Source organism: Ptychodera flava, chromosome 14 (assembly GCF_041260155.1).
Source record: "Ptychodera flava strain L36383 chromosome 14, AS_Pfla_20210202, whole genome shotgun sequence".
In the NCBI taxonomy this organism is placed as follows: domain Eukaryota; kingdom Metazoa; phylum Hemichordata; class Enteropneusta; family Ptychoderidae; genus Ptychodera; species Ptychodera flava.
Window position 1 is genome coordinate 39,976,066 of NC_091941.1, and position 472,058 is coordinate 40,448,123.

Sequence of the window (472,058 nt, forward strand, 5' to 3'; positions counted from 1 at the left end):
TTTCCTGACCAAAAGTAACAAAATTGTCTAAAAATACAAATTTGCATATTTCAGGACAATTTCCACATATTCAACTCTTTTCATCCCTGTGCATCTGTACATCAAATATAAAAGCTGTCTGTCCAGCAATTATAACAAAAAATATTTTTTACAATATTTTGACCAAATATTACCAAAATTGCCCAAAAATGGTAATTTTGCCAATTCTGTCATAATATCATCAAATTAGAAGGGTAACACTCTGCAAATATCCAACCCAAATTTGAGAGCAATTGGGTCTGCAGTTTCAGAGAAGAAGAATATTTATTCAAAATGAGAAAAATAAAAGAATTCAACAAAAGTACAAAATTCAAGATATTTTCACGATATACATATAACTGCATAATGTCCACCTAGGGTAATTGCACACTTATTTTCAAAGCAATCAAAACAGTGGACTTTTTCACATTTTTGAAGCTCATTTGCAAAATTTTGGCAATGCAAACTTCATTTGAACAAAATCCCATCTATAGCCCAGGATGCATCAACACACCAAATACTAAGCTGAAAAGTGCTGCAGTTCGCGAGTTTTTGATATTGATAGACATACTATACATATACACACACACACACATACACACACATACAGACGTGACCAACTTCAGCTTATATGATAACCTCACATTGGTATATCAAATGTGAGCAAAAAACTTTTTCTTGAACATTGCTTTGAAGTACTTTTAGACCATTGCAAAATCTTTCAAATCTGATCACTTGTTGACCAACATTACATTTTGTGAACGCTATTTCTGTCAAATTTGTCATCAGCAATGGAAAATAAAGCATGAAGTGTAAATACATGTAACACAAGCCAAATTTTGAACACAAATTTTACAAAGTTCAATCAGAAGTCTAGTTTCCAAGCTTGTTCGCTAAAAGTTATGCCAGTTTTATTCAGATCACTATCTTTACTGTCATAAATGATTTTATAAACCAGGGTCCTTTATATTGTGTTTGTACACTACTTTTATCAACGCAGAAATAACGGATAATTCCACTCACCATTGTTTAAATTTGTAAGGAAAATCAGTAACTTGGGAGACACCAACTATTTGTGGAAAGTTCTCCCGAACAATCAAGCCTGATGCATGCCATGTTCTCAATGTTCCTTTAATAGTGACTCATAGAGAAGAGGCCATGACAGAGATGAACAAATAAATAACGTAAGAGCAAAGAAATACCTTATGGGAGAATAGCAGGGATAAAATATGTGCTACATGTCCAATGTGAATTTGTTGAAGTTCAAGTTGTTGTTGCCCAATACTTGACACAAGAAACCTCAGAAAACTTGGTACCAAGAGAAGACATTTGACTGACTGCAGTAACTGACACACATTGCACCATGTAATCATCAAAGTCTTCATATAGAGAATATTGGACACAAATAATTAATGTACGGATTGCTTTGAAGCATTGGCATTAGACGAACTAGACATATTGTCTAAATCGAGGTGTTGCCAACACTGTCAGGTGCAATTAACAGCTAAGCGGTAACATGAGTCGATCATAAAAATCATTCTGCAAAAGTTGAAACATTGTTTAGCAGGAGGTCAGACGTAGTCTAAACAAAACCACCACATATGTCTAAGCACTGTCCAAGTCTTATCACTTGCTTTCAGGTGTAGTTGTTTTGACTACATCTGACCTGCTGCGAGACAATGTTTCAACTTTGGCAGAGTTGATTTCTCTGTGGTCGACTTGAATTACTGCTCAGCTGATAATTACACCTGACAGTGTTGGCAACACCTCGATTTAGACTATGTGTCTAGTTCGTCTAATGCCAATGCTCCAAAGCAATTCACAGTAATGTACGGATAGCATTATCCTACAGTATCCCTGGATGATTGGATGTGGTTTGAAAATGACTTCAACCAATGAATGTGTAGATGTCAAACATGTTGGTTGATATGTAGACACAAACACAGGAAGATGACAATGAATGAACGGAACAAATTTGTCTTTATTTGTAAGAAATGAACAGAGCACTGAAGGTTGTAAATCTTAATTAAGTATTTCATGGATATACTTGCCATCTCTAAAACAAATGTATACATCCTGATACATAGAGTAAGCCACTACAACTGAAAAAAAAAGTTTTGTGAAAATCAAAGCCTTTGATACCTCAGTAATTGAGGTCAAAATAAAATTATCTACACTGCATGATTTGATTTCATATGACAGATTTGTACACCACTGACCAATTAAGAAATTTTGACACATTACAACAATCATTTAATATTTTATTAGGGCAGTCAATAAATGTTATACATGTTTGAGCTGCTTAATGAGGTATTTGTGACACAATTTTATTTACTAGTTTATTTTTGTCAGGGCATATCAGAATTAAGTTAGAAGAACCCACACAAACATGTATAAATTGAATTTCCTTACAAAATCACCAGTGTGCCTTTGTAACACACTTTTATGAAAACATTTTACATCAACTTGCTTTGAAAACAATACAAATAATGATTCAAAAAAACCCTGAAAAATTTATTGCATTCTTTGGAACATAGAGAATATTTGAGATACTGGTCAGTCAAGAAATACTCATACTCATTAGAAATGTTTGTTTTTTATTTTGTGTATTTGTTTTATATTTTTTTTACCAAGAAAAGCAACTTATATATGGACAAACAATACAACCTGTATCCCACACCCTCTTAAATATTTTGCTGTCTTACATATAAATGTCTTTCCACTATTCATTTCAGATGTGTAAGATTTGTTCAAATTTTACAGTCATTAATCGAATAATCTTAATTTCCAAGCTGGTAGTTGTGCCAATGCATTTCAAAATGTTGCATTTTTTGACACCTTCGGCAACTCTACATTTTCATTTGTCTTTGGTGACCATATTTGTTTAGCCCAGCCTAGCATCTTTGACCATTTGACTGCCTTCCATCTTGCAAATGTGTCTTAGCAGTACTAGGCATGCTATGCCTACCAACATTGCAATCTACAGCAAAGTCACTATTATGCATTGCTTTCTATGGATCAAAGACTTGAACACTCCTGTCTGAAGTAATTCCATCTTGGGCTTTCACTCTTATTTATTCAGGGTATTTTAACTATGGTCACTTCTACCCTTTCAACATCCTTTCCTTTTCTTTCAATTCACCTTCAATCTACAATCCTTTCAAAGTCAATCTTTCTTTGATTACCTTTGACCTTTAGGCCATTCCACTTTGACCTAGACAAAGGTCTCAGTTTTCCTATCATGTCTTTCATTGCTGCATATATTAACAATTCCATGAATTTGCTGAATGCTAGGAATATAGAGACCTTCAAAAGGTACAAGGCACAATATTGAAATATTGGTCTCTGTGAAAATGCTGGTATTGCTTGCAGCAACTGGTAAATACAGTGCAGCGCACTTCATTAACTACTAGTATTATTTAATTTATGAATATTCTACATCTTGATATAGCATTTACCATACATATCACTATCCTTCAATCTCTATCTCAGCTTGATCTAGGAAAGCATTTTGGCTTCAACATAGACAAACTAACTCATCTCTCTGAGATGTTTACCCTGAGGTTGGTCATCTGTGGAATGCTGTATTCCATATCAGAACGTCTATGGCATGTATCAAGAACCTTGTAACTGGTTGACAATAAACATAATACAAACACAAAAGAAACAATAATACAACAACGTAAACATAGTAATACAAGTTGAATATAAACGTATCAAATATCCTGGTAAGACAGCACTTTCCATCTAGGCTGTCATTTGATGTACATATGTTTTCTGCATTTGGCATATATCACCTTGTTTCATTTTTTCCTGAACATTGTCAAAACTACAGGAATTCCTGTTCCAACTCCGTGATTGTTGGCTTCTTTTGAGACTGATTGTGTTGTACCAAGGGAAGTGTAATATCTGCACTCTGTCCTTCCATATCCACATCCAATAATGTTTTCCTATTCTCCATACGGGAAGAGGAAGAATCTGCAGAAAAGTGAACCCTAGCAGTACCGGCAATGCTGCCATCACTGGTATCTCCATATGGTCTGTTAGCCAATTTGTTACCTGCAATTTGTAGGTTGCAAAAAAATACCAAATCACCTTATATTGTTTAATAAAGACATGCACAGTTATGTATGCAGACAATATCTCAATGCACAACGGAGAATAACAGAGTTCATATGATAAGTCCTGCACTGGTATGCGGGGAAACTAAACCTGTATTGCAATATTACATGCAAACTGGGGTTCAGGTCGAATTTGTTTGTCTCTACAAGTATGGTCTATGATCTAAGAAAACCATATGTCAAGCAGCAATTGATAAAATCACAGAAAAATTCTAGTACTTGCAATGTTGTTAAAATAAGACCTTGTGTGACACTTGTGAATGAGAAGCACTGGAGATACATTTACAATGTCTGCATAAACTATAAAATTGGGTCTTGGCTACTCTATTTCTCTTTAAGTGATTTCATTTTGTTGTTATTGGAAAAAATTTAGTGCCTGACAGACTAAATAATCATGGTCACTGACTTTCAATGTTTTTAACATACGGATACTTTGATGAAAATGTAGGTGGTGGCTATCAGAAATAACTTGCTTGATCCTTGGTTGGTATGAATACAGTGACTTGATATCATGAATTTATGAATGGTTCATATGAGACAAATAAAGTAAGGGCATGGTTTCAATTGATGATTTGTTGAAGTAAAACGTAGTAATGATCAGTTTCTATCTTTTGTAAAATACTTACTTGTTGGTGTTCTGCTTGGTGAGCTATTGGAAGCAGCACTTGGAGATTGATAACGTGATGGCGATGGGTATCTGGAAGGTGACTGATATCTATTCTTTGCACCCTGTGGTCTTGGTCTGACTTGGATATCAAGAGTTTGAGGCCTCTCTGGACCCAGAGCTTCAGGAGTCAAAACTATTTAAAAGAAATATGATTTGAACATTATGATGATACTAATGTCTGCAGGAAGTTAGAGGTACTTAGGATTATTATAATTTTTGAGCCAAAAAAAGGGTGTCACCGTCACCTTGGGAAACACAGCTGGCCTGCAATTTGCTTGTGACAAATGTTTTACTCTGTTGGATGACATTGAGAAAGGTGACCTATATTTTTTGTCTTGTAAAAGTTGAAATCCTTGGTTTTACGTTGGTGGTAGAATATTTGGTAAATCATTGCAAAATTCAACATCAAGACTATCATATCAATATTTCATATGAATTTACACTACATACAGCATCATGACTATCATATCAGTCTTTCATATGAATTTACACTATGTATCTGAAAGCTGACAAGATTTGTGGATAGTTAATGGACACCACTGATTCTAAACATCAGTCATATCTAACAACAAATAAAAAGTGGGTAACATTGGCACTGTGTTGGCTAATACTTTCTGCATGACTGAAAGTGGATTTGTCTGTCAATTTTTCAAATGAGCTATTTTTGAGTTATCAAACTGCATTATCAGTCAGTGTCACAAAGTTCTCATATCACAAAAACATACCATGGTAGGTGTTATTGATGCCTACTGTAGAGACACTGAAAATAATGACCATGAATGTCTTCAGTCGATTCATGATTACAATATGCGCACATGTACATGTACATGCTCTTGTTCTGCTCGTTTTACAGAAAGTGGTAATCCAGAATCGGAGATGATATACAGAGACAGTCAATATGATAAATCATACTAACACTGTCGTAAACTCCTTTGAAAGAACAGAAGCCACATTTTATTGAAATCTAATAAAACTTATCAAATACCTTGACTACTTCTTCTTGGAGGGCGTGGTGGAGGATCTGGAAAAGCAGATCTCTCAGTTCCATTTCTTGGCATATTAGGGTCATCCCTGCGAGGGGATGGTAGAAAGCTTGGTCCACTGTTATCTGAAGGAGAATGCTTGAGAGTAAAGGAGGCGGAACTTCCTTCAGATGAGGTTCTCCTGTGTGTACGAGCTGGTGGTTTTGGACGTTGAGGTCTGTGTTGTTGCTGAGCCTGACGAATCTGCTGCTGCAGAACTTGATTAGTGGCATCACTGAATTTCAGAGTTTCTTCTTCATCTCGATACGTAAAAGCAGCATTTTCTTTGACCGTCGTTGGAGTTGCTGGATGATCAAACACTAATTGAAGTTCCTGTTTCTTGTGTTCGGGAGAAGAATGTTCAGATGATAATGGTGATGTTTGTATAAGTCTCTGTGTGGAAGATGATGATGGGGTTGGAGATGCCCCAACGACATTATAATTCAGTTTTGCACCTACTCTAGGAGAACCCTCTTCAAATCCTTCATTATGTCTTGGAGCACCATCATGATTATCTTCATCTACAACATTTGTAGGATTGAAGCGTTCTCGTTCCTTATCCAATGCACCACTCTGGTATATTTGTAAATTGACAGTTCTGATATCGAATCCAATAGCTACTGATGCCAGAATTGCAGCTGCACCAAACAATCCAATGTTTGTGCGTTTCTTATATTTTTGAAGCGTACTACTTGGTGATCTGTCTTCACCTTGAGGAATGTCTTTCCAATGTTTTGGCATCCCAAGTTCATCAGGCCACTCATCATCTTCATAATCTGAAGGGACATAATTATCACCTTGTTGTAAACATCTCTCAGAATTTCATTGTCTTCATGTTCACAGCAGGTTTAGGAAACGGAGTTATATTATTCCTTTTACATGTATTTTTAACACAGGAGCCAAAGAATACATATCCAACTTATTTTGGGATACATTTCATGCTATTGATAATCTACATTGTGCCAGTGTATAAAATATAATAACAACTAACAAAGATTTATTGACTGATTCATTATGTTTTAAAATCCATCTATTAAATAGTATGGGAGTCAATATTATAATTTGTATTACTTCATATTAGCCATATGTCCTTCATGGACAATGGTATTTGAACTTGAGAACTGAAAATCACATGGGGTATTCATCATCCATTTAGTTGTAATAGTAGAGCTAACCTGCTTCCATCACACTACTAAACCCTGGTGTTGGTCCGTAACTCCTCAGTGTTTTCTCCAAATTTGGAGCACTAGTCGACCACTGAAGACTGCCACCATCAGACAGAGAACGCATCTTAGCTGCTTGCTTTCGTTTTTCCTTTTCTTTCTGATGTACACTGCTTGGTCCCCATGTTTTACCCTTTACCTGAGGTTTAAAATTTGGTAGTACTGCAAAGTAATCAAAGAGACATATAAAATTATATTTCAGACGTGCTCATGAGTAGAGTGTACCTGTATAAACTGAACAATCACAGTTCACAACTCCTCTCAGGAGTAGGGTGTACCTTTAAATTGACCAATCACAGTTCACAACTCCCCTCAGGAGTAGAGTGTACTTGTAGATTGACCAATCACAGTTCACAACTCCCCTCAGGAGTAGGATGTACCTGTAAATTGACCAATCACAGTTCACAACTTCCCTCAGGAGTAGGGTGTACTTGTAGATTGACCAATCACAGTTCACAACTCCCCTCAGGAGTAGGGTGTACCTGTAAATTGACCAATCACAGTTCACAACTCCCCTCAAGAGTAGGGTGTACCTGTAAATTGACCAATCACAGTTCACAACTCCCCTCAGGAGTAGAGTGTACTTGTAGATTGACCAATCACAGTTCACAACTACTCTCAGGAGTAGGGTGTACCTGTAAATTGACCAATCACAGTTCACAACTCCCCTCAAGAGTAGAGTGTACTTGTAGATTGACCAATCACAGTTCACAACTCCCCTCAGGAGTAGAGTGTACTTGTAGATTGACCAATCACAGTTCACAACTCCCCTCAAGAGTAGGGTGTACCTGTAAATTGACCAATCACAGTTCACAACTCCCCTCAAGAGTAGGGTGTACCTGTAAATTGACCAATCACAGTTCACAACTACTCTCAGGAGTAGGGTGTACCTGTAAATTGACCAATCAGGGTACACAGGCCTAATGATAACCATGACTTTTTATTTGAAAATTCAGAATGCTATGACTTTGATTCACTTACTGTATCACTTTGCATGACATATCTGACATAAATACAATTCTGACCACAGTCTGTTTAGCTATACCATAAAGTGTACCACTGAGAAATCTTTGTACAGTGCAAAATGTTGGCACATTCTTCATTGCAAGGAAAAGAATGCAGACACATCTTCCTGCAAGCTAAATTAACAAATTATAACTTTTGCCTAGATATGAACTTTGCAGAAATGATACAATAAACATGGTGTCAAGTATAAATGCCCTTTGATAACACTAACAAACTGTCATGGTTTTGTGTATTGACAATTTACGTTTTGTGAAAATGAAAATGGTATACGTGGTATTATATCATACCAGTATATTGATGGCTCAAGTAAAGTCATCTGATTGGTCGAGACATGAAAATAACCATGCTATATTTGTCACATAACACGATTGTAACACACGCAAGCTTTTAGCTAGAGAAAATTTCCTTTTTTTGATGTTTTACGCCAGAATTTCAGTATTCAGTTATGATATAATAGCTATAAACCACCTCAGCAATGGATCTAGAGGAAATTTCCTTTTTTTGACATGTCACACCAGAGTTTCAATATATTGTTATGATATAATAGCAATAAATCACCCAAACAATCAGTATCCCACTTGGTTTTGACCAGTGAACTCCATATATGCACAAACGAATTATCAGGTGATCTGGTCAAAATCTCATGGTACACCAATGCTCGGTGTGGTTTATTGCTTAAATATTTATGTTGCTCTAGTGAGTAAAACATGCTGGAAGAGGAGTTGACGAAGCACTGCCCATCATAAAGGCTGACTGAATTCATATAATGAATCTGAAATTTATGCAAATGTATGTTTTCAAATTCAATGAACTGATCCAGAAGGAGGTTGAAAGCAGTGCTTATTAAATTCAGTATCATTCAGGGAGTTATGTAACAGGGAGACATGTAACAAATATTACAAAATATGGAAACAAACTGGAAAGAAAGCCTATTTATCCCATTAGTTCACAAACAGTGGTCTGCTGAGATGTCATGCTATTGATAAAGTCAATGTGAACAACCTGTACCATACATGCAATACTCATTAAGCAAGCAGAGGTGAAGAATTGTACTTCACAATCAATCAAGGATCATACCAAAATACTACTGATAAGTCTCAAGTTCATTTGTTATGCTAACCATTTCAAAAACTCACCCTATTCAGCTAGCAATGCGCAAATACCTACTTCTAGCGGTTCTTTAGTCACAATTCTCCCCTATGCCACAACACATTCTATACACATTATTGCACTCGTACACATCAAATGTCCCTGGCATAGTCAACACATTACAATACTGAGTTAGAGCTAAAGCACATAGTTGTGCACATATCACTGTTGGGTCCATGCCATCCTACGTAAATTCAGGCAGTACTGAGGTTTCAAAAATATAGTATCAATCAAAAGTGATCATTCATTCAAGTAGGGCTTAGAGAATTTCATAAAAAGAAATTGTAACATTGTAAACATTGTAACAAGGGACAATGTAAAATTATGGTTACATTTTGATGATATGAATGTAATTAAAGCATTGGGTTCATCAATATAGCAAGACTTATCATGTATATGACGTATGTCTCCATCTGTATAATTTACGTTTGTTCACACTTTGATCTTCCAAGTCATATTATCACAAACAGAAAATATGAGGGTAGAAAACTTGTATCTAACTATGCCCTTTTTTTTCTAGATGCATTTTTCCTAAATCAAATAAATTTTTACTGTTTATAGTAAACTTTCTTGTAACAATTGGACTGACATGCCCTTTAATAGTTTTCTTTGTTTAAATGAAGACAGTGTAAACCATGTGCACAAGTGTGTTTTGTTTGTAACTTTACACTTTGGCTGAACCCTATCATACAGTTCATAAAAACCAGGATAAATGTTGTATCACTTTATATGTAAAATATTGCTGATGATATAATCTTAGCAATTTAATTAGCAATTCAACTTCATTTCAATGTTTACAAAAACATTATTCAAAATCCTGAAATTATTTGCATATCTTTACTGCAAACTATTATTTTAGAATATTTATGATAAAGATAATTATATGTCTGGCACTATAACATTTTTAATTTTCATTATTAAAAGATGTGACAACATGGTTTTCCTTATTAACATTTCAGAATAATACCATTGATCAATATAAAAATTGTCACATTTAACAAGCTGAAAAATAAGCAATACTGTATAGATGCATTTCACAGCTGATGATCAATGGTAGTGCTAAGAGCATACTAACAGTGATATTTATGACCAAAGGTTTCATTCAAAAGTTCACAGAAATCACTGCTACTAAAGCCTTTACAATCAAGAAATCGTTATAATTTTATGTTCCATGATAAGAAGTATCAACACAAGTACCAAAATTGTGGTTCTGCAGTGATGCAACGTAGGCTGAGCCCACTTAATTAGATTTTCATCTTATGGTGACCATATGGTATAATTCAGGTCAGTCTGGAATTTACACAGACATGGTCAATACCAACAGCATTCAATCAATCAAACCTTAAACAAACACTGTACCATGAGGCCTTAACTTTAATTGTAAATTTTTGTTCAATTTTATTGTTGTGTATTTAAACATTGCCTAGGTCTCATGGGAAGCAATGAAGTTTTGTAAAACATAAAAATTAAATTAATCAAATGTTTCTAACGCCCTACTCAGATCACTAACATAACTTTGTAGGTCATACCTATGTCATTAACTGTTGTGATATCTGTGCTGTAACTGTCTTAACTTTTATTTTAAGTTGTATTTCTGCACTTTTAATGTTCTGTCATTATACACGCAGATGTATAAATATTATGATCAGTAACCTGACACTAAAATACGAATGACAAGTTGATTATAAGATTTGTGACTGTGTGGGCACACAGCCTGGACAGTCACTGTAGGTTTGTCTAATTCAATCAGTTGGGCCCTTCTTAGAGATATCATGTACTGTATAGGCTATGTGGCTTCTATGAACAGAAAGGATAATACATGAGATAAAATTTTGAAATGTCATTGAATGTTGTGGTTACAAGTATTTATTTCTTCACGGATAAAGACTATTCATTTGTACAGGATTTCTATGGATGTGATAAAGGGATTGGTAATTTGTAAAAGAAAATTGTGGGTGGGAGAGAAAAAGAGAGGGTGTGGTTATTTGTATTAGACTACTAAACTACTACAAATATTACTGTGACTCAGTAATTATGCAAATGAGTCACCACAATACAACAACACTCAGAACATTGTATGTATATTTCCATCTTTTCATGAAATTTAATCAAACAGACTACTTAGCCTTGATATAACACTCTCTTGGTACTAGCACAATTTGTATTCAATGCCGTTCATATGACAGGTGAACTAGTTCTGCGATGAGATCTTGTGTAGCCTTTGACAGCAATGCATGTACCACTGCCATAATTACAAACACTTGAACTACCTGTTGTTTGCTTGTCACATTGACACAGACATACACCAAATGTGAGCTTAAAAACTAATACCTGAATGCGATGACTCTCTACTTCTCTGTTGCCTGAACATTTTATTTTTGTCATTTTAATGGTACATGAATCAGTATTTTACAAGGTGACAGGGAGGGAACTCATGCTGGTAAGTTATTCAAATGTAACACAGCTGACCAAATGTGTCAGTTTCACTGTATTTGCTGAAGATTTGATTGATGCAGAATACAGTTTTGTGCAAATACCTGATGTTGATGTGCACTGAGACTTGGAATGGATGACATGAAATAGTTGGGGCTGAAGAGTAATTCAGTGTGCTATTTTCAACATAAATTATCTTTTTCTGGCTGGAACATGTATTGTACCTTACTGTTATTTTAGGTATTGTGTAGGACAGTCAATGTGAGATCGCATTCATATAATTTAGTTTTAGTTTTACAGCTTGTCACAGCTAGCTTAATCTCTAACTTCTTTGAAATGAATTGTCTATTTACACTGTGTAAAATGATGTCCCCAATAATGATGCCAGTCTGACATATTTAAATTGTTTCCAAAACCATACTGACATGCATATAAATATCTTCATGCATTGATCTTATGCATAGATAAGAAGTTATTGTCCTTGTGTAGTGATAGAGAGAGATCATTCATAGAATGTGCATTGCATGACTCTGGTCTCTGATAGCAATGAGATTAGCAAACAATGGCCACTAAAGAAGGAGGAAACAAGAAATATGTCGAAAATCTGTCTTGTTTATGTTGAATTTCCCAAATTCAAACTTCTTCTACAAGGGAGAAACATTCCTTTGCATACTTTCTATAGAAATACAAACATATTGAGATATGCACACAGTTTTTACAGTCGTGACATACATTTTTGAAGCATTATATGAAGCCAAAAATCACAAAATATCCTTTGCTGCCTTCAAGGCCTTACCATTCTGATCATTTTGGTGATTTCTTGATTTAAACAAATTTAACTTAATTCTGATTGGTAAGATATTTTGAGCTTTCAATGATAATTTCAAAACAGATACAAGGAAATCAGAAAGAGTTATTGTATGTGAATTTTGGAAGATGTAAGTGCCTGGAGAAAGAAAGGTTTGATGATTACATGTAAGAGCTGTTTACCAGATGAAGTTGCTGCCATTGTGGTGATTTCAGTGTATGATTGACTTCTCCGTCGCTGCTTTGACAATGGCATATTAACTGTTAACAGATAAGCACATTAGACAACATTTGTGTTGAAGCAAATGTTTTATGCCAAATTTTGTACCAGAGAAATGTGTTACAATATATTGAGTTTGATAAAGGACACAAGTCTGGTAGTCTAAGGTTAAGCATTTAATTATTACAATACCAACTTTTGATCACACCCAGGTCTTCTTTAGGGTAATAGTGGAAAGATGTAGAAACTGATTGCTCTATGATGGATTCAATGCTTTACTGTATTGTTCCAAAGGTACACAGACTCTTCAGAGACTGCATTGATACATCAACTGGATTAGTAGTAGTTTCCTCAGCACATTGGTATGAGATGCTATTTTATCTAACTTCTATCTTTGGTATGAGATGCTGTTTTATCTAACTTCTATCTTTGGTATGAGATGCTGTTTTATCTAACTTCTATCTTTGGTATGAGATGCTGTTTTATCTAACTTCTATCCAGTAGAGATGCTGTTTTATCTAACTTCTATCTTTGGTATGAGATGCTATTTTATCTAACTTCTATCTTTGGTATGAGATGCTGTTTTATCTAACTTCTATCTTTGGTATGAGATGCTGTTTTATCTAACTTCTATCTTTGGTATGAGATGCTGTTTTACCAGAGCAAGACTTGTCTCTACATTCAAATGCTTTTTTGGCAGGTATCGCAAGCTGGTAGATAAATACAATATCTCTCTTCGACAAATGATCACTGATGGCATCGGTGACATTGGGCCTTAGTTAGCGACCACTACCTATCTGACTTATAGATTGATATATGGCGGGTGCCACATGTGGGGCAGGATGCGCTTACTATTTTCGAAACACCTGACATCACTTCTTGGTCTTTTGGCCAGAGGTCTATATATCTTTCTTTCATGAATTTGACTTTGTTTGTGTACCGTCTATTTACTGTCTGTTCTGTGCTGTTTTGTGTCTATGTTTACAACTATTGTCTTACAAATTTTGACCTAGTGTTATTGATTATGGATTGGTATGATTGCGATTATTTTGGTATGAGATGCTGTTTTATCTAACTTCTATCCAGTAGAGATGCTGTTTTATCTAACTTCTATCTTTGGTATGAGATGCTTTTTTATCTAACTTCTATCTTTGGTATGAGATGCTGTTTTATCTAACTTCTATCTTTGGTATGAGATGCTGTTTTATCTAACTTCTATCTTTGGTATGAGATGCTGTTTTATCTAACTTCTATCTTTGGTATGAGATGCTGTTTTATCTAACTTCTATCCAGTAGAGATGCTGTTTTATCTAACTTCTATCTTTGGTATGAGATGCTGTTTTATCTAACTTCTATCTTTGGTATGAGATGCTGTTTTATCTAACTTCTATCTTTGGTATGAGATGCTGTTCTATCTAACTTCTATCTTTGGTATGAGATGTTGTTTTATCTAACTTCTATCTTTGGTATGAGATGCTGTTTTATCTAACTTCTATCTTTGGTATGAGATGCTGTTTTATCTAACTTCTATCTTTGGTATGAGATGCTGTTTTATCTAACTTCTATCTTTGGTATGAGATGCTGTTTTATCTAACTTCTATCTTTGGTATGAGATGCTGTTTTATCTAACTTCTATCTTATTGTTCTACATTTTCCAGCAATTTTTTTTGATTGCTACAAAGGTGTACACTTTTGCAGTTGATATGTTATACTTGATTGTTACCTTACACACGGCATAACATTTGCCATTGAAACAAAACTGTTGACTTTCATGGAATGGTTCTGAGTCAAGTTTGTGGACATGGTCTGCAATGTGATCTAAAAGCTTCCACTGACAGCTGCATCTTGTCTTATAAAGACAACTTAATACATTATTAGGCCAAAAAAAAAAGAAGAAATGTTTCTGGTCAGCGCGCGCGTCACTTGAACAACAGCTTGTCATCCTTTTTTCTGTTTGTGGCCGGTGGCCGTGGCTGACACCAACCAAAATGGCTGAAGAGAAAGACAAAATTCTTTGGGGGAATGATCAGTGACTGCATGAACAGTATATATGTGACTATATTGATAAAACTATAAAACTGACCATGGTCCCTCACCGCGTCACCGCACCATTTTTTAAAGAAAGACCTGACCAGAAACATTTCTTTTGTTTTTTGGCCTTAGGTACCATGTCATCTTACATGAATGCATAGTTCATGCATGCCGAGATAATATTTTGTCATTATATGTTTTAGAAGCTATTTTTGTTTATTCATCATCAGCTTCATTGAGGTTGAACATGAGTGAAAACTTATGATGTGTCAAAACATAATCTTTGAGTGCACTGTAAAGATTTTCATTACTTACATGCAATTGCCCTAAGTCTAGGTATTGGGCTTGCTGGTGGACTTTCTGGAGTGTTAGGTAACCTCATGCTTCTTCTCTCAGGCGTTGGTGATGGACGCACAGTGATCTTGTGCTGGAAATCTGACACAGAAAAAGTGCACCGCACAAACCAAATTTTCAATTGCAGTTTTTGCAATTTAATTGATTTTGTAAGTGAAGACTTTGCTGATACATTGATGAATACTAACTGCATGTGTCCTTCATTGTCCTCTCTTAGAATGAACCTACTTACAGTTAATAGCATAACAAAACTCAAAGGGCATGCTTCTTGTATTTAAAGCTTTTCTATTCAAGCAAGAGGTTAGACAAAATACATGTGGATACAGATCAGTTGCATGATTGCAAAGCAAAGAGGTTTATACAATGGATGTCAAGGAATTCAACAACTCACCAGATGGCATACTTATTCTCTTTGCACCATCTTTCTTCAGTTTAAGGCGACTTTTCTTGAATTTTCCCTTGCGTTTCTTAGGAGTTGGCTTTTCCTCCTGTTGTTGTAGTATCATGATGTTCAGTTCCCGTTCTAAAAGATCAATCTCTCTTTCGGCAAGTTCCTGTTCTCGTTTCCTGAGAAATTCCTCTTGATATTTCTGCTGAATAGCTGCTCTAGACAGCTCCTCTTCTCTCGTACGCAATTCCTGTAAAAAATAGTGACATAGTTGACAGAATAGTGAAACTGGCTAGTCATCCTGGTCATGAATTTTACTTTTTCTGACCAGGACAATGTGATAACAATATAGAAATACTTCTAGTAGCCGGTATGATATACAAATACTCTGACCCTGATCTTTATGGTCACCTGCTTGTTTATTTAAACCATCTGCTATTTTGAAATAGATGGGGACAATAAAATCTAAATTTCCTGTTTTACATTTCTTCCACCATGAATCAACTATTACTTTGAAGGGTGTGAAACTGTGTATAAGAAATAAAATGCAGCTATAATGGAAAGGGATGAAAACCTTAGAAGACTAGACATGGTTTTTGTAGAGCCAGATTATATGGCATAGCATGGGTCCTTGAAAGCTCAGGTCTGTACACCACTGCACTGCCTCAGTTGACTAATGCCATCTCCGGCCAAAATTTGTAACACAACCCTGTCAACTTCACTCAAGTAACATCAACAAAGAAACAGAACTACTTTCTCTCAATGATTCCTAAATTTAATTGGCTTTGAAAACTAACCAGTCAAAGATTGAAAGATGTGAAACTTGTTCTCAATATTGTGAGTTATATATTTATATCACATAGAAGTAAAATTTTAATGTTTGAATCCTTAAAATATTTTACCCAGAAACAGGCAAAAAAATTATTTCCAGGATCATGTAGCAAAGGGAATGTGATATAAACCTTACAGACCTGGCACCTGATAAAGAGTTTATGGGCAGCGGTTCTGTTCCCTGTTGAGACCATGCATCAAATTTTCCTGACAGGACTCTACATACATGTTTATTTATGAGACTAAACAAGTCAGGTGACTCTACCAGTATTCTATGGGCTGACACAATCAAAAACAAAACAAAAGAAAAACTACAACATAAGTAATGAGACTTTGGCCTCTGGAATTTAGGATGTCAGAATTTCCATACCTTTTCTTTTATCTTCAGTTCCTGGAACATTTCTTCTATTTCTTCCTTCCAGGTCTCTTGCATTGAATGGAATGATTCATATGGTGTATTGATAAATGAGGAATCTGCAATTTCACTGAGCTGATCCAGAATGTCACGGAATGAGGGCCTTGCATGAGCATCTGCATTCCAGCACTCTAAAAGTACAATTAAATACAAAATATTACAGAGAGAGGGAAGTGTGTCTACACATCACATTGGTAACTAATTAGAAGTCAGTCATGGACACCTTCAATGAAACAGTCTCTATCATTTTCCATGATGCACACAGCCTCCTACACGGTATAACATTCTCATGAAATAATCTAATTGAAAGCAGCTGATGACAGCCTCTGGAAAATTCAATGTTCTGACAAGCTGTGTGGTCATAATATGCTGTCAGGGCACTTCATAGATGTTTGAAATTCACTGACTATAAATTGCCTTTGTGCTTGATCTAGAAGTACATAAATTAATATATAGAATTGTATTGATATTGTATCTGATCATAACAGTTATCTTGGCCACACTCTAAAGGACTTACCTGTCATGATACGAGAGAAAGGCTGCGGACATGTTGAAGGAATAGGCAGTGTAAGTTTGTTAACAGCTACACCATAGGCTACAGCTAATCCATCGATACCCTTGTATGGAAATTCACCTGTTAGTAATTCCCATAACAATACTCCATAACTGTATTTTAAGAAAAAAAATGACAGAACAATGTTTGTTAAGACTTGAAAATCAGCAAAGATGGCAAAACATCTAGTGTTTATCAAGCTGCCACACATACTGTAGATGGTATTTGATAAGAAATGTAGTTGAAACTAGAAAGCATTTGCAAGCAAAAGCGAAGTTCCAGAGACCAGAGCAGCGGAGAAACAAGAGAATGTGTGACAAAGATAGGTGCAGAATGAAAGAGTGCTTTGGATTTTAATATTCAGGGCTGATAGCAGTAAACACCATAATACAACTAAAGCAAGGCAGTCCGGGGAATACAGTACACAGATTACAAATGCCTACATGTATGGTAAAAACGCAACAGATACATACGGGGGCGACGACGCACGGAATGTTTATCAGACGACATTCTCGCGAGCCAGAGCAATAATTTTCGCTCCGCTGACCTACGCAAAAATCAATCGCTTGACGGGTAGCGCTGAGTTGTTGCCGTAAAGAGGGGTGTCATTTACGACGATGATCAGACGAGAGGAAACATCGGACCTAGGCCGTTGAAATTGAGCCACATGCATTTTCATTTGATTAAAAGCACAGACTAAAACAATTTTCATTGCTATGTCGCTGTTTTCACAAGATACTGACCATTTGATCTTGGAAAGTTGAGTTGCTTTTACGTGCAGCCAACGCATGCCGGTGCATGACAGACAGTACGTTCACTATGAATGCCTAGCTCTGCATGGCAGGGCTGTGTGTTACCGGCGTTAAACGGCCTCCCACCACAGCCTCGCAGACTGATATAGGAAAAACCGCTGGTGGCTCCTCAGAAATACGGCGGGCAGTTTCTCCGCCAAAACAGCCGATTTTGAGTCCAAATTTTGCATTGATCCTCGTTTTCGAGCACACCCACCTCGCCTAGGTACACGATGTGCCCAGCCGCGCTTGTAAACTTAGGGAAAGGCTACTTTTCTGTCTCTGTGCGAGCGAGGCGATCGATACGCGGCCATGTTGTTTCATGAGCATTCGGGCGAAACAGTATAGCGCCACGTACGGCGAGTATTTAGAGAAAAATAAAATCAAAAAGCAACAAAAAACAAAGCGAAATAAAGCTAGAATTATTAATAACTGAACGCAATATGATAGTTGAGCAATGCCAAATAAAAAATAAATAAATAAATAAACAAGAAATGCCCGTAAAACCCGTCCGAGCTGAGCGATGACGTCATAAGCGTGTCGCAATGCATTCTGGGTAATTAAGGTAAAATTTGTGTATAGCATGTTCTATGGTAGTAAAACCGGAAATAGAGAAAGAAAGAAGAAAGAAAGAAAGAAGGAAAGTGAGCAAAAACTAACAGTTCCAGAGCTGGTCTCTGGAACTAATAAGTGACAAGAATTTACACAATGATGAAGGACGATAAGAGTTTCAAGTAGAAGTTCACTAGATTGTCACAGTATGTCAAAGATCACAGTTTGGTAAACATGGTACAGCAGTAATTCATTAATTTGTATACATTTCAGATAGATAGCTAAAATCACATCACTGCTTTCTCAATCAGATTCATTTGCCAGCAGATTATAAGGTGTCTTTTTTGACCAATTTGCAGAGTCTTTGCAGTTTGTAACCAATATCATTTTATACAAAAATGTCAAACAGAGAGTGACTTTGAAACAATAAAGACAAGGTGATGAACATGCAGCATGAACCTTTAATACAAAGACAGATTAACCCTTTTCCTGCCGAGCGCCCTTGTCCGTTATTCTCCCAAGTCAGTAGAAAACCGCCCCATAATATGTGCCTGCAAAAGATTGGCTCTCCTGCATGTTATCCTGCCAGGCATTTTGGCAGAAATCGCCCATTTTCAGGGTAGTTTTAGCCGTACTTATACGTGTTAGACTTCGATAATTTCTACATGCCCGTAGACAGGGGAAGGAGCTCAAGGGTTGCTGCAGAAAAAAATTGAGGTCACCGGCTTTGTTTGCCCCTGGGAGTGCGTCATTTTATTGCCGTTTCATGTTTATTTTTTCGGAAATAAACTCCTTCAGAATTACGTACGTCCGCTAGGCACAAACATCACCTCACTCGTCTGTTAGTCAGAGACCCTGAGGGTCGTGCTAGGGGTGCAGCAGCACCGTCAAACCTGTCCTGTTTCCCCAGGGTAGGGTCAATTGAATACGTACCTCCAACGACTTGGCAGTGTAGCACAAAAAACTACGTTTTTGCCGTTGTATTAACGACATGGCTGAGCCATTGAAGCACAGCTTTACGTAGTTTTGCCAGCTCAGTTGGGAGTTGGCTTACGAGTGTTACCGTTCATTACTGACTTAATCGAGTGGTCCTCAGTCAGGTATGGGTTTGTACCGACATGGCTTGGGCTGCAGCTAACCAGCGATAACCAGTCACTACCCCCAAGTCTTCAGTTCACTTTTGCGATGCACGGGTGCAATGCAATATGCTTCCATTGTTCTAGCCATCGACGTGTCCACATGCTGGCAGCCATATTGTACTGCTAGCTGGTTTGCATAACAAAAGCAGTCCCTGCTAACCGCAGACGGTATCCCCGTAGCATATTGACCTTATGTCACCTTTTGAATTCTCTGTACGCAAACAGCGTACGTAGTTACTAATGCGTCGGCAAGAGGATACGTTTGCCTGCAAGCCAGAGCCAATACTTCGGACGATGGAATAATAAAAAATCCAAAGCTACGTCCATTGAATGGCACGGCCAAGGCGGTGAAGGACGTTGCCTGGCTTGAACTTGCAGAGCTGAAGCCCAGCTTAGTACGTCGGACACCAGTTTGTAATGGTATTTCCGAGTCGTTCATATCCGTTCCATCGGAGGAACAAATCGAGCCGTCCCGTCAAAAATACGTTCTCATTTTCAGTCACGCACAACTGAATAAGTGACTTTCGTCTCGCACCATCGGCATATCTACCAAGTCGTTTGCAAGAGGTAGCCTTCTAGATTAGCATTGCCGAGTTGGTCAAGTTCGGCAGCAATCTCTATAGTGCCAGGCAGCCAAGTACGTCCAACTCCGCCAGAAAACGTCACCATGCTATCCTGCCAAGTCCGCTAAAAAGCGGTAAAAAAAAACCAGCCCCCCTCGGGTGTGGGGGACTGGCGGACAGGTTTCTGCACCTTTCCCTGTCTATCGACTCCCTGCGAACCCATTTCGAGGGGAAAAGGCGTTCCTTGTCAGAAAACCTGTCCTTGGATGACCCCTAAACGCACAGGGGATAGCAAAACGTAGTGCCGTCGACTTGGCAGGAAAGGGGGTACCCAAAAAGGGCCCGATTTCCACCGGGTTGGGAGAATAACGGTCACCAGTGCTTAGATTCTGGCTACACCGAATTTCAAGCGGATTTTCACCGACTTGGCAGGAAAAGGGTTAAAATATAGATTTGTTTTCCGTGCTTTGATTAATCAGGCATCTAGAAAGTATGTACTAGGCATGTACAAATCTGCAAAGACAGTACAAACTATATATAGATCTACATGTATTACTGAGTGTACATTTGTTGCATATCTGGACCAGTGTTCGCGGTGACTTTTTTTCCTCGCGTACGGCATACGCATTAGTCTGCTAAAATTGCGTAATGGCTGGATTTGAGTGCGTAATTTCACTTCCGCACTCAATTGATGAAAAAACCGACAGCAAAATACAATGTGCCGTTGAATAAACCTACACTACATATTCGGGTTGTACGATGTAACATTATTTTAATGAAAACAGTTTAGCGAACAACTTGAACAATGTTGAAACGTAACAGCGAAGGGTATACATGCAACCGTCACAACACATCGGGCAACCCAAAAGTTAGAGTTATGGCAGCTTATCCAGACGGTTTCTGGACGTTTCGGCACCAAGTCATTCGGCCCAAGACGTTTCAGTCTTCCAATTTCAGGCCCCAAGTATGCAAGTCTGAGTCGTTTCGGCACCGCAACCCAAGACGTTTCGACACTGCTGAAGGCTGCCTGTGGGAACTAGTGCTGGAGCGTAATGTTACAAATCAAAGTACTAAAAAGTATAGTGTCAACTAACATTCACGTACATGCTTAATCTTTGTGAGAACACGGGAAAAGACCGTAAGAAAAAACTTCATATCATTTTCAAATCTGTGACACAAGTTTATCGATATCAATAGTCGCCGACACGGAAAAAGTTTGAAAGCGGTGAGGAAACAGCACGGCAAAATTCACACAAAATGCACATAAAGTACTGGAACTTACTGGTCAGAACGCAAAGGTCACGCTTACGAATATGACGGATCAGTCAATTACTAAATAGTTTGAAAAAAAATCGAAACACAGATGCCGAAACGTCTTGGGTTGCGGTGCCGAAGTGACTTGGACCGGAAATTGAGAGGCCGAAACGACTTGGGCCGAAACGACTTGGTGCCTGAAAGACCAGTTACCATCCAGACACTTCTGCAGTGTTCAAAATTTATCGGGATTCCGACGAGCTCTACCAATGAATCATTTTTTTCACGGACTCGTAGAGCAAAGTTGAAAGAAATTAAAACAGATTTGTCTGCTTCGACGCCATGCTGCATGTGTGCTTGATCAAAATTTGGGAACAGCGAGACGCGATGATCGTGCACGGTTGGCATTTATATAATTTGTCGCAACATTTCTGTCAATCACTCACTTTCAGAAACTATCGCTCGCCTGAAAATTAGCAACGTAATTCATAGGCACAGCTGACATGATAGCGTGCCTAACGTGATAACGTGTGGACTACGATGTCGATTTTTCAGACAACGCCCAGAGATTCGAAACTTTCCACACAAAATGAGTGATTGACAGAAATGTGTTGCAACAAATTTCGTCTGGTTGTCGCCTAAGCTCAGTCGTGGGGAGTGCTTTTGGTGTTATCCTTTGCGTATAGAAAACGCATAACGATGAAAAAATTGTGAAGAGAGTCAATTTCAATGCGTAAATACGCACGATTTTTGCGTAAACGCGAACTCTGTCTGACTATGATAGTTATTTCTTACCTCCAGACATCACTACCCCTAGAGAATATTGATGCTTTGATAACCTCAGGAGCCATCCAAGCATACGTCCCTGCCGCACTCATTCGAGTAGTCTTGTACATTTCTCTTGCTAGGCCAAAATCAGTGATCTTCAGAGTTTTATTGCTGAGGTCATCATTCTCTAGTTTTTCACTAAGTAGAACTAATAGAAAAATAAAAACAAAATATTCTGTTATTCTCAGACCTTTGTGTTTGCTTTGCAGCATAAGCATTATGTACAAATACCAACACGTGTACATGCTGATGATGCACTTGCACAATGAGTTTTCAATGATATTGACTGTGTCAATGTACAGACCACACTTTCAAAATGTGACCTAGAGATGCAATGTCAAAAAGCAAAATTTTTGTCAACTGTGATCAGGTCAATTAGATGATTACAACAGTCAACTCAGGGCACTGACAGTACGACTTCAAGTATTAAATTCTAAAATATCCAAGCCATCTGAACAGCAAGGCGCAGCAATTTCAGTTTCAAATGGAAATAGTTCCTGAAATGAAATGAGCTACCATTGGATACAGATTATGGTAGCTACTTTTTTTAACGGACTCAAAGAAAGTGAGGAATTCAACAAATACTACAGAATTGCAGCACTCCTGTTTTTACCATAGACCCTAAACAAAGGGTCTATGTTTTGACCAATACAATAGTGTCAGTTTGTATCAGACTTTGTGAAGCTGCTGTATATTGCTACCCTGTATGAGGAATATTGTGATGTAGTCTACTTTATTGGAATTTGTTACATTTTGGAGTCAATGTCTTTGTTTCCTTTTGGGAAAACAGTAATCCTAGAACACTTCAACTGGGCAGTGTCAACTCTATCATAGTACAATCAACATTGAATATGCAACACGGTCAAGTAATGCCAGCATGTTCTACATGTAGTAACAAACTCAATAATTTAACCACTATTACATATATAAATATGTCAACATTTGAGTATCAAGTCAGAAAAATGTTACCTGACTTTTGAACCTTACTGAAAAACAATAACCTTCGTTTGTTGGTAAGTTTGTAAGTACCATACTTCACTAGGTCAATTGGTAACATATGCAGGTAGGGTGCATGTTCAAGTTGGTAACTAGTTTCTAGGTCAATAGGTAACACACCCTGGTAGGGTGCATGTTCAAGTTGGTAACTAGTTTCTAGGTCAATAGGTAACACACCCTGGTAGGGTGCATGTTCAAGTTGGTAACTAGTTTCTAGGTCAATAGGTAACACACCCTGGTAGGGTGCATGTTCAAGTTGGTAACTAGTTTCTAGGTCAATAGGTAACACACCCTGGTAGGGTGCATGTTCAAGTTGGTAACTAGTTTCTAGGTCAATAGGTAACACACCCTGGTAGGGTGCATGTTCAAGTTGGTAACTAGTTTCTAGGTCAATAGGTAACACACCCTGGTAGGGTGCATGTTCAAGTTGGTAACTAGTTTCTAGGTCAATAGGTAACACACCCTGGTAGGGTCCATGTTCAAGTTGGTAACTAGTTTCTAGGTCAATAGGTAACACACCCTGGTAGGGTACATGTTCAAGTTGGTAACTAGTTTCTAGGTCAATAGATAACACACCCGGTAGGGTGCATGTTCAAGTTGGTAACTAGTTTCTAGGTCAATAGGTAACACACCCTGGTAGGGTGCATGTTCAGTTGGTAAGTAGTTTCTAGGTCAATAGGTAACACACCCTGGTAGGGTGCATGTTCAAGTTGGTAACTAGTTTCTAGGTCAATAGGTAACACACCCTGGTAGGGTGCATGTTCAAGTTGGTAAGCAGTTTCTAGGTCAATAGGTAACATATTCTGGTAGGGTGCATGTTCAAGTTGGTAACTAGTTTCTAGGTCAATAGGTAACACACCCTGGTAGGGTGCATGTTCAAGTTGGTACGTAGTTTCTAGGTCAATAGGTAACACACCCTGGTAGGGTGCATGTTCAAGTTGGTAACTAGTTTCTAGGTCAATAGGTAACACACCCTGGTAGGGTGCATGTTCAAGTTGGTAACTAGTTTCTAGGTCAATAGGTAACACACCCTGGTAAGGTGCATGTTCAAGTTGGTAACTAGTTTCGAGGTCAATAGGTAACACACCCTGGTAGGGTGCATGTTCAAGTTGGTAACTAGTTTCGAGGTCAATGGGTAACACACCCTGGTACAGGTGGGTGCATGTTCAAGTTGGTAACTCGTCTCTCCGTCAATGGGTAATGTGGGGTGCATGTTCAAGTCTGATCAGATTATTACTGCACACCAACTGTAGGTTGCACTATGAAACTTGTTATTTTATTTCATTACTAGCTTTAGTACATATTTATTATCAGTATTAAATCATGTAAGAAATGGGATATTTGAATTATTCTTTGAAGTTTTGGAGACCAACAATGGAGAGAGGATTTACTCAAATGCACACTACAAATGTAAAATATATATGTATATATATGTATGTAAACATGGGCATGTATATTCAATTCTTTTAGTAATATAAAACTGATAATTGTTAGAAACATTTTTACCTTAATTTGTTATTTAAGAATCTAGTACATAAATTATAGTTTAGTCAATGGAAATTATGTACAATGGTCCGACAAAATATAAATTGCAGTGCACTTGATTTCGAGATAATCTTTGCTAAATCACACACCTGGGAACCATGATAGAATTGTTTTACCTACAAAAATTTCATTGGTTAAAATGGATGAGCCAGAATTTTTTTTCCATTTCTGTTAAACTCACTTCTTTATTAGTTCATTAATTGGACGCTGCACCCAACACAGCCTATTTTGCTCAAAAATCATGTTTTTGCAAATATTCATTCAACTTTAATTAATTTGGTGACCCAAGATTAAAATATTGGTTGGGTTCACTTTTTAGCTTGTCAAGCAGTGGTAAGTTGCGTGATAAAGAAGTGTTAATTTATGCAAATGTATGCAAATCACCCAATTTCCTGGCTTCTTTTTCCTTCCAATTTCAAAATTTCCAAAGACTTTACTCCACTCTTGCTGGGTCAAATTTTACGAAATTTTCACATTATGTTTTTTAAAAAAACGACTATTTTGTTTTGGAATGAAGTTCTTATATTTTGAATCAGAGGCCTTTGAATTTTGCTAATCATGATTTTGGTCACTTTTTTGAGTGTCAGTCCTTCAACTCTTGCCATTTTAGAATGAGGATAGATAATGCAAAATAAATTAGTCGTTTTTATCTACATATACTGTTCTTTCAAGTGAAATATTACATTTCAGAAAATAGTGTCAAGTTTTTTACTTAAATTAATTTTTATCATTTATACTAAAATTGAGGTTTTTTACCCCAAATATACACCCACGTCATTCTTCGAGTAAATTGCTGCTACCATACTAAACTCAAGAGTCTCTGCTTTTTGAAAATATATAGTATGAGGGGGTTTCCTTGTCATCTTAGATGAGAAATATTGCTTTGAAAAAAACTGTGTTGGCAACATGCAGCGCCACCTTAATTAGCATGCTGAGTGATTCTTGTATTCTTTTGATGTTGATAGTACTTACTTCTAAAGAATGTGAGAGGAAAAAATAAACTATTCAAAGAAATCTAATATAATTGCACTTCACTATTAAATATTATACTACAAACTTTAAGGCTATTTTATAAAGTAGTAAAGATACAGATTGTGTCACTGGAGTTGAGGTAGAGTTCCTTTAATTATTCTTTACCATGTTCTCAGTAGGTGCAGTGTCTTACAGATTGTTGGAGGCAATAAAATACTATAAATATCATTACAAGTCTTTCTGAAGGCAGTACAAAAGTACATCCAAACGCAATACTTGAAAACAGTACAACGACATCATACACAGCTAACACAGTGTTTGTTGTACAACGTCATTACTCTCACCGTCGCTGGACATTTCATGCCTAGTCTTCTTGGGAATCTTTGGGAATTCAATTAAAAATAAAGTTAGAACCCTGGTAACATTTCTTGCTGTCTATTGTGACTGTGTTGATAACTGTACAAAGGTAAATCCCTGTAATAAAATGGTTTGGGAACCTCAGCACCACCATCAGGCATTAAAACTGGCCTTCATAAAGACCATAGCTGTCTGTAATTAAGCAATAACCCCCATCGCAGGAGGGTATACACAAGATTTTGGTACAATGCAGGACATATAGCACGAACCAATAGGCGAGTGCTATATAGAGCGAATTGTACCAAAATCGAGTGTATACCCTCCTGCGGCAGGGTTTATTGCTATTATATTATATCAACTTGCGTGTATTTGTTGTCTTACTTGGGTATTTTCATCACTCTAAGTGCCAAATGCACAAAACGGACGTCTGAGAGATCGAACGTCGGAAATTCTGCGCCCGAGACCGAGCATTTTTATAAGTTGGGATTCCGTACAGGCACACAGTATCCTACGATAAATTCACATTACGTCCATATCGACATTGCATTTTATTCACATACAACACGAACGATACTTGTCAAAAAATACCTGCTGCACTCACACAGAAAATGGGTCAAGAGTTCAAATCAAAAGAAAGAAGTAACAATTTTTTTCGTAAATTTACATAAGAACAATAGTCCTGGCTTTTTTGGCATACTAAAAATAGATTTGTCTCATTCTGTACCGCATACCGTCACGACATTCAGTGGTGGCACATGAAGTTACAGGATCTATTTTTGATGGATAATTTGGATGTTAATTGTACCAGAAAACAAGCAGTTTTAAAATAATCCAGACTTGCGATGACTGCAACCGTGATGAACAGTTGTGCAGATTCTGAGTGTGTTGCCCGATGCAGGGAGAGCTGGATGCTGACACTGCTCGTTGCATTTGATGTCAAATATCGTCGCAGTCACCAGGAGTCATCCCATTGTTATTTTGAACTTCTTGGTCTACATCGTTGGGACATCCCAATCTGTTATAGCCCAAACTTTGGTATATTATATCTGACATACCGTTACTGTGAGGAAGTGTCAATTTATTTGTGTATGAACGAATACTATCTTCATTTTAAAGAGCGGTACTAGGATATATCGCGTCTCGACTACCGCAAAGTGCACAGTGCGCTGTCGCCCTAATATTCGTGTGCATCATACCCCAAATGTGCTGCTTCAGAGATGTCTTTCATCATCCATCCCAACTTATTTACACCAAGAGGTGAGTTACAGACCCACACTTTATCTGTGTATCAAAATTCGTTATTCGGTCTTTGAAACAAAGTGGAATGTTTCGGTCTTTCTCGCGGGTCTATGGTTTAGACAGGTACGTTCAAATGCACCGACCGGGCAATTTTCGAAAATGCTGGTTTTAATAGGGGCCCGTTTTAGCACTGCTATCAGTGCTAAAACAGTATTTTAGCATCGGTGGAATGAGCTCTCATCCAATCAGAATGGCGCATGGTAGCATGATATAATATAATACACATTTTATAGCGTGCACTACTTACAATTTGATGCATATCGTGCAGTTACTTTTTAACTTTTGTTTTATCTACATTGCCTTCAAATATGTTCATCATCAAACAATTTCTTAGTATTAATTCATATGAATGAAAAAATTTGGAGGCCTTCATCTAATACGTGTAATGTAGTATATTTTCAGAACTCAAATTCCAATTTGTTTTTTCAAAGCACAGTTTAGCTTCATTCATTCAGACAGCAATACTGAAACCATAAACGTCTTACCAGTACCATGTACTTCAAGCAAGTTATTACAATAATCAAAACCTGGTCCATTGTCACATGTCACTGATTTACAATACTGTAATGGCCCTGTATCAACAAAACCTGGTATCTTGGTGATTTACACATTGGTTTGTTCAACCTTGTGGGGTCAAAGTCATTCATAATCAGCATACAAGTAGTGACAACATTATAAGTTACTGTTACATGTTGATCAAAGTAAGTGAGATTCACCATGTCTATGTATATCTGAGCTGGACAAGTCACTGAAAATCACCTTTAAGATGCTTGAAGAGATCTTCAAATGCATATGTACATGAAAACATCGAATACCTTATGCTTTACAGGGTTTCACCACCTTGACTTCATAGTGATGGCTGGACCTAGTATGATAGCAGTTGTAAGACCAAACTTTCATTTCCAAAGCTACATGAACACACTACTGGTACTTGCCTAACAAGATTATTGACAGAAAAATCTGTTTTATTAGAAACTATTGTGAAGCACTTGTGCTGATTTTGGTAACATTCTGAGATAAAAGTTAAGGAAAATTTGGAAAGCAAGGAAATACTGCATTAAAAAATCAGGTAAAACTTGGAAGAAAATTATTTTCCCTCAAAGGAACATGTATTTTGTTTAGTCAAATAATCCACAATCCTATTTATATAGAGTAACCTTGCCTGCAACTATATCCAAATACTATTAAAAATGAACAGTTCAAGTTGATTGTCTCGTTACAATAATATTTTCACTAATTATTCATAATTATTTATGTAAGTATACTAATAATTACAGTGTATAATATCAGGTTACTAGTAATATTGGTGTTTAAACTTACTAAAGTCCCTATTTGTAATAGAAAGGCAAAGGATATGAAAGTTGTTCAAAAGTTCAGGTCAATTTATGAAATAGTGATACTGTTTTGAATGAAAAATCAAGAAAGAACAAATGAAAAGTAGAAAATAAATTGGTTCCGGGATGTTTGATTTTCAAATATGGATATCTCATTAACATACAATAGATATGGGTGTTCATCAACAAACAAACTGATCTTCACGTGTATGTTATCATGTTATGTTATATCAAGTCTGAAACCATGGTAAAGAGGACTATAAAACCATGGCTGACAGGTGGTTGTAACAGACCATATAGAAATAGGGTTATGCGTATTGAGACTGAATCATGCCTCAAAAAATTATCCCTGTACAGATAAGTCAGTGAGCATGAAGATAACGATACCTACAAAATTGCATATGAATACACACGTACTGAAAGAATTACAATGGTGGCCTACTTAAGGCCATATTATATTCAATTGCAAAGTGTATATGCTACCGGAAGTTTTCCTTGTTTGAACATACATGTATCTTGGCATGTTTGAGAAATGACTTTACAAGCCATTTTTTGTACAACTGGCTAGCCATATTGCCATATTACCATATACATTATTACCACTCCCGTATAATTAAATTATTGTGATTGCTTCAAACAAATTATCCCTAAACAGGCCCTACATGAATGAATGGATGAATATGCCACATGATTTAGTCATGTGGCATATTAAAAAGTGTGATAAAACAGTTTTGGAGACTCCAGCCCGCTCAATAAGGTGATCCTGACACCTGAAGACATACCTATGCTTTGTATGCATTGTTTCTATGCCTGGAGAGGTTGATCTTGACTGCTGTGAATGAACCTAGGTTCAGTGCACATTTATTCTGCACATAACAAAGTGACGTGCGCTGGTAGTCTAGAAAAGCATGCGTACATGTATGATCCCCAGATCTGAGATGTACGTATGAGTTGAATAAAGTAGTAAAGTGTGAGTATGTACAACTAGCTACAAACAATGTCCACAGTCAGAAATTATTTGACTGCAATTTTAGGAGTGGTGATTAGGAAATGGAGCTGTTCACAGAGGCAACTCTCTGCCAACCACTATGTTCTGCTCTGACTATGATTTCCATGCTTACGTTTGGACAGAGAAGTTTTTGTTTGGTGTCATAAAATTATGATAAGACAATTATATCTTGGGCGTTTGGCCTTTGGGTCCAGCATCATCAATATGCCATCACGAGCACCATCCCTTGAGTGGGCAACAAATTGTGATCTTGCCCTTGCTATCATGTGTTATTATTTAATTATAGCCCCTATGTAGGACTATATTCCCGAGAGCAGGTGACTATTTGCCTGTCAGAAGGACGTACTGTCTCCTGCCTCAAGGATACATCATCCCTTGTTTGGACAATGATTTCCTTATTACATGTCTGTTTCACACAACTTTCATAAAGAAATTTGATTTGATTTGTGACGATAATATTTGATTCCTATGTTATACAAAAATCCATTACAATAAAATGATTTTTGTCATTCAACTGCGCATTGTATACTGGTATTTGAATCACTGTTATATTTGAATCATTGTTAAAAAAATAGTTCTGGGTCAGTGTTTCAGTCTAACGAAGGCTATACAGCTCGCTATGTCACCAATGGGTTACCATTTAATCTTATAGAGTGTCTGATGTTTGATATGTGACCCTGAGGCATGTAATAATGGACTGTATCATGCAAAAAGTTAAAACTGATACATATTTGAACATCATAGCACATTAAAAGGTTTTGGCAACTGCACAAATTACAGTTGTATAAAGTTTGACAAATTTGATCGGGGTATACACAAGGAATAGTTGTTGACATGTCAAAAATTAATAAATAAAAGCTGCCTGGTGCCACGTTAGATCATGAAGCAAACCAAATTGACCATGCTCATGTACATTGCATAGACTGGTCCTCATAGATCTGTTTTGGCGGGGTATATCTGAACACTCCATGCACAAACACATAAAGCATATCAGCAACTTTTGATAGGTCTTCATACACTGTGAGACTTGGTGATCTTCAAGGTCAGTATAGTGTGTTGCAAAAAAAATGATGAAATTGTATCAGATTTGCCTAGTGCTTACATAAAAAAAATAACGTTGACGTCGAATACCATCCAACATCACCACGTCAAGGGTGACTGAGGATTATTGTTATTGGACTCCGCATCCACTGTTATCAAAATTTACTGTATGATGAAACTTCATAGGTTACAGATGAAGATATACAATATTATTGATTATTTTAATTTGTTCTGGTTATTAGCTTGAGTCAATGCTGCTTTGTGAAATCTCAAGTTTGATTTACTCTCCATTAATACAGATGATGTACACTGAACTTGACAGTTCATACACAGCTACAAACTGGGTTCTGTTCTAAATTTAATACAAAATCAACAAGGAAAAGTACCTGTATATGACAGATTTCTTTACTTTTCATGTAAAACAGTATATTTGGTGGTGCATATATGTAAAACATTATTACTACGTCACTGCAGGTATATTATCTTTATCATTGCAACTGCAGTCTAAAATATCCCACAGGCATAGTTTAGGATTATCGTGGGATTATTAATCATCCAATGGGATAACCATATGATTTCTACACGACAATAGCACACATGTTGGATTATCTTCAAAATTACCATCTAAACCCTTAATCGAGAGAAGTTGTGTAGAGTTCCTGTTGGTAGTTTTAAAAGGGATTACGATAATAGATTATCGCCTGGTATAACTGGTTCCGGAGTGATATTACTAGGATGTTATTTGAACTGCAAATAAACAGACATCTGACACACCTTAAATGACATGGAAGCTACTGTTGATATTAAAATGGAAACAGGTGTGGCAGTGTGTTGAGGAAAGAGTTAATGACTTTTATTCAACTCTGACCTGCATACTGAATTCTGCTTGACTCATAATCATACCTGATGTTTCAAATATGATTTACATATTTATCCTTTTAAAATATCTTTTCCGAGAACATCTTGAAAAACATAGCTTGTACATGTACAATGTACATGTAACTATGTATCTGTCAACATTTCATCAAATTTCAGTTGTATGACTGTCTTTTATTTACAGCACTTACTTCTAAAAATTCGTTACCAATGGATGTAATAACATCGGTGGTTACAGAGCCGTGCCTGTTTACATTGAAAGTTGTTATGATATTTGTAGTTCAGCAGCAACTAGAAATGTTGATGTTTACAGCCATATGGTGACATTTCCTATAAATATCACCAGTAGCAATCGGTAAACTGCTGTGTGTAACGGGAGCAGAGATGCATAATATTACACAACTTCACTGACACCCTATTTGCAGGCAGCGTACACAACTATATTTTGGAATCAACATATACATTTGTAAATGTAAAATTGCTATTACTCATCATCATCAGTATTTTCCATATGAGCTAACAATGGTGATAAATGTACCACAGCTTTGCACAATTACAGAAATTATTTGTATTCTCTTTCATATCAGTACTCTATTAATATGACAATATCAGTCAAACCTGTGGGGTTTATTTGTGATATGACTGCATGTACAGCTTCATATCACCTTAGATTATACTTACGTTTACAGGTCCTATACATAACAACTATTTTACATAATGAGAACTACATAGCAGTGTTTTGGTTTTGCTTCTATTCTTCAACCTAACAGTGTGATGGAAGGACTGTAAGGACATCCCTTACATGTACATGCAACATAACAAGTATCATATTCTCTCTTTTGCTGTTCTGTTGATCTGTTCATGTAACTTGTAGAGTATATATAATTGTACTGCTGTACATGTAACTGACAGAAGAACCAACCAGCTGGATTTAAAGGGATGTTCAAACTGTCTACATCTAGTAGATGAGCAGAAGTATGTCACACAAAGTACTTGCATAAAAAACATGCAATTACATTTGGTTTTAGCTCTTTATGACTTTTTGACTGACTTGGCACACTTGTAGGCAAGGTTACAAAAATGAATTTGCCCTTCGGCTGAAAGAGTGTCTGTGTTTCAGAGTTAGATACGATCTGCTGATGAATGTCAGCACCACTTCAGGATGACCCTACATACCCTGAAAATCTCATTAACATATATTCCATATTTGCTGTAAAAAATATTAAGGAGTATGGATTAGATAACACCACTTGTTGCCAATTAGTTTCATTTGTACTAGTACATCCTAAACAGTTTTCATAGTGCTGCCTATGTTAACTGTGACTGCCCTTTCTGTTACATGAAGTTCAATGAACTTTCTAGGTTTGCTCACTAGAAGCAATACCCATTTTGCCCAGTTAAAAAGTAAAATAAAGAGTGCGATGTGATGGCAGTAAATATTCACAACATTTATAATTCTGTAACATAGAGTACATCACATTTGTAAATTTTCCCATATTATTCAGAATCCTGGCTGTTCTATACTTTGTTCAATGTGTAAATGAAAATATTCATGTGATATGATAAGCCATTGAACATGTACATATATGGACGTAATGAGCCAATTTTTGTGCTTTTCAAAGCATTGTTAATTCATGAATGATATTTCTAATACTACTATGTAATTATGCACACAGTATAAATACAAGTACTAGCAGTTTCCAGTCCTTGGGTTCATTATGATTGGATTCTAGAAACGGTTATTAAAGCTTTTTTACTCCTTTTGACGACCAAGCATGTAATGTCATGGGCAAATTGATTTCTGTCATTATGTATAAATCTGTACACAATCATGTATATTGAAAAAAAACACTTTCAGATCTGAAGAATCATATTTTAAGTTAGTGAATAAATATCTTTCCAAGTAACAGATTCTGTAACATCATCAGTTATTGATTAATTATGGTTGTAAATAACCAATAACTACACAAAGTGAAAATATCTCCGTATCTATTAATTAAAAAAGGAATTTCACAAACACATAGAGCAGTATTGAACCTAGGACAATATACTACACAGGATGTAGGAGATTTTTAAAAGCTACATATCACAATATGAATAACAAAGAAATGAAGAAGCTTACAATACAGTTAGTTGGGTTGTAACAAGTTTAAATCAACCTATTCACATTCTAATTTTGGTTTTATTTTTTGTTCCACAATCGCACATGTTCAATGTGTTATGCAGTAAGTTTTATGTTGGAGTGATTATGCATGGCTACAGACAACTTTTAAAAACAATCTTCCCCCCACTTTCCAGATATGTTAATTTAAATATCACTCAATTTTCTTCAACATCTTTCCAATATTTCACACAAGAGTATTTCATATCAGTGTATCCGTAACATTTTTACAAACGACCCCCAAAGTGACATTTTGTCGTTTATTACTTTGCTTTCCAATTCTGTGACCTAATTCATTCTATGACCTTAATTTCAGTGCAAGCATTCACACGGTTGCTGTGCTCTGAAGTGAGCTTTGTTGAAAGTGCCAATATTCAGTTTTACTTATCAGTTCACTGTGAATTAATTCTGAGCAATATTGGTATTTTGTTAAATTTACAATAAGCTAATTACACTGATCACACATGATTTTAAAATGAATAGAGTTGCAGACATTTGTCAGCCTGAAATTGAAACTGTTGTTGTATTTGCATATGAAAACAATGGTACACAATGTGATCATTTGGACAATACATGTCCACCATTGACAAAGAACTTTGTGAACATGTGAAATTCTTTCTACTAAGCAGGATAATCTTGAAGTTGGCAAAGAGGTAATGGTGGAGAGAATTACAGTTCAGTTTGGAAGACATCAAACTTATCGATCAACTAATGATAGCAATGATTACACTTGACATACACAAAACAAACAAAGAAGTTATTTTTTGTTGTTCAAGTGAAACAGAAGCCTTGTTCACATTGGCAACCCAACTGAAATTTGGGCCGACACAAAATAACCCTCCTTTTGGGAACAGATTTGGTCCGTGTCCGCACTTAACAGTACCTGAATTTGGGCCGACATAAATTTGCCATCCTTTGTGACCTCTGACCTGTCAAGATGGAGGATTTGAATACTGGCGCGCTGTTTCTACTATCATGATTTTCTGGCGGTTTTTACGCACAAGAAGGGCAAATATGACTACCACTCGTCATTTTACGTCTTCTCCGTCCTCCAGCTCCAGTTAGTCCCACGAACCGCAATATTCTACGTGCCAATGTGCTACTCAAAATGAACATGTGAGGGCGTCAACTGGGACCAGGGCCGACGTAACGTGTCCACACAGGCAATTTGCGTCGGACCAAATTTTGCGTCGGCCCTGACCCCCCTCTCACCTGGACCAAACTGTGTCGGCCCAAGGCTGACGCAGCCTGTCCACATTGGTTATTTTACGTTGGCCCCGGCCCAGCACCAGTGCTACACCGACGCAAAGTGGTCAATCTGAACAAGGCTAGAATAGCATGACTGATTAGCAGCCAAGGGTTTTCATAAGAACCAGCTTTGCATCTTAGTGCAAAACAGATGACTGATCATTATCTGACAACTTTGTGAATACCTTGGACTCTTTCAAAAAACAATATAACAGGTGAATACTGACACTGTGTAATTGAAAGTGTGTTGACTTCTTACCTGTATGCTACATCTAGATTTGAATAACTGCTGAGGCCCATTCATTCACTTCAATTTTATGAGTTTGGCCAGCACAGTAACCATAGAAGTGCATTATCAGATATCTTTATCATTCTATCTTATATTTGATTCTTGTCCAATAGTGGTATGAATCAGATTATTACTGTATGTACTGTGCATGTATGATTTTGTCTTGTCAAGGTGAAGATGGCAACAATAATTATTATGTAGCTTGCATAATAATAAATGCATTGATATGATACATAAGTATAGAGAAGGAAATACAATACTGGGTACAGAACTAAATAGTCTTTCCATCCAAGCCACTCATTAAGATGATTCAACAAGGGACATGGGACAGGGTGTAACATTAGACACATTGTAGATTTCATTGAATGCCTTTGGTATAGGATATTAAAAGGGACCTTTTTATTGCATTTGGGGGAAAAAAACAGCCATGATGGTAAGATTTCAACCAAGTTTCACAAAACTCAGAATAAAATCTATATTGAATCATTATCTGGATGTGGTGTCAGTTTCCTATCCAAAGTGCAACTGTATAAATTGTACATTTCAAACTATCATGTGTCCTGAAAAAGCTACCCATACTGCAACTGTGCAAAGTGCACATTTCAAGCCATCATGTGTCCTGAAAAAGCTACCCATAGTGCAACTGTGCAAAGTGCACATTTCAAACCATCATCTGTCCTGAAAAAGCTTCCCAGAGTGCAACTGTGCAAAGTGCACATTTCAAACCATCATCTGTCCTGAAAAAGCTATCAAAAACGCAGCAAACACATACTAAATATACCCTAAACACCAACTAAACACAGCAAAGAAAAGCATCTGTCCATAGATATCATTATGATGATTGTGACTTGAATATTCATAAAATATCAATCAGCATTTGTTTCTAATAATATCAATCCTTAAAAAAGACAAAATATCACTTTTCATTCTGCCTTGGTGATGTGGAAACTGTTTGTTCCCAAATGCAAGGGAATGGTCAATGGCATACTTGTGGTTTGGTCATCATGTACACTTCTGCAATTTCATGTGCACATTTCTTCCAATAAAACGCTAAAAACACTGGCCCTAAAATTTCATATTTGCCCTTGATTTCGATAAAAGTGGCACAAATTGCCTCTTTCAATGAAAGGCAGAGAAAACCCTGTGGTGCACTTCAAAGGCAGCTTTGGTTCATGCATTATACCAGATACAGGGAATAAGAATACCCAGGCTGGAATACCATAAATGACAAGTAGTAGTAATACCTTCAAGTCAAATCATTGTCAATGTGCTTTCACCTTCTTTGGGTTTGTGTCATGAGATTGCACTGCTTAATAATATAACCTGTTTTGTGATAAGTCATCGTTGATGACACAGTCCCCACTTGTTAATGGGTACTTTGATTACATGTCCTCAGAGAGGATAGAGTCCTCTTCATTAATTAGGTCTATGATAAAAATACTTTGATACAGATAGCGCTCAATGGCCAAGAATGACCTACATACAAGAAAGACCTACATATGTATGACATAGGTTAATGTCCTTGTACCAACTTTGAATAAAATCGGTTGAGATATGCCTGAGTATTATGGCTCTGTACATGAAAAATCGTAACAAAATGGCTGCAGGGCAGCCATATTGGATCGTATCACATAACAAATTGACATGCATATGTATGACAGTAGTCAATTCCTTGTACCAACTTTAAATAAATTCGCTTGATACATGTCTGAGTATTATGGCTCTGTACATGAAAACATCGTACTAAAATGGCTGCCTAGCGGCCATATTGGATCGTATCACATAACAAATAGACGTACATATGTATGACATAGGACAATGTCCTTGTACCAATTTGGAATAAAATCGGTTGAGATATGCCTGAGTTTTGGCTCTATACATGAAAAAATTGTAATAAAATGGCCGCCTGGCGGCCATATTGGATCGTATCACAAAACAAATCGACGTGTATATCTATGACATTGGTCAATGTCCTTGTACCAACTTTGAATAAAATTGGTTGAAACATGTCTGAGTTATGGCTCTGTACATGAAAAAATTGTAATAAAATGGCTGCCAGGCGGCCATATTGGATAGTATCACAAAACAAATAGACTTGCCTATCTATGACATTGGTAAATGTCCTTGTACCAACTTTGAATAAAATCGGTTGAAACATGTCTGAGTTATGGCTCTGTACATGAAAAAATTGTAATAAAATGGCCGCCTGGCGGCCATATTGGATCATATCACAAAACAAATCGACATGCACATCTATGACATTGGTCAAAGTCCTTGTACCAACTTTGAATAAAATCGGTTGGAACATGTCTGAGTTATGGCTCTGTACATGAAAATATCGTAATAAAATGGCCGCCTGGCGGCCATATTGGATCGTATCACAAAACAAATCGACGTGCATCTGTATGACATATGAAGTAATCCTTGTACCAAGTTTGAATGAAATCGCTCCTTGCATCTCTGAGATATCTGCGTGAACGGACGGACGCACGGACGGACGGACGGACGCACGCACGGACGCACGCACGGACATGACCAAACCTATAAGTCCCCCCGGACGGTGTCCGTGGGGACTAATAACCTGTTTTGTGACAAGTTTGAGTTTGAGTTGCTTGAAATACTTTGTGTTCTCAGTAACTAGGTCAGAGTGAGCACAGCACCTTGGTTTGGTGTAGTAAAGCATAAAGTTCAACAGCAGTCAGCTTGCAGGTGACAATGTTATTTCTTTAATGTGTGTGTGTGTTTTCCTCTAATGATTCTCTAGCTTTAAGAGAGAAAAATTTGGCTTTCACTTCTGAAAATGACTATCATACTGTATTTACCATTTAACTCTAAATGACCACGATGTTAATTGATTTCAAACAGCAGTTGTTTCTCTTTGAGTCTTATTTCACTTTTTATATGACATAGGATAATTTAACTACAAAGAAATACTAGTATTGTGAACATATTTGTGATAGGGAGAAATTGGTCAATATGGTATCAAAATATAGCTGACATAGTTTCTGATGCTGACATGACTTACACAGAAGAAATAAAGTTAGAATCGTTTGTAGTTACACTGATAATAATTTGCACTCAAACAATCTCAATTCCCATTCCTTGCACAAAATTTACAATTGTAAAAGTTGCATTGCAAATTTAAACAACTGTTTTTGTGAAGTTACTCAGCATTGCTGACCTAGTCTTATAGTGTATTTGATAGATGTATGTGTTATAACTCATTTATTTGTAGTGCAGCAGTCAACTTTTTCTGTTTCTAGGAAGTCTTTTTCATTGATTGTTTTTGTAGAAACAGTTACAAGTCAAGCGATTCTTCTCCTCTCCCTTTTTCAACAAAATTTTTGACTTGACAGCAAATGTCTACCATTAGTTTCATGAAAATTCATGTTTATTTAGTGTGATTCTCACAAAATTTTTTTGTAGCCCCGAGATATCACGAACTAGACAACAGTACAATGTCGATACTGGACCAAGGAAGGTGTTGAGTTGGCAACTGTGGTATTTCTATTGTACCAATGCCCTTTTGAATTGATGATCACCTAATCATCTCGTACTGGTTTCGTTAACTTGTCTAAAGTGCACACTCAATATGTATCATCAAACTAAGAAGTGATTTTACACATTCAACACACCTCTATCAATAAAATTTTAAGTTTTCAATGCCTATCAGGAGTTGGCATTTAACTAGCGCTTCCCATATTGGATTTGAATATAAACCTACTGTCCTTTTGGTGATGACAGAAGGGTAGCTGGACTAACTTGTAACAAAACTCACCAGTGTCTAACCTGGCTGATTTGTTGGCAAGTTGTGACGGACAATGAGCATGATTAGATATATCGTAAGAACTTAATTATGATTTCTGGTGCTATGATGCAGGAAATTAGCCAGACATATTTAGTTGGGAATTAAATCGAGTTTACATGTTTCAACAGATATTTAATGGCACTTGTCAGCTCAGCTATAAGAGATAGCCAATGTTTATATATGTGTAATGGGTATAAACGTCAACAATGACATGAAACTCAAGTTTTGCATGTGAGCATTCTGAATGCTAATTTTTTAAATGACCACGGTCACAAGTACAATGATTGTTTAATTATTATGGCTGATAAATTATTATGTATTGTTAACCTGTATTAGAGGTATTTACTAGTAATGGATTCTGCTAATCATTGCTTTACAACGATTCATCAAAGTATCTTCAATGGAATATTTGGTAAAATTTATAATAATAGTTTATCATTAAATCAGTCGACTGAAACGTTTAATGATTGATTACTAGAGTTTTTGTCAGTTGTACTGTAGGTACCGTTCATGTAGTTCAATTTTGACACAGGAAATACAGCACACCTTCTCTATAAGGAGACAAGACTTTTTGTACATAGAGGACTTAGGCCCTATGAAAAGTACTTCAGAATACTGAATAACACCTGTTGGTGTAATAAATATTAACTGACATTCATTATTTTTTTAAAAACAGAAATCGTTAGAATATACATGGGATTTCTATGATATATGAGGGATTTCTATAAATACACAAGATGAAGTATTACAGCATCAGTTCAGCTTACTGATTGTTGTGGTTTATGACACCGTGCTTAATTGTGCTTGTTAGTATACTTTATACAATAAGAAACATATGGTAAAAATTGAAATGACCAATGCAAAAAAATTACATTTACAAGAGGTGAAATGGAAAATCCCCCTGCTCTTGATTATCAGTAAGGCATGTTACTGACAGTAGGATGGTATTTGTTGAACTATATTTCATAAAAATGTCTTGCTTTGAATTTTAGGTTTTGTAAAATTGTAATGCTGATACACAGTTGGCTTTGATTTTTTCAGCAAAGCAAATTATGGACATAATTGATCAATCCATTTACAATATTGTGCTATTTTTACTTCACTATTGATACAAATGTGTTGTGTATGTCATTCATGTATATACATTCTCTTATCACTTGTGCATGAAAGATTATCTTGTTTTGTGTACATTTGGATGATTTCTAACTCCAATTTCTCAGAATATTGTCACTGTCAGTATGGGGGGGGGGGAAACAACTTTCATTGGGTACACTTAAAAATTAATCATTAGAGATGACAATTATGATCTCCATGCTTGCAGAAATACATATTGTACTTCTCCAAAACTGAACTACGATAATGATAAATAAAAGCATAATTCAGAATATCAAAAAGCTACAAGTGGGAGACATTTGACATTACCTTACACACTCTGTAGATTGAATGAAACGTGAGGCTGAGTATAGAATAACAACTGTTAGAGTACATATACTTACTGTTACAGGATTTGAGATCACGATGGATTAGAGGCAGAGGTGCTTCGTTGTGAAGATAGTTCATACCCCGAGCTATTTGTAATGCCCAATCTACAAGAATATCAGGTGGTACTCGTCTACCACCACTCAAGATACGGTTCAAAGCTCCCCCTCTTGCAAATTCCAATACTAGGCACAGGTTGGGCTCCTTTAGACACACTCCTTTCAGCTGAATGATATTGGGATGTGATAACAACCAAAACAGTTTGGCTTCCTGTCGAACATTTTCCAGAGTAACACTGATGTCCTCGTCTGGGTCTTGTCTAGCAGCTTTGACTGCAACCTCCTCATCTCTCCATATTCCACGGTACACTTTTCCGAAGCCTCCAACACCTATCACCTCACTGAGTGTTAGTTCATTGAAATCAATTTCATACGGTATAGCTGTTCTGCTGTTCACCCCATCTATTGAAGACGGGGTTGGTCTCACATGACCAACATAGCTGCTCGGAAAGACTCCTATTTTTGTGGTATTTTTAACCTTACCTATCCACCAACCCTCGTCCCCTGAAATTTTGTGATCTTTAGAGAGCACCTCGACGTGCTCCCCTTGTCTGAATGTAAGCTCATCATCTACCGAAGATGTGTAATCATACATCGCCGTCCAAAATTGGACATTTCCATCGTTCCGTCTCCCTAGATCACCGGTTAAGGCCGCTTTGATTGGATCCATTGGGTAACTTATGTGGACACAGGGCATCCGAAAGCCAATATCGCCGGGATGTGCTCTAGCAACACGCACATTAGTAAGTATCAGTAGATATCCCTACGTAAAATGCACAGGCTAATATATACCACCATCGAAAGCGAGTGGATCGTACTGATCGAGCTCAGGGTTTCGAAGACACACGTCACCTTCTTCTGCGGGGAAAGTAACGAATAAGATGGGCGCCCCATCTAGCACGGAAAATTTTAAATACATAACAGAACAGCCGGTCGACAAACTAACACATCATTGGGCGGTGAAATACAAATTTGGAAGATGTCATAAAGTCCGATGAGACGACTACTAACTGGATGTTACTGAGTAGTCCGCCATCTTATTGTACTTTGACCTGTCAGTAAACAGGGCGTCGGAAATCTTCGTTTTCTGATTGGGTTGCGACAAGCATGTGACACACGGTCACCTTAAAATTGCTTCTCGAGATATTGTGATCTACATTTACAGGTCTCTCTAGAACACTAATACCTTATAAAACAGTCGTGATGATCGAGTGCATTTCATATCCGAAACGGGGTTATACGCTGATCAACTTGCGCCGATATGCCCTCAGACAGCTGATTTTGTTTGTGTAGACACCAAGTACCTTTGTACTGCGTACACATCACAGCAATGCCTGATGGGATATTCACAAACAGAGGCACAAGGTGAAATCAACATGGAGGAAGTGATCGGTGGAACGAAGCAGTCGTAAACGTATACGGTGATGAACTTGAAAACAGAGCGATCTGTGACCCGTTAAGCTCGTTCTGATCCACCATATTACTGACGAAATAATGGGCTCACACACGCTTGAGGTGCTTCGGCAGGGTCTGTGGGCTTCAGTTACTGGTGGCTGGTTTTTCGACCCCCACCAAAGTATATTTTGCAACACGGCCCACCTTTACCTGTGGATTTTCTTGCTATGTTTTCCTTTTTCTCTCTATCTGGTAAGTGAACCAAAGAAGCTTAGAAGACCATTCTATTTCGAATTCATTCTAATTCACAATATCGCCAGCATTCTCTGGACTTTTGCTAAGTTTGCATACGTTCATGAATTGCAGACATGGGACCTTGAAAAATATTGTTAATAAGCGTATTAAATACGATTTATATCATTGTGTACATAACAAGTTACAGAAAGGTCAAGAAATAACAACTTATTAATCACGTGACAAGGCCGTTACGCTGGTACACTGGGCATTAGGTGTGAAAATTCAGAAATTATGAAAAATAAAATCTTTAATAGAATACATATATCGAATGGATTTATATTGACATTTCAACCCTATTATTGTAAAACCGAATGCATCTCACTGAAAGTGACTGGCTTGTAGATCTTATTCATTGATATGTGCTTTATGAATTTATTAATGTGGCCAGGTTAATTTATCCCGAGAATACCATGATTGGTTGAGTTTAAACACAAAAGCTTCTTGAAATTAGTCAAATCACTAATACTGATTCAGCACTTCTTGTCCCATTGATCTCATAATCATATTGTAAATTTTTTCAGCAGTTGATTGTTAACTGACAGTTAATGACAATTTTCTAATAACTGTGTACTTAGCACTAGATCCATGGGTGGGGGGGGGGCCCTCTTTCTGGACCTTGACACTTCATGCTCTCCCCATCATTTCCATGGCCCCAATCTACAGGAAAACCTGGTGTTCTTGGATCCAGGGCTACTAAGTACTTATTTAGTGTAGTAAACAATGTCACACTTATCATGCAACGTTTTATAGATTTTAGAATCATGGATTTTTTGTCTGAATAACTGTTATTCAAATAACCTGATCAGTGCATATCTGGATCATGCCTTGCAGAGCTATAAGAAGAATTAAATGTTTACTGATGTATTTCATGCTTGATATCTAGATGCATCATGTCAACATAGCTGCAATATTTTAAATATTACGATATTTATTGTTAAGAATCATGTTTTAGTTTTCATCAATTGCCAACGTACCCTAGATACAGTGTTTACATCAGTCGTAGGGGTCGCTGGCAACCTTTGAGCAGAGTTCTGACGACCCCCTCCCTTTAACTATTAAACTGATATATATATATATATATATATATATATATATATATATATATATATATATATATATTATATATATATATATATATATATATATATATATATATATATATATATATATATATATATATATATATATATATACATATACATACACACAAAATGTACACAATGTGCCCTCCCGGTTATCACCATAATGGCTTTATGGCAACCTCTGAACTTGGGCACAGAGAGTACGGCTACACATTGTTGAGGATTGAAAATATGGACACACCAACGGCAATACATACCATGAGCGAAGCATAGTGCCAACAGTGAACGCCCCTTATATTACGCAAGAGGCTGCCCAAACAATCTCAGAGTGCTCTAACTACTATTAAAGCAGTGAGCGAAATACATACATATATATATATATATATATATATATATATATATATATATATATATATATATATATATATATATATATATATATATATATATATATATATATATATATATATATATTTATTTATTTATATATTTATATATATATAGGCCCGTCTTCTATCATTCCACTTTTTCCAAATTACAGGCAATACATCAAAATGCAGCGGTTTGGAGCCTTTATTGTGGAGTAATTGCTGTAACCTTCATCTGCATAAAAGTAATAAATTTTCAGTTACACAAAATGTTTGATGTTGGAGAAGTGGTTGAAGATCTTCCAGATCCAAATGAAAATGGCAGTGATGAAGATGGTGGCTTTAAAACAGATGTTGAAGCTGGTGCCACATCAATCAGTGACAGCCATGACAACCAATTTCAAAGCCAACACAAGCTAAGGTATTTTTGACTGGGTCATAAAGTCATTGAAGTAGCTGTATTAAAATTTCAGGTTTGTCATGTGACAGTTGCTTTCTGAAATGGTTATTACAATGTTTGCCCTCATTATTCCCTCATTCTGACCATATAAACATAATTGATCAGGTGTTACCACACTCTGGATCAGCATCATAGTAGGATTGACTAACAATGGGTAAACTAAATTTCAATCCATTTTATAAAAAGTTAAGTAGGTGGGAAGAAGAATGAAAAGTTGTCTGAAAACAAAGCTGATAAAATGCTATCTCCAATTTACAGTGAAAGTGAGCAAGGGATGGAAATGCAGGACATTGGCTTTGAGCCAAGTATCACTCCACCATTGGGATGTAGCTCAAGGAATTCATATAATGAAGAAATAGCAAGAAAGGTAGGACTCTCTAAAAATATACTGTTCAATTGCGAACAGCAACTCTGGTATCCTGAACTGTTCATGGTATTTCTTGCATATCATGTATGGTATCTTCTTTATTAGATTATGTATCATGGTATGTCATTTTTTGGAAAAGTGTAGAGGAAATCAATAGCTGCAATGAAGTAAATGACTCTGTTTAATACAGAGTTGCAATGGTCTACCTGGCTATTGACATTGATAAATTTTTATTAACATTCACAAGTGTGTTTTGACTTTGTTTTTGTTCACAATGCAAACCTGATAGCTGTTACAATCATTTCAATTTTATTCGTTTTGATGGCTAGATTTTTAACCCAGGCTGATTGTTAGACTGTATAAAGACGGGTAGTTAGAGGATATAAACACCTTTGTTGGCAAGTCTAACATGACTTTGGTGTTAAGATGGAAGACATGGAGTTACAGCTTGAGCTGAAACAAATCCAACTCTCCATTTGGTAGAGATGAAGTGTTTCACACTCAGATATTGTGGTAGAATCAAATAAGTGCTACAAACTCTTACAGTATTAATGTTGTTATACAGTATGAAGCGGCTATGGTTGATTGTGATGATCATGAAGAATGTAAGGTCAAAGTTCACGCAGCAGAAACATCATACAGTTCAGAAGACACTTTGGTGAAAGCGTTGAATACACTTGACAGCATTGAAAGAGAATTGAGACTCTGCAGTTTTTCTGAAAGATCTTCACAATCTGAAAATGAAAAGTCTACTTCAAGTTTTAGAAGACACAAGAGTAGTAAGTGTATAGATGTGGAAATGTCTGCTTTATTTTCATCTCTCTGATGTGTCAATACCTGCAACTCAGATGACACAACATGTGGTAGGGTTGACCTTCCATAGCCTAGGAAGGTCTTTGGGCCCTTAATGCTCAGGCTGTGAACAATCAACTCTGCCCTAACTGTGTAAAGCTTTGTGTTTAAATGTGATTTCCTATTAAGACCGGTTTGGTACATATCCAGGAGTTCTGTATCAATGAGATCACCAATCAGTCATAGATGGTTTGATCATAATAGGGTGCAAGTAGCCAACGTGTCAGTAATATTTCATTTTAAGAACAGCGTTCCTAGAACTACTTCAGTATTCTCAGGCAGAAACCACAGAAAATGTAGATATCACAAATGAAAGTACATGTATGTGTGGAATGGAATGAAGTCCACAGCAATACATGCATTGACTGTGCTATTTCTGATTCTGTTCACCATAAACATTTACATAACAACTGTGTGTGGACAATCGGGGAGTAAAAGTGACTTTGAGAGAGGTCAATCCAGGTACAAGTCTTGTAATCTACCTGTCTTTATTTGATTTGTGTCTGAAGGTGAAGATTCATTGGTGGAGAATACTACAACTACAATACCTGGATGTGTTGATAGTATGGTAATGATAGAGGAAGGTCCTCAACCAAAGATAATCACAACTATGCTGACCAACTCTCCGGTCAACTCATCAGGTATGCAAACCAAATAAAACAACTGTGAAAACAGATGTGTAGTAATCAGCTGCAGTGTTGTGTGATGCTTTGTAAGAAATGTCAAAATCTTGTCACAGACATGTATAATGTCTTCTAAATTACATTCTTATTTCTTTTCTGATAAACATTTGCTATTATTGCCAGATATCTTACAAACTGCTGCAACAAGTCTTGGGTTATGATCAACAGCCAGTAAGATTGTGATGTAAATAAATCCAATCTCCCAGATTTTATATCTTTAGTTTGGGTAATTATGAGTCTCATCAAATACAAAACAATATAGTTTGTACATAGTGGATTAAAATTAAGATCAAATGAGACAGATGAGTGTAATTTAGTCAATGTAGACTAATGTCCATTATAGTTTTGACTTTGTTTTGTATTTGTCTTTTTGCTTGAGTTGCTTACACAGAAAATGTATATACACTCTACTTTGTGTTGCTTCTCTGTTTTTATTCAAAGAGTTGCAAATAGTTTGCTCAAAGTATGCCAAAACTTTGCTCAGTAATTCTGAAGGAGTTGAGGAAAAACTTTACATGGCAAATATTATCAGAATAAACAGATTATTTACAATTCTGAAAATTGTCATTAACTTCAGCGTATCATGACTTTACTCTACTCCACTGCTATTAGTAGAAACAGTCTCTTTATGAATTGAACATAAATCCAGAATAAGACTTCAACTAAAATTTATATTTGTAAAGCTGTCAGCAAATTAAATCCACACATACAACAATTAATGACCTGAGATGTGCCCCCTGAAAAGATTGGAGCATGTCCTGAAAGAAAGAGGGGGAAGGGTTGAAAAGAAGTCTATATGTAATGATAATGAATTAGTTTTCGCAATTTTATTGATGAAAGTTTTTTGTCTGTTGGTAAGGCTGATATAGTGCAACAGTGAATTTACTCAGAAAGAAATCATGGTTCTAAGACTTTTACCAAAAATGCTGATATTTCTGTTCACTGATGCATCTTTTTGTTTGTCACTAATGTATTTTTCCTGTGCAGGTTAGTGAATGAACTCTAGGATAATATGTTCATGTATTATCAGAGGAAACCAAAGACGTTCTTTTCCTTTGTATTTTTGCAGTTGATAGTTTACACAGGAATGCCCAGGGAACAAGTTCAAAGCCACAGAAGAGCAGTAATGAACGACATAGAAATGCATCATCAACACTGAAACACAGGACTAAACGTAACCCTAATACAGCACCAATGAAAGAAAATGCAATTGAACTCAGTGTGTTAAAGGAGAATTCATCAAAAAGAACTCCAAGGCACCGTAGCTTAGATTCTGCTAGTTATTCTATGCACCCTGAAACAAAGGAAAATATGAAAATGAAGAAAGGGAAACAGTCCAAGAAAGACTTAGAAGTTATAGTTACAGATATTGAATCAAAAAATACAGAGAAAATAAACGATGACAAAGAAGACTGCTGTGACTGTGAGGGTGATAAACAATCAATTATTTTAACAAATGGTGTCATAGCTTTGAAAGAATCTGAACCTGATTTAGCCAGTGATCCAATAGACTCTCCAAAAATCGTAACATATGCTTTTGAAGATGGCATGACAGGCAATAGTAATTCATGTATAACCAAAGAAGATGATACAGAATTGACAGTAGATGATGTTTGTGTTGGCAAATCAAGGTGTTCAGAAGTCACAGATGTCACAGATGGTGTCTATGATGTATCTGACTCAATTTTACATGACAAAGGAAACATCAGTACTTCAAAAAGTGGAGATGACGTAATGTGTAGTAATCTGGACAGAAGTGACAGCTGTGAATCTACAACTAGTCTTCAAAAACAAGAATCGGAAAATATCTTAGTTAGAACAAATCAACATGAAAACTCTGGAGATGATGCTAGTAGTTTTAATACATCTTCCCTCTTACATGTAAACTCATCACATGTCAGTTGTGGTGTATGCGCCACACTCAGTCCAATGCGTCGAGATTCTAATGTTTCATCAAGTGATACCTCCAAAGATTATGCAACTCCTGCCGCAAGTCGACCAGCAAGTGTATGCAGTGAGACAGAGGGTGACTCAATTGCTGACAAGATGTTAGAATCAGAATCTACATTGCATGGTGATACTTCTTTAGAGTTGATGAAAGATGAGACAGACACAAATCCTACCCCCATTGCGGGATCCAAATCTGATTTGGAAGCAAAATGTGTTAGTGAAAAGGACAGACTATCTCTTACAAGTAGTTCAGGTATATCAGCCATTGCTGCACTCTTTTCATCCAACACAAATGATGATGGATTAAAATCTGGCAGTAGTAGCTCTGCAGGATTAAATTGGTTGTTTGGTACAGACAGTGATTTACAAATAGCAGGTAAGTTTATGTAAATTATGCTTCCTTTGCATTTGGTACACAGCAATTAAAATTCACATGAGCTGCCATGAGCGTTGTCATACAACAAGAATTGTATTCAGCCTAGGTGGCTCTTCAAAGCCACTGTACATAAGCTGTACAGATAAACTCTGCAAAATTTGCATTCAAGCCACAGAGATAGTGTAGATTGTTTGAAACAGGATTATGATGTCATTGTTTTATTATGTAGCATATACCCTAGAAAACTAGGGTCTATAGTTATAGGTTATGACAAAGGCACAGTGACTCTGGAAATACACGAGTTTTCCCAAATTAAGCCACAGCTGCTGATCAGAATTTTAAATTAAGATCACAATAATCTGGAATTGTACGCTTTTGATATTTCCTTGCAAGTAATCAGGTATATTAAATTACTGATTTATATTTGACAGTATCAAGACCAACTTCAGTTGAGGTTGATAGCGCTGCCAATACAGAAGACAGTGAAAACAGTCTCAGTGCAATGTTAAGAAATCGTGAAAGTGAAGGTGCAATACCAAAGAGACATTCTGGGAGAAGAAGTAATTTAGGTAAGCAAATATTTTCACGACACTCTGTGTAATATCATTGTCAGCAATAAATGTGACCTTAGCTGCAGTGCCATGTCTACCTGTCCATTGCATATCACATGCCAGACTGAAAGATTTGTTGCTCTAGGACACTCTATGCTCCCCTCCTCTTGAGATGGGGAGTGTGGAGAGCGCCCTCAAGCAATGGATCTTTCAGTCTAATCACATGCATTTATCATGCAAACTTCAATTCAAAACACATGCTTTGCTACTGATTTTAAAAGAAGAATTGGATAAGAAAAATTCTAAATCGTAAGTGCTGTCAAATTCATGTTAGATACACATAACCTAAGGCAGTGGCTGCTTTAAGCTAGCGGTTGTCAGGTATATTTGACTTCCAATATAGAAATAATGGGCTACGCGCTGACCATTAACGTTTATTTGTGGGCAAGGGCGAGAGGAAAGCCAAAAATGAACGGGCGAGGCTTGCAGAGCCCGTTAATTTGGCTTTCCTCGAGCCCGCGCCCACAAATAAACGTTAATGGTCAGAGCGGAGTCTGTTATTTCCATTATATTATCAGCGAACCCAAGAAAACCGTCAAAATTTCCGAAAATTTCAGGAATGAACGACAACTTGGCCCCAGAAACTGAGCATTACACGACGCACTGTCACGCGCTATAAAAAATTGGCAAATCCGGAGATGTTTTCAGAAAAAAAGTATCTCAACTTGACCTACAATTGCTCCATTTGATTTTGTGATTGATTATGATTTACGTTTGAAATGTAAAGTTACGATACTTTGAGTTGTTAATCTTATTATTCATATTCACGGGCATGTAAACAAACCATTACTGTGTATTTGTGGTCAGTCACGTGGTTCAGCTCGACCAATCAAAATGCGACGGGCAGCGCATGGTAATATAATAATTCATAACCTATCAATTGGTTGGTGTTTGGGCACTGTACTGACTATTGACACACTGTGTACAGAAAGGACCCTATTCTCCATTCTGCTCACCCACTATGAACTGCATATGCATGAAAAATCCATAGCAATGTTTGTACCACTCATATCTTGTTTTATAATCGTAAGCGTCGAAATAACAACGGAATCAATGTCATTCTAGAATTGCATGAATATACCAAGTACAGCCTAACATACTAGTATTTTAATAGTGTATTTGCAGCACTGTTAGAGGCCTATAAAGGACTTTTTGAGCCAGAGCTTGCTAATGAATTGAAACTTTGTTAACAATATCAAAAAGAAAAACAATTTTTATGTCATCAAGTCAAGATTTGTAGTCAGTTTCTTAATGTTTCAACTGTTGTCTTGTTCAGTGTCAAATCCAAGACGGAAAAGGAACATCCGGAAGTCTGGCAGTGGAAATCTGTCAGAAAGAGGAGCAGGGAGAAGTAAAAGATGTGAAAGAGAAGGAGAAGAGGTGGAGGAAAGAACGACACATCTTCGGAGAAGACTGGCTGAAAGAAGACGCAGACGTCAAACAGAATCCTGCAGAGATGCAATACAAGATACTAGCAGTGATTCCATTAGGTTACAAAGTCAACAAATAGACAGTGGCAAAAACAGAGAGAACAAATTTCAGTCTGATTCAGTGCTACCATCAGGATTAGCATCTCAATCTGGGTCAGAAGGAACACATGTGGCTTTAAATTATGAAGATACCACCTCAGGAGCTGTACATTACTTCCAAGATGAACATGGTTTGTCACAAAAATTATTACTACTCATTTGGAAATGTCATAGTGATATAGTGTCTTTAGCAGTGCCAGCTTTTTTAATTTCAATAGCAGATAGACCTGAACAAAAATGAAACAGTTTTAATGAAAACAATACTTAATGCACACCAAGGGAGTAGTATTTGAGAAAAACTCAAACTATATGAGTAAATTTGTCTCTTTAGTCATTTGAAACTAAGATGTAATGGACTTATGTTTTCAGTTTCTGTGTGGCGTATGCTGTGTGCCATATGCTGTTTGCTACAGACAGAGATCTCCCAAAATTGTGTACACAACTTTCTCTGAAAATTTGTAGGAAGATAGGTGTAACAAATATCTTCAGATTGTTTTTGTATTCTTTGATTGAATCATTCTAAGATTGATCGAGGGGAAGTTTGTGAAATGTAATATTTTCCCATTTTTATCAACATCCACGGCTACATTAGTGTTGTATATGTCGCAGCTATCCCTGACTATGAAGTGCAGTGCAATAATATGTAGATTATAAAGTGCAAAGTTTGGCTTGATATTTCATGCCTCATGGCAACTGACTCTTTGCTATTCTGATGTCAGGCAAGTGGTCACCAGTAACAACAAATACATTTCCATGTGAGGTCTGTAACATACAATACTCATTCAGTTGCATCAGAAATGGATCCAGCCACTGGATGATCCATTTCTTATGCAATCAAGTGAGTGATACCAATGTATTATTTAAGAGTTTTCAATTTGATATGACACCAATCTGCTAGACACTTCTCAATATTTTGACTAGTACTAAAATTTCAAGAAGTGTGACGCCAACTTATGCAAAGTTTGTTTGGAAAGACAACCCTAAATCCGTATCCCAGTGCTTTTTCTTTTGATCAATTTTCTTAATAGTCCTACTATCTTTAAGGAAGTGTCATCAGTGATTACAAAGTTTTTGAAGTAGTTAGCTTTCAGCTGACTTACTTTGATCTGATCAGATCTAACATTGTTTCAAAATGCTACCACATTCCTGTTTGAATTACCATTCACAGTATAATATATTGAATTTTGTACTTTCTACTGTAGGTAACTGGATGTCATACACCTTTGGAGATGACAGCACAGGCCATGCAACCTCAATACCTCCTCAACAATTAGATTTTGCATCTTCTCCCATGTGGGTTGACTTTTTCAATGATAGAAGGTGAGTACTGTCCATGTAACTTATACAGACCCTGGTGCTAGATTTAGCAAAAAAATGCTAAATTGGTGACTCCATATGTAGGCAATAGAGAAACAAGGGTACATACAGTAACTTAGATTACATTGTACAATATGTTGTCTTGCATAACTTAAAGGGATACAGTCGTCGGAACTGCACTCAAAGGTGGTATGGGACCCATACGACCAATGTTAACACTTTATCCAAGGTAGGATGGTGATTGATGAAAGTTAAAACATGTCTGTCATAATCTACATCGTATAATTTAAATGTTGCAGCTATGTTGATGAGGTGCATCTAGACATGATACACGAAATACATTCTTTGTAGACAAGAAACTTGCACAGGGGCAGTTCAAATGACCGTTTCCCTTTAAACCCTTGTATACCTAATATATATCTAATCTATATCCTTTGTCATATGTGGTCTTTATAGACTGCAGAATACAAAACAAGCATGCACTGATCACTAGACATGAAATTTTACACTTACATGTACTTTCAGCTAACCAGCTATTCAGTGAAGGTAAGGCATTGTCAAGTCTTACACAAAGAATATAGTACTCAGTTATTTGTTTCATATCAAAATATTTTTCAATGGCTAAGATACATATATAGTGAAACCTGTCTAAACCGAACCCTGTCTAAAGTGAACGCTTTTCCCAGTTCCATTCAAATAGAACTCTATGTTAAAAAGACCTATATAAACCAAATGCCTCTCCAAACCCAACAATTTTCTCAGTCCCTGAAAGGTTCTGTTTAGACAGGTTTCACTGTACTGATAAAATTTTTTTTTTGGATCTTAGGCATTCTACAAGTAGTGATTCTAATTCTACTGTGGTGATTGAAAGCAAACCTGATCAGCCGCTCCGAGATACAGATATTGAACAGGAGAGACTAGCATTACAAGAAATATATGGTGATCTATTTCACTATCGCAATGAGGATCAAGATCACAGTTCTAGCAAGTCTGATGTACCTGAGGCCAAAGGACAGCAACACAAACCTAAAATAGTCCACAATTACAAGTTTTGGATTTTACCCAAGAAGTTCATCAGAATTACTTTTGATAGACTAACACTTATGGCATTGCTAGATAGGTAAGTGGTTCATAATTCCTTGTGAAGTTTACAAGAATGCATCAGTGTCGTACGGTGTAATGTGTAATTGAGCTCACTTGATGAAAACTGAAATGTGGGTATTTGCTGTTGATGAGAATGAAAGTATTGTAAAGACATTTGAAGTCACTGCAGAGGTTGTAAGTCAGTTGTAGGTTCTGATGTGATTCAGTACTTCCATCAATGCTGGCTAATGTCCTTTTTTCTCCCTTTCTTTTACAGGAATCGTTCACACATAGAAAATGTGGCCAGTATTGTTCTAGCAGTACTTGTAGCTGTTCTTGGTTACTGTCTTCTTATGAAAGGCTTTTACAAAGATTTTTGGATTTTTTGGTTTTGTTTTGTCATTGCAAGCTGTCAGTATTCTCTCATCAAGGTAAGTGAAACTAATAAATATGAAATTTAAAATCTATAATAAATCTTTTCTGCCTTGTATATCGTGCATTATGGCACACACGGCTTGAAAGTCACTTTTTAAAGATTTTAGTAAAAGTTGATTTTTCAACCGAGCCTCAAAATCGTGGATTGTTTAGCCTGTGTGTTCCTTGAGTTGAATCGATGTCAGAATTGTTCATTTTTTGGTGATACATGTCTTGTACTTTTGTAAAATAATATGGTCAATTTTTAGTATTCTTGGGTAAAGTCAATAACTGATATATGCATCATGCATGTACTGGCTCAGTTAGAAAAAAAATATGTGTAGTAAGGCAAAAAAATGCGAGTCCCAGATTCTGAAAGACATCGTTTTCTTCTCAGTTACTCATGGCAGGAAATGTATGTATAAAACTATAATTGTTTGTTACCCTAAAACCAATAATAAACACATCTAATGGAAGTTGTTAATTTGCAATGACAGACCTCTACAATTCACTTAATATATATCTTCATAGTATCACTTTGCCGGTTGGTGTTGTTTTGGTTAGCTAAATATTTTTGTTTTACTTAATACAATTTTCAGAGTGTTCAACCTGATGCAGCATCTCCTATGCATGTAAGTTAAATTTATTGATAATTTCTTGATGGAGTGTAGTAACAGACTGGTTTTCTACTCAGCTTATTGTTACATGATTTAGTTTTTAATCAAATCTTCAGTGAAATGTTATCCATTGTTCTCTATCATCTTTGGCAAAGCTATCCTATTGTTTACATCAGTTATATAGTTATGTTTTATTTGTATCTTGGTAGCTATTAGTGTTTGCATTTATTGAATATCACAAATTGTTAGTTTATGTTTTGAAAGTGTACCTTGTCCAGAGTACATTATGTGTACAACTCAGGTAATACAGACAACACTGACAATTTGGCAGTGACATAAAGTATTTGTCATTCATATGTCACATTACTATGACAGTGGAATTAATTTATTCATATAGCTGTGTCTGTTGTCTCTCCTGATCTTTGTTTATATGTAAGTGTCTGAACAATGCAAAAACTGAGAACCAAAGGATCAAAGCCAGTGTTGATTTCCTAATCAAGTGTTGACCACAGATGAGCATATCATTTTTTGAATGAAATTCTCAGAGTGGGTCATTATTGCCTGTGATGTTGAAATAAATACTTCCAAGAGAGGTGTACTTTATGTGTGAAGGAAATGTTTTAATGGCATAATACTGACTATTAATCCATGCTGGATGGATCAGTTTGATAAAGCGCTTTCTTACCTGAAAAAAGTGCATTTTTGAAGATAGCACTTAGCTAGCTTTACTCTGCTTTGCTCTTCAGAATAGCATTGTATAGCATATGTGACAGTGACACCCTTTTCACAATAGCATTGTATAGTACATTTGACAGTGACACCCTTTGTCACAATAGCATTGTATATAGTACATTGACAGTGACACTCGTCACGATAGCATTGTATAGCACATTTGACAGTGACACCCTTGTCACAATAGCATTGTATAGCACATTTGACAGTGACACCCTTTTCACAATAGCATTGTATAGTACATTTGACAGTGACACCCTTTGTCACAATAGCATTGTATACAGTACATTGACAGTGACATTCGTCACAATAGCATTGTATAGCACATTTGACAGTGACACCCTTGTCACAATAGCATTGTATACAGTACATTGACAGTGACACTCGTCACAATAGCATTGTATAGCACATGTGACAGTGACACCCTTGTCACAATAGCATTGTATAGTACATTTGACAGTGACACCCTTTGTCACAATAGCATTGTATACAGTACATTGACAGTGACATTCGTCACAATAGCATTGTATAGCACATGTTACAGTGACACCCTTGTCACAATAGCATTGTATATAGTACATTTGACAGTGATACCCTTGTCAGAATAGCATTGTATAGTACATGTGACAGTGACAGTCGTCACAATAGCATTGTATAGAACATTTGACAGTTACACCCTTGTCACAATAGCATTGTATAGTACATTTGACAATGACACTCGTCACAATAGCATTGTATAGCACATTAGACAGTTACACCCTTGTCACAATAACAGTTTATAGTACATTTGACAGTGACACCCTTGTCCAGTCAGATCTTACAGGAGTGTAGCAAGTGGGCAAATACACTGTATCAATTCTATTTTTATCTATCAATATAGGGTCACAATCGGGTGATAGTGTTTAGCAGACCACTGTATTTCACATTATGCTGCAGTTTGGTGCTCTTACTTGATTATTGCAGTCAACATCCACCATTATATCAAACTCGATTTACTTTGTATGGTATGGCTTTCACTAGTCAAGAAGTACTACAATTTTTCAGAGATTTTTTACTCGGTAAGTACTTCATCTTTAGATTTCATTGTGAATGCATTTTAGGTTCATTTTATGGCATAAAATTTATGATCATTATTCTTCTCTTGTCTTTTTTGAAGGTGAATTCCAATGAATTGCTCACTAGACTAAAATGAAATTCTGTTATAAACGTTTTTCTTTTGAAATAATTTGAATAGTAGTGATTTTATGCCCTGTTTATATGCCATACATTCTAGTTACACATTAACAGACAACAAACACATATCTAAAGTTACTGTTCAGTTTATTGAGAAAGTTTACTTTTTATTCAACTTATATTTGGAGCATATACTGATAAATCTCCTTTTCATTGTTTACAGTATTTATTCTCTGTTTTCCAATCATATTTGTGATGGGTTTACTCCCTCAATGCAATACTTTCATGATGTACTTGTTGGAACAACTTGATATCTACATATTTGGTGGCAATGGTAAGTAAACTTTGAGTGAAGCTCTTCATCAACCATTGTAAACATCTACAATAAGACGGTTTATTGCTTTTATACAGATATCACTTCAAATGGAACTTGTGGAAGACGGTTTCATGTGTAGGTTTATATACAATCTACCATACTTTCATCAAAATTTTAATCTGGTCATTGCAAATCGTAGATCTCTGGGAGATAGAGGATCGATGATTGGAATTAAGTCTGTACATTGCAAATTTATCAGCATATTACAGATGCCATTATTTGAACTGGTAGTTTGTTTTATGAGATGGCTGAATACTGTTGTATACTGAAAGCTATCTTTATGAAAAAGTGATAAATAACTCTTGCTCAGCGACATTGAGATATGATAGTGTTGATATTCATGTTTAAAAGTTGATGGCCATGAAAAACATCAATAGATTTACAAATTACAGTATTGGTAGCAAACTGTTTTTGATGCATAATTAATTTTTGTGTTTGTCTTTTGAAATTTGCAGCCACTTCATCACTTGGTGCTTCAATTTACAGTTTTTGCAGAAGTATTGTAGCATGTGCTGTTTTGTATGGCTTTGCCCTGGCAGCTCTCCAGGTTAGATATTTCTTTTCTGAATTATCATATTATTGGCTTTCTTTCATTTCAGCTTGCTTCTGATCCTGAACATGATTGGTTGAGAAATGGGGATGAATTCAGTTGGTTCATCTGAGAATATATATCTCGTGAAATTTTGTAAACATGTGCACTGTAATGGTTACATATGTAAGACGCTGAACAAGTAACACATAGGGAAACACGCTGGTAAAATGTTAGATGAAACACTAACTAGGCTGTTTTCCAAAATTCCAGCAAATGATGATGACGACTCACATTAAACTGCAAAAGTGTTCAAAATGACTCATTTAAATGGAAACAGATGATTTTATTTGTGATCTCTGACAAAATGATCTTTTCCCGTTCCAAGTTGGTTTCCTATAAAAAATAACATTGCTACAATGTAAGTGAAAGTTGTAATCCTTATCTGTATGAAAGGCACATGCCAATCAAGATCTCATTACAGCAGTGTACATGTGTATTCCACAATGCACAGTGAGAGTTGTACATTGAACTTTGTTTTTTTGGGTAGAGACCCTAAAGTGTACCACTGAATGTTTAAATCATGTCTGACTGCAAACTAAGTAGAGGTAGTGTACAGTTGACAAATATTTCAGTATGTTTCAGTAGTCAAACAACACAAACTAATTTTCAACTTAATCAAAATTCATGAAAAACTTAATACAGCAACTTTGTCCCTAAACATTCATGAGCCTATTCTTTCATTTTTGGCTAAAATATCTATGCTAAAACCAAATTTATGTCAAACTTACAGCAAATCTAAAAAAATTGGAAGACAGAATTGTTGACTCTATTTATTTCTTGTTTTCTCTCTTGTTAGGATGAAGAACAGTCCTCACAACATGTTCTGTTTTCAGTATTTTGTGGTTTAATCGTTGCAATAAGTTATCACCTTAGTCGAAGTGCGGCAGATCCTAGTATACTTTGGTAAGAGGGTTTTTAGCTCCCATATAATATGCATATGTATATATGCAAATGGGAGGTATTCGTATAAGGTGGAAAAATGTCGTCTGTATATATGTATGTATGTATGTATGTATGTATGTATGTCCGTCCACATCAAAAACTCCTAAACCGTAGCACCTACTGTCTTAGTATTTGGTGTACGGGTGCACCTAGGGGTGGAGATGTGAATTTGTTCAAATGAACATGTCAGTGCCAAAAATATGCAAATGAGGGGGAAAAAGGAAAAATCCTGCAAATGGCTAAAACTCAGGAAGCAGTGGTCAGATTTGGTTGAAACTTGGTATGCAGATTTCTTTAGGTATTCTAAAGTATGTGTGCAAAAATTAGGATGAAATTTGCATGTTTGTATTTTTAGGGTATTTTTTCCGTTTTTAGTCAAAAAATCTTGTTCTCTGAAATCACTTATCTGATTGCTATTGTTATGTAGGTCATTCCCCCCACACTCATCATGACCTGAGTTCAATTAGTCTAGAACATTCTCAAGGTCACTGCCCTTGATGACCTCACAACCTTGAATTCAATTAGTCATGTTTGGAATGTTCTGGAAAGTTGATTAGTTGTGTAAGGGAGATAATTTTAGAACAGTAATTAGCATGTCAATAAAAGTTCTAGATTGTTCTTATATGCCTTTATAAAAGGGACGTGCACAGCTTCCAGTCAGACTTTTGGGATCGTGTCTCTTGTGTGTTACTAAACTCCAGCAGTAGTCATTCTCAAGACTTTTCAAGACCTTCACTGTCAACGCTGGATTTATACTGTGGACTTTGTGCAGCTTCAAGCCTGCAAGCCAAAGGACTGTTCATTCATCCGACTGACTGTTACAACTCTGAGACTGGAGCTTTGCCGTCCCAGCTGAGATAAGTAGTCTGTACACTTTTAAAGCTTGTACTCTGTCCCTGACTTAGCAATTAGTTTTGTTTTCGTAATAAATTTTGTTTAAACGGAAACTGCTGAGTTCACCCTTTTGTTCGTTTTCTCTGCACGTAACAAATTGGGGGCTCATCCGGGATACGAATATTTTGAGCCGTTTGACAACATTTTGACAGCCTTTTCAAAACTACTGTATACTGTGAACTCAGCGAAATTCAATCATGGCGGAATTTAAACCAGACGAATTTATGGATGACCTTGATCAGGACACATTTAATTCCCTCAGAAAAGACAACCTCATAGCACTGGCAAATTTCCTTAAAGTAGATGTCAAAAGATCTATGCGCAAGCGAGAAATACAGTTCAAGATTGCAAAACATTTAGTTAATGCAGGCCATTTTGAGGAGTCTGCCTTAAAAGATTATGAACCTGAGTCTTCCTTCGAACTCAAAAAATTGGAATTAGAAATACAGGCAGATTTCGAGCTAAAAAATTGGCATTAGAAAAAGAAAAAGAATTACAAATGAAAAAAAAGAATTACAAATGGAAAAGGAGAGACAGGCATTAGAAAAAGAAAAAATACAAATGCAGTTAGAAATGGAAGAAAGACAGAAAGAGAGGGAATTGGAAATGAAAGAAAAAGAATTGCAAATGGAAGAAAGACAAAGGGAGAAAGAAAGAGAGGAAAAAGAAAAGGAAAGAGAATTAGCAGAACACCGACTGCAGTTAGAAATAAAACGTTTAGAGCTTGGACAGTCAGGAAAATTCTTCCCTTCAGACAAGTTTGACATCACTAAGCATTTCAGGTTAGTTCCCCCTTTCCAAGAAAAGGATGTTGATAAATATTTCCTTCATTTTGAGAAAATTGCTCAGAGTCTGAACTGGCCTAAGGAGTCCTGGTCTATGCTTTTGCAGAGTGCTTTGGTGGGTAAAGCCAGAGAAATTTACATTCAGTTGTCAGTAGAGCAGGCTTCAAATTATGATTCTGTGAAGGAATTAATTCTCAAGGGCTATGAGTTGGTGCCTGAAGCTTACCGTCAGAAATTTAGGGATTGTGAGAAGGCGAAGGATCAAACTTATGTGTTCTTCTGAAAAGGTCAGTCAGAATTATGAAAAATTACGACAACTTGTTTTGATTGAGGAATTTAAAAGGTGCATTCAGAGTGACATCAAGACGTTTATCAATGAACAAAAGGCAGATACATTGGAGGTTGCTGCACGTTTGGCCGATGATTATTCATTGACCCACAAATCTTCATTTCTCAGCAAACCATCCCAGTCCTTTTCATACAGAAACAATGCAGGTAAATTTAACTCCTCCTTTTCATCCAAGAATTTTTCAAAGGAGAGTAGAAAATCAAATGACAGCAGTTCACAGAGTTCAAGTAACACTCCCACATCATCAGATCCCAAGTCTCAATCTCCTTCTGACAAACAGTTCGGTACACTTTCTTGTAATTATTGTAAGAAAGACGGCCATTTAATGTCAGAGTGTTTCAAATTGAAAAGAAAACGTGAAGGTCAAAGTGGTCAAAGTGGATCTAAGCCCACCGGCTTTATTTCTTCATCAACTCAATTAGAGTCTAATAATGTGTGCAACACATTTTCTGAGGTTAAACCCCTCTTATCCCCAATTAATGAGGTCAAGGTCAATTCTTCTCAAGATAGCATTATGGGTATTTTCGAACCATTTATTCATGATGGTTTTATATCACTTTCTAGTGATTTCTTCTTCCGCTACCCCTGTCAAAATTTTAAGAGATACCGGGGCTTCCCAGTCTCTTTTGTTGGCAGATACCCTGCCGTTTTCTGAAAAGTCATTTTCAGGTTCTAAAGTTCTTATTAAGGGGGTAGATTGTAATGACTACATTCCTGTTCCTCTCCATAATGTCTATTTGTCTTCGGACTTTGTTTCTGGACCTGTGACTTTAGGTATTAGGCCTTTTTTTGCCTTTTGAAGGGATTCACCTTCTTCTTGGAAACGACCTTGCTGGGGACAAGGTCATTACTAATCCACTTGTGACTGATAATCCTAGTTTAGATCAGGATCCAGAGCCAATTGAACAAGAGATACCCGATTTATTTCCTTCATGTGCCATTACTCGAGCCATGTCAAAGAAAACTTCCGAGAATCAAAATACTCTCAAAAATAATGTCACAGATGTTGACTTAAATGACACCTTTCTCAGTCAGGTGTTTGACACGGACCATTCCGTTATCCCTCGTGGATTTGAAACTTCCAGTAAAACTTCTGCTGACCAAAGTCAGACATTTTCTAGATCAAATCTCATTGCAGAACAACACAAAGACCCAGATGTTTTGTCTTTGTTTGACAGGGTAGATGATGAAGGTAAAAACTTCAGATAGCTCTGTTTCCTATTATACAAAATCTGGTATTCTCATGCGTAAATGGAGACCTCCAGACGTTTGGTTGATGACGATTGGGCTATAAAACATCAAATTGTGGTTCCAAAGCCCTATCGTGCTGAAATATTGCGCCTGGCCCATGAAACCCCCTGGGCTGGTCACTTAGGAGTCAGGAAAACTTATCATAAAATTCTCAGTCACTTTTATTGGCCTAATCTCAGGCAGGATGTAGCACATTTCTGTAAAACTTGTCACACATGTCAAATGGTAGGAAAGCCAAATCAGACTATTCCAAAGGCCCCTTTACAGCCAATTCCTGCATTTCAAGAACCATTTAGTAGGATTCTAATAGACTGTGTTGGGCCCCTACCAAAAACAAGATCAGGAAATGAGTACATGCTGACAATAATGTGTACATCAACTCGGTTCCCAGAAGCCATACCACTGAGAAATATAAAGACAAAGACTATAGTGAGAGCTTTAGTCAAATTTTTCACTTTATTTGGCCTCCCTAAATGTGTCCAGTCCGATCAAGGCTCCAACTTTATGTCTGGATTTTTCAACAAGTAATGGATCAGCTAGGCATTAAACAGTATAGGTCATCCGCCTATCATCCAGAAAGTCAGGGTGCTCTTGAGCGATTTCATCAAACTTTGAAAAACATGATTAGGACCTACTGTTTTGACACAGAGAAGCAGTGGGATGAAGGAATTCATTTTTTTTTCTTTGCTGTTAGAGAGTCAATTCAAGAGTCTCTTGGTTTTAGCCCATTTGAGCTTGTATTGGACATACAGTCCGTGGCCCACTTAAGCTCGTTAAAGAGAATTCCTATCAGACGATGATGATTGTCTGAATATTTTGCAATATGTGTCAGATTTCGTACGAAACTCTCTAAAGCATGTGAATTAGCCAGAGAAAATCTTGAGTCATCTCAGCAGTCAATGAAAACCAAATATGATAAAAGCACCTCAAAACGGAAGTTTGAACCAGGTCAAAAAGTTCTTGTTCTACTTCCAATTCCTGGCAAACCACTCCATGCTCGTTACTTTGGGCCATACCTAATTGATAAGAAATTGAGTGATTTAAATTACATCATAATAACACCTGACAGGCGAAAACAAAAACAGCTATGTCACATAAATATGCTTAAGCCATATTTTGATAGGGATAATCCTACTATAACTCAGCCTGTCAGTGCAGTCAGTTCAAACCATTATGAAGATAGTGATACTGAAACTGACTTGAGTGATAATACTCTAAACTCAAAGCTGGGCTCGGTCAAGCTTCAGAACTCAGAAATCCTGGAGAAGCTGGAGTCTACAAAGTTGGCACACCTCCAGCCAGAACAACAACAACAGGTGAAAGAACTGCTCCATGAATATAAACACCTGTTTCAAGATGTTCCAACGAGGACAAACGTTATCTATCACGACGTTGATGTTGGGGACAGTAAGCCTGTAAAACAACACCCATACAGACTGAATCCAACAAAAGCGAAATATCTCCAGGAAGAAGTCAAATACCTGCTGGACAATGACTTTATTGAACCCAGTAAAAGTAACTGGAGTTCGCCGTGCATACTTGTTCCCAAATCAGACCACAGTTATCGTATGTGCACGGACTTTAGGAAGGTCAACACTTTAACAAAGACAGACACTTTCCCAATCCCGAGGATTGATGACTGCATCGACCGAGTGGGAAAAGCCAAGTATGTGACAAAATTTGACCTACTGAAGGGATTTTGGCAAGTCCCTTGACGGATCGTGCTCGTGAAATATCCGCCTTTGTTACACCAGACGGATTGTTCCAGTACAAGGTGATGCCATTCGGAATGAAGAACTCTCCGGCAACGTTCCAACGGATGATCAACGACGTCATATCCGGGCTAGACGGGTGTGCAGCTTACGTTGACGACGTCGTCCTGTATAGTGACACCTGGGAGGAACACATCAAGCTCATGCGGAAGTTCTTTGAGAGACTGAGCAAAGCAATGTTGACTGTCAACCTTGCCAAATCTGAGTTTGGTAGGGCTAGGGTAACTTACCTCGGACATACTGTAGGACAGGGTGAGGTAAAACCTGTCGATGCCAAAATCAGTGCCATTTCAAGTTTTCCCATACCAAACTGCAAACGACAACTGATGCGCTTTCTCGGTATGGCTGGTTACTACAGAAAATTCTGTCCAAATTTCTCCACAATTACTGAGCCTTTGACTAACTTACTTAAAAAGAAAGTAAAGTTTGTTTGGTCAGAGCAATGCCAACAGGCATTTGATACACTTAAAGCCATACTGCAAAGTGCCCCAGTGTTGTCTGCACCAGATTTCACTTTGCCATTCAAATTAGCTGTAGATGCTAGTGATACGGCTGCTGGTGCTGTTTTATTGCAAGAGGATAGTCATGGTATAGATCATCCTGTTTGCTATTTTTCACGCAAATTTAACAAATCCCAGAGAAACTACTCTACAATTGAAAAAGAGTGTTTATCTTTGATATTAGCTTTACAGCATTTTGAAGTTTATGTTACTTCTTCAAATCAGCCAATAGTGGTTTATATTGATCACAACCCTCTTGTTTTTCTGCAGAAATTTAAAGGCAAAATCAGAGATTGCTAAGATGGAGTTTAATGTTACAGGAGTTTAATCTTGACATTAGACATATCAAAGGCAGAGACAATTTAATTGCAGACTGTCTCTCTCGTATTTAGAGTTTATTGTTGTTCACTTTCAAGAAATTTTATTGTTGTTCACTTTCAAGAAACTTTACTTTAGAGTAAAACAAAATTTGAGTACTTAAATCCTTTTCAAGATTACATTTGTAAAAGAAAGATTTTTCTTTGAAAAATTTTCTTTTTTTGAAGAGGGGGTGTGTTATGTAGGTCATTCCCCCCACACTCATCATGACCTGAGTTCAATTAGTCTAGAACATTCTCAAGGTCACTGCCCTTGATGACCTCACAACCTTGAATTCAATTAGTCATGTTTGGAATGTTCTGGAAAGTTGATTAGTTGTGTAAGGGAGATAATTTAGAACAGTAATTAGCATGTCAATAAAAGTTCTAGATTGTTCTTATATGCCTTTATAAAAGGGACGTGCACAGCTTCCAGTCAGACTTTGGGATCGTGTCTCTTGTGTGTTACTAAACTCCAGCAGTAGTCATTCTCAAGACTTTTCAAGACCTTCACTGTCAACGCTGGATTTATACTGTGGACTTTGTGCAGCTTCAAGCCTGCAAGCCAAAGGACTGTTCATTCATCCGACTGACTGTTACAACTCTGAGACTGGAGCTTTGCCGTCCCAGCTGAGATAAGTAGTCTGTACACTTTTAAAGCTTGTACTCTGTCCCTGACTTAGCAATTAGTTTGTTTTCGTAATAAATTTTGTTTAAACGTAAACTGCTGAGTTCACCCTTTTGTTCGTTTTCTCTGCACGTAACACTATGAAACTTAATATTCATGTTCCTCAGGATGACCTCAGTCATGCTTGTGCAAATTTTATTGATATTGTCATATTTGTAATTTTTGGGGCAATTTTCCCAATTTTTGATAAAAAAAATTTTTATCCAAAAACTACTGATTTGATAGCTTTGATATTTGGTATACAGGTATCTAAGATTAATCTCAATATAATGTATTGAAGGTATGTTTAAACTGGCAATTTTTTTTTATTTTGGGGGCAATTTTTGCCTTTTTTGGTCAAAAAATTTTTCTCCTAAAACTTGTGATCTGGTAGCTTTGATATCTAGTGTACAGGTTCCTAGGGTTTATGTTAATGAGATATATTTAAAATTAGGATGAAATCTGCAATTTGGTATTTTGGGGCGCAATTTTTCTCATTTTTGGTCAAAAAATTTGTTTCTCAAATTCAGTCTGATTGCTTTGATATTTAGTAAACCCGTTCTTAGGGTTTTTGTTAATAAGGTATATTGAAATTAAGTTGAAATCCGGAATTTTGAATTTTTGGGGCAACTTTGCGAAATGGTCAGTTTTACTGGGATATCTTTCATTTTGTATTTTTAAGATTTTTTTAAATAATTTTATACCTATTGGAACTAAGAGTATATAATGTGGTGATTTAGTAAGCATTTGATATGGTTAATTTTATTTGGTGTTGAAATGCGATAAAAAAATCCTGGCAGAAAAAATTCCAAACAAATGCCAATAAAAAATTCAGCCAGAGAAGGTTTGACAAAAAGAAAAGGTGGGAGAAAATGGGGAAAAAAGAATGTACAATGGATCGGATAAAAAAGATAATGTACCTCACCGATCTTCCAGACAACATACCTCATCAAATGGTCCTCCCCGATGTATTTTTGTGCACAATTAACCATGCAGTGCATTTTAGTTTAAGATGTCAAGTTAGGTAAGGATTTGAAAGGAATAGTTAAGTTCACCACAGTTTAACTCTATCTCTTGTGTCATCATCCTTGTGTACTTGGTTAAGTTTGTATTTAAAGTTGTTCCAGATGTGGATGCACCAGCTCTTCTGGAAGAAAACAATGTTTACTTTTCCCTGTATAGGGTTTTCTGAGTAATGATTTTATGTTGAAATTTCTCCATGTATCTGGTGTATGGGCAAAGTGTAAACATTGGTTGCATGTTATGTACTTCAGTCCATGTCAAATATTGTAAATGAAAAATCAAGAACAGTTTACTGTGTGCTTGTAAAAGATAACATATTTGTCAATACGTAAACTGCCTTGCAGATTGATTGTCTTAAAGATTATCACAGAAGTAGAAAAGGAAAAGAAACTAATCAAATTGCTGTAACATATTCACTCTCAGTGCCTGTATAGGCCTATACTTAACTATTTTATCATTACCTTCAGCTGTTTGTTATCCCTTTTCCTGCCAAGTCGGTGAAAATCCGCTTGAAATTCGGTGTAGCTAGAATCTGAGCAGCCACGGCCGTTATCCTGCCAAGGCGGTGGAAATCGGGCTACTTTTTGGTACCCCCTTTCCTGCCTAGTCGACGGAACTACGTGTAGCAAACCCTTGCTCGCGCTAGGGGTCGTTCGAGGACAGGTTTTGGGCGAGGAACGGCGTTTGCTCTCGAAATGGGTTCACAGAGAGTCCAACGACAGGGAAAGGTGCGGAAGCTACCCAGCCAGTCCCCCACCCCGGTGGGGGACTGGTTTTTTTGGGGGGGACGAGTAGCGTACTTGGCAGGTTAGCACGTTGACGTATTCTAGCGGAGTTGGGGTAACTTGGCTCTGAGGCACTACATAGATTGCGGCCGAAATTGACCGTCTCGGCAACGCTAATCTGTAAGGCAACCGCCTAAGACCGCCTCAGCTGGCGGTGCAATTTTTGCCAATGGTGCGAGACGAAAATCACGGACTTGGTCCTGATTGACGGGAAGTGCGGACGGATTTGACGGACTCGGCTTTCTCGAAGGCAACCGCCTAAGACCGCCTCAGCTGGCGGTGCAATTTTTTGCCAATGGTGCGAGACGAAAATCACGACTTGGTCCTGATTGACGGGAAGTGCGGACGGATTTGACGGACTCGGCTTGATTAGTCCCTGACATGGAACTGATCCGAACGGACTTGAGCGACATTTGTGAAGGGTAACCACCGCTTTTAACCGACTTGTTACCTTCTCGAAAAGACTACCCACTCAGATGTCGGACGTTGTCGGCTGCACTTGGCTCTAGACGTTCAAGCCGTGCAACGAAACACACCGCCTCAGCCTTGCCATTCAGGAACATGGCCTCAAAATTTGATACCATTGTTCACCGACTTGGCGGCTGCGGTTAGGTGCGTGAACCGTTGTTCACCGACTTGTTACGCCTATGTTGTCCCTGTGAAGTTCGGCTAACGGCCGAGTCTAACGGGAGTTGGCAGACCTGTGTTTGGTTTATACCGTAGTATGACCGACTCAGGTAGAGGTACCTGTCGGTATATTCCGAGTTTTACGCACTCGGGCGTCAATGACGGGTCGTCATCACCGCTGATGACGTAGACGTGCTGGCCACGTTATTTGAAGGAGCCATGTTGCCCAACGGACGAGGCCGAGACAGCCGTTGACAATTTTGGCATCCTTCATCTTTGACCGCCTTAGTTGGGTAAGCCGCTCGGCAGGCGACGGTTATGACCTAAACAAGCCGCTGAAGCACTGTTCGTTGCCGTACAAGAACGAGACGCCAGTCCATTACTGCTTAATGGGCAATCTGTCGGGTTGGCTTGTCACCGACTTGGATGACAATACGCCCTGCGCAGGCGTACTTAGAAGGGACATGAGGTTAAAGATACGGGTTTCCCACCTGTACTAAACATGGGCTTGGGCCAACGTCCTTGGGTGGCAGGTGCGCATGCCACGTACCCAGCTGGACGGAATGTCAAGTTGAGATGCTAATGACATTGACTATGTTATGCTAAGTGCTCGAGGGATTTGCATCGCAAATGAGTATTATTAGCATATCAAATGGTGCGGACAGGCAATTTACATGACGGGTAGGAATGTCAGCGCCGGTTGGTGGACTGATTGCCGTAGGTCCATTATAATAACAGGTGGATGCATATATTAACACCCCTGCGTCCAATCATGTCCAGGGCTTTGTTTCCCTGTGGCTTTAAAAGGGAGGGACCTGCTAGTCTGTCGACACTGTTCCAGACATGAGCTTGACGGACCGCAAAAGTTTTCTGAAGGCGAGCAGACGACTGAAGCTCAAAGATGCAGAGTCTCCGGGCGGTAGTGGTAGCGATCGTTGTGATGTCCCTAGTAAACGTTCTAAGAAGTCGGGCAAGAAACGCTCCCGTAAGGCGAAGCCATCTCCGGCTGAAAAACCCAGTGGTAAGCGTAAACGTAAGACCGATCGTTCTGCCGATGAGGATGATGACGGGTCACCGGTTGCCAGTGGTTCTCACCCGGCTGCTCCGGGAGAGACTACTTCACCTGCAGAGACTACATCTGCTCTTGTGGGAGATACTTCACCTGCACAGACTACGTCTGCTGCTGCTAGTGAGACAGTGAGTAATGAGACGGCTGATGCCATTGGTTCTCCCCCGGCTGCTCCGGGAGAGACACCACCTGTTGCTACTATGAGCCCTCATCCTGCGTCAGGAGAGGTTCCTGTGCCCAGTGCGAAAGAGCTTGAGTCCTCGTCATCAGCAGAGGCTGCCGAGCCCGCTCCTGCCATAGTTTCGTGTGCTGCGATGTCCCCGCCGAAAAAGATAGTGCGGAGGGTTCGTTATCAGGATAGCCCACCTGATTTTGAGCCAGATATGATCCTTGATGCCGCTACGGGCGAGTTCAGGCCCAGACGCCCAGACGACGGTGATATCACCGCTGAGTCTGACTCGGAGGTTGACGAGGATGCGGCAGAGGACGATGACTTTTATGACAGGCAGTATGTAGGTGAGGCACGCTCTGACGACGATGATGACGTTGCTGCTGTGTTGGTGGAGGACGACACACCTCCTGTCTGGCGTATGTCGGAGACTACCGATATTTGAGGAGACCGATTTTGACCATGAGAGAGGACCGACTTTCACCTTGCCCAGCCACGCCCGTGAGCTCGATTACTTTTTTAAGTTTATTCCAGCTACACTGATCAGATTGGCCAAGGACGAGACTAATAAATACGCCAAATTCCACCAGCGACATATCGCTAGGAAAATAGATAAATACTGGCGTAACGCTGACTACCGAGAGGTGCAGGCGTTCATTGGCGTCTTAGTCTGTATGGGTATCGACCGTAAATCATCAGTGGAGGATTATTGGTCTAGCGATCCCTTTCTGAGAAACCAGGGTATTTCTACTGTGATTACCCGCAGTCGCTTTCAGCAGCTTATGCGATACTTTCATCTGGCAGACCCAGAGAACGATCCACGTCGTGATCCTGATGAGGCACGCCGCCGACGTCGGTGTCAGGAGGATCCCCTGTATAAAATCAATCCATGGATGGAGCCCATAGTTGACCGGTGCGTAAATAATTATAAGATGGGTAGAGAGATCTCCATCGACGAGGGCATGGTGCGATTTAAGGGCCGTTCTAAATTTAAGCAGAGATTACCGCATAAGCCTGATCGAGACGGTTTCAAGATATGGCAGCTGTGCGACTCCACCACTGCATACATAGCTAACTTTGCACCGTACCTAGGTGTGAAATATCGGGATCGGACTGATGGGAGACGGCAGGAGCGAGGTGTGGTGAAAAGAATTACGATGGAGCTGGTCCAGCCATTCTGTGGATATAATCACAGCCTATTCTGTGATAGCCTGTTTAGCACGGTCGTTACTGCTAGAGAGCTGATGGAGACCGGGATCTACATGGTCGGGAGTTTTAACCGCCGTAATCGTCGCACCATGCCCCCTCAATTAATTCCGCCGGGTAAGAGGAAGCGCCTTCCTCTGTCTGTTGGGGATATGAAAGCCACGACCAGAACGGACTCTCGTCTTAACATCACTGCTTATCAGGATAGTAACGCTCAGGTGCTGATCTTGAATACGGTCTATCCACCCTTGGAGTGCGTGCCAGTGGGGGAGGGAGACGAGCGGCGACAAGTGCCTCTGTCGCTGTATAATTATCGCCGGTACATGGAGGCGTCGACCGAGCCAACCAGAAGCGCAAGTACTTTCACACTTGGCGCAAGAACCACAGATGGTGGACATATCTGGCATGTTACCTGATTGATGTTGCCCTGGTAAATGCATATATATGCTTCAAGCATGTACACCCTGATAGTAAGCTGACCCATAAGATGTTTCATCTGCGTGTCGGGAAACAACTCATTGGCGGTTATTGTGGGCGATCGCAGCCCAGTGTGAGAGAGGTCGAGGCCACTGTTTCTCTTGCCTCGTACATCAATCCACAAAATCAGCCGATGCACGTTGTCAGCCGTTTGGAGGGCGGCAGAAATGCTGTAAAGTATGTAGCAGAGAGGGTAAGACCACTGCGAGCGGACGACTGTCTGAGACGTCCAAAGGATGTAGTCTGTGCGGGGTTCATCTTCACGAGGGCGAGTGTTTTGCGGCTTTTCATCATCGCATGATGCTACGAGGTAAGAGGAGCATTGGCGTGCAGACCTCTACTCACACAGCCCCGACGACACCCATCAGCAAGAGAACCCGACGTAAATAACGGACAGGGGACAGCTTCGCCTAACAGTGGCTTGACTGTATTCTTAACACGGACCATGATCACATTTTGAGCACGGTTGTGCCGTTTGTTTGTGCTTTACGATCCCGCTGATTGTAATTGAAACACGGATTATTTTGTACAATCCCCCGATTGTAATCTTTGTAACACGGACCATGCACTCGGACGTCGAGACAGACTCTGAGATTTATTATTCGGCATAATGTAAATTATTCCCGAATAAAATACTATCTATGGATCGCATATTTTCGTTTTGTTTTGTTTTGTTTAGACGGATTATTTTGTACAATTCCCCCTATTATAATTTTTGAAACACGGATCTGCCACCCCGATTGTAATTTTTGAAACACGGACCATGCACTCGGACGTCGAGACAGACTCCGAGATTTATTGTTCGGCATAATGTAAATTATTCCCGAATAAAATACTATCTATGGATCGCATATTTTCGTTTGTTTTGTTTTTACCCCCACTTTCGTTTTTGGCAGATCCGTAAGGACGCTATAGTAATGGATGAACGTGCGTTGTATCACGTGGGAGGGGCACAGCCCAACGGAGGCTGTGCTCGTGCGACGTAGACGTTGTACCAACCATCTGTCGTTGGGGTTAGTGCATAGAGCAGTTGCACTGTCCAGAGCTAAGGTGGTACAAAACTGCACCTTAGTAACAACTGCACAACTAACGTGTTAGGAAACGGTAACACTAACGAGCTAAGTGTTCACTGAACTGGCCAAACTACGTACACGCCTTCCTTCAATGGCGGAACTATGTCGTTGACACTACGTCAAAGCAGACTGCAATGTGCGACTCTTCCAAGTCGTTCAAAGTACGTGGCCAAGTGACACAACCCAGGGGAAACAGGACAGGTTTGAGGGTGCTGCCGCACCCATAGCACTAACCCCTGGGTCTTCTACTAACCCACGAGAGAGGTGACGTTTCCCCGGTGTGGCCGTGCGTGCCGGCGAACGAGCTTTACTTCCGCGAAAGTAAGCTAGAAAAGGGCATAAAAGTGCACGTCCCCCGGGGCAAACAACGCCCGTGACCTCGTCATTTTCTGGACACAACCTCATCAGCGGTTGCCCCTCTATACGGGCATGCAAAAATTTTTGAAGTCTAACACGTATATGGTCGGTAATCGTACCCCGAAAATGCGGTATTTTCCCGCCAAATGCCTGGCAGGAAAGCGTGCAGGAGAGCCTATCTTCTGTAGACACGGAAAAGGGGGCCGGTTTTGACCGACTTGGCAGGATAACGGACAGGGGCGCTCGGCGGGGAAAAGGGTTATATCTTTATCACTCTCCATGGGCCAAGGCACACTTGGGGTCAATGTCATCACTCTGTGCCAGTCTGTGTATGTCAGTCTGACTGTACATGTATGTCCATGTTTCATACAATTGTTAACTTGTTTTGATAACTATATGGGAGCGAACAGTGATGTTGTCACTATTTTTTCATTGTACAATGTGTTTTTTTTTTAAATATTGGAGTGTATTTATCAATTTCTCTGTGTACCATATTGAATATGTGGATATTTTAAGCAGTAATACATTATCACATTGTGACTGTTGCACATTTTGTAGCCATGTGAATGTCTGCATGTAAGGTTAGTTCAATTGATATTTTCAATAACAAAGGTCAGCAATAATACAGCGAAAACAGAGTCAGCGTGGACTCTCTGTTGTGTGGCGCAACAAAGTAAACGCAGCCACAGACAATTTTTTTCAGACAGTACACCCAAACTAAATATCATCAAAGGCACACCGCCCATTCAATCAATCCCACAAACCAAACAAAAGATTCAATTTGTATTCTTATTGTTACAAAAAGTTCCCGATGACGAGTTGAGAATAAAACCAAAATTATGTACAGAAAGAGCTTGAATGGCGGTGTATCGAGGTGGTAGCTTCAGTGAAACTGGGACAGCATCAACCGAACACACACCGCATCAAGCAGCTCAGTATATATTGCTGCCATCTAGAATGCCAGTATTATACGCCTTATCTATATTACTCCATGCCACCTTCATCACCGTACATCTATTATAAACGACCAGATGAAATTCTGACACAGCGAGCACACCGCCGACTGTTTGACAGCGACATCTCTACCCCATCCCACCAGCGACTATCTGTACTACTTGTGTCTTTTTCATAGATGCTATCCATTTTTAGCGTCAGTTGTTCTTCCTAAAGACGAAAAACCCTTGCTTCAGTTTGTGAGTTGGATAAAATCATAAATAATATTGAAATTTAGATTTTTTTACATTTTTTGTTCAAGACATGGATACTTGTCTTACACATCCATGACAAAATCAACATGTTAAAATAAGTCCTGGTAACGCCACCACTCCTTTCCAATAGAAAAAGATTTCATGACATTTGCTACATTGTCTGTGTGTTTTGTCTGTAAAAAATGTCAGTGGCTGTGTTTATTTTGTAGCGCGGCACAAGAGAGAGTCCACACTGACGCCTTTTTTGCTGTAAAATATCAAATGCATTTGCCTGTCAAAGACACTAAATGACATGCACCATTTCTATATAATAATGGATCAGCAATTTGCAATTTCAGCAATAATGTGATTCATAAATGACACTGGCCATTATATGATCCATAAATAACAATGGCCATTATGTGATACATAAATGACAATGGCCATTATGTGGTCCATAAATGACAATGGCCATTATGTGGTCCATAAATGACAATGACCATTATGTGGTCCATAATTGACAATGGCCATTATGTGGTCCATAAATGACAATGACCATTATGTGGTCCATAATTGACAATGGCCATTATATGGTCCATAAATGACAGTTGCCCTAATGTGGTCCATAAAAGACAATGGCCATTATGTGATCCATAAATGACAATGACCATTCATTAATATGTGGCCCATAAATGACAATGGCCATTATGTGGTCCATAAATGACAATGGCCATTCATTAATATGTGGCAGGTCCATAAATGACAATGGCCATTATGTGGTCCATAAATGACAATGGCCATTATGTTGTCCATAAATGACAATAGCCATTATATGGTCCATAAATGACAATAGCCATTATATGGTCCATAAATGGCAATGGCCATTATAGGCTCCTTAAATGACAATGGCCATTCATTAATATGTGGTCCATAAATGACAAAGGCCATTATGTGGGCCATAAATGACAATGGCCATTATGTGGGCCATAAATGACAATGGCCATTATGTGGTCCATAAATGACAAAGGCCATTATGTGGGCCATAAATGACAATGGCCATTATGTGGTCCATAAATGACAATAGCCATTATGTGGACCATAAATGACAATGGCCATTATATGGTCCATAAAAGACAATGGCCATTATGTGGTCCATAAATGACAATAGCCATTATGTGGACCATAAATGACAATGGCCATTATATGGTCCATAAATGACAATGGCCATTATGTGGTCCATAAATGACAATGGCCATTATATGGTCCATAAATGACAGTTGCCCTAATGTGGTCCATAAATTACAGAGTAACTATTTTGCCTTCTTGGAGCTGCTTGCATGTAGCAAAATATGGAAGTTCCAAATATATTGCACAGGCAGATAATGTACACATGATGGGAGATCCTTCCCAAGAGCAAATCTTTCTTCTTTTAGTTGGGTAGCAAATTGTTTGACTGCATTATCAATGGAAAAGTTGCAATTATGTATGGCAGCAAATTCTTTGAATGAGCCGAATGTCAGTGTTGTACCACTTTTCATCCATCTCTTGACTTTAGCACGGGTAGGCTAGGCTTTGCTGAATCTGGTATGAGACTAAGCTTTGATTGACTAAGAGTGTGAAATCTTGCCTCATTGCCGAGTTGGCTTCAGTGTCATATCCACAATCTGGAGTCAGGGCTGTCGACTTGTGTCACCACCTGCAATATACCAGTAGCTAAGCATTTTCTCATGTATAGTTCTCTGCTTTCCAGGAGACATATAGCCAACCTGAACATTACACCAGATAAAGCAGTTTGTAAATGTAGTCCATACAAAATATTTTTTGATAATACTGTGTTCAGGGTAGGATATTTGCTAGGTCTGCCAAGCTCTTCAACAAACAACCACTTCCATGGCTGTGAACTCTCACATTCCAATTGTTGAATGTTGTCAATATGTCTGTACAACTTCATACAAGGGGAACAATAAATTGTATTTGGCCTTTCCTCAAAGATGTATCCAGGAATATCTTTCAAAAATGTCACAAAGATGATTAGACTCCCTAAACAGTAAACTGATGTAGCAGGGAATCTTATTTTGAAACATGATCCAAAAAGGGTCACAAGCAACTTGGGTTTTTTTTGTCTTCCAAAGTGATTTGTGATTTTCAATGGTTTCTATTTTTTTATTTTCAGGTCACTGGTCAGAAAACTTGTCTGGCCTGAGGATGATGAGGAACAAACCACAGAAACTACAGATATTATAGATCCACTGCCAAGCAAATTGCAAGATTGTGTTGTAAGTTTTACCTTTTCACGACTCTCATCAAATAGCCATGGTTAGCTTTAAACCTCATATACTTGTATGCAAATGTCCTAAGGCATTGGTTCAAGGACAGGTACCAGACTAAGGTACCATGGTATATTACAATTGGTCTGAATCTTTCTTTGCAGACATGAATAATAAATATGTCATATAATTATAATGACTGGCTAAGATTTGCCTGTCCAAATAGATGTAAATGAGATATTTTTGACCTTTCATTCAACAAGATGCTATGGATTTATGTGTTTCCCCAATCATAATCGTAAACAGGACTTCATCTCGTGTCTGACTCAGCACAAATGACATTCATGTTGATATGACACAGGGACCTGTGATATACGAATAGTGCAAATAATGAAATTTGGCAAAATACTCTATCTCACATGTCAGCTGTGTTATGAAAACATTCAAAGTACATGGTAGACCTTTTTCCTTGGTGGGATGGTTGGTTGTTTAGCATTCATAGTGGCTGTCATACATTAATCAAAAAAAAAGGATACAGAAATAGAGAGATAAAGGGCTCATAAAAGTCTTAATCAGATATCAAAGACTATGTGTCCTTGGTCATACCATCATTGTCAGTGTTAATTTTTAAATCAGATGTATTTGTGTATTTTCTTTCAGTGCCAAAGACTCCAGTCAGATTTAATTGTTTGTCCCTTGATCGCAGTTCTTGTCTTTGCTATTCATGTCAGTACTGTTTTCACAGTTTTACAGGTAAGCTGCAAGATATTTACATTACTGTATCTACTTTATACACTTTGTGTTGTAATAAGAATGCTAAAAGAACTCTGAAGGATCAATGCATGAATGGTGAACAATGCCATCTTGCAGTCAAACTTACACCGCAATGAATTGTATTTTTAGCTCCGCTGTCAGCGACGCGGAGCTTATCAAATAGGTTGATTTTCCTCCGTCGTCCGTTGTCGTCGTCCATCGTCGTCCGTCAACAATTGCCTTCTCCTCTGAAACCGCAAGTCCAACTGCTTTGAAATTTTATGTGCAGTTCACTTGGGGTGACCTCACTTGAGTTTGTTCAAATCGTGGTGAAATTTGCATATTTGTATTTTTGGGGCATTTTTTGGTGTTTTTGGTAAAAAAATCTTCGTCTCTGAAACCGCTTGTCAAATTGCTTTGAAATTTGATATGCAGTTGACTTAGGGTGACTTCAGTCAGATTTGTTCAAATCGTGGTGAAATTTGCATATTTGTATTATTAAGGCAATTTTTGTCATTTTTGGTAAAAAGATCTTTAAAAATCTTCTTCTTCAAAACTACCAGTCAGATAGCTTTGATATTTGGTACATGTGTCCCTAGGGATGATCTTTTTCAGATTTGTTCAAATTGTGGAGAAATATGCAAATTTGCATTTTTAAGGCAATTTTTGCCATTTTTAGTCAAAAAATGTATTTCTCAAAAAGTACTGGTCTGATAGTTTTGAAATTTGGTATACAGGTTTCTACAGATGAACTAAGTAATATATTGAATCTCTGATGAAATCTGTAATTTTGTAATTTTGGGGCAATTTTTGCCATTTTTGGTCAAAAAATGTGTATTTTCAAAACTACTCATCTGATAGCTTTGAAATTTGGTATACAGGTTCCTGCAGATAAACTGAATGATATTTATTGAAATTATGATGAAATCTGCAATTTTGTATTTTTGGGGCAATTTTTGCCATTTTTGGTCAAAAAATGTGTATTTCCAAAACTTGTCTGTCATCTGATAGCACTGCAATTCGGTATACAGGTTCCTACAGATCACCTTAATAATATTTGTTAAAATTATGGTGAAATCTGCAATTTTGTAATTTTGGGGCAATTTTTGCCAATTTTGGTCAAAAAATGTGTATTTCCAAAACTACTCATCTGATAGCTTTAAAATTTGGTATACAGGTTTCTATAGATGAACTTTAAAGTATTTATCGAAATTATGATGAAACCTGCAATTTTGAATTTTTGGGGCAATTTTTTCCATTTTTGGTCAAAAAATGTGTTTCTCAAAAAGTACTGGTCTAACAGCTTTGAAATATGGTATACAGGTTTCTATAGATGAACCAAATTTAATCTTTTGAAATTATGATGAAATCTGCAATTTTTGTTTTGGGGGGCAATTGTTGCCATTTTTGGTCAAAAAGTTTTACTCTCAAAAAACCACTCGTCAGATAGCTTTGGTTGAAATGTTCTTAGGGATGATCTGATGTGATATATTCAAAGTATGATGAAATCTTCAATTGTGTATTTTTGCAGCTATTTTAGCCACTTTTTTCTGGCCACTGCATTGAGCTATCAAAGATTTCCACCTTCTTCATCAACATGTATCAAAAATAGTTATTCTCAACATAAACACAGCGGAGCTATATCGGCCACTAGGTCGCTTGTTATATCTCCTCTGTACTTAGGTGTTCCTCTTACAACATTATTTCACCTTTTATCATATCTTTAATACAAAGTGAATTTAATCTTCTTTCATGTATTTATAAACATTTTGAGAAAAAATTAAGAGAGATTTGTTTTTAAATATATGAATGCCATGGACATGTAACTTTGTCACATAACTTTGTGTTGTTATGCATTTATCAATATATGTGTGTTCATCATGATGGTCAGTTTATCTACATGATTCATTGTAGTGTAGGGAATACTACTCGGTATACCCATCTCATAGGTTTTATCAAAGAGAACTATCTTGTTTTGCAAATATTTACTCTCTGTTGATCAGTATCAGGGTCGTATATTATAATGTGGATTGTTTCCATGATTTCCTTGGCAGCCTGCTCTTTCTACTATTTTATACGTACTGGCTGGAATCCTTGGGATAACATTACACTATTTTATTCCACAACTGAGAAAGCAACTACCTTGGCTCTGTGTAGCTCATCCTATACTCAAATCTGAGGAGTATGACAAATTTGAAGTCATCGGTAGGTCAAGTAGTATATCGTTTATACACAAAATTTGTCTTTCACATATATGCTTAGCATATAGTTTTTAACTTTGATGTACAATTGTAATATGGATACAGATTAAAAGGCAAGTAATGCTAACTTTTGATTATTTTTTCCACAATTTTTGTTTTTAATGTCAACATAATTTCTTTTTCTACTCCTCAAAGCATATTGATATACAAAGTTCAGCGTGTCAACTCGACCTGTGCTAGTACATGTGAAAACTACGTTGTTATTGTTGACAAGTGAATTCTGGCCCAGACTGGAATCAAATGTAAACAATAATTGCATTTTACTCACATGGATGCTATATTGACGAGCTGAATAGTTGGTGTTTCAACATTCTTTCAGGAGTACGGTAGTATAAGAACTTAAAATTAATATACAAATAAAAAATAATGAAAAAATCATCAACAGTTAGAGTTCCTGGCCTTCTAAAGTAAGTTTGAGTTTATTTTCAACTTGTAATAGTGTGGTACGTCCAGCTGTAAAAACTGTTTTTATACTTACAACTTAAACATTAAATTTCAGTTGATTATTTGTTTATATCCTGAAATTTTTGATATCACAGTTTGAATCTGTATATGTGGCATAGTAGGAGGTTTCAAAGAATTCTCTAAATTATGATGGCACTTGTGTAGTACTCTGTGTTAATCTTACAATAATAAGACAAGAAGATTTTTTTTGTGATTTAGGAGAATTTAAAATCATCATAGCGGACATGTATTAACTACTAGCCTACATCTGAAAAAGATTCGCTGAGTCATTTCACTTCTTGAGTGCAGCGTAGGATTACTTTCATGCATGTACCCTACATAAAATACTATGTTTCTGCATATGCACAGAATTCCTGTTATTATGAATGGTTAAACATATTGCTTATTTTTCGTCTATCTACAGATGCAGCAAAAGTGATGATTTCTGAAAAACTGTACGTCTGGGCGTGTTTTGTGGAGAGAAACATCATATATCAGTTGATTTTTCTCAGTGCCTTAACAATAAGTTCACCAGACATTACAACAAAGTTTGGACCTTAGTAAGTACAGCCATGTTGAGTATAAAAATGGGATTTTCAGTGATGTTTTTATCCTCTTGAAGTAAACTTATCAATCATCATGACTAATATCATAACATAACAATCAAAATTGAAATGTTTGTTTGCACTATCCTATTGGTTTGCATTATCCTATTGGTGATCTCATGAGAATGGTTCAAATTATTTGAAAATGCCGTCGCTTAGATTCAAGGCTTTCTGAGGCATCTTCAGGGGAAAGGATGTATGATGTATATTGAAATCATTTAGTATGAAAATCAGTTCAGGATATTTTCATTCCATAATGCAAAAACTTGAGTTTTAGCTTCCATTTGCCATACATATATGGCAACTGAGAGGTTGTATGGTGTAAAAATGTCTGTCTCTGTCTGTCGCGCTGCCCATTCGCCACGTTCGCAAATGCGAATTGAAATCAGCAGTGGCGAAGAAAAATCGATCCTAATTCGCCACAGTGGCGAAAGTGATTTTGTTGAAAAAATTCCGCAAAATAAGCAAAAACGTGGGGTTTTTAAGTCTTTTGTTGATCTGCGCTTCTCTTTCGGCGATTCGCGAAAAAACTATATCTACTTCCGTATTGATCTCTCCGACGTACGCAATTGCAATCGAGCCAAGTCTCGCGAGAGATTTGACGTCAATTTGTATAGTGTACAGCATGCACATAAATGACTATCGCGAGAATTGAAAATGCAGGCAGACGCAATCGAGCCCTAGTCTCGCCATAAATTTGACGTCATTTTGTCTAGTGTACAGCAAGCAAAGCGAACACTCGCGAGAATTGAAACTTTTGCTGCAGCAGACATACGCATTTTAATCGTGGTCACAACGTTCGGTGTTGAAATTTATTTGCATCGTGGTCTAGACGTTCCATGTTGCGCATTTTAATCGAGGTCTTATTTTAATGGTGGTCGATTTGCATCGCGGTCCTCATGGTCCCGTATTGATGTTCATTAAAATCGCCATCCCAGCGACGCATTCCGTGTTGTTGTCGATTTGCATCGCGGTCTTGACGTTCCGTGTTGTTGTTCATAAGAGAGAGGTTATAATCTAATTACGTGTACGTCTGAAGGCACACAGTGGCGTACGCGTATCCATGCTCAGTTGTGATTTTTTTGGTTGATTTTGCCGTATTGTTTTTTCAGAAACATACGAAATTCGTCTAAGTTTTAAAGAAACAATTTCTCTACGCGAGAACTATTCAAACTCGTTGTATCCTCGCATTAAATTTACCTATTTTCTGTAATACAGTTATTTATGTGGTTTACGGAAATCTTTGTGACAGCTTCAGGTAGAAAGTTGAATTAGACAACATTTCATTTCTGTCAGGAAATCATAGCGCGTACGTCTTGTGCAGGTGAACTCTACGGAATTTTCTGATATCAAAGATGTTTGCTAATTTACAATGATACTCATACTAGTACTTAACGAGATTTCCTGTCTAAATTCCCGCAAATCACCAAGAAAATCTAAAAATTACTACACGTAATTAAGACTACATGTAGAAGTGTCATTTGATGATGTTCCGAACGTCTGTGCCACATTTACGCGACGTCTTGTATGACGTGACAAAGACGCTACGTGTACTGATGTAACGTAATTACGTGTAACCAAACTTCTATTTTAATCGCAGTCCGAACGTTCAATGTTGCTGTCATGCTGTTGATTTGCTTCGCGGTCCCAACCTTCCGTGTTGCAGTTCATTTTAATCGTGGTCTCAATGTTGCGTGCTGCTGTCGATTTGCATCGGGGTCCAAAATCAAGCAATTTCCAGTGTTAAAATGAAGACAATTGGATATAAGGTTGATGTGTTGATAGTTTATTCTTGTGCATGCAACCGACATTGGAGATTATAGCATTATATAGACAGCTTTGTTTTCGTAAAAATGTGTGGCTAATAAAATTTGTCTGTGGCTAATAAAATTTGAAACTATTCGCCACAGTGGCTAACAGCTTTCCAAACCCAGCGCTAACACAGTGTCTGTCTGTCTGTCTATCTGTCTGTCTGTATGTATGTATGTATGTATGTATGTATGTATGTATGTATGTACGTGTCTGTCTGTCTGTCTATGAAATTTGCATTTTTAGGGAAATTTTTGCCATTTTTGGTAGAAAAATCTTTTTCTTGGAAACTGTTCATCCCATTACTTTCAAATTAGATGTTCAGGTCATTATGATGTAAAGCATTTCGTATCTGCTTGGGTCTAAGATTGATTTGCAGTATAGTTTTGTCAGTAACTATTTTGTTGGAATGAAATATCATGTGTGTACTAGTACTGAGTATTTCTGTAAAATGGGAGCACAGTGTCATTGACACTATTTTTGTTTGTTTTGAAATCTTGTCGTTGTTGATGGAATCCTCAGGTTGGATAAATATAACAATCACTATGAGAACTCAGTCAATGAAGTCAATATTTCTTTCATTTTTGTACAGTGGTGCAGCAATCATAGTTACTATCTGTGGAATGAAGGGGATGCGTTCATCATTCTCTGATGCTTCAAGACAGTATTGGATCATAGTCTTTACAGTTCTATTTTTTAACTATGACTTCAGACATAGCTCAGAAACAATACTCATTGATTACTTCTTTATGTCAATTCTACTCATCAAGGTATGTCATTTTAAAAGTTTCACTATCTGTCTTTGTATAGTTATACCAGTTACATAACCATCAATCAAAAGTTATCTATCTTTGAACAGTTATACCAGTTATCTTCCTATTGATGAAAAGCTATGATAAAATGAAGTTTGACCAATAATAATTCCGTTTTAGAAATGAACGCCTCAATGTGACTTGTAGTCTTTGTTGATCACAATCAATGCACTGAAATCAGATCAAAGCTATACTGTTGATACAGCAGACCCTACACACCCCTGACTGAAATATTTTCATGCTTGCTCTCTACAGCTACATAAACTTACAAACTTTTTGAAATTTTTGCTTTTGATGGAAAGATTGTAGACTGAAAGATCCATTGCTTGAGGGCGCTCTCTACGTTCCCCCTCTCATGACTGGACGCGGTCTGTAGCATGCCGCAGCGAGATGAAATTTAGTCACGCATACAGCTGCTTCTGGCCACCAAAATGTGCGAAGTTTATGCAGCCTGCTGTTGAATATTTATTAAACTAAGGCCGCCGCTCGTCATATAATAAGTATGGTGGTCATGGCAACACTGTCAATCAAATACAATCGTTGTCCCCAGTCTATCCCCAGTCTGTCAAGGAATAGACGATTGATTTCCCGTACCTGGTAGGTAAAATATCGAGAACGTCCTTTCCGGTACATAAAACTTTGCTTCATCTTCAGGACAATTCCAAGTTCTTCCGAACACTTTCTCACTGCCTCGCTAACAAGCATGGTCGATCTTTCCTTTTTTATACGAGTACAGAATGTAAAATGACGACGTTGCTGGACAGATTTGTTGCGTCACACTGTCGACATCATATGCAAGTAATTACAATGTTCTGCCTGCCTGTTGTTGACATTACAGGAAACAGGCGGAGTCATATGCTTATGTTCGATCATGCACTTCGCTGGCTGCATGGGCGTGACATAGACCTCAAAACTGCCAATAAATTTCGTGCCATAATCTGATTGGTCGCAACAAAATTCTGTTGCTGGTCAGGAGTGCTACAGACCTCGTCCAGTCATGAGAGGGGGGAATGTAGAGAGCGCCCTCAAGCGACGGATCTTCAATCTAGAAAGATTGTAAATTGACATTTTTTTTAAAGAAGTGAACATGAACAAGAGGTTGCTAGCTTTTTAGTCCCCGTGGAAGCAGTCCGGCGGGGACTTATAGATTGGGTCCCGTCCATCTGTCCGTCCATCTCTCCATCCATCCATCCGTCTGTCCGTCCTTCTACAACCGTTTCTCTGTTATCCCTGAGCCGATTTTTTTCAAACAGTGTGCAAGGATAAAGTACTGTGACATACATATGCACGTCAATTTATTTCATGATACGGTCCAATATGGCTGCCTGGCGGCTATTTTGTTGCAATTTTTTCATGTTTTTGAGCCATAACTCAACTATCCGTGAACCAATTTCGTTCAATGTTGGTACACAGATAAAGTTCTATGGCATATATGCACATCAATTTAGTTTGCGATGCAATCAAATATGGCCACCTGGCAGCCTTTGTATTGCAATTTTTTCATGTTTTTGAGCCATAACTCAACTATCCGTGAACCAATTTCGTTCAATGTTGGTACACAGATAAAGTTCTATGGCATATATATGCACATCAATTTATTTTGGATACGATCAAATATGGCCACCTGGCAGACTTTTTATTGCAATTTTCCAGGGTTTTGAACCATAACTCAACTATCCCTGAACCGATTTTCGTTCTATGTTGGTACACAGATAAAGTACTATGGCATATATATGCACATTAATTTATTATTCAATACGATCCAATATGGTTGCCGGGTGGCGATTTTGTTGCGATTTTTTCATGTTTTTGAACCATAACTCAACTATACCTGAACAGATTTCTTTCAAACTTGGCACACAGTCATTGTATTTTAGTGTGCATGTGCATCACAATTAATGGTGACTTGTTCTTCTAATAATAAACAAATTTGACTGTGGTTTATAGATTTTTTGAAATAACTTCTTTATTGTGCTTGTGACAATTATTGGGAAGATTATTTTTATTTCAAACAGTAGATCAAGTAATATCAGTATTTGCATCTTGATCATAAAATACAATAAATTCCACTGAAAGAAAGCTAACAAGCCAAATTACAAAATATTACAAAAGATAACAGTATAAGATGTATGTGATCAATATGTCGATGTTAAATATTTCAGGCAGACATTTGTTTTAAGTTTTTTTTCTTCTCGTTGTCTTAACCTATTTGAATCTGTTTTGCTAATTAACCTAATATTGGCTCATCTACTGTGGGCAACCTGTGTTACTTCAGTTAAAATGCACAGTAATGGTCAAATGTTGAAAGTACGGTATCTTTTACAGATTTACGAATACGTGTTGAAGATGGAATTTGTAATAACATATATTGCTCCATGGCAGATCACCTGGGGATCAGCTTTCCATGCATTTGCACAGCCATTCAGTGTACCCCGTATCCTTTTATACTGTCATAATATGCAAATCAGTTAGAATGATGAGGCACCATTCATTACAACCAAATCAAGACTTGAGGGGAGATGTTAAGTTTGTTCACAAGTAACATGTCATACTAGTGCTATTGCACAGACATACTGGACTAGGTTCTATTGATTATCATGAGTAATGCACAATTGGTGATTTATTGTCAGGCCTGACTTTTTGATCGTAATTCATGATCCAATTTAAACATAATACATTATAGCGCATATATAAGTGTTTGTTGTAGGTACTTTGACTCAGTCATTTTGATATAGTGAATTTACACCTGATGTATGCAAGTCCTTGACAGAAATCGTGAGATGTTCTAGTCAAGAGCATTTGTAATGAGAGATATAACATGAATTGTAATTGGGTGAATAACAACCATGTAGTTATTCTCAGATGAAATTCGTCGTATCATAAAAGATGAAAATTTTATGGAAATTAATCCGAATGATAATACTCCTTAACAATACTTCTAGATTCAGCCATGTTATTTGTACAGGGTGCAATTTCATCCTTCTTTTCTACACCATTGAATCCATTCCTAGGCAGCGCTATATTTATTACTTCCTATGTTAGACCTGTCAAATTCTGGGAAAGAGATTACAAGTAAGTATTTGGTACAAACAACATCGAAACTGATAAAATTTAACTGTAATGTTCCAATGGAATGTTTTCTGGCTGATAATTGCAACAAGTGACACATGATATGTGACATTTGCATTCAGTAACATGAAATATGAAACTTGGATTCATTGACATGAGATATGAAACTTGGATTCATTGACATGAGATATGAAACTTGGATTCATTGACATGAGATATGAAACTTGGATTCATTGACATGAGATATGAAACTTGGATTCATTGACATGAGATATGAAACTTGGATTCATTGACATGAGGTGTGAAACTTGGATTCATTGACATGAGATATGAAACTTGGATTCATTGACATGAGATATGAAACTTGGATTCATTGACATGAGATATGAAACTTGGATTCATTGACATGAGATATGAAACTTGGATTCATTGACATGAGATATGAAACTTGGATTCATTGACATGAGATATGAAACTTGGATTCATTGACATGAGGTGTGAAACTTGGATTCATTGACATGAGATATGAAACTTGGATTCATTGACATGAGGTGTGAAACTTGGATTCATTGACATGAGATGTGAAATTTGCATTTACTGACAGGAGATGTGAAATTTGGATTCATTGATATGAGATGTGAAACTTGCATTCAGTAACATGAGATGTGAAACTTGCATTCAGTAACATGAGATGTGAAACTTGCATTTACTGACAGGAGATGTGAAACTTGCATTTACTGACAGGAAATGTGAAACTTGCATTCATTTACATGTGATGTGAAACTTGCATTTAGTGACATGAGATGTGAAACTTGCATTTACTGACAGGAGATGTGAAATTTGGATTCATTGACATAAGATATGACATTTTAAATGATCTACCTGAATTGACCATCCATTTGATGTTATTTACCTGCAGTACCAAGAGGGTAGACCACTCTAATACTAGGTTGTCAACACAATTGGACAGAATGCCTGGTAAGGATACCTGTTAGCTACACAGTAATGTGTACTTGCACACTACTCGTTGTTAAGTGTACTGGTACACTGCTAGTTGTAAAATGTACTTGCACACAGCGAGACAGCTAGTTGTAAAGTGTACTTGCACACTGCTAGTTGTAAAGTGTACTTGCACACTGCTAGTTGTTTGTAAAGTGTACCGGTACTTGCACACTGCTAGTTGTAAGGTGTACTTGCACACTGCTAGTTGTATAGTTGTAAAGTGTACTTGCACACTGCTAGTTGTAAAGTGTACTTGCACACTGCTAGTTGTAAAGTGTACTTGCACACTGCTAGTTGTAAAGTGTACTTGCACACTGCTAGTTGTAAAGTGTACTTGCACACTGCTAGTTGTAAAGTGTACTCGCACACAGCTAAACAGCTAGTTGTAAAGTGTACTTGCACACTGCTAGTTGTAGTGTACTTGCACACTGCTAGTTGTAAAGTGTACTCGCACACAGCTAAACAGCTAGTTGTAAAGTGTACTTGCACACTGCTAGTTGTAAAGTGTACTTGCACACTGCTAGTTGTAACTAAAGAATAGAAGGCTGATTATTACCTATGGATAGTCCAACAGAATAGATATTGCCATGACAACTGATTTAGACATGTTTACTTACCATTCTCCTCCAGATATGTATTTACATTACATATACAAATCATGTCAAGCGATGATAACACTAAATTCCTTTAATTTTGACAACAGACTTACATTTTCCAGGCACATTGCGTGATGGATAACTATAACCCTAAAAAGTGGTGTATCTCTCAAAATCACCTGAAGAAATGTTTATCAGACAAATGGTAGTTGTACAAAGTGAGATGATAAGGAAGCTATGGAGAGCTTCATCAGTTTAGGTTTTTTATAAAATAAGACGGGGAAAATGATCATACATTGATTTCATAACATCTTTCTTTTTAACAATCAGTATGCCGAGATGGCCTAAAAGCAGACTGGAAGAATGCAAATACACTAACTTGCACGTGTTGGAATTGCCATGGTATAGTCACTGTACAGCAAATATCCTGTGTTGACATGTATTCCTCTTGTTTTCTCAGGTTCTGATGACAATAATCTAAATTCCATCTTCTATGAGCACCTGACAAGATCTTTACAACACAGTTTGTATGGAGACTTGGCTTTAGGTAGATGGGGAAGTGTAACCCAGGGAGACTGCTTTATCATTGCATCAGACTATCTGAATGCCTTGGTACATATCATAGAACTAGGAAACGGATTAGTAACATTCCAAATGAGAGGATTAGAGTTCAGAGGCAAGTGAGCAGTCATTGAATAATGCATATAAGAGAAAATACTAATGCAAGTCATTACACTGTGTTTGCAAGCCACTGCCATCGTGTTTGTGTCTGTTTAGAAGGAAATTTACACTACTATTTGATTCATGCATTAGTGAACATCTCAAAATGTTTTCATGGCTCAACAGACTGTACATTTTGTTTTGCACCCTTCAAACAAACCTACATTAATCAATTTCTTGAATGTCTTTATCTCCACATCCTTACTTCCTTCCTTTTGACTCCATAGTGGTGTCTGTATTCTATATACTCAGTAACAGTGTATACCAGCTCCATAGTGGTGTCTGTATTCTATATACTCAGTAACAGTGTATACCAGCTCCATCATTGCACAGTAAATCTTTTCTCATTTTTAATGTGTCAATCGTTGTCCAATGGATAATGATAATAATTATCCAGTAGGAAGTCCATCATTGACTGTCGTTAACTCCATATCTATAGAATGTTGTTTTATTTCTTTCTGTGTATTTTTTGTTTAAATTTAGGAACTTATTGTCAACAAAGAGAAGTTGAAGCAATAACAGAAGGAGTTGATGAAGATGATGGTATGTACACAAATCTCCACTTTGAAAGTTTTTCATTGTCTTCACATGAAGGGAGTGGGATCATGATGCATTCAGAAACTTCTTCAGGCTATTTTGTTTCCAGTATTATGAAACATTGTACAGTGTTTGCACATTTACCTCAGTATTTTAGAAATTTCACTCCACAGTCTGTTCAAGTTAAATCGCACTGTTTTGATAAAAAAAATGATACCTCACTCATGTTGGCTCATTTTTATGAGGAACACTTGGTGCCTTTCCTGCGCATGTGTTTGTGTATTGGTGGACTTGACAGAAAACAGAAAATGAAATGGCAGGGTTATATTGTATTGTTTGGGTGTCATATTAGTGGTCTTGAATCTGTCAGGGAGTTGATGCTGGTTTGTATGTTTGTTGATGAACACTAATTAATTTGCAATTTTTTGACTTTGGTATAGAGCTACACCAAAGTCCTATAAACTGACATTGTTTGTTTGTGTCAGGTTGCTGCTGCTGTGAACCAGGCCATATACCTCATATGTTGTCATTCAATGCTGCATTTAACCAGCGATGGTTAGCATGGCAAGTGATTTCAGCAAAGTATGTTTTAGAAGGCTATAGTATCAGTGACAACAGTGCAGCATCCATGCTACAAGTCTTTGATCTTCGTAAAATACTCATCACATACTACGTCAAGGTAAATATTTAAATTATGTTGCTTTATTTATTCACATTAAGTTAGTAACTGAAACATTGCTGAATTACAATATTATTTTACTCCAAATTGCTGAAGTACCAATTTTCTGACACCTTAATTACAAGTTTTTATACTCCAAATTGCTGATTACCAGATTTCCTACTCCAGTTTTGTAAATAGCTAAACATCAGTGTATTACAGTGTATATATCAAAAAAGAATCATGGAGAACCTTGGTATTCAGTCGGTGGTTCTATTCCAGAATGAAAACAATGTGATATATTCTTCAGACTCAGTACGCCCAAGAGATCACTTGCAGGGCTTGACAATTCCTATCGCCTGACGCCCGGGACAAGTGAAATTTACGTTCGGGCAAGTCAAAAATAAAATCTGGTCGCCCGCCGGACAAGTTGTTTATACAACTTCTGGCGCAATCAACGCGAACCCAAGTTGCGGTTTGTGCATGTGTCGCCCGATTTGCGTTGTCGTTCACACAAAATAAATGTCAATCACTGACTTTTTTAGATACAATTGTGATGTTCTTCTGCGATTCACTTGCCGACTCACACGATGTTGCAATTTTTCGATGATCGACATGAAATTGTTTCATCGTCCAATTAAAAAAGTCGCTTAAAATTTGGCGTAAACAGCATTTCTTTGTTGTATGCTGACTGATCCGCCCCAACAAATTAGGTAAAAATTGCAAAACCCAATCATATTGCTTATCGGCGATCGACCGTGCAGTACTTCAAAATCATTTATGCAGCCTCGCGAAGTAGACGAACATTGTTGGCAGATAGTTTGTGGAGTGATCGCTGTAAATATGAGTATTTTACGGTAATATTTCCACTAACGCAAACAAGGCATTGTGCATTTTTGCGAGCCAGAGCGTAATTTCCGCTCCGCAGTTGCGCAGACCTCCGCAAAAACCAAGCAAAGCTGTTGCCGTAAAGAGGCGCGTAGTTTACGACGATGGGCATTGTGTAACTCTGAGAAACGACGTTGCAATGATTTACGACAGCGCCACAAGGGCCAGCGTGAGTGGGATCGTCTGAGAATCGACGACTCGATGTGATGATTAGAACGATGTTTCTGACAAAAGATCTAAACATAAGCGTTTTGATGAGGAAAAACGCCGTAGATGTTATCTGCCGAAATGGAAAGCACAGTAGCCTTGGTTGAAATATGACGGTTCCAAAATTTTCTGTACGTCGTGTCTCAAATACCCCATCATTGCCAAACCATGGAGGTAGGAAGAGACTACCTCCATGGCCAAACAAGCGAAATGCTTTTCTTGACGGATGCGACATGTTTCGCATTGAATCGATAAGGTCTCACGAGTTTAGTCAACCGCATTTGGACTGTTTGGCGCATCGCAGATGAGATCGTGACGGGGACAATGATTGTGGAAATTTTGTGGGTCCCACTGAGCCTGATACGGATTCACTTGCCAACACCCCGATCGCATACACTCGCAATGCGTGAACCGAATGACGACGACCAGCGACAGAAACTGACCAATCTTTTACGACGGCATTTATGCTTGCCAAACACAGGAAGCCGATGTATGATATGTACCTTCAAATTTAATGTAAGCCCTGCGTACAGATCTGTGTGTTCCCGGCGTTATACCGCCTCTTGTGGTGGAGGCCGTATAACGCCGGGAACACACAGACCGTACGCAGGCCTACTTCAATGTAAACTTTTGAGAAAAATCGGCGTCAACATCGGCGAAAATTACCAAAATAAGAAAGCCCTGAAAGCTGCTACGGAATTCGTCGCAAGTATTTTGGTCTTGATTATTACAAATGGAGGACAAGTAAAATTTTTGAGAGGACAAGTGAAATTAAAAATCCACTTGTCCGACGGACAAGTGAACTGGAAAAAAAATTGTCAAGCCCTGACTTGATGGCAGTACAAACAAACCAATGTGTACAAAAGAATATGGAAAAATACACATATTTCTGTGCACGTTTGTGCTTGTTGTTTTATTTGTACCATGGTCCAATCAAACTCCAGGCTCAACCTATTGCATAACTTAGACACATGGTAGTGTTAATATTAAATGAGGGAATTTTAGTCAAACTTTTCAAGATCAACATAGAAAGTTTATACCAAAACTAGAGATTAAGATTAAAAGTGATATGCATACACAAAGCTTTGCTATATTTTTACAGTTTAGGAGACAAGGAAATGACTTTCAATGTTGTTCTTTCTGTTAAAGTTGTGACAAGGTCAAGTTAAATAAAAAAGTATAGGTATTGTGCATGACAATTGTTTCTGATATTATAACAATAAATAAGATGACAAGCATACTATATCAGAATGAAAGTCATCTCCTTTTACTGGCAATTGTGACTTTGTATCATTTCAGAGTATCATTTACTACGTAGTGAGATCTCCCAAGCTTCATGAGTGGCTAACAGATAGTAACATTCAAGAAGCTGTCAAACCATGCATGGAAAAAAACTATGCAGATTGTGATCCTACATTCACACCAAATATCGATGAAGACTTTGACCACAGGTCTAGTGGCATATCAAGGAATAGTTTTTTCAGTTGTTATGGAAACTGGATTCAGTACTGTGCTGGCAGAAGGCAAGAGGTAATGTTACTGGCACTCTATCATTTCATGGGCTGGTTTGATGAAATTCATGTGTTAGTTCAACTACTTCAACCAGTGCTCATTATATTTTGCTATTGTTGTTGTCTTTCTCAATAAATTTGTCAAAATATCATTTTCTGTCAAGGAACAGGCAGTGTACAAACTATTCATCTTCACTATTACATATATGAGACAGAAATTTATTTACAGCTATAATGACTTTAACTTTGTTCAGATTTGTTTTAAATAGTTCAAATTCTTTTATAAATTATAATTCGATGTCTGCTTTGACGAGATGTGATTGGAGTGTCAAACTCTACCAGCATAAGACAATGAAAGTCACTTTTATGTACTGGCCGTCTTGGTCATATCACATGATTCAAATATGTTCAGTGGGATTAAGAGTTTACTATAAAATATTTTAACACTTGGCCTGCTAGGCTAATCACCTTCCAGTCTGCAAAGTAAATAAAAAGGTTGTATCGAGCCAAAACCAATACTATTTTTACCCACTTCCTAGGTTTAGTCAGTAAAAACTATGCTTACAATACCTATGTTTTCAGCAGCCTTCAAATGTTCAAGTCTCTGTTCAAATGCAACATACGGAACATGTTATGCCTCACTTGTTTTTACTTGACTAGATGGTAAAATGTGAATTATATTATATCATGCTACCATGCGGCATTCTGATTGGACGAGAGCTCATTCCACCGATGCTAAAATACTGTTTTAGCACTGATAGTGGTGGTAAACCGGGCTCCTAAACCAGCATTTTCAAAAATTGCCCGGTCGGTGCATTTGAACGTACCTATCTAAACCATCGACCCTCGAGAAAAACAGAAACAGTCCACTTTGTTTGTTCAAACTCTGAAGACCGAATTTTGATACACAGATAAAGTGTGGGTCTGTAACTCACCTCTTGGTGTAAATAAGTTGGGTTCAATGATGAAAGACATCTCTGAAGCAGCAGATTTTGGGTGTGATGCACACAAATATTAGGGTGAAAGCGCACCGTGCACTTTGCTTGATATTGCAGGATTTGAGACGCGATATATCCTACCGCTCTTTAAAATGAAGATAGTATATTCGTTCATACACAAATAAATTGACACTTCCTCACAGTAACGGTATGTCAGATATTCTTTACCAAAGTTTGGGCTGTAACAGACCAGGGTGTCCTAACAATGTACACCAAGAAGTTCAAAATAACAATGGGATGACTCCTGGCGACTGCGATGAAATTTGACATCAAATGCAACGAGCAGTGTCAGCGTCCAGCTCTCCCTGCATCGGGCAACACACTCTGCACATCTGTTCATCACAGTTGCAGTCATCGCAAGTCTGGATTATTTCAAAATTGCTTGTTTTCTGGTACAATTAACATCCAAATTATCCATCAAAAATAGATCCTGTAACTTCACTGTGCCACCTCTGAATGTCGCGACGGTTGACGTATACCGTATACGCGTATGCGGTACAGAATGAGACAAATCTATTTTTAGTATGCCAAAAAAGCCAGGAGTATTGTTCTTATGTAAATTTATGAAAAAAAATAGTTACTTTTTTCTTTTGATTTGAACTCTTGACCCATTTTCTGTGTGACTGCAATAACTATTTTTGACAAGTATAGTGTTTGTGTTGCATGCGAATAAAATGCAATGTCGATATGAACGTAATGCGTATTTGTTGTAGGATACTGTGTGCCTGTGCGTAATCCCAACTTATAAAAATGCTAGGTCTCGGGCACAGAATTTCCGATGTTCGATCTCTCAGACGTCCGTTTTCTGCATTTAGGGCTTAGAGTGATGAAAATACCCAAGTAAGACAACAAAGACACGCAAGTTGATGTAATATAATAGCAATAACCCCCTTCGCAGTCGGGTATGCACTCGATTTTGTTACAGTTCGCTCCATATAGCACTCGCCTATCGGCTCGTGCTATATGTCGCGCATTGTAACAAAATCTCGTGCATACCTTCCTGCGGCGGGGGTTATTGCTTAACTATATAGGATAAGGGCTAATGCATGTTTGTTTTATGAGTATATTTGGAATTAATTATGCCACTATATTTTCAGAGTGAAGAATCTTCAAAAGATTCCCCACTGGTGACTTTATGTTATGGATTATGTGTGCTTGGTAGAAGAGCATTGGGAACTGCTTCTCATCATCTCTCTGCAAGGTACAGTCAATTATTTAGCCTTGTTGAGTTGCTTCCTCATTGCGCAAATCAGTGAGCAGGCGTTCATAAGAGATATGCTTGAACATGACTGCGTGAAATAAACTTGATAGAATTCTTTAAAAGGGTTTCAGATATTTTTGTTCTAAAGTGCTCACTATACATGTTTGATTATACATCAGTGTTCGCCTACTTTCTGGTGTGTGCATACTGACTGGGTTATAGTTTATCAATAATATTCCAAGTCATCCTTTCCATCATCACATTCAAGTTTCTCCTTTTGTACTGTTGAACCATATAGCCATGGTTAGGTCGTGTGTGTTTACCATCTTTGAACCAAGGTTCAATTGCTGATGATGTCAATAAATTTATTTTAATTTTCAATGAAAAGGGTAAAAAAATGAGAAAAATTTATCAGTAAAGATCATGATGATTTAGCCTAATGAGGTAAAAATCCCAGTACATGCTGTACTATTTTTCAACATGCACAGTGCAGCCATTGGTCTGGCAATTTACCTGCACCAAGGTAACATAGACTTCCACAGTGCAGCGTGCATGTGGCTATTTTCAGCCCTGAAGCCCACAGACTAATTACACTGCTTTACATACCAGGAACTTCTCTCTATATGCTAACAAAAGACACATAAAACTTGTATATTCTGGAGTTGTGTCTCTATTCATCCCATTTCTCAGTTTACTACTAGTTTACCACTTTCAATTACATGTATACAAACATTCAACTCAAGTCATTTGCTGAATTACAGCAACATTTTTGCCAGAAATGTGTGTTTCAAGGGACATAAATGATGTAGGCAGATAAAAAGCCTTCTCCATATGTTCATGGTGATGTAGACCACATTGTTGATATAATGGAATCTTAAACATATTAATAAATTAAAGAAGTTGAAAATCAAGGCTTCGTTAGAGCTCCTCTTGTGAAGTGACTTCAGAGAATTAAGTATGTACAATGAGGATTAATTCCACCAAAAACATTTTTTATATCCATGACATGACATGACTTGAATTCAGAAAATGAAAAATGACAGAGCAAAATTCTCAAAACTGGACACCCGTGTTGTTCAACAGTTTGTGATAAATTTCTGTCTCAAAGCTTATGATGTCTCCAATTAACTTCAGATACATAGAACTTGAATTTCTTTCTTCAGTATTTACCAAAATTTATTGTATGTGGTTTCCTTTGTGTTTCCACAGCCTGGAGTCTTTCCTGTATGGGTTGCATGCATTGTTTAAAGGTGATTTCCGAATAACATCACCAAGAGATGAATGGGTATTCAATGACATGGAACTTCTGAGAAGATGTGTTGCTCCAGGAATCAGAATGGCATTGAAACTTCACCAGGTAATCCAGTTAGCTTTTATAACTTTCAGCTGGTCGTGTATTGAGACTAAAGTAAAGTGTCGTATTTATCTCTAATGGATGTTAATACATATGGTTACCAAAAAGTATGTTTTGGATATTAGCACGGTTAATTTGTAAGGTGCTGTTCTGTAGAGAGAAAATGGAACAAGAAAACTGTGAGAGAGGCAATGACACTGGTACATGTAGTTATGGGAAGCAGTAAACCTATTCAGTATAGAATGGAATGCAAGTTAAACTTCAACATTATTTTTCATTTTGTGCTCTGTTCTGACCTCAAGTCAAAATTTAGATCAAACATGCTGAGCTAACTATTGAATGAAGTACCATTGGATTGATTTTTGTTCATGATGATTCAATCAAATAGATTTGATACACAGTGAAATAAAAGTCATTGCTATACATATGGTTACCAAAAAGTATGTTTATCTGTTGTCATTTTTATCACCTCATCAAATACTGAAGGCAAACCAATGTCCTGATTTGTTGGCTTTTTTAACCCTCTGAGACCTATCAAATTAACTACTCTGTGACAAGTCCCTCCATAAATACTGCTATTCCTGAAAAAAATGCTTGTAAAACCAGTCCATCAGGAATTCGGACAATCTATTGACATGCTGATTATGGTATTTTGTCAAATTTTCCTTTATGGTTGTCAGATTTACATACTTGATGTGCCCTCTAAAGACACAGACAGAGTTCATGATTGATACATGGACAATACTCAAGTCAAATCATTTGTTTTTCAAAGGTCAAGGCTGTGAATGATCCAGTAAGAATCATGTTATTAATGATGATTTGTTAATCATTTCAGGATCATTTTACATCTCCTGATGAATATGATGATCATAAAATCCTTTATGATGCAATAAGTCTACATGAAGAAAATATGGTCATATCACATGAAGGGGACCCAGCATGGAGAAACGCAATTCTTTCCAACACACCATCACTATTAGCCCTAAGGTTGGTATGAATTTCAAGTTGCATGTTACTTTTTAAAACTTTTTTCCTCTTCTTGGATATATACACTTTCATGCAATTAGAGTCTGTGAAGGACTGTCAACACCTCGTACTTGAATTGGTATTTCAATGACATCACTCAGCCCATGGCTTACAACCATTTGATATGGCATTTCAATGTCATCACCACTCAGCCCATGACTTACAACCATTGGATATGGCATTTCAATGACATCACTCAGCCCATGACTTACAACCGTTGGATATGGCATTTCAATGATATCACTCAGCCCATGGCTTACAACCATTGGATACTGTATGGCATTTCAATGACATCACTCAGCCTGTGACTTACAACCATTGGATATGACATTTCAATGACATCACTCAGCCCATGGCTTACAACCATTGGATATGGCATTTCAATGACATCACTCAGCCCATGGCTTACAACCATTGGATATGGCATTTCAATGACATCACTCAACCAATGGCTTGCAACCATTGGATATGACATTTCAGTGACATCACTCAGCCCATGGCTCACAACCATTGGATATGGCATTTCAATGACATCACTCAGCCCATGGCTTACAACCATTGGATATGGCATTTCAATGACATCACTCAGCCAATGGCTTGCAACCATGCATCTGTATACCTTGGATTACATTTTGTATCTGCTAAAAATAAATCCATTAAAAAATCCACATTTTTATCCATGTCACAATATCCCCTTGCAAATATTGTTAAGCAATTTTAATCTACCGTAAAATTCATATTGAAATTATTGTGGTTTATCACTTGACCGTTATTTCAATGATTATAAAGTGAAAAGACATGATAATATCAATAAAAGTGTCACATTATGGCATAAACTAATGTTTGCAGCAATCCTGCTGTGTTCTAACAATGAAAGGTACTGTCAACCCTCTAAGGCAAGATTGTGTTCCAAGGGCCAGTAACTGATACTTTTGATGATTTCTTCATTACTTTTGTTTTTAACGTACACTACAGTTTCTTGTTCTACTCTCCTCACAGATTGTTGAGATACACTGTGTATATAGAACAAAAACTTGCAATTGACATACATGACATAAATAATGAAGATAAATCATCAACAGTTACAGCTACTGGCTTTAAATATTGTTTGTGATAGTCTTCTATCTCATTTTGCAAATCCCAAAACACCATCAAACCTCATGTTCTTGAACATTGAGCAGAAATTGTAAATTTGAATGAGAAAGAACTCCACCCGGCACAAACATGCTGCTGTACATATGGATTTGTAACCATATAGAGATTGGTTTCAAATTTGATTTTGACTTAAATTTGTTATAGTGAATACTAACAGAGTTCACCCGATAAAGTTAACCCAATCTCTTGAAGCTTCAAATTTGTGAGTGATTTCCTGTGGAATACAAAAAATGATTTCTTTTCTTTATTAGTTGCTGTCATAGCACCAAAGATGTTGTTCTCCTAATATGCAACTTTACCATTACTTTCCGAGATTCACAATCAAAACAAAACTAAAAAATTAGACTGTGTTAAGAATTGAAGAGACATGAAATCACAGGCAATGTTCAAGACTATTGTTTTGATTACACTTGACATCCAAATCAAGCAAGGTATGACTGTGGCTGTCCTAGTTGTGTGCTGACATTAAAAGTCTATCAGGATTAAGAGTTATAAATGGGTCAGTAGGTCATAGATAATATGATCTTTTCTCTCTGTAGGCATGTACTTGATGATGGTACAGATGAATATAAAATCATTATGCTAAATAAAAGATATCTCAGTTTTCGATTGATAAAGGTAAGCTTACAAATTTCAGGCAGTATGCAACCATTTTCATCAATTCTAATGATACTTTGCTTGTCAACTTTTATATTATGTATATGTGAGCAAGTACAAATTACACACTCATGCAGGAAGATATTATATACTCCAGCCATCTGCAGCTCTCAGTACAGAATATTAATATGAAGATCCATAACCATGTCTAAACAGACTCTGTTCAACATCTGAAAGAGGCACATCATCAGATGTTCCAAGTACATAGTCCAATATTTGCTTTATTTTTTCTCCCCAACAAAGTGTGTGAAACTATCGATCAAAGTTGAAAACTTCCCTATGGAAAGTGTTCTTTAGCTGTAAAACAAGTCATGTAAAATAGCAATAGTACAACAGCTGGTGAGAGAACTCTTTATGTGGTTTTAGTTTCAGCTATTACCCTCAATTTGACATTCACTTTGAAATAATGGTGTCTGATATTAAAATTTTTGTGACATTTCAATTGATAAGTGACAATTTATGAATTACATGACCTGGTGATAGAGTGTAATGACAAAAGTTATTAGAATCATAGTCAGTATTCAGTACTACATAAGACAATAAGGCATAAAACTTTGTCATTTACTTGATAGAGTAAAGCAGAAACATGATAACTGATATGTTAGTCCTAGTACCCAACAAAATTCATTGAAATTTGTTTTACTTGTGTGTATTCTTTGTAGGTAAACCGGGAATGTGTTCGTGGTTTGTGGTCTGGTCAACAACAGGAATTGGTGTTCCTAAGAAATCGCAATCCAGAGCGTGGTAGTATCCAGAATGCCAAACAAGCATTACGAAACATGATCAACTCATCATGTGACCAACCCATTGGTTATCCTATCTATGTATCACCTTTGACAACATCTTATGCAGAAACAAATCAACAATTGTGTGCAATATCTGGTGGATCAATCAGCTTTAAAGGAATCAAGGATTTTGTCATCAAATATTGGCAAAGGTGAGATTTATCTCCCAGATTTTATCACAATTCACCATTCATTGAATCCTAATGTGATTCATTGAATCCTAGTGATTTAGAGTGTAATGAGATTTTTAAGAAAATTTCCTGACGCGTTCCAACATGGTAGTTTCTGATTCACAAGTATTTTGCTGTCATGTCTTTTCTTTCAGTGCTGTCACAAACTGACTGTGTTGGCTTTGTTGTGTAGTCTCAAAGATAATGCTATAATCTACATATTGTCATATAAATGGCAAACTTCAGTCCTGCCAATGTTGGCACAATGGACAAGGGAGAGTAATTCACAATTCATTTGTTCCTGATGGTGTTTTCACAAGAAGAAGCAATTCTGGTCGAAGACCAAGAAAACACAAAAACACTTTTTTACACTTGGGGTGGTGCATCTACCCGACAGCCCCCGAGATTTAATGGACTTTATAAAGAAAAATTTTTCAGAACCATAACATACATGTTATTATATACACAAAATTCATGAAGAGTTGAACAATATCTAATATGTACTTTTATCTTGATATAAATCTGTTGTACCTGGTCAAATCTTTGATTCAATATCTACTTTTCTGATGATACTTCTCGTGAATGAACAAAATACAACATATATGCATCACTAGTTCAGAAAAAATTGAGGGGAAGCAAGCTAGGTACGGTGTAGACACCCGAGAGAACGTGACAATCTTCTATTCACTCTCTTTTATATACCGGTACTCTCATTAGCATACAAGGCATCACAGGTGTAAACGAAAAATCTACTGAATGTCAACGATAAGAAAACATTTCTGTTCTAATTCGCTACGCTCAAACGAACAGAAATTTAAATTCTGGTCTAAGACCAAGAAAACACAAAAACACTTTTTTTACACTTGGGGTGGCGCGTCTACCCGACAGCCCCCGAGATGAACAAAGAACGGGCGTAATTTGGTAAATGAAAACAAGATATACTAATGTAAGAAGTAATTTATAGACCTAATGTACGGGAGACGTTTAAGCGTGCATCAAGACTGTCTTGGAAATAGCCATCTTTAGCTTTTTCGCTGCGCCATCGTCCATGCCGTTTGAACATTCTATCTCTACCCCCATTTGTGCTGCAGTAGAAGCACCCCCTGATCTTAAGCTATGTAAAGAAAACGACTCTGGGTTTGGTACTACAGGTTTGAGCTTTTCTACAAGTATTTCCCTTGCTCTCGCGTACGAGAGTTTTCCTGAACACAACTTTAATCCTTTGCCCGTCCTGCAAAGGGGTCTGAAAATGAAATCCTGGCTATTGGTTGGAATGTTTGCAAATGCAAGGTAACGTACCAACATTGCCACTGGACATGTCGGACTATCAGATTTTGCAATTACTACAGATTTACCATCCCTATATACGTCAGTTTTTGACTGTCTAACGAAAACTGAAATGTAACGTTCATAGAAAATAATATCTGACCTTAAAATGTAACATAATTCTTCATATCTAAAGAAACCTGCAAATGACAGCAAATACATCGTCAAAAAACGGATATCAGACAAGTCTGCCTCCTTGCTTCCATATTTTGAAACAAGCAAAGATAGGAGATCCGGTGTGAACGGTTCCTTTTTGTCGACGGTATAGACAACTTGCGCTTAGCAGCTTCAAATGTTAGTTTTACGGTTATATGTTCTGTCGGAGAGGGTATTCCAGCCATATTGTGTGCCCATTGGATAGCATAATAGCGCCGGTAGCTTTGTGAATAGAACCACACTCTTCGCACAAGTGTTGTAGGTAGAGTGCCATATACAAAGGTTGGGCAGGGAGGATGTTGACTTCAGATTTCAAGGAAGCCCATTGTTTCCAGTGCGTGAATGACTGCTTGTACCTCGTAACAGTGGATGGTTGCCTGGAAGCCATGATAAATGTCTGTAGTTTGGCACTTTGTCTTTGAAGGGATTCGTCTTTGACATTACCAAGTTCTTTCCAGACGCCAACTTTGTATATATCTGACAGAAAAGAAAATTGCATTGCATTCAAATACATGCTATAGACACTTACTGCCAATTGGCGTAAAATTCTGTGAAATTCAATCTTAATGCTATAAAGCGTGTAAAAGTGTGACCCGTCAAAGGAGCAGGGCATCCTCTGCCTGCAATAGTTATATCCCTGCAAAATATTATGAAGTCTTTGGCAACGTCAATGAAATCACGGTTGACGTTGTTAATCAATGGCCAAAACGGGGCTGATTTCCAATATGGTGCTATGAGGGAGCCAAAGTCTCTACTATCCCGCAAGTGCAAAATAGTACGTGTGACCAAGCTAATGGGCGGTACAAGCCAATTATCCAGTAACATGAATTAAATCTTGGCAGTTTAGCATTATAATACGAGGCAAAACGGTCAATTGAATGAGGTCCCCCATCTATTCTCTAGTAGATGAAAAACTTCTGGTGCGACAGACCAATTATCCATTCTGCTTATTGCATCTGCCTTTTCGTTTTTGCTTCTCGGAACTCAATGTGGAAAAATGTAAATATTATATTGTCGACAAATGTCATCAACACTTAGAGCCAGGTCGTGCAAATGCAAACGAGAACTCCCAGCCTTGACAATAGAACAGCAGGCTTGGTTGTCCATGACCCATTTTACTCTTTTCCCCGCCAAATGGCCAACAAAGGAGCGTAATGTGTATAGAAGTGCTGCTAGTTCCCGCCAGGTGGAACTTTTCTCCGCTTCCTTCTGCGACCACCTTACGTGAGAAATCTGACTGTCAATTGACGCAATATAACCGCCAGCTGCTTTGTCACTGGCATCCGTGTAAACCATTTCGCTAAAATTGAAATTTTGTTTAATTGGCATGCCATTCAACGTTGACAAATCTTGAAGCCAAAATCTCAATTCTTTTTCTACTTCAGTCGGAAAAGACATTTTAACGTCCCAGCCAGACTTCTTTGCGATGAAGTCATATGACAATCTAGTCCTTAAGAGAGTCACAGAACCAAAAGCTGGAGAAATGGCAATGATTTTCCCTATTTCTACCGATAATTGCCTAGCTGTAACAGTCTGCGCGTTAAGTAGAGCTGAAATTCCTGACTGAATACTATGTAATTTAGGCAAAAAAAAAAAATATGTGCTGTTCCGATTACCCGACCTACCCCAATTTTAACCCCCCGACCCTAGACTTTTTAGAGCCTCGTAAACCCGGAAGTAAAAATAACGATATGAAAAAACGTGAAACGCATGAAATCACGCGAGAACTATGACAAATCGCGCGAATCACGCGAGAACTAATACGTCATTCTTATAGAAGTGATGCCAGACGCTCATGAAAACTTGCGACATGACACTGACAGTTGTTGCACACTGAACGGTTTCCGGTTTTCAAACTGCTGTATCTCAAAAAGTATTAGGTCTAATTCAATAAAATTTTCGATAAAAAATTTCCAATTCAACTGCTCGTTCTACCATGGGATTTTTTTTGAAAATAAAGAAAAAAATATCGTGTCATTTTAGCGCTCAAAATCAAGCATTATTTTTCGCCATACAGCGTGCCGTACTGCGGCACGTACATTTCTCAGGTCACTACTTCCTATGTTAGAATGGAATGGCTCGTTACAGTATGTTGTTCAGTGCCTAAACGGCGTTTTGTAGGTAGGTTTTCGCTAAAATGCAGGGACAATTTTCAGTGATCGGAGTTAGTATACCAAACAGCAACTGTTATATTAAATTTGTGGAAAGTTTGAAGCATTTTCATGGCCGTTTTTTGATGTAATCTTTCATTTACATTCTTGTTGTCATTTCCGAACCGCGTCATGCACAGCGCGGCCATATTATGCAGGCCAAGTGAAAACCCGGAAGTGTTTTGTGATAGTGAATCGAGCAAAATTTTGGTCAATTTTACTTTTTATAGTCATTCTATCATTAAAATATAAACCCGTACACCAAAAACTGTGTTAAGGTCAGTTCTGAGTAGTTTCAAAATCTGTGCGTTCGGAATTTACCGTGAATTTTGCCGTACGTACGTACTTCGTTGAACAGCCCCTAACTGCCAATGCGTACGCTACAATCAGCTGTTTTCAAACGTTAACCCTGGTAGTTTTGCGAACATTAAACTGTGTTCATTTTTCATCTGTTGATATTACACAAAATTTACAAAATGATATTTGACAACAGAAATGAATACTCTTTCAATGATGTATGGGAATAAAGTCAGCATGCCATGGTTATTATTATAATAAATGTATGTAAACAACCTTTATTTTTAAACAGCATTAACGTAAACTGGGGAAAATGACAGACAGGGGTAGTGCAGGAATCGGGAATTGATAAACAAGACAAGTTGAAAGACGGGCAAATGAAGAGAGAATGAAAAATCTAAGGAAAGGAAAGGAAAAAATCATAACCCTGACTCTAGATTTCAATGCTAAAGGAAAATTGAGTACAACAAGATGACAGCTTTTTAGGGGGGAGTAATATTCTTGTGTAAAAAAGGACAGCTCCAGGGGGATTATTCTGTACTGTGAGTTGATCAGTTGAACAATGACTTATTTTATTCATATTCCTATGATTTTTGGTTTTTTGAATATCAGAATTTCTCAAATGTAACATTTAAGAAATTTTACAGATCTAAAATATATTTATTCTTTTTTGTTATTACTCAAGTTTAACTGTCCAAAATTTGACAGAGCTAGCTTAAAAACTCTGAAAGTTACAGTAGTTTGAAAATGGCAAAAAATAGCTTTTTGACTGGTAGTATACACGGTGCCGTCCAATTTTCAACTCTGTCTCACAAAATTTTTGGCATTTTTAAGTCTCTGTGTAAAGAAAACAAAAGCTCCTTATACCGTACTCTTACAATATATTGCACAAAAGTATTTTAAAGCAGATTAGTTAGAGAATTAATGTTATTATACAACTACCGTATATTTTTTCATAGGGATATACCCACAAAATGACTCTTTTAGCCATATGTTGAAATTTTTTGACCATTTGTCAAAAAAGTCGAAAAAAAAAATCATAACCCTGGAAGTAGACAAGATAGAACCATCATTCAAACAGTTTTTTGAATCCTGAGACAAGATCTTCAAGAAAACATACAATTCATGTAAGTTTAACCAAGAACAAAAAAGGGCCTGGTATCCCTACTTATAGCAGGCCTCGTCTCAAACAAAATGGTGACTCGTGATGGACATAACGTGTACTCAATTTTGTTTCGCAAATGCGATCCTGGCAAAGAAAGGTCGATTTTGTCTTCTGTTAAACAGAACTGAACATTCGAAGAAATTTTGGAGGAACACCGTCCAGGTTTTTCTGAATGTAAAATGTACTCTATTCGAGTTGAATGTGCCAGTGATGCTGCTGGGCCGTGGTTGGAAGTACAGCAGACAAATATACAGGTTGGCGAGGCTACAAACAACTTCAACGTAAAATATGTGCGTTTTTCTTGCGAGTGACTGCAAAAAGCTGAGGATTTACCTTTGGATAAACAGTTCACTATCCTGTCAAAGAATTGTTATATCAGCCATATCAATTTCCGTGGCAGTCTAATAAACCACACACTTCAATTCTACTGATGAATATTTTATTTTAATATATTGGTATTCAATTTGAGTGCGTTTCATGAGGAAATTGTTCACTGGTAGTTTGTTTGAACGCGTACAAAATGCACATTGACAAATAAAAAAAAAATGGAAAAAAAAATTTCCCTACCTACCTACCCTATTTTTGAAAACCATGTAATCGGAACAGCACATATTTTTTTGTTTGGCCTTAGATGTCGTCGCTGAAATTATGCCTTTCATTAAATCTAAATCCATGCCAAGCCAAGTAAAATGTTGACGTGGTATCCAAATGGATTATATCACTTTTCACTGAATCACTTGCATACTGACAACTTTCTTGAGAAACTTCACTGCCTAAACCATCGTCCAAATAAACAACAATGGGTATGCCCTCTGCCCTCCACTTTTTTACCAGAGGTCTGACTACTTTAGTAAAGATACGTGGAGCAGACGTTAAGCCAAATGGCAGCACATTGAAACAAAAATAATGTAACACCCCTTCGAATGGCCAAGCAAAACACAAAAACTTACTATGTTCCGGGAAAATATCAATGTGATGGTAGCCAGATTTAAGGTCAAAAGAAAACTTGTACGAATCTTTCTGTAAGAATAACAAGGCAGTACGCAAATCCTCCACTTTGAAAGATTCTTTCCAAACATGCATGTTCACATATCTCAAATCTAGGATAAGACACATTTTCCCAGACTTCTGTGTCGCTACTGACAAAGGACTGACAACTAGAGGACAAGTAGTCCGAGAAATGCAACCTTTACTTAGCAATGACAAAATTTCGCTCTCTACGAAATCTGCTTTAATGCGGGCTGAACGGTTATTCTGAAACAACTTTGCAGACAGAGTGGTGATGACAAACGGAATTTTATACCCTTCAGTTAAAACATCAAGGACATCTTGTGGTACACCTATAGACTGCCAAAATTGTAAATTTTTAGCAAGCCTGCCTCTGACCGAAATAAAATTATCAGGAATATCAGTGCTTTGACTAGCAACTGCTCTATTCGATACTACAGTCTTATTACCTTCAATTGAAAAACTGTTTCGTCCACTGTGTTGCATTGACAAATCTGATAAATAATTTACGTCAAATGACTTATAAATATCAACATACCTTTATTATTTACTGTCGAGTTGTTTGCATTGCTGCCTCCAGTGGCCTGGTTTTCCACATGAGAAACAAATGTCGTTGGGGCCTGGTGTGCGACGTCCAGACACAAAGTTGCTAGTTTTTTCGCCTTTGGAGTCTCCTTGCCTGCCGTCTTCTGGGCTTTGACCAAAGTTTTTGTTACGCCGAACATGCCAGTAGTTTATTCGTCTCCTTAAAGCGTGGTACTCCGCTCTCCGGATTTTTCTTTCGTCACCACTATCAGAAGCTAGCTCGTCCGCCTCGTATTCTTGTACCACTGCCCAACCAAATTCTGAACAGTCAGCCATTTTAAGCTCATATTTGGTTTTATATATAAATACCAAAAAGAGCTTATATGATGAGTCGGTGGCGTCTGTATGTCTGTATGTGGGTATGTATGTGCTGATGTATGTCCGTCACACACAAGGGCTCCCATACTGCCAAAGCTACCGTCTCAGTATTTGGTGTACAGGTAGATGCAGGGGTTGAGATGTGAATTTGTTCAAATGAACACGTCAGTGTCAAAAATGTGCAAATGAGGTGAGAAAAAGGGAAATACTGCAAATGTGCAGGAGTTGCAGTAACTGAATCAGCCCACACATCTGAATAAGAGGAGTTTGACCTTTAACCTATTTGTATGCAGGGTACCTATTATGTTTGGGAGTGGTAGCAGTAACTGAAACAGCTAATTGGTCATTTCCTGTCATTGTTTATGAACTGTGACATATTAACAGACCTGCTGAAACCATGGATGTCTATTTTTGTACATCCATGGTTGAAAGATTTTCTGCTATGCATGTTGCTAAAGTTGACCTTCAGTACCTAAAGTTTCAGACCTTATTTACTTTTGTCATTCTTGTTTTTCTGGTTTAAATATTTCTTGTTGTTTTTCTGGTTGTACTGTGCAGAAATTGTCATAACATCAACGTATAATTTTCCTGCACTGAACAGATAGAAACAACACTTATTGTTGATCTTTGGTATGTACCAATTCTTATCAAATTTGAGCGACACCGTATAATTGCGGTATTTTTATGAGTTTCTGGCGATGTTCAAGCATTTCCATACCTGCTTTAAGATCTGCGCCCACCTGTTGAAATTTGTTCTTTTGAAGGTTTGTGTTGGCCTTGTCGAGCGTTGCTGCCAATTTGGAGTTGAACTTGGCTTGTTCAGCATTGCCCTTCTTCTTGAATGAGTTTTCATCTGCGGCCTTGATGCGTTTGACCATTCGGTCCTGTGTTTCATCTTGCTGCTCGCTCATTTCATCTTTGAAAGAACTCGGGTCTTGTTGGACATGGAGTCGAAGTTGCTCACAGTTTAGCTTTACTATCTGCACCAAGGAGTTTTGAAGGTCTGCCAGTGATTGCGATTGCTGCGCTGGCTGAGAGCGGGGTCTGGCTTCATCCTGGGAGTAGTGCGAAGTCGCCCCATTAGGTGAAATGCCAGAAAGATGACTATCATAGCTACTTTGCATGGCTGAACAAATTTGAGGGGAAGCAAGCTAGGTACGGTGTAGACACCCAAGAGAATGTGACAATCTTCTATACACTCTCTATTATATACTCTCATTAGCATACAAGGCATCACAGGTGTGAACGAAAAATCTACTGAATGTCAACGATAAGAAAACATTTCTGTTCTAATTCGCTACGCTCAAACGAACAGAAATTTAAAGTCTAGTGGTCCAAAGTCCAGCACTAGTAGATCACCAGAGTGTTTACTGGACCAAGTGAATTTGCTGTTCTAGCAGTCGTGTGAATGCTAAGGGTGTTGTATGATAAAGAACATATACTGGACTAGCAAACGACTGCAAATCACTGGATTTGGTTAATATTAGTCAGAATCTCATCAACTTTGGTTTGTACTGGTCTCAGGAATACCAAATAAAATCTTCTGAATCTTAATTCACATTTGTAGTGTGATTTACCGTAACTTTACGTCTGAATCAAATAAAATTTATTTGAGCTGCGTTGAGCCTCTGAAGCACTAAGTGAAACAGTATGTATGTAGAGGCCTTCCATGATCTATGACATATGCAGGTTTATTTTACGTTGACTTTGTTCAAGACGTCATCAGCTGAACACTAAACATTGTCACAGCCAAAAATAAAAGATTCCCCTTTTTACAATTTTATATTATCTTTGCATAATAGATTGCAAGAAAGATGTGGTGCTGGATGCAGCAGTGGTGGAATGGGTCAGAGTGATGCAGATAATACTGCAGTATCTCAAAATGTTGCCCTAAGTGTCGCTGTCACAGGTTAGTCTTCTGTTGTACTCTCAGAAAATAACGGAGTTTACTTCATGTTTTTCACAAGTTTTAGATGTACAACAACCACTGTTGCTTGAGTTCTGAGTAGCTTCAGTCACAATAGCGAGAAAGTACATTCTCAGTTTGATAGTGTCTGGTATATCATTTATTGTACAGATGGTAGTGGCAATAGTGGTACACTTTCCCAGTCTGCAAGGATCCAAGGAATATCCGGGCAAATGCAAGGAGATGAATCAGTGAGAGGACTGTCAGAATTGGGTACACCTCAACAACAATCCCTTCAAAGTAATCTGAGTTCTTCCACCAGTGTCAATATACTTGCAGGCAATAAACGCAACAGTGCAGCTCTGCTATACATAGCTGGTCTTCTTCCAGAATATGCTAGTCAATCCAATGAACCAGTATTACAGAGAGTCAAGGTATGACATCATCATAGTCTTTACAGTGACCTGCATTTCTGTGATTTTGTCAATTTATGTCTTTAGACCATGGACAGTAAAGGGGGAAAGATTCCCTCCTCTACTGTCTATGTTTAGACTGAGTGCAAGCATAGACAATCATTCATCATAGATGTGAAAATATAATATGTATATTAATCCACCAGGAAATATGAAATGTGATTCATGTGATATCTTTCCTTGAAATCAAAATCGTTTTATTTCTCAGATATTCAATGCTAGATATCCTCATTAATTATAAAAATTGAATACTTAAAGGGAAAGGACACCTTGTACATGAGTAGAAACGTTAAAAATGGATGTGAGGATGATTTTAACTTGCTGCCATCAACTTAATAGAATTATTGCTGCTGATGATGTATTAACGTTATGTCTTCGTTTTGGGTTTTGATAGAAGCTACCCTTTTTAACTTTTTTTGCATTACATGTGTCACTGTTGTAATGATGTTGATGGATTGTCAGGAAGTGATGTCTGATGAAACGATTCTGTTTTGTTTTATCTGACTTAAATCAATCCTTCTTTGATAATCACACATTAATTTACATGTTGCCATGAAGTTTACAAGACATCTTTCCTATAAATGTAAAAAAATGTTTTTTTCCTATAAAATTTTCTCAGATTACAGATCCAAAACTTGTGTATGAGAACTTGAATACTGGAAGGTATATACAATGGCCAGAGGAGCAAATGAGGAAGCATGGAGGTAGGAATTACTGGAAAGACTGGATTATCAGTGAAGGAATGGAGGGAACAGTTGTACACCGCTGGTCACCATGCCATTATGATCCAGGAAAAAGATCTCACCTTGATAAGACTATACTCTTGGTACATATTGAAGACAAGTATGTGCCTATTGCTGAGTCAGGGACATCAGATCTTGGTGCTGAAGTGTAGTACATGAACAGTGACTTTTGAAATCTAACAAGAGGAAGATTTCAGAAGAATCTGATGGAACAATCACACCGCAGTCAAAAGTTTCAAAACTGTACAAAGGAAATATAGCAAAGTGAAAATCATGCAGCCAAATCATAGACAAAATGGTGTGTTCGTGTATGTATCAGTTGAACTGAAACTGTGTTCCGTCCTGGCCTCAGTCCATCTGTGCATTTGTGTGTCCTCAATGTCTTGATGTATTTTAACTAATATTAATAATATTATCAGTAATTGGTCTAAAGACAGTAAACTATGGCCAACAAAATGATGTTGACTGATGCAGCCACTCAAGTCTTCTGCCAGCCATTTTATTGTACTTTTTTTTGATAGCTCTGTCACTAAATACTTCATTCAAGTCAGTCTTGTAAAAATGACTTCTTGCATAGATTAGGGACTGCTTGTTTTTCTACATGACCCAGTATGATTATCCAGAAGCCATTTTGTTGTACATTTTCAGATCTTGGTATGTGTTTAGGTAATTCGATACCTTAATAAGAGATGTGATGTACATACAATTGTACATTCAGTTGATGTGATTCAATAAAGCCATTAAATGGCAGTTGAGATTCTTTCAGTATACAAAACCATTGCTCCATTTTTTTAACCAAATGTATCGCAGCTGGTGCAAATACCCTTAAATTCATTGATCTCAGATGATTGCCGGATGACTTAGTTTCATGACCCATTCTTTGTACTCAATAACAATATCTTAGCTATCTCTTAGCTGTGTAACATTCTGCATAACCTGACAACCATTACTCTATTGTAGCTTGTTCAAGTCATATCTGTCAAGATGATGATGCCCATTTTGCAAGAGGATCTTTGATTGATTGTTGTCAACCATTCAGGTTGCATTTTGTTGATATTGACAACTATTGAATTAGCTTTCCTGATTGATATCTGTGTAAGAGGTAGTAAGTAGAACAATCCATTCTGATGTATATGTGGGGCATGTTCATAAATTAAAGTGCCTATGCAAATCCTTTTTTGCCTATTTATAATCTTTTATGGCCTAACAACCAGATATTATTTCTGTATCATTGTATTATAAGTATTGCAAGATCAATGCTGGAGGATATGTCCTCAAAATGTAAGGGAGCCTTCATTTTATAGGAGGGAGGTCAGAGGTATGGTTCTACTCTGGAATAAAAAGGATGTGCGGTGTTCTACACTTTCAGTATGCCTGAAAGATCACATGATAGCAGTACAAAAAACCCATGTGTAAAACATGTATGGAAATACGCATTTCTTTGCCCCATTTGTGCGTATGGATTTGTTTGCACCATTGTTAATTTGAATTTTGGTTTTAACCCACTAAAAGGGGTAACTCAAAAAATCAAACACATCAGGGGGGGGGGTTAATCATAGGATTTAAGGGGCCAGGCAAATATCACTCATGTACAAATTACACTTAATATAGGATTTTGCCAAACTGTTGTGAGAAATAATTTCTAATGCAATTAATCCAAATATTCTGATGTAAGCAAGAATTTGCTGTGAATTTTATGTCAAAGTAACCTGCTTTATGTCCATTCATGAAGAGAGCATACTGGGATTGTACATAATGTTGTAGGATATTGGATATAGTTTTTTGTTTGTAGTTCCAAACATTCTAGAAGTTGCATCTCTCCTTGGAAGTCTTTCAGGTCTTTGTAATCCTCTTAGGCAATCTGTGGAGACACATTGCTTCCTTTGTGTGTAATCCACAAGGAATGGCTGAACAACATTATTTAGTACACTCTTATATCAAAGTGTACCAAATTAAGATATGCAGATTACCTGACTCACAGCTGCAGGTTCACAAATTAAGCGCAATAAGATAAAAAAAGGAAACTACATGTACAAACATTTACATAAGGTACTGTATGTCAGTGCAGTAATAGGCAAAACATATATTAGGTATTGTTCACCATACTGGTATGCTATGCATTCCATTGGGCAAATAGGTTTTGCATTGGTACTTTAAGTTGTTTCACCTATTAATGGTGGTGATCGTGGCCCCATCAATAGACCGTAGAAGAGAGACGAAGATTAGTGCTCCTGTACTGTCCAAGTGAGGGAACATAGCTGATGTTTTAATCTTCTCTGTGAATTGTTTAACAAAGTAAATGGAGCAAGATTTTGCCCAAAAGTCATGGCTTTATACCTCCATTATTAGAGTGAAAAGTAATGTTATGACAGGGCAGCCGAGGGGAGTCACTCATAATTTTTTTGTAAAACAAAGTTTCTAATAACGTTATATAAACCTAGTTTTAGGTTTTTTGTCTTTGCATGGAATGCAAGATGAAATCTATTGACTCAAATAGGTCTGCTTTAATATGATCATAGGAAAATTCACCATACGGTATAAAAAATGTCACTTGAGAGTAAATCAGCAGACATAAAAGTGTGACAATGAAGATACATGTACATATGTGTTTATGTCACTTTGAATTGTATGTGTGCAATACCAACTACTCCTGTCCAGTACTTGCTCCAGTAAATCCTGATTGATACCTATGAAAGGATAATACTTGAATCTCTCATGCACAAAACTATCCAAACATGTTGGGTACATTTCATACCACAGTGATGAAGCTTTTCATAAACATCTGAGTTTAAACTGGGAACAGTACTGAGAAGATATAGCTGTAAATTTGACATTATATGCAAGGTGTAGATATACAGTAGTGGGTGACATTCATTGTAAATGGGATCAATTTAAACTATATCCCATATGAATATTTACACATGAATGTATGTATGTATGTTTGTATATCAACTCTGAGACAACTTTAATTTCTTAACACTGGGTGGCCAGGAAATTTTTGTCATACATGTAAAGTATAGCTTTTTGTAAATAAATAAATACATAAATAAATAGTTTTCAAAACCAGGAGCCAAAAGTTTTGTCATGGTGTATGTATATTCTTTTTTTAGCTCTGCTGTATATGAAACAGAGCTTATGAGATAGGTGTTGTGTGCTGACGTCTGTTGCCAGGGTCCATCAACTTTTCACATTCCAAGCAGACAGGTTCTTTAGGGTAACCTTTGTGATATTTGTTTTTAAATTATGTCAGAATTTGCATATTGTAATTAGGGGTAATTTTTCCAATTTTTGTAAAAAAAAATTCCTGAAACCTCTTGTCCAACTGCTATGAAATTGGCATACAGGTACGTTCTACAGTGTGATCTCAGGCATATTTTTTCAATTTGTCTGAAAAGTTGCATATTTGTGTTTGGGGGACAGTTTCCAATTTTCACTCAAAAAATCTTCTCTAAAACCCCTTGCCCCGATTGCTTCGAAACTTTTTTAATGGAGGTTCCTTAGATTAACCTCAGCCAGGTTTGTTCAAATCATGGTGAAAGTTTCATATTTCTGGTACCCCGCGCCGGTAGCTTTCATAAATGATCTCCCGCAATTAATACCGCGTATTTTGCTCGCTCTTTCCTCAGATTCCTGTACTAACCCACACCCTCCTCCGAAAACATCGCCCTGGACGGTCGGTTGTTGCACAGTCCCCTGTGATCTATTCAGCTCTGGGACTATTCGCCCCATAGACGAGTGTACATAAAGCGAGAAAAAACTCGCTTTATGTACACTCGTCTATGGGGCCCGGGCTATGGGGCGAATAGTTCCAGAGCTGAATAGCTCACGAGTGACTGTGGTTGTTGAAATGACCGGTCCCTTGTCGTTCCCTTATCATCATAAGTAAACTTGTGTTTTCACAAAGCTGTATTCTAAAAGGCCTAGAGCCTAGTAGAGGCGAGGCTGAACGAAGTCACAGATCGACATTACCCATCGGTCGTCTTATGCACAGGCACTTACAGCGCTGTAAACCGTCGCTAGGCGACGCCGGCCTGTATACCGGAGGAGAAAGGCCGGCTTCGCGTAGCGACGGTTTAAGTGCCTGTGGTCTTATGAGTCCTTGTCCTAACATGACCCCGCGGCCCGCTGGCCCTCTCTGTCTGAGGGTTAGGCAGCGGAGCTGCGCAGCGCAGGTCTCTTACTACTTTGGGGAGTGACGTCACAAAATGGGCAGTTCGTTCAACTCTGGGGGATCAGTACACAAAACAAATATGGCGTCTGATATTGCCGAACTCTCTGAGCTATCGTCAATTTTATCAATATTAACCGTAATATTGTGTTTTTCAGCCATGGCAGTTTTCATTATACGGTAAGTATAATCGTTTGACAAGCCAGGTGGTTATTTTAGTGAAGGTGTCGATTTACTGCAGCGGTTCACTAAATCAGCCCGGCGACAGTGGTGTGACTGTTAGTGATATTCTTGCCATGGTCTTACGCCCGTGAAAATATCCTGACCGTTATCACCTTAGAATGTTCTAAGAAGGTACTATTTACGGGAAGAGGCAAGTGCCGGCTTGATGTTGACAACTTCTTGTTCAAAATTAACCGGAAGAGCTTGAACTCAGTCTCAAAGGTATTATACTGGTGGGTATATTTTTACCGGCAAGGCTTCCTAGGTCCAACCTAGTACCTCGTACCTGGAAAAAAGCTTTAGATCGTTGGACTTTCCCTACTACCGTAGAAGGTGCTCATCAAATCCGCCTAAAAGCAGTTTAGAATGAGGATTTGGTTTACCAATAGTTTTGATGTTTATTTAAGAATTAAGTGTAGCCTACATGCAGAAGTAGAGGGTAGTGGAGGGAGCCCCGAGGAAGTCTTTTGTCTTTCACCACAAAGACAAAAGGCAACGAAATACTTTGAGGCAGGAAGATAAAGAGAATGTATGATCATCCTATACTCAGAGCTTTCAGAAACTCAGTTTCCATGTGTGTTGTGTGGTGGGGGTGAAAAAATTACTTTGAGACCTGATAAGCCATGCTAACACAATGCACCATGGGATATTATTATTTAAAATGAATTCCCGTCAATCTGGACAATTTAGTCACCAACAGTGACATTGGACAATTGAGCTGTTCACAGTTTACGTGATCGTTCTCTCATTAATATGCAAAAATAAATATTTGTCCGCGGTTTTAGATTACGCTTTTGAAAATTACGCATGCAAGAATGACAAAAACACATCTTAGTTGACGACTGCTAGTGTAACAATGAATACTGAAAGCCGTATTCACCGACTCCGAGTACAAGCTGCAAAAACAGCAATGCATGCAACATTGATAAAATTTGTGTGCATTTCAAACAGCGTTGTTCAATGTCGCTCGCGTGCAGCTATATTTAGTAACAAACCTGTAACCATGAACAGCGCTATACACATACAAGATGTGGTGACAAGTAGAACACTGGGAATTTCAACATGATTTGAAGAAGAATCTCTAAGTAACTGACAAAGCAAAAATACTTGAATGAAAGTACATCAAAGTTACGGCTAATGTAGATTTGAAATGTTTTGCTTCAAGTATAACGCATGGATCTCACTAATGCCATAGCCTCATCAGTTTCATATCCAACAGAATTACTTTTTTTAGCCCAGGGTAATGAGAAAGGACTGAATTTCATCCTTCCTGGCAAATTATGTTTTCTGTTTCGATGAATGGAAACTAAAACCCCTGCAATAAAATTTATACCACAAAACTATGAATATAGAAACATAAAGAGCTCCTTGTAAAGCATCACATGATTGTAAATCCTGTAGAAGCTAAAGAGTGAAATACCTCTCAACATACATATTTCAACTTGACATTTGGTGCATTTACACATGCTGTACCAAGGATGAGTGTATGCATCCTTACAAGAATGTCTGTGCACCTTTAATATCACTTCATTGTTCTCATTTTAAAATTTTATATTTGAATAACTTCTAAAGGTGCAGTGAGTGTATTCACATTTCAGATACAATTTGAATCTTATGTGTACAACATATGAAATAATTATTCACTTTTTTTAAAGTCATGATATTGACAGATCAAAATACTCTTTATAGACTACCATTTCTATTGGATTCAAACTTGGTTCCTAGACAAAGGGCAATCAATTGGCTTGCTTGTTAATAACTCCAAAAAGTTAGAACTCATGCTGTATAATGCAGACATGTTGTAGCCAAGCTTTTTTTATTTTTCACTGTACAGATGGGGTATCAATCCACTGCCACACATAAGTGTAAGTTGTCCCACAGAGAATCATGTACCTGCGACTGCTATGATTGGTATGAGGAATCCATTTACATTAGAAATCTTAGATCCAGACACAAGTACACTAAATAGTAAGTGAGATTCTTGTTAACCCATTCAAATTTATGTATGAAAACAATGACAATAATTATATTTGTACTGTGACAGAATTCCATGAACTCTATGGTAAGTATGATATACAGAATTTTGAACTGGCATTTGTGACATGTATATTTATAGCTTGGGAAGCTATTAGGATCATCTTGGAAAGTGAATTCACCTATTACCTTTGAATTTGGTATGAAGGTTTATCTATCAGCATTTTTTAGATTAATGTAATTTTTTACTTTTTTGCTTAACAACTGTCGATTTGAAAAGATCATGCATAGTATCTAATGATAGTTTGGTAATTATATCACATGTTCCCAATGCTATAATTGTTTACACTGTTTCACATTGGGACTTGCACGTATTGATTGGTTGAAAATGGTGTTTGTTTGAATGTCTGGAAGCTAATTTCCATGCACAATTCTGTTCATTGATCATCAAACATACACAATATGCATGTAAATAGAATGCCTTGAAAGTTAAAATTATGATATTGATTTGTTTTCTTCCTTGATATGTCTAGGTGGTGTAATTGTCAGAGTATCTGCAGAAGAACCATTTATTTTGTATGCATACTGGGGGCTGGACATAAACTCATTACACTATCTGTTTCGACGGTCCAATACAACATTTGAAGAGGACAGCGAAGAAACACATTTCCTTCAAGAAGATTATCTAAGCAAGAGTGATTCATTTCAGTATCCTTTATGATCTCAGTCTCAACTTTTCAAAGTTAGCCTGCCAATTTCAACACTTTTTTCCATAAGGAGCACACGGTAAATTTTGCTAAGTTGCAAATTTTATTTCTTTCATCTAGCTATACTCCCTGCTAGAAAAATTAAAAGTTCCATAGAAGGCTTGAAAACACATCTGTTAATATTTAAATCTATTAGATTATTTTCAATCTGCCAGATTCTCTGCTGTTTGTTGGAGATGGTGCCCATGTCAGATCATTTTCAGCTCACATTTGGTGTACCAATGTGAGGTTATCATATAAGCTGAATCAGTTCATTTGCATCTGATTTGCATGTCTGTATGTCTGTATATTTGTGGGTATGTGCGGATGTATGTCCGTCACACACAAAGGCTCCCATACCGCCCAAAGCTACCATCTCAGTATTTGGTGTACAGGTAGATGCAGGGGTTGAGATGTGAATTTGTTCAAATGAACACATCAGTGTCAAAAATGTGCAAATGAGGTAAGAAAAAGTGAAATCCTGCAAATGTGCAGGAGGCATGGCAGTGAGAAACAGGCAAACTCCACTGATCTTGACTCATTTCCTGTCATTGTTTATGAACTTAACAGACCAGCTGCAACCATAGACAGTAGATGGGGGAAGACCGTTTATACTAAACTAAGAGGGGCTTGTTTCTGCTATGCATGTTGCTAAAGTTGACCTCCAGTACCTAAAGTTAGACCTTAATTACTTTTGTCATTCTTGTTTTTCTGGTTTAAATATTTCTTGTTGTTTTTCTGGTTGTACTGTGCAGAAATCATTGCCATAATATCAACATAGAATTTTCCTCCACTGAACAGATAGAAACAACATTTATTGTTGATCATTGGTAACCCATACTGGTATATACCAATTCTGATCAAATTTGAGCGACACCGTATAATTGCGGTATTTTTTACAGAAATTGCATTAATTATTTAAAAGGTGTCAAGGCCAAACTACTCAAATATACCGGTAGTGCCTTTTTTTTTCTACACAGAAAATACAACACAGAAAATCCCAAAATCATAAAAAAACAAAATAAATGCACCATATCCATGTCAAATACACCTGTAATAGCAATGGGATATCAAATGGGAATTTTATGGATATATAGTCCTATTATTTTGATGCAGAATATCTGTTTCATTCTGACCTATGACCTTATCAAGATATTGGAAATGGCATTTTTGTCAATTATCTCATGATACTATAATCTGTACATCCGTAGAGGTTATCTTGTCATACTTGACACCAGATATCATCCATTTGGTTTCTCCACCATGCCTTATACAAAGTTCCTTTCAATTTGGCATACAGGTAGGCTTGTTGTAAGCATTTCAATGTTTATTACCCTTAATTGATTATTTAGTTTTGATATATGTAAAGATAAAGAGGTGAAACTTGAACCTGACATGGAAAGTAATGGTCAAGATATGGACCTTGGTAGGTTACCCAGGACTAAGTACCCATTGGTAGTGGTAATGTCTAGAACTGAACCATGGACAGCACATGCAAATGAAGACTGTTCAAAAATTGTAAGTATCATTGCATAGGATTTGCAAGTGTACATAAGTGATACACACCTAGAATAATTGACACCTGTTTTGTTCAATAAAGTAAACCTACTTGATGCTTAAAATGTGAATAGTTTTGATATGTAAACAAATAATCATATTCAAAATCTACTATGCTATTTATTCATGTCTTGTTTTTATCTCACAAAATGACTTCTATGCTGAAATACATAGGTTATCAGTAGTTCAGTTTAATGTGATTTTGACCATCAGCATGCACAGAGTGTGGTACACCAGTTTTACTCAAGGTATTTGTTTTCTAGTGGACCTGATCATACAGGAAAGACTTTATTTGTATTACCAGTATCAGAAAATTCTCTCAATTAGGCCAGGAAGAAAAAATAAATTGTTCATCGGAATCGCCGCTTCTACTTTGGCATATTTGGAAATTTTTTTTTTTTGATCGCGGCAAATTCTTACTTCCGCATTACAAATATGCTTAGTACTGCCGCTGATGGTGCCCTACACTTTGTCGGGTTTTCGCGGGCACGGGATTTTTAATGAGACTTCCTACGTGTTTGTACGGACTTAGTTGACCGCCAACACGTTGTTGTGACGTCTGAATTTGGCAAATCACGATGCAAAGTGGGTCGATTTGGTTAGGTTAGTACATGTCACATCATGAGTATTAATTTGATTGCCAACATTCGACGTGATGGCCAACAGTTAGTTCTAAAGACGCTATTCAGCATTTGTCCTAATATTACGTTCGGCGATTTGTTCAACAAGATCGTGACAGCAGATGGACGGTGCATCCGATTGAATGAAAATTGCATCGAAAGTATAAAAAATTACGGCAATGTCAAAACACATGGTTGCGTTGATGTTAAAGTACGATCTGAATGATGACTATATAACTTCACTCCGATCACAGTACAGTGTTGTTAGACCATTGTGTAAACTGTGTAGAGACAGTGCAGACAATGGTAAAGAGGTCAAAACATGGGGCCAAAGTAAAATGAAAAAACTCAGATGCTAGGTCCCACCAGGACAATATTAAAGGACAATACTGAATTGTTGGATTTCAGTGATTTGCTGTACATTTCAGTTTTATTCTGAGAGAATGTTGAAATATTCAGAATATGTTGTGCAAACACTAACTGTGAATGTAATGGCCTATGTTATTGTTGGGAAATATAGTATCGAATTCAGTTACCAGTATCAGTGTTTCTTGTCTGAGATATTTCTGGTAAAAAGGGAAACAATTATCTTGCCTTTTCTGCATCTGTGCAAAAATGCCAGAGAACCGCGTTTACCTTTGGCCTAAAAAAAAATTAAAAAAAAAATTTTCGCTCGCCGCTCCTGGACCTTGGTCCAAAAAATCCGATGAACAAGATTTTTTTTTTCTCTTGCCTTACGCAGGCATTTTACTGGATATCAGGTTTTTTGGAAATGTCAAATTCTTCAAGCATGAGTTCTTTCACATGAAAACAACTATTATGCACTACAGTGACTTACATCATGTACCAGTAGCAGTTGCAAACGAGCGTAAAGTTGGCGTCATCCTCATCCTCATCCTCAGCCTCAGGTGACCTTTCTAGCTGACGCTGAAAATGACGCTACTCAGCGTCAGCTTCAGCGTCGTATCCGAAGATTGCCGAAGTTATGCTACCCGATGACGGATAAATGATAAAATTTGCCCATAACTTAAGAAAATGACAACTCCATTCTTTCTCAACTTTCTTTTGAATCGTAAAACTGGTTTGCAGGTAATATTTTATTGTTAGAATATCTCATACAGACAAGTTTTTTTGAAATGTTCGTAATTTTCAGCCCATGGATCCGTGGATGTGTTTGTTGGTATCTCTCAATTCTTGCGTTAAGATTTTCCAAAAATTGGTGCAAACAAGGTATACATGGTCCGAAATGTGTAAAAATCTCCACCATGAGAGGCGATATGAAAGCCCTAATTATTCAGAGGACATATTAAACAATTATCTTGTATAATTATGACTTAAGGCCTTAAAAGTCAAGGTATTAAACATACAACCTTTGAACTTTAAGGACATTAAGGGCTAAGAATGTGGCGTTGTAACTACATCGTGAGAAACAGATATTGAGAGGAGAGTATACTAAATATTATGAAATACAAATCCCGCTGTGTTTTGATTAACATTTACAGTGATATGAAACTTGGAGCACATTTTTAAAGTCGTTTTTACACTTATCATTCCATCAGACGCATTCGGGAATAATCGGATCTGACGCCGGTGAAGCTGACGCTGTAGCGTCATCCTCATCCTCATTTTCGCGTGACCCCTGAGGCTGAGGATCAGGATGAGTATGACGCCAACTTTACGATCGTCAGTTGCAATCCTTTTCAATACACATGGAGGTTAAAGTTCAAAACTGCCAAACTGAATTTAGCTGAAGGTGTATGCGCAATGTATAAAGAACCTGTAGCTTAAATGATCTCCTACAAGTTGATATTGATTTGATGTCTTAGCAGTTCAGTGTCCATAAACAGTCTAAACATATTTGTTTTGGAAATTTGACAAGTACTCTTATCTTCAGTAATTGCTTTTGAACTTGAATTGTAGTATTTAGGGATGTCATGGACACAAAAGGTATATTCAATAAAATCCAAATCCAAGTAAGTAAAAATGATTAGTGAATAATTATCATTCTTGTTGAATTATCAGGTATCAATGGTAAATGCAATTCACCTACCAGACACAAGCTACTCTATCAAGTCACACATCATTCTTCAATTTGTTTTGACAAATACAGGCAATTATTGCAACTTGCAGGTGAGATTGATTTCATATAGTCATCATTCCTAAGTCCTTAAGACTTAGACAAATGTACTGAACAAAGGATATTTTATCAGTATAGTATTATGGTATATGCAAATATATTGAGTTCTGCCTTCTTGTATTCATCATGTTAACATGACTCTCATTGTTAATGTACATACTTCATTGCAGCTTTTAAATCTTGAATGGCTAGATTGTACATAGAATATAAATACTTATTAATCTAGAGAAATAGGATATTGATAAAAATCTTTTTAGTATTTGTATTGCAATGCTAAGGATGATGGACATATGCCATGAGACAAGTACAGAACTGTACATACATGTATACATTAGCATATGTTGTCTTGTTTTTCAGAAATTTTACATGTCAACTGAGCAGACTGAAAATGAATCAAGAGAAGAAGCGGGCAATAGAGACTGTTGTACGGAACATGATTCAGAGTCCAGTGTGTATGAAGTCAAAGATTGTACTGTTTGCCAAAATGCTGAAATATCAAGAGTCATTCTGCCATGCAGGCATGCCTGTGTCTGTAATCAATGTTTTCCAATGCTAAATAAGTGTCCCATGTGCAGAACACCAATTGAGTCTTTCTTTTACATTCATGAGAATCAAACAGTTGAAAGTCTTTATGAAGTAGAAGAGGATGAAGCCAATATGTCTGGTTGGATTGCCAAGTTGGAGAATGTATGCGATAGATTGAATAGGTTGTTTGGTCTTGAAAATTGAGTGACAATTCTGTCAATGGCTTAAACCCAAAATTCAGATGGACCATGATACAAACAAAAGCAAGTGCTCGAATATGCATATGGAAACACATTTGTACACAAGGATTGTACCATCGTCATGTGATCTCTTTAGCGTACTGAATATGTAGAACACTGCATGTCCTTTTTATTCCAGAGTAGAAGCATTGTCAGTGGACTATACATTTACATGTAAGCGTAAAACACCATCCATCTTTGCTGACATTTCAGATAGAATTTATCTTTAATAGCACATATGGACTTGCATTTATCTAATCCCAAAGCTGACTGCTTATCCACCTAATCCCAAAGCTGACTGCTTATCCCCAAAATTCTTCACAGGTGCAATCAATTTTTCAACTTCAACATTTGTGTACAACATAGCAACTAGAAAAATTCACAAATTCACAAAAAAATCTTTATAGTATTTGCATTGCAATGCTAAGGATGATGGACATATGCCATGATACAAATACAGCCTTATGATAATTATAATATATATATTAATAATGGTTATGATGATTTCACAGTCACTTTGACAAATAGTGCAAGGTGGAATGGGGATTGTAATTCTAAGATCACAATTTTCAAACCTTCATATGATAGTTGTATATGAGAAAGAATTTTGCAAGAGTACGTGTTAGATAAATATACAAGTTAGCATTTGATTTGGTGCAAGGCATTGAAATCACAAATTGAAAGCTTGCTTTAAAGGTACTTATAGCTTTATGACCAGGTCACAGAAGTATATCAGTGTATTGCGATCACATTTTGTGTGATGAAGAAACAGTGGTCAAATGTCACTTTGTATCGTAAATGATGCAAGGCAAGGAAAATTTTGAACAAGTAACACTACTTTTTCATACTCAAAAGAAAATTTGCATTTGTAATAGGTTCCTAGCCTAAGTCATTACTAACCACTATCAACTTTATCATGGTATAGCATGAATTATATGTCGTTTTGTTATTTTGCGCAAGCAACAGATTTGTTGTGCCAACAGATTTTATGCATTTTCCGCTATTACAACCACAAGAGCGACCAAATCTGACTTGTCAGCGAAAATTGTATAAGTGTGTCTAGATAATGAATTGGGCCAGTCAGTATTCTCCATTGATAAAGACTCATTATCATTGGCTGTGATACTCAACATATGCACAAATGAGTACTTGCACATATAAATCTGGAAATGTGGATGAGTTTATCAGTTCATGTAATTCAGTTGACCATCATAAGCCAGAGAATTGGTTGTTAGCTTTTTGGAACTGTTGATGTCCTTTTTCTGAGTGTACATCTATACAGAAATAATGTGCATCTCATTTTAATTTCAATAGCTTGGTGAAGGTTTCAACCAATTTAAAGCAAAGGAGATAACAAATTTGTAGACACTAAAATCAAAAACCACTACCTCTGTGCATCTTTGAAGTTCAAAGTCACACAGAAAACAAACCGTCAGTCGACTGTATCAGCCTATATTCTGCAATCCAGAACTTCCAATACTGTTGAAATTTTATAATTCTGAGGTAACACTATCAAGTACAGGATACCTCAGCTTGTATTTGGAAGAAAAAAGACGCAAATATCAATTAATCAACTTGTCCTTTTGAATATTGATTTAGTAGTATTTTGATATTTTATGGACAAACAATTGTCTCACTTTTCAAATTGCAGCTGCATCAGCCATGCAGCACTTTAAGCTGTAAAAGCATAGGTTTGAGATGTGGCAAAACACCAGTACAAATCTATCTGTACTGTCTTATCTATCTCCATGTATGTACAGAGGGTGTATCCGTTACTCAAACAACATTTCTTGCCATCAACATGGGAGTCAGAGTGTGACAATTTATTCTGCAGTAGACCCATTGTCTTTACAGTATATTTGATATTCAGGCTCCACGGGTTGTTCCCCTTCCAATGTCACAAATTCTTCAATTTGCATTAATTATTATACTTCCGATGAAATAAGCAATGTTACTGAAAGTTTTGTCTCTCTTCCAGAGGAAAAATGTCCCTCACTATTTTTAGGGGAAGGTTAAAAATGCCAAGAAAGACAGAGAAAAAAGAGAGTGTTATGTTCAAAAATGGCTTTCTAACCAAAGGACTGTCATCTAAATAAGCAATAGGCCATTTGATGTCTTCTGCATATGCCATCAATAGCTTTATTCTTAAGAGTTCACATTGCTAAACATCTTGCAATGACGAAAAACATGAAAAGATTGGGGAAACATTCAAAAGCATTACTTTAAATTAACTGCATGGTCATGTGACTTTTCCTCCATAGCAATACTTGGCCCAGTGTGCAAATGCCATACTATACATACTGTCTAAAGCTGTCATCCTTGAAAACTAAATGAATAATATTACAACAAATATTAAAATACACATACTTTTTTCATAAACCAAAGGGCCATTTCATCTGTAATTTTGCCTGTGGCTTCAGTTGTGATTTTGCAAACAAATTCCAGAGAGTCAACCTTTATATCAGCCCTGCTTGAAATTGAGAAAAAAAATGAACAAGTTTTGAAATATTTTCTGATACCCAGATAGTCATTTAACTGTCAAATTATGCCTGTGTCTGCCAATTATATTTCATTGATCGTGGCAGCGATATTGAAATTTTTAAGAAACAGTATCAGAGGGGAGTCATCAATACCTATATATCAGTTAAATATACATCTGTGTATGTCATGTGAGATATAATTAGAACATGGTATCATTAATACACTTTACAAGATTATGAAACATTTTCTAAGTCAGTGTTGCTCAATGAGAGAAATGGGTTTTCTTACCAAGGGTAAACTTTCAAATGTTGAAAATGTGTGTAAATGATTGAGAAGGTACAGTCCTTATCCTGGTGTGTTTGTTAGATTCTTTATAGATTCATTGGCTAACATCTCTGTATCTTTAAAGTTCACATATGGGACAGTGCAATACCATTGAACAGAAAGAAATATATCCTTACTTAAGTTAAAAGATTCATAATGAATGTACATATAAATACCTGTAGTATTTTTTAAATATTAATGAGTATATTAAATATTAAAATCAAATAGATGTAGAGATCAATAAGGTTTTAATTTTTGATCATTAAAATCTTATTTTTCAAATTTCCCTTGGAGTTTGATGTGTTGTTCATAATGTAAGAAATTTTTCTTTCAGGTGTTAGTTATGGGTACTCCCATTTATGTATGTATGCCAACTATTATCACACTACCCTGTGATGAAATGGAGATCTCTATTGGGAGGCATCTGTCCATAGTCAAAATTCTGCAAAGGATTTTTCCGATCCATTAAAATGTCTGATATGCGCAAAATGAATGATTGTATAATTTTTAACATGTTGTCATTAACAAACATGACTTGGTACAGAGACTTGCCTCACAAACAAACAGTTGCCTTGTTCTTTATCTCTAATTTCTACAAAACTGCCTTATTTGGTAATCCTGCATAAATACTGCCATGTAGGTGTTGCTTGCCACTGCTGATTCCCTATTCTACTCTGCTCTGCTGAGTGACTATTAAAATGACACAGGTCCATTCAACTATTAAATAATAACCCCAAGCCTAAAGTTTTTGTCAGATCTTCAAAAATATTGTCAAGACAATTAGTGTTTTATGTTTATTGAAGTACAACTTTCTCTAGATAATGCTAGGTAATATCAGATTTGAAATAACCAGGATATGTTGCAGTTGTCTGATGGCTTGACCTGTCTCTGAAATTATTGCCATGAATTTTCAAATTCATTAACACTTTTCTGATCAAAATCACAGGCAATATTCATCACGTATGATTCCCAATAGAAAATTTTTTGTTATGTAAATTAGTAATTAGCTTGGATGAAATTGCAAAATTTATTCACTGCTGTAATATCATTGCATCATCACTTCATTTAGTAAATTTGATTGCCTTTGGTCAAGTCCTTCAAGGCTTATACGAAAAATATGTATGCCAGTTAAAAGTTAGCTGAAAATGCATATCTTTCACTATTAAATTTCACAAATTGGTAAAGATCATTAGATATGCAAATTAGTAATTAGCTTATTTTAAAGTGTCTTTCATTAATGTTATATCATTGTATCTTTCTATGCATACCATGTTTCATCAATTTTGATCGTCTGTCAAGCTATAGATCCCTAATAAGAAAGTTTGTTAATATGCAATTTAGTAATGAGCTGATGTAAAAAATGCAAAAGTTTCATCAATGTTATGTAAGTTTCTTCAACTTTTATGCAAGTTTATCTAGATATATATCCCTAATTAGAAAAGTTTGTTAAATAAGCAAATTTGTTATCAACTGATGTAAAAATGCTAAGTGACTTTAATATTTGTGGATTATAGTATCTTCAATGTATGTAGGAAGTTTAAACTTTGGTCAAGTCAATCCAGATATTTATTCTTAAAGGGATATAGGCTGTAACTTATGGCTAGTTTTTCAGTATAATATTTCCGTATATAACTACGGTGTCTGACCCAAATCCATTTGTCATGCTGAAATTTTGAGTATTCTTTTTGTCAACACAGCTTGTATATGTGTAGTGATCATTGTTTATTGTTTACAAATGAATTCTAGTCCAGACTTGAATACAATTTTCAACAATAACAACTCATATAGGTTGTGTTGATATGCTAAATATTTGGCATTAAATTACAGTGTAGGGATTCAATGCAGAAAGTGTAGGGAAACCACAAATTCTGAAAAAATAGCCAAAAGATACAGCTTATGGAGCTTTAATTTGGAAAGTTTGTTAAAGAAGTGAACTGAGTAATTAGCTGATGCTGAAAGGCAAAGTGACTTTCATTACTATTATTTATATATAACATATTGAATTTTCAATGTACCAAGTTTCATCAACCTTGGTCCAGTAAAGCCAGACATAAATCACAATTAGGAAAGTTCAGTAAATTTGCAAATTAACAGAGCTGTCATCATAAACTGCACGAACTTGAAATCTGTCATATGGTCCCTTGATTAACATCTGTCAGCATATCGATCCATAGGATACGATACCATCATTCTAAGGATATCTGTTTTCTGAATAAATAATTATGCAAATTAGTTCTGTGCAAGCCATACCTACCAATCATTTCTTGCCATTTCCAAACAAAAAATTTGATTCTGATCTGATACCCCATTCTTGAGATATAGCGCAAACAGACACCAGTACATTGGTTCATGTGTGTCAAACATGCGAGCTAAAATGGATGCAACTGTTACTGTAACAGAATTGGAGTTCATACTAAAGGATTGCAACTTCATCAGCTTCTCCTTTTGAGCAATCTATCACCTTATCATAATATTTGCTTGCTACAGTTACTTCACATAGAGAAAGTTGAAATGATGAATGATATTTATAAAGATTAAAGGATGTGGTAAACTGTATGTCGTGAATGGGTTCATTTTTCATGTGAACCACGTTTTCCTTTTGTAACTTCTTGTGGAGTAAGAATAATATATGCCCATTACTTACTTCACAGCCGCATATATCTTCCATTCAATGATTCAACCCTTCTCTAACTCTCTGTTTTACCTTTGCTGTAAACCATGATTCCCATAAATCATTAATGTTTGATATACATGGCTATGTTTTTAAATCAGCCGGAGTGATTTGGCTGTTCATTTGCAAATGACTTTCTCTGCAGTGACCCTTTAGTTACCCTAAAAGTTGACTCTCATTAGCCAGGAATCCTTTACAACTAACATGATTTTGTATCACCTATGTCAAACATTGTGCACTGTAATTTGAAACAACTAGTTGATAAACATAACTCACACAGAAACTGTTTAGGCGAGTAGCTGTAGTTTTTGATGCTTTTTTCACAAGTTTTGTTTTGTATGTCAATTGCAACTTCTTGTTCTACTTCCCCTAGTACGTTGGAACACCCATTATTATTCAGCTGGTCAACACAGCATGTATATGTGTGAAGTGTCCCTGTTATTGTTGATATTTGAAGTCTGGTCCTGACCAGAATTCACTCATCAACAAATACATTGAAGTTTACACATGACATGTAAATCCCATACTGAAGTGCAAAAAAATTTCAATCTATTCACACAAGAATAAAACAATCTTCACACTATCTTCTTTTTGGACATAGTCACAGTTGTCACCAAACTTACTTTTATTATAAAGAAATTACAATAAAATTTACCGACTGACTTAGCAAACATTGGTTTAACTGATAAGAAATTGAGGAACATTCGTGTTACACATGATTATCTTGTGAACAGAAATATCTGCATGAAAATGGCTGCATGCTAAACCAGGCCACAACCACCATGCCAGGTAGGTTTGCAAGGTACAACTGCTTGACAAATAAGAAACAAGTACACTTATGTCATCTTAGGAAAGAATTCTACCATTTCTCAAATCTCAAGGCTCAATACGCAAACTTACACGAAAACTTAAAATCAACCATCACCTGGTTTAGATGTCAGGCTATGAATCTGTAAGCTGCAGTTCCCATTTCTCAGTGTTGCAGTCTACAATGGTTGAGGAATGTCTTGAGGTACAGATGGACAACAAACTTGCTCATAATACATAGGTAAATCTCAAAATTAACATCACTGGTGAAATATAAAATCCAAGTACATGTTTATACTTTCTTCTAGCCTGCTCTTTATGATGGCATTAAAGATGTTTGTGAACTATGAAATACAAGGTTTCTGAAATACAATGTATCCATAGAAATGGCTACAGTACTCCAGACAATATTACAAAGCAATGTGATGAAAGGAATGACACGCTATACTTGCTCATGAACAATATATATTGTTTTGTTGCTGATCAGACATACCTTGGAGAAATCATTGGATATGCTAAACCATCATGAATATTGGAAAGGCACCACTTTATGAGATTGTATTTTGAACTGTTGTTCTAGGAACAGATTTGTACATTGTGTATCATGTCATCATCACATGACACTTGATAAAAGTAAATTGGCAAAAAATACATCAGCAACATGAAGTAATACATTTGATCAGCTGATACCATCATGATAATTACAAACCCCCCTCCCCCCAATCTACCATTATAACATTCCTGGAGGCACTTCCTATGGAGATTGTATTTTCTGATGATGGTGAACACACCAACATCAATGCTCATTGTAATTAATCCTTTCATTGTCCAGTATCTCATCTATTTATGGTTTTTCTTCCTTATTGCAGATTTTTTCCTGACCCAATCATTTACAAATGAACCTTCTTCAGGGCCTGTGATGTTTATAAATATGAATTTATTCAAAGAGCTGTGCATTTCTGAATGACATGTTGATATTATTGAACTATACACAATATTTTCTACCATTGCATTGCTACCCAACCACACATATATCTGAACATGATTAGTAAATAGTGGCAGTCAAAATGGAACACTTTACAGCACACTAGGTATCATTCTGGAAAACAACTGATTCAGTCATCATTGAGCAACCTATAGTTTTATCGTTTTGTCAATGAAATTTGTGATTGACACTGACAGTTATGCACAAATCACGAGTCAATTCTGGGTTCAATTTTACACACCGAGGACCACACATCTTTTTGTCCACTATTCAGCATAGCATAACTGCTGCCTGAAAGGTTATGCCAAGGGTAAAGTCCTTTGCCACATCCAAATAGAGATGGTGGAAAAATTTGGACATGAGGGTTACACAAAGTAAAGTTTCACAGAAATAACAGAAAGATGATCCTGCAAGCTATTTGAACAACTTCACTAGATGACTGAGATTGAAATCAACAGATAAGAAAATAAATTCACCATAAATCCAAAACAGTGACACCATACAAGGAGATGAATGCTTTTTAAATTTCCTTGACCTTGAAAAGTAGTTTCAAAAGATATTTCAGTTTTTAATGAATAGATACTGATCAGTCATATCACTATACAATTTGAAAAATGGATAACATCACTGCTATACCCTCTGAGTTCATGATTTCTGCTCCTCATTTTTGTCACCATAAATGGATAATATCACTGCCATGCTCTGTGAGTTCATGATCTCTGCCCCTCATTTTGGTCACCATAAATGGATAATATCACTGCCATGGCTTCTGACTTCATGATCTCTGTCCCTCATTTTTGTCACCATAAATGGATAACATCCCTGCTATGGCTTCTGACTTCATGATCTCTGTCCCTCATTTTTGTCACCATAAATGGATAACATCCCTGCTATGCCCTCTGAATTCATGATCTCTGCCCCTCATTTTTGTCACCATACATGTAAATAATTACTATCACTGCCATGTCTTCTGAGTTCATGCATGATCTCTGCCCATCTTTTTTGTTACCATAAATGTATTATATCCGACAACATTTGGTATGTTATTTTGGCACAAGAAACAGGTTTGTCCAATGTAGATTTGCTAAAAACACCGGTCAAAATACATGAAAACTGAAGATTCTATTTAATATTATAAAGCAGTTTGTCATTTGAAGGTGAGTTCAGCGACTGACAAGCAAACTTATGTTGAAATCAAATTATCAACATTTTGGGATCCAAATCTACAAAAATTGAACCAAAGAGAACTGTACAACGTTGTAGTATTGAAAGTCTAATGTTTTGTGAAATTTAATAAAAATGAATAATAACCTGGGAAGAATTCAGTCAAAAGTGCCATCTTTGGTATTTCTTCTTCAATATCTTCTGCTAATGATGTTCTGATTTTTATACCTCATAAAACTTCTTGAAAAATGTATTTTCTCATTCTTTAGGTATTCCAAGTTATATAATTAAACCTTAAGCAAGCAAAGCAGCCATACTTTTAACAAATAATGCATGCAAATATTTGCAAATGTGTAATTTAAGGTTTACTGCTGTAATAACAGATAATATACTAAATTTCTTCATTAAATGAAAATAATAAGATTTATGAAGATTAGTGTGGAAAAAGTTTCTAACTGAATGATTACCTAAAGGTGATCTGTGAGTGTCCATGGGGCAGCCTTTGTCACTGCAATGTGTCCATGGGGCTGCCTTTGTCACTACAATGTGTCAATGGGCAACCTTATCATTACAATGTGTCCATGGGGCAACCTTTGTCATTACAATGTGTCCATGGGGCAACCTTTGTCACTACAATGTGTCCATGGGGCAACCTTTGTCATTACAATGTGTCCATGGGGCAACCTTTGTCATTACAATGTGTCAATGGGGCAGCCTTTGTCATTACAATGTGTCCATGGGGCAACCTTTGTCATTACAATGTGTCAATGGGGCAGCCTTTGTCATTACAATGTGTCCATGGGGCAACCTTTGTCATTACAATGTGTCCATGGGGCAACCTTTGTCATTACAATGTGTCCATGGGGCAACCTTTGTCATTACAATGTGTCCATGGGGCAACCTTTGTCATTACAATGTGTCCATGTGGCAGCCTTTGTCATTACAATGTGTCCATGTGGCAACCTTTGTCATTACAATGCGTCAATGGGGCAGCCTTTGTCACTACAATGTGTCCATGGGGCAGCCTTTGTCACTACAATGTGTCCATGGGGCAACCTTTGTCATTACAATGTGTCCATGTGGCAACCTTTGTCATTACAATGTGTCCATGTGGCAACCTTTGTCACTACAATGTGTCCATGGGGCAACCTTTGTCATTACAATGTGTCCATGTGGCAGACTTTGTCATTACAATGTGTCCATGTGGCAACCTTTGTCATTACAATGCATCAATGGGGCAGCCTTTGTCACTACAATGTGTCCATGGGGCAGCCTTTGTCACTACAATGTGTCCATGGGACAGCCTTTGTCGTTACAATGTGTCCATGTGGCAACCTTTGTCATTACAATGCGTCAATGGGGCAGCCTTTGTCACTACAATGTGTCCATGGGGCAGCCTTTGTCATTACAATGTGTCAATGGGGCAGCCTTTGTCATTACAATGTGTCCATGGGGCAGCCTTTGTCATTACAATGTGTCCATGGGGCAGCCTTTGTCATTACAATGTGTCCATGGGGCAGCCTTTGTCACTACAATGTGTCCATGGGGCAGCCTTTGTCACTACAATGTGTCAATGGGGCAACCTTTGTCACTACAATGTGTCACTATAACAAGTCATGCTCATATTGGACAAAAATGAAAGGTGTTTGAGCTGCAGTGATAACCATTTTGAGTCAAATAACATGCTGATCGACCAACACTCAATCAATAAATGTACATTTGATGTTCACATGCTGATCAACCAACAATCAATCAATAAATGTACATTTGATGTTCACATGCTGATCAACCAACAATCAATCAATAAATGTACATTTGATGTTCACATGCTGATTAACCAACACTCAATCAATAAATGTACATTTGATGTTCACATGCTGATTAACCAACAATCAATCAATAAATGCACATTTGATGTTCACATGCTGATCAACCAACAATCAATCAATAAATGTACATTTGATGTTCAAATGCTGATCAACCAACAATCAATAAATGCACATTTGATGTTCACATGCTGATCAACCAACAATCAATCAATAAATGTACATTTGATGTTCACATGCTGATCAACCAACAATCAATAAATGCACATTTGATGTTAACATGTTGATTAACCAACAATCAATCAATAAATGTACATTTGATGTTCAAATGCTGATCAACCAACAATCAATCAATAAATGCACATTTGATGTTCACATGCTGATCAACCAACAATCAATCAATAAATGCACATTTGATGTTCACATGCTGATTAACCAACAATCAATCAATAAATGTACATTTGATGTTCACATGCTGATCAACCAACACTCAATCAATCAATGCACATTTGATGTTCACATGCTAATCATGATTAACCAACAATCAATCAATAAATGTACATTTGATGTTCAAATGCTGATCAACCAACAATCAATAAATGCACATTTGATGTTAACATGTTGATTAACCAACAATCAATCAATAAATGTACATTTGATGTTCAAATGCTGATCAACCAACAATCAATCAATAAATGCACATTTGATGTTCACATGCTGATCAACCAACAATCAATCAATAAATGCACATTTGATGTTCACATGCTGATCAACCAACAATCAATCAATAAATGTACATTTGATGTTCACATGCTGATCAACCAACAATCAATCAATAAATGCACATTTGATGTTCACATGCTAATCATGATTAACCAACAATCAATCAATAAATGTACATTTGATGTTCAAATGCTGATCAACCAACAATCAATAAATGCACATTTGATGTTCACATGCTGATCAACCAACAATCAATCAATAAATGCACATTTGATGTTCACATGCTGATTAACCAACAATCAATCAATAAATGTACATTTGATGTTCACATGCTGATCAACCAACAATCAATAAATGCACATTTGATGTTAACATGCTGATCAACCAACACTCAATCAATAAATGTACATTTGATGTTCACATGCTGATCAACCAACACTCAATCAATAAATGTACATTTGATGTTCACATGCTGATCAACCAACAATCAATCAATAAATGTACATTTGATGTTCACATGCTGATCAACCAACACTCAATCAATAAATGTACATTTGATGTTCACATGCTGATCAACCAACAATCAATCAATAGATGCACATAGGATAAATAGTAAGGAATTTTCACCTCATCGCGCAAGTTTTTTGGCATTTTGTTTGAGACAGCGGTTCAAAGAGAATTTATGAACTCATGCAAAATTCAATATTATATAACACGAATATTGACAAGAATGAAAGTACACAAACTTTGAGTGTAAACAGACCTGTTTTTGCCGTGAAAATGTCAGGATATAGCCAAGTAAATTAAACTGATTGTCTTTCATCTTGTGTGAATTCTTACTTGTATATATTATTCATGCAGCAACTGAAAAGAAAGGGGTCAAGTACAGTAATCCCAAAGATTTTCTTTAATAAATTTGTATTTTCTGTTCATTAAAATTATTTCTATGATTAATTGTTATCATAATAGCACTGTATAATATGGAACATCAGAATCACTTGTTTAAATACTCAGAAAGACTCTTTCACATCAACAGAGTAGCAATAAATGTGACATCACCAAGCTTTGAGTGTCAAAATCACTGTGACTGATAGTAGAATATTGAACCACTGTAGTAAAATATACATTACATCTGACAATAGCAAATGCAAACTTTGTGAGCACCAACCGATGACTGTACATCAAACGTTGACAAATCAACATGGGACAGCCAAAGTCATTTTACATTGTTAAAGAATCACCATTAAAAGTATTACAATGAAACTGAGACAAGACCATAAAATGAAAACCAACTAATGACACACATTTCAACTAGCATTACCTTCAGACAATGAGTACTTATTTTTTAAAGATTGTTAAAGTAATAATTTACATGTTTAAGTACAATCATTGAGCAGAATCTTGCTAAGATTTGATGACACGACAGAACAAGGTTTGAAAACTCTAATTGCCAGGTCTATGTTCCTATAATAGCTCAAAGTTAATCTGCGTTGGCACTAATAGTCAATGGATACTCATTTTGGATACATGTACATTCACTGAAACTGTCAAAATGGAGAAAAGTGAGCAAGCATTGCTGTGATACACTGGATCTATCATTACCATAATTTCTATGTACCTTAAGAAGTTTGAAACAGAAAGAATAAGATGGTTGTATGTCTAGCATATTACTCTAGATCTTGACATCAAGATCACAACAATAGAAGCCCATCCTTAAGGACTGTCCTGAGTAACCACATTACAAACAACTGGACCTGCAGTCTACTTGATTATGATAAACATTTAATATTCTAGCTCAATAAACTGAGATATCACTAAAAGTTGTTGTTTTTCTGTGTTATTTTTTGCCTGTAAAGGTTCCGTCCAAAGTCTGATAGAAGGCTGGAGTAATTTACTGTACCTGCAGCTTTTAATGCACAGCTTGTTATAGCTTTAAAGTTTTGATGAAGGAAAAACAAACAAAAAAACAACGCAAAACACAAATCTTGACATTACAATCCAAAAACAGGTTTTTTTGGTAAAAGGTTAGTTGTTTCACTGTACCTGCAGCCTATAAATACTATGTTTTCACCTCTTAAGGCCTACTGCATCATTGAAAACCCTAAATACTGTATCCATCAGCTTGTTCATTTCACAGAAACTTGAATAGAAGAATATCAAAAACTAAAACTTTCTCAAAAAACTTTAAAATGTTTCTTGTGTACAAGACATTAGTTTTGTTTGGCTCTAACTTTGTAAAGAAAAAAATTAGATCAAGGAAAGTATGTGATATACATTGTACTTTAGATAGTTAATATATATGAAGATGAACATGACATCAAATAAAGATGGAATTGTATGCCTTAAATATAATATGCAACTGGTCCACAGCTGCAATAATTTACACTACAGTTTTCAACTGTTTTCAAAACCATTCATTACTCAACATACATGTTGTCACATTTTTCTATCCACTAGAATCTAGAACTAAGAGTGGGGGAATAAACACCCTCTTACACCGGATAATCATGAAATCAGGCTCTGCCATGTTGACGGTAAACTTTCCAAAGTACTTCAATTCAAACTTGGATATAATACTTCAAAAACTGTCAAAAAATGATGCCTATCTTCCGTACTGTATATTATTTGTAAGTTTTAACAGATGAAATTAAAATATATCAGCACAAATTTCCTGCATGCAGGATAAGTTTTTCTAAAGCTCTAGCAATATAAGATACAATACTATATCTGAATCACAGCAATGCAGTGATTCAAGCCTTGAAGAAAGATACATTCAAACCATTACAGAGGGAATATTCCAACCATGAGAGAAGGAATATTCCAACCATTATGAAAGGAATATTCAAACTATGACAAAAGGAATATTGTAACCACAAAGGAAGGAATATTCAAACTATGATGAAAGGAATATTCCAACCATGAGGGAAGGAATATTCCAACCATGAGGGAAGGAATATTCCAACCATGAGGGAAGGAATATTCCAACCATGAGAGAAGGAATATTCCAACCATGAGGGAAGGAATATTCAAACCATGAGGGAAGGAATATTCCAACCATGAGAGAAGGAATATTCCAACCATGAGGGAAGGAATATTCCAACCTTGAGGGAAGGAATATTCCAACCATGAGAGAAGGAATATTCCAACCATGAGGGAAGGAATATTCCAACCATGAGGAAAGGAATATTCCAATCATGAGGGAAGGAATATTGCAACCATGAGAGAAGGAATATTCCAACCATGAGAGAAGGAATATTCCAACCATGAGGGAAGGAATATTCCAATCATGAGGGAAGGAATATTCCAACCATGAGAGAAGGAATATTCCAATCATGAGGAAAGGAATATTCCAACCATGATCAAGGTTACTTTTCACAATTTCACTTCTTTATAATCAAGCAAGGTATTGAGCCTTCTATATGGTATCCACACTTTACAATTCTCACAGTAATATTTCCATATTTTCCAAAATCCAAAAACTTTCTCAGTCTGAAAAACAGCCTTATCAGCTTACAAGGTAGAAGTTCTGTCTCCTCCTGGTCCATCTGAAATGAGAATGAAAATGAAACTTTCTATGGTATATGAAAAGTCCTACATATTATAGAATGATTAGAGGAATTCATTATCCTGCATAGACCTCTAACATACATCTGCATCTGTTCAAATATCAGACATGCCATATGCAAACTGAAACAGAGATATCTCATGAAATGGATACTATACTACCATCACATCCTCCTCTTTCCCCTCCCCTCTATTCCGAAGTGTTATATAACACTTCTGAAATATAGGGGAGTTTTATTTCAATTGGTTATCTGTTATCTTTGAATAAACACGCCATCATATCAGATAAAAAGATTGACGCAACCTTAAGCTTACAACTCTAATACCTCATCATCTCATCAATAAAACATAGGGCCAATGTCCCTGAAGCTACTGTAGACATGGATACAAAATTAAGTATCTCCTGACTGTATGAAATGATCTCACTAAGGTCATCCTAGGGACCTGTAAACCAAATATTAAAGCTCTCTGACCAGCAGTTTCAAAAAAACAAGTCATTGACAATGACATAGTCCCCACTTGTACAATATGTGGCGTCATAAAGGTGTCCCATCATACCATATATGAAAGGTTTGGCACTTGTGGTTACTGAGTTGTGGACAAATATGTATATTTGATGTCAAAAGTCACCAAGGTCACATGACAGTTTGTCATGTCTGAGATATCTGCGTGAACGGATGGACTCACGGACAGACATGTCCCAATCTATAAGCCCCCTGGACTTTATTTGTGGGGACTAAAAACTGTCACTGCATCCTTTTTGCAATATGAATACGATGAGAAACTAAATTTTTATTTTTCCATGCCAGGAAATCCCAAGAGATTTTGACCGGTTGACCTCGCTGTTAATTTTATGCAGGAAATTACAATAACAATGCTTGGTCGAATAACGCAGTGCCTTGAGGGTGGGATCGCCAGTGGTATATGGGGAGGAGTACCTTCCCGATGGTGATAAGTGGTGCAGATTACCGTCGCCTAGGTGACTGGCGTATACGCGTGCCAAAAGACACCTATGGTTGATTTCCTGTTGACCAGTCGGATGGCAGAGTTGCAAATACCTGGACTGAACCATTGGTTTTTTGTGGGTGTCAGTGGTACTTTGACAATAAAAGTAAAGATGCACATATATTGAGTTTATTGTCTTGTTTATGAGCGGCCAGTATTTCCAACAGCATAAATTATGTGCATTTGCCCTTGAAGAAATAAATAATTTTCGAATAAAACATCGCGAATGTAACTACATTCCTTAAGCTCGACGTAAACTTAAGTGCCCCAAAGAACCATGAAATCGCCCGACTTTCGATTGAAGAGATGAGTTTTGCCAAACTGCGTATACAGAAAAAGTGGCAGATGACTTTGTTTTTAGAATCATAGACAATATAGCGAGATGTAAAAAATGTGAAACAGGCTCCCCACCTAACTATCCTAAATGTTTTTGTGTCGAGTTTGTGTTTGATTCGTTTCGAAAATGTGTTCCTACATTCTTATCCGATTGTTTGTGTTAATGAAATGTTTGTTTCGCTTTGGATATTTGTAGAGAAGTTTGGATTAGTGTGTACGGTAATGTTTTGTTTATGTGGGGAAAGCTTATGGCGAGACGCAGCCGGACCTATGTTGTTACAAAAGTTGATAGAGTCGCCCTTCGACGCTTGCGTTTCGAAACCCGAGTGTGGTTTCTCATCAGTCGCAGTGTAGATTCTTTCCTTAGTTTGTGTTTGTGAAAATTTATTTTAATGCATTTTAGTGGTCTTGCTTTCCGATTAGCGAGGCAAGTATATTAATTTTGGTCACGTTGTGAGTCCGTTTGGTGGTTCGGTTTGTTTGTTCTATATTTCTTTACTTCGGTAAATTTTGTTTTGACTGGTGTGTCTTTTAGATTTTTGCGGAGGTTTGTGAATTTTTAGGCAATAAGTACCACTGCGGGGTACGGATTTTATGTTTATTGGATCAAGATACAAGCAAGTATCCTGGTTGATATGCTTGTTCTCGTACATTTTAATTAATAGTTCATTTACTTTGTTTACTGTTTGTTCTGGCTTGTTGTGTATAATACTGAGTGTGTGTTACGTAATTGCCTTTCGCATTCGAGTACGTAATCGTTTGTGTTGACAATAACGAAAAACCGACCCTTGTCGAAGGGTTATTTTCCCAAAATTTGTCCATTGTTTGCAAGCTGGTTTATCGCGATTCTTTTGGCATGCGACATGTTTTGTTTCCTTGTTTGAAAGGGTATCTCTAGAAGTGCGAGTTTAGAAGCTTCAGATAGCTTTCAAGTTTTTGTTCTTTTGTTGTTCGTGGAGTCCAATTTGACTTTTCTTTGAATTGGTGCTGCGATTGTTTGTGTCTCACGATGTAGCGTAGTCACATTATACGACTTTATTTGTTGAAATCCTGAGGTGGTTTTATTCTGTTTGGTTTTGTTGGTGTCCGAATGAATTTTAAGGCTTTTGCCTAGTACTATTTTTCGGAGTTTCATAGTTTGAGCGGTGATAGGTTGTTGTTGAATTTCATGTTGTTGTCGGCTTTTCTTTGGAAATAGCTGATTTATTTCCACGGCCATGTTTTCTGTTACGTTACTGTGATTGTTTATTTTGTATTTAATGTTGTGTTTCAGTTGTTTGTTATGTGTACGATTTTTGTTATTTCTTTTAAGTGTTTGTGTGTTCTATGTCATTTTATCGTATTTTTTGGTAGTTCTCTTTTTGGAGTATTTGGTGGCCCTGAAAAGGGCCGCTTGGTATGGGTGTAGCACTTGTGGTTACCGAGTTATGGACATATATATATATTTGACGTCAAAGGTCACCAAGGTCATGTGACATTTTGTCAAAATATCTGAGATATCTGCGTTAACGGATGGACTCACAGATGGACTCACGAACGGACATGACCCAATCTATAAGCCCCCTGGACTTCATCCGTGGGGACTAAAAACTGTGTCACTGCATCCTTTTTGCAATATGAATACGATGAGAAACTAAATTTTTATTTTTCTTGGCCTTATACATGGGAGTCTATGGACTGCCTTATACATGGGAGTCTATGGACTGCCTTATACATGGGAGTCTATGGAGACTGCCTTATACATGGGAGTCTATGGAGGTGAAAACTAAAAAGTCCTCTAACACGGCCAAATTTGATCGCATTGTGAAACAAATCGACGTGCATCTGTATGGGGTAGGGTACTATCCTTGTGCAAAGTTTGAAAGAAATTGACCTGGACATGTCCGAAATATCTGCGTGAACGGACGCACGCACGCACGCACTCACGCACGGACATGACCAAACCTATAAGTCCCCCCGGATGGTGTCCGTGGGGACTAAAAATACAAATTTGCATATTTCATCACAATTTGAACAAACCTAGGGACCTGTATACCAAATATCGAAGCTGTCTGACCAGCAGTTATGAAGAAGATTTTTTACCAAAAACGCCTTTTTTTTTGCACTAATTTGCATATTTTTAACAATATCAAAACAGAAAAATATACAGTTTCTCAAAATCATATATTGTATCTACACAATAAATATCAAATCTGTAAGTACTGCAGTTCTCAAGATATTTGAGTGGACGGACATCCTCACAGACGGACATACATACATACATACAGACTGACGCCGGACGGATACCCATCCCAATAGCTTCTATAGACTATAGTCTATAGTAGATAAAAATGTCAATAACATCAAGAGATGAAGAGAAGCCTCCATCTTGTTGCAATTGAAAGTGCATGAAGGTAGACAAAATAAATTGGGAACACCATTTTGAAAGTTTTGAAATGCTGACTGATCTTTTGATATTCCCATTGATCATATTGAAAAACCGCCATAGTCTGACATACCAATTCTGAATGGTTCATATATTTTGACCTATTCAACTTCACAATGGGAAGTAATTTTCATTTCTTATTGTAATATTGAGTGAACTCCTTTCAAGCTCTGGTTTCCAGATGTACACTATAAATGCCTTAATCTGTCAATTTATGGCACTGCATTAATTGAATTAGTAAATGTGGATCTCCGAAATATATTTAAAATTACTTAAAAGTTTCAGTCAACAGAACGGAATAAATCACTCTCTGAAATCAAACAGAAGGTAATCAGTACTAGTTTCAATGGAGTCTCCTCTACTGTTCACCCCCACTTCTTAGTCAACAAGTCCACATTCACAATTGATAGCAGTGGATTTGTTCAAAAGTGAAAGGTTTAAGGTAACTACTTTAGCAGCTGATTGTAGCTGCCATTATTTTCCCTCATGGAGCACTGGTTTCTGATAAAATGTACAACTTACCACTGAGTGCGTGTTCTGTAACACTGAGGCAGAGTGATTCAAGTCGATTGTTGATTTCAGGTTCAGTTACACCAAACTGGAAATCTGATGATACTCTTCCTTGTGGAATCATAAAACTTCCAAGTTGTGGTGAAGGTCTTCGTACAGGAGCTGACTTGGTTCTTTGAACACTCTGGTGTGCATTTCCCTACAAAGAACAATAATTTTATCTTTCCATCTATACTAAAATTAACAAGATACTGCCTTTTCAGACAAGCCTTTATGACATTGCACATTCCAAAAGTGAAAAGGGAAAGTTTCTGGGCATCACCCTAAGAATCTAACATGAATAACAATTTGACCAGATAATGACTAGGTAGTCAACAAGACACAAGGCACAGGCAACTAAACTGTGCCAAAGCACACAATCATTCAGTGTTTTTGCCAAGGCCGGTACACTAGTAAATTTTACTTTAGTTCCTCTCTCATGTTACTGATTCCCTTCAATACCAATATAAGCCTATGACAGCAAAACAGAAATTTTACTGGGGCTCCAAAACTATTTACCTACATATCAAAATCCTAGCAAAAAACACTGCCATAAATTTGTGGACATATCTGAACTCACTTGCTATGATTACAAGAGTGTATGTAATGAATGTTCCATCTTCAGACGCTAAAATTCAATGGGCTATCAAATTGCAAACTTTTCCAACAAAGCCGCCATCCCTTTATTAATTTACTGTCTGACATGCACATAACTGCAAGCCCAAATACTGACATTTGGCATTAAAGTAACATTTTTAAACATAGGACCAAAGTCCCTGAAGCTACTATAGACATGGATACAAAATTAAGTATTTCCTGACTGTATGAAATTATCTCACTTAGGTCATCCTCGGGACATGTAAACCAAATATTAAAGCTGTCTGACCAGCGGTTTTGAAAGAACAAGCAACTCAACAGTGACAGAGCTCTGCTGTGTTATGTAGAGAATAACCTTTTGTGACACATGTGTATTGATGAAGAAGGTGGATATCTTTGATTAACATTGTAAGTGAGTTCTGTTGAATAAGTTGAGACTCTAATACTCAGAGAAAGCACACTGAAGAGACGAATGTTTGAAACTTAAGAAGTTCAAGGTCATCAAAAGCATTATAAGGAATCATGTAACTTTCATTGCACTGTTTACACAGATTGCATAATTGCTATAAATAGCACATGAGAAATCTTACAGGCCAGCTTTACCATAAAAACCCTATCACTTTGACCACTCTTTTAATTGACCACTCTATTTTTTTCCCCAAAAAGTAATTTTATTTTATCCTTACCAAGTCAACCATAAATGGAAATTAGAACTTTCTCTATCTCTATCCCTATCTCTATCTCTATTGACTATTTTGAGCAATTTCTTTTAGATAACATACAGGGCACAATAAATGACGGTTCAGAATATGTCAAAGTTGGGATTCAGGAAAGTTGCCTTTACATGTTTTAATCCTCCAAGATGGTAAGCATTTCACTATGAACTGTCAAAAAAAGTTGAACTTTCTGATAATTCTACACTAAAATTATTTTGGCTTTGATGATTTCCTAATTAATTCAATTATTTAAAATCTTCTTAATTATTTTTTTCTGGGTGAATTGATAGGGTTTATACAGTACAAGAATTACATACAATGTAAGTCAAATTTTGACCAAAAATGACAAAAAAATTCCTTAAAAATACACATTTGCATATTTCATCACAATTTGAACAAATCTAAGTTGGGTTACCCCTAGGGACCTGTATACCAAATAACAAAGCTGTCTGACCAGCGGTTATGAAGAAGAAGATTTTTACCAAAAACACCTTTTTGGCATTAATTTGCCTATTTACAACAATATCAAAAAATAAAAAAAAATAGTTTCTCAAAATCATACTTTTCATCTACACAACAAATATCAAATCAGTAAGTACTGCGGTTCTCAAGATATTTGAGTGGACGGACGCCTCACAAACGGACATACATACATACATACATACATACATACAGACTGACGACGGACGCCGGACGGATACCCATCCCAATAGCTTCTATAGACTATAGTCTATAGTAGCTAAAAATTATATCAAAAATTGATGACCAGCCAGCCAGCACGTCAAGTCTACTAGAAGTAGGGCAAGCAGTTTTGAGGAAGACACTTCATCAATAATTAAGAAAATAGCAGCAGAATTGTCTTACGATGTAGAATACTACATATCTTTGTGAAATGGACAAATCTACATCAGATCTATGGTACTCATAGATCAAATATGACAAGTTTCAGTGTTACTAATTTTTGACCTTTGTTACCGAAGTAAAAAGATGCCACTGACAGTAAATGGTGACTAAAATAATTTATGAATTCATAATGAAAAGTTTTGTGGAAAGACATATTTTTTACTATGGCAAAGCATATGAAAACATAAAAGATGTTCATTAGAAAATAATTTAATAATACCCGCATGATAATCATATGAAACACATTAACAAATAATTTTTTTGCCCAAGTGAAGGAATAGAAATTAGCAGAATTGGTAAAAACATGTCCATAAAAATGTCAAACTGGCGGCAAATGTTAGTGATATAAGCAAAGTTCTACTTACAGATCTGGGATTCAGAAATGAACCTGTTGCACCTTGATTAGTGGTGGAACGTGAAATAACACTTGTTATACCAAGGCTACTGTTATTAGATCCAACTGCCCCACTACCTTGCACAACCCTCTGTATTGTTGGTTGAGAGAACTGCTGACGAGGACCAACTCCTCGTCTTACTGGTACATTGCTTCCAGCTGATATTATGTAATCAGCTGGAAAAGTATTTCCATGTGCCATCCAACTGGAAATGAAAAAAAATCATTCAATTATTGTATGGTACTTCTCACAGTTCATAAGATATACTAATAATAACAGAGAGTTCCCATTTGATTAGAATTGACAAGACACATTCATACATGGATATGATTAAAATTCTCTCAAATTTACAATACTCTAAATTCTATGGAATGAGCAGTTTTGGAGATTGTTTTTAGTGCTAAATCTGAAAACTAACTTCAACAAACACTTCAGTTTGTTGAAGTCTGAACATCTGAACTTAACTTCTGCAAAATACAAGTAAACACAATTAACCATGCATACTCTGATACATCGGGTTGTATTGAAAGAGAAATCTAGGTGAATATGTATCCATGTATCCAATAACACATTATGTTTGTCCTGTGTTTATATGAAAGCCATTAGGCAATCATCTATGCAACAGCTCTGGACATGAAAATCAAATGTCTGAAAGGCAGCCATGTTGAATCAAATCACTACAACATTGAAATGTATGAGTATTTTATTCACTGTAAAGTTTGCTTAACTTGAACAAAATTGCTTGCAGACTGAGAGTTGTAAAATAGCTATGGCCTATTGGGTCATATTATGCACAGATGTATATACAAATGTCCCATTGACACTGTCCTTGTGCCAAGTTTAAATAAATCCATTCAACTCATGATGCTGCTGACCATCACTTGCAAAAGTGATTCCTGCAGGACGTACTGCACAATGAATGATTCTAAGAGCCAGATATACTGTCTCTAACATTCAAGACAATGGATACTGACTGACTCTGATACATTGCTTTGTTATCTACAAATACCCTGTATACTTTCTGAGAAGTACATCTCCATGTTGTTGTACAACTCACTGTGGTAAGTTTTAATGCATATGGATTCATCATAAGTTCAAAATCAAGTTTCTTTGGGAATCCTTAGTAATACAGCTAACCAATAAGTTGCCAGGTCACCAAACTAAACTTACAAGAAGAGGAGCACACGTTCCCTCATGAATAACCATCATAATTTTTTAGGAAAACATAGGCATTAACAACAAAGGTTGTCAAACAGCTTATTGCTCATATAAATTGCGGGGATATTGAGGGGTGTTTGAAAAACTTTCCGAAGACATTATGAGAGAGAGACAGGATTTCCTATTGGCATGGTCATGTATGTATCTACAATTGAATTAGGAATTTATATACTCCATCCACAATGAGGAGGCATCATGGGCCAGTGGCTGACACAGTGGACTCACGATCACAGGATGGTGAGTTCGAGCCCCGGCCCAGGAGTGATGGGTACCTGGTAGGACAGTGGTTGTAATGTGTGCGTTTAGCTCTGCTGCGCTTATTGGCTGCACATGTGAGCTGTTGTTTGCTCTCCAGGGAGTTGAGTGGTATCATATTAGGTCCAGTGACCAGGGGTAATAATAAAGCGCCTTGAGCACATGTACTTGTGGATATGTGCGCTATTATAAGAACCCATTATTAATACCAAAACAGTAACATACCCCTCCACTTGATTACTAATTTGAGATAATGAGAGGATACCATGATTGCTGATTCAGTGTTCTGAGAGAGTAACTTACCCTCCTCTTTGTTTGCTATCAAGTGACAGCCTTCTTGGATAAGTTCTGCATTGTTTTTGACACTGTACTTTCCATGTCATGAACCTTTTCTTCTGGGTTTCAGTGAAAGCTTCATGACTACAAGCTTTATCAATAAGTTGGAAGTACATGTTTAGGTTGTCTTCATCATGACGTGACACTAGAAGATGGGTGCAAACTGCAAGTAGAAAGTATAAGCTCTTATCATCTGATCAGATACATTTGGTTAGAAACAAATATCCATCCACGGTGAAAGGAGTGAGCAATTCCTGGCATCTATAATCATACATTTTGATGCTGATATTTCATGCAGGGCTTGACATGAATTTTTTATCTGGTATTTCAAGTGGACAACCATTTCTAAAAATGTGCATTTCCAAAGACACATTCAGAAGTCTCCTTTTACCCTAGCCATACATCGGACTTGAAATTGAACGATTACTATTCTGATAAACAAATAATATCGTATTCTCACATCATCTTTCATATAGCTTAATTTTCATTGTGACAGAGTGCGACATAATTACTGATTGTAGGTATGCTGATACAGAATGAGGCTTGGTTGGATTTTCGCACTTCTAAACTTTTGTTCAGAGGAGGGGGAAGGAAGTTTAGGCCAAACGCAATTTGGTGCATTTACAGTGTGCATATTGTAATTATCCACGGCCCCTAACCTTAAAAGGCATTTCCTAGGAGGCTGCATACTGAATTTCAAGGCTGTAAGGACCAGTGTATAGAGAAAACAATTTTTGGACCGAAAATATTATCCCTAAATAGGGTTCATCTAATGGTCAAGAATTTGCCTCTTTTAAGATTTAGTTAACTTGTTAAGATTCAACTTGAAGTCCAGTTCTATAACTATGCTGTTACCGATTGTACACATTGATACTTCAAAATGCTGTTTATATGAATTCTATGCAAACATACCTTTGCCCATCACTCTGGTAAATTGTCCAGGTATATCACCTTCAATAATTGGCACTGATGATGGTTCTGACTCATTTGGCACGGCAGATGACTGACTTATGTCAGCATTACCCTGTGAAGTCATCTTCAGTTGAGTTTCAGAAGCATTTGTAACTGTGACAGTTGTCATTGTCTTGTTGATGACAGTTGTTTCGGCAGTGTCTGACTTGGTTGGACTGTTGTTGGCAGATATAGTATACAGCTTCACAGTGTCTGACTTAGTTGGACTGTTGTTGGCAGATATAGTATACAGCTTCAAAGGTGTCATAAGAATGCTTTTCAATTCATTCAGAGCATGTCTCAGTGTGCTTGGACTTGTGCATTCCATGATTTCCTGAAGAAAAAAAACATGGAATAAAACTTTAGATATGACCTGAAATATGGTTATGGACCAATGTAGGTGACTGGTAGTTTTTCAAAACAGATGTGACAAAGGTATATGGTTGTACAATGGTTTATAGTAACCTATCATTGGCTTAAAGAGACAACATGGATATGAAATTCAACAGGTATTCTCTTTGTGTAGATATTCACTGTGACCATTTGGAAAACTGTGATACGGTTGAAATTTAACTTAGATGATGGCAACACCAAAAGGTCTGAACACAGCAAATCATTATAACTACTTCTGTCAACTCCCTTGTCAAGCTTGATAATAAACTGGACAGCTATGCCAAAACAGTGCCTTTGTACATCATGATTACAACATCATGAACTAATAACTTGGAAAACATCACTTTTGAAAATGTGTGAGAAGTAGCTCTGGCTGCCAAAGTAGGCATAGGATGTGGAAAGCATTTGAGAATGCAATGTTATCTGAAAACCTGTACACCTATTAGCATTATGCAGACAGTGATACCTCCTTGTGTGAAGAGTGACACACCCACCTTTCCACTAAAGTTTTCAACACTTGAGGGCGCTTTTTCATATCCACATGAAACTTGGCCAATGAATGAGTAGCATTTATCATAGAAATACTTTCTACAATCATGCTATCATTATTGATTAAAAACTGATGACATTAATAATTGCAGTAGATGATACAAATGTTCACAGAGATTAGTCACATATAAATTAATTGTCTTCAATTAGTACCAGCTAATAAGAGCCAGTGTTGATTTTTCTCATTAGATATTGATTTATGAGTGACAAGTCATTGACAATGACACAGTCCCCATTTGTACTTTAATTACAAGTCTTCTGATACAGATGGGGCTTAATGGCCAAAAATGAGTTCCATGGTGGTGAAAACATAAAAGCAATGTAAGCCGCCATACTAATTACAAAAGGTCATTAAAATGAATCAATTAGTACGTAATCAACAGGATGCTGCCAAACATTTTGCATCCTATCCTAACACTGACAGATTATCACTGGTACCATATTACATAAAGTTTGATGCAGTACTTTGGACATTCACCCTAAAAATAAAAATCCATTATGTAAATGCAAACTAGCAATTAATTTATATATATAAATGATACAACTAAGTGTCATTGATTTGTATTTACAACACTATGAGATCAACATCTGTACCAAGTTTCATCAACTTTAACACAGTATTTGTGGATATATCACAAATTAGGAAAATTCATTAAATATGAAATTACAAATTAACTATTTTGACACTGATAAATGTCTTTTTTACTGTTAAAGCACTGTGAGCATAACATCTGTACCAAGTTTCATGAAGTTTGATGCAGTATTTCTTGACATATCAGACTAATTACGAAAATTCAATAATTGACATGGTTTTGTCGTTAAACAAATTGATTTGCATATGTATGACATAGGTCAATGTCCTTGTGCCAACTTTGAATGATACTGGTGGAAATGTGTCTGAGTTATGCGCTGTACATGAAAAAATTGTAACAAAATGGCCAACAGGCAGCCATTATATTGCATTAGACTGTGAAACCAATAGACATGCATATTTATGACATGATAGGTCAATGTCCTTGTACCAACTTTGAAAAAATCAGTTGATACATATCCAAATTAAGGCTCAGGACATTACAAAATCATAACAAAATGGCCACAAGGCAGTCATATTGCATCGGATTGTGAAACCAACTGACATGCATATTTATGACATAGGTCAATGTCCTTGTACCAACTTTGAATAAAATCCGATGATACATGTCTGAGTTTTGGCTAAGGACATGAAAAAACTGTAACAATATGGCCGCCATGCGGCCATATTGGATCATATCGTGAAACAAATTGACGTGCATATGTATGATATAGGTCCATGTCCTTGTACCAACTTTGAAAAATAGTGTCAATGACACTGTCCTCCCATTTTACAGAGATACTAACTACTAGTACACACATGACATTGCATTCTTACAGGTTGACTAAGAAAATTCCATTGCAAGTCCAAATTAATCTTATACCCCAGCAATATGAAATGCTCCATCTCATAATGACTTTTACATGTCTGACAGAAAACAACCATAGGATCAAGACTATCATGTTTTACAGCAATCCAACAAATACTTTGGGAGAAAATGATATTTTGACAAAAAATGGGAAAAATTGCCCCGAAAATACAACTTTCAAAATTTCACCACAATTTGAATAAATGTAACTTAAGTCACTAAAAAGAGCCTGCATACCAAGTTTCAACCAAATCTGGCCAGTGGTTACAAAGTTTTAGCAATTTGCAGGATTTTTTCCTTTTTCCCCTTCATTTGCATATTTTTGACTTTGACATGTTTATTTCAACAAATTCACATCTCCACCCCTCGATGCACCTGTCCATCAAATACTAAGATGGTAGGTGCTGCGATTTAGGAGTTATTAATGTGGACGGACATACATCCCCACATACTAACTAACATACATACATACATACATGCATACATACATACATATATATATATATACGTACAGACAGACAGATAGACATGCATACATGCATACATTTATTTTTACAGCTTTTAACCTCCAACAGCCGATCAACCTATCAATATCAGCTTGTTCAACTTGATACTTCTGCTTATAATAATATAAATGAGAGTGAATTACATTCTAATTAAGTAAACAAGACTTGCTTATCAACATTTACGTCATAAAAAAGCAGCATATCTGTCAGGTTATAAAGAATCTTCAGCTGGTTATCTTTATCAGTATTTCATCCAATTAACCAAGCACACTTTAACTTTCAAATTAACATTGCAAGTAAGTTTTGTTGAATAAGTTGCGCCTGTAGGTACTCAGAGAAAGCACACAGAAGAGACAAATGTTTGCAACTTAAGAAGTTCAAGGTCATCAAAAGCATTATAAGAAATCATGTAACACTTTCATTGCACTGTTTACACAGATTGCATAATTGCTATAAATAGCACATGAGGAATCTTACAGTCCAGCTTTACCATAAAAACCCTATCACTTTGGCCACTCTTTTAATTGATCACTCTATTTTTTTCCTCAAAAAGTAATATTATTTTATCCTTACCAAGTCAACCATAAATGGAAATTGGAACTTTCTCTATCTCTATTTATTTGACCTATCATGACAAACTATTATGAGCAATTTCTTTTAGATAACATACAGAGCACAATATATGACGGTTCAGAATATGTCAAAGTTGGGATTCAGGAAAGTTGCCTTTACATGTTTTAATCCTCCAAGATGGTAAGCATTTCACCATGAACTGTCAAAAAAGTTGAAGATTCTCATAATTCTACACTAAAATTACCGGTATTTTGGCTTTGTTGATATCCTCATTAATTCAATTATTTAAAATCATATTAATTATTTTTTTCTGGGTGAATTGATAGGGTTTATACAGTATAAGAGTTACATACAATGTAACTAAAATTCAGTTAAAACATCAATTACCGTCTAACATTGCATCATTCCTATAAATAGCACCTCAGCCTGGAACAGCACAATCATAATCTGCTCATTCACACAGGCAGTACTTGAATTTTAATGAATGACCTACTACATTTCACCTATGTACCAACTTGGAAAGCATGACAAAAAGTACCACAAAATTTGCAAATTTCAGCTTGAGTTCACAGAGTCATCTTCAGGTCACTCCTAGGAACTTGCACACCAAATAAGAAAGTAATGGCATACACAGTTTCAAAGAAGATTTTTTTTAACCAAAAATGGCAAAAATTGCCCAAAAATACAAATTTGCAAATTGTGCCATAATTTTGATGAATTCTATTTTGAGTTTTCACAAGGTACCTGCACGCCAAATTTTAAAGCGATCCAACCATTGGTTTTAAGAGGAAAAGATTTTTTACTAAAACGGCAAAAAAAAGAGAAAAAAATTCATTAAAAATAGAAAGCATCAAATATTGACATCAAATCTATATGTTTAAATGAGTTGGGCCCAAGGTACCTAAAACCCAAATATGACAATGATCAGATGAGTAGTTCCTGACATTGATTTTTGACCATTTTCGCTTTTTTTTCTACCTCATTAGCATATCTATGGGACTAAAAAGTTCATTTTAACAACGGCACATCTACATCATATGGCATCACTACACCAAAAATCAGCTCAATACGTGCAGCGGTTTTTGAGTTTTTGCGTTGGACGGACAGACATCCATACATACATACATACATACAGACAGACATCTCACATACAGACTTTTTTCAACCATATAACCTCCCAATTGCCATATATGTATGGCAAATGGGAGGTAATAAAATCAGTTGAGATGTGCCTGAGTTATGGCTCCGTACAGGAAAAAACTGTAACGAAAAAGCTGCATGAGGCCATATTGGATCATATCGTGAAACAAATTGACGTGCATATGTATGATATAGGTCAATGTCCTTGTACCAACTTTGAATAAAATTGATGAGATGTGGCTGAGTTATTGCTCTGTAAATGAAAAATCATAACAAAATGGCCGCGCGGCGGCCATATTGGATCATATCACAAAACAAATCGACATGCATATGTATGACATATGAAGTAATCCTTGTACCAAGTTTGAATGAAATCACTCCAGGCATCTCTGAGATATCTGCGTAAACGGACGGACGCACGGACACATGGACATGACCAAATCTGTAAGTCCCCCGGACGGTGTCCATTGGGACTAATAATTACGAAAAACTGATGCTGGTCTCCCTTAATGGTACTGGATTAAGAAAGCTGCACTATCAGTACATGTAATTTCAATATCAAGTTGGGCATGACATTTCTACTGTTGGAAAATTTCACAGAAAATTCAGCTTAATGATCTCTACCTTTGCAACACAGTCATAGTAGTGTAGTTGACTTTCTCTGTTATGAATATTCTATGATTGATTTGAATAGTGCTTGCACACTCCGGCAAAACACTCATATTTGCAATACACTAACAATTCATTGGTCAATTAGGGTCAAGTGATTGACCATCATTATTGGGACTTTCAAGCTCACTGGTATCATAATAAAATAGATATTCACTAATATTTACATATATATATACTAATCTTTTGCAAACAAAAAATCTCATTAAATAGTGGAAATTTTCTTCAGTTTTTTGTTTAATTATGGGCTTGGGTAAAAGAAAAGTTGAAACAAAGGTTGAGGTGAAGCAGAGCACTGTTATTCAAATAAATATTACCGTACTCGTCCGAGTATAAGCCCCTGCTCGTGTATAAGCCCCCTACTGATTTCAGAGGATTTTAGAAAATGCATTACATCCGTGTATAAGCCCCTACCCTAGTGTAACTCAAATACAGAAAGGTTAGGAGAGTATATTTGGTCATTTAACTTGGTAAAATTACTTTTAGATAATAAAGAAACTATTAAAAGATCTTAAAACAATGGGAAACTGGAGTTCCCTTGACAGCATCGTAAGGAAAATGACACGTTTTCCCAGTACTATCTTGATTCTTTGACCCTGCTCACCCCCGTCGCCTATTCGCCTATTCTTTATTTTCATTCACGGCCACGATGTTTTCATGCTGGAAACATGCAGTTTCTTTTGTTTGAAACAATTATCCTTTCATTTGTGAAGACTTTTCCTGGTGACTATTACAATTTTCACTGCTATGTTGTTGTTTTCACAAGATTTAGACAGTTTGATACTGGAATATTGAGGTGCCTTTCCGTGCAATGCATGCCTGTTCACATTACTGTTGATCAGCTGCATACACAACGTCTTTGTTTCAAGTTTGGGTATTTTTCCGACGCTGAAATTTCACCAAAATGTCACTTCTGTATTCAGAGATTGTACAATCAATTTCTTTGGATGTGAGAGTCGATTTTGAAAGCGATAGAAAGATCGAGTGGTGTTGAAAAAAATCGTGCATAAAATTAGCATAAATTAAGCGTCCATGCCAGATAACATGGGGTTGCTCGAGTATAAGCCCCTCCCCTAGTTTTACCGCTGTTTAGTGTTGCCGAACCGGGGGCTTATACTCGGACGAGTACGGTAACAGGCAAAACAATTTCGCAAGTGTACATCTCAGATCAATTACTGGTTATAATAAAACATACACTGACATTGAACATTTCCAAAATAAGGTTACCCAATTTGAGATTTTCCAAAAGAAGATGAAAACCCCAATCCCTCTAAAAATACAGAAAACAGCTGAGAAACTGAACATTCCAAAAATTTCTATTCTAGACTTTATCAGCCAGAAATCATGTAATGCTCTAGAGACAAGATGTAGAGACAATGCCAAGAAACATGAGTTTCTTTTAGAAATTGCCATAACATCTTTGGGGCATGACTTGATCTGCATCATCCTTTATTACATGCCTCGTATATCGAACGTCACACGCTCCATAGGATTTAATGGTAACTCGTCGATGACGTCGCAGGCAGCATGGTCATCATTGGACTGAAAGTGAACTGGAACTATTTTCAACTTGGCAACTGTTTGTGTAAAAATGTTGAATTTCATGTTTTGCACAGGAAATCTGGTTTTGGAAAATTTTGCAGAAAAAAAACATTGATAAACCGCATAACAGTAGTTTAAATATATCATTGCGCCATTCGATGATGAAAATCGTTCCATTGTTAATGGATTTTCGTCTAAGATGGAAATAAAGCATTGGATTATCATTTGCCAATAAATCTAAATATTTTGAGTGAAAACTGTGTAAGACAGGCATGCAATAAAAACATTTTAGCCCAAACATGGGACTATGTACCCTCTGGGCAGCAGACCATTTGCCCTCCTTACGTCGGGCAAATGGTCACCCGCCCTCGGGCACATACTACCAATTTTGAGCTATAATATATAATATACACTCCAAGCTGACTCTTTCAGTGAAACACCACTCACCTTCTCAAGATCCCTTAATGTCTGCTGTCTTTCTGTCAGTTTTCTTATGCTGAGAATTATCTTATTACGGGCACCTTTTGTTACATTCTGAAACAACACAAATAACCAAATTAGACACATGAACTGGACCAAGATGTGTTCCACCTTTTTTGGCCCTGAAGTTGTATTTGTGCACTGAGCCCTGATGTCCATGTATATCAATCTGTCAATCAACCAATCTCTGTGCCTGCCTTTGCAGTTATTCTGTCTCTCTCTTTGACCATCTTGTAAATTCTAGTCTCATTTTAAGTCATTTATCTATTATATGCTTGTACTAAGCTATGTCATTTATGACTTGGACGAAGAGACTGGCATGTTAACTATTTTTCCTTTTCAGTGTTGCTATCATGACTGCTGGTGTACTAGTATCAACACATACAGCTGAGACACTGCAATTGCAAGACAGTATAGTACTCATGACTTTCTAAAAACATAGGGCCAAAGTCCCTGAAGCTACTATAGACATGGATACAAAATTAAGTATTCCCTAACTGTATGAAATTATCTCACTAAGGTCAAGCTTTACGTCATAAAAATACAGCATATCTGTCAGGTATAAATAATCTTAAGCTGGTTATTTTCATCCTAACCAACCACATTTTAACTTTCAAATTAACATTGTAAGTAAGTTCTGTTGAATAAGTTGAGACTGTACTACTCAGAGAAAGCACACTGAAGAGACAAATGTTTGAAACTTAAGAAGTTCAAGGTCATCAAAAGCATTGTATGGAGTCATGTAACACTTTCATTGCACTGTTTACACAGATTGCATAATTGCTATAAATAGCACATGAGGAATCTTACAGCCCAGCTTTACCATAAATACCGTATCACTTTGACCACTCTATTTTTTTCCTCAAAAAGTAATTTTATTTTATCCTCAGCAAGTCAACCATACATGAAAATTAGAACTTTCTCTATCTCTATTTATTTGACCACCCTATCATGACAAACTATTGCGAGCAATTTCTTTGAGATAACATACAGGGCACAATAAATGACGGTTCAGATATGTCAAAGTTGGGATTCAGGAAAGTTACCTTTACATGTTTTAATCCTCTAAGATGGTAAGCATTTCACTATGTACTGTCAAAAAAGTTGAACTTTCTGATAATTCTACACTAAAATTATTTGGCTTTGATGATTATTCAATTATTTAAAATCATATTAATTATTTTTTCTGGGTGAATTGATAGGATTTATACAGTACAAGAATAACATACAATGTAAGTCAAATTTTGACCAAAAATGACAAAAAAATTCCTTAAAAATACACATTTGCATATTTCATCACAATTTGAACAAATCTAAGTTGGGTGTCCCTAGGGACCTGTATACCAAATAACAAAGCTGTCTGACCAGCGGTTATGAAGAAGAAGGTTTTTTACCAAAAACGCCTTTTTTGGCATTAATTTGCCTATTTTCAACATTATCAAAAAAATAAAAAAAACAGTTTCTCAAAATCATATTCTTAATCTACACAACAAATATCAAATCAGTAAGTACTGCGGTTCTCAAGATATTTGAGTGGACGGACGCCTCACAAACGGACATACATACATACAGCAGTGTTTCGCTGCCGCTCGCCAAATCGCAAATGCGAGAAAAAAGTAGCGTTTGGCGAGAAGATTTTGGCAAAAGTTAGCCAAACTTGCGAATCGAAAATTGCACTATGACGTCATCACTTTGTCTGTCCGCGCGCACATCGATGTCCTGCATTCAACTTGAGACGTCATGCTTATCTCTCTACATCCCCGACCTTATGCGTCAGGAGATCCTATTTGTAACACATACAGTATGAATAAATTGTAACGAAATAACTCACAAATTAATAGTACCGCATGTATATCATGACTAGTTGACTAAAATGTTGCGAAGTTTTGGGTTTGACTACGCGAAATGTGTGATAACTCCGTGCAGTGACAGCCATGTCATCGTCAACACTGAAGGATCGTAGTGACTGTGAAACTAAGCAAAAACGGCAAACTTTCCTTTTTGACTTTGGCTGCTCCACCAATATGGGGGGAACCACCCCTACAACACACATTCTACGCGCAAGTAAAGCTATGAAATGGAAAGAAAGATTATGATCAATGTACGAAAGTCGACCGTGAATTTGGAAAGGAAGGTAGCGGCATGCATGGTCAAAAGCATACGCATGGCATTTTTTAGAACGTAGAGCGAGTAAAGGCACACCTGAATAGCGAAACTGTTCGTGGTGTATTGCTGCCAACAAGAAAATACCTTTACTGGCGTTAGAAACTTGTGTGAATTGGCTTCCTTTAATATAAATTCGCGACAATTTTCAGTGTATCATGGACCGTGGTGTATTGTGACGTGACATCGGACTTTCAGAGAAGGCGCTCGCTCGTCCGCTGAGTCGCCTAGTTCCGCATTCACATCGTGCAAATACGCTAAGTCTTGTCGCGATATTTGAGCATTTAACTTGATCGTCAGTGAAACAAAAAGATGTTTCTCCATATCAAAATGGTATATATTTGATATTTTACGGTTCTGTTTACATAATAGACGTGAACATTTGGATTTATGATCCGTGATTTCCGCGATCCATGGCAAGCTTGCTGTGAATACACACTGACGTCTTTGATGATGACCCCTGACCCGAGCGCCATTGATACGCTGTGCGCTGTCCGAGCGCCGAGCTTCGCTTGCTAAACTTCAAGCGTAAAGCAAATGTATTGGAAGTCTAAAAAAATGCACATATTTCTCAAGTCTGAGAGCATTTTACTTTCGAACTGCTACGAGAATGGATATCTGATTCGTTTGAAAAAACTAGTATGCTGAACCAGGTTTCGTGCCGTTGTCTGTAGCGATATGTACAGTATCGCACGATAGCGATTTCAGCCTTCAGGTTTGTTACTGAATATAGTTGCATATACGCCTATTAAACTTTGGACAAGTGTCACTCGCGTGGTGTCGCTTGAAATTCGGACAAATTTTATGTTGTGTATGTGTGGCTGATGTTGGCACCTTGTAATCTGAACCATAAATTGGTGTTACTTTTAGTATCCATAGTAGCACTAACAGGGTTTATTTCCGTCATTCTTACGGGAAATGCAGACAAATATATATTTTTGCATATTAATGAGAGAGAAATGACGTCATTTGTGATCAGTGGTATCGGCTTGGCTAATTGAATATCTGGTTTGGCGAATAATTTTTTAGGGCTTCTAGCCAAATTTGCTACAAGATTTTGGAACCCAGGGGAAACACTGTACAGACTGACGACGGACGCCGGACGGATACCCATCCCAATAGCTTCTATAGACTATAGTCTATAGTAGCTAACAACAATCAAAGAAACTGTCCAATAACAAAACTACTCCACAAGAAGTTCTGTGATCTTAACAGCTATGTAAAAGAAGGGTAGTTTTCTTACCCTAGCTTCAAGCTTTTCTTCAGTCAGTGTCATCATTTCTTCATAAGTCATTTGTTGGAACAGTGCTGAATATTTATGCAGTCTCAGACTCTTCAACCATGCCGGTACATCTACAGAAACATCACACATACAATGTACAATCTGGACATCTACAGAAACATCACACATGCAATGTACAATCTGGAGAGCATTTGAAAGCAAAAGCTGCATTCAAGGGGTATCAGTTTTTGAAGTGGACAGCCAGCCAGCAGCCAGATACCCAGCTATACATACCATATAAACATACATGCATACACACAGACATACATATATACATACACAAATACATACATACCCTTACCGAAAATTATTTCTACTGCAAATTTGCCGTAAGTTTGCTGCAAATATGCAGCAAGCATATAGCTTGCAGGAAGGAGTTGCAGAAGTTTGCAGGTAGATGTGACCCTCCTGCAAACCCTTAAGTCAGTTTGCAGCAAATTTGCGGTAAACGACTAAGTTGCTGCAAATTTGCGGCAAACCAGATTATTGCTGCAAATATGCAGCAACACATGATTGACATATTTCCCACTATTTCATTACCAGGGAGTACACACTACACACTGAATACTGTTGCACTTCGTGATCAGTCATGTGTAAGCAACATAAAATTGATCTTTCATTTATATTTTATGTTCATTTATTTCATAACAGACAATCCACTTTTTAAATTATAATAACTGGTAATGCTAGATAATGAACAGCTTCAGTTATGCTGGTGAAAGCATTGCATGGATATAGAGTGCATCTATAGTATATACTGTAGTGACATGATGTAATAAAAGTGCCCTTTGACAATCTGGTTGGGTAAATTATGGTTGGATCGAAAACTGAATTTTTAGGGAAACAAATTTTTGAAACAGGGACTTGTCTGTCTTGCAAGTTACACCCTGTATTTTCTGCGAATGATACCAAATGCAAACAGTTTCGAACGAAATTTGCGTTTGATGATGGTCTGTAAGGACACGTCGTAGACTTTTGTTACTGCAAATCTATACAGTAATGTTTCCGCTACTACCTCCAAGCAGAGTAGTGGCTGTGCTCCAAGCTATTCATCCCATCAATATAGTACATGTATACGGTACGTACAATGCACTGCAGCTTACAGTCTGTCCCATCGATGCCGCTGACAAAATCTCGCCTTCTGATAACATGGGTCGAGGTAAAAGGCTTTTGTCAATGTTTTCAGCGTTAGAGTTATATTGCGGAGCACAAATTTGAGGTTTAGGATTACACTCCATCCCGAGTCCCTGTACGAAAATTCAATGCGCTACTTCACCAACGTCCAACACGTCCTGTGTATCAGCTGCGAGCAGCCGACATGTTCACACTCTCCGGTCACGGTTCATCAAGGTCAATTCGCGCATTGATATTGATTCTTCGTGCTGAAAGAATTTTTACTCTCTTTTTAGTCTTTCTATAATAAAAATAACCATTTTCATTAAACTAATAAATTAAATGCTATATTAAGTATGAAATATAACGGATTGGTGCAGATGTAGAGTCAATTCCAGCATTTAAAAACGGGACTACATTATCAATCGCGTAATGATTTATAGATCGCACTTCCGTTATCGTCATGAGGCTTGATCGGCGCGAAGTTAGATTTTAGTACCATCGGCCAGTGTCGGCTGCGTACTTGTGATCAGGGAGTTATCTAGTGGACAATTTCGTGATCTTTCTATGGAATCGCCAGCCAAATGATATCACATAGTTGCAAAAACGTGTATACAGTACCAGGGACAGGCGGAGTTCTAAATTTGTGAACGCGAGCGGCAGTAAAGATGCCGACTATATTTTCTGAGTACGGTATTTACACACAGCACGGTGAGACCTGCAACCGGACCGGGAATCGTCCAGCGTCTGCGAGCCGTTCAGAAATGTAAGTCATGTACCGTTCGTCTGTACATCGATCGCTATAATTATGTTCTGTAATCGTTGTATTGCAATCTTTACCTAAAGATAAATTTTCGTTGAGTACTGATTCATACTGAATTCACTTTCGTTTCACAGTTACTCACAGTAAGTGCTGAGATTTTTGCAGATTGTCGCCGTCGTGTATGTAAACAACATACGGCGAGTTGTCTGCTGTCGGACATTTTAATCATTATTAATTTAATTTCGATCATGAATATTTATGCATTTTCTGCTTCAATTTTTCAACGGGATGTTGTCTCATTTTCAAATAATTATCGATTTCTTTCATGAAATTTACAATGTTTGGTCAAACGGTAAAGACTTACACTCTTCCCTGAACGATTTATATTTTTCAGAATCCATTGCTGGTACACTAAAGGGACAAGAAATTCAGAGAACAGAAAGCCAAATCGCAGCCTTTGACAGTAATGTAAATTTTACATGAAACTTCTCAAGTCAAAGAAAATCTTGACATGATCATGACACTTATGTGGCATGAAATGAACATGGCATATAAAATAAATTGTACCACAATTGAATTTAACCTTTTTTTCTCTGTCATCTTTTTGTTTATAATAACTTTATTTGCGATGACCATTGTTTCTCGTGAAACTGGTATTTCAGAGTTTAGTTGGATAAATAATATTTATATATTGGCCGACTGTGGACAGCACAAGATGTGTTTTATCCAACTAAACTCTGAAATACCAGTTTCACGAGAAACAATGGTCAGCGCAAATAAAATAATTTGCTGTATGGAGTTTGCAGCAAATTTTCAGTAACATTCAAATTAATTTGCCGCAAGTTTGCTGCCAGGATTGTGCCGCAAATTTGCTGCAAAGAGTTTGCAGCAACGTTGCGGCAGGGAGTTTGCTGCATATTTGCAGCAAGTTCACAAGAAATCTAATTTGCATCTGAAAAATGAACCACCCGCATATTTGCGGCAAATAGTTTGCTGCAAATTTACTGCAAAGCTTGCGGCAAATTTGCAGTAACAGTTTGCGGGAGGCCTAAAATTTCGGTAAGGGTACGTACACACACGTGTACACGCATGCATAATACAGTCAGTCATACAGACAAAGAGACAGACATACATACAGACAACAATCATCTGATGGATTACAATGGCTCCCATACTCAATATATATGTAGCAAATAGGAGCAAGAGATGATATTCTGGTTTGAAGCGGTGGATCATGGGGCAAATACTCTTAAAGCAACGTCTAATGCACTTTGAATGTATGGACTGAGAAAGAAACAAGTCAAGGCTATCTCAATAGGACTAACTACATGGATGAAAACAAATTTATAACTAGAAAGCATTTGCAAGCAAAAGCGAAGTTCCAGAGACCAGAGCAGCGGAAGAAACAAGAGAATGTGTGACAAAGATAGGTGCAGAATGAAAGAGTGCTTTGGATTTTAATATTCAGGGCTGATAGCAGTAAACACCATAATACAACTAAAAGCAAGGCAGTCCAGGGAATTACAGTACACAGATTACAAATGCCTACATGTACGGTAAAAACGCAACAGATACATACGGGGGCGACGACGCACGGAAATGTTTATCAGACGACATTCTCGCGAGCCAGAGCAATAATTTTCGCTCCGCTGACCTACGAAAAAATCAATCGCTTGACGGGTAGCGCTGAGTTGTTGCCGTATAGAGGCGTGTCATTTACGACGATGATCAGACGAGAGGAAACATCGGACCTAGGCCGTTGAAATTGAGCCACATGCATTTTCATTTGATTAAAAGCACAGACTAAAACAATTTTCATTGCTATGTCGCTGTTTTCACAAGATACTGACCATTTGATCTTGGAAAGTTGAGTTGCTTTTACATGCAGCCAACGCATGCCGGTGCATGACAGACAGTACGTTCACTATGAATGCCTAGCTCTGCATGGCAGGGCTGTGTGTTACCGGCATTAAACGGCCTCCCACCACAGCCCCGCAGACTGATATAGGAAAAACCGCTGGTGGCTCCTCAGAAATACGGCGGGCAGTTTCTCCGCCAAAACAGCCGATTTTGAGTCCAAATTTTGCATTGATCAACGTTTTCGAGCACACCCACCCCGCCTAGGTACACGATGTGCCCAGCCCGCGCTTGTAAACTTATGGAAAAGCTATTTTTCTGTCTCTGTGCGAGCGAGGCGATCGATACGCCGCCATGTTGTTTCATGAGCATTCGGGCGAAACAGTATAGCGCCACGTACGGCGAGTATTTAGAGAAAAATAAAATCAAAAACAACAAAAACAAAGCGAAATAAAGCTAGAATTATTAATAACTGAACGCAATATGATAGTTGAGCAATGCCAAATAAAAATAAATAAATATCAAACAAGAAATGCCCGTACAACCCGTCCGAGCTGAGCGATGACGTCATAAGCGTGTCGCAATGCATTCTGGGTAATTAAGGTAAAATTTGTGTATAGCATGTTCTATGGTAGTAATACCGGAAATAGAGAAAGAAAGAAAGAAAGAAAGAAAGAAAGAAAGAAAGTGAGCAAAAACTAACAGTTCCAGAGCTGGTCTCTGGAACAAATTTATAATTATAGTTCTATAGGAAAGCTGTACATCACAGGGGTTCCATAAATTAGTCATATGTAAATCCACATTATTGTAAAGCAGATACATGCATACTAAAGAAATGGCCATTTTGACGTGTTTCCTATTAATGAGTAAAGTTGCTTTTATTTGGTACTTGCATGTTCATTTGAATGTGCATTTCTACCATATTGACATAATCTAAGTTTGGTTGTCTTCTCACTTCATGATAATAGTACAAAGTAATTCTTTAGAAAAGATCACAAATTGAAGAAGTTGCCCAAACTTATCATGATGGAACAAAACTTTGAATACAAAGTGCCATTTAATCTCTGTATTTTATTGTATGATTCAATGTTTATTACCTTTCATACCACTTCCTTCTTCTAAGAATGTATTTCTAGTCGATGAAGTGTCTTCTGTCATTGGTTCTCCAGTACTCCCTATACTACTCTGAGGTGAAAGTGGAGCATGTTCATTTGTGACAGAGTTGCCTCGTCCCACATCTTCTGTTGAAACCCACGTGTCAATGGGTATTCCACCTTGTGTTGACATGGGGGGAGTCAGAGAGTTGCTTCGTTTATTGCGTGATGGAGGTACTAGAGAATTTCCACTTGTACCTGAACAGAATCAATAAGTCAATTAGAGATGTCCATTTTTACTGGCCAACCTGCTTTGTCATATTATCATCCTCACTGAAAATAAACATAGATTATGTATGTAGAGCCAAGAATAATTTTAATATTTCAATGATAGCAGCTTACAGCTGGATTTATCAGTGCTCAATGCAAACAGAAAACATTTGAAAGCTGCTTGAACAGCACTATTAGAGGTGAACATGCTTGACATCAGCAATGGAAAATTGGCTAAAGGAAATTTGCATGAGCAAATGTTATCATTGTTTGAATATTAATTAATGAGGTCATCCCTAGCAACCAAAAAAGCAAAATTTAATTGCTATCTAATTTAACCCTTTCACCACCATGGTTTGTCCCAAATCCATTGTTTTCTATGGTAAAGGTGGACCTGTATACAGGGAACTGGGGGTGAAAGGGTTAAGAAAAAACTTTGTAGCAGAAAATTCAGGACAATATATACAATAATTTTCTAAAAAACTGACAAAGGAAAATGATGTGCTAATTTTAATACGCTTTACTAGGGGCACCTCTGAAAAGTCAGGACGGCAGTAACAGAAAAAATGTCTAGACCAAAAATGAAGAAAAATTACTCCTGAAAGTTTGCATATTCAAATTGCTTGAGTGTCTGAAGAAATCTATGACAGGTATACCTAGGGGATTTGTAGGCATACTGGTGATAGGAAAGTTTTTTGACCTCTGGAAGAAATGTAAATTTGACACAGAAACAACAAAGGAAGCATGACATGGGACAATCCATCTACCAATCTGATAAACTCCATGTCACTCACGGATGAGCTTATACTGTAGCAAGGAGTTCACACAGCAAGAATTAGTTTGTCACCTTCAGTATGATTTTTATGCTAAATTCATCTCCTATCATTCAGGCAAGTCTGTATCAACAATTTAGTCACCACTATTATCCCGTGCAACAGTCTCAGAACCTTTCACCATACATGACAAAATGTCAAATTTTTTAGCTGTGTACATTACCATATAACTGGTATGTACTAGTCTCTTTTCATCTGTACACTATCCTTTGTGTAATTATTTTGAAAATTCTAAAAGCTGTCAGTCTGTGCCGACATTGGCAGAGGATGTCTGCTGCCACGTTCGTATGTGACCTTTTGATGACCTATGCCTAATTCTTAGTACAGCAATGGCATTTACATACAATACACGCTATATATACAAACAGTCTATGTACACGTACACATTTAACTTTTGATCATACAATGAAACTGAAAGGTTTTTTGATCTGTCTTGTAACGTTAATATGATAAACACAGAGAATGCAGTAAAAAACTGTGTAAATGAATTGCTACAATTTGCTGACAATCAACATCATGCATAAGATATATATGACTTTTACTGGTTAAAGAACATATCCTTGTGCAATTTCTCTGCAAAATGACTTAATTAACCCCAAAACAACTAAACTTTACATGCTAATTTTACCATCAACTATATATATATATGTGAATGAACTCATCTTATAAAATTAAAATTTGAGTGAGAGAAATACAATGTTTGACCAAAAATGAGAAAATTGCCCAAAACAGTTGCATGCGAAAGATTTCTGGATGAAATTGCAGAAAAAATCTTCAAATTTTATACTGGCAAACTTTTTGCTAAATTAGAGCGTCCTCAGGTAAATATTTAGGAAGTGCAAAAAGCATTCAAACTTTTATACTTGGGGTTTTAATTTTTCAAACACTTTCAGAGTATCAGATTTGTTTTACAAATGTCTCATCTAACACCCATGATGCATCTCAACATCCAAAGAGGAAAGAAAATTGATTTATAGAAGGCACAGGTAGGACAGCTATGTCATCCGGTGATATATTCAATATACAACCCAATGGTGTTTTCTACAGGAGCTATGAAGCATATGATTTTAAGGCTTGAGAAAATTTGCAAAATCACATAACTGCAGGTCTTTCTATGAACATGGACACATCAACTGAAAGCCCCAAAATCAATTCTCATAAGGAATACAAGTGAGCGAGGGTGTTTTAACAACAATGACGTCAAAACTGGCCCCATTTCATGACTTCAAATCAGGTCAATGACTTCCAAACTGGCTATAATTTATGACTTCAAAACGGCTCTGTTTCATGACTTCAAAACTGGCCCATGACTTCAAAACTGGTCCTATTTCATGACTTCAAAACAGGTCAAAGACTTCAAAACTGGCTGTAATTTATGACTTCAAAACGGCTCTGTTTCATGACTTTAAAACTGGCTGTATGTCATGACTTCAAAACTGGCCCATGACTTCAAAACTGGCCATATTTTATGACTTCAAAACTGGCCCTATTTCTTGACATGACTACAAGAGGCTATGCATGAGAATAGGACTTTCCATAGATACTGAACATACATGCATTCAGCACATGATGCATAGAAATAGTTTACATTATGCATTCAATATACACTATTGATCTTAAATTCACATATTACAACAGAAATGATATCTGAATATGACTTGAAAATATTTCATGTTTCTTGTATAATTGTTAAAATGCCAAAAGTAGACTTGATCAGTGAGACGCGGTATCATCAATGACACTGTACCTTTATCAATGGCTGGCACTTACCTGCTTTGTTTGTGAGTTGGGCAGATAGGTTCATTGCAGGTGGGGCTGATAATGTAAGTTGCACTGGCGGATGAGAACGAACCATGCCATCACTCTCACTGATTCTGTGTCCAGGTACCAAAGTAATTGTCTGTTCTGTATTTTCACAAAGCCCACTGCTTGAGTCTCCAAAATTCCTCCAACCATTGGTTTTGCTGCAGTGTACATATTGATGTTGGACATTGTGATCGAAGCTATTGACTTGAAGTCCTGAAGGAATGGAACCGCCGGCAGTTGGATCAGAACACAAATTCCGTAATTGTGGATGATGGTAACTGCTACTTGTGCACTCATCCAGATGTGTCAGCCACTGTGTCAGTGAAGATCGCTCATCTTCATTTAAAGCTGGATGGATGACAGAGTAGGATAACAGCTGTCTGCTTTCCTCCAAGTGGATGCTATTCTCTATGGAATGACGCAGTATTTTGGGAATCAATTCTAAGTACCTGGTCTTGGCATCATCATTGCCAGGATGAAGTAGTGGTAAATGTCCCAATAACTGAGCCACAGCATTCTCCTTACTTTCATTACCCAAACTTGATATATACCCTGAAGGAAAATATGAATAACCAATTACAAACTGGCTGCAACAAACCTTTTCAGTGTGTAAAGACGTCTGAAAAAGGTTCATTTTTGTGATGTCACTATACAACAGATGCTAGCAAAGAATGTATAACAACGCAAGGTTTTCACCCTTTGCATGCTAATACATGTACATATGATTTGTTAAGATCAGAATTGTTCTTGTATGCTCAACAAATGTTTGAGCAGTTTACACCTCTGTGTGTCTCTGAATGCTTGACAATTGTTTGAATCATGGAATGACTGTTTGCCAAGGGTCCTGTTCTTTGTTCTCAAAGTGATTTTTTCCTATAATCTCAAAGTTTAAATATACATACACTATGTTAACAAGCTAAATATAAGCTAATGATATATAAAATAAAAATTATGAAAAAAATCATCAAAAGTTAAGAGTTACTGGCTCTTTTACAATCAAATCAAATGGGTAACTTTTGAAATCCAAGAAAGACTTTCATGACCCCCATGTCATATCGCTGTGATGATGAAAACAGAATATGATGTAACCGAAAAAGATTTTTTCTTGGAACTTAATAAAATGAGTCAGTGTTTCCCCTGGGTTCCAAAACCTTCTAGCAAATTTGGCTAGAAGCCCCCAAAAATTTATAGCCAAACCAGATTTTCAATTAGCCAAACTGTGTAACGATTCGGAAGTAGTGGTAGAATACGGCATATGATGAAATAAATAAAATGGTCAAAATGATGTCTAGTATTTGAAAAGAACTTTATTTAACTGTCACTTTAACAATATTTATGTAGATATACTGTATTTAATACAGTTCAGAACATACAAAGTTATCTACAGTTTTCAATACAGGGCAATCAAATCATCCGGGATCCAGTTTCTATGAAAGAACTCTGCTGGATCATGATGTACAGTCTACTGATCATTCATTCTGTTTCTTTTACAGGCATATCAAGACTAACAATTACGTCTTCCATATCTTTCAGCTGTGATGTCAACCTTGTCAATCCTTCATCAATTAAAACTTCATTATCCAATGTGTCATCTGAATTTTTAGGGGCAGATTTCTGTTGGATAATTATGCGCCTTGATTTTGCATTTACCCATTCCTGAAATACCATCGGCAATTTGCCCTCAAATAAAGACAGAGGTGGTCCTTCAATTCTGACCATCATCAATTTACTCACATTTTCAATATGTAACCTATTTCTGCTGTCAGTCTTAATTAAATTAAGCTGACTAAATCCTCGTTCTGCTTCTACAGAAGACATTGGTATGGTTAAACACACAACTAATAGGTTATACATGTTAGGGAATTCAATGAATAGCTGGTTGGAGTGCATGAACAAACACAATTCCTGCATGGTCATATTATTACAACGCCTGGCTACCATTGCCTTAAAACATGACCATTCATTTTGTACATCAGAGTTTAACAATGGCTTTCCATCTATCTCACAGCCATCATAAAACTCACACAATTTCTGTATGTTATGAATACCATATTGGTCATATTTCTCAGGTAAGTTCCTTGGGTTCATGACAGTGAACATGCTGAGAACATCGCCATCAGGATATCGGGAAGAAATGTTACTCACCAATGCATCAATAAAGTCTGCTGTTATTTTCTCTACAGCTGATTTTTGTTCACTAGTATAAACAAATGTATGTTGACCATAGGTGATGTTATCAGCTGTATTCTCTGACACAAGGGCAATAATCTTCTGGTAATTGGATCCAGGATTTGTTTTCAGTGACATCAAAGCAGTGACAGTATTTTGAACACTATCATTAAGATGAGAGTAGTCTAAATCAGACTTTTGGAAGGTCAGACACATAATGTTGAGGAAATACAGAGCATCTGCAAGAAAGTGTGTAACAGCCAAGAATTTGTAGTTACAAATGGCTTTAAGAAGGCCTGGTGCTGTTAAGTTTCTACCACCTTGTTCTTTGTCATCTAGCAAACATGTGATCAGAGCATCTAAATTCTTAACAATGGCATCAACTGAGCCATGAAAGGACAGCCATCGAGTGAAAAATACCTGCTTAAATTTCCTCTCTGCCAAATTGAAGATGCTCTGTATTTCTCTCAATTTGTGTGTATGGTTGGCTGAGTAGTGGTAGTACTTATAAATACTATTCAAAATCTCTTGATAACTACCCAGATATACAACTTTATCAGCAGCTTGGCTACTGGCTAGTGCCAGTCTGTGTGCTACACAGTGAACAGCTATCACATACTTATTTACATCTTTCACTCTTTTTGTTACTCCTGACTTTGCCCCAGTCATCACTGAGGCTCCATCAGTGCCAAGCCCTAGCATCTTATTCATATCAATATTTTTTGATGCAAGAATATCAACAATCGCCTGATATACAATCTCTGCAGTGCCACCAGGCAAACCATGCAGTTTAATAAAATGTGTTTCCAGTGCACCAGCATGTACAAACCTGATGTAAGCTACAATGCATTTTTCCACTGAAACATCCGTCGATTCATCACAAATGAAACCAAAACACAAAGATTCCTTTAACTTTGAAATGATCTCACATTCAAGCACATTAACTATTGCTTGTAATATGCCATAAAAAGAACTACTGTGTTGATAGTTAGTGCGTTCATCAACATTTAACCTTCCTAGGTCTTGACACCCCTGCAATTTACAGAGTTCAATAAGGCTGCTATACTTCACGTTGCTCACGTTTTCTTTGGCTTAATTGCCAGTATGCAATTCGAATGGCCGGCAATACGGCTTTCGCTGCCTTCGATGCTTGTTTCATCAATGATGCTTCGATCCCTACACTGTCACTCCGTACGGTTTGACCAACATCGCGGGCGTGTCTACTTTGTCGATCCATTGAAAATTTATGATCTTGTGTTTCCTCGTGTTTTTTTAATCCGTCTTTTCTGAAATACGTGCACCCTAAATCAATAAAATGAAGGAGATATAACAAACACCTTTATTGATAATTCCCAATCACTCGACGCAAAAACGTACGTACATATTCACGCACTAACTTCAAGTTCCTCGACCCAGTGGCCAGATCGACAATATACAATGAAGAAACATTTCGGCATTGTTTCCTCCGTTGACTCAGAAATGATCCAATCTCTTAGCAGTTGTCATTGAAAAGCAAACTACTCTAAGACCTGGGAAATGTTGGCAGATATTCAGATTGTGGAGTTCAGTTGATTAATTTTAAACGCGAACACTACAGCCGCGATGTACGCTGAGCTGTCCTTGATCCACGCTCAGGTCAGGGGTCATCACCACAAACCAATTAAAGCACAGCGAGCGCTGCGTGAATCGCGCCACTGATATCGAAAATTTCAAGTCTATTACGAAAACAGAACAATAAAATATTACATATACACCTTTTTGATGTGGAGAAATAACTTTCTGTTTCACTGACGGTCAAGCTAAATGCTCAAAGTATGAAGTACCGTGACAAGGGTCGTGCTATCGAAGTTCATTTTTGCGTCACAGCGCCGTGAAAACAAATAATTGAAGTTCGGATTTTTCAACCATCAAACCAATATTCAAAGTTTTAATATACATAAATGATATAAATTTTAGTTCTGCTTTTTTTACCACACAATTTCTGTATCATTTGCTCTTCTGTATCGTATGATCTCTCATTCACCTCGCTCGGATCGTATGCGTGACGTCACTCCGCGGTCGAGAATATGAATGTGGAAATATGCCGTCTCTGACAGACGACCGCTTCCCTAACGAAATTGTCTATGACGTCACGTCGCAATACACTGGCAAATTCTCGCGATTTTTACTTTCAGGAGGCCAATAAACACAAGTTTCTAACCCTTACCATCAGTAAAGATATTCTTCTTGTTTGAAAGCAATGCACCACAGACATTTTAGATGTCCAGGAGTACCTTCCTCACTAGCACTCGGATTCTGACTACGTTCTAAACTATTAAGCCATGCGTATTCTTTGGACCATGCCGCTACTTTCCTTTCTAGGTCGACTCCCCTACTCTGATCATAATCCTTTTTCCATTTCTTAGCTTTTGTTGCGCCTGGAACCTGTGTTGGGGGAGGTTTCTCCCCCGTTTTGCTAGAGCAGCCGAAGTCAAAGAGGGAAGCTTGCCGTTTTTTCTTAGTTTCAGAATCACTATGGCCCTTCATGTTCACTGTCGACATCGTGACTGCCGCTATACAATGAGTAGGGCATAGCCGAGCCACAGGCACGCTCGCCTCAGCTGAGCTCAGGGCTGTCATCCGAACTTTGTAACATTTTAGTCAACTAGTTACCGTATGCATGTGAGCTACTTTGTTACTATTTTATTCATTACTGTATGTTAAACAAATGGACTATCACAGGACCCCAAACAGCTGGCACAGTCACAGAAACTTAGCATCGCGTCTGAAGGTGCATGCGCATGCACGACAGCGTGCGGACAAAAGATATGACGTCATGGTTCAGTTTTTGATTCGCAAGTTTGGCTAATTGATGCTAAAATCTTCTCGCCAAACGCTACTTTTTTCTCGCATTTGCGATTTGGCGAGCGGGCAGCGGAAACACTGTGAGTATGTGGCACCTAAAACACTCAAACATGGAAATAAGTGAAATAGGTATATCTTGACCTTTATCACAAAAAATAAGACAGCATTGTGCAAATTTTATCATCGTTTGCATAAAACACTAAGCAGACGTGCTTAGGAACTTGTGAACTAAATTTCAAAGCTGTTGGACTAGCTATTAATAAAAAATATGATGTTCTGACAAAAGAAAGAGACTGCTCAGAAATTTGCATGTGCAAATGTCATAATATTAATCATAATTTTCGCAAGTCAAAATTAAATCACTCTTAGGAACCTATCAATACCTTTGAAAGCTATTACACATTTTCAAGCAGTTGTGAACAATACATTTTCATAAAAAATGACAAAATTAGGCCAAATGTTTATGTATATAAATTTCTTCATAATTTGGATATATGTGTTAATCAGGTCATCCTAAAAACCTAAAATCCAAATCAAGACCTATCAGACAAGTTGTTCCCAAAGAGAAAACTTTTGCCAAAAAATATCCCAAAAATTCTAAACATTACAAATATACAAATTTTATGCTAATTTGAACAACTATTAAAGGAATTGTCCCTACCAACAAATACACCAATTATAATTGAAATAACTAAGTCATAAATGGAAATTTTGAAATTTATGTAAAACCATAATTATACATAATTTTTCCATGATTCTTGTAGCCACAGCCATGAGATTCCACTCAGTTCTGGATAATTATATCAACACTCTGGTCACATTTGGTGCTATAGTTTTTGAATAATGAGCTCCATAAATTTTTGCAGAGGCAGATGGACTGGTACACGCACAGACTGATATAGTGATGATGTTGCCCCACCCCCACCCCCTGGTGTACCTCGGGCATACAGGGGCTGATAAAAACCTAGCAAGAGTTTTGTTTTTGTTGTCATTTTAATGTCACTTGGTGCACTTGGTACACTAGAAAACATCAAAATTTTCATATGGAGGCCAAAACACTTCTATAGATGTCTTGATACAGAAGGACAGCACAAACCAATAGCTTGTCACAGCCCATTAAAATATGTACACTAATGAATATCTTCCTGTTAGGTTTCTAGACACTGTAGCCGATAACACGGCCAGTTCAACAGTCTGGTCATTATCTATATCACTACATTATACACCATGCATCGTTTTTTGATCATTAACTTTTGTCAAATAAATCCATTTTGGTATCACATTGTTCCAAATTTCAAAGGCTTAATGACAGTCTGTTATCCAGAGTGCAGTATGATTGGCATTGTCAAAGGTCATGGTTTCTTGGAAACAGTTAAAAATTTTTAATATTCAGTAAAAATTCTCCAGAAAAGCACCAAACTGACAATAAAACATCAAAGGTATATATATTAAAGTGTGCTTCACACTGAAAAGTTCATGACAAACTTTGAAAACTCTGCAATATGTTGAGGTAAAATTCATGTCAAGAACAATATTTTTTAATTAGTTTATTATGTATTTTAATGTTACAACTCAAGAGTTTGTTTAACCTGGTAAATGTCCAAGCTTGTTGTGGTAAACATTCAAGAGGTTAACTTATGTGGAGTTTATTTAAATTTTTTTGAAATTGCAGGTTCAACATTTCTCTCTCGACATTAAGACTTCTGTCTGACATGTTAAGGAACTGAGTTAACTTAGTATTTTGATGTTTCTACTTGATAAGTTAACAGACATCTTTTAATCAAATATCAGGGTCAGATTTGCCTGCAATCAAGGACTTTTAGTTTTAGACGTTTATTTTTTGGAAATTCTTTCTCAGGGAACGTGTACTGTGAGAGTAAATTATTAAATTTAACTTTCAATAATCTACACATAACATCTGTAACATGCCAAACAGAAACTACAGCTCCTTTTCATGTTGTCAATCAAGAATGCTAAATTTACTATCATGTATGACACTATCTGTTAATATACCTGGGTAACCGTTTAAAACAATTCACTGAAGCTGTCATAATTTAAACACAGATAATGCTTTCTATTATTTTTCACAGTATTTTTCATTGTTTTGGCTTGTTGACATTTAACAATAATTTTACCTATTGTTACATTGTTTCTGGTCTAGGCTAAAATTTTATCTTTTACCATTGTGTTGCTATTTTAATGATCACTTTTTTTTATTGTTGCCTTTTTTTGTTCAGTGCCTACGAACACTCTTGTGGATATATGGTGCTATATAATTATAAAAGTTCTTAATTATCATTATGATAGCAGTCTGCATGAGGTATCTGTACCTGTCTCAATGACACAACCATCAATGAGGTCTCTGTACCTGTCTCAATGACAGAACCATCAATGAGGTATCTGTACCTCTCTCAATGACAGAACCATCAATGAGGTATCTGTACCTGTCTCAATGACAGAACCATCAATGAGGTATCTGTACCTGTCTCAATGACAGAACCATCAATGAGGTATCTGTACCTGTCTCAATGACAGAACCATCAATGAGGTATCTGTACCTGTCTCAATGACAGAACCATCAATGAGGTATCTGTACCTGTCTCAATGACAGAACCATCAATGAGGTCTCTGTACCTGTCTCAATGACAGAACCATCAATGAGGTATCTGTACCTGTCTCAATGACAGAACCATCAATGAGGTATCTGTACCTCTCTCAATGACAGAACCATCAATGAGGTATCTGTACCTGTCTCAATGACAGAACCATCAATGAGGTCTCTGTACCTGTCTCAATGACAGAACCATCAATGAGGTATCTGTACCTGTCTCAATGACAGAACCATCAATGAGGTATCTGTACCTGTCTCAATGACAGAACCATCAATGAGGTATCTGTACCTGTCTCAATGACAGAACCATCAATGAGGTCTCTGTACCTGTCTCAATGACAGAACCATCAATGAGGTATCTGTACCTGTCTCAATGACAGAACCATCAATGAGGTATCTGTACCTCTCTCAATGACAGAACCATCAATGAGGTCTCTGTACCTGTCTCAATGACAGAACCATCAATAAGGTCTCTGTACCTGTCTCAATGACACAACCATCAATGAGGTATCTGTACCTCTCTAAATGACAGAACCATCAATGAGGTATCTGTACCTGTCTCAATGACAGAACCATCAATGAGGTATCTGTACCTGTCTCAATGACAGAACCATCAATGAGGTATCTGTACCTCTCTAAATGACAGAACCATCAATGAGGTATCTGTACCTGTCTCAATGACAGAAGCATCAAAAGCAGCTGTTAACTCTGTTTACCTAAAAAATAAGGAACAGGGACAGATATGAAAACGTTATGTAAACAGTGACAGACATTTTCATTTAGTTGTTGATTGTTATTCCCATGATTGTTTGTAAACCGGAAACCTTCAGATGAACACTTATGATTTCATCTGCTGTGATGAGTATCTTGGTTATTTGGAATAACAGTGTATGTACCACACGAATGAAATCAGACCAAGAATACCAAGATGTACACAGTAAGTGCAAGTACAAACCCTATAGAGATAGCAACTGATAGTTTTGGCATTTCAATTCTAGCAATGTCTGCTGAAATCCCTCTTGCTTCATCATGCACAGGATAAGCTAACAAAATTTACCATGGATAAGCTGTTACCAGGTTTTCTGTAGTTATTTCTCTAATTTGTATTGTCAATTAACTACCTTCAAATCGCATAAAACACAGTGTGATTTTGCAATACTTGTTGATATATGCCAATCCTCTGATTAGTTTGACCATTGTTTATACTTTTTCCGGAACTTGTAGAATGGAATGAATATTTATTATTTTGCATCTTTCCATGACAAAAGTCACCACACAGTTGAATAAAAATCCTAGAGTTGTCTGATGATATTTCATGAAATACACAATTACAGGTTACAGATGTCATCATACTTTACATAAATTGAAAACACTAACTTGATTGTGTACAACTTACTAATGTCAAGTTACAACAATATTTCATACCAAATGATGGGTACACTCTGTGTCCATAGTACAAACAGCTTGAATGGAATTACTGAAGCAAAAACCACATTGAAGGAATGCCTGAGAATATACAAACTTACATAGGAAAGGGCTGCCTTGCAGCTATATTGGTTGGTATCACAAAGCTAGGTAATGGCTCAGAACATGAACACTTTCATGACACAATAGCCAAAGCGTAGCCACATTGAACCATGGAACAACTTACATATAAACATAAGTGTAAACAAATCAGTTTATACATGTAAGTCATGTCTGAGTAATTGCTGATCTATATAAAAAAACTTTTGAAAGCAAATGACCAAATACATTGTATTGGATGATTTCAAAAAAACAAGAAGCATGCACAGCCTTCTCAACGCACATTGACACTGTGTGAAGTTTGAATGAAATCTGTTTGGCCACGTCCTTGTTATGGTGCTGCATGTGTATGGCTGTTCTAAAACAGAAGTTACAAAATTAAAGTTTAACATGGTTTTTAAAATTATCAATTGTTCACTCATGCATTGTTTTAATCCCATTTTCCTTGTTCTCTAAATACCCTTCCTTTTATTGGTTTCCACATATGATAACCCCCCTATACTAGTTGAGGGGCTTGTTTTTGCATTGTTCTACCACAAGCGTAAAGTTGGCATCATTCTCATCCTTGTCCTCAGCCTCAGGTGACCTTTAAAGTTGACACTGAAAATGACACACTCAGCGTCAGCTTCAGCGTCATATCCGAAGATTGCAGAAGTTACCTGATGACGAATAAATGATAAAATTCGCCCAGAACATAAAAAATAACAACTCCATTCTTTCACAACTTTCTTATCAATCGTAAAACTGGTTGGCAGGTAATATTTTATCGGGAAATTATCTCATAAAGACTAGTTTTTTGGTAGTGTCCATAATTTTCAGTCCATGATCCGTGGGTGTGTCTGTTGGTGTCCTGTCAACTCTTGCGATAAAAGTTTCTGAAAACTGATGCAAAAAGGGCATCCATGGTCCAAAATCAGGCAGTATGAGGCAGTATGAAAGCCCTAATTATTTAGAGAACACAAAAAAATAATGAATTTGTATAACTAGACTTAAGGCCTGAAAATTAGACGTATTAAACATATAAATTCAAACTTGTAGGGCTAAGAATGTTGTGTTGTAACATCATGAGAAACTGATATTAGGAGGAGAGGTTGCTAAATATTATGAAATACAAACGCCAAGGTGTTTTGATTATTATTTAAAGCAATATTAAACTTGGAGCACATTTTTACAGTTGTTTTTACACTTATCATGCCACCCGACGCATTCGGGAATAATCGGATCTGACGGCAGTGAAGCTGATGCTGTAGCGTCATCCTCATCCTCATTTTCGCGTGACCCCTGAGGCTGAGGATGAGGATGAGTATGACGCAAACTTTACGCTCGTTGTTCTACCACTGTTTAATTTAAGGGCATAGGTCATTGTATGGTAATAGGTTATTGTAAGGTCATAGGTTACTGTAGGCCACTGTAAGGGCATAGGTCACTGTTCAATCATGATGATGCACCAGTATATTTAACCCTTTACCTGCCATGCCAAGTTCATATTTCACCATCAGGTCAAGTTGGTTAAAATAGTAAAGCAAAACACGTCCCATATGGTGCATTTTAACAAAGACTTGAAGATTTAAAGGTTCCTGAAGAGACAGATACTATAAACATGATTTTTACAGACTAAAGCTGCTAGAACATACCAAGTCAAGTCACAGTGGGTGCAAATACTCATGGTTTTGGCTCAATACCACTTTTTACTGACTTGGCAGATGGGGAAGTGATACTGTCTGGCAGGTTAAGTGTGAACATACTAGATGATCTACAAAAAAATAAAGTACATTTTTTACAGCAACAACATTTTGAGTATATTTTGAAAGTGCATAATGAATATTCTCAAAATAAACCTGATGATTATTATTAAATATTAGAATTGTTCAGGAATGCCAAATTTTATCCATGAATTGGTTTATTATTTACATTGTGAATTGACAACACAAATCCATCCATCGATCCATCTAGCTATCTATCCATCCATCCATCCATCTATCTACATCCATCCATCTATCCATCTATCCATCCATCTAGCCATCCATCCATCTATCCATCCCCGGGGCAGTCAATACATCAACTCTTGAACTTGTTCTATGGTCAGTGCTATACAACTGAGTTAAGCATGATCATAAAAATAAACAGTTCTTCAACATTTTCACATATACACATTTTACTTCTACTATGTCTCCATGATCCTGTTTGGATAATCATGAACATTTCTATAACCTGCTTTCACATGACACATTTTTTTCAGTTCAAAAATTCTCACTCTGAGTTATAATTCTGGGCTAGGTAACACTACCTCCTTACTTGGCTGAGCTACATGCATGCCACTGTTAGCACATGAAGTCTGCATACTTTTGTACTACACCTGAACTCTAAACGATGATGAATCATATTGCTGTTGCTAAACTGATATATTGTACTCTAATATAAATATGCCTAAGATAAAATTCTGCCAGAGGATGGGTAGATTTGAAGATGGTATATAACAATGCTGAACAGCTGCATAATGCAGGAAAGATATAGATTACATCCTTATTATGTTACAGGTGGTGATCAACTTGAACATACTAATCTGTATGTTTATTTTACAATGATATTGATGCCACAACAAATATTATTTTTGAAGCATGTAAATGTTCGTGGTCTGTACTAAGATCACTGTGACTGACAAGAGAGACTAGAAGAAGTAAAATTTGAACTGACAATTGAAACTGCAATAATAGGAGTATAATAATAGAGACAGAACGGCATTTTTAGTCACGATCATGGACATAATATTACAAGAGAACAATAAGATTGTGAAGATAATGATGAGGCTGGCAGCCTGCTAAATGGATGTTTCTGTCAAAAATGTTGAATGACTAGTGAGAAACAATAATTATGCCATGGTCAAAGTCAGACTGCTAGATTATTTGCGTATGAACTGCGGAATTTATCATGACAACATAACCTTGGTTCTGCATTAGTGTTAACATACAAAATGGTTGGATCATTTAATAATACTTATGCATAGCATGTTGTGTCAGACAGGCAGCATGCAGCAGTACTGTAGTTGGATCTGAATAATGCTAGCGTGTAGTTGAAATGCGTTGGCAAGAGTTCTTATCACATGAATGCTGACGACTCCATCATCAAATCAATCAATGGCAAGCTGTCTACCACTACACTCGAGAAGGCAACAACAAATAATCAGTTATTCACATTATAGGCAATTTTACATGGCATTATTTGACCAATCAGAACATCTGTTTCATAAAGTAGGATGTAGGCTATGATCTCAGCAAAAAAGAGACAGCTGGTAGTCTCCTAAAGTATAATCAAAAAATCTCCTTAACTAGGTCTGACATGATACACAGAAACCCTTAGGATTTGAAATGTTGGCAGATTCTCTTTAAAGTAATAGACCTTACTTGTGCATTTGAATCAAATAGGGCATACTTTTACATTATACATCGACATAATACACAGGAAGTCTAAGTGAATATGCTGTTACATGAGATATAATAAATTAGCTTTCTTGTATCTCCAATATCACACGTTTGCACGATTATTTTTTATTAAACAACACATTCAACCTTACAAAGAAATACTTTCTAAGGCACCATTGGCTTCAGTGTTATGGATTTGGTATATTATGTCTCTAGCTGAGAATTATCACAAAGCTGATAAGATACAGACACAGTCAGAGGCCATACAGGCTCTCTACAGCCTTCATGCAAGTTGTGTGGTATGTATGCAACGATGTAAGGTCAAGGCAGACAGGAAATTGTCAAACTTTCGATATAGAAATCCCCCGCCTGTATTTTTTCCTTTCTTTTTTCAGAAAGCAGTACGAGTTGCTGACTGTACATATGGGAATGCTTACTCAGAGAATGGGTGTGCCTAAACATTCCCTCGATGTCGTGTCTTCATATCGTTGCTGTAGTTGGGAGTGACCTTTTACTTACACAAGGAAACACCCATTCTTTACCAGACCCATTACAGCGAAAACGGTTGACAATTTCCTGAAATATCCAGCTTTGTAACATAAGTACCGTCTGTCGCTGATGCAACGCCCGTGTCCATGTAATTGCCGTGTAAAATTATTAGTATATCCGTGAAGCCATTATGGAAATACAGTTACGTATTTAAACGAACGACTCCATAATGCTCCACATACAAAAGATAAACAAATACATTCTCTCAACATTCGGACACCAGCATTTGCGGCTCCCACGGATAAATTACCTCTCAATGAACACATACTTACCGGGGTCATTGGCTTGTTGTTCTAACAATTTCAGTTCCTGAGAATCGGATACAGTCTGTTCCAAGACGAAAGAGAGAAACCTTGCTTGTGTCGCTGACAGTCGACTCAACAACGAGTACAGAGCCACTGTTTGTTCGCAATCTGACCACTCTTTAAAACAGATTGACAACGATCGCACTTGATCACGAAAGGCAGTGGACGGTTTCATGGTTGATCTCTGTTACTTCCACGCTGGGCTAGGTAGAAAAGTGCTGACTGGTCACCGGAAACTGACTACACAGCCCACACAGTGGAACGGTTTCAATGTTGTACCTGGGATTTCAGGATGATTGTTATTGTTTTTGAATGACTATTTTGCCATTAAGAGCGAGTATTGCATTGGGGAAAAGAATTTCAAAGCAGTCCCACATTCACCAAGAATTTCATCAGTAGATCACAGAAATACGTCCTCTTTAACTCAACCAAATGAGTGAGGGGGAGACGACGTTGAAAACAACAAAATTCGATGTAAAAAGGCACGACGAAAACACGATAATTACATGTGCCTGTTGACTGTATCACAGCGCCTATGAGCTTTCGATACAGCTGAGCTAAAAATAGATATCACTTCAGCTCTTCCTCGTTGTTGACAGGAGAATTTCTCATAGATTGTTTCTGACCCAATTTATCCATATGAAATACGTGTTTCCTTTCGATTCCGTATGACCTCCTTGGCGTGATCTCGAAGGCGCTAGGCGTAGACTGTTAGTGTTCAAATGTATCATGGAGTTCGTGAATCACACACCATTACAATGGAATGGACGCGTGGGTTGAACACAGGATCCGATGATTTTCAACAGACACCCACAGCTAAATTGTCGGAAAATCTCGTCTGGAAGTCTTACACCATTCTTCCTTCGTTCTCCATGGTTATCTGAACTCAAATTACGTGCCAAAGTTCCAGTAGGTAGCGATATAAAGATAGAAAATACCCTTGCTCCACGATGTATGTGGTTTTGTCAGACCACTGAACGCTCTCCCTCTGGACCACGTTTATGATAATGTCTGGTCTACGTCATTAGCCGACTTGGATATTGGTAAAGCGTGATATGTGGGGGTCATCGGGCGTCCCATTCATCGCACCGACAAAGGCGCGATGTTTTCGTCTGACACTACATTTTTCATTGCTAGTATGAGAGCAAACGCAGAGGCTGACACTCTTTCTTCGAAACACAGTCTAAATTTTCAGGACTTTAAACTACGCTGAACGAGCCCGAAAAACTGTAACTTACAAAATTTACCATAGGCCTAAGGTAGAATGCGCCTCAGGGACAGATAGGCCTATTTGGACTCTCCAACTTTTACAATTCTTTTCTGATCTATCACTTGTACTTGTTGGGACTTATTTAAAGCTCTTGGCGCAAGAAAAATCTTCACCTTCTTAGTTGTTCGAAAATCGAAAATTTTATTTTTCTGCCATTTTGAATTTCGAGTGTCGGTAAATCTTGGGTAATTTATTTCTTTAGTAACAAATTTGTACGGACACTGATTATTCTTGATTTTGAACGAGAATGGTTGAAAGATTTCGTGAGGAAAGTTTGGGCGAAGGTTTTTCACTTTCGAGGCGCATACTACCTTAATAAGCTTGCCAGATAGGGCTATAGTGACTGTAAAACACAGAATACAACACTGCTTGCGGTAGAGCTAATAAGCTCTTAAAACTTGAAATTTCCGCATTTTTTTCCAGAAGCTATGAACGCACAATCTGTGGTTTCATTTATATATAGTATTAAAAGGGAAAACAGCTCATGCAAAATGAGAAATGTAAGATATCGACGGGGACGTAAACAAAGAAGTAAATAGCTGAAGTCCTACACACCCGCAATCCTCCAAATCTGATGGAAATTATTTGTCATTGACAGTAGTACTGATAGGGCGAAGCAGTGCTGACTCATTACTACAGTAAGTTTTGAGTTGGTTAGTTTTCAGTTTTCTGTAACAACATGTTGATGAAATACGAAAAGAACTCTTTTGTAATTTGACTGATTGGTCACCGTACGATATTGAGGAGAAATAAACCATTATTATCAGAAAATTCACCGTAAGGAGAACAGTTTAATTCTTGATGCGATGGTGTAAAGTACTGAAAGTGATACGTTATGGATATGACAATGCCGGAAATGACAGGATTACACGTGCAGATGATAGATAATTCTTGGAAAAGTGTTCACAAAATTATAAGAAATATAAATGATTGAAATGATAGCAAAACCAGGAAACAGATTGATAATAAACGATCACATTCTGTTGATCAGGTAAACATAATCGACAAAAAAAGTGGGCTGAAAATAAAATCTGCACAAGATGTGAAGACAATTTAATTCAGTTGAAGATGTCTAAATTTTATAATGAAATGAAATGAAGTGTCCTTCGCTTACATGTCTGAGGAGAGAGACAGTTTTACTCAACTGCATCCCAGCAAAAAAATAGTTTAACAAAACAGAGATGAAATGCACAGGTTTACTTACATGTAATAATGAGTACTACCAATACAACGGCAATGCCTAGCACATATACAGAAAATAGCAACGTATTTTACATTCTCTCTAGATTTGTCGACAATTACACAGACACACACAGACACACAGACACACACACACAGACACAGAGCAAAGAAAAATACTGGCAACTTTCACAAGACTGCGAACAAAGAAAACAATATAGTGTAAACAACAGTCACAATGTTAAGCTTACTAAAGCAATAGTGTGGAGCAGGTGCGTAGGGATGACATGAAAATTTGTCACGGACATCAATGTTTTTGAGAGAACCACAGGATTTTCACAAAGTTTGACATAGACACAACAGTTTGCAACACCAGCTATAACAACAGAATGCTCCAGTGATAAATTGAAGCAAACAAATCCCAAAAATAGTTAACTGAGGATCAAACACATGAATCTGGAATTGTATCATTCCTATATACTCCATAATATTTCTCAAATCCTTCATGGTAAAAGGTTTTGTTTCAAATGGGCCTCCGGCGTTTGGATTTAAGGGAGCTGTCATTATTTACGGCAGGGGTCGGAGGAATTTCATCGGAAACTGAAATTTCAAGTAACCCCCTGCCAACCATGAATAATTTGAGTACCCCCCTCTCTAACAATAATTTTGACTGACCCTCCCTACTTACAAAAGTTGAATATCAATTCATGTATTTGTATAATTTACAATTTAAGCTTGCAGCAATAGTAAAGACCTTTCAAATCCTGGTGTACCCTGCTATGCTATATTATCATTGGTTATCTCATGACGGTTGAAACAGGTGAAACCAACAAAATGAAATTCAAAGTTGCAACAAAATATAGATGTAAAAGCTCACGCAATGACCGGCATACACCCACATACAGTATTGTTTTGTTTTTTTTGAATGGCTATCATGACAGGGTTTTCACTTGGATATCTGACTGGGCAGAATATGAAAGTGCAGAGAGGAGAACACGCAAAAGGCGGCGGGGGAAAGTGTCAAAGGGGTGTCCCCTCTCTTGCGTGGAAAATTTTGAGAACTTTATGTTTGTAAGGGACGGACCATTAGATCTTGGGAGGGGGGTGGTCAAAAACAGAAAAAAAAATTTCAGAGCAGAAAGTTAGGAAAAAAAAAATCTTCAAACTAGTTTGCAAAATAAAAAAAAAATAAATAAGAAGACAAAGGCGTAAAAAAAAATCTGCAAAAGTCTTTAAAATTTTGAATTTTTTTTAGATTTTACCGACAGAAAGCAACTTTCTGTATTTTTTAGTACATCCTCCCGGCACATTTTTAATTTTAATTTATACATTTAGAGTGACTGTATCCCTTATACTGGAAGTTGTGATTATCTTATCTTTTCAGGACTTTGTATTCTGATCACTTGAAAATTATGAAATTATAGAGCCTGTTTTCTACTTGTTTCCTGCGTACAAACCAAGCAGGTACACTAGGTAAAACATTGAAACTATGGTATGGTTGTCAAGACAGAAAGTTGTATTTGCCTTTTAAGATCAAGGTAAACAGATGCAGGCCACATCAGTTTCATTTTTTTCACAGCATTTTATTGCAATGATGAATGCAAGAATGGGTGAACAAGTAGAAACACGTCAATAATGATAAAACAACATATCAAGTCATTATGTATTATTTTGCTTTTAAAAAGGCATTTTCAATTCTTTTTTCTCAAAAAACAGCCTTAAAAAACAACAGCAACACATGTTTTAACATTCAACAATACACTACGTAGAATGCCATCTATCCAACAAATCCCAACACAAAAACACACAAAAGGGGTTGAACTTTGAAAGTTTCTCGATAGCAAATACTGAATAAATCTGCATGAATAATCGTTTTTGTGTAGCAAATTTCAAAGAAATTGGACAAGCCCTTTCAGAGAATACAGATTTTTTGACCATGAATGGCATAAATTGCCCTAAAAAGACAAATATTGAAATTTCAACACATCTATACACATCCAATCAATTTGGACATGCTGCTACAGAGAAATAGATGTTTTGATCAAAAAAGGCAACAATTGCTCTAAAAACACAAATATGCAAATTTAACTATATTATTTAGCTTATTTTAGCTTCTCAGCTTGTCAAAATCAATTGTAAATCATGAGATATGCATGATGTTTGGTGGGGTGAATGTAGCCATTTCACCACGCAGTAGAAAGGGAAGCCAGGAAACCAAAGTAGTCAATTTTCAAAACTATAGGAAGCTACTGAGGAGCAAGAAGACCATGTTTCAGAGGAAGATGTGTAATCCGAAAAAATGCTCCCAAAGTGCCACCAAATAACACCATTTTTATCTCTATTTTTCAAAAGCTCCAACAGCAGGAGGGGGGACACCCCCCTCCTGACCACCCCCCGCAATAATACTCCCAAGTGCCACCAAATAACACCATTTTCATCTCTATTTTCAAAGCTCCAACGGCAGGAGGGAACACCCCCCTCCTGACCACCCCCGCAAAAATACTCCCCAAGTGCCACCAAATAACACCATTTTAATCTCTATTTTTCAAAAGCTCCAACGGCAGGAGGGGGACAACCCCCTCCTGACCACCCCCGCAAAAATACTTCCCAAGTGCCACCAAATAACACCATTTTAATCTCTATTTTTCAAAAGCTCCAACAGCAGGAGGGGGAACCCCTCCTGACCACCCCCGCAAAAATTCTCCCCAAGTGCCAAATAACACCATTTTAATCTCTATTTTCAAAAGCTCCAACGGCAGGAGGGGGACACCCCTCCTGACACCCCCCCGCAAAAATACTCCCCAAGTGCCACCAAATAACACCATTTTAATCTCTATTTTTCAAAACCTCCAACGGCAGGAGGGGAACACCCCTCTCCTGACCTCCCCCCCCCCCGTGACCGCTTGCGTGGCCGCTTGTGGTGCTTGGCACCACATCTTTGCCCTCTTTATCTTCAGACAGCGACGAACTAAAAAAAAATTATAAATCTGAAAATTTACTCTGAAAAAAAATATTTGCACAGCTAATCTCAATTGGAAAAAAAAAATTTCAGAAATTTACAATTGTAAAAAAAAAATTTTCACAATTTCATTGTGACCACCCCCCCTCCCAAGGTCTAATGGTCCATCCCTAATTGCAGTCTGGGGCAATCTGAGAGGTGTTTTCAATTTGATTTTTTTTTACTGAGTAAAACTGTTAGAACACACCGAGGGGGAGAGCATGAGAGGGGATACCCCATCTCGCATCGACAATTTTGAGAAATTGATGTGTGCAACGATACAATCTGAGAGGTGTTTCACTTTATTTTGCACCAAAAATTGAGTAATCCCCTCTTCTTTCTTTCCACATGTTGATCAATACCCCCTTAATTGTAGCTTCCAATTTTTGAGTATCCCCCTCAGATTCCTCTGATCCCCCACGCCGTAAATAATGACGGCTTCCTAGAGGAAAAACAGCATCGATACAATCCTTTATGCTGGCTTCATGTGTTCCGAATGGTGCGCCCTCTATGGTCAGGTTGGGGAAAGCTGCAACGTCACTTTATCGGGATTGATGGCCATCAACTTACAACTTAGGGACCGTTCAGTTTTTACGGCCGGGGGCCGGCAAAATCTAGGGGGGGTCATCGTAATTTTGGAATACGCGAAGGGGGGTCATTGCTTTTTCACTGGTAGGAAAGGGGGTCACCACATTTTCAAAAACATAATACCTACAATAAAGTTCACTTTATGCCATGGCCATGATCGATCCTCTTTACCGGCGGGCCGCCTTCGGCGGCCCACTACAATAAATTGACTTTATGTATTACCCATGACCCTGTTAATGGGCAGAGGCCTTTGGTAGCCCACTACAATTAGGTTTGCTTTATTCAATGGCCATGATCAACCCTCTTTACCGGCGGGCCGCCTTTTGAGGCCCACTACAATAAATTGACTTTATGTAATAGCCCATGACCATCTTAACGGCCGCACGCCTTCAGCGGCCCTGTCCAGTAAAGTTTACTTTATGCAATGGCAAAGATCGACCCTCTTTACCGGTGGGCCACCTTTGGTTGCCCACTAGAATTAAGTTGACTTTACTTAATGGCCAATGACCCTCTTAACCAGATGGCTGCCTTTGGCGAACCACTCCAATAAAGTTTACCTCATATGTCCATGGGCATAATTTGTTTATGGAAATGAAGTTAAAAATTGCCTTACAGTCGTCCTAATTAACAGACGTTTGCATGGATGTGGCTGAGAAGTTTGTGCACTGGCATCTCTGCTACACGAATAAAGTGCGCTGCGTACCGGAGTTCAAATCCAAACCGTGCGGGTAAATTTGACATATGGGTTTTGGTTATTTTTCAGCGAGGGTCATCAATTTTTTTCATCTGTCAAACGGGGGGGGGGGGGGTCATCTTTTTTTCATGAAAAATGCAGGGGGGTATATATTTTTTTGAACACCGGCAACAAGATTTTGCCCCCCCCCCAGGCCGTAAAAACTGAACGTTTCCTTACATCGAATTACATACTTTGCATATATTCTGAGCTACGTCAACAAATAAGTAAAATGCAACATTTCATTTTATGTAAACTTAAACCTTCCCAAGCTTGCAATGACCTTCATGTAAACGTGAGTTACCCCTATGAGCTTATACTGTATACGGGTTTAGATGTATTTTTTGTTCTGACTTGGTTGAAGTTTGCAAGAAGTATAGTCTGATGTGTTTTGCAGGGAATGTTTGGCAACATTGGCTACACCACAGAGAAGAGGGGTGACAAAAATTACAAAATGTATGATTTATACAGTCAAAGAAAGACCTAAAGAGCACCTTTGTATAATATGGCTAAGTTTCCTAGTTTAGTGAAAACTGATGTTCAAAGATGCACCAAACTTTCCTTGTTTTAGTAATATTGCCGAAGAAAATGTTTCACTTCTTTATAATGAAAAAGGAAATAAAAAGCATATCATTAACCATAGGTCTTCTGTTTTGTTTGATTAAACTTTCCTTCAAGTAAATTTTAATTTTATTGATTTACAGCAATATTACATTCAACTTCTTGTGTGATGACCATACTTTGTTTTAAAGTTGTTAATCTCATGGTTCAGGAGAAGAAAACATATTTCTGCAACGAGATATGAACTGAAAATGCTCTGGTGTTTCTGTATATGTTGCAGTTGTCTGTAAATTGACACTATTCTCTGACATTATTGCCACAAGTTAACAACTTCTTAAACTTAATAGCACCACTAGCAATATTCACCACGGCTTCATTTTAAACAATCTTTAGGAATAAATATTCGTGATTAGCAAAAATGAAAATGCTCAATTTCTTTTAAGCCTGCTCTTGTATTATCATTTAATGCATTGAGTGTAATTGCCTTTTGGTCAAGTTCTTTAAGTTTTATATGCCAAATTGTGAAAGTTCATTACAGTACATTTACCAATGATTTTGACGATGAGATACAGCTGGATATTGATACACTACCTAATTAGGTTGTCAGTTTGCTCGCGAATTTACCCTTTTAGTGGTCAACTTTTACAACTTTGCGCCAACATCAGACAGACTAAAACAGCAGGTGACACAGGAAGATGTCTGTAAACTAATTTACTATGTAATATGTTTATATCTTTACAGCAGCTATCAGTTTCAATGGTGACACACACAGAGACTGGTTGCCAAGTTTTACAAGCAGTTCAAATTCACGGAGAGGTGGTAAAAGAACGATGTTACTGCAAATTTAGACTCAGAGGACAGTGTTCTTTGTAGTTGAATATCAATAAACTTCATGACTTCAAAAATAATAGAGTGATGTGATGCGTTTTTTGTCTGGTTCAACGTCTGTTTGTACAAATGTACAGATCATTACGCCAGTTAAACTGATAGCTGCTAATTACGTGTCAGCGTATGTATACAAAGCCCCACCATGGCTGGCAATACCAGAACATCTGGTTGTCTGAGTTTTATTAGACTAGAAAGTTGCTGACTCAAAGCCCTGACTTCCAGACATTGCTATCGCTACTCAAATGTTCTGATTCTTCAGATCGATTTGTGTTGTTAGTTTTAGATTTTGTTTGAAGTCATGAACTTTATTGATATTCAACTACAAAGAACACTGTCCTCTGAGTCTAAATTTGCAGTAAACGTAGTTCTTTTACCACCTCTCCCTGAATTTGAACTGCTTGTAAAACTTGGCAACCAGTCTCCGTGGGCATCACCATTGAAAACTGATAGCTGCTGTAAAGATATAAACATGCTACATAGTAAATTAGTTTACAGACATCTTGCTGCGTCACCTGCTGTTTTAGTCTGTCTGATGTTGGCGCAAAGTTGTAAAAGTTGACCACTAAAAGGGTAAATTCGCGAGCAAACTGACAAACCTAATTAGGTAGTGTATCAATATCCAGCTGTATCTCATCGTCAAAATCATTGGTAAATGTACTGTAAATAGATAAATTATATAGTAGCTTATGTAAAAATGCAAAATGTCTTTCAGTACCATATAATTTTATCATCAATATACACACCACTTTCATCAACTTTGGTCATGTCCTGGTAGTTATAACTGATTGCCAAGTTTATCATATATGCAAAATGCACAAAAATATGCGATATATATATATATATATATATATATATATATATATATATATATATATATATATATATATATATATATATATATATATATATATATATGTGTGTGTCTTTCATTACTTTTACATCATTATATCATCAACATACATAGCAAAGTTCATCAACTTCGGTCAAGTCCTAGTCTTATGTTCCTAATAAGGAAAGTTTGTTAAATATGCAAATGAGTAATTAGCTGACCTAAAATGCTAAATGACTTTCATTAATGTTATATCATAGTTTCTTCAATGTACATGGTAAGTTTTGTCATGCTCGGTTACGGAAATCCAAGTATATATCCCTAATTGGGAAAAAAATCGTTAAATTTTATAAATGAGTAATCAGCTGATCTGAAAATGATAAAGGACTTTATGTACTCTTTTATCATTGTCTCTTTACTGTACATAGCAAGTTTCATCAATTTTGTTTAAATCCAGAGCGATATCCCCAGTTAGAAAAGTTCATCAAATATGCAAATTAGCAAGTCACTTTCATGTCTCCTCTTCATATTTTTCGCTGCTGATATACTACTGTGTGATTAACATTTGTTGCATATTTCACCAAATTTTGTGCAAAAGTTTTCAGTGTATATCCATTTAAAATCATTATGTAAAAAAACACAAAATATGCCACAAAAATCTGCTGATGTGCAGCCTTGAATAAGCTGTTTCTCTGATTGGTCCATTGTCACTATTCACAGCGACTTAGGGAGTCTATTTGTATTGTTTTAATTATATTGGTTAGATTCAGCTACCCAATTGGATAACAGCTTGTTCAATGCTGCACATTAGTTCACAAAAATTGAAGTTCTGGCCATTTTCAAATAGAATCTCCAATCAGATCAGCCTGTAGAAAGATATCATGTCAACAGACAGATAGATAGATAGACAAACAGAGATCAATGTGTGTGAACATATGTGAGCTACGAATGCAGACAAATCAACAGAAGGTGCTGGCTATCTAAGCTGACAAAACCTGATTAAGATTTGAAATTTGCCAATTTGACAGAAATTTGCATAGATTAAAAAAGGAGTTTCACTTGCTACTGAATACTGAACTATTTACTTTAAAATAACAACAGTAAATGGAGATATTTGTCTCAGTTAATTTTCAAAGTAAACAGTTTTATGTCAGTTTTTATTAATGTTACTAATGTGTCATATATATGACATATATCATATATATATATATATATATATATATATATATATATATATATATATATATATATATATATATATATATAAGTATAGAGATGTCCTCGTTGGAAATTACAGTGCTCAATGCAAAAGCAGAGCGTTATAAATAAACAGATTACTTCAAGTATAAAGTAATGAAATCTACTACTTAAGTTTCATGCATCTTGCAATCCTCAGATAGAGTGAAAGGATTACTAGCTCGACACTCTTACATATATGATTGGGACGAACCATTCTATTTGTAGGTAGTGTTAAAATTCGATAAATAATATTTGTTTTGGTGGCGACATTTTGAAACCAACTCAGAGCGTTTGTTTAACAGTGTAGATTTGTCAGCATTGATAATGTGCAGCTTTTCTGATATGCAAAGATTACATCGCTTGTTCATGTTAGAGTAGCTCAATGCTTTATCAATGATTGACCATGAAATGTCAAAGTCTTGGCCCTTATTTCTTAAGTTCCATACAAATTTTGACAACTCGGTCAAGATTTAAAGATGATTGTAATTGCAGGGTTAAGTCGGCATGCCCCTTGAAGGGTAACTGTCAAGTCAAAGGCGTGGTGTACAAGGCCAACGTATCAACGGAGGACAACGAAGAGAGGGTTTATATCGGCCTCACCGATAACACCTTCAAGACGCGCTACATTAATCACATGAAATCGTTCCGTAACGAGAGATACAAAAACGACACCGAGTTGTCAAAATTTGTATGGAACTCTTCTGGATCAAATTTTACTACAAATTGATACCAAATATTACAAAAATTACGTTCACAGCCTTCGAAACTGTCTCACAACATGTCCTGGGTTGGTGTAGGTCATTTAAGGTCACAAACTGAGAAAATTACCTAAAATATACAAATTTAGGGGTTTCCCAACACTTTGAGCAGAAAATTTATCTAATAACATCCCTCGGGACTTTTATACCAAATTATAAAGCTATCAGAAAAGTAATTTTGAGAACAAGTTTTCTTGACTAAAAATGACAGAATTGTCTTAAAAATACAAATTTGTATATTTCAGGACAATTTCCACATATCTAACTATTGTCATCTCTGGATATCTGTGTACCAATTATAAAAGCTGTCTGTCCAGGGGCATAAAAAAGAAAATACTTTTTTAAGATTTTTTGACCAATAATAACAAAAATTGCCCCAAAATAGTAATTTTCCAAATTCTGTCATAATTTCAACAAATTAGGAGAGTAGCACCCTTGAAAACATCCAACCCAAATTTGAGAGTGATTGGGCTGGCGGTTTCAGAGAAGAATAATTTTTACTTAAAATGAGAAAAATCACCAAAAAAATTCAGCAAAAATACAAAATTAAAGATATCTTCACGATATTCATAAAACTGTATGAGGTTCACCTAAGGTACTTGCACACAAATTTTCAAAGCAATCAAAACAGCGGTTCTTGAGTTATTAATTCTTGACCATTTTCACATTTTTTAAGCTCATTTGCATAATTTTGGCAATGCAGACTTCATTTGAACAAAATCCCATCTATACCTCCCGAATGCATCAACACACCAAATACCAAGCTGAAACCTGCAGCGGTTTGCGAGTTTTTGATGTTGATAGACGCCACTGACTTCAGCTTATACGATAACCTCACATTGGTATACCAAATGTGAGCTAAAAAGTATGGAAACAGTATTGAACAATCAAAATTTGTGTCTCGAGAACAAGGACCAGGATTTTGATATATCATGGTCAATTATTTGCCAGAACTTGTGGTCAAAAAATATTCTGCATTCTTTTTCAGGCATTGAAACTTGGAATATTCAGGGTGATCTATCAAATAAGTGTAATAATGGTCATTTTGAATCTATCATTAATGTTCCATATTGTTTGTATGCAGGAAACTTGGTTTTCAAATTCTAATGTTTGACATTTAAATGGCTATGAAATAAGATTTCAGAAAATTACCATAAGCATGCTGCTTGGGGAACTGTTGTTGTTTTCAAAGTCTTGCCTCAAAGGGGGTATTCATTATCTTAGACCTAATACTGCAGATTATCTTTGGTTTAAGGCAGACAAATATATCCTTTCCTTAAATAAAGATGTCATTTGTTGTGTTACATACATCCACAAACGAAGAATTCCTTCTGAACACAGATTTTCTAAGTTTTGTAAGTTTTCAGAGGAGTATGAATTCCATTTTTTAATGAAGTGTCCTAAAATATAGTCATGATAGAAGTTCTCTTCTCTGCAATGAAGTTGTATTATCCTAGATTGATAGTTTAAGTGAAAGAGCGTTTTTTTGTTTATCTTTGGTTCAAATGATAAGCTGTCTCTCATGAAATTATTACAAACACCGTTTCCACCAGCAGCTACAGGTCAAGACATTGACAACAATGGTTTATGCAATGTTTACTTTTGTTCTTGCTATACTGCACTTTACAAAGTTTGTTGTCATGCAATAAAGTTGTATTGTATTGCATTCGACAGATCAGATAGTTGGTCAATTATTTGCCAGAACTTGTGGTCAAAAAATATTCTGTGTTCTTTTTTAGGCATTGAAACTTGGAATATTCAGGGTGATCTATATAGCATGATATATCAATCTATATACCATGATATATCAACTTGATAGTCAGATTTACAGTGTAAATAAATATGGCATACATCGTCTTGCAATTCAAGTTTACTTGATGATAAACATATCAAATAAGTCTTCAAGAACCAAGTACCCTTCTGTGCAAAAAAGGGACTTTGTTGGAGTGCAAGAATTTCTGGAACCAAATGTAATATACATGTAGATGTTAACATATTTGACATTAAATGACATTCAAATAGCAATACCTGTAAGTGGGTGATAATGTTGATCTATTGATGAGAAATGGTGGTCTCTGAGAATGAAGTTTGTGAGACAAGGTATATTGTGTTCCTTGTGAGAATGTTCATGAACTTAGTTATTGGAAAAGTTTCCATAGCAACAAGTCCTTCTTGATGTGGTGTGTTGATATAATGCCTTCAGACATGAATTGTTACAAGAAGCAGACTACTGGGTAATTGAGTTTGTGTATTTTTTAAATCTGCGAGATACCCTAGGAATTCTGCTGTATCTTTCAAAATTCCCACGTCTGCAGTATTCCAGAATTCTACTTCTGTAGCACAACTGGTTTACATGGACTATTAATGTGACTACATATGGGTTTTCTTAGAGATATGTGATTGTCAAGTTGGTTTTGTGAGAGCCTTTGAAAAAAAAAAAAAAAAAAAAAATATATATATAAAATAAATATATATATATATATATATATATATATATATATATATATATATATATAATATATATATATATATATTATATATATATATATATATATATATGTTGTTGTTTTACAGGCAATTAAAAGAATCATTTTGGATTAGGAAAACTTGACACAATAAACAACGGAATCAACAGAAAAAAATAGACTGCCACCCCACCAGAGGGCACCCTGACACTTGGACATGCACCAGAAACTGTTACATAATTGTCACATAATTACTCTTTTGTCATGCAAGCAGTTCTGAACTTGACAGTGGCCGTTCTAGATCAGTGACTGTAGTGGACCCAATGAAGAAGAAGGGCTTAGTCCCTTCGAAATATCTGGGATATACAAAATCAGAGTGGAACTTATATATATATATATATATAATATATAATATGAAAGTTCATTGCAAGTATTGCTGGCAGAGTGCAGTGTAGTGTTAAGGGGAACTAAGGCAGTTTCAAGGTAGGCGTTGTATTACTGGTCAGTTTCGTGTAGGTAGAACCTACACTCATCAGATACCGTAGCCTATTGAATAAGAACGCGGTGCTTAACAGAAAATATGCGTTGTACTGGACTGAATATGCAAATGAGCTTGAAATTGAATGGCAGTAGAAAAAAGAATGAGGAGTGACAGATGGTGATGATTTGTCTGTCTCATGAATAACAGTCAGGTAACAAAATTCTTGAGGAGAAATTTGCTGGAGTGGCGACATGTGTTAACGAGTTCATTGCGTTTGTTAAGGGTGGCCAATTGGGGTTTGCATATTATAAAGTATTTCTCCCAAAGACATAAATTGCATCTGTTGCTGATGGGTTTGTAGGGTTTGGCTTGTTTGAGGATTTTCCATGTGATGTTATAATTGATGTTTTTTTCCTTTAATGTCCATATGTATTTATTTATCAATAGGCTACGGTATCTGATGAGTGTAGGTTCTACCTACACGAAACTGACCAGTAATACAACGCCTACCTTGAAACTGCCTTAGTTCCCGTTAACACTACACTTATATTTAATATATATATATATATATATATATATATATATATATATATATATATATATATATATATATTATATATATATATATATTATATATATATATATATATATATATATATATATATATATATATATATATACATATGTGTGTGTGTGTAAAGATTTTTGGCAGATTGTAAATATAGTCAGAGGATAGAGGGGGGTAAAGGTGGCAGGTGCAAATACAAAAGGGAGAGAGTATGAGAAGCTGTCCCTTTTCAAACAGTAACTTAAATATTACGAATTAATTTTGATGTCCTAAGATGCAAACTGTGAAAGACTTAGGTTTGTATCACATAGGTCACATTGCACTGAATGTTTAACACTGGGGAGATGACTGTGGTACATTGTAAAGGAGACTATACCACATATAGATTTTATCTCTCTTGGGGATGTATGGCATTGGAACAACAGGACGGTTACACCAAAATACAGTTTTTAATACAATTCAAGTGTTACAAAGTTCAATAGTCACAGGTATACTGGATAAAAACTAAAAAGACTGGAATGTGATATGTTGTAAAAGAACAAAGTACAATGGCACTGTTACAAAAACTGTACCAGAATGAATTTTCTTCTCTGTCAATACTGGGATAGATAACAATTATTTCTTGACAGTGTCAAGTGTCAATCTTGCCGATCCATATGATAATTACATTTACCTGTAGAGCAAGTCACACAGATACTGATACCCGTCAGAAACATTACCAGAAAATTGGCTTGCTTTGACTGTTGCATGAATCATACCTGATCAACACACTCAGAAACAAATCACATAAAAGATGGCAATTATAGTATGTTTTCAAAAACCAAACATAATACTTTCACAAAATGAAATTAAATTCTCATTCTCGTGCTTCACACATCTCAGAATGACAGTCATTATAATAACCATGACACCACATTTATGAAGGATGACATTACATTTGATACAATCATTAAAGTTATTCTGTGGGAAGTTGCTACGAAACTTACATTCATCACACTTAAACTGTGACAGTGACATGAAACTGATCAAAGTTTAACATGACACAACATTAGCACACAGTCACAAACATGTATCATTGAATTATATCATCATTGATAAAACAAAAAAGTGACATATTCTGTAACGATGGTAGTTTCTGTACAATAACTGCTACTCTATGGAAGCTAAATGTGAATATAATTCATTGTTATTTGACATATCTAATATGAGTTGAGATTTGTCACTTAACAGTCATTTGGTATGCATCATTTTGGCACTGATACATGCAATGGCCATGTTACAGCATGGTACATTAAATTTTGAACTATATTCCACTACTGAGAAGAGCAAAGGCAGACAAATTTCTTGGTTTTTCAGTGACAAAATGAATAAGACATTAAAAACACATTGACTGCCCATAATTCTACTAACAACATGTATTAGTTTCCTCCAAGGACCTGTGAGTTGCCAAAAATTGCCTCATTCAGCTTTGTATAAAGACAAAGATATTGTTACACATATTCAAAGTCTCTGTCCATAATTCAGGAATTAGTGGTTACATGGTATGCATCATTTTGGCCCTGATTATTGCAAACAGCAAGTTCAAGTTATTAGTTAACAGTTTCAAAACTATTGACTACTGGACAGTCTGGAAGAATTGTTGACAGGGTAAGTTAGAAAGTGTAGTCCATCCAGGTGCGCATTCTAGAAGGAGTAAAGAAGACAACTGTGCTGTCTGTGACAGAGACGAGTGATAGAAGAGAAACTTTTTGATTTTTCAGTGAGAAATTTTGATGTGTTACAAAACAGGCCTGAGAGTCATCAAAACAGCCTTTTTCCCTTAATCTATGGCCTACTGAAACAGACTGTTTTGAAGCTTCTCTCAGGCCCTGCAGCAACAAACATATGCGGTTACCCTGATGGCCAGTCAATGGCGTGCTGTCATATTTAATACATTTTACCTTCAATACTGGTATGTCAGGAAATCTTGGGATAAGTATTAGGTATGGTATTCGTAAACCAAAAATTAAAGTAAAAATAGAACAGAATTTGAATATTTTAAAAGTTAAAGTCTTGGTTTCATGCTTGCTTTGAGGTGTCTCATTAGCACTAGTCTGGCTGACTTGCCAACCAGTGCTACTACAATATAAAAGTTCCAACCTTGAACTCATAGAAAGGCTAAATTGATACTTTTAGGCAGATGTGAATGTAAGTCTCCAGATCCTAAGGTCAGGTCAAATCAATGACCAAGATGTGGCCATTTTTTATCAGCTACTGTCAATCATTAAACATTGATATGCTTTGCAATATGTTGTATGGTTGGAACTATGGCAATGTTGGGCAGGCCATTCGGCAAGCTTCTCAATGTAAAATAATGCTCTCAGGGACAAGATGGAGAACTTGAAAGTCTAATGCATTTCCACCTTGTTTACAATTATCGTCATAGAAACACGTAGATTTTAAAAAAACGACTCAATAATAGTATTATATGCCAATGATTTGGCATGAGGGATTGGCACATTTGGTGATTTGGAAAACAACACAATGAAAATACAACACTTCATCAATGCACATATTTGTCCATTTTAAGGCAGTAACATTTTAAAACATTTCAAACATGGTCAAGATTACCAGTATACTGTAGATGATCATCAGACATTATCTTCATATATCTTTATCTAATAGGTTTAAAGGACAGTTTTTTGATTTTTTTCATGAATATTTTACTCTTCAGTAAGAATTGCTGATTGGATTATCTCATTCATCTATATCTATATGGTGTACAATTCACCTGACACAAACTGTGGCATTTATGGTGAATATTAGATTAATTTGATTCAGATCATTGAACACTGGGTATGCAACAAATCTGTTTCCTTGAGATTTTTCAAATGATCAAATATACAGGAACTGAATTTGTAAATGCACTAAATTCATGTCTATACTTTCAATTTTTTAATACCTTGTTATTAATATGTGGTAAAATAAGTGTTAACATATTTTCTGTGTTTTGTTACATTGGGATAAAGGACTTAGCACTGACCATAGATGTTTATTTTTGACCCAAGTGAGAAGAAAGCTACATCAACATCCTCTGCTATGCATCACATGTTAACATTTGGCTTTCATCTTACCCTTGCTAATACAGTCAAACCAGTGTATAGTTATCAGTCACACAGTGGATCCTTGCTAATACAGTCAAACCTGTGTAAAGTTATCGGTCACAAAGTGGATCCTTGCTAACACAGTCAAACCTGTGTATAGTTATCGGTCACACAGTGGATCCTTGCTAATACAGTCAAACCTGTGTATAGTTATCGGTCACACAGTGGACCAAGAAACAATGATCACAATATTAAGGTGGCTTTTCTACAGAGAATGGGTGGGGTATTACTTTGGTATGGATGACACTCAGTGCTAGATCAAGGTGGATTAGTATTTATTTATGCAAATTATATTAATGAGTATTGTTTCGGTATTAAAATTATATGGTAATGATTCCTTATCAGTGCGGCATATTTATGTACTTTGCATCTTGCATGGTATCATAGTAAATGGTGTGCTGAGTGGGGACTTTTAAAGAACAGATATAAACAGCAGAAATAAAGTTGAATTTTATACATCCCTTGCAAATCATGCATTTAACCTTTGTAACAATAGCAATGATGATACAAAATCAGTCAAACTTGACTGTTATTTTTGCATTCCAGTCAAAGCATGTTTTGACAGAGGTCATTCAGAGTCAGTAATATAGACCATTCTTCACATGTGTGGTACCAAGTTGCAGCAATTACTTGTGGCCACAGACCACACATTTTCAAAGAGGGGCAGACCACACATTTTTAAAGAGGTGGCTGTCCTGTAGAGGGTCTTCAACATGTAAAATGCTGTGTGACTCTCACAAGGTAACCATTACAATGGTGTGACTGCTCTGTAAGAGTGACCATGGGTTTGACTGTAAATATTTATGATCAGTGCATCACCCTTTCTTTCTTCAACTAGCAATGCCATGAATCGTCATTAAAATCTTCTCAATTTATCAGCCACACTAACTACATGAATCTGAACTTTGTCAAAATTATTGGCTGCATGTTGAAGCAGTTACAGAAAACTTTTTGAACAGCTGTGGCAGACCAGTTGTTAAACTGTTTTTAATCTAACTGGTCTTTGTTGGCTGTTCTGTTAAAGTTAATACATCCAATGATACATTAATAAATTCTTCACAAGGAACTTCATCATCAAAATCTACTCAGATGCATATTGGTTTATCCGGACAATAACCTCACCTTTGTAAGAAGATATGACACAAAATATTAAAAATTACTGCTCAGCTTAGATTATGATATGAATGTCACATTAACAAAACCAGACAGTGATAATTCAAAGCCTTATCATTGCTACTGATATTTCTTTTCTATACAAAACATTACATGGTAGAAAATAACTACCTTTGTCATCTAGCATTACTATTCCTGATACAGATATTGATCATTTGCATTAAGTCCTACATGTTCGAAAAATTCTAGTTTCCTTTCAATTATTTTAATATTTCACATAAAATCAGCAGTACATGATTACTCATACTAGGATTTTAAATTATTGCTCAAAAAATGTATGATGTTCAACAAAAAACCACTAAATACAAAAGTATTATGTGGTGTGAGTCAACACAATTTCACACTTTGTTTATATCACCCATAAGTAGCAGTATTGCATGGAAAAATACCCTTTCTCTGACATGTTTTCAGGCATATCAAGGAAGTGCCTAACTGAAAATATGCAGAATTTTTATCCTACTACTGTATTAAAGTTGAGAAAATATTTGGTTTTACAACATCACATGTCACACAAAGCCAAGTAACCAAGCACAAAACACAAAGGTAAAACAGTGAGGACAAGTTGATATAGCATCAAAATTAAAGCCTTCACTTGCCGTTTCATGTTTAATCCTCTTAGTGAGATTTCTGAGACACTGTTATTTTTTTTTCTTTCTAAGTTAATGTAACCCTTTTCATCCCTACCATGGAATGATGTGTGTTAATAAAGTATTCTATTTTTTCTGAATTATCACAAGGCACTGAGAAGCATAAGGGTAAATTGAACCAATCTATGACTGTCATGACTTACAACATACTTGGGAATGGGTATGCACCAATCTAAAATCTGTTCATTTTATTGTTGCTGTGTCTAAGGTATCAGCAGACAGATGCTTCAGTTAGCAGACTCACACATTATGCATGCATCATGCTGTGTTTAGTCTTGGTAGAGATGCTAATGGTTGAACACACCTGAAAATAGACAGGCGGTAACTCCATAATTTCTGAAAGAGGATAAAAGTTTCCAACTACACACCTAACCGATGTGTTTCATTGACACGTATTGCTCATTATCACATGAAATTGATGTTTTGCATGAACAGGTTAAGTTTTTTGATTTTGATTATAATAAAGCGATTTAGTAGCAGATAGGGCTCTGCTCTGCTTCTTCAGAAAACAATAGTCATGATAATCAGGTTCTGTTGTCTTTTGAAAAGTGTACAGAACATTTTGTTTAAAATAAAAGAAAACTCCCTGAAACATACAAGTTTCATTATAATTTGAAAAACTTCAAAAAATTTCTAAAAGTATTAAAGGCTTCAGAAAAATTGTAATTAAAATAAAGACACAAAATAAGCTCAAAAAATTAATTATATATCTACACACACACACACACACACACACACACACATATATATATATATATATATATATATATATATATATATATATATATATATATATATATATATATATATATATATATATATATATATATATATATATATATATATATATACGAAAATGGTTTGCTTGTCAATACAGGCAAAGTATAGTGCTCAATGCATTTCTGCAGGGCGGTAATACTGAGAATCTAGGAACTTGTAGTTGTCACTCTACAGGCTGTTTCATGCGGTAAGCAATCATCAGGAGTGAGTATTTGGCGGGAATGGGACTGTTTATATTGTGTTGCAGGTGAGTATGCATATTCAAATAAGCGGTTGCGGCCAATGGCAAGTCAGTTATTAATGAGGAGGAATTTGCTGCAGTGTCTGCATTTTGAGAGGAATTCTGTTCGTTTGTTAAGGGTTGATTTGCTGTCTGAATAAATTATATGGAGCTTTCTGTTATGCAAAGGTTGCAGCGTTTGGTTTTATTTGAATAGGGGGGAGCTCTGTCGATGATTGCCCCTATTCAAATAAAACCAAACGCTGCAACCTTTGCATAACAGAAAAGCTCCATATAATTTATTCAGACAGCAAATCAACCCTTAACAAACGAACAGAATTCCTCTCAAAATGCAGACACTGCAGCAAATTCCTCCTCATTAATAACTGACTTGCCATTGGCCGCAACCGCTTATTTGAATATGCATACTCACCTGCAACACAATATAAACAGTCCCATTCCCGCCAAATACTCACTCCTGATGATTGCTTAGCGCATGAAACAGCCTGTAGAGTGACAACTACAAGTTCCTAGATTCTCAGTATATATATATATATATATATATATATATATATATATATATATATATATATATATATATATATATATATAACGTATATATATGTATATATGTGTGTGTGTGTGTGTGTGTGCATGCGTGTATATATATATAATTTTTTGAGCTTATATCATATAAACATATAATTTTATATTTGGATAACCTATATGTATATAAAGTACATTCATTTACATACTGGTATTTTTATGGAATCTTACGTTTGTTTTATCAGGAGGTAAGCATTGAATCTTTCTTAAAAAGGAAGGTCAGGTATGCAAAGGACATTATGAGAAGTAGGTTTATTTTGCCAGATGATGTTTGTGTGTCAGAAACCGAGCAGTTTGCTCCCAATATCTACTAACTTTCCACTAGTATGTCTGATTTGTGAATGCACACACAGTCCCTTTGTAATGGAGGGATGGTGATACATAGAGCCGTATATACGACTGTGAATGTGAAGGAACATTTATGTCAATATCATGGATGGAAAATGCATTTTCAGTTTGAAAAAACTCAAGCTTTCTAACTTGAAGGTTGCAACTTTTGTTTATGCCAAAGCTTTTTGACAATTATCTGTTGCAATGAATAAAGAGTGAAGTACCCATCCATTGTGAGCCAAAGGTCATGGACTGCTCTGTGATGGAGGGACTGTGGTAAACCAGTAGAAGTTTCGTTCTAATTTACAATGAAAATATAAACCTAAATATAGAGTGCTACAGTTGTAATTAAAACAAGCAAAGATTAGGAAGGTATCCACAAATAAAATACTGAGGTCAGCTGAAAGGTTGTCCCTGAGTTTTGGACCTTTCACCATTTTCACTTTTGTTATATTCGTTTAAATTTTGAAACGTTAATTTGAAAGTAACACCATCAATGACATAAGATGTCTCTTCACACCGAATACAAGGTAACAACAAATAAAATCTGACGTGTAATTCCTGAGTTCTAGTTTTATACCATTTCTACATTTTTTAAGTCATTTGCATATTTCTGAGACTTGCATATTCAATTGGATACAGGCCAACAATACATCTAAACAACAACATTACTGTCAAAGTGAAACACATAGAAGTTTTTGATATTTTGCAGTGGACAAACAGACAGCCAGACAGACATACAAACATATATACATGCACTGGATATTCTACCATATACAGTGGCCCCATAGACTGACCCCAAATCACTTGGCTTTTCTCGGCCCCAGTTACCCAGTACTGATTGGCCAAGACATTCATCCCAACCTACCACTAATGTGACAGAGTGCTAAAGTTTACTCCTTCAACTAATTCTGTTTTAATATTTCCATGCCAACAGACATGGAGCAAGTTTATGGCACCACTGTCTCTGATTTCACCAATCACACAAACTGCTATTGTCATAGACCTATAACAAAATGTGCGCTAAAAGCAAATTTTCACAGCAATGAGATCAATGGTTTCTGAAAAGAATTTTGAAGATCTTTTGAAACAAAAAGACAAACATCCCAATCTCATCATACTTTAAAGAAATCTGAAAGAGACCCTAAGAATATGTGTACCAAAAATCACAACAGTTGGCTGATTGGGATGTTCACAATGTCATGCAGCTTGACAAATGATGACAGATGTTGTCCCTTGACTAATAACCTATTTGATGAGTTGTACATCAAGATTATGACATTTTTCTGTTGAAGATGCAGATGACATTAAGAGTATTTGTTCTAAGAGTTGTTAGCAAGCTAAATAATGCACGACTGGAGATTTTGCTAAGAGAAGTTGAACCCTGTTTTTTCTTATTAAATTTTCATCCTATTGGAAGGGAACATTACCACGGGAAGACTACTGAGGAATGTATCAGTCAGTACTTGGATAAATCAATCTAAACTGTACAATATAAATATCTATGATATCAATTGTTATACAAATGTTTACATATATTTCATTTACTAGGAGTACAGCTTTCAGTGAATTTATCATGTACAAAGGAGACTCATGATTTCAAACTATTAACAGAATCATTGAAACAAAAAACTAACAATCATCATTATGAAGAGGCAGGACTTGTAATGTTTAACTTTTACAATATCAGTTATTTATAATGCCCTACTCTATTTCATGATTTCAATCTTCTTCCATTGCTGAAGTGCCACCACTCTCAAAGACACCACTTTTAACTTTTAATAAGAGACAGAAACTCTTCTCTGGTCTTTGGGTCTTCTCTGAAGTATCCCAGCATGCAACTGGTGACTGTCTTGCTGTTTAGCTTTTGGACACCTCTCATCACCATGCACATGTGTCTATTGCAAACAAATATGAAAACATGTCACACAACAAGCATACCACCATCTTCAACAAACAAGTGCAAAATAATATCACTTTCAACAAACAGATTTTGCTGTTTCTTGATGAAATTCATCTTATGAAATGATTCTCTTGATCAACAACACTGAGATGAGCAACTCGGATAGGAAAGTATATACAACAAGTCATCGTTGATGACACAGTCCCCACTTGTTAATGGGTACTTTGATTACAAGTCCTCGGAGAGGATAGAGTCCTCTTCATTAATTAGGTCTGTGATAAAAATACTTTGATACAGATGGCGCTAAATGGCCAAGAATGAGTTCCATGTTGATGAAAACATAAACCTACGTAGGCCACCATCCTAAAGGTCATTAAATGAGTCAACTAGGAATTAATCAACAGGATGTTGCAAAACATTTTGATTTTACATCCTATCATAACACTGATAGATTATCACTGGTACCATATTTTATAAAGTTTGATGCAGTGCTTCCGGACATTCACCCTAAAAACAAAAGTTATCATGTAAATGCAAATGACAATTAATTTAATTTATGGATCATATCACAAAACAAATCGACGTGCATATGTATGACACAGGTCAATGTCCTTGTACCAACTTTGAATAAAATCGGTTGAGATATGCCTGAGTTATGGCTCTGTACATGAAAAAATTGTAACAAAATGGTCGCACAGCAGCCATATTGGATCATATCACAAAACAAATTGATGTGCATATCTATGACATTGGTCAATGTCCTTGTACCAATTTTGAATAAAATCGGTTGAAACATGTCTGAGTTATGGCTCTGTACATGAAAAAATCGTAATAAAATGGCCACCTGGCGGCCATATTGGATTGTATCATAAAACAAATCGACGTGCATATGTATGACATAGGTCAATGTCCTTGTACCAACTTTGAATAAAATCGATTGAGATATGCCTGAGTTATGGCTCTGTACATGAAAAAATCGTAACAAAATAGCCGCACAGCAGCCATATTGGATCGTATCACAAAACAAATTGACGTGCATATCTATGACATTGGTCAATGTCCTTGTACCAACTTTGAATAAAATCGGTTGAAACATGTCTGAGTTATGGCTCTGTACATGAAAAAATCGTAATAAAATGGCCGCTTGGCGGCCATATTGGAACATATCACAAAACAAATCGACATGCATATGTATGACATACCGGATTTTCTGAGAGTACGCCCAGGGCGTTAAACAGAAAATGGCTACATTGTCCGCTTCACACCTGCAGCTAAATAACGGCCCAGGGCCGTAATTCGGTAAAAATTTACCGCCAATTAACTAAAAAATAAAGGAGTTATTTTATCACTGTTGATCACAAAACCAAAAATAAATGACGGTAGAACGCTGCAAAACATCCACTCATTTTTTTCTCGAGAGTTTTGTTTTCTTTTCGTCATTGTGCGCTACAAATTCTAACAGATCCATCTTCAACAAAAAGGACACAATGTTGCAATTTTCTGATGCATCATACAATAACATAAACTGACACTCATGCACTCATTCACGCACGCATAAAACTAAACTGAACCCAAGATACGATCAAGATTTCTTTTATTTGTATATCAACACAAATTGCAATAATAATTGTACACATCTCTTTGGAAAATAAAATCACACATGGAAAAATAAATTACGAGTCAGGTAAAAATAACGCATGGATAATCAACGCACAACCGTGACAACACAAGGTCCCATTTAGCTGTGGGTCCATAGCTGTGGTGTTTTCAGACGGGATTCATGCCTTTTACGGGCTGGTTGAAGTTTTACGATTTTAACCCCGCCACCACAGCTATGGGATATTCCATAGACTAGCGTCCATGTTCCGCCGCAAGCACCCTTTGCGGAAGTTTGCTCGACGATATTCGAAATATTTTCCATCCAAATTACAAATTGCCAACACTCATCGACAGCTTGGTTATTAGGGACTAACCAGACCAGAAGTCCGCTCAAAATTCACTGAAATATCGCCTTTTTTCTAAGTTTGCCCGACATGACTACACGGAGACCGCCATTTTGCTAGCGTAAAACTGTTGGTCGAGGATCCCTGCAGTACGTCACTAGTACAGTGACGTAGCGGTGACCTCTCAACTTCTAAACACAAACTGAGAGATTCTTCGTGTGATATCGATGACCATCGTTCGTCTTATGGACATTCCCAGTCTCACAAAACTGAAACCAAACTTTTACTTGGGGGGTGGGGGAAAGTTCAGTCCTAGGATCTATGATTATTCGTGGCGCGCGCGCGCGCGGATGCTGGCCGTAATCTCTTGGTTCGTGTTCAGAAGTTGAGAGGTCACCGCCTACGTCACTGTAGTGACGTACTGCAGGGATCCTCGACCAACAGTTTTACGCTAGATTTTACTTGCCAATAACAAAAAAGGAAAAACCTTTTTAAATTTTATATAGACATTTTTTTTTATATATGCCTCCATGGTTTGTCGAACGCATTCAAATTTAAGCGAAGAAAATCATCGATCAGATTTTGACGTGTGCACGTGTTCTGAGGTTGACCTAGTTTTAGCCCTGCGTACGATGCTGTGTGTTCCGCTCCAGCTAATATATAGCCCCGCTCAGTAGCGGAACGTAACATACAGCATCGTACGCAGGGCTAACCTAGTTTGTAAGTGTACAAGTTAATCAAAGTAGTCGAACTTGTGAAAATAGATACAGTGTTTCACATTCGTTGCACGCAAAGAGGTCAATAATCGTAAACGATTGTGGATCATACCATTTCTACTAGGGATTACTACTACTGTTACGTTTGTGAATGCAACAAATTTACGCGAAGAAAATCATCAGATTTTTGTATCAAAGCGAAAAAAACCTGAAAAATAATGATGTACATTAAATAAAAAAATAATGAAACAGAGTTATTTTTTATGATAGTCATTTTATTTATTTCATGATCCCCATCGTGCAGAATGGAAAATTCCTGGCTCCTGCTTCATCTGTCAATCATTGTCGGCATTGTGTGGCAAACTCTAACGTTGACTTTGCGTTCTTCTGGATCATTCCACCTGCATTTTAGTAGCATAAATAGGGGGATACGGACATATATCGCCGAAGTAATTACCTTAGAAGTGTAACTTATTTTATTTTGTACGCTATATAAAACTTTTTGACCTCTGCGTAGGTAATTTTTTCAAGGGGAGTCAAGTTGAAATGCCGTAGACAAAGGTTGAGATGAAATTTAAAATTCTTAATAACAGCCCACCCCCAAATAACCGCCCATGGGCGGTTTTTCGAGTGGGCGTACTCTCAGAAAAATCCGGTAGGTTAATGTCCTTGTACTAACTTTGAATAAAATCAGTTGAGATATGCCCGAGTTATGGCTTTTACATGAAAAAAATCGTAACAAAATGGCCGCATGGCAGCCATATTGGATCGTATCACAAAACAAATCGACGTGCATATGTATGACATATGAAGTAATCCTTGTACCAAGTTTGAATGAAATCGCTCCAGGCATCTCTGAGATATCTGCGTGAACGGACGGACGGACGCACAGACGGACGCACGCACGCACGCACGGACATGACCAAACCTATAAGTCCCCCCGGACGGTGTCCGTGGGGACTAACAAATACATAAATGCAAGATAAAATACTAATAAATGCTACTCAAATACTATTAATTCTTTTCTCTTGGCAAGCCACTGTCTTTGGCTCATTTAAAGGGGAAGTTCACCAAGGATGATTTTTACATATGTGCTGGCTTTGTGGTCACTTACCCCGGAAAAGCTATTTTTGCCATTTATAAACTCAAGCAACTTTTTACAAAAACCGATAAAAATAGTACAAGAAGTTGCATTTAAGGGCTTCATCAACTCCATGTAATTTGAATCATGGGGAAAAAAGCTTTTCCGGGGTAAGTGACCACAAAACTAGCACATACCTATTGGTGAACTTCCCCTTTAAAATAAGATTAGATACATTGCATGGCCAAGTTCCCATAAGTCTGTAGAGGGGTTTTGTAGGTCTTTCAAGAGATGTGAGTGGCCTCATGATTCCATGGAAATTGCATTGATACTTCCACTGATCCATACAGTGGGATTGTAGTGAGAGTAATCTCCATATTCATTCTGAAGTAACTTCACACCTTGCCTGTTATGAACTGCCAAATTGTCGAGTTGCTTATTAATACAATTATGGGATGAAGTTGTCAAACTTTGTATAGATTTGATTTTTGCCTGATTTAACCGATAGCTTGTTTTAATTGAGGAAAGTCTGTGTGTGGAGGGACTGTGATTTGAGACATTCTTTAAGAAATGTTCTCCATAAGACAGCATGGTGGCACTAATCACAGGATGCATCATTTTTGGTTTGATGCAAATAATATGCAAGAGTTATGAAATACATGTGCTTCACGCCAATATTATATTCTTTAAGATGTTGAAAATGTGAAACTTCATCCTACTTTCATAAGGGACTATCCATACAGACTATCCATACAGACTATCCATACAGACTATGTACACCCCCAAACAATGAATTCCAGCTACACCCACAAACAGTGAATTTCAATCATGGCTTAGCTTATATAATGTGAAAAATTTGTAGATTTGAAATAGCAAGTTTGTCGAATGGTGAATTTCCAATCCACTGAAGTTAGTTACTTTGTTCTATCTTTGTTTCTGTTTTCATGAGTTAGATTTCACCAAAGCCTAACACCATCCAAATGTATTCAAGATTTACCAATAATAATAGTATTAAAGCATGGTGAATCTTAATAAAATTATTTCAAGGGTATGGCTAACAATGACCAAGTAGATGTAGGAGATGGTCAGAGTGCACTTGTATATTACTATGAAATCAGCTTCATTCTCTCTATTTAAGCTGGTTGTATATGTTATCTAGGTTTTTCATTTCTGCTTATCATATCTAATTAATATTTTTGATGTTTTTAATGGAAAAATAAAATTTGAATCAGTTGTAAAATACTGGTACATTCAGTCTGTGTAGCCAGCTGTATTGCATAGGGGTGCTTGCAAGGATAGGAAGACGGAAGACAGTGTCTCTGGGAACAACAAGGAGGGTGGCATTCAGAGATACTGTGTGAGCTTCTCTCTGCTGTGTTACAGCGAGGGCACGACTTATCGGAACACCAAATTAGGTAATTACCCAGCAACTTAGCTTGAGCACTTTGCAATTTGACCTGGCATTTACCTAAACAAGAGTCTGTTTTATTGTCTGAAGACTGATAAGATATCCACCAAACTCAGCAGGCAGCTCCCACTGAGTAAACTGATATGCCTAAACAGGAACAAACCCATTTTCAACTGGCATCCAGTTCATGGGAAAATTGTGAAAAGGGGGAATAAATATTATGATGTAACACAATCTATTGTACTCATTTTGTGTCCTGGGCCTGAACCTGACAGGTTTTGCCTCTGTATGTTATTTGGAATTGAAACATCGCAGCATCCCTTGTAAATCTAGAGTTACAAAACTCGTCAAATTTACCACCTTCCATGAGCCCACCACCGACGTTGATGGAACAGTCCATTTTTATCATATGATTGGATGGTTGCTCTGACAGTCAGTGTTTCTTCAATGTATGTAATTGTGATTAAAAAACTGGTAATAACATGCATATATACAAAAACAGGACACAAAATGACAGCGGCAAATCATGTTTCAGTTACACTTTACAACATTTTATTCCGGCCCTTCAAAACTCTCCCATCAACTACATGCAGCTGCCAGTCAAAAATGTTTTTTGCAGTGTAGGCATATCAGTTTACTCAGTGGAGGAGCTGAGTGTGGTGGATATCTTATCAGTCTTCAGACCATAAACAGACTCTTGTTTAGGTAAATGCCAGGTCAAATAGCAAAGTACTCAGCCAAGTTGCTGGGTAATTACCTAATTTAGTGTTCCGATAACTCATGCGCCAAGTGTAATACCATGGCATGACCTTGAACTACTACCAACTTGCTCTAACAAAACTCAGTTAGCTTTCCATGAAATTGTAATCATTTACAAACCTGTTTCATCAAGCTTCTTTTTTATTAACAGACTTGATTGAATCAAATCAATACTTGCAAGGTCTAAATAAAGCTATCCAACCTGTAGTTCCCAAGGTTAGACACTTTTTATATTTAAAACAATTTTATACACTCTCCATAAATTCACTTAAAAACTTGAAATGGAACCTGAACATGAAGCTCAGATTCTAGAGTGTAGTTTGGAAGTGAATTTGTTGAAGTGTGTACTGCATGTACATACTGAATACAATGTGATAAGACTTGAAACTGCCAAATGTTTGCAATGTAAAGATATCTAGAGAAATCAGACATGGACTGATCCTTTAAGCTCCCATAATGCAATATGTCCCACACAGCAAATGGGAATTGAACTGATCACATTATGCTCTATAGCCTTCATCACTATGCTTACTACATCTTAGTTTTGTAAAATTCCACAATTTTTGTCCATTGATAATTTTTTCTTTTTAAAAACTATCACAATATAACTTACGATGCTTCAATAACAACCCCTACTCCAGCCGGTGCTACAGCTTCTGTTAGTGCTACGGCAATTTGCTTGGTCAATCTCTCTTGAACTGAAGAAAAACAACACAACAGTTTCATGAGGTACAAAGTTTTACCAAATCAGGAATTCTTTCACAAAAGTTAATTATGTTGCAAAAAAGATAGTTAGATATCAGAATTAATCTGTTCCAAGCTATCAGTAATGGCTGCCAATACTTTTTATAGGTTACAAAATTATACTGTTTTCATGATATGTTTCACCTCAAGAAAATATTATACAATCTTTCAAGTTTCAATTTTATGCTATACAATACAATCATCTCAATAAGCACCAATGAGAATATGTTATCCATTTGGAAAATTATCATCTTCTTCAGATCAAAATTGTCAGACATAACTTACTGCTTTCATTTGTGTGGATTATGTAACAAAAATTTGACAGCTGAGTGATACAAAACAGCTCTTTGATATTTTGAATTGACACTGCTTTGTTCAGAAAAACACAGAGTCAAGTGGGAATGGAAGTTCACACCATCTTTCTGCTATTTTCTACACATGTAGCATTTACACTGATCAAGTGACAGATAAATACAGCTTAGTTTTCAATCCGGTTCGAATCCACAACGTACGGCATCAGTCGCCCAGCGCAGAGGCAACAGAGAAAACCGCTCAGCTATATCCCCACTCTCAAAAAGAGTGGTTCAATAGCCGGCTAAGTTGTTACATTTTTCTGACTGAGACCGCTCCACACGTTGTAGAGTTCGTGAAGCACTCATGCACGTACGCTCACTATCACACATCGCAAACACAAACTTTATCAAAGCGAAGCAGTGAATACATCACTTTAACTGGGCGAACAATTACTTGAAGGAGTTACTGGCATAGCCTACCTTGTAGTCTCCTGCTGAACATTTCAACAATCCTGTCGAAAAAAAATCAATTCAAAGAGAGGATTATTACTGTTATCATTCCATTATTAATGTGATCCCATGAATTTGATCACCTTTTTCTTTCTTAAAATACTCGAGTTTGAGGACTTCAAACTGTAACAGGAAGCGCCCGACAACTTGCGTGAGATCCATGGTCGTCCCATGGTATAAAATTTCGATCTTCAGAATTTTATGGTCGTTGAATCTGGTTCTTATCATAGTTAAGGCGTCGGAGCTCAGCTTTTAGATTATTTTTTTCTGTTAAAATGCCGCATTTCCATCAACAAGTTGTCAATGAAATCAACCGCTATGCAACTCAGTGTCAATCATGTCCCGGTGCCGACGTGACCCGTGCTGGTATGAGACAAAGGTTGATGAAATGCGGGTGTTCATAGCAGTGAATATTTTGATCGAAATTCACACCATGCCAGATATAAATGACTGCTGATCAATCGGCGACAGATTACAAGTACCGGGGATCGCAAAAGTAATGCCAAAGAACTGATATAAGAAGTATTTTGATGTCAATGATAATGAACTCAATGTGCCTGTCGGTGACCCCAACCGTGCATGATCGTATGTTCAAAGTTCGACCTCATCTTGACCTCAGGCGTTCAATTTTCTTTTCCTGCAAATTACAGTCTTTTCACTAGCTGACGATTGATTAGGCTATGGTCAAATTCAAAGGCCATATGATCCAGTACATGCAAGCCAAGCCAGTCAAGTAGTGTTTCAAAGTTTAGATGCTCACTTGTCCCCTTAGCGGATACTGTCTGAGCTTCGATCCCTATAATTTATTGGAAAGAAAGGCGGACGCACAGGCGCCAAAAAGAGAACTTCCGTACCCTCATTTTTTTAAAAATAAAGATACCTTTATAAATAAATACTTTTATTTTGTTGTAAAATTGAAAATTTTGCGTTGAATATTACTTCATTATATAAAGTTTTAAAATAATGCAAATATTTCCTCAATGTGCCATGAAATTTTGCACAGGTTGGTTGATGGTATGTAATAATATGTACCGCAAAGTCTTGGCTCTATGATGCTACAAAAATTGCAAAATTAGAACATTGATCTTTAACATAACATCATGTAAAAAAACGAAGAAACACACTCAAATGATGTGTTTTATTTATTTTTATTTCATCTGGGACTTCTTACCTAAAAACGAAAGTGTAAAACTGCGCAATAAATCAGCTGCCAGCTTCATTCAATGAGGAAAAGTGTAAAGAAAATTTCTTGAATTCCCCATAAGCAATATATCATTGGAAAGGAAATTTCATAAGCTCTAAAATAATTTCAGGTTGCTGTAGTCAGTTTTGAGCCACTTTTTTACAAATTTGGAATAAACAATACACTGTTAATGATTAAAGAATATTTTAGTTGTGGAGTGGGGAGTTCTGGTCTCCACTGTGCATTGTTATGCAAATGAGCTGGGCTGCAAAGGGTTAAAATATGACATTAAACTGGTCCAATAATCTTTTCCATTCAAGGTAATACATTACCAGGTCCATGGGACATTTGTGATTTGCAAATTTAAGTAGGACCATCCTGAACCACTGATAGTTAGTGGTGGTACCAGGTGTCCGAAATGGGTAAGCGTACCCTGCTAGCATGCTACACCCATCAGGATTGGTCCCAAAGTTGTCTAAATATTTTATGAAATGATACAGGATATGAATCACTGTAATAAGGCAAAGCCGGGAATGCTGTCGCTAATCATTTGAAAGACCGAGGTGTCATATTTGGCCACTTAATATCGTCATATCGACCATAGAACTTTTTGAAAGTCCTAACGAGTCTTTTTGTTGTGTATCCCTCTCTCACTAATTTTGATACCAATGCTGTGTTCGCGCTGCCCATTCGCTACGTTCGCAAAAGTGAATTGAAATCAGAAGTGGCGAAAAAAAATCAATCCTTATTCGCTATTTGTTTAAAAAATATGGCAAAACAAGTCATCGTTGATGACACAGTCCCCACTTGTTAATGGGTACTTTGATTACATGTCCTCAGAGAGGATAGACTCCTCTTCATTAATTAGGTCTGTGATAAAAATACTTTGATACAGATGGCGCTCAATGGCCAAGAATGAGTTCCATGGTGATAAAAACATAAAACCAATGTAGGCCACCATCCTAAAGAAAAATGAGTAGAGCCTGAGAGTATTATGGCTCTGTACATGAAAAAATCGTAACAAAATGGCCGCAAGGCAGCCATATTGGATCGTATCACATAACAAATTGACATGCATATGTGTGACATTAGTCAATCTCCTTGTACCAACTTTGAATAAAATCGGTTGAAACATGTCTGAGTTATGGCTCTGTACATGAAAACATCGTAATAAAATGGCCATATTGGATCATATCACATAACAAATCGACGTACATGTGTATGACATAGGTCAATGTCCTTGTACCAACTTTGAATAAAATCGGTTGAGATATGCCTGAGTTATGCCTCTGTATATGAAAAAATCGTAACAAAATGGCCACACAGCAGCCATATTGGATCGTATCACAAAACAAATTGACGTGCCTATCTATGACATTGGTCAATGTCCTTGTACCAACTTTGAATAAAATCGGTTGAGATATGCCTGAGTTATGCCTCTGTATATGAAAAACTTGTAATAAAATGGCCGCCTGGCGGCCATATTGGATTGTATCACAAAACAAATCGACGTGCATATCTATGAAATTGGTCAATGTCCTTGTACTAACGTTGAATAAAATTGGTTGAAACATGTCTGAGTTATGGCTCTGTACATGAAAAAATCGTAATAAAATGGCCGCCTGGCGGCCATATTGGATTGTATCACAAAACAAATCGATGTGCATATCTATGACATTGGTCAATGTCCTTGTACCAACTTTGAATAAAATCGGTTGAAACATGTCTGAGTTATGGCTCTGTACATGAAAAAATCGTAATAAAATGGCCGCCTGGCGGTCATATTGGATCGTATCACAAAACAAATTGACGTGCATATCTATGACATTGGTCAATGTCCTTGTACCAACTTTGAATAAAATTGGTTGAAACATGTCTGAGTTATGGCTCTGTACATGAAAAAATCGTAATGAAATGGCCGCCTGGCGGCCATATTGGATCGTATCCCAAAACAAATCGATGTGCATCTGTATGACGTATGAAGTAATCCTTGTACAAAGTTTGAATGAAATCGCTTCTTGCATCTCTGAGATATCTGCGTGAATGGACGGACGGACGCACACACGCACACACGCACGCACGCACGGACATGACCAAACCTATAAGTCCCCCCGGATGGTGTCCGTGGGGACTAATAAGAAAACACATGGGTTTTTTTAGTCTTCTGTTGATCTGCACTTCTCTTTCGGCAATTCGCGATAAAACTATATCTACTTCCATATTGTTCTCTCCGACGTACGTAATTGCAATCGAGCCAAGTCTCGCGAGAGATTTGACGTAAATTTGTATAGTGTACAGCATGCATGTAAATGACTATCGCGAGAATTGAAAATTTAGACAGACGCAATCGAGCCCCTAGTCTCGAGATAAATTTGACGTCATTTTGTCTAGTGTACAGCAAACAAAGCGAACACTCGTGAGAATTGAAACTTTTGCTACAGCAGACATACGCACCTAATTGCAGTCACAACGTTCGGTGTTGAAATTTATTTGCATCGCGGTCTAGACGTTCCGTGTTGCTCATTTTAATCACTGTCTTATTTTAATGGTGGTCGATTTGCATCGCGGTCCTCATGGTCCCGTATTGATGTTCATTTTAATCACGGTCTCAACGTTCTGTGTTACTGTCGATTTGCACCGAGTCCAGAAACATGCAATTTTTGATTGTTAAATGAAGACAATTGGATACAAGGTTGATGTGTTGATACCGGGTAGTTTATTCTTGTGCATGCAACCGACACTGGAGATTATAGCATTATAGAAAGCTTTTTTTTCGTAAAAATGTGTGGCTAATGTAATTTGTCTGTGGCTAATAAAAATTTGAAACTATTTGCCACAGTGGCTAACAGATTTTCAAACCCAGCGCTAACACAGTGAGGGGATATCCAGGCAACGCAGTACCTAACACACCTTAGCGCACACAGAGCGAGCAAACACAAAGTGAGTACCCCTACAATGTTAGCTCAGTAATCTGTAATAGATCGTAGTCAACTAAGTAACCTTGGTGAAAGGCTTAACACTGTAGCTAAGTCCATTTTGATTTTTGTCATGGCTCAAAATCATTCTCCTACACCTCAACTCGAACCATGAACACCCCTACCAGTTTATGATTTGACCCGTCACAATGCCATAACGTCAATAGATCTTGACAGACAGAAGTAGAACTATAAGTTGACAGGACTCATACAGGTTTTCAATTCTAATACCTTCTCTGTCTATAAAAAGACGAGAAGCTAAAAATGGTGTTATTGTTTTGATAGCCTACTGTTGTGTCATATGAGTGACACATGATGTAGCAATCGGTACTGTGAAGTACGTAGAGGTATTTGAATATCAAATATAAAGGAAATGTTAGCAACTTCACAAATTAGATTTACCACTGTTAGTGACACGATATATTGTGTGGATCATTGCAGTTATGCACTTTGTGTGAAATACACAGCGACATGCTGCCTTGGTCACTTTGTAAAGTTCAATATTTTCATTCATCTTGACGTGTGTTTTCGAGACGTCAGTACTTTGTCTTCCCTGTACTGAGCGTGTGTAAAAAATCTGTATATTTGGTACTTCGTAGGATTTAACCCTTTTCCTGTCAAGTCCATATTTCACCATCAGGTCAAGATGGTTGAAATTAATGAAACACAACATATTCCATATGATGTATTTTAACATAATACTGTACATCTGAAGGCTGTTGAAAACATAATACTGTAAAGTTGAATTTTTTTTAGACAAAAGATGCTATAACATACCAAGCAAAGTGGGTGAAAGTACGTCATGTTTTGGCTCAATACTGCTTTTTACTGACTTGGCTGATGGGGAAGTTATTACTGTCTGGCAGGAAAAGGGTTAACCTAGGACCAGTTGATTTTCTTCTGAGAAAGAGTGATATTTAAAGTTGCTTGCAAGCTTGGCCAGTAGAGATTTTGCACTGATTATAACTGTCCTGTGGGAGATGTTTGTTTTTATATCTAAAAACAGCATGGCCCAGAAAGGAACTCTGGTTTTGGCCACATCAATGCTTGCAAATTTTGAATCTTTGTCGTTGGATCAGAAAGGAGATATCGTCATGAATTGAATCATGTTTGTTGAACCTTGTTGTGATTTTAATACTCATTTGCAAATATGCTGAGGCATTGGTTCAAGGTTAGGTGAAGGACAGATAAGTAGACTATAAAGGTGAAATGTGATATCACAAATGATCTACATGTATATCTTTCTTGCAGTCAAGAATAACAAATATGTTTGTATAATTATGACTGTGTGAGATTTGCCTGTCCAAACACATGTACTGATAGAGGCAATATTTTCAGCCTTTCCGAACATGCCAAGGCTACAAAGGTTAATACACTGGTCTGTACATTATTGTGTAATGTAATATCTCATGAGTAAAATAAAGATGCTATTACGTGCAATGCTTTGCTAATGAAGGCAATGTTCATCAAATACCCATGCCTATATCACTCCATTATGGTGATATTTACTTAAAATAGCAGCAGTAATATTTAGTGGTAGCCATTGAGATTAGCTCTGCGTACAGGTCTGTGTGTTCCCGGTGTTATACAGCCTCCACCACAGCCCTGCAACGGTCTATGGAGATGACTGGCAACAATGCGGTCCACATCCGGACCGCAACGAAAAGACTGGTCTTTTTGGCCGAAATTCTGCTCTATCGGGGCAAAATCCTTTCCCTGCCTACCTTTACCTCCTAACCGACCCAAGAAAAGATGCGATTAACTTCTCCTACCACTTCCAAAACCGCTCGTTTTCTGAAACATAACGTACTCGACAAGTTGTTTACCCATGGAGATTGCCATTTTGAATCTCGCCAGTTATCTCTATGGACCGTTGCAGGGCTGTGGTGGAGGCCGTATAACGCCGGGAATACACAGACCTGTACGCAGGGCTACCATTGAGATATGCATGTGAAATGTCACCACTTTTGGTGCTTTCCTGAACAATACTTGTTGTTCAAAAGGAAAGCAAAGTCAGCTGGCACTCACTGCCTATCATGCAATGTAACAGAACAGATATGATAAATTACATCATATGTGATACCTGTTATCACATGCTCAATGTGAATACACTAAACTGTTACAAGTCTCCACTTGTACAATGATTGAAATCAGGAGAATTTTGAGGACACGGACAGTTGTGGATGGATATAAACTACAGCATTTTAATACCATGTTGGACAATAAATAGTTCTTCCATGTGACTGTATCACTGATGAACACTGCTAATATCATCCTACATACAGATTACCAATACTTCAATTGTTGGATAAAACTAGTGGCATACCGATACTATCAAACAATGTTGTCAATGACTGAACCTTTGATTGTTGACAGTATTTTGTACAAAGAGATGAAAAATGAAATCACACACACACACACACACACACACACACACACACACACTTAGAGTATTTCTGTGAATTTATGTGTCATTAATGATTTTTTCAGAAAATGGGAATACATGGGGTTATCAAACACTAAGGGCCTAAAGTTGGCAGAAAATCAGATTGCAACCAATGGACAGGTAAATGGTAAAAGTATATTTTATGAAATGTAACTCTTGATTTCATTCATGATAACAAGCACTGAGCAAAAGATATTTTTGTGAATTGAAAAAAAGGAAGCAAAAGTGAATAATCACTATATTAAATTTATTTACTGATGTAATAAACACAATTTGGAGCATTGTCCTGCGGGCACAGAGTGTCTGAGGAATGGTAATGTCCTGAGGGGACAGAGTGTCTGAGGAAAGGCAATGTCCGGAGGAGACAGAGTGTCCAAGGAAAGGCAATGTCCGGAGGGGACAGAGTGTCTGAGGAAAGGCAATGTGCTGAGGGGACAGAGTGTCTGAGGAAAGGCAATGTCCGGAGGAGACAGAGTGTCAGAGGAAAGGCAATGTCCGGAGGAGACAGAGTGTCAGAGGAAAGGCAATGTCTGGAGGAGACAGAGTGTCAGAGGAAAGGCAATGTCCGGAGGAGACAGAGTGTCTGAGGAAAGGCAATGTCGGATGTCCTGGGGGGACAGAGTGTCTGAAGACAGGTATGTCTAACTGTTTGACAATAGGAGTAATGTCAGCAAGGGTTGAGCATGTCACAGGCACACTGAAGATTTGTTATCAGTCCTGTTTGTTCCTTTTTGCAGAGAATAAAGGAGCACATAATTGAGCTGAAAACCAACAGGCAAATACAGCAAGCCTGAGACCAAAACCTAACTCCATAAGCCAAACATGAGATGAAAATTTGATTTCCAAATACTCTTTACAGCAAGGGTGTTGTCTGACACCTGATTTTATAGCAAAAGTCAGAAGCAGCAACTGAATCCACTGGAGAGACTGTGCACAGACTGGTGTGGAGTGCTAACACATAGTTGTGTCCATTATGTGATCATGGGAATAATGCACGTGAGGGTTAAGTGTATTCATGCCAATGCTTAGGCACAGGACCAATTAGTGATCAGTTTTGGTTTAAGTTTATAAGTTTATTCAAAATCCTATAAATGAAAATACCGTCAAGGACAGTGTGCTCACATTCAGTTTGAATTGGTCCATTCGAGAAATATTTAAACCAGGAAAAACAAGAATGACAAAAGCAAATAAGGTCTCCAACTTAGGTACTGGAGGTCATCTTTAGGAACATGCATATCAACTTCTATAGCAATGGGACAAGCAGATCCTAAATACATAAGCAAATGTCCACAACAAAAAATAGACAGAGAAGGCTTGATAAAAAGAAAAGGTGGAAGTGGGTAAAAAAATGTACAAGGGATCTGGTAAAAAGTAATGCTACCTCATCAATCTTCTGGACCCTACCCCCTCCTGAATATCAAATGTTCCATCCCTTGGTATTACATAACGCCAGATTACAGGAAATGTATTTACAACCTTGGGAAGTTTTTAATTAATGCTATGAGTGTTATCATTCTAATGTAAACAGCACTTAAGTTAGTTACAGATGGTGAAATGCCTTCCAATGTGGGCGGTGATTACAACATCTGGAATTATCCTGGATCCAAATTTCTCATCAGTTCTTGTATGTCTTACATAGAAAAGTTGCAAAAATTGGTCTGCAAGGAAAAAATTCACCTCAGCTTTGTTTTCTGGATCAAGTTTCCTACAATTGATACCAAATATGACAAAATTATGTTCACAGCCTTCGAAACTGTCTCACAACATATCCTGGGTTGGTGTAGGTCATTTAAGGTCACAAACTGAGAAAATTACCTAAAATATACAAATTTGGGCGTTTCCCAACACTTTGAGCAGAAAATTTATCTAATAACATCCCTCGGGGCTTTATACCAAATTACAAAGCTATCAAACAAGTAATTTTGAGAACAAGTTTTCTTGACCAAAAATGACAATATTGTCTTAAAAATACAAATTTGTATATTTCAGGACAATTTCCACATATCTGACTATTGTCATGTCTGTACGTCTGTGTACAAAATATAAAAGCTGTCTGTCCAGGGGTTTTAAAAAGAAAATACTGTTTAAGATTTTTTGACCAAAAATGACAAAATTGCTCCAAAATAGTAATTTTCTTAATTTTGTCATAATTTCAACAAATTAGAAGAGTAACACCCTCGCAAAGATCTAACCAAAATTTGAGAGTGATTGGGCTGGCGGTTTCAGAGAAAAAGAATTTTTACTGAAAATGAGAAAAATCACCAAAAAATTCAGCAAAAATACAAAATTAAGGATATCTTCACAATATTCATAAAACTGTATAAGGTTCACCTAAGGTACTTGCACACAAATTTTCAAATCAATCAAAACAGCGGTTCTCGAGATATTAATTCTTGGCCATTTTCACATTTTGTAAGCTCATTTGCATAATTTTGGCAATGCAGACTTCATTTGAACAAAATCCCATCTATAGCCCAGGATGCATCCACACATCAAATACCATTGAGCTGAAACATGCAGCGGTTTGCGTGTTTTTGATGTTGACCGACATACTGTACGTACATACACACATACATACAGATGCCATCGACTTCAGCTTATATGATAAACTTACATTGGTGTAACCAAATGTGAGCTAAAAATGCTGTTTTACAAGGAGTCAACGAGCAAAGACCAATAAAATTATTGTTCCTAGATGCAGTGAATGAAGTATCTCTAGGAGGCCTGGTGGTACTCACCTTGCAAGCTTACTCAAACCAATCACCCTCTTATTTGGAAGATAACCGATAGAAACCTGCAATACAGATGATATGCAAACACTGTAAAACTTCTGTGAAGCATAAATTAAGGACACAGTAGCTGTCATATGGCTCATCAAATGATAATGTTTACTTCAAAAGCAAATATATCAACGTCAGGCTAATCAAGTTTTCTGATCAGATGTTTATTTCAAAATACAATCTATCTGTACCAAACACCATTATCAAAAATACCGTCAAGGACACTATGTGCTCACATTCGGTTTGAATTGGTCCATTCAAGAAATGTTTAAACCAGAAAAACAAGAATGACAAATGCAAATAAGGTCTGCAACTTAGGTACTGGAGGTCATCTTTAGGAACATGCATATCAACTTCTATAGCAATGGGACAAGCAGATCCTACATACATAAGCAAATGTCAACAAAAAAATCAGCCAGAAAAGGTTTGACAAAAGGAAAAGGTGGGAGATTGGGGAAAAAATAAAGAGAGGGGGAAAAAATGTACAAAGTATCTGCTAAACAAGTAATGCTACCTCATCAATCTTCTAGACCCCACCCCCTCCTGAATATCCCTTTACATGAAGAGCTACAATGGCCAGGCAGCAGGAAAGGTATTTACAACCTTGGGGGATTTTCTAATTAATGCTATGAGTGCTATCATTCAAATGTAATCAGCACTTGAGTCAGTTAAAGATAGTGAAATGCCTTCCACTGTGGGGGGGGGGTGATTATGACATCTGGAATTATCCTGGATCCAAATTTCTCGTCAGTTCTTGTGTGTCTTACATGGAAAATACGATGGTTTCAATCAGGTTCGAACTCACAACGTACGTACCCAATCACCTAGTGGAGAAGCCACAGACAAAACTGCTCGGCAAAATCCCCAATCTCAACAAGTCATCGTTGATGACACAGTCCCCACTTGTCTGCTTGGTTATAATCTTTGGTGTCTTGGTTGCTGTGGAATTACCTTGATGCAAATTGCATGAGGCCTATGATTTGCAAACTAATATTATTCGTGCAATGTTATGTGCAAATGTCAACAAAATGTGAACAAATCTCACTGAGAGAAGACTTTTCTTTTTATTGCCCCATAAATACAAATACGCAAATTTCAACACAATTTGAACAAAATCAGTTCACAGATGTTTGATTTATGGTTCAAAGACATAAAGAAATTGCAAAAAAAATGATCGCCTTGCGGCCATATTTGAACTTTTCGCAAAATAACTTAACATGCATATGTAGGTCATAGTGCTTTGCCTTTGTGCCAAGTTTGAACGTAATCAGTTCATGGATGTTTGTGTTATGGTTCAATGACATGAAAAAATCGCAAAAAATGTGGCTGCCTCGCGGCCATATTCGATTGTATCACTAAATAAATTGACATGCACATGTAGATCATAGTGCTTTCTTTTTGTCTCAAGTTTGAACAAAATCAATTCACAGATGTTTGAGTTAATATTCAAAGACATGAAAAATCGCAAAAATATGGCCACCTTGCGGCCATATTGAATCGTATCGCAAAATAAATCGATGTGCATCTGTAGGTCATAGTGCTATGCCTTTGTGCCAAGTTTGAACAAAATTGGTTCAGCAGTGTCTGAGAAACTGTTGATGACTGATGGACGGACGCACAGACGGACGGACTGGACCCAATCTTTAAGTCCCCGCCGGACTTCGTCCGCGGGGACTAAAAAGATTGGTTCAATAACCAAGCCATCTTGTTACAATTCTGACTGTGCCCCCGCCACACGCTGTAGAGTTCGTAAGGCACTCAGCTCGTACACACACTATCATACATCACACACAAACTTTATCGAAGCAAAGTAATGAATACATCGCTTAAACTGGGCAGAAAAAAATTGGTTCACAATGAAAAAATTAACCTCAGCTTTGTTTTCTGGATCAAATTTTACTACAAATTGATACCAAATATTACAAAATTACGTTCACAGCCTTCGAAACTGTCTCACAACATATCCTGGGTTTATGTCATTTAAGGTCACAAACTGAGAAAATTACCTAAAATATACAAATTGGGGGGTTTCCCAACACTTTGAGCAGAAAATTTATCTAATAAATCCCTCAGGACTTTTATACCAAATTACAAAGCTATCAGACAAGCAATTTTGAGAACAAATTTTCTTGACCAAAAATGACAACATTGTTTTAAAAATACAAATTTGTGTATTTCAGGACAACTTCACATGTCTAACTATTGTTATCTCTGGACATCTGTGGTATACCAAATATAAAAGCTGTCTGTCCAGCGGTTTTAAAAGAAAATATCTTTAAGATTTTTTGACCAGAAAGGACAAAAATACCGCAATTATACGGTGTCGCTCACATTTGATCAGAATTGGTACATACCAGTATGGGTACCAAAGATCAACAATAAGTGTTGTTTCTATCTGTTCAGTACAGGAAAATTCTACGTCGATGTTATGATAATGATTTCTGCACAGTACAACCAGAAAAACAACAAGAAATATTTAAACCAGAAAAACAAGAATGACAAAAGTAAATAAGGTCTGAAACTTTAGGTACTGGAGGTCAACTTTAGCAACATGCATAGCACAGAATGTTTCAACACAGCTAGTCCATCTTAGTTTGAGAAGGTCTGTTAATATGTAACAGTTCATAAACAATGACAGGAAATGACTCAAGGTCAGTGGAGTAGCCTGTTTCAGTCATTGGCATGCCACAACTCCTGCACATTTGCAGGATTTCCCTTTTTCTTACCTCATTTGCATATTTTTGACACTGACATGTTCATTTGAACAACGTCACATCTCAACCCCTGCATCTACCTGTACACCAAATACTGAGATGGTAGCTTTGGCGGTATGGGAGCCTTTGCGTATGACGGACATACATCAGCACATACATACATACATACATGCAGACGCCACCGACTCACCATATAAGCTCCTTTTGGCATTCATATACATACCAAATATGAGCTAAAAATTGCCCAAAAACAGTAATTTTTCCAATTTTGTTGGAATTTCAACAACTTAGAATGGTAACACCCTTCCAAATATCCAATACAAATTTGAGAGCATTTGGGTAGGCGGTTTCAGAGAAGAATAATTTTTACTTAAAATGGGGAAAATAACCAAAAAAATTCAGCAAAAATACAAATTCAAGATATCTTCACAATATTCATAAAATACATAAGGTTTCCCTACGATACTTGCACAAAAATTTTCAAAGCAATCAAAACAGTGATTTTTGACTTATTAATTTTTGACTATTTTCACATTTTTAAAGCTCATTTGCATAATTTTGGCAATGCAAACTTCATAAAATCCCATCTATAGCCAAAACATCAAATACTTTAAGCTAAAAAGTGCAGGGATTTGCAAGCTTTTGATGTTGACGGACATACTATAGGTACATACATACATACATACATACATACAGAGGCAACCAATTTCAGCTTTAATATACAATAACCTCACATTGGCCCAAATGTGAGCTAAAAAGGAAAGCGTCAAAAACAATTGGCTTCCATTTTGATCATAATCAATTAAAGTAGCTATTACCTGTGCATTTGTATAAAATATGGTACATTCAGTATTTTTACAAGTAGTTTTCAATAAAATGTGAAGTTCTAATTTCTATTTTCTAAAAGGAATGCAAATAATGAAAATATTTCCCAAAATATATGCAATTGAAGACATTGCTTTGTAAATAAAACACAAAATAAATTCTACTGAGGGTAATTATAAATTAAATATCAGAACAATCTGACCACTTGTTCCTTAGGTCATGATTTCTTACCATTTTCATATTTTTCGAGCTCATTTGCATATGTTTAGGACAAGCAATTTTATTTGAACAATTTCAATCTAAAAATGATGATACATACTCCAAGAAAATATTGAATTGATACATGCATTCTCAAATTTTTGAGGTGGACAGACACATACATGCATATACACATCTATACATGTGTACAGAAAATTGCTAACTTTTACATATTGGTGTGCACAAAAATGCAGAAAAGCAACTAGTGTTTGTACATTAATTTTGTGTTACTTCTTGACATTCCTTTCAATTAAGGGCAATGATAGGTCATTAAATTCAGTCAGTCACTTATCAAATACAAGTGGCAGGGCAGTGTCATGTGATCAAGCCAAGACTAGTTCACCTGGAAAATTATCAATTTCATTTACTAGCCAAGCAGGTGTCAATGCTGATGTCTTTGTCAAATGGACATAGGTACTTATAGACTGTGAGTTCAAATTCAATTGACAATATACTGAAATCTATGCTGATATCTGTGTATGGTAGACACTAAAACTGAACATAGTAAAATTGAAGATACCAGAAGGTCTATTGTTACATTTTACATACATTTTATTATACGATACATTTGCAACGATGTTTCTTTCTATAATTTTTGCCTGATCAAACCAGGCCTACTTAGATTATACCACTTGTGTACTTGGTAATTAATGCACTTTAGAAGCCACAAATAAAATCAAGACAGACACATTGGAAGGGCCAAGGTGTTGCGTATGGGTAAACAGAAGATAAAGAACTGCATCCTCTGTACTCCTATGTTGGCAGTAAGCAAATTTGCAGTGGATCTTGATACCTGTAATGTTTGAAAAACCAAATATTTGGGGATTCTTTCCAGACCTGTCATTGGAATTGAGATGAGTCCAACAGACCAGCAGTCATTATGTTTCTTTGGCTTTGATACTTTTTGATACAACTTGTTTTCCAGTAGCGACAAACAGAATGAGTGTCAAGTGACAATTGGAAGAGTTTGACAAAATTGGTGCCAATTGGATACAACATTTTTAAAAAGTTACCCTGTGATGTTGTCAGGACCGGCGGCTTAACATACTTTAACATTTCTAAACTGTCTTCACACATCTAAACTTATTATGATATTTGCATTTTTGTCCCCACCTTGGTCATTGCAGCATAACAGTTAATCAGCTAATTTCTGTTCATTATCATCCCTATGAAATAGCACATAGAATTAATTAGGTTCATCCCCAAAACATCTTTCCTTTCTAACTCTCAGCTTATCTGTTAAGCTAATTCCTCAATCAATAATGATGCAAATTTAAATAGTTTACTGTGTATAGTATTAAATTGCAACTGACCAGCTAACAAGATTTGGATGTTGTCATTTTAATTTAGCATATCACTTTTGGCTCCACCTGCAAAAACACAAATTTTACCATACACAGGTTGAGAGATTACAATGTATGTACAATATGCAGCACAACTCTACAGTGTATGACAAAATTGATTGAAAAATTGTTTACTGTAAACAGTTAATGCACTTGAAAAGTGACAGGTTGAAATTTCTGTACATGTACTTAAATTGGATTCTGCATCCATGTTCACAAAAAGATTATATATTACTTTACCTTTCCAACAAACGGAACAAGGTGATGTTCACACATCGAGAACATTTCTATATCCTTGACAACAACCAGTTCATCATGATCTTCATCAAACACAGCATCATTGAGAATTTCTGCAAAAAAAATATGTGATGAGATTAGATGATTTTCATCAGTTATAATTCTTTCATTGCCTGCAACAATAGCTGAACTACTGGTAGAAACTGTGTAAATATGAAACTGAGGGATGAATCTGTAACTAGAAAGTGAAACATTTTATGGCACTGGCATGTCTCATGTAGAACAGAGCAGATATTCACGTACAGATCACTGATAATAATAATAAATGAAAAATTTATATAGCGCCATATATCCAAAAAGACTGCCCATAGGTGCTTTAAAAAACAACAAAGTCTTTACGTGTATGATTTGTAAGCCTTAGTGTACAAATGAGTTTCAAGCATAACACTAGATAAAACATGATATTTATTTCGTGAATGTGACTTGCTAGAGAATGCATTATGGCCACAGTAAACAGATATTATATTACCATGCCCTGTCCATTGCATTTTAATTGGTTGAGCTGAACCACATGACTATCTACAAATACACAGTAATGGTTTGTTTACATGCCCATGAATATGAATAATATCGTAAACAGAGTAACTTTACAGCTAAAATGAAAATTGTGATTTGTACAAAGATCATAATCAATCACAAAATAAAATGGAGCACTTTTAGGCCAAGTTTAGACACTTTTTTCGAAAAAATCTCCGGATTTGCAAAATGTTTGCGGCACACACTCTACTCACTGACAAGTTCTGGGGGCCCGTTGTCGTTCGCACGGAAGTGTTTTGTAAATTTTGACAGTTTTGGGGTTTGTTGATAATATAATGGAAATAACAGACTCTGCGCTGACAATTAACATTTATTTATGGGCGCGGGCGAGAGGAAAGCTAAAATTAACAGGTTCGGCAAGCCCCGCCCGTTAATTTTTGGCTTTCCTCTCACCTGCACCCACAAATAACCGTTAATGATAGCCGAGCCTAATTTTGGCTTTCCTCTCGCCCGCGCACATAAATAAATGTTAATGGTCAGCACAGAGTCTGTTATTTCTATAATAAAGGGCAACTAGTGAAATGTTAATTACACTTACTTTACATTCTTATTGAGTTTTTTACTGTGTGAAATAATAATGAACTGTAAACAGAATGTGTACTATTTGATGTTAAATTACTCAAATCGTTCATTGTATCTTTGTGAACTAGTTTTCATCAGTTACAATAATAAGCTGTTGTATGTATGCTGTATGGTTTGTACCTGACAGCAAAACTGTGACCTCTGACATTTATCACATCTATGCAAATCTATGCCAACTGAGTAAATGCATCTATAAGAAGCTACATACTGAATTTGAAAGCTATATGACAGGTGAGAAGGCAATGTTATAACCAAATATGAGAACACTTGACCAAAAAATCTGCATGTGCAAAAGTCATCATCAGTTCAATAAAACTGAATGAGGTCATCCCAAGGAACTTACAAATCCAAATTTGATTTCTATTACATGAAAACTAAAACAAATTTGAAGAAAAATGAGCAAAGCTTAAACAAACATTATCAAAAGACTTTAATATGTAAATTTTATGCTAATATTGTAAGAACATGATAAGAGTATCCCTAAATATCTGCACATTGAATTTCAAAGAATACAGACAGTGGTGTTTTGACCAAAATCAGAAAATTAGCCCCAAAGTTTGCTTACGTACATTTCATTACCATTTGAACCAAACTGAATGCTAGGTGATCACTGAGTACTTACAAGCCAAATTGATTGATATTGGACAAACTCTTTCACAAAGGTGATTTTTTTTTAATTTGGGCAAAAAACAAGAACAACTCCACAAAATTTGAGTGTGTAAATTTTTGGCTAACATTCATACAACTGAATGAGGAAGCTCAATATCAAATTTAAAAGCTGTAAGACGAGTGCTAACTGAGAAAAGGATGTTTAATTAAAACATTGAGATAGACACATTGAGTGTAAGCAATTATGGAGTCTTCCTGAACTACATTTGCAACTTGAGTAAAGGGCAGAAAACAAACCAAATCACTCCTCTCCACCTACAATATGGATGCAATTTTGCCAATATAAAAATTTGTTGGGTGTTTAGGAACAAAGATATTTTGGGTAGATACTGTAAGTTGAGTAAGACTGTATTGAATCTTGTAATGTACATGTATTTCCACTAAAGTTTTTGTCATTTTTTATACAACCTCCAGAAAAAATTTCAAGGGTTGCACAGTATGATCTACCTTCATGCAGGTAGTGAACACATGGCAAGACAGTGTGACATTGCAGGCATGACACCTGTTGACTTGGTATTCTCAAAGTAAATGAACAAAATGCTTGCTACTCTCTGTTCACATGTGATCACAGTCTCTTGTGGGTGGAAGGTCACTGTGGTATGATGATCTGGCATGATCAAATTAAAGCAGAGAGAGTTTTGGATGGATACCCATTGTTTGTTACCGTACTAGTCAGTATATTAACCCTTTTGAGCGCCAAAGTCAATTTTTGTCTCTTTTAGGAAATATACTTCAGTTAATTTTTTTCAGATTTGTCAAAATTTTGATGCCAAACCGTAGCCAATGAAATGTTAGGTCCATTTGGTCCAAAACTATAAAAAATTACAGAAAAATTTAAAAATATTGGTAAAAACGTTGCACTAAAATTTCGTTGGGAACAATTACAGCACTCAAAGGGTTAAACTGGACCATAGATAGCTCTGCCAGTGTGACTTTTTTATCTATTTTACTTTTCTTGTTGTATTTGGTGAGATGAGGAAGAATATCACTGGTGGTATGTCAGTAGCAGCAACATATAATTTATGAATAAAGTAAGTTTACATAAATATTTCCATATTTATACAAAGACAGATTACAAGTACAGCCTTTCATTTCAGTTTTTCCTATAATTTGTAAATGTATGAGTATAGGTGTATGATAAATCGGTAATTCACTAATATCTCTTGTTTCTGCATCATATCAGCATAAGTGTCACTTGTGCTGCATCAAACATTAAACTTTATCTTGTGTCTGATGCAGCACAAATTGCACTAATGCTGGTATGACACAGGAACAGGCCATATTGGGTATTATATCATTTCAGTATATTGATGGCCCACATATAGCTGATCTGATTGGTCAAGTTGTGAAAATTACTGCTATATTCGTGATATAGTAGCACACTTGGCAAAGGCAAAAATCCTTTATTAACATTCCATGCCAGCATTTCAATATGTACTTAATTTGATCACTCAAGTTGCTGTCCTTCGACATCTGTTTATTACTATGGTGTGTCCAATTTTAGAATATAATAGTTATTTTCAATTCAATCTCGGACAGTCAGGCAAACCGTATTGAGTCAATTCAGAAACGTTTTCTTAGATATTTACATCATAAACAGGGATGTCACAGTGACTCTTCATCTTGGTGTAATTGTGACTATAACTTGCTCTGTAATCTTTTTAAAATTCAACCTTTGTTCTTACGTAGGAAACTATTTGATTGTATGTTTGTGCATAAATGCCTTTTATCTTCTTATGACTCTACAGATTGTACAGGTTTTTATGGTCTATGCGTACCTAGATACTCTGCTAGACATAGACCTCTATTACACATCCCTTATTGTAGAGTTGATGTTACAAAAAATGGCCTGATTGGACGTACGTCACGACTTTTTAATGATTTGATTGATAAGGTTTGCGATGTCGATGTTTTTGAAGAATCTCATTCAACGTTTAAAAGACATGTTAATTTGTTTTTGTCATTGTTTGATGTTTAGGGTACTTTTTGTTTGTTTAAATTTTAGTGTATTTTATCCTTTTCTTTATTTCCTTGTCTGTAAGTGGCTGCCTGTTGGCGCTGTAGATGAGCAAATAAAATAAAATAAAAGAAAAGAAAATAAAAATGTATGACATAATAGCAACAAACCACACCCAGTGACGGTATACTTCTCAGTTTTGCCCAGTTCACTTCATACATGCACTTGCTTTTGCTTGTGCATATAAGTTGTGAACTGGTCAAAATCTTGTGGTATACCATCGCTGTGAGTGGTTTATAAATTACCTCAAAGTGTCCTTGACAGCAGAACAGAAAATGTTACAGTAATACATTCAATATCTCACATACCACTTGGTCGAGCAAAACAAAACAAACTGGCACATACCAAAATATATCATCATGATATGTACACTATCAGTGACACTCAGCTAGGGTACATCAAAAATTCAAGGAGTATTTATGTTTACTTGTTCCCAACGCCCAAAAATCCAATGGTATATGTTCAATTTGTGGGGTGATATTCACACACACTAATGTACTTGGCTTAAATTACTCATCTACATCCAACATTTCTGTTTACTTTATTCCATGTAACATCAGTATGTATCTTTTTAAATTACATTTCATACTAAAGTGTATTTGAGGTTATGTTTAGTAAAATGTATGGTTTTATCAATATCACTGTTGAATTACTCTGTTGATGGTCCCTTGTGTTCTTATTGCTTTTATTTCACGTCTGTAGCTGTGAAAATTCAATGCAGACAGTTGGCACAAGTTTTGAGTAATTGTATGAGAGTATATAGCTTATGATAATGTATTCATAGTTACTGGTATATAAGTGTACAGCTCTTGCCTGTGATTGGCTACATCGAATCACATCAGTACTTAGGGCAAAGAAATCAAGAGGAACAGTCAGCAGTATATTTGTCCACTTCGCTTAGTGAAATTATTTTTAGCATGTCTATATTACATGTAGGTCTAAAATAGTATACATGTACATACAAGCCACTGTATTTTACATTCATTTGTGTGTGTGTGTTTGTGTGTGTGTTTGTGTGTGTGTGTGTGTGTGTGTGTATATATATATATATATATATATATATATATATATATAGGTTGGGTAGCTGAAGCATCATGATTTTTCTCACAAAGATGTAACCAACAACCATTTACGGTAACTAAGGAAGTGATGGAGTTACCTAATGGAAGCATTGATGGAGAGAGCAGGAAGCAGGAAGCAACAATCAAGCCTGTTTAAATATCTCCCGACATGAGATGTCACGCTTGACGTCAGGACCCTTTAATCAAATCTACTTTAAATTACTGAAAATCAGATTAAATATCAGAGGGTGACAATAGTAGGCCTACCTTGTGGGTAGTTCATTGGTTGGTGATTGAAAAGACACAATATGAAATCCAGAAAAAGCTGATTTTACAAGAGTAGAAAGAGCTGGATCTGATTATCTGATTGGATACATTTGTATGACATTATGTTCAAGCAAAGGCCAGTTTATTATTCTGTCAGTAATATTTTCATGGTCTTGCAATTTTGCTGGGAAAATTAAATTCTTCTTATCATTCAGACTGAAAATATTGCAATGGTGTAGGAGAAAATTAATATGTACATATTAATACATATTTTTTGCATCCACATGTCTTTTTGTACATGTTATTTATTTTTTGTAGCATTTGAGATTGATACTTTCTTTGTATGAAACCTTTATTGTCATTTTAATCCAGAATCCTCACCAACAGAAGAAAATTCAATAAAGGATTATATATTACACATACACAAATCCACCCCTTTCGCACACATAGTATACATACGGGTACATACACATCTACTCACATACTGATACATACACTGTAAATATAGAGGGTAACGTACCAAAATACTAACTTTGAAAGGAATTACTAATACAAAATCAAATGGCATGGTGACAGTGATGGTTTAAAATGACCAATATGGAGTAGATTCCCCATTATAATTTACAACTGTCTGTAATTGTTGCATTGGTTTAGGAGATATCCAAAGAATGGATAATTTTGGCGACAAGTTCAGAAGGTGAGCTATTTTACACGCATACATATCTCACTGTATGAGTATCATCTAATTTCAGAGATTGGGAAAAGTTGAAATTCTGTTGTAGAGCTCATATTATATGCAGGGTTAGGGAAATTCGAAAAAAATGAAAGCTTTTCACAAACCAAAGCCACCTTGTGAAGCTCATATGAACATTGATTCAATCAAATGTTCAACATTTTTCACTACCCCCTTTTTTGACATGCTCTTAGAATATTATTGTGTCTCACTGTGTGACATTGAACAATATTTGGTATCAAGATTGCATCACTCTACTTAAACTGATTGATGGATCAATATTTTCAAATTCATCCTGAGAGTTTGAATGTGAGAGACTATGCTTGTCTGAGTATGTCATTACCTGATACATGTGACAAGATTGAATTCAGTTTTACAGTTTTACAGCTCTTCAAATATTGATCTTAGAGGCAATTGATTCAGGCATCGGATTGTCTTGCCAGGAAATTTACTTACTAGATTATAATTTCAATGGAAAACAAAAGGCTATGACACCTTCATAATCCTCTTAAAGACAAGAACAAACTTGATCCCTGGGATCAATTTCACTACCTTTAACATTGCTTATAACCAGTACACCCCATCACCATAAATCACATGTTGTCCTCCGTAAATTTCAAAGTTAAAAGTTACCATAAACTCTACAATCAAAGCAGAAATGCAAATTTTAAGGTAGAATAGGCCTCGGGGACAGATAGTGGGTCTCTCAAACTTTCACAATTCTTTTCTGATCGACCACTTCTAAGGGGTTCATTTTAAAGCTCTTTGTGTAAGAAAACATTTCACTGTCTTGGTTTTTTTGAAAATCAAAAATTTGATTTTTCTCCAGAGTTAACATAGGGATTCTGAATTTCAAATATCAGTAATTTGTTTCTCTAATACCAAAATTTGCAAAATGACCCCTGGTTTTTATTCTTGATTTTGAAAGAGAATGGTTGAACTGTTCCTTGAATAAAGTTTAAGCAAAAGTTTAGGCCTTTCACTTTCGTGGTGCATACTACCTTAAATAGAGATGTTGAATTATTCCAACAGATGGATTTGTTTGAATAACACTCTATATCATGGAGCCTGCTTTGTACATGAAGTAATGATTGACTATATCCCCATTCTCCATTCATTGCTCTTGTATTCTATTATAAGTCTACTTATAAGTTGCTAAATGCACAGTCATGGGAGTATATAATTCCTAGCAAAAACATTATCAATAATAGTTGCGCCAGCAGCTTACTGACTACGCATGCGCAGATTCATAATATACTATGCGAGTAACCGGAAGTGAACCCTACTTTCATGGGCGCTGCCATGTTCTTTTTGAGTCCTCGTAAATAAACAAATACGAAACGGGCAAATAATTATCTTATAATATATATGCCATTTATAAAATATATCTCTTTTATTAGCCAGTAAGTGTTATTATCCACCTTGTCGCTGATACAAAATATCATTAATATCATGCATAAAAAATAGAGAAAGGGAGAAATCTGTCGTGCATATGAACGGGGCATACGCACAGAATGCTGGGATTGAGTTTTAGAAAAGCACCCCCTGTGTCAATAACTAGACTCAAAAATTGCCAGTTTTTAGACGGAACGCTATAGTTTTCAGCTTGCAAGTGGAAGGTGGGCAGTGTGGTTACCATTGCAATGATAATGGTGGCATAATACGTCCCTTGTTTGACACAATAGGCTGTTATCATGGTAAAAATTGCCCATTTTTGTCCAACATTTTTACACATTACAGAAAATCTATACCTGCACTGCTGAAGGGTTTGACGTCATGTACGTATGTGAACTGCTTTCATCAAAGGGAAACTGGGCATAGTTGTCATACAAATGTACAAGAAGTAACAATTAATTCTATTTTATCATGAATTAATACAAATAACATTGCCAATCTTAACCCCTGGCACGACACAAAGGGCTGAGCCCTATATAATATTAACTGATCTCTGTCATCTTTTAAGTTCTTGTCTGCTTTCTTGAAATATTATGTTTCATCCCTGTAAGATTTTAAAACTCTGGTATATCCACATTACTTTTCAAGTTGTATAAAATGATTTTTTCTAACACCTTCTTCCTGACCATAGTTTCCAATCGGACAATGTTGGCTGAACTGAATTATAATTTGACAGTATTCAAATGATCAAATATCTGTCAAAGCTGCTTATCATCTTATTGAATACCATTTCAAAGTCTCACATGGATCTTAAAGTTTCAGAGCCTGGAAATCAGATATATGAATATTAGTTTCAAAACAGGAAGGGAATCCTCAAGTGAAAATAATCAACTTTTTTGCCTCCCCCCCCCAAATCATTTTATCTAAAATAAAGAGATACATAACATTTTCCATCTTCTGCAATCATTTCTGCTTGCTCTGTTGTTGTCCTTTTCTATCCTAGGCAACAACCTTTGTACCCTCCTCTTTCTTTTCCTCCCATTACTTTCCTACAATTACAAGTAGCTTTATGGCCGTTAGCACTTAACTTTTGGTCTTGTGCCAATGATGAAGTTCCCTGCCGACTACGGTCACAAAATGGCGACTTTGACATTTGAGTACATGTGTTTCTATGACATTATTTCTATTCTATCTATACTGCAAAACATCTGAATGATCAGAACATTTAAATGTAATGACACTACATTAAGAGATTTTCATCAAATACTTGACAGTCTTTGTAATGAAAAATGTGGTTAATATAGAGAATCATTCTCAATCAAAAGATCAAAAGAAACTAGATGTACATGTAACACGCAGTAGTTCCAAGAATTCAGGAGCAGCTTTACCACTACCTGTTGCTTACATAAGCCCTCATAGAATATGACCACCATTGAGAGAGACAATGTTGTCCGCAGCTCCATCTGTCGATAAAGTTGCTATTGATTAATATGGACATTCATTTTGGTGTTTTTAAGTTGTGTCTTCTAAACAAAATATGACAAATAAGAATCCCTTTTTAGAATCCCTTTTTCCGAATTTTTCTGTATGGAGTATGTATGTTAAATAAAATTGATTCAGCGTTATTTTCCTTTTCAATTGCTTCTTTGAATTTCGTTTTCTGCATGGATCACAAGTTAAATTAAAACAACATATTTTTGTGATTTAAGCCTTGTCACTGTCAGCTTCCCGGTCCCCACAAATCAATGTTGTCATTGACGGTGTATAACTTTATCGGCGGCTATCATCCTGCCTACAAAATTGCTGCTTATAAAAGTGACATTGCAATAAGAATCTCAAAGAAATGGCTCATTAGATTTGAATAGTCTTTGTGAATTAATTTTCTGCCATGTGGTACAGTGAATGAAAAATATACAGCATACGTGTGTGATGGAACATTTCAATGGTTTCCCATTTCCTACATAATATAATCAGCATTGACGGGAGGCAAGATTTGTCAAGCTGCTGATAAAGGTGCCATTTTAAAAAAAAAAATTGGCAGTTGTTTTTCCCAAGCCAATTATGACAGATTTGAAATGCTTGTGTGAATTTTGTTTTCTGTATGGAGCAAGATAAACAAATTAATTCAACAATTTGTTTTTAATCACTTCTTTCAGCTTTATCTGTATGGACAGCAGTTAGTAAAATCAGTGCGTTTCACCTAGGTACCGCAACTCAGCATATGAGACGCACACATTTCACGTACAACACAAACGATAAGCTTGGGTATCACGACACATTTGAAAGTCACCGACTCATTGATCAATTATAGTAAACCAGCATGGGCAGCCGCTCTGTCTAGACTGAGAGATACACTTTATCTACAATGTGTGGCTTTTTAGTTAGTTTCTGTTGAGAATACCTTCACCTCTTGAACTCTTAGCTGAAATTGTAAAGAAACAGTTACATTGTAGATCAAGTCTAGTCAACTGTTTATCTCTCAGTCTAGACAGCAGCTGCCCTATGCTGGTTTACTGCAATTAATCGACGAGTCGGTGGCTTTGAAATGTGTCCGTGATACCCAAGCCAATCGTGTGTTTTGTACGTGGATTGTGTCCGTCTCATACGCTGAGTTGCGGTACTTAGGTGAAACGCACTGTAGTAAAATAAATGCAGTATATCTTTTCGATTGAAGCCACGTTTAATCCTCTTTCTACCAGGCTCCATAGACAAACCATGGAAATAAATACAACTTGGGAGAAAAAGGATTAAGCTCTCACAGAACATTGTCATCACTGTCAGCAGGCAACACTGTTGGCAGCTATCATCCCATTAACAAAGATTCTGCCAAAACAAGTGCCAAAGAAATGGCAGGGCAGAGTTAAATGGCATCTGTGACTTTTCTGCTATGTAACACATGTTGTAGGCAAGCAACAAAGCCATAAGCTATATCTGCCAGAATGCAAATTATTATGTCAACATAGCGCATGCTCACTAAAAATCATCACCATATTCGGCAAGTAACTTCAAAAGCATTACACCAGCACTACTCTACTACCTACAGCTTTTGTAGAAGGGATCTCATGGGCACTGCAATGTGGTATTCCATGGCAAATTGTTGGGAGACTGGCAGAGTGATGCTCTTCATAGATTTTCACACTCCTCTGTTCTGTTCTCCCTTCAAGTACTTTTCCAGATGTTCTACCAGAATATTATTCACACATTATATCATAGATGGCAGTTCTACTGACTGTGGTTACATTACCTGGCATGTCCTTTAATAGTTTCGGGGGGATTGGAGTTTCATTTACGTTGTAGGGATGTGTTTATGGTATAGTCTTGATACTTTGCTCTTGCTGCTGGACTCTAACACAGAAGATGCAATGTTTGTTGGCAATTTGCATGGAAAGGCAGAACTTGGGCCTTGTTAGAGTCTTATACAGTAATTGTAATTGTAGAGTAATTGTAGTTTTCTTACACATATAGTATTTTGTATGATAAACTTTCATGTACGCCACAGAAATTAGTATGTTTAGCCTATGTTCATTTGCCTTCCTTACCTCCTGGCTGAATCTTGATTGGTTAATTCATTTTAAAGGAGTTTTAATCTAGGCAGGTTTGCCTGATGCTAAAGGTCATTTTCAAATTGGTATGAAGCCTCCGCACATGATCATGGTCAGTTGGGGAACATTGGTAAATGATTTGAGAATGCTGGTAAACATTTCTGCTGTCCCTTATCTGATTGCATTGATATACCAAGGGGAACTAAAATGACTAGGGAACTAAGATAAATAACATTATATTACCATGCCTTGTCCATTGTGTTTTAAGGTCGAGCTGAACCACGTGACTGCCCACAAATACATAGTAATGGTTTGTTTTCATGCCCATGAATATGAATAATATCGTAAACACAGTAACTTTACGGCTAAAACGAAAATTGTGATTTGTACAAAGATCATAATCAACCACAAAGTAAAATGGAGAATTTGTGGGCAAAGTTTAGACGCTTTTTTCAAAAAAATTTGCAAATTTTTGCAACACGCGCACTACTCACTGACAGGTTCTGGGGCCCCGTTGTCATTCGCACAGGAAATTTTGACGTTTTTTCGGGTTGCGTTGATAATACAATTGAAATAATAGACTCTGCACTGACCATTAACATATATTTATGGGCGCGGGCAAGAGGAAAGCCAAATTAACGGGCGAGGCTTGCTGAGCCCGTTAATTTTTGGCTTTCCTCACACCTTTGCCCATAAATAAACGTAAATGGTCAGCGCGTCGTCCGTTATTTCTATATTTACGTGTCTTTACTGCCCTTTAACGAAAACACTGGGTCAAGTCTACTGACACCTGGCATCAACAGCCATGTACCATTAGGGTGTGAACAGCCAACCGGCACTGTATTTTATAGATATAAATACCTATCACATTTTTTTTTGTTTGTGAGCTTAAAAAACTATCAAAATTTCCATGAGATAATTTTAATAACATATGTTTCTTCTAGAACTCTAAAAGAATCTCTCTAATTATCCAGCCAGTTCAACATCTTGCACTCTAACAATGCAATTGTAGGCTGCAGGCTGCCCTACCAGTAAAACTGGCAATAGCGAATTTCCTTGTTGATAACCCCTTCTATTTTTGGGTTTCTGGGTCTTAAAATGTACAAAAATTTAGTTATTCCTAACAACATATTCTCTCTAGAAATCTTAAAAAACATTTATTGTCCATCCAATTAAATATACTGTAATCTGAACATGTTGCTGTTGGTTAACTACAAGTGGGACGGTCAACAACCCAAAACATCATTGAAAACATTGCGCAAGAACCAATAGATTGAAAGTGAAAGTTTCTCCCCACAATGTATAAATCAATAAAGCATGACACATGATTCTCCAAGCCTTTAGTCTGTGGGAATATCAAAATATGTAAGCTGTCAATTTGTTATGATATGTAACGGTCTGGGAGGGTCCATTGATACATGTATGTTACAATATAGACCCCAACTCTACAGTCTGTGGTTAAAACAATAAAGTTTGGTGTTGCAGTTTATGAAAATCTTGAGAACATTGTTCTGCCTCCCTGTAAGCACCTATATAATTGCTCTTCATCATGATTGGTTCACATTTAATCCACACTTTGTGGAAAATTGACAACATTGCATATTCAGATGGACAGAATGTAAGATATGTTTATGATAGAACCATAATATTGCAAGGCACCAAAGGTTTAAGTCCAATAGTGTCCACATTGATATGACAACAAAGACATACTGGTATGCACATTTTATGGGAAAACATAACAGCACCAAAATTATTCAGGTCTCTTTAATTACGTTACGTGATCTAATTGTTGATTCTGACATGATTGTTTGATCTACCAAAGTAAAGATGTCCTCTTGTGACATTGTATTGCCAGTAAATGGAATTTATGTCACCAATATTTGGTAATTCATTGTGCAATAATAATCTAAGAAAACTTATTACTAGCTCGGAAGTCTTTGGTTCTTTTCCTGTACAAATCATCACTAATATATAAAATACAGATGATGATGTATTATCTTTACTTTGAGTCACAAAAACATGCACTGTCTACCTTGTGATTCTATGCTAGATATGTTACTGCCTTGATGGACGCTACCTTGCACAACACTATTAATTCTGTATCTTTCCAAATTTAAAATCTGACTGATATTAGTGATGTACATATACCAATTCTTGTAGTTTTAGAGCCTGTAGCATATCAGATATGACCATCTATTTTGCGGCCCTGCGAACAAATTTTAAAAGCATCAAACCAGGGATTTGTCTGAAAGACATTATTTGATCCAACAGGGAAACAAGTCCATAAAAATACAATATGAAAATGTAAAATAATAAAACCCTGCAAACCGAATTCCAAAGCAATTTCAGCTTTTTTTTCTAAAGAAAACTGACCTCTCCATCCAAGAAGATGTAAGATTTTGTGATTCACAGCCTGACCTTACTGGATTAAGGGGGCTAAGTTCACTATCTGTAGATGTGACAGTTTTGTTTGTATGTATTTGTCATTCTGCATACTTGTAAATGATGAAAAGCTGGTTATTTGCAACATCCAAATAACATAAATTTCACCTCAATCTGAACACAACTAGGTTTACCCCTATGAACATGCATACCAAGTTTCAGAGCACTCAGACGTTTCTGAATGAGAAGACAACTTTGCAATTTTTCCTATTTTCAGTCAATTTTTTGACTTGTGGCCTTGTGTTACCAGAAATACATCACAGTACCCCTTGGCCTACGGCCTCTGGGAATAGCAATGTGTTTCTGGTAAAGCTTGGCCCCTTGGGGTAATAAACGACCACGATAGCCCTCATGCCCAGGTGTTTACTATAGGTTAAACTATTAACATCTTGACAAGTTTTTAAATGCCAGAGGTCATGCACTACAAGCCAAGGGTGAAGACTATTGCATCTAACTAGTTCTTAACACTTTACTTCTTTTGTTTTACTTAAATTCTCTAAAAGTCAAAGTTTGATGCTTACATCATGCTTACATGTACGATCATAGTCAGTGTCAAGGCAGTTATTGCTATCATACGGCCAGGACCATGTGACTAGTGATGGGCAGTTTGAAACCATGGAGGTACTCTTTTGGTAGCTCCACGTTGAAATGTAGTTACCTGTCTTGCAAGCCAACAGGTTCAGAGTCATGCTTCTCCCACTCTCTGTTTTAGTATGAGCATTGCTTTATAATGATCTTGCAACATTTTACAATCCTGCATTTTATATTTGTTTACATTCTCTCGTAACCGTGCTTGTACAGGCCTTCATATGTACTTGTAGTATTCCATGGTATGTATACACTCATGATCTTTGTTCACGCTACTTTTTTGTTTTGTTTTTTATTTTCAAAGTTTTTAAATACATTCTTTTCAGTTTTACACTGTTCAAATTATGCCTTTATTTACCAGGATACATAGATTTAGTTCATAGTTATGGTACTTCTTTTAATATTGGGTTCAATCGTGACCCCAACAAACATATTCAGTAGTAATCTAAATGACAATAAGAACATGAACCTTGTTCAAGTAGTTACTGTATAATCTTACAATGGAGCTAAGCTCCATGGTCTTATTGTAATGAAGAATATTTTCATCTCTGAAAAACTATCCCGTACGGTACTAAGACACTTCAGCATATTTCCCCCATCTTCAATTGCATTGCCGACTTCTTACGAATGTAGCAGACATGTACTCCCTTCCCAGCGTAAGGAGATACACATTGCTTCTCCAATGTCTCGGATCCGCCTCCCGCTCGCCTATTGTTTACAGGTATGGTAATAGATACACTGGCACTCAGGTAACTGTGATTGCATATTTTGGTCTACTTCAATCTCAGGGCCCTATACATGCAGTAAGCCGAACGGCTGTGAGAAGGACTTGAAGTGCGGACACGTTCGATACTCACCATCTATTTTTTCTTCATATCCTTTAGTAAAGAACATCAATGCTTTGGCAGCTCTTTCCGGAGTTTTTAGAAGTCCCTGTCTGTCAGGGTTTTCCCCAATACTTTTTATAAGGCTTCGATAACTGTCCTCCATGGTCGGTATCTTAGACTCGGTCGACCCCGAATCTCGCCTTGTCGCAACTAACCCGTCATCACGATCGATGGACTTCTTTCGGGCTCTTTGCCGGTCTGGCTGAATGCCATTGGCAACATGATCAGAATCAAAACTCGAGTTGGGAACCAGCTTGAACCTTCGTGCCTGCATTTTCAGGTCTAGCTCTGTCTCTCCTGTCACTTTGTTCGTGTCCATATGATCGTCCTCAAGAGACGATCGTCTGTATTCAAAACTGGTCATTGTACTAAGCTTGTGGACGTTAGCGCACGCAGGAAGCCTCTGCTATCACGGTGGGACCGGACGCCTGTTGCCGCCAAATAATAATACTCTGATGAAATCAACTGAATGAATACATGAGCATAGTAATTATGCAAATGTATTTGCGCATGCGTTTCCGGAAATAGGCCTATAGTTGCACCATTGGGCCAATAGTTTTCTGATTGTCATGGCTGGCCTTTCCGTACGCTCTAAAGTTGCTATAGCAATGACTGATTGTGTAAGCTATGAAATATTCCCATAATCCAGAATGGAAGAAACCCTAAATTAAAACTACAGGGCAACTGTATGAAGATATTTTCGGAAACATTCAAAATATGATGTGAAAAAGGAGACCAATTTATAGAAAACCTTTGTTCAGGTTTCTTCTTCTTGAACTCAGCAAGTCATTTAGGCCTAAATCGATTTTATTTGTGCGTTAATATGCTTATTTACGATATGAGAGCATTCAACAACACTTTCTTTAGATATCAAAAGTGACAAACATGGAAAACAGACTCCTATGGAACGCCGACACTAACTTTTGCTCTTCAACAAAAAATATTGTACTATGTTAAGCGCAAACGTTAATATGTTGTGTATCAAACATTAATATTCTGTGGTTAAACCTCCATATATTCATCGCAAACCCTAATATGCTGTGTATCAAACGTTTATATGTTTCGGATAAACTTTAACATATTCAGCGCAAACGTTAATATGTTGCTCATAAACTAGTCAGCGTAAACCCTAATATATCGTGTACCAAACGTTAACATGTCGTGGATAAACTTTAATATATTCAGCACAAACGTTAACTGCAAACTTGGATATATCATTTTAACACTTGAATGTATGATGTACTTTCATGTACGTTTTTCACACCATTGTGAGCATGCCTCTTGAAATCGGTGACCTTGATTTACTTGCAGAGGCAATATTTATCGAAATGCAACATCTTACTTAACCATCTTCTATGTCTGATATTCTTATGGTTCTAAAATTAGTGTCATATCAAGAAGCATTTCATGCAGAAGAAATAACACTAGATATAACACGATCGGAACTAATTTCGGATAATTGGATAGTGAAGTAATGTCTGTTTAATCTGCAAATGTAAGCTTATCTACTTTTCTTTTTAAGTTACACACTTGTTTTTATGAGTAATTTGTAATATTGCAACATTCAGCTGTAAGGCACCTAACATTTTTGAAAAAAATTGAAAAATATGAAGACCAATTATTCCAAATTAGTTCCAATCGTGTTATATGTAGAGTACAGGTTATCCATTCTACAATTGGAGTATCTAGGTGCACGAAGGTATATGACGTCGCTGAGGATGTGTAAAAATGTGAAAGAGTTTTTGCACTGTTCAATGTCATTTTCAAACAGTTTTAGTGCAACATAATTTACTAACCACCCTTCAGATTGTACCATTGCACACATCAATTTCTCAAATTTTCAATATGAGAGGGGGACACCCCCTCTCGTGCTCTCTCCCATTAGGGTGTCCAATGTCATTTTCTAAGTAAAAAAAAAAAAATTAAGAGTACTATTGCACTGCACTATTGCAAATATCAATTTCTCAAAAATTTCCACGCAAGAGAGGGGACACCCCCTGTACATACACCTGTACTTTTAAATTCTTCCCTTTCAGATATCCTGTGAAAACCCTGTCATACTATATGGTTAGACACTGGATATAACATGAGTTTTAAAGGGGGAATCCTGTGTATATTTTGTTGTGACTATGAATTTCATTTTGTTGGTTTAACCTTTTTCAACTTTCATGAGATAACTGATGATAATCTAGTAGGGCAAACCAGGATTACTGTTGCTGTATTTTTGCAAGTTTACAAATACATATATTGATATTTAAGTGTTTTTTTTTTGGGGGGGGGGGCCCGGCTGTCAAAATTTTTGTGTCAGAGAAGGGGCTTACTCAAATTCATCATGGTTGAGTGGTTTACTCGAAATTTCGGAGTTTCAAATGAAATTCCCCTGAGGCCGTAAATAATGACGGGCTCCCCGTAGTTTATACTGCCATTTCCATCTATAATCAAGACAAGGCTTGGCTATGATGACCTTCACCCGTTTGTTTAATTTTATGAGAACTCAATACAGAAAAGATTAACAAAATACAGAAACTGAAAAATATGGCTGATCGACCAATCGCCATTATAGCTATGGGACCTTACTGCTAATACACTGTACAAGTACAGAAAAATCGATCCGGAAGACTTGTTAAAGTGCCGAGTTGGTTCCGAAATGAAGTTAGCATGCCAGATGACTCCTATTTCTGCCATCAAAACTGATATTGACAGTTATTTGCATAACGATAGTTGGTATATACATGTTGGCAAAGGTCAAATGGAGTACAGATAGCAGAACACCGGTGAGTGTTGAGTTTTTCTGGTTCTGTGAATTTTAAGTAGTAAGTATCACTGTTGAGTACGGATTTTTTTGTTATTTCGATCCAGATACTTATATGTATCATAGTCAGTGTGTTTTGGTACTTTTTGGTGTTGGAATAAATTTTAGGCATTTGCGAAACGCTGTTATGTCAGCGTTGGTCGGTTTGTTCGACGACAGGTTTTTGCCGAATTTCATGTGTTTATTAGCCTCTCTTCCAATGATGGCTGCTTCTGCCGATCACCAATGCGCAGGCTTATCGTCCTGGCCAAATATCTCGTTGAAAGCTTACAAGGTATAAGACGTTTAACAAAAATGTGTTGTAAATGTTGTTTCAAGTTTATTTAATAAGTTATTAGGTCACTGGGGTCAAACTTAATAAGCCACTCTTGTGCACAGTTTTAAATAACGGGGTGATGAAATGGTCATTCCCGTCGTCTGTGTATGCATTGGAATAACCACGTTATTCAGAGGGACCGTTGAATAACCTTACTATGAAAAATTTACGGTGCCATTTTGACCAAAAAGTTAGTGCGGTCCGTGAAATCCGCAATTTACGGATAACACTTAAGATCGCGACCGTTTGCCGCCAGGCCTAGCACTAGGTAAGACACGACTGGCTGAAGATGACCACACAAAAGGAGATATTTGAATCTACCACAATCCCTCCATAATCATTCTTGAAACACCACTGATTTCCTTGTGACAGAGCTTCTTGATATTGATACACCTTAGTTGATGTTGTGCATGTTATTAACAATTAGGCCTACATGTCATTTTTACCCCTTGAATTACAAATTTTTCATGTTTTCAATGCTATTACTACAGAATATCGCGAGGCCTTGATACTTCAAACTTTGAATTCTTTCAAGTTTTGCGTAAACTGCACTCATGTAAGAAGTGTGACGAGTGACAAAATTGCTGCATTATATTGATTTATCTCACGTGCCAGACCTCGAAACCTGTGATTGTGCTTGGATTTGCGCCACCAGCGGTTGCTCGCAGCTCGCCACTCCTGACGCAAATCAAACGCTAGCGCCGTTTCAAGCATATTGTGCTGTGAACAATATTCATCTTAAAGTTATGATCGATATGATAATATTATTATTTATTCTCATGTATATGTTATCTGAATACTATTTATGGTAAAGGAAACATTGCCATTTATAACAAATTGTTACGTGAAAATGAAACTGAAAATGGTTGCCATAGGCGGCACTAATCTAATTCAGCCTCATACTCAGAATTATCCTGATATGTTGTCTGCCTCATACTCAGAATTATCCTGATATGTAGTCTGTATTGCAAATGGCGACTATTCCATGATATCACAAAAATATTAAATTACAAAAAAAAACATGCAGCAAAGGAGAGGACACATATATTGCTAAATTTGCCGAAAGATCACAAATAATAAGAAACCAAAGAACATGAAAATGGCATAAAAAAAGTTTCATACATATTACAATGAGAACAACCACTGAAAGTTATGGTCAACAACGACCAGGCTACAAATCTAAAAGACCATATTTGAATTCTTGTTCAAATCTATATTTCGTGCTCATATTGTTTTTATAAATGTACTGTATTAAACATTTTTATTATACAAGCCTTTCCTGTGTCGTGTGTGTCTATTACTTTTCCCTCGCTATCTCTGTAGGCTATAGTATTTTAAAGAAAACAGTCAAATATATCTGTTAATTCCCCGTCTAGGGGATATCAGATCACCAACTGGAACGCTTATCGTCCTGACCAAACTACTCGGTAACAGCTTCGTCTTTTACCTTCTGAGCTGCTAACGAGGTATTTGGTCAGAGAGACAACTCTCCATTGGTGATCAGTAGAACAAATTGATGAAGAGGTTTAGGGAGGCTGGTATCAAGCTGAACTTACAAGCACCATAAAACGACCCTTCAACTTGCTATAATCCAGCTGAAATGTGATAAATTACCGCTGCGAGTTTTTTCAACAATCGATGGAGCTTACCAAATCTCTCTAGTGCAATTCGTGATTTTCAATACCATTATATGCCGACTAGTCAAATTTGAATACGTCTTTCCCTCGAACGAATTTCGATGTTACAGATAGGGAGCTGTCATTATTTACCGCATGGGGGTCGGGGGAATTACAATAGAAACTCTGAAATTACGTACCCCAAGCAAATCATGATGAATTTGAGTAACCCCTTCCTATCTAAGTCAGAAATTTGATTGAAACCCCCCTTCCCCAGCTTAAAAGGTTAGATATCAATAAATCTATTTGTATAATTTCCAGATGCAGCAATAGTTAAAGCCTTTCAAATCCTGATTTATCCTGTTAGATTATCAGTTGCCTCATGATGGTTGAAAAAGGTGATACTAACAAAATGAAATCCAAAGTCACCTTACTCATCTTACAACAAGTATCTAACCATATATATGGATGGATATGGTTAAATGTCAAAATGGTTATTAAACCTAAGTCATCTTACAACAAGTATCTAACCATATATATGGATGGATATGGTTAAATGTCAAAATGGTTATTAAACCTAAGTCAGTAAAAATATATATTACTGTGATAGTAAAGGTGAATTCACAACGGTTCAGTTTTGTCCTAGATCCTGTACAATAGAAATGGTATCTGCTGAGAACATTGTATTTCATTTAGAGTATAAAAACTTCGTCTCTGCAATATTGTGTTTATTAAGAGATTGCCAAAACTCGTGTCAAAGATGACAGAGATAATAAACAAGACAAAGAAAACAAAAACTTAATGTAAAGATTACATTTACATTTGGTTGAAAGATGCAGGGAATCTCTACAAGGTAATTTTTGACTCTGAAAATTATTTTCTTGTAACAAAAGATGGGTTTATTATCGAGGCAGTCCAATTCTCGGTATACTTTGTAGAATTAGCTTTCTCAACACTTTTGCCAAATAATCAGTACCCTATAGAGATTAAATGTTTCTCATGCTTGATCAGGTAAGTATACACATATTTTTTATTAGGAAATACTGAAAAATTACTCATGTAGTAGTGATAGTCAATATACTTGGTGTTATATATATATATATATATATATATATATATATATATATATATATATATATATATAATTAAGTATATTGACTATCACTACTGAATAAGTATATACAATATATGTTAAATTATATATATATATATATATATATGTGTGTGTGCATGTGTGTGTGTGTGTTAAATTGTGCCATATTTATCATCAATTGCACCATTTTTAATCTATCTTTTATTATTTTTGTATCATATCATAACTGTACCAAATCCATCTGTACATTTCCTAATAAAACTGAGTAACCCTCCCCCTTCCTCTTCACATTTTGAGCTCACCCCCTGTAGCTTTCAATTTTTTGAGTGACACCCCTTCTGATTCCTCCGGACCCCCAGTCGGTAAATAGTGATGGCTTCCTTTGACTGCTTGAACCTTAGGTTGCAGTGGCGGGCAGATCGAGATGGGATCAGTAGATGGAGCAGAAAATCGATCGATCTATAGCAGACTACCCATCCCTCGAGTGCCCGTGGTTCTATGTGAAATTGAAGCAATTTTTGACAGATTGTCGCGTAGATCGCGCGGTGAACGCGATTGCCCGCCAGCTGAGTAAAGAGTGAACCATTCGATTTTGGGGGAAGCTGGGGGAAATGCGTATAATAACATTGTTTCACCCATCCTGGCAGCAGTTTTTTTCCCAAGGATTACCTTGAAACAATTAGCTATTTAAAAAAACAAAGACGCCCATCGGCATACTACGGTATAGCGTTGCTAAATTTGGAAATGACTGGGACTTGTGTTAAGGGTGCATCATTCGGGCCTTGCCAAAACAGATCCTGACGTTTGATTATTTTATATTTACAAATCATGAAAAATGTCATCTCTACATATCTGCAATTTCCTATCATTTTTTTTGTCTTTATTTTTAATTGGTAGTCATGAAATCATGTCAGAAACAGCTTATGTAATTCTTTTGAAATTCACTTTGTTGGTCACAGGTGTAATTCACATTCAGATACTTCAGCTTGTAAGTAGTGATGAAATTAGCTGTTGATTTTTTATTTAGCTTAGCTTTTCAGAATATCAAAAAATACTCCACAGAAAATACTTTTCTGATTGTTTGAAGTTTGAACTTTGGTTTTCAGATACCAATTATTCAAAGAAATTTGCTATTTTATAAAACGTTTATAGAAAGTTGTTAAACAGAAGTTTTTGACAGGACAAAATCACTTATTCACTTTTTTCATGAAGTACAGTTAGCTTTTTTAGGTTTAAGAAAATTTGTAAAATTGTTTTGAGTTCCACGAAGTTGTATATAGTGTGTATAGTGTGTCTTCAAATATTTATTCCCAATTTTTTAATTCTGTTTGATTCAGCAAAGATTTGCTCTCATGTAAAGTACTACTCCATGTTCTTTCTTTGCCTGAAAAGTTTTCAACCAGTGTTTTACAATGCACAGTGTTAGCTTTTTGCAGCGCTGTAAGGAAATGTTTCTATGATGCAGAGAAATACATGCTGTTTATTTTTAACCTGTCAGAGTGTTGAAAGTGTTTACTGATCATATCTTTTACAATTTCCACCATTGTTAAAAAACAAGTCAATGTCAACATGAATGACAGAAGACTTGAGTTGATGCAATTATAATTGCAATGAATATCACAAACAAAATTAGTTACTGATATTTGAGTTGCTGCTGAAAAGCCTTTTTTTCTTCATTAAACATTTTATCAAATGACATTTGTCATTGTCATCACCAATACTTTCTTCTGATGAAAATCGCTTTAAGAGAAAAGATGAAACTGCACCACATATTGTTAAACTAATATTTGACAAACATTGACAATGTGTTATCTGATACTTAGCAGTAATGCATCTGTATACAACTTGCAAATAACCAGAATGCAGGTACACATATATGCAATCTCAGGTTTGTTAGTCCCCACGGACACCGTCCGGGGGGACTTATAGGTTTGGTCATGTCCGTGCGTGCGTGCGTGCGTACGTGCGTCCGTCCATTCACGCAGATATCTCAGACAAGCCCCGGTCAATTTCTTTCAAACTTTGCACAAGGATAGTACCCTAAGGTCACCCTACCCCATACAGGTGCACGTCGATTTGTTTCACAATGCGATCAAATTTGGCCGTGTTTAGAGGACTTTTTAGTTTACACCTCCATAGACTCCCATGTATAAGGCAGTTCTCCATAGGCTCCCATGTATAAGTCAGTTCTCCATAGACTCCCATGTATAAGGCAAAGAAAAATAAAAAATTAGTTTCCCATCGTATTCATATTGCAAAAAGGATGCAGTGACACAGTTTTTAGTCCCCACGGATGAAGTCCAGGGGGCTTATAGATTGGGTCATGTCCGTCCGTTCGTCCATCCGTTCGTCCATCAGTTCACGCAGAGATCTCAGATATTTTGACAACATGTTACGTGCCTCGGTGACCTTTGACCTCAAATATACATATTTGTCCATTACTCAGTAACCACAAGTGCTACACCCTTCATGTATGGTATGATGGGACAACTTATGAAGCCACATATTGTACCTCATTAATTATGCGCATATCTAATTTTGAGCGAGCCAATAGAACTAGAGGTCTGATTTTTGGTATATAGGGATAACTTAGCAATACAATTTGTTTTGACAAAATCTCACGTGACCTTGATGACCTTTGACCTCAAATATACATATTTGTCCATTACTCAGTAACCACAAGTGCTACACCCTTCATGTATGGTATGATGGGACAACTTATGAAGCCACATATTGTACCTCATTAATTATGCGCATATCTAATTTTGAGCGAGCCAATAGAGCTAGAGGTCTGATTTTTGGTATATAGGGATAACTTAGCAATAAATTTTTTTTGACAAAATGTCACTTGACCTCAATGACCTTTGACCTGAAATATACATATTTGTCCATAACTCAGTAACCACAAGTGGTACACCCTTCATATTTTGTATGATGGGAGACCTTATGACGCCACATACTGTACCTCATTAATTATGCGCATATCTAATTCTGAGCAAGCCAATAGAGCTAGATGTCTGATTTTTGGTGTATAGGGATAACTATAAGATAGAATTTTTTTGACAAAATGTCATGTGACCTCGATGACCTTTTGCCTAAAATATACGATTATGTCAATAAATAAGTAACCTTAAGTGCTATGTCCTTTACATTTAGTAGGATGGGAGACCTTATGACAACACACGCTTTACCTCATTAATTATGCACACATCTAATTCTGGGCAAGTGAATAGAGCTAGAGGTGTGATTTTTGGCATATAGGGATTAATTAGCAATACAATTTTTTTTTCAAAATGTCACGTGACCTCGATGCCCTTTGACCTTGATTATACATATATATGCATAACTCAGTAACTCAGTAACCACAAGTTCTATACCCTCCAATTTTGATAGGATATTAGACCTTAAGATGTCACATCTTGTACCTCATTTATTATGCGCATATGTATTTCATGGCTGGCCAATACAGCTAGAGGTCTGATTTTTTTCCCGATTTAGAACCATAACTTAGACATGCCTCATGCGTTTCAAAGTGGGAACAACGACATAGACCTATGTGCCCATAGATCTCAACATATACTCTCCAGTGATACCTCTTAATGACCACATTTCCCAGCCCCATCAAGACTAATACTCCTATTACAAGTGGGAACTATGTCATTGTCAATGACTTGTTTGTATATTGCCACACACTTACCTATTCCTACCATATATCCTATGCAGCAGATAAATTATCAACCAATCAATGAGAGTTGCAGTTTCCAGCAACTACCTGTTCTCCACTTTTGGCCTGACCTTTCATGATGATGTTCTCCGTCAACTTATGCAAGTTGTATCCTACCATTTCATTGAGAACCTGAGATTTCAGTGATGGTTCTGTCTCCTTCGACTGCTATTGCATCTAGTTGTGGGCCTACATATTTCAGTGAACCAGTGTGAAGATGACACTCGCATTTGCATATCAATTGACTTCTCCCTGACAGATGCATCGGAGTTATGCCATTTGAAAGAAAATCACTCTACACCTGTTTGTATAGTTAATTGCACGAGTAGGTGTACTGTTACAGTTGTAATCACCACACTTATGGTCAGGAACTTGTAAACATCACGAGGCCGAAGGCCTCGTGATGTTTTCAAGTTCCTGACCATAAGTGTGGTGATTACAACTGTAACAGCTCACCTACGAGGTGCGATTAACGACTTATACCACGAAAAACAGGCCAATCTTCTCTAAAATTTGAAATTACCGTCAATAAATCGTCTACTTTTGATTTCAATACCACAATGGAATGGAGTGACCCATTGTACGTCGAAAGGTTCACAGAGGTCATTATGCACCTGGCATGCGAGTTTGGGAGAATGACCTATCCCAGACAAGTAGGACAAGGGCTCTGGTCAACTGCAAATCTGCATTTGAATAAGGGCTACAGAGTGGTATAATGCACCTGTGTAGAAGGAAACTGTTTTAGTCTGATTGGTCAATAAAATGGCTTGCCTTACTCTATCTTGTTGGCTATTGGCTAGCGAGAAGGAATTCAAGCTGTAGATGCATGTGATTGCCTCGTGGATGCATCAGGCTTTCAATACCATTTTCGTGTTTTCGACTGGTCAAGATGGACCTTGTCAACTTGTCTGATCTGATGACCCAAGAGACTTCCTAGAGTTCCATGGACGGCCATGTAAAAACAACCAAAGTGGATTTTACACGGGCAAACTGCCCTATAAGAGCAGCCGCTACTATGGAACGCATAAAATCCACGATGTGTACTTCAACTTATAAAAAAGTACTTGGCGGTGATAACACCGGACGGGATTGTACTATCGATGACTCTTGCCAAGGGATAATCAAGTTCTCCTGCCAGAAAATATACGTCTTTACACAAAGCAAATGTGCAAGATGGCTTGGCCAGACTGCCAGCACACTGGATATTCTGGCAAGGTAATTTATTCTTTTACTAAATATTTATACAGAAAACGAATTCTGTAAAGTTATAAAATTAAATTCATTGACCAAAACATTTTGTTGTGTGTGCGGCAGTATCACAGAATTTCTTTCGACTATTCCACAAACGTTACAAAAAGGCTGTACTTATTTCCATGATATTTGTCACACATGTCTTGTGTTTGATAATTTCAGGTGAATGCGGCAACATCTCTGTACCATCAGGGATTCGATGAGCAGTTTATCAAAGAACAAACAGGTCACAGATCAGATGACAGTTTACGCGCCTCAAATGTATGTCTACTCCACAACAAAAGCATGTGTCGAATATATTACTACCACCTCCATCTAGTGTTAAATCAGAGGAATCTGTAAGTAAACCAGTTTCTCAAGTTACGACAAAACAATGTAACAAAACAGACAAGATTGGTCCAACCCAAGAAGACGCCGAATCTCTTCATCAACAAATCATGTTGCTTACATTGACCATGGTCCAAAGAAAGTTAAAATTGAATTATAAAATGTGATGCTATAACATATCAGTTGAACAAATTGTCTTCATTTTGTTATTGAATGTGTGTGAATGCTTTCGACATCTCGACTTGACCTATTGTTCTCTTGCAAATTAGTAATCAGTCATACTTTTTTTCATATTTAAATAAGTAATCACTACACTTTCATTGATATGTTAATGATTTTCTTTCATTAAAGTGTGGTGATTACTTATTTACATATGAATAAAAGTATGACTGATTACTTATTTTGCATAAGAACAATAGGTGTCAGTCGTGTTTTCAGGGATAAATGGATGGCAAGAACAATAGGTCACATGACCTGGAGTGGTATAATACCAGCTATGCCAATACAGTATACAAGGTCAAGTTTACTAGATCTGAAACATTCTGCTTGTAGAAACTCCCATTGATGTTTTCAATTGCTTGAAGGAATATAAGATCTTAAAACGTACTAGAGGGCGTTGGGCTGGTAAATGTACTCGTCGTAGATCTTCTACAGGTAAACCAAGGGAACTAACTACTGTACAAGCTACTGTACAAGCTCCCCAGGAGAATGATCTTCTAACACTAGCCACATGGAATGTCCAGTCATTGGGTAACAAATCTGCGGAAGTTGCTGATTACATCGTAGAGAAAGGTATTGACATTTTCTGTGTTACAGAATCATGGCTGAAGGAATCCGGAGATGAACCTATTATCAATGACTGTACACCAAATGGATATTCTTTCCAACACCTGTCCCGTAAAAAGAAGTCAACCACTGGTGTTACCCATGGAGGCATAGCTCTTATTTACAAATCGACCTTGAAATTAACTTCTTGGAAACCTGAACATAACATCAGTACATTTGAAGCCTCGAAAGCAACCTTTCAATACAATGGCATCGTCGCCCTCCAATTGTTAAAAACAAGCTGACAGTCACTCAGTTCCTTGGTGAGTTTGGATCAACAATTGAAAAGTATGCTACATGTGCATCGAATATAGTTCTTATTGGTGACTTTAACATCCATGTGGACAATATCAATGATACCAATGCCACGAAATTTACAGATCTTCTGTCTTCATATAACTTCACTCAGTTTGTTGATCAGCCTACCCATAAACACGGACATACATTGGATTTGGTAATATGCAACACTGACTCACTCGTATCATCCTCTATGTAGATGGCTTCCGCTCCTCTGATCACAATCCGGTTGTTGCAAAGTTATCTCTCCCGAAACCACATCGTCTCAAAAAAGAATTCACATATCGTCAACTGAGTAAACTTTCAACTAAGGATTTGTTGAAAGACCTTGACAGCATTGCAGTATTCTCTGATCCACCGCGTGATCTGAATGATGCCGTTCATTCCTATAATTCAAAACTCTGTGAACTTCTTGACAAGTATGCACCCATACAAAAGCGTATCGTCACTGTAAGACCAAATTGTAAATGGTATACATCTGAAATTGCAGTTGCCAAGAAAACTAGACACTCTGCTGAGAAACAGTGGCGTAAGTCCAAACTTGAAATTCACCGACAAATTTACCGTGATTCCTGCAAAAATACCAATGCCCTCATCCGAAACGCCAAAGTAAACTATTACAAAGATCTCATCGAAAAGAATGCTCATGACCAGAAGTCTCTCTTCAACATTGTATCATGAATTTCATCGTTATCCAAATAATAATTTGCTTCCGTACCATACATCTGCATTGGAATTAAGTAACCGTTTCAGTGACTTTTTCACTACAAAGATCACAGACATCCGCTCAAGCCTAGATGCTCGAAGCTCATCTGATGACTTTGGTGATATGGAAGTCATTTCTCCAGTATCCTTTGATAATTTTCAACCAATATCAGAGGAGAAAATCTCTGTGCTCATCAAGGATTCGCCGAATAAAACATGCAGTTTGGATCCATTTCCAACATCATTTGTCAAGCTGTGTCTTGATAAGCTACTCCTGATTATCACATGGATTGTTAATCTGTCACTGGAATCTGGCTTTTTACCCCATTCTTTGAAGTCTGCAGTCGTCAGGCCGCTCATAAAGAAACCAACCCTGGATCCAGAAATTCTCAAAAACTTCCGTCCAATCTCCAATTTACCTTTTCTGTCGAAGGTAATTGAAATGGTCGTTGCTGCTCAGCTGAAAGACTTCTTGAACCAAGACAATCTACTCGATCCACTTCAATCTGCCTACAGACAATATCGTAGTACAGAAACAGCACTCCTCCTTGTTCATAACGACATTCTCACTGCTCTTGACTCTGGACAAATTGTTTTACTGGTTCTATTGGGTCTATCTGCAGCTTTTGATACCATTGATCACAACATACTTTTACAGCGTTTATCCACAGTCGTTTGGTGGGCTATTCAGCTCTGGGACTATTCGCTCCATAGACGAGTGTACAGAAGCGAGGGTTGTTTCTCGCTTCTGTACACTCGTCTATGGGGCGAATAGTCCCAGAGCTGAATAGCCCACCAAACGACTGTGGTTTATCAAATCTTGGAATCAAATCTACTCCTCTTCAATGGCTTCGTTCATATCTCACAGAGAGATCCCAGTCAGTTACATTAAATGGACAAAGATCACTGCCTCAAATGTTGCGATAGGGAGTTCCTCAGGGGTCTGTTCTTGGACCTCTCTTGTTCATATATATATATATATATATATATATATATATATATATATATATATATATATATATATATATATATATATATATATATATATATATATATATATATATATATATATATATATATATATATATATATATATACATCAAAGTTACCCTTAATAGCATGTTTGGATGAAGGCAATGGAAAGGTGTACACCAAGCCAAATGAGATCGCTGACAAATTTAACACATATTTTGTTAATCTTGTGACTGGACTTTTGAATCCTAACTCAGAGCCGACAAATGAACATTATTTTGACAAAATCAAACAGTTTGTGCAGGAACGTCTTCCGAATAATGTTCATTTTTTCATACCTTTGTTAAGTATCGCAGATGTTGAACAATCGCTCGTAAATTTGAATATCAATAAGTCAATGGGGGCTGATGGGCTACATCCGAAGTTTCTCAAACATGCTTCTTGTGAAATCGCTCCCTCTTTAACCAAAATCTTCAACGCTTGTATTCAAAGAGGCTCTTTTCCCTAGCATTTGGAAAATTGCAAAAATTGTTCCCATCTTTAAATCGGGTTCCAAACAATGTGTTGAAAACTATAGACCTATATCTGTCCTTCCAATTTTGGAGAGACATATCCACACTCACTTTTATAAATTCCTGACAGATTATGAACTGCTGTTTCCCGGACAGTCCGGTTTTCGCCACGGGCATTTATGTCAGAGCTCTTTACTCAAATTGCTTGACCAATGGCGTTCAGCCATTGATAATGGCAAATTAGTTGGTTAAGTATTTATTGATCTACGGAAGGCCTTCGACCTAGTAGATCATGGTGTTCTTCTGCGCAAATTAAACTACTATCGCTGTTCTGAGGAAACCATGTCTTTTTTCACGTCGTATCTCCAAGACCGTTAACAAATGTACCGTAAATGTCCGTGGAACGACCAGCAGTTCCCAATCTGTTCTATGCGGGGTACCACAGGGTTCCATATTAGGGCCCTTGTTCTTTCTTATCTTTGTAAATGACTTGCCGTTATATTTGCAGAACAATATTGACATGTATGCAGATGACTCGACCTTGCACACGTCAAGGGAAACAATCATCGAGCTTGAGTCTGCTTTAACAGGCGACCTTGATCATTTGTCATCTTGGTGTAATTCAAACAGGATGCTAGTTAACTCAGCAAAAACAAAAACTATGTTGATTACTTCTCATCAGAAACAATCGCGTTTACCAAAATCATACCTGGATTTATCTTTAAATAATGAACCATTGTCAATTGTTAGCGACGAAAAACTCCTACGAGTAATTCTGAATTGTAATCTTTCATGGAGCGCTCATGTGAATTCCTTGCGTGGTAAACTATCTAGTCAATTAGCTTTGTTACGACGTATACGACATCTCTTGCCCTTACGGGCACGGAGATTGTTCTATACATGTTATATTGAATCAACCTTCGACTACTGTTCGGTTGTTTGTGGAAATTGTGATAAATCCTACTGTAACAAACTTTTTCAGTTGCAAAAGCAAGCTATTCGTTTAGTTTGTGGGGCCAAATGGGACAAACCAACTGGTCCATTGTTTAAAACTTTGGGCCTGCTTCCACTTGGTAGTCGCTTGATTTATCAAAAAGGAGTCCAGATGTTCCAAATTGTCAATGGCTTGTGTCCAAATTATTTGTTTAACCTTTTCCAGCCTGCTAACTTCATTCATCTAGGTCTCTGCGCTCAACTTCAACAAACAATTTGTACTTGCCAAAAATTAGAACGGAAATAATGAGAAAGAGCCTTTCATATTCTGGTGCTGTCCTTTGGAATGAATTCCCCTCGTCTTTGAAAAACAGCCCAAATCTGAGATCTTTCAAGTTGCAAGTGTGTTATTTCTCATGGATCGGGTGTGATATGTTCCTGCCTTATGTTTTTTTTGTATTGTTAGTTGCCTCATTGTCTTAATTGCTGTTATTTTTTGACCTGATTTTTTACTGGTTTGTTGCTTGTATTTGTACTTGTATTTTTTTTTCTTCTGTCATTCTGTAAATTTTTAATGTCGATCTTGAGGAAGATCGGCCTTATTGGCCGAACATATCATCGACAGTAAATAAAGTTAAATACATATATATATATATATATATATATATATATATATATATATATATATATATATATATATATATATATATATATATGTATATATACATATATATATATTTAACACATATTTTAAACAGTCATTCTGTGTTTTAATGAAATTGTTGACATGTCAGTTGTAAGATAGGAATTTCAAAGTGTCAGTCTTAAAGTTTGAATACAGTAAATTTTGAATGAGCTGTGAATGTGTTTCACAATATGCTTCACCAGATGTCCTGAACTGTTGTACAGAAATGGATGTCAATCATTAATATCAAAGAGGAAAAAGCAGTGAATCAAAAACTTTGATGGGTGTTAAGACTTGCCAGCCATCCAATTAAATCTCCTTAGGAACCATAGAGAGCTATTATAGCCAAATTTGATGTGTGCAGTGTCTGAGAGGACATTTTCTTTTAACATTGAAACCATAAAAGCACAGCTAATAATGAGAAAACTGCATTTTGTAACTGTTACTTTGGTCATAAAAAAGCATCTTTCTACAGAAAACCTGAGACACAAAGGAAAATAGTTGCATCAATGAGAAGGAAAGATATCTTGTCATAAAATAATGTCATAAAATAAGTCACTGTATATATTGTGAAATATTTGTGCATGTTGCTTTCTCATACTGAATATTAATTCTCACAGAGAAAACAGAAAAGTATCAGGAATTTGTCATGCTTTTCATATGAACTGCAGATTTCATAATGGTACACTTAGCAAACATCAAGATATCTCTGACATATATCTCTGATTTATCAAAGTATGGCGCCCGAAGGACACGCCGAAAAATATGAAACATCCTGATATCTCTGATATATATGTCTTGCATATTAAAGTCATGCACCGGAAGGACGTGCTGAAAAATGTCTGATATATTAAAGTAATGTGCTCAAAGAGCATGCTGAAAAATATTAAACATACAGATATCTCTGATATATGTTTGCCTGATATGTTAAAGTCGGGTGTGCTGAAAAATATGTCTGATTATTAAACTTGCGCCCAAAGGCCGCGCCAAAAAATGCAACTGAATGATGAAATTTGTGGCTGACACGATGCATTTTAGGCAATGATGAGCCTTTGTCAAAATTCAAAAACAAACTGACCCTCCCTATTGGGCATTTCAAAAACATGGTGACCCCCCCCCCCCTATCACCAAAGTCAAAAACAGGGTGACCCCCATGAATCCACCGCCCCCCAGGCCGAAGAAACTGACCAGTCCCTTACTACACAGTGTATACACAGTATGTAAGGTGTGATAACTTATCGGACTTATCGGACATGCAAATTTGACAACATCGACCCAACATCGACCCAATATGATAAACTTGTCGAGATAAAGCAGTGCGAACAGAATCTACATCATGTTAACCACAGTCCCTCCACACCAATCCAAATTGACGCATCGCCGGCATACATTAACCTAAACTGGCATTTTCTTTTTGACGATTTGTAGAGTCAATTTTCATCAATAAAATTTGAAAGATAATAAAAGTCTTTAAAGATATAACAATAAAGCCAATTTGTTCAATCATAGACAGTACATGTTGCTTCACTGTCTATGATTCAATTTACATGTAATAGAATTGAAAGATACATATTTGTCAACCTTACACAAACTCTACAATTTGTTTTTTAGGGTGGCAAAAGTACATTTTTGGCCAAACTACATTTTTCAGAGGTCAGAATTCCATATTTTATGGTCAAACATTTTATTCGGGCAAAATGCATGAATAAACAAATCTTGTAGGCCTACATTATCAAAAGTTTCTTTCCTTATAGTCTACATGAGCGGAAAGGGGAGGGGGTTCAAACCCTGTACCTACTGCCTACACGCCCCCTCCCAGCAAAGGTCTTTTGCACAGAAAGATATCCGAGGGTCTTCATTCAGGACGGGACGATGGTGCTGAAAAGATAATGTTGCTATTTATCTTGAAATCTACACGGTGACACGCACTTTTTTTACTGCAATCTTCAAAATGACCTCTCAAGTCATTTGTGAAAGTTTCAATAAATGACAATACTACGAGAATGTTTCCTTCATGTCTACAATCAAAGTAAGTGAATTGGGTGATTATGCACAATGATGAAAATGTGATCTACATAAAACTTTTTAAAGCAGCAATTAGGGGTTGACCATTTGATTTCGGGGGGGAGCTGGAGGATTTTTGGGGGAAAATGTTGCTGGCCATTAAAGGGGAAAAGATGTCTGCCTAGTGGTCTCTGAAGTTGCTGCCTAACTCTATCTATCTATCTATCTATCTATCTATCTAGAAAATTTGTATAGCGCCTAATATCCAAAGTTAAACAATGCTCAGTGGCGCTTAGAGTTACAATGAAAATGCTCTCTGGAAGATGTAAGTTTTTAAGCGTCTTTTGAAAATGTTGACATTAGGAGAGGTTTTTATGTCCAGGGGCAAAGAGTTCCAAAAGACAGGAGCTGCTACAGAGAAGGAGCGGCGACCATAGGTAGGCCTAGTCAGATTCCATCTAGGTGTGTGCAGAAGGCATTTATCAGATGAACGAAGAACACGTGATGAGGCACAAGGTGTTATTAAATTCCTGAGATATTGTGGAGCTTGGCCATTTAGGGCTTTGTAAGTAATCAGCAAAAGTTTGTGTACAATGCGATGATGTACTGGAAGCCAGTGAAGTTGCATAAGTATGGGGGTAATGTGGTCGGATTTCCTGGTCTTAGTAACAATTCTAGCTGCTGTGTTTTGGGCACGTTGTAACCGCTGTAATTGTGTATCGGTCAAGCCATATAATAGAGCATTGCAGTGGTCAAGCTTTGAAGATATAACGGCGTGGACGAGGGTAGCACAGGAATCTCTTGACAAGTACTTTCTGATACGACCAATTTTGCGAAGGGGGAAGTGAATAGCACTGCAAGTGGCACCAATATGTTGTTGGAATGTATGGTTGTCATCAAATATTACACCGATGTTCCTCGCAAATGAAGTGGTTTCAATAACACTGGAACAGATGTTGATGTCAGTGAAAGGCGCTGGTGAATGGTCAAATTTAGAGCGAATTAGGGCCTAAAATGACCTCCGTTTTAGAGTTGTCTACTTCAGCTTGTTTTGTGTCATCCAGCTCATAATATCATGAACAGTTTCTTCAACAGAAGATACGGCAGACGTGGTATTTGATTTCTTGAAAGACAGGTACAGCTGATTGTCATCAGCGAATTGATGATATATATATATATATATATATATATATATATATATATATATATATATATATATATATATATATATATATATATATATATATATATATATATATATATATATATATATATATATATATATTATTTAATATATTATTTAATTTATGAACACCTTTTTTTACCGTTGTTGCGCGTGGGGGGTCACCCTGTTTTCAAAATTTGGAATAGGGGGTCAGCCACTTTTTGACGTCGGCAAAAAATAATCAACCGCCCCCCCCCCCAGGCCGAAGAAACTGACCAGTCCTTAACTTTCGCCGTAGACTGAACATGGGTGATGGTGTCACTTGTATATTTTGGCATAGATTGTGAACTAAATAAGGGTTTCCAGAGGGTTGTTTACGAAAGCAGATTACAATGTTTAAAATATGATTTATTAATCATAATTTATTAATAATCATTATAACTACAGATGGGATTTCCAGAAGGTATTTATACAAAATAGACATTGTTTGTAAAAAACCAAATTTTATGATTCTGTAACATTCATATTAATAATTTATCAATATTCATAATTAATTTTTGATCATAAATGGAAAAATCAACACAAATAATGGCTATTAACCGGTGGTACAACTAGGGCTCTTTCTATACTGTCAACAACGGGACGTATGCACGCATATAGGCCTACCAACTCGTGATATCGTGGTGAAGGTGATAGCTAAATTACCGTGGCCGAAAACGACACAGACCCTCTTCAGTTTGTAATTGCGTCGTTCTGTTTTGACCTGCGCTCTTCAGTTTGTAATTGCGTCGTTCTGTTTGAGCTGCGTCGTTCTGTTTTGACCTGCGCTCTTCAGTTTGTAATTGCGTCGTTCTGTTTGAGCTGCGTCGTTCTGTTTTGACCTGCGCTCTTCAGTTTGTAATTGCGTCGTTCTGTTTGAGCTGCGTGGTTCTGTTTTGACCTGCGCTCTTCAGTTTGTAATTGCGTCGTTCTGTTAGAGCTGCGTCGTTCTGTTTTGATCTGCGCTCTTCAGTTTGTAATTGCGTCGTTCTGTTTGAGCTGCGTCGTTCTGTTTTGACCTGCGCTCTTCAGTTTGTAATTGCGTCGTTCTGTTTGAGCTGCGTGTTCTGTTTGACCTGCGCTCTTCAGTTTGTAATTGCGTCGTTCTGTTTGAGCTACGTCGTTCGTTTGACGTCGTCTGTTTTGACCTGCGCTCTTCAGTTTGTAATTGCGTCGTTCTGTTAGACCTGCGTCGTTCTGTTTGAACTGCATCGTTCTGTTTGATCTGTGCTCTTCAGTTTGTTTTCAGCATAACGGAAGTACTGGAGTAAACATTTTGTAACAAACATTGAACGGTCACTTGGAGAATATGCAACTTGGCATGGGTGCCCGTGGAGTCATAGGTAGTAGAGGGAGAGCAACTCCACACATCGTTCACATATTGGTTGTTTGCGTTTAATGTATGGTGGTGTGTATTTTTTGTTTCACTGTCTTGTGTACAGAACAGAATAGGTACGGCGAGACAGCTGAATATGAATGTCAGTGCAGTCTGTACTCCAGAGTAGAGACACTGCGTACGACACTAACGCTATGTTTCGAAAGTTTGCCAGACTTTCTTTATCAATCGCCTCAAGTCAGGTTCAGTGGATAAATTTCGTGGTATATAAACGGCAGATTGTACGTATTCTTTCATTCTGGAAGCTAGGATGTCTAACTTTGTTCTATTGTGTTAAAGGTTGTGTTCGTATTGTGTTTACTAGACATATATATATATATATATATATATATATATATATATATATATATATATATATATATATCGGAGTGTCTATTGCCACGCGCGTGGCAATAGCCAAGTTGCCTATTGCCACGCGCGTGGCAATAGCCAAGGTGGCTATTGACACGCTTAGATTTTTTCGGAGACATATTTTGTCAAGTGATTGAAGTAAACTTTTCCCAGTTTGTGTAGAAATTGGTTCAAGTAAGTGTAATTGTATATTTCTGCCACGATTCGCCTTGCGCTCGGAAAGTTCATGAAGTTGGTCTGATGGTCGACGAAGGGGACGACCGGTCAACAGCGTCACCGATGTAGCGACCTTTCACATATTAACCAGCTTGATTTGGGTAAATTATTTCCGATAAAACTTTGAAATTCGAATTAAAAGGGCCTTGGCAACAACAATTTTTATGATAAAAGTTTAAAAGACAAATAGGTCCCCAATTTTTCAGCTACAGACGAACTTTTTCTTTTTTATCAATCAAAGTAATGTTTGCTTGTCTTTGGGAAACTGACACTGACAACTCTCCATATGGACGTGTACATATAGTTTAAACTCAGTACAATTAAATTACCATACAAGGGCCAGAAACGCCATTCCCGGGCTTTTATTACTGGACATGTTTTTCGAAGCTTGGTAGCACTGCGATCGAGACCCTCACAAATATTTGTTCTGTAATTCTAACAGTAAAGGAATATGCAAATCGCCAGTGAACTCTTCTGGTTTTTCTTCAGGAAAACAATGTGTAGTCTGGTATAAATTGCGATAAAATTCTTTCTGCGTGTTGAAAATTTCATTTAAATCTGTAGATGCTTGAAGTTTACGAATGTGATTTTTGTAATGATTTCTCTTTTCAAGCTTCAAAAAATATTTTCACCAAGCTCATGTCATCTTACTCTAGCACGTTGAATAATACCTTGTGTTTTGACTTCGTAAATATCATCTAAAGCTCTCTGAACTTCATCAATGTCTTTTCATGTTTTTCTATTTCACTTTTTTGTTGCTCCAGCTTTTTTTCCTTGTGTCTTTGACACTTAGCCCGTTTTTGCTGTATTTTATACAAAAGTCCATGATTTTATACTATTTAAGCCTTGGATCAAGAACGTCAGTGAAATCTTGTCCCAAATATTTTTTCATGCTGCAAACCTTCGAGCAACCAATAATCGCATACAGAAGGAACAGAAGTATGCGATACACTTACAAATGCCAGACTTCACAAAGCTACAATAGATTGCACTCCGATTCACATGAGCATACGCAAACACAACAAGACTAAACCGTAGACATAGCTTCCGTAATTGAACAACAAACTTCAGTGGAACAACATATTAACACACAAAATCAATCAATCATTCAACATGTCTCACCAATCAAAATGAATTTTAAGTGACTGATGAAGAAAAGTCTGTTTTCGAAACGTAGCTTCAAAGGATCGCAGTGTAACGCTAGTCTCTCCCGCTCCAATGTGGGTTAACAGCAAGACACTGAAGACACGTAAATTACGGGTACGTCTCGCCATGGCTAATCAACCCTTTACATAAAACAGCTAAACATTATATAAACACACATAGAATCATACACAAAACGCAATGAATTCACATATGAACGATATGAGGAGTTGCTTTCCCTTTATTACATTCGCCATGGCTAACCAATACTCACCTAAAACAATCAAACATGATACACACTCACAATATACACAATATCATACACAAAATGCAAACAACTCAGATATGAACGATGTGTGGAGTTGCTTTCCCTTTATTACAACAAAACAAACTGAAGAGCGACGATCAAACAGAACGATACAGTTCAAACAGTACGACACAATTACAAACTGAAGAGCGCAGGTCAAAACAGAACGACGCAGCTCAAACAGAACGACGCAATTACAAACTGAAGAGCGCAGGTCAAAACAGAACGACGCAGCTCAAACAGAACGACGCAATTACAAACTGAAGAGCGCAGGTCAAAACAGAACCACGCAGCTCAAACAGAACGACGCAATTACAAACTGAAGAGCGCAGGTCAAAACAGAACGACGCAGCTCTAACAGAACGACGCAATTACAAACTGAAGAGCGCAGGTCAAAACAGAACGACGCAGCTCAAACAGAACGACGCAATTACAAACTGAAGAGCGCAGGTCAAAACAGAACGACGCAGCTCAAACAGAACGACGCAATTACAAACTGAAGAGCGCAGATCAAAACAGAACGACGCAGCTCTAACAGAACGACGCAATTACAAACTGAAGAGGGTCTGTGTCGTTTTCGGCCACGGTACTAAATGCCCATGGAGGTTTTGTAACACCATTTCAAAAGCACATGAACATTTACGAAAGTATGGAAGACCGGTCACGACATGTAAGCTTATGTGAACACGACCCTACGGACAATACTTGCGCCTTCCGTTCACACTGATATCACAAAAGACGCGCAGTGACGTACTGGCGTATGGGAAAGGTCACATGTTCCCGGTAAACAACATGCAAATCAGTTTACTCATAAATGGACCGTAGTTGACCCTCATTTATCATTTTCAGGTCGCTCTGCAGAGAGTTGAGAGGTAATCGAACGAACGCGAGCCATGGCGTCTCTCAGACACATGTTCACCTTCTCTCGCAGTGCTGGTGAGTAATGAAACAACTTGCATTATTTTTGCACTCTCCAAATTTCAGCTGTTTGCGTTGTGTCCAGGACGAGAGGATCAGTACCAGCCACTGTATAAAAGCATGAAAACAGCGACACAGGCAAGTCTCCGAAGCCATGTCGTCGGGTCATCAGAAATTTACAGAAGCCCACAGTCACACCCACTGCAGCACGGCTGTTGACTTCGAACGTATCGCAAACACAATGTGGCACATTTTGCACTGTCACAGTTAACAGTGGTTTGTAGCGTATTTTTCTGATATGAAAAGACCAAAACATGACAATACTGTAGCTCGAGGTCTTGCCCTCCTACCAAATACTCTGGCAAAACCTCAAGCTACATGACTACATCATGCATGCAGATACTATGATAGGTATAACCCCACAATTTCTCCACTTCATGGTAGAATGGACGGTGGTTAAAAATTATCGCTGAATATCATGGTCGAACAATAGTTCGGTAAAGGAAAATGGAAAATAATGGTGACTATTCACAGTAAAAACTGAGATTCATCGTTGTGTAGTGACTTTAAAAAGGCAAGATGAATGATGTGAACTTTGATCTTCGGAAAATTTCATGGAGCAATGCAGCCCCCGAAATCACCGTGTTTAACTTTTTTCAAACTGCTTATTACTCAGTCACTTCATAAAACCATTCTTGGAAGTTGGCGACACACTGTGAATTGCATATTAAATCTACACAGTGACTATCTCTATAGTGTAAAACTAGTTTTCTAGACCCCTTCAAAAAGTTCAATAATTTTGTGTCTGAAATATTCCCCAAACACTGACGTAATAATTTATCTCACAGTCTGTGTCCTTTTTAGGTTAAAAGAAGGAAGGGTTTTATGGATGGAAAGTGTGTAAACAGATGAAGTACCCCCCAGCAAAATTACTCACAAAGGGTTGTATAAGTAATTATGACCTTGAAATTGAAAACAGAGGCATAATATTCATAAAAATAATTACCAAAAGACACTTTAACCAATGTAAGACTAACAGTATGGAAGATGAAATGCACCTTTTGAATCTGAAATCAAAAGAAACGACCACTACTACCTTGACGAATTCGGCCTTCAAACAAAATACATGTACACCAAAACTGACAACTAGCAAACCCATACAGAGGCTTTCCTTGTGAACATCCCCTTTTTCTGAAATGAAACATTTACTCTTCTGAGTAACATTTATGGAAATACAGAAAATATCATCGATTTTGAACTTCAAATACAATACTTTTATCCCAAGACTTGTATGGCAAGCTACAATATCATGATTACAGAAAAGGATAGGTTCCAAATACAGAAATCAAAGAGAATCAATGCAAAAATTACTTAGTGTAAATTTTGAGATGTGTCCTTTATAACTGCAAAAACTAGAATATTAAATTCCAAGATGCAGCATTTTACACATTGCATAGTATTTTGCCATGCCTTTGCATTTTTTAATGGGCATGAATACATTGGTATTGTGTATGTAAGGCATGAGTACCTTGTGTAACTTGCCGGTTCTTTTTTCTCTCGGAGTTCACAGCCATTATTATTAAAACAGACTACAGCAATAATTTGCATAAGCCTAAAATGGAGCACATCTTGGAGTTTGATTACTTTCACTTTCTCTTCTGTCAATCACAGTTGCATTTACATGAATAAGAGGACTGATCTTGGTAAAGAAATTGTAGTTGGACCCAAATGTGTGTCAGCGTTTTAGGGGGTGACCTTTGCCTTATTTCAGAGTGTACCTTATATGTACCAGGGGTATATATACTTGTCGGTTGTCACACTACATGACATCAAGTCAGAGCATTATTGTGGCATTGTTCTGTATGTTTTCTCTTTATGTTCTAATGAAATAATGCTTTCTGAATTACAAGAGTTTTCTCAGTTTCTTGCTATATGCTCACACTGCAAAGTTGCACTGATATTTTTTGTTTTGTTGTGAATCAAAACTGAGTTAAACAAGTTTGCAAAGTTTGAAAGATGGTGACAGGTAATGTCGCTGATCGACCTTCAAACATAATTACTAACAGGTTTTTTAAGTGCATGTAAATTGATATGCTCATTGCACTGAATCAAGATTAAAGGAAGATTTACATGACAGAACAGGTTACATCACATGATCCACATTTATAGTGTTAAATTTTGCAGGTAACCACTATATTGAACAAAAAACTGGATAATGTTTTTGAAATTATGGCCTGTGATGGTTCCATTTAAACTGTAAATATGTAGGTACATATTTCAGTTTGTTGTTTGATTTGTGGTTTTCATCTTTGTGTATCATGACTACTTAGCTTAACAACTCAATTAAAAACGTCATTTGAATTGTACTTTTAAAAGTTGTTTTGTCATAAATTTAAAAAAAATTAGTTTAGATTTTGTATGAAGCCTAGTTATTATATTATTGTGCACTAGTTGCTTAATACAAATTACAATTCCAGCTTGTTTTGGGTGGAGGTCAAAGAACACTAGTAAATACTTTTTGAACCCTGGTAACATTTCTGCTGACCCTGTAGTACTCTATATCTTTTGTTACTGTTCAGTACCTGGATTTACTATGCTATATGTAAACATGTGTAGAGAGTCCAAGTATTGACTGTATTGAGATAATGACTTGAGGAATCCCAGTAACATATTTGCCGGTCTGTTCTCCTCAAACAAAAACAAGATTCATTTGGTACCATTTAATTTGAAATCTGTGCAATATCCTTTCAGCTTATAACATGTATGTACATATAACTGCTATCACAATGGTAAACTGATAATGAATGGATTTATGATGTACTACTGATATCGTTGAAGTGGATAAACATTAGAAATCTTAATGTCATGCATTCAGTCATTCACCTGGATACTAACTTGAGCAAAGTATCCATAGTTTTTTGGGGTAATTTTTGATGAACTTCTGTTGGATGTTGTATGAGAGATATTTTTGAAAAGTTTAAGGTTTGTTGTCCAAAGGTTCAGTTGGATCATTAGGTCATAGATAGATTTAATACTCTAATTGCTGTATAATCCTTTATTGTACAATAGTTAATAATCTTAATCCAGTGTGTATTTCATAATCCTTGATCCAGTGTTCACTTAAAGGCCTGTGTTGTACAGATTGTCTCATCAGAAAATTTATCCACTAGATGACAATTTCTATGGAAACAAAAGGCTATCACACCTCCATAATCCTCTTACAGACTAGAACAAAGACAATTCCAGGGATTGCAAAAAGTGCCTTTAATAATCCTTGATCCAGTGTTCAGTTCATAATCTTTGATCCAGTGTTCAGTTCATAATCCAGTGTTCAGTTCATAATCCTTGATCCAGTGTTCAGTTCATAATCCTTGATCCAGTGTTCAGTTCATAATCCTTGATCCAGTGTTCAGTTCATAATCCAGTGTTCAGTTCATAATCCTTGATCCAGTGTTCAGTTCATAATCCTTGATCCAGTGTTCAGTTCATAATCCTTGATCCAGTGTTCAGTTCATATCCTTGATCCAGTGTTCAGTTCATAATCCTTGATCCAGTGTTCAGTTCATAATCCTTGATCCAGTGTTCAGTTCATAATCCTTGATCCAGTGTTCAGTTCATAATCCTTGATCCAGTGTTCAGTTCATAATCCTTGATCCAGTGTTCAGTTCATAATCCAGTGTTCAGTTCATAATCCTTGATCCAGTATTCAGTTCATAATCCTTGATCCAGTGTTCAATTCATAATCCTTGATCCAGTATTCAGTTCATAATCCAGTGTTCAGTTCATAATCCTTGATCCAGTGTTCAGTTCATAATCCTTGATCAAGTGTTCAGTTCATAATCCAGTGTTCAGTTCATAGTCCTTGATCCAGTGTTCAGTTCATAATCCTTGATCAAGTGTTCAGGTCATAATCCTTGATCAAGTGTTCAGTTCATAATCCTTGATCCAGTGTTCAGTTCATAATCCTTGATCCAGTATTCAGTTCATAATCCTTGATCCAGTGTTCAGTTCATAATCCAGTGTTCAGTTCATAATCCTTGATCCAGTGTTCAGTTCATAATCCAGTGTTCAGTTCATAATCCTTGATCAAGTGTTCAGTTCATAATCCTTGATCCAGTGTTCAGTTCATAATCCTTGATCCAGTGTTCAGTTCATAATCCTTGATCCAGTGTTCAGTTCATAATCCTTGATCCAGTGTTCAGTTCATAATCCTTGATCCAGTGTTCAGTTCATAATCCTTGATCCAGTGTTCAGTTCATAATCCAGTGTTCAGTTCATAATCCTTGATCCAGTGTTCAGTTCATAATCCTTGATCCAGTGTTCAGTTCATAATCCTTGATCCAGTGTTCAGTTCATAATCCTTGATCCAGTGTTCAGTTCATAATCCTTGATCCAGTGTTCAGTTCATAATCCAGTGTTCAGTTCATAATTTTTGATCCAGTGTTCAGGTCATAATCCTTGATCCAGTGTTCAGTTCATAATCCTTGATCCAGTGTTCAGTTCATAATCCAGTGTTCAGTTCATAATCCTTGATCCAGTGTTCAGTTCATAATCCTTGATCCAGTGTTCAGTTCATAATCCTTGATCCAGTGTTCAGTTCATAATCCAGTGTTCAGTTCATAATCCTTGATCCAGTGTCCAGTTCATAATCCTTGATCCAGTGTTCAGTTCATAATTCTCAATCCAGTATTTATTTTACAATTCTTGAGTGTTTGTTTCATAATCCATGAATCAGTGTTCAGTTCATCATTTTCATTTCAATCCAATTTTCAAACTGTTACTAATGGAAGATATTTGGAACTATTACATCAAGTATTGATTTGTGATCCTTTCCATAAACTTTGTCCTGGCAGTTCTAAACTTACTTCTATTGTAGAAGAGGATCATGTTTATTCTGCACTCTTCTTTTGATTTTGCAAATCTAGATTGATAAACAGTTTCTGTACAGACAGGCATCTAGTTCATTATCTTCTGTAGACAAGCATTCATGTAAATATCAGTGGATAATAGAATGATGTACTTTCCATAAATTGTCAAAAATAATGTAATATTGTAATTAATTTCAGGTAGAAGATTGCTTAGTACCCAGTCTGGGAGATTCACGTCTGGTCGCAAGTTAGCGTACGGTTCCATCTCTGCAGCTGCACTAGCTGGTACTGCATATGGACTTCACAGTGTCTACAAGAAGAGTACAACATTTTCTGTCAACGATGTCAGCTTGATTGGCACAGTATCAGCTGCAGCTAGTTCTCCCCAACCATCAGTAAGGATTTCAAATTTCACTAAATTCAGGCATTCTAAATCATACTTTCTTTTAGTAACAGTGGATTTTAATCTTGTTTGCATTTCTCTGATGTTTGTTGCATATGAGATTCAGCTTACTTTTACTTCCAGCTGAACTTGATATAATTTGGCTTTAGATACTAAAATACCTGGGGCCAAAAATAGTGGATTTTGTGAACATTCTGAAAGAGGTCAGTGTGTCCCAGTAAAATTTGAGGTTGAAACATTTATATGTCATGTGGTTAACAGGTTGACATTGCTGATAATTTTTATTAATAATGATATACAGGTAAGTACCATATCTGTACTGGAATTTGAGCCGAAACATTATGCATGTAGTATCAATGTAAAGCCTATTGTATTTTAAACTGTATTGTGAATGTATGTTATGTGAATGTATGTTTGTCATGAAAATATTTTTGATGTTACAAGGTAATTTCTGGAACCAAAGAGCATGCTTTGTATCTGTGGATTCATCTGAAACCAACGGCTGATGCTAAGCAGTGTGCCAAAGTTGTTGCCAATCTGCAAAGCCATGTAGATGTAGTTTGTCCTCCAGATTTAAGAGATGAAGACGACGAAGTGCTAGCTGGAGTTGCCTTTGGGCCAAACTTCATTGCCAAGGTAACTGTCATTGAATTTGATGGCAAAATCAGGACTTGTACAGTGGTCAAATACTTGGAAATTACCCCTAAATATTGACAAATGTGGCACAATGAAGATTTCTTTGATAAAGAATCCAATTGTGTATGACTATCACATCGGTGACAAATCTCTTGCTAGGCTTAATCATTAGAAAGATCTTGGTATTATACTTGACACAAAACTTTCTTTTAACAAACATGTAGACCATATTGTTGCCAAGGCAAATCGCATTGTTGGTTTTATTAAGCATAATTTCAGTCTTATTGACAATGCTCCTGCTCTTGGTTGTTTGTTCGTAACAATTGTTCGTCCGATTTTAGAATACAACACAGTTATTTTTAATTCTATCTCAAACCACCGAGCAATGAGAATGGAATCAATACAGAAACGCTTTCTCCGTTTTTTACATGTGAAACATGGTTTTCATAAGGACAGCAGTGTATGGTGTAATTGTGGCTATGACTTACTCTGCAATTTTTACAATATTCCACATTTGCATATTTGCATGTAGGGATATTTTTGATCGTGTATTCCTATGTAGATGTCTTTTGTCACATTTTAATTGTACAGATAGTGTATCCTTCTTTGGTCTCAATGTTCCTCGTTTGAGTGCCAGACAAAGAGACTAATTTTTATACCTCATAACAGAGTCGACGTTACAAAGAGAGGGCATTTCCTGCTTATTTAATTCACTCAACAGTACTAGTATTATTGACATCTTTGCGGATTCAAAACAACTTTACAAAAGAAACATCTTTGCAGTCTTGTTCTGTCTAGTGATTTTTTATCTTTCTGTCATATGTTCTTGTATGTATTTTCTTCATTTTCAAATTTGTCTTATAATAGATTTATTTTTATATTTCATTTTTTTACTTGTCTGTAAATGGCCGCCATCTGGCGTTGTTGACAAGAATAAATAAAATGAAATAAAATAAGAAAAATAAATCCCATATTCTGTGAAATTTAGTGCCTTGCCAATATTTTTACATGAATTTCAAAGTAGCACTAAAAATTTCCATGCCAACTAACGGTTACATGTGCATGGTCTTATCATTAAGAATGCCCATGAAGCTAGAAGTCTGACAATTTACACATCCAGATGTGAATTACGGTAGTTGATGGAGACACAAATGTACAACTTTGTTAAATTCATACTTACAAATATTTTTTATTATACCTTCAAAATCAGCATGTGCAGTACAGGAGAAGGCATTATGGTCAGAGAGCGTATCCTTTCTACACAATGGGCAATCCTCCAAATCCTCTAAAAATTACATTTTTTTATAACTTTACCATGAAATACATTTTTGCACTGACAGCTAACTTAACCCTTTGAGTGCTGTAAATGTTCCCACAAAAATTTTAGTGCAATAGTTTTACCAATTTTTATGAATTTTTCTGTAAATTTTTTTGATGATTTTGGACCAAATGAACATCACATTTCATTTGCTACAGTCAATTATCAAAAATTTTGACAAAAATCTGAAAAAATTGACGGGAGTATATTTTTTACAGTAAAGGTGACAAAAATTGACTTTGGTGCTCTAAGGGTTAAAAATGCATACTAAGTGTAACTTTAAAAAGTGAGATTTTTTATTCTGAAAACGAACAAACCACCTTACAAATATTTAGATTTTACTAGTTGAAAATTGATTATTTTCACATAGGTACAGGGCAAACCACGTCACAACTTCACCTATCCAGAGCGGAAAGGTCCTCTGGGGGCAATGCCAAGCTCAGGTAAAGAGAAATCTATCAAGTTAACAAATGCAGCGTTGAATTTAAAACTTTGTTTCATTGCATGTAAAATTCTGTAAATACCTACATGCCATTCAAGTATTGCATATCAATTATTGGGTGGTTTACTTAGTATTTTTTCAGATAGATTGGAAATTCCTAGATTTGTTCCCAGAAATCACTAATTTGAATTTGGAGTATTATTAAACGGGGATGTAGAAAATAGCCGGTAACCGGCAAAAACAACTGGCTGTCAGCTAAAATTTGTCTACTGTGAAAATTATTAGTTTGGTAAAAAATCAGGATGTTTTACACAAACTTCATGTAATCACCTATACTTTCATTTTTTCATTTTTGCCACCTGTAACCAAAATTTCCAAACCCATATAGTATGGCTAAATGAAAAGGTATTACTGTATTTTATAGTGAACGATTAGAAATACTTGTGTGTTCTTTATACTTTTATCTGATGATTTGTTGGACTTTTCTTTTGTGGTTTTAGGAGGTGACATTTTTATCCATGCAAAGAGTCATAGCTACAGCAAATTATATGAATTGAGTCAGAGGATTGTACGTCAGTTACCTGCCGGTTCAATTGAAAAAGCAGAAGACATATATGGATGGGTCTACCAAAATGGCCGGGATCTCTCGGGCTTCATTGACGGTAAAATTGATTCTTTTGTAAAGATACTAGTATTTATCTGATTTGTGTTATGGACATGTTGATATGTATTCCTACACTTGTTGTGACACTTGAACACTAACTTATCAAATATTTGTGCTTGCTTTCTTATCTTTTTTCCTCTAATGGCTGCTTTTCAACAGTGCTTGAATTGTTGTACCAACCTAAATTTACTTTCCTGTATGAGCTTTCATGTGAATCAGCAGCTACTTCCGTCAATCAATTAATGGCCTATAGTTCTAAATGACCACAGTGAATTCAGTTGCAAATAGTTTTTGCAAGTATGCTCAATTTTCAAGGAGTTTGCAGAACACAGTTTTCTATATGTTCCATTTGATAGTCATCCTTTCAACAGAGGTCAGATATCAATGTATGAATGTTGATCTATGAAATATCACAAATATATGTACACACACATACATACATATATATGTATGAATGTATGTATAGATAGATAGATAGATTTATGGATACATGCATGTATAGACATACAGATATTATAGAGAGTGAATGATCAGATACACAGTGGCTCATAATGGCATCTATCAGTATCTTATTGACCAAGTTACAATATATTAATGTTTGTTAATGTTTGTGTGTAGGAACTGAAAATCCTGCTGATGATGACAGCCGATTTGATGTTGCTATTGACAAAGTGGATGGCAGCAGTTATTTGGTAAACAATTAAAACATTGATATTTCAGAATTTAAACTTTTTCTGAAAAAAAGTAAAGTTTGAGTCGGCACACTAGATATACAAAGCAATGAGCAAGTCAAAACACAGTCAATTTTCATGAAAGGTGTACTTGATACTAACCATATAACCATTATATTACTCAATCATCCAGAATATTTAGAGTGACAGGCAAATATCAAATGGTGTCCGTGATAATGATAATTTCATGATAATATGATAATTTCAATGACAATTTGTTCAAGAATTTGTGAAAGTATTGACAGTGACAGTGTGCATTTTCTGACATGCTCGGTCCCCCGAAGTCGTTACCATATCTCAGTTTTGATAATATGGTCTAATCTCACTGATAGTGAAATGATGTTGTTGCAAACAGTACATTATGGCAAAATTCATCCATTATCAACTCTTAATGTCTTGCCATCCAACCTTTGTTAAACATGGTAATTCTAATTTTATACAAGCCTGTTTTTTTCTTGTCATAATGTGGTACCAAAGACTTTTTTCTTTGTGAGTACAGATAACACAAAAGTGGATCCACAGACATGATGCCATCCAGAAGGAAAAAGGTAAGATGGACCATTCTCTTATGTATTTCAATATTGTTTCTTTCTGTATTTGCAAGTAACTACCGTATATCACACCACAATAGAAGGGATTTTATCCTGTAATGAGAGAAAATGCAAGTTGGAAAGGAAATCAGTAAACAGCCAGAATTGTTGACAAGTTCATCAATAGACCCTTTTTAAGGTCTATGGTTCATGGTTCATCCTAGCAGCGGTAAATACATTCCTTGATATCAAATCAGTGTTGATACAGATATGACATAGAGTACATTTCCCCTCTTTGCCAAATAATGCCCAATGCCTTAATTTCATAGAAGTGAAAATGTCAACTGTAGTCAACATTGCATGGTGAAGATAGAATACAAAGTTATTGAATGTTGTTTGAAGCTTTGACTTTTGAAAGTTTTAAAACATTTTACTTGACAGTATCAACACATTATGAAATAAATATAAATTTCTCCAGCTCTTGGAAAATGATGTAAGTTTTCTAGTGGGAATTGTTATGGGTTAAAACTGCCTTAGACAAACTATTTTATCCATTTCGTATTGTCACATACTGATTGGTTCTTAACATTAGTAATGATTATTTGTAAACTTTAATCATTAATACTGATATTTGCAGATAAAGTTAAAGAAGGATGGGTTGGACGTAGCATTACAGACAGCACTGAATTATCCAGAAAACCAGCTTCGTCTCATGTTGCTCGAATGACAGGTAATGATTTAATGTCAAAACTTCATTGAGGATGTTAAAATAGACCAAATCTAGTCATAGCTTGGTTGCTGATGATTTGTCTACAGGTTGAAATCTATGGTGCATACACTCCTCTAATTTATATATTGTTATCAACTTTGCTTATGACTGTGCAACTTTACCCAAAAAATGTAAGTCAAAGCAAATATAAATGTTGTGAATCTTACAAGATTAAAGTAACACTGATGACACATTATGGATGTATTTTCTGTTGGTTTTTGAGATGTTCTGTTTCAGTGTACCTCCTCACAGCATCACTGGCACAGGTTACACTTGACATGGAGTCAAGAGTCCCAGCATAATTGTTACAGATTACACTTGACACTGAGCACAGATTCACAGTACTGTAGATTCCCCATAATTCATTAGGATTTGCATCCTTGGAGATTCCTCAGTGAATTCTACCATGTCTTCCATGTGTAGACAAATTCATAGACAAGTTGTGAAAATTCTTCTCAATTCTCATTTTAAATGATTTTGAAAATTATGCATGATTAAGGGAGGAGATAGCATTTTTGTAAAATTTTCCACTGATTGAGAATGGGTTTATTATTTAGCAAGCTTGAATACTTGCAAGGTTATCAGAGCAATTTAGAATTATTATGGTGCGTGTAGCATCCTAGCAAATGTAGAAAGGCAATAGGAAGCGGTTATCATTTTTAGAAGGAACTCTAAATTTCATTCCCTTTTCTGATTAAAAGCGTAGTCGTATAATTTATAATAACTTGATTTTTTTATAATAAGTTTAATAATCTATTGGACATCTTTGTAGGTGGCACCAATTTCCAACAGAAGAAGGTTTTTGAGATAGTTCGCCAATCTCAACCATATGGCACTGTTACTGGAGAGTCTGGACTTTTCTTTATTGCATATGCTGCTGCTCCTGAAAATTTTGAGTATATGCTGGATAGAATGGTTGGTGCAGGTGAGGTGTTGAATTATACTCTGTATTTTTATCCACTTTTTATAAAGAATTTTGTAAAATGTCCATTTTCTGTCTGTGATGTTGTCATAAATGTCACATTGCAGCTCAAATAACAAATGGTTGTAAGAATTTTGATATTTCAAGAATAAATCCTGCATATTCAAGGTATTATATTGACAACCCATCAAAACTAATTGGCCATGTAGGAGATAGATACGTTGGAAGAAACACTCATCACATATAATTAAACTTTCAGCTTTACTTTGACATAACAGAGACTAACTGTACTTGATAGACATATGCATTATAGTACTGATCTGTTTTTACTTTGAAATCAACAACTCCCCTTGCAAATGAAGAAAACAATATATGTCATTACTTGCTGGCACAGGTTTCGTTAAATTCATACTCACATAATTAAACAACAATATTGCTGATTCTAAGCAATGTAATTGATTGTTAAACATTTACACAATGTATAAAGCTTTCAGCTGTTTCCAAGTGAAAGAGTTCATGAATTATGGTGAAACAAAAGATTTTAAAGACTGTGAGGCAGTTCACTGAAATGTGCAGAATCACAGTCCCTCCACAAAAATTGTGGAGGGACCGTGGCAGAATCACGCAACTTCTGAAATGTGTGTTCTGAATTTCCAACTGATAATCTTTAGTTGTTTCTTCTTCAACAATTTTGAGGGTGTAAAGATATTCTTGCACTGTCAGCTTTTTTCATTACTTTGTGCCTATGTATTTTACACAGATAAGGATGGACAATCTGATGATGTCATGCGAATGTCCGACTGTGTCAAAGGTACTTACTGGTATGTGCCGTCACAGGAAGAACTGAAAAGACTCAAATAATATGAGAATTTGAAGAGCTCATTACAATCAAGAAAATAGTCAAGGTTTTCAAATAAGTGGAGAATAAGTGGAGATTGATCATTATAATAATGGTGTAGCATTCGGATAATGCAAAAAAATGTCATTTCTATGTCATCTAATTAATAATGATTTCATCTGAAGGTTTGTGATATAAACACTTTCTTTAGTAGCTGTAGGCGTACATCAGTGATTTTGAACTAATATAGCTACAATAGACTGTTTCCCCCAAAATTACTTTCTTTTTGAATGTTCACACGGAAATCATCAATCTACAACTGGTTGCCATTCTTCCAGGCCACATTATCAATTTCAAAACTTTGCAGCAGGAGTCTTCAAATTTAGACTCCAAGAGTTTACTAATTGACTTCAATTTATAGATATATCACTATTAAAATAAAAATAAGACTGCTATCTGTAATTGTTACGTTACAACTTAAAGATGAAATGCACTTTGCTCACATTATCAAATCAAGACTTTTTGATCATCAATATGAAATGCAGCCATTGTTTTTGTGAAATGATGAGATCATGACATTAATTGATTGGCCTGCTACTCTGGCAGTTTCAATATTTGCATATTTGAACAGAGAGAATGGTCAACATGTTTATAGGATTTAGAATCAACTACATGAGCTAAGAAAATTTTCAGGATAAAGTAAAAACAGTCTGACAAAAATGAACTGTGTGGCCTTTGAGAATGGAGATAAATATAGCTGATATGTTTATTGGCATATTCCATTGCAATTTGTCAGTTTGACGTACCCTGTACTCATTGTGTCAAGTCAGATGAGTCATCTGAACAAATGGCAAATCCTGGGTCAGTTGGGTCATTTGCTTGTTAATATGAATCTTGAAGAAGACGTCACTGACTTTATACTTTGTTATGTATGTTTTATTTGCATTCAAAGTGTTAAACACTCTGTTATGTAGGTCTTATTTGCATACAAAGTATAAACTTGCATTGTATTTGAACCATTTACAGAATACTACATATGAGCTGCACTGCTTTCTTTTTCTTTCATCTGTTGGAGCAGCTATTTTCCTTCAAGTTACAATCAACAGTAATATCTATAATTAGATTCCTCCTCCCATCTTCATGATTTTTAATACTGCTTCAAAATCATCATAAACAGGCAGTACAGTAGTTAGCAGTCCATGTTTTATATTGATATAGCGAACATGAGAAATACCAAGAAATAAACACCATTTTACCACGGTGATCTTACATATTATTTTAGCCATGAAATTTGAATATGTTTTGTAGTTTAGTAAAGTGATTTGGAGAAACTGTAATATGCGTTTTGATACATTCAAGTCAAAGTGGAAAGGAAACAAAAGGAGTTCATTTTGTTTAACAAAACAGAATGGAATCATTATGATAAAACTTCCAGTTTAAGGAATTATATGTAGTACCTACTGTAATTGCCAATTGGATTGTGTCTGGTTATTTGCTTTATGTAATGGAGATGAAATTTCCTCTACAGATGTGAGACTGCAAGTGAAAAGACCCAACATACGGATAAGATACGTATTTGAAACTTTAGTTGACAAAATTAAAGTGCCAGCTTATGTAATAATTTTTCTGTGAGTGGATATTATTTGTTGATGCCTGGAAAAATAAGTAAAGAAAATTATTTTCAAACATTGTGTTTTGAGTCGTAAATGCTCCATTACCATGATAATTGGAGCTTATCTGATAGGTGGAAAATCTGATGTGTTTATATGTACGTAAATATATGGTATGTAGGTATGCATGTCTGGTTGTCCGTCCTCTGCATCTACTCAAAAACCACTGTTTAGAAGGCTTTTGTATTTAGTGTGGAGATGTATCATGGATTGAAGAGCTGTAATAGTTCAAATGAAAGTGAAAGTCAAAATATGCAAATGAGGTTGGAGACACTGAAAATGGTATAACCTAGAACTCTGAAACCACTGGTCAGATCACAGGTCCAGTAGGCATAATTTGTGATGATTTTTTTCCTATTATTATCATAAAAAATAATTATGAATATTAATAAATTATTAATATGAATGTTACAGAATATTAAAACTTTTTTACACACAATGTTGTCTACTTTGTGTAAATGCTGTCTGGAAACTCCATTGTTGTGATAATTATGATTATTAATAAATTATGATTATGATTAATAAAGTCATATTTTACACATCGTAATGTGCTTATATGAACAACCGTCTGGAAACCCTTATATAGTTTCGCAATCCATGCCAAAATATACAAGTGACACCATTGCCCAGGTTCAGTCTACGGCGAGAGTTACTGTGTAGTAACTCTCGCCGTAGACTGAACCTGGGCAATGGTAACTCTCGCCGTAGACTGAACCTTGGCAATGGTGTCACTTGTATATTTTGGCATGGATTGTGAAACTATATAAGGGTTTCCAGACGGTTGTTCATATAAGCACATTAGGATGTGTAAAATATGACTTTATTAATCATAATCATAATTTATTAATAATCATAATTATCACAACAATGGAGTTTCCAGACAGCATTTACACAAAGTAGACAACATTGTGTGTAAAAAAGTTTTATTATTCTGTAACATTCATATTAATAATTTATTAATATTCATAATTATTTTTATGATAATAATAGGAAAAAATCATCACAAATTATGCCTACTGGACCTGTGGTCAGATTCCTTTGATTTTTAATTTGCATGTAGGGACCAATCATACCACTTGCGACCCAATAAGTATTACTGAGTTTTTCACACTGTTTTCTCTATCATTTTCTCTTCTTTCTTCATGCTCTGAATGATCGGAATAAATAAAATAAATTGTTTATATAACCTAACCTAGCCTCTGTGACTATTTATTTTACACTCCATTACAAGGACGTATATCTCTCATACACACATGCTGTAATTAATTAGTCAACACAACTAATTATGCTAATCCGTGGACTTATCATGGAGTGTAAAATAAATAGAGTCACAGAGGCTAGGTTAGGTTATGTAAACAATTTATTTTATTTATTCTGATCATTCAGAGCATAAAGAAAGAAGAGAAAATGATAGAGAAAACAGTGTGAAAAACTCAGTAATACTTATTGGGTCACCTGTGATTATACTGGAGGTGATGAAGGTTCCTTTGCTTTGTCAACAATAACCTTCAGTAGAATTTTAAATATTTTAATGAGTTCATAATGATATCCTCAATTTTGTATTTCGGCGAATTTTTCCTCATTGAAGTCTTGCGTCACAACTGACACAAAGGCATTTCATTTCAAGACAAGTTAGGTCAAGGGAATGGAAATATTTGACTTCATATTCAGAAAGAGAGAGCTGTGACACTGACAGGATGTTGTTGTGTGTGTTTTTTCTACAGATTCTTTATATGGAAGTGCAGCACAAAAAGAATGTTTGATTGAGGAGGGAGTGTCAGAATGGCATTTTACTATTAGCTACCATATTGCTATGTCATGTGGAGATACCAAACTGAGTCTATCGTTTCTCTAATAACTGCTTCCTTAGAACATTTTTCTTGCGCTTTTCCTTGCCAGAGTTGTCACTTTTTGTCTTATGATTTTCTTCCACTATCATGGTGGATTATGCGTGCTTTGTACATTCCTTTGTATATCAGCAATGCTCTGTCGTGGGGATGCATTTACTTTTGTAAATTTAGGTTCAATGCCAAAATCTTTCTTCTTTTGAATTTACAAACGATGCAGACTACCACTTGTAAAAATCAGAAACATATCTAGATATTATGTCTTTAAAAAGTTGTTTTTGATTGCACCATCCTTCAAAAAAAAGGGTGTCAACACATTATTTTCACTTTTACCTTTTTTAAAAAACATCTGGTCCATCAATCTGCTTTCCAAAATATAGTTAACAATTTGAATTATTGTTCCAAAACCTACAAATTAGAAACAACCTACTTCATCAGCTTTTTGCACTTTCAAATTCTTGTTTTGGGGAGGAATTGAGCTCCAATGTAATGCAATGAAGATCTTCAGATCTTTCATTTGATCTGTTTGTTTTACAATTATCCATGGTCCAAACAACTGCTTGTGTTTCAAGATGTATGTCTTTTTAGTTTTCAAAATCTGATATTTGCAAAATGGCTCACCAGATATCTGTCACATCTTGTCTACGGTTCACAGCTTCTGACATGTATTGCCATTTGATTTGTAATGAATAAGGCGTACCTACTTAACTTTTTAATCAACACAGCAACACAACAGCTGTTCAGTTTGCAGATTGAAGGATTTTCCACGGTTAACAAATACAGGCAGGATAATTTCATTTTTGTTGATTTTTTGCGGTATTTGCAGTATTTAGAACTTTGAAAGTACATTTACGAGTTTTTCACCATAAGCACCATTTCCAAAGTCTCACAATTACTAATAATAGACGTCTGGCAAGAAAAATTGCTGATTCTGTTTTCAATGTTTTATGAAAGATGTACACATTAATAATGTGTATAATTAATAATGTGTGTATTAATGTACACATTAATTAATACACATTAATGCTTTGCAAGTAACCCATCCTTGGTCATATGTGGATATCACTACTGGGGAAATGTTTCAGAAATCAGTATCAAAAAGAAATGGTACTTCAATGTTTCAGAAATCAGTATCAAAAAGAAATTGTACTTCAATATTTGTCATCACTGCTTATTTGAAGACAGAAGTTGTCATTAGCATGTACTAAAATCCACTGTGTTATGATAGAGGAACTGTGACTAAATAAATGGGAAGATTTATTCCAAGTGATGTATTTTAAAAAGTAGATTGGGACATTACATCATCCATCACTTTTCATCTGTAATTTCCCCTACTGTATTTACTCAAACCAAATAGCCATGCCTCTAACTACTTCATCGCTTGAATCTAGTTAAAATATTAAATTCTTTGTGTCCTGTAACGTTTTTTGGAGTAACCAAACTGAATAAGCCTACAACCCGGGATGTATTTGACACAAGACCAAGGGTACCCATATGTGACAGAACTGACGATTTCAGCAGACCTGGGAGTGATTCCTAGCGTTCGTCGTCGGGTACGAGCTACGAGTCAAGGTAATAATCAAACACACTGCCCCGTACAAATAATACTGTGCTATATCGGATGTCGCGACCACGCAGGTTGCCATGGCATAACATCCGCTTCTATTCAATCACATGGATTGCTTTCAATTCTATCTCATATCAACAACAAAGAAACATGAGATCTAGGTTCATGATTAAGTTTTTACGTTGCCATAGCGTCTACGTCTGTTATAGGCACAGAGTCAGCGGACGTCGGCTGAGGAATACAGAAGCCCAATCACCATCGCCTAGAGACCGAACCTTTGACCTCATCTCAGAACTGTTCGTGGGACTTGTCTCCTTCAGACCGTCCGCCGTCTGCAGCACAGTTGATCATAGTCGCTAGAATAGAGGACGTCGGTGAACAGCGTACTTGCTATCTTTGGTTTTTATTGACGTTCGTCTGGGCTGGAATCTGGTTTGACTTAAACTGCTAATTACAGTGTCTCCGCACTCTCTGCACACTGCGCTGCAGCTGATTGGAAGACTCGCGACACACTGCTCAGTACTCCCCCAACGTGTACACAAGACGCACCAGGTACCAGGTCCGTCATCTAGATACACCCTAAAACAGCTGGTACATCGAATGTTTCGACCCCCTTGGCTTGCTGTCGTTGTCGAAAAATTAACTGGATGATTATGTTTATAACAGTAAAATACGGAGGTGAGCGGAGCTTTCTTTGTTAAACCTTGTTTATGCGACAGGCCACACGAGCAAACATTGAAACATGTACGGGTTTTAGTTCGAAACATTTATCTTACAATGTGCTTATTGCATCGATTTTTTTCTCAGAAACAAAACCTTCCTAAATATTATATTTTACTTTCCCGCCTAATTAACACATCGTGTCTCACACAAATCGTAAATGAAGCACCGTGCACCGTTGTTGTCTTCGACAATGCCGCGCTATCGGTAGTTAGTTACTGTTATGTAGGTCATTTACCCCCACACTCATCATGACCTGAGTTCAATTAGTCTAGAACATTCTCAAGGTCACTGCCCTTGATGACCTAACAACCTTGAATTCAATTAGTCATGTTTGGAATGTTCTGGAAAGTTGATTAGTTGTGTAAGGGAGATAATTTTAGAACAGTAATTAGCATGTCAATAAAAGTTCTAGATTGTTCTTATATGCCTTTATAAAAGGGACGTGCTCAGCTTCCAGTCAGACTTTTGGGATCGTGTCTCTTGTGTGTTACTAAACTCCAGCAGTAGTCATTCTCAAGACTTTTCAAGACCTTCACTGCAACGCTGGATTTATACTGTGGACTTTGTGCAGCTTCAAGCCTGCAAGCCAAAGGACTGTTCATTCATTCGACTGACTGTTACAACTCTGAGACTGGAGCTTTGCCGTCCCAGCTGAGATAAGTAGTCTGTACACTCTTAAAGCTTGTACTCTATCCCTGACTTAGCAATTAGTTTTATTTTCGTAATAAATTTGTTTAAACGTTAACTGCTGAGTTCACCCTTTTGTTCGTTTTCTCTGCACGTAACAAATTGGGGGCTTGTCCGGGATCAAATCAGCCAATAGTGGTTTATATTGATCACAACCCTCTTGTTTTTCTGCAGAAATTTAAAGGCAAAATCAGAGATTGCTAAGATGGAGTTTAATGTTACAGGAGTTTAATCTTGATATTAGACATATCAAAGGCAGAGACAATTTAATTGCAGACTGTCTCTCTCGTATTTAGAGTTTATTGTTGTTCACTTTCAAGAAATTTTACTTTAGAGTAAAACAAAATTTGAGTACTTAAATCCTTTTCAAGATTACATTTGTAAAAGAAAGATTTTTCTTTGAAAAATTTTCTTTTTTTGAAGAGGGGTGTGTTATGTAGGTCATTTACCCCACACTCATCATGACCTGAGTTCAATTAGTCTAGAACATTCTCAGGTCACTGCCCTTGATGACCTAACAACCTTGAATTCATTAGTCATGTTTGGAATGTTCTGGAAAGTTGATTAGTTGTGTAAGGGAGATAATTTTAGAACAGTAATTAGCATGTCAATAAAGTTCTAGATTGTTCTTATATGCCTTTATAAAAGGGACGTGCTCAGCTTCCAGTCAGACTTTTGGGATCGTGTCTCTTGTGTGTTACTAAACTCCAGCAGTAGTCATTCTCAAGACTTTTCAAGACCTTCACTGCCAACGCTGGATTTATACTGTGGACTTTGTGCAGCTTCAAGCCTGCAAGCCAAAGGACTGTTCATTCATTCGACTGACTGTTACAACTCTGAGACTGGAGCTTTGCCGTCCCAGCTGAGATAAGTAGTCTGTACACTCTTAAAGCTTGTACTCTATCCCTGACTTAGCAATTAGTTTTATTTTCGTAATAAATTTTGTTTAAACGTTAACTGCTGAGTTCACCCTTTTGTTCGTTTTCTCTGCACGTAACAGTTACAAACATCATGGCCGTTTTTCAGACGGTGCACGCAATACATTGGTAAATATGTTGCGACTTGGCCGTCGATGGCGGAACGAACAGTTATATTAGTTACGCTCGCAGTTAGGTAAATACGACATGTAAGTGCAGTTTTTCTCCATGCATTTGCAATTGGAGTGTCACGGTTGAATTGTTGTCGGTACTCCCAATCACAATAGTCGCTTTATCGTATTCTTCTTTGCCTATTGTTGACGGCTTTTTATGTGACTTGTTGACGAGGAAACTCTAATTGCATTACTTCGCGTGATTTTCTCGTGTATGGGAGCGCTGCGTAACAAATGACACCAATTAAATCTGTGGGATGAACCACTTTGTATCGGGTGGCAGTAAAGTACTTTGGAGGGACGCATCGAGAGATTTTCACCTGGGACATTTTTTTCTGGGCAAGAAAGAATCGTAAGTAAGGAATGCTGAACACACTCATTGTACATGCATAAGGAGCTGTTCTTTTTAGAGCCTTCTTAGATACAATTAATTTCATTTTATATACAATCTGTGTGGAGATCCTTTTCTCACTCAAAAAGGCTTCAAAGGGTACAAAGTTACTGTATTTTGAGCTTTTTTTAATGAGTTATTAAGGTGAAAGTTGTCTGTATTGTTTGACTACATGAAACATGCTGAAATACTGGTCAACTGTACACAATTCCTACTCTGCCTGTGTGACAACATTAAATATTAGTTGAAATATTGTAAGGTCTCCACCAAAAACTCAAGTTCAGTGTGTGACTTTCACCATGCATGGCTGAACATACACTATAGCCTATATAAAGTTTGGACCCCATGTAAGCTTTTGTAATGAGATCCTGATTAGTGGTGCCTTTCATATAGCTAATGATAGCAGCTTTCCCTTACATTGTGCTAATATTTATTTGTCATGGGAAAGCAAGTCAGAATAGAAATTGTTAATTCATTCTCTGTTTGCTTTCACTAAAGGATAAATTTTGCAACTTACGAAGTCATGCAGCGACATCATTTTGTGCACTGAGTGACTTTATGCAAGTATTCAACGAATTTTTGATATCATGAGATGATAAAAAAGGCAACTTTGTCCCTTTCATTGAGTATTCTAATATCATGCTAATATGCCAAGTTCTGTATGTTTCCATGCATTGATTGATGTACTAAAGCAGATTAATAAGGTCAATGGCATTTAGCGTTGATTTATGGCCTAATTACAATAATTGGCTAAAGATACAAATGAGTTTACATTCAGTACACCATGCTTACTGAAACCATGTCCATAATTTTAATATACAGTCATAAATATCACTTCAAAGTCTCATTAAAGTTGGTTTGCAAATTTTGCAGATGGTACATATGAGCCCACATCGTTATGCAAATTTTCTTCATTATGCATGCTAAACCAAATAGATTCAGACAAATCACTGGTTATCAATATTAAAACATTGGTAGCTATTTACCTCTTACATACACATGTACACATATTTGTAATCTATTGTCTTTATTTTATCCGACAGATGACAAGAGTGAAATTTTCAACCCAAATTGCTTAAATGTGATATTGCTTCACAACATCAGGGAGCGATGTGACTGTGATGATGAAGGTATGTATATGAAAATTAACCCCTTCACCACTATGGTTTAGCCCAAACACATTGTTATCAATGGTGATTGTGGACCTGTTCACATGGACTGAGGGATGGACAGGTTAAACAATTACCAGCAGATGTTAGGGTGGTTGATGCAGCCTACATTACACATTCAGAATAAGACATTTGTGAATACTGCCTACATATAAAATCATTGACGAAATGGGAAAGTTGGGAAAAAGTAATAACCTCTGAGAGCAAGACTTGGAAAGTAGGGTGATTACATACATTGATTAGCAGCCTTACAATTGCTTTGATTGTGTGTGTGTGTGTGTGTGTGTGAGAGAGAGAGCATAACCTGCACCTATAGATCTCTATCTCTGACCATACTTAATTCAGTCAATTGGTGTCCCTCCACTCACTGGTTGGGAAACGTCTAATGTTTTAACGTGTGAAGTACCGGATTAGGAATTGTATGCGCATTATGGTTTGGCACCCGTATTTCATACCCATTTTCGTCGCGTTTTTCTTTCAAACTTTTGTTTCCCACAACAACTGCATCAACCATTTTATACCCTTTGAAAATACATTTCTTGCACTCGATCCCATTGTCATTCTTTTTTTAGAAGTATTGAATCTGTTCTATGCTTGATCCAAGTCTAAATTGTGCCCTATAATAAACTTTTGTGACAGGTGGGCATGACACATGATAATGTATGATGAATTTTGTATGATGAATTTTCAATACTTTATTGGCTTCTGTAATGTAAAACAATTTTTTTCTCTTATGTAATAAGGCATGTATTAAAACTTTTTTGATAACTCCAATAAAAAAACTTGTAACAGGTATCACATGAAATGTGGTGTGTATTTTGGTGCGAGGTGGATTGTATTCAAACCAAAATGAAGCCCCGCAATTACAAACACAGACATCTTATCAAACCATAAGGCGCATCGCAACAACAGGGACCCAGGTGTTTACCAACTGGTGTGTGGAGGGACTGTGGTTAAATCAAATGAGCTAGTATCAATACAATTCCAAAAAATTTCAAGATGTTAAAAAAAGTTGTTGGGTGATACTTTGGTTATTTCAACAGATTTAGTGGAGCTTTGCGATGAGACAGGCAATGTAATGCATCTACTTACCAATCCCACAGATTATGGAAAACAATATTTGACTGAAAGAAGTGTTTTCATCCTACTCAGAGTGGAACGTAGGTGATTTTTACACAACTCAATTAACCCTTTTTTCTCCAGTGCCGGAAACTTTGACTTACAACATCTATGGTAACCAATTTTGTGTTTAGATTTATGAAGTGAAAAATATGATTTTTGGAAAATACAAGTGAGTGCTTAAAGCTCCATAAGCTGTATCTTTTGGCCATTTTTTCAGAACTTTTGTTTTGTGGTTTCCCTACACTTTCTGCATTGAATCCTTAAACTGTAATTTAATGGCAATTATTGAGCATATCAACACAACCTATATGAGTATAATCTACATTGTTATTGTTGAAAATTGTATTAAAGTCTGGAGTAGAATTCATTTGTAAACATTAAACAATGATCACTACACACATACAAGCTGTGTTGACCGAAAGAACACTAAAAATTTCAGCATGACAAACGGATTAGGGTCAGACATGGTAGTTGATATACAGAAGAAGAATACTGAAAAACTTGCCCCAAGTTACAGCAAATGTCCCTTTAAAGTGTTAATGGTTGGCCACCAAAGTTAATACAACTCTCTCAAAATGAAATGTATCAGAAACAATGTCCAACAGTGTTGGTAGTAAATAGCGAGCTATATAGTAAACATCAATCCACTAATGTAGTTATCGAGCGTGGCCATTAGTTACATCCTTTTGTAATTTCCTGTAAAAGTTTCCTCAAAATTCTCTGAATTCTACTCATTAAACAAGCAACCTTTTAGTGCATTAGCAAAGATTCATTTGTGATAAAATGGGCAAGTTTTCACCTCATTTAAAATTTTCTGAGTATTCTCTGTTTTCTGCGCAGTATGGCATGTTTTGAACATGTCAGACATGTTCAAAACATTCCATACTGCAGAAAACAGAAAACAGAGAATACATAATCCAAGTGAAGGGACATTCAATGCCATGTATTCAGCTGGATGATACCACGTTTGTATGAGGATTCCCATCTCTATACGCACTATTTACACATTTTGTGTATGAAGGTAGCCATATTATAACCAGAAAATCATTCAGTATTCGTCCTAGGCACACTTGCACGTATGCAGTTCCACTCTATGGTTAATAATACTTCAATACAAATCTGTCACTGACTACATTTACTTAAACTTATCTTATTTGGAAAATAAAGTTTGTAAAAAAAATGCAAAAGATTTCAGCTGATGGACCTTTGATGTGCTAAACTCTTTGATCTGATTTTAGTTCCCTATCATCAAAAACTGCACCCTTTCATGTGTAACCATTTGAAAAATCATAAATCTCCCATCCTCCATTATGTTGTAACTGTAAAATGTCTTCAGTGTTTTAGATCTCCATGTGTCTCTGAAAGTTGTAAATCTTGATTGAAAGTGACTTGTCAAAATAATGAGAAAGAATTTCAATGCAAGTTGAATTAGCCCTAAAAGAAATGGTTCTCGTAAGATTGTCAGACCCTGTTTGAAATATCACTGACAGAGAGATAAAACTTGATGATTGAGAATGACTGCCATTAATCACACAATAGGTAATACCTTCATCTAGGGATAATCAATAACCAATTATTATCACATTGAATTTCATGCAGGAGACGGGGATGGTGATGAAGAAAAATACACATATCATCCACTGTTGCATGGTTTAGAGAGAAATAAGGATTTCCTGGGTAAGTAGGATGCTAGAAGTGCCAACAAGGCAGCAAGATAGTTTTTAGCTCACATTTGGTATACCAATGTGAGGTTATCGTATAAGCTGAATCAGTTCATTTGCATCTGGTTTGCATGTCTGTATATTTGTGGGTATGTGCGGATGTATGTCCGCCAAAGCTACCATCTCAGTATTTGGTGTACAGGTAGATGCAGGGGTTGAGATGTGAATTTGTTCAAATGAACACATCAGTGTCAAAAATGTGCAAATGAGGTAAGAAAAAGTGAAATCCTGCAAATGTGCAGGAGGCATGCCAGTGAGAAACAGGCCAACTCCACTGATCTTGACTCATTTCCTGTCATTGTTTATGAACTGTTACATATTAACAGACCAGCTGAAACCATAGACAGTAGATGGGGGAAGACCGTCTATACTAAACTAAGAGGGGCTTGTTTCTGCTATGCATGTTGCTAAAGTTGACCTCCAGTACCTAAAGTTAGACCTTAATTACTTTTGTCATTCTTGTTTTTCTGGTTTAAATATTTCTACCGGTAGTTGTTTTTCTGGTTGTACTGTGCAGAAATCATTGTCATAACATCAACGTAGAATTTTCCTCCACTGAACAGATAGAAACAACATTTATTGTTGATCATTGGTAACCCATACTGGTATATACCAATTCTGATCAAATTTGAGCAACACCGTATAATTGCGGTATTTTTTTAAAATCCTTTAGTCACAGTTAAAACTCAAAATTTACATTGGCACTCAAGTTTGTAATTACTGCCAAGAGTTTCTTGTATCACAGATCACAAAACTCATATTACACACTCAACAAACCTATATTGCAATCAGCACAACCTGTATCACACGTTGTCCACAAATCTTATACCTGTATATCAGTCTAGAAACATTGACTTGAAGTATTTACCACTGTTATTGACAACAATAATAATGATAATAATGATGACAATAGTAATATTAATGGAAAATTTTTCATTCACCTAGAAATGTTGACTCCCCAATCAATGATCGGTATATGAATGTTCAGATCTTAAAAATACCATATTACCACATATGTATACCGTATTATATCATCCAGTATATTGATGGTGCAAATACAATGATCTGATTGGTCGAGGCGTGAAAAGAACCGTGGTGTAATGGCAATATACCACGGCTGGCACTCGCGCGTGCTCTCAGCTTGAGGGAAAATCCGTTTTTGACGTTCGATGCTAGAATTTAAATATGCTGTTATGATATAATAGCAATAAATCACACCCAGCAACGGTACACCACTTGATTTTGACCATTTCACTTCATATATGCACTCGCTATCGCTCATGCATATATGTCATGAACTGGTCAAAATCTGGTGGTATACCATAGCTGGGTGTGCTTTATTGCTTAAATATACCATATACTGTAATTAATTACTGATGTGTACAATTTGTATCGGCTTTACTTATTAAATGAAAGTCCATACACTAAAACTACTGACAGATGACATGCTCATAATTATACTATACTACTTTGCAGCTCGGTTAAATCCAAAACGCAACTTACCCAGGACAAGTCATGATTCACACAAGAGTAAAGAAAGCAGGCATAGTAGGAACGAAGATCACATCGAATCATCATCTCCGACCTTGAAAGATGCTCGGCGTAAAGGAACAGCTCCATCAACTCAAACTGGAAGCTCGGCTAAGTCCAAACCACAACAAACAAACTCTTTAAAAAGAGGATCTAGCAGATCTCAAATGGGAAGACGATAACATCAAAATGCCGGTCTTACTTTATTACATTGTTGCTTGGAGTAAAATAACAAAGTGGCATTGTCTTTTGCAGTATATTATTGTCAATTTTCTGATATCTGTTTGGTTGCTGTAGGGATCTTTAAAGGCTGTCCTATACAAAGAAGATAAGCTATGCACAAAGAGTCCCATCAAACTATAAATACTGCATCACAAATGATAATGGTCTGTACTATCTTTTACTAAAGGTAATTTTCAGTGAATCATGTCACTGAAAATAATTTCTTCAACTGATGTGCAAGAGAGTTGGATCTGAGATTTGTGTGAAATTTTAATTCCTTTTGTAAGTGAGAAGACTTAATTTGAATTCCTTTTGGTGGTGAGAAAACTGAATATTTTCTGTGTGTTGTGATTTAATATTCAACACTGTTACACAGAAATTGTTTTATGTTGTACACAGCTACAACTCAGTTAAGAGACTTAAAACTTCCAAGATTTAATCATTTGTACATTTTGACACCATATGTCCTGATTGTGTATTTGTTGTGCTTATATTCATCAGTAAATCATTTACTGGTAGTCTGTACAGATATTTAACTTCAGAAAATAAACAATTTTGAGTTACATTCTGCTTCAAGTGTCCTTTCTAATACTCAAAATAATGTTGCCAATTTAGACATCAACAATAATAAACAAAAAAATACCGTCAAGGACACTATGTGCTCACATTCGGTTTGAATTTGTCCATTCGAGAAATATTTATACCAGGAAAAACAAGAATGACAAAAGCAAATAAGGTCTCCAACTTAGGTACTGGAGGTCATCTTTAGGAACATGCAAATCAACTTCTATAGCAATGGGAGAAGCAGATCCTAAATACATAAGCAAATGTCAAAGACAAAAAACAGAGAAGGCTTGATAAAAAGAAAAGGTGGGAGTGGGCAAAAAATGCACAAGGGATCTGGTAAAAAAGTAATGCTACATCATTGATCTTCTAAACCCTACCCCCTCCTGCATATCAAATGTTCCACCCCTTGGTATTACACAAGACCAAATGACAGGAAGTACATTTACAACCTTGGAGATTTTTAATTAATGCCATGAGTGTTATCATTCTAATGTAAACAGCACTTAAGTTAGTTACAGATAGTGAAATGCCTTCCACTGTGGGTGGTGATTACAACATCTGGAATTATCCTGGATCCAATTTCTCATCAGTTTTTGTATGTCTTACATAGAAAAGTTGCAAAATTGGTCCAAAATGAAAAAAATAGCGTCAATGACACTGTAGCTCCATCCTGGACTATTTAGTGTTTGTTCTCTGGTCAGATATTTGAACATGTGTGAAAGGGATAAAGTGCACGAAGTGAAAATACTTAAATGTAATGTACTGGAGACAGTGAAATATGTTTAATGTATTTATTCAGATATAAAATGGAAAAAAATACAGAATTAGAAATATCGAATACTGTGATACAACCATTAACTAAACAAGTCATTGACAATGACAGTCCCTATTTGTAATAGGAGTATTACTGTGAATTGCTTTGGAGCATTGGCATTAGACGAACTAGACACATAGTCTAAATCGAGGTGTTGCCAACACTGTCAGGTGTAATTATCAGCTGAGCAGTAATTCAAGTCGACCACAGAGAAATCAACTCTGCCAAAGTTGAAACATTGTCTCGCAGCAGGTCAGATGTAGTCAAAACAACTACACCTGAAAGCAAGTGATAAGACTTGGACAGTGCTTAGACATATGTGGTGGTTTTGTTTAGACTACGTCTGACCTCCTGCTAAACAATGTTTCAACTTTTGCAGAATTGATTTTTTATGATCGACTCATGTTACCGCTTAGCTGTTAATTGCACCTGACAGTGTTGGCAACACCTCGATTTAGACAATATGTCTAGTTCGTCTAATGCCAATGCTTCAAAGCAATTCACAGTAGTCTTGATGGGCAGGGAAATGTGGTCATTAAGAAGTATCACTGGAGTGTATATGTTGAGATCTATGGGCAAATAGGTCTATGTCGTTGTTCCCAATTTGAAACACATGAGGCATGTCTTAAGTTATGGTCTAAATCGGGAAAAAAGATCAGACCTCTAGCAGTATTGGCCAGTCAAGAAATACATATGCACTTGTAGTTACTTATTTATTGACATAAACATATATTTTAGGTAAAAGGTCATCAAGGTCACATGACATTTGGTCAAAAAATTTCTCTCCTATAGTTATCCCTATATACCAAAATCAGACATCCAGCTCTATTGGCTTGCTCAGAATGAGATATGTGCATAATTAATGAGCTACAATATGTGGCATCATAAGGTATCCAATCATACCAGATATGAAGGGTGTAGCACTTGTGGTTACTGAGTTATGGACAAATATGTATATTTGAGGTCAAAGGTCACTGAGGTCACATTACATTTTGTCAAAAAAATTCTCTCCTATAGTTATCCCTATATATCAAAATCAGACCTCTGGCTCTATTGGCTTGCTCAAAATAGATATGCACATAATTAATGAGGTACAATATGTGGCATCATAAGGTGTCCCATCATACTATACATGAAGGTGTAGCACTTGTGGTTACTGAGTTATGGACAAATATGTATATTTAAGGTCAAAGGTCACCGAAGTCGTCACATTTTGTCAAAAAAATTGTATTGCTAGGTTATCCCTATATACCAAATATAGTTATCAAAACAAACCACCAATTGTATGAAACATGGGCCTAAATACAGACAGACTGACATTCACAGACTGGCACAGAGTGATGACATTGACCCCAAGTGTGCCTTGGCCCATAGAGAGTGATAAAGATATAACAAAAAGCTGAATGTAATGATAAAATAGTTAAGTATAGGCCTACAGACACTGAGGGTGAATATGTTACAGCAATTTGATTAGTTTCTTTTCGTTTTCTACTTCTGTGATAATTTTTAAGACAATCAAACTGCAAGGCAGTTTTAATATTTATTGACATAATTTAATTTAATATTTAATATATTTAATTATTTTATATAATTTGATTGACATACATGTTATCTTTTACAAGCACACAGCAAACTGTTCTTGATTTTTCATTTACAATATTTGACATAGACTGAAATACATAACATGCAACCAATATTTACATTTTGCCCATGCACCAGATACTTGGAGAGATTTCAACATGCAATCATTAACTCAGAAACCCTATAGGGAAAAGTAAACATTGTTTTCTTCCAGAACAGCTGGTATATCCACATCTGGAGCAACTTACAAACTTAACCAATTACACAAGGATGAGACACAAGAGATAAAGTTAAACTGTGGTGAACTTGACTATTCCTTTGAAATCCTTACCTAACTTGATTGACATCTTAAACTAAAATACACTGCATGTTTAATGGCACACAAAAATACATCAGGGGTGTACCATTTGATAAAAGGGGGTTGTCTGGAAGATTGATGAGGAACATCTTTTTTATCTGATACACTGTACATTCTTTTTACCCACTATCCCACCTTTTCTTTTTGACAAACCTTCTGTGGCTGATTTTTTTATTGACATTAGTTTGGATTTTTTTCAAATCTGCCAGGACCCCCCCCCCCCCCCCCCCCTCCATCACTCTTTAACATTGAAAAAAACTTTGAATATATTTGTTGGAAACCAAACCTGCTGAAATCACCTCAGCTATGTTTTCTCATTATTTTTTACCGCATTTCAACACCAAATACAGTTTACCATTTCAAATGCTTACTGAATCACAACATTATCTTAAACATAGGGCCAATGTCCCTGAAGCTACTATAGACATGGATACAAAATTAAGTATTTCCTGACTGTATGAAATCATCTCACTAAGGTCATCCTAGGGACCTGTTAACCAAATATTAAAGCTGTCTGACCAGCGGTTTTGAAAAAACAAGCGACCCAATAGTCGACAGAGCTCTGCTGTGTTATGTAGAGAGCAACTTTTGTGACATATGTATTGATGAAGATGGTTGAGATCTTTGATAGCTCATTTCAGGATGGCCTGACCTAAAATGGCAACATTAGCTGCAAAAATACAAAATTGATGATTTCATCATAATTATGTATAAAAATGTATACCAAATATCAAAGCTATCACATGAGTAACTTTTGAGAAACAAATATTTTGACCAAAAATGGCAAAAATTGACCCAAAAATACAAAAATTGAAGATTTCATCAAATTTCACTATATCACACTAGGAGAACCCCAGGAACCTGTATACCAATATCAAAGGCATCAGACAAGTAGTTTTGAGAAACACATTTTTTGACCAAAAATGTCAAAAATTGCACCAAAAATACAAAATTGCAGATTTCATCATATATTCTATATATCATATTTAGTTTATCTGTAGGAACCTGTATACCAAATATCAAAGCTGTCAGACGAGCGGTTTTGATGAAATAAATTTTTGACCAAAAATGACAAAAAAATTCCTTAAAAATACAGATTTGCATATTTCATCACAATTTGAACAATCCAAATTGGGTTATCCCTAGGGACCTGTATACCAAATATCAAAGCTGTCAGACGAGCGGTTTTGATGAAATAAATTTTTGACCAAAAATGACAAAAAAATTCCTTAAAAATACAGATTTGCATATTTCATCACAATTTGAACAAATCCACTTTGGGTTATCCTAGGGACCTGTATACCAAATATCAAAGCTGTCTGACCAGCGGTTCATGAAGAAGAAAATTTTTTACCAAAAACGCCTTTTTTGGCACTAATTTGTATATTTTCAACAATATCAAAAAATCAAAAAAAGCACAATTATTTCAGGTCAGCCCAAGTACTTACATGCTAATTTTTCATGTAATCTGCTCAGTGGTTATTGAGATTTTCAATTTTGACTGTTTTTACATTTTTTCACTCAATTTGCATATTTTTGGCAATGACAACTTCATTTGAACAAAATCTCATCTACAGCCCATCATCCATGTACACACCAAATATCAAGATGAAATGTGCAGCGGTTTTGGAGTTTTTGATGTTGACGGACAGACATACAGACATACAGACATACAGACATACAGACATACATACATACAGACATTTCCCTAGCCTATAAGAATAGCTTCCATTGCCATATATACATATGGCTATGGGAGCTAAAAATCACCTCAGCTTTGTTTTCTGGATCAAATTTTCCTACAAATTGGTATCAAATATGACAAAATTATGTTCACAGCCTTCAAAATTGTTTCACAACATATCCTGGGTTAGTATAGGTCATTTAAGGTCACAAACTGAGAAAAGTACCTAAAATAAACAAATTTTGGGGTTTCCCAACACTTTGAGCAGAAAATTTATCTAATAACATCTTTCGGGACTTTATACCAAATTACAAAGCTATCAAACAAGGGACTTTATACCAAATTACAAAGCTATCAAACAAGTAATGTTGAGATAAAGTTTTCTTGACCAAAAATGACAATATTGTCTTAAAAATACAATTTTTAGCTCCCATATAATATGCATATGTATATATGCAAATGGGAGGTATTCGTATAAGGTGGAAAAATGTCGTCTGTATGTATGTATGTATGTATGTATGTATGTATGTATGTATGTCCGTCCACATCAAAAACTCCTAAACCGTAGCACCTACTGTCTTAGTATTTGGTGTACAGGTGCACCTAGGGATGGAGATGTGAATTTGTTCAAATGAACATGTCAGTGCCAAAAATATGCAAATGAGGGGAAAAAAGGAAAAATCCTGCAAATGGCTAAAACTCAGTAAGCAGTGGTCAGATTTGGTTGAAACTTGGTATGCAGATTTCTTTAGGTATTATAAAGTATGTGTGCAAAAATTGGGATGAAATTTGCATGTTTGTATTTTTACGGTATTTTTTCAGTTTTTAGTCAAAAAATCTTGTTCTCTGAAATCGCTCGTCTGATTGCAATGAAACTTCATATTCATGTTCCTCAGAATGACCTCAGTCATGCTTGTGCAAATTGTATTGATATTGTCATATTTGTAATTTTGGGGCAATTTTCTCAATTTTTGATAAAAAAATTGTTTATCCAAAAACTACTGATTTGATAGCTTTGATATTTGGTATACAGGTATCTAAGATTAATCCCAATATAATGTATTGCAGGTATGTTGAAACTGGCAATTTTTGTTTTATTTGGGGCAATTTTTGCCTTTTTGGTCAATTTTTGCCTTTTTTGGTCAAAAAATTTTTCTCCTAAAACTTGTGATCTGGTAGCTTTGATATCTAGTGTACAGGTTCCTAGGGTTTATGTTAATGAGATACATTTAAAATTAGGATGAAATCTGCAATTTTGTATTTTGGGGGGCAATTTTTCTCATTTTTGGTCAAAAAATTTGTTTCTCAAAATTTACCAGTCTGATTGCTTTGATATTTAGTAAATCGGTCCATACAGTTTTTGTTACCTTCTCGTGTCTATTTATAGACAGAGAAGGTATTAGAGTTGAAAACCAGTATGCTGCTGTCAAGTACTTCCGTCTGTCAAGACTTCCGTCTGTCAAGATCCGTTGACGTCAATGCCATTGTGATGGGTCATATCATAAACTGGTGGGGGTGTTCATGGCTCAGGTTGAGGTGTGGGAGAACGATTTTGAGCTATGACAAAAATCAAAAGGGACTTAGCGGCATAGCCACAGTGTTAAGCCTTTCTCCAAGGTTTCTTAGTTGACTACAATCTATTACAGACTACTGAGCTGACGTTAGGGGTACTCACTTTGTGTTTGCTCACTCTGTGAGCGCTAGTGTTTGGTACTGAGTTGCGTGGATATCCCCTCATGGCCTCACGTGATCTTGGCCTGTTGCATAATCTGCAGAGATGATCATATGCCTCCGAGTCTGAAAACTGTCATTGTGTAAGCCTGTCGGCATTTTCCTTGCATTTTTTCTCATTTAATTTTGCAAACTATCGGCGAGTACCTCAATATTTCAAGATAACCCATTCTTTCCAATCGTTTCCTGGAGTTTCAGAGTCATATGAACGAAAATGAGTGAAAGTTTTAGACAGGAAAATCGGATGTCGGCCATGTTCAATGTTTACAGTACAATCAGAAGTTTACGTGGAGGAATTAACCAACAAACAAACACTATTCATGATGCCCGCCCTCTAGAGGCAGACCCTCCTATATGAAGTACCACATTTGATGCTTGTGGAAAGCTTGACCACACAATGGAGCATTTAAACTTTTAGAAAATGACAAATTGAATAAGAAGGTATTCAGAAAATGTCAAATACTGCGGAAAAAATGCGCAAATATTCAATATAAACAGGTTAACTGACTGGTCAGCTATAAAAAACAATGAAAATGTTTATGATCAAAAGTTTTTGAGATGCGCACATTTTAACAAATACAGAAATTATTAACATTATAAATATAAGACCAAACTATTTATTCAGGGATGGGACAGGTTGGAAATGAGGGGTGAGAGACAAAGGCACTCCTATTGCTGCATGTGGATGCAGCCACACCATTTCATTTACAGCATACTTATTCACTGTGTTGTGTTCAAGTTCCATATTGTACTGACTGTCATACAAGGATAACATGAGCAAATCAAATCAAATTAGAAAAGGATCAATGCTATTGTGTGGATTTTGCTGAACATGGCTGATTTTAATATTTCGCCCTATATATTTGGTATCCAGCAAAGGCATATTTTGATGTAAAGTCAAAATTAACACTACATTGCTGACAATATATTTTACCGTTTCTGCATGAACTTTTCTTTTTTAAATTATAGTATATTAGTACTTCAAACAGATTAACAGTTATCGTGATGTCAACCCATAATTTTACATCACAAAGACTGTAATTCTGCCAATTTTTTTTGTTTTTCAGTCATTTTATAAATTTTGCACTGCACAAGATGATTGAACAAATTGCAATGTTTGAATTTGTAAACTCAAAGAATAAAAATCCTTTGGTCACAGATTAAATTATTTTTTGAAAAGAAATTTACTCTTAAACACTGTGAGCATATATTCTTTACACGGTCATGTATTTCAAGGAAAATATGCCTATTAAAAACAGTAATTTCTTCACTTTCAATTTTTTTTCAATACTATGACAATTATCAGCCATGAGGTTATACAAACACAAGACCAGATAAGCGTTTTTCATCATTTTCACAGGACTCTTTGGAAAATCCATTAAAAACAGTTAAAAGTGACTGGAAATATCACTTGGTATACATTTAATTTACAGATGCCAGGTTGTGTATTTCACATGCACTCAGGTCAGTAAGGAAGTGCGTCATTACTATTTTGGACTGTGAATTCTTATTTCTGAATTATTTAACTTTTTCCCACATTGAACTATCTTTAGGCAGTTTATACTGTAGCTTAGAATTTTTTTGATTGATGTATTTAATCATCTTTTGGGTTCTTTGGGTCCATATCCCACCTCATGCCCCTACATCATCAACTATTTACCAACAACTCCATGCCAACAACCAATTACCTGACCTGGCCACACATTAGAGAAGGTACAGCGTCATTGACGGTATTTTTAATAAGATATATTGAAATTAAGTTGAAATCCGGAATTTTGAATTTTTGGGGCAACTTTGCGAAACTGTCAGTTTTACTGGGATATCTTTCATTTTGTATTTTTAAGATTTTTTGGGGTAATTTTATACCTACTGAAATTAAGAGTATATAATGTGTTGATTTAGTAAGCATTTGATATGGTTAACTTTATTTGGTGTTGATATGCGGTAAAAAAATCCTGGCAGATTTTGAAAAAATTCCAAACAAATGCCAATAAAAAATTCAGCCAGAGAAGGTTTGATAAAAAGAAAAGGTGGGAGAGTGGGGAAAAAAGAATGTACAATGGATCGGATAAAAAAGATGATGTACTTCACCGATCTTCCAGACACCATCCCTCATCAAATGGTCCACCCCATGTATTTTTGTGCGTAATTAACCATGCAGTGTATTTTTTTAAGATGTCAAGTTAGATAAGGATTTGAAAGGAATAGTCAAGTTCACCACAGTTTAACTTTATCTCTTGTGTCATCATCCTTGTGTACTTGGTTAAGTTTGTAAGTTGCTCCAGATGTGGATGCACCAGCTGTTCTGGAAGAAAAAAATGTTTACTTTTCCCTGTATAGGGTTTTCTGAGTAATGATTTTATGTTGAAATTTCTCCATGTATCTGGTGTATGGGCAAAGTGTAAACATTGGTTGCATGTTATGTATTTCAGTCCATGTCAAATATTGTAAATGAAAAATCAAGAACAGTTTACTGTGTGCTTGTAAAAGATAACATATTTGTCAATACATAAACTGCCTTGCAGATTGATTGTCTTAAAGATTATCACAGAAGTAGAAAAGGAAAAGAAACTAATCAAATTGCTGTAACATATTCACTCTCAGTGCCTGTATAGGTCTATACTTAACTATTTTATCATTACATTCAGCTGTTTGTTATATCTTTATCACTCTCCATGGGCCAAGGCACACTTGGGGTCAATGTCATCACTCTGTGCCAGTCTGTGTATGTCAGTCTGTCTGTACATGTATGTCCATGTTTCATACAATTGTTAACTTGTTTTGATAACTATATGGGAGCGAACAGTGATGTTGTCACTATTTTTTATATTTCAGGACAATTTCCACATATGCAACTATTGTCATCTCTGTACGTCTGTGTACGAAATATGAAAGCTGTCTGTCCTGGGGTTTTAAAAAGGAAACACTGTCTAAGATTTTTTGACCAAAAATGACAAAATTGCACAAAAATAGTAATTTTCCCAATTTTGTCATAATTTCAACAAATTAGAAGAGTAACACCCTTGCAAAGAGACAACTCAAATTTGAGAGCGATTGGGCCGGCGGTTTCAGAGAAGAAGAATTTTTACTGAAAATGAGAAAAATCACAAAAAAATTCAGCACAAATACAAAATTAAGGATATCTTCACAATATTCATAAAACTGTATAAGGTTAATCAAAGGTACTTGCACACAAATTTTCAAAGCAATCAAAAAAGCGGTTCTTGAGTTATTAATTCTTAACCATTTTCACATTTTGTAAGCTCATTTGCATAATTTTGGCAATGCAGACTTCATTTGAACAAAATCCCATCTATAGCCCAGGATGCATCCACACACCAAATACCAAGCTGAAACGTGCAGCGATTTGCGTGTTTTTGATGTTGACGGACATACTGTACGTACATACATACATACATACATACAGACGCCATCGACTTCAGCCTATACGATAAACTCACATTGGTAAAACCAAATGTGAGCTAAAAATTCTGTGCTTTTGGGATGTGATGAATTTCAGCTTGTGATATAATTGCAGATGATCTGACAGGAGATGTATTGAGACAAAGGCTACAGGATATGTGTACATTAAAGAATATGGTAAAAGTTGAGAAATAGCCATGGCAATGACCAATGTGTCACATCTGAACCACACACTATTCCTTTTTCCTCAAGACAATTATCAGTGCTCAATTGTGCAATATTTTGCCATTTTCTTGTCTAAAGGTCAATGAAAGGGATTTATACTTGCCGTGACCCCATGTACATTTTGATAAATTATGTCATTACCTACATTAACTTTTTGTGTCTACGTGTGCCAACGACACAACAGGGGCTAAAAATCAAAATCACAATTTTGTTATATAATTTCTTGTGCAATTTTTGACATAGGAGTTAAAAAATTTTATCAGTACAACCACAACAAATGGAAGGTAGAGCAGAGAAAATTGAGTATTACACACAAGATGATAAAGCAATGGAAGAGGATTTGCAGAAAGTCAGGACCCAGAATGTACCCATGCAATAGCATATAGGCTATAACTAAGCTGTCTTGTAATGCATTGTGTAATAGTATAGATGTCCCTTATGAATCTTTGTTTGTACAAGAATGTAAAGCTATACCAATGGTAATACATTTGTGTTACTGGATATGTATAAATAAAGATTGTCAGGTTATTCTCAAGCTATAATCAAGAGTCATTTCAAAAGATAAGGCGATGCATCTTACTATCTAAATATTTTATTGAAATTTACAAATGCAAACCTGGGAACTTTGAGAATTGCTATGTGATATTCAATATTTTACAGAATGTTCAGTGAAAGTTAGGAAGTTTTGAAAACACTTGTGAAGTCTGCAAACTTTGATGTGTAATGCAACTTTCTGGATTGAACGAACCTGACAGTATCATCCTTCCATCATATACTGACATCATCTAACCTAGTGATAAGATAACAGATTTGTAGAAAACAATAAATGCTGCCGAGATAAATTTCAGATATAAAATAAAGACCTTTCATAAGATTGAAGTACAATCTTTGATAATTTTACTACTTTTTAATATAAAATATTAATCAAAAATGTATATATACATTGTCTCACAAAATATATACCCTTATGAGGCTTATGGTATTACAATAAGTACTTGAGAGAATTCAATAAAATGGAGCTTCAAACATAATGTCACAAATTTCATTTCTGATGGTTTTGAAAATCAAAATGATTTTAGTGCATCCTTAATATCTAGAGCTGTAAAAAGAAGAAAGGTCTTTCTGTGGTCCGTAACATCTGTTGTAATGATTGTTATGAGAAACATCAGATCAACTAATGAAATTTTCATCAAAAATTTACAAATTATGAATAGCATAACCAACTGTCAGAACACAACAGAGAGTTTGAATATACCAAGTGTAATGCTGTACATTTCAGGGATTACATTAAAAGAGGAATTCTGTCCTTCCTTATGATACTTGCTGAAAGTTTGAAATTAATGTACTGTTTAATCAAATTATCAGTAGAAATGGTAGAAATGATTTGAATTTTCATACAACAAAGTATCTGCTACAATACATCTGTACATGATTGTGCAGTCTCCCGCTTCTATAATCAACTTATTATTTGGTTAAAACTTTGAAACTGTCTAAAAACGAAAGGTCTGGAAAATACGAATTAGGAAAGGAAACCCATACATTACTATTACAAAATATCTTTTTACCTTCTCTTACACTGTTGCAACATGATTACCTGTACAAATACACAGTTATTAATTTGCATATTTATATACAAAGAATTAGTTTTCAAATAACAAGTCATCGTTGATGACACAGTCCCCACTTGTTAATTGGTAATTTGATTACAGGCCCTCGGAAAGCGAGGATAGAGTCCTGTTCATTAACGTGGTCTGTGATTAAAAATACTGCAATACAGATGAGGCTTAATGGCCAAGAATGAGCTCCATGGTGGTGAAAACATAAAACCAATCTGGGCTGCCACCCTAATTACAAAAATGACTCAAGTAGTACTTAATTAACAGGATGTTGCAAATCATTTTTTATAACACTGACAGATTATCACCTGCATCACATTTCATCACCTAGACATCACCCTAATTATAAAAATTCATCAAATATGCAAATAAGCAATAAATTTGTGCAACACTGACATATGTCAATGTGTGATATTAAAACTCTGTGTGAAAAACATCTGTGCAAAGTTTCATCAAAGTTAGCACAGACGTAATAGAAACAGCGCTCTAATCCCGGACTATGCAAATTAGCACTAATTATGCATGCCATACCAATATAGATGGATCTGCATATGTATGCCAGAGTTTAGTATCCTTGTACTAAGTTTAAAAAGAATTCGCACAAGCATATCTGAGATATCTGCATTCATCAGCCCCTATGCATAGACATAGCATTATTCTTTATTATCTCTTAATTGGCCATCCTTGAGCCCCTGTGGATGAATCCTGGAGACCCCGTGGATGGACGTCAAATACAGGAAATAAAACAGCTGTCACACGGCCATTTTTGATCGGATCATTACACAAATCAGCGTGCATATATATGACATAGGGATTAATATATGTACTAACTTTCAATGCAATCGCTCCCGGCATTGCTGAGAAATTTACGTGAACGGACGCACGGTTGTAAAATATAGGAAACAAAATGGCCGCCACGCGACCATTTTAGACCAGATCAAAACAAAAATCAATGTGCATATGTATAATATATGGAGTAATCCATGTACCAAGTTTGAATGGAAATGCTCCCAGGATCACTGAGAAATTTGCTTGAACATACGAACCCACATCAAATACAGGAAACAAAATGGCCACCAAGAAGCCATATTGGATCGGATCACGAAACAAACAGACGTGCATATGTATGACATAGGTAATAATCCTTGTACCAAGTTTGAATGAAATCGCTCGAGGTATCTCTGAGATATCTGCGTGAACGGAAGGACGCACGGACATGACCAAACCTAGAAGTCCCCCCGGACGGTGTCCTTGAGGACTAAAAGTTCAGAGCAAATATATCACACTACTTTATAGTTCAAATTAATAGCATAAATGGCATAGTACATGATCATGATTTAAGGTGTATGTCACTCTAACACTAACATCAGACTCTCTTACAGTCCAAGCTGATTTAAGTAAATTCACCTTTTTTGATTGATGCTCTCAACAACAGAACAAATGAAGTGACGTGATCAGCTGTGTAAGCCAGCTTTCCAGGTGAAGCCCTGCTTTGCTTGGCTCTGTTGTTGAGGGCACTAGTATAAAGGGCTCATTCCATAAGCCAATGAAAACTCAGAGAGTCTCTCACACTGACATCTGCTCTAAGCCTGTGAAGTGAAAAAAAAATGTGCGTATCTTCATGAGTCAACACTTACACATCAGCACGGTTCAATGACTTTATCCATAGTGTTCCTTAAATTATACCTTGTAATAGAATGACTTCTTATTTTTTGGATGGCTGAATGCTGTTGCAGAAAGTAACGCTGTCTTCTTTGTATTATTGGTGTTGTATCTTCTTTCAGGATCTTTTTCAGAGGAGTTAATGATGTCATCATTTCACCTTCCCCTTTCAAAGACTTTTTAATAACATTTTGTATTTTGTCATCTTCTTTGGATGTGTCTTCTAGTATTTTCAGGATTCTTTCAGATTGAACCTCTGTACTTGGCAGTGACTGCAAATACAATAGCACTCTCCACTTAGAATTCAAATATGGAAAACAACACTACTGATACTATATATGCCCATTTAGTATTCTGCTAGTAAAAGAGCAACAGAAAGGTCTTTGTTTTACTGGTTGTTGCATTTTGTGCCAATGCTTTTGCAGATGATTTCAACTATTGCACTAAAAATGTCCCGATGCTCAACTTTAAATTCTTTTATGGAAAAAGAATTTGGAGTGAAATTGAATGTATGATAAAACAGGGCTAAGCAATTACCTTTGTGGTTGATCAATAAATTTATACTATAAAGTTTACTTGGAACAGTTGCCACTGCTAAACATTTACCAACAGACATAAATCATGTCAAGCCTGAAACTGGCAAAACTTTGCAAAGTGGAATATACTCCTTTTACTCCATGAGTCACCACATTTTTGTACATTTATTTACAATTTCTTCCAAACTAAACAGAGGGGTGAGTAATTGTTGCCTGACACAATTCAATGTATGAAATCAATATCAAGTGAGGAAAAAAATTTTTTGTGTCTCAACTATGCCTTTATAGCTGTGAGAGTAATGGCATTCAACAATTTTTGTAATTTACACCACAATGCATCTCTTCCTCAAAAATTTGTTCACGGTGAAGAGAAGTTATCATAATTTACCTTCTTCCAGAACTCTGAATCACTAAAAAGCTTTAAAATGATTGAGGTTTCAAAGTAGGTTGATAGAATAAGGATGGGTATTTGGCAAGCTGCCCTTTGCTATAACAATTGATGGCCCAACATGGACAATTTGAGTGTGGTACTGTGATGATAATTATGATCCTACTGAAAAAAGGAGTTCTACCCAAGAACAGATAGCTTCCAATGTACACTGAAACTTTCTTCCTGGTATCTATTATTGAAAATTAGTTATACTACTATTTTTCAGAAATATTAGCCAAGTTTGAATGACATTGAATGTGGCTAATTTGAGTAATGACTCTCATTGCAGTATGTATCAGACTGTATCTTCAACCAGAACAAAATGTTTATTCAACAAAATGCATAAAATTGTCCATAAGGCCTGAGAAAAAAAAAAATCTTGTTCATCAAATTTTTTGGGCCAAGGTTCAGGAGCAGCGAGCGAAAATTTTTTAATTTTTTTTTTTTTAGGCCAAAGGTAACTGCGGTCCCTTGGACTTTTTGCCGAGATGAAGACAAGGCATTCTAGGCATTCTATATTTCTCAACAATAACATAGGGAATTACATATACCGGTACAGTCGGTGTTTGCACAACATATTCTGAGTATTTCAACATGCTCTCAGCATAAAACTGATATGCACAGCAAATCACTGAAATCCAACAATTCAGTATTGTCCTTCAATATCCTCCTGCTAGAACCTAGCATCTGAGTTTTTTTTCAATTTACTTTGGCCCCATGTAATGGCCTCTTTACTGCTGTCCCGACACATTTTACACAATGGTCTAACAAAAATGTTCAGAAGGTTCTCTTGTCCTCCACAATAGAAACAGCAAGCTTCAAACGATACTGTTGTTGCACGGTAGTAAGTTGTTTCCATTGGACTGGTACGGGCAGATATACTGTCACAATCTTGGTAAAGATCGCCAAACGTTTTATAAGGACAAACACTGAACAGTGTCTTTGGAACTAACTGTTGGCCGATATGTCGCTGTGATCAAATTAAGTCATGGTGTACTAACCTTGACAAAACAGAGAAATTCTAGCCAAATATTGACCCAGTTTGTGTCATGATTCACAAAATTCAGACGTTGCAACAATGTGTTGATAGAGCTCAGTGTTCTCCACAAATGAAAATTCAAGGCGGGCGGCTAATTAGCATATGTATTTGCATAATATTTGCATATAATTTACATATCACCAGGGCTATTCACAAGGCACTCCAGTGATGAGATATACTTCTGACATTCTCAATATTTTCTCCATTCAGCAGTGATTAATGGCAAGCTATACAATTTATTTTTACATTTAAATCCTGTCTATTTACTTTAAATAATAATAAAACATCAAAAGTGAAAAAAACACATTGAACTAATACAAACAATACACAATTTACTAATATACTGCACAATACCAACATGAAAATTCAAAAGTAGGCCTACATGAGAAGTAATCAGTGTTCGAAATAATCGGTGGCAAATGGTGGCACGTTTTCATGTGACCCTCTGTTACTATATGTTTGTCTGTAGCCGGATTGGTAAAGCCATGAACGTCTTTTTTTTACGTCCATGACAAGTTGACACGGGACTGAATAATGCACTAAGTGACAATGCGGAGTCAGCGGAGCATGCCTGCAGAGAAACATAGTACGTTGACTTTAAAACTCAATTCATAATAAAGGGAGGCCCGAAAAAAATGATATCAAGTATTTCCAAGAGAAAGATTTGAAATTTCATCGACTCTTAGTTCGGCAAACGTACAAAACTTCGACAACTGCGCGGCGTAGGCTGCCATGCATGTTTGTGTGGAGCACCAGTGTGCGAAATTAACGTCGGTCCGACGGTCCGAGACCGACAGATTTCTCGTCGGGCCGAAAGTTTTTAGCAACATATCGGTCCTTATGACCGACTGAAATTTGGAATAAATAATGAAAATTTCTCCGTCAAGACCTGTAACAGATGCAGATGATGACTGACTCTGAATCATATGATTCAGACTTGAATGCCATGCACCTATTAATGATTTCCACTGTGGGAGTGCGGGGTCCTGGTAGTGGAGAATTCAATTTCTATGGTACGCCAGACCGGGGGTGGGGGGGTGGGGGGGGGTTGACAATGTCGCGACATTGTAATTGTTGTCTTGCGACTTTTTACATTTACGAATAGTCTAATCCCTCATAGCACAGTGCAGCTGATTACATTCAGATCAGTGTCAATTATGTCCATGCATGCAGATTCTAGCAATGGAATAAATTGATTTTGGTGCAAGAATGCGATACAATATTATAATAATACTTGTCCAATGAGTGTAACCCTGGTAATGTTAGCATTAACTGATCGTGGTTTTCAGCAGAATCGAGTGTATGTCAAACTTTTCAGAGTCATTTTAATAACTTTAAGCTTTCAAAGGGCGATGAGACCCAGCAATCGCTCAGGCAAAACTTTTCGATCAGAAAATATGCATTCATTTCCGCGAGTGGCGACGTGTGCCATTCATTGTTGTCTGCAATTTCTATAATCGAGAAAAAGTTACGATACTTGTCCTTTTAATTAAAAGTATAACTTCATCTGTTTCTTCTTGAATGCAACAGAGGCCATATTTAAGCATATTTATTTTTTGAAAAATTTTGAAAGAAATCCATACGTCATATCAAAATACATACGAGGTACTTTCTCCCTTATGTTTTACATAACAATAAAGAACAATGTTTGCATAAAAAATTATTCATACACTCCCCTTACTCATGACTGTTTTCAGGGTACTAAGCTATTTACTCACTCCTCTACCACTCGCGTTGGCTAATTTCAGAAGTGATTTTCAGCTCTCCAACCATTTTCAAATCAAAATATCACATGCCCAGGTGTAGTGTACAATTATACACAGCAATTTAGAGAACACCATCCCAATAGAAAGTCATGAGAGACAAACTTTCTCGCTTTCATCAGCCACATGTAGCCAGTGCATGAGCCTGTATTCGCCGGCCTCTGGGTGTTTGACATAATTTTGTAGTCCGAGAGTGGGGGATTTGACATGGCTAGAAAAAAATTTCAAATTCTCCTAGGCCTGTTAGTCCCATAGTCCCCCCCCCCCCTAGTGGAGGAAAACATTGAGAAATGACAGTGAGGTAGATGAGGGCTGTGATCTTTTTCAGATTCCAAATCATGTAGCTGAATGATTCATTCACTTACACTATTCTGCAATCTATGTGAACAATAGTCATATCAGAGAATACTTACTAACTCTTTTGATAAAAGGATATGAAAAATTAAATATTACAACATTCAAAAGCATAATATTGGTGGAGAAGTTGACTTTAATTGTCGTTAACAACTTCATGTATTGAGGACCGGCAGTTTTCTGTAAGGACCTGAAGCTTTGGCTTGGTGCAGGCCCTTATGACCTGAAGCTATTTTCTCTTAATTTCGCACACTGTGGAGCACGCTGGCGCACTAGATCTCGATCACACGCGACCTTTGAACTATACAGTAGGCCTACAGAACCGTATGTACGGTACATAGCTGCTGTATTCGGATGATCACACGAATGATGATTTTAGCTCGTGCAGTTTCTTTTTACTTCATTTCGTTGTGCCTTTGATATTTTAAAACGGTCACGGATTTTGAAACTTGATCAAACGCAACTGCTTCTCAAAGTCAATCGAATGAATCCATGCAAGTTGCGAATGCGTGACAGGAAATGACACACATGGCTTCGACGTCATGTGGACGTACACGGATCTCAAAATGGCTAACTTGGCTAGGATACGCAACGACCTGAGCACGCGAAGTACCATACTTTTTTGCATCTGATATTTGTCTCAACCAATCGTACGATTTTAGCCAGATCTGATCGAAATCACTTTTCCTGACCTTCGGATCCTTACAAGTACGAGACATTGGCGGCAATGGCAGTTGACAATAGCATAGATGCTTTGACTGAGTGTCCGCTGGCAAAAATGCAACACCAAGCCTTCGAGTGTACTGTGTCCGTTGTATGAAATGGACGGTGTCTGTACGGTACGGTCGGCAGCTTAACACATTTCAAGCTTTTTGAATTGAAGTCTTAGCCAGTGTTCATCGGCACTACGGCCGTTTCACACTTGAAAAGCTTGCTGAAATAAGAGCGTGACAAAATCGCCGCTGAGAAACATAGGTCTTCAACCACATTTACTAAAGAGTATCGGCGCCGGCGGATATGAAACAGGATCGGGCGAAAAAAATAAAGGATCGGGGCCGTCGGGGCCTGGGGAGAACATTTAGGATTGCATGCAGTCGCAAAACAAACCGACAGATGTGTGAACGGTCCCTCTTTATTACACGACGTTGTCAGTTGCTGTCATTTTTATTCAATAGGCTTTCAGATATTGTTCGGACAACTGACTGTGAAAACAGTTTAGGCGACAGAAAACAAAGGTGGGCGGGCGAGATTAAAGGCGGGCGGGCGAGATTAAAGGTGGGCGGCGACAAAAGAAGCCGGGCGCACCGCCCGTCAAAAACCCCTTGTGGAGAACACTGTGTTGATAGAGCTCAGTGCACACACGTCAGAAGTCTCATTCAGAATCCCACATGCCCGTGTAAACCTGACGAAGTGTAGGGTGCCGCCAGCGGCGCTACTAAAGTATTTGTAATGCAAAAGTATGAATTTGCCTAAATAAAAAAATTCAAAATCGGGCAAAGTAGAAGCAGCGATTCCGATGAACAATTAATTTTTTCTTTCTGGCCTAAACAAAAGACTTAACCTAAGAGAACAACCTTTATGATTTGATGACAATTTGAAGTTCTTACCTTAGTAAGCGTTGACAGTGTTCTTGTCATTTCTTGGCAGCAAGCTTTCATACTTGACTTTACTGTGACAAGAAATATAACAACATGTTATGAAACATATATTAATTATTCCAAACTATAGGGATGTTTAAAATACAATTTTACAAATAAACTATTGCATGTAAAAGTATACAGGTTTATAAGAGAATATAAACATAGGGCCAAAGTCCCTGAAGCTACTATAGACATGGATACAAAATTAAGTATTTCCTGACTGTATGAAATTATCTCACTTAGGTCATCCTAGGGACTTGTAAACCAAATATTAAAGCTGTCTGACCAGCAGTTTTGAAAGAACAAGCAACTCAACAGTTGACAGAGCTCTGCTGTGTTATGTAGAGAAGAACCTTTTGTGACACATGTACTGATGAAGAAGGTGGATATCTTTGATTAACATTGTAAGTGAGTTCTGTTGAATAAGTTGAGACTGTACATACTCAGAGAAAGCACACTGAAGAGACAAATGTTTGAAACTTAAGAAGTTCAAGGTCATCAAAAGCATTATAAGGAATCATGTAACTTTCATTGCACTGTTTACACAGATTGCATAATTGCTATAAATAGCACATGAGGAATCTTACAGCCCAGCTTTACCATAAAAACCCTATCACTTTGACCACTCTTTTAATTGACCACTCTATTTTTTTCCTCAAAAAGTAATTTTATTTTATCCTTACCAAGTCAACCATAAATGGAAATTAGAACTTTCTCTATCTCTATCTCTATTGACTATTTTGAACAATGTCTTTAAGACAACATACAGGGCACAATAAATGACGGTTCAGAATATGTCAAAGTTGGGATTCAGGAAAGTTGCCTTTACATGTTTTAATCCTCCAAGATGGTAAGCATTTCACTTTGAACTGTCAAAAAAAGTTGAACTTTCTGATAATTCTACACTAAAATTATTTTGGCTTTGATGATTTCCTAATTAATTCAATTATTTAAAATCATATTAATTATTTTTTTCTGGGTGAATTGATAGGGTTTACACAGTACAAGAATTACATACAATGTAAGTCAGATTTTGACCAAAAATGACAAAAAAATTCCTTAAAAATACACATTTGCATATTTCATCACAATTTGAACAAATCTAAGTTGGGTTACCCCTAGTGACCTGTATACCAAATAACAAAGCTGTCTGACCAGCGGTTATGAAGAAGAAGATTTTTTACCAAAAACACCTTTTTTGGCATTAATTTGCCTATTTTCAACAATATCAAAAAATTAAAAAAAAAAGTTTCTAAAAATCATATTTTTCACCTACACAACAAATATCAAATCAGTAAGTACAGCCGTTCTCAAGATATTTGAGTGGACGGACGCCTCACAAACGGACATACATACATACATACATACATACATACATACATACAGACTGACGACGGACGCCGGACGGACACCCATCCCAATAGCTTCTATAGACTATAGTCTATAGTAGCTAATTAAAAAGGATCATCACACAACATACTGCAACACAGTGAAGTAGAAAGTTGAGTTCAACAATACCTTCAACTACATTGTTATACTTCAGTTGCTTTTACCCTACACCTCCAAAAATCCAAGTACATCAATACTGTAGACAAAGCCTACAGACATGAGCAGAATTTTCCTGTATAATGTCATCCTCGCCTGCTCTATCTAGATTATCAGATCAGTTACCAAGACAAATAAAAGCAGAACAAAGACTCCAGAACTAGTGTTCTCCACAAGGGGTTTTTGACGGGCGGTGCGCCCGGCTTCTTTTTGTCGCCGCCCACCTTTAATCTCGCCCGCCCACCTTTGTTTTCTGTCGCCTAAACTGTTTTCACAGTCAGTTGTCCGAACAATATCTGAAAGCCTATTGAATAAAAATGACAGCAACTGACAACGTCGTGTAATAAAGAGGGACCGTTCACACATCTGTCGGTTTGTTTTGCGACTGCATGCAATCCTCAATGTTCTCCCCAGGCCCCGACGGCCCCGATCCTTTATTTTTTTTCGCCCGATCCTGTTTCATATCCGCCGGCGCCGATACTCTTTAGTAAATGTGGTTGAAGACCTATGTTTCTCAGCAGCGATTTTGTCACGCTCTTATTTCAGCAAGCTTTTCAAGTGTGAAACGGCCGTAGTGCCGATGAACACTGGCTAAGACTTCAATTCAAAAAGCTTGAAATGTGTTAAGCTGCCGACCGTACCGTACAGTCTACAGACACCGTCCATTTCATACAACGGACACAGTACACTCGAAGCGTCGAAGGCTCGGTGTTGCATTTTTGCCAGCGGACACTCAGTCAAAGCATCTATGCTATTGTCAACTGCCATTGCCGCCAATGTCTCGTACTTGTAAGGATCCGAAGGTCAGGAAAAGTGATTTCGATCAGATCTGGCTAAAATCGTACGATTGGTTGAGACAAATATCAGATGCAAAAAAGTATGGTACTTCGCGTGCTCAGGTCGTTGCGTATCCTAGCCAAGTTAGCCATTTTGAGATCCGTGTACGTCCACATGACGTTGAAGCCATGTGTGTCATTTCCTGTCACGCATTCGTAACTTGCATGGATTCATTCGATTGACTTTGAGAAGCAGTTGCGTTTGATCAAGTTTCAAAATCCGTGACCGTTTTAAAATATCAAAGGCACAATGAAATGAAGTAAAAAGAAACTGCACGAGCTAAAATCATCATTCGTGTGATCATCCGAATACAGCAGCTATGTACCGTACATGCGGTTCTGTAGGCCTACTGTATAGTTCGAAGGTCGCGTGTGATCGAGATCTAGTGCGCCAGCGTGCTCCACACAAACATGCATGGCAGCCTACGCCGCGCAGTTGTCGAAGTTTTGTACGTTTGCCGAACTAAGAGTCGATGAAATTTCAAATCTTTCTCTTTGAAATACTTGGTATCATTTTTTTCGGGCCTCCCTTTATTATGAATTGAGTTTTAAAGTCAACGTATGTTTCTCTGCAGGCATGCTCCGCTGACTCCGCATTGTAACTTTAATTATTCAGTCCCGTGTCAACTTGTCATGGACGTAAAAAAAGACGTTCATGGCTTTACCAATCCGGCTACAGACAAACATATAGTAACAGAGGGTCACATGAAAACATGCCACCATTTGCCACCGATTATTTCGAACACTTATTACTTCTCATGTAGGCCTACTTTGAATTTTCATGTTGGTATTGTGCAATATATTTACTATTAAAATTGTGTATTGTTTGTATTAGTTCAATGTGTTTTTTTTCACTTTTGATGTTTTATTATTTATGTAAAGTAAATAGACAGGATTTAAATGTAAAAATAAATTGTATAGCTTGCCATTAATCACTGCTGAATGGAGAAAAATATTGAGAATGTCAGAAGTATATCTCATCACTGGAGTGCCTTGTGAATAGCCCTGGTGATATGTAAATTATATGCAAATATTATGCAAATACATATGCTAATTAGCCGCCCGCCTTTAATTTTCATTTGTGGAGAACACTGAAAGACTCCAGAACTAATATACTTACAACTACTGCTGTCTATTTGATGTTCTTCAATGATAACTTTAGGGAGTCTTTCTGGATCATACTGCTCCTGGAAACATGATTTAATATAAGTGTTTTCCATTTTGATGTTCACTTTCAAAATTGAGCAGATAAGTTGACAGATACATGTATGTATGTGGAGTGTCACAATAAGCAGCTATACCAAATTTCACAAGCTGAACTGCCACAAAATATTGCTTTAGAACATCTATTGACTCAATTATGAATTGGGGTACATGACATAAAAGCATTACTACCAATAATACACATATAATACTACATTATATATTTACAATTTCATGCAATATTCAAACTACATACGATGTCAACAACGTTTGGTAAACAGGTCAAAAATATAAAACAAGGACACCTACTGGAGAAACCAACTACAAACATTTTGTCAAAATTGAATTTAGAATAGTGATAGCCATGCATTATCAGATAAGCCCTACAAGTTACAACTACATGTGTTCTGCATGAAATGTTTAGGAATGCTAACTTATTTCACTGACAAATACTGCAGGCAGATTTGCGGAATATTCAACACAGGAATCTTACCAGCACTTCCTGAAGGCATTTCTGTTGGCACATTATGTTCTTTTTAATCTTTCTGGGGTAGTATTTTCTTTTCCTTGTTGTTTTCACAAGACACTCATCAATCTTTGAAAGTTGTTTTTCCACTTGCAGCTGTAAATCTAAATTCATTGGTTCAAAATCTGCAAGGTGAACAACCAGTATTGACTCTATCTGTGCATTTCCCATGTCATGGATATTAGATGTTTGAAGTAATCTGCTTAATATATGAAGCCATAAGAGTAGAGTATGGTACAGACAGAATCTTTGAAATCATCTTTGCTGCCCATCTTTATTCAGTTGCTTAACCCTTTGAGTGCTGTAATTTTCTCCCGCCAAAATTTTAGTGCAAAATTTTATCAATTTTTATGAATTTTTCTGTAATTTTTTGATAATTTTGGACCAAATGGACATCACATTTTATTTGCTACAGTTTTTTTTCAAAATTTTGGCAAAAATCTGAGAAAAATTGACTGGGGTTAATTTTATAAAGAGGACAAAAATAGACTGGCACTCAAAGGGTTAAAACAGAAACAACTTCAACTAACAAGAACAAAATTTATCAATACAGTATTACTGTATGGGATACATAAGTATTGTAAGTAGTTTACTGCATCCGAAAGAATGAATAAGGCCTGTAAATACAAAGATAATTTTGCCAAACCATTAGGCTGACCTCAAAAATAGAGTTTTGATATCCAATGTGATACTCATTTTGCTTGAGCTTTGATATAATACATTGTGGTAATCTAGGAATCTAGAAGACTACCTAAATCATACCAACTGGCATGGATTTCTGAAAACAAACTGAGGACACTATTTTCACTGTAGCTCCAATCTAGTAAACTTGCAAAATATAATCAGTAGTCAAGCTTACACTCATCTAGCATTTGTCTACAGATTTTGTGTTGCTGAGCAGGCAAAAGGACAAATATTGAATGAAAAACTAAAAAGGTTGATTGTTTAAATTAATTACTGTTACAGATCTTGGGACACAGAAGAAAAGATGAGTGAATTGATCATTGCATATCTATTAGAGAATGGTTACATAAATGTTAGGGCTGAATAAATACATGAACATGTAATGTAACAAGTGTGTCTCATTTGTGTGATGTTTGGAGTATGTACCTCTCATGATAGTGATACATAGAAACTTTCATTGACCATAATGCACAAATATGTTTCAAAGAGATACATACAGTCGGAACTGCGCTCAAAGGTCGTTTGGGACCCGTTCGACCAATGTAAACACTGTATCCAAGACAGATTGGTGATTGATTAACCCTTTTCCTGCCAGACAGTATTAATAACTGTATCACTTCCCCATCAGCCAAGTCAGTAAAAAGCAGTATTGAGCCAGAACATGACGTATTTTCACCCACTTGGCTTGGTATGTTATAGCATCTTTTGTCAAAAAATCAACTTTACACAGGGATCACTTTGGGGCGCGATAACGCGATATTTATGCTTAAAAATCAGAAAAATCGCATTCAGAAAAATCAATTGGGCAAAAAAGTCGCGCTGATAATGCAAATGGCGCGTACGTGATACATTTACGTGATCTAAATTCATCGGTGATATTTGGCAGGCAGTTCAGAACCACTCATTGTGTTGCCGTAGAGAGCGCTATAATTACGCTAGAACCAAACAGCGTTTGTGATTGGTTGCCGGCAGGAAGTTGTGCGTTCATTGACAAATCGTTGGAGTCAATACAGCAAATGTTCATTGCTGATGTACAGGTTGTTGTCGTCGCTCAAAATGGCGCTTTTGTGTCCAGTACAAGTGGTAGTGCGAAGAAAAAACGAAAATACACTATTCTGGACTACTGTACTTCCGTTACTCCCGCTCTAGAAAGTATGGATTTGATCGCCTCCGATTATAACTACACTCAGTGAGACAGTTTTCGGACAGGGTAGTGAATTTCACCTAATGCCGTTTCATAAATGGCGAGCACTACAAAATCTTATCATACCTTTCGAAACTTTATTGTGTTTATCCTCAAACTGTTAACACCGACAGAAGTGGCAGTTAGGGGGTCGAAGTTGCCAAATTTTTGACCAATGTTGAGTGCGTAGTAATCGGACTGCTATCGCAGTAATCAGACGTTGTATTTGGCATATGATTATAGGGGCTAAATACTGATATTTTGAAACTTCGAACCCGATTTTCCATTTTGATGTGTTCACAAAACCTATATGGAAATATTTCGTGATAATTAGTGACGTTTAATCCCTGGATGACGCAACTATATTTCGACGTGTATAGTGCTTAGATATCGGACACTGGCTGTCTCTGTGTGTTGCGTTCGACACCTTGTATCTTACGGTGTGGCTAACTTTGCCAAGTTTGTAGCCCGAAATAGCTTCTACCGAAAAAACTTGTACAAAACGGGAAGGCAGCATCACCTGACTTAATATGCGGTAGCATGATTTGTAAAATGCTGTCAATACGGAGCGAAGTGAGTACAACGAACAGCATGTCATTAAATGTCTAAAAACTGAGCCGGGTCGTCCAAAAACTGTCACACTGAGTATAATGTTATGCAAATTGACCAATTTGCAGAAAATCAGGGAAAGTTAGGTTCCCACATACTTTTAAATTCTCCCACTGTTTTTTTTTCATGTGGGATTTTATCTCAAGCAGTTCTTGAGCCAGGGTAATCCCTGTCTACAGTATTATGTTTTCAACAGCCTTCAAATGTACAGTATTATGATAAAGGGCCTATGACATGCCCCATACAACCAAACGTAAAATCGCTCTTTCGGTCTTGAAGTTAGCTTACGTCACTGTCTTGCATTGCGTATCGCCCCTTTGTCCAGATAAAAGGCAAGTAAAAGTTACTGGTGGGCGTGTACCCCTGGCCCAACTCGTTCAACTTTTTTCTGCTTTTCGAAGTTGAGCCGACCACTTATCTTAATACGAGCAAACAGTCTTTCACACCTTCGCAATCTCATGTCCGTAAGGGTGTGTGGCAAGGGCTTCCTTTGCTCAGAACGTACACCAAGCGCGCAGCGCACGAGAGAATATTGTAAGCTTAGTGTTTAGTTTGCTATAGTGACATGGTCTTTTCAGGAGATCACCAACGTAATGGTCACATGACGTCATGGACGGCCGATCACCTCGCCGATCAAGTAAATTAAAATGACTGAAATTAAAATGACTTTTCAGGCTATGTGATTAGGCGTATTACGCTTTCGTGCAACATATGGGAAATAAACATTACAAGAAGGATGACAGTTGATGTCACATTCTCATTCATCGGGAAACATTTGTGTGGCATGAAGCTTCCCCTCTCTAAACAACGGTGAATGGTGAAAGCCGCGATTCAAAGTGGCAACCCGACAATGCGGCGACAAGCTTTCTATGTTTTTCTTCATCAAAACATGTACAAAATAGGCCTTACACATCACTTTTTGCAGGATTCGTTTGCTCTGAAAATGCACGGGAACATGAGTCGATTGCATCATTCGTCTCGTGCTCCAAGGAAATGATAGTTCTGTCAAAGGTCGACGTCCAACACAGCTACACTCGGAGTGATAGTTTTCGGAAAGGGTAGTGAATTTCGCCCAAAACCATTTCATAAATGACGAGCACAATGAATTCTTATTACCATACCTTTTTAAACTTTTTGTCTTTAACCTCAAACTGTTAACATGGCGGACATGGTATTTAGGGGGTCAAGTTGCAAAATTTTGACCCCGTGTTGAGTGCGTAGTAATCGGACTGCTATAGCAGTAATTGGACGTCGTATTTGGAAAGTGATTAGGGGCTAAATGTTGATAATTTGAAACTTCAAAACCCAAATTTTCATTTTTGATGTGTTTAAAAAACTGAATGTAAATATTTCGTGATAAGTAGTTACGTTTAAGAGACGACATAACCATATTTCGACGTGTTTGGCGCTTACCGACCGGACATATGGGCTGTCTCTGTGTGTTGCTTTCAGCACCTTTTATCATATGGTCTGACTAACTTCGCCAAATTTGTATAGCCCGAAATAGCTTCTACTAAACAAACTATCCAAAATGGGACAGCAGTATCACTTCACGAAATGTGAGGTCACACAACTTGTAAAACGCTATCATTACGGAGCAAAGTGAGTCCGACAAACAGCATGTGATTGAATGTCCGAAAACTGAGGTCGTCTGAAAACTGTCACTGAGTGTACTGTACTGCAGCTACAACATGCAATGCATTGAAACGAAACACTCAGGCGCGGGATTGCTACACTTTTTATAAAATAAATTCAACCGTGAAAAGTTCAAACTAAGACTGATACTGTCTTATTTCATACAAAGAAATGAAACGTAGACTCATCGTACTTTCAAATCTGTCCTGGGCATTCTATTGCTTTGTCCACTCGCACTTTGTTCTTCAGAGTCAGAATCTGACTCTGATTTGGAACCACTCGTCCCGGTTGCCTTGGGTTGCCTATGCGCCTTCAAGCTAATTCGCCTCGAAATCACTTTCTGAATTCTGGTCAACACTGTCCTTGTTGTCAAAAGCAAGTTGATAAGTCCCTGCAGCTGGACCGCCGGTGTGGCTTCCTTGCCAGTGTTTACTCGGCGTCTGTGAGCACTGTTTATATAGCTGACTTTGTTTGTGGTCTAATTTATGCAAGGACCGCTAAATACACTTTTGAAGGGAAAAAATAAAAACTTTGGAAATCATGTCATAGGCCCTTTAAAATACATCATATTGAATATGTTGTGTTTCATTAATTTTAACCATCTTGACCTGGTGGTGAAATATGGACTAGGCAGGAAAAGGGTTAAAGTTAAAACATGTCTGTCATAATGCACATCGTATATTTAAATGTTGCAGCTATGATTATGAGGTGCATCTTCAGTACATATTGTGCACGAAATACATTGTTTGTAAACAAGAAACTTGCACAGGCGCAGTTCCGACAAACGTTTTCCTTTTAAAACCTACATGACAACACTCTAGCTACAGATTTTACCTTGAGTTTTATCTTGGTCATCTTCAGCCTCTTGCCAAGGTTTTCCACCACATAGTACATTTGTATGAATACAGTCAGTATAGATCTGAAATGAAGAAAGCATTTTTGATAGTTTGTAAAAGACAATTTATAGCCATGCAGAGTACAAGCATGGTTCTTCACAAGGGAATTTTGAGGGGCAGGCCTTTTCAGGGATGTAGATAATAGCCGGCAACTGGCAAAAATAACCGCTGTTTGCTAAAATTTACTGGCAGTAAAAATTTAGTTTTAGTTAAAAAATCAAGACATTTTGCACAACTTTGTGCACTCAAACACCACTTGTAACCGCCTACACTTTTATTTTTTCCACGTGTTACCAAAATTTTCTACATTCCTGCCTTTTGGGGTTTCTTTATAGCAATCAGAATGGCCAACCAATTCGTATGTTATTGTTTTTTTCTAAGCTGTGGAAAACTCTGACTGTAGGCAGGCTGCATGCACAGGGGGATGTAGGTACTCCTTGAAAAATCGTCTGATTTGGAAAAAATCATCTGATTTGGAAATTTTAGGCTCCGAACTGCAGCAAGATGTGTGCATGTCTAACTCTTATTGTCAGTACATGTATGCATAACATCCAACGCATAGATATCATGTATTTTCTTGAAATGGTTCATGATATTTTCTGAAATGGTTCATGATATTGTAAAGTATGGAAGTTATAATAGATTCCACACTCGTCTGTGGTTCAATACACGGAGAGGGCTCCTGTAAGCGTTACAAAGAGAAGAAGTTTAGAAACAGAAACTTCATTTCTTACAACAGCTGCATACGTTAGAAAGTACCAGGGCTGTGATTGGCCATCTACTGTCAGTCTGCAATCACTTGAAACATTTAAAGTAGTTCTGAATGTTGTGCGAGCGCACGGCCAGTTGACAAATCGGGTGGTGTGTTTTTTGAGTGATTGTGTTGCACACCTTGTGAGTATTTAGGTTGCAGTGGCGGGCATATCGACTACGGGATCAATAGATCGATCCGAAAATCTATCTCCGAAAATCTATCTACTTAGCAGACTACCAAACTAAGGAGCGCCTGTGGTTACAAACAATTCAAGTAACATTTATTTGTGTCAACCAATGGTCAGTTTTGCCCATTTACACGCCAGCTCACTGCTGTTGTAAGAAAGTGTCCCTTATGACATAAATTTTGATGCAAAGAGGATAGCAGGTACATTACTCCTGCACATGTATGTGGCCATTGTTGGTCAAAGTGACATAACAACAAGCTATGATTTTGTACTATGAATTTAGAGATGCAGTGAATAATTTGTGCCTGTGAGGGAAATCCGTCTCCGAATTCAGCGATGTGTGTATTGCGGCCCTTTTGTTTCTGAACTTCCTCTCTTTCAAACTTTAGTCAAAGCTTACAGTCCCTCCACAAAACGGTCAAGAAACGCCACCAGTTTCTTTTGTTATGGTCCGGGTTTCGATTGGGCTTTCTGTTGATTTTACTGATGGGCATAATCCCGGATTATCATGCGTGCGGCGGGAGGTGTTAACAGTTACGTGCATAAAATTATCGTAAGCAGAAACTTAATTCTCCCAGAATGCATTCTGATTATTGTCTGCGCATGAGTCTAAAGGCCAAAGTTTGTTTACATCTGCCTGCCGTGGAGTCATGCAGCGTGAACTATGTACAAGTTCGGAGACGATTTCGTCAATTTTGACGACTCCCATGTTGATTGGGACTTCATTTTGGAAGATAAAAATCCTTCGTCGACACGTACTGCTATGAAACCCAAGCCTTGCGTGGTCTTCCAATGTCCACAGTGTAGCAACCGATACAATCAGTTTGTATATAAATACCCATCGATGGATTGACCACGGTCTCTCGTGGGTAACATACGAAACCCATACACGACATGATTTGTATCTCACTTGATCCTCAATCAGGAAAATCCATGGCAGAGAGTTTGGCACCCAGGCTTGGGGAGGTCATGTCACCAAAATGTCGCGACACTTGTAGGGTTTCTAGATTCTCTAAATTTGGCGGTCTGAGAATTCGAAAGATCGACAAAATCAAAACATTGGGTTTGGCAGTAACTTGTGTCTTTAAGAAAGAACAGATTCCGTCATGACCTGATTGCCTACTTTTGAGAAGACTGAACGATCGGTAGGGCCGCACTTGACACCTCTGAACGATCGGTAACGTAGAAAAAAAGGCTTGGAAAAAACGTTGCACTATTACCATAACGCTAACTCTCAATGGGTCGACGCACGGTCGACGGGAGCACCTTGCAAAAACAAGGTCATCGTAAGAGTTCCTTGATTTCGTGCATTGAATTTTGTTGAAAACGATCAAAAATTTCAAATCGAACTCTCAAAGTTTGGAACTGAGGAATTATCATGTTAAATCGATATCAAAAGGGAGTTAAGGAAGACATTTTAGGATTTTCCCATGTAATGCAGATACGACTCGTCGATCCCAAGCGACGCCATTTTGTTTTCAGTTGAAAATATAAACGCGGCAAAAAGACTAGTTTTCTTGTCGAATTAGGTCTCAAAATAACAACACAACACGATTCCCTATTTTTTCGAAGTCTTTGCCTTGTTAGGAGGTGCATGACTTAGTTTTTTGATGAAAGGTGAAAAAACAAATGGGAAAGTAAAATTCACAGTGTTTCCGAAATGCATGGCGTCGGTCAAGATCACCTCATGGCTGAACTCAGCCATAAAATATCATCCAAGATTTCTCGATAGTGACCTAGATCTTTAAGAAACTGTTTTACTCATCTTCTCACCAGTCCTCAAATACATGTGAAACAGTGCAGAAAGATGAAAATAAAGTAGCTTGATTGACTGAAATCGTAGGATACCGGAGCGGGACCGTGTCACAAGACGCCACTGAAACAAGACCTAACTTGCCTATGACGTCATTCGCTTCCTGCGTCCACCGCAACGCGGAATGTTGCAACTGTGTAGGTGATTAGCACCTTTGAACAAAAGCGTTTCTTGACCGTTTGTGGAGGGACTGTGGTCAAAGCTTACAGCCGCGCAGGTACAGGCGCCCTGACCCTGGCAGCGTATCGAACCACATCACAGGCGCTCCTTAGCTGGGTCGTCTGCTAAGTAGATCGATTTTCGGATCGATCTATTGATCCCGTAGTCGATATGCCCGCCACTGCAACCTAAATACTCACAAGGTGTGCAACACAATCACTCAAAAAACACACCACCCGATTTGTCAACTGGCCGTGCGCTCACACAAAACATTCAAAACTACACTCCCATATACCTAGTTGGATCACAAATTTAACCATCTCCTCAAAAATCACGCCGATGAATGTGTTACTCGCGTCATCTTGAAGAAATCGGCCGTGTTTTGAGACCAAGCGTGGTGAAATGCGGCCTGCAGAACGATTCTACCATATGACGTCATTTTTTCCACTGCTGATTGGTTCAACTGTACTTCACCAGTGACGTCTTGCCATGACCTTTGTTTTGACCGTTGATTAGCCAATCAGTAGTAGAATAAATTACATCATATGGTAGAATCGTTCTGCAGGCCGCATTTCACCGCGCTTGGTCGTTGATTACCCAATCAGTAGTAGAATAAATTACATCATATGGTAGAATCGTTCTGCAGGCCGCATTTCACCGCGCTTGGTCTCAAAACACGGCCGATTTCTTCAAGATGACGCGAGTAACACATTCATCGGCGTGATTTTTGAGGAGATGGTTAAATTTGTGATCCAACTAGGTATATGGGAGTGTAGTTTTGAATGTTTTGTGTGAGCGCACGCCAGTTGACAAATCGGGTGGTGTGTTTTTTGAGTGATTGTGTTGCACACCTTGTGAGTATTTAGGTTGCAGTGGCAGGCATATCGACTACGGAATCAATAGATCGATCCAAATCGATCTACTTAGCAGACGACCCAGCTAAGGAGCGCCTGTGAACCACATCCACTGTTCAAAACCGGACTGTACAGTGACATTGACAAGACAAGCTAGACTGAGCACCCACCTTTTCGAAACGTTCCTTCACGCGTTTTTTGTGTTCTTCGTTTAGGTCAGCGTGTCCGTCGATGACTGCTGCAACCCCTGTTAGTGTAGCGTTTGTCATCTGATTGAAAGTTCGTTTGCTATCTATAGGAATTTGAGTGGGGTCGAGCTCTGCCATTTTCATTTACCGCCGTCGAGTATGTCCCCGCCGCGCTCAGAGTTCAAAATAAATTCGCGTAGTTTAACACGAGAATAAACGAGAATGACACAATGGTAAGTGGAAGTACATCGCTGAGGGCGTGTGGTATGTCAACGTAAGATCATACAAACAGTACAGTCGCCGCGGACGCCTATGACGCCGGCTATAGGGAGCATTCGTATTTTACAAGGACCGTGGGTCGGGGGAGGGGGGGGGTCGGTGGAAATCAGGCGGGTTGACTTTTACAAAACCGCTTTAGGGGGGGGGGTCAAATTTTACAATCAATGATTGGAAGGGGGGGGGGAGTCAAATTTTATAAAGCTTTGTACATGTTGTATGGAGTTAGGAAAAAAAATTGACTTTGGAATTTCACCGAAATGTTGCTTGGTCCTCCATACATAATCTATGAGTAGTCTTTTAGAAGCAATGAATAATTCCTTTTAAATACAAAACTAGCTAAATCTGTGTATTTATAGACTCTTGACTATTGATATTAATGTGCTTGATCAGACTAGAGTAGTCAACGGTGCATGTGTGAGCAAGAAATTTGATTTTGGAATGTCACCGGAATGTTGATTCACTATCTTGTCTATGAGGAAACTATGAATATTTTTTTTTCCAATACAAAACTAGGTAAATCTGTGTATTTATGTAATCTTGATTATTGATATTAGGGACCGTTCAGTTTTTATGGCTGTGGGGCCGGCAAAATCCAGGGGGTCATCGTAATTTTGGAATCCGCGAAGGGGGGGGGGTCATCGCTTTTTGACTGGTAGGAAAGGGGGGTCACCACATTTTCAAAAACATAATACCTACAATAAAGTTCACTTTATGCCATGGCCATGATCGACCCTCTTTACCGGCGGGCCGCCTTTGGCGGCCAACTACAATAAATATACTTTATGTATTACCCATGACCCTCTTAATAGGCAGACACCTTTGGCGGCCCACTCCAATTAGGTTTACTTCATGCAATGGCTATGATCGACCCTCTTTACCGGCGGGCCGCCTGCGGTGGCCTACTACAATAAATTGACTTTATGTAATACCCCATGACAATCTTAACGGCCGGACGCCTTCAGCGGCCCTGTCCAGTAAAGTTACTTTATGCAATGGCCATGATCGACCCTCTTTACCGGCGGGCCATCTTTGGTGGCCCACTACAATAAAGTTGACTTTACGTAATGGCCCATGACCCTCTTAACCGGAGGGCTGCCTTTGACGAACCACTCAAATAAAGTTTACTTTATAAAATGTCCATGGACATAAATTGTCTATGGAAATGAAGTTAGCAAATTGCCTTACAGTCGTCCTAATTAACAGACGTTTGCATGGATATGACTGAGAAGTTTGTGCACTGGCATCTCTGCTACACGAATAAAGTGCGCAGCGTACCGGAGTTCAAATCCAAACCGTGTGGGTAAATTTGACATATTGGTTTTGGTTATTTTCAGCGGGGGGGGGGGGGGGGGGGTCATCAAATTTTTTCGTCTGACAAGGGGGGGTCATCTTTTTTTCACGAAAAATGCAGGGGGGTCTATATTTTTTTGAACACTGGCGACAAGATTTTGCCGCCCCCCCCCCCATGCCGTAAAAACTGAACGGTCCCTTAGTGTACTTGATTAGACTAGGGGGATTACAAGTTCACGTTTGTGCACAAAATTTGATTTTGGAATTTCACCAAAACTGTTGATTCTCTATACATTGTGGTATGTGAGGAAACTTTAAATATTTTTTACAATAAAAACTAGCTGTTAAAATCTGTGCTTTCAAAAAGTTTGACAATTGATGTAAATGTACGTGAAGAGAATATCATATTTGAAAGAGCAGATCTGAAAAACCAACATGATGTTGAATTTCACCCAGTGATTACTTGCAAAGTACAAAAAGGATTCTTTGAAAGTTCAAAGGTCAAATGGAAATAATAAGTCATAAGGATTATTGATACAGACTGTAACATCTGGGGGAGGGTCGCTGTTTTTTGTGTATGAAAATTTGGTTGGGTAACTCTTTTTCTTGCAAACACTTTTGAAGGGCCTAATTTTTCAGCCCAGGGCCATAGGGTGCGAAGGGTTAATGAATCAAATCTGATGAATTTTTTTTTTTTGGGGGGGGGGGTCACAATTTACAATTGATGAATTGTGGGGGGTCGAATTTTAGAAATTTGATTTGGAGGGGGTCGCTTTTTACATTTCATTTGTCGCTCAAGTTCCACCGACCCCCCCGTAAAAGAAACGAATGCTCCCTAATGTTGGCCGCTCATTGGCTTCAAGCACAGTCACCCGTGGTCTATTCCGCTCTGCATCTATATATAGGTCGTCTATGGGGCGTATATAGAGACGCAGAGCGGAATAGACCACAGGTGACTGTGCTTCAAGATAGCCTGGTCCACCGCTGGTATGCTTGATGCTCTGCAATCCAATAGATCATCATATTCTTATACAAGAATCACAATTTGTCAGGTAAAGATTGACTGGCCCTATAGTCTTCGCTTTTCGGGGCAGCGATTACGTTACTGGCTGACTCATCGACACAGGCGCTCCTTAGCTGGGTAGTCTGCTAAGTAGATCGATCTTCGGCTCGATCTATTGATCCCGTAATCGACATGCCCGCCACTGATTTATGACCAATGTTGATAAAAATTTATTATTATCATTATTGTATACTTACAAAACTATTCTACTATACTCGAATCCACATTGATGATCAGTATTTATGCCAAATCCGGATAATTGTAGCACAGACCCTTGTTTAATAAAGTTATGATTATGCATATTGCGCTTGCTTTTTTGTGACTCTAAGTGATCTTGTCCGAATTTGCCCATCTTGGCAAGCGACAAGGCTAGTGAAACATTACCTGTAAATCTCGTTCGGAAGAAATGTACAGCAGGGACCAGGGTATGATAGGTGACAGATTTAGTGGGAAACAACGAGAGCCATCGCAAAATATAGGAAAACGAAATAGAGAACACCAGGTGTCATTTGCTGGCAGTGCAACTTGCAAATTTATGTGTCTCGTTAGAAAGCCCGAAAGCTGACAAATGCTGAATTATTAAGTTTATTTTCTGCACATATCTTGAGCGATTTCGCGGGGATGGGGAATTATGCATCTTCCTGCATTAATGTGTTTGAAAAGTGTTTTATCTGTTACCAAGAAGCTGAATAGTTGTAACTATATGCCGTTCACAGCACCATACACATCAAAATGCATAGCTGTGAGTTGGTCTTCTTATTGTTTGTTTAATTACTCGGGTGTATCTTTAAATTCCACCATGTGACACCTTTTAAACTGCTGATAAAATAGGCGGCAAATCTCCCCGTCATCTGTCCATACGGTTAATCCATTGGTGCTGTTGCAGTGTTAGACATGATGAACCTTCAGGAAATGCAGAGAACGTTTCAGTTTACACAATTGTTTTAATAGGATTAGGCCTAATTATTGATAACACAGCGAGGAAACAGTCTCTCAAATTGGTGCTACGGACATATTGAATCATCATTTGCGTGTTGTGAATCGCAAAAGTCATCGATTTTGATGAACGAAATCAAAACAGTTAATTAAAACACCCCAGAGGCTGGTAAATACAGAGGGCAGCTTGAGTGTTGATGGAAATATGGTCGCGAATGCCTCGTCGACAAATTATCTGGAAGGCTCACATTGATAAAGTTAGGAAATTAATCGCCCCGATGGTTGAAATTATTTCTAAAATTCGTCATATCGTCCCCAAAGAAATTTTGCTTTTGCTTTATAATTCCATGATTTTACCCATATTTGTTACTGTATTGAGATCTGGGGGAATACATTCAGTTCTTTACTCCAACCTATCCTAATTTTACAGAAAAAGGTTGTCCGCCTTATCACATTCTCTGCTGCGCGAGCTCATACCGCCCTCTATATTTCAGCAACTGGGAATTCTCAATGTCCATAAGAAATGTGAATTTAATACTTGTACTTTTATCTTTGACCTTAAAAATTGTCATTTCTCACATTCGGTATATCGTTACCTCGATCCAGTGCCTCATAGTTATTCAACACGCCTTAAAACTGGTGAAAACTTCTATATTCCTAAGGCTAATCTTACTTTGAGCCAACAGAATTTGAAATATGCTGCAACTATGCTATGGAACAAACTTCCAGATTCTATAAAAAAGTTAAGTGAAAGAAAGCATTCTAAACGTCATTTAAAACACTGGCTACTTGCCTGTTGATACTATCTTCCCAAAAAGTCGTGGGGTTTTCTGGTCACGTTGTCTTGTTGTTTTCTTATCTGTCTCATATCATTTGTTTCCCATTATTTTTTTTTTTATCTGTACCTGATATGAAATATAGTTTGCAATTATTGCCATAGATTTTTCTGTCCATATCCGCAGATGTACACCTTATGTTATCTATATAGTATAAACATTAGGGGCCACAACTCGACTAGTTCAGAAGAACTATATTGTGGTCCCCGCTAGGAATACCTGCTAAATTATAGAACATAAATTTAACAATTGTACCAATTTCTCTATTTTATTTTTTTTTCCATGTGTCTTTTGAGTGAATGTAAGTTTATATTTCTAGCGAAATAAACTGAAACTGAAACTGAAACTGAAACCATGTAGAATTTCTTGGCTTGGAGCGTACAAACACATTCAGTGTCATCCAATGGCACGTCCATTTACTCACTACACAACAATTTCCCCCTGACAATACACGCAGTGCCCATAGCAAGGCATTCCTTGCGGCGTCTTCTCGAAATGTGACGTTTTCATCTCACTTTTCACTGACAGAGATTTTCCACCTTCATTTTACTGTCACGTGCACTTCCGGTTTATTTTATTTCTTACTTTCGGTGATACTGTCTCACGATTTTGGCTTGCTCCCACATGCAGGATGGTTCACATTGAAAAATGTTTCATGGCCTGAATACAAGACAGTTCATGAATGTATTTGCACGTCCGCCTGTGTTCACTTCTCCTTGTTCACAATTTATCATAGTAGCCTAAAGATACACAAAAGATGACACCGTCAAATACCGCTGGCTCTCTTATACAGCATCACCCATTCGTGTACCGTTGGCCGTTCGTCCACCAAATCAGACGGTTAAACTTTCGCTCACTCATGTCGTACAATAACGAAACCTTTCAGAAGTTTACCTCTAGAGGATAAAAACAAAATGTAGAAGATGAAATTACTCGCTCATCTGCCATTCTCCAACGAACTACATCTAGAAATGTTGATTTATGAAACACATTTGACGAATCGATCAAGTTTATGTCAACTATTCCAGACACAATATACACAATATGATACATACAACATACATACATATCATATACATCTATATATATATATAATATATATATATATATATATATATATATTACCATATAGAAGAGCAGTAGGCCGACAGATGTAGAGAGGATATTAATTCTTCGAGTTTTGCGCATTCGTGATCAACGGTTAGTTTTTGTAATTGAACGATATATCCGTTGATCGTGAGTACGTGAAACTGTAGCAATGGACATTCAGTGTAATCGGTGTTTGTATATGTTTTTAAAGTTAACGTCAATGCTTCCACCAAATACACTTTCATCGGAGTATACACTTTGAATTGTCTTTCACTGAGTACAATGAATAGTACTATTACCTTATCGTCCGTAGCTAACCAGAGCGAGGCTCGCACGAGGTTTACATCTCATACAAGAAGCTTCAATGGCTCGTTGGAGCTGAAGTTCATTTAAGGTCATGATTTCGGAAATCTCCTGGCTGTAAACGCTGCTACCGGGATGGTCCGTTGCCTGAACTGGTTCTGGAGTTGAGAGTTGACTTGAGCAGACAGTTCTGGAGTGTTCTTCGGTCGGTAACAGACGGGTTTTAACCATAGGCGCTTGGCACATTGCTGGGATAATAATCGTATTTAATATGTAGAATGTCTATATACGACTTGATTATTCAATAAAAGAATCACCATACGTGATATTAGTGTAGGCCTACAGGCCTACATGTTGACTGGGGCGAATGGCTATGGCTGCCTGGCTCGGCCCTGCGAACGCACTGCATAATCATCAATGTGTAGAATGTCTACATGACTTGATTATTTAATAAAGAATAACGGTACATGATATTACTGTACATGTGAGCTAGCTTAACCGAGCGGCTGTAGAGCTCTGCAGGGCTTGGGCCCGTTGTCCACAGTGCTGCACAGACAGGATGGAAAGGTAAGAAAGCTTTTCACCGCCCGATTTCAAAAATCAGCGAAATTCACGAACTCTGAGCGTTTCCGGTGATAAAAACTGGTCAACGGTCAGATGGTTGCATAAACAATCGATCGACTGGCCTCTTTTGCCTAAAATCATACCTTACCCTATGCTACTGGCGAGAAATCGTCCTGAAATCGGCTGGGCACACCAACCCAGCGCCGGCCATTTTGAATCAGCTGCATGCAATGTACGCGTCCAATGAGCAATATTGAAAGACAATACGTCATCTGCGAAGGGTTGTATGCAGTACGTCATTGTATGCAGCTGATTCAAAATGGCCGGCGCTGGGTTGGTGTGCCCAGCCGATTTCAGGACGATTTCTCACCAGTAGCATAGGGTAAGGTATTATTTTAGGCAAAAGAGACCAGTCGATCGATTGCTTATGCAACCATCTGACCGTTGACCAGTTTTTATCACCGGAAACGCTCAGAGTTCGTGAATTTCGCTGATTTTTGAAATCGGGCAGTGAAAAGCTTTCTTACCTTTCCATTCTGTCTGTGCAGCAGTGGACAACGGGCCCAAGCCGGGTCCAAGCCCTGCAAAGCTCTACAGCCGCTCGGTTAAGCTAGCCGACAATGTACAGTAATATCACGTACCGTTATTCTTTATTAAATAATCAAGTCATGTAGACATTCTACACATTGATGATTATGCAGTGCGTTCGCAGGGCCCGAGCCAGGCAGCCATAGCCATTCGCCCCAGTCAACATGTAGGCCTGTAGGCCTACACTAATATCACGCATGGTGATTCTTTTATTGAATAATCAAGTCGTATATAGACATTCTACATATTAAATACGATTATTATCCCAGCAATGTGCCAAGCGCCTGTGGGCTGTATTGTGCATTTACCAGGGCATAATCGGCAAAAGAGAAGCGTCGACGAAAGTCGGATAACATTGATGGTGATGATACAGAAGGTGTTGGTTCCGATTGTTGGCCTGGACGCACTGACAAATTTGGACAAGGGAAATAGAGTCCGTGCTGTATTTTATACACTGGTCTAGCTCAGCTGTCATTTCCCTTGGCTTTGTCGTCGCTCTTCTGCCTTCCATTTTGTCTTATCATCGCACAAAGGTCTAATTCCTGACTGTCCATTTCGACAACACCAGAAGATGCACCTCCGTCTCCACTGGTAAGAACGGTGCCACTCGCACCTTCATCGGGATTTCTACCAATCGCGCCTTTGTCAGGACTTTCGCCTTCATTATAATAAAAGCGCTACTGTAATAAGGTTCGATGGGATCCAATCCTGAAAGTGGTATCTGCGGGCCAAGCCTTTCACTAACCAAGAACTTGAAGAAGTTGTTTCGTGGTACTTTGATTTCCTCTGCACCATTTGGTAATTCAGGTGGAGTCGTATTCTGAGTTGACTTCGGTGACTCTTTCGATGGACCGGCAGCAGCAGATGCTTCTGTTGCTGGATCGTAAGCAACGCTGGTGGCAGATACATATGATGATGAACCAGAGGACCAAAAACCAAGCTGGTCGCAGATGCGTAAAGCGAGGAACCAGAAGCCATGCTAGTTGCATCTGAATATGATGATGCACCAGAAACCATGCTTGTGGTGGAGATACATGGCGATGGAGCAGAAACTATGCTATTCGCAGATGAAGATGGCGATGGAACTGACAGAACGTAAGACGTAGATGGACCAGAAACCAAGCTGGTCGTAGATGAACATTTCGATGGACCAGAAACCAAACTGGACAAAGATGAAGATGGCGATGGACCAGAAACCATGCTGGTCATAGATGAACATTTCGATGGACCAGAAACCAAGCTAGACACAGATGAAGATGGCGATGGCCAAGACAGCAAGCCAGTCGTAGAAGAGGATACTGATGGACTGGAAACCACATCAGACTCTGATGCGCATGTCGATGGACTGGAAACCATGCTGGTCGTAGATGAACATGGCAATGGACCAGAATCATCGCTAGGTGGCTCACCATCTTCACGATCAGCCTGGCCGTAAGAATATCCTAAGACTATAGCCACGGCATTGCATACCTGGAGTCCATTATTTTCATCATCTTCTGGATCTTCATCATCTTCTTCTGAATCTAAAACAGATGAAAGATTGAGAATGAGACAGCGAGCAAACAAATGATTTGAACAATGGGGTATTTCAATAATTATTCTTCAAAAGTGTCAGTCTTGCGAGCGAACCAATTTTTTTAAAAAGTCCACGGGTTTAATAACCATGGGGGTTCAAGGATTTAAGAGGTGAGGAACAGGGGTCGGATATTATTGGGTACCAGAGAGGATTTCTCTAATTTACTTTTAATAGACTGAAAATACAATAAACTGAATCAGTCTGCAAAAATTATGCAGAATGTTTTTAAAAGACAAACTATCACCTTTATCAACAGGTAAATCTCTTGCAAAAAATCATTTTAGAATGTACAGTCCGCTCAACTTTCACAATCACTCTCACTGAATGAAGTCCTATGAGTCCATACTCAGAGTCACATGGATGACTTTGAGAACCGTCAGTTTATTGTGTTTTAAAATTACTGATGTATCATTCACACACACACACACACACACACACACACACCACACACACACACACGCACACATATATGTATATTATCAAGATTATCAATGACTCCATCACTTCTGCAACATTTCCATCAATTTTCAAGACAGCTCTTATAACACCTCTCCTCAAAAAGCCATCGTTAGACCCCAATGATCTAAAAAACTACCGCCCTGTTTCTAATCTTCCATTCTTGTCCAAGATAACAGAAAGAATAATTCTCATGCAATTAAATGACCACATCAGCTCCAATAATCTCCTCAGCCCCATTCAGTCTGCCTATAGACCTAACATAGCACTGAAACTGCTCTCTTGAGAATATTTAATGATCTCTTGAATGCTCTTGATAATGGCAAAGTCAGCATTTTGACCCTTTTAGATCTTTCAGCTGCTTTCGATACTATAGACCACAGCATCCTCCTTCACAGACTTCAGCACACTTTTGGAATAACTGAATCTGCGCTGTCCTGGTTTGAGTCCTATCTTTCTAGTAGAACGCAAACTGTTACTATCAATGGTGTGAGATCAGACTCGTCCATTCTCTCGTTTGGAGTTCCTCAAGGTTCTGTACTTGGGCCCGTCTTGTTTGTCATGTACACAGAACCACTCTTCGAAATTGTCAGAAATCACGGAGTGCAGCACCATGCTTTGCTGACGATAACCAACTTTATAAAGTCAGCACAATTGACAATATTCAAGTGACAATCAATACTGTGCAAAATTGTATTAGTGACGTCAAAACTTGGATGACCCACAATAAACTTCAGTTGAACGACAACAAAACTGAAGCAATGGTGGTCATATCTCAAAGATCATCTCCAAAATTAACCCCTACCTCTATGCGTGTCGGGAATTCTGATATTCAATTTGTTAGAAATGTGAAAAACCTTGGTGTCACACTTGACTGTCACTTGAATATGTCGCTTCATGTTCAAAATATTTGTAGAGTCGCCTACATCCACCTCCGACATATTAGTTCAATTCGTCACTTACTCACTGTGGAAGCCACCAAAACTTTAATCTGCGCACTTGTACTTTCGCGCCTGGACTATTGTAACTCTCTTTTAGCTGGTTGTCCCAAATATTTACTCCAAAAGTTGCAGAGAGTGCAAAATGCTGCTGCACGACTAGTGTATAAGGTCAAGAAATCGGACTCCGTCCAACCTCTTTTGTGTTCGCTACATTGGTTACCAATTACATCTCGCATACAATACAAACTTTCAGTAATCTGTTTCAATTCATTTATTGGATCTGGGCCGCAATACCTTACAGACCTTCTTCAACAGTACTGTCCCTCAAGACAGTTGCGTTCTTCCTTTGATACTCGTGTACTCAAAGTACCTCGTGCTGTCACGAAAAGCTTCGGCGAAAGATCATTTTCCTATACTGGTCCTACGACTTGGAATAGTTTACCTGCAAATCTCCGTCATACTCAATCTTTAGCATCATTTCGTTCTACTCTTAAAACACACCTTTTTAAATCTCACACCTGATGAGAGTTCTTTTGTAGCCATGCGCCTAGAGCTCTGCGAGATTAGGCGCACAATAAATATCCTTTATTATTATTATTATTATTATTATTATTATTATTATTATTATATATATATATATATATATATATATATATATATATATTATATATATATATATATATATATATATATTATCAGAAAAGCTACCCATTACCAATGCTGACAAATCTACGCTGTTAAACAAACGCTCTGAATTGGTTTCAAAATGTCGCCACCAAAACAAATATTATTCATCAAATTTTAATACTACCTTAAAATAGAATGGTACGTCCGAAACACAGAAATGAAAGTGTAGAGCTAAGAATACTTCCACTTCTCTCTGAAGATTGTGGTATGCATGAAACTTAAGTAACATATATTATTACTTTGTCCTTGAATGAGTTTTCCCTGACGTATCATGAAGATCTCTTGAAATGCAAAAACTCTTCCGCGTCACACCCGGAAGTAAGTAACGGACACTGCAGACAGCATTGTATCAATCGCACATTCAAATTTTAATAGTATACTAAATATCATAGAATTGCAGTAGCAAAATATTCAATGGTTTAATGGCTCATGGTTATTCAGTAAAGCCGCCATGAGATCGACGCCGGAAAAATGAAGAGGTTTGAGTTCACTATGATAGCGTAAGAATAAAAGTTTGCCTGGAAGTAGATGGATATTAGCATCCTAAGTTTTTACAAACCGATATACTTGAGACAAAGCTCGCATTGTGTGTCCACACAATTCGATTGGGTTGTTGTTTGCCTGTCTGACATTTTGAACAAGGTTCTAATCACTTCGATATTCTAAAACCGCTACTCACTGATATATTACAACTTTATATACATGACAGTATCATCGACACAGTCTGTCATCTCACTCACGGGAACAGTCGTCGTAACTGCGCCTGTGTGAGTTTCTTGTTTACAAACATTGTATTTCGTGCACGATATCTAGATGCACATCATCATCGTAACTGCATTATTTAAATGCCTTTTTTCTCACCGTGTTTTCTCATTTCTCTGTATTTTTTCAGTGATGGCAATTTGAAAATAGTAATTTCGTGTCCGCTGATCGTGACGATTTGATAGCTCTCAGAATTCGAAGTACGAAACGTCACTCCCTCCGGCCATGCCAGGCCGCGGGAGACAAGACAACACATTTTCAAACTTTGGGTCATGCCAAGTTTACTTTCTCGATTGGATACGTTGAGGTCAAAATACAAACTTTGCCATCGATTAACGATTAAAAACTATGGCATTTCAGCATTCTTTGAAATTGATGATATGACTGTCCTTTTCCGTTTTACATTTCTTGAGAAAACTCTACTATGTGCCCACTGTAGTCTGATACCCCCTATGAATAATGATATTATCCATATGACGCACTCAAATACATGTACATGTGACTGAACAGTGAAGTACTGTGAATTGCTTTGAAGCATTGGCATTAGACGAACTAGACATATTGTCTAAATCGAGGTGTTGCCAACACTGTCAGGTGCAATTAACAGCTAAGCGGTAACATGAGTCGATCATAAAAAATCAATTCTGCAAAAGTTGAAACATTGTTTAGCAGGAGGTCAGACGTAGTCTAAACAAAACCACCACATATGTCTAAGCACTGTCCAAGTCTTATCACTTGCTTTCAGGTGTAGTTGTTTTGACTACATCTGACCTGCTGCGAGACAATGTTTCAACTTTGGCAGAGTTGATTTCTCTGTGGTCGACTTGAATTACTGCTCAGCTGATAATTACACCTGACAGTGTTGGCAACACCTCGATTTAGACTATGTGTCTAGTTCGTCTAATGCCAATGCTCCAAAGCAATTCACAGTATGTCTGCTTGTGTCATCACGTCAAGGCCGAGACTCGTACAGGGTGTACGAGACGACAGCGACTTTGCCTCTATTACGAGGTTGTCAGAAATACATCCGAGTAAAAAAGGTCTTCTTAAAAACAGTCAAAACCATGAAAGCCGTCGATGAAAATTGTAGAGGTTATGGCTGACAGTTGAAGAATGTTTGTACGTGACAAATCCCCGCCACGCCGCGGACCAGCAGCAACGACTATCCACACAGTAATTTCAACTTGATAATCAGCTCATACACGGAAACCGTCAGAAACCCAAACCTTGTCTGTATTACTTGTAGTTCTCACAGAATTTCGCTACGACATGTCGGATAACAGAACCTCGAAGCCTGGAAGTTTTACAAGTAGTAACTTTTTAGAAACTACATCGGTGCACGGCCGATAAAATACGGGTTATTTACACAACTGTCTATTCTCACTGTCACTCTAAGAATACGCATCTACTTTAAAGCGGTCGGCAAATCGGTTTCTTCGAAACAAGATTATAAATTTAGAGACTTTGAATTCACTCAGGGAAGCCGTCCGTTCAATGGAAAATTGTCGAAGTACATGCTTGAGGTAAGATGACATCGCGCGATGGGTGTAAAACGTGAAAAGGTTCATGTTGTACATCATATAGAAAAACTACGCACATTGTAAACCTCGACGCAAACCGATCACTTTATAAAAATAACAGTTAAAAAATACGGATTTCACCTCAATGCCGGACGCAAATTACAGTTTTTGTGAGACAGTGGTAATGACGGCATTTATGATGACAACGCCTGTACAACGAAACGAAGTCAAACGATAGCATTTATACCTTCATGACAGTACCTACCGTTTTCTCTCCTGCACTTTTTCTTCAGGGAAAGTCTGTCGAATTTGGTTGCTTCAACATGTTCCCTAGGCAATGGAATTTACCACAGCAATTCAACAAAAACTGGCAAAAGCAATGTAACTTTACTTGTAAAAGTTCATCCTTGATTGTACCATCGTTCACGCTAAATGAACGGCCTCTGCTATAGTGTTTTGTCTAGGGGACACCGCATACGCACCCCGCAGTGTTTTCGATAAACAAACTGCAAGATGATCTGATGCACTAGCAATACTGTTGGCTAATTAATTTGCGATATAGGGAGATTCCCAGCGGTTCCCCTAAATATATTGGGGCTTGGGTGTACCAACAATTATCGCGATGGCAATAAAATAACCAGTCATTAACAAGTTGGCAATGTTTGCGCAGCAATTAGAGTGGTATGTGCACTAGTTGAAGAGGAGATAAGGAATTGTAGGTATTGGAAACACAACAGTCAGACAGTTTGGAGTCGAAAGCTTTATTTGAAATATCACAGTCAAAATTAATAAATCAAATAAGGTAAACCGTTGCACAAAAAACCTTCCTCCCCACCCAGGGGACTTTCATCTGCAAGTTATCAGCTGTCCGGATTCTGTCTATTTGTGACAATAAGTGTAATTTCCAACCTGAATCTGAAATCATTATATTCAACTTGTACATTGACCACGCTGATACCTTAAATTTAAATTCGCCTACTTCTGTGTTGGGTAATATACAACAAAATACAACAAAACTGCAAATCTTTCATAAAATTTCCCAGGTTCTTTCTGCCGTGCCAAAAGAACTATTAAAATTTACAAATCCAATCTATCGACTTTATTGGGGATTGCACAGGAAATAGACATTCGTTTGGCCTAAATATTAGTGATATATTATCACTTATATTATATTATATTAGTGATATATTATCACTTTGTACTCTCAAATATTAGTCATATATTTCATTGTAACTGTTTGGTTTGCTTATTGAAGTTACTGTTTGTTTGTTCTGGTTGCTGTTGCCCATTTCTTTCTTTTCCTGTTCTTTGATTTTTTTATATGTGTTGTTTGAGGTTTGTGTGTTCCATAATAAGACTGACCGAGTTCAAGTCTTCTGCGACATTTGTAATTTGACTTGAGTATTGACATGGCTTGCGTTGACAGCGGAACCTGTAACCTCCATAAATGTAATATTAACCACAATTGTAATAAAATCACCACAAATGTAATAAAACAGTCAACAGTAAATGTAACAACCAGGAACCACAAATGTAATACACAAATTAACCATAAATGTAATACAACTCCACCATGATGTAATAAACTTGAAGTTGTATATGTGATCATTTGTTTATCAATGTCCTGAGTAAATAATACATTAAAGATTAGTGTAATGTCATTGCATACTTTCCTGAAACTAGGTTTCCTTTCCCCAACACAGAATTGAGTACATTGAGAACACTATCAGAAAACGGCGAAGTACCGATCAAACCGTTAGGTAAAGAAAGTGGAACAGCAGTTCAAGACACTAATGATGACACAATAATGAAGCTTCAAAATAGCTCGTCAATCAGTGGTACCACACAAAGTTTACAACAGACTACTCAGAACAAACAACAGAGAAATATACAACCTTACAACAGAAACTTACGACACAAAACAAGTTGACTGGAACATATATCTATATTTCAATCTAGTAAACCCAATACGAACACTACACTTCAAATTTCTTTAGCACAACTTTGGTCTACCTCTTATGGGACTCCATTTTGAAGCTCATGAAAAAAAAATAAAGTTTTCACCCGCTTTTTTTTGCGAAATTCAAAAATGAGGTTCAGCACAGGGATAATGGCCCTTTTAAATTTCAAGAGTCGTTTAAATAGGGTCATTCCTTTCTCTAATATACCCGGGGCCAAATTTTGCAAGGTATACCGTGCTTTTTAGGCTTCATTTCGAAAGAGAATGGTTTAAAGTTTCCTTACGAAAATGTGAGCAAAAGTTTGTCTTTGAATTTCGAGGCGCATACTACCGTAACTGTTGAATGCCACAGTTCGGATTAAGGAGTGCCCTTTGCTCTTTCAGTGTCAGCCAATCCCAATACACCTAGATATGCGGGAAAAGCAATTGTAATATTGTCACATTGTCGAACCTTTCACGAAACACTCACAAAGCGGACCTACATTGCGAATATATTCAAAAAAGGCTGTCGCCGGGCTATATTTCAAGATATAATTAGCAAGATTCTTTCCGTTAACTTCTGCTTCACCCCTTTTATTCTGTCTGTATGCCTTTCCTTCTCTAATTCGGTATTGTGAATAAAATGCTTACACAACACTTTTCTAATTGTTTTGATATTTCATCTCGAGTCTTTTCTCTCCTTGCCCATCAGCTCGTTTCTCAGGTTTCAAATCTATTTGTAGAGGAACGTCCTACAAATTTTGATAGGAGATGCCAATGTTTCAATATAGCACCTTGCTTCGCGGAAGGTGGTGACGTAAATAAATAAAATGATTTTGTCTTTGTAAAATAGGTACACTGAAAGACCAGTCGCTCGAGGACGCTTTCTACGCGCCCCTTCTCTTGGGGAGCGCAGTCTATAAAATAGCCTACCACGCTGAATAGTTTGTAAGTTTTTTACAGCATCACAAGTAATGTAGCTCGATCGACCAAGTAACGCAAATAATTTGTTTTCTTAGATTTTCAGGGACAATGCTTTATGTACCTATGTACCTGGGGCTATGTACCCATGTACCTATTTTTAACAAACGGTTTTGTTTTAACTTGTTAAAAAATAGATCAGCCCATATCTCAGAATCGGGGACATCGTGATGTTCAAATGATTTGCATGTCTATTATGAAAGTACCACCATTAGTGCTCTCAGTGTTAAACGTGATTCTTCATAAAAAGCAGTCGAAATTGTAGTTTAAACAGTATTTTTTTATTACCAGATTAATAAATAACAACAGAGCGAGGAAACGTTCTCTCAACGTAAGGTGATACGGACACAGTCATTCATGGATTGCGCTTATGAAACGAAGAAAAACAGCAACATATCGATCTTGAGTAAAGAAACCGAAAACATGTGAAATTATGTGACGTTGAGCGTACAAAGTCCGAGAAGGCTCATCCGACGCACATCTATTTAATGTTTACTTCCTGTTGTTCACGATTTATCGCTGGCCAAGAGATACCAAAAAGATGACGCTGTCAATTCACCGCTGGCTCTCTCATTCAGCATCACCCGTTTGTGTACCGTTGGCCGTCCGTCCACCGAATCAGATGGTTAAACTTTCACTCACTCATGTCGTAAAATTGACGAAATCCTCGTCAATTTTACCTATAGGATAAAAATAAAATGTAGGAGATAAAAATTACTCCCTGATCTGCCATACTACGGTGAAGCCGAAATCCAAAATAAATACGTGAATGCATCATACATACTCCAATATTTCATATCTAAAAAACTTATCCAATGTCGACAGCGTGTTCACTACTCCCGTATCATGTATCTTAAACGTTATCCAATGACTACAGCTCCATTTACAGTAATGTTTGGTGTACTTTTGTTTTCTGTTCGTGAAATACGCTACTCCCAAACCCAGCTCGACATGTCTACTGTTCAACGTGACAACACAGTTCGCAAGTTTGTAATGTTCAATGTTATGGTCAATATTAACTTAAGACAAGCATTCATAGGTCAGCAGTGATATTAGAGCATACGATGGCCGACTAAAAATCGGGTATTGCCTTTAACGTTATGTTAATAACGATCTTGTTTACACCAAAATACGTTTGTAAAGACTTCCATCTGAGTATACACTTTGAATTCTCTCACACTGAGTACTGGCATTAAGAGTATTATCACAGTATCATTACCTTATCGTCCTTAGCCAACCAGAGCGAGGCTCGCACGAGGTTTACATCTCATACAAGGAGGCTTCAATGGCTCGTTGGAGCTGAAGTTCATTTAAGGTCATGGTTTCGGAAATCTCCTGGCTGTAAACGCTGCTACCGGGATGGTCCGTTGCCTGAACTGGTTCTGGAGTTGAGAGTTGACTTTGAGCAGACAGTTCTGGAGTGCTTCGGTCGGTAACAGACGGGTTTACCAGGGCATAATCGGCAAAAGAGAAGCGTCGACGAAAGTCGGATAACATTGATGGTGATGATACAGAAGGTGTTGGTTCCGATTGTTGGCCTAGACGCACTGACAAATTTGGACGAAGGAAATCATGTCCGTTCTGTGTTGTATTCACTGGTCTAGCACAGCTGTCATGTCTCTCCGCTTTGTCGTCGCTCTTCTGCCTTCCATTTTGTCTTATCATCGCGCAGAGGTCTAATTCGCGAATGTCCACTTCCGCTGCACTGGTAAAAACAGTGCCACCCACACCTTCCTCCAGATTTCCACCGTCGTCCAATAAGGTACCAATCGCGCCTTCGTCAAGACTTTCGCCTTCATTAAAAGCGCTACTGTAATCAGGTTCGATGGGATCCAATCCTGAAAGTGGTATCTGCGGACCAAGCCTTTCACTTACCAAGAACTTGAAGAAGTTGTTTCGTGGTACTTTGATTTCCTCTGCACCATTTGGTAATTCAGGTGGAGTCGTATTCTGAGTTGACTTCGGTGACTCTTTCGATGGACCGGCAGCAGCAGATGCTTCTGTTGCTGGATCGTAAGCAACGCTGGTGGCAGATACATATGATGATGAACCAGAAACCAAGCTAGCCGAAGATGTACATGGCGATGGACCAAAAACCAAGCTGGTCGCAGATGCGTAAAGCGAGGAACCAGAAGCCATGCTAGTTGCATCTGAATATGATGATGCACCAGAAACCATGCTTGTGGTGGAGGTACATGGTGATGGAGCAGAAACCATGCTAGTCGCAGATGAAGATGGCGATGGAACTGACAGCACGTCAGACGTAGATGAAGATGGCGATGGACCAGAAACCAAGCTGGTCGTAGATGAACATTTCGATGGACCAGAAACCAAGCTGGACCAAGATGAAGATGGCGACGGACCAGAAACCACGCTGGTCATAGATGAACATTTCGATGGACCAGAAACCAAGCTGGACACAGATGAAGATGGCGATGGACCAGAAACCATGCTGGTCATAGATGAACATTTCGATGGACCAGAAACCAAGCTGGACACAGATGAAGATGGCGATGGACCAGAAACCATGCTGGTCATAGTTAAACATTTCGATGGACCAGAAACCAAGCTAGACACAGATGAAGATGGCGATGGCGATGGCCAAGGCAGCAAGCCAGTCGTAGAAGAGGATACTGATGGACTGGAAACCACGTCAGAATCTGATGCGCATGTCGATGGACTGGAAACCATGCTGGTCGTAGATGAACATGGCAATGGACCAGAATCATCGCTAGGTGGCTCACCATCTTCACGATCAGCCCGATCGTAAGAATATTCTAAGACTATAGCCACGCCATGGCATACCTGAAGCCTATGATAATTTCCATCAGCCCTTTCTGGATTTTCATCATCTTCTTCTGATTCTAAAAGGAGACAAACATTAAAATTGAGAATGAGTGAAGTGTCAATCAATCACTGTCACTGAAAAAATACCTTCTTTCAAGTAAGGTTGCAGTCATGAACGTCATTTCATTTCGCAAGGGTCATAAATTATATGTTTGAATGTCTCTTCTTGATCAATATGATTTTTTTTCTCACATAATAATGTATTCGGTTTTATAATCGTTTCTTCTCCTTGGTTGGCAATATATCAGCTGCTCAAGATTTGTGCATAGATATATCCAAACATACAAACATACTCATATATAAATACCTTTCTATACGAACATACATACGAATACGAATACAAACACAGATACACACAGATACACAGACACACAGACACACGTAGACACACATAATCTTATTGTTGAGGTATTTTGAAGATCCTAGTAAATGTAAAAATATCTTCCGGTCACCCCTGGAAGTGAGTACTGGATATTTCGGGTCCTCACTGACTGACTACCGACGGCATCATCGATGTCATTTTCAAATTCATACTCGGTACCATGTACCACGCTTCTTTTCGCCAGTCAGATACTATTCAAAGCTGGTAAACAGCACATTCTAATTTAGCCGTTAATAGATCGACGCCAGAAAAACAAGGAAAGTCCTTTGTGGCGGACATGTAAAAGTTCAGATCGGAAAACGGATTTAAAAATGCCAAAAATAAACTTAGATAAATATCAGCATCTGCAATATTAATCGATTGATTTTAGGCAAAGCTCGAGGAATTCATTTCAATCTACTCGCAATATTGAACTGGGCTCTGGACTTCGTTAATTTGTTTTCTTAAATATAATAATCTTTCGTTATTCTAAATCCCTGACTTACCGATGTATTGTGTAACTTTTTATACATGACAACATCATTTGTAATGTTCACCCACTAAGTTATCATGTCACTGGACTAAAGACAAACCCACTGGTATACGCAGTGTACTAAAAGAAGTTGCAAAACTCACCGGTAGGTACGTCCGCCGTGTTTGCCGAGTTTTCGGCTTCGGCTGACCGCGCCCTGATGGTTTCGGCCACTTTGTGAAACACCAAAGTAAGCACAGTGATCGCAGTGAAGAGCATGATGGAGAGTCAAGATTCAAGCAAATTAAATGCTGTGAAGAAACAGAGAGATAAGACTTCCATCATGATAGATCGCGCGTATCACAGGAATGTCTTTGTGATCGAAACTGGAAGACGACGCGTTACCATGTCGACATACGTCACGTGGTTTCAAAATTCTCATTGCGTCTTTACATCTCACTTTTTATCGCGGATGGAACCCTCCTTGAGTTCCAGTACGCAAGTCTCATGATTGTCTTTTCCATGTGACGTGATCTTGATTCCCTCTGCCACGTGACGTGGTGTGCAAAAACTTGTGTTCTCATTTTAGTCACCATATATGTCTTGCAACGTCGGCCTATAAGGCTGCTGCGCGGCAAACAAAAAGAGAATAAACGAGTAAAACTGATAAGTAAAAAAAACGACCTTCGTAGAGGAATAGAGAATTCGAGGACGTATATGCTAGTACACAAACTAACATGACAAGCAACAAAAATTAAATCACAAAACAAAACATGGGATAATACCAAATGTACAAGATACACTTGTACTGCCGTGAGCATTGTCTCGTAATTAATACATCTTCATATAACATGATCATCATCAGTAAATTTATACGCTAAGTATAATTTAGTTTATAGTATAGGTTTGAGTTAAAATAATAATCACTACAGGGCATTGATAAGATGCACTCAGATGTTACGAAAATGTGGTCACTCAAGGGTATGCCGAAATGAGAGATGTTATGAATATGGGGTACGCAAAATGAAAAATAGTATAACATAACATGCGGCGCCCGAAGAGCACCAAATATGCAAAGTAATGGCAAAAAATATTGACATTATAAATCCGTCATTGGTGAAAAGTTTTATTTGAGTTTTTGAATTGTTGCCATTTCCGTATGTTTTCGAAATACGGTCGCAAAATTTTTTAACCCTTCGAGTGCTGTAATTTTTTCCCAACAAAATTTTTAGTGCGACATTTTACCAATTTTATGATTTTTTTCTGTAATTGTTTTTATTATTTTGGACCAAAAGGCTATCAAATTTCATTGCTAAAGTTCTTTTGTCAAAATTTAGTAAAAACTCTAAAAAAAATTGACTCGGTATATTATATGAAGGCGACAAAAATTGACTTTGGCGCTCAAAGGGTTTTAATACCGAGTGATTACAATAGAAATATTTAAAAAGAAGAGTGGATCTTATACGTTACCAATCTATTGGCTGACGACATTACTCTATGGAACACATATATCTGAGAAAAGAGATTTCACAAAATCTAGCCACGTTGCCTGAACCTGATATTTGATGTCCATTTTTGCTCTTAAAATTATGTGTGGGGCTCATCGTAAGTAACTTGTCAAAAAAAGTATTTGTTGTATACAAAGGGGTTTCTACAACCATCCCCAATGTTGAATGTTTCCAGAACTCCTATTGTTCAATCTCCAACAACTTTTAGCTCAAAATTTACAATGTAAGCTGAAGATTCGAAAAACATTTCTAAAACAGGTGTTTCGGTCTAAATAGTGAACTTGTTCGAGTTCGTTTGCCTAATGTTTTGACATGAGTGTCTAGTTTTCCTCTCCCATTAACAATGTAATCATTCAGCGTTTTGTGCATTCTCTATAAATGCAGTAGAGCTTGTTAACATTGGAATTCTCTTTTTACATCTGTAAGGATAAGCAAACGTTTGTCATTATCGGAAGATAACCTCGAGCAAATTTTTCGTCTACAAAGTTGGTTTTATAACTTTTTCCATGATAAATTTCTGACAAAGTTTCTGTTCCGCAAAATAAATATGTTGAACAATTTAAGTTGAAATATTACTCGTATCATTCATTATGCACCTGCGCCTGTAATCCATGACCTCAACGCTGTGCGTTACCTGGACGATGTACTTGGACGTGTATCTCTGTATTTGGACATGTATCTAATAGTAACCTTTTGTTTTTTTACTTCCCTCTGCACCATCAATATATCATGTGCAGGTCACCATGGTAACTCTTGAGTCCCACTCACAAAACTTGCAATCACTCAACACATTCTGAAGAATGCGGTACCAAAACGCTTTAACTTTCCACTTTCATTAGTAATAAAAGTGGAGTCCAAAATGAGTAAATTTTCTAATCGAAATTAAAGTCATATACCTATTGGTTAAACGGCATCTCTGTTTTGTTTAATATTTCTTTGTTGACAGTTTCTGGTCCCGATGGACTATTTCTATGGTCTTACCGTCAGGTTATGAGATAACTAATGCTGTCTAATTATTCTAATGATTACCGCTTGTTTTGTTTGAAATTAAAGATCAGCAAGTATATTTTCTGGTGCAATTTATTTTTATCTGATGTAACGAAAGGTGTTCAAAAACAGACAAGTGAGAATACTTGTATACACAAAAGAAACATTAACGATAAAGACCTTTCTGGTGCAACCCAAGGTCAGTATTTCATGATATTCCTATTCATTAATCTATACAGACATCCTCTCATGGTAAATCTATTATTAGCTTATTCTGATAGATTATGAGTTATTCAGTTTTCTTTTCTAATGTATCGTTGATTCCAAGGATATTGTCTAGACCAGATCATATTGTGCATCTTCAAGTGAGAGAGTGTAACTCGTTCACAAAAGTAACTGGAATGCTTTTTCGCATCAAAAACAATTTTTGTTCTTTTAGTTTTATTTTCTACAATTGACTTTTGGATTGAGCGTTTATCTACACACTCATCAAAGACTGTCTCTAGATGTCTTCGAAATTCAGCTAAATCTCTGTCAAACTCAGGTCCATATTCTTTTATTTTTCTCCAAAGAGTACGATTGAAATAGTCATACAAAAGAACGTCTGCTCTGTTCCACTTGTGAATTTTTTCGGCGACTTTTGCAGGGACGACATTACGACTTGATCGTTGATTTTTTGTGATGTACAGAATGTCTTCCATGTCCCAACAAAACAATTTCTTCATCAAAAGCAATGATTCGTCGAAATAATCTGTTATGAGCACCAAGGAGAAATCTCTGTCAATTTTTCTGATTGTATCATTGATCGCTCTTTCATCGTCGAAAAGCTTGGGATCCAGGCCTAAATAGTAGAACTGGTTATTCCTGGCGTCCTTGTCGCGATCATTGATAAGCTTTGGCAAGTAGAAATCAGGTTTTTCAAAAAATGCTTCCAGTGCAGTAAGGTTAGCTTGCTTTCCCGTCTTTACAACAGAACGTCCTAATTGCATGTAGTAAAAGAATGATTCAAACTGAGATACTGGCTCTCTCAAAATTGTGATATATTTGGTATCAGGCATCATGAAAGATTTCATCGCTGTCTCATTATATATCAGATGAACGGCAATCATGTTATATCTGTAGTTTCTCCACCTTCCATCTTTAACTCCGGTCGGTGGAAGAAATAGTTTCCCAGGGCTGTCTGATTTAATTGGTAGCTGACGTAAGTGTCCGTTCCGCCGATTAAATCTTGAAATGACGAATGAGGATAGGTGGTCATAACCAAACCTGTTAATGATTGATGCCAGGGTTGTTCCTCCAGTTTTGTGAGGCTTGATAAAGGCGATGTTCTCTTGTTTGTTGCAAGACAGCGACATCGATGGATTCTTTCGTTTTAAAATGTCTTCTCCATTGTAATTCACACTTCGTTCATGCATACCATGGTCGTGAGAACTCAATATTCTGTAAAAAAAATTAATGATGTAGTTGGATACGACGTTTGATCGATCGGAAACTTGAGTTACTTGTCGATAGCATGGCCATGGGGACTTATTTGGACCTGTCAAGAAATCTCCAATCAAAAGAATATATTGTATTAATCAGTTATAGCGATATATCAATATGTTTACCGCTGACAAACTATCTGTCATTATGAATATTGACTTCAATATACAACGACGTATGCAACTGCGTTACGTAACGTTTATTTTAAAATCCGCATTGGATAATGTAATGAACGATACAGAGAGAACTATAAACAATTAAAAATACAGGCTTTTTCCATAGACTATTGATAGATTTCTTTCTGAGACTAGCCAAATTTTACATCATACCTGTAACCATAGCACCATGGCATCATTTGAACTCTCTCTCTTTCTGAAGTATTCCTTCTTCACTAGTTTTGTAATTCTATGACTCCAGGTTCAATTTACAAACGTCAATTCTGCACTTAATTTCAGGCCCACATGTGGGTCTTTACGAGCTACGTCCAGCTGGCATTGAATGGTTTCCCCTAAATTAACATAGAGGACAGCTCTGAGAGTGTTTTGCAAAGCTATTCAGAACATTTGATATTGAATGGACATAGCGTTGACTGATGAACACTCATCAGGTTAATTTCACTGAATTCCTCGCATAATCAACGAAACATCCATCACATCTGTCAGGTCATTAAAATCGCCATGTTTATTGTGCGCGTTGACAACAAGGAGAGTGAAAATCACGCTTTTGTACTTTTTCTGAAGTCTTTTACATGGTCATGGCTATGTAGGTTTTGACTAAGTTGACCTAATAGAGACAGACGGGCCTTGTTTCACAGAAATACAGTGAAAACAGCCGTCAGCCATGGGCTTGATATGAGGTATCTCACGGCTCCGTTCACGATTCGGCCACCGTAAACAGTGCAGTCCACCGCTGACCAATGAAAGTAACGCCCATGTTGATACGAGAGACCCGATAGTTTTAATATTTAAATCATATATCGAGCGTCCACAAATTAGTGCCTGTCCATACCTGTCAAATCTTAATTATCTCAGAAAAAAGTAATTTCTATCGTAACAGAAAACACAAATTGTAATCTATACGAAATAATTCCATTACCTTTGGATATGTACTTGTTGTTCGTAGGGATGCCGTTGAAGACTAGGGTTTTCCAGATGTGTCGTGTAGATTATAAAAATAAATATCGCCGAGGCTGTTGCAAGCCCTATCACAAAGAATTTAAACTGTAAAAGATATGTACACATTTCTATTACAAAAAATAGTTACATTGGAAAGATCTCAAATTGTTATCATGGTTTAAGTAGATCGGTATTTTTCAATGTTTTAGAGATTGCCGAGGTATTCATCTGTTGTTAGGTCTGTACACTAATACTATCACATATTTTGCATACTGATGGTGCTATACTAAAGGTTTTGTGTTTGACCTGTACTAGTGATTTTACAACTACTGGATAGGATTTGTTGATAATCCTAACTCAGAACTGCAAACAGACAAAAACGGTTCATCACAATGGACGGTTTCGTTCTGAAGAGCAAGACGTGTCCCATGAGTTGCCCTTGTAGTGTCAGAGAAAGAGAGATATACAGTGAGAGGTGTAATATTTATCACACACAGTAATAATTTTTTCCGTCTTCAAGAGGAGACGTTGACTTGGGTTTACAAAGAGTGTAGGTAACAGCTCTCTTAAAAAGGTATACTATGAAATCAATGAACGGCTTCTCGTAAGATGCTAATATCGGAAGTCAAAATAGTTACCAGTAAAACAGTGTTCAAAATATTGTTCACCGTTCTCTGAAATCTCATCATCGACATACATAATACATAACACACGTTCACATGTTTTTGGTTTTTGGACATATCACTTTTGCTGACAAATTTGATTATATAACGAAAAGAATAAATAAAATATTGTTTACAAGTATATTTACAGTAGATTAAATAATGGACCCCTTTTGATCGTTATATCAGAGTTCACTTTAAATCACTAAGTTAGTATTAAATAAGCGAAACTTGAAATATATAAGCAAGTGTTACATGTAGTCTGTTAAAAGTTTCAAGTTCCACGTATCATTGTGTTACCTCGTGTACTCGTACTGCTTTCCCATCATTTTGGTGCAGAACGTCAGTGTATACATGAACATTTAAAACGCAAACACTTATTTGGTCAAATGTACTTTTCTCCCAGCCTAATATTGCCTTTCCGAAATCCCGACGATAGTTAACTTTTGGTGTTCTTTTATGACAGCACAGGGACAAGCACGTTTTTGTAACTCGCTACCATCAGCATTAACATTGACCCATGTAGAGATCAACTTAGGCACCAATACTGCACATATTGGTCTGTTTATGGCAAGACAAATACATGTAGGATACAGTTTCCATCAAACAATCAGATATGTGAGCAGTTAGCCATTTTTGTTACCCTCTTTTCCAAAGCTACATAAATCAGATATTCTTTCAATGCCACTCACTTTCAAAATGATATAAGGAAGTGCAAAGATACCGTTTATTAAAAGTGTCTCACGGTATAATGATCCAATATATGTCAGCTTCATTTTAATTTTTAAATGTCGACGCCTGTTAGCCTAATATCCTGAATATTTTTTTTGTTCTAGAAGTATATGTACATAACAAACATTCCGTAACTAGTTCGGACGGCTGTGTCATCAAGAAAATCTTGTTGATTTGATCTTACCTCACGCAACATTATTTTGTCGAATGACCTTTGACCCTACAGATCAGCAGATGGCAGTCTTCGACATCAGTAGTCAGATCAGTGGCTGTAAACGTTACAGGTGACACCCTTCAACATTTGTAGAACTCATAAATGTTGGTAGATCTAAAACACTGGTATATACGTTGAAATAAGACTGCTGCGGTGCAAGTAGAATATGTTCTAGCTGATTGAAAAAAATATTAAGATATCAAATTACAAACATGTGTTATGACGATTTCAATAAAGTAAGCTGGTCTTTTTCATGAACAGAAAAGGGTATTTACTGCGAGCGATCTTTATGACATCGGAAAGCCTGGCTGATGACGCATCTAAATAAGTGTATTCTCACATACGACATATTTCTTGTCTATTTGAGCACGATTATTGTACTTTAAGTATAAAGTTCCTATACTTCCGAAACACTGTTCCACAATCTTCTACAGATTATAACTCGACAGAACGTGAGTAATTGAATATTTTCTTGCTTATCATTTTTGTTAAAGCCGTGGCAAATAATATTTCCGTAACGTTGTATGAGCTTTTACATAATTTCAGAATCATAAATTTTTCATCTGTACTATCATAATTCTTGTGCCCTGCAGATATGCAAGATGACATATCCTTTGCCAAGTTTTAGAAAACTCAATTACTGCAGTAGAACTTCATCTCCCTTCCCTCAAACTGACGCATAATTTGTTGTATGTTTATCAAAAACATCATTAAACAGACATTTACAAACTAAATTCCAACTAACGTATATAAAATTATAATGTCAATTATACCTTTTGTCTAAACATATGAAGTTTTGCTCTAACGAAAGAGGCTTATTTTTAAGGCGAAAATGTCAGTGGATTTATGGACTGCGTCGACTTAAGCCTTTTTACCGTCGGTTAACGAACGCATACTGTATAATTTACAATAATTTAAGAATATTGATTAGCTGACAAAATGTCCATCTGTGGATGTACGCATAATTCTGCATAAAAGATGTCATTAATTAATACCCACCCTTCCTCGTTTTTACTCTGTAGCCATGTACTTTCTATCTTTTACAATCCGTTAAACTGAGTTGATATCTGAAAATACTTCAAACTTTTGACAAGTAAGGAGAAACGCGATTGCTTTTGTCTTGATAGCTCAGTATTTGATTACCGATACAAACAGTTTCCGTTGAGCCTAATGATGTCCCCTGTAATAGACACACACCTGGGAACGTAATTATGTCCTTTTTGTCTGACTGATTAATCATTACATCTTTTTCCTAAAGCCACTAACTCTGACTGACAATGCAGAGTATTTTTCAGATTCATCTGCCAGTCCGTCTGAACACAAAAACAAAGTTTTATCCGAGTCAACTCACGCACTCCCTTGATGGATATTTCTGAAAGAATAATTCTGAACCTGCATATTCTTTTGTTAAATGCGCTATCCTCCATGATAGTAGCCGTTGATTAGCCACAGCTAGCCACAGCTGGGTTATGTATGGAATCGCACGTTTACTTCGATGGGTTACTGCTGATGATAAACTAGGTTTTATCATTATTCCATAGCGTTGTTGGTAGTTGGCACGCAGTGTTTAAAGCAATAGTCTGAATACTGTAAATTTAAACTGTCACCAGCCATCGAACAAATGTGAAAAAAGATAGGAATAGAATGTTTCTTACCGTTGATACTACGTTTCAGCACTGCTAACTGTGAACGTACATTATGAATCGTCTCTTGGTGAGTATCGGTCTGCGCTTGTGCAACGATTAATTCAAAACGTCCTTCAATTAATGGACCATACAGAATAGAGGCAGCTGTTACGATACGCGACCATATGACACGGCATGGGTTACCACTGATATCGTGGGTATTGGTTGTAATCTATAACGACGATGGTTAATATTATCACAATTATTATTATTATCATCATTATCATCATCATCATCATCATCATCATTATTCCTATAACTGTTGTTGTTGTAAATTGTTTGTTTATTCATTCGTTTGAACACATTTGTCTGTCCATGTTTTAATATTTGGTCATCAATTCCCCTGCCTTTAATATACAAGTCATGATTCTCCAATAAGATAAAGAATATTAATTTTATGGTCAGTCACTATGTACTTTAAAACGTTACGTCACAATAGTTTAGAGTTTCCTATACAAAGCCAAACGTTTCTAGAATGTGACATCAAATCCTCAGAATCCTCCCATCAAGTTATGATATCAGCGATTAGACGGGCTGAAGCATCTAGGGGGCCTGTGATTAATGTACAGATTAGTCAATCAAAATGATCTTGCCATATATCAATTACAATTCTGTAAAACTGACATGTTGGGAGATCTTCATTACTATTACACAGATATCAAGGCATCAGAAACTTACCCAACAAGGTCTTTAAACTTCTAACAAGCCCACTCCTATAGTTTTTATACGCACACATCGTTCGTGAATTTACAATAAATACTAGAGTTGTCTCAAGTCTAGGGCATAGTATAGAAATACCTTAACAAAGTAAATTGAAGGAAAATCTTCAGCAAACTTTGTCATGCTGATGGTTGCGAGATCACAGAACCAAGTAACCAATGCCAAGCTATCAATATACCCAGGCAAGCTTTGTATACATGGTAAAAGTTATAGACAACTTCCAAGCGACCAATGGGTTATATGATACCAAAATTCGTGCAAATAAACGTATGATAATACAATGCAAAACAGATCCTGCTTTACGGAGAACAGCGACCAACTTGTGACGGTATGATAATATAAGGAATCTGGGATCTGTCAGTTTCTCTGGTCTCGAGTGTCGGTAGATTGATTTCCTTGTGCATGGCGAAAATTGGCTAATCCCCCCCCCCCCACCGAAAAAAACCGGAATGACCCCATAGGGAACTTTTGAAATTGGGTGACATCCTCCCCATGCTTGTAGTTAACTCCTCATAAATATAGATGTGTCTTCCCGGAGATGTCTTGCAGCATTACTGTGACCCAATAATGATCCAACCTCAGATCGCTTCCGTAATGCTGCGTATTCACAACTAAGAAACAACGGAAAGTTTTGTGCAATACATCTGTTTTTGCAATATAAGAATGTCTTTCTCGTCTTCTTGTAATATATAGTATGTGAAAAAAATATTGTTAATGTATGAATATTGTGGATACAAAAATGAGAATGTGAAATACTAGCAGATATTCCGAAAGTTTTAACACAAGAATATCGTTATTTTGTTCAAGTGGACCCGTTGACAGGAAGTACATTTTGCAAGTTTATGACAAGTCTTACTAAATTGACACGGGCTTTTAGTTTGTTTTAGTGGATCCCCATCGTACAGTCTATTGGTTTGAGATTGCCCTGGTTGAATCATTGAAGAGATACACTTCATAGAAGATTGGAAATCTTGAGATGTAGTGAATGAAAAGATATACAAATTCATGTCACATTTGCTGTGCACTATTGAAAATAATACTTGCTTGTATCTCCATAAACGCAGTTGTGAACAGTTTATTCCACTTTGTTTCAATATGACGCATATTCCGATGTAGTGGAGAAATGTGAATTCAAAAACTAAACTACATTAAATTGTAAACAAGGATTTCCAGTTCCCATACAACAGGTAAGGCAAAGTGTACAATATACTTAGTGCAGTAGTCAATGTAATCCCCGAGGGACCGTACCTCGCGTGATGCGGGACAAATGTGGGGAATTAGACCGTGTCTGCCATGAAACTATGCCTGAGGAATGGGGCAGTTGCCCAATATTGATTCGCTTTGTCACTTTCACGGACAAGCGCAGAATTTATGCATGCCCTACCCATTGGGCTTGGGGAAATGTGGGGGGTTTACTTGTTTTCGGTGGGGATTTTCCAGATTGTCTTGCCCCAGGGGGTGGGGCATTCGACAAATTTCATAAGACTGATTACCACTGTGGCGGGTGGGGGCTGACATTGACTGCCGCATTAAAAAAGACACTCGACAATTTAGGAAAAACATGACTCAATAACCAGTGTGCATCAATACAATAAACTGATATGTCATGAAGCATAGCGGCATGAAAACATAATACAGCCAATGTACCAACTCTAAACTCTGACAACGTAACTAGACATTCTTACCATAGCATTCTTAGGGAGCCGTCATTATTTACGGCCGGGGGGGGTCGGAGGAATTGCTTTCGAAACTCCAAAATTTCGAGTAACCCCCCCCCTGCCAACCATGACGTGTTTGAGTAACCCCCCTCTCTGCTACAGAAAATTTGAGTGACCCCCCCTCCCCCCAAAAAAAATTGGGAAAGTTAAATATCTATACAGTAAAATGGATTGCTGCTGCGACAGGCCCTGTACAGACCCTGATTAAACCCTGTGGTATAGGTCTTTGTCGGAAGGAGGTTCCAATTGCTGTGGCAGGGGCTGATGTACAGGTCTGTATCCAGTGCTCTGGTGACATGCAGTTATTCTGTAGGATTTTTTTTCAAGAGGGGGAAGATGTGGTGCGAAAGCACCACAAGAGACCGCATAAGTGGTCGCGGGGGGAGGTCAGGAGGGGGGTGTCCCCCTCCTGCCATTGGAGCTTTTGAAAAATAGAGATTAAAATGGTGTTATTTGGTGGCACTTGGGGAGTATTTTTTTCGTATAAAAAACTCAAAGGAAAATAAATCTGAGACAGTATTCCAAAACTTATATTTCAGTTCACTGATTTCAACTATATTTTTTGAAACCGAAAAAATAGTGACAGACATACATTTATTCACATTTATTATTTATTATTATTTCCTGCAATAAAAGATGGGTTTGTTGTCAAGGCATTCAACTGGTTTTAAACTTTATAGCATCAGAATAAGCTTGCTTTACACATTTTCCCCTATCGGTAACCTATACAATGTAGAATATAGAAAGCAGACGTTTCTCATTAATGATCAGGCAAGTATATCAATCTTTAATCAGGAAATACTGAAAAATGTACTCAGTACTAGCCTCTAACATAAGGCATGCCACGTCGAATAGCTGATCATTCTCGTCTGAAGATCACAATAACGTGAAACACATAGTGTAATGAGATTTTAGTTTCTACTTGAAACCACCTGTATTATGATATATATATATATATATATATATATATATATATATATATATATATATATATATATATATATATATATATATATATAATGTGTGTGTGTGTGTGTGTGTACACAAATACCGGGTATGAATGTACATATCTTTACTATTATTGTTGTTTACTAAATGCTTCAATACATGTCAACAAAATTGAGTAGCCCCCCCCTTTCTTGTTCTCCACTTTTGAGCAACCCCCCCTTGTAGCTTTCGATTTTTTTGAGTGACCCCCCTCAGATTCCTCCGACCCCCCCAGGCCATAAATAATGACGGCTCCCTTATCCCGTATATTGTATGCTTGGCTCATTCAAGTTCGTCTTTTCTAAACTTGAAAATGCAAGTAAATCTTCCTGTGGCTATGAGAAGGGGACAAATGTTCGTGATGATATTACATTATTGCTGGTTCACCGTCAGCCAGAAACAAGATGTCCAGTGCACAGTCACCTGAGGTCTATTCCGCTCTGCGTCTATATATGTGCCCCATAGACGTGTTTATGTACACAGGCATATGTACACACGTCTATGGGGCGCACGTCTATTGGGCACATATATAGACGCAGAGCGGAATAGACTACAGGTGACTGTGGTCCAGTACAGACAGTTGCCAATAGAAGCAAGGAAAGACTTCAAAGAGAAAAACTATAATAAAAGCTGTAATACATACACACATACATACATACATACATACATACATACATACATACATACATACATACATACATACATACATATTATTCTGCATCATAACATTGTTGTAAAACGCTGGTGAAAACTTTTAAGGCAATGGCAGAACACAGTCCAAATTCTCACCAATAACAATGAAGTAGAACATTATATGAAAATAAATCTTTGCTGAACACTTTAATGAACTCAAAACAACTTTACAGACTTTCTTAAACCTAAAAAAGCTAACTGTACTTCAGGAAAACGTTAAAAAAGCGACTTTGTCCCTTTAAAATCTTCTGTTTATGAAAATTTTATAAAACAGCATTTTTCTTGAATGCTTGGTATCTGAAAACCAGAGTTGAAACTTCAAGCAATTTGAAAAGCATTTGCTGCAGAATATTCTTTGATATTCTGAAAAGCTATGCTATCTTAAAATCATCACAGCTAATTGTGTCACAACTTAGAAGCTGAAGTATTTGAATGTGAACATCTGTAGGAAGCAACAGAGTCAATTTCAAAAGAACTGCATAATCTGTTTCCCGGAAGATTTTATGACTACCATTTAAAAAAGACGAAAAATTGTAGAAAATTGCAGATAGGTAAAAGGAACATTTTTATTATTTGTATGTTATGAAATAATCAAAAAATGTCAGAATATATTTTGCCAAGACCCGCTTGATGCAGCACACACAAAACACACAAAACACCAATCCTGGTAATTTCAAAATTTAACGACCAGTATGCTACTAACGCTGATTAAATCAGCGTTAGTAGCAAACGTACCATCATCAAAAAATTTGACATGCACTAAGTCGATTTTATTACTGAAAAAAAAAATCTGCATCCGCTGTCACTTTAATTACACTGTAGGCCTATTTTACAAAGACTGTTTGAATTTAAGCAAAATTATTACTTGACTGTACTGAACAAAAAATAGTTTCAAGGTAACTTTGGGGGGAATGCTGTCAGAATGGGTGAAAATATTGTTGCCATACTTATTTCCCTTAACTCTCTCTTGAAATTCAAATGGTCCACCCCTTACAAAAGAGTACATCGTCACATTTCAAGTTGGGCTCGCCATATGCACGTATGCGTAATGCGGGTGGCGCTATTACAGTTAGGGCGCCGCCATGGCATCAAGTGTGGCTGTATTCTGATTCAGATTCTGACGCTTGGTTCGGCATACGTGACATGGAATATGGCATATGACGAAGCAGCATTGACTATTTGCAACCTCTGACCCGATACCACCCGCAGCAGCTGTTGTTTCACCGGAGTCAAACATATATTTCAGCCGTAAGTAATTATTTTTCCGTTGATTGCCTAAGGAGCAACGAGATTCCTGTGTACACATCTTGTCTATGAATTCTTTTGTCAGTCGGTTCATGGAGCGACAACTGGCATCGCAACTCACCTGAATTGAACTACATGTTCAGATTAGCCTACTCGTGAAGTGTTACATTCATGTTCTGTTTGCGACTTAAAACATATTCAGTTTATGTGTGTATTTTGGAAAGAACCATTTCATGACGACATAGGTAGAAAATGACCGGTGTATTTACATGTTACGTATTGCAATATGCAACGCAAACTATTTAGGTAAAAACCCCCATTTATTCAATGTTACCAGGCATGAAGATTTGATGATTTTTAATTGTTACATCATTTTAAGTTGTGTGAGCACATAATTGTCACATTCTGCGCTAGTTGCAGTACTCAAAGAGAATAGTATAGGTGTTGCCAAGGGGGTTTCACATGCCAACAAACTGTATTCCCAATGATAGTGGTCTAGCATCTCAATGTTGTCTTTCCTGAATGGGCTGAAAGACGACGTTGAGATGCTAGACTACGGTACATATTGTAATGAATGACATTTGCCAAGTGAATAGGACTTTACTGTCAACAACGAAAATGTACAATGTAGTTTAAAGGAAATGTTGATTTGATTTTACCAAGACCAGGGAACGATGATTAATTTTTACCAAAACACATGTAACCATCTGAGATGACAAATACTGGGAAGTGGTTAGTTAAAACACACGAGACCAACTCACTGTGCTTAGAGGGTTTAACGTTCTTTTCAAGCTTCAAGAAATATGCATTGCTTCTTTCACCAAGCTCATGTCATCTTACTTTAGCATGTTGAATAATACCTTGTGTTTTGACCTTGTGAATATCATCTGAAGCTCTCTGAACTTAATCAATGTCTTTACTTGTTTTCTCTATTTCACTCTCAAATAACATAACCAACTGAAGGTTCAAGGTCTTTTTTGTTGCTCCAGCTTTTTTTCCATATCTCTTCAACACTTACCAAGTGCTTTTAGCTGTATTTTATAAAATCCCTGATTTGAAACGTAGCAAGTTCCCATTTCAGCATTGGATCATTAATGTCATTGAAAGCTCTTTCCCAAATATTTTTTCATGCTGCAAGCCTTTCATCTTCCTCTTCCAATAGTGAATAGTTTATTTTCCTATATCCCCTACCTCTTTCATCACATTTGTAGCTATTTTGTTGTTGTCAGATATAAAACAACATTTTCCTGCCAGACAGTATCACTTCTCCATCAGTAAAGCCAGTAAAAAGCAGTATTGAGCCAAAACATGATGTATTTTCACCCACTTGGCTTGGTCTGTTATACCATCTTTAGTCCATGAAAATCAAGTTTACAGTACTTATGTTTTCAACAGCCTTCAAAAGTTCAATATTATGTTAAAATACACCATATGGAATATGTTGTGTTTCACTAATTTTAACCATCTTGACCTGATGGTGAAATATGGACTTGGCAGGAAAAGGGTTAAACTTAGATGAATGACAGAGTGATCAGGCACTGGATTGAGGCACTGGTACCAACATGTAAAACAAATTTGTATAGAGGATCAGATACCAACCAATAGTCAATTCTATTCTTGATCTGGTATTTCCCCCTCTCCAAGTAAAAGGCAATTTTTTGGGATTCCTAATTCTCAAGATATCTGATCCTGATACTGAATCTGTTAATCATCTCATACATAATTTTTACAACTTGTTCTTTTACCTGTTAGTTCCCACCTTTACTGTCAAGATGTTCATCCAACGTTACATTAAAATCCCCGCCAATCAACTGTTCAGACATAATAAGATTGCTATTACAGAAAGCTTGTGCAATCTTATAGTTTGGAACATCAATATTGAAGATGAAAAAGACTAAATCACCAGAGGCCATTTTGACCACAATTAAACTGCCATCTGTGTCTGTTTGGAGAATTTCTAACTTGCCATCAAAATGATTTTTAATGAGTATTGAAACACCTCGGCTATTACTTGTTCCATGACAATACATTATTTTACCACCCCACTCATTATGCCAAATATTTTTTTATTTATTTATTTTTATTTATTTTATTTATTTATTCAGATCCAACAGGCGAAAGGCCCACTTATAGGTCTGACAATTAAAGCAAGGATAAAAATCTGATACAAGCATACACGTATACGAACCTATTACACACAAACATTATCTGTACAAAATGTCTTTGATGGTCCCACGAAAGGCAGACCTAGTAGTAAAAATGTCAACAGTATTATATTTACATACTAAATCATTATAAGCGGACATGGATCTTGGGAAAAAGGAATACTTCCTAACGTTTAGCCGATATCTCGCGGGTTTTAAAGACTCAGAGTGACGAAGTGTCCTCATTGGAAAGTTGTAATTAACCTGTTCTACAAGATAGGGTGAGTCGACCTCGGAATGAACGCACTTGTGTAAAAAGTTAAGATCAGCGGCCTTGCGACGAGAGAATAGCTGGGGAGGTGAAAATATTTACATGTCTGTTCATATTGTTCTGATACATAGGGAATGTTTTGTTTAAAACAGAGAAATTTAATAAATTTCAACTGAACAGTTTCAAGTCTTTCAACGAGATATTTTTGGTTCGGAGACCAAACAGTAGAAGCATATTCAAGATTTGATCGAACTGAGGAAATGTACAAAGTACACAAAGCCTGTATATTGGTGAAAGATTTACAGGTGCGCTTAAGAAAACCTAGCATTTTGTAAGATTTACTGATAATGGAGTTAATATGAGTTTTAAAGTTTAAATCGGATGTCAGGGTTATACCTAAATCTTTAACTGAAGACACCCGACAGAGGATGAACTATGTGTTTCTTGCAAACAGATAACATTTGCGGATTGTTTTCTAAGCCAATGGAAGATGGAACGCCTCTTATTAGGGTGGCCAAAGTTAAGCTAAAATGTTGCGACATTATACGCAACTCACGCACACTGAAAGTGAAATTTGATTTTCGTGAAATTTTAAACGCCATTTTTTCTGAAAATAAGTAGCTCAGTTACTGAAAAAATGGATATTTCCAATTAAAATCGATGTATGAGGCAGGTTTCATTAAAAAACTGAAGAAAAAACGATAGAAAAATAGTGTTTTTCCTCTCCAAAAATGCCACTTTGTACTGACCGGCCACAGCGCTCGAGCGGTCGCCGCTCATGGCACGCACTACTGAATCCAGTCAATACCTATTTCGCAACGGAACTGCTTTCGGGCCCTGTGCACGCTGTCATAGAACTGTGAAACTTGGCCAAGAAGTGGCAGACCATCCCATTAACATGTAGTGGTGAGTTTTTGTTATATTCTGGGAATTTTAGCCAGCAAACACGAGGTAAAGTGAGTACGGTAAATTCGGTGTAGATTTTTCCCATTAGATACATATTTTTGCCATAAAACTTGTAGCATGCTCTTTTTAAACATCATTCCAACATTTCTGTGAAATATGACGAAAATCTGTCCACGAGCACAAGTACGAATCATAAAAACAAAATCGTGTTCATTCCCATAGACCTCAGTACAGTGTGACTCAAGATGGCGGCGGAAGGCAGTCACACTGACACACCATTGACAGCCTGCCTGAGGCTGAAGTTAGGGACAGCTATTTCTTACAATTTCATGGCTGAAAATGAACTGCATTAAAAGACAATTGGCAGTTTAAATTGATTTGTTAGAATTGAGTGTTATTAAATAACATTGTGACAAAATTTCATTGTATCGTGAGCTCTAGTTTTTAGCTACTATAAACTATAGTCTATAGAAGCTATTGGGATGGGTATCCGTCCGGCGTCCGTCATCAGTCTGTATGTATGTATGTAGGTATGTATGTATGTATGTATGTATGTATGTATGTATGTATGTATGTATGTATGTCCGTTTGTGAGGCGTCCGTCCACTCAAATATCTTGAGAACCGCAGTACTTACTGATTTGATATTTGTTGTGTAGATGAAAAATATGATTTTGAGAAACTGTTTTTTTTAATTTTTTGATATTGTTGAAAATAGGCAAATTAATGCCAAAAAAGGTGTTTTTGGTAAAAAATCTTCTTCTTCATAACCGCTGGTCAGACAGCTTTGTTATTTGGTATACAGGTCCCTAGGGATAACCCAACTTAGATTTGTTCAAATTGTGATGAAATATGCACATGTGTATTTTTAAGGAATTTTTTTGTCATTTTTGGTCAAAGTTTGACTTACATTGTATGTAATTCTTGTACTGTATAAACCCTATCAATTCACCCAGAAAAAAATAATTAATATGATTTTAAATAATTGAATTAATTAGGAAATCATCAAAGCCAAAATAATTTTAGTGTGGAATTATCAGAAAGTTCAACTTTTTTTGACAGTTCATAGTGAATTGAGGATTAAAACATGTAAAGGCAACTTTCCTGCATCCCAACTTTGATATATTCTGAACCACCATTTATGTTATCTAAAAGAAATTGCTCATAATAGTTTGTCATGATAGGGTAGTCAAATAAATAGAGATAGAGAAAGTTCTAATTTCCATGTATGGTTGACTTGGTAAGGATAAAATAAAATTACTTTTTGAGGAAAAAATAGAGTGGTCAATTAAAAGAGTGGTCAAAGTGATAGGGTTTTTATGGTAAAGCTGGGCTGTAAGATTCCTCATGTGCTATTTATAGCAATTATGCAATCTGTGTAAACAGTGCAATGAAAGTGTAACATGATTCCTTATAATGCTTTTGATGACCTTGAACTTCTTAAGTTTCAAACATTTGTCTCTTCAGTGTGCTTTCTCTGAGTACGTACAGTCTCAACTTATTCAACAGAACTTACTTACAATGTTAATTTGAAAGTTAAAATGTGCTTGGTTAATAGAATGAAAATACTGATATTAAAAGATAACCAGATCAAGATTCTTTATAACCTGACAGATATGCTGTTTTTTTATGACGTAAATCTTGATTTAGGCAAGTCTTGTTTACTTTAATTAGAATGTAATTAACTCTCGTTTATTTGCTACTAGAACTTACTTACAATGTTAATTTGAAAGTTAAAATGTGCTTGGTTAATAGAATGAAAATACTGATATTAAAAGATAACCAGATCAAGATTCTTTATAACCTGACAGATATGCTGTTTTTTTATGACGTAAATCTTGATTTAGGCAAGTCTTGTTTACTTTAATTAGAATGTAATTAACTCTCGTTTATTTGCTATTATAGACTAATATAGTCTGATGAAATATGCAAATCTGTATTTTTACGGAATTTTTTTCCATTTTTGGTCAGGCCATCCTGAAATGAGCTATCAAAGATATCCACCTTCTTCATCAATACATGTGTCACAAAAGGTTATTCTCTACATAACACAGCAGAGCTCTGTCAACTGTTGAGTCGCTTGTTTTTTTCAAAACCGCTGGTCAGACAGCTTTAATATTTGGTTTACATGTCCCTAGGATGACCTTAGTGAGATAATTTCATACAGTCAGGAAATACTTAATTTTGTATCCATGTCTATAGTAGCTTCAGGGACTTTGGCCCTATGTTTAAGTTATGTGAATTCAAAATTCATAAAAACATAAAAATCCATCCATTTTTCGATGGTGCGGTGCCGCCGCAATTTTGACTAAGTCAGACAAAATATTTTCAATTTTCAACACTCACAGTTTCAAAATCCAAGACTGTGCATCAGTCAAATCTTGATTTTTCCGTAATATTGGGTAAATCTGTGCACAAGACACATAGTTTAATGATTCCATGTGAAGTAAATAAAAAATTATGGGTTGCCAAACTTGAAGGAATCGGCATTCATTGAAATAATTTTAAAATTTGCCGAAAATTGTCCGCGAAAAAATGGCATTTTTATTGCTTTAAAAATTCATAACTTTTGATTGGATACAGCTATTTGCATAATATTTTTTTTATTTTTCTTCTTTTACCCCATTCTTGCTAAAAATCCATTTAAACTGTGTGTATAAACAAGAGAAAAAAATGGCTTGGCCACCCTACTCTTATATATTCTGTTCGTTTAAACCACAAACATTTAAAGAAAGAATGTCAAAGTTGAATTTCTCAGTGTTGTTCATGAGCATTGCAAAAGCCAAAACGCAAAAATGAAATAATTACAAATTCACAAGCATACTGTCATTTGAAAAATGTATCAACTATCCCAACGAAAAGGGGGAAAGAGACATGAAAGATGTAAAAACCTCAGAAAAAACACACACAAAGCTAAATGTGGTGAGAGTTGCCATCCAGAAATAAACCCAGCTGCAGACTCCTTATCACAAAAACAGCTTCTCAAAAAAGGATGGCAATTGCCTAAAACAAGGTCAAAAGGCACTCAAAAAACTTGCATCTGCTGTGATTCAAAAGTATCTGAGTAGTAAATCATCTCAATAGAATCCAAGAAAATACTCGTTTCCATTTTTGATGAGAAACTGTGTGACTGTTCAATCTTACATGCACTTAAAGATAGCACCTTCGTAGTTGAAGCTTGAAAGTTGTGCAGTGAAAAGCTTATTCATCTTTAAAACAGTGTAACATGGAACAGAGACAGTTTTTAAAAAATGCTGGAGATATGACAGTTTTTTGAATAGATGAAAAAACAGTGTCATCCATCGTTTGATCTTCAGTACATCGAGGACCTATTAGTGCAAGATGCGAGGTATAATAATATTCAAATATGCAGATTACATTAATGAGCATTGTTTTGGTATTAAAATTCTATGCTAATGACTCTTAATCAATGGGGAATATTCATGTACCTCGGATCTTGCATTGTATAATCGAGGAAGATACCAGCACATTCTATCACAGGTCTCTGACTCTGTGTCTGCTTTATTTGTCCATTTTCCTTGATTAATAAAACAATCGGTACTGTGAATGGCACCAAAGCAAACTTTTTGACTTTTTGAAGTTCTTTCATTTTCTATATCAGGATCTGTCTCTCTGCTCATACTCTTTGGCTCACAGGCTCAGGTTGTCTGATATGTAGATTGTCTTGCCACAATATTCCTTCCCTCGCAATTTTTTACCAGCAGACTTCAGGATATCTCTTGTGTCTCGTCAATCAGGTATTCTTGCCACTATTGGTCCTGCTTTTCCACTTTCAAGCTGATCTGAGCCTATGAGCCATTTCTACCTGTATCATGTCACCACTGTCTCTCCGATAAAATCTCTCAGAAAAAGTTGAACAAAAGTCTCACAGGCAGCAGCATCTTCTTCAGATTTTTTGTCACATTAATAAAGATGACAATACTGTTTTATCTGAGATGATTTTTCATGTTGTCACTTTGTTTTGCAACTTATCTTAGGTCTTCTACCTTCACTTTCTTGTCATATTCACCTGATAGTTCATCAACAGTCTCACCTACAATTTCCTACTTGCTTGTAATTCTCCTAGTTGGTCATTCTGGCTTTAAAGTGTAGATTCACTATTGTCAAATCTAATATCTATTTTAGCCACTCTCGTCTCCATGGCACTGAGCATCAGAGAACAAGCTTGAGTTTTTCGTCCATTGTAGATAACAAGAGTTGGTACAGCTTGCTACCTTTGTCAGTCGCCATCTTTATTGTCTTTGTCTCTGCAATGCTGCTCACTGCTTTATTGGTTTGCTTTTTCTGATGTTTGGCATGTTACCACAGCTTGTTTTGACATGTCAGTAGTCAACTGTAACTTTTGCTACACTGAGAGATAAAACTTGCTTCTGTTTCCACCTGAAAAGTAGGGAAATCCTACTACCACAGCAGAGTGTGCCAAAACAATGTCTTACCTGCAGGACGTTATGTGAACGTTTCCTTGAGAGGGGATGCTGTAAAGAAACCTCATGTACAAGGAAAAAATGTTTTATCACAAGAATTGCGATGAGTAATAAAATGTACAAGTGTAGTCAATAAAATATACTGTTACATAGCAAGTTAGCAACATACATCTTGAGTCAATGGTATCATTAGTTTATTAATATTTAATCTGCATTCCTAGTTGTTTAGAGAAAAATTTTGAAATACAATTGATTTAACTTCTGTTAGATTGAATGATAATCATTTGAATATGTATATTAGTCGTCCGTGGGGACTTAAAGGTTTGGTCATGTCTGTGCGTGCTTGCGTGTGTCTGTCTGTGTGCCCGTGTGTCCGTCCGTTCACGCAGATATCTGAGAGATGCCTGGAGCGATTTTCATTTAAACTTGGTACAAGGATTACTTCATATGTCATACATATGCACGTCGATTTGTTTTGTGATACGATCCAATATGGCCGCCGTGGGGCCATTTTATTACGATTTTTTCATGTACAGAGCATAACTCAGGCATGTCTCAATCAATTTTCTTCAGAGTTGGTACAAGGACATTGACAATGACCTATGTCATACATATGCACATTTATTTGTTTTGTGATACGATCCAATATGGCTGCCATGCGGCCATATTGTTACAATTTTTTATGTACAGAGCCATAACTCAGACATATCTCAACCGATTTTATTCAAAGTAGGTACAAGGACATTAACCCATGTCATACATATTGACGTCAATTTGTTTCATGATATGATCTAATATGGTGGCATGGCGGCCATTTTGTTTCAATTTTTTCATGTCCTTAGCCATAACTCAGACATACTTCAACCGATTTTATTCAAACTTGGTACAAGGACATTAACCCATGTCATACATATGGACGTCAATTTGTTTCATGATATGATCTAATATGGTCGCATGGCAGCCATTTTGTTTCAATTTTTTCATGTCCTTAGCCATAACTCAGGCATATCTCAACCGATTTTATTCAAAGTTGGTACAAGGACATTAACCCATGTCATACATATGGACGTCAATTTGTTTCGTGATATGATCTAATATGGTCGCATGGCGGCCATTTTGTTACAATTTTTTCATGTACGGAGCCATAACTCAGGCACATCTCAACCGATTTTATTCAAAGTTGGAACAAGGACATAAACCTATGTCATGCATATGCATATTGATTTGTTTTACCATAAGATTGAATATGGCTGCATGACGACTATTTTTTTATGAGTTTTTATGTCTGGAACCATAACTCAGACATGTATCAAGCGATTTTATTCAAAGTTGGTACAAGGACATTGACTTATGTTATACATAGGTTTGTCAATTTGTTTCACAATATGATCCAATATGGCCACATGGCGGCCATTTTGTTATGGTTTTTTTTCCAAGTGGAGAGCCATAACTCTGGCAAGTCTCAACTGATTTTATTCAAAGTTGGTACATGGACATTCAGACTTATATTCTACATATATATGCATGTTGATTTTTTAGACAGTTAGATCAAATATGGCTGCATGGCAGCCATTTTGTTACGATTTTTTCATGTACAGAGCCATAACTCAGATATATTTCCACCAGTATCATTCAAAGTTGGTACAAGGACATTGACCTATTTCATATATATGCACATCAATTTGTTTCACGGCATGTAGCAGTATCATGTGAATTACTTTAGTTTCGTAATTAGGCTGATATGTCAAGAAATACTGCATCAAATTTCATGAAACTTGGTACAGATGTTAAGCTCACATTGCTTTAACAGTGAAAAAGACATTTATCAGTGTCATGTTAATTAATTTGTTATTGTTTATGTAATGAACTTTCCTAATTAGGGTGATATATCCACAAAAACTGCGTCAAATTTGATGAAACTTGGTACAGATGTTGATCTCATAGTGTTGTAACTACTGCATCAAACTTGACTCATTTAACCCTTTTCTGCCAAGTCCATATTTCACCATCAGGTCAAGATGGTTAAAATGAATGAAACACAACATATTCCATATGGTGTATTTTAACATAATACTGTACATTTGAAGGCTGTTGGAAACATAGATACTGTAAACTTGATTTTTTGGGACCAAAGATACTATATACCAAGCCAAGTGGGTGAAAATATATAATGTTTTGGCTCAATACCGCTTTTTACTGACGTGGCTGATGGGGAAGTGATACTGTCTGGCAGGATAAGGGTTAATGACCATTTGTAATTAGGATGGCAGCCTACATTGGTTTTATGTTTTCACCACCATGAAACTCATTCTTGGCCATTGAGCGCCATCGATATCATAGTATTTTTATCACAGACCTAATTAATGAAGAGGACTCTATCCTCTCTGAGGACTTGTAATTAAAGTACCCATTAACAAGTGGGGACTGTGTCATGAACGATGACTTGTAAATCTCAAAGTTATTGCTGTACCGTACCCTTCAAAATGTCTTACTTTTATTGTCAGATATGTCATTCTGAAAGAAATTCTTTATTGTAAGATCTGCCATTACTTGTATTGTAAGATCTGCCATTCTCAAAGCAGTGTTATATTTGTAATGTAAGATTTGTAAAATCTTTCACAGATTTCTTATAAAGTATCAAGATGGTGGAAATGTTTCGAAATAAGATTGGTGGATTGTTGTTTGTGTTGTTTGTATTCTGGTTGACAAGTTTCCTTGGAGCAGTATTCATAATGGGACCTTTTCAGCCATTACTCTTCATCTACACCCCACTCTACCGCAGAATAATGGACCACCTATTAGCAAAATGGGTTACTTTTCCAGTGGTGAGTATCTCATGGAAAACACTTTGTGCAAATGTGTACTATTGTTTACAAGTGTAATGTAAGCTTCAATGATGTTCCTTCAGCATGTAAAATTTCCCTGATGTGTAAAATATTTATGTTGTTTTGGTACAGGAAGGAGTTTACATGATTGCACAGCTGATGTAAAAACCTTGTCATAAATTAAAAACATAAAACTCCCATCGCATCTTCTTTTCATTCTGTTTTCAACAAAATTGTATCTTATTATGCTTTCCCTGTCTTTTATTTGGTAATCTAATTTGTGTCAGTATAAGTACATATATACCAGCACTGCAAAGGAAATATCTATCAAACTTCTACTTCAAATTTTCACTTTTCCAAGGTCATTTTGAAAACTATTGTTCATGTCTTATATTAGTAAGATAATAATTATAAGGCATTTGTGCAGTGTTCGGTAGTAGGAATGGAAGTATCAGTGTACAGTATACTTTAGATATGTCCATGTCTGTAAAATGCATTAACAAAAACTCAGCTTTTGTGACCATATTTTATTGAACTTTGAAGGCGATGAAAATACACATACAATATGAATAGAGCTTGAATAGATCACATTTCACTGAAGTTATCTCAGCACTCCAAGAAAATATTTACAGAGACCCTTCCTTTACAATTATACAAACAAGCAGACACAGTTCTCTCAGTTGGCATGATAACTTCAGAAAGCTTTGTTAGAAACTTATGTAAAAACTTGAAAGTTTTTGTGAAATTGAAACATCTCATGTGTTGTACGGTATATTGAGATATTTATGGTATAACAGCAATAATAATGAAATACTACAGCTAGTGATTGCATTGAATGTCAAAATCACTACAGCTAGTGATTGAATTGAATGTCAAAATCACTACAGCTAGTGATTGAATTGAATGTCAAAACACTACGGCTAGTGATTGCATTGAATGGCAAAATCACTACAGCTAGTGATTGCATTGAATGTCAAAACACTACAGCTAGTGATTGAATTGAATGTCAAATTACTACAGCTAGTGATTGAATTGAATGTCAAAACACTACAGCTAGTGATTGAATTGAATGTCAAAATCACTACAGCTACTGAATGCATTGAATGTCAAAACACTACGGCTAGTGATTGCATTGAATCTCAAAATCACTACAGCTAGAGATTGAATTGAATGTCAAAATCACTACAGCTAGTGATTGCATTGAATGTGAAAATCACTACAGCTAGTGATTGCATTGAATGTCAAAATCACTACGGCTAGTGATTGCATTGAATGTCAAAATCACTACGGCTAGTGATTGCATTGAATGTCAAAACACTACAGCTAGAGATTGCATTGAATGTCAAAACACTACGGCTAGTGATTGTATTGAATGTCAAAACACTACGGCTAGTGATTGCATTGAATGTCAAAATCACTACAGCTAGTGATTGCATTGAATGTCAAAACACTACAGCTAGTAATTGAATTGAATGTCAAAATCACTACAGCTAGTGATTGCATTGAATGTCAAAACACTACAGCTAGTGATTGCATTGAATGTCAAAATCACTACAGCTAGTGATTGCATTGAATGTCAAAACACTACAGCTTGTGATTGCATTGAATGTCAAAATCACTACAGCTAGTGATTGCATTAGATGTCAAAAAACTACAGCTTGTGATTGCATTGAATGTCAAAATCACTACAGCTAGTGATTGCATTGAATGTCAAAACACTACAGCTTGTGATTGCATTGAATGTCAAAACACTACAGCTAGTGATTGAATTGAATGTCAAAATCACTACAGCTAGTGATTGCATTGAATGTCAAAATCACTACAGCTAGTGATTGAATTGAATGTCAAAATCACTACAGCTAGTGATTGCATTGAATGTCAAAACACTACAGCTAGTGATTGCATTGAATGTCAAAATCACTACAGCTAGTGATTGCATTGAATGTCAAAACACTACAGCTTGTGATTGCATTGAATGTCAAAATCACTACAGCTAGTGATTGCATTGAATGTCAAACACTACAGCTTGTGATTGCATTGAATGTCAAAACACTACAGCTAGTGATTGCATTGAATGTCAAAACACTACAGCTTGTGATTGCATTGAATGTCAAAATCACTACAGCTAGTGATTGCATTGAATGTCAAAACACTACAGCTAGTGATTGAATTGAATGTCAAAATCACTACAGCTAGTGATTGCATTGAATGTCAAAACACTACAGCTTGTGATTGCATTGAATGTCAAAATCACTACAGCTAGTGATTGCATTGAATGTCAAAATCACTACAGCTAGTGATTGAATTGAATGTCAAAACACTACAGCTAGTGATTGAATTGAATGTCAAATCACTACAGCTAGTGATTGAATTGAATGTCAAAACACTACGGCTAGTGATTGCATTGAATGTCAAAATCACTACAGCTAGTGATTGAATTGAATGTCAAATCACTACAGCTAGTGATTGAATTGAATGTCAAAACACTACAGCTAGTGATTGAATTGAATGTCAAAATCACTACAGCTAGTGATTGCATTGAATGTCAAAACACTACAGCTTGTGATTGCATTGAATGTCAAAACACTACAGGTAGTGATTGAATTGAATGTCAAATCACTACAGCTAGTGATTGAATTGAATGTCAAAACACTACGGCTAGTGATTGCATTGAATGTCAAAATCACTACGGCTAGTGATTGCATTGAATGTCAAAACACTACAGGTAGTGATTGAATTGAATGTCAAATCACTACAGCTAGTGATTGAATTGAATGTCAAAACACTACAGCTAGTGTTTGAATTGAATGTCAAAATCACTACAGCTACTGATTGCATTGAATGTCAAAACGCTACAGCTAGTGATTGCATTGAATCTCAAAATCACTACAGCTAGAGATTGAATTGAATGTCAAAATCACTACAGCTAGTGATTGAATTGAATGTCAAAATCACTACAGCTAGTGATGCATTGAATGTCAAAATCACTATGGCTAGTGATTGCATTGAATGTCAAAATCACTACGGCTAGTGATTGCATTGAATGTCAAAACACTACAGCTAGTGATTGCATTGAATGTCAAAATCACTACAGCTAGTGATTGAATTGAATGTCAAATCACTACAGCTAGTGATTGCATTGAATGTCAAAATCACTACAGCTAGTGATTGCATTGAATGTCAAAATCACTACGGCTAGTGATTGCATTGAATGTCAAAACACTACAGCTAGTGATTGCATTGAATGTCAAATCACTACAGCTAGTGATTGAATTGAATGTCAAAACACTACAGCTAGTGATTGCATTGAATGTCAAAATCACTACAGCTAGAGATTGAATTGAATGTCAAAATCACTACAGCTAGTGATTGCATTGAATGTCAAAATCACTACAGCTAGTGATGCATTGAATGTCAAAATCACTATGGCTAGTGATTGCATTGAATGTCAAAATCACTACGGCTAGTGATTGCATTGAATGTCAAAACACTACAGCTAGTGATTGCATTGAATGTCAAAATCACTACAGCTAGTGATTGAATTGAATGTCAAAACACTACAGCTAGTGATTGAATTGAATGTCAAATCACTACAGCTAGTGATTGCATTGAATGTCAAAATCACTACAGCTAGTGATTGCATTGAATGTCAAAATCACTACGGCTAGTGATTGCATTGAATGTCAAAACACTACAGCTAGTGATTGCATTGAATGTCAAATCACTACAGCTAGTGATTGAATTGAATGTCAAAACACTATGGCTAGTGATTGCATTGAATGTCAAAATCACTACAGCTAGTGATTGAATTGAATGTCAAAACACTACAGCTAGTGATTGCATTGAATGTCAAAATCACTACAGCTAGTGATTGCATTGAATGTCAAAATCACTACAGCTAGTGATTGAATTGAATGTCAAAACACTACGGCTAGTGATTGCATTGAATGTCAAAATCACCACAGCTAGTGATTGCATTGAATGTCAAAATCACTACAGCTAGTGATTGCATTGAATGTCAAAATCACTATGGCTAGTGATTGCATTGAATGTCAAAATCACTACGGCTAGTGATTGCATTGAATGTCAAAACACTACAGCTAGTGATTGCATTGAATGTCAAAATCACTACAGCTAGTGATTGCATTGAATGTCAAAACACTACAGCTAGTGATTGCATTGAATGTCAAAATCACTACAGCTAGTGATTGAATTGAATGTCAAAACACTACAGCTAGTGATTGCATTGAATGTCAAAATCACTACAGCTAGTGATTGCATTGAATGTCAAAATCACTACAGCTAGTGATTGAATTGAATGTCAAAATCACTACAGCTAGTGATTGCATTGAATGTCAAAACACTACAGCTAGTGATTGCATTGAATGTCAAAATCACTACAGCTAGTGATTGAAATGAATATCAAAATCACTTCAGCTAGTGATCGAATTGAATGTCAAAACACTACGGCTAGTGATTGCATTGAATGTCAAAATCACTACAGCTAGTGATTGCATTGAATGTCAAAATCACTACAGCTAGTGATTGAATTGAATGTCAAAACACTACGGCTAGTGATTGCATTGAATGTCAAAATCACTACAGCTAGTGATTGCATTGAATGTCAAAATCACTACAGCTAGTGATTGCATTGAATGTCAAAACACTACAGCTAGTGATTGCATTGAATGTCAAAATCACTACAGCTAGTGATTGAATTGAATGTCAAAATCACTACAGCTAGTGATTGCATTGAATGTCAAATCACTACAGCTAGTGATTGAATTGAATGTCAAAACACTACAGCTAGTGATTGCATTGAATGTCAAAATCACTACAGCTAGTGATTGAATTGAATGTCAAAATCACTACAGCTAGTGATTGCATTGAATGTCAAAATCACTACAGCTAGTGATTGCATTGAATGTCAAAACACTACAGCTAGTGATTGCATTGAATGTCAAAATCACTACAGCTAGTGATTGAATTGAATGTCAAAACACTGCAGCTAGTGATTGCATTGAATGTCAAAATCACTGCAGCTAGTGATTGAATTGAATGTCAAAATCACTACAGCTAGTGATTGAATTGAATGTCAAAATCACTACAGCTAGTAATTGAATTGAATGTCAAAACACTACAGCTAGTGATTGCATTGAATGTCAAAATCACTGCAGCTAGTGATTGAATTGAATGTCAAAATCACTACAGCTACTGATTGCATTGAATGTCAAAACACTACAGCTAGTGATTGCATTGAATGTCAAAATCACTACAGCTAGTGATTGAATTGAATGTCAAAATCACTACAGCCAGTGATTGCAGTGAATGTGAAAATCACTTCAGCTAGTGATGGCATTGAATGTGAAAAACTGAGATACTGGCAGACATTTTCTGATAATCATCTTTTTGTTTCGTTTCATGTATTCCAACATCATATCAAGGCATTGCTTGGTAAGTACAACTTTAAATCCTTGATCAAGAGACTTGCAAAGAGAAAGCAATATTTTCAAAACCTGTTGCCAACTCTCTGCATAGTCTAGTCATATTATATCATTCTGTTCAGTCTTTCAGTGAAGTGTATGTAAATCTAACCAAATGTTCTGGAAACTTGTGTTTATAGTGTAAGATAAATGATTATACTACAATTTACAATTTTACACTTATTTTTATACAGAAATGTTATTTGGTATCAAGATAGTTGTTAGTGGAGATTCATTTCGGCCTAATGAAAAGAGTATCATCATAATGAACCATAGAACTCGCTTAGACTGGATGTTCTTGTGGTCATGTCTTATACGAAGAAGTGCCCTACATCATGAGAAAATTATGTTGAAGATAGGTCTCAAAAATATCCCAGGAGGAGGTAGGTATTTCAACAAGCTATGTCAATCTATCACCAACTTTAAACACTGTCTGTAATGTTTTTAGGCCATTTTTGGTCCACACAGTGGGCATAGCCCACCTAAGTGGGCCCTTATTACAGGTTGGCGTGTGTTATGTCTGTATGTATGTCTGGAATACTCCTGTGTGTGTGTGTGCGTGTGTGTGTTATGGATTTGTGTCATCGATATCTCTCAAACTTGTTCATCAAATGTCATGTAATTAGGTACACAGAATCTTTTGGATGAGAACTAGATTTGGTTAGGTTTTGGGGGTGTTGGTTGCAAAGTTCAGCAGAAATTAATTTTTGATGTAATATTTTGACGTATTTTTGCTCATTTTTGCTCATTTACATAGCCAGGGAGGATGCACTAAATTATGAGGAGTGGGCTACAGAACATTGAACAAAAAATAAATTTGCATAGTTAATTAGTTACAAGTATTTTGTTCTTCCAAAGTTGTGCAAGTTATGATATTAAACTACAATAGTGATGCCAAGAAACAAATACATTGTTTTGGAAGTAATCAAGATGCTGCATCTTTTAATAGAGAAACATATCCATCAAATTAGATGATATGATATTCAGGCAAACTATAGCATTTAATAGGCATAAACTGTGCACCACTTCTTGCAAACCTATTGTATTCATATGAGGCTGAGTTGATGTAATCTCTGCACAAATCGGGATGTAAAAGGATTGCTAAGCATTGTAAAGTCATGTATAGATATACATAAAAGCCCCAGTATTTCTAACTTTTAACAATTTTTTTCATATTTTTGATGTGAAAGTAGGCCATAATTAATACTGATCGCATGGTTTGCATGCCCAGCCCGCCTCACAAACGTGTACGATTAACAGTAAAAGGAGTGAAAAATGACTTCTTGTCCAGACCAAAAGTCAGGCTTTGTTGACACACGAAACGAAACATAATCACACCACCACGCATGCTCAACTACATCTACGCAAGTTTTACTGTGGGGTCCATAGAAACCTACGCTCTTCGAAAAGGTCTGATCCATCGAAACTTGATGTAAGTTGGGCGAAATAACGGAAAGATATAGATATGTAAGCGTTTACAGATTGTTCCGACTATAATGAGCCGTGCAAACAAACGTCCTGAACAGCTAAACTAACAGGAGGCAGTAAATTGTAGGCTTCAAGTTCATACAAGGCATTGCACGTTGTGACCGACGGTACGGAGATCAAGTTTGCCGAATGAATTGAGAGAGAAAAAACATATATATATATATATATATATATATATATATATATATATATATATATATATATATATATATATATATATATATATATATATATATATATATATATAAATCCAACACTTCACCATCGTAATCATTGAACTAGTCATTTCTTCCATTATGGAGAATAATGAAAATTTCGTTGAAAATAAATGACGGGACTGATTCTGCTCCGTCTACTCAAACGAAGTTCAATGTACGGCCAGGCTACGCTGCAGGCAACATAGCCTTTCAACTTCTCATATCGTTGCCGTAAATGAAAACGCTCAGACAGGAACAAGTTATATCTTGAATGCAGTACAAAAGTCATACTTATTAAATTTAAAAGTATTTCCAAATAATATCGAATGTAACGGGTATCTATTCCTCACAAGGACTACCATAGCTTGCTGCGATGCGATGGAGCTCCAGGCATGGTAGAAGTTCGAACACAAGAGAGATCCCGGCCTCACTGCAAAGTCGTCCCTTGCCGGCCCAAAAGCAAACTAACCTCTTGGTTTGATTCTGTTGTTTACTTATTTTTTGCAAAGAATTCATGGTACATATATCTGACTTTCACAACTGTACACTTTGCTTAGAACTGTGATTTTGGCTGTAGTCCGGAGACGATCAGAGGGAGCTAAGGCAGGCCCCAAATTTGCATGGACACAATACCCAGGACAATTATACATGCAGCTCGATGAGAAAGTTGTTCACATAAACCTAAATGAAGTGATCAATACAAAACTTTTAAACATCACTTGTTCTGAAAATTTATGATCAATGGTTCTGACCTACGGATTTTACACTGCGGCGTTTTTTTTTTTTGTTTGGTCGGCTACTAGTCTTTAAGGCTGTACTACATGTAGATAGTAGGCTTAGTGTACAAGTGCAGCGGGGCCGGGGCTGAGATTGGCATGGGGCCTGCAGCAAGGTAAAGTTGACAGCGTCCATTGCAGAATGCCCGCGTGTTCGCCTTTTGTGTTTGGGAGGAAATTTACCGCTGTATTCAGAATGCCTTTTTGCCGATAAAAAGCTCAAAAACTGATGCATCAAAAGCCAAGAGACTGTAAATTTCTTAGCAGTAGCTCCAATGTTTTTTCTAAATTTTCGCTGAGATATCAGCCGTGCGTATACTGGTCCCGGTCGTTCTGACTCAGGCGTACACAGCTGTATAGGGAGCCGTCATTATTTACAACCTGGGGGCCAGAGGAATTACACTAGAAACTCCGAAATTTTGAGTCACACCCCAGCCAACCATGATGGATTTGAGTAACCCCCTCTCTAACATAAATTTTGGATTACCTGAGCCCATGTAACAATATGTAGATATAAAAGCTCACCTAATAACCATTCTCCAACCATAGTATTGTTTAATTTGGGTGGGTAGCATGTCATTACGGTATGGTTATCAAAAAATGTCCAAATGGTTGTTGAACTCCAGTCAATTAAAATTTACATTTCTGTGATAATACAAAGGATGAATTCACAACAGTTCAGTTAATTTTGTCCTATATCCTGTGCACTTATGATGATATCTGTCGAGAACATTTCTCTATGACCCAGCCTCTCCTTCCACCTCCGGTAACGGTAACGATGGATGTAAAAGAATAACATGTAATTTCGAACATAAAAAAAAGGTTAAAAGTTAGAAATACTGGGGCTTTAATGATCTAATAAATTTAAACAAACCTAAAGTACAGCCAATTATCTTGTGTACGTTTACGTGGATGACTCAAAATCATAGAAACAACTGAAAGTGTGGACTAGCAACTTGTACCAATAATAAATAGAGGTTCGAGATTACCCCATGTGTATTGTTATTTTCTATTTATTCTGTGGACCTGAAAATTATTTATGTGAAATAGTACCTTAATTATTGGACCTGTTATATTATCTATGTGTAATATTTATATGGTTGAATACTTAATTTGTACTTTTCCAGAAATTTATTTTGCCCGCATATTTATGTTAAGTAGTAATATGTGGATGCAATATTTGTGTGCATTAATTGAGAAATGTGAATGAAACTTGAAATATAAAAGGAACGTCTTTGTATGGTTGTGTTCACTATAGAATCATGAATGTGATCAGTAAACAAAGATTTTGTTTTGTACATGTGGGTTCACAACTGGATATTCTGGCAGGTCAGGAAAATTGACTCGAGAGTAAAATTCACCAATTTTCAGAACTTTTTAATCATTGACACACATATATCAAAATTTGCATACTTCCTCTTCTTTTTGTTGTGATATTTTCCTTTTCATGGTGTAACAAAAAGCACATTAGGAGAGAATAGTACAGCAGGACAAAGCTGACATGTAATTTTAAGGTATTCAACGTCTTGTTCAAGTAGCTGGAAAATTGAAAAGAAAATTGAAGGAAGTCTAGACACTGGGGACAAGTGATTGCAAAGGAAGTCAACGAAGACTAAGTTTGCTAAAATGCAGTTACAGGCTATGTGCTCAACCCAGTGCTGGCAGTGTGGTCAATCTCAATTCATTATTTTAAAATGTTTTATTGACTAACAAATACCGGTACAATGTGCAGCAGAAATACAACAAATAAATAAACTAGTTAAGGTATCAAAATTGAAACATAAGTAGGTGCATCTTAAACAAAAGGAAAATATGAGTTAAACTATTAATGATATTATAACGGCATGTGCTTCATGGCAGTGCATTGATCTAAGAGACCTCACTTAATAGGGTGTTGTAAAAATTTTCACCAATCGAAATCCAATGAAAAAAGGGTGCTACAAGTGTAAAATTAAAGAAAAAAATAATTATTTAAAATAATTAGCAGTGCATTATTTTTTAACTTCATCTCTCCTTTCAGTATTTCTTTATATTTCTGCCATCTTCAGCTGCACATTTATTTCTTTAATAAGCAACAGGTTGGAAATTTTTTGACCGGACAAGTACCCCGGGACCCCCCCCCCCCCATTTATCAAATGATCCATACCTAATGCACGCTTTAGAATTTTATGTGATTTTGTAAATGAAGTGATAAAGATTTAACTTATAAATGCGTATGTCTTAAACGCCCATGGTCACATCAAAATCGGTGTGGTCATTATCAACCCTCCCTGTGTAGTTAAGAATGGTGTAGCCCTACATCACGTGACTCGCTTTGCAGTCAACACGTCATCATGATCATCACTGATCTCTCATGGCCATTAAAAACATGCGTGTGATCTATAATTTTGGACCAACAAGAACAGGAGCAATACACTTTGTGCTGTGGTATTTGGAATTAAAAGTCGTTCACTTCAGGAGCAGGTAAGACATTTCATGGTTTGCAAGCTGTCATATCTGAGTGATTTGCCATGTTATTTGATCTCATTGGTGACTTTGAGACCATGTGAATGAAATTTTCTCATTGTGACAATTAGGCCTACCTATTAGGTCCGTTTCATTAACCAGCGTAACCAAAATGCTCATGCCTCTTTGTACTCATGATAGTTTTTAGCTAGAGTTGATCAAATCACATAAATGAAGGTATAATTGTCAACGATCAACTGGAGATAGTTTCAAAGGGCTTATGATGAACAACGAAATAGATACTTTGCGAAATCGCGAAATCACGAAATGACAACATTTCCACAACCCCATTTTTTTTCCAATAAAATCTAATATTTAAATAATGTCTGTGACCACCGCAGTTGGTTTACTGGGTTTAATAAATGGATTAGGTACATAACGGAATATTTTGAAGTGACTTAAATCACGGTCGAACTACAAAGTGATACATGGCGAAATCATGGGCCGCCATGAAAATATCAGTATGAACACGTACTCCCACAGTCACTACAGTACCTGTTTAGTCAGGGGAGTTGTGAAGCTTCACAAATCCCTCTCGATATAAAGCCATAACATTTTGGAATTGAGGTTTTTAATCTTCAAACACAAGCTGTTGAAACGCAGCTATCTGTTGACGGGTAGCGTGTGTATAGCTATGCAGTGGCGGGGTTGACCTTTGATCCGCATAGCTCTGCATGGCAGGGCTGGTTTTTGCCCGAGTGCTCATGGGTTGAATGAGAAGAACAATGGCGGTCCCAGGGCCCAGTGCAGTGGCTATTGAACGCACATCGCCTTGCTCATATAATGAATCGCAGACTATAACAGAGTAACTGATTTTCCTTTAGAGTTTACGTTGTGATGAAAGAAATAGACTAAATTTTAAATGTTTGATTGACTTAAAAGAAGCAATAACCTGTAGGAGCTACCCAATTGTGTGTAATTTTGTAGCTAGTAGAAGACGTAGTCTCACAATGGACTAGTACTCTTCAGTGAATTTCTCAGCCTGATATTAATGCATCCCCCATATTTTGGTGAGACGTAGTTTCTAATTTTGCATCAAAAGACACTAGAAACACAATCTGGGACAACACCGGAAATTCCCTTGTGAAATAAAATAGCCTAGTGTCATTGACACACTGTTTGAACAGATGAAATATGAATCAGCTGAATGTGATCTGGTTTTACTATGCATTGTTTGTCTGTACAGTATATTAAGTCATACTTCAAGTTCCATCGTCACATCATAATTAGGTCACTTCTATATATATATTGATTCTGTATAAGTAGGTCTTGTACCCAAGCGGGAACATATAAAATACCTAAAACATTATGAGCATAATTTCAAGCCTTATGCATATTCATTTGCATTGTACAATAGAAGCAAACGTTAATCAACACATTTATATATTTTGAACTTTTGCTTCAATACCATTTGTGTTCGTATTGGCATATGGCAAGCATGCATGTCTTACTTTGATTAACACTCAGAATGCACTGTACTAATGTCATTTTGCCTTGCTTTTTTCTCTTCACAGATTTCCACAAGGAGGATTACTATTACGTGGAGATAAATTCAAATCAAAGAACACATTCACAAACACAAATAAAAGTAAACTATTATTTCACACATCAAGTTGTCTTAGCAGTGCCAGAAAATTCTTTGCCTTTTTTGTGTCTCATAATTGTTTTAAAAAAATCACAAAAATTGAAGCAATCCAAAAAACAGTCAACAGTACTCTCTGATCACTTTTTTCTGGGAATTTAATTCATCCGCCCTAAGTCAATATCTGTAGTTGTCCAACTTTTATTTCCCTTTTGCCAGTGTCAAAAGAATATCTAAATATCTATATTGCATTATATTGGTATCTAACATGCCGTTCATACACAGGCCATTGAAACGGCTCTGAAACGGTTCTGGGCCAATGCTGGCACAAAAAGTTATGTGTGGACACTCCGAAGTGGTTCTGAAGCGTTTCAGATTTGAGACGGTTTAGTCGGCCCGACCTGAGCCGTTGTAGGGATTAACTCTATCCGCAAATCGCTGTGTGGACGGACCGAGCCGCTTCAGAGGCGTTTCAAACGCCCTCACGCGACAGGTATTTGTAACATAAACAAACAACAACCAACATACAATATTCACGTTGGTCATGGCTGCCGAACACAGCTCTATACATCTCGTGGAAATAACTGGTCAGACGACCGAATAGGTTTGCTGATCTGAGTCTCGGCAGACGAAAGCATTCAAAGAATGCTAAAGAGAACGTGTCCCGACAGCCTCGTGTACAAAAAAATTGCAGAAAAGGCTCTACAGAGAGGTTTAAACCGGACAGCAGATCAGTGCCACTGCAAGCTCAAGGCACTGAAGCTAAAATACAAAGAAGTTGTCGACAGCAACAGGCCATGAAGGCACGACTTTGCACAATTTTTAAATATCGGATATTTACAATCTAGTATCGCAGTTTGACATATCGACGATTTCAGGACTAATATCTATACTAAACGATACTAGAATGAACTGTGGTTGTTCCATGAAATTGCCGATATTTACCGTTGATTTGGGGACTCTAATATCGATACTATGACAGAACCCCATGGACGATACTAGATTCATTCAAATCGCGCGTAAATATCCGATATATATCAGAGATTTCACCGTCTTACAGTTCTGGCCAAACCCGACTTCCAAGGACTGACTCTAGCTTCGATACTAGAATCTGTCAAATCGCGCGTAAATATCCGATATAGGCCTATAACGGAGATTTCAACACCTTACAGTTCTGGACAAACCCGACTTCCAAGGACTGACTCTAGCTTCGATACTAGACGGTACTAGATTCATTCAAATCGCAGGTAAATATCCGATATATTATATATATATCGGAGATTTCACCACCTCACAGTTCTGGCCAAACCCGACTTCCAAGGACTGACTCTAGCTTCGATACTAGACGATACTAGATTCATTCAAATCGCAAGTAAATATCCGATATAGGCCTACGGTATGTCGGAGATTTCACCACCTTACAGTTCTTGTCAAACCCGACCACCAAGGACTGACTCTAGCTGCGATACTGGACGATACTGGATTCATTCTAATCGTGCGTAAATATCCGATATATCGGAGATTTCACCACCTTTCAGTTCTGGTCAAACCCGACTTCCAAGGACTGACTCCAGCTACGATACTAGACGATAGTATAGATACAGTAAAATCAAACAGTTTAATCAATTCAATGAATTATAGGAACATAATTTTCAGTGATTTTAATTCACTGTACTAATTTCACAATAAAACGAATCAGCGAGCTGATATGGATTTTTTGGTGATGTTGAATATTATTGAAAAAGAGAGCTAAATTTCAGTGTTCATGTTTGATAAAACCTCAAACTAACGACACCGAACGCCAGCCTGTACAACACCGTGTGTGTACAAAGCACCGGCAGTCAATTGTAACACAGTACACATCGGTCGACCTGAAATTTGACACTGTGATCGACGTAGCGTTTCAAAAGTACGAAAAGTGAGACCAAGTAATTTTAGATTTGATCTAAAACCTCCCAAAACCAACAGACAAAGTCCTATACTCTTACGCAGAAAATCAAAGTTTTCAAGCATCGACTTTCTCTTCCGAGATGCACACAACCACGGCCCCTCCACAAAACGCGATGTCGATCGACTTGAAAATTGACATCGTGATTGACCATGGATGGACTAACATGGCGTTTCAAAGTATGAAAAATGAGACTCAGTAAACATGGACGCTTTAAATTTGATCAAAAACCTACCAAACCCATCAGACAAGGCCCTACTCTTACGGAGAAAACAAAGCTCTCAAGCGTCGACTTTCTCTTCCACGTTTGAGCGAAACAAAATTAAGTCGGCTTCATTCGGAAATGGTCGGCTGTTCGCGGGCATAACGTAATTGTACGTTAGTCCAATTTTCGGCTTTACCCGATGTGAACGTCAGAATTTCGAATAATTCGGCCTGTGATTGGGCAAGTAAGGTTGACTCGAGAGCGATTCCCAGTACAACACGTTCCCTGATCGCGGTACTACAGTGATAGGAACAAGTTCACCGCGTAAATTGCTAGACTACATGATATAGCCACATCGGCACTTCTGACATATAATCTCTGGCTTGCAAGGCCATCAAAAAAATCAAAATATTATTATCAAAACCAAAATTTCCGGGCCAGAGAGCGAAACAGTGCTGAAAAGTAGCCAGCCAAAATACGAAAGTAGCCGGTCAATTTGAAAATGAACACGCTGCAATCAGTTTTTGTTTTTAAAATACAAACTTATTTTACACTGACATTCAACAAAACTGGATAAAGTCCTGTTCAAGATACCTTGCCAATGTTATGCTGCCGCCGCCGCGACACGACGTCCCCACTCCAACCTCGGCTTCCTTCTTCACCTATAATTGACATTTCTCCGCCTGGGCAAATTTCTACTGAAAACCCTGCGACACTAGATTCTGTCAAATCGAGCGTAAATATCCGATATACATATCAGAGATTTCACCACCTTAAAAGTTCTGGTCAAACCCGACTTCCAAGGACTGACTTGCTTTTATACTAGACGATACTAGATTCTGTCAAATCGCGCTAAATATCCGATATTTATCGGAGATTTCAGCCCTTTAGATCTAGCTAAGCCAATCTAACTTCGATACTGTATAGTCTAGTAGCCGTAAATATCGGATATCATATAAAAGTGCAATGTTGCGGTGTCCCCCAACAAACGGAGCGGCAAAGGCAGAATACCTATGCCTTTTTTCTTCGAATAACTGTCTCAGATCCTCGGTAATCGGCCATCTGTCAATCCCAATAGAAACGCCAACAGAATACCTGTTAGCTATGCTAAACATTATTCTGAAAAACAACACATTCGAATTTAACAACGAATTCTACAAACAAACATTGGTGCGCAATGGGATCGTCACCGGAACCCGAGATTGCCAATCGACATCACGTTTCACGAATTAGAACAGAAAATCATATGTGAACACACAACAAAGATATCACTATGGTGTAGATTCAGAGACGATATTTTCCTAATCTTCATTGGAACGGATCACGAACTCCACAAATTTATAACAGTAATTTAAAAGATACATCCTTCTTTCAAATTTTCATATGAAAGTTCTTCACACGAAATAACATATCTTGACCTAGGCATTTACAAAGGTCAACGATACAACAACGAAAACATACTAGACACTAGAACGCACACAAAACCAGCAGATACATTCCAGTTCTTACACAGAAAATCATGTCATCCAAAATCAACCTTCAAGGGCCTAATCAAAGGCGAAATATTAAGGTACATGAGGACATGTAACAACGAAGAGGACTTTAACAACAAAGTCAAAACATTTAATGAAAAATTGCTACAACGAGGATATTCACAACAAGAAATGTCGAACATCAATGCGGAAACAAATTACGCAACACGAAGAACACATTTAAATCACAAACAAACACACAGCAACAACACTAATAAAGTGATATTTTCTACCACACATATCCACATATAAAACAAAGACATCAAACAAGCACTCCTGAAGAACTAGGAAGAAATAGAAAAAGATCAAACGCTAAATAATTTATTCACGATGAAACTGATCATCGCATACAAAAGAAATCCAAACATTGGCGACAAGCTCATAAATGTACAAGTATACAATCTTACAGAAAGATCGAACAAAATGAAACACAATCAACTGACTCGAATATAAATATTCTAGCCTCCTTACTGGACGAACAAAACACTGACAATGATTAAGCCACAAACAGTGAAACAAAAATCCAAGGGGAGAAAATATCAAAAAGCGACTGAGGAAGAGACCACACTGGTTTCGAAACGTAGCGTCAAAGGATCACACTGTCATTCGACATCTAGATTATGGCTACGCCTCGCCATGGCTTATATCTACACCAATAGCCAAACGCACAAAATAAAACATGAACACAGAGAACGAAAAAATAGTGTAGGTGAAACGTGGAGCCGTTTTCCCTTTATTACAGTTCTGAACGCATCAAACGCAAGGGCTAAATCGGTTAACGATTGCATTTGGTCTGCATTCAGATCATTAAAGCGACGATGACTTTGTTTTTCCGCATATGCAACAGGTAAAAAAACAGAAGACAAGCAGTACGACGTCGTTCATTTCAGCCATCTTATTACCATGCCGTATGCTTGGTCATACACACCTTTTGAACTCGAGAGGGCGCATTAAGACGTCTTAAACACCAAAACAATGGCTTAATTTTGTGAGTATGGACGCAAGCGGACTCAAACTATTAATCCCCTGTGTTTACAAATCACAAATAGTGTTGCAGAAGCGTTTCAATTTTTACCTGTCTGAACGTAGCATAACATTAGCAAGTGTCAAAAGATTATCCAAGTATTTATCTGGCATTAGCCAGTGTCACAAGATTATCCAAGTATCTATCTGGCATTAGCCAGTGTCACAAGATTATCCAAGTATCTATCTGGCATTAGCCAGTGTCACAAGATTATCCAAGTATCTATCTGGCATTAGCCAGTGTCACAAGATTATCCAAGTATCTATCTGGCATTAGCCAGTGTCACAAGATTATCTAAGTATCTATCTGGCATTAGCCAGTGTCACAAGATTATCCAAGTGTCTATCTGGCATTAGCCAGTGTCACAAGATTATCCAAGTGTCTATCTTGCATTAGCCAGTGTCACAAGATTATCTAAGTATCTATCTGGCATTAGCCAGTGTCATAAGATTACCTAAGTATATGTATCTTTACGTTTAAAAAAGCTATACAAAAGATTTCAATCATGTGCTGTCTGAGTTTCCACGGTGTTTTTCTTGTATGTTGACATATCAAACAACTTATCATTGAGATCGAAGCACCTTCAGTTGCTCATCTTCTTGTTAGCTCCGCTGTCAGCGATGCGGAGCTTATCAAATAGGTTGATTTTCCGTTGTCGTCATCGTCCGTTGTCGTCCGTCGTCTGTCAACAATTGCCTTCTCCTCTGAAACCGCAAGTCCAATTGCTTTTAAATTTTATATTCAGTTCACTTGGGATGACCTCACTTAAGTTTGTTCAAATCGTGGTGAAATTTGCATATTTGTATTTTTGGGGCATTTTTTGCCGTTTTTGGTAAAAAAATCTTCTTCTCTGAAACCGCTCGTTCGATTGCTTTGAAATTCGATATGCAGTTTACTTAGGGTGACTTCAGTTAGATTTGTTCAAATCATGGTGAAATTTGCATATTTGTTTTTTTAAGGCAATTTTTGTCATTTTTGGTCAAAAAATCTTTAAAAATCTTCTTCTTCAAAACTACCGGTCAGATAGCTTTGATATTTGGTACATAGGTCCCAAGGGATGATCTACTTCAGATTTGTTCAAATTGTGCAGAAATATTCAAATTTGTATTTTTAAGGCAATTTTTGCCATTTTCGGTCAAAAATGTGTTTCTCAAAAAGGACCGGTCTGATAGCTTTGAAATTTGGTATACAGGTTTCTACAGATAAACTAAGTAATGTTTGTTGAAATTATGATGAAATCTGCAATTTTGTATTTTTGGGGCAATTTTTGCCATTTTTGGTCAAAAAATGTATTTCTCCAAAACTACTGGTCTGATAGCTTTGAAATTTGATATGCAGGTTTGTACAAATGAACTAAATGTGATATATTGAAATTATGATGAAATCTGCAATTTTTATTTTAAGGGCAATTTTTTGCCATTTTTGGTCAAATAATTTGTTTCTCAAAAACTGCAAGTCTGATAGCTTTGGTAATTGTTATACAGATTCCAAGGGATTATTTTAATATATGATTTATTGAAAATATGGTGAAATCTTCGATTTTTATTTCTTCGGGCATTTTTTGCCATTTTTGGTCAGAAAATTTTATTCTCAAAAAACTACTCGTCAGATAGCTTTGGTTGACATGTTCTTAGGGATGATCCAATGTGATATATTCAAATCTTCAATCGTGTATTTTTGCAGTTATTTTAGCCACTACTTTTTTCTGGCCACTGAATTAAGCTATCAAAGATTTCCACCTTCATCAACATGTGTCAAAAATAGTTATTCTCTACATAAACACAGCGGAGCTATATTGGCCGTTAGGTCGCTTGTCTTATTAGAGATTTGTTTGTCATCATAACTTTTAAAGTTAATATTGCACAATTTATGGGTAATAGGTTTTCCTCACTGTGTATTGCAGTCTGGAAGTTTTTTCCATGCTAAATTCTGAGGAAAGGTTTCTATGCAAAACTGATTGCAGTTCTAGCTTTGACAGGTTCTTGGGTACAAGAATATCAAAGTGACAGTTTCACTGTATGTGTCACAAAGGAAGGAAAATGCATCAATACATAGGACCATTGTAATGAGATCTTATCTCATTAGCTATAGTGACAAGCCATATGACAGTAGCACACATTGTCTTAGCTTTCCAAAAGCAGTAATTATGACATTTAGATAGGATTGCCAAGAGGGCTGTGACAATTGACAAATGATAATTCTGATGATGTCATTTGTCCTACACATTTATGATACTTCTTTTCTAGATTGTGAAATCAATGGACAACATTTTCCAATCATTTTCTACAAGTTTGACTTTATAATAGGGAAGACAATGTCAGCTCAGCATACATTTGACATTATTTGATATCACAGATAAAATGAAAATACAGGATGATATCCTGAGAGGAAGTTTCTCTGATGAACAAAGTTTAGTGCCAGTGGAATATCTTGATTTAGATATCAGTAATTTGGCACTGTAGTGTTTCAGCCAATGTACCAGAATACCATCCAATCATAGTTTTAAAAAATCTACGCCGTACATCTACATATAGATGTGCTCATCTCTTGTTTATCTTTTTCAATGTGTGGCTTGAGACTTCAAACTATGGAGGTAAAGTTCTATAACTAAGTACCACAATAGTGATACATAAATCCATAATATTTTGGATCAAGAAGACATCTAGAAGCTTTTGGTGCTAATTATTCCTTGATCTTATTGTTCTTTGTTCAGGTTGGGCTATGCAAGCAGGACACTTCATATTTATTCATCGCAATTGGGAGCTGGATAAGCAGATTTTGACTGATGTCTTAGACTATTTTTCAGCTATTAGGCACCCAACTCAGATTCTCATATTTCCTGAAGGTAAGGAAAAAAACAAAGAATAGTCAAAATGGCTCTGTCGAATATGTAAGACTCCACATCACAGGGGTAACACAAAATAACGGCTGACTTGCAGCGTGTTTGCAAGGTTATATCTGATTGGTCGATTGTCATTATTCACAGCAACTTAGGGAGTTTATTTTCATTATTCAATTATAATGGTGAGATTCTGCCAACCAATTGGATAAAAGCTTTCAAATCGCTGCAAGTCGCCCCCAAAATAAATCTCACCCAATTATATATGTACTTTCCAATGACAAAATTAGTATAATATAACTATAAAACCTTTGACGACAATGTTACTCTGTATGACAAAATACCCATCACAGTAGAGTGGAAAGGCTCTGCATATGTGTGGGTACATACTTGTGAGCATCATGCACAAGAGTGTATCTGTCACTGGGCAGTCCAATCGCAATCATACATTTATTGAAGGTGAGCTAACCTCAGGTTATTTGCATATGAGGACAGTACAGGTGCCATGTACTATTTTTGTGTAAGGTTTTTGAGGTAATGAACACTGGGAATGGGTGTCAATACAGATTTCTACTTTAAAGAATGTTTTCATAATATTACAACAACAGTTTTTTCCTGTTGTAACATTGTGAATACAAATTGACGTCATCAAACGTATACCGTGAATGTGTAAATAAAAGCATTTGAACTCATGTCAAATAGACACAGAAATATTGGTTTTCAATAGTTTCTGTCATAATAATATTAAAACTTCCAGATATTCAAACATCAGTGAAATTTATGCATTTTACCCATGTTGATGTTTGTAAATATTGAATGAATTGTTATTATTATTTATTTCAGGTACTGATCTCAGTGATAATAACAAGATGAAAAGTGCAGATTTTGCCAAGAAAAATGGTTTGCAAGTCTATGAATATGTGTTGCATCCCAGGACAACAGGCTTTATATTTCTGGTCGAGAAGTTGAGAAAGCGTAAGTCAATAGTTTTCAATACAATTGTAACATTTGACTGAGATTTTGTAACTACAAAATTACTTAATAGTAATACTCTGAACAAATTATGATTGAATTTTTATGCCTTTAAGTTTTAGACCATAACAAATACGATTTTCTGTTTAATGAGGATCAGCTGAAAAAGTTAAATGATTAGATATGGCCAGCCCCAACTAGAAGCCTTGATGTTGGCTTGAGCCATTTACCATGCAAAGTACGCCTTAAATCAAATATTTTCAACAGTCAAAACAACTAGGTATGATGACTGACAACAGGTAACACAATGTTGACAAAGTCTTGGATTGAAGATATGCTGAGTGGTCATTGTGGTCCTATAAACAGGTCCACAATGACCATAAATTGCAATGAGTTTGGGCTAAACCAGCCATTATCAACAGATTCTGTATTGGAAATGGAAAAATATTACCTGACAGTTAAAGCTTTCTGGCGATCTGTGTAACATAGTGCACTTGTTCATTGAAATTACTCATGTATTTGTCTTATCTATTGTTGTGATTTGATCATTGTAGAGAGTATGTTGGATGCTGTACATGATATCACAATTGGTTATCCCAAGAACATTCCGCAGAATGAACTAGACATTTTAAAGGGAAATTTTCCGAGGGAGATTCATTTCCACATCAAGCGTCATCCAGTGGTTACCCTGCCAATAAGTGAAGAAGGTCTTCAAAACTGGTGCAAGCAAAAATGGAAAGAGAAAGAAGAATTGTTGAAAAATTTCTACCAGAGGAAGGCATTCCACAATGCAACTAATGTTGATGTAGGAATCAGTTTTAGACTTCAGCTGATGTTTGTGTCTTCAATAATGATCTATACAACCATCAATGCTTTTTTCTTATATTTGTTAATAACAACCACAATTGGATTATACTTTTTCATCATAGCCTGTATTTTCTATACTATAGCAGTGTACGTATTTGGTGGTCTCGATCGTCTAGAGATACTTTGGTACACAAAAATGCGAAAAATTGTTAGTATCTTCAGATATCGGAGTCATGAAGAAACTAAACAAGCTAGAGAGTAACTTTTATGAAAAGGGTAAATATTTAATTTCTAGATTAATGAATGTAGGAGTTTCATTGTCATACAATTCATACACAGAAATATATGTTCAATGGCTGGTCCATAGTTTCCCAATTATTGTGACAAGTTATCATCTGTTTTCTGCTTGTGAGATGTCTGCCGTCAATCTACACTGTATATAGCCAGAATAACAGGAGTGGTGTATAATGTTCCTTGTAGCTCACAGGTATATGAGAAATTAGCTAATATTTGTATCATTTTTGATGAGAAATTTTCTTTTCAGAAATCACCTACTTATGGCTTTCAAATTTGAAGTGGTGGTATCCTGGAATGTTTTCCTGTTTGCTTGTTGTAAATTATGACCACAGTTCCTCCACTACGGGAGGGACTATGATATGATAAAACTAATGACACATGTACTTTCAGTGCAACTAATTATTCAATCTTACTTGCTTGTATTACCTAAGTTCTGTTAATACTTCTTACTTGTATGAAGCAAAGTCTGCTTGATGGAGACGTTTACTTATTAACAGGTCATATCTCCATCCATAGATCTTGATCAAAAATAGGAGCAGTGTTATTTGCACTATTTTGTCCTCTTTTGTAGTGAATACATGAGTATCCATATTGACTCCGTAGGTTCAAGCTCACATTTTAAACAGTCCAGATTCAAACCTTGCTTTTCAGTTTTTGCACTAATTGGATAAATGAAGCCTGTATGGTTGTCTGTTGGAACAAAGACTGTGATGGTAGACATTTAATGCCCTGTAAGTTATGATTTGGATTGGTTCAGTGACGTGACAGTTCAAAAGATTTTGAACATATTACAGAGAAAAAGGATTGTCAAGTTATGTAGAGCCAAGATGATCCAAAATGGAATGTGTATGGGACTGCTCCATATGGCTAACATGATTTAGGACTACTTCGAGATGGTTTAAAAGGTTATCTTTGACTGGTCCCAAATTACATTTTGAGTTAGCTGGAGGTTCAAACTTGGTCCAAGATCACTTTTTTGTAACTTCATAGTAGAAAGCATTTAGATCATTATCTGATGACAGTGTTTTTGCTAAGGTTGGGGAATATTGGTAAATGATTTGGGAACCCCGGTAATATTGCTACTAATCCGATTCCATGATATACCAAGGGGAACCCCGGTAAAATGACTGGGGAACCCTTGTAACATTTACCTGCTTACCACCACCCTTAGCAAAAACACTGTATGTGGGGTGATATTGCTACTAATCCGATTCCATGATATACCAAGGGGAACCCCGGTAAAATGACTGGGGAACCCTTGTAACATTTACCTGCTTACCACCACCCTTAGCAAAAACACTGTATGTGGGGTGATATTGCTACTAATCCGATTCCATGATATACCAAGGGGAACCCCGGTAAAATGACTGGGGAACCCTTGTAACATTTACCTGCTTTCCGCTCTTAGCAAAAACACTCAGGATGATTTGTCCAAAACAGTGTAATTGGTTCACCAGAATTTACCTACAATTATCTAGCCCCATGCTTGTTAAATTTGAAGCAAATAGAGATCGATGTAGATATATTTGTGAATGTATTAGATTTGCATGTACACAATGTCTGACAATTTATGTTTGTTTTATTTTTTTTATAAATGCTGAGAAACCTTTTAGCAAGAAATTTCTCATATTTTTCAAATGGTATCTTCAAATCTTTCCTTTTTCTCACCATGATACAAATGTATTCAGAGACCCATCATGAATATTGTACGTTTACTTATTGTTAACTACAATTGCTATATACAGTTGTTACAAAAAGTTCATGAATATGATGCAGTTAACACAACATACAGACAACATAGTTCATCCGAAGCAAAATTCATACATGTCTTTTTTTCCAATGATAATCAACATTTTGTGCAATTTAGTAAAAATTGTACAATTTCATATTGTGTGCTAGAAGTATAGCTGAAACTGCTGCCTCTACACTATCTTACACAAAATCAGTAAATACCACATTACCTCTATACCTTTGTATATTACATGTGAACATGTGCAATTTGGCAATTTTTGTATGTTTTCTGGGCTGACTCAGCAGAATTTATATTACAATAATACATTTCTGTTTTGTATACAAAACCAAGTACAAGAAAGCCATAGCCCAAATATCTACTGTAATGATACATGATAGATAAATACCATTGATGTTTACTTTTTGCAAGATAGACAATCCAAAGATAATTTTGGTAATGTATGTTGTATTTTTCAACAACTAGTACTTATTTGCATTTTACATCAGACGACATGAACTACTGCTTTATTAAATTACTTTTTATTTTTTTTTTATACTTGTGTAAATGTAATATTCAAATGAATCAAACTTTGAGTAACAGCAGCGCCAGAAGTGACTGATATATTAAGGAATTCATTGATTTAATATTCTTAGTTCTCATATTGTACAAAATTTTTCTGTTGAGGATTTTTAAAACCTTGTACTTTATGCTAAAACGTGAAAATGATGAAACAATTTAATGAAAACTTGAAGGTGAGATACAAGAATATGAATATCAGTGAGACTGATGAAAATCATGAAATCTCTTTATTTCTTGGTTATGTGTTTTTTAGGTATTCTTACATATCTTTATATGGAGAAGGAAGACCTAAAGTTCCGTATTGCTTTTGAACAAATTTGTATCTGTAGTTGCAATTAGATGTGACAATTTTATTCTTTGAATCTATAGCAAGTAAAAAGATATTTCATCAATAATACATAGTGCTGCATGGTTTAAATAGAATTGTTGGATCTTAATGGAGTGGTTCAAATGTAATATCAATCCATCAACAGCTGAGCTCACTGGGAAATGAAATAAGGTCATAAGTTTTTCTTTGATTTACACTACTTTAAAACTATGATTTGTCCAAGTAAAGGAAAATGTTGTTCTCATTATTAAACACACAGAAAATTATATTATCATTAAAGACCATATCTGTGCCAAACTGTGTATTTGTTTCTTGTGTTTGTAGCTGTGCTAGTTTTGTATGTTACCAATAAACTCGTGTATTTGTTTCTTGTGTTTGTGGCTGTGCAAGTTTTGTATGTTACCAATAAACTTCTTACTTCTTATTTCAAAATGAAAAATACAGTAAAATGATTGAAAACTCCCCAACTTACAATAGTTTCCCATGTATAGCATTGACATATTTGTCAGGTCTGTGCCATCATATTCTCAAACTACTGTAAGCATTTATCCTTGTATGTTGTTCAGAAAGTGAACATTGCGTATAAGAGATTCACAATAGTGTACATGCAGGGCTCTTACAACCTGATTGCCAACTCACCAATTGCTACAAAGAAATTTAAATGACAATCTGTGGATTACATTAAGTAGTTTACCCATAAGACAGTTTGCTACCAAAGGGAAATTTTTTGGCGGAAATTCCCTTTTGAAATCAGAACAATACATCTAAGATGCACTACTACATATATACAGTCAAACAGATTTGGTTCAATAATATGTATTTTCATGTTTTAATGTGTATGGTAAGCCATGGTGGTAGAGGCATCTGATCTTAAATACTTTCAAAATACTAATACATGTAATAATTTTCAAATGGTGGTTGAATTTGAGTCATGAAAAATAATTCTTTATTCCTGGGTGGACCTGTCTGAATCAATTTACTTCAGAGTTCACATTGGAAGGATATCTTCCTGGGTTAACCAATTCTTGCCACATCTTAAGAAATTCTGGTTGTATGGTACAAGTATGCTGTAATACAGCAGTCATCATGCTGTGTTGGTAAAGAGACTCCATTTATTCAGATACCGGAAAGGCAATTCTTGTGGGTCTTGAATTTATTAATTTTGAATGGTAGAACCGTTCGTGATTTAAATGGTAAACCCATTATTGTATTGCTGCTAAGAATCTTCTTGGTGGTGTTCAATATTTTAGAGTATATGATTATACACATTTTTCTGATCGTTGTCCAGTTGGTATTTCTATTGTTTTAAATACTTGCTCCTCTTCCTCAGTCGATAGCACTGTTTGTAATCCATGTCCAAGCAGATATATTTGGAATGATGATGCAAAACAACAATTTTTAGAATCTTTGCAGGGTCAGCGCCTGGTTCACCCTTTCAAACTGAGCTCAGTAATTTTATTATTGCCTGTAACAGTTCTATTGCATGCCATGAGTCTGCTGCTTCCTTTGAAGCTATTATTCACAAAGTCTCTGATTGTTCTTTAGAAAAAATACTGTCACAGACCTAGTTTCTCAAAAAAATCAATATCAAAAACAAAGAACAAACATCCTTGGTTTGATAATTCTTGTTATTCAGTACGCACAGAGTTAAATGAGGCCTGTAAACTTTTAAGTCGTTTCCCTTGTGATCCCTTCATTAGAGGTGGATGCTTTAAACTGAAAAAGCATTATAAAAGCTTATCAAGCAAAAGAATCATATTTACAAAAATAATCTGCATGAACAGTTAGAGAATTCTCATTCTGAAAGTACACAGAATCATTGGAAGTTGTGGAAAGATATCTGAAGGAACAGTGTTCATCATGATAGAAGTGAGGTTTCAGTTTCTCAAGAAGAATGGTTTAATCATTTTAGAAATGTCATACTGTTTCTAATAAATTTTCTAAACAAGTATTTTCTGACTTGCAATGTATGGTAAGGAACAGTTATGATAATGTTTGTCCTGTTCTCAGTTGTCCTTTTTCTGAGCCCTCTGTCAGTTGAAATTAAAAAAATCCCTAGTTGCAAATGTTATCTTACACAAAATGTGGAAATTTGTGGATAAAGTTTGGGTACTCCACTGTGCTGTCTATTTTAATACCATTAATAAGTTCAGTAAGTTTCCCAATTCTTGGAAATCTGCGTTTTTAGTTCCTGTTTTGAAGTCTGGTGACAGAAGTAATCCATCAAATTATCGAGGAACTTCAATTAATAGTTATCTGGCAAAATATCTGTTCTAGAATTGTAGGCTTGTAAAGTACTTGAATGATAAGGGGATTTACACTCCATTCTAGTCTAGTTTCAGAGCCGAGAGATCCCTATTGATAAGTATATTTATTCTTCGTATACGAACAAAGCTGACTGTAAGTTGAGACACAAGTATATTTTTGTTGTTTTATTTGTCTTCATAAAGCATTTGATAAAGTTTGGAGACCAGGTTTGCTTTGGAAACCCAACTATTATGGCATAAATGGTCATTTCTTATGATTAATCTATATATGAAATGTCAATTGTAAATCTGACAATGCCTCACTGACATGTTTGAATATAAAATTGGAGTCAAACAGGACTGCAATCGGACCCTATACATATTTAACATTGATATAAATGATCTTCTAATCGCTTACTTACGGGCACTTGACTTACCTATAATGGTCTTTCCCTTGATTTAATGAAAGAGTGTTGTTACCTTGGTCTTGTTACTATTCCTAATGGCAAATTTAAAGCAAACTTTCGTAATCTTAAGGCTCTTTTAAGTCTTCGTAAAGGTATTTTCTATAATGGGAATTTTTCTGTGAAAGTTGCCTTAGATCGGCTTTTTGATTATTTTGTTGTTCCCATTCTGACCTTTTGATGTGAAATTTTGGGAATGAAATTAATGATAAGAGCAATTTCTTAAATAATGTTAGCTTTTCCGTTTATAGATATCTGCTGGGAGTTATGGAACATTCTTCTCAGGCATTGTTGATGAACCTGGTAGATATCCAATCAAATTTGACATAGTCAAACGCATGTCAAACTATTGGCATTCTGGTACATTCAGCATATATGTCTGCAGGATATCATTCAACGTGATTTGACTTAATTCAATATATATTAGATACGTATAGTGAGAGAAGTATTTGATCAGCTATTTGTAACATTAATGTCACTCTTAAAACGTTCCAGAATAACACATATATCGGCGTAATCAAGTTTCTTGGTACTGTAATAATGACAATGAGACTCATGGGAAGGAAAAATGAGCTCAGAACTTACAGGCATTTTAGATTTATTGGTCACAAACTTCATATATCTGATCACTATACTTGCAAATAGAGTTGGGCAGAAGGTCGAACCAAGACTTCTGTCTGAAAACATTTTTAAAGTTTTATAAGTCATGAGTGGAGGATAATTTTCACTGTTTAATGAAAGTGTCCTATTTTTTTCGATGATGTTGTACTATCCAAGATTTGATAGTTTAAACGAAAGAGAGAAGTTTTTGGACATTTTAAGTTCAAATGAAAAGCTGCCTTTCGTGAAATATATTACAAACGCTATGTTTCCCGCAGTAGCTACAGGTCAAGACATTGACAACAATGTTTTATGCAATGTTTATTTGTCCATGCTATAATTAAATGTGTTGTTACATGAAGGGCCTGTAGGCAATAAAGTGTTCTGATAATTGACCTATTCTACGAGAGGGGATTGTCCGCATTCTCTCCTTCGCAATTTAGCAACTCCTTTATTGGGAAAAGACTGGAAATTACTTTTAATCATAGAATCATCCATTGCATCGGATACCAAGTTCCGTCGCATCATTTTGTCTTCGCGTATCATGGCTCTCCTCCGTATCGCCCCCACATGAGCGAATGAAGTGTACATCCGGGCATGATTGCATTATGGACTTGCGCAATGTCAGCTTGTACCAGAGCTACGCATCGCCTGAAGAGAAGTACGTGTGATAAGAGCAAGATGCAGGCTTGTTCGTGAAAATAACATTTCCACTTTGATTTTAGCTCTCATCAAACCAATGATAATATTTTTATTTTAATGTGAACATCTGTTTTGTTTTTATTTCAGGAAAGGAAGGTTTCGATTGCGGGTTTTCGTATCGAACGCAGTTCTGTCTGGTCACGACTCAGCGTCCAGCTGCCACCTTTCTTGTTTTTATATTTTTACCATTTCAGAGTGTTTATGTCTAATTTGAGTTTACCAGGTAAGATATATATCTTATAATAGAGTTTTTTGTGTAACAATGTCGTTTCTTCTGTCGATGAACGTTAAAGGTTTTGTCCCATAGCGGTGTACACACCATAGGGTACGTGCTGATGACTACATGCTTCCAACGAGACATTCAATATGGCGTCAAATCGAGACAATTTTGACGCACGTTTCCGTCGTTATGCCCAGCAATATATTGAGCATGTGGCGATACCTCACATGACGCCGTGTATTAGCTCTGCCGTCTCAGATATCGACATGTAATAAAATAAGATTATTGATTCATGTATTTGGGAATAGAGGAAACGCTGCGAATATCCGTGTTTGACACGACATATCGACGCTGTACAACTTTTTCTGGTCTCTTCTGTAGCTGTGAATACGCAGCAGTGCAGCGTGTCGATCCCGCTCGGGTCAGGGGTCATCGCAACAGGACCGCTGCAAGCCAGCCTGTAGCCTATAGGCTTTTTTTGGTAGTTTGCTACGACACCGATGTGTGTTGCTGATTTAGCTCGCAAAATAATGAAATTTCTGTCTTTGAATAAATCAACCCGTAGCAGCTTTATCACTGAATCTCTACGACAAATTCTCTTCCACTTGCAGCATGCCGTTCATTTTAGTAATATCATGAAGATAAAAAATAACTGGGATTAAGAAAATCAACACTAAAGTGTGTTCGAGGGTCTAAGGATATCTTTCAACCAAAATTACGTATGTTGAAGGGAAGACTTGTTTTGATGTCAGCAAGGTTGATCCTTTGGCTGGAAAGCCCAGTGATGACATGGGGAAAAAAGATTGTGTCATACAAGTAGAATAGAGGCTGTCTGATTCTATGCACAAGACACTATGGTCACTGCCTTAGTTCTATCACTTTGTCAGTCTAAGTTCCAGTGCTGATATTACAAAATGATACTGGAAATTGTTTTCCTTTAATCAGTGGCCCAGTGTATTCACTGAAATTTGTATTTTTTTTCAGACGTATTGGTGAGCCCTGTTGAGCCACTCTGTAATCCTTGTAACCATCTCAGTCCAACAAGCCCACATAAGTGTATTAATGTCCCCAGAAAGCTCTACCACATTAGGAGATCAACAAATTGTAGGTCAAAATATTCTAAGTGTACGAAGAGAAATAAACACAAAGACTTAGGAAGCCCTACCCATAAACCAAGATGGCGCTCAATGTCAACCGAAATGTCACCGACCAGTTTTACAGATACAAAATGCCTCGCCTCATAGCAAAGGTATGTGGTTTTACTATCGTGTTTTGATTATTAGGTGGTTGTTAGCTACTATAGACTATAGTCTATAGAAGCTATTGGGATGGGTATCCGTCCGGCGTCCGTCGTCAGTCTGTATGTATGTATGTATGTATGTATGTATGTATGTATGTCCGTTTGTGAGGCGTCCGTCCACTCAAATATCTTGAGAACCGCAGTACTTACTGATTTGATATTTGTTGTGTAGATGAAAAATACGATTTTGAGAAACTGTTTTTTTTTAATTTTTTGATATTGTTGAAAATAGGCAAATTAATGCCAAAAAAGGTGTTTTTGGTAAAAAATCTTCTTCTTCATAACCGCTGGTCAGACAGCTTTGTTATTTGGTATACAGGTCCCTAGGGGTAACCCAACTTAGACTTGTTCAAATTGTGATGAAATATGCAAATCTGTATTTTTAAGGAATTTTTTTGTCATTTTGGTCAAAATTTGACTTACATTGTATGTAATTCTTGTACTGTATAAACCCTATCAATTCACCCAGAAAAAAATAATTAATATGATTTTAAATAATTGAATTAATTAGGAAATCATCAAAGCCAAAATAATTTTAGTGTAGAATTATCAGAAAGTTCAACTTTTTTTGACAGTTCATGGTGAAATGCTTACCATCTTGGAGGATTAAAACATGTAAAGGCAACTTTCCTGAATCCCAACTTTGACATATTCTGAACCGTCATTTATTGTGCCCTGTATGTTATCAAAAAGAAATTGCTCAAAATAGTCAATAGAGATAGAGATAGAGATAGAGATAGAGAAAGTTCTAATTTCCATTTATGGTTGACTTGGTAAGGATAAAATAAAATTACTTTTTGAGGAAAAAAATAGAGTGGTCAATTAAAAGAGTGGTCAAAGTGATAGGGTTTTTATGGTAAAGCTGGGCTGTATAAAGATTCCTCATGTGCTATTTATAGCAATCATGCAATCTGTGTAAACAGTGCAATGAAAGTGTAACATGATTCCTTATAATGCTTTTGATGACCTTGAACTTCTTAAGTTTCAAACCTTTGTCTCTTCAGTGTGCTTTCTCTGAGTATGTACAGTCTCAACTTATTAAACAGAACTCACAATGTTAATCAAAGATATCCACCTTCTTCATCAATACATGTGTCACAAAAGGTTATTCTCTACATAACTCAACAGAGCTCTGTCAACTGTTGAGTTGCTTGTTCTTTCAAAACCGCTGGTCAGACAGCTTTAATATTTAGTTTACTTGTCCGTAGGATGACCTTAGTGAGATAATTTCATACAGTCAGGAAATACTTAATTTTGTATCCATGTCTATAGTAGCTTCAGGGACTTTGGCCCTATGTTGTTTTATATTATGTCAAGTTAATTTCTCCTGTAAGATTTCCCATTGTCTTTGCCAGTTTGAGACCAGTAAATATTTGACAATAAAGTATTCATTAAAATGAGCAAAGCTTGTTTGTCTACGAAATCATTTAAGATATTAAACTTAAATGGGCATGGAAATAGTTGTAAAATTTTAACTGTGACGGGACTTGGGTACAACAGAGCTTCACTTGGATAAGATAAAAGCTCAGCCTAGGTCAAGTGTTGATTTCATACACCTAGAGTCACGTGCATTCAATATAACACTATTGGAAAAAATACATTCACATTTGTGTAATGATTTTGCTGTATCATATCCAGGCACAGTTTGTTCAAATATAGACCTTCACAAGCATTTCTGTCTTACTGTAACTCCGGTTGCTAAGCAAGTTGCTATTTGTACACACTCAACTTGTAAACAAGTCTCTGCGAGATTCAAAAATTGATGTCTGAATGACATTGTGTAAATGCTGATTGAAAAATGGCAGAATCTGATGAAGTGATGCAATGGTTGCAGGAAATTCAAGATGAAAATCAAAATAGTATCTTGCTCAGAGATATCAAAGATGACTTTGAGAAGCAGCACTGGCACATCTGTGATAGGAAAGAAGATACGATTTCCATAAACTATTTTATCAGATCTCAGCAAAAGATCAGTATCATCAAAGTGATTAGGAGAGGTATTAACAAAATACATTGATTTATAGAGACTCAATATGCTGACTATGCAGAGCTTTCTGACATCCCAGCAACTGCTGTGAAAGAATTCTTTGCCATAGTTTTCATCAGTATTGAGAAAGGCTATTGGAGTGACAATGAGCCTGAATCAATACGTGATGCATGATACACAACATCAAGAAAGATTTGTTAGTTCCAACAATACAGCATTTTGCTCAATAGTAAGCCATTTGACCTAGCAGTGGTTTGTGGAATTCAGGCATTCTGGGAAAGAAGGACGGAGAGACAAGTACCTTTGGCAGTGTTCTCCTAGGATCAAGGGCAAGCATGTCGGAAATTTGCATAAAATTTACATAATTAATTTGCATACATTAACATATATTTGAATACATACACACACATAAAACAGTCACTGCAAATTCATGAAATTGTAGTCATTTAACATGCGTTTTATTTACTTACACACACTGCTGCATGAACATACATATCAGGGGAATAAACAATTAAGTTTACAGGTAGCACCATGAACTGCAATAAATTCATACATGAAAACTGAACGGTCACATCTTGGTTTCTTCAGCAATCCAACTTCAGTTGTAAAAATTCAACTCGTACGCTCATTGCATGGAGAAACGTTTGCGATGAAACATTGCGTCACTTGTTTACGAAATTATACAGAGCAACGAAGCCACACAATCAGGGCTGTGTACCCCAGCGAGTTTTTGAGCACATGATTACGGTCACGGTCCCAATGAATAGAGGGACTGTTACGGTTTACCATAACAGAAAATTCAGACGTATTTACACGAATGATAGTCACCAAAATTTATGAAACCCCTGTCGTTTTAGTAACTTGCCTCCTTAGCGAACCTGAAACGAGACCTGCACTTGAAAACAGCGCGAAACGCTCAAAGCCCACACATCGACCGCCATCTTGGAAATCGCCTGACCTGTTTACGTCACATGGCACTGTAGACATCATTTCGCGACCAAAATGTTAATCCAAACTCATATTTTAAAAACTTTGCGCCAAATAAAAAAAAGATTACAAGAATGCAAAAGAATGATTGTATGGTTAGCCAAAAAACTTGTAAAATTACAGTGACCCCAACATCGAGAAACTAGGTCAAGTCAGCGTAGTGTAATATGACGCACACGTAACATGTGCAGCCCACGGACTCTACCGTTCTCCTGCTCTGATACTTCACTGTTTGTCTCAACAGCAAGAACAGAAAAATAATTAAATACAAATGCACATTCGTAATACTGCCATGGAGATTTCATGTAGACTAACCGTCATCATCATTGTCGCTCTGTTCCCTTCAGGAGTTTATATTTCCTGGAAGTGACTGTAACCCAATTTTGATAATGAGTTTGTGAGTTGAAGATGTATGGACTCAATCGACAAGAACAGTCCATTCTACATTCAACCGATACCTTCAACTAAAATCAACTCCTTACTGTGGTTTTATCAGCGACTCGTGGGTTAAAAATAAGCTAGGGTTGTTCATACAACTGGCTGCAAAATTTATGTCATTTGCTGGACGAAAAAATAATCGCTCTGTTTGCAAAACAACAGTTCAAACCCTTAACAAAGCCAGTCTTCCACCTAAGCAGATCACAATAATGTGTCCAGTCTTCAACACTACAACACCCTGTTCATCAATGACCACCACTGCATTGAAGCATTCTGACTAATGTTGCCAATCAGTCAAGGTACAGCTCTCAGCCTGTGACTGGAGTGAAGACAGATTGCACAACTAAACCTGTCACAAACTCATTCATAGATCATAGAGAGACTACTCCCCCCACTGCAACCAAAGATACAAAATGTGCCAGCCCATGCACACACAGTAATGAATAACTGTACGTTCAACATTCTGCTCGTGCTGAGAGACAAGAGAAGATGTCCGTTTGTCATTGAATCAAACAGCGATAGTCAATGATTCAGTTTGTTGACTCTTGCATATCTTTCAGTTTTGGATATGTTTGCTGATGTTGCCGGTTGACACAGTCTGTGACTTTGAGTCAATTTTTAGTCAGTGTCACCAGTCAGTTTTCATTGTATGTTGCCATAAGCATTCAGTTGGTGCAATCTGTTCATATGATCAAATTGTCTTGTACTCATATCAATGTACAAAGTGATTTGGCTGTGGCTTTTGCCAATGAAATTATTTTGTCATATTTAATTATGCAAGAAAACCCCAAAATTAGTTTTTCTGCCATATTTAGCAACAATAAATTTTTGATTAAACATTTACAGGCGTGATATGGGTTCAATGGACCTTGGTTGTATGGCTTACAGGATCTGGCACGCTTAGGCTCTTCCACCATACCTCCTCGTCCATGAAACCCATGTCACGACTCAAAGATTATTGTTATTATTCTGAAACAATTAGTCAACGTGATAACATTGGACAACTACTTTCTTTCTTAAAAGACATTATTCCAGTGTATTTGCTAAGGTTTTGGAACTTAGGTACATAGTTGGAAAACCTAATGCAACAACCATGACAGTGTTCTCCACAAATGAAAATACAATTTACACATCACCAGGGCTATTCACAAGGCATTCCAGTGATGAGATATACTTCTGACATTCTCAATATTTTTCTTCATTCAGCAGTGATTAATGACAAGCTATACAATTTATTTTTACATTTAAATCCTGTTTATTTACTTTAAATAAATAATAAAACATCAAAAGTGAAAAAACACATTGAACTTATACAAACAGTACACAATTTAGTAAATATATTGCACAATACCAACATGAAAATTCAAAAGTGAACATGAGAAGTAATCAGTGTTCGAAATAATCGGTGGCAAATGGTGGCACGTTTTCATGTGATCCTCTGTTACTATATGTTTGTCTGTAGCCGGATTGGTAAAGCCATGAATGTCTTTTTTTTACGTCCATGACAATTTGATACGGGACTGAATAATGCACTAAGTTACAATGCGGAGTCAGTCATGCCTGCAGAGAAACAAACGTTGACTTTAAAACTCAATTCATAATAAAGAGAGGCCCGAAAAAAATGATACCAGGTATTTCCAAGAAAAAGATTTGAAATTTCATCGACTCCTAGTTTGGCAAACGTACAAAACTTCGACAACTGCACGGTGTAGGCTGCCATGCATGTTTGTGTGTAGCGCGTTAGCGCTCTTGATCTCGATCACATGCGACCTTTGAACTATACAGCAGGGCTCCATCACATTCGACCTTTGAACTATACAGCAGGGCTCCGCTACCTATTTGCCAATTCCCAAATGCAAAGAAAGTTAAAAATGGCTACAAAATTTCCTGTTTGGCTAATGTAGTGGCTATTGAATTCTTAGACCTCCTCAACAGAAAACTACACCTAACAATAAAATGTTGTAAGATGTTGAAACAGTTTACCCTCCTCCCTACAAAGTTGCAATGTATTGAAACAATGTATTGAAACAGTTTACTCTACTTTCTACAAAGTTACAAATTCCCTGGTACGTAAAACAAACACTGTTGCTGTTTGATACTACAATACATCATGAAGTAAGGTCCATGAATACACTGAGGCCTGCTTTGCCTCTGTGAGTCCTGGGTCGTCCTTGAGTCTATCAAAAGTTTTACCTACTTTGCTGTATCAAAATTTGTTTGATACTCAGTTTGATAGTAAAAACCATAATTTCAAAGGAAACTTTCACAAACGGAGCCATAATACAAAAGAAAAGGAGAAAAACTGAGGTTTTCTGAAAGGTCAAGTCTAGGTCATCTCATCATGTGATGTCATGCATGAAGACCCCCTAATTACACAATTATGGTTCACAAGAAACCACCTAGGGTGGTCCAATAGGTGAAAGGTAATTTTGCTGCCTTTGGCATTCAGCTTGACTGACTCCCATTCGGCCTACTTTCAAACTGCTATAACTTATACAAAAAAATTATGTGATTCTGAATGATTTTAATATTTTTGTAGATTCCACCAGTTTAATGATCTAGTAGAAGTGAACATCACCAGACATTTCTTGATGATATCAAAATATCAAATGAAAATATATCTGGGCTAAAATGTTATCATAATCATTAAAACAATGAATGCCCTCAAACAGTGAGTAATTTAAATGAACATATATTGTTGTGTCTTGTTTTACAAGAGTTTTGTTTGGCCCAGCCCTTTTTGTCTCAAGAAAAGTACTTATACTCAAGATGCTATTTCAGCCTGCTTGATCACAACTATGACATACAAGTAAAACCGGGCCCTTAAATACCACAATAATCGTATCTACACTGCCATTATTCTATACCATAAATGCTGTCTTCTGCATGGAAAATTGTTTTACTTGTGTGGCTCAAACATTTATGTTATGGAAGACTGCATAAATTTGCCACATGAGAAGCCTGTAACTTATGACAAGCTATCATACTGTGAATACGAACTGAATGTGGCAGAAATATTCAATCTGTACCTCTTGTAATATACACTTAACATTGCTACCAGATTTTTAGAATTCAATTGCTACCTAATTTATTTCTGGTGTTTAAAGTTTACCACCAAAAATGAGAAAGGATTTCTATCCCTGAAATGTCATAAAAACACAGATTATAAATGCAAAAACTAAACACATATTTCGTTAATATAAAAACCATCATGAACATCATACAAAACATCTTGATTTGTAAAATCAGGGACTCCTGAATGACGACGCAAAAAGATAAGAGTGAATATGAACCCGACACTCTGACTAACTACCAGCGAGGTATCGACCGCTTTCTGCAAGACAGTGGATACGGACATTCGATCATCCGTGACAAGGAATTTGAAAAATCGCGTAAATGTCTTGCAGCCAAACGCGTTTCTCTGAAAAAGCAGGGAAAAGGTAATAAACCAAATGCTGCCGAACGGCTGACCGACGAAGAAATAAAAATACTTACTGAGCAAGGTATCATCGGAAGATCAACCCCCGAGTCTCTGTTCAATGCCGTGTGGACAAACAACACGAAGATGCTTGGGTTTCGCGGCGGACAAGAAAACAGACAGTTGAAGTGGGGAGATATTGTGCTCAAAACAACTGCAGGAGGGCTGGAATATCTTGAATTTAATGAAAGAAAATCTAAAACACGATGGGGTCAGGCAGGTAGTGCAACAAGACCTTTCAATACGAAGATATTGCGACTCCTGACGAGATGATTCGTATATGATTGAAACGTACAGCCAGTTCGCCAGTCGCCAACCAACGGAAATGAGCAGACCAGAAAGTCAGTTTTACCTTGCCATCAACTACCGGTACGTTCCCGTAAACGACATCTGGTACAAAAAACTTCCGATGGGGCAGAATAGACTTGCCAGTGTTGTCAGAACAATGACCAGTAAAGCAGGCATTGCTGGCAAGAAAACAAATCACAGTATGAGGAAAACGGCCATCACTAACCTCCTTCACGCCGGTGTTCCACCAACGCGAGTCCAGCAGCTCTCCGGTCACAGCAATGTACAGAGCGTCAACAATTACGCAATACCATCGCTTGAACAACAACAAGAAATGTCGAATGTGCTCTGCAACTCAAATACCTCTCAACTATCACACTACACACCAGGCCGTCGTCTCACCACCCGCCTCCCGTCGTAACAACATCGTCCGCGGAAAATACTTTCCAAACGCAGGCTGCGGCAACAGCTGGCATTTTCAGTGGCGCGGTCATCTACGGCGGCTCTTTCACGATCACGTAGCGACTGGTAATTGTCAGCCAAAGTCTCCACCGAGAAAACGTCGTAGGGCAGTCATTTATGACACGTCTAGCTCGGACAATTCCCAGGAGTAGAACTCATACATGCTATGTGTTCAGCAACATTCAAGATTGACAATTTCTGATGATTTGTTTGGAATGAATTTTGGTAATGATTGAATTTGATGTTATGATGTTCATCTTGCATTTAACGATCAAATCCATCTTTTTCACTTCAATCAAAATTTACCAATATAAAACGAAACATATTACTAGTACATATGAATTTAACGTTCTTTTATTTCAGATCTAAAGAGAGTTACAGGACAGGTTGTTGTAGAAAATATATGTGATAAAGTTGATGTTTACAATCTGTTGTATTTCATGCTACTTCGTCGTTCCTATTCATGTCAGCCATGTTGCAGTAAGAGTTATTAAAGTGAATTCAAACTTACAATATTGTCCGTGTAATAATTATCCACCAGAACACCGGGATAGTGACCAGAATAAGTAAATTGGCTCCATTCCTTTTCTGAACTGCGGTAAATTGTGCTGAAATAATCCTGTTTAGACTGTATACACTCGACACGATGCGATCGACGACTTGATCAGCTGTTGTAAACAAACATGTATCAATGCGCTCAGACCAGCGGCAGAATATAAAAACATAGTCCCTTCGAAAGACTGACAAAAACTAATAAAATTTCTTTATTTTAATTACCTTTTACATAAATATACGGTCATGGGCATATGATAAATCGGTTATCCCACGATATCAGCGCTTGGTTGGGACGTATTGCCACTCGTGAGGGTGCGCGCCGCATCACACTCGTCTTCGACTCGTGTGATGCGCGCTCGCACCCTCACTCGTGGCAATACGTCCCAACCAAGCGCTGATATCGTGGGATAACCTCATAATATCCCCCTAATATGATTGTCTCAGTGTCTTGACGCATTGCAAAATACGTCAAGTTAACCCCATTTACCCATGTCCTAGTATGTAGGACCACTCTCACCATAGTAAACAACAGAGTTGAATCAAACTATGGCGGTGAATGGGTTTAACCCTTTTACCCCCAGTTCCCTGTATACAGGTCCAACTTTACCATAGAAAACAATGGATTTGGAACAAACCATGGTGGTGAAAGGGTTAAGAGGAGTAAAATTGTTTTGAACATATCTTTGCATTTGAACAGTAAAGCTTTTGAAAATGATTTTAAAAGATTGAAATTGACTGGTTTGTTTTCTTGAATAAACAGGTTGAAGGGCGGGGTAATGGAATCAAAACTGTTATCGTTAACATGGCTGATGTTGCCAAGGCTCTGGACAGACCACCAACCTGTAAGTATTGACATTTTTCTGTAAACCTCATATAAATGAAGAAGCTACAATGAAGTTACTTCCCTCAACCCATTTATTTATGATGTCCACATGTAAACACTCATTCAAGAAGTGTTTAATCTTACAGAATATCTTTCCAAATCTCAGCTATTACCCAACCATTGCGGTTACTGAATGCTTAGATGAGTACTCATTCTTATGTAACAATGTAGCTCTTTTACTCTACTTTTAATTTTTTCAAGACAAAAATGGAAAGCCCTGTCATGGTTCCAGATAATGCGAGTTTTCATATCTAATATAGGCATGTTGATACCCATGATAAAGAATTACCTGTAACAGTAGACACGTTGAACTTTAGTTTGCTTGCTGTTATGTGTGAAAGTTTTCAGTGTATACAAAACACTATGAGCATTATATGAGTTGTGCTTTGTACTGCAAATAAGAAAAATTATAAAAGAAGCATACTGGCATGAGAATTTTAAAAACTGTGTATCACATGGAGTATTTAAACCTCAGAAATCCTTTGCACTTGTGATTGAATAAAAATAATTTCTTGAATGAGTTTCATAATTCTTCCATATTTTACATTGTCACCTTTGGATGCAGGGCTTGACATTTTTTTTTCCAGTTCACTTGTCCGTGGGACAAGTGGATCTTCAAGTTCACTTGTCCTCACAAAAATTTTACTTGTCCTCTATTTGTATAATCAGGACAGCCACAATATTTGCGACGAATTCCGTAGCGGCTTTAAGGGCTTTCTTATTTTGGTAATTTTCGCCAATGTTGACGCTGATTTTTCTTTAAAGTTTACATTGAAGTAACCCTGCAGTATGCGTACAGGTCTGTGTGTTCCCGGCGTTATACGGCCTCCGCCACAAGAGGCCGTATAACGCCGTATAACCTCTTGTGGCGGAGGCCGTATAACGCCGGGAACACACAGACCTGTACGCAGGGCTAACATTGAAGGTACATATCATACATCGGCTTTCCATGTTTGGCAAGCATAAATGCTGTCGTAAACAGATTGATCAGTTTCTGTCACTGGTCGTCGTCATTCAGTTTACGCATTGCGAGTGCATGCGATCGGGGTGTTGGCAAGTGAAACTGTATCGGGCTCACTGGGACCCACAAAATTTCCACAATCATTGTCCCCGTCACGATCTCATCTGTGATGCGCCAAATAGTCCAAATGTGGTTGACTAGACGCCTGAGATCTTATCAATTCAACGTGAAACATGTTGCATCCGTCAAGAAAAGCATTTCCCTTATCAAGTGGTTTGGCAATGGTAGGTATTTGAGACACGACGTACAGAACATTTTGGAACCGTCATATTTCAACCAAGTACAGAACATTTTGGAACTGTCATATTTCAACCAAGGCCACCGTGCTTTCCATTTCGGCAGATAACATCTACAGCATTTTTCCTCATCATAACGCTTATGTTCAGATCTTTTGTCAGAAACATCGTTCTAATCATCACATGGAGTTGTCGATTCTCAGACTGGCACTCGTGGCGCAGTCGTAAATTATCACAACGTCGTTTCTCAGAGTTACACAATACCCATCGTCGTAAACTACGCGCCTCTTTACGGCAACAGCTTTGCTTGATTTTTGCGTAGGTCTGCGGAGCGGAAATTATGCTCTGGCTCGCGAAAATGCACAATGCCTTGTTTGCATTAGTGGATGTGTTACCGTAAAATACCCATATTTACCGTAATCACTCCACAAACTATCTGCCAACAATGTTCGTCTACCTAGTGAGGCCGCATAAATGATTTTGAAGTAAAGCATGGTCGATCGCCGATAAGCAATATGATTGTGTTTTGCAATTTTTTACCTTATGTGTTTGGGCGGAGCAGTCAGCATACAACAAAGAAATACTGCTTACGCCAAATTTTAAGCGACTTTTTTAATTGGACGATGAAACAATTTCATGTCGATCATCGAAAAATTGCAACATTGTGTGAGTCGGCAAGTGAATCTCAGAAGAACGTCCCAGTCGTATCTAAAAAAAGTCAGTGATTGACATTTGTTTTGTGTGTATGACAACGCAAATAGGGCGACACATGCACAAACCGCAACTTACGTTCGCGTTGATTGCGCCAGAAGTTGTAAAAACAACTTGTCCAGCAGGCAACCAGATTTTATTTTTGACTTGCCCAAACGTAAATTTCACTTGTCCCGGGCGTCGGGCGATAGGAATTGTCAAGCCCTGTGGATGACAAACCAATATTGAAATTGATTTCAGCTGGAAATGATTGGCAGAGTGGTTGGCTCTGCTGAACTCTAGTTATTTATTATTAATCAGGAGAACCAATCTTTGTTTCATTTATTTGTGATATCAAATTACTTTTATTCACTAGTTTGTCCAGGGCAACTTTAAACTAAATTTTGATTGTCCCAAATCTTTCCTTGCAAAACAGCAAACAGGTACTGGGTCAGATATAATTTATATTGATTTCTTTCAATTGACAAGTGGAGGAAGAAAATTTTGACTGAACCCTGCAATCAGCATGATAAATCTGTATAGAGATGTATTTCTGTGCCTTTATTGTCCTATTGATGATCATTTGATTTTAAGAATAAATGTGAAGACTCAGATAGTTTAACAAAGATAACTAATAATTGTGTATAGTTGTCATATGCTGAATTTTAACCATCAACGTTGTGTCATACAGACCCAACCAAATACTTTGGCTGTGAATTAGGCGCACAGACGCAGATGGATCAGAAGAATGACCGCTTTGTGGTAAATGGATCTCATGATGCTGCCAAGTTGCAGGACATGCTGGATGGCTTCATCACCAAATTTGTCCTCTGTCCAGGATGTGACAACCCTGAAACAAATTTGGTAAGTGCAGGATGATTTGAGAGATGATGTGAATATGCTGTGTATACACATCACAAAGAATCACAGTGTTGTAGAAATTCTCCTTGAATGTAAACAGATAAATAATAAAACTTTCAGTGTAACCAAGGGACCAGTTATTATCAGTAATTCCAGCCAATTTTGTTCAGACACTTTCACAAAAAGGGATATAACTTTTGAAAGTAACATTGGCCATTGAAACCTGGTATGCAGATGTAAGAGTGAATGACAAGTTTAATTTTTCACAGGGCAGAAAGAATGCAACCCGTGAAAGTGACCTTTGTCATGTAAAATTTACTGTCCAGATTTAAAACTAGCAAGTTCAGACATTGACATAATCATCAATCCTTGAAATTTCACCAAATAAGAATAGTAGATGTTACAATAATTTCAGTTTAATCCCATGAAAGAACACAAATTTGTTAATGGTTTTGGCCATTGTATTCATATATCACGCCAGTTACCCTCTCTATAATATATTTGTTACACCAGGTTATCAATTCTAAAGCCCAGACAATTGGTCGGCGATGCATTGCGTGTGGACACCAAGGCCCAGTGGATATGCGTCATAGACTGACAACATTCATTCTGAAGCATCCTCCAGACACAGACTCTTCGTCTACTCCCAGTAAGAAAGATAAAAAATCCAAAGGAAAGAAGGTAAAACAGCAGCAGAATGGTGATGCTGATAGACAGTCACCCACTGGTGCTTCAAGCCCTGCTCCAGAAGAAGATAATATGGTAGAAGCCCCTAGTCAGGTAAAGCTATTTTGTATTCTGCCTCTGTGCAGCATAGATTCCAATTCCTGTCTCTAAGTGTTCTTGCCGTCATAAGTCAATATTAAAGTAAACATCAAAACCGTAACTGTAATAAAATTGGAAAAATTCATAAGAAATCGTCATTCCAATGAAAGAAAAATAGTTATTTTCAAGATGAAGGTTGTGAGTGTCAGAATGTTTATCATACTCACTTGTATTAGATTTTTTTAGAAGTGAAAATCACTTACACATTGTTTTCATCACAATATTTTAGCTGTAAGTGTACTCATGGGTACATTTACAGAATATTAAATATGATTCTGCTATGTTTCATTGTGGATACTCAAATAGAAGCATTGTTTGCCTATTGAGAAATCGAGAAGATTTTGCCTCCATATTATGATACATTTATTAAGTTCATTTTTGTTGATTCAACCAGCAGATACAGACTGGTGAAAATGATGATGATGTTGAATGGTCCGTTGACACTTCTGCAACTGCTGTAGCTGAACGTATGGAGGCACTGACAGATGGTGCCAAAGGAATGACTTTAACTGATGACTTGGAGAAGACCCAAGGAGAACGTGTTGATCTCTTCTATAACTATGTAAAGGTAGGAAATCAATATGTTTAAAGCCGCACTTTTCAATCCCAGGTTCTCGCATTAGTGGAGTTCTCCTCCCAGTCAAACACTTGGCCAGTGCGATGTTTGATTTCTATAACATTGTTTGCACAAACTGATCTCAACCTTTTGTCACCTTTGCTAATCCTGCAAACAGAGTTTATGCAAGCTTTTGATTGACGGTCGGTTCAAATCGCCAACGACCATTGATTACCCACCACAAACGCTCGAATTTCCTAAAAAAATGTCTTCTAGTCGCGTTACACTTTGAATATAACCACAGAGTTCGATCGGCAGCAACTTCGCGCTGACCGCTTGGCAGTCTGTCTGTGTTTTTGCGGCCGGGGAAAACTAAAAAGTGGCATTTTCTGGAGCGTGTGCCCGCGTGTTGCCTGTTTGGTGTCAACTTACACTATGAACGCCGCCATACCTTGGCGTCCTTTTAAAGGGAGGCTCCGCCTTTAAGAGAAGATTGTATCAGTGAAATTGCGGCTGACTCGCAGCGTGTTTGCAAGGTTATATCTGATTGGTCGATTGTCACTATTCACAGCAACTTAGGGAGTTTATTTGTATTATTTCATTATAACGGTACGATTCTGCCAACCAATTGGATAACAGCTTCGAAATCGCTGCGAGTCGGCCCTGAAATTGAAGTGGAATTGCAACATTTTCAGGATTTTTATGAAACATATTTAAGCAATAAGCTCACCCTGTGATGGTAGACCACGAGATTTTGACCAGTTCACGACATGTATGCACGGGTACAATAGCGAGTGCATATATGAAGTGAACTGGTCAAAATCGAGTGGTATACCGTCACTGGGTGTGATTTATTGCCATTATATCATAACAGCATATTGAAATTGTGGCGTGGAACGTCATAAAACAGATTTTTGCTCAAGCTTAGAGCTCGCGCGTATGCCAGCCGTGGTATATCGCCAATATACCACGGTTCTTTTCGCATCTCGACCAATCAGATTGCTGTATTTGCACCATCAATATACTGGTATGATATAATGAAATATATTGCATTTCCGTGCCACAAATTGTGAAATGATGAATAGATTTGGAACTTATGAAATATTCATCTAATGATACCATCTCTACTTGGATTGACAGGTGAAGAAGGATAAAGGCCAGTTAGCTGGAGCTGACAAAGATATATTGGCAGAAGCTGAACGTCTTGAAGTTAAAGACAAAGCAGCTTTGGTTTTGGCAGAACTGCTGTTTGACAAAAACATGATTTCACAGATCAAAGAATACAGACTTCTTTTCTTACGGGTAAGTACAATTTGCAACTGACGGTGAAGCCTTTCATGGTCTCCAGGCTGATTGGTGACAATTTTATATGTGTATATATATGTGTGTGCGTTTATGTATATGTGTGTGTGTCAAAAAATTAGTTGCCAGCAACGTCTTGTTAGTGTATATCTTTCATAATAGGACTGACTGAAAGGCCATGTCCATTAGCCAACAAAGAGCCATTAACATTTTATATCAGTTGAATTTATTTTTAGCTCCCATAGCCATATGTATATATGGCAATGGAAGCTATTCTTATAGGCTAGGGAAATGTCTGTATGTATGTATGTCTGTATGTCTGTCCGTCAACATCAAAAACTCAAAAACCGCTGCACATTTCATCTTGATATTTGGTGTGTACATGGATGATGGGATGTAGATGAGATTTTGTTCAAATGAAGTTGTCATTGCCAAAAATATGCAAATTAGTGCCAAAAAAAGGCGTTTTTGGTGAAAAATCTTCTTCTTCATAACCGCTGGTCAGAGAGCTTTGATATTTGGTATACAGGTCCCTAGGGATAACCCAACTTGGATTTGTTCAAATTGTGATGAAATATGCAAATCTGTATTTTTAAGGAATTTTTTTGTCATTTTTGGTCAAAAATTTATTTCATCAAAACCGCTTGTCTGACAGCTTTGATATTTGGTATACAGGTCCCTAGGGATAACCCAACTTGGATTTGTTCAAATTGTAATGAAATAAGCAAATCTGTATTTTTAAGGAATTTTTTTGTCATTTTTGGTCAAAAATTTATTTCATCAAAACTGCTGGTCTGACAGCTTTGATATTTGGTATACAGGTCCCTAGGGATAGCCCAACTTGGATTTGTTCAAATGTGATGAAATAAGCAAATCTGTATTTTAAGGAATTTTTTTGTCATTTTTGGTCAAAAATTTATTTCATCAAAACCGCTTGTCTGACAGCTTTGATATTTGGTATACAGGTTCCTACAGATAAACTAAATATGATATACAGAATATATGATGAAATCTGCAATTTTGTATTTTTGGTGCAATTTTTGCCATTTTTGGTCAAAAAATGTGTTTCTCAAAAACTACTTGCCTGATGCCTTTGATATTTGGTATACAGGTTCCTGGGGGTTCTCTTAGTGTGATATAGTGAAATTTGATGAAATCTTCAATTTTTGTATTTTTGGGTCAGTTTTTGCCGTTTTTGGTCAAAATATTTGTTTCTCAAAAGTGATAGCTTTGATATTTGGTATACATTTTTATACATAATTATGATGAAATCATCAATTTTGTATTTTTGCAGCTAATTTTGCCATTTTAGGTCAGGCCATCCTGAAATGAGCTATCAAAGATCTCAACCTTCTTCATCAATACATATGTCACAAAACGTTGCTCTCTACATAACACAGCAGAGCTCTGTCGACCATTGGGTCGCTTGTTAGCTCCCATAGCCCTATGTATATATGTTTACAAGTTTACATTTTATTGAAAATCTCAATAGCCACTGAGCAGATTAGATGAAAAATAAGCATGTAAGTACTTTGGGCTGACCTGAAATGATTGTGCACATCTTGGGTCAGTATCTTGGACTTGCTGTTTTTCATGAATTTTTGTGTAATTTTCTCCCATTTTTGGTCAAAAAATCTTCTTCTCTGAAACCACAAGTCTGATTGATTTGAAACTTGGTATGGAAGTGCATAGGAGTGACCTTTCCCAAATCTGGGCAAATTGTGGTGAAATTTGCATATTTGCATTTTTTGGCTATTTTTTTCATTTTTGATCAAAATTTTTTTTTAACTCTGAAACCACACGTCCGATTGAGTTGAAACTTAGTGTAGAGGTTTTTACAAGTGACGTCAGTAAGATTTGATCAAATTCTGGTGAAATTTGCATAATTTTATTTTATTGGGGAAATTGTTTCTATTTGTGATAAAAAAATCTTTTAGCTTGATTTTAGCTTGTTTTGATAACTATATGGGAGCGACCAGTGACATTGTCACTATTTTTAATTTTTCCAGTTGTCTTTGAAAACTGCTGAAAACTGAAAGTATGTACCTTCCGTTACCATCGTTTTAAACTCTAGTGACTTTGCTAACGATAATAAGTCAAATTGCCAGTTATGTTGGGACACCCTGGAGAGAAGATCACAAAGATTGGCTGGACCAAAGCACCTGAACTAATTGGTTACAATAAAGCCAAGCCTCAAGTCTGAAATTCAAAGTACCTTTTAGCTGGATAAAGATGTTATATCTCATGTTTATTCTTTTTTTAACTGAATCCCTAATCCTTTGACTTTGGTTTATAGATTGTACATGATAGCAAGAAGGCACAGAAGAATCTGCTGGGTGCATTTGAAATACTTGTTGGTAAGATGCATTCTGCTGAGCTCATGCCAAAAGTCGTTCACATCTTGAAGTCTTTGTATGATGCTGATCTCCTTGAAGAGGATGTTATCATTGGCTGGGCAAAGAAGGTAAATTATTTATTAATCCATCTACAGATTATGTTGCATTATGCTGTCTTTGAAAAAAGTCTCACATTTGATCAGATATTTAAAGACATGTCATTTGTCTAACAAGACAACATTCCAAAAACCTTACTTCAGCAGTTGAGTATGTTTTCTTGTGAACAGAGAACAAAATGCCGTACATCTTATACATACTGAGACGCACAGTGGCACTTTACAGTTACCAAAGAATAATAATTTGTTTCTGTATGTTTCAGCCTTCTAAGAAATTTGTATCCAAAGAAGTGTCTCAACAAATTCATGAGAAAGCAAGTCCATTTATCAAATGGTTGGAAGAAGCTGATGAAGAATCTAGTGATGAAGAAGAGGAAGATGTTGAAGTAAGTGAAGTCAATGTCACTAATGAAGTACATCACCTTTCATAATGTATTGCACGCTGTCTCAGGCCCTGTTTTAGGCATGAAGCTTTTCAACTCAACAGTGTACTGGACATTTTCTTGCTGACTCAACAGCCCCAATTGTCAGTATTCATGCTTTCTTGATGTTACAATCAAAGACATAATAAGCAAGCACTGTGTTTGGGCAGTGTATACTTTCTGTTGTAAGTTACGTTCTGCACATGTTGACTGACCATTAGGGTAACAGCATATTTTTGTTGCCCAATGAGTGGAGAGTTGCCCAAAAATAGGGTCTTTCAAGAGGCCTTAGGCCAGGGGAAAAGGACTGTCTTTGGAGACTCGCAGGCCTGAGAATGATTTTAAAACACACCACGTCCAATTTTTTAGGTGAAAAATTCTAGAAGTTCCTAAGCTATGATCACTTGTCTCTCAGTCACAGACAGATCAATCTTCTTGGGGGTTCTAGTAAGTGGATATGCATAGACAGCACTTCAAAACTTTCTAAGTCAATAGTTGTTGTGCACTGTTAACCAGTAAACAGATTTGGAAACTGTTATCCAGTAACTTGCTCTTTGCATGTATCGGCATCAAAATGATGTGTACCACATGACTTTAAATTGACGAATCACAACAGAGAGTTTGGATGTGGTGTGTTACAATGCACAATGAGCATGATACCGACAATAAACAAGCCGAGTTACTGGTATGTAACCATAACTTGTGTGTACGATGGCAAGCTATCTCTGACATGCCATTAAACAAACTTGAGGGTTTTGTCTGCCAACAAAAGCAAACTTTGATGAGTTTTGATTTTTTTTGTTGGCAGTTTTCACTCATTAAAGTCAACTATTTACCCTAAAGACTTAATATGTAAAAATGATATCATTCCCAAGTTATTTGCATAATTGCTACATAGTCTGATGTAGGAAAATGTTACAATGGTGCATGTGAAATGAATAGTCATCCTCTGTTTTCTCTCAATATATAGTCTCTTTAAAAATTGTTAGTCCAAATGGTGTCATGTTTTAGTTTGTCTCCATAGAGCAAATTGCCTACACGGTATTTTGAAATTATTTGTTGCTCAAACTATATGATGAAAGCTGTCAGTTACGATGTCCATAAACTTGGTAGCTAGACATTGAACATTTCTGTTGATAAGTATCAATCTGTTACATCTGTTTACTTCATCTGTTTTCTTAATGGCGCTGTACAAGGCAAGTTTGCTCTCTGTTTGTACCACATTATTGTTATCCAATAAAGCAATTTCTGTAAGGTCAATGCCATATGCTAATGTTACAGGAATGTCTTACTAGTTTGTTGTTGACTTTGATTGTGTAGGTGGTATATTCCAGCCAAGGTGGTGGTCAATTGAAGATGGAGTCTGTGCCTGAAAAAGCTGACAGCAAACAGCCACAACCAGACCACGGTGAAGAAGATGACATTGATATTGATGACATCTAACAAACATCCAAAGACACGTGTCAATTCAGGGACCAGAACCTTTTTTTCCAGTACCTCTAACCCAGCTTTTCATTTCTGTGACACCAGTCCTTATTGAAGTTTTTCCATTTTTCAATTGATTGTGTGGCTCTTCAATGCCATGCAAAAATAGTGAAAGTTCCATCAGTGCTGACCTTATTTCACTATAAATACCGTACTCGTCCAAGTATAAGCCCCCGGTTCGATAACACGAAACAGCGGTAAAACTTGGGGAGGGGCTTATACTCCAGCAACCCCATGTTATCTGCCATGGACACTTAATTTATGCTAATTTTATGCACGATTTTTTTTCAACACCCCTCGATCTTTCTATCGCTTTCAAAATTGACTTACACATCCAAAGAAATTGATTATACAATCTCTGAATACAGAAGTGACATTTTGGTGAAACTGTGTCAAAAAAACCCAAACTTGAAACAAAGACGTCATGCATGCTGCTGATCAACAGTAGTGTGAACTGGCATGCATTGCCTACACGGAAAGGCAACTCAACATCCCAGTAAAACTCTATATCTTGTGAAAACAACAACATAGCAGTGAAAATTGTCATAGTTACCAGGAAAGTCTTCACAAATGAAAGGATAATTGCTTTAAACAAAAGAAACTGCATGTTTAGAGGATGAAAACATCGTGGTCATGGTCGTGAATAAAAATAAACAATGGCGGACGTGAGTGAGACTATTCTATATAAGGGACGGGGGTGAGCAGGGTCAAAGAATCAAGAAAGTACTGGAGAAACGTGTCATTTTCCTAACGATGCTGTCGAGGGAACTCCAGTTTCCCGTTGTTTTAACATCTTTCAATAGTTTCTTTATTATCTGAAAGTAATTTTACCAAGTTTAATGACCAAATATACTCTCCTCACCTTTCTGTAATTTGAGTTACACTAGGGTAGGGGCTTATACACGGATGTAATGTATCTTAAAAAATCCTCTGAAATCAGTGGGGGGGGGTTTACATTAGCAGGGGCTTACACTCGGACGAGTACGGTACATTCATACATTTATGAAATGGATGGAATATTATTGTTGTGTTTTGGTCAGGAATTTTAGTTTGTTATTGTACATTTAACAGTATTAAAAGGAAACATGACAAGGTCTAGAAAATGTTAAGGTAAAATTAAATAAGTTTCCTGTACTATAGATTTTACATTATACAAGTCACCGTGTATCCACATTGTTTTTGACCATGTCATTGATCTTACAGTGAAGTAAAAATCTTTATAGTGAGTCTGTTTGAAAACAAAAGGCAGTAACATGAGAACACTTTGATCTGTCAAAATAGACTGTTTAAGTGTCCATGTTTGAAAGATGAGTTGAAATAGGAATTTCAAACACATAAGCAAGTAAGGCTTCTCATTTCAGATATCAGCTCCAGGGCGCAATTGGTCAGAAGACATAACCTTCACAGTTCTGTGTAATCTAATTTTTGTATACTTTATTGAGTTTACTGAGCACAATAATGTCAGATTTATCTATCTTTGAACACACAATGGTGTTAGATTTATCTATCTCTGAACACACAATAATGGTGTTAGATTTATCTATCTCTGAACACACAATAATGGTGTTAGATTTATCTATCTCTGAACACACAATAATGGTGTTAGATTTATCTATCTCTGAACACAATAATGGTGTTAGATTTATCTATCTCTGAACACACAATAATGGTGTCAGATTTATCTATATCTCTGAACACACAATAATGGTGTTAGATTTATCTATATATCTGAACACACAATAATGGTGTTAGATTTATCTATCTCTGAACACACAATAATGGTGTTAGATTTATCTATCTCTGAACACAATAATGGTGTTAGATTTATCTATATCTCTGAACAGTCTTAATAACAGGAACATTCAGAAAGAGTGTCTAATAAAGACATGACAATTGCAATTGTAGATCATCCAATTACTCTGTTGAGTCTTGATGATTATAAATAGAATAACAGTATTATGTGTGGTGGCAAAATCTTGTGTCACGAAGGACATAATTTATGAAATTAATCAAATTGGCTGAAAATTAAGACACGTTGAAATGAAAGCCACAACTAATGGAAGGATGGTAGCAATGAAATATAAAAATTAACCATGTTCAGAAGTTATTCTCAAGGTAATTATGTGCTTAATGTACAAAGTTAATATAAACTTAATGACAAGATTTTTCCTATTCACCAAGTAAATGCTTTTGGTCTGGTCCCTTGAAAAATTCAACTGCTATAAAATGCTGCAGAAAAAGTTGCTGGCAGTATTTGCTGATGTTAATGTAATAGTTTTGATGCATGCTCCTCTCTTCAATGACATAGATATAGTACATATGGGTAAAAATTAGAGTATCTTTTTGACAAGAAACCATAAATTGAGTTTCCTAAATTCATTAAATGGTAATTTAAATAATTTTGTTGTTGTGATTGTTTTTTTTGTTTGCTTACTAGTGAATATTATTTTTCACATATGTAAATTTCATCTTTTTCTCCTCGCTTTCAACTAGTGATATAAGTTGCCATTGAGACAAATAAACGTCATGTGTGCATGAAACTTCGTCTTGTTGATGTGTTGTATTTATTTCAGTTTGATGGAAAATTTTCTACAAAGGCAGCAGAGATTGGAACAGCTGTGTCTTAATAAGCAATTGATAGTATGTCAATTTAATAGAGTCCCTGGTATGGCCATTTCAACATCTTCCTAATACCTTGCTGTCCTCTTGCATTGGATGAAAGGTATCTTCCATATCTTTCCAACAGGTACTCTGGTTTTGCAGACTTCCAACCTATTTCTTCAGCAGTTGTTCGAGGAAATTGTACCGGTTCTTTAGCATCAGTTTTTTTATAGCTGTGGATAGGCAATTCTGCTTTTCTGTGTTCAATAGTATCCCTGAAATGCAACATAACTTTTCATTAACATTCCCTTGCAGTGTGATTATTGCAAAGATGCATGTTACAGTGGCCAGCAATGGAGGGTGTGAATAAGCTAAACCTTCATCCAAGGAGGCTCATGATTTTCGCAGCAATCATTGCAAACTCAAAATTTATGAATGGCCGTGGAGTCAACTTACTTAATGGTTGAGGACAGTAATCTGTGGTAACCCAGAAAATACGATTTTTGAGAAACTAATAATAGTGCGCCCTCTGTGGGCGTAAACTTGCTAGGTGACCCTGTAAAATCATCAAAGCGGCACATTTAAAAAAAATGTCTACCCCAAATATTATGGAAGCACATTTTAATTGCAGTCAAAAACCAGACACTGTCCCATAACGAAAGTGTCAAAGCATTCTTGAAAAACTCTCTCTCTCTTTGTGGTGCTGGTAGAATTTCACAAATCAACTTCTTGGTGCATATATTGTGTTTCAGAATTCCCGCAACGAAAGCAACTTGATTAATTTTAGAGACTTTAAATTTTTTAAGTAACAGCTTGACCCAAGATGACCGTTTTGAACACCATTCCCATTTATGTGTAAGAGCATTGCTGGTGCTGGACACATCGGTACATATATTACATGCCTCTCTGTAAGTGCAAAATTGTGCATTGATTTGAATAGGAACATCCGGGGAGTTAGCGGGCCGGTGAACGATGTACTGACCGGTTTCCATGGTTACCCGGTCCAGTGAAGCTTTTCGACGTTTTCGACGTCAAGGTACACGCTTCACGCTAGATGTAAAATATCCATGCGCGCACCGCTATTTTGACTTTCGTTAAAATCCATTTGATGCTGGTCGATACCGGTAAAATTGCTTGAGAATGCCCTATAGCTACCCTAAATGTTATATTTAGGCCTATAGCATCAACTGTGAAGAGGCATGTAATAAAAATATTATTGACTGAATACATGGGTTTATGTGCCCTCGCAGCAGGAGACAATTCGCCCTCCTGGCGTCGGGCAAATTGTCACCTACTCTCGGGCACATGAACCCATGTATTCAGGCAATAATATATAGTACATGGTAGCGATTGGCCACTGACTGAAGTTTAGTAAGGCAATATTTTTATTATCAAGTCATACTTTATAAAATGTTCGCTTACCATCACAGACAATCAAATACAATGAAACTGTACACACAGGACTACATCATCACGATTGGTTTTCAGAATTTATTTTCCAAGAGACAAATATAAATGGGCTTTCATCGCCCGTTTTACTGCATTTCAAATCCAAGACATTTTGCCAAAATATAGATATTTCAAACGTAATACACATTAATTGCTGAATCCATTGATTGTGATGTATTCAACACGAGGAAACCGAGGAACGTATGCTTAAATCTGTCATTGTTATTTTTTTATTGTAATACCGTCGTCGTTAATGGTGAATGTGTTATCATAATTACAACCCACCTTCCTGCAATATCTTGACGTTGCCTGTAAAATCGACATAATTATACTTTTCTCGATAGAGTGAGTACAATGCGATGCAATAACGAAATTAAAATCATGAGACTGAAGTGAAAAAAAACCCCGCCACTGAAGTTCTCAACTTCGGCATTCAGAAAGAGTTGTATCCAGAAAATTTGAATATTGCAGGGAATACTATCAAGAAAATCTCTACAAAGACTTTCAACGTATGCAAGTTTCTAAACATTTTATGATATTCAAAAATTGATGAATGTTTCCAAGAACTCAAATGCAAAATTTGGTCCAAATTTTATCACTCAGCTCAGCCTCTGCTTCTCTGGTAGTCAGCATGTTGGGTTACTTGGTATATTTATTTACTTCTCTGGCAGTCGGCATGTTGGGTTACTTGGTATATTTATTTACTTCTCTGGCAGTCGGCATGTTGGGTTACTTGGTATATTTATTTACTTCTCTGGCAGTCGGCATGTTGGGTTACTTGGTATATTTATTTACTTCTCTGGCAGTCGGCATGTTGGGTTACTTGGTATATTTATTTACTTCTCTGGCAGTCGGCATGTTGGGTTACTTGGTATATTTATTTACTTCTCTGGTAGTCGGCATGTTGGGTACTTGGTATATTTATTTACTTCTCTGGCAGTCGGCATGTTGGGTTACTTGGTATATTTATTTACTTCTCTGGTAGTCGGCATGTTGGGTTACTTGGTATATTTATTTACTTCTCTGGCAGTCGGCATGTTGGGTTACTTGGTATATTTATTTACTTCTCTGGCAGTCGGGATGTTGGGTTACTTGGTATATTTATTTACTTCTCTGGCAACTTGGTATATTTATTTACTTCTCTGGTAGTCGGCATGTTGGGTTACTCGGTATATTTATTTACTTCTCTGGTAGTCGGCATGTTGGGTTACTCGGTATATTTATTTACTTCTCTGGCAGTCGGCATGTTGGGTTACTTGGTATATTTATTTACTTCTCTGGCAGTCGGCATGTTGGGTTACTTGGTATATTTATTTACTTCTCTGGCAGTCGGCATGTTGGGTTACTTGGTATATTTATTTACTTCTCTGGCAACTTGGTATATTATTTACTTCTCTGGTAGTCGGCATGTTGGGTTACTCGGTATATTTATTTACTTCTCTGGCAGTCGGCATGTTGGGTTACTTGGTATATTTATTTACTTCTCTGGCAACTTGGTATATTTATTTACTTCTCTGGTAGTCGGCATGTTGGGTTACTCGGTATATTTATTTACTTCTCTGGTAGTCGGCATGTTGGGTTACTCGGTATATTTATTTACTTCTCTGGCAGTCGGCATGTTAGGTTACTTGGTATATTTATTTACTTCTCTGGCAGTCGGCATGTTAGGTTACTTGGTATATTTATTTACTTCTCTGGCAGTCGGCATGTTGGGTTACTTCACAGTCGTTTGGAGAGCTATTCAGCGCTGGGACTATTCGCCCCATAGACGAGTGTGCAGAAGCGAGAAACAACCCTCGCTTCTGCACACTCGTCTATGGGGCGAATAGTCCCAGCGCTGAATAGCTCTCCAAACGACTGTGGTTACTTGGTATATTTATTTACTTCTCTGGCAGTCGGCATGTTAGGTTACTTGGTATATTTATTTACTTCTCTGGCAGTCGGGATGTTGGGTTACTTGGTATATACTTCAGAGAAGTTTTCCCCGTAACAGAGCATGTCTGTCCAAATGAAATGAAATCACTCAAATATTTCGAGTATCACATGGAACACCATGGTTTGGGTGGTAATAATAAGGAGACTTACAGTAAATTTACTGCTGAGAGTTCGATGGTTCATTTACCAGTGTAATGAATCTCACATAATGTCTAGTGTGTTTTATGACTACCGTTCTCTTATTATAAGAGAAGCATGACTACACATGAACGGGGTGTACAGTAGATGAAGCTTTGGTGGTAAAATTCAAGTAGGCCTGAGCTACTAGTACATTGAAATATTTTCTAGATAACACCGGTATATAAATCAGTAACCGTGAATAAAAGAAACTGGATGACCTTCATTTCAAAAGAGGAATGCATATTCGATTCGCTTACCCTGACGTCGACTCGACCAAGGATGGCAGTTTGACTTCTTCTGATTTTTGTTTTCTCTCTTCAAAATGTTTCCGTTTGGAATCACTCGTTGTTGACAGACTTGGTTTCAAAGATGGTAGCTCGGTACTTGAAACTTTACCAACAAGTCTTTTGTGCATTCTGTTGTATTCGTGTGTAAGGAAACCCCATTTGTCGGGCCATTTCCTTAGTGACTGTAATTCGTAGTTAACGTGATCTTTCCTGCAATAATTAACAAACGGACGGAACATTCTCTCCTTGCTCTTAAAATCTTACTAAGCATGTGCAAAACAAACTATCTCCTTGAATGTCAGTGTGCATCTACCCGGCTTAAACTATATACGGTATACAATTTCGTTTTCTGTCACTAATGATTCTCCTTTCTAGTAATTATTTATTCTAACACTGAAGTGTTGTACTGGATGATTCATGCACAGCTGTAACGCGAATCTGATAAAGTAATTTGCTAACCGACTACAGAGGTATCTATCATATCGAATCTATAAATTTCGCCGACTAAAATGGTATGCATCGAATCTATAAATTATGTTCGGTTTTAATCATTTCAGGTCCATTCAAGTATGATGATCAATTGCATTTACATAGTTCTGTAGTTTATGAAATCATGATAAATTCTTGGAAGCTGTTCCTAACATGCAATCGACATTACAGTTTGATAATGGGTCGTCGATTTTCTTTTTGTTTTCTTTCCTCAGTAGGCTGCAACACTATGAAAGTACGACAGCCATCACATTCCCATAATGTCAGAGTAGCATGTCGAGTCATATGTTCGTCAACTCACCAGATTTCATCATTGTGTACAAAGTTACATGTTTTGCCCATTTTTCTTTGGTCAAGCGTTACTTTTAACACAAGAGCACAGTATACGTAAGAATACGAAAGTTCTCAAGCATCGTTCGATAATAAGTTGCAAATGAATTTGCTCTAGTAAACAATGGTTTCTTCCAATGATTCGAACTCCCACGTCTTAGAAACGGTTGCTATGGCGCATTTTTTCGTCCGCTGTAGAAAAAAAAGAGTTCCGTACTGCAACGCGTAAGCCGACTTCTACCTGCTAGACCTGTACGTACTATATACTGGATCTACCTGCGATTTCTTAATAATAATAATAATAATAATAATAATAATAATAATAATTTATTGTTTAAAGACCACTACACACCTTGTCTCAGCGGTCTGTACATTACAGAAAATTACTGGTAGAAATAAAAAAAATCGAAAATAATATAAAATAACTTCGTGAAAAGAGTGTAATTAAAAACCAATCGATAAAAAAAACAAGCAAAAAAAAAAGCTTAAAGTTAAAAAAAGGAATCCAACTTAAAAACGGCAAAGAAAGTATTTTAAAAAATATCACTAAAATGATAAAATAAAATATTCAGGTAAAATTATATCCAAGTCAGCAGTAGCACTGACGAAAAATAAAGGTTTTGAGAGACTTCTTAAAAAGAACTTGTTTCTTAATCATCCGAAGCTCTGACGGCAAATTATTTCCACGGTTTACCTTTACGCTTTGCAGATGATCGATGAAATAGAAACAAATATTCAAAATGATCAAAAGGCTCCGCGAAAATATCATGAAAACTACATATTGAATGTGGACAAAAACCAATAAATGGTCGTTCAAACGATCAATTCAAGTAAATATGTTCTTTTCCATTGGTAAAAAGCGTTGGTATGATCCCCATGTAACGTCATGGGAGACAAGGGAGAATGAAGCAAAGTTTTCATTTCAAACCCTGATGAAGGTCATTGGCCAGCTTTCATCACATTTACATGTCTTGTCTCACTAACTCTTCAACGTGAATGGATAATGTCCACTATGTCAGAGAAAATGCGTCATTTCATTTGTGCTTTCACATCATTAATGTCTCTCTGTCTGCGGTATACGTGTCAAATGTCTCTATAACAGATCTTGAACACACACCTATATGATACTGCACAATCATCTCTGTCTATAAAAGAATTTTACTTGTTGATGAAAAACAGCCATCAATATTACAGTTTCTATATTCGATGAACAAAGAAACCTAATTTTCGCCATAAAAAAATCAGGCGATTATTTTAAATTCGTTTATTTGGTGATCTGCAAGTGACACCACATGGTATGGTTTAGGCCTATTGGCTGTCTTAATTCTTTTCGGTTCGTGAACACCAAATACATATCAAGCGAATTCATAAACAAAACAGACAAAATTGATAGACGAAAAGAACAAACATACAAACAAACAAACTAATTAATTAATTAATTGCACTGATTGTGTTCTTGTCCGACAGTGCAATGAATAAGAAATTTATCTCCATAAAACAATAACTAGGTTGAAAGAACGATGTGTACAATAAAAGGCAAACATATATAGGAAAAATTGCAATCATGTGTATTTTAATAAAAACTTTAAGCTTTAATAAGGGACTGGTCAGTTTCTTCGGCCTGGGGGGCCGGTGGATCATTATTTTTTGCCGACGTCAAAAAGTGGCTGACCCTCCCCCATTCCAAATTTTGAAAACAGGGTGACCCCCCCGCACGCGACAACTGTAATATGTAATAATATAATACTGTAATATATATATATATATATATATATATATATATATATATATATATATATATATATATATATATATATATATGTAAATATATATGTTATATTTTATATACATTTATATTTTAAGTCATTCTGTGTTTTAATGAAATTGTTGGCATGTCAGTTGTAAGATAGGAATTTCAAAGTGTCAATCTTAAAGTTTGTATACAGTACATTTTGAATGAGCTGTGAATGTATTTCACACTTTCTATGCTTAACCAGATGTCCTGAACTGTTGTACAGAAATGGATGTCAATCATTAATATCAAACAGGAAAAAACAGTAAATCAAAAACTTTGATGGTGTTAAGACTTGCCAGCCATCCAATTAAATCTCTTGAGGAACAATATAGAGGCATTTTAGCCAAATCTGATGTGTGCAGAGTCTGAGATGACCTTTCTTGTAACATTGATATTTGTGTATGTTGCTTTCTCATACTGAATTCTCATAGAGAACAGAAAAGTATCAGGAATTTGTCATGCTTTTCATATGAAATGCAGATTTCATAATAGTACACTTTCACTTAGCAAACATCAAGATATCTCTGGCATATATCTCTGATTTATTAAAGTATGGCGCCCGAAGGGCGCGGAGAAAAATATGAAACATCCTGATATCTCTGATATATATGTCTTGTATATTAAAGTAATGCACAGGAAGGGTGTGCTGAAAAATGTCTGATATATTAAAGTAATGCGCTTGAAGAGCACGCTGAAAAATATTGAACATACATATATCTCTGATATATGTATGCCTGATATGTTAAAGTTGGGCGTGCTGAAAAATATGTCTGATTATTAAAGTTACGCGCCCGAAGGGCGTGCCGAAAAATGCAACTGGATGAAATTTGTGGCTGATACGATGCATTTTAGGCAATGATGAGCCTGTGTCGAAATTCAAAAACACACTGACCCCCCCTATTGGCACATTTCAAAACACGGTGACCCCCCTATCACCAAAGTAAAAAACAGGGTGAACCCCCCCCCCCCCATGAATCCACCCCCCCCCGGCCGAAGAAACTGACCAGTCCCTAAGTCTGCAGGTGAACGTGCACAGAAAACAAACAATGAATTTCTAGTGGTATAACCTCCTCAGCATATTATTATAGATGCCGTAGAGACCTGAGTAGAATAGTTATCGAAATCAGCATGCAAGAGAGACTACGCCACACAATCGATAGGCCCCTAAAGTTTTCTAATAGTTCGTGGAAAAGTGATACCTTGCTTAATTTAAACAGCTACACATGAACGAAGAGCCCTTTTAGAGGGTATAAAATCACTATATCCATCGACATTTTCATTCTACGACAAGAACAGAATAGAATAGCATAGAACTTTTTCTGATATGTGCGCATCCATTTCATATATTATTTTGCCCAGCTTGCTACTATCATCATCATAATCATAATGCGTCTCTCGTCTGGCCGCTTTATCATTACGAATTCGTCATTGTATGGCAGACATGCTGAACGGTGAGTCATATGATCCGCAAAGAATTATGGGTAGCACACTCAAGGCAGCCATATTTGTGAAGACCGTAAGAGGAGCGACGACCGAAGATCATTCTGTGGAAATTTCAGGAAAACCATGTATTTACATTGAAAAATACGCCCAAGGATCATTCGTCTATTTGTATTCTCCTTCAGAGCTGAGATTTTCAAATCTTAGCGGCAAATAGACGAAGAGATCGACCGTTTGTAAAATTAACATCGATTTCAACAAACCAGTGATCGTGTCATTGAGAGAAAACCGAGGAGAAAAAACCGTATCTGTTTGGTCTACCGAACAATATTCGTCAAAATTTCCAACTACTTAGACGTACTGACAAGGTAGGTACTGAACATTTAGTTTCTTCATATTTTGAAATTAAACGGCATATTTTCATCCATCTATGCCCATGTAGGTGTCTGAGGATACATGCATTCGTACAGTGACATATTAAAATATGGCATTTCTGATTTCCGCCCATTTTGAATTAATGCGATTCAAGCGTCTCTCAGACGTTATCACTTATTCCATCGGCAAACACTGCCTAGCTTATATAAATAATATAATATTGATTGTACAGTGCTCGTGGACATTTCACAATTTTTTGGTACATATATTTAAATGTGAAAATCTTGTCTACAGAGAACTCGGTATGTTATTTTTCTATTTTTGACTGTTCTGAATGGATAGTGACGATTAGGATAGAGAAATGGGCATTTCAAAGCAGAGTAATGACCAGCTTAGTTTCTCTCAAAGAGGATGTCTACGTTAATTTCCATGTTCTTTGCTTCGAGCTGTCAGACTTCACATAAACATAAAATATGGTGTTCATCACACGACACAGTATATACTTAACATAATAAATTTGGTGCTTCATACTCAATGAGTTGTGCGCATTCCTTTGAAGGGCTAAGAACACCAGGTGATCATGCAAACACTGTTTTGGTTTCATTTTATACATAATTGTAAGATATTGCCATTGCAAATTTTATTCCGGGCTGTATAACAGGTTTGTGGTTTATTTATCTTGTGTATGTATGTTGAAATACAGAGGCATACATGTACTTACAACACATATGGATGCAATGTTGTTATTGAGAAACGAATCATTGTCCTGACTTACATTCAGATTTCAGTATATTATAGACATAGAGACCATGTATACAAGTTGAACATAAGGGATTTTGGCACGATTTTACGTGTAGAAAAAGATATTATTGTACAAATCAAAAATACTTAAATGAAAGTTACATCATTGTATAATGGAGCTACAAAGTAACATCCAATAATGAATGCTCTTTGAGAATTTTTGTTGTGTGAGAAAACATAATTGAACTTTGAAGAAAAATTTACTCCTTTGTTCAAATTTACTTTGTTGACACACCTTTTATGCCCGTGACATCTCCAAATGTGTAAGAAATTCAAGTTGTAATCTTCTAAGAATAGTAAGTTTAATTTTGACATTTCAAAAAATAGACATCCATGATTATTAATGGATGTTGAAGTGATGACTGATCAAATCAAACGGAGAATTGAAGGTTCATCTGTATGTGTTGTATCACTAAGTTTTACATGACTATGTTCTGTGTAAAGGTATATGACATTTCTCCTTAAGTTTGTATGATATCTTCAAAAATATGAGAAATGTTAATGTAATTATAATATTTCAAGATTAAATGTAAAGGTATAACATTATTCAATCTTAATGTGAATTAGTATTTGGGAGATTTTTTTACCTGAAAGTTTATCAAAACATCACCTGTATTTTCAACTGACTTAAGTCTGGCCATTGTGAATTCTACACCAGTTAGAGGAAAGAACACTAATTTCTTAATAGATTGGCTTCTTGGAAAGAGACTTTAAGGATATTTGATGTTCAGCGCTTTTTAGTCATGTGATCAAGAGAGCTGCTTCAATTTTTCCTTGGTTACTGTCTGATGTATTTTATCAAGAATGGATGGAGTTAACATGCTTAAAATGTGGTCAGAAGATGTTGGATGTGTTATGAATTGAATAAATTGAGAGGATAATCATACATAATTATGATCCAAGAAAATGAGATCGCAATGGATTGTATCTGTGCTACGAATAAGGTGTTCCTGAACAATTTTATTTAATGTTATTCCATCACAGCTAAGATATGATCACTTAAAGGGGATGGAAGAGCTATTGCATTTTATTTTATAGCACAGTTCCTGTGATAGTGCCATGTAGTTTCAATGAAAAAGAGATAATTGCATGAATGACTCGCATGATAACTTGTCAAACATTTGGGCTTCGAGTGAGTATGTACAATATCAGTGTCAAACAAGTTAAAATTTAATGTCTCAAGGATATAATAAACTATATCACAATATATCTCAGGCTACATGTAAGTAAAAACAGACTTATGCTTATTGCTTTGCTTGTATCTCCAATTTTGAAGTTAAACAGTGTAGTCTACTAATTAAATGAACAGTTTCTCTTCATGAGATTCCAGTTAAACATTCTCAAATTTACAACATGTCAGCAGACCAGCTGTCTGTTTGCTGCAAACTGATCTCAAACTGAAAGCCATGTGCTAATGTGTTACCAAGTAAGCAAAAACAGTTATTGGATAGATCTGATGTCAATGCATCAGAACTATTTGACAGTCCCTATGACCCTGCTGAAGAACATGTTAAAATTCAGTAACTAGCTATACCGTAATACAGTTCACAAATGATAAAAGAGTAATTTATAAACAATGTCATGCCTGTAGTCTCCTTAGATTTCATATGTAGATGAGAGTTTAAGAAATAAACCCAGACTTTCATGTATTTTAATGTAACTTTAATGTAATTTTTCATCATTTATTTTGGTTAATCTAATAAGTTGTGTGTTGATTTTGACATTATTGTAGACTTCAATCACAGAAAAGAGGGTGTGCATATATTTTGATTGATTTACGTAGGAAGGACATGCATGTCAGACTAGAAGACAAGGAATAGAATTGAATTAAACATTAAAATGGCTCGATCACGTCCATGTCTTGATACAGACCTCATGACATGTAAAGTTTATTCTTCACTATTGTTACCTATATTCTCATCAAAATACCATCAGACTTTCCTCGTGGGTAAGTGAAATCGCTCAAGCAGAATATTTGATTTAATCATATATCTTTATTTTTTAGCAACCAGTTTTCTATTTTGATACTTATATGTATGTTTCGGCCAGTGACCACAAGTACTGAAATACATGCATTTATTTATTAATTTGAATTTGTTTTGATAATCAATTTGAATATGTAGGTTCATAGGTCAAATTTTCTCATTTTTCCTTTGAAACATCTTTTTCAACTTCATGTGATAGCATTAAACAATGGTTCGTAGAATCCTTAGATATATTCATTCAGATTTATTCCTTGAGCTGTCATTATTCATTGTTAATTTAATATCCTGTTTTTATTTGTTCTCAAAAATTCATAAGAATAGTTCAGTTATTTTCATGTTTGATATGCTATGGTCTGATTCAATGTTTTAAAGCCAGTCTTCCATCAACCATTGAATACCCAATAAATTTCACTGTTGATTAATAACAGTTGTGTAATAAATGTCAAGAGCCTTATGTCAGCCACTGGGTCAGCTATAAATGATATTATATGTAAAGAGCCTTATGTCAGCCACTGGGTCAGCTATAGATGATGTTATATGTAAAGAGCCTTTATGTCAGCCACTGGGTCAGCTATAGATGATTTATATGTAAAGAGCCTTTATGTCAGCCACTGGGTCAGCTATAGATGATTTATATGTAAAGAGCCTTATGTCAGCCACTGGGTCAGCTATAGATGATGTTATATGTAAAGAGCCTTATGTCAGCCACTGGGTCAGCTATAGATGATATTATATGTAAAGAGCCTTATGTCAGCCACTGGGTCAGCTACATGTATAGATGATGTTATATGTAAAGAGCCTTATGTCAGCCACTGGGTCAGCCATAGATGATATTATATGTAAAGAGCCTTATGTCAGCCACTGGGTCAGCTACATGTATAGATGATGTTATATGTCAAGAGCCTTATGTCAGCCACTGGGTCAGCTATAGATGATGTTATATGTAAGAGCCTTATGTCAGCCACTGAGTCAGCTGTAGATGATATTATATGTCAAGAGCCTTATGTCAGCCACAGGGTCAGCTATAGATGATGTTATATGTAAAGCTCACATATTATTAAGTGGAAGGTTTCCCCATTATGATGATGTTGACCTGTACTTGTAAAGGGAGAAGAAAATCCCATGATGTGGGTGTCTGCTATCTCCCCCCTCGTCTACTTAATCTAGCCTTGAGGATCTTGTATTGTGAATATGTCATTTGGCGTCCGTAATTCAATCTGTGTACATAAATAGCAAACATTTTTGTTTTCATTCCTTGCTGCTTTGAGTTTCAACAGTTTTTGTCGGTGATGTCATCTACAGCTAAACGAAGCTCAGAAAGTTTGTCAAATGAGACAAATATTAAAGGTGATGGAATGTGTTCAATTGCAATAACCTTATTCATCAGCATAGTTGTATTAAATGGATGGTTTAATTAAAATGTGTATAAATTTGGTTGTAACACAATGATGTCTTTTGATACCACTTCTGGTAAAACTGGTAATGTTGCAATGTTAAATCACTTTGGGGGTCTGTACAACTTTCAGGTATTTTTTTTTAACATCTTAAAACACTCGTCAGTGATATAAATATCACTCATAATGATTTGCAGCAGAGATTGCATAAATTTGTGTAGTTTGTGCCCATGATGGTATTACATTAGCTGTGGTACAAATGTATGTTATGAACTCATAATATGGAACTACCATTGATAGGTTTACTGGTATTTCTCAGTTTCTTGTGTTACTTAAGTTGGTGCACAATGCTTGCTTAAATAATGCGTACATCTTTTGATGGTTAGTCATTTAATTTGTAAGTCAAGTACTTATATTCTTTGCACTTATGAATACTATTACATGTATGTCTCTTATTCATCCAATTATGCACATATCACATAGTCATGAATAAGGGTATAGTGTTCCCATTATTTTATTCTGTATGGGACATTTATTTCTCCAACCAAAGTCAGTGTTATTTATGATGATTTAGATGAGTTTACCTTTTGTTGTACTAGGTACATTGATAGAATATGTACTGGTGATCATTTGGAATCAAGTGATACAATAATAAAGATACTACAGTATTGGAATAGCTTAACCATGAGCTTCAGAATAGAGTATAAGTGTTTACATGTTATTGCAAGATCTTTGAGTTGTCTTTGGTAACATCAATTACAAAAAAATGTGATGATGATAATAATAACATCAATGACAAAAAAATATGATGATGATAATAATAATGTTGATACATATCTAGAAATGTGTTTTAGTTTTGCAATCACTATTGTCTTCATGTGCAGACTGATAACATGTATCTTTTTTACTGATTTTTACAGGTGGTGACCCATGGTCATTACATCCAACATGTCTTCATCTTCCTCCAATGTGTCATCTGTTAACCAGGAAGAAATCATATCTGGAACAAAGCAGGTGATACAGGGACTTGAACAACTGAAAAATGAACATAATGGTATCCTGAACGGACTCTACCAGTCTTTAAAGGCTGTAAAAAAAGATAATGAAGATTCAAATCTCGTGGAAGAGAAAACTTCTTTGCTACAGAAGTCATTAGAAAGTATTGAATTAGGCCTTAGTGAAGCCCAGGTGAGAACATTTTCATTCCTTAATTGCATGTGCTGTGTTTGTTTGATACAAACTGTAAAATACACTGAGAGTACTTATGAGTCTTACAGGTATCAGATCTCACAAAACCAGATGCTATTCTGTAGTGTTTTTAGATCTGAGTTATAAACCCCTCAATAAATGATAAACATAAGGTAATGCATTCAATATGCAAATGTTATACCTAGTGTCTAAACAACAAGTTTGGCCCTTTAAACAATGTACAAGTACATTTGAGGGACCATGCACATAATGGTGACATGAACTTGTCATTATTGTGTACTTTCCAAAATGTAAACTCCATATACTGTATAAAGTGCACTGTTTGCTTTCATGAACATGCTAGCAAGTGTCTTTATTGTGTTTATCAATAGCAATGAGCAAAATTGTTTACAATGAACAATGTGTAATATTGCGTGACCATTATGTCTACTTACCAAGAGATATTGTCTAAATGAAATGTATAATCTTAATCTTGTATGGTAGGTGATGATGGCATTAGGTCATCATTTGAACATGGTTGAGGCTGAGAAGCAAAAATTAAGAGCACAGGTGAGGAGGTTATGCCAAGAGAATGCATGGCTTCGGGATGAACTGGCAAACACACAGCAAAAATTACAGTCCAGTGAACAAACAGTAGCACAATTAGAAGAAGAGAAGAAACATTTGGAGTTTATGAATCAGATGAAAAAGTATGATGATCCTGATGCACAGGTAATAAATTCTGTTGTTGTTTATGTTGTCAAATAGTTATCTGTATTTGCAGCTGTGTATCGGTGAATTGAATTATTTTGAATCTGAGTAATATTGCTGATGTCTAATTTCCCCAGTATGATTGTTTCTGTGTACAAATTGTAGCCCCAGTCACATAGCTGGGGAACCTTTGTACCTTAACACTGCTTTCCACTAAAAAAAAAAAACTGGTGTAAGTACATGAGTAGATGTGGATGTGTCCTGTATGGATATCTCTCGCTTTGTACCTTTGAAATAATCCTGTACAAGAAGCTGAAGTCTGTATGGCCAATTGAAATATTTCATTCTCAGCTGTTGAGATTTAACATTCATGTTACATACCTTCATGTCCTTGTAGTGTTACTCTGTGAACTGACACTAACAAATGCTGTATGATGACATACATTTATGAACGTAAATATGATTGTGTAATAATCAAAGAAACAAAGCATCCTGAAAAACATTGATAACAGTCTGACAATGGTTGACTAGTATCTGCCAATATATGGTTTTCATGCCACTGATGTGTTTATCGGTTGATATTAACAATAATGTCTTTATTTCAAGAGCCAGCTCATAGAAAAAAGGATATAAACTTAAGTAAGACATTTGGTAGGAATGAATTAGTGTGTTGTCATTTTATTAATCAAGTTTCCTTCAAGAAATGTAACTAAACACAAGCCAGAACTTCAAATCAGATTACAGTTATGCCGTACGGTGTAAATGAAGCAAATACTTACATTTTGGGGGAACATGGAGCCAGTTCAGATGGTCAAATAATTTGAATAATTTATGGTTTACTTATAAATTGTGATTAGTGTGTTTCATGTCACAATTTTGATAGCGGTATAGAACACTGCTGATATGCTGTAAAAATAAAATTACCAAAATGAATACCAAGATATGTATGGAAAAATGAGAGAATCAAAAGTGATGACTAAGACTTAAAAAGACTTAAAAAGTTCTTACTGAGATTGTCCCTCAGTTTTATTTGCATGGTGTTTGTTAGAATTCACATCACTTGACAACACAGTGACAGTAGTTTCCAAACATTTTGCATTATCATTTTTTCATCGTGTTTCTACAATATCACCAGGCTGATGAATCAACAACTGAAAAAGATACACCTTTAGATTTAGGATTTCCTGAAGAAGATGAGGATCAACAACAGGAAGGTAAGCTGAGATTGTAGCATTACAACTTGTATCCTGAAGTCTAAGCTAGAATTAGATCCATTTGTAAATTATTGTAATTGTCTTTTTAGAGTCATCAGTTCAGAAAATGCTTGCACTTTTAGGAAGAGTTAACTAACAGCTATATACAGTACTTACAATATAAATTTAAACATAAATCTTTGACGTGGCAAGAAATACATCATTTCATAGGTTGATCATGGATTGTTTTGGAAAAATTGTACAGATTGTATGTGCTGCTTAAGGCCTTGTGTCAAACATTGTAGCCAGTCCTGATCATGGTTCATGCATGCATGAGTATCAATTATACGGTTATATTTAGAAGTTTATAATGAAATTTATAATATGAGGGCATCTATGTGTGTCATACCACCTTGTGTACACAGTCATAGGTATGGTCAAGTGTAGTATCTATAAATAGAGATTTATGCAAAATATTGATATCAATTTTGAATTCCTGAAACTTGTAAACAAACACCTTATAACATCTGAATGTTCATTTGCTGGAATATAAATTGGTGAATTATCATCTACAGAAAGGAATTACTTGGGGAAAAGTTAATATTTACCCTATTGTGTTATATATTTTGTGTTATGTTGTGGATGACATGTTAGTCTCAAAAATTACAACTCTGACACCCTGCCTATTTAACTAGTATAAATCCTGATAAATATCCATGGTTGTCAGCCCTTTGAGTGTACTCTTTAATTGACAAATGTAGGGTGGTTTCCCACCATTTTCAACCTGTGAAAGAATAGCTGCTACTACATCTACTCATGACAGAATGTGGCAAGGCTATATACACTGCATCATGTTCTTTTGACCCTTGAAATGAAAGTGAAGCTATGATAGTACTAGGGCATTAGTATGGGCTGGGAGTAGAATGGAAGAGTGTTGTACAAGGGCATACCCATACCAGCTTCCTCTACAGAGCACACCCACTTTAAGAAGAGTGATTTAGAGCATACAATAGATCCTCCAGTCTAGGGTGTGTGTTTTGGGGAGGTGAGAGGGAGGGAGGGGGACAGGGCAGGGGGATTAGTGAGTGTGCAAGAGTTGTATGCACGTGTATGTGTAAACTGACAGATGATAAACAAATTGCCAAGTCCTAACTGATAGAAGAAATTAAGAGTAAATAATTTGTTTCCCAAAGGCAACACGTTTACCTAGGTAAACGTGTTGCCTTTTGGACAACAAATTATAATATGTATTGTACTTGTATAACTCCTTGCTCATCTACCTCCTATCTGTATCATCTACCATAAATCCCTCCACTACATAAGGATGACTTTTGAAATAACTGTACATCTGTGTATAATCCCGTATTCTAGTTTAGCTCAAATATGGAATGGTTGGGAAAGTATAATGGATCATAGTACTATGAATCATACCTTAAAATTTATAAAATTACTTTTCAGACCAGAGATACTAGTGAAAGGTGTTAAAATAATGCAACATTGGAGTTCCCATGACAGTGCCACGTCCAAGATGTTGGTTCTCTTCCTCTGAACATGCAATTTCATTTGTTAGACTTTTTAGCTACTATAGACTATAGTCTATAGAAGCTATTGGGATGGATATCCGTCCGGCGACCGTCGCCAGTCTGTATGTATGTATGTATGTATGTATGTCCGTTTGTGAGGCGTTCGTCCACTCAAATATCTTGAGAACCGCAGTACTTACTGATTTGATATTTGTTGTGTAGATGAAAAGTATGATTTTGAGAAACAATTTTTTTTTAATTTTTTGATATTGTTGAAAATAGGCAAATTAATGCCACAAAAGGTGTTTTTGGTAAAAAATCTTCTTCATAACCGCTGGTCAGACAGCTTTGTTATTTGGTATACAGGTCCCTAGGGGTAACCCAACTTAGATTTGTTCAAATTGTGATGAAATATGCAAATGTGTATTTTTAAGGAATTTTTTTGTCATTTTTGGTCAAAATTTGACTTACATTGTATGTAATTCTTGTACTGTATAAACCCTATCAATTCACCCAGAAAAAAGATAATTAATATGATTTTAAATAATTGAATTAGGAAATCATCAAAGCCAAAATAATTTTAGTGTAAAATTATCAGAAAGTTCAACTTTTCTTGACAGTTCATAGTGAAATGCTTACCATCCTGGAGGATTAAAACATGTAAAGGCAACTTTTCTGAATTCCAACTTTGACATATTTTGAACCGTCATTATTGTGCCCTGTATGTTATCTAAAAGAAATTGCTCAAAATAGTCAATAGAGATAGAGATAGAGATAGAGAAAGTTCTAATTTCCATTTATAGTTGACTTGGTAAGGATAAAATAAAATTACTTTTTGAGGAAAAAAATAGAGTGGTCAATTAAAAGAGTGGTCAAAGTGATAGGGTTTTTATGGTAAAGCTGGGCTGTAGGATTCCTCATGTGCTATTTATAGCAATTATGCAATCTGTGTAAACAGTGCAATGAAAGTTACATGATTCCTTATAATGCTTTTGATGACCTTGAACTTCTTAAGTTTCAAACATTTGTCTCTTCAGTGTGCTTTCTCTGAGTATGTACAGTCTCAACTTATTCAACAGAACTCACTTACAATGTTAATCACAGATATCCACCTTCTTCATCAATGCATGTGGCACACAAGTAGGGATTCTACATCACGTGACATTTGTGTTGAACGTACGCGTTCGATGCAGGTCTAGTCCGAACTTTCGTGTTAATCCTTAAATAGACCAAATAATCAGAGAAATGAAACCCTTGTGTTGAAGATTATTATTTTAACTTCATTTTGGGAAATGTTCACTTTTGTACTACGATAAATGGCAAAGCAGCACGACTACAAACTCACGTGTACCGGCGATTTTGGCGTCCGTTATGAGCGTTGTGCCGTGACCTCAAATGTCCCGCGAAGGAGATCGAACATATACCTCTTTGATAGGCTCTCCGCATGACTTATTCCGATCGCATCACTATTTTTTAGGGATGGTACGAAAGTAGAGATCATGGGCTTCATTTTGAGGGGGTGAACGTTAAAATCGGCCGAGAAAAACTATATCTGTGATCAAACTTTGTGTTTCGTTTGTGTTTTTTTGAAAGAAAATCTTGATTTCCTTAAATGTTCGGCCCCAAAATGAATTTTATGATAAATATTAATTGTAATGCTGCAATAATTACGAATCTGACGATGCGAAAAATGATGCTTAAGGCCCTTTTTAGCGAGTATGGTTTCACCCCAACTTTACATCCGGGCACTCCCAGGAATCACATACAAGTAATCAGCGCTTCGCTGCATGTTCTGTGTCAGGAGGTCAAAGCTGAGTTCCGACGATCACATTTTTGCAGCTAGATTTGTCTGATTTCTTATCAAACGCAAGGATCTAGAGATATATATTTCTATACTTTACCCTTTCAAACGTTATCTTGTTCAATGTAGTTTGATTTCCGGGTGATATTTCTCGATAGACACTGAGAAGTTGTCAAGGCAGCACTGCAGTGTAGGCATACGCACGTGCACCGCACTTTGCCGATACTATACTGAACTGCTCACGTGCACCGCACTTTGCCAATACTATACTGAAATTTTAGTTTCGATCTTAAGTTCCCGAGAAGGGGACTATTTTGGTTCTCTCTGAAGAACAAGGCCGTAGATAAATTGTTCTTTCCTCATTGATGGTGTTCCGGACTTTGGAAAAGTTTCGGACCGCTGACTTTGAGGGTCTATGGTATTTCCGGGGCAGCGTAATTTTGCATCCAGTTTAATGCAGTTGTTTATTCTATAAATGTGTGTTGCTGTTTTACGGCATAGACAAAAGGTTGACAACGAAGATTTTTTGACTTTTTGGAAAAGTTTTTTGTAATTGTTAAACTTAAAATCTACATTAAATAGACATACTTCATAATCATGTATTAAAAGTTGTAATCACAAAAAAAAATTAAACAAATTCCGAAGTTCAAATTAAAAAAAAATATAAAAATTTATTTTGTTAAATTTCAATCAAGTTCTAAAATGTCACAGGTATCATTTGATTGTTTACAGGTATTGTTGTGTATTTGTTTACCTTGTAAACATAAATCTAAATAACTTTTTTTACATATGCAAAGTAAATATGATGGAATATGATTATCATATTTCTGTTGATGTTTCTGTACATAATGCATACAGTGATCAATGTCACAGGTACCATTTGATTGTTTACAGGTATTGTTTATTTGTTTACCTTGTAAACAGCATTCTAAATAACATTTTTCATTTATAAAAATTAAAACCCATTGAACATTTCATTAGCAATATCCACAAAAAAATTCATCAATTTTCAATAAGAAATGCTTGAGTTATTGCAAAAAGCACCAGAAATTGCAATTCTAGTTTCCTCATACAATGTTCAAGATGGGGTCACCTGGTTGTTATGATAACTACAGGTGTCTACCATGGCATGATTTCTAAATAGGAAGCAGTTTTTTTTTCAAATTCAACAGGACATATCTCTGCATGTACTGAACTGCTTTTCATCAAACAAAATGCAATCAATTAGCCTTGAACAGAGCTTTCTTTTGATATAAAATTTATCATTATTGTAGCTGTCTATCAATTTTATGTAAAATCCCTAACAAAAGGTTATTCTCTACATAACACAGCAGAGCTCTGTCAACTGTTGAGTTGCTTCTTCTTTCAAAAACGCTGGTCAGACAGCTTTAATATTAGGTCAAAGTGATAGGGTTTTCGTAGAAATCCGTATTTTTTTTATTCAGCTATCAATACATTTTGTGTGTCATATCATAGTGATAGGGAATGTGATGGTACAAAAGCAAGTAGTTGCACTTCCAGGAGCAGTAGCATTGGTCATGTAACGAAGATTAACATACAGATTACTGGGTGGACTTGATTAAGCCACCCCGGTTGACCTGACCAGAGCGTGACTTGTTTTTTCGTCATGTGGCAGGCTGTATTGGCCGCCATATTGTATTCATCTGCTGCCGACCAAAATCGATCAGGCTAGTCGGGGATCCCTGAATAGACGCGCGCGCACAATCCCCGAACCTACCAATGAAGTACAAACTTAATTGGCCAGTGTGTGCCAGTCTACAACGGTCGCCCCGATCAAGTCCACTCACTATTGTACTTTTAGTATTTGCACTGACCTTTATAAGGAGATCACTTTACCTTTGTACCTTACAGAAAATAGTTTCCAACAACAACCATCTGCAGCAGCTGCAGCAGCAACAGGTGGCTATGAAATTCCTGCAAGACTACGTACTTTACATAATTTAGTCATCCAGTATGCATCTCAAGGTAGATATGAAGTAGCAGTACCTCTGTGTAAACAAGCATTGGAAGATTTGGAGAAGACATCCGGTCATGACCATCCAGATGTAGCTACTATGCTTAATATTCTTGCACTTGTCTACAGGTAAGCTTTCAGCCTTTTAACATGTTAAAGAGGCACTCCCACTTGGTAACATTTTTAAAATACATTTTTTTAATGCCAACGGTCGATATTTGACATGGCGACTGCTCGCGGATCGCGAGACATCGATAAAAACATGTACTCAAAAAAGTTAAACTTTGAATTCCGGTGGCCCACCTGAATTCAGTCTCCGATCATAGAACGTTTGGCACGGGGGCCATTGTCAACTAAGCTATGGAGTACGAGTCTATGCTGACGCTGCTGTACGCCACAGCAGTACCACTCGCGTTGGTGAGTGGTCATGTCCCAAGGGAGAAAGCCGAGTCCTACTGACTCGGCAAAAAAACAAAAAACAAAGTTTGCTGATTCCACCAGAATTCGCATAGGTGACTAGCACAGATAGGTGCCGTTGTTACGTAGTATGCATAGTGGCCGCCGCGTGGTATGCGCGCATACCACAGGCGATGGCCGCTATGTATCGAACTACGCGTAACTGTATGGCAGATGACAAAATGTAGTCATCAGAGGCAACTAATATTTTACACGTAAAAACTGATATCTATGTGGTATTGTTTAAAAACTTTAATACAACTGATTGAGAATAATGAAAACGACAAAAACTAAGGAGAAGTTTTAAAAAAAGAATAACCAGAGGTAAAGGCATTGATAATGATGTATATGAAGTCATCGCAGTAGGAGGTAAATTAATTGCGTCATTCGAACGTTTTTGGACTCCTTAGAATATCGTCAATCAGCACAACAACACACTTTCGGGGGATTTCGGGTCATAACCAGAAACGATCATAAAACTTCGGGATGTGAAAAATATGCTCGGGAAATGACATGTTTTTATCGATATCTCGCGATCCGCGCGGAGTCGCCACGTCAAATATCGACCGTTGGCATTAAAAAAATGTGTTTTAAAAATGTTACCAAGTGGGAGTGCCTCTTTAATATGTCTTTCCTTTGTCTTGGCTGTGAGAAACACCTAGTAGTAGCATTTCATGTAAAATGACTGTGTCATTTAGTCCACACAAGGTGCAATACCAGATGTATCATTAATTTCATCTGACACCATTTTTTCATGGCAATATATTTTTACAAGGCACAAATGGGCACAAACAAGACATTCCTAGGTATTGCAAATTTTGAGTCAACTTTTCACATTTTCCAACCCAACAGTCATTAATCATATCATAGTACTGAAGGCTGACGCAACAACTTTGGTAAATCATTGATGATTACTAGTTTCAACTAATGAAACTCTTTACCATTACAGAGATCAGAACAAATACAAAGAAGCTGCTAATTTGCTGCAGGATGCCTTGGCTATTAGAGAAAAAACTCTAGGTCCAGACCACCCAGCTGTAAGTTCTCTTTCATGTACTGTAATAAAGTAACCGTTTCAGAGACATTGCCCTATATCATACAGTTGCTATCCACTTTTTCAAACACCATGGTCTGCATATTGTGACATACAGCCTGTTTTCACCACTAGGTTGCTGCCACTCTGAATAACTTAGCTGTCTTATATGGAAAACGTGGCAAATACAAGGAAGCTGAACCACTTTGTAAACGCGCTTTAGAAATCAGAGAAAAGGTAAGCATTATTAATTAAATTTTCTTGAATGTCAAATTACAAACTTAGGTGCTTCCTTATCAATTTGTTGTGGATTTCCACATTTCATATCTGGAACATTTGTAAACATTCATGTTCTAGAGAGAACCATGAATGATTGAATGAAATTTCTGAGCAAAGTTGAAAATGTATTGCTATGTGTTATGGTCTGAGGATGTAGGATTCTGATTGTTAGCCTCCATAGATGAAGTCTGGAAGGACAAATGAAGTAAGCTTTGGCTGTCAGTTATTACTCAGACACACCATGACCTCTTTCACTCAAACTTTAATACAAAGATAACATACTATGAAAAATGTCAACATGTTAAGTTTTACTTTTAGACTTGTGAATTTCTTTATAGTGAGAAATATCTGAAATGATATTTTCATCCTTAATGATTCCAACTGTCATTGTAATGCTGTACTCAATCAAGCCTGCATCATGCTCATTAGATTTTGTATTTTGTTGATTTTTTCCTCAGGTACTAGGTAAGGATCATCCTGATGTAGCTAAACAGCTGAACAACTTAGCTTTACTGTGTCAGAATCAAGGAAAATATGAAGAGGTATGAGAAATCAATAAAGAATATCTAATGTTTTCACCTCTATGTTACTTCTATGTTTCAAGTATTGGATCACTGTGAAGACAAAGTGGCCTACATTTCTCACACTAGTACTTAGATTATTTACATTAGTTTGCTGCTAATGACTGTGATATCCAAAACTAATTTTCACCTTGCTACCATTGAGATTCTGGGGCAATTAATTACCACTTCTACAATCAACAGTGTCGTGCCATCGGCTATCACTGCCACTTGGACTATACAATGACATGTATGGATAGAGCGGTAACCCGTATTTTTGTCATCAGTATGGTACTTTGTAAATTTGAAATTTGTCGCATGGTAGCACAGAATGCTCAATTGTTATAGCTGTCACCATTATCTTTTGGCTATCATTTCATTGATTTCATGTCTTTTCTACCAGGCTGTTTAATGACAATGGTTTCATTTGGATTTCTAGTAATGTCTGTTCACCTGCCAATAACATCTCCAAACAGTTTAAACATTCATTGTCAAGTTGAAAACAAGTTAACAATAGAAAGTAAAATTTTATATTGTGATGTTACTTTCCACAATCAAGGTGTTGATAGGCATTTAATGGATGACTTGTCAAATCAAATACACCTTGATGGAGATGAACTGTAGTCCTCGAAAATAAGGCATACTTTCTACTGAGGTCAAGCTGATCCAACATTTGGGAAAAAGTCGCTTCAGTACAATAACATGACCACTTTATCTCACTCTATGTTTGATATGTTACTGAAGAGCAATGGTCGTATCTTTTCTCCAGTTTGTGCAAAAGGGACAGAGAACCACAGAATGTTGATTTATTGACCATTTTATGTGTTTCAAAATATACTTAGTAAAAGTAAGGTATCTTCAATAGGTGCTTTCTATCCACTGAGAAAATAAATATCATGTACATTGTAGGTTGAGTGGTATTATCAGAGGGCGCTAGAAATCTATCAGTCTAAACTCGGACCAGATGACCCTAATGTTGCCAAGACTAAGAATAACTTAGCTTCTGCATATTTGAAACAAGGAAAATACAAGGCAGCTGAAACTTTGTACAAACAAGTGCTAACAAGAGCTCATGAAAAGGAATTTGGAGCTGGAGATGAAAAACCAATTTGGATGCAAGCAGAAGAAAGAGAAGAAGGCAAGGTATGTGAAAATGGGGTGAGGATATGCAACCACTGTCAGTGTGAGGATATGCAACCACTGTCAGTGTGAGGATATGCAACCACTGTCAGTTTGAGGGGGTGTGACCACTGTCAGTTTGAGGATATGCAACCACTCTCAGTTTGAGGGTGTGTGACCACTGTCAGTTAGAGGATATGCAACCACTCTGAGTTTGAGGGTGTGTGACCACTGTCAGTGTGAGGATATGCAGCCACTGTCAGTTTGAGGTGTGATCACTGTCAGTTTGAGGATATGCAACCACTGTCCATGTGAGGTTGTACGACCACTGTCAGTTAGAGGATATGCAACCACTCTGAGTTTGAGGGTGTGTGACCACTGTCAGTGTGAGGATATGCAGCCACTGTCAGTTTGAGGTGTGACCACTGTCAGTTTGAGGATATGCAACCACTGTCCATGTGAGGTTGTATGACCACTGTCAGTTTGAGGATATGCAACCACTGTCAGTGTGAGGATATATCGCCTTTGATAGTGTTTTCAGAATTTGAAGGGCAATACACTGATCACTTCATATATCACTTAGTCTGCTGTTTGTAAGCAAGCCATATTTTGCTAAAGAAAATTTCTTGATAAAAGTGTTTTTGTTTTTAAATGTGTCCGCTACCAAATTAAAGATGTTTCATTTCCCATAGCTTACTCACATGAATCATTTACTCATTGAATTCAGTGGTGTTTTGTACCGAAGACAATATGTGATTCATCCCATATTTCTGCATAGTCAGAAGTGTTTACATATTCAAGGCAATATATAGTGCTAGGGATTGGTATGATATGGACACGTGTTTTAATTAAGCATGTTTGTCTACTAATACACGAATGTCTAGATGATGCATACCTCACAATTGATAATCATATTAGATACTGATGAAATTAAAATTTACAATTTCAAAAGTTGTTCCATTGTGTTTGATTTTGTTAGACAGCTCACTCGTGAGATATGTAATTAGCATATCAAAATTTTGAACACTGCGATGATGTCTTGAAATGTAGTGTTTGGCAGAGCCTTGTATTAGACTTGGGCAAAGCAAGCCAATTGCATATGGAGGTGGTTTACAAGTGAGAAAGACTTGTATGTAGTGAGATACGTCTTTGAATAGGAATGGTGAGCAAACCATAAAACCTTCGGGCAATTCTACTTCTCAACGTTTACTTGCGAGGAATATTATTTTTACCACTGATGATAGTGTGAGAAAAAAATTTGGAATCATTTTTTGTGTCAAATTTGCGCGCTATCCAACAAGTAGTGAACATTTAGGTGGTGATGTGAAATGAAATGTTGTATCATCTGACATATGTGACAAAGTGCCACCCAGCTGTATTGTAGCTGCCTTACATTATCAAACATTGAGTCCTAAATGTATATTCTATGGGGATTGATAATGGTGATACTTTGGCTTTTCTCCATACAAACAATTTAGGAAGGAACAAGTGAATACACATGGCAAGGAAAAAGAACCTTGTGAACACTTACGACATCAATAAGGTTTTAGAAGGAAATCACAAACTATGGTATCAGACCAGTAGTCAGCTATTTCCCATAGAACTTACAGAGTCACCTGAAATTAAAATTTCATACCGACACAAACTTAATTTTTTCTTGCAAGGGTCTTACAATGATATATAGGCACAATTGAATTGCAAGGATGTTGGCAAATATTCGTTTCTCCTTACTACCTGTAGCTTTGTTATGCATGATATGTCAGTCTCTCTGTGGCTATTTTTGTTTTATAAATTTACTTTGCATTTATGTTGCATCCATACTGTCATATGACTGGATGTTTCATTTGTTGCTAATATGGCAGTTTTTTTAACAGTATTGACTTAGATGTTCATAAGTGTTTTTCTTTTATTTTCCCCTTTGTTGTGTATCCCTGTTTAAAAAAAAAGCAGTCCAAAGCACAACAAAAAGTGAGTATATATGTGCTGCATGAAAATACTGTGAAAAGCAAAGCACTAAAGATGGAAGAGCACTCTCCTCTATAAGCTGTCTTTTTATTTCTGTTCACTGCTGTATTTTCAATTCTAAATGCAATCATCAACATATTTCATTGATCTCATCCTGATTTCTTCCTTCTCTACATCAACATTCATTAAGACAATCGTATGTGACTAACAGCTGTAGTGTCAGGCAACCAGCAGGAGTGCAAATACTAACACTGCTTTTTTGGTGTTACATGTATTTATTAACAATCGTGAGTTGGAATAATTCATCTTCATGGTTTGAACGCCCATAAAACAAAGAAACAACAAAGTGCTTCATAATATGAAAACAATGGCAATAATTAGCATTGGTTAGTATTAAACTCTCTGAGAAAAGGTACTTTAGCTGCAGGCCAGAAATAATGGCATAATGCATCAATTGGTGGGTATAAATATGTAGGTCTTATTTATAAATCAGCTTGGAAACCAAATCCATTTGAAATCCCAGAGCACTAATTCAAAATTCTTTGTTATCTTGCAGGGCAAGGGTAAAGACAACGCCCCCTATGGTGAATATGGTGGTTGGCATAAAGCTGCCAAAGTGGACAGGTAAACAGATGAACACAGTCATTCAGTGTTTGGCTTTAAGGGAACATTTTCATCTTTCTTTGTTTCTCCATTGCTCATCTTGTTCTCAGGAACTAAATGGTATTCCTAGTAATTTTTTCACGTTACCATTTAAGAGTAAACTGTTGAAATAAGATGACTACCATTGTGGTCATGTTAAAAGCATACAAGTGGTACCATTTCAGCATCCATCCCACAGCATCATGCCATGGTCAATGTCTCCATCAGGTAATCAGTCCATCACCAAAATCACCACATGAAATGGATATGATGCACACATTGTGCATGATAGTTCAAATCTTGTATGTTTTTCTAGTCCAACAGTTGCCTCTACATTGAAGAATCTCAGTGCCTTATACAGACGACAGGGCAAATATGAGGCTGCAGGGATGCTGGAAAAGTACGCTCGTGGGGGACGTTCTTCCTCTTCTTCATCAAATGTAGGTTTCTGTGGAAGACATTCCTATTCAAAACAACAGCATCATGCTTTTTGTGTCATTTGCTTACATTACATGATTTCTGTGTTACAGTCCTACTGTTACCACAACCTTGAAGAACCTGGGTGCATTGTATCGACGCCAGGGTAAATATGAGGCAGCAGAAATTCTTGAGGACTGTGCCATCAGGGCACGTAAAAACGTAGGTGGAACAAAACTGCACTGGTATTAGCACTCCAACTAATAATTATATCCACTTGCATGCAATTATCTTTGGTTAACTGCATGTGAAATTGCCTCCAAATTCTGTTTGGTACCTTTCTTTCCTGTTGAACGTTATGAACAAAAGCCTTTAGAAAATGTTCATTTGTCAAGTTTACCTCTGTTTTGTAGTTAGTCGATGTGTTTTAGTGATAGATGGACTGTTTATGATATGGATAATCAGTGTCAAAATGATTGTCTACCAGAGATTAAGTATGTATAAAGGCATTCTTTAGGTGTTCAATATTTCTGTAATTTGGTTTCTTCTTGGAACTCATTGGGTTAATGAGGAAATACCCTCCAAAAGACAATTAGCATCTATCTCTGTACTAATATGATCTGATTTATTTGTTGTGTAAAGATATCTTCAAATGATGTTATTGCGATGGACTGTGTTATCTGGAAACACAGACATTGTTTTGTTGAGCATTTTGCTGTTGATGACCATCCAGGGAGTTTGACAACCATGTGATGCTGTGATTAGTGACCTGCACATTTGCATCTTTGTTAGCCAATGAATGCACTGATGTGGTGTGGACTATTTTCAACAGGACACTAATATTGAGGAAGTTACAGCTATGGTCTTGTGAAATGGTGATTGGTCTGTTCAATTAACAAACTGTAAAGCATTATTACATTTAATATCCCTGCTTGAAATGAAAATGATGTATCAGTTATGGTTGTTTCTTTTGTTGTTTTCTTTGTCTCCCACAAATGCAACTATGTCAGTGGTTAGCTACAGTAATTCTTCTTGGTGACAAAATGGAAAAGTTACAGTTGTCACGCTAGTCTTGAGAGACTATACTCATTGAAATGTTATCAATTAACTTCAAGTTGTTGATGAAGTGATGTTGCATCTAGAAGATGATCTTAGGCTACTGCAATCCCTTTCCATTATATTTCAATTATTTGTTTTTCTGTCAAGTGATCTTGCATTGTTTACAGACTTCCGGTATTTAACATATGACATCTATTTGTACACAAATCATTGTTATAAACCCGGTCAAAAAGAAAAATTTTTGTAGAAAATTGAATTGGTAAATTTTTGATCTGCAGTTCTATAGCGTGTGTGCATTGTCAGTAAAATAAATACACATCCTTGTGGTTATACTCAGTCCCTAAATCTTTTACAAAAGCTTTAGTTGCTGGGTCCCCACTAGAGTCTCTTGACTTGTTTCTGCTCTTTGAGGTAGTTCTCTATACATCCATTGATATGGAATATGGTCATCTTTACTTCCTGTGATGTAATTTATTTTGAATTTCCTGGTGGAGTGATAACAGTGTGTTTAGGTGTTGTTGTTTGCTTACTTGGACTCCTTTACATTAAGGACCTGTGAAAGTTCAAAGCACAATCTCTTCCCTGGAGCCAAAGTTGAATTTTTATGATGTTAACCAGTGTTTCTTGAAGCTCTATTGTTAGGAAAAATTATACAAAGATTGTGGTTCTCCATTACTCATTTTTAAATATATTTGAACTTTCTTTCATCAGAAATTCATGTTTTTTCCAATGCCATGTTTTGTCCCACATCATAAAATCTATATTATTGCTCAGACATCTCCTTGTACACCACATATGTGTTATTATTCATTTGTAAAATTCTACATCTTTGTTGTGTCCATTTACCAAAGTATGGCGTTGTTTGTAGTGTGCTCCTGTCTGTCTGTCTGTCTGTCTGTCCATTCGCCGCTAAAGAATTTTAGAATCTCATAGTTTACATATTTCTTTCCATCCTCACCGTAAATGCATCTTCTCATTGTTTCAGCAGTCTCATTATTTTCAATGCTAGACATTAATTTTGTACAATTCTTTATGTATAGCTTTTAGACTTGAAAAGTTTGGGCTTTAATGTCAATGTTGTGAAAACTACAATGTGATATATTGGTCCACCATTGAGAAAACGTACCACAATAACAATTGGACCAAATAAGAATTCCAGTTTTGTCTTTTACTTTAACTGTTTTGGTGAGATGTTTTATTTTGGTATGGTGATGGAATGTATTCAGATAGAAGCCCATCAGCAAATGTTAACACTTGTAAGTTGTATGGCAGAGAAAAACCTAATTGTTCTGAGTAGAAATTGCATTTGGTAAATTGAAGGGCAACATTTCATCATGATTATCAGGTCTAAAAAGTGATATTGCCTTCAAAACAAAAGCAAAGCTGTAACTGTGTAATATTTAAACAAATGTTTATTTCAGCAGTTTGAAAAACTCCATCATTCTGACATACTGGTAATAGATGTTCTGTTTGTAACAATAGTGAAAACATACCTGATCGACATAGGAAATACCGTATCTTAAGTTTCACTGCTCTTCTCTCAAACTGACTTCCACCAATTAGAAATGTGAAGTACAGATAGATTTGAGCTTTTGATAATCTTGTGTTTTCAATGAATGTTTTTGACGATTTGTATTTTTAATTGCATATGGTATTTATAATCGTGTTACTTTTTGATAACAGTATTGTAAAATAGCCTGTGTAAAAACATTGCATTTGATTTGTTATACTATTTTCTCCTAAACTTTTTCAATGATTCTATATCAACCAATATATGAACCACACTTTTCACAATGACAGTTTTGTGTATCGCCTAGCCATGTAAAATTATTTTGAAGATGTCTGTGATAACAAATCTGATATAAATTTCAGCAAATTACATGACAAGCAGGGGCACTGATTTGCTATTTTGTAAACTCAGGTGACTTGCAGATTGAAATGATCTTATTGACTGTTCTCTTTGGGTATGTAGCATGTTACTTCTTTCCAAAATGTGGACCTTTCCCTGCTAAGAACCCATCTTTTCCACAAAAATATGGACTCGCCACTAATGTAGATTCATTCTCTTCTTTCTCTCTTTTCATTTATGTATTCCTGGGGTTATTGCATCCTTCAGCAAAATGTAAGTGTAATTGAAATGTTAATTGGTGTGATGTTATTGTTCAGTTTTAACTAACCTTGCATGCCTATCTTCAGAAAAATGTTCACTTTGTACTTTCTGTGTTGAGTTGTGTGGGTTTGCATGATACATGTATTGTGTCACTTTTACGTGTTATTACGTGTTACAGATGATGTTATCTGACAATCATCAGAAAGAAGGAAAAATGAAAGGTTTATTCATTTATGTGCATTTTGTTAATGATATGAACTGTAACAAAAAGTCACCAAGTCTAGCACATACACTCATATCTGCAGATTGATATCTGCTAGAGAGATGAGACACTGTTATAGTCTACTCCTGGAAAGTTACTCCCAAGAACTACATAGATATTGGTATTGTTGGATGTTGTATTGATCAATGTGTGTTGTTGTATGTGTGCATGTGATAATTCATGGTAATGATGTAGCATTTTTGGCATGATTGCTAAGTTTAGACTCTTGGAAGAGTGAGAACTCCCTATTGTACGGTTTTTTCATGTCTGTGAATTTGATGGTACCTAAGAGTTACAATGTAGACTTTCATTTGCCCTATGAATATAAGACAAAGAGTGATAAAGTCTTTGGTGGTATTTAAGGTGAAGTACTACGAATTACGTCAAAATTAAGTTGTGGTGTCATTTTCTTCAAACTTTGCACAAATATTCTTGGAAGTTGTGCAAGTTCAAAAATGAAATAAAAAACGGGGGTCACCACGCTTGTTTCCATGGAAACGGACATTAAAATGGCGTCGTTAGAAATAAATAAAAATGATATAATTCACTTAAACTAAAGAAAGCAATTATAAAACGCTTAGCAAATGAGTTAATTTTAATAAATACCTAGACTTAAGATCCATATCTATCGAATGTATAGTTTTCATGATGTTTGTGAAGAAATTTTAACATAAGTATCGATTACAAAATGAAGATATCAAAATTATATCACTTCATAATTTTCGAACTTTCTTCCTGTCGCTTTGAATGGTGTCATTTTGACCAAACTTAGTGAATAAACTCCTGACATAATACCATTTAGTTTACACTTTTAATAAAAGGGTGTCACCACGCTACTTTTTACAATATCTCCAGGTGAATGGGTAATTTGCGCCATATAAATGGGAGAGAAATGTTAATTTTTCGCTCATATTGAATAAAAACCAGCTTCCTAGGGGGTCAAAATATGACAAGGTTATAGGTCACATGTATTTCTAAGACACTGGGTCAAAAAATTAGGTAAAGGCGCAATTTCAACAATGACAGGTGATGTTAAATACATGCTACAAAATAACCCATTTGCGGCAGGCTGGAGTTAAATCTGCGCAGAAACGTTCTAAAGCGTGTGCGCGTCCGAATTCGTCGCCCTTTACCTTAATACATAGTCACTAGTTTGAGAGCGTGAATGTGTGTGTGTCGTGTATGTGTCTGTGTATATGTGTGTGTATGTGTGAATGTATGTATGTACGTATGTACATACATGTATATGAATATATATATGAATGTATATATGTATGTATGTATGTATGCCTGTACATATGTATATATGAAACTATGTACATATGAATCTATGTAGGTATGTTTGTGTGTATGTATGTATGTATCAGGGTTGGTATGGTCCTGGAAAACCCTGGAATTTTATTTTAGCCCTGGAAAACCCTGGAAAACTCTGGAAAAATGTGATTTAGCCCTGGATAACCCTGGAAAATGAAGATACTTGAGATTGATGTAGTTGAACTTAACAAATCTGATAATAAATATTCCAAGAAAGCTGAATCTACAGGGAAATGTCTTTTGTCGCAAAGTTAAATAGTCTTAGAAGGAGTGCAAATTCTAAGACTGCAAAAGAGAAAAACAAACTGAAATACAGTCAGTAGCTATACAGTTAGAAGAAAAAGCTCAGGAATTAAAGCAGTAGATTAGTACGGTGTGTCGATAGAAGTCGAGTATAAATTTGTTTTCATGGTCAAGAGCCCTGGAAAATTACTTGATTCTAGTTGAAATAGCCCTGGAAAACTGGTCAAAAAACCCTGGAAAGCCCTGGAATTTTATTTGTCCCAAGGTGTACGAACCCTGTATGTTTTTGTGTGTACAACAACCATACCCACTGGGGTATTTAATGCTTAGATGTATGATAGGTTGAAGATGTGAATAGGTTGAAATGATTGTGAAAGAGTCAAAAGATGCAAGTAAGGGCATGAATCTAAATTGGCACACAGTCCATGTAGCCGACAATGAGATGCAAATGATATGCGGTTAAGGTCTCCTCAACTAACTTTCAGCTGGTTTTTCACTTTCTACTATTTTTATAGTATTTTTTACAAAGGCACAGACTTATTCTACCTGCAACTTAAAACTGACGGTGATTTTGTAGCTCATTCTTTACTATTTCTAATGGTTTTTGGTAGCCGGTAACACACACTTCGTGTTCGTGTCGGCTACATGGACGATCTGCCTCTAAATTAGTCCAAGTTGCTTTATAATATAGGTCAATATGAAATGTTTGAATTTAATATGGATCAGTAGGTTCCTTTGATGTTTATCTATCTATGTACCTTGTAATGAGTTGCAAGTTAAACACAGGTGCCAATGCCACTTTGCTTTATGTTTCCGTAACCCATCTTTTGACCAGCTGGGATAAACATCGCTCAGACCCCATATGAATAAATTTGAATAATCATGATCCGCAGCTTTGTGACATCTACAAATGGGAGTCAAATGATCATTTTGGGAACTCACTTTGAAACATATGCTTTCTCTGAAAAAAAATCTTCTTTTCAGTTTATTTTTGACTCAAGTATGGTTTGTGTATAATCACAGACATCATGTGCAAGATTCAATGACAATGAACACCATACATGTAATATTATAAACTTACCGGATTCTCGAACATAAAACACTATGTCCAATCTGTAGCTTAACTCTTTCAACATTTCTGTAGACTTACAATGATTCAGTTTTACTGTTTGATACAACATTATATTCTTTCTTTCAATAAACCAACTTGCTTTTTTTGTGCAACGAAGTGAAAACAAGTATTCAACAAATGTTATTAAGTATTTTTTCCTAATATAATGATACTGATGCAAGGAATGGCATCAAGGTAGCTTAGTTTACAGGTAGATATCAAGTGTGTTTCTGAGCTCAAAAGTAGATAGAAAAAAAGTAAAAAGTTGGCTGTAAAATAGGCAATGTAGTAGTGTGATAGATAGGGAGGGAGTATTCCTTTTTGAGGAAAACTAGTCAGCATAGAAAAACAAAGTAGGCAATTGCTTTTGCCAGCTACCAACACTGTAGTGTCATTGGAACTGTGCAGTGTGTGCTCTATGGATGACATTCCCTTACTTCACATACGTACATCTACATGACAAGTTGGTGTCATGTTTTTGTGTAGTATTTACTTGAGGAATTATGATACAACCACTGTAAATAATATATATAAAGAAAAATGTTAGAAATAAGCAAGTCCTCATGGTACATTCATCATACCGAGCAAGTGTGAATACGGTGACAATAGTGTTTGGTCAAGTCAGTGTTGTACCAGTTTGTCCTGATGTAGCCGATAGTGGTCAGTGTCAAGTTTGTCCTGACGTAGCCGATAGTGGTCAGTGTCAAGTTTGTCCTGACGTAGCCGATAGTGGTCAGTGTCAAGTGTCAGGTTAACTCTTTTAAGAGATATTTTTATCACTGTGTGAAGTTAAATAGCAAACACAATGCTGAATTCATACCTGTGGGAATATCCACATGAAGTAATCATTTGATCTTTTCAATGGTAAAACCATCTGCAAAGTGTGCCGAGGTTCATTTATGCTGTGGTGTAGGTAAAAATGTTACACAGTGAGACAAAGTTGCTGTCCATTGGTTTTGTTTTGGCAATCATAAGGTGGAATCAGAAGCATTTATCACAATTACAATGTATCAAATAAAGAAATGTCGTGTCACAAAATACAAAATATTGCAATATTTATAAAGTTTCCTGCTAGCATAAAATGAAAAATAGTGGTCATTCTGCTTGTTGTGCCAATCCTTTGTTAGGAGTGGATGGTTTTCCCTCATTGTCTTTTCAGGTAGAGTCAATAAATGATAGGTTATTAGTCTGACTGCATTGAGTTCATGAAATCCAAACTTCTTAAATGGTGCTGTAATTGTTTTATTTTCCATATTTGAGGCGAGTATTATAGTGATAAATGGTCTTTTTCCCCTCATTGTCAATAGCTTGGCCATGTCCAGGACCTATGTGTTGTTACTTTCAAACTTGATGACAAAGAAAGTGCGCTATTGTATACAAGGGTAAATGGGTTTGTTTTTCGGAGAAGTACAAAGAGCAGAATGCCTGAATAGATAGATGTCAATACATCAAATTCAATCTATCGGAAAAATTGACAAGGATAAGTCACAGAGGGAAGTTTTGTTATCTTCAATTTAATTGACTGAGTGTTCTGAAACCTCTGCAGCTACATGCATTGGACAAATGCAAACTTTAAAATACAAATAATATAGGTATTGTTTTTATATAATGGTAAACCTGGGTGTCCTACTTTCATCAAACTGAAGAGTTGCATAAACTTTGCCTTTTACTTTATTGAAACAGGCTCTAGATGTTGTGAGACAAGCCAAGGTAGTTGAGTTACTAGAAGCTCCTCCTGGAAGTGAGCAACCAGGAGCAGAAAAGAAGAAAGAAGAGAAAGTGGCATATGAGAAAAAAGAAGGTGGCAAAGAGGAAGTAAGTCTTGGAGTTGAATGGCAGGGGGTGAGTACAAGAACAGTGTTTTCTTTGGCATCATTTGGAAAATAAAACAGTGATGGCTATCAGTGTGTTATGCTAATAACTACCATTGCTCTGCTTCTGCATGCTTGCAAAAATATTCAAACACTGCAAAAATAGCACTGATACGGCAGTGTTGTCTATTGTTTACTATCTTTGTTTCTTGATTGAAGATTCATGCTTGGCAGCATGTTGGGTTGAATCTATTCCCTACAGCGCTGTAAATATTTCACAATTATGAAATCCTTGAAGCTACCAAAGATAAATGAAACCATAGATTTACTTTCAAACTCTTAATGCAATAACTTCCACTACTAACAGATACACCTAACACATTCTCAGTTACAATACTGTTACTTTAACATTATCATCTGGTTGTAGCTAAAAAAACTAAAATAAAGTGTTGAAAAGGTACTGTAGCCTAGAAAGTAACAGACATAAATGTATGTTATGTGTATACTGCAATTAACATTGTCTTTGTTGCTTTGTTTAGCTCTTTATGATTTGTATAGTATTGTCGAGTCATAAAACACGACCGCTTTATTTACTTAAAGTCTGCTATGTACCTTACCAATATCTTCTATGTATTACCTTTTATGTTGTCTGGTTTCAGTAGTAGTCTGTTATCTTGTGCATTTTTTCCAGTGACACTTCTTTCCAAGTCTGAAACTGGTTGCCATAACACTGAAATAATCAACTGCCATAGTTATTGTACTGACACATGCTTAGTAATGCTGATGTCCAAAATCCTCTTCTAAAAAAAGAAGATAACGCTGCATGAGATAAACTAAACTTTTTTCCTTCCTCATACAGGTCATATGCTGTCTCCTCTTTTTATTGTAGTCTATTTATTTCTGTGTTGGTAGAGTCTTAACAGTTTCAAGATGTCTGTTCATTTAATGTGTAGAACATTTTCAATATGAATAGTATCACCATTATTGGTTGTTTGATAGAGTTGATTTGTATCAGTACATGAAATTCAACCATTTCTTCTTCTCATTGGACTCGAAAAGATCAAGAGAAAACATTTGGTTCCATATTGTCAAACTGTGAAATGATGTGAACTAATCTTTTCACAGTTTGTATTTTTATCAATATGATTTCAAAATTCTGAGTTTGAGATAGAAAGATGATGATGTCCTTCTCTAATCTAATGTAACTTTTCTTTCAGACTAGCCCTACCAATACAGATTGTAAATGCACGCACAGCAATGAAATTACTAATACAGACTTTCAGATGAGATGCTATAGCATCTGTGCCACAAGCTATATTTCTCTCTCACTTGTCAATCTCAAGTTGCATGCTTGCATTGAACTCGAGTTGCATGTGTTAAATTGTCACCTCTGAGATCTTAGTCACACTTGCTCTGCCAAATTTTTGTTTTCTTTTACAATAATTTTCCTTGCAATTTTTTGTTGGTGTTTGTTTGTTTGCAAGTATGCAGAAGCGCAAGTGTGTGACTAAGTTTAAAAGTCCATCACTTTTTTGCCAAATACATGAAAAACACTGTCTTGTACAAGTTGATCTGTCATCAACGTTACTGGTATTTCCTTGTATTGTCTTCACTTACTGTGTATTGTATGATATGTTCAGCGTTTGTTATAATCTGAGATTGTCCTTGGCTTTTTCCTCCACACTTTAATTAATCCACACTTGCTAATTAAAGAAAATATACTGATGGCTAAAAAGCGGCATTTTTTAATTTGAGATGAAAACACTTGGATAACTCTAGTAGAGAAATTTTTCATGAGCAGTTCATTAGGTATTGGCAGAAATTGTCTCTAACTCCCAAAGATGTTCTTTGGCACTCTGGTTAGATTCACTGGTGTTTTTTGTTTGTTTTAATCTGTTTGTCTCTAATTGTTGTTGCGGCTGTTCTGCAGTGTTGCTATGTTGCTGGTGTGTTGTGGATGTTATGCAAATCTTAATATCTAATTTATGTTCCATATTCTGACAGCAAAGCATTTCTAGGCTAATACCTTAGTACTTATCCATCTGTCTGTATGTTTGTGTGTCACATCAATGTGTAGACATGCTTTTATTTGTTAAAAACATTAATAAACATACTCTCAGGAAGCAACTGGTTTTTTTGGCAGAGATAATTCTATCACATGCACAAACAGTGTTTGTTCTCTTCAATTAAGAAATACTGGCTGTATACTGATTGTTTGATATCACGATGTATATTTTATCAATTCCTCTGTGATGTATCTCTTCTAAGCATTTTTTTCATGGATTACCCCTTGAACAAAATGGTGTCACGTTGTTGCGCAATGATCATATATCAAAATATTAACAATAAACAGTAGTGAGTGTGTTATAAAGATTACAAACAAAGGGTGATAACCATCAAAATCTAAATACAAGGGGATACTCGGCAAATTATTCACCCAGTGTTTTTGCAGGCCAGGGTGTTATTTTGTGAAAATTTGTTGTTTGCTTGCAAAATAACATAGATCTTGGACATTTCTACATTTCTAAATTAATGAGATAAATTTGTAAAGTGTGTATTTTTCAGTGTAATGCTTTGAAGTTCAGATGTTAGCCAAGCAGCTGGTAGCAGCAAAATTAGTGCAATTTACCTTCATTTCAATTGTTTTCTTGACAGAAAGAGCTCAAAAGTAATGATGTAATATCTGTACCAAATACTGTTATCAAAAACAATTTTAAAGTTGGCTACTGATACACTTACACTGATAACTCAGTACAGGTGATAGAGAAATTATCTTGATTTACAATGTGCATTCAGTTTGTTAGCTTGATTAAAAATCTGCTCAGCATTTCTAATCAAATATATCAAAATTGATAAGAAAAAAAGTGTAATCAAATGAATTCCTGGTTTGTGCATGTGATAATTTTATTGTATTCATAGATTTTTGTTGATTCAATGTGAAAATATTCATAATGTAATGACCTTGACAATGCCTGTCTCCTACTCATGGTTACATAGTCATATGTCATTCATATTCCCTCAACTTGACTGGGAAGGCTAGCCAGTATGGTGCAGTTGAAAATGGTTGTTTTGGTTGTTTCAGAAGTACCAGTATGCTGTGTAATGCATGCAGGTATATGGACAGTAGCCTGATAGAAATGGCACATGTAAAAGTTTTACAAAACTTTGAAGTATTTTCAATGAGATGTAAAACTAGTTCTTTATCTGTGTGATTACACAACTAAACCATTTCTCTGAAACAGTTTGATTTTCAAATGTTACAAGCAATACAAATAATGAGACATTTCTGTGAGATTTATGGTAGTGGTTTTGAGTGAACACCTGAGGCTGATTTTGTCATTTACTAGGAAATTCAAAAACACCACCAAACCCATTGACCATTATAATAAATGATTGGTTTCCAGTTTGCTGATATCACAGAACCACAAACTATAGGGATTTTGAAGGAGGTTTTTGTAGTATGGGGAAAGTACAACTTTTAAAGGAATGTTTTGAAGTCCAGGGATTAGACCCCTGGTTTCAGTTGATTTCATTACAGTGTGTATCTCAGGTGAAAATGGAACATTGAGGTAAATCTGATGGAGATATTGTATATAATGAGCAGTTCCTCCACAAAATGTTCTAAATATGAACATATAAAACTATGTGAGGGTCAGAGCTGTAACCATGGCTGTCATCATGTAGACCTCATTCTATTGTCAATACAATCTATCCATTTCACTGTAGGGAATGTTGTTCTGGATTTACCTGAGTAATCATGGATCTTAAATATTTGGAATGTATCAAACAGCACTATCTGTAGATGGCTGTCATTAGTAATAATACATATGAACAATTTTACAAACTGAACTTTGTACTTTGGAAGACTGCAAAGTCAGTAGGGGTCTGATGTGACTGTCTATATTGCTGTATATCCCAGTACCCCATCAAGATCATTGCTGTATATCCCAGTACCCCATCAAGATCATTGCTGTATATCCCAGTACCCCATCAAGATCATTGCTGTATATCCCAGTACCCCATCAAGATCATTGCTGTATATCCCAGTACCCCATCAAGATCATTGCTGTATATCCCAGTAACCCAACAAGATCATTGCTTTGTTGCATTGTTACCGTGTTGATGTCTATTTGTTTTGCTTCTCTCACTTCGAGCATTTTTGTAAAACCAGTCCATACACTGGTATTTGTTTCCATGTTATTGTACATGTATTTGTTTTTTTTTGTAGTGTTCATCAGTTTTAATGCGGCATTATGAGTCAGGTTCAAAACAAGTAAAAGATGAACCAGTTAATCTTTCCCTGGTGTGTGACTCTGATTACAGATTCAGAGAAATTAATACCTCTCAATAATTTTACTTCTTTCCTGATGCATGTATGTGTTGCTGATCTCTCTTTTCAATCAATATTCACCATTGATTTATGGTGGCCCGTCACCCATGAGGAATACCTCTTAAAGCTCTACATAAAGTCAGATTCTTATTACAAACAATAACTTTTGTCAAGTTTAAATCAAAACAAATCTATACTTAAACATCACATTTTAATGAACAGGGGACTTAAAGCCACGGGATTATTATGCAAGATGTTAAAATTATGCAATTTCAGGTGTATCAAAGGTGAGCACTGTTGTGAAGATTGATCATTGGACCCAGAATACATTACACCTTATGAGATTGACTCTTTCAGTCAAATTACAATGCAAAATGTGGATGAAGAAATGTGGAAGAAAAGACTTTGTACAGCCCGACATTATTGCAAGGGTGTATACTGATTAATAAATAGTAATGTTTAATCAACAGATGTTTAAAATAGTAATTATAATCTGTTTTCATTGTCTTTACATATTAATCTGTTTTATTGTTTTTTAGTACATATTGGAATAAACTGTTGCTCTAGTCCAACAGTTCACATACTATCGCACTAATTATACTGCTTGATATTATGCCTTCCAAATACATGGACCATTCTAACACACTGACAGTATAATGCTGTCGCATTGTCAGTCATAAGTATTTCTGCCGCTGTTTTCAAATGCAGTAAGATTTGTTTTGATTTCCTATGTTTTGGTTGATCCTTATTTTGACAGTTGTGCATTTCTTTTGGATCCTCTTTTGTTCTTTACATATTTTTTCCCTTACAGAATCCTTATCTTCTAGAACCTGTTTATGAGGAGGAGGTAAATAGGCCACATGGTTGTGCCAAAACAGTCAACAAAATAAAACCATTGTAAAAAGCTAAATTATTCATGCCCATATTTCAGAAAAACAGACATACTCCATATGCTGCCATATTTTCATAAGTAAATGTAAGAGATAGATGTCTTGTTAGAGACAATCTAGTCATTCATGGTGATCAGAGCAATTCCCATGACAACGGTTGATGAAAGGGGACTATCATCAGTATCATGTATCATCCTACGTCAGACATAAATACATTTTCAGTATTTGTTGCCATAGTTACACACTGCACCACAGCATGTATAGCCATGTACATACAAGTTACACAAAATAGATATTTAGCCAATTGTGTTCACATACTATGTATGCCTTTCCCAAGTGTGTGCAAGATGACAAACTTTTTTATTTACTCTGTATTAGTGACAAGGCCTGAGAAACTGACAGTCAAAACAGAATGAATATTAAACAGAGCTTTTCCAGCACAGCCTTGTTTTGTCAATGTATGGATTGTCCAATGTTGGCACTTGGTACATATGTGTTCCACTTCAGTTTTCATCTTCAGGAATATGGTAATAAGTCATGAACTATCTTGCTAAAACTTCATGTGATCTCTTATACATGAAGATGTACATTTTGAGTTTAGAGAAATGAAATGTATGATTACTTCTTTGGGTATTTTCATGTTCCCTGTACGAGTTGTAGTTTATGAAGGAAGTAATGTAAAAAATGGAGTCAAAGCTTTACAGGTCAAGTTTCCTTTGTAGCCTAGCTGATTTCCAACACACCAAGTTACTTTGTAAATGATATTGTAGGTGTACACATAGACTCTATATAACAAGAAGCAAACAAAATGTGCACAATTTTCAGATTATAGACACACTTCAAATGACTATCCATTTGTCTTTAAACAGAAACTTTTCAAGACTCTCTTTGCAAACACTCTAGATCATTTTATACTCTAGAAAAAATTGCAGTATTTGAAAGTTGAGCTCTAACTCCTTGCTCTATTGTCATTCTGGTTGGTATTCAAAGGACACAGTGTTTACAAAACATTTTATAATTTTGTATTGAATTTACTGTATCTTTGGTACTGTGAACGTTGTCTAAACAGTTAGGAGTCCCAGAATAAAAGATACAAATTGCATCAGCCATAAACCCTGCAATCAAAGTTGAATCCCCATGTTAATTTCAAGGAAGGGTCTCCTGCGGATTTCTTAATAACTTGAGACAGATCTCAGTGGCAATATTGAGACCTCAGTAATAATATCCAGACCTCAGTGATAATATCCAGACCTTGGTGATAATATCGAACCCTCAGTTAAAACATTAAGTGATAATATCCAGACCTTGTGTGATAGTGATAATATCCAGGCCTTGGTGATAATATCCATACCTTGGTTATATTATCCAGACCTTCGTGATAACATCCAAACCTTAGTATCCAGACCCTAGTGATAATATCCAGACCTCAGTTACAATATCCAGACCTCAGCGATAATATCAGACCTCATCAAGATCTCAGTGATAACATCCAAACCTCAGTAATAATATCCAGACCTCAGTTATGATATCCTTACTTCAGTGATGATATCTGGACCCAAGTGATAATATCAAGACCTCGGTTGCGATATCCAGACCTCTGTGATATTATTCAGACGTCATCCAGACTTCAGTGATTACATCGAATACTGAGTGATAATATCCAGACTTCAGTGATAATATCCAGACCTCAGTGATAACTTTCAAACCTCAGTGATAATATCTAGACATGTGTGATAATTTCCACACCTCAGAGATAATATCCAGAGCTCAGTGATAATATTGAGGCCTAAGTGATGAAATCAAACGCTCAGTGATATCCAGACCTCAGTGATAATATTCAACCTTCAGTGACAATATCCAGACCTAGTGACAATATCCAGACCTAGTGACAATATCCAGACCTCAGTGATAAAATCAAACCCTCAGTGATAATGACCAGACCTCAGTGTTAATATCCACAAGGCTTTCAATGATTTCACCTATCACAAGTTTGCACTTGGATGATGTAATTGTACTAAATAGAAATATTTGCTATCCAACTTGCAGTATCTGTCCTCTAGTAGACAAAATTTGCTAACAACAGAAAGCTATCAATGGATTAAAAAAAAAGAGAGTCTTCTTCCATGTATTTTATTTAGATGTATTTCCCGGAATTTGCTGACACATTAGATGGTCACTTTTACACAAATCTTATCGTTTCTTCAAATAATACTTGCTTCCAATAAATTGTCATTAGTAAGGTATGCATACAGTATTGTACTATCCGTGGTGTACAGTTTACACACTGCCCAACACAGTTTCTGCCATTGCAGTGGGCTTGAATCAGATATGTGGGACTTTTTGTCAACATGCAACTTTTCCTGTACAAACTATAAACTAAGATTACTGCAGACAATGCCCACATCTTTGCAATAAAGTACTTGCCATGTGTGTCATGGTATGGTGAACATGTATATTTCTACAAAAATGTTGAAATTTTATTTTTAGTATTTGAAGACTTTCCACAAAGTGCAGATAGGTACATTACAGGTTGAGTGTAGATATATGGTTGCATATCAGTTTAAAACATATATCTTTGTTTGATGAACATTAACTAAACCCCTATTTTTAGGTTGGTTCTCTTGAACAACATTGAAAGATGAATCATAGCAGAGCAGTTTCAATTTTAACAACAAGCATATGCATTTCACTCGGGACATCTGATGTCACAGTGCAGCCTGGAGAAAATTGTTATGTGCATTCCCCATTGACATTTCATCATGGAGTTATGCCCACAAATATAGAGTTTTCATTTCGTGTGTACATTTAGCATTAAATTAACCCCTTGACTACCTTGAACGCCGGATATATCCGGCGCCATATTGAATTACCTTATACCTTTAGTTCCGGAAATATCCGGCACAGTTAAATAGGCGTATTTGCTTTGTTTTTGTCCCTAAAAATCCCGTAATTTCGGCATCGGCACGCAGTGCGACTAAGATAGATATATAACGACCTGGCCTGAATGTGATTGCGCCCCCGTACGTTCGAGTACGGCCAAAATCTGGAAGCAAATGTCGTGACCCATGACCTCGACCCTGAAAGGTCAGGCTGATCACTGAATCTGATGAGAGTAGTTTTAAGCTGGTTGATGTCATTTACTTGCCAGATTTTTATGGTTTGTTTTTCTTAATGAAATGAAATGTTTATTTATTGAAAACAAATGATTAATATGTAAATATGTTCTATTAACAGCAATATTCTGTGAATGAAACTGGAGGAAGTATAATTTTTTACTATAACCCAGTGAAATTTTTATAGCAGCCATATTGTCAATATGACTGGTCACATGACTGGTCATGTGATTGATCATGTGATATGTTCCCTAAAATGTATTTTAAATATTGTGAATTATTTTTTGATAAATCATAACCATTTTAGATGCATGTTTCTGCAAGGAAGACATAAGGGACCGTTCAGTTTTTACGGCCGGGGGGCGGCAAAATCCAGGGGGGTCATTGTAATTTGGAATCCGCAGAGGGGGGGGGTCATCGCTTTTTCACTGGTAGGAAAGGGGGGGTCACCACATTTTCAAAAACATAATACCTACAATAAAGTTCACTTTATGCCATGGCCATGATCGACCCTCTTTACCGGCGGGCCGCCTTCGGTGGCCCACTACAATAAATATACTTTAATAAATATAAATATACTTTATGTATTACCCATGACCCTCTTAACGGGCAGACGCCTTTGGCGGCCCACTCTAATTATGTTTACTTTATGCAATGGCCATGATCAACCCTCTTTAACAGCGGGCCGCCTGCGGCAGCCCACTACAATAAATTGACTTTATGTAATACCCTTCAAACGCCTTCAGCAGCCCTGTCCAGTAAAGTTTACTTTATGCAATGGCCATGATCGACCCTCTTTACCGGTGGGCCACGTGGCCCACTAGAATAAAGTTGACTTTACGCAATGGCCCATAACCCTCTTAACCGGAGGGCTTCCTTTGGCGAACCACTCCAATAAAGTTTACTTTATACAATATCCATGGACATAAGTTGTCTATGGAAATGAAGTTAAAAATTGCCTTACAGTCGTCCTAATTAACAGACTTTTGCATGGATGCGGCCGAGAAGTTTGTGCACTGGCATCTCTGCTACACGAATAAAGTGCGCCGCGTACCAGAGTTCAAATCCAAACTGTGCGGGTAAATTTGACATATGGGTTTTGGTTATTTTTTAGTGGGGGGGGGGGGGGGTGTGATCAATTTTTTTTGTCTGACAAAGGGTGGGGGTGTCATCTTTTTTTCATGAAAAATGCAGGGGGGGTCTACATTTTTTTGAACACCGGCGACAAGATTTTGCCGGCCCCCCCGGCCGTAAAAACTGAACGGTCCCTAAAGCAGGTATTTACAAATAAAATGTGTTGATTTTCAAATACAGAATTATGTCATATGCTGATGCTTGTGGTTTATTTACTCTGCCTTTTGTGAGAAAAATCTTAAACAGGTACATCTATAAATAAAGTAAAGGGTAGTTATTTTTACACATATGTAAAGACAATGCCATGGAAATTGCAACTGTATTCAAATTTGCGTCATTTTATGGATTCAAAACACATCCTGATGCTTCAAATATTCTTCCCCAGCATATTCTTCGCCAACTCTTGTCACATGATTAGTCATGTGACCAGTCACGTGACCTGGAAATACAAAACTTATGTATGAGAAAGTGGGAAATTTCATGCTGATTCAGAAAATATATGGTTTATTGGTACTTACTTAAATTTTACTCTAAGCAGTGTTGATGCAATGACCACACCCCAGATTTTATCAATATTTACATAAGGGGCCTGGTACATAGGAATACATTGGCCTTGATAGTCAAGGGGTTAATAGATATGTCAAAAACAGAAGATTGTAAATATCGATGATAATATACTCCTGTCAAGTACAAACTCCTTTCAGATTATCTCTGTCTCACAGTCAGTACATATAGACTTAAAGCCTCAAGGTTCTCGCAGTAGAAGAGTTCTCCTCCCAGTCAAACACTTGGTCAGTACGATGTTTGATTTCTATAACATTAAATACATAAACTGATCTCAACCTTCGGTCACCTTTTGCTTATCCTGCAAGCAGAGTTTATACAAGCGTTTGATTGATGGTCTGTTCAAATTGCCAACGGTCATTGAGTCCCCACCACGAATGCTCGAATTTTCTAAAAAATCGTCTTCCAGAATTTGAATATAACCACAGAGTTCGATCGGCAGCAGCTTTGCACCGACCGCTTGGCAGTCTGTCTGTGTTTTTGCCGCCGGAAAATACTAACAGTGGCATTTTTCTGGAGCGTGTGCCCTTGTGTTGCCTGTTTGGTGACACAATGAACGCCGCCATAGCTTCGCGTCCTTTTAAAGGGAGGCTCCGCCTTTAAACACACAATGTAGTATTTATGTCAGATTTATGCAGATTATTTCCTGTATGTTTTATGTGAGGTTCTGACATCTCTGCAAACCAAAGATTGTTTATCAATGACCTCCAGACAAAGTTCTTATACAGCCAAGCTGTGTTTTTGGCATTAATCACTCTCTATGTATCATTTGTGTAAAATATGGGCACAGATGACTCTATCAACATACTTTATCAGGTCCTTGTCATGTCCAAGAAACATTAAAGGCCTGTGCCGGCATCATATTGTTGGCAGGGAAATCTACTTATCAGATTACAATTTCAATGGAAAACAAAAGGCTTTGACACTCCATAATCCTCTTATATACTAAAACAAACTTGATGCTAGGGATCAAGTCCCTGGCCTTTAAGTAGAGAAAGCCTGTCACAAGCCAAAAGTTGTATACAATCTGTAGTTGCTTAAGTTTAAGCAGTCCAGTATTTGATTGGTAACTTGCCAATACTTCACAAGTTACAGGTACTCCTTATTCTTACAGAGAGCTGTGGCAGGAATTTTTTGTACAAAATAACAATAAATATCATTGAACTGATTAAGTTAATAAAGGATTTAGTCTTCCCCAACTTTATCATCAAGCTTATCCTTTTCTAGAGACTGAGTTTGTTTTTTGGTCACATTTGTAGAATGTTTTGTCAGACAAAGTGAAGGCATGAACTTGCTTGGAAAAAATCCTTCGACAGCTGTTATGAGTGATCTATAATCACCATGTCCTTGTTCTGACTTCTACCATAGAGTATAGAATATAACCAGTATACCAAGCTGCTAGTCATACAAGCCAAGTGATTATTAGGTCCTATTGATCTTATGCACCCTGGGCTTTGCTCAAAGTAGAGACTGCAAAATCCTATGAGGTCACTCAGATGTGCCTAGTATTTCTAAGATATACTTGAAAGTGTATGACTGTCTTTAAGCTTTTCAATTCAAGAATTTAGGGGGACATTTTCAGAACTTGGTGAGACGCTGAACTTAAAAAAACTCGCAGATCCCAGTCTTTATTGACAACTGTAGTTTTTAATGGAACAATTGAGTAATAGTTTCCAGACACCTCTGGTTGGGCAACAGGCTTGCCGCATGTCTGTAACACTTGATTGGCTCTGTAACTAATGACTTGTTGACAAACCTGCGGCCCTGTACTGTTGAGTTCTAATTTCTGTCATTAATGTATGACATGACTCAGCAAAATCTAACATTGTAATCCAAGGTTATAGCTGAGTACTCTTTTTCAATGGTGCAATACAACTCTTTGACTTCATTTAGAATGAACAAAAACAAAAACTGCATAACTTCAAATAGATGCTTGCTTGATCCAGACTGACTAACATTTAGTTGTGTAGCAAGACATGGTTTTAGTATTTTCCATCTTAACAGTTAATTCATTTATTGAATGTTATCATGAACACCCCACTGTGTGCATGCCATGTGCTGACTAATGCTTCAAGCTTTCTCATCATTTAACATGGTTTTCAAACTTAACCTCATGCATTCGTTTGATTGGTTTGTCTGTTTGGTTTTGCATCCATTTTCTACCCGATTACTATTTTCAGTTTTTAACATTTTAATTTGCCTCTCTTCAAGCAGTGTATCTCATAATGTCATCAATGCCAAAACAAAACTTTAACACCACTTGTGTGTGCATTAAAGTTGTTTGGACTTGTGAGTGTGTGTGTGATTTGCTTATTTGGTTTTAATTTCTTGTGTTGCCTACACCAGAGTGGAAATGGGAAATTGAAACGCAGTGGATCCTTCTCCAAATTGAGAGCCTCCATCAGACGAGGAAGTGCCAAGTTGGTGAGCAAATTAAAAGGCAAAGATGGAGATGGGGAACCCATAATGAGCACAGGGTGTGTATGGGTTTTCAAATTTCAAAGCTTAAAACTGGACAAAAAAATAGCAAAATGCAGCAATGCCTCTCTTTCTCCTAACTTTTTGGAAGGTGTTTTGTGTGTTTTGCGGTGTATGGAAAGCGTTTTAGCTTTATGTGTTTATTGTTCATTAATTAATTACTGTTGAAGTATTTTCTTTGTTGTCAACAAAAACATTTGCACTGTCTTTGCAAAGCTGTGTGTTTATTTAGTCTGTCTATTCAGTCACATATGTTTGCTGTGTCAAATATTTTGCCATCTTTAAATTTTGGCTGCTAGAAGTGGTGTGCTATTTCCACTGGAACTCCTCCTGTTTCATTTTTGACACCATGAATTGTATTTAAATGAAAAATAGAAACATTTAAGTCTTTGTCTATTTACTCAGTTCCAACAAAATAAATTCTGAACATGCAAGGTTAGGTGCAGTAATATAAGGTCCATGTTGCTTGTATAATAAATAGAGATAATAAAATACAGAGAAAGTAATGGTAGATGTTACTGTTACTGGTATCTGAGATTCATTTCATCTGTATCCTACATCATCCTTGCTGTTCCTTAAACCCTGCCACTTGTCATTGGATAATACTTACTGGTGTATCTGCTCATCTGCACTGTAAACTCTTCAAAAAGACCTCATCACTTGTTTTCCTGTGACTTGACTCCTTGATTTGCTTTCTTATAACTGCGTTCTATAGCTGGCCATTTAGTATAGATGATGATGATCATGATGAAAATGATAAACTAGTAAGTAGGCTAACAAATGCCTGCCATAAGTCTTCCATTCCTCCTATTTGTCACTAACTGCTTTGTATGTCTGCAGCCATTTGTGTTCCTAAATGTGTCGTCACATTTGTTCCACTTTATGTGTCTCTGTCAATCTCTTGCCCTCTGAAACACAAGTTACTCTTTTATTTTGGTATTTGACAACATTTTTGTGCTCAACCCAGCTTACAGCTTCATTTTTATGGTCAGTGTTAAAATCCCACGTGATAGCAGTTTGAAGGATTTTTTTCATTTTGTCCTCATTGCTGTAGTTCAGTCTATCTGTAGAGTAATGAGATATTGCAGCTATCATGACACAATGTATGGATACTCTGTGTTGTTGGAGAGGTACAGCATGTAATTGCATGCATCCTGCATATTTTCCATTTTTTTTCCAGCTGGCTTTTAATGGAATGTCTTGTATTTTAGTCATCACCTATAAGTTAAACATTGCACAGGCTTTCTTTGTTCTACTGTTCAGCAAATGCATTGTTAATTATGCCTGTGTATGGATTTAGACTTTGAAATATGAAGCTAGTGATGGGAAAGTGACTCTACAAAATTGTGGTATTTGCCTCCTCCTATATTTATGTCAAACCCACCAGTCCTGGCCTCTCTCTTTCAAACCTTTTTTATCCCTATTACAAGTTGTTTTTCTGCTTTTTTATCATTTTTTTCAATTCTGCACATAATAAACACACTCTGCTCCCCAGTATCCCAAACTCTAGCACTAATTCTTAGAATCGACATAGAGGTATAATACTCAGAAAACTACAAAATAATGGGGATGGCAAGTGAGAGAGACCTGTTTATGAAGATAACGACAAATATTCTTCATCTGATACATCACCATGAAAAGTAAAGAAAATGTGTTCAAATTGTCAATTTATCAACAAATACACTTTAAGATTTTGTTTCATGTTCTTAATACTTTGAAAACCAAACATTCTTTGTATGTTTTTTTTTCTTTTTTTATCTTGCTTTGACAGGAACATGAAAAGAGCAAGTTCTTTATCGGTCCTAAACAGTAGCTACACAGCAGATCTTGAGGTAAAGTCTTGAGCATTTATGAATTTCACTATATCATCTTAAAGACGCTCACTGATTTTATATAGGCCAACACAAATATGCGTCTGTTGTTTTGAAATTGCTTGGCGCATGTAATGAGTTAAAGCATTATGGTGGCTTTACTATAAAACTGTAGCAATGTATATGCAAGTTCATCGTACATGTTGAGAGAGCCTGGTTGAACAATCCATGTTAGTATTTAGTTCTTTATAAATGTTATTAACACTGCATTTGTTGGTTGTTGCAGCCACCGCCACCTCGTCCATTAAGTCAGCGTGGTAGAGTTGGTAGCCATGACACACTTACTGGAAACAGAAGAAGGAATTCAGCTCCAAAATATTCAGAAATAGCATAAAAGTCATATAAACACTACTTGTTCATGGTAAAAACTGTCTTTGTGCAAACCCAAACCAAGTGTTAAGATATTCAAAAATTTTTCAGAGATGGTCTATCAATATGTTTCTGTGTTTATTGAAAAACTGTTACTGTGCTTTCAGTGTTGTATTTAATATTGAAGTGAACAATAAGCAATGACATAGTTTGCAAAAAAATATGTAACTTTATTTCTGTAAAGAAATCTTTATTTCAGTACATGAAACTTGCCATCCTACGAATTCAAGCAAGCCAATTTTCAATGTCATTGTTTTGAAAGTGTCTTTGCTTTGTAATGTCTGTTTGTAAACTTGATGATACAAAGTACAAGTTGTTTGGTAATGGATAAAGTAGTGGTGTCAGCATTAACTGTTTACACTGTAATGCTGAGAATGAGTATTCTTTCAGTGAATGTCATTGTTAGAAGGAAATACAAATTACTGTTTAATCCCAAATGCTGGTCAGCATCTACATCAAATGTTTATATGCTTCTCAAATACTTGCTCATGAAAACCCAAATATAAGAACCACAGATGTTCTTTGATTCCCTTAATATGCAGTAAATATATGGACCTGTCAGAGATGGTTGCTCTCCAGTTCCATCGTTCTTGGAATATTTCCTAGAAATAGTACATGCAGGGCAATAGTACATTATAGGGTACTCAAAGTAATCCAATTTTTCTGAATGGCTTTTTAATGCATTTACTTGTGAAACATCTCTGTTGTTCTACTGAAAGTTGCTCATTCCATATCCATGTCTTGTATCATTGTTCAAATCAGTGCCATCCTTTCTTTGAACATAGAGACTGAAGAACAGAAACACTGTGATACACAATTCTCACAGGCAGTGCAAAAAAGTATGTGTCAAACTCGGATTACGAAAGCGAAGTTTTGAAGATGTCATTGCCCTCGCGAAATTAATTTTTGCCACAAATTGGAATTGATCATGTCCAAATTTGAGTTAAAACGGTAAAAAGGAGTGACAGAAAAGAAGAAACAAAGCGGATCATTATTGAAAGGGAATGGTCATTTTGCTAATGAGTCAGCAAAACTTGAATTGTGTAAATTTTCTGATTAAAGTATTTTTTTGTATATTGTTTGCAGATTAGTCCTTGAATAGAACTGTCTGCAAATTATGGATACCAAATAAATTGAGTAGATTTGTGTAAAATGTAGTGTATAAAATGTTGAATATTTTGCAATTATGTCACAATTTCAAACAAGATATCATAATTTGTCAAAAAGATGGGTTTTTTTTGAACTATGCCAAGTGTGTACCGGGTAGTTCATATCATTTGACCAGTACAAATTTTTGCAGTAATTTGCTGTGCTGCGTTTTTGAAGTAAAGCACGCAATTATTTAATGTTTGCTGATTCACTGTGACAAGCAAACTCTGTTGTACATACATATATTTTCAAATCTTCCAAGTGAATTTTTAGCAAAGCTTGATATAGAGCATATATAGTTGAAATGTATTTCTGTTGTCTGAAACGTACAAAATGCCAAGGAAAATTCAAATGGAAGTACACACTTACTAGTGTATCTTTTCCTTCTAATCCATGATAATGTCTGTTGGAAAATGATAAGTTGTATCATTTTCTGCCTTCCTTCTTGTCTATCATGATACTGCTGCAACATAAGTTGGCAGTGTTCTTTAGCTTTTCAAGCTCCAGCAAATTGGCAATGTACAGTGGGTATTCATGCTGCTACTAATACTCGGAGTCAAACTAATGTCTTTGATCTAGCATTTCCAAGAAAGTTATATAGCTACATAACAAGGTACAAAACTCATCTTTTTAATGGTTGTTAGATTTGTTTTTCATGAAATGACAATGACACTGAACCTTGATATGCTCACCATGTAGTTTTTTTTTCCTGGTTGAAGATGTCTACCCAAGTAGCTTTAATCATAGCTTCAACAAAAATATCCAATCAATTCAATTTCTGTTCATGTCTGATATGTTTATTCAGTAACTAGTTTTGGCATGAATTGAAGAAACTTGAAGTTCAAATGACAGCCAATGAAAATGTAACTGTCTGTAATAAATTCCTATTCTATATGCCAGAGAGTGTAGCCAGTCAACCAGCTGTGCCTGCATTCATCCTAACTGGTGTAGAATGGAAGTGAAAACAGTCTTTTCAATTCATTGTCTGTAATTTGAATTTACCCTCTGGCAGGTAGTGTTGAGACATGAACATAGTGAAAAATAGTTCTTTGTTTTGCAAATTTAGCAGTTGCATTGAGCCTACTGTGAATTGCCAAGTGAGCTACTATCTAATAGATTCAGTCCATTTCTTGTTTGATTATTCTGTTCATTGTATCATCTCATTGTAAACATGCACTACACGATTGAAAACACTGCCACATGATAGAAATCAGTTATTTGAGCTTTGCTGCAGATACTAGCTTAGTTATCACAATGTTTCTTATTGTATTGTTTTATGCATAAACCTAATGTGTAATTCTATATTTCTTGTACTTTTTATATTGTTTACGAATAGATGCATGCTTGTGGTTATTTGGGATGATGAAATTTGTAATCTGCACGGTCATGCAATTGATGAGAAAAATTAATAATTAGGATGTCTATCAAATAATACATTTCTTAAACAGCATTAATACATGTAGTTACTCCCATGTCCATGCACAAATTAATAAAGTAATGTGAATATTACAAAAACTTGTGTTGAGTGTATTCATCAGTTTATAAGGAAAAGATGTTGTTATCTTGTTGTTCTAGAAGTCATGGCATCCAGGTTCCTTTCCCTAAGTGCAGAAATTATTGTTTTGGTCTGAATGCCTGTGTCTCATTGTGCAGGCAATTTTATGTCTATTTTAAAGCCCCAATGGCTGTGAATTTTATGTATTATTTTCATGACTTTATTTTCAAACCAAAGTTGGTTCGTGTAAATGTGCTAACTGAAGTATCAATGCTCACTGATTTGGACTATGCCTACACATTTTAACAGGTTAAATAATAAATGGGTACACTCACAACATCGTGCCCCATGGAAAGTACAATAAATGCAGTATTTCCTACATATACACATCGTGATCATAAAGGAAACAAGCATTGTGCCATCTACTTGAATGCACAACACACGATGGCCAACATTTTGTTGTTGTAATCTTAATTTTCTCTGTCACATGATTAGTTTTTGAAAATGGTGGGAAATCTAAAATGTTAAAACGTTTGAATTTACATGCCACTTTTGACACTTATGACAGTTATACACTTTTTGAGATCAGTTCATTACACATTCGCAGCTATTGGGGCTTTAAAGTATTGAGAGTAGAGCGATTGTCACGAAATTTCGTACATAGTGTGCAGTGGTTCTCTGGTAACAATAGAGGTTTTGTCAGCGTATGTTTCAATGATACTGGTACAGAGTCACCAATACTGAGCCCTTATAGCTTTTGGTAGAGTACGCCTTGGTTAAAGACATTCCGACTCTCAAAACTGTTACAATAGTATTTTGGTCTACCACCTGTGGGGGTTCATTTTTGATCTTGTGGTGTAAACAAAGTTTTCAACGGCCTATGTTTTAACTTACAGTAATGTTTCTCTATAGTTACAACAGGGAAAGCAGCCATTTTGAATTTCAAGTGTCAGGAAGTGTTGGGTAATTTGTTTCTCTGGTACAAAACTCTGCAGGTGACCCATGATTTATATTCTTTATTTTGAAAAGAAAAGTTTCCTGATGGAAAGTTTGAGCAAAGTACTACCTCAACCACCACCTCAGCATTCAGTATGAAATATTATCTTTACAGAATGTTCATAGTTGTACGACCTTCCACTGCTCCTTGCCAAGCAATTTTTGATAATTTGTATTTATTCTAGGCTAGTATGCATATTACACCAACATTTATAAAAATATACCAATATCAAAAAATACCGCAATTATACGGTGTCGCTCACATTTTATCAGAACTGGTACATACCAGTATGGGTACCAAAGATCAACCAGAAAAACAAGAATGACAAAAGCAAGTAAGGTCTGCAACTTCGGTAAGGGGGAGGTCATCTTTAGGAACATGCATATCAACTTCTATAGCAATGGGACAAGCAGATCCTACATACATAAGCAAATGTCAAAAAAAATTAGCCAGAGAAGCTTAACGTTTCTTATGATCGGTGATGTCATTTTTTATTATTGCTACAAACTTTCAATGCATCAAACGCCATTACACTATCTCATCTGCCTGTCACGGAGTTACAATATATTTCCAAGGGCTGGCACACGATGTCAACTTACGCGTCGTCCGTCGAGCGGCCGGTGGCAGTGTCACAGATCGCTCCATCTGTAATCGCGGCCACTTTGATTTTGATGTGACACCCACGTGTGTTTGAGGTTTGTTTGTTACCTAATTTGTCGACCTCACAAAATTTCACAGTCCATACTTTGGAGCAGTCTCCACATGGCAAACATGTCTCGCGTAAATTTCATCCTCCTCGTTCCAATTAATTCGACCACTAAATTATTTCGGCAGTTTTAATTTCCTATTAATTCGACGTTTTTCAAATCGTAATTATTTTTTTCTGGTCGAATTGATCGGGTTTTTACGGTATTCAAATGTAAACAGCACTTAAATCAGTTACAGATAGTGAAATTCCTTCCACTGTGGGGGGATTATGACATCTGGAATTATCCTGGATCCAAATTTCTCATCAGTTCTTGGGTGTCTTACATGCGAAAGTTGCAAAAATTGGTTCGTAATGAAAAAATTTACCTCAGCTGTGTTTTCAGGATCAAATTTTACTACAAATTGATATTAAACAAGACAAAATTATGTTCACAGCCTTCGAAACTGTCTCACAACAAATCCTTGGTTGGTGTACCGGTAGGTCATTTAATATTTGGGGGTTTCCCAACACTTTGAGCAGAAAATTTATCTAATGACATCCCTCGGGACTTTTGTACCAAATTACAAAGCTATCAGACAAGTAATTTTGAGAACAAGTTTTCTTGACCAAATATGACAAAATTGTCTAAAAAATACAAATTTGTATATTTCAGGACAATTTCCATATATCTTACAATTGTCATCCCTGGACATCTGTACACCAAATGTAAAAGCCGTCTGTCCAGGGGCTTTAAAATGAAAATATTTTTTACGATTTTTTGACCAAAAATAACAAAAATTGTCCCAAAACAGTAGTATTTCCAATTTTTTCGTAATTTCAACAATTAAAAGGGTAACACCCTTGCAAACATCCAATCCAAATTTGGGAGCAATTGGGCAAACGGTTTCAGAGAAGAAGAAATTTTACTTAAAATGAGAAAAATAACCAAAAAATTCAGCAAAAATATAAAATTCAAGATATCTTCACGATATTCATCAAACTGATTTGGATCAACCTTAGTAACCTGTATACCAAATATCAAAGCTATCAGATTAGTTATTCTTTTATAAAAAAAATTTTGACCAAAAATTCGGAAAATTGCCCCAAAATTGCAAATATAAAAATTTCAATTCAATTTGTACACACTTGACTGATGTCATCCTGAGGAACATGTATACCAACTTTCAGAGCAATCAGATGAGTGGTTTCAGAGTTAAAAATTTTTTGACTAAAAACTGAAAAAATTACCTGAAAAATAGAAACATGCAAATTTCATCCTAAATTTTACACATCTGCTTTAGAATACCTAAAGGAACCTGCACAACAAGTTTCAACCCTATCTGACCAACGGTTACAGAGTTTTAGCAATTTGCAGGGTTTTTCCTTTTTTCCCCCTCATTTGCATATTTTTGACACTGACAAGTTCATTTGAACAAATTCACATCTCCACCCCTAGATGCACCTGTACACCAAATACTAAGACAGTAGGTTCTGCCGTTTAGCTGTTTTTGATGTGGACGGACATACATACATACATACAGACATGCAAATAGCATGCAAATGAACTGATTCAGCTTATACGATTACCTCACATTGGTATACCAAATGTGAGCTAAAAATTAGTGCACAGGCCCATTTAATTTTAATCAATCCTTTATTTGAACAAGCCCATAGAGAAGAAAATATTACTCAATGATGACAAAAAATATAAGAAAATGATGACTACAAAAAGCACTTACAAACATTTTCTCACAAGTTGATATTGCAAGAAGACACTTCTAAAAACATCCAAAGATAGCTGTTTTGATGAAAATATGGGTGCTATCATTCAGTCTACCAAAATATATGTAGATCAGGCCAGTAGTCATTTGCGTACAAAAGTCTCAGAGAGAGTAATATGAGGTTTCACATGCAGAATATTTCTGAAAGCAGCAGGTGTGTACATATTCAATAAACGAGATAAAGTTCCCCCTTCTTTGACACAAATGTTAATGGGAAATGTTTGTGAGACAACTGAACCCTATCTGACGTGGGAATGATTGTTTACTGCATGAGAATGCTGGAATTCTAATAATAAAAAAGTGGTACACGTCTGTTGAGAGATTTGTGACAAGGTCAAGGATCTAATGGTTAATTCTGTTGTATGCTTTTGAGGAATCTAAGGAAAACAAAATTTTGACTGTTACTATCTCATAAAAATCACCAATTTCTTGCAATAAAAAATCCGCAAGTGAACATATGTCAGTTAAAAATGACCAACTTTAAACTCCCTTTCACCACCATGGTTTGTCCCAAATCCATTGTTTTCTATAGTAAAGTTGGACCTGTATACAGGGAACTGGGGGTGAAAGGGTTAAACTCCGACTGTTGATGACTTTTACCAAGATATTGTTAACGTTTGTCAAGCAGCAAAAATTTCTATGACTTGGAAAAGCAGCACGAATTTAGAGCAAGATGGGGCAATAATTATCTGCTTTTAGTTATGTCACCATGTAAGATTTTGTTTGACATGCAAGATTGTAGTATATGTGAACATGAGATGCTATAAATTATAAAAACGATGAAAACTGAATACAACTGTGAGCATACTTGATATCAGCAAAAGGATCATCTTATTCTACTGCTCTAGCATTATCTAGTTAACCAACACAATATTACATCAATTGAGCTAACAATCATTACTGTGGTAAAGTTAATTTTAGATATACCTGCTTTACCAAAGTGTTCATTATCATGATCAGTTTACAGATGATGAATTCGCTAAATGACTGAACTGCATTTTTGCTCTATTTTGATGGCCATCACACCCACCCACAGATGACAGATGAAAAAGGGGCAGATTTCTTGTTACTGCTACTATACAAACATCTCTCCAAAATTATATTTCAATGAGAAACTTTTTAGCGAGGGTGTCAGCCTGCATTTGATTTCCCATAATCTTACAGCAAATCCTCAAAATGTATCACATTTTTGACCTTGGCTATAGGGTTAAAATGATCATGCCACAAAATAAAAGTGTCATGTCCTATCAAATGGTATTCCTCATTAAACCAATAAATTGCATTGATATGCCATTCACTGATAACATTTGGCAGTGACCACAAGCTGTAAACAATTCAGTGAAAAAGGTCAGATGTTGAAAATGTATAGAATGTAATCAGGCATTCAAGCCATAACCTACTTATAACCATGGATCCCATGAAATGCTTTTGTTTGGCAGCATCTGTTACTGTTGTCTGTGACATGTAATGAACTATGATAAGAGAAGCCCACGCTACCTACATTCAGATGTTCAAACCTGGACTCTGTCAGGCCTTTTTTAAAATTTTAGGAAATTAATGTATGGTTGGTACCAGTTTTTGCTTTAGTGAATTTTTCAAGGGTAATTCATAGCCCTACCACGAATATTATCAAATCTGATCAGGATTAACAGTACAAATAAGAATTAATGTTGGGATTTCAACAAAATTGGATTTCAAAATAGGTACGACTATGCACTTGTTCTTGAATTATCTGGATGACATTGTGAGTTCAAAGTCCTGTTCTCGCCTTGTCTTGTGCTAACCACAAATGCACTGTGGGTAGAAATCTGACTCCTCATCACACAGTCATTCGTGAGCTATTCAGCTCTGAGACTATTCGCCCCATAGACGTGTAAAACCCTCGCTTATGTACACACGTCAATAGTCCCCACAGCTGAATAG

At 36.7% G+C, this 472,058-nt stretch overlaps 12 protein-coding genes across 41 annotated transcripts; 7 read left to right on the forward strand and 5 right to left on the reverse strand.

Annotated features, from left to right (window-relative positions):
- Positions 1–1,979: 1,979 nt before the first annotated feature.
- On the reverse strand, positions 1,980–42,175 carry LOC139150489 (mitogen-activated protein kinase kinase kinase 9-like). Of its 2 annotated transcripts, XM_070722880.1 has the most exons (11): positions 40,817–42,135; positions 22,353–22,533; positions 17,223–17,371; positions 16,661–16,836; positions 15,463–15,709; positions 15,033–15,152; positions 12,650–12,727; positions 7,004–7,213; positions 5,792–6,604; positions 4,766–4,939; positions 1,980–4,077 (listed from the first exon to the last, which is right to left on the reverse strand). In XM_070722880.1, the coding sequence occupies exons 1-11, from the start codon at positions 41,553–41,555 to the stop codon at positions 3,848–3,850; spliced, it is 3,117 nt and encodes a 1,038-aa protein (XP_070578981.1). In that variant the 5' UTR covers positions 41,556–42,135; the 3' UTR covers positions 1,980–3,847. The 2 variants fall into 2 exon arrangements, with proteins under 2 accessions (XP_070578981.1, XP_070578982.1); XM_070722881.1 differs by lacking the exon at positions 12,650–12,727 and having other exon boundaries at positions 40,817–42,175.
- A 30-nt stretch (positions 42,176–42,205) lies between these two features.
- On the forward strand, positions 42,206–111,309 carry LOC139150488 (pecanex-like protein 1). The gene is made up of 36 exons (XM_070722879.1): positions 42,206–42,505; positions 44,174–44,421; positions 44,719–44,827; positions 45,393–45,606; positions 46,189–46,320; positions 47,432–48,688; positions 49,120–49,257; positions 50,576–50,959; positions 52,031–52,148; positions 52,972–53,265; positions 53,506–53,659; positions 54,242–54,274; positions 55,872–56,049; positions 56,388–56,498; positions 56,996–57,087; positions 57,929–58,035; positions 74,795–74,897; positions 75,549–75,641; positions 77,696–77,846; positions 78,771–78,906; positions 81,353–81,530; positions 83,898–84,006; positions 84,515–84,644; positions 85,561–85,619; positions 86,700–86,915; positions 87,443–87,502; positions 87,982–88,175; positions 90,549–90,779; positions 92,856–92,959; positions 94,169–94,316; positions 95,149–95,300; positions 97,034–97,112; positions 97,814–98,088; positions 106,914–107,020; positions 107,189–107,451; positions 108,110–111,309. The coding sequence occupies exons 1-36, from the start codon at positions 42,353–42,355 to the stop codon at positions 108,383–108,385; spliced, it is 6,786 nt and encodes a 2,261-aa protein (XP_070578980.1). The 5' UTR covers positions 42,206–42,352; the 3' UTR covers positions 108,386–111,309.
- A 1,126-nt stretch (positions 111,310–112,435) lies between these two features.
- Positions 112,436–123,513, forward strand: LOC139150493 (cell growth regulator with RING finger domain protein 1-like). Its single transcript, XM_070722884.1, has 6 exons — positions 112,436–112,581; positions 114,458–114,591; positions 115,131–115,305; positions 116,696–116,861; positions 119,543–119,650; positions 120,015–123,513. The coding sequence occupies exons 1-6, from the start codon at positions 112,439–112,441 to the stop codon at positions 120,384–120,386; spliced, it is 1,098 nt and encodes a 365-aa protein (XP_070578985.1). The 5' UTR covers positions 112,436–112,438; the 3' UTR covers positions 120,387–123,513.
- Positions 123,514–132,281: 8,768 nt separating this feature from the next.
- LOC139150490 (protein Smaug homolog 1-like) lies at positions 132,282–177,565 on the reverse strand. The gene is made up of 10 exons (XM_070722882.1): positions 176,513–177,565; positions 163,089–163,676; positions 160,219–160,473; positions 155,350–155,459; positions 151,911–151,997; positions 144,614–144,986; positions 143,669–143,864; positions 141,863–142,097; positions 139,255–139,441; positions 132,282–134,947 (listed from the first exon to the last, which is right to left on the reverse strand). The coding sequence occupies exons 1-10, from the start codon at positions 176,718–176,720 to the stop codon at positions 134,913–134,915; spliced, it is 2,274 nt and encodes a 757-aa protein (XP_070578983.1). The 5' UTR covers positions 176,721–177,565; the 3' UTR covers positions 132,282–134,912.
- A 20,962-nt stretch (positions 177,566–198,527) lies between these two features.
- Positions 198,528–237,393, reverse strand: LOC139150487 (GTP cyclohydrolase 1-like). The gene is made up of 6 exons (XM_070722878.1): positions 236,870–237,393; positions 222,123–222,232; positions 216,701–216,756; positions 207,329–207,360; positions 206,425–206,509; positions 198,528–199,899 (listed from the first exon to the last, which is right to left on the reverse strand). The coding sequence occupies exons 1-6, from the start codon at positions 237,261–237,263 to the stop codon at positions 199,773–199,775; spliced, it is 804 nt and encodes a 267-aa protein (XP_070578979.1). The 5' UTR covers positions 237,264–237,393; the 3' UTR covers positions 198,528–199,772.
- Positions 237,394–260,282: 22,889 nt separating this feature from the next.
- On the forward strand, positions 260,283–274,313 carry LOC139150491 (dye-decolorizing peroxidase YfeX-like). The gene is made up of 10 exons (XM_070722883.1): positions 260,283–260,524; positions 265,573–265,769; positions 266,222–266,413; positions 268,102–268,174; positions 268,674–268,835; positions 269,456–269,529; positions 270,068–270,116; positions 270,736–270,828; positions 271,640–271,792; positions 272,550–274,313. The coding sequence occupies exons 1-10, from the start codon at positions 260,482–260,484 to the stop codon at positions 272,648–272,650; spliced, it is 1,137 nt and encodes a 378-aa protein (XP_070578984.1). The 5' UTR covers positions 260,283–260,481; the 3' UTR covers positions 272,651–274,313.
- A 3,662-nt stretch (positions 274,314–277,975) lies between these two features.
- Positions 277,976–286,929, forward strand: LOC139150494 (uncharacterized protein CXorf65 homolog). 2 transcript variants are annotated; one of them, XM_070722885.1, is made up of 5 exons: positions 277,976–278,389; positions 281,646–281,732; positions 282,815–282,931; positions 284,493–284,570; positions 286,091–286,929. In XM_070722885.1, the coding sequence occupies exons 1-5, from the start codon at positions 278,359–278,361 to the stop codon at positions 286,324–286,326; spliced, it is 549 nt and encodes a 182-aa protein (XP_070578986.1). In that variant the 5' UTR covers positions 277,976–278,358; the 3' UTR covers positions 286,327–286,929. The 2 variants fall into 2 exon arrangements, with proteins under 2 accessions (XP_070578986.1, XP_070578987.1); XM_070722886.1 differs by lacking the exon at positions 282,815–282,931 and having other exon boundaries at positions 278,030–278,389.
- Positions 286,930–297,325: 10,396 nt separating this feature from the next.
- On the reverse strand, positions 297,326–319,066 carry LOC139150521 (kinetochore-associated protein NSL1 homolog). The gene is made up of 6 exons (XM_070722942.1): positions 318,844–319,066; positions 314,845–314,929; positions 309,867–310,024; positions 309,291–309,357; positions 305,757–305,818; positions 297,326–300,299 (listed from the first exon to the last, which is right to left on the reverse strand). The coding sequence occupies exons 1-6, from the start codon at positions 319,003–319,005 to the stop codon at positions 300,006–300,008; spliced, it is 828 nt and encodes a 275-aa protein (XP_070579043.1). The 5' UTR covers positions 319,006–319,066; the 3' UTR covers positions 297,326–300,005.
- A 20,725-nt stretch (positions 319,067–339,791) lies between these two features.
- Positions 339,792–346,778, reverse strand: LOC139150495 (galactosylceramide sulfotransferase-like). 2 transcript variants are annotated; one of them, XM_070722887.1, is made up of 4 exons: positions 346,707–346,778; positions 345,022–345,226; positions 343,424–343,548; positions 339,795–342,286 (listed from the first exon to the last, which is right to left on the reverse strand). In XM_070722887.1, exons 2-4 carry the CDS (start codon positions 345,031–345,033, stop codon positions 341,140–341,142), a joined length of 1,284 nt encoding a protein of 427 aa, XP_070578988.1. In that variant the 5' UTR covers positions 345,034–345,226; positions 346,707–346,778; the 3' UTR covers positions 339,795–341,139. The 2 variants fall into 2 exon arrangements, with proteins under 2 accessions (XP_070578990.1, XP_070578988.1); XM_070722889.1 differs by lacking the exons at positions 345,022–345,226; positions 346,707–346,778 and adding an exon at positions 342,658–342,836 and having other exon boundaries at positions 339,792–342,286; positions 343,424–343,550.
- A 5,126-nt stretch (positions 346,779–351,904) lies between these two features.
- On the forward strand, positions 351,905–387,280 carry LOC139150496 (lysocardiolipin acyltransferase 1-like). The gene is made up of 7 exons (XM_070722890.1): positions 351,905–352,102; positions 362,487–362,689; positions 368,134–368,143; positions 368,367–368,555; positions 382,143–382,274; positions 383,112–383,243; positions 383,795–387,280. The coding sequence occupies exons 2-7, from the start codon at positions 362,507–362,509 to the stop codon at positions 384,307–384,309; spliced, it is 1,161 nt and encodes a 386-aa protein (XP_070578991.1). The 5' UTR covers positions 351,905–352,102; positions 362,487–362,506; the 3' UTR covers positions 384,310–387,280.
- Positions 387,281–390,818: 3,538 nt separating this feature from the next.
- LOC139150497 (eukaryotic translation initiation factor 5-like) lies at positions 390,819–411,622 on the forward strand. 4 transcript variants are annotated; one of them, XM_070722891.1, is made up of 11 exons: positions 390,819–390,954; positions 391,083–391,218; positions 392,200–392,464; positions 401,471–401,552; positions 404,232–404,404; positions 404,915–405,181; positions 405,621–405,794; positions 406,923–407,084; positions 409,381–409,548; positions 409,800–409,922; positions 411,279–411,622. In XM_070722891.1, the coding sequence occupies exons 3-11, from the start codon at positions 392,393–392,395 to the stop codon at positions 411,399–411,401; spliced, it is 1,344 nt and encodes a 447-aa protein (XP_070578992.1). In that variant the 5' UTR covers positions 390,819–390,954; positions 391,083–391,218; positions 392,200–392,392; the 3' UTR covers positions 411,402–411,622. The 4 variants fall into 4 exon arrangements, with proteins under 4 accessions (XP_070578992.1, XP_070578994.1, XP_070578993.1 ...); XM_070722893.1 differs by having other exon boundaries at positions 405,624–405,794; XM_070722892.1 differs by having other exon boundaries at positions 390,917–390,984.
- A 10,364-nt stretch (positions 411,623–421,986) lies between these two features.
- Positions 421,987–466,689, forward strand: LOC139150498 (kinesin light chain-like). Of its 24 annotated transcripts, XM_070722909.1 has the most exons (18): positions 421,996–422,317; positions 427,425–427,692; positions 428,197–428,424; positions 429,539–429,617; positions 434,793–435,024; positions 436,301–436,388; positions 436,520–436,621; positions 437,122–437,205; positions 438,133–438,366; positions 440,290–440,310; positions 440,864–440,931; positions 441,266–441,389; positions 449,149–449,307; positions 454,418–454,453; positions 461,654–461,784; positions 462,501–462,549; positions 463,557–463,617; positions 463,883–466,689. In XM_070722909.1, exons 2-17 carry the CDS (start codon positions 427,435–427,437, stop codon positions 463,596–463,598), a joined length of 1,935 nt encoding a protein of 644 aa, XP_070579010.1. In that variant the 5' UTR covers positions 421,996–422,317; positions 427,425–427,434; the 3' UTR covers positions 463,599–463,617; positions 463,883–466,689. The 24 variants fall into 24 exon arrangements, with proteins under 24 accessions (XP_070579018.1, XP_070579014.1, XP_070579021.1 ...); XM_070722895.1 differs by lacking the exon at positions 462,501–462,549; XM_070722912.1 differs by lacking the exon at positions 454,418–454,453.
- The last annotated feature ends 5,369 nt before the right edge of the window (positions 466,690–472,058 follow it).

Bases quoted from the DNA above. Each gene is read 5' to 3' on its own strand.
- LOC139150494 (XM_070722885.1), top strand. From the start codon at position 278,359: ATGATTATGTTTATAACAGTAAAATACGGAG. The intron at 281,733-282,814 runs GTATGTATATGA...TTATTTCAACAG, and splicing joins ATGTGACTGTGATGATGAAG to ATTTAGTGGAGCTTTGCGAT. The intron at 284,571-286,090 runs GTAAGTAGGATG...ACTACTTTGCAG, and splicing joins GAGAAATAAGGATTTCCTGG to CTCGGTTAAATCCAAAACGC.
- LOC139150498 (XM_070722895.1), top strand. From the start codon at position 427,435: ATGGTCATTACATCCAACATGTCTTCATCTTCCTCCAATGTGTCATCT. The intron at 435,025-436,300 runs GTAAGCTTTCAG...TTACCATTACAG, and splicing joins ATTCTTGCACTTGTCTACAG to AGATCAGAACAAATACAAAG. The intron at 436,389-436,519 runs GTAAGTTCTCTT...TTTCACCACTAG, and splicing joins TAGGTCCAGACCACCCAGCT to GTTGCTGCCACTCTGAATAA.
- LOC139150493 (XM_070722884.1), top strand. From the start codon at position 112,439: ATGGGCAGTTCGTTCAACTCTGGGGGATCAGTACACAAAACAAATATG. The intron at 114,592-115,130 runs GTAAGTGAGATT...TGATATGTCTAG, and splicing joins AGACACAAGTACACTAAATA to GTGGTGTAATTGTCAGAGTA. The intron at 115,306-116,695 runs GTATCCTTTATG...TTGATTATTTAG, and splicing joins AGCAAGAGTGATTCATTTCA to TTTTGATATATGTAAAGATA.
- LOC139150490 (XM_070722882.1), bottom strand. From the start codon at position 176,720: ATGAAACCGTCCACTGCCTTTCGTGATCAAGTGCGATCGTTGTCAATC. The intron at 155,460-160,218 runs GTAATAAACATT...ATGTTTCTGTAG, and splicing joins AGAAGGAAGTGGTATGAAAG to ATGTACCGGCATGGTTGAAG. The intron at 142,098-143,668 runs GTAAGTTACTCT...TTTCATTTCCAG, and splicing joins GATAGCAAACAAAGAGGAGG to TTGGATGGCACATGGAAATA.
- LOC139150488 (XM_070722879.1), top strand. From the start codon at position 42,353: ATGGGCTCACACACGCTTGAGGTGCTTCGGCAGGGTCTGTGGGCTTCA. The intron at 50,960-52,030 runs GTTTGTCACAAA...TTTCTACTGTAG, and splicing joins TTACTTCCAAGATGAACATG to GTAACTGGATGTCATACACC. The intron at 54,275-55,871 runs GTAAGTTAAATT...CTATCAATATAG, and splicing joins ATGCAGCATCTCCTATGCAT to GGTCACAATCGGGTGATAGT.
- LOC139150495 (XM_070722887.1), bottom strand. The intron at 342,287-343,423 runs GTAATGGAATTA...TTTTTTTTACAG, and splicing joins CAACAAGTACATATCCAAAG to AATATTGAGTTCTCACGACC.
- LOC139150496 (XM_070722890.1), top strand. From the start codon at position 362,507: ATGGTGGAAATGTTTCGAAATAAGATTGGTGGATTGTTGTTTGTGTTG. The intron at 368,556-382,142 runs GTAGGTATTTCA...TTCTTTGTTCAG, and splicing joins CAAAAATATCCCAGGAGGAG to GTTGGGCTATGCAAGCAGGA. The intron at 383,244-383,794 runs GTAAGTCAATAG...TGATCATTGTAG, and splicing joins GGTCGAGAAGTTGAGAAAGC to AGAGTATGTTGGATGCTGTA.
- LOC139150489 (XM_070722880.1), bottom strand. From the start codon at position 41,555: ATGCCCTGTGTCCACATAAGTTACCCAATGGATCCAATCAAAGCGGCC. The intron at 16,837-17,222 runs GTAAGTCCTTTA...TTGTACTTTTAG, and splicing joins TTTCTCTCGTATCATGACAG to AGTGCTGGAATGCAGATGCT. The intron at 15,710-16,660 runs GTATGGAAATTC...TATTTTTTACAG, and splicing joins AACTGAAGATAAAAGAAAAG to GAATTGCGTACGAGAGAAGA.
- LOC139150521 (XM_070722942.1), bottom strand. From the start codon at position 319,005: ATGAAAATGGCAGAGCTCGACCCCACTCAAATTCCTATAGATAGCAAA. The intron at 310,025-314,844 runs GTAAAATCTGTA...TTCACCTTGCAG, and splicing joins TGACCAAGATAAAACTCAAG to ATTTTGAACCAATGAATTTA. The intron at 305,819-309,290 runs GTAAGTATATTA...TTCTTGTCACAG, and splicing joins TCAAATAGACAGCAGTAGTT to TAAAGTCAAGTATGAAAGCT.
- LOC139150487 (XM_070722878.1), bottom strand. From the start codon at position 237,263: ATGACCAGTTTTGAATACAGACGATCGTCTCTTGAGGACGATCATATG. The intron at 207,361-216,700 runs GTGAGTACCACC...TTTTTTCGACAG, and splicing joins GGTTTGAGTAAGCTTGCAAG to GATTGTTGAAATGTTCAGCA. The intron at 206,510-207,328 runs GTAGGCTATGCC...GTTTTTCTTCAG, and splicing joins GTTCAGCAGGAGACTACAAG to TTCAAGAGAGATTGACCAAG.
- LOC139150491 (XM_070722883.1), top strand. From the start codon at position 260,482: ATGGCGTCTCTCAGACACATGTTCACCTTCTCTCGCAGTGCTG. The intron at 265,770-266,221 runs GTAAGGATTTCA...TGATGTTACAAG, and splicing joins CTAGTTCTCCCCAACCATCA to GTAATTTCTGGAACCAAAGA. The intron at 268,175-268,673 runs GTAAAGAGAAAT...TTGTGGTTTTAG, and splicing joins GGGGGCAATGCCAAGCTCAG to GAGGTGACATTTTTATCCAT.
- LOC139150497 (XM_070722891.1), top strand. From the start codon at position 392,393: ATGGCGCTCAATGTCAACCGAAATGTCACCGACCAGTTTTACAGATAC. The intron at 407,085-409,380 runs GTAAGTACAATT...TTTGGTTTATAG, and splicing joins ACAGACTTCTTTTCTTACGG to ATTGTACATGATAGCAAGAA. The intron at 409,923-411,278 runs GTAAGTGAAGTC...TTGATTGTGTAG, and splicing joins AAGAAGAGGAAGATGTTGAA to GTGGTATATTCCAGCCAAGG.